This window comes from Mesoplodon densirostris, chromosome 20 (assembly GCF_025265405.1).
Source record: "Mesoplodon densirostris isolate mMesDen1 chromosome 20, mMesDen1 primary haplotype, whole genome shotgun sequence".
Taxonomy (NCBI): domain Eukaryota; kingdom Metazoa; phylum Chordata; class Mammalia; order Artiodactyla; family Ziphiidae; genus Mesoplodon; species Mesoplodon densirostris.
In genome coordinates, this window is record NC_082680.1 from 13,285,997 (window position 1) to 13,862,712 (window position 576,716).

Consider the following 576,716-nt stretch of genomic DNA (forward strand, 5'->3'; position numbering starts at 1 on the left):
CCTTTGGCTTGTTAGTGGGTTCACTCTGCCCTTCCTGATATCCAATGTATATATATATATATATATATATATATATATGTGAATCATCTTTGGCTTGAAGTCATGATCAGAAATGCAACATATGAAGAATCAGTACCAACACAGTGGTTGAATAGCACAAGCCCTGGAGTTTGACAATGACTAGGCTCTGGATCTCTGTCCTGACTCTGCAGTTTGTAACTTCTAATTCTCTCTCTCTGAGTCTCAGTCTCTTCACTTATGAAACGGAAGAAATAACACTCACCTCACAGGGTTGTTAAGAAGTAAACGGTATATTGTATAAAGAGCCTAGGACAGAGTGTGGCAATCAACAGGCCCTCAGCGAATGGCCTTCATGAACACTATGTTGGAACTAGACTAGAGCTGACCAGAGCTCGAAGCCGAATGTAACACAGGGGCAAAAGCTGAGAGAAAATTACAAAGTAAGGCTAGGATTCATCCGTTCAACCAGCATTCACTGAGGGTCCACCATATGCCAGGTACCACGCTGGGCGCTGGGGTCAGGAAAGAGAAGGGAGGAGTGAGAGCAGAGGGCAGAAGGCTCCCTACCCCGGGCCCTCCCTGTTATCACCTATCTGGATGGGTATGTCCACACTCAAGTCACCTGCTCGGATTCCTCGTGCCAATGACAGGGACCTGGACAGCCAAGGAACTGACAAGGAAGACAAAATTAGGAGCCAAGACCTCACTAGTGAATGCAGCGTGGATGAGAAAACACAGACTTTAGAATCAGACAGACATAATTGTTTGTTTTTTAATAGTTTATCTGCTTACAGAAAAAATGTTAAATTTTTGGTAAAAATTCATTTTAATAAAACAAATTTTAATAAAAGATTAAAATAAGAAAAGTAATAAATGTAATTTCATTGCCCAGAGATAATTGATGGCAACATTTTGGTGTTTAGCATTCCTGTTCTTTTTCTGTGCATATTTTTTAATGGTTGAGATTATTATGTATATTATCATAATTAATTACTAATAACTATCATCAATTCATTATTATAATTAATATAATAGGTAAAAATATATCCTAACATCTTGTTCTTTTCACCTAACCTTATTACATGAACATTTCCTCACAGTTTTACAAACTTTGGGGGAAGGATTATTTTACCAGCTGTGTAATATTCCATCCCATGGAAGCTCCACAGTTTACTGTTTCCTTAGCCATTTCCCCAGTATTGGTTACTAGGTTCATTTCACGTTCTACCTGTTATGAATAACTCTCTAATGAAGAGTTTTATTCAATAAGCTGTTCTGTATATTTCAAACTATTTTCTTAGGATAACTTTACATTAGTAGAATAACTGAGTCAGAGAGACTGAATATTTAAGCCTCTTGATAACATTTCCTTCCAAAAGTCTATAAATTGGTACTTTCTCCAACAATGTCTAGGAGTGCCGGGATATGAGTTTGAATCTAAGTCTACTTCTTATGGACTGAATGATTTGAGGCAAGTTATTTACCTTCTCTGAGCCTCAGTTTTGTCATCTGTAAAATGGAGATGCCTGCCTAACAGATTTATAAAATTTAAAAGGTGTGACATGTGTAACTTGGCACAAGTTCTGGTACACAGTCTAAGTTCTCAACTGAAATATTAGTTCCCTTCGCACTTTCCCCTATTGCTTTTTCCACTGTTGAGTAAAAAGGAAATACTAAGCTTCACGTTTGTTCTATCTCCTATTAGTCAGTCATTTAGAACACAGTTGAAACTTCTTAACCACAAGGCATCTGAAGTAGTTAACTGTACAAATATAGGCACATTGTTTGTATCTGGTTTATAGAACCCACTAGATGCTGTGTCACTGAACTAGTAATAAATATTTGGTGTATCTGTTACTGTTACTGCATTTCTGAACAAGATTAGTGTTTTATATGTTTTTCTTTTTTTATTCTTATGCAAATTATTTACCATCGCTGTTCCCAGTTTCCCCATCAGAAAAATAAAGATAATACCTGTCCTATCTTATTTGTGTAATGAAAGCACTTCTTACTAACCACTGAGGTTTTCACTCACAGATGGACTATACGCACACTGAGTAAGATATGGGTGGGATTTGCCACACATGTCAGAGAGACATGGAAGGAAGAGGAAGGAGCTGACCTTTTTTTTTTTTTTTTTGCCGTATGCGGGCCTCTCACCGTTGTGGCCTCTCCCGTTGTGGAGCACAGGCTCCGGACGCGCAGGCTCAGCGGCCATGGCTCACGGGCCCAGCTGCTCCGCGGCTTGTGGGATCTTCCTGGACCGGGGCACGAACCCGTGTCCCCTGCATCGGCAGGCGGACTCTCAACCACTGCGCCACCAGGGAAGCCCAGGAGCTGGCCTTTAACCAGAGCCTGCATTTCACACACATTCATCACACACACACACACCAATCATGACAGGTGCTTCAGTTCCTCAAATGTTACAGGTAAAGAAACTGAAATGCAGCAAATTTAAGTAATTTCTTCAAGGTCCCAAGCTACCATGAGGTGCAGACACAATTCAAATACTAAACTGTATCCTGAGAAGCAGAAGGGCATTCTTATGCTTTAGCAGCTAAGTCATTATTAACACCGTTGTGGGACTGAATGAGAAAATCGTTTTTTTTAACTTCCACTTCTTTGCTCAGAGAGAAAAACACAAGGTAAATTCACCTGCAAAATTTATTTTGTTAGTTCTGAATATAAAATATGTAAAGAAACTCCATCTGGAAGACAGTTCTATTACTGTAGCAAGTACTGAGTATGACCTCTGTGGGGGCATTATGTGCCTGTGACCATGTGTAACCAACATGAGCTTCCTGCTAAGATGACAGTCACGTGCAGCTCTTGGAAAGGAAAGGCACCGAAGGAAAAGGATTCTTATAGTACCCAGGGCTCCCTTCACAAAAGTATTCTTAGACCAGTCAGAGTGATTTCCCCACACCCCAAAAGGAAGAAAGATGCAGGCCAAAACTGGCCAAGACTGTAAAATAAAATAACTAATATCACAGTAAGTTAAGCCATATGAAATTACGGTTTTGTAGGCCAAAATCAGTCAAATGCCATCATTTTCATATGGTCCAACATATACATATGACATTGTTCCAGAAATCGAGAAAGGATTGTTTCTGGAACTGATTTCAAAAGTGACACTTGGTAGTTAGGTTTTGACGAGCTATTCCCTCTAAATTATATCCATCACTTTTATAATGGAACTATGAAATATTTTGATGGATATTTCAAACTACACAAAAGGAAAATAACTTCATTACAACAAAATCTCTTGTTTTCTAAGTCCTAAACTTCTTTAACTTCTGCACCTGGAAAAATTGCATGTATAATAGGTGGAATAGTATTTGTGTACATTGTGATGGCTGAAATGTGTGATACTTTATAGGAATGTCTATATTACTGCAGATATGGGGGGTATTAAATAAGGAACCAACTGCCTTATAGGTGTGTGACCTTGGGCAAAGCTGCTGACCCTCTCTGGGCTTCAGTTTACATCCATGTAAAACAAAGATAATCACCTGCTTCATGGAGCAACTTGTGATTATGACAGGAACTGTAATAAAGTAAGGGAGAGAGGACTTCCCTGGCATTCCAGCGGTGAAGACTCCGAGCTTCCACTGCAGGGGGGCGCCCACTGGATCCCTGGTTGGGGAACTAAGATCCCACATACTGAGCTGTGGCCAAAAAAAAAAAAAAAAAAAAGTAAGGGAGAGATCTTTACAATGATAAAGTGTTATTAAAAGTTGGTTATTATATGTCAATAAAGTGTAATGCTGTAGATGACTGATGCATTACATCTCTGGTTTGAAAGGAGCTTAAATAGATTGTTTCCAGTCCCCTCTTGCAGGGCAAGGAGAGAGCCACCTACAAAGACAGGCTTCTGCTAGATCCCAGTTGCTGAATTGAACGAAATTCACCCTGAGGATGAATGGCGGGGCTTTTAACAGCCGCACTCTTGTGGAGGCTGAGACCAGGCCACGGCTGGAGGTGCTTCACATTTCTGCCCTGGTCTGGAGAGGTCATACAGGGCAAGGGCCTCTTCCCAGACTCGAGCAACTTAGTCTCAAAACAGAGGTAGCACCACCCACCTGGGTTTTCTGAAAGAATTAAACGCGATGATGGATTAAGAGCCTAGTACGGTGCGCAGCACGAAGTCATGGTTAAATTAAGTTTGTGGGAGACCGGTGTCCTGCAGGGCGGTAGACTCGAAAACCAAATAAAAGAACCTCTGGGGACGGGTGAGGGGCCGGTAGGGAGCTGGATTTAGAGAGTTCGTGATGCCGTTCGTGATGTGTCGGTGTCTCACGGATGCAGGACGACCCCTCCCGGAGGGACCGCGGAAGCTCGGCGGCGTTGACCCCGGGATGTCGCACGCCCGCACCTGTGGGCCGGGGCCGCTGGGGGTCAGCCCGCGGAGAGCTGGGGCCACTGCGGGGCTCTCCGGGCAGCGTGTCTCCGGGTCGGTGGCTGCGCAGGGTCCGGGCCGGGCGCCGCGGCGGGACTATGGGGGCGGGAGGGGGCGCGCGCATCCCGGACCCGCGTTCCAGGTTGACCCGGGCTCCCCCAGCGGCCGAGAGGCGCCGCCGAGAGTCCAGGCGCGCTGGGCTGCTTGGGCTGAAAACCAGGCACCGAGAACGCAGGGGGCGCTGATCCCACCCGGCTTCCTTCCAGCCTCTCTTCGGCCCCCGTCGTGCCCCTAGTCCACACCGTGGCCGCGTCCCCGCAGCCGCACGGCTCGGCTGCTTGTTTCCCGGAGTCCGCTCTCCTGTTCCGGAGGAGCCGAGAGGCGCTGGGGTTGGCGCCCTGGGCTCTGCTAGTCGCCGGGTGCGGGTTGCCACGGCAACGGGCCCAGCCCCCAGCCCCCAGCAGAAGCCCGGGGCAGAGCCCTGGGGCTGAGAGGAGGGATGAACGCAGGAGGCCGACCCACCGCACCCAGGGCTGTGTGTCCGCCGCCCCCAGGCCCGACTTCCCCCCCGGAGGCACGGGGGAGCGGACAGCAGAGCGGGCGCCAGCCTGGCCCTCCGCGACCTCCTGGTCGCGCCCCTGCGCCTCGGGGTTGGTGGCCCGGGTTGGGGGACCGCGCTTGAGGCACCTCCAAACGCAGGGATAGCGGGGTTGCCCGAACTCCAGAAAAAGGCCTAGCAAGAGAGGGTAACTGCAAGAAAGGGGTTAATCTAAAGGTAGCTCCGTTCTTTCTACATTAAGCAAATAACCCCGCTGCTCTCTGGGTAAATCAGCCAACGTGGACCGAGTACTGTACCAGGTGCTGCTCGGAAACGCTTTCTACCGCCATCCTAGCCGTCTCTGCTTTCTCAAAACAAATTCTGGGGACTTACTGTGTCCCCCCTCTCTACCCAGCTTTTCGGACGAAGAAGGTTAGAATAGTTAAACAGATCTTCTCTTTACCAGGCCATTCTATTAGCATTTCCCTGCGACGTTTTTTGTATTTTCTTTTGTTTCTCAGCGGAATGGTGGTCGGTGGAGTTAGCGCATGCGTAGCGTTAGCGGGTACGATCAAATATTTTTCCAAAGTGGCTCTGTCGTTTTACATTTTCCACAAGCAGTGTATGAGGATTCCAGTTGTTCTGCATTCCTGCCAACGTTTGGCAGTCTGTCTTTTTAAATTTTAGCCTTCTGAGATGTGTGGTGGCATCTCACTGTGGAGTTTTCTTTAGGTTGAATCATATGAAATTGCTGAAAATTGACTTACAGAAATGGCAGTGTTATACGATTGAACCAAATTTGCATTTCCCTGGTGAGTAATGATGTCAAACGCCTTTTCATGTGCTTATTAAACTATGAATATAACCCCTTTAGCGAAGTCTATGTTTCTGTTCAAGTCTTCATCCATTTTTAAATTGGGCAAAGTCTTTTTTCCTCTCTGATTTGTGGTTTGTCTTTTCACTCTTATTGGTGTCTTATGGACTGAACTGTATTCTTCCAAAATTCATATGTTGAAGCCCTAACTCCCAGTACCTCAGATTGTGATCCTATTTGGAGACAGAGCCTTCAAAGAGGAAATTAAGTTAGAATAGGGCCATTGTGGTAGGCCCTAATCCAATATGACTGGTGTCCTTACATGAAGAGGAGATTGGAACACAGATACACATAAGAACAACCCCATCACAGAGGAGTGATGTGACCAGGACACGGTGAGAAGGCAGCCATCTGCAAGCCAAAGAGAGAGGCCTCGGAAGAAACCAAACCTGCTGACATACTGATTTCGGACTTCTAACCTATAGACTTGTGAGAAAATTAATTTATTGTTTAAACCACCCAGTCTGTGGTATTGATACTCTGTTATGGCATCTTTCACAAACTGATACATGGTATAATAGCTACATGTGATCCCCCCCTAGTGGCCACATTGAATAATGTTATGAAATTCAAGCAATTCTTCCAGAGAGCGTCTTAGGCACAGCAAGCTGCACATATTTGACCACTGTGTCAGTTCCTATTTAATTTGACGTTAGTGTTTTCTGCAGCAGCAAATAAACTGGCATCACAGTCCAGAGAGATACTCAGTGCCTAAATAGACTAAGAGGGGAAACTTGGCATTCTCAGAACCTGGCAAAACAGTAGCCACCTAAAATAATTAATAACCATTATAGTTTTATTAGCACCTTAATATGTAATTCAGAAACATATATAATGGTTGACATAGGATATTCATGGTAGATAAATAATGTAAATGGTAACTTTCAAGGACATGAACAAAGAGGACAAATAGAAATTATAAAATAAAATGGCACAAGTAAAAATTTAAAATATGTGTAGTGATTCCCTTGCAACTTCCTGTGAATCTATAATTATTTTAAAATAAAAATTTTAAAACACCAATGGTCACAACAAATGGAAATGGGTCCAAACTCTCCAGCTAAAAGAATAAGAGTATCAACTTAGACTTTTTTAAAAAAGGGGAAAAGAAAATATAAAAGTTTATGGAAAACATACCTCAAATATACAGAATGGTTGAAAGTAAAGGAGTAGAAAAAGATAAACTAGTCAAATACAAACCAAAGAAAAGCAGGTATTGCTCTGTTCATTTAGGGGGTTAAGAATTTAGGGCACAAATATCACTACAGATAAAGAGGACTAAAACTTAATGATAAAAGTTAAATTCACCAAGAAGGTATAACAATTCAAATTTTCTTTGCCTTTAAGAACAAAGCCTTAAAACGTATAAAGGAAAATTTGTCACAACTACAGGAGAAATTGACAAATCCACCACTGAAGTGGTTATGATTTTACATGGCGGACACACATTAGAGACAATCATATTTCTGCTAGTATATTTACTCCTACTTTATATGATGAAATTCTATGTACCCACATTTCAGAGTGCTACACAAAAGTTAACGTGGGTTCCAGGTGCTCCATTATTGAAAAATGTAAGAACTAGTAAACCAGACAGAAAGCGAAAGGCAAATACCATATGGTATCAGTTATATGTGGAATCTAAAATAAGACACAAATGAACTCGTCTACAAAACAGAAACAGACTCACAGATATAGAGAACACACTTGTGGTTGCCAAGAGGGAGAGGAGATGGGGGAGGGATGGTTTGAGAGTTTTGGGTTAGGGTATGCAAACTATTATATATAGAATGGATAAACAACAAGATACTACTGTGTAGGACAGGGAACTATATTCAATATCCTGAGATAAACCATAATGGAAAAGAATATAAAAAAGAATATATATATATATCTGAATCACTTTGCTGTACAGCAGAAATTAACACAACATTGTAAATCAACTATACTTCAATAAAAATAAATAAATAAAACATCATATAGGTTCACTGTAAAAAAAACAAACTAGTGCACTAGAAATTGAAGCTTGATATTTCCCTACTCATTTAAAAAAACATTTATTGAACAACTATTGTGTTTAATACATCATGGAGCTTGTATGTTAAACGAGTCAGTTACTGTGCCTATTTAGTTTAGCCATTTAATAGAAATGCAAAAGTTGGAGTCTCACCGAGATTTATAGAGTAAACTGCCCGAAGGTCCTCCCTCTCAACACTCCCTCCCTCTGTCTGTCCCCCTCAATTAAGTCTGCATCTCCTTCTTAAAGAAATGTACTTAACAGAATGAGCAACAGTGGTTTCCGAAACTGTGATATGCCTTAAGTATATATATTTTTTTAATTAAGAAAATACTATAGCAAGTACAAATACTGCCCCACGAACTCAGCTGTGCAAAGCAATTTAATTTCTATGAAGAGGCTCCCTTTTGCCAAGTGGTAGAAACAGTTTGGGTCCCCTTTTTCTCTCCACCGCTTTCCGGTGGATTCCATCTACATTCCAGGGATGTCTGTAGAACTAAGGCTGGGGAGGAACGGCACGTGGTCTGGATCACCCCGCGCTGGCATCAGCTGCCAGGTCCTCCCTTATTCCCTTCTGGTCTTCAGTCATTGCCCCGCCAAGGTCACGCCTGACACTTGCCTCATTTCCAGCCATAGGGCTCTTCAGGTCGGTCTTGCCCTGGGCTGACTTTGGTGTCCTTGGTTACAGAATGGTATTCCGGTGCTCCCACACCACACAGGGGCAGGAGGAATGTAATGGGTTTTTCTAGGGTCCTTCACCCGAGCAGTCTAAACTGCAGGTGCCTGGGATTTGTTCTGCTCCATTTCATGCTGGATGAACTCTGCAAGGCTGTCCCTGACTGCGTCCTAAACCACCACCCAGCCATGTCTCCCTGGCTTCTCACAGCCTCCCCGGGCTGGGCAGAGTACAGGGCCCCCTCTCCTCAAGACCCAGACGAACATATCACTCCTTGCTTTCTCTCTAACTCTCTTCCTTTCACCTCAGGTTTGGGAAAACTTGAGGTAATCTTTGGAAGGACGGGCTGGGCAGGAAGTTCTGCTTTCCCTCAGGTATTCTACCAAATCTCCCGTGTAGACGTGAATTCTTTCTCTTCCTTTGGAAATTCGAATGCCAAGAATAGACTGTTTATTTTCTTTACTTTCTGAATGTTTTCCTTTTCTGAGGCCACGACACAGAATGTCTAGCTGACTGAAAAAGGAAGGGTCATGGGGTAAAAGCAAGCATACGGGGGAAAAGACGTCCTATATTAAAATAGCAACATATAGTTATTCAACAGTACAGATGACAAAAATGGACTCCTGGGTAACATTTATTAAACACTGATTTAAATAATAACAGGAATAAAGCAAGTATTTTAAAAACAGCAATTCTAGGATAAGGAAACACTAAATACTGGGGAAGCCAGTCCGAAATGTACAACACTTAGAACACCAGTCAAGACAACTCCAGGTGAGTATTGGGTTTTTTTTTGTTTGTTTGTTTGTTTGTTTTTTTTAAGATGTTGGGGGTAGGAGTTTATTAATTAATTAATTTATTTTTTCTGTGTTGGGTTTTCGTTTCTGTGTGAGGGCTTCCCCTAGTTGTGGCAAGCGGGGACCACTCTTCATCACGGTGCGCGGGCCTCTCACTATCGCGGCCTCTCTTGTTGCGGAGCACAAGCTCCAGACGCACAGGCTCAGTAGTTGTGGCTCACGGGCCTAGTTGCTCCGCGGCATGTGGGATCTTCCCAGACCAGGGCTCGAACCCGTGTCCCCTGCATTGGCAGGCAGTTTCTCAACCACTGCGCCACCAGGGAAGCCCCGAGTATTGGTTTTATTCATAGAGGCTGTAGTTCAGTGAAATCAGAAGCCCGTAAGTCATGAAGGGTGGATGGTTATGATCAGAAGACATTATTACACATCCATAAAAATAAGCTTGACTGTATCACAGAAGACTGAAAATGCTTACTGGGGTTGCGGATAAAGTAAAGAGGGGGTACTGAGATTGGGTGGGAGAGAAGAGGTTATGGGTCTCTTTAGGAAGGGGGTGTCCAACTCTGTGAGTGGGGGACAGGCTGCAGGGGCTGAAAGCTTGCAGGCTCCTCCCGCCAGCACTGCTGAGCCAACTTCTCCAGGGAGGAGGGACTTCTGGGAGAAGAAATCCCTCTGACCATCTTTTTGATGATTCAGGGGCTTCTCTGCCCCAGAAATCACCTCCTTTAAGTAATAATGCCTAAGATCCTTCTAACAAAACTTTTGTGTCCTAAGCATTCCTAAAATAAAAATACAAGTTCTGACTCAGGTAGCACATTGAAAGTCACTCACCTGGAAGTACAACCACAGCCCTACTTGGACCCTTGTCTCACCACCTTGGAACACCCTTATAGGCAGCACAAGTATGTCTGTGCCTGCCATGTGAGCTTCTCTAGGGCAGCACCCTTACCTTTCTGATTTTTGTATCACCAGTGCCCAACAGTGTTTGGTGTCTAGAGTAGGCATGCAATAATGCTTGTTGAAAGACGAAAAGGAAATGAATGAATGAATGAATGAATGGTGAGTGAATGGTTCAGATCATTTCTATTTTGATGGATAAAGGAAGGAGGAGAGTGGATACCCAAGGGAGTTGATCACTAAAGGGTAAGCAGTTTCTACAATGAACAAATAGGTTAAAAAGGAGACACATTTTGCAGTTGCATAATTTTCTTGGCATGAGCTAAGTAGGAGCTGGTAGTTGGAGTGTTTTGCATGAATACACGTGATTTCTGAAGGCATGTGATGTGTGTGTGCACTTTAATAAGGACTTTACTCTTAAGACACTTTCTTATAAAGAATTTGTTAATTAAGGTATCATTCTAATTAATTAAGCTACCCCAAGCGAGAACTGTGGAGAAATATAGCATTTGTTTTGTTTGGTCTTTTGGAAACGATGCATCAGTGCATGAAAATGAATGAGTCTACTTCAATCTTTGATTGAAATTCAGCAATTCATGTATGGTCTTATATGATCAAAAAATAAATTTTCAGAATTCATTCCTCTTTGTTTAAGGCCAGAGTTTACCACATGAACAAATAGTAATAGTGTGTTCTACTTCCTTGCAGTTTTAGAGGTACACCTACACGCAGGCAGTGCATTAGCCCCACCATCACCAAGTCCTTAAGTGTTTTGTTTTGTTTTTTTAAATTTCTTGTGCCTTTTTCTCTTTAGCAGCTCCCGTTCTCTAGTCCCAATTTGGTAAAAAAAAGAGACTTATTCTTTAAAAGCTGCCACTAAAATCCAAAAACCCGCTCAATACACTACTCTTATTTCTACATAGCCCTCCCCCCATCCCACCCCAGTCTCCAGGACACCATGCCACATTTGAAAGCAGAGTTTTCTCTCTTATCTCAGATGCCTTGTCCATCCTCAGGCTGGCAGAAAGCCACCAAGTACTGGGATTAGCAGGCAGATGCATGTTCTACTGAGCGCCATTTTCACCCCTGCCTGTGTAAGTGATACCCAGATCTTGTGATCACAGACAGCCCATGCTCCTGGGGGCATCTGAGGCCTCTCCTTTCTGAGAAAGCCCATGGAGGGAGAGGACAGTGTGCAGATGTCCATGGAAAACCTCTTGTCAAGGATTCCAGCTACAGCTCCTCTGACGTGACAGGATAATTGGACAGAAGCCAAGGAGAGATATGATATCTCTCACTTAGGAAATACTAAAAATTCTGATCGGTAAAATTAAGTGTAACAAAGATGATAAAACTTCCTGAATTAATATAAGTTAATATTTAACTTAAATGTCTGTTTTAAAAAATCTTCTTGTGATGTTTAAATTGAACCGCTCGACAGTAAAAATAAATCCAGGCATATAGGCAGACAAAATTTTTTTGTTTGTTTGGCCACATCTCACAACTTGTGGGATCTTAGTTCCCCAACCAGGGATTGAACCTGGGCCCCGGCAGTGAAAGCACGGAGTCCTAACCACTGGACCACCAGGGAATTCCCAACTTTTTGAGTTTTAAGTGGTTGTGGACTTTTCTGTTTATGCTGAATCCTTGACCTTCTGCCTGCTCTGACCTTGGTAAATTTGCACTTTGCTAGCTTTCATACCGCTCACCTGGATTTCTGGACTCTAGTCTTCTCCAACCTCAGATAAATGTGTACCCTTTGTGGTCCTGGCACCCAACTAAGTGACCTCAGCTCTACTGAAGCCTCCAAACCCAGAGTGACACAAAGCTGTGGCTCACTCAATGCCTAACATGATATCTGTCTGCACTCAACAGCAAGCTTGTGAAAAAGGTGAATAAACTTTGTCCAGTGTACAAAGGAACATTAACAAACACGGCAAGAGAATTGGATAGTGTAAAGAGTTTAGAGAATTGGATAGTGTAAAGAGTTTAGAGCAATCATTCTGGGGGAAGGAACAGCTGTATTTGAAAACCTGTATGATTATATGAACTGTCTAGAAAAAATGTTAAGGAAAATCAAAGCTCATAGTAATATATTTGCTTTAAAAGAAACTCCACAAATTAATTGCAATCAATTCCTAGGACTAGATAGCATATATCTCCCCCACCCCAGGTGTCTATTAAAAAGAGGCAAATACAGTCAAGGATTCGACCTTCTCTTACTTAACATCCCGGTCACCCAGCTGCTCCAATGGGAAGGGTAACAGCACTGACCCTCCGAAAGCCGCCAGCTGCCTGAGAACATTCCGCCCAGAATGTGTGCTGAGATTCCATTGAGCGCAGAGTGAAACATTAAGCCCTTAAGTGATTAAAAAAAAAAAAAAAGGTATCCTGTACCCTATAAGGTCCTTGGGGCTATGTATCATGGGGTCACAGGCTGACCCAATAGAAAAACAGCACGCACACACACAACTTGCTAAAATAAGTATTCACCTAGTGGCCCCCTGCACTCGGCCTGTCCTGGTGGCGCAGAGTGCCCGGCACAGAAACATTTGATAGCAGAATGAAGGATTGAACGATTGAATGGTGAGAAGAGGGGATTCAGCAGGTTGCCAAATTAGATGAAGCAACCATAGCATCAAGTGACGTTAGTGTATTTATTTTGGCGGATCTTATTTGTGAACGCACACAACTCTTTAGAGGCCCACATCCAGGCAGGGAGCTCTGGTGAGGGACACAGTTACAAGGAAGAAGAAGAAAAAGTAGCATTTCAGGCCTTGGCCAGGGGCGGGTCGCGTGCAGGCCCGAGGCTAAAGAGAGCTGGAGTGGAGGCTGCAGGCAGGTCCTGTGTCTGCGTCCAGGTAAGGCCCGGGACTAAGCCTCCTTGTGCTATAAATACAGCGACCCACATGCTGCGCAGACACGGTGTTCCCTCTGCTCGCGGGACAGATAACATGAATTCGCCCTTTAAACGTCCCAAGTAAAGGCACAGTACCCGGCCCACCCCTGCCTCCCGGAAGCGCCTTGCCCCCTTTGCCCTCTGCAGAGGAGGGGGCCGGCAGGGGTGGGGGGGTCCGGCGCACCTGCCCAGCCAATGCGCGGGGCGCGCACGGCCCCGGGGTCCCTACTCCTCTCGCGAGAGGCTGGGCGGGGCATATAAGGCCGGCTGCGGGGAGGGGTGGGGGGAACGACCGGCCCCTTCGCGTCGCGCAGGGACAGAGCCGGGGACTCTGTGCCTGGCCAGGCGAAGAGAGCGAGAGCGCGGCTCCCGGAGGCGGTGTGCGCCCAGCTGTCACCATGAGCGACCAGGCTTTGAGCTTCCTGAAGGACTTCCTGGCTGGCGGCGTCGCCGCTGCCATCTCCAAGACCGCGGTTGCCCCCATCGAGAGGGTCAAACTGCTGCTGCAGGTGAAGACCGAGCGGGCGCGGGCGCGGCGAACTGGGCGCGGGGCGGTGCGCGCGGAGCCCGGGCGAGGGGAAGCGGGGCGCCGCCGAAAATCCGCTCTAGGCCTGGGCCCGGCGCGCGGCCTGCGAGAAGGGGAAGGTGCCCTCTGCTCAGAGAAAGGTCCAGCGTCAGTCAGTAGAGGGTTCCCGGTGTCGGGTGGCGCCCCGCGTGCGGGTGTCTATATATGGAAACCCACCCGGAGTAGGTTGCAGCTAGCCAGATCCTGCTCGGGGACAGCACAGGCACTCAGGCTTCTTGGGTCGGCCTCACCTCTTGATTTTCAAAGTCCCTTGCATCCTCTTACCAGCATCTACCTTTTACAATAAAAACATCAAAATAATTTGTATTACTTGAGATTGTTACGATGTCCCGTGCGCTGTGCTATAGGCTGACATATCTATTATTCATTCATCTTTGTATGACCACTGTAAGGTAGGTATTATTTTTCCCCATTTTGCACATAAACAGGTTTTGAGAGACTAAGAAACAATTTTCAGAATAAACTTTGATCGCTTTACTCATCCTTTCCCCAAATCTTTTCCACCCCAGCCTGGTCTCTGAATGGCTTGTCCTCATCATCCCATGTATCCTTTTTTTTTTCACTTGCCCAAAAGGCAAGGGCCCCTCCAGTGAGGAATTGGGCGTTCTCAATTTGCGAGTCAAAATGATCAGTAACAAGAAAAACCCCAACAAATTGCCCACAGCAACAAACCCCTCAATAATGAATTACTTGGATAATCCTCTTGAAAAATTTCAGGCTTGAATGCCTAGTGGATTCCTTCTCCTGCTGTTAGAACATCTACTACTCAGAGATCCTGGTCTCCAGGGAGACTAGAGAGAGACTGAGGAATTCTCATCTCCTGCCGATTATGTCTGTCAAATCAGAGCAGGTGTCCTTTGGGGCAAGGATCTTTAATCATTTCTGTCTCCCAGTAAGCCCCTAGTATAGTTCTGGCACCTAGGAAAAAATGCAACAAATAAATGACTCCCTTTATGTAATCAAATCATCCTTTCTGTTTATTTGGAGCAGAAACCTTTCTCTCGAATGCCCTGATAATTGAGGCAAAATTGGGTTTGGGGGGCGTATTATCCAAGTAGCTAACACATTTACTCAGTATTCACTTGATTTCCCCATACATTTTATTTTATTTATTTATTTATTTATTTATTTTTTCTTTTTGCGGTATGCGGGCCTCTCACTGTTGTGGCCTCTCCCGTTGCGGAGCACAGGCTCCGGATGCGCAGGCCCAGAGGCCATGGCTCACGGGCCCAGCCGCTCCGCGGCATATGGGATCTTCCCAGACCGGGGCACGAACCTGTATCCCCTGCATCGGCAGGCGGACTCTCAACCACTGCGCCACCAGGGAGGCCCCTCCCCATACATTTTAAACAAGGAAATCCAGGAAGTGCAAACCTCGTTCTCCTGTCGTCTTTCCTTCTCTCTGCCCTGCCTGTCCTCAACCACCCTCCTCCTCCCCTCCACAGGTCCAGCATGCCAGCCAACAGATCAGTGCTGAGAAGCAATACAAAGGGATCATTGATTGTGTGGTGAGAATCCCCAAGGAGCAGGGCGTTCTCTCCTTCTGGAGGGGTAACCTGGCCAACGTGATCCGTTACTTCCCCACCCAAGCTCTCAACTTCGCCTTCAAGGACAAGTACAAGCAGATCTTCCTGGGGGGCGTGGACCGGCATAAGCAGTTCTGGCGCTACTTTGCCGGTAACCTGGCTTCCGGTGGGGCAGCTGGGGCCACCTCTCTCTGCTTTGTCTACCCGCTGGACTTTGCTAGGACCAGATTGGCCGCCGACGTGGGCAAGGATATTGCCCAGCGTGAGTTCACTGGTCTGGGTAACTGTCTCACCAAGATCTTCAAGTCTGATGGCCTGAGGGGTCTCTACCAGGGTTTCAACGTCTCTGTCCAGGGCATCATTATCTACAGAGCCGCCTACTTTGGAGTCTACGACACGGCCAAGGGTGAGAGAAAGGCATCAGGGGGTGCAGAGCGGGGAGGAGGAGGGTGTGTGCAGAGAGGATCCTGAGGGATCTCTAACTGATAAAGGACTTTGTATTTGTTCATCTTGTGTGTCCCTTGCCCTGGCCTAAACTGAGGCTTCTCAGTGAGGAGGTGTTGAGGCGTGGATCAATAGCTGGGGGATTCTCCTTGTCCTCTACTGAAATAAACTGGCCTTGAGTTATTGGCGAGGACGGGTGAAGGGGGAGCCCAGCTCCCTCTATCAGTTATCAAGTTTAACTTGGAGCCGCTTCAACATGCCCTATGCACTGGGCACAGCTCTGGCTTTGCGGATCCAGGGAGGGTGCCACCAGCTTTTGTTAGCTGCCTGGTTACTCATGAGGCACCCCACGAAGGGCGGACTCTTCTGGAAGGGTAGGGCATGGAGTTGGAGGTGTGGTGGCCTGTTCTCCATCCCCACCTGCCTTTTGCTCAGCTGTTCCGAGGAATCATGTCATGGTCATTTCGTTTCTTGGCTCTGCCCACAGGTATGTTGCCTGACCCCAAGAATGTGCACATTATCGTGAGCTGGATGATTGCCCAGACTGTGACGGCGGTCGCAGGGCTGGTGTCCTACCCCTTTGACACCGTCCGCCGTCGGATGATGATGCAGTCTGGTCGGAAAGGGGGTAAGCCTGAGACCTATCAGAATCTTATTTTTCTGCTCAAGGAGAATATTAGTCAGTGCTCTTTAGGGCCTTCACTATTCTAAGTCGTTAAAATTGTGCTAAGAATTTAGGAAAGAAAGATGGTAATGAATCCTCCCCAACATTCTCAACTATTCCTTTAAAAAAAGATTTTTTATTTTTATCAAAGAAATGATAAGAACACCAAAAATGGGATATTTAGAAGTGAACTTAACTAGGTATCTAGCATCATAGAGGCCTTAGGCCCTTTTCCCTTAGAGCCTGGGTGCAGAAGCAAGGGGGAAGAATTGAAGTAGTCAGCTAGTTTATTTAAAAATACTTCTTCTCTTATCTAGTTATTACAAGTTTTACTGGGGAGGGTGATCTAGCTGGGCGAGAGATGGCCTGAAGCAGTCTGTCGCGATAGGAAACGTTTTGGCTTCCATAGGTTGAAACATATGAAATTGCCATGTTTACGGTAAAAAGACATCGAATGTTGGCAGTTTCTTAGGGTTCAACCTGATAATTGCATCTCTTATTTTAACCTTAGGCAGTATAATCTGAGATTAGGCCTCAGTTTTCTCATCCATAACAAAGGGGACCACCCAGCTTAATACTTCCGCTCCAGCCAGCTCCCTTCCTGTTTCTCTGTTTGACTTCTGTGAATTAGCTCGTTCATCGTCCCCAGTTCTTCAGTTGATCTTGAGTTGAGCTGAAGTAGGAATCACCAGAGACCCCCCCTCAGCAGTTATGCAAGGGGAGGGGACGTCCTGTTGAATGTGCATAGAGCTGGGCGGAAGGCTCAAAGTGACTGTGTGGGCAGATGTCTTTTGGAGGAAAAGTCTCTTTCCCCCAGACTTATGGAGCCCTTACCAACATTTGTTTCCACAGTGGATATTATGTACTCTGGGACAGTGGACTGCTGGAGGAAGATTGCAAAAGACGAAGGACCCAAGGCTTTCTTCAAAGGCGCCTGGTCCAACGTGTTGAGAGGCATGGGCGGTGCTTTTGTATTGGTATTGTATGATGAGATCAAAAAATATGTCTGATGTAATTAAAACTCAAGTTCATTGGTTCCAGATCCATTGTGTGGTTTAATAGTCTCTTCCTAGGGGAAGTAATAAGAAAGATCTGGGATGAAACCAGATTGAAAGGAATACCTCAGGAAAAAAAAAAAAAAAGGCTTCATTGAGTATTCATTAAACCACAAATGTATTTTGTATTTATTTTACATTTAAATTCCCACAGCAAATAGAAAATAACTTATCATACTTATATAATTAACTGAAGATACAATAATGAATAACTGAATGTAAAATGTCAGTAAAGACCACTTAATGCATGCTATTTTACTGAATTCTTATCAACTGCCAAATGGATTAAAATCGTAAGACCATCAATCTTATTTTCTAGCATGACTCATTTATAACTCCGTGGCCAAGCTTCTAAATGTCAGATATTATACTGTGTATCATGTGAGCACCTACAGGGCTTAAAGTTCTGGTTTTCAAACTGAAATAGGTTATGCCGTCTCTCTTCACCTTACCTCCTACGATGCTGCTGTAGACTCTTAGTGGTAACACGGATCGTAGCTTCTATAATCTTACCTTATTTTATGCACTTTCATACTGTCTTCAGGAATTCTGAGGTTCCACTAAAAGCTTTAAATCACAGCTTCAAGAGCTTTGCATGATTAGGAAATGCTCTGTATTAGTGCCTTTAGAGAATTGTGATACTTGGAATTTTATGACAGGTGGACAGTATTCATTGAAAATCAGTTAGCAAGCTGGTATTTAATGCCTATTAGGTCCTGTGGAAGATACAAAAAGGCAGGAGGCTATTCTGAAAAAAGCTTAAGTGGGGTTAGGAGAGAGGAGTGACATGGCATTGTTAGATTATGTAACGTTTAATGCAGTGAATCCTGGCTGAGTAGGACTAGAAGCCGGGAGATGAACTGGGGGCGGGGGTGGGCCTTGAAAGAAAATAACTAGATTTAAATACGTGGGTATAGAAAGTATCCGCCAGCACTTCTTCTCTGCAACAATTTATCAAGACCTAGAGGAAAGTCAGTTTTGGGTTTGACTCTCATAAACCTGTTTGCGAGAGGAAAGTAAGCATTATTGGTCCAGAAGAACACGCAGTTCATGTGGTCCTTGCTTGCTGGGAGTGACCTGGAGGAAACAACCTGCTGGTGAAGCCTGGAGGGCAGGCACATGTCTTTTATGGTTCTCCTGACAGGTGTTTGAGGGGCGTCTCGGTACCCTCTGTGTCTTTGTTTTTGTTTTTGTCTGCAGGGCCTTAGTTCCCCGACAAGGGATTGAACCCAGGCCATGGCAGTGAAAGCGCAGCGTCCTGACCACTGGACCGCCAGGGAAGTCCCGGTACCCTGTTCTTTACCCTTCTTCCCAATCTCTTCTCCTTACTCCCGCCTCCCCGGTAAAAAATCTGCTGCCTCGTTTCACTCTAGTAACTAAGGTCTGCGTTTGGCCACCTCCAAGGTTACATCCTTCCTAATCTAGCAGTTGTCTCTGCCGCTGGAAAAGGCCAGAGAGCTAAAAAGAAAGTCTCTTAAGGCCATCTCGAGGCCAGGCCACAAACACTGGTTGTTAGGCGCCTTCTGGATACCTTGTCCTCATTGGCTTTCCAGTGCTAAGGATGACAGAAACGGCACAAGTTCTGTTGCTGATGGAGAGAAAAGAAAAGCAGGGCAGGCTAGGAGGACAGATATTTTTGTGAAGTGTATCTCAAAGTAAGGCCAGCCCTTTGAGTAATTTCAAGCCTAAGAGTTAGCCGGGGGTGCGGGATGTGGGGTATGAGAAGCGGGTGGGCAGTGTGAGCAGTGAGTGAACAGCGGGCTCTCCCTGGCAGGAGCGGGAAGTGGACTGAACATTGATCAGTGTCACTGTCCCCCTTCTGCACGTGACCCAGATGTTGGCCTCCCCCATCCCCGTGTTATCCCTGAGGCATCCGGAGCGGAGATTTGGGTAAGGAGCCTGTGGAATCCGTCCTCAGCCCGGCTCCTGAGCGCACCCAGAAACCCCCAGCCCCCTCAGCCTCTGCCAGGCAGTACCTCCGCTTACCGCCCTAGCTCTGCAGTCTTCTCACTGTGCAGAGCTGTCAGGCTTGAAGGTCTGGAGGGCTGAGAAGTGTTTAAAGTAACAACTGGGAATGGAGTGTCCCGCCCCCAGGGATTCCTCACTAGCTCTCTCTCCTGCAAAGCTCTCTCCCTAAATGCACCCCTTCTCTTACCAGCACCCCCAATAGGCCCTTTTCATTTTTTATGGATATTCTCCCTAAAAGCCTCACCTATGGGTATCTTCTGTCTTTTTAGCCACCTTATTTTGTATTTTGAGTGTATGGGAAAAAGTATGGAGGCTGACAGAGAAGAAGGCAGCTCATAAGGGTAACTTTGAAAGAAAGCTCGCCTCCACGGTTTGTGTTGAAACCTCAATTAACGGAATAATGGCTTCCATTCTGTTTTACTTTGTGTAGAATATGGACCATAAACTGTGCTGAGGCAAAATTTAAAAACACCTACAGCATGCAACGCAAACTCAGGACAGTGATCATCTTTTTCACTGCCTTGTGCCTGGGACATGGGTGGTGTTTAATATGTATTTGTTGAATGCAAGAATGAATGAGGAAAAGGTGCATCTGAAAAAAACAGAGAACCTGGGGAGTATTTGGGGAAAGTCGAGTCCTCCAGTTGGGTGGGACCTTTTTTTTTTTTTTTTTTTTTTTTGCGGTACGCGGGCCTCTCACCGTTGTGGCCTCTACCACTGCTGAGCACAGACTCCAAACGCGCAGACTCAGCGGCCATGGCTCACGGGCCCAGCCGCTCCGCAGCATGTGGGAACTTCCTGGACTGGGGCACGAACCCGTGTCCCCTGCATCGGCAGGCGGACTCTCAACCACTGCACCACCAGGGAAGCCCCCAGTTGGGTGGGATCTTGAACACGCAGAAGGTAGTAAGGGGACAACCACGTTGGGGTCACGTATTGACCCCAATATAATGTTATGGATGAAAATTTATGGCTGCCTTAAATTCAAATTTCAAGTCCTTAAATACAATTTTACAAAATCTATCATGCCATAAATTCCTTTCATTTTTCTGCTTCTCTTGAATATCAGTTTTTATCAGTGCATGAAAAAGTACACTTGTTCCTCATTTGCAGATTCCATATTTTCAAATTAGACTCCTCTCTAAAATTTATTTCTAACCCCTGTGTGTTCATTCTTGGACATGAACAGAGCAATGAAAAACTTGCCTGACACGTGTCTTCCCAGCTGAGGTCAAACTAGTCCATGACCTGCCTTCATGTTTCCGTTCTGCTCCCACTCTGAAAACGGGGCCTTTCGTGACCTATTCAGTGCCATGTTTTTCACCTTTTTGTGCTTTCTGTTGGTGATTTCATTGTTTTAAGTGGCCCCAAAGCGTAGTGATGAAGTGATGTCCGGGGTTTCTAAGTGCTGGAAGGCTGTGCTGTGCCTTATGGAGGAGATATGTGAGTTAGATGAGCTTCCTTCAGGCCTGAGTGCTGTTGGCCATGAGTTTAATGTTAATGGATCAACCATATATATTAAGTATGTGGCTTTAAACACAAACACACATAAAACAAGGTTATGTATTGGTTGGTTGACAAAAATGTGACCAGAAGCTCAAAGGAACCTAACCTGTATTTCTTAGGAGCAGTGAACCAGTATTTGCTAATTCAGTGTTCCTGCTAACACTATAGGACATGACTACCACAAATAATGAGAATCTACTGTTTTATAATTGTTAATGTACAGTGTATGTATTAAGGTTACCTACGTCTCATAAGACATTTTGTAGAACAGAATTTTTCTGTATTCTATTCATTTTTAATTCTTGTAGCCCTTTACTAGAGCATCTTTAAACATTTTATTGTAGTTCAGTTTCCCTATTTCTTGCAGTTTCTTGCAAATATCGATGAGCTAAATATTACTAAGTGACACCCTATGGTCTCACATGTGCCTGGATGCTGTGGCAGATCCAAAAGCATGATGGGGTCTCTGCTCTCAAGGATTTTCTTTTGCTTTATTTGGGATGTAAACCACAGACTAAAGTCAATACCTGAGACCATGTGACTTAAGTACCAAACCACATGATATATAATCTAAAGTCAGTGCTTCCTAAGCTTTCTGTAGCTAAAAGCCTATTTTAGTAATCCAAATACGATGTGATAAAGGTGTGGATTAGAGGGGGCTTCCCTGGTGGCGCAGTGGTTGAGAGTCCGCCTGCCAATGCAGGGGACATGGGTTCGTGCCCTGGTCCGGGAAGATCCCACATGCCGCGGAGCAGCTAGGCCTGTGAGCCATGGCCGCTGAGCCTGCGCGTCCGGAGCCTGTGCTCTGCGACGGGAGAGGCCACAACACTCAGAGGCCCGCGTACCGCAAAAAAAAAAAAAAAAAAAAAAAAAAAAAAAAAAAGGTGTGGATTAGAGTGATGGCAGTGAAAATGAGGAATGTGTTATATCTTGAAGAATGACAGGACATAATTCAGACACTGAAGAAAAATGTTAATCAGCAAGAATGCTGAGCTTTAATGTTTGAGAAAAAGTGACACTACCCTGAGGGCAACAGAACTGAGGAGGCAGCACCTGGGAAAGTCGGTGACTTCAGTCTTGGATATAAGGATTCTGAAGTCACTGAAAACATCTAAAAGGGATCCTAAAAGTAAAGGACTATGTAAAAGTAAAGGAAAGAAGACTAGATAGAAATTTGGAAACTATCTTAAATGTAGCATTTTTGGTAAACAGTCCTTAAGAATCAATAAAATGAGTAAGTATAAAAACAACAGAGAAGGGACTTCCCTGGTGGCGCAGTGGTTAAGAATCCGCCTGCCAATGCAGGGGACACGGGTTCGATCCCTGGTCCGGGAAGATCCCACATGCCTCAGAGCAACTAAGCCTGTGTGCCACAAATACTGAGCCTGCGCTCTAGAGCCCGTGAGCCACGACTACTGAGCCCGCGTGCTGCAACTACTGAAGGCTGTGCGCCTAGAGCTCATGCTCTGCAACAAGAGAAACCACAGCAATAAGAAGACCACGCACTGCAACGAAGAGTGGCCCCCGCTCGCCGCAACTAGAGAAAGCCTGCACGCAGCAACAAAGACCCAAGACAGCCAAAAATCAATCAATCGATCAAATTAAAAACAAAAAACAACAACAGAGAAGATGACCGAGATGGCCTTAAAGAAGAGTCACCACCATTAGGGGTTGGAGAGACAGGTGCTAGTCCCAGTCATCAGGCAAAACCCAGGGAAAGAATTGAGGAAACCCATGTGGCATCAAAGTAAAGTAGAGGATTATTTCAAAGAGGGTCAATAATAGCAAATGCCCCAGAGAGGTTAGGAAAGAAGGAGGTAGAGAGAAAGGTCTTGGGATTTGGTAAGGAGGGAGCCATCAGTGACCTGAACAGATTCAGTAATGGTGCTGATGAGGTAAGGCAGCAATTTTTTTTTTTTTTTCCTCGGTACGCGGGCCTCTCACTGCTGTGGCCTCTCCCATTGCGGAGCACAGGCTCCGGACGCGCAGGCCCAGCGGCCACAGCTCACAGGCCCAGCCTCTCCACAGCATGTGGGATCTTCCCGGACCGGGGCACGAACCCGTGTCCCCTGCATCGGCAGGCAGACTCCCAACCACTGCGCCACCAGGGAAGCCCTAAGGCAGCATTTTTAAGAGGTTATGGAGGGAGTGGGGAGTGGGGCAGAAGAGGGACGACACACATTCACCCCCCACACAGCTGAGCACACGCCAAAGCAGCAAGTCAGGCCCTGGAGCCAGAGTGAATGCCAGACTGACCCAGTCCCTGTCACTGAGGAGGAGTCTTAACAGAGGAAAGAACGTAAATAAATAACGGCAGTAACTTAGAGACTACAAGTCCCAGAGCAGAGGGCTGGTAAGAGAGAAAAACCAAGTGATGGGTTATTGGGTGAATGTGGCAGGCCTGCAGCGAGATGTCAGAGGATTCAGAGTACACACCCTTGGGCTTCTGGAATCCAGTGGACCAGGGGAGACAGGTGGCAGCCAAGGTGGAAGGACCCGTGTACAAAGAAAAAATTCTCACACAGCATTCTCAATTTAGTACAAAGAAATAAAAACAGGGTAGTAGCCAGAGGGTCGGTTAGACAAAGGGAATTTTTGCCCCCAAATTTGGAAGATGGGCTCATTTGAAGCCCGGTGACTAAGAGGACAGAGAACGGTAAGAATAAAGGGAATGGTAAGCATGGACACAACTGTTTGAGCTTATCCACCAGTCCTTTCATACCAGCGTGTGAATACCTACACTGTGCTAGACCCAGAGAACATACAGTTCCAGTAAAACATGACGTCTGCCCTTAGGGAATTTACAGTCTGGGGGGAGGCTGAGCCTTAAGGAAGGCTGAGAGGGGTGTGTGGGCGTGATGAGAAGTGAGGCTAAATAATGAAGCGCTTAGTGGGCTCTTCTGAAGAACTTCCATTTTTCTACAACAGTCTCTCGAGAGCCGTTGAACTTTCACAGCAAGGAAGTGACGTGACCAAGTTTCCACGTCAGCACTTTGGCAGCAGCGTGGAGAAGGGATTGGGGGCGAGGAGATAGCAGTGGAGGTGATAAACGATGACCTGGAATCAAAGCGATAACTGCAGGATGACGTGAAGACCTGTGAGCACGGGGGAAGAGGCTGGGGTTATTCCCGGGACTCAGTCACTGGTGGGAACCAGGCGAACAGGGATCGTGGCCACCACCACCCTCAACTCGGGGGGGCTAAAGGGGGGATAGAAAACGGGGCTGCTTCATCTGACAGCTGCTCAGACCCCTCCAGGCTCAAGATGAACACGAGTCATTTGGCAGTTTCACTGTAACATCGAAGAATCCTCTCAAAGCAGAGTGTATTTATGATTCATAAAGGATTTCCATACTGGCAGACCAGGTAATGCCAACCAGTGGTCTCTCTGCAAACGACTAGAAAGAGGGTTCAAACGATTTAAAATAAAAATTTGCTTGAAGGCACCGGGGAGCTAACGGGGCATGGGAAATTGGGGCCAAGATTTGGGGGAAGACATCCTGAGAAAAGAGTCTGGTGTTCGGGGTCCATTTCCCCAGAAGGTGGGAGGTGTCTGAAAGTCGTGGAAATGTGGCTGGAAGGCTGAGAACTAGAAAGCGATTCTGAGAGCCTCTCAGGGAGGGAAGCGGGGCCCGCCCAGGGAGGGAAGCCCTGGGAGCCCTCCTGAAGCAGGAAGAGGGAACCGGAGACCGGCTGGAGACCGGCTGGCCCTGCAGTCACTGACGCCCGCCTTCAGACCATCTCGTCCCTTCAGCTGGATTAGGGCGATTTGAGATTGTGAGCACCCCTGCTGCCTGCCAGAAGCAAAAGTAAATCTCGTCTGCAAGAAAATATCATCCAGAGCAAGAGTCAACAAACGTTTTCTCTGAAGGACAAGGTAGTAAATATTTCAGGCTGTGGCGGTCAGATGGTCTTTGACACAGCACAGTTCTGCCCTATTGCAAAAGCAGCCCTGGTTAAGACAAATGAACCCAGCGTGGCTGGTCCATAGAACTTCATGTACAGACACTGAAATGTGAATTCCATATAATATTCACACGTCACAAAATATGCTTTTAAAAAAACATTTAAAAAGGTAAAAGCCACAAAAATGGGCTCTGGGCTGCTGAATTCGGCTAATGTGCTGTAAGTCGCTGAACCCTGATCTAGAGCTTCTAGTTTTTCCTACAATGTTTCATATAAACTAAACCAAAACCACAAATATAACTTTAAAACATCCTATAAAAATATATTCTAAAGGGCCACGGTGTAAAAAGTGGAAATCAGAAGGGCAACTCGAAAATATTTTGAACTTGAAAATAAAAATACCATGTTATCAAAACTTGTGGGAAACAGCTAAAGCTATGCTAAGAAGAAATTTATAGCCTTTGATGCATCTATTGGAAAAGAAGGGCTGAAAATCAGTGAACTATACATCCATTCCCAGAAGTTTAAAAAATAGCAGCAAATTAAACCCAAAGAATAAAGCTGGAAGTAAATAACTAAAGTAATAGAATTAATGAAAAAAGAGATAACAGTGCCAGGTGAACTGCATATTTAAGTGTGAAAGGCAAAACTTTTAGAAGATAACTGAGCAGCATTTTTTCATGTCCTCGGGTAAATGAAAATGTATAAAGCCCAACATTTTTAAAAGTACTAGTCATGCAAGAAAAGACTGACAAACTGGACTAAACTAAAATTAAGAATTTCTGTTCAGAGACACCATTTATAGTGAAAAGGCAAGCCAGACTGAGAGAAAATTTTTCTAACATGACCCCACTGGGATTGATCATATCCAGAACACATAACTGCTCCTGTAACAAGAAAAAGACATCCAACCAACAGAAAAACAGGCCAAAAGCTTGAAAAGGTACCTTACAAAAGATATCCTAGGCTTCCCTGGTGGCGTGGTGGTTGAGAGTTTGCCTGCCGATGCAGGAGACACGGGTTCGTGCCCCGGTCCGGGAAGATCCCACATGCCACGGAGCGGCTGGGCCCGTGAGCCATGGCCACTGAGCCTGCGCGTCCGGAGCCTGTGCTCCGCAACGGGAGAGGCCACAACGGTGAGAGGCCCGCGTACCGCAAAAAAAAAAAAAAAAAAAAAAAAAAAATCTTTCATAGAATCTTATTAAAAAGGATGTAACATCAGTTTAACATTTGACAGATATGAAAATAACTCTCAATAAGAACCTTGCCTAGTAATTGTAGACCTTGGATTAGTATAATTTCTAGTTGCACGTGTAAATCTTCAAAACGTATCTCTTAGGTACAAGTGAACCAAATGTAAAGTAGTGCTAGATGACCCTTCACTTTTTTTATGTTCTTGAAAATGAGAATAGTATACTTATGAGTCCTTCAAAAAAATACCCCTTAAACCATGACATCTTAGAAGTACCTTGACTTATATCAGAGAATATCACATGTTTCAACTCCTGTCCCTCTATGAATACTTACCATATAAACGAATCATGACAACAGAATTGTAAATTCCACTTTGAGAAGATGAATATTGTTGCTCTTCCTGACTTTTACTTCAAGTTGAACCCCTGTTATCAGAAATACTTAGATGGGGCCTCCCTGGTGGCGCAGTGGTTAAGAGTCCGCCTGCCGATGCAGGGGATACGGGTTCGTGCCCCGGTCTGGGAGGATCCCATATGCCGCGGAGCGGCTGGGCCCGTGAGCCATGGCCGCTGGGCCTGCGCATCCGGAGCCTGTGCTCCGCAACGGGAGAGGCCACAACAGTGAGAGGCCCGCATACCGCAAAAAAAAAAAAAAAAAAGAAATACTTAGATGAACCTCCCCTGTTAACGTAGTAAAAACTAAAGGCATTATATTAGTATCTAAAATCAAAATACAAAGAAAAAAATTTTTAATGATCAAAAATAATAGTACAGCTTTATCTATAAAATTATAATTGTATCCTGACATGGTAGCAAAAACCATACAAAATGTATTCAGAGACTAATGCTGTTACATAAAAGGTTTCATACTTTTTTTTTCTCTAACAACTTAAAAATCAATTTTTAAAAATTGGCTAACTCGGGCTTCCCTGGTGGCGCAGTGGTTGGGGGTCCGCCTGCCGATGCAGGGGATACGGGTTCGTGCCCCTGTCCGGGAGGATCCCGCATGCCGCGGAGCGGCTGGGCCCGTGAGCCATGGGCGCTGGGCCTGCGCATCCGGAGCCTGTGCTCTGCAGCGGGAGAGGCCACAGCGGTGAGAGGCCCGCCTACCGCAAAAAAAAAAAAAAAAAAAAAAAAAAAAATGGCTAACTCACTATTGAGCAGATATTCAAATGCTGAATTTTAAATTCAACATTATCATATCACTCCTTAAAGACAGGTTGTTATACAAACATTAAAAGTGCAATAAGTTAAAAAACAAAACAGAAACCTTGGTTTAGTATAGCCAAAATTTATATATAAAGCGGAGCACTAAGTGATGGAAAAATCTGTTCACCAGAACAGAATATCAGATAACAGCGAACGAACATTATAAGCTCAAAGAAAGCAGCAGAAAAACCTCACAGTCAGGTTGTGTTCACACAAATTTTTTAACCCCTTCTTTAATCCCTTCTTCCCACGTTTCACGGGCCCTATCCTAAACAAAATCTATCAATACAAACTAAGACCAAGAAATTCTGAATTGATGTTCAGTAAAATGCAGTTTGGCTTACTGCCAAAGGTATGAAGAAAAGTAAGTCCGGCGTGCACACTACAGAGCTTGAGTTAACCCAGAAAAACAAAAAACAAATCTTACTGTGGTTACAGATCAAATATTCACACTAAGAAAAGGAAAGATTTGGCATTTAATATAGAAACTTTCCGATACATTTTAAGGTATACAGAAAAGGCCAGTAATGAAAACAGTGATAATTAGGACAGCAGGAGCAACATGACCTAGATATACTTTGCTATATAATATAAGAGCCTATATAGATTGACAGAAAAATATTCTAATTTTAAAAGTCAACTATATTACACTCTACTCGCCATTACTAATTCCATTTAAGATTATTAGGACTTTAAAAGTGGGACTGATAAAAATGATACTTCCAGGATTCAACACAAATGCCCAAACCATAACAAAGCAAGAAAGTTAGCTGATATTTAAAGTAGCCTCAACAAATGTGATTTTTTTCCCCTTTATCATTCATATTTTTAGTTTTCTTTTTCAGCCCTTAAGAACACTAGCTGGAATTTCTAAAGCTGCGAGACAATGCATTTCTTTCTTTTCTCCTCACTTAAAACAATAAACTCTAAGTATAACACAACTCATTAACAGCATCACTTAAAACACTGTCCTGACACAACTCAGGATCTGCTTCTTGGCTCTTCAAACTGGTGGTGCTATTTTGCTGATTCAATAGATACTTGCTTTTGCTTATGATGATCTGGTCCTTGGACAAACTATTCACAATGCAGTAGCTCTAAAGAAACCTAATTTCTCAGAATCATTAACTACTTTCCCTGAATATATAAAAACATGAAAGAGGAGCTTCTAAGTTGAGCTTTCTAATGCTCACAGTTTGAAATGGTTCAGAATGGCTGATAACGTGTTTGAGATCTAACTCAGTTCTCTTCTACAGAAGTAGTAGGCACCTCTGGTGAATCACAAGGATTGCCCCAGTTCAAGCTTCACTCAATCTGCTCATCAAATCTAAATCAGCTCCACCAATAAAAACAAATTTCAAGATTTGTTTCATAATAACTATCTTACAATTAAGTTTAAGTCACACTGCCCAAGTTCTGAAGCAAAGAGAAAACAAAGTCAGTCAGGAGCTATGCTCATGGTATAAAGCTTACAAGAAATGAAAAAAACAACAAACACAAACTATATAGCTAACATCTTGGGTCCAATGTTCAACGATGCTATCACAACTGTTCTGTCAGTCTGACAGCTGAACCAATTTCTATGTTGAGAAAATACACCGGCAAACTACCATTTCTCTGTACAATACATACAAGTCTCATATAAACTCCTCCTCACAGGAAACACTGATTTTATATTAAATTGTCTTTTTCAAAACAATTTTGCATCAAATTACAATAAATTACAAGTCACTGTTGTACACCTTAAATTGCTTAAAGCAGTATTTAGATGTTTATACAGAGAATGATAGTAATGTACAAAAGCACTTCAATAAGAATTTGATGATCAATGTTTAAAGTAAAAAGAGTTTTTATAACCAAGCTGTACGGACATTAGGGGGCTTAGGTCTTAGCAACAGGCCACTGGATGTGTCAAAAGCTGATTGCTCACTCTTACAACTGAGATCACTGGTAGCACTGGATGTCCTGGAAGCCCCTCCTGAAAATATATAAAGAATAAGAAATGATTTGAATTATTTAAACTAAATATATAAATCATCATCTAATAAACTTCCTCTCCTATCCTGAAGCCCAGAACAAAATTTTCTTCCCTGTCTCACAGGTGTTTTTAATAGTCTAATTTGATTCTCAACCAGGAATGTATTTCTGAATTCCCCGTGGAACTTAAAAATATAATAACAAACATGCCCAAACTCTGTATTAGGGCATTTTGATTCAATAGATTTGGGGTGGGAATAAATGTTTTTAAAAGCTTCTCAAAGGATTCAAGTGGGAAAAAAAATCTCTATGTATAACCATTTACACATTTATTCAACAAATAATTTACTGCTTTCAAGGTATAATACTAAGTGTGAGTAACTGGAATAAGACCCTTTCTTAGTCATGAACTCTGCCAAGGAAATGATGCTTGAAGGATGAGTGAATGGAATTACTAGTCATTTGAGTGTTTAAGATTACAAGCGGTTCCAACTTTCTCTTAGGATTAGCTTCTACAGACTTTACAGTTTTTTTTTTTTTGTTTTGTTTTTTTTGCGGTACACGGGCCTCTCACTGTTGTGGCCTCTCCCGTTGTGGAGCACAGGCTCCGGACGCGCAGGCTCAGCGGCCATGGCTCACGGGCCCAGCCGCTCCACGGCATGTGGGATCTTCTCGGACCAGGGCACGAACCCGTGCCCCCTGCATCGGCAGGCAGACTCTCAACCACTGCGCCACCAGGGAAGCCCCAGACTTTATAGTTTTGAACATATACACGAATTAACAGCACAGACTTCTGTAAGGAAAAAGGTCTGGCCTTTCCATGCGTCACACACTCTAGCACTCAGTGGTCACCCCCACCTGCGTTCTCCGGGACACACTACCAGCCAGGCATGTAACGGATCATATATTAAGCATTAAGAGGGATTAATCTGATGACTACAGATTGCTGATTCTTCTTTTAGTTGCCAATGAGGAAGAAAAAGCACATATTAGGGCTGGAATATACTACTAAAAATTCTTAACTGGCTAAAGAGAATGTTTCAGCAACTTTTAAATAGCATATCTGTTCATTTCTTCCTTAAATAAACATATTGAAAGTAAAAGTCTCTCCTCCATTATCTAAGAGATAACTGATATTTTCAATTGTTTTTTCTCCTGGTTTCCTTCCTATGCTGCCATTATACACTGTAAATGAAACCTGAAATTAATGAAGTAACACAAATAAAACAAAGCATGCCAGTGAAAAACAGATTGCATTCCAGAAGTCAGCATTTTAAAACTCTATCATAAGAACCGAAGTTATATGTTTTTAAAAGGACAAAAGACACGAACAAGTACAAAATAATTTTGAGTATGCTTACTTAACGGGCTGTACTGGCCAAGAGTGGACCTCACTCGTCTGGAGGTCGGGGATGAGCTGAGATAACCCATGTTGCGGTGATAGTCCATCAGCTGTTCTGAGCGTTTCATACCAACTGTTGGTTTCACAGCTTCAAGCCGTTTCAGTAAAGCCTTCATTTAAAGACAACCAATTTAAAAGCCAACGTCAGATAAATAGCAATAGTTTTTAAAAAAGGCGAATACTTTCTAGAACTTGAAATTCACAAAATAAAGTAGAAAAGACTTTAAGTCACTGTGAAAAAATATTTCAAATAATGTACTTTCAGGAAAATCTAAGGGTTTTCACCTATCTTATGGCTAACCAAAACCACTATGATTTTAACAACCAACTGTAGGCATATCTCTCTTCTTTGTCGGGTTACAATCTTAGAAAAGGTGCTGTAAGCTGAAATACATTAAACCTGATTTTCTCATAGAAATGACATAATGTGAGCAATAATGCTAAGAGCCCAGTGTTCAACCCTAGAAATGACTGTGAACGTATCTAAGCTACTATTATAAGTTCTATCTATACATACGCACAGAGCAGTGACTGTCAACCTGTTTACTTTCCAGTGGTGCCTCAGGGCTCCTAGGACGTTGAGGAAAGGCCAATGGGCCGGCCTCTCAGGTCTCCCACTCCTAATTTCTACCGACCCAACTATGCTTTCTGTATTGTCTGTTTTATATATTGAAGATTCTGCATAAAATTGTTTGGGAAAAAAAAGTGTTTGCTCTTAAGAAGTTTGAAATCAACTACTATAGAACATAAAGCTTTTTAAAGATTGTATAAACCAACTAGCCAAGGCAAGACAGTATCCAGTAGCATGGTATGTGCATTAATACGATTCTGTAACAGAGGCTAATGTGTAATGTCCCTAATTTTATTCATAATCCTTCCTTCACAAATCAGAAGGTGAAAGAGTTTCTTTTGTTTGATTTTCACAGGCTTCGGTGAGAAAGGAATATTTAAGTAGACCAAATGGATTAGAGAATTGATCCATGGTTGTGTTTTATTATTTTCTTTATTGACTTAAACTTTCTCTGTAGCAAGTTGATCTTTATTTGAAAAGAGAATGCTGTCCTGCACTAAAATTCACATTATTAAGTTAGCCTCATGAGTTTAGTCATAGGACAAGTCTTCTCTGGACCATCTTTTTTCCTTCTCCCTCAGCTTAGTTTTTTCTTTGCATTGTGGTATAATCCACATAAGATTTACCATTTTAACCATTTTTAAGCCTACAGTTCACCACCACCAACTGTCTCCAGAACTTGTTCTCAACTGTTATCAGCCCCCTCCCGCCCTGCTATTCTGAGGCTCCATTATCAGTGTTCCTGCGCGAATCTAGAGAAGCCAGAATATTCAGGGAAGAGCTATCGAGGAAAGGAGAGCAAGGGTTGTAGAGTGAAAGGAGCTTGCAGACGAAGAACGGCAGAGGCGCAGGACACAGGAAGCAGCAGCCGGACCCACCCAGAGGACTCAGCCTGCCAGCTCATCTTCCTGCATGAAATGCCCTTCTTCAGTTCTGAGCCTTCAAAAGCTAGAAAAGAGCCAACTCCTCAGTGAAGTCTTACACAATTAGAGTAACGGTTCTCTTTGCTGAGTTCAGAGTCAGGATTTATCTGTGGTTCCACCTGACTATGAAGTCTACGGTCTTTCCATCATAACATGCTGTCTTTCTCTCTTTGTAGACAGAGAACCTGTACAATTTAGGTGCCAAGACCTACCAACTAATATATCTCCTCCACCTGCAGTTTATAACTGAGTAAGGAACTTGCTGGGTATCACATCATCAATGTATTTTATTGGGTAGAGAACATTCGCTGTTTTATCTGATTACCCTATTAACTACCTATTGAGCTGTGCACGGTAGAATGGCAGCACAGAAAACTTGGTATTTTCAGTTACCTACTAATTTTGTTTTTTTGCTGGTAGAAGTCTCAATGTTTTTTAGATAAACTGCTAATTCCCTAAATTTATTCATTTGGTTGATATTTTTCTTTTACAAACTTTAAGAAAATTGCAATGCTTATTTATCAGATATAAAACATATAAAGTAGTGTGATCAAAATCAATTTTGAAATAAGTTAACAATAAGGCAAAAAGTAAACCCATTCTGTAATGCTGATATGTCACTTATCAAGTTTACATGCAGAAACCTGGGGAAATAAGAGAGCAATGTTTGGTTCAGCTATCCAAATCACATGGAACCGTGCCATGTATCTGTGTGCGATATGAACACAACAAGCTCACAAAAGCTAAAGGAATGATTTCAGATACAAACAGCTCTTACTTGTAGAAACAATATATTGATAAAAATGTGAAGGATTACAGTAGAAACCCTAAAATCAAAAGTATATACATTTCAATCTAGTCATCAATTTATAACTCCTGAGTAAGACTTAAAAATGATAGGTCAAATACTGTAACACTTGTAACTGAGTGATAAAAAAATATAAGTTTTCTAGTCAGAAAGACCTGGATTTAAACCTTTTGCTCTGCCATTGATTGTGTGACCTTGGTCAAAAGACTTAATAGTGATATTAACAATGAAATAAAACTCAAAGAGTCAGTTTAGGGTACTAAGTGAGATAATGCATATAAAATGCTCAGAACAGTGCCTGGCATATAGTATGGACTTACTAAATATTAATTGCTATCCTTAATAGTGCTCTGATTATTTTCTAGTTGTTTGACACACTCTAGTATTACCTTCATAGCTAAGTTATATATTAAATGACAGGGCAGTATTTTATATTTTTTCTTATATCCATTCCAGTTTCTTACATAGCTCATAGCAGACATTAAACAAATATCTGTTTAATGGATTGAAAAATGTAAGAATGGTTACTTATACTCCCATTTATGGTTTACAAAATCTTAGAACTGCTACTCAAATCAGATTCTAATAATGAATCCAAACAGTTTGTTCAAATATCTCTGTTCTATCTAGGAGGTATCATTCTTTTTCGAAAGAAAATTAACCCAGCCTGAAGCCTGTCTTCTGAGGTAGAAAGGTTAAAACAAATGAATGGACAAACAGTGAGTTAATGATTTCTGCAGCTGTTGGCAGAGGAGAGTTGCTTTATTGTTTCTAAAGTGAAAAAGCAAAGACCCTGAAGGACATTAAAGAGTGACAAGTGTCCTACAGTCTGGGATAATCAGGACTGTTCTACATATTTGTCTATAGCTGGAGTCGTATTCAGTTATCATTAGCTTGCTTTCTTCTATGGAAGGAGATAATAGACATTAAGCAGAGGAGGAAAACCAAAGTGAGTGAACTGTAAATTATTTCAAGACCTTGGAACAAAGGTACTGACTAATCCACAGGTAATACTCATACTTGGTATGAGATTTGCTATAAACCTTCATCTTTGTGACAACATATCACTCTCTCTCTAATAGTTTTCACATCTATCTAAAATTACCTCCCTAAACCAGCAGACAAAGAACAGAAGAGGGAGGAAGGATTTTATTGCTCATTTAATGTTTTTAAGACTGGTGTGAACTTTATAAATTTACATTGGGTTGGCCAAAACGTTCGTTCGGGTTTTTCTTTCTTTTTTTAATTATTTATTTATGTATTTATTTTATTAGTTTCTGCTTTATAACAAAGTGAATCAGTTATACATATACATCTGTTCCCATATCCCCTCCCTCTTGCGTCTCCCTCCCTCCCACCCTCCCTATCCCACCCCTCCAGGCAGTCACAAAGCACCGAGCTGATCTCCCTGTGCTATGCGGCTGCTTCCCACTATCTATCTACCTTACGTTTGGTAGTGTATATATGTCCATGCCTCTCTTTCGCTTTGTCACAGCTTACCCTTCCCCCTCCCCATATCCTCAAGTCCATTCTCAAGTAGGTCTGTGTCTTTATTCCTGTTTTACCCCTAGGTTCTTCATGACATTTTTTTTTCTTAAATTCCATATATATGTGTTAGCATATGGTATTTGTCTTTCTCTTTCTGACTTACTTCGTTCGGGTTTTTCCATAAGATGTTACAAAAGCCTGAACAAACTTTTTGGCCAACCCTATACATGCGTTACTTTTACTTTAAAAATAATATTTTAACACAGTAACTCCTGAGTGGAAAGATTATGGTTTACTTTATTCAATTACTCCTCTCCCCACTCCCTTTTCACAGCTCAGGAAACTGACATACATACATTTAAGAGCATGAAATAGCCTCATTACTTTTAGAGTAAGGTGAAACTATAAACTAAGTATCCTCACTGACCCCTTCTCCTTCTGCTAAGGTTATTCTTGCACTCTTTCATAAAAACAGAATTCATATTATGTCTAAATGAATATAAAGAGACATGGTTTAACAAGAATATTTCAAAATTCATGAATTAAAAAATTTGTTCCCTTTTGAAATAATGAAGTTCTAATTGAGTCTATATGTAGCAAGCACGCCCTCTACTGGATAGAGGGCTCTCCTTTTCTACCTCTTCTGCACAGCACTGCTTTGTCTCAAGTCTAACAGCCTCTGGATTACTAAGGAACTAATTTGAGAGTACTGGAACAGAACTGCTTTAGTCATCATGCCTGTTAGCCATCTGAACTGGCCTCTATCACTGGAGATGGAGCAAATGAAGGATTATAAATCATGAAAATTATAAAGTAATGGACCCTGCTAGTGCAGTACACCTGACACAAAAGTGCTGTGTGAGCACTTCTGTACCCATGCATGTGTGTTTTGACGATGAACAGTTTAGTAAACAGGTTAACAAGTATATCATCTCACACTGAGGAACTATTAGAGCCAATGTGGCTCTAAATAAGGATTTGGTAGGTGGCTGCTTATATAACAAATACACAAAAAGTGATGGTTTACAAAAGTAACCAATTAGAAAATGTAATGAAAAATTTCATGGCAATAGCATAAAAATATATAGTTTTAAAGAAAACTATAAAACCTTACTAAGGTAGAGTATAAGAAGGCTTGAGTAAATGGAAAGACATACCATATTTCTAGATAGAAAGGTAATATTTTAAGAGTGCCAAACACTCTGCAATTAAAATGTAAAGTCAACACAATTCCAACAAAAATTTAATAAAAATACTTTTTATAAAGAAAAAAATCAGTTAGTATGAAGAATAACTGCAAAGGAATAGCCAAGAAAAAATTTAAAAAGGTATAGAATTAGTTTTATTTTGGTATAGACGATGAAGAGTTAAGCATAAATCTGGAAGATTACTTTTCCTTAAAATAATGTAATAATATTTTATAATAAATTATGTTTATTTTTCTGTTTAGCTTTAAGCTACTTTTTCCACTTCTTATGAATTAAGCTTTTGTTTCAGAGCTGCACTGCCCAAAGCCACAAGCCATATGTAGCTACAGAGCATTTAAAACGCGGCTAGTCCAAATTGAGATGTGCTCTAAGTATAAAATATACAACAGATTTCAAAGACTTAGTACCAAAAAAGGTAAAATATCAATTTTTTATATTGATTACATGTTAAAATGTAATATTTTTGATTTAGTCAGTTAAAATATTATAGCAGAATAATCTCACCTGTTTCTTTGACCTTTCTAACGTGGTTACTAGAAAAATTTAAATTATACATGTGGTTCACATTATATTCTACTGTCCTAGAGTATAACAAATAAGACCTTACTATGAAATGTAGAAAAATATGCTCACATATACATATTACTAAGCATACAAAGTAAAAAGAATAAAATAGCAGTAATTTTCCACAGCTTAGATGTACAACTGATATGGGAGATGATAAAAGCTGTAAACAGAAGCTGCTTAACGGTTTTCATGCTGTTCATACTAGTAAAGCCACTAGACAGTATGGCTTCAGCTTCTCAAAAGTAAACCCAAGTTCCTCAAAAAGATAAACACAGAATTACCAGCCAGCAATTCCACTCTTAGGTATGCACCCAAAGGAACGGAAAGCAGGGACCTGAACAGATACTTGTAGTCAGTGTTCCGTGCAGCATTACTCACAATAGCCAAAATGTGGAAACAACCCAAGTGTCCACCATCAGGTGAATGGGGAATCAAAATGTGGCACATACATACATGGAATATTATTCAGCCACAAAAAGGAATGAAGTTCTGATACAGGCTACAACATGGATGAACCTCGAAAACATGCTAAGTGAAGTAAGCCAGACACAAAATGACAAATATTCTATTATTCCACTTAGAAGAAATATCTAGAATAGGCAGATTTAGAGAGAGAAGGTAGATTAGAGGTTACCAAGGGCTGAGGAGAAGGGAGAGCGGAGTGTTATTGTTTGGTGCAGAGTTTCTGTATGGAGTGATCAGAAGAGTTTTGGAAATAAGTAGTAGTGATGGTTGCCCAACACTGTGAATGTAACTCATGCCACTGAATCAATCACTTAAAAACAAAATGGCAAATTTTATGTTACATATATTTTACTACAACTTATGAATTGTACACTTTAAATGAGTATGGTATGTGAATTATATCTCTAAAAAGCTGTTAAAAAAAAGTTACCCCAAAGCTAGGTGACCGGGACATGATTCTGCCACCTGCTCGCTGTGTAACCTTGAGGAAGTCCCTGCGCCCTCCTCAGTGTCTCATTTTCTCCTCCACAACAACAGTAACTGTGTCGTCAGGTTGATGTGAGGATTAAATTACCTAAAATCGTAAAACAGTGTGCACTGTGCAACTGCTTGTGAAATAAACAAAACAGACTCCAGAGCCATGTGGGAGAGCGAAATAACATAAAACCAGATGTTCGTGACACACACTAATTCCAAAGTTTCTTAAATCATGAATGAATCTTGAAACTGCCAGTGACATGCAGGAAGTTATCATGTAGCTCACTACCCACCAACTTCACTTCAACTTGTTTTGCTGTTACCTACTTCCTGCCACATTCTGCGTGACTCTCCTGAAGGGCCCAAGAGTTTACTATTTTTGTAAATATACCAACCCAGCTGGCCAACTCCTGGTGGTAGTCATGGTAACAAAGAAATTCACAAGAGTTGTTACTCTTGCAAGTTCAGGTTAAGTACATAGTTAAATAGAACTGTACTGATGATGAAACATAATCAGGGTGAATTTTGCGAATTATTCTCATAATTTTAATAATAGCTTTACCAATTATTTTAGCTCCAAATGTATGTGCTCATTAAGGGTCTAATTTTAGTTTAAGATGCTACCTGGGTTTAAAATCTTGGCTTAGCCACTTCCTTACCAGCTCCTTGTCCATGGGTTAATTATTTAACCCTTTTAGGTCTCAATTATTCCATTTGTAAGGTGTGGATAAAAATAAAGTACCTATCTGAAAGAATTATTGTCAGGATTCAATAAGCTAATATTTAGAAGACACTTAGAACAATGCCCAGCATTAAAGAGCTCAATAAATATCAGCAATTACTATGAATTGCATTTTATAAAGAAAATGATATGCTATGAATAAATAGTTTTTAATGTGAAGATTTTCAACAGTTTCCATATATATTCCTTAGGACATCAAAGGGTACTTATGTGGTTTGTAACAATCAATGTCTTTCATACATTCAAGCAGCAGGGCAACAAATTTGACCTCTCTGAGAATGTATTTATTATTTAAAATAAATGATATATAAATTATTTTAGCTTTCGAGGATAAAATGAAGTGAAATAGATTTAGCTCTCCAGAAGAGATATGTATCTCACCCTTGGACACCATTTCCTGTACTACTATAGTGATTTCACAGATATAGTCAAATAAATAATGGAGCTTTCAGTATTTTCATTTAATATTCCCTTAAAATATAGTTTCCTGGATAAAAAAGCACACATTGTACCTTCCAGTCTCATAGCTCATCATGTTTTTCAGGCCATACATATCTATTCCTACTTTTATATAAGCAAGTTAGAAACTTTAGCTGTATTGGGTTTCCTGAAAGTTGGACTAACAAATCAGTACAAATGCATTTTCTTTGATGACTAAAAAAACCTCAGTTACTTACCAAATTTTCTCTTTCAATCCTCTGTTGTTCCCTCTGTCTGTTGAGAGCACTGTGATATAACTTAGGGGGAGGACCAGTCGATCTTCTTGGAATCGTACTTTTGCTTCCTGGTTTTTCAGCCTGTCTCGACAGTTCTTTCAAAAGCCTCTGATTTTCCCGATCAATCTGTCTCACCTCCTCTCTTGTGAAAGAGTAGTTTTTCCTAGGTGCTACTGAAGGCTGATCAAAGTGATGTTTTTCTGGTCCCTTTTTATCTAATTGCAGAAAAGCTACAGAAGTGAGCAAAAAAAGGGAAAATGGCTAAACAAAGTAGCACAGAAATATGATGGTATATGCTTTAGCTCCTATAAATGGAAACTACATTAATTCATGAAAAGGGATGTATGAAATAATGCCAGTGACATCCAGACTACAATTGGGTAGAAAAAAAATTCAGAGGCAGCTTAGAGTTTTATGCTCGTTGGGTTCTTTGGGAATAAAATGCTAACATAAAACCATGAAAATATTTTAATGAGAAATGTTCATGGCACTGGTTGTACACTGCCAGTATAATTTATGGAAAATGCCTTTGTCACATTCGTTTTATGTTCTCCTAAGGCAGTTTAAAAGTTAGAAACCTCTGGTGGAGTGCACTGACACAATCCTTAGTTGAGATGGTTTTTGTTGGTTGGAGGGTATACTTCAAAAAATAAAATGTCCTCAGCAATGCAGACAATGGCCAGAAAATGGCAAAAGCAAACCCAGAATATTCTGAAACCTTCAACTTAACCTGAAAATATTTTACTACACAAGATTTATGACCTTAATATTGGCATTAAAACAAATACTTGTATTGTAAAAGTCAAGCTTTTATTCCTGACTAAACAAAAGCCAAATAAATACATTATATAAAAGGAGTTTTTAACAAAGAAAAATATTTTCCATACTACGATTATCAAATGAAGCTTTTATCAACATGCTAAATTCTTAAATTTTCATTATCATAACAATTTTCAGTAAGTCACAATTATTACTAAACATTTGTCAGAAGTTTCTAAAAATATTAAGCTGGCTCAGTGTTTTGGCTTAAGTCTGTGCTAAAAATGAATACATTATATCAGATTAACAGAATGGTACATTTGTTTTGTTTTAACAGTATTTTTTTAGAGTAACCATTACTTGTTTTTATTAGAGTGTAGCTTTATGTAAACTCTTTTACTTCCTTAGTATTTTATACTGTTAAAAGCACAGTGCTGTAAGGCAAAGAGGCATTTTAAACTCCATTTAAAAATGTGACTGGTGCAAAAAGGTTAAATCCTTTGAGCAAAGTCACAAAACCTGTAAATCTACCTCCCAAAGCTTAAACTGAACACTATCAAAGATTACAGAAACTTAAAAAAAATGATTAACAGTGGCTTCCTGACAGGAAAAATTAGGAAATTAGTGGTTGGTAATTTGTTGAAAACCATACCACACTAAAGACAAAACCTGAATAGGAACCCATTTAGAAAGATATATATGGGGTTCAAGATGGCAGAGTAGAAGGACGTGCGCTCACTCCCTCTTGCGATGAGAGCACCGGAATCACAACTGACTGCTGAACAATCATCGACAGAAAGACACTGGAACTCACCAAAAAAGATACCCCACATCCAAGGACAAAGGAGAAGTTGCAGTGAGACGGTAGGAGGGGCGCAATCACAATCAAATCAAATCCCATAACCGCTGGGTGGGTGACTCACAAACTGGAGAACACTTATACCACAGAAGTCCACCCACTGGCGTGAAGATTCTGAGCCCCACGTCAGGCTTCCCAACCTGGGGGGTCCGGCAACGGGAGGAGGAATTCCCAGAGAATCAGACTTTGAAGCCTAGCGGGATTTGATTGCAGGACTTCAACAGGTCTGGGGGAAACAGAGACTCCACTCTTGGAGGGCACACACAAGGTAGTGTGTGCTCCAGGGGAAGGAGCAGTGACCCCACTAGAGACTGAGCCAGACCTACCTGCTAGTGTTGGAGGGTCTCCTGCAGAGGCGGGGGTGGCTGTGGCTCACCTTGGGGACAAGGACGCTGGCAGCAGAAGTACTGGGAAGTACTCCTTGGCATGAGCCCTCCCAGAGTCTGCCATTAGCCCCACCAAAGAGCCCACAGGCTCCAGTGCTGGGTCGCCTCAGGCCAAACAACCAACAGGGAGGGAACCCAGCCCCACCCATCAGCAGACAAGCAGATTAAAGTTTTACTGAGCTCTGCCCACCAGAGCAACACCCAGCTCTACCCACCACCAGTCCCTCCCATCAGGAAACTTGAACAAGCCTCTTAGATAGACTCATCCACCAGAGGGCAGACAGCAGAAGCAAGAAGAACTACAATCTTGCAGCCTATGGAATGAAAACCACATTCATAGAAAGACAGACAAAGTGAAAAGGCAGAGGACTATGTACCAGATGAAGGAACAAGATAAAACCCCAGAAAATCAACTAAATGAAGTGATAGGCAACTTTCCAGAAAAAGGATTCAGAATAATGATAGTGAAGATGATCCAGGACCTCAGAAAAAGAATGGAGGCAAAGATCAAGAAGATGCAAGAAATGTTTAACAAAGACCCAGAAGAATGAAAGAACAAACACCTAGAAGAATTAAAGAACAAACAAACACAGATGAACAATACAATAACTGAAATGAAAAATACACTAGAAGGAATCAATAGCAGAATAACAAATGCTGGAGAGGGTGTGGAGAAAAGGGAACCCTCTTGCACTGTTGGTGGGAATGTAAATTGATACAGCCACTATGGAGAACAGTATGGAGGTTCCTTAAAAAACTAAAAATAGAACTACCATATGACCCAGCAATCCCACTACTGGGCATATACCCAGAGAAAACCATACTTGAAAAAGACACATGCACCCCAATGTCCATTGCAGCACTATTTACAATAGCCAGGTCATGGAAGCAACCTAAATGCCCTTTGACAGAGGAATGGATAAAGAAGATATGGTATGTATATACAATGGAATATTACTCAGCCATAAAAAGGAAAGAAATTGGGTCATTTGTAGAGACGTGGATGGACCTAGAGACTGTCATACAGAGTGAAGTAAGTCAGAAAGAGAAAAACAAGTATCATATATTAATGCATATATGTGGAATCTAGAAAAATGGTACAGATGAACCAGTCTTCAAGGCAGAAATAGACACAGATGTAGAGAACAAATGTATGGACACCAAGTGGGGAAAGTGGGGGGCGTGGGGGGGGTATGAATTGGGAGATTGGGATTGACATGTATACACTGATGTGTATAAAGTGGATGACTAATAAGAACCTGCTGTATAAAAAATAAATAAAATAAAAAGATATATTTGTACTACATATAATTGAAGTATCTTCTTCCAAGAAATATCCATTTTGTAGAATTTAAAAAGGTTTCTTGATTAATTTAGCCATTTATGAGAGCCTTTAAAATTAAATTCTAGAGGGAATTAAAAGTAAGCTATTTTCCTAATATCATTTTAAAAAAGGTTTTAAAAATAAAAGAAGGCAATAGCTAAAAAATCAAAGAAAGGAAGAATTTCAGTCTAATTCATTTAAAAAGATAGCATTCTAACTCTCCTTGATGGAGAAGTATATGTTGGATGTTATTTACTGACACCAGGTATCACTAGCACATTTTTCTAAAGTGGCTGCTGTGTGCTTTAGTACATGGCAACCTCCAATATATAATCCATTGTCTTTCCAATTAAGATCTAAAAAAAGTTAACCTGAATAAACTTTCAGGGCTACAAACGTATTTATATAAATATGTACATATTTAAAGTCACACATTTAAGAAATATTGCTTTTTCCTAATTTTCTTTCATGAAACAATTTTGCTCAAACTCTTTACAGTATTTCAATATGTCCATCATAGCTAGAGCCACTTCTTGACTCATCTAACACCATTTACTGGAAGTACCAGCTTAACTTGCACCTAAGCTAATTGAGATACGACAGCATTTAAAAATTTTATGTGTAATGTTATTAATGGAAAATTTATCCCAAGTCATATAAGGTCCTTATTCACATAATATTTGTTCTTAAAAAAAATCCATCCTGTAGGCATATTCATGACCCCTATTTTAAAAAATCAATATTTGCTTTTTAAAATGATTTTTAAAGGTTTAAAAAAAATCCAGCTCTTATAATTGAGAGGTGACAATTCAAGGAATAATAACTAAGTTTACTGAACTTCTTTGTCTTCTTTATGAACATCCTGTCAGATGAGAACTTCTGTGACATTCTTCTGGTCTCCTTCCTTTGCATCTCGGCAGGCCTGTGATGGCGTGGACCAACACAATATAGCCCAAGGCTTGGCAAAAACGGAGACAGACAGAGGCCACCCCCCAACCCCCGCCTTGCTGGCTGGCCCAGGGGCCCAAGCACAAGGATTCCAGCATCCTGGAAGTATCAATGGTTTATTTTACCACAATAATAAGACAGGATAGAAAGAGATGAACTGAAAAAAGGAACCGGGGGACTTCCCTAATGGCGCAGTGGTTAAGAATCCTCCTGCCAATGGAGGGGACACGGGTTCGAGCCCTGGTCCGGGAAGATCCCACATGCCATGGAGCAACTAAGCCCGTGAGCCACAACTAACGAGCCCGCGCGCCACAACTACTGAAGCCCACGAGCCACAACTACTGAAGCCCGCGAGCCACAACTACTGAAGCCTGCATGCCTAGAGCCTGTGTTCCGCAACAAGAGAAGCCACTGCAATGAGAAGCCCACGCACCGCAACAAGGAGTAGCCCCCACTCGCCGCAACTAGAGAAAGCCCGCGTGCAGCAACAAAGACCCAACGCAGCCAAAAATAAATAAATAAATACATTAATTAATTAATTTTAAAAAATGGAATTGGTCATTTTTCAAGCAAAATTTAGAGAGAATATGAGCCAGGACTTTTGGGGTTCAAAAGTATAACTACTACTTCAGCTTCCTAGTCTCTCCCAGAAGATTTTCAAAGTACTCGAGCTATAACTGAGGAACCACGCCCGAGGAGCCACAGCTGCACCTAGACTCGATTTAAACCCTGGATCTCCAGGTTGGAGGGATATTTGGAAAGGGGGCACATACTTTTGCACTGGGGAGGAATGTAAATCAGTGTATGGCCAGAGGCTGGACTGAAGAGGTTTTGAAACATGTCCATGTTATTTGACACTCCTCCCATTAAGAAGGAGGGTCTATGCCCTGGGAAGGTTTATAACCATTTAAACCAATAGAACATGGAAGAAATGATGCTATGTGACTTCCGAGGCTAGGTCATAAAAGGTGATGAGGTTTGTGCCTTGTTTCCTGGAACACTGTCCTTGGAGCCCTGAGCCAGCTAGGCTGAGGCTGCGGTATGTGAAGAAGCCAGGCCACGGGGAGAGGCCACACGTGGGTCCTCCGCTCAGCAGTCCTGGTCTTCAAGTCACCCCAAGCCCAGATATCTGATGTGTGAGTAAACCAGCACTCAGATGATTCCAGACCCCCAGCTGTCAAGTCACTCCTGCCTTTGAGTCTCTCCATACCCTAAATGTTGGGGTAATTTGTTATGTAGCAACAGAAACTGATATTTCATCACTTAAAAAATTTTTTTGTGTGATAGACAAACAAAATACCCATGGTCAAGAGCAGTCTACATGCAGGTAGTTTATGCTTTTTTTTTTTTTTTTTTTGGTCTGATTTGGTCTAACCAATTTCTTCCACAGTGATTATGGCTTTGTCAATTTGATCATCTAGTTCTGCTTTGCTTTTATTATACATTTTAAATCAATGGCTATTAAATCTTTTTAGTATATTTGGTCAGTTTATTAATGTAAAACACTCTTCTTTGTCCCTTTCAGTTATTTTTACATCCTGAATTCTATTTTGTGTACTACTAAGATTGATATTTCTATTTTCTCCTTGTTACCTGTTTGGCATATCAAAGCCTTTATTTTCATTTTTCCTATACTATTTTAAATATCTTTGCAGGTTGGATTTGATTAAAAAATTTTAACCCCCTCTGATATTATCTTCTGATAAAACCATTTATTATATTGTTTGATCTCTTTTCTCACAATTTTATTTCTTTAAAAAATGCTTTTTGATTATTCTTTTTTCCCCATTTTTCCCCCTTTTGGAAGACTATGATCAATTTTTTTTTCTCTAATAGACTACAAATGCTATATTCTAATTCCATTCTTCTAGAATAGAAGTTCTTAAACTTCTTGGTCTCAGAACCCTTTCATTATATCTAAAGATTATTGGGGACCCCAAAGAATGTTTATGTGGGTTACATCTATCAATATTTATCATGTTAGAAATTAAAAGGAAAAAAATTTTAAGATATTTATTAATTCATCTGAAAATAGCAATAACTCAGTGATATTTTTATCACTGGTTTACATTTTTATAAAATGTGAACATCACTTTTTTTTTTTTTTTTTTTTTTTTTGCGGTATGCGGGCCTCTCACTGTTGTGGCCTCTCCCGTTGCGGAGCACAGGCTCCGGACGCGCAGGCTCAGCGGCCATGGCTCACGGGCCCAGCCGCTCTGCGGCACGTGGGATCTTCCCGGACCGGGGCACGAACCCCTGTCCCCTACATCGGCAGGTGGACTCTCAACCACTGCGCCACCAGGGAAGCCCTGAACATCACATTTTTATAAAAAAGTTTAGTGAGAAGAGTAGCAGAGTTGAACATTTCTGCAAATATTTTAATGCCTGCCTTAACAGAAGACAGCTGGATTCTCATATCTGCTTCTGCACTCACTCTGTTGTGCTGTCATCATCATGTAGCCCCTGGAAAACTCCACACGTGACAGGAGAGAGTGAAAAGCAAATCATGCCTTCGCTTTACGAGTGAAAATAGTTCTGTCCTGGCAGATCCTCTCTAAAATCGCTGAGCTTGCTCCTTTAACACTGTTTCAGGCATTAGGTTCTTCACGTGAGTCTGGTGCCTCTGTTGATTTGAGCTTTTCTCAAACCTTCAGTAGTATCTGGTGGTGGGCCGAGGGTATCTGAGATTTCCTGCCTGCCTATCTGAACCCCGTCTGCTGCAGCCTGCCAGCAAAGACAAACAACGTGCTGCCAAGGGATGTGCCGGCAGCCACTAGTCCCAGCGTGGGCATCCTCTTTCTTACCGAGGGTAACAGGGTCTGTATCTTCCCCTTGAATACCGTACTGTTTCATTTCCTCCTATGCTGCTATCAGTTTAGCAATAGGTCTGACAGGTTTCTCTGCTCATCAATGCTTCCTTATCCCGTTTCTTTCTCTTATATTAGTTTTTCTTCCCAGGATACACCCTCTAATAATGTATCTAATTATTTCCTACAGAATCTAGGTGGTAAAATCTGAAGTGGTGCATTTCTAAACCACCTCTGTTTCGCCCTCCAGATTCTTCCTAAACTGACCTCATTTTACCGTTACAAAGGATGAAAGGTACTTTAAAATCTAGTCATGTCAACTTCACTGCTCTCCAAACACGAGCCATTCATGCCAAAGCCAATGCCTAACTTTGGTTTCCTCCACTACTCCACTTTTTAATGCCCTCTCTGCCTATTCAGGGATAAACAGCCTAAGGCCAAAGAACTAATTCCAGTCATACCCTTTCGACATTTATACAGCAAAGGAAGGCTGGGGAGTGGGAAGTCCCCCCAAAGTAAGATGTCTAGTAATTCTAGTCGCCACTGACTTTCCCTTCTCACATTCTCACAGAACCCCAGAACCCTGAATTTAGAATGGACCTTAGCTACCTATATCAACTACCCCCATCTTACAAATGAAGAAATTGGGGCACAGAAAAGTTACTGCTTGTCTATGTTCACGTGGATGACACCCAGAAGCCTAAAAGTTTCTTTTTTTTTTTTAAGTATTGAATTTGTTACAATATTGCTTCTGTTTTATTTATTTTTTAAATTAATTTACTTTTGGCTGCGTTGGGTCTTTGTTGCTGTGTGCGGGCTTTCTCTAGTTGCAGTGAGCGGAAGCTACTCTTCGTTGCGGCGCGTGGGCCTCTCATTGCGGTGGCTTCTCTTGTGTGGAGCACGGGCTCTAAGCACATGGGCTCAGTAGTTGTGGCTTGTGGGCTCTAGAGCGTAGGTTCACTAGTTGTGGCGCACGGGCTTAGTTGCTCCACAGCATGTGGGATCTTCCGGGACTAGGGCTGGAACCCGTGCCCCCGGAATTGGCAGGTGAATTCTTAAACACTGCACCACCAGGGAAGTCCCTATGTTTTGGTGTTTTTGGCCCCGAGGCATGTGGGATCTTAGCCCCCTGACCAGGGATCAAACCCACACCCCCTGCATTGGAAGGAGAAGTCTTAACCACTGGACCACCAGGGAAGCCCCAGCCTAAAAGGTTCTGATTCCGCTTTCAGAATTTTCTTCACCCCTCTATGTGAGTATTCAAGTTCAACACTGTTTCATTATTCCATGGCCTATAATTGGGACACTTGATTTTATGTTCTTTTATTATTAACTTTTCTTTCACAGGTTTAATACTTTTTGGTTTGAACTCACAAACTTATTAACAAAACTTTTTTTTTTTTTTTTTTTTTTTTTTTGCGGTACGCGGGCCTCTCACTGTTGTGGCCTCTCCCGTTGCGGAGCACAGGCTCCGGACGCTCAGGCTCAGCAGCCATGGCTCACGGGCCCAGCTGCTCTGCGGCATGTGGGATCTTCCCGGACCAGGGCATGAACCCGCGTCCCCTGCATTGGCAGGTGGACTCGCAACCACTGCGCCATCAGGGAAGCCCAACAAAACATTTTTAAACCAATAAATAATGTTAACACTGTTAGCTAATAGAGGCATCCCTATCTAAAGTCTCGCCCAATATTTGCTGTAATAGCTTGCAAAATATTTACCTCAGAATTCACTATCTGAACAAATGAAGCGTTTTCCTGTAACTGTACTTGAGCTAGTGAGAATGTTTAAACTGAGAGGATGCACAGCAGGCTGTGTTCCTACTCGGATGGGATCACAGGTCCTGCTCATACTTCTTAAAATGTGTTATGCATTATCACTATCCTCTTCCTCTCATTAAGTGAATTTAACTTCCCAGGAAGTGGAAAAGGCTGTGAAGAAATTAGGTGAGCCAAGGAGGCCTAAAAGGCCCACAGAGTGGGGTAAATGTTGGAAGTAATAAGGCTTATTGAGATATGAGTGCAGAGGGGCATAGCTTGGCCATGCACACATCGCATCTCACATGTCTGTGGAAACTGGACATGTGAAAACTTAATGAAAGAAATGAAGAAAACCTAATGAAAATATTCTTGGATCTGAAAAGCTTCACTGGGTAAACCGAGAATGAAAAATAATTTGAAAAAATCTGAAGAAATACCTTATGCAATAGACTGATCTCCATAATTAGTATTTAAAATACTTTACTACTATAAAGAATCTTTGGTGGGTTATTACTGACTCCAATAACAGATGTATCAAGGGGCAAAACGCTGCTTTGTTCCTGTGCCTATAGAAGCCCTGAATACCGCCTACTGGCAGGTCACTGTGATCAGGGCTCCCTACGGTGCAGCAGTATGAATAAAGCTTTCCTTTTACATTTTAGCTCAGTTTCCGGGTTAAAACAGTGTTTCAGTGTTTCAATTATATTTGGGAAACGGATAAGGGATTTGGGGTGGATTATCATTTTTCCAACTTAAAACTTAAAAATATATAGGCCTTCTGTATCTAAAAAGTTTCAGAAATGGATTAGATAAGAGTTGTGAGGGATACCCCTTAATTATTTTCAATGGAACCAGGTAGTTTTTTTAATGTCTTGATACTCAGACTAGGGTCCTTGAATCAGCAGCATTGGTATCACCATCGGGCTGGCTAGAAATGTAGCTCCTTGGATTCTACTCCAGATTAACTGAACCTGAATCTGCATTTTAACAGGATTCCCAAGTGATTTGTATGTATATTGAAGTTTGAGAAGTTCTGGCCTAGTGGATAAAGCTGGCTGCCCAATTAGCATATATTCCTACTGTTGGGGTTCTGGGCAGGTCACCCCCAAATATGCCGAAGTGCCATATTGATGATTTTGAATTAAAGTTACTTAAGAAAAAGCTGGTGCAAGAAGGACACTTTGACCCTCCCGTCTCCCTGAAAACAAGAACTGAATCTCTCAATGTGAAAGGTGCCCTCCCTGTACCAGGAGGGAGAGGGCCAACCTTATCACCAGTGATAGGGAACTGGGGACCAAGAAGGCTGTATAAACAAGCCTTGTTCTTCTTTGCTGATTTACTACTCCAAGCCCAATCCCTGGTAAGATTCTTCACTAATTAAAAACCCAAACCTAAGTTTCTTTGTCCTGTCAATTCCTCACAAAATTTGTTTCTTTGTCTAAAAAGTATGAAAGCTGCCTGCCTTGGTTACTTCTTAGCTCCTATTTCTCTGAGACCTCAGTAAGTACGATTTAAATTTGTTTTTTTCTCCTGTTAATGTTTTGTCTCAGTTTAATTTTTAGGCCAGTCAAAAGAACGCAAGAAGGAGAGGGGGGGAATTTTCTCCTCCCTGACACTATTTTCCTCCTTCTTACTTATTAACACATCCTGATTTTTTTTTTTTTTTTTTTGAAGACATCTAGCTCCTCCCCATGAAGCTATGTCCTTAAGAGGAAGCTGACCTCCCTCGCCGGACTCCCAATCCTGACTCCAGAGTGAGTTTACTGGCCTGGAATAATCCCATTCCCCTTGCCAATCACTGTTTCAGGAATAGGAGTGTAACTCAGTTCTGAGCAATGAGACATAAGTGGAAGTCAGTTCAAGGTTCCTCCACTCTAAGAGAGCCAGACGTAGAGGCAGCTTCCGTTTCTCTGGACACTGTCATGTCTGCATGTGGATACTAAAAGTTGCTGCAGACATCTCCTGGTAGCCTAAGGATGAAGCCAACACCAGGGCTGGGGGAATACAGTGACAGAACCTGGGTCCCTGAGGACATTTTTAAGCCACTGAGTCAGTCAACCCTCAAGCTGGTCTATCTCTGGACTTCCTGTTATGTGAGAAACACTGTTTCATTAGGAATTTCTGTTTCTTACATCCAAAATCACCCTAAATAATACAAAGAGATAATCATTGATGGTACTGAACAAAAAGCTCAGATATCACAGACTATTTTCCATTAGATGTTTTTTTTTAAAACCTGACAATTCCAAAAGGGTCAAATGTTTTCTTCCTAAAGCAAGATTTTTATTGGCTGTGTCCTCTCTCATTCTTAGAATTAAGTGATGCTTATAATTTGTGGAATCAAATAGTACTTATAAAAATAAAAAAATGGAACAGTGGGCCCTTAAAATGAACCTACAAGTCATATTATACATTTTCATTTATCTTCTGTAACATTTATTTTCAATATACTTACTTTTCTAATCTAAGAAAATTTTGTAAGATACTTTATAATGCCAAACGTTTGGCTGCTACTTTTAAACACATATAAATCACAGTAGAAATTATTAAGAACAATGTAGCAGGGCTTCCATGGTGGTGCAGTGGTTGAGAATCTGCCTGCTAATGCAGGGGACACGGGTTCGAGCCCTGGTCTGGAAGGATCCCACATGCCGCGGAGCAACTAGGCCCGTGAGCCACGACTACTGAGCCTGCGCGTCTGGAGCCTGTGCTCCGCAACAAGAGGCCGCGATAGTGAGAGGCCCGCGCACCGCGATGAAGAGTGGCCCCCGCTTGCCACAACTAGAGAAAGCCCTCACACAGAAATGAAGACGCAACACAGCAAAAATAAATAAATAAATTAATAAAAACTCCTACCACCAACATCTTAAAAAAAAAAGAACAATGTAGCAAAGGACATTTGACACAGAAGAAAAAGCAAATATATTAAGATGCATATTATTAATATAAAATATTAGGAGCGGTCTGCATTATCACATCAGATAGATTTTTATGGTTTAATTTCAACTACCTTCCAATTTTTTGCATTACCAATATGATTTTAAGAAACCTGTCACTTCAAGAAAAACAACTGACAGTATCTGTTGGCAATCATAAAATCTGAGCATTTTAGCAAAAATTAGAATTTTTGATAAACCTGAGTTTGATAGCTTCCCAAGAGCTTTCTAGTGAGATTGGTAGTGATATCAACAACTGTGATATCTGTATGGTGTACTATGCAATATGTCAACATTTATATGCTCAGTGAACCAACATTTTCCAAATAACCTATATATCATGTTACAAAACCATGCAAGGGCAAACAATACGTTCAAAATGTAAGACCGAGCAATAAATTCTAATGTAATGGACTACAAAATAATATCAGTTTCAAACTGTACATTGCAACTAACATTTTAAGAAACTACTACTTGTGGAATCAAAAAAATATCTAAAATTAACAGAAAAGGATATTAAAACACTCCATTTCCAGTTATATATCCTTGTAAAGCCAGATTTTCTTCATATACTTCAACCAAAACAATATATCACAATAGCTGTATGCAGAGGCTGACATGAGAATCCAGCTATTGCCAGGCATTAGAAACTAGCAAAAATCACGAACTTTTTTGGAACTATAGTTATGTTGTATAGAACACGTTACTTATATTAATACATAATGGGTTTACTATTACTATTCTTAAATGAAGTAATAAATATTTTTTAAACTTCTGATTTAATTTCTAATATGGTAAATATTTATATAGATATAACCCACTAAACAAAAGCTTCCTGGGGCCCTCAATAATTTCTAAAAGAGTGCTTTTAGTCTCAAGGTCAAAAAGTTTGAAAACTGTTATTCTAGAGCACTGGGACTGACGCTGGAGATCCAGAAGAGATGAAGACAGAGGCAGCCCTCAACCTGACGAATTATCAACCCGACTCGTTATACACCTGATCTTACAGACTGCAAAGTGGCCATTACAATTTTTTTTTTAAGTGAAAATTGTTACACTGAATGGCTTGATAAAAAATTAGAGATATTGGGGCTTCCCTGGTGGCGCAGTGGTTGAGAGTCCGCCTGCCGATGCAGGGGACACGGGTTTATGCCCCGTTCTGGGAAGATCCCACATGCCGCGGAGCGGCTGGGCCCGTGAGCCATGGCCGCTGAGACTGCACGTCCGGAGCCTGTGCTCCGCAACGGGAGAGGCCACAGCAGTGAGAGGCCCGCGTACCGCAAAAAAAAAAAAAAAAAAAAGAAAAAAATTAGAGATATTCCCTAGAGAAGAATACTAATCAAATATATTAAAGATTGTAACGCAGAGGCACAGACTTACTCTGTGTATTTCAGATGGCAAACCTAAGGCTAATGGGTAACTGTTACAAAATCAAATTTCAGTGAAACATGACAAACACTTCCTGACCATCAGAGCTGTGAACAACAGAAGAGCTCTCACAGTCCTTCAGTTAATAAATACTGTCTATTATGTGCCAATACTTGGTAGATTTGGGGATTCCATCAAGGGATAAGATGCTGCCCTCATGTTGCTTACACTAATTCCAGAGTCTCATGGAAGGAAATATGTTTTTGTGACAGAGAGGCAGGGGTGGGGTACGCAGCTTCTACACAGAATGTTCAGAGAGAGTATCCCTGAGAAGGTGACATAGAAGCTGAGACCCTAGAAACAGACTGAAGGAGCCTCTACAAAGAGAAAGGCCAACGGCAAGTGCAAAATGCCTCATGAATGCAAAGTATTCTGAGAACAGTAAGGAAGGAGTGTGACTGGACCAAGAGGTAATGAGAGAGAGGAAAGGAGATGTAGGCAAGTATCCATGTGACGGACAGCAGTGAATCATTCATCACTCTTAACTGCATATTAGACCAAGTGCATCAGAATCTCATGGCAGAGCCTAGGCATCAGTATTTAACAGTTTGTTTTGATAATTTAACAGTTCTCCAGGTGATGCTAATATACTGCCTCGGGTGAAAATCACTGATATAAAGTCTGTTAGCCTATGATAAGGAATTTGGATTTAACCTAAGAGTAAGCCCACTGAAGAGTTAAGAAGGAATCTAGTAGGATTGATTTATTTTTTAAAAGATCACTCTTGGCTGTTAGGGGAAGAAGGAGAGGGGCAAGAATAGAAAACTCAATCCTGAAAGTTTTAAGAGACTGAATGAGCATTTATCAGGAAAGATATATTGAGTAGAGCCTTAACCACTAGATGGTAATAGCCAATGCCGAGAATCTGATTTTTCAGACACACTAAACAATCAATAGGTACGATCAGAGCAAAGAAAACCTATAAAAGAGGGAACATTCACAAGTGTAAACTGCTCCAAAATACACTTCATCAGTCTATGAGACTCATTTGACTAAATAGGGGATTTATTTATGCCCTTACATTGCCACCATATGTAAATTATGTAGCTGAAGATTTATTCTTTCAAATAACATTTCAAACAAACGAAGACAGTGAGTCCTATTTACAACTTAAAAATTTTATCTCCAACTGCCCTAACACCTAACCAGCAAGCTCAATATTTTTAGTTTTATATTAACTAGTCAAAGAGAAAGTTCAAAGTTGCTTTTACTTCACCTGGAATAGATTGTTCCTTTCAAACTAAATAATGGGTAATACTACATTGAGACAAATACAGCAACCAGGATTATCCTAATTCTAAAATACTTCTATCTTAAAGCAACTAAAACTTGAATTATGCTATTTTATCAACTTGGTAATTATTTTCAAGTAATGCTCTTTAGCCTTTAATTTAAAATCTGAATAGTCTCCCACAGTTTACTTTAAGTTCTCTCATTTGTCAGCATTCTTGCCACTTTCCCTGAAACAGGTCAGGTTATTTTAACCCTAGTGCTGCTGCCTTTCTCAAAGAAGAAAGTGAAATATATCTTAAGCCTGTGTCTCTACCAAACGTGGGAAAACATCTGGCTCCCCTTCTCTTGTTTACTTTATCCATCTGGTCTCCCCAGGCATTTTGAGTTTCTCAGGCACTAAGCAGAATCAGTATGAAGTAGTTTCTAGTCCTAGCTGAGTAGTTTTGCAGTAATAGAAACAATGATATTCCAGATATTTTTAAATGGAATATTGGGTAAAGTTATGATAATATCAATGATCCCAAACAATAAAACGGACCTACTAGAAAAATCAAGGCAAATTCATATCATTTAATATTTAAGCTCAGGGCTTCCCTGGTGGCGCAGTGGTTGAGAGTCCGCCTGCCGATGCAGGGGACACGGGTTCGTGCCCCGGTCCGGGAAGATCCCACATGCCGCGGAGCGGCTGGGCCCGTGAGCCATGGCCGCTGAGCCTGCGCGTCCGGAGCCTGTGCTCCGCAACGGGGAGAGGCCACAACAGTGAGAGGCCCGCGTACCGCAAAAAAAATATATATATATATATTTAAGCTCAATATAATATTAAGTTTAATATTTAAATTCAATACACAGTTTTTAAAATTACCTTTTAAAAGATGATTCAGGTCCATTGTGTCATGTAAGACTTCTTGCTTGTATCTGTGGTCTAAATTGGAATCCAACACTGCCGACGTTGAGGCAAGACTGGCCTCTTGTTTTTCTTTCCCTTTTTTGGCTGATTTCAAAGACTTTGAATTATTTTTAAAATCCTCAGCATTTTCATATACTTCTTGACCCACGTTCTCTTGCCTTTTAACTTTCATTTTTTGATCGTTTGATGCACCCAGTTCAAAAGACTGAACAGGGCTGATGTCCGGAGTCGATAAAGGAGTGACATCTGTCACAGTATCTTCCGATTCCTCAGTGTAGTCACCGACTTTTGGTTTAGTACTTGAAGTTTGTGCTCCTGTTGATTTTTCTCCCAGTTTATATTTCTGTTTTGGTGGCAAGTGGGTTACATCAGAGAGACGCTTCTTTAATGATGGAGATGAATCAGATAAACAGACATCGGACCCGGTATTTGAACAGTCTGTATCAGAACTTGAAGACGAGGAGGACAGAGAGGAAGAGGAGGAAGAGGAATTACTTCTGGAATACTTTTTACTTATGCTTTTCTTCAAGTTATTAGATGGTTTAGCTGACTTTGACCTGACATGATGCTTTTTCTCATCATCACTGCTTTCCTCTCCATCTGTAGAGTTATCACGTTCGCCTTCTTTTACAATTTTGGGAATGCTACTTGGGATGGGCAAGTGTATTTTATGTTCTGTAGCATCACACGATTTTGATCGTGAAGAAGTGGTCAAGGACAAAGAACTCCCAGCTTGTATATTATCATTTTCTGTGGGGTGTTCTTCTGGAGGAATTTTCTCATTTCTTTCAGTTCCCTTCTCAGTAAGATCATTTTTCCTTCTTTGTATTCCAAATTTCAAGCTTACATTTTCCGTATCTTTATCTATTCTCTCTTCAGCGTCATCATTTTGCTTCTCAAAAACTGAGTTACTTTCACATTTCTCTGCTTCTTCAAAGTCACTGTCAAAGAAAGAATGGTCCACTTCACCTTCTGATATATCTCCAAACCGATCCATGACGGCAAACATATATCTGAAAAGAGGGAAAGTGTAACCATCAGATGAAAGAGTAATTTCCAAATACTTTTCATTTTTATACAGTAATTGCAAATTTTCCAAAACTGAGAAGTTTGGGTAATAGATAAAGAGAAACATGAAAAAAACAAACAAAAAAAACCACCACCAAAAAAACAATAACTCAGACTTCCCTGGTGGCACAGTGGTTAAGAATCCACCTGCCAATGCAGGGGACACGGGTTCGATCCCTGGTCTGGGAAGATCCCACATGCCGCGGAGCAACTAAGCCCGTGTGCCACAACTACTGAGCCTGCGCTCTAGAGACCATGAGCCACAACTACTGAAGCCTGCTTGCCACAAGTACTGAGCCTGCATTCTAGAGGCCGTGCGCCACAACTACTGAAGCCAGCGTGCCTAGAGCCCGTGCTCCACAACAAGAGAAGTCACAGCATTGAGAAGCCTGCACATCACAATGAAGAGTAGCCCCCACTCGCTGCAACTAGAGAAAGCCCATGTGCAGCAATGAAGACCCAATGCAGCCAAAAATAAATAAATTTATTAAAAAAACCCCAATAACTCAGTGAAATGATAATGGGGCTACAGGGATAATATCAAGTAGCACCAATGATCTGAACAGTAAGTCAGGCTAATAGTTTGGTTCACAAGAAAATAATAAGAGATCGTCGGGCATATCACAAACATGGATACCTAGACTGAACTCCAAGGAAAACCTGAATTCTATAAATTAAGTACAGTTAGAATTTAGAATAAGAGAGGATGGTGTTAAAACCTCTTCAGATCAGCCTAGCCAGCCCAAACACACATCATTCTGGTAGAAATAGTTCAATGGGGATTAACAAACTTCCCTGTTTCAGTACTTGTCTTTGTCCTATTCTGTTCCTTCACTGCCCTCACTGGGGGAGCAGCAGGAGATAACTCCTATTAAAAGTAAAAGCTCCCTTTGTCCCTTCTTAAAGAGGAACAAAACCTCTAAGACACACGTATACACAGTACAGGGAGCTCGGAGGAAAAACTTCCGAATATTTAATCACTTATTGTTACATAACCACATTAAAAAGGGGAAAGTATGCATGTCTCACTGTGCTAAAGGGAGTCCAGCGTAAGAGAGATTTAGTATCTACTGAGATAGTAGGCTTCTAAAATGGAAAAATTAAGGCATATTATTTAGACACATGGAGTTAAATATTAGAAATGGATTAAAAAGTTCAAAGCAATTGCTGCTAACGTGGTGCCGGGACCACTATTTTGGTTATAAATCTTAAACTGTTAGTTGACCTGTAAATTTATACATGTACTACTAAGGTAAAAAATCAAAACTGATTTTAAAGTATTTTAATACTTCATGCAACTGGGATTAAACTGGAAATGTCAGTATAAAGTCATATTTTTCTTTCTCTCTTATTACAGGTGTCTACACAGCAGTGTCACAGTATCTGTCACTAATAATCTAGAATTCAGAGTTTGACCTCTCTAATACTATTCTCCACTAAAAGCACCCCCCAAAACCAAGATCCTTTGGAAGGCAGCTGATTCCATTTCTGGAGGTAAAGACAAACAATAAGCCCAGAGTAGTGGTAATAAAACAAAGGATTCAGTTTAAAGGGGCTTCCACTGTCCAAGCTGGAATCCTGCACTGAAGAACAAAAAAACACAAAATACACTTAAAAATAAAAAAGGAATTCTGTGGAAAGCCATTAGTTGATAACGATATTCAAAAGAGGCAAATAACATGAGCTATGTCAAGGGAAAGGTATATACAAAATTCCAATAATAGTAATATATAGCCAACAATCCAATTATGGGTTCACTATATTCAAATCATGATTAATTCCGTTACACTACATCAAGCAATAAAAAACTATGTAATCTGTATCCTAAATCAGCCATGATACTCTGCAGCCTTTGTTTAAGTGACCCTGCAATCTATAAAAACAAGTAGGTAGAGACATGATTTAAAAAGCAACCAAACTTATACTATTAACACGAATGTGACAGATTAATATGATAGGTTAAGGTTTCTGCCGTTAAAGTTTTGAAAAACTTAAGAGATTCTGATATATTAAACTTGCAAAAATTTAACTGTAATCAACTTTTAAACACTTAAGGGAATCTGATTAAATCAGTAAGTTTAGACAGGTTTATAAAAAACATCTAAGTACTTAGGTTTCCTTTGTGAGATCTATAAGTGTGTCTTGTTAGCTGTTTGAGGAACTTAAGAAAATCAAATATACTAAAATTGTAATCATGCCATTAATTAAGCAGGTTTGCAAATGGTATACAGTATTCAGGAAAATTTAAGCTAAATGAAGATAAATTGAGAGAGGATTAAGTACAAGTGAGTTTTAAAATTCGAACACATTATTATATTTAAACTGAAATAAGATATAAGCAGACTTCAAAGATTTCAGAGAAATTAGACTAAAACTTATTCCTAATAAATATTAAATACAAGAAATATTATTTCCCGTAGCACGGATTAATGCCCTCTTTGTTTTAAAATTCAAATCAACAGAAGGAAGCCTCCTCCCCAAAGGTTTTACATATGTTAAAAAAAAGAAAAATTCAAACAAGTAAATTTTAAAGAACTAATTGGCTTATTGAATAATTCATGAATCAGGCAGCATCCCACCCAGAAAGTAGAGGGGAGCTCCAAAGGGCTACAGAAAGGGAAAGGTTTTTAAAGGCAAGACAAGGAACTCATATATAAAAAAGACTATTTCTGGCTTAGGTAACCTACCCATGGGGGACGAAAGGGGTCTGTGTGGCAGTTTACCTCATCTCCCTTTGGAGGATGGACAGGGCCCTGTGACAGATTACCTCACTGGTGCTGACCAGAACATTTCTGACTGACCGGTTAAGACTACATTTCTGGGGGAGGTTGAAGCTTCAAGTAGGTTAGGTATGAAGCCCCGGTTCGGTGGGGTGGCCCAGCAGATGTGACTCCATCTGGAGCCTGTAGTTTTCTTTTTAACAACTCCCCCATTTTGATCAGACTCAGCTTAAATGAGAGATTTAAGTGGTTCAAATCTAAGGCATTAGCACCACGCTCAGCTACTGCTCTGAAGTTCTCAAAGTTTGTTGTTCCTTTGTGTGGCATCCAGAGGTTATGATGCTTTTGCTTAACCCCTGTGACATTCACAGGTCACAGCTTCAGGCTCAATCTTTAAGTCAGTCATTTTCTTCTTTACTTTTCTGACGTTCAGTCTTAGGGAGATCATTTCCTTGATGGTTAGTGGCTGTGACTGTGCGTTACAGCATTTCTTTTAATACAGAAAAAAACTTGAATATAGGAATATTATGAATCCGTTAAAATAATTATTTAAATCAGGGGTCAGCAAACTACTATGCCTGGGCTAAATGCAGCCTACCATTTGTTTCATAAATAATGTTTTATTGGGACACAGCCCCACTCACAGGTTTAGGAACTGTCTCTGACAGCTTTCCCACTACACCTGCAGAGTTAAGTAGCTGTGACCGATATCATAGGGCCCACAAAGCCTAAAATATTTACCAACTGACCCCTTTAATGAAAAATTTTGGGGACTCCTGATTTAGGTGCTATTATCAGCATGGAAAATGCATAATACAAAATTGTTATCCATCTTAGGTTAATAATACAATTTAAGGTTTCCCTGGTGGCGCAGCGGTTGAGAATCTGCCTGCTAATGCAGGGGACACGGGTTCGAGCCCTGGTCTGGGAAGATCCCACATGCCGCGGAGCAAATAGTCCCGTGAGCCACAACTACTGAGCCTGAGCATTTGGAGCCTGTGCTCCGCAACAAGAGGCCACGACAGTGAGAGGCCCGCGCACCGCGATGAAGAATGGCCCCCACTTGCCACAACTAGAGAAAGCCCTCGCACAGAAACGAAGACCTAACACAGCCAAAAATAAAAAATAAATTAATTAAAGAAGGCTCAACATTAAAAAAAAAAGTGCTCATCAGTAGTAACCAAGGAAAGAAAATTAAAACCACAGAGATATCATTAAAAAAAAAAATACAATTTAGACATTTAAACAAAAACTAGGGGAAAAAAGAATAAAAATGAAGAGTTGAAAAATCAACAATCCCGCTGCGTTTTAAATATTTCCATTACTGTTATTGTAATAGTGTTCATGCAGTAAACTAAGCAAGTAAGTGATGACAGGGAGTCTGCACAGTGGAAAAAAACAAACTGAGCCAGACACTCAGGCTCAAAACTTGGTTCTGATGCTTCCCAGTTGTGTGTTCCTGGGCACAAGTACAAGGATGTCCATCACAGCCCTGTCTGTAATAGCACTGACTTAGAAAAAACTCAATGTCTAATAAGAGGAAAATGGATAAGCAAAATGTTGTATATGATACATTATATATCAGTCAAAATGGATAAGCTGAGATCTACAAAAATTATGTTTACCAAGAGAAAAGAATTAAATGAATGACAATACAATTATGAAAAACAACACACACACACACACACACACACAAAACAAAACTAAATTCTCAAGGGCACAAACATATCAATAAAATTCTACAGCACGGGCCGGGAGGACGTACATTAAACATCTAAGAGTCTGAGCCTATAAGCGGGGGAAGAAATGAGGCTGGGAAAGTGGACAAAGGAGAAAAGTTAAGAACCTGGGCAGAGGCCTGTGACTACAGGTCATCACAGACCTAAAGAGTACGACTGACCGTTATCAATCCAATTCTGCCCACCTGAGTTCAAACAGAAAAACAACAAATCAAATCAGCTACTGAATGATGGACAGCTCTTATTAACAGTCATTAAATTCTCCCCAAAGTCAGCCTTTTTTGTAAGATAATTCACCCTTTAATCCAAAATGTCAAGGGCTGGAGTAAAAGAGCTGTGGTTACTGTTTTTCTGTCAGTAAGGTTAAGGCTGCCTTTAGGACTCAAGAAATTTTTTTACAAGTTTCTTAAAAATTTCAAAGCGAATGGTTTCATAGCACAGCCCAGAGCACAAATCTTCCTAGCCAGTTTAAAAAGCAAATCTTTTAAAAAGCTAATCATCCAAATCATGCCAACTTCCATCCCTCTGCAAAACTTGTTTACATTTCTATGGAAATAAAATGACTAACAGAACTAAGTCTCACTTGTACTAGTGCTGTTATTCTACTACTACTAAGAGCCAGAAGTATTGAGTACTTACATGTTAGCATTGTTCTAAGTGCATTACAAGTATTAACTCATTGAATCTCTACAATAACTTTAAGAGGTTTCATCCCTCCCATCTGACAGAGAGGAAGCTGAAGCAGACAAAGAACTTGCCCGAAGCCATACAGCTAAGAAGCGGCACAGCCAAGATTCTAAAGCAGGCTGTCTTGAGGATCATGCTACTAACCACTGTTCTACTCTGCTTCAAAGTATGGTCCTTCCAAAAGGCTAGGGACTGAGACTTCCTTTTTTGAACTTTAAATCACATTGTTGTGATATCTATTATTTATTTGATGGTAAACAGTGGGCAAGATAAGAAGACCCTCCCCTCCCAGGGATTTTTAAGGGAAATGGGACTTGTTTAGCAATAGAGCTTTAGAAACAGTTCTTTGCAAAAAAGGGTGGTCTGCACAGTTAAAATTAGATACATATGCCAGTGTTTGCCACACATTTTACTAGATATATTTGCTGTGTAGCAGTTTTCCTCTAACAAAGTAATCTGGAACAAATTTCATTGCCATTGCAAATTAAATAAACCAGTCACCTTAGGTAAATTGTTAACCTAGGTAATAAGAATTCAGAACTTTGAATTAACTTGTGACTCTATCCCAAGCTGAGCTTGGGACCCAACCCCCTTTCCAAAGAGAGTACTGAATTCCAAAGGTATTTCTGGCAAGGAGAGTGACATTTCTGGAAGTCATTAAACCTGGGGTAGCAACATACAGTGTAGGACAACTTGCATTACATTCTGCTTGGTCAAACCATTGGGTTGCCCAAAAAAGCTCATTCAGGTTTTTCCGCAACATCTTTTTGAATGAAGCACTTAGCCCTGGGTGCTATGGTGAAGAGTCTAGAACTGAAGTTATGATTAATTGGTTTACAGACCAAGGGCTCACAGGAATAAAAGAAATGACTAAGTGAAAGGGTGTGTTCAGATACTTGAAGGACTGGGATATGAAACAGACTTGAGAGCTACTATTTGTAGTTCCAGAGGTAGAACTTGCATCAACAGATGGAGTGCATAGGAAAGCTGTTCTGAGTTTAACATTAGAATTGCTGAAAAATGGAATGGGCTGCCTTCTAAAATTAGGAGCTGTAAGTCACTAGATAATGTTGGAGCAAAGACTGGATGGCCATGTGCTGGGATGCTGCAGAGGGAATTTATAAATTTGGAGGCTATGACCTTTCCCCACCCTAACATGAACTAGGTCTAAATCCCAAAGTCTAACCGTAAGCCAAATGATTACAGATCCTTCTTTGAAATCCCTGTTTTTCAAAGCTGTTTCCTGCCTTTCCGGTCTTACCAGACTGGGAACTCCTGGTATCTTGCTCATCTTTATATCCTAGTGCCCAAAGGAGGACCTGACAAATACTAGACATTCAAAGAATGTTTATCTGATGAAGGAGTTTGGAGTTAGGAGATTTAAGGCCGGGCCCTGGTTCTGCTCTTTGCTAGCCGGTTATGTAAGCACAAAAATCACCTCTTTCACCTGAGCTAGTTTCCTACAGCTGTCCCTCATCACACCCCTCTCACACACACCGGAATCAACTATCCCCTTATCTGCATTTACAAGGTCCCTGTAGTCCCCAGTAGGTGTAAGCATCTGTCTCCCTAAGTGGTCACAGTTCATGAGAGGGGTGCATAGCCCATTGCCTGGGAGGTTTTTCAGGTTTAAGTTCAGGTTTAAGTTTAGGTTCATAGCATCCAACAGACCGGTTATTGTAAGGACTTAAACATTCAGGTGATTTAATTAACGGAAAAATTATCCAACTGTCCCACTAAGCAATCCTTTTGATAACATTCACTTCAGAGTTAGTGAGATTCAAATCAACTGACAGTTCATCAGGCTGCAATAACCGTTCTCGTGCTCAGTGAGGACAAGTACTTGCCAAAGGTGCCCGGGAATCACTTGGACACACAATTTATACAGCCCCTGCAGAACCAGCAATAGAAATACTGATGCTTTCACGTTACATCAGGAAAACACACAAATAGGAATCTGGCATTTTTAACTGCTATTTTGATACTGTGACATTACATTTCTGTAGTTTGACATTTGATTTGGTCCAAAGAAGGTAACCGATTGGGTACACGAAAATCTCGGGCCAACGTAAACACCTGTATTCCAGGAACTCAGGTTCCTTACATGACCCCCTCCTGATCCCGCTAAGTAGCGGATAATAACTGACATCCCCCTCCCGCCTCAGGGGTCAGGGTCAAGTTCCCGGAGGTGGGCGGCGGTGACCCGAGCCGGGACTCCGGTCGCGACCACGTCTTAAATTCCCGGCCGACCCCGACCCACAAGCCACCCGCGAACGCGCCCCAGGGCAGGCCGGGCCGTCCCACCGCGGCCGGCTAGGGCTGCGGGCTGCGGGCCCCATGGTCCCGCCGGCTCGGACGCCTCCGCGGTTACATCCGCCGTCCGAGGGTCTGCCCTGGCCGCAGAGGAGGCGGGGAGCAGGGCTGGGGGCCCGGCCGGCCCGCCTTCCTAACCTCCCGCGCCGGCTTCCGCATACCGACCCTGCGTGCTCGCCGAGGCCTGGGCTCCGGAGACGAAAACGGATCCCGGACGGGGGGAGGGGGCTCTGCGAGGGGAGGAAGGGTCGCCCGCCCGCCGCTCACCTGGGCACCGCGACCACCTCAGCAGCCCAGCGCCGCCCGCGGCGTTCCGGCCTCGCGCACGCGCACGCGCTCCCGCAGCCCCTCCACGCGGCCCCGGCGGCGGCTCGAGCTTCCGGAGGCGGAGAGAGCGGAACGGGAAAAGAGGTCGCAGGGGGACGCGGCGAGTCCCGTGGGAACGGGGCGGTGCCAGAGGCCCCGCGCGGCGCCGCTCGTCGCGGCGGGCGTTACAGAGCGCGGCGGGCCGGCCCCGCTCCGGCCGGCGGGGGGCGCGAGACCTGCCCGACGACCCCTCCTCTCGAATGGCAAGTGACGCGGGAAGAGAGTGATCTCCGCGCCCTCGGCTGCCCGGTGCCCCGCCAGGGTGTTACTGCTGTTGCCTCTCGGCTGTTAACCGCAGTGCGGGGAGACCTAGTTGTTGCAGTGGCTGATGTCATGGGGAAAGCTGCTTTAATTATCTTGTACCTGAACAGCAGCAATGATAACAAATACGGAGGCGGCTGTGTCTGTGATTACTTCTATCAGCAAAGTTCAGTTCAAAGAATTAGTTAGCTTTATGGGCCAGGGGCTGCTAACACATTAGAAAGTCCTCTGACTACTGGTAAATGAGATGGGTAGTTAAAACAATGTAGGAGGGGCTGAGCTTCCCTGGTGGCGCAGTGGTTGAGAATCTTTCTGCCAACGCAGGGGACACGGTGTTCGAGCCCTGCTCTGGGAAGATCCCACATGCCGCGGAGCAGCTAGGCCCGTGAGCCACAACTGCTGAGCCTGCGCGTTTGGAGCCTGTGCTCTGCAACAAGTGGAGGCCCGCGCACCGTGATGAAGAGTGGCCCCTGCTTGCCTGGCACGGAAACGAAAACCCAACACAGCCAAAAATAAATAATCAATTTTTTAAAAGTTGAAGAAAAACGATTTCTGTCCAATGTATTGAATGCAGCAATTTTTCGCTTTTGAACTCGCAGGCACATAGTAGGTGCAGTAGAACAATGGTGCCCCGTAGATGCCCACCTCCTATTCCCAAACCTGTGAATATGATGCTTTACATGGCAAAAGGGACTTTGTGATTAAGGATCTTCAGATGGGAGAATCAACCTAGGTTATCAATGTAATCATAAGGGTCCTTATAAGAGGGGAGGCAAGAAATTCGGGGTCAGTAATAAAAGACATGGCACTAGAAGTAAGAGGTTGTAATACACAGAATGGTGACTATAGTTAATAACCTCTTGTATATTTGATAGTAGCTGAAAGAATAGATCTTAAAAGTTTTCATACTAAGGAAAAGAAATGTGTATATATGTGTAATCAATGTTAACAAGACTTATAGTGATCATTTCGTAATATGTACATAAATCATTTTGTTGTACACCTTAATGTTATATGTCAATTATACCTCAATAAAACTGGGTTAAAAAAATTTTGTTTAGAAAAAAGCAGCAAGAGGTCGGAGTAAGGGGCCGTGAGCCAAGAATTGAAGGCACATCTGGAAGCTGACAAAAGGAAGAAAGGGGGGCCTCCCTGGTGGCGCAGTGGTTAAGAGTCCGCCTGCCGATGCAGGGGATACGGGTTCGTGCCCCGGTCTGGGAGGATCCCATATGCCGCTGGGCCTGCGCATCCGGAGCCTGTGCTCCGCAACGGGAGAGGCCACAACAGTGAGAGGCCCGCATACCGCAAAAAGAAAAAAAAAAAAAAAAAAAGGAAGAAAGGGGATTCTCCCCTTGAAGCCTCCAGAAGAAATGCAGCCCAGCCCATACCTTGATTTTAGATTTTGACCTCCAGAAAGGTAAGAGAATAAATTTGTGTTGTTTTAAACCACTAAGTTTGTAGTAATTTGTTACGGCAGCAACAGGAAATTAATACAATAGGTACCCAATATTTTTTACATGAAAGTATAGGGAAAGGAACTCCTGGTTAGCCATATCCTAGGGAGTCTCATTAAGGAATTGGTTCTATTTTTGTTCTTCATTATGCATTTCGTACTTATTGGTCGTAACTACCAACAAGCACAGAGAATCATTTCTCTGTCGTTTTAGGAGGCTAAAAGGAAGGATTTCACTTAATTTTGCTTGAAAAAACTATGCTGACACCATTTTCCAGGGATGGTTGTCTACCCTGTGGTCAGAAGTTTATTATACAAAGGAGTTGAATAGCCATTTCTCCAAAGAAGACGGCCAATAAGCACATGGAAAGGTATTCAATATCATTAATCATTAGGGAAATGCAAATTAAAACCATGAGAGGGCTTCCCTTTACTTCTATCAGCAAAGTTCAGTTCAAAGAATTAGTTAGCTTTATGGGCCAGGGGCTGCTAACACATTAGAAAGTCCTCTGACTACTGGTAAATGAGATGGGTAGTTAAAACAATGTAGGAGGGGCTGAGCTTCCCTGGTGGCGCAGTGGTTGAGAATCTGCCTGCCAATGCAGGGGACAGGGGTTCGAGCCCTGGTCTGGGAAGGTCCCACATGCCGCGGAGCAACTAGGCCCGTGAGCCACACTACTGAGCCTGCGCGTCTGGAGCCTGTGCTCCGCAACAAGAGAGGCCGCGATAGTGAGAGGCCCGCGCACCGCGATGAAGAGTGGCCCCTGCTTGCCGCAACTAGAGAAAGCCCTCGCACAGAAACGAAGACCCAACACAGCCAAAAATAAAATAAATAAATAAAATTAAAAGTGTTTCTTATATCCCTTAACAAACCTACACATATACTGGTTAACAGCTGGAAAGAGATTGAAATAAATATATTTATATTAAAAAAAACCCATGAGGGGCCTCCCTGGTGGCGCAGTGGTTGGGAGTCCGCCTGCCGATGCAGGGGATACGGGTTCGTGCCCCGGTCTGGGAGGATCCCATATGCCGCGGAGCGGCTGGGCCCGTGAGCCATGGCCGCTGGGCCTGCGCATCCGGAGCCTGTGCTCCGCAACGGGAGAGGCCACAACAGTGAGAGGCCCACATACCGCAAAAAAAGAAAAAAAAAAAAAAAAAAAAAAAAAAAAAACCCCATGAGATATCACCTCGCACACATTGGGATGGCTATTAAAACAAAACAAAATAAACAGAAAATAACAAGGGTTGGCAAAGATGGGGAGAGATAGGAACCCTTGTGCATTGCTCCTGGGAATGTAAAATGTTGTTGCTGCTGTGGAAAACTATGGCAGTTCCTCAAAAAATTGAACACAGAATTACCATCTGACCTAGCAATTTCACCTCCGGATGTATACCCAGAAGAATTGAAAGCAGAGTCTCAAAGAGATATTTATACACCCATATTCAGAGCAGCATTATTCACAATAATGCTTCCAAAAGATGGAAGCAACCCAAATGTCCATCAACAGATGACTGGATAAACAAAATGTGGTATATACAAGTAATGAAATATTCAGCCATAAAAAGTAACAAAATTCTGGGGCTTCCCTGGTGACGCAGTGGTTGAGAGTCCGCCTGCTGATGCAGAGAACGCGGGTTCGTGCCTCAGTCTGGGAGGATCCCACATGCCGTGGAGCGGCTAGGCTCGTGAGCCAAGACCTCTAAGCCTGCGCGTCCGCAGCCTGTGCTCTGCAATGGCGGAGGCCACAACAGTGAGAGTCCCACATACCGCAAACAAACAAACAAACAAACACTTTTGTAACAAAATTCTGACACATGCTACAACATGGATGAACCTTGAAAACATTACACTAAATTAAAGAAGCTAGACAGGAAAGGACAAATATATGATTCCACTTACATGAGGTATCTAAAGTAGACAAGTCATAGCAACAGAAATTAGGGTAGAAATTCCCAAGGGGAGAAGGGAATGGGGAGTTATTGTTTAATGGGTACAGAGTTTCAGTACGCAATGACAAAAATATTCTGGAGGTGGATAGTGGTGATGTTGTGCAACAATGTGAAAGCATTAATGCCACTGAATTATATTAAAAATGACTAAAATTGTAAATTTTGTGTATACTTTACCATGATAAGACAATAAGATTATTATATCTCAAGCTTTAATTTTGGCTCTTTTCTGTGCTATGAATTTGTAAGTTTTGCCCTTTCCCTGATTTTCTTTTCCTGAAGAAGCATCTATATTGAATGAATGAACCAATGAACTATATTGTAAATAAGCTCCTTCATGACAGAGATTTTATTTGCTTTGTTCCTCTTCATAGTTCATATGAGGTCATCAACTCATAGGTGAAAAAAGGTCTTTCCCCAAATTCACTGAATCTGGACTCTTTTGTCAGAAGAGATATAAATATTATCCCTCCTGTCCTTTTTAAAAATTGTTCCTCACTTATTTGTAAACCTCCCGAAACAATATAGGCTTGACTATTTCTATAGAGAGCTATTAAAAGACTCTTCCATTTTATCTGGCAGTTTTTGCACTATGCTAAACTTCCTTTAGGTTATGAGCAAATGTACACCTATTGAAAGACTTTTGTTTTTTAAATTTAGGAATCAAGTTTTGAAGGGTGAAGTATTTACTGTGTTAAAGTTTATAAACCAACTTAAAAATTGTGTAGTGTAGTCCCATATCTTTTGAGTATCTAAAAGGTTAGTTCAACATACCTAAATGCTATAATAAATAGAAGAAATTCAGAGAGCAAAATGACTTAGATTCCCAGGAAAGGTAACATTTGAAATTTCCTTAACTCCCACAAAGCAGAAATAGCTCTCCTCTTGTCACCCTCGGTAATACCTTTCTTATAATATGTATTACATTGCTTTATGCCTCCCTTCCCCACCCCCTTTTTCCTCCCCCCCACCCCAATTAGACTGAGCTCTTCAAGGACAGAGACCGTATTTTATACTACTTTCTAGCAAAGCCCCTGGCTAATATTTTTGGACTGAGTGAGAGAATGACTAGAAGTCATGTACTGCCTTTCAGAAGTTTACAATCTGTTTAAAATACAATCTATTTTAAGTATGGAATTCCCTGGCAGTCCAATGCAGGGGGTGTGGTTTGGATCCCTGGTCAGGGAACTAAGATCCCACATGCCGTGTGGTGTGGCCAGGAAAAAAGGCAAATGAATGCCATTATTATTGTATTGGTTTTGTAAGGACATTTTCATGTAATGTAGAAAGCAGTTTGTTTTGTCCTTTGACATTACTTTTAACTATTATATTTGAAGGATAGCATAACGAAGGAGAATCCTATCATTTAGGTCCTACCACCAACTAGCTATGTGATTTTGGGCAAATCATGTAACTTCTTTGAACCTCAGTTCCCTCATCTGCAAAATGGGATTTTAATATTTAACTCTATATTCCTTTATAGAGTTGTAGTGAGAAACATGTTTTAAAAAGGATTTCTGAAAGTTAAAGTTCCTGTTCAAATATGAAATATTTTGATTACTGTTATTTTGTCTGTTCAATTATTCTAGATATATTTTCCTAGAAGGATAACATTTATTCATTGAAAAATATTTAAATTAAGGGCCTACTCTGTGCCAACCCCTGTTCTGAACTGTGATTAATTCTCTAATACTAATTTTTACTTCCCCAAAATATGTTCTGTTTCCTATAGCAAATAAATGACTGACTTCTTTTAGATAGTGTATAAAAGCTTTATATAATCTTAAGTGCATAGTGTTAATCTTAAAATATTCAAGATCCTTTCCTAATTTATGCAAGTACGTGTAATAATTGTGCACTGCCTACTTTATATTTTATTCTACTCATGACAAATATGAAACAGCATATAAGTCAGTTCAAAGTTTTTCAGCATGCATATATTTTGGATAAATTAGATAAAAAGTAAACAATTTATTTTCTTTCTCTATAATCTGCTGTCCAATAATACTGGATATCAAAATCTAAATGTGCTTAGAATTTTCTTTTCTGCTTTGTTTTTCATAGCTTGAATATGTCAGGGTAAAAGAAAGCTAACGGCTACATCACCAAACTTCCAGCTGACAAACATAGTTGTACCACTACCTCCTATGTCCCTATCCTTATCCAGGCTCTTTTCTCTATCTCATAGGTAGATGGAAGCAGATTACGAACAAGAACAGGAACAAGAAATGTGAACTTTAACATGTTTGAGGGATAAGTCCTTAGATGCTACTGATTTTGGTGACCAGCCGGATGATCCACCAAAAACTGATTAGTATATTCTGTCAAAGTAAATTGTGGTGGGTTGTTAAAGTAATGGAACCAATGAATTACACCTCCCAATGTTTAAATCCATGCGTAGGCCCCCTCTCCTATTTAACTCCTGGTTGGGCCATATGATTTGCTTTGGCCAATGGGATGTTAGCAAACGTAACACGAGCGAAAGCTTAAAAAGAACTTGAAGTATATATTACATCTCTGACATTGCCATGGGAAGAAGCCCAAGCTACCTCTTGGAGGATAAGAACAAAGGGAGCAGAGACAAGCCATCTCAATGGAGGCCCCATAGCCCAAGCAGCCCCAGCTTACGCCCCAGGAGATCACAGCATTGTTAGTGACCCAGGCAAGAAGAACAGAACTGCCCAATGACCCCAGCCCAATTGCTGACCTACAAAATCATAAGCAAATAAAATGTTTTTTTATTTGGTGGTAGTTTGTTATACAACAGCAGATAATTGACATACTCTGTTTCTCTAAATTTCAGGTAAAACTTTAGTAAATTGAAATTATCCTTTTTTTTGTGATCTACCCTCGTCAATTCTTTATCTTGATACCAGCTAATTTAGTTTACAGTACTTTCCTTTGTAATTCTCTTTCTCTTTGAAGATTAATACAAAGACACTTCTGCCTGAAAGTTTCCCAATATGAATATTTTTACTTACTAATAAGGAGCCCCACTCAGCATAATTTATATATCTATGTTCTAAAATTTTGTTCAGACATTCATCTTCCTCTTCAAAATGCAGCAGTATGTTTCCTTTAAGCTTTAACAGTCTACTATTTTTTTAATAAATTCATTTATTTTAGTTATTTTATTTTATTTTTTTGGCTGCATTGCGTCTTCGTTGCTGCTCGCAGGCTTTCTCTAGCTGCTGTGAGCAGGGGCCACTCCTTGTTGTGGTGCGTGGGCTTCTCATTGCGGTGGCGTCTCGTTGCAGAGCATGGGCTCCAGGCGCGGGCTCAGTGGTTGTGGCTCGCGGGCCCTAGAGCGCAGGCTCAGTAGTTGTGGTGCATGGGCTTAGTTGCTCTGTGGCATGTGGGATCTTTCCGGACCAGGGCTTGAACCCGTGTCCCCTGCATTGGCAGGCAGATTCTTAACCACTGCACCACCAAGGAAGCCCTACTATTTGTTTTTAAAGTATTTTATAATTTTTTCACTTTTACTTTTTGAAGTTTGGCCATACTTATATGTGTATTTTCTGTAAACCACACTCTGCTTGAAAGTTACAGAAAAGAGAGGTTAACGGACCTGTTGGGGGTCTTGCAGTGAATCAGTAGGAGAAACTATAATGATACCTAGGTCTTTTTTTTTTTTTTTTTTTTTTTTTTTTTTTTTTTGCTGTACGCGGGCCTCTCACTGCTGTGGCCTCTCCCGTTGCGGAGCACAGGCTCTGGACACACAGGCTCCGCGGCCATGGCTCGCGGGCCCAGCCGCTCCGCGGCATGTGGGATCTTCCGGGATCGGGGCACGAACCCGCGTCCCCTGCATCGGCAGGCAGACTCTCAACCACTGCGCCACCAGGGAAGCCCTACCTAGGTCTTTTGATTCATGTTAATACCTATTTACAATTTTACCCAAAGTGGTCAAAGGCAAATACTGTGGTTTTCTCTCTAATCCTGTGGTTACCTTCAAGGAGAGCCAGGGGGTTTAAGGAGAAATATACTAAACAGTGAAGAGGAAGATGCATCACATATTTTGACAGAGATTGGGTGTTGTCTACCTATTTACACTATCTAATATTTTAAATGTCAATTTTTCACTTAATTTGTCCTTATAATATCCCAGTGAGTTCAGACAGACACCATTCCCATCTTACATAAGAGAATAATGAAGATAGCCTGTGGAGCATTTAATCATAACCCGTCAGAATATGCTGGCCATAAGGAATATAAATAAGGCATCTCTACTTAATTTGGTCTTTAACTTAGACCTGGTAGGACTCAACACCGACTTCTGGGAGGGAACACCGGATTCTAATTTAATACCTGACTTCTCCTTCAGTACCTCCTGATCCCAGGCACTCCCTTGTATATCATACCACCTCTCAGTGTTCCTCAGACCTTGCACAGGGTAGAAACCCAACTACTAGTTGTTAAGTAAATGTTTGAATTGTCAGTGCTGACTTAGCAATACGACATATACTTTAAGGAAGTTTTCTGACCACGAGTGTACATTTCTCCAGATCTGCATTCCTGGCAACAATATACAGGTGTGTTGGAAAGATCATGGTCTTAAGAGTTACAGACCAGGGCTCTAAATAAAAGATAGTTTCCCCTTTACTGATTGTGGTTTTACTGACTTTAGTGATTATTATAAATCACTTTGCACTTGTCAGGGGGCTGGCTAAGATACGAGCCATACTCACAAAGCAACAAAACTAAACACTTTAAAAGCATGGAATACAGGTACTAAGCTCATGGATTTAAACCCTGTTTTTTCTTCTTTGGAATATGGGATGACGAAACGAGATGGAGTTTTTATGAAGCACCATGGCATAGTGCTTAAATGCACAAGCTCTAGAGCCAGACCACATCAGGGTGGATAACCAAATCCTAGCTCTGATATTTATTAGCTTTGAAACATTGAGCAATTTATTTTACCTTCTGTGCCTGTTTCCTCATGGGTAGATGGAGATAACATTCTAGGGGTTGTTGTGAAGATTAAATGAAGCATGTCTAGTGTTTAGAACAGTATCTGACACAGTAAGTGCTCAGTTAGTTATTATTGTCAACTATGGTAAACCCGTATTTTGGAAAACTTTAAATATATATAAAGTATGTAAAGCCCACAGCCCACTGTCCCAGGCATGTAAATGATCAAAAAATATGGATATGAGTGTTGGTAATAACAGGCTACCATGCTTTATTTGAAATAATTTGGAATTGTAGGTATACTTTGAGGAGCCCCAGTGGGATGAACATTAACTATTTTAGAGGCAAAAGGGCTCCTTCAAAATCAGTTACACTGCTTTATTTAAAAATAAAAAAGAGGGCCTCCCTGGTGGCGCAAGTGGTTGAGAGTCCGCCTGCCGATGCAGGGGATACGGGTTCGTGCCCCGGTCTGGGAGGATCCCATATGCCGCGGAGCGGCTGGGCCCGTGAGCCATGGCCGCTGAGCCTGCGCGTCCGGAGCCTGCGCGTCCGGAGCCTGTGCTCCGCAACGGGGGAGGCCACAACAGTGAGAGGCCCGCATACAGCAAAAAAAAAAAAAAAAAAAAAAAAAAAAAAAAAAAAAATAAAAAAGAGAAGACAAGGAGGACAGGAAGGTGGTAACTTCTTTTGATGTCTTCACCTGTAATTACCTAGGCATGGCAAAGTCACATCTGGCCTAAGGCACTCATTATCTCCTTGTCTTTGACTTACAAGGAATAAGAATAGAGTGGTCCATGAATACTGATATTAAAAACAATAAACTTTTAAAAAATGACAAATGTGAACATGTATTTTTATATAGGTACATAAAATAATTCATTTCTACAGTTTTGTTAGAGCTTAATATTAGGGCTAATTTTTTTTAGACCTCCTACTTCATCTCCCACTTGAAATCCATGCCATTCCAGGAAAATTTATTACAATGATGTGAATACATGGGTGGGCTGTGTATGTCTATGGACACTGGTATTTCTTCTTTTGATTAATAACCTCTTCAATAATACTTTGTTTTAAAAGAATAAATATCCTCTAAATAGTTTACTTTGTATGAATGTTATATTTTTTTCCTCTGTTGAAACGACAGATATTCGTTATAGAAAAACCCAGTAGAGTCACAGTATTTGAAAATATATTTTAATGCTTACTTTTCCTAACTATGTTTCCTGGGAAGCAGGACATAACTCAATTTATTGGGAAACAATAGCGCTTTCAAACTGTTGAAATTCTTCTTGACTGCTGGATGGAGAGAGTTCTGGGCTTTTGCTTTTTAATGTTTTCCCCGTATCCTTCACGGCTTCTCTCATCTGTTTACCTCCCTTTCCCTTTCTTCCCCTTTCTGTTGTTGATTTGCCCTCTCTATCACCCTCTTTTAAATTATCATTAACGTCTTTAGAATTCCTTTATTCATTAAAGATACATCTGCTGCTTTGCTGGCGTTCCTAATTTCTAGTATTTCACATGTTGGCATCTTCACAGTAAGCATTATCTGTATATTAACGCTGGGACCATGATAGAAGAAAATATGTACTCTCAAAATTATTTGGACTACTTTCACTTGCGTGGGTAGTAGCATTTGTACTGAATCGTTGGCGACAAAAATACAGGGACTTGGAGCCAGTGACTATGGCAGCTGTGCACACCCTCTGGCACCAGGCAGACTTTTTTGGGCCTTTCCGTAAGTAGGAATTCCAGGCTTCATCTACTGCTCCACACTTGCCTGATTCCGTTCCTGAGGCGGCTGCGTGGGAAAGGGAAGGTGGTTAGGAGAACCGTGTTAAAAGTGAGGATCAGGGACGGTTGTCTATTTAAATAGCAGGTGCAAACGGCACAGAAATTTTGCGGGCTGTAAGCACGCGAGGAGGTTACTTGTCAGTGATGAGCGAGGAGAGGATTAAGGGATCACCTGAGCTCGAGAATTACAAATGCTTCTGACACCTGCAGCAAAAATTTCCATCAACAGACGGTATCCTGGGGGAGGGGCGGGGAGGAGCGGAGGAAAGCAGTTTTCGCCAGGATTGGCGGCGCCCCTTCGCGGGGAAGCGGCGGGTCGGACCCCGCCCCCGCACCGCGGGTGGGCGGCCGGGCGGCGCGGCGCGAGGCGGGGCCGGGCACCTCCCAGCTGTCTCTCAGCCGGCCGCTGTGACTCTCCACCCCCTTCTGACACGCACTCCACGGCCGCCCCCGTCCCCGTCCCCGTCCCCGTCCCCGCCCCCACCCGGTCGGCTCGAGTCCCAGCCGGGTCCGGCTACCTGGGCACGCCCGGCCGGGCAGCTGAGGGCCTGGCGCCGCGTGGCGGCGCTGAGGGGTCGCGGAGAGGAGCTCGGCGGCGTCTCCTAGAGCCGTTCCCTCGGTGGGCCGCCGGCGAGGGCATGAGCGCGGACTCCCACTGCCTCCAGAGCGGCGGGAGCGGCGAGGGGAGCAGGCGCCGCTTGGAGGCCACCGTCCAGGGCAGCAGCGGGGGAGAGCAGGGCGGGAGATGTGCCTGTCCTTAGCGGCCCAGGAAGCAGCATGCACCCCGATGCCACCGACAGCAGCGGCGCCGGCCTCACGGGCGCCCCGGGCGAGCGGCGGCCGGATTCCCTGGAGGACACGGCAGCCCTCGGGGGTCCTGGCGGCGGGAGCTGGCGGGCGCCGGTGGCCGTGGCCGCCCTCGCCGCCGTGTCCCTCTGCTTCCTGGGGCCCGGCTGCTGGGAAGCGGGAAGCGCGGGGCCGGGCACCGTCCTGCTCAGGCTCAGCCTGTATCTGGTCTGCGCTGCGGCCGCCTTCCTGCTGGGGACCTTGTTCTCCCTGGTCTGCCGGAGCCCGCGAGCTTCGCCGCGCGACTTCGCCGCCGCCTGGAGACGGCTGGCCGCGGCCGCCCGCCGCCCGCCGGAGGTGAGTACGGGTCTCCCCGCCGCCGCCGCGCGCGCGCCCGCCCGCCCGCGGCCTCGCCGGGCCCGCCCGCTTCCGGCGCCCGCCGCCAGCTCCGGGAGGGCCGGGGGTCGCGGCGGGCCCGTCTTCTCGTCCCGGCTCGGCGGACGCCCGAGGGAAACGGGGCTTGGGGTGGGCCGGTCCGGCGGGGGGACGCTCGCGTCCCCTCGGCCCCCGCGCGGGGCGGGCTCCGGGCTCCGTGGGTTTGCCGAGATGCACGTTAGTAGGCGATGTAGTTGCTCGACACCATTCTCATTTCCAGCCTCGGTAGTTGAACAATCCTTCCAGACCTTCGCTGTGGCTCTGCAGCTGGCGAGTGGGAGCGAGGGGAGCGCGGCGGTCGCTGTACGCAGGCGCTGCGCCCTGGGATGGTCATTACCTTGGGTTCCGATAACCGTTCCCTGTCGGGGTGACTTTATGCCCTTTTACAGACGAGGAAGCTTGGCGCAGAGGGGCTGACTTGGCTTAGGTCACCCACCCGGTACCTCATGCCCAAGCCTGGGTACACTTCTTTACCACGCTGTCCTGTCTTCCACCATGTTAAGTATCGCAGTTTCAGTGATTTAGGAAGGGGATGCCCGAAATCACTGTACTTTGCATCAAAAGGAAGGCTATCATCAGTGAGGTGTGGCGATATAGTAAAGAACGGTGGTTATATAGGGAATATAGGGAAGGACAGTATTTTAAATGAGCTCTTCGCTTCCTTAGTGCCAAACCACTGCTTCCCCTACCTCCCAGCATCCGTCTCACCGCCCTTTAAAAGAAACTTGAGTCTGTCGTAGCTTTACTCTTCGGGCTTGACTGAATGATACTGTCATTAAACTGAAATTGACCAAGCACTCTGGGGTAGGGGAAATGGCAGTGGCTCAACTTCCTAAGAATATTTGTTGGAAGCGTCATTACCCCCTGGGTTTTGTGTTTGCTTATGATATGACCTGCTTACTTTTTTGTGAAAATCATCACACTCTTCACCGAAAGTACCGTTTCCTCGGTGTGTCAGTTCCGAATGCAGAGCTGAGATAATGGCTGAAGGGTTGTAGGTAAAAGAGTGGGGCATCCTCACTGTGTAAGCTGAGCAGCAATTCAGTATAGTAAGGGACAGGAACTTCTGTTTTCATTAGTCTCAAATTACGTAGTTATGTTTATTTCTCTTAAAAACCTTCACTCAGCTGTCCATTTTTTCATATCTAATTTAGCAAGACTTGGTGAGTAGGTGTATTTTTCCTCTTGCTTTTTCTCTACAATGATAAAAAAAAATAAAGATCCCAAGATTTTACTAGTTGGTTTATCGATCTGTGAATGACTTTAGAATTCTTTAGAGTATTGAAAGACGTTGTAATTCATTCAGTACGTATTTATTGAGTATTTTATGCCAGCCAGGTATTATTTTGGAAGCTGGGGTTGAATCAACAAGGCAAAATCCCTGCTTTTGAGACTATATACCTATGGGGGAATCAGGAAATAAATAGATAGAGTTACTTTTGGGTAGTGGTAAATGCTTATGAAACCAAAAGTAACTGAGTCAAGTGATTAAGAGTGCCTGGTACATGAGGGCAGGAAGTTTAGATGGTGGGGTCAGGGTCAAAGCTGTAGGATTGCAGCTCACTCTGAGGACTTGGAAGCCTCATGTTGTGGGTTACCTCCCCTTTTCCTGGAAAATACACCCCCTCAAACCCCCCAGCTCACTTGTACCTCTGGTAAAAACTTGGGTTATCATCCGGGAAGGTGCTTTAGTAGAGGAAGCAGAGAAAATACTACATTAAAGGCGACAGAAAATGAAGCAGCATATGTAATCTCTCATGTATACTACCCGAAGATTTCAGGCAGTAGAAGAGGTGAAGTATGGTTTAAGGAAAGTAGATTATTGGTCATTCTTTTTGAATTCAGATTCCTACAATGTTAAATAAGAAAATAAGTACACTAGGATGTTTACTTTCTACGTTGTGTTACTTAGAATTGAAATGCATGTTATTCACATAAAATTATATATATATATATTTACAGTACCAGTGCAGTTTACTCAAGCCTTTTGTTGTGCTGTATTTCCAATAATTTATGCTTAAGGTTTTATTTATTTTTTTAATTAATTAATTTTTTTGCGGTACACGGGCCTCTCACTGTTGTGGCCTCTCCCGTTGCGGAGCACAGGCTCCGGACGCACAGGCTCAGTGGCCATGGCTCACCGGCCCAGCCGCTCCGCGGCATGTGGGATCTTCCCGGACCGGGGCACGAACCCGTGTCCCCTGCATCGGCAGGCGGACTCTCAACCACTGCGCAACCAGGGAAGCCGTATGCTTAAGGTTTTAAAACAATGTTCTTTATGAATGGAAGCATAAGCATGTGGTGTAGTATAAACTGTCCATTCTGTGGTGGTAGGAGCTGGACCACACCGGTCATCTAACATAGGTGGAGGGGAGGCTATTTTGGAGTGAACCAAATGGTGCCTCTTATGATACAGTGACTACTTCAGTTTTGATTTTCAGTTTTGACTACAGAAGTTTTGATTTAGCATTAAGAAAAGAATCCTCATTTGTTCTTACATATTTTGGGTTCTTCTAGTGTTAGCTAGACGTGTCAGACACGGGGATCTATCCTATCTGTCCATCTTTCCTTCCTACTCTTTCCTTTTTTTTTTTTTCCTTCTTGGCTTCCTTCTATAGAGGAAAAAAAATGCATACACTATTAAAAGCAGGCAACCAGAGAAGCCTAAACTAAAAGGGAAAAGGTGTTTTCATGTCTAGGAGTGTTCAAATGCTCCTGCATGCTTCACAAGGTAGTTATTGGCTGTCAACTCTATGCGGTTAGGACTCATGACTGACATCTTTTGTGAGTGTTTGCTGATGATAATGAAGAAAGTTATGTCAGTTTGCGGTCACTAACTCTGTGCTTTACCCCTTCAGTTAATCTAATATTTATTGGGCGTCTCTTATGTGCAAGGATTTTGATTTTACTTGGCTGGGAATCACTATTGATTAAAGTGGTAAAACTAAATTTTCATCTTGGGTAGAAATAACATCAGTGGTGTATTCAGGTGGCAAAAAAACTTGCGTAAGGTCAGAAAGGTTGATGGTAAAGTCTTGACAGTTGCTACCTGGGCCCCACTTTAGAAACACTTGGGCTTTGTTGTAGGCCAGCCGACTGGAGCCGTGATGCTATGGGGCTGGCTTGCTCCTGGGCAGCAGCTGCTAGCCCGCCTTTGCTGAGTAGGCTGCCAGAGTGTGGTGTTCCTAGTCCAAAGTTGTAGTTTGGTCTTGTGCCAGGCCAGTTAACTCACGCAGACCAAGAGCCTTAGATTCACTAGCCACAGTTACTTGACCCTAGCACGTGATCTGACCAAGGCAGCAGCAAGAAGAATATGGGAATAGTGAATCACTAGTTCAGAAAACTTATTTTCATTCCTGGACCAGCAGGATCTAAGTGCATCTTCATAGAATTGGAAAAAGGGAAATGATTTCTTACATTTTGGCAATAGGAATAAGAGGGAATAACTTCTTTAAATGTCAGTCATGGGCTTCCCTGGTGGCGCAGTGGTTAAGAATCCGCCTGCCAATGCAGGAGACACGGGTTCGAGCCCTGGTCTGGGAAGAGCCCACGTGCCGCGGAGCAACTAAGCCCGTGCGCCACGACTACTGAGCCTGCGCTCTGGAGCCCACGTGCCACAACTACGGAAGCCCGCGTGCCTAGAGCCCGTGCTCCACAACAAGAGAAACTACCTCAACGAGAAGCCTGTGCACCGCAACGAAGAGTAACACCTGCTCACCGCAACTAGAGAAAGCCCGTGCGCAGCAATGAAGACCCAACACAGCCAAAAATAAATAAGTAAGATAAATAAATTTTAAAAAGTCAATCATTCACATAATAATTATGGATTTTTCTCTTTTACATTGTATTTTATTAGATACTTCTTGATTTACATCCCATTCAGTTAAAAAATAAGCAGTTAACTAATGAGGATTGGGGGGCTGATGCAGGAAAGTCCACAAGTCAGGCGATTAGTAGCATATGGGAAACTGAGGTCCATTGCTATGTGAAGAAAACATTAAAGACTTTTCCAAGTTTAGACAGATAGTTCAAGAAGTTCAAGACAGATAGTTCAAGAAGCTCATCAAATCTCTTACGCATTTACTGAAGATCTGCTGCATATCTGCTTTTCTGATCTCGTGAGATCAGTTTTGGCCTAGTTAGTTGCTGAGTGTCAGTGCCAGGCACATAGTAAGTTCTCTATAGATGGAGTTTTGTCCTGAATGAATGGATTATTGTTTGAGATGAGAACTGACTTGAGAATCCAACTGACATTTTTAGATTTGAAGTTTCAACCACAGTTCCCTAGAGAAGAGATCATAGTCTTGCAGTAGGTGTCACTAAGAGCTTCGATAATTGCTTTCTGTTAAGTGCATGGCAGTGTTTTTAGTGTTGGGGAGGAATCAAAGGTGAACAGGATGCCCCCTGTTCCTGTCCTCTTGGGCTGAGTAGATTAGACTGATAGGGAAGACTGGAGGGGAGAGCAGATGTTCATAGAGACAGTAAAAACATTCACACAGCAACCCATGGTGCCACTTGGCTTGGGTAGGGCTTCTAGAATCCCTAAATGAGTTCTTTTACCAATACAGAAGTTCCTTTGAGTAAAACAAACTTGATTTAGTTACTCGAGGGAAAAAGGAAAAGAAACAAGACTTATGGAGACTATACACAGCCTCTTTGTGACTTTCCTTTATTATGCTAATGTGATAAACTAATCCTCAATAATTTGATAGTGGATAGTGGCATAATACACTTACTGTCTTCAGAATATTTGATTGTATTTTGACCGGGGGATTTAAGTCATGGTGGCTCTACCTAACTCTGTAGTGTAAGGTTTGTTTGCTTTAAATTCATTCTAACCATAATTTTAAAATTTAACTTTTTATGCAGGTTTTACAATCACATGGCTTTAATAAAAAAACATGTAACAAGATATGCAGTGGAAAAAAAATCTCCCTTCCTTATAGGCAGCCATTATTAACAGTTGATTATTCTTCCAGATGTATATTATGTATATACAAGCAAATACTAATATGTACTCAAAAACTGGAGCTTTTGATACCTATAATCTCTTGATATATAAACAGTGATTACACATAAAGGAAAATTATTTTCTGTATCTTTATTATGAAGGAACTATTTCTAACGGTTAGTAAACATAAGAAGTTATATATGAATAGTGATAACTTCAAAGTAGGAAGCTACAATACACGATTAAACCTGAACATAAAAAAAAATGCTCATCAAAACCGGCAAATGTATTCTAAGAAATGATGAGTGTGTTTTTGAATTTAGCAAAACTGTCTGAAGGCGGCAATATATATTTTCACAATTTGTACAAAACCGAAACAAACCCAGCAAATCGTTTTAGAGACGGAGTACATGTACTTTTTGGGGTTTGAGTTGCCGGCGAGTGTATGAGATGAATCCCTGGAGGTAGGATTGAGAGGTAGTTTGGGCCAGTGGAAGTCCTCAGCTGAGAGAGTAGGGTTGGATTATAGTCTGTAGTTGGGGCAGCTACTCACACTTTCTGAGCTCTGGAGTGTAGCATCAGAGCTGGGCTTTAGAAATGTTAAATGGAAATGTGATCGGGAGGGACTCAGGAGAAACGCTGATCAGTTGCAGTGATAAAAAGGGAGAGTTAATGAAGCTGTGTGAATTGAGTCTGGAGGCGAAAAGTCAAGATTGAGTGAGACGGTTCTTTCCTGTTAATTATCAGTAGTTATTACAGATTGGTTCAAGAATCTTTTCTAGGGTATCTTAACATTCCCTCTAAATAATAAATTCAAGCCCCAAACCAAAGGGTCTTACTGTTTATTTGCAAATGTGAAGACCACAGTCTCCAAGCTTGAGTGGTCTGCTTGGAAGCTTATTTCTAACTCCCTTGAATCTTAAGCTGCTTTTGATTTGGGGACATGCTACGATGTCACCTTAGTAATTGGATGTTGCCTTCTTAAAAATATCTTAGGTTTCATTTCCTAACCTTATCATTTTGGGGGTAGGAAGGGCCCTAGATTCCTTAGAATGCATGAGCCCTTGTGCAGTCAGAATAGTGCACACAATTGTACTTAAAAAAAAGGTGACTCAGCAACTTTGGTGCTGAGGGCTTAGGCTTTAGAAAAGGAAGTGTCTGTAGAAGGCTGTTAGATTAAAATGATGGCATACAAACTTGCCTTTTTTTTTTCAGCTTTGCTTTTGAAAGACTTGCAAACTTGGAACTTGTATTTTTACCATCTTCACTGTTAGGTCACTTTCTAATTTTTTTTTTTTTTTTTTCAGCTTTGCTTTTGAAAGACTTGCAAACTTGGAACTTGTATTTTTACCATCTTCACTGTTAGGTCACTTTCTAAATGAGGGTTGGTTGTTTGGGTGGAGGTGACAGATGACAGGGGTAGGTAGGCAGCCCTTCTCAGGGGCTCTGCTGGGTACCCTGGGGGGCCAGGGCTTGGGTTCAGTTACTCACTCCTACACCCTCCTTTAGTCCTGGGGTGTGTTATTTAGTTTCTCTAAACACAGTGGAGCTTTCCAGAAAGCCCAGTGGGGTTTGGTTGCATTTTGGTGGGCTTTTCAGCTCAGGTGCTGCTTTGGGAGAATGCAGTTAGGAGAGTGAGCTGTGCCAGTCTGTCCCCAGGGCTGGCCCGTGCTTATCAGTGACTCTAGGCACTGGCCAGTCCTGGTACATTTGTCAGTCAGCCTGGCGTTTCCACGTATGAACACCATGAGCTGGATATCGAGGAAAATGAATATGGTAACTCCAAGTAAAATGCCTCCGAGGCCAAAGGGGAAACCAGAATGAATACTGCATTTTTAGAATAAGATACTGGCACTTGTTCAGGTCACTAAGATCTGTTTAGTAAGCTTTCTATTTTAGTGTAGAATACACTTCTTGGAAAGTTGGATGCATTTTTAACAAATACTCATTTCTAAAGTTACCTGACTTTCTGTAGTTCTCACCCACCTTGTATGTATGAGTGAGTTTACATTAATAGCAGTGACTCCAATTGTATAGGGTTTGCTCCTGTCTGCTCATGCAGGACCGATCCTGCAGCTCTCCCCTCATTTCTGCCAGCCCACAGGCAGTATCTATGTGTTTATGAATCTGTTCACTTATGTTCTTCCGTTCCTGGTGCCTGCAGAGCATTTGAGAGAGCCTTCTTTCTGTCACCCGTGCCAGTCTGTGAAAAAGCACATTTCTTCTTGGGCTGTTGCTGTCTTAGTCCCCTAAAACTGGATCTCCAGGCGTGCTTGGTCCTTCTGTTTTGTTTTTGTTTTTTTCCTGAGTCAAAGCCACTTTATGTGCTTTTTGGAAGTTGAGAATGTAGCCTTGTTTCTCTCAGTCGGGTATACTTAAATTTTTTTCTTTTTTACCTTGCAGTAGAAGCTGAGGAGCTTATGTCTCTGTTTGCATCTCCTGTGAAGACAGCCCCATCCCTTTTGTCTGTCTCCTTTCTGTACCTGGCTCAGAGCAGCCCCTGGGGTCAAGCTCGGGCTTTCTCTCCTACCTCCAGAGCTTTCTCTGTCTCCAACCTTGAGCGGCTACACACAAGGCACCTCCCAAAGGCCTCTTCCTCGTATACAGATATACTCCAACGAATATACACCTGAGGGCCACGTGCAAACCCTGCCAACTTGTTAGGCGTGGAATTAACACCTTAAACATCCCAGAAATTGTGACGTGTTTTTCTTGAGTCACAGTTGTTAATCTCATATTGTTCCTTCTGATTTTTTTTCCCATTTCACTAAACCTTTCTGAGATTGCAACCCCTAGATTAGCTCAGGAGGTTCATTTGTTTTCTAGATTTGAATTTTGATCATTCTTGAGGTCCCATTTTTGGAAGTATCTCACTCTTAGGCGGGCTTCCCCGGGGGCCCCTGCAATAGCCATCTCTACATGGAGGAGTTGAGATTTACTCCTCAGGCTTAGACTCACTTATTCAACTGCTTAACTTGACCTTTCCACTTGGTACCCTCAGTGGTGCCTGAAACTCAACAAGTCCAGGGCCCCATCTGTCTTGTGATCAGTGTTTCCGTCCCTCTCCCCTTGCTCCTTGCGTCAGCAACTAGCGCCTCCGAAAGTCCTGCAGCCAGAAGCCCGGGTCCTTCCTGACCTCTCCTTCTCCTTCCTCCCCACATGCAGTCCGTCCTCCAGACCTGTCTCCTTACCTCTTGAGTATCTTACGTCCATCCACTTGTTTCCATCTCTCCTGCTTGGTCCCAGCTGCCATCCTGTGCCTCCTAGGTGACTGCAGTAGCCCCTCAGTTCATCTCCCTGCCTCCCTGTCGGCTCCTCCAATTCCTTCTCTTAAAAATGCACACCCAGTCCAACCCCTCTTCTGCAGCGTGTTTAATTAAGAGCTGTCAGCCTCCTGTTCTTGCCAGCTCTCCAGCCTGGTCTCCTGTCATTATTACCTTCACTTCTCATGCTCTATCCTCAGCCCTCAGAGTGCCAGCCTCGCTCTTTGGATGGCAGCTTTGAACATTGCTTGCTCTGCCTGGAGCCCCGCTGCGCCCTTACCTGGCTAACTTCTCCTCAGGCCTCAGCCATCACTTTTGCAGAGAAGCTCATATATTCTTGTGGCACTGTAGACCTTTTCTTCATTATACTTAGCACAGTTGTGATTTTATACTTGGACGGTTCCTTGTCCGTCTTTCTCATTAACCCTTGAACTCCATGAAGGCAGAAACTCCCCCCTGTGTCTTTAACATCTAGCATGATTAACTAGGTAAGCAATAAATATGTCCAGAGTGACTGAATCACTGGGGATCAGTAGAGCCTAGGCATTGAGAGAATGGTTCTGGGGTCAGCCAGTTATTTGAATTTGAATCTGGCTCTGCTTTAATAACCCTGTGACAGTGGGCAACTTACTTAAGATTTCTAAGCCCCAGTCTCCTTATTTGAAAAGTGGAGATTGTAAATACCTTAAGAGGTTGTTTGCAACAATGCGATAGTATTTGACTATATAAATACTAGTGTTTGTAAAAGTGCTTTGAATTAGAAGGTGTTAAACGGTAGATGTTACACTTTTACCTTTTAAAAAAAACTTTTCTATAAGAATAAAGATGCAGCTTCAGAAAAATCACACAAAATAAATATATAGTTGGATGAGTGATTATAAAGACAATACCTTTGTAACTTCCAGAAGCCCCAGAAGCCCCACTATATCTCCACCCCAATGGCATTCCCTTCCCTTCCACCTAAGTAACACCACCTTGACTCTATAATAATCATGTCCTTGCGTGTTGTTACAGTTTTATCAGTCAACCATGCATCCGTAGACATTATGGTTTAGTCTTGCCCATTTGAAAAAATTCAGTCTTCCCAGTGTCCTTTTCTTTTCCCTATGGGTTATCTATTGAAGAACCTGGAGCAGTTGTCCTGTAGTGTCCTATAGTCTGGATTTTGCTGGTTGCATATGAATGATACAGCTCAGCTTGTTCCTTCCTCCTTTGTATGTCCTGCAAACTGACACTGGACCCAGAGGCCTGATCAGACTTGTGTTTGACCCCTTTGGCAGGACTGTAGGTGGTGGTGTGACCTTTCATCAGGAGGCGCATAATATCTGATTGTCTTTCTTTTTGTGATGTCAGTAGCTGTTGATCCTCAACACCTGGATCTATTAATTTTGGGGGGGTGACAAATAGGGATGTTTTTAATTCTGTCATTTGTCTTATTTATTGGTTTGAATATTTTTTAAAAGAGACATTTTTCCATCATCTACTATTTGGTTGCACAGTGGTACAGTTCCTATAGAAAAGCAGGATAAATGCAATGTAGATTCCTTCCCATTATCAGTTTTCCAAGATAATGAGTTGGTTCCCCATCATCCTCTGAAGGTGACCAATTAGTTATGTGTTTAAAAAAATATTGTGAACTCATAGATTTGAATGTATTTGATGGGTTTCAATTAGTTGTAATTATTATCTTTTTTGAAGCTTAGGCAGTCCCATCTCTGCCCAGTGGGAACCTTTTCAAGTTGGCTCCTGAGTCCTTTTGATATGACCCTACTAAGTCTGAGAGTTTTCTTGCTATCTGGTATCATAAGATATTTCAGGTTCATTTTGAGTGTTTTCTGCTCACACCTGGAATTAGCCATTTCTCCACAAAGAGCCCTGATTTCTTTTAAGGGAAAACAGTATTTCATGAACTCATTCTGTTTCAGTTCTGAGCAGCACAGCCAGACTCAGAGCCAACTGTTGGGACCTCACCTGCTCATTTGTTTGTAGGGTGACCAGTTGTCCTGGTTTGCTCAGAACTGTCTTGGTTCTAGCACTGAAAGCCCCGTGCCCCTGAGAGAGTGGGGGACTCATTCTAGGTGTTAGGGAGGCTCATTGCTGTTGGTTTGGTCATTGTGTCTTGGCCTTCTCTATGGAGAGATTGGAAGAAATATGTATGAGATCTGTCTTTTGCAAAGAATAATCACTCAGTAGTTAGATTTATATACTCTCTGTCTTCTTCAAGACAGGTAGCACTTAGTTTGAACAGTACTTTTCAGTCATCTTTGCCATTTGCTTATGATAGCCTGTAAATTGACATTGTTTATGGGTTCAGGAAAATGGTTTCTATGGCCTCAGTTTGATTCATTTTACTCTAACCCATGGCTGTGAATACAGTGGACAAATAAATGCACTACAAGAGTCATAATGTGAATGTCATAAAGTGAATGCCTTAGTAATTGCTATAGCTAAACTTAATATTTATTGCATTTACTGTATGCAGGTGCGTACATGCATTACCCAGTTAAATTTTTATATCTTCCACGTGAGGTAGGGACTGTTCATCTCATTTTACAGATGGGAAAACTGAGGTTTAGAGAGGCTAAATCATGTGCCCGGAGCAAGTGGAAGAACTAAAATAGACGAGGTCTTTCTTATTTTGGAGCCTCTGTAGTTAACCACTTTATTACCATTTTAATTATTAAACATTAGTTTGGTCTAATTTAAAACCTGATTCACGTTTTAAAAAACTTGAGAATCTTTGGGCTGGTTCTAGGATCTGTGTAGGAATTAGTGTCACTTTAGAGGTCTCAGAATGATGTCACAGCTGCCCTTTCTATGCTCAGGACAGTCATTGCTAATCAAGTAAGGCAGCTTTTTTTTTTTTTTTCCCCCCCGAGTCTGGATGAAGCCTCAGAATCCTTTTCAACGTAGCATTCCAGGCAGCCACTAAAACTTTACTAGAGTTGAGATACGACGTGAGACCCATCTGCCATTCTGAGTGAGAACCTCGTAGAATGGCAGTGAAGCCTCTGGGGTCCCACATGGCACTTTCCCTGTGCTACTCTGCTGTCATTATACTGTATCATAACAGTCAGTCATGCATTCTTTTCATCTGTTCTAGGAAAAACCAGTTTTCTAAGCTATGATCCGTAAACACTTAATTTCAGAGATGCTTTTAGGTATACTGCAAAAACAGAAGAGGCAGGATGAGAGGCTTGCGGGGGTGGGGGCGTCGCATAAATTTGAGAAACCAAGTTCTTGAAGCTTTACACTGTGTACTGCTATGCGATCGTTGTAAGAAATCCTAGTAAAGGAGCCTGTTTAGCTGTTTTTTAACCCAGTGTTTTCTAAACATGACTTATACCTGTATCCCCACTTTTTTTTTTTTTTTTAAGCAACAAGGAGATTTATTACCTTAAGAAATGATACATAACCCAGAGGTAGGACAGGCTCAGGAGTAGTAGGGCAGGCTCCACGTGGGAATATCCAGCCTCAGCACCAGCTCTCTGTATCTTTCTTAGCTCTGCCCTCCCTGTGGGTGCGCCTGACGCCCTGGCTAGTGGCTAGATGGCTGCAGGCACCATAGCCACACAGGATGAGATCTAGATGGGGAAAGGCCCTTTTGGAACAAGGAAAGTGTTCTTTGAAATGCAGTGGCAGTGTTCCCTTCATGTCTGTTTGGCAGGGTTCGGGTGGGTACCCGCCCGTATGGAATTGGCGGCTGCGGGAGGGGCCGTGATGCTGTGATCGGCCTAGCCGGTCCTTTAAGGAGGAAGGAAGCAGTGGAGTCAAAACAATGAATGTTTCGCTTCATAGCCAAGGTTTCAGGATAGGAGGAAGCTCTCTTTTTAGCCTTTCGCACCTTCACTTACTCCTCACTTTAACCAAGCTTCTCGCTGCTCCTGAATTTACCTTTATGGGGTGTACGTGTTGCACCCATGGGCCCCTGGGAAGACCTCTGCCCCCATTTCTGCACATTCAGTTCTTGCTGTTAAAGACCTAGTTGAAGCTCTTCCATCCGGTCAGCTCTACCACGCTCTTCAGTTCTGCCCAGTAAACGTTTGTGGAGGGAGGAGAGGGAGAAGTCAGGTGAATTGCAGGTTTCTGACTTGGGTGGGTGAATGGACACGGTCCACGTGGGCAGGTTTGGGACGGTGGAAGGGGAGGAGGTGAGTTTTGACCATGCGGATTTGGAGATGCCTGTGGTTATGTTCAGCCTGCAGGTAGGCTTGCAGCTCTGCCATTAGAGGGAGAGATCGGGGGAACAGAGCTGGTGGGGGTCAGTGTGCACGTGCAGTTAGAGCTACAGGTCTAGGAGACCGCCGAGGGTGGCCTGCAGTGGCTGAAAAGCAGCCAGCTGAAGGGCAGGCAGAGGGGTGAGGAGGACGGTGAAGAGGACAGAGAAACCCAGAGAAGCCAAGAGAGCAACAGGGACCCCGTGGCCAGAGGTGTCGGGTGAGGTGGGGGGAGTCCAGAAAGAGGGCAGGGAAGTGTCCCCGGATTTGACCCTGGACACCTGTGCAGGTGGTGTCTGGGGAGGGCAGGGTGGACATCGGGCAGACGTGGTATTGAGCCTCTTAGGTGAGGAGTGAGGGACAGGTGAGGAGGCTGAGACGGGGTGCACGGTGCTCTCTGGAAGCTTGGACGAGAAGGAGAGAAGGCGGCCTTCACAGGTGTGTGTGGTGCGTGTGCTTTGGGAACTTTTGTTGTTGAGGAGAGATTTAATCACATCTTCGGGTTAAAGAGAAATCTTGAAGAGTAGAGAGGGAAATCCCAGAGACAGAGGATGCTTGCTAGAGCAGTGCCCAGGCCGACAGGACCAGAGCACCGGTGAAGGGTTTAGGCTTGAGACTGATGGGAAAGAGGTAAAAGCGGGAGCAGAGAGAGAAGCTCGTAGGCAGCCGGCCGGGAACTGAGATGTTTCAAACTGGGTCGCCTTGACTGTCTTGGTAACTGGGAGGCAAATTAATTGCCCACAGTGAGGAAGGAGGATGACGCGTTGAGAGTAATTTTTAAGACAGCTGGAAAGAGGTTGGGTGAATCTCCTGTGACTGCCCCAATTTATGTAAAATGATCGGTCTACTCTTGCATTAAAATAAATCTGCCAAGGAAGAAAACTTCTCAGCTTTTTTCAGGGATCATAATCTTTTGTCGTCATGACCACTTAGTGGTGTTTCTCAAGATGTGGTCTAAGGATTTATAAATAACTTAGGAATTCTTGCTAAAAAATGCTGTATGTCAAAGACACACCTTGTAAACTTTCTGAATTAAGAATCTTTGTGGGGAGAGGGAGGAATAGGATCTAGAAATCTGCCTTAGAACAGATTCCCCAAGTGATTCTTGAAAATGAGTTAGTGTATTTTCAGGCAGCAGATGGGGGCCTCCGGATGTCAGCAAGGGCCGAGGAGCCTCAGAGCCGCGTGCAGTGTCCGCGTCTGACGGACCCACATGTGAGAGTAAGCATCGCTGCATTCTCTCTGCTCAGAGGTGGAGTGGCTCCCGCACTAAGGCTTGTCTTTAATACCATGTTTCTCATAAGGGAAGGTTTTATTCTTTGAATTTGAGCACATTTATTTTAGATAGAAACGGAAGAAAGAATTTTTATGATCTAGACCTAGGCTGGGGCAGGTAATTTTTACTCTCCAGTTAGGAGGGATGTAAACATCAGCCCGTTTGAATTGTATTTTCGGTTTTTTGCAACTAGCAGTTTTATGGCAGTAATCCATCTCACGCACCTCAATATCTTGTACATGTATGTTATCCGGGCCACTGCCCAGAGCTCAGCTTTTCGCTTCAAGGGAACTATGAAAATAGAAATTCCGCTGGAATTGGAATCAAATTACCAATGTGATATTTTTCCAACCAGGTCCTTAATATCTTATCACCAGTTTTCATTTAAAAGCCAGTCAACAAATTTAATAAGAATGGTATTATGGTATCCAGGACAGTAACAGAGTTAAAAAAAAAAAAAAAGAAAAAGTGATTGTTTTCATTACTAAAGATCTCTGTGAGAAAAAGCAGTTCTGTGTGACTCATTGAGTTGTTGGGTTACATGATAGCTTTGAAGCAGGGGCAACCACTCTTGTACATTTATATTCAGTGGTTTCAGTGCGAACTCTTATGAAACGAGAATGATTTTTGTAGCTTACTTCAGTGCGTATGAACTTCAGAATTGTTATGAAATGATCTCATGGATTGGTTGTATATTTGAGTAGCTGTTCTCCTGTGACCTGGACCGGTGTGTGGAATGTAGAGGAGATACCAGAACGGGAAGAACGTTAGAATTCCTAAGCAGAGCCTGCCCCATTGTTAGAGCTCGTTAGTTACTCCATTATGAGCTTCTGTTCCATCCAGGATAGATTAAGCTCCCTGAGCACAGAGACTGTCATGTATTTACCTGTGTCTCTGGAACCCAACTAAGTGGCAGATGCACAGAGTCCTCGGTATGTGTGAGATGATTGAATGAGTTGATGGAAAAGTGATTCATATTGTGGAAACCTCTGATTTCCCTTAGGAGCTCAAAATTACAATGGAAGCCAGTGATAAAATGGCTACAGAATTTTTATTCCTACAGACCTTTGCAGGAATGCAAAAAGCTAACGCCAGTTTTCAGTGATGTTTCCTAAGCCAACGTGCTTTCTCTTCATTCTTCTCCCCCAGCCTTAGTCTCTGTTCTATGTCTGCCAGTTTAGACAAACTGCTGCTGCCTGTATACTTTCAAGTGCATGTTATAATTTCAGTTTCCAAATCTGGGTCTGGTTTGAAATATACTTAAATTTCTCTTGTAATCAAGTGGAGAGTGTTTTCTAAGGATCTTCAGATTTGAGTCCTTGACATTAGAAACGAAGCACATATTTTCTTCCCACGAGTCTAATTCTTCCAACTGAATGGAAAAACAATCCTTAGTATATTAGCCTATCTCAAGAAATACCTCTATTGATCAGTTAATAGAGATTTTGCATTTGCATTAATAATCATTTTTCTCTTAGCGGATTAATCACCAAGAAACATTATTGAAGGAATCTGCTTGTGATACTAGTCAAATCTGAAAGTAGGATAGGTCATAATACTAATCACATGTACTATAACTATAATCATTCTTTGATTAACATTGTAAAAAATTTGGACGATGACTTGGCACCATAATAACAATCTATATTTGAATACTGTTTTGTCATGTAAAAAAAAACCCTTTTACATGCATTATCCTTCTTGAGGTGCATAATAATCCTTTAGTATAAATAGGGCAGACATTATTTAAACTGAATCTCAGAGAAATGGACATTCATTATAAGTCAACAAGAAAATGGCGAAGAATCAACTATCGCCTACTTTTATCTGAGTCTCAATTAAGTGCTCTTGCCACTATCATGTGATGTCATATGCTTTTGCCATAGTAATAATAATGGGGTTATGCTCCATCCTGCAGCACATTTGAGTTTCAGGTTTGTTCAGAGAAAAGATCTAGCTGATTTCATGCCCAGTCATGGGATCTAGTCTCAGGATCTATGCTGATTATCTTTCATTGTAGAAATGGAAACAGAACCTTGATTCCTACATCTGCATGCAGGCAGGGGTTGGCCTTTAGCCTGAACACAACAATACTTAGATAACTGGAATAATAAGCTACAGAAGCTACTGATAATCTAATCTACCATTGATCTCTTGCCGAGTTCATTTTAGGTAAAATCATGATAGAGATGTATGCTTCCGGAGGCCCAAGTGGTTTACTTTACTGTGTAAGTATCCCTGAGGGTAGAGAAGGCCCTGACCTGCCCGTGTGGCCATTACTCATCTCCCCACCTGGAAATAAATACCCTGCAGCGTTGGGCTTTCAAGGCACGTAGGTTACTGTTGGTTGAAGAGTCTGGAAAGGGACTTTTCCTGTTCACCTTTGCATAGTTTGTGCTTCAGAGTGTCCCCTACCCCCCACGCCATGTTGTCCCTTCAGTTTCTCATTGGCTGATAGAAGACTCTGCTTGAAGCACATCAACATTCTCGAGGTGCACAGTCCTTTGAAGTCAGAGTCCAAATCCACTGTATGGTTCATAGACACTTTTAGTATTTTTTAGAACATTTTTGGTGGTACTACACTTAGATCAATAGCATGGAAATGAATATGTTTTTCATTTAAAATAGGAAAAAATTGTGAGGCCAAAGTAAACACACAGTAGTTATAGTTTAATTACAGTATAAGTCATTCAAAATAATATATTCCAAATCATTTATTACATAAAAGATGCTCATGATATAATATTGAGCGTGAAAAACCAGGTGCAGGACTGTGTGAGTACTGTGATCCTAATTTCTTGAAAAGTGTGTGAAAATAAAGAAGCACCAATAGTAATTTTTATAATTAATAATGTGATGTCAGGCATTGTTTAAGTGCTGCATGTGTGTTAACTCACTTAATGCTCGTATCAACCCTAAGAGGTAGGTACTGCTGTTATCTTTGCTTTACAGATGAGAACATGAGGTACAGAAAAGTACGTTGTCCAAAGTAAGTAATGGTAAGGATTGGAGTCGCTAACTAGGAGGAAGTAGACCAAAATATCAATAGTGATTATCTCTGGATAAGGGTGTTATCAGTTGATTTAATTCTGTATTGCATCTATAATATAGAATGTGTCTCTACACTTGATATAATTAGAAATAGTATTTTTAAAAGAAATTGAAGCATCTTTGGAATCTAGAAAAACCATATGAGAACATTTGTAGGTTTGAATTTCAAAGAATAGCTTCTCCTTCTAATATCTAAAACAGAAATTATTCTTGATTAAGAAGGGTGAAAACACACAAAACCACTACTTTCTATCAATGCAGTCTCCCTAAATGATAACCTCTCAGTATATGTTTGACAAGTTTCTTTTATCGATAAGGAGAACAAGACCTTTTTAACTCATGGTTAAACATTATATGATTTCAATTTTCTTAAATTTACCAAGGCTTGATTTGTGACCCAAGATGTGATCTATCCTGGAGAATGTTCCATGTGCACTTGAGAAGAAAGTGTAATCTGCTGTTTTCGGAAGGAACATCCTATAAATATCAATTAAATCTATCTGGTCTGTTGTGTCATTTAAAGCTTCTGTTTCCTTATTAATTTTGTGTCTAGATGATCCGTCCATTGGTATAATAGTGGGGTGTTAAAGTCCCCCACTGTTTTTGTGTTACTGTCGATTTCCTCTTTTATAGCTGTTAGCATTTGCCTTATGTATTGAGGTGCTCCTGTGTTGCATGCATATATATTTATAATTGTTATATCTTCTTCTTGGATTGATCCCTTGATCATTATGTAGTGTCCTTCCTTGTCTCTTGTAACATTCTTTATTTTAAAGTCTATTTTATCTGATATGAGTATTGCTACTCCAGCTTTCTTTTGATTTCCACTTGTATGGAATATCTTTTTCCGTCCCCTCACTTGCAGTCTGTATGTGTCCCTAGGTCTGAAGTGGGTCTCTTGTAGACAGCATATATACTGGTCTTGTTTTTGTATCCATTCAGTGAGCCTGTGTCTTTTGGTTGGAGCATTTAATCCATTCACATTTAAGGTAATTAATTATCGATATGTATGTTCCTACTACCATTTTCTGAATTGTTTCAGGTTTGTTTTTGTAGGTCCTTTTCTCCTCTTGTGTTTCCCACTTAGAGAAGTTCCTTTGTTGTAGAGCTGGTTTGGTGGTGCTGAATTCTCTTAGCTTTTGCTTCTCTGTAAAGCTTTCGATTTCTCTATCGAATCTGAATGAGATCCTTGCCGGGTAGAGTATTGCTGGTTGTAGGTTCTTCCCTTTCATCTCTTTAAATATGTCATGCCACTCTCTTCCCCTTCTGGCTTGTACAGTTTCTGCTGAGAAATCAGCTGTTAACCTTATGGGAGTTCCCTTGTATGTTATTTGTCATTTTTCCCTTGTTGCTTTTAGTAATTTTTCTTTGTCTTAATTTTTGTCAGTTTGCTTACTATGTGTCTCGGCATGTATCTCCTTGGGTTTATCCTGCCTGGGACTCTCTGTGCTTACCAGACTTGGGTGGCTATTTCCTTTCCCATGTTAGGGAAGTTTTTGACTATAATCTCTTCAAATATTTTCTCAGGTCCTTTCTCTGTCTCTTCTCCCTCTGGGACCCCTCTAGTGAGAATGTTGGTGCGTTTAATGTTGTCCCAGAGGTCTCTTAGGAGGTCTTCATTTCTTTTCATTCTTTTTTCTTTATTCTGTTCCACAGCAGTGATTTCCACCATTCTGTCTTCCAGGTCACTTATCTGTTCTTCTGCCTCAGTTATTCTGCTATTGATTCCTTCTAGTGTATTTTTCATTTCAGTTATTGCATTGTTCATCTCTGTTTGTTCGTTCTTTAATTCTTCTAAGTGTTCTTTAATTCTTCGAGGTCTTTGTTAAACATTTCTTGCATCTTCTCGATCTTTGCCTCCATTCTTTTTCTGAGGTCCTGGATCATCTTCACTATCATTATTCTGAATCTTTTTCTGGAAGGTTGCCTATCACTTCATTTAGTTGATTTTCTGGGATTTACCTTGTTCCTTCATCTGGTGCATAGTCCTCTGCCTTTTCACTTTGTCTGTCTTTCTATGAATGTGGTTTTCGTTCCACAGGCTGCAGGATTGTAGTTCTTCTTGCTTCTGCTGTCTGCCATCTGGTGGGTGAGGCTATCTAAGAGTCTTGTGTAAGTTTCCTGATGGGAGGGACTGGTGGTGGGTAGAGCTGGGTGTTGCTCTGGTGGGCAGAGCTCAGTAAAACTTTAATCTGCTTGTCTGCTGATGGGTGGGGCTGGGTTCCCTCCCTGTTGGTTGTTTGGCCTGAGGCGACCCAGCACTGGAGCCTGTGGGCTCTTTGGTGGGGCTAATGGCAGACTCTGGGAGGGCTCATGCCAAGGAGTACTTCCCAGAACTTCTGCTGCCAGTGTCCTTGTCCTCATGGTAAGCCACAGCTGTCCCCTGCCTCTCCGGGAGACCCTCCAACACTAGCAGGTAGGTCTGGCTCAGTTTCTAGTGGGGTCACTGCTCCTTCCCCGGGTCCCGATGCGCACACTACTTTGTGTGTGCCCTCCAGGAGTGGAGTCTCTTGTTTCCCCCAGTCCTGTTGAAGTCCTGCAATCAAATCCCGCTAGCCTTCCATGTCTGATTCTCTGGGAATTCCTCCTCCTATTGCCAGATCCCCCAGATTGGGAAACCTGACGTGGGGCTTAGAACCTTCACTCCAGTTGGTGGACTTCTGTGGTATAAGTGTTCTCCAGTTTGTGAGTCACCCACCCAGCGATTACGGGATTTGATTTGATTGTGATTGCACCCCTCCTGCCGTCTCTTTAGGTCTTCTCCTTTGTCTTTGGATGTAGGGTATCTTTTTTGGTGAGTTCCAGTGTCTTCCTGTCGATGACTGTCCAGCAGCTAGTTGTGATTCTGGTGCTCTCGCAAGAGGGAGTGAGTGCACATCATACTCTGCCATCTTGAACCAATCCATGGTTAAACATTATAAAGCACAATCCAGGAAACTGATTCTGATCAAACCAGGTTTTGTTTGAATACTTAAAAACTTCACCAGTGATAGAAAGTGTAAAGGCACATACGCAGTAGAACATCTCCAGGGAGTGGACACTTTGCTCTCTGGAAAGTACAGCCTCAAAAGCAAAAATGCTTTGGGAACACTATGTCCTATTATGCAGTGTCTTAACTTTGGTGACTTAACTTTCAGCCCTTCACTCTTGCTTTCGTTTCCACTATACCTTTACCTTCAGAAAACCAAGAAATCAGTTGTTAAACCAACCAGCTGATTAGCCTCAACTTGTTGCAAGTTCATAACATTTTGAGTTTTATTAGTGATAATAGCTGTACTTTGCTATATGTGCCAGGAATACTGCTAACTGTTTTCCGTGAGCCAGCAATTACAGACTAGATGCCCAGCGTTCCAATGTGGCTCAGGATTTGGTCCAAACAGTGTAAGCCCACAGTGTTTGGAGTAAAATGAATTACTTGGAGATATGATATAAAATTCTTGATTTCCATTTTTTGTTGAAAAGAATTGGGACCCCTAGCAATCCCCTTAACTCATTTATTTTCCTTGCCAGGCTCTCGTTGTCTTGTTTCTTTTTTGGACCCCTGATATTATTTTCTTTAACTTTCTGAGGTGTTATAAGCCCACTTCAGCTAGAGAGGGAGTGGCTGGGCCAAGGACCTACCATGAGTAAGAAGTCCTATTGGACTTGGGAGCCCTCATACCTCCTCACGGCGGCGGCCACTCAGCTTCCATTCTGACATGACTTGTCATTCATGTCACAGCCTTTGCCAGGGTCTTAGTCAAGTCAGATGGCCTTTCCAGTTTCTCAGTCCCTTCCTATCTTCCTCAGAAGGGATATGTGTGGGTCCTTTGTTTCTCTGGTTTTGATTAAATTATTTTTTGAGGAGGAGACAGAATATGGTTGGTTTGAAAGGAGCCATGGTTTTGAGAATAACATAGTTTAAGAATGAGAATATGAGTCACGAGGTCCCAGTAGACTGTCAGATGCTGAAAATACTTGGAAAGACTCGGCCACGTGACAACGCCAGTGGATAATGATGATTGGGGGTTTGTGTTTGTTTTCCTAACGTAAGTCACTCTTTCAGTAGCTTTACAGGAAATTATACCCATCGCTCCTTCAATTGCTTTTCTTTTTAAAATAAACCAAAATAATTTTTTTTTTTATTGTAGAAGTGTATATAGCAAAGGAGAGAAACACTTGTTTATCTGAGTAGCTCAGGTAATCAGCATGAAAGGAATTACCAGTCATGGACTGGCTGTTCTAGCCCCATCTCTGCTCCCACAGGAAGGAGCACAGTAAGCAATGTCATCCTTGTAAACAATGGAAAATGAGGTGTACGTCTCAGCTGGATTCCAGATCATTCCTGGTTGTCTAGTTGCTAATGGTGTCAGAGTAACCAGGTCTCTGCACATGGATTCTCTCCGAGTGTTGTTCCCTCAGGAGAGGGTGTCTTTACTCTGACACAAAGACAATTTGAGTGTATTATGGCTGTAGACTAACAGCTGACATTCAGGAGTAAACAGAAAGCTGATATGTACTCAGGAAAGGGTTTGTTGATATGGCATCTATTCCTGTTGCTGAGAATCATACGTCAGAGAAGAGCTTTCAGGTTTTGCCCTGTCTTTGGAAAACGTTTTCTTTTTAATACATTTATTTATTTATGTATGTATTTATTTATGGTTGCATTGGGTCTTTGGTTTCTTTTTATTTATTTATTTATTTATTTATTTTTTGGCTGTGTTGGGTCTTCATTGTTGCACACGGGCTTTCTCTAGTTGTGGCGAGCAGTGGTGCGTGGGCTTCTCTTGCTGTGGAGCATGGGCTCTAGGCACGTGGGATTCAGTAGTTGTGGCTCACAGGCTCAGTAGTTGTGCCTCGCGAGCTCTAGAGCGCAGGCTCAGTAGTTGTGGTGCATGGGCTTAGCTGCTCCGCGCATGTGGAATCTTCCCGGATCAGGGCTCGAACCCATGTCGCCTGCATTGGCAGGCGGATTCTTAACGCCACCAGGGAAGCCTGGAAAACGTTTTCAAAATAAGCAATTATATGTTGAGGCTGCTCACTTTCTCTCCCCAGGGAACTCACTGAGTGATTAAAAGTGATCTTGACAAGTCGGTTCTAAGCTAGGTTTAAATCCTAAAATGAAGATGGGTTTCATTTGTTTTAATTAAGTAAAAAATAAGGTGTATTTTTTACATGGCAGGGGTTCTGGTTCACCAAACTCCCATCTATCTTAATATTGGGATATGGAGGCCAAACATCAGATGAGGGCGGACTGCTCAGACTGCACTCGAAGTCCTCAGTTCTGGATCGAGTAGCGAAGACTTCTGTCAGTTACCCTTTGTGACAGAGGGAGAAGGACGCACACTTTTCCTCTCACCTTTCCTAAAACCGGCATCATTAGGAAAGTGATTGTCAGGAAGAGGCAGGCTTTCCCTGAGGAACGGGAGGGACCTGCGCAGCGCAGAGAGGGAGGTTAGCATTTGCTGTAACATGTCTTTTGGGGAGGTCTCTGCGGGAGGGACCGCAGTGCAGAGAGGGAGGTTAGCATTTGCTGTAACACGTCTTTTGGGGAGGTCTCTGCCGTGTGGAGTTCCTTTTTTCAAACCTATAAATGGAAGGAGAACGAAGGCAGGTCTTGCTCTACTGCCCTCTGGGCCGCAGGAGTGCACACGTGTCTCTGTTTCAGGGCCGGCCTTCTCCCCGTCTTTCCCTTACTCCCCTCCTTTCTCTCTTTCTCCACCTCGGGATAATGATTAATTCGTGAATTCCATCTCTGTGATCTGAGAGAAAAGGAGTATGTAGTGACTCATCTACACTCATGTAGTAGTTTAGTCATGAGGAGATTCTGGCTTCATAAATATTAAAGCCTTAAGAAAGGAATTTCCGTGCATGGTTACCCAGTTACTTTGGGCCCGTGATGCTTTCTTTTATCTTCCTGTTCTTACTTACAGACTCGCCATCAGGCTGTGAGGATGGGACAGGGCTGAAGAACTTTTTTTTTTTTCTTTCTATTAAGGGCCAGTGACCCCCTGGGGGATGGGGTGCAGGGAAGTCCAAAGTCAGGTTGGAAAATGAGATGGAAAAAATAATAGCGCTTTTAGGTAAAGAGCCAGCATAGAAAACGTTATTCTCATATAATCTTTTTAAATTAAAGAGAGTAAAGGCCTAATTCTTCAGGTACAGTGAGTAGTGACAAACATGTTTATTGTAGGTATTACATCTAAGTATGAAGCAGAGAGAGAAAAGAAATATGCAGACAGATGGCAAGAATTAGTAAAGCCATAACTAGGGAGAGAAAGAAAAGATAAAAAGTAAGAAACTGTTTTGAAGGAAGTTGTAACAATAGACACAGGAGCTCACAATATGCTGAGATATGCATGTGCTGTTGTATTCACACCTGCTTCTCTCCCAGCCCTTAAAGACGCTTTCCATTTTAAGAACCCAAATTCAGGAACTTCTCAATTAAGTGTTGTTTGGCTGCGGTTTCATCATCGGGTTAGTACTGTGCATGAAAACTGCCATACCTATATTTGGGAAGCTGTAACAGACTGCTGAAGACTTGAGAAGTTGTGATTAAAGTTATTTATCAGTATAGTGCTCTAAAAGTATTAACTCAATTAAAATTTTGTCCCCAGTTCATAAGTTGTTGAAATATCTGCCTGATGTTCTAAAAAGCACTAGAATTTAAAAATTCTCATCTCTTCAATTTTTTTCTTTCACGAACTAAAATTTTTTAAATTGCAGTAAAATGTACTGACCCCTTAATTTTATAGCAAGCTACTCAGAGACTAGAAAATGGTTTTAAACGCATGAGAGTCTATTTCTTTTAGAAATAAAGTGGCTTTTGTCTATAGGATTATGTATGATTAAGGTTTTTTTTTTAAAATGATTCCTTGGGAAAGTGTTGAACGTTGTATGTTAATTTGTAGCATGAAGGGATTCTTGAGGCTTTTAAAAGTGTTTCAGCTAAGGAATCTCAAGACTATGGCATTTGGGACTTCCCTGGTGGCACAGTGGTTAAGAATCCGCCTGCCAGTGCAGGGGACAGAGGTTGGAGCCCTGGTCCGGGAAGATCCCACATGCTGTGGAGCAACTAAGCCCGTGTGCTACAACTACAACTACTGCGCTCTAGAGCCCGCGAGCCACAACTACTGAGCCCATGTGCCACCACTACTGAAGCCCGTGTGCCTAGAGCCTGTGCTCCGCAACAAGAGAAGCCACCGCAATGAGAAGCCCGTGCACCGCAACGAAGAGTAGCCCCCGCTCGCTGCAACTAGAGAAAGCCCGCGTGCAGCAACGAAGACCCAGTGCAGCCAAAAATAAATAAATAAGTAAATTTACTGAAAAAGACTATGGCTTTTGTTTTTTAATAACAGTGATCACAAAAATGGATGATACTCTTGGCATTTGACCCATGGGTAGTGTGAAACTAAGCCAAGGACTAGAAATTCCCTGCTCGTGGTCGGGTGGTCCAGGGCCATGGGGTTGATTGCAGCTGTGTTGGGGTGGCCTGCCCGAGAACAAAGGGATTTCCTCATGCTCATTTACTGGATGAAGGTGATGCTAACATGAGCCATTTAGCTCTCCTGAGTGACTGCGGTGGTGCTAGTAAAGCACTTGTAATATTTCCCATGCCTAAAGAAGTACTCTACGTTCCACTACTAGTAGCTTTTTTTTATGCTCTGAAACCAGTAAGTGGCCCAATTACATTATACATGCTTTTGATCACTTTGGTATGTGATCAATTAAAAGTTTTCCTCTTTAATGTCGCCTTACTAGCCAGATAGTGGGATTTAAATCTGGTACATTGCCCCTCTCTGTTTTTGTTTTGTGTTTTTGCCTGCTAGTATCTTTTTATAATTAAAAATTTAAAATTTACTGTTACACAGACATATGTGGAGGAAGAAGTTAAAATCCTCTGCCTCTGCCTATTAAAGAAAACCACTTTTAATAGTTTAGCATATGTGCTTCCAAGCATCTTCCATCATGGAAAACTTTCCATGAAGGCATATGTATCCCTAATTCATTCCTTTTAAGGGTTGCATTATATTGTAAAATATGAGCATATCATAATTTAACTCTTTGGCTATTGATATACACTTGGGTTATTTCCAATTTTTTGCCCTTATAATCAATATAGCAGTGAAATTCTTGGTATATATACTTTTTTGCAATGTGGAGGTATTTTATGCTGGCTAGATTCCTAGGAGTGGAATTGCTGAGTGAAGATAGTGCATTTAAAATTTTGACACGTGGCTCAGTTTTCTTAAAAGCTTGTAGAAATGGACATTTCTCCCAACAATGTATGAAAATGACCATTTCCACATATCTTTGCCAACATTAGATATGATGACTCTTTGCCACTGCTTTGGCAGTCTGATGGTATCTCATTGCTCTGATTTGCATTTCTCTAATTGAAAAGGAGTTTGCATATTTTTTTCATGAATTGATTGGTGTTTATATTTTATGATTGCCCTTTCAATTTCTTTGCTTGGTTTTCTTTTGAGTTACTTTTTTTGTCTTAGGATCTCTGTATATAGGAAATAATAGTCCTTTGTTATACATGTTGCAGATATTGTCTGTCAGTTATATTTTATAGTTATCTTTTGTCAAACAGGAATCTTATATTTTATATAATCATATTTGTCAGGGTTTTTTTTCTCCTTATAACTCTTATATTTTGTGTCTTATTTTAGAGAAATCTTCTCCATCCCAGGATTAAACACAGCGTCTCCCTTGTTTCCTTTAAATGCTTTTTTAGTTAAAAAAAATATTTAACATTTTAATCACTTTGGAGTTATTTATATATGAAGTGTGGGATAAGACTCTAATCTTTTTTACCACATGAATATCAGATTGTCCCAACACCACTTATTGAATAGTCTGTTTTCCTCACAGATTTCAAATTCTTTCTCATTATGTTCTTAATTCTCATATATATATATATATGTATCTATATATAGGTGTTTTTGTACTTTCTACCATTCTGTTGATTTGTTTATTCCTACACTGATATCATACTGTTTTGATACCTGGTAGGGAAAATCCTTCCTTAATTCTTCTTTTTCAAAAATTTCTTAACCTTAAGCATTTATTCACTTTTCCAGAAGAACTTTATAATCTGTTAAGCAATATTTTAATGCCTGTTTAAATGGTTTTTCATACCTTTGGTTTTATTTTTATGTATGATTTATTCATTCAGTAATATGCATCTTTTCTTCTTCTTCCATTTCAGAGTCCTGTGTATGGAAACTCACACGAGTCAGTTCAGTCTAGAAGGGTAGTCATTTCTCATAACATGGACAAAGCTCTGAAAGAAGGTAAGGATTAAATTAGGATATATAATTACCATGGGAAACAATTCATTATGTTCTAAAAGGAAAATAATAATTCCTAGCGAATTTATCAATCCTTGTCTACATGTTACATTTGAATTTTTTCTTCATGAATTTTTACTTAAAGACTTAATAAATACATCCATGTTTTAGTTAAATGGATGGGATCTAAGCATCGATTAAGTAGGAATTTGCAGGTCTCATGAAACTAGCCAGCTAAGTGGAGCTAGTTCCAGGATAGGAAGCAAGGATCTGCTCTGTGTTACCTAAAATAGGTATCAGGAAACTTTGTTTCTTTTAGATATAACCTAGAGAAGGTGTGTTGGGGATAAATACACTCAGGCTTGCTCATGGACAAACCAGTTAACCAAATTAAGGGATATCAGTCAACCTTATAAAAGAATGAAGGACATTCACGTGAAACTTGCATTAAGGATGATTGGAAAGGGTATTGTGGCAGCCCAGTATTATATGTCTAGAAGTGGGGACAAGTAAGTGTAATTACAGATATTAAAGTTTAAAAGAGAATAATATATTTTGATCAAATTAAAGTTTAAAAAGATATTTTAGGGGCTTCCCTGGTGGCGCAGTGGTTGAGAGTCCGCCTGCCGATGCAGGGGATGCGGGTTCGTGCCCCGGTCCGGGAAGGTCCCACATGCTGTGGAGTGGCTGGGCCTGTGAGCCATGGCCACTGAGCCTGCGCGTCCAGAGCCTGTGCTCCGCAACGGGAGAGGCCACAGCAGTGAGAGGCCCATGTACCGCAAAAAAAAAAAAAAAAAAAAAAAAGATATTTTAAAAATTAAATTTCTAAAAACTGATAATTTCAATTATATGTACAGAAAAAAATGAGGTTTTTCAAATGAAAATACATGGTGTTAAATATGAAGTTAGGAGAGAACTGGCAGCTATACCAGACACCCTTAAAAGGTTTTCTCCTGAAGTTACATTTCCTAGAAAATTGACGGAAGATAGACTTTTAAAAATCTTTTTGACTTACTATTAAATCTCACTAGATCTATTTGCTGCATTGGGTCTTCGCAGCTGCACGCGGGCTTTCTGTAGTTGCGGCGAGTGGGGGCTACTCTTCGTTACGGTGTGCGGGCTTCTCACTGCTGTGGCTTCTCTTGTTGTGAAGCACGGGCTCTAGGCACACGGGCTCAGTAGTTGTCACACGTGGGCTCAGTAGTTGTGGCTCGCGGGCTGTAGAGCGCAGGCTCAGTAGTTGTGGTGCACGGGCTTAGTTGCTCCGCGCATGTGGGATCTTCCCGGACCAGGGCTCAGACCCGTGTCCCCTGCATTAGCAGGTGGATTCAACCACTGCGCCACCAGGGAAGTCCCTCATTCATGACTCTTTACCTAGTGGTATGAAATATCTATCCGTTTTTGTTGAATGAATGAATAGATCAACCAGTGACATAACCTAATAACCTCAAAATCTTCCCAGAAGATGACTTTGCTTCTGCACACAGAGAGTAATTATTAATTGCATTTTTGAAAACTTTGTACACCGTAAAGGGCCATCTGTATGATCAATGAAATTGTTGTTCTTATCATTATCGTTGGAGCAGTTCCTGGTGGAATGAGGACTGTTTCTTTGTGCCGAGAGACTCAGGTCATGGACATTTACAACCTGCGGGGCTCTACCTCTTGGGCATGGAAAATTGCACCCTGAGTTATCCTGGGGAGAAGGCAGAGATGGAAAATGGCTCTCTTGGAGCTTCTCTCTCATAGTAGTTACTTAGGTTGAGTCATTCCTTGTTCTGAACATTTATAGATAGAGACTTACCTAGCATCACATTTTCTAGACTAAATGGTAGCTTTTTAACTGGTCTCTTCACCTCTAGTAATTCTCTACTTTGTTACCCTAAATCCTCTTTTCAGATTAATGTTACCCTAAATCCTCTTTTCAGATTAATCTAACTAAAGCTGAAGTTCTTTTTTTTTTTTTTTTTCGGTACATGGGCCTCTCACTGTCGTGGCCTGTCTCCCGTTGTAGAGCACAGGCTCTGGACACGCAGGCTGAGCGGCCATGGCTCACGGGCCCAGCCGCTCCACGGCCTGTGGGATCCTCCCAGACCAGGGCATGAACCCATGTCCCCTGCATCGGCAGGCGGACTCTCAACCACTGTGCCACTGGGGAAGCCCAAGCTGAAGTTCTAATCATGTTATTCCATTCTCTCTAATCTTCAGTGATTCCCTCTTACCTGCTTATTTCTTTGAGAGCCGTCCTAGAAATTAGATGTATTTGATTGATAATAGCATCTGAATTTTTGTTGGCTGTTATGCCTTTAGAAGAAAATCTCTTTGCTTGGCAGTGAGAATAAGTGTTCTTTTACTTCTCACTGTGGTTTGTTACATTACTTATGCTTATTTCTTAATGAAGGCCGTAAAATGATTTTATGATCACGAATTTGTCTCCTTGAATTGACCTGAAAGGTATATTTAAAAACATTTTGTTCATATGTGTACTTGTGTAAGTGAGTGTATGTAGTTAGGTAATACATACTTAGAATCATGGCTTTGTTTTACTTTTTATATTTGTTATGTTTTTATGATACTTAGTTTGAAGAGGGGCGCTGATGAGCTATCGATGGAAGATATGCCTGTGGCTAACACATATCTCTATTACTGAGTACAGATTTTTGTCAGTATTTATTTTTATCCATTTTTCACCAAAACCTATTATCAGAGGAGTATTTTAGGTGTGTAATAATTAGAGTATGCAGTGTGGTTAACAAACGTAGTGAGACATTATGTAGGTGAATATGTCCTTCACATAAATCTTTTAGCATGCCGAAAAGATCTTATTTTCAGAGATTAAGTCTCTTATAATTGCTCTTAATTTCCTGCTTTAATTTGAAATTAAATTTTATTGAAAGGAAAAATGCTTCTATTTTTCCAAACGTTTTGGTTTGCAGATTTATTTGCTACTAGCTAAAAATTCTTTGGCATGAAAACTTTGTTTGATACAAGAGTACGAGAGAAAGAATTGCGCATGAACAAATGAGCAGTGTTTTATTGGCAAGGTGTGTGTCATCATGCTCTTGTTGCTTGGCATTGGGGTTCCCAGAAGGAGGGTAAAAGGATATAAAAGCCTGGAGCTCATGTAATCCAGCCCGCCATCTCAGGAAGTAATTTTTCCATGTCATCCTTGTCCATTAGATACTCAGCTTGTTTAAAAATTTCTTATGATGGAACATTCGTCATCTAATATGGCAGCCTCTCAAATAGCTTTAATGTTTTTATTCAGTTCTTCCTTATGTTGAACAGAAAAAAACAACTTTCCTGTGATTTCCACCCATTGGTCCTATTTGTACTGTCTAGAGCAATTTAAAATTAAAAAAAGAAAAATCAGAGAGTTTGGTACCAAGATAGAATATTTAAAGACTGGGCTATCTGAGAAAATGCAGTACCTATGGTCACCACACCCCCAAAATTCTAGTTACATGAGAATCTCTCATTTTGAAAGGCTTCAAGAAAGAGTATGTCTTCCCTTGTTTTGCTTTCTACTCTCTTTAAATTTTAAACAATGAGGGACTTCCCTGGCGGTCCAGCGGTTAAGACTTTGCCTTCCAGTGCAGGGGGTGTGGGTTTGATCCCTGGTCGGAGAGCTAAGATCCCACATGCCTCTTGGCCAAAAAACCAAAACACAAAACAGAAGCAATATTGTAACAAATTCAATAAAGACTTAAAAAAAAATGGTCCACATCAAAAAAAAAAAAAAAAGGTCCACGTATTTTAAACAGTGACTACTAAATAGCAGATGGCCAGCTTCCAGTAGAAAAGCCGTCTCGGTGTCTGCTGCTTTCACCCCAGTTTGACACGTTGCTCTGTATCTTCCTGGTAGTGTTTGACTACAGTTACAGAGACTACATCCTGTCCTGGTACGGAAACCTCAGCAGAGACGAGGGGCAGCTCTACCGCCTGCTTTCCGAGGACTTCTGGGAAGTTGCCAGACAGCTGCGCCACAGGCTGAGCCACGTGGACGTGGTCAGAGTTGTCTGCAATGATGTCGTGAGAGCTTTACTCACTCACTTCTGTGACCTGAAGGCAGCTAACGCCAGGTAACTGTTATAATGGGAACAACCTCCCCTTCACCTTTATTCACAGTAAAATATCTTCCTTATTGAGAAAGTGGTTGAAGTCAAGACAAAACTCTGGCATATTCAGCCTCTTGCTGGCACTTGGCTGGAAATGTAGACCTATTGGGGGGGATAATTATAATGTTCTGATAGAGTAAACTTAAAAATTTTTTTAATAGAAAACCACTTTGTAGACTTGTTTGATTTTGTAAATAACTGAAACAGTGAATGAATTTTATGGCGCCAGCAGCACTGTCATGAATGTATTTAGACAGTATTAAGGGTACCTAGAAACAGAACATTTAAATATAGTGCTTTACACTCTGAAGAGTGTCCGTGAGTTTTCAGTTTTCAGGAAAGTTTAAACGAAGTTTATTTGTGTGTGTGTGAGTCCTGTGTTAAGAGCTCTGTTGCATCACAATATCCTGAAAATTGATTTTTAAAAGGAACTCAGTGTTGGAGCATGTGGGCTGTAATTAGAGAAGCTCTTCCAACGTGAAAATTGCTCATATTTAGGCTTGTTAGCCTTTTGTTCTGTTCCACGGGAAAGGTTTGTGCCTGTGAGGTGACTCTGCCTATGGAAGAAGACTTCAACAAGGCCTTTCTGTGCTCCTAACAAATTCTTGCTCTCTTAGGTTTGCTGATCTTAAGTGTTTGTCTTACTCTTGTGTGAGTGACAGCATGGTGACTCATAGCACCTCTAACTGGGACATAAAAAGCAGTCTTACTGCAGTAAGTAGCCTGCCTGTTTGGATCGGGGCTCCGTTGGAGTAGCAGCGGGCTCCCTGCAGCTCCTGTGGCCTCTTCTCACTGATACTGCTCTGCCACTGCTGTCGGGGACTGGGACGAGAGAAAGTATTTGCAAAATGCGGAAGGGGATGAGTTAGCAGAGGCATCCTCGTGGGGCAAGTGGTAACTCACATTCTTCTAAGAAGCCCTGCCTTGTGGCTCTGTCAGAAAGCACTCCCTGTCCTGCCTGGGAGGTTGCTCTGGGGCCTGGCTGCCAAGGGCGGTCGGTCGTGCAGCAGCAGCCCTCTGTCCTTGGCTGTGCCGCCTCTTCCCACGAGTCGTCCTCTCTCCCCGTGTCCACCCAGCTCAGGTTCATGTGGCCAGAATCCACAGGGCCACCATATGCCTGTTCTTTTCCAGCTTGCTGCCCCCAGTGTTTTTTGCAAACTTTAAAAATAAAACCAGGAATACATTTTATATTGTGATGCAGTTTCATCAAATAATGCTCAGTACCTGTGAAAACTTTGGTATTTTTTGTTCTTTACCATTAAAAAAAAATGGCATTTGAGACTAAATTTTATTTTGTTCCTTGTGGGTCACAACCCATGGTTTGAAAAAATTACTGTAGAGCTACGGTTTTCAGATTTCGTGGTCTCAGAATCCCTCTACACTCTTAAAAGTTATCAAGGACCTGAAAGAGCTTCTGTTTAAGCAGTTAGAGCTGTGGTGTCCCAGGGCCGGCTTTGCTGGGTGTGGGAGCGGACGGTGCACATCTCTCAACTCTGAGGTCAGTGATGACCACCTTGTCGGTTTGTAATTGGCCATGGCATGGGTATTACACCTTGAAATCGGCAAATGCTACAAATCGGAGCTTTTTTTCCCCCTTGGAAAGCCAGTTGTTGAACATTTACCAGCTCACCACTCATCCTGTCTGTCAATATTTACCATATTAGATATTAAACTAAGACTTTTTTTTTTTTTTTTTTTTTTGCGGTACGTGGGCCTCTCACTGTTGTAGCCTCTCCTGCTGCAGAGCACAGGCTCCAGACGCACAGGCTCAGCGGCCATGGCTTACGGGCCCAGCCGCTCCGCGGCATGTGGGATCTTCCCGGACCGGGGCATGAACCCGTGTCCCCTGCGTCGGCAGGCGGACTCTCACCCACTGCGCCACTAGGGAAGCCCTAAACTAAGGTATTTTTTAAGTGTAGGAATGCATAGTACATTTTCCACTTACCATCAGAGTGATGATGTCACCACACATCAGGTAGCCTCTGGAAAACTCCACTACAACTTGTGAGAATGAAAAAGACATATGGAAGTTTTGTGTTACTATGAATATGGTTTTGACCTCACAGATTCCCTGAAAGTGTCTTGGGGACACACAGGAGCCTATAGACCACCCTGGGGAAACCATTGTTTTTAGAGAAAGTAACTTCCAATAAGGGGGTATGTGAACTTATAAGGAAAGCAGAGAAATAGGACTCTTGGGTTACCTCCATGGAGTCTCAAAAGCTTAGCTTCTGCTTCCGAGTGTTCAGAATCTAATTTGCTGTGGTATATGCCTGGTGGATACTGTCAAAGATTTGTTTGAATTCAGTCAGTGGAAGCTCATTTTAAAGTATTTAAATTATGGTTCAGTAGAGGACAGTATTTTATTGTTATTATTAGTTTTTGGCCACGCTGCTCGGCATGTGGGATCTTAGCCCCCCAACCAGGGATGGAACCTGCGCCCCCCTGCACTGGAAGTGTGGAGTCTTAACCACTGGACCACCAGGGAAGTCCCTACAGGACAGTATTTCAGATCATTGTTTTATTCCAGTTAGAAGACTGCTGAATTTAGGTTTGGGAGAGAAGCAAGTGGTTAGAGAAACTTAGTGTTTTTATGATTATCTGATTTCAACATGAGAATATATTTTTCACTGAGACATTTATTTTTCCAGCTTCTGAAATTACTGCTTTTGTGGATAATATAAAGATACTGTGATGAGTAAGCATCAGAATAATAGAAACAGAGAATTGATTCCATTTTAGAAGCTCCTTTCCTGTGGAATTCCAGTTTTCTCGTGCCAAGGGTACACTTAGGCTATGCCTAGAAGCTTCTAGTTGATGATTCTTATTAAAGGAAAAAAAAATCTACCATTGTTCTCTGACATTATGGATATTTGAAAAAGCGCCAATAGGTCACTAGTGTTTTGCATATAGATGATCGTGCCCTGGAGGTGAATGCTGGGGACCTAATATCTGATTGTACATCACCTTCTACAAATCACACAGTGAGACTGGCAGAAACCTAGGCTCGATGGTTATCTCGGTACTTGCCTGCCCCAGGTAAACAGTGCCCTCGCCCTGGAAGTCACCGTTGGTGTACACGTTTCCACGGGCTGCAAAATGACTGTGGCAGCCAGGAAGCACCCAATTGAGTTGGCCACTATCAGGCAAGAGAATAATAAATTGCATTAATAAAAGCAACACATCCTCTGGTTGACTGTCAGGCAACTGTGTGAGGCAGTTTTCCGGTCGGCCTGTATTTATTTCCCAGCTGACGTTCTGTTGGCTGCTTTAAGCCAATCCAGATCACACTTAATTTTTGCCTCTGCTTCCTCGTCCTTTGCCCCATCTGTCTTGTCCCAGCATGTTTCAGGAAAACCTAAAGAAGATTCTTTTTATGCTGTTACATCAATGGCATCTTTAATTTCACAGCCTCCTTTTTACAATCTGTGCATTTTGTTTACTGGTCAAGCACAGGCATGTTGTTTAAGGCACAAAATAGTGCTTGTTTTCACATATATTTCTTCTGTGTCTCTGAAATTTATTTCCTTTTCACTTTAACAATCTCTGACTGTGGTGTAGCGTTAAAGAGTCTGGACTTGAGAGTCAGACAGAACAGGACTTGAGAGTTATTTCTACCAGTTATCACCTCTGTGACTTTGGACTGTTCACGTAATCATTCCTTAATACTCTCATCTATAAAATGGTGATGATGATACCTACTTCTAGATGTGGGTGGGAAGATTAAATAATACTGCACGTATGAAGTGTATTGAAGGCTAATGTCCTCTTGCTCACTCACGGCATGAGAACCCAGAGGTAAGTACTAGTAGTTGGAGTAAACAAGTGGCGGATCCACACTGACAGGGGGACGCTGCCAGGAGCTGGTGACCCTGGTTTAATGCTTTGTTAGATTTTTTTTGTTTTTTGGAGAAATGAAGCTACAGATCACATTTGGGGAGAGAGCTAGGAGACTTAAAAATAATCTAGTTAAAGAGCTACTCACCCCTTTCTAGATTGTTGCTGTGACTTGGGAGTCGTGTATGAGGGCTGATGCTACTTAAGGTTGGAAATACCGAAAGGCCATGCATTTGCATTTTTCCAGGTTAGTCTGTGGTTGAGAAAATTATTGACTGTTGATATAGTCAAAGAGTGGACATAGTTATTAAAACTGTTGCGTTGCCCATTTGAAATTTTTTTTTTTTTTTTTTTGCGGTACGCGGGCCTCTCACTGTTGTGGCCTCTCCCGTTGCGGAGCACAGGCTCCGGACGTGCAGGCTCAGCAGCCATGGCTCACGGGCCCAGCCGCTCCACGGCATGTGGGATCTTCCCGGACCGGGGCAGGAACCCATGTCCCCTGCATTGGCAGGCGGACTCTCAATCACTGTGCCACCAGGGAAGCCCCATTTGAAATATTTTTTTACCTAATGGTACATAACCAAACTGTTTCCAGAAACGTCTTTCCTTCCCTTTCCCTCTCTTCATGTATTTATTTTTTTCAGAAATGAAGAACAGCCGAGACCTTTTGTGTTGCATGCATTCTTGAGGAACTCAGATGATGAAGTAAGATTTCTACAAACGTGTTCTCGGGTTCTGGTGTTTTGTCTCCTCCCCTCAAAGGATGTCCAGTCTCTCAGCTTACGCATAATGCTCGCAGAAATTCTCACAGCAAAAGGTAGACTTTCATAAGTAATTGATATTACTAATGCGGTACTTGTGCAAGCTAACATGCTACATACGAATGTGATAACACTTATATGACACCTATGCCGACCTTGTATACTGTGGGACATATGGGAATTAAAGTATTTTCAAAAGGTCAGGTTTAAATGTCACTCAAAGAAGGCATTGCTTGGCCCTACGTGATAAACAGATGTTTCATATAACATATTACCAAATACATAGTCCACTCTGCTGTTTATAACAGGCAACCAGTCCTTATGCCCACCACAGTGTAGCATCCATTTGGGATAGATTTTGAGTTACCCAGGCCAGTTATGTGCTTTATGAAAGACTTATCTGTACTCAAACTCTAGTATGCATTTGCTTAAAATACCTTTGCTTCAGTATTCATTGACAATGCCTATATGTAACTTAGAGTAAATAAAAGAGGAACTGTACCACAAAATAATGTGGTTATTAGAAAAAAAGTATATCCAAGGAAATGCTTAGCTAGGATAAGAAAAAATGGAAGAAAATATCATCTAAGAGAAACTTTTCCTATCTCAGAATCTCAAACAGATAACGTTGTGTTTGATATGCAGTGATTTAATATCTCATTTATTATCTCAGGATTAGCCAGCTGTACCCATTAGCTGATATAGCCAACCACAGAGAAAAGGGGAACTTTTTAACCTAAAGTTAGTAGGATGAATCTGTCATAGTGTCATTGACTTTTTTTAAACAACTTCCTCCCTGAGGTCTGTTTCACCAGTTGGGAGAATGTTAACTTTCATCTTTTGGCAGACAAAACATATTGAGCCTTATAAAAGAAATCAAAGGAAAAAAATGAATGTACTTAATTTTGATAGCTTTGTTAACAACTTGGGTTCCAAATGGCTTTCTTCCATTATTCTTTTACATGTAACTCATTTGTTAAAACAACCACTTGGTTGTAGCCATAACTAGTAGCAAACCCAGAGGGATGGGTGGCTGTGTGTGTGGGGGTGTGTGTGGGTGTGTGTGTGTGTCTGTGGCCCATGTGGGTAGTTTTTAAATGTTTCCCAGATGTAGTTTCAATTATATAACATGAAAGCAGTTCCTTTAAAGGAGAATACCCTTTTTAAGTGGTGCTCTCTTCTTTGTCCCACAGTCTTAAAGCCAGTAGTGGAGTTACTTAGTAATCCAGATTACATTAACCAGATGTTGCTTGCCCAGTTGGAGCACAGAGAACAGATGAATGAACATCACAAGAGAGCCTACACCTATGCTCCCTCCTATGAGGAGTTCATCAAGCTTATTAACAGCAACTCTGATGTTGAGTTCCTGAAGCAACTAAGGTATTTGGTCTTTAATTATAGCATGACAGTGCCACTGATTATCCTCCTCTACCTAGTTAGGTAAAAAGAAAAAAAAATTGTGGTTGTCAGGGAAGCAGGAATAAAGGAAGTCCATAAAACTTACTAATCAGTAACAGCAAAATTTATACAGCTTCTCCCTTGGCAGTGGAATTCGTTCAAAGTATCATGTTTTTAAATAATTAGGTTATAATAGAAAGCTGTTCAGTTGTTAGAACCTGCGTAGCTGCTCAGATGCTTACCTTGGAAAAGCAGTGGAAGGAAATAGTGTTTTTTGGGGGTTTTTTTAAAGGATAATTTTAAAATTTTTATTTATTTATTTATTTTTGGCCACATTGGGTCTTCGTTGCTGCGCGCAGGCTTTCTGTAGTTGAGGCGAGCCGGGGCTACTCTTTCTTGCAGTGCACGGGCTTCTTATAGTGGTGGCTTCTCTTGTTGCGGAGCACGAGCTCTAGGTGTGCGGGCTTCAGTAGTTGTGGCACACAGGCCTCAGTAGTTGTGGCTCGCTGACTCTAGAGTGCAGGCTCAGTAGTTGTGGCGCACGGGCTTAGTTGCTTCACAGCACGTGGGATCTTCCCGGACCAGGGCTCAAATCCATGTCCCTTGTGTTGGCAGGTGGATTCTTAACCACTGCACCACCAGGGAAGCCCAATGCTGTGTTTTTAAAATTACAATGTAGACCATTCGTGTTGATTTTCATTTTTCTTAGAAAATACAGAGGCCCAGGTTTGGGAATAAAGGGTTCTTGACTAATTGTTTTGAGAAAACACATTTGAAGTATACCCCAGGAATCTAATTTATAGGGGAGTTCAGTCTCCTTTACGGTACTTGAGATATTTTTAGGGGTGAGTGTGTGTGTTTATTTTTAATTTTTAAAATACAGGTTATACATATACAGTATGATTATATAGTATTGTGTAGTTTGTGGATTTTCTAGGCTTCTGTTTCTCTAGTTACCCTTCTGTTTTAGTGTCCCCAAATAAGCATTCATGGGAAGAAAGGAAACTCTGGCCTGTCAGTTTTGCTTTTGATAGGTAATTTTTGTAAGTCTCTGATGGAAAAGTAAAATATTGGCTGAAATTGGGTCTTTGCACTGTTTGAGGGCTTTGGACTTGCCACATTTGCCCCTGAACCAGGGTCAACATTAAAGTGAGTTATGCTGCTACATTTTCTAATCTGAATAATACACCCTCTAAGAAGTACACACTGTGGATGCCTCTGTGTTCTCGTAAACTGTGCTGTACCTTAATCTAGGTCCCACAAATGTATAATGATGGGTTCGATTGTATGACTTTGTTTACAAGTAATTTAATTCTTGTGAGATATAGTCTCTGAAGATTTCAATCATGTTTCTCTTTCCATTCATAATCTTGAATAGGCTCTATGGTACTTATTTATTATAGATTTGTGATTATTTATGTCTGAATCTAGAAATTCCTTTTTCATAATTGTGACGCTTGAGCTGACAGAGAACCCAAGAGCCAGTATTCCAAGTTTGGTACCTGAGGCTTACAGGTCACATCTGCTCAAAGATCATCCTTACTGTGGCTTCCTCTGACTCCTTTTGAAGTGTCATTCCACAGAAAGTGAAAGAGCCCACAATGTCAGACACCCTTGTTGCCTCCTCATCGCCTTAAAATTCTCAACACAACAACACACACACACCAAGATCTGGTTCTAGAGACGCTGTTCAAACTTATACTCTAATATTCCTCTCCCTGGTGCTTTTTTTTTTTTTTTTTTTTTTTTTGCGGTACGCGGGCCTCTCACTGTTGTGGCCTCTCCCATTGCGGAGCACAGGCTCCGGATGCGCAGGCTCAGCGGCCATAGCTCACAGGCCCAGCCACTCCGGGGCATGTGGGATCTTCCCGGACCGGGGCACGAACCCGTGTCCCCTGCACCGGCAGGCGGACTCTCAACCACTGCACCACCAAGGAAGCCCTCCCTGGTGCTTTTATAATATTGTTCCCAGATGTGCTGTGTGTGTTGTGACCAAGGTAATGTGATGACCACGCTCCATGGAGTTACAATTTCCTCCTAAGACGGTTTATGAGCAGGTGATACCTCACGTTGATAAATTGTGGGTGTATTGAATTCCTGAGCATTTTCCTCTGCCATACAGTCTCTTCACAATAAGGTCAGACATGGACCATTTGAAAACTCCACGGAAGTTTAAGATAACAATCTAGAATCAGTAGTGGCAGATACTTAAGTGAATCAGTATTCATTCTTCTTCCAGACTTGTAGCATGAGTGTTCTATTTTCTGAACCAAACAAAAGATTCCAGCACTGCACACATGGTGACATAGTTAATGGTGTAACAAAAAGGCGCCAAAAGACATCTTTTGATCAGAACTAATTATTTTGAATGATCAGCTATTGGTACTCTAGCACCATCTGTCATTTTGTATCTGAGCACAGTTCCTCTATTATGAGTGGATCTTGGTAAGAATTAATGGTTTATCTTCTTTAAAATGTACTAGCGAAAGTCTCCAGACTATTTGAAATACTATGAATGTCTTAATGTTGGCAGTTTGTCATCGAGGAGGTAAAGAAGTAGCTCAGCAAGAACTGCCTTTTAGAAGAACAGAAGCATGGTATCTACTGTCCCATGATGATTGGACAGCCTGCTTTTGTCACAGTCGGAGTGTTATGGATTGCCCTCACTGTGTGGCAGAAGATTAGACTAGAAGTGCTGCATAATCATTTTCCCCTTTCCCTCTCATATGTGATGGAACAAAAACAGTATAAGCACTTAAATCTTTTTTGACATCACTTCCTCTCGATCACACTGAAGGGTAGCCCACTGGGGGTCCCGGGAAGCAGGCCCTCTGTTGAGCGCTGGGAGACTTAAGGGACAGTAGACAAGCTGAACTAAAGAGTGGCTTTTTCAAAAATTGAGATATAAGTCACATACCGTAGAATTCACAATTTTAAAGTGGACAGTTCCGTGGTTTTTAGTGTATTCAAAGGCCGTGCAACCATACCCACTAATTCCAGACTAGTTTCATCACCCTAAAAAGAAACCTTATATCATTTCCCATTCTTCTCCTCCCCCCCAGCCTTTGGGAACCACTCATGTGCTTTCTGCCTCAGTAGATTTGCCTATTCTGGACATTTCATGTAAATGGAATCATACAATATGTGTCCTTTTGTGTCTGGCTTCTTTCACTCAGCATAATGTTTTCGAGGTTCATCCATGTTGCCATATATATCAGTACTCCATTTTTTTGGCTGAATACCATTCCACTGTATGAATATACCACATTTTGTTTATCCATTTATCAGTTAGTGGAACATTTAGGTTGTTGCACTTTGAAGAATGCCTTTTGAATGATCATTGAGCATCTTCAGCAGTACTATCAGTGACTGCTGATAAATGAGACTAAAATAAAGTGTTGCAGGTTCCTAACCTCTTCCTCTCACCACCTCCCCTCACTCTAAATACCTGCCACCAACAGGGAGTTTTGGAGTACAGACACCAGGAAGGGGTGTTCGTTTAGTGCATTATTCCTTTTCCACATATTGTCTTCTCTTTTGTGTCCTCCACCCTACTGTTAGAAACACCTTACTTTAGGTTTCAATGGGGAGAACACTTGCAGGTACTTTGGTGATTAGACAAACTCTTTTTTTTTTTTTTTTTTTTTGCGGTATGCGGGCCTCTCACTGTTGTGGCCTCTCCCGTTGCGGAGCACAGGCTCCGGACGCACAGGCCCAGCGGCCATGGCTCACGGGCCCAGCCGCTCCGCGGCATATGGGATCCTCCCAGACCGGGGCACGAACCCGTATCCCCTGCATCGGCAGGCGGACTCTTAACCACTGCGCCACCAGGGAGGCCCTAGACAAACTCTTAAAGTGCCTTGTCTGTTAGAAGCACAAAGAATCCATTCTCAGATTTAATTAAGTGCATGTGATGACCTATTCTTCTGACCTCCATCCCTTTATAAGCTTTCAGTTCCTCATGTAAATCTTGGGAAGTATGTTGATAACTTCCTTTAGACAGGCTGCAAAATTCTCTTGTAACGAGGGGCATGAACTTCTTCAAAGAGTCAAATGCGCCTGGCAACATCAGCTCTGGGATCGTAATCCTGAAGAATGTATAGTCTTCCTCAACAAGCTTGGCAAAGAACCTTAGGAGAAAATACTGTGAAAGGCATTTTTGTCAAAGGCATTTTTGTCAATGATAGATACACACATCCAGAGTTGCTCTCTGTATACTTGTGTAAATAGTGCATTGTCCTGGGGCATCTTTCCTGGATCTGTGACCACGAGGCAGTTCCTTGGGCATTGCTTTATTGTGACAGTTTAGGTAGTTCTCTTTCATATGGCACTGGTATATCTTTTGTCCTTGGGGTGGTTGTCCCTATTCATTGTATCTGAGGCACAGATCTGAGGACTAATTTTTACTCCGTGCTTCTTGCACTAGAGAGGCTGCCAGGAACAACTCTGTGATGGCAGAGATTGATCTTTTTGCTCAAAGAGTAGGTGCTGCTGCATAAATAATCTTGTTACTTGGCTACTTACTGTTCACCTGATTTAAAAAAATTGCCCTCTATTTAAGGGTCAGTTCTGCTCACTCGTATTGACAGGCAGCATTGCTTTTTATCAGACTTCTGTCTAAAACCCACGTTGATGAGGCCTGTCAGCCACATAGCATGAATGGAGCTGCTTCCTTCAGTCATAGTTTCAACTGTTCTGTCCTTTTTCTGGTACAGTTAGAGTCCTCTGCCCTCCGACTTTATTAGGGTTTTAGGTCATTATCTTCAAATTGCTCTCAGTAAAATTTTGGGGTAGGCTGCATAAGCCAGGGAGTGCATCTTATTTAGACTAAGTGAAACCATTCACTTTTATTTTATACATATTTGGGAGTTAGATGAATGTTTTCTAAAGGAAATAGTCATTCAGCTCTGCCAGGCTGGAGTGCATTAAAAATAAACAAACAACAACAACAACAAACCCTTAAAGGTGCTATTTGTAATTCTGCAGTAGTTGTTTTCTCTGAGCGAGCATGAGATCTTTTCACAGTAGGACTATAAAGCTAGAAATATGTCCTTCAGGTATACTGTTAGTGGGGTTTTTGTTTTAACACCTTTATTGGAGTATAATTGTTTTACATTGCTGTGTTAGTTTGTGCTGTATAACAAAGTGAATCAGCTATACGTATACTTATATCCCCGTATCCCCTCCCTCTTGCGTCTCCCTCCCACCCTCCCTATCCCACCCCTCTAGGTGGTCACAAAGCACCGAGCTGATCTCCCTGTGCTATGCGGCTGCTTCCCACTAGCTATCTATTTTACATTTGGTAGTGTATATAAGTCCATGCCATTCTCTCACTTCGTCCCAGCTGACCCCTCCCCCTCCCCATGTCCTCAAGTCCATTCTCTACATCTGCGTCTTGTTACCTGTCCTGCCCCTAGGTTCTTCAGAACCATTTTTTTTTTTTAGGTTCCATATATATGTGTTAGCGTACGGTATTTGTTTTGCTCTTTCTGACTTACTTCACTCTGTATGACAGATTCTAGGTCCATCCACCTCACTACAAATAACTCAATTTCGTTTCTTTTTATGGCAGGGTAACATTCCATTGTATATATGTGCCACGTCTTCTTTATCCATTTGTCTGTCGATGGGCATTTAGGTTGCTTCCATGACCTGGCTATAGTAAATAGTGCAGCAATGAACATTGGGGTGTATGTGTCTTTTTGAATTATGGTTTTCTGAGGGTATATGTCCAGTAGTGGGATTGCTGTGTCATATGGTAGTTCTATTTTTGTTTTTTTAAGGAACCTCCATACTGTTCTCCATAGTGACTGTATCAATTTACATTCCTACCAACAGTGTAGGAGGGTTCCCTTTTCTGCACACCCTCTCCAGCATTTATTATTTGTAGATTTTTTTAAAAATTAAATTTAATTAATTAATTTATTTATTTATTTCTGGCTGCGTTGGGTCTTCATTGCTGCACGCGGGCTTTTCTCTGGTTGCAGTGAGCAGGGGCCACTCTTCGTTACGGTGCCTGGGCTTCTCATTGCGGTGGCTTCTTTTGTTGTGGAGCACGGGCCCTAGGTGCGCGGGCTTCAGTAGTTGTGGCATGTGGGCTCAGGAGTTGTGGCTCACAGGCTCTAGAGAGCAGGCTCAGTAGTTGTGGCATATGGGCTTTGTTGCTGCCGTGGCACGTGGGATCTTCCCGGACTAGGGCTCGAACCTGTGTCCCCAGTTGGCAGGCGGATTCTTAACCACTGCGCTCCCAGGGAAGCCCTGTTTGTAGATTTTTTGTTGATGGCCATTCTGACCAGCGTGAGCTGATACCTCATTGTAGTTTTGATTTGCATTTCTCTAATGATTGATGATGTTGAGCATCCCTTCATGGGTTTGTTGGCAATCTGTATATCTTCTTTGGAGAAATGTCGATTTAGGTCTTCTCATTTTTGGATTGGGTTGTTTGTTTTTTTGATATTGAGCTGCATGAGCTGCTTGTATATTTTGGAGATTAATTCTTTGTCAGTTGCTTCATTTGCAAATATTTCCTCGCATTCTGAGGATTGTCTTTTCGTCTTGTTTATGGTTTCCTTTGCTGTGCAAAAGATTTTAAGTTTCATTAGGTCCCATTTGTTTATTTTTATTTTTATTTCCATTTCTCTAAGAGGTGGGTCAGAAAGGATCTTGCTGTGATTTATGCCATAGAGTGTTCTGCCTATGTTTTCCTGTAAGGGTTTTATAGTGTCTGGCCTTACATTTAGGTCTTTAATCCATTTTGAGTTTATTTTGGTGTATGGTGTTAGGGAGTGTTCTAATTTCATTCTTTTACATGTAGCTGTCCAGTTTTCCCAGCACCACTTATTGAAGAGGCTGTCTTTTCTCCACTGTATATTCTTGCCTCCTTTATCAAAGATAAGGTGACCATGTGCGTGGGTTTATCTCTGGGCTTTCTGTCCTGTTCCATTGATCTATATTTCTTTGTTTGTGCCAGTACCATACTGTCTTGATTACTGTTGCTTTGTAGTGTAGTCTGAAGTCAGGAAGCCTGATCCCTCAACTCCGTTTTTCTCTCTCAGGATTGGTTTAGCTATTCGGGGTCTTTTGTGTTTCCATACAAATTGTGAAATTTTTTGTTCTAGTTTTGTGAAAAATGCCATTGGTAGTTTGATAGGGATTACACTGAATCTGTAGGTTGCTTTGGGTAGTATAGTTGTTTTCATAATGTTGATTTTTCCAATCCAAGAACATGGTATATCTCTCCATCTGTTTGTATCATCTTTAATTTCTTTCATCAGTTTCTTGTAGTTTTCTGCATACAGGTCTTCTGTCTCCACTGGTAGGTTTATTCCTAGGTATTTTATTCTTTTTCTTGCAGTGGTAAATAGGAGTGTTTCCTTAATTTCTCTTTCAGATTTTTCATCATTAGTGTATAGGAATGCAAGAGATTTCTATGCATTAATTTTGTATCCTGCTAGTTTACCAAATTCATTGATTAGCTCTAATAGTTTTCTGGTAGCATCTTTTGGATTCTCTGTATAGTATCATGTCATCTGCAAACAGTGACAGTTTTTCTTCTTCTTTTCCAATTTGGGTTCCTTTCATTTCTTTTTCTTCTCTGATTGCTGTGGCTAAAACTTGGAAAACTATGTTGAATAATAGTGGTGAGAGTGGGCAGCCTTGTCTTGTTCCTGATCTTAGTGGAAATGGTTTCAGTTTTTCACCATTGAGAACGATGTTGGCTGTGGGTTTGTCATATATATGGCCTTTATTATATTGATGTAAGTTCCCTGTATGCCTACTTTCTGGAGGGTTTTTATAATAAATGGGTGTTGAATTTTGTCAAAAGCTTTTTCTGCATCTGTTGAGATGATCATATGGTTTTTATCCTTCAGTTTGTTAGTATGGTGTATCACATTGATTGATTTGCGTATATTGAAGAATCCTTCCATTCCTGGGATAAACCCCACTTGATCATGGTGTATGATCCTTTTAATGTGCTGTTGGATTCTGTTTGCTAGTATTTTGTTGAGGATTTTTGCATTGATATTCATCAGTGATATTGGCCTGTAGTTTTCTTTTTTTGTGATATCTTTGTCTGGTTTTGGTATCAGGGTGATGGTGGCCTTGTAGAATGAGTTTGGGAGTGTTCCTCCCTCTGCTATATTTTGGAAGAGTTTGAGAAGGATAGGTGTTAGCTCTCCTGTAAATGTTTGATTGAATTCGCCTGTGAAGCCATCTGGTCCTGGACTTTTGTTTGTTGGAAGATTTTTAGTCACAGTTTCAATTTCAGTGCTTGTGATTGGTCTATTTATATTTTCTATTTCTTCCTGGTTCAGTCTCAGAAGGTTCTGCTTTTCTAAGAATTTGTCCATTTCTTCCAGGTTGTCCATTTTATTGGCATATAGTTGCTTGTATTAATCTCTCATGATCCTTTGTATTTCTGCAGTGTCAATTGTTACTTCACCTTTTTCATTTCTAATTCTGTTGACTTGAGTTTTCTCCCTTCTTTTTTCTTTTTTTTTGTGGTACGCGGGACTCTCACTGCTGTGGCCTCTCCCATTGCGGAGCACAGGCTCCGGACGCTCAGGCTCAGCAGCCATGGCTCACGGGCCCAGCCGCTCCACGGCATGTGGGATCCTCCCGGACCAGGGCACAAACCTGTGTCCCCTGCATTGGCAGGCAGACTCTCAACCACTGCTCCAACAGGGAAGCCCGCTCCCTTATTTTCTGGATGAGTCTGGCTAATGGTTTATCAATTTTGTTTATCTTCTCAAAGAACCAACTTTTAGTTTTATTGATCTTTGCTATCGTTTCCTTCATTTCTTTTTCATTTATTTCTGATCTGATGTTTATGATTTCTTTCCTTCTGCTAACTTTGGGGTTTTTTGTTCTTTCTTTAATCGCTTTAGGTGTAAGGTTAGGTTGTTTATTTGAGATGTTTCTTGTTTCTTGAGGTAGGATTGTATTGCTGTAAACTTCCTTCTTAGAACTGCTTTTGCTGCATCCTACAGGTTTTGGGTCGTTGTGTTTTCATTGTCATTTGTTTCTAGGTATTTTTTGATTTCCTCTTTGATTTCTTCAGTGACCTCTTGGTTATTGAGTAGTGTGTTGTTTAGCCTCCATGTATTTGTATTTTTTACAGATTTTTTCCCTGTAATTGATATCTAGTCTCATAGCATTGTGGTCAGAAAAGATACTTGATACAATTTCAATTTTCTTAAATTTACCAAGACTTGATTTGTGACCCAGGATATGATCTATCCTGGAGAATGTTCCATGAGCATTTGAGAAGAAAGTGTATTCTGTTATTTTTGGATGGAATGTCCTATAAATATCAATTAAGTCCATCTTGTTTAATGTGTCATTTAAAGCTTGTGTTTCCTTATTTATTTTCATTTTGGTTGATCTGTCCATTGGTGAAAGTGGGGTGTTAAAGTCCCCTACTATTATTGTGTTACTGTTGATTTCCCCTTTTATGGCTGCTAGCATTTGCCTTATGTATTGAGGTGCTCCTATGTTGGGTGCATAAATATTTACAATTGTTATATCTTCTTCTTGGATTGATCCCTTGATCATTATGTAGTGTCCTTCTTTGTCTCTGGTAATAGTCTTTATTTTAAAGTCTATTTTGTCTGATATGAGAATTGCTACTCGAGCTTTCTTTTGGTTTCCATTTGCATGGAATATCTTTTTCCATCCCCTCACTTTCAGTCTGTATGTGTCTCTAGGTCTGAAGTGGGTCTCTTGTAGATAGCATATATATGGGTCTTGTTTTGTATCCATTCAGTGAGCCTGTGTTTTTTTTTTTTTTTTTACAAATTTAATCAGTTATACATATACATATGTTCCCATATCCCCTCCCTTTTGCGTCTCCCTCCCACCCTCCCTATCCCACCCCTCCAGGCGGTCACAAAGAACCGAGCTGATCTCCCTGTGCTATGCGGCTGCTTCCCACTAGCTATCTACCTTACGTTTGGTAGTGTATATATGTCCATGCCGCTCTTTCACTTTGTCACAGCTTACCCTTCCCCCTCCCCATATCCTCAAGTCCATGCTCTAGTAGGTCTGTGTCTTTATTCCTGTCTTACCCCTATGTTCTTGATGAAATTTTTTTCTTAAATTCCATATATATGTGTCAGCATACAGTATTTGTCTTTCTCTTTCTGACTTACTTCACTCTGTATGACAGACTCTAGGTCCATCCACCTCATTACAAATAGCTCAATTTCATTTCTTTTTATGGCTGAGTAATATTCCATTGTATATATGTGCCACATCTTCTTTATCCATTCATCCGATGATGGACACTTAGGTTGTTTCCATCTCCGGGCTATTGTAAATAGGGCTGCTATGAACATTTTGGTACATGTCTCTTTTTGAATTATGGTTTTCTCAGGGTATATGCCCAGTAGTGGGATTGCTGGGTCATATGGTAGTTCTATTTGTAGTTTTTTAAGGAACCTCCATACCGTTCTCCATAGTGGCTGTACCAATTCACATTCCCACCAGCAGTGCAAGAGTGTTCCCTTTTTTCCACACCCTCTCCAGCATTTATTGTTTCTAGATTTTTTGATGATGGCCATTCTGACTGGTGTGAGATGATATCTCATTGTAGTTTTGATTTGCATTTCTCTAATGAGTAAAGATGTTGAGCATCCTTTCATGTGTTTGTTGGCTGTCTGTATATCTTCTGTGGAGAAATGTCTATTTAGGTCTTCTGCCCATTTTTGGATTGGGTTGTTTGTTTTTTTTGCTATTGAGCTGCATGAGCTGCTTATAAATTTTGGAGATTAATCCTTTGTCAGTTGCTTCATTTGCAAATATTTTCTCCCATTCTGAGGGTTGTCTTTTCGTCTTGTTTATGGTTTCCTTTGCTGTGCAAAAGCTTTTAAGTTTCATTAGGTCCCATGTGTTTATTTTTGTCTTTATTTCCATTTCTCTAGGAGGTGGGTCAAAAAGGATCTTGCTGTGATTTATGTCATAGAGTGTTCTGCCTATGTTTTCCTCTAGGAGTTTGATAGTGTCTGGCCTTACATTTAGGTCTTTAATCCATTTTGAGCTTATTTTTGTGTATGGTGTTAGGGAGTGATCTAATCTCATACTTTTACATGTCCCTGTCCAGTTTTCCCAGCACCACTTATTGAAGAGACTGTCCTTTCTCCACTGTACATTCCTGCCTCCTTTATCAAAGATAAGGTGACCATATGTCCGTGGGTTTATCTCTGGGCTTTCTATCCTGTTCCATTGATCTATCTTTCTGTTTTTGTGCCAGTACCATACTGTCTTGATTACTGTAGCTTTGTAGTATAGTCTGAAGTCAGGGAGCCTGATTCCTCCAGCTCCGTTTTTGGTTCTCAAGATTGCTTTGGCTATTCGGGGTCTTTTGTGTTTCCATACAAATTGTGAAATTTTTTGTTCTAGTTCTGTGAAAAATGCCATTGGTAGTTTGATAGGTATTGCATTGAATCTGTAGATTGCTTTGGGTAGTAGAGTCATTTTCACAATGTTGATTCTTCCAATCCAAGAACATGGTACATCTCTCCATCTATTTGTATCATCTTTAATTTCTTTCATCAGTGTCTTATAATTTTCTGCATACAGGTCTTTTGTCTCCTTAGGTAGGTTTATTCCTAGATATTTTATTCTTTTTGTTGCAATGGTAAATGGGAGTGTTTCCTTGATTTCACTTTCAGATTTTTCATCATTAGTATATAGGAATGCCAGAGATTTCTGTGCATTAATTTTGTATCCTGCAACTTTACCAAATTCATTGATTAGCTCTAGTAGTTTTCTGGTAGCATCTTTAGGATTCTCTATGTATAGTATCATGTCATCTGCAAACAGTGACAGCTTTACTTCTTCTTTTCCGATTTGGATTCCTTTTATTTCCTTTTCTTCTCTGATTGCTGTGGCTAAAACTTCCAAAACTAGGTTGAATAAGAGTGGTGAGAGTGGGCAACCTTGTCTTGTTCCTGATCTTAGTGGAAATGGTTTCAGTTTTTCACCATTGAGGACGATGCTGGCTGTGGGTTTGTCATATATGGCCTTTATTATGTTGAGGAAAGTTCCCTCTATGCCTACTTTCTGCAGGGTTTTTATCATAAATGGGTGTTGAATTTTGTCAAAAGCTTTCTCTGCATCTATTTAGATGATCATATGGTTTTTCTCCTTCAGTTTGTTAGTATGGTGTATCACAGTGATTGATTTGCATATATTGAAGAATCCTTGCATTCCTGGAATAAACCCCACTTGATCATGGTGTATGATCCTTTTAATGTGCTGTTGGATTCTGTTTGCTAGTATTTTGTTGAGGATTTTTCCATCTATGTTCATCAGTGATATTGGCCTGTAGTTTTCTTTCTTTGTGACATCCTTGTCTGGTTTTGGTATCAAGGTGATGGTGGCCTCGTAGAATGAGTTTGGGAGTGTTCCTCCCTCTGCTATATTTTGGAAGAGTTTGAGAAGGATAGGTGTTAGCTCTTCTCTAAATGCTTGATAGAATTCGCCTGTGAAGCCATCTGGTCCTGGGCTTTTGTTTGTTGGAAGATTTTTTATCACAGTTTCAATTTCAGTGCTTGTGATTGGTCTGTTCATATTTTCTATTTCTTCCTGATTCAGTCTTGGCAGGTTGTGCATTTCTAAGAATTTGTCCATTTCTTCCAGGTTGTCCATTTTATTGGCATAGAGTTGCTTATAGTAATCTCTCATGATCTTTTGTATTTCTGCAGTGTCAGTTGTTACTTCTCCTTTTTCATTTCTAATTCTATTGATTTGAGTCTTCTCCCTTTTTTTCTTGATGAGTCTGGCTAATGGTTTATCAATTTTGTTTATCTTCTCAAAGAACCAGCTTTTAGTTTTATTGATCTTTACTATCGTTTCCTTCATTTCTTTTTCATTTATTTCTGATCTGATTTTTATGATTTCTTTCCTTCTGCTAACTTTGGGATGTTTTTGTTCTTCTTTCTCTAATTGCTTTAGGTGCAAGGTTAGGTTGTTTATTCGAGATATTTCCTGTTTCTTAAGGTGGGATTGTATTGCCATAAACTTCCCTCTTAGAACTGCTTTTGCTGCATCCCATAGGTTTTGGGTCGTTGTGTCTCCATTGTCATTTGTTTCTAGGTATTTTTTAATTTCCTCTTTGATTTCTTCAGTGATCACTTCGTTATTAAGTAGTGTATTGTTTAGCCTCCATGTGTTTGTATGTTTTACAGCTCTTTTCCTGTAATTGATATCTAGTCTCATAGCATTGTGGTCGGAAAAGATACTTGATACAATTTCAATTTTCTTAAATTTACCAAGGCTTGATTTGTGACCCAAGATATGATCTATCCTGGAGAATGTTCCATGAGCACTTGAGAAAAATGTGTATTCTGTTGTTTTTGGATGGAATGTCCTATAAATATCAATTAAGTCCATCTTGTTTAATGTATCATTTAAAGCTTGTGTTTCCTTATTTATTTTCATTTTGGATGACCTGTCCATTGGTGAAAGTGGGGTGTTAAAGTCCCCTACTATGATTGTGTTACTGTCGATTTCTCCTTTTATGGCTGTTAATATTTCCCTTATGTATTGAGGTGCTCCTATGTTTGGTGCATAAATATTTACAATTGTTATATCTTCTTCTTGGATCGATCCCTTGATCATTATGTAGTGTCCTTCTTTGTCTCTTCTAGTAGTCTTTATTTTAAAGTCTATTTTGTCTGATATGAGAATTGCTACTCCAGCTTTCTTTTGGTTTCCATTTGCATGGAATATCTTTTTCCATCCCCTTACTTTCAGTCTGTATGTGTGTCTAGGTCTGAAGTGGGTCTCTTGTAGACAGCATATATATGGGTCTTGTTTTTGTATCCATTCAGCCAGTCTGTGTCTTTTGGTGGGAGCATTTAGTCCATTTACATTTAAGGTAATTATTGATATGTATGTTCCTATTCCCATTTTCTTAATTGTTTTGGGTTCGTTATTGTAGTTCTTTTCCTTCTGTTGTGTTTCTTGCCTAGAGAAGTTCCTTTAGCATTTGTTGTAAAGCTGGTTTGGTGGTGCTGAACTCTCTCAGCTTTTGCTTGTCTGTAAAGGTTTTAATTTCTCCATCAAATCTGAATGAGATCCTTGCTGGGTAGAGTAATCTTGGTTGCAGGTTTTTCTCCTTCATCACTTCAATTATGTCCTGCCACTCCCTTCTGGCTTGTAGAGTTTCTGCTGAGAGATCAGCTGTTATCCTGATGGGGATTCCCTTGTGTGTTATTTGTTGTTTTTGCCTTGCTGCTTTTAATATGATGTCTTTGTGTTTAATTTTTGACAGTTTGATTAATATGTGTCTTGGTGTATTTCTCCTTGGATTTATTCTGTATGGGACTCTCTGTGCCTCCTGGACTTGATTAACTATTTCCTTTCCCATATTAGGGAAGTTTTCAACTATAATCTCTTCAAATATTTTCTCAGTCCCTTTCTTTTTCTCTTCTTCTTCTGGAACCCCTATAATTCGAATGTTGGTGCGTTTAATGTTGTCCCAGAGGTCTCTGAGACTGTCCTCTGTTCTTTTCATTCTTTTTTCTTTATTTTGCTGTGCAGCATTTATTTCCACTATTTTATCTTCCACCTCACTTATCCGTTCTTCTGCCTCAGTTATTCTGCTACTGATCCCATCTAGAGTATTTTTTATTTCATTTATTGTGTTTTTAATCGATGCTTGATTCGTCTTTAGTTCTTCTAGGTCCTTGTTAACTGTTTCTTGCATTTTGTCTATTCTATTTCCAAGATTTTGGATCATCTTTACCATCATTATTCTGAATTCTTTTTCAGATAGACTGCCTATTACCTCTTCATTTGTTAGGTCTGGTGGGTTTTTATCTTGCTCCTTCTCCTGCTGTGTGTTTTTCTGTCTTCTCATTTTGCTTATGTTACTGTGTTTGGGGTCTCCTTTTTGCAGGCTGCAGGTTCGTAGTTCCCGTTGTTTTTGGTGTGTGTCCCCAGTGGCTAAGGTTGGTTTAGTGGGTTGTGTAGGCTTCTTGGTGGAGGGGACTACTGCCTGTGTTCTGGTGGATGAGGCTGGATCTTGTCTTTCTGGTGGGCAGGTCCACGTCTGGTGGTGTGTTTTGGGGTGTTTGCGGACTTTTTATGAATTGAGGCAGCCTCTCTGCTAATGGGTGGCGTTGTGTTCCTGTCTTGCTAGTTGTTTGGCATAGGGTGTCCAGCACTGTAGCTTGCTGGTCGTTGAGTGAAGCTGGGTGCTGGTGTTGAGATGGAGATCTCTGGAAGATTTTCGCCGTTTGATATTATGTGGAGCTGGGAGGTCTCTTGTGGACCAGTGTCCTGAAGTTCGCTCTCCCACCTCAGAGGTACAGCACTGACTCCTGGCTCCTCAATTTGGGATGATTTGTTGTCTATTCATGTATTCCACAGATGCAGGGTACATCAAGTTGATTGTGGAGCTTTAATCCGCTGCTTCTGAGGCTGCTGGGAGAGGTTTCCCTTTCTCTTCTTTGTTCTCACAGGTCCTGGGTCTCAGCTTTGGATTTGGCCCCGCCTCTGCGTGTAGGTCGCCGGAGGGCGTCTGTTCTTCGCTCAGACAGGACAGGGTTAAAGGAGCAGCCTCTTCGGGGACTCTGGCTCACTCAGGCCGGGCGGGAGGGAGGGGCACGGAGTGCGGGGCGAGCCTTTTGGGAGGTCTGGGGTCTTCTGCCAGCGTTCAGTAGGTGTTCTGTAGGAGTTGTTCCACGTGTAGCTGTATTTCTGGTGTATCTGTGGGGAGGAAGGTGATCTCCGCGTCTTACTCTTCCACCATCTTACCCGGAAGTCCTCGAGCCTGTGTTTTTTGGTTGGAGCATTTAATCCATTTACATTTAAGGTAATTATCAATATGTATGTTCCTGTTACCATTTTAAAATTGTTTTGGGTTTGTTTTTGTAGGTCCTTTTCTTCTCATGTTTCCCACTTAGAGAACTTCCTTGAAGCATTTGTCGTAGAGCTGGTTTGGTGGTGCTGAATTCTCTTAGCTTTTGCTTGTCTGTAAAGGTTTTAATTTCTCCATCGATTCTGAATGAGAGCCTTGCTGGGTAGAGTAATCTTGGTTGTAGGTTTTTCCCTTTCATCACCTTAAATATGTCCTGCCACTCCCTTCTGGCTTAAAGAGTTTCTGCTGAAAGATCAGCTGTTAACCTTATGGGGATTCCCTTGTATGTTATTTGTTGCTTTTCCCTTGCTGCTTTCAGTATTTTTTCTTTGTATTTAATATTTGATAGCTTGATTAATATGTGTCTTGGCATGTTTCTCCTTGGAAGTATCCTTTATGGGACTCTCTGTGCTTCCTGGAGTTGACTATTTCCTTTCCCATATTAGGGAAGTTTTCAATTATAATCTCTCCAAATATTTTCTCAGTCCCTTTCTGTTTCTCTTCTTCTTCTGGGACCCTTGTAATTTGAATGTTGGGGCATTTAATGTTGTTCCAGAGGTCTCTGAGACTGTCCTCAATTCTTTTCATTCTTTTTTCTTTATTCTGCTCTGCAGTAGTCATTTCCACTGTTTTATCTTCCAGGTCACTTATCCGTTCTTCTGCCTCAGTTATTCTGCCATTGATTCCTTTTAGAGAATTTTTAATTTCATTTATTGTGTTGTTCATCATTGTTTGTTTGCTCTTTAGTTCTTCTAGGTCCTTGTTAAACATTTCTTGTATTTTCTCCATTTTATTTCCAAGATATTGGATCATCTTTACTATCATTACTCTGAATTTTTTTTCAGGTAGACTGCCTATTTCCTGTTCATTTCTTTGGTCTGGTAGGTTTTTACCTTGCTCCTTCATCTGGTGTGTATTTCTCTGTCTTCTCATTTTGCTTAACTTACTGTGTTTGGGGTCTCCGTTTGCAGGTTGCAGGTTTGTAGTTCCCGTTGGTTTTGGTGTCTGCCCCCAGTGGGTAAGGTTGGTTCAGTGGGTTGTGTAGGCTTCCTGGTGTAGGGGACTGGTGCCTGTGTTCTGGTGGTGAGGCTGGATCTTGTCTTTCTGGTGGGCCGGACCACGTCTGGTGGTGTGTTTTGGGGTGTCTGTGAACTTATGATTTTAGGCAGCCTCTCTGCTCATGGGTGGGGTTGGGTTCCTGTCTTTCTAGTTGTTTGGCGTGGGGTGTCCAGTACTGGAACTTGCTGATCGTTGAGTGGAGCTGGGTCTTAGCGTTAAGACGGAGATCTCTGGGAGAGCTCTCACCGATTTATATTACATTTGACTGGGAGGTCTCTGCTGGTCCAAAGTCCTGAACTTGGCTCTCCCACCTCAGAGGCTCAGGCCTGATATCCGGCCGGAGCACCAAGACCCTGTCAGCCACATGGCTTTTGGGAAGTCTGAGGTCTTCTGCCAGCATTCAGTAGGTGTCCTGTCGGAGTTGTTCCACATGTAGATGTATTTCTGATGTATTTGTGGGGAGGAAGGTGATCTCCACGTCTTACTCCTCCACCATCTTGAAGGTCCTCTCTCTTCACACCTCCTGTTTCTAGAGGATCCACATTTCCTCTGGAAAGGACATAAACCTGGCAGTCTCACTTCAGGCCTAGCCCTTCCACCTTTTTTCATAGCAGGCCCCGTGCAGAGGCCTTGCCCCCGGCCCTTCAGACCAGAGTTCCTCGGGAAACAGCTGAGCCGACACCTCAGCTCGGGACGTGCACTGAAGCTCCTCACAGGACACTCAACTCCAGATGGCCTAAGTTAGTGGTTTTTAACCCTGTCTGTATGTTAGAATCAACCAGGCTTAAAACATTACAGTTTGATATCCTGCTGTCCCTTTGAGGTACTTCCTTTTCTAGCATCCAAGATGTCAAAATGAGGATATGGGAGCTAGACTGGTTTAATATTTTGAATTTTCTGGGTCTTCTAGTAGGAGCAGTGATCAACTCTGCTAACAAAAGAGGAGCCAGAAATCTGAGTGTCATGTTGATGCATGATGTTAAAGGGCAGATGAATAGATTCCCACCTGGTGTGGCTGGTGGGGGGTGGGTGATGGCCACCGTCAAGGAAGGCAGAGCAGTGTTCAGAGTCTAGGTGCATCCATTTGTGAAACTCCACGTCACAGCCATACTAGAGAAAGGACTGTGTGTTCCTTTATTTTGAAGATAAAGCAGGAGTCAAAGTGAATGTTAAGCAAAGGAGCAGTGAAAGGTTTTGCCCCAAGGAACCTCTTGTAAAGAAGTAGGCAGACCATGGTCCAGGAATCTGGCACATCCAGGGCTGCCTGCATTCTGTAATTCTTCAGCGCATTTGTGAAAAGTACCCTTATGAAGATTACTTGGTCCTCCATGGAAGATACAGATGCCTAGGCTTCACCCACAGGAACTTTTATGTAACTGGTCTAGAGTGGATCTTGGGCATCAGTTCCCTAGGTGATTATAAAATGCAATTCATACACCGAGAATCTCTTTTAAACGTAATGTGCTTTCACATGCTGCCAGTCTGAAGTCTCAGCTAGATGTCGTGTCATGTGATTCATTATATTCTGATTCTTTGAAAACTGTTGATTACTGTTTGAGATATATGGTAACTCTGTTGAGGAGAATACTGACTAATCAGGACGGCTCATTCTTCTGCCATGATTATTGTAATGAACAGAGGGCATTTTATCGCTGACCTTCCTGAGAGATGTGTTGAACCCGAGGTTTCTCAGCCTTGGCAAAACTGACATGTGGGGCTTGATAGCCCTCTGTTGTGGGAGTTGTTCTGTTAACTGCAGAATGTAAGCAGCATCTCTAGCGCCTCTACCCACTGAATGCCAGTAGCACCCGCACTGCTGTGTCAACCAGAAATGTCTCTGGACGTTGCCAGATGTCCTCTGGGGGACAAAATTGTCCTTTCTTAAGAGCCACAGATTTAACCCCGTGAACAGTTTGGAGGTACTGTACTTATATTAGTTAGGATTAGATTCAGCTGAAAATTATAGAAAACCCACAAAATACTGATGCCTTGTCAAAAGTACAGAGGGTTTTTCTTCCTCCTTGCTTAAGGGAAGTCTGCAGTACCCAGTCCAGGGCTGGTACGGGGCCCCGCCTTCCTCAAGGACCCAGGCTCCCCCTAGCTCACTGCTCCGCCATCCTGTGCTCCGGAGTCTTCCTGGTTCAGGATGTTCTCTAGGATGCCCTCCGTCATAGCCGAATCCCAGGAAGTGGGATGGAGGCAGGGGAACATGGTGGCAAAGGTCCTGTACTGCTTGTCTTTTAAGGATATTTCTGGAAGCTGCTACATGACATTTTTGTTTATATTTCATTGGTCGAAACAATTGAGAAAAAGCAAGTAGTCTCATTCTGGGCACCCTTAGGCTTCATTAAAAATGGAGGATTCTATTACTGAGGAAGGAAAAAGAATGGGTACGGAAGAGGCAAATAGCTGTTTTTGCTACAGTACATCATGTTTTGTAGTTATAGTGAGGCAGGATAGCGCTGCTTCCCACACAGGCATTGGAGAAATGGCTGCTTCCCTGGACTGGGCATTTGCCAGGGTTAAAGAGATGCCAAGCAAATGCTCAAGAAAGGAAAACTTTCTTTGTTTTTAAGCTCCCATTTGTTGAGTATCTAATATGTGTCAAGCACAGTGCTAGGTTCTTCATAATCATCATCTGATTGTTATAACCACCATGTGAAGTAGGTACTGTGATTCTCATTATTTGGTTGAGGAGAGGAAAGCGACTTGCCCCGGATTACAAAGCTACCAAGTAACAGAGCTGGGATTTGAATTCAGGTCTGTCTGACTTCACACCCCATATGTAAAGCTGGGTAACTTGCTAGCCAGGTGGGCAGAGAACAGCAGTGACACAGGGCCCCAGTCTTGTGGGATTTTCTGCAAGTGTGGAGATAACTCTCTGCTGTTCGTGAGCCTTTGCAGGTACTAATCCTTGTGTGGGGAACAATACCATCAGAAGTACCATCATCTTTTATTAAGGCGGTGACAGACTGCCAGAGAAACAAGTAGTAAGAAAGAAAATCAGAGCAGCCTGTCACTGCCATAATCTCATTTACCACCAGCCCAAGTCTTTATTAGATTTTTCAGTTCTGTATTTGTTTACTTCTGACCCTCATTTAAAGAGCAATGTGGGGCTTCCCTGGTGGCGCAGTGGTTCAGAATCCGCCTGCCAATGCAGGGGACATGGGTTCGTGCCCCAGTCCGGGAAGATCCCACATGCTGCGGAGCGGCTAGGCCCGTGTGCCACAATTACTGAGCCTGCATGTCTGGAGCCTGTGCTCCGCAACGGGAGAGGCCGTGGCAGGGAGAGGCCCATGCACCGCGATGAAGAGTGGCCCCCGCTCACCGCAACTGGAGAAAGCCCTCGCACAGAAACGAAGACCCAACACAGCCAAAAATGAATATAAAATAAATAAATTAATTTTTAAAAAAAGAGCAATGTGGAAAATCTAAAAATAGATAGGAAATTCTAATAAGGAACGAAAGGTTTAAAATTAAAGGGATTAAGGATTATTTAGTTTGGAGAAGAGAAGGGGAACCTTTTATCTGGCACATCCTGAGATTGGTGTGGTGCTTTTCAGTTTTACCATTCTAAAGTGGGCATAATGAATGGATTAACTTAAGAGATCATGACTAGCAATGGATTGCTGGGGAGTTGCTTAGTATTTTTTCTTTAGATGTCATAAGGGGGTGGATTTTCAAATCTGAATCAGTTTAGGTGCATTTGCACATGAGGATAATATTAAAAGTATTAAAATTCTTAAAATTGCATGCTTCTGTGTAGGAAGAATTTAAATTAGTTGAATGTGCAGTGTTTTGAACAGTGATTCTGAAAATGTGAATCTTGAAGTAAAGTAGGATTACATTGTAGAGGAACAAGAAAAAAGAAATCAAGTGTACCTAAGACAGCCTACGGCAGCGTGTAAGAAATCACTGAGTGCGTGTGAACTGCCGAGGAAGGCTTGTGTGGGTGGACAGGGAGATGGAACTTTGTAAGTGTAAAACAGAAGCCTGGCAAATTTTTATGAAAAGAATAAATGAACATAAATCTAGTTTTTAAAAAACACACTAAAATGTGAGGCTGCCTATGAAAAGTGTTCTAAAAGATCTTTCAGTTTTATGAAAAATAAAAGTACGTTGACTTTAGAATATAACTGCTGCTAGTGTCTGAGGAATAGCAGAGGGCACAGAGGTGGGAGTTAAACGTATCTGAGACACAAATTATTTTCATTTAGGAGGAAAGACAGTTAAGTGTTGGCAGCAATGTAAAATTTGGTATGAGAAGGGGAATTTTGGTATGAAGAAGTTTATGATGTCTCTGAAATGAAAGAATTCATTATGTGCTTGTGTTTGGAGCAGCACTGGTGCCGTGTTAGGTGTGGGTCGAGGGTTACCTGCTTTCTGAACAACATTTAGGACCACAAGTCAGTTTATGTAAAGCACTTGGCCCAGGATCTGCATATTCCCAATTGTTAGCTGACACGACACTATTATTGTTGTTGTTTATGATCATGAGACTGAGGATCACAAATCGATTTAATTTCTTTGTGAAGACGGGGTGGTTCCTCATGGCCCACTGGGATGCAGTGTCTCATCTTGGGGTTTGAGGAGGCCTCATGAGTAGCAGTGGTCCTCTCTCCATCCTGAAGTCTGACCCATCTTAGGGCCGAGAAATAAGGCAAATGAAGACCACAGCGTCACTCTTATCACTGGAGGTCCCGGACAGTGTGGCTTATATACGCAGGCAGTGCGCTCTCTAAAACTGAGTTGCACAACTAGACATTCTTTCCCACCTGTCACTGCTGGGTCGGAATCCCTCTCCTTGTCCCCGCTGCTCCCTCCTTCCGTCTCCCTGGTAGGTGCAGTCGACTTGCTGGCTGCCCTTTGGAGGCAGAGAACACATGCCCTTAAGAGGAAGGGGAACAGAAGGGCTGTGCTTCACCGGCCCAGTTCCTCCTCCTCTGTGATCAGATTAGAAGCTTATTCCTCTCCAGGGAGGAGAGGAGAGGCATGAGTGAGAGGTGGAGGGAGGCCAGAGATGGTGCTTCTTGGACTTAAAACATGAAGAGTTGAGGGAGGGGTGAGGTCAGTAGGTACTGCTTGTTTTTTTAAAAAACAAAGACAAAAGTTGTGCTGAGTGCCTCCTCAACAGAAAAGAACTTTATGGTTCGCAAGTAGAGAAGGCTGGAGACTTCCCTGTGGTCCAGTGGGTAAGTTTCCACACTCCCAATGCAGGGGGCCCGGGTTAGAGCCCTGGTCGGGGAACTAGATCCCACATGCATGCCGCAACTAAAAGTTTGCATGCTGCAACTAAGACTTTGCATGCCTCAACTAAGGAGCCCGCATGCCTCAACTGTGAGCCTGCATGCCTCAACAAAGATCCTGTGTGCTGCACCTAAGACCTGGTGCAGCCAAAAAAAAAAAAAAAAAAAAAAAGGTAGTGAAGGCTGGTAGAATGGGTGTAAATAACCTCGAACATAGGTAATAGTAAAATGAATGAAATTATTAGGAAACGATGAGTTTTGAGTACTTTTACTTTTAAAAAATGGTAGGTTTGTGTAATTTAATTTTAATAACGATGGGTTTAATTGCTGAAATGCAACAGCCAGCTCTCCTGAGCGGGCCTAGGCCTCGCAAGCTGACTTCAGCCCAGCACTGAGTAGCAGCAACGCGCGCTCTGTCTTGTGATTCCCCGGCGCTTGACAGAAATGCAGTTCTAGAGGCCGAGGCCGAGGAGCATTAGCAGCACAGAAGTCAACCTGTAGTGACCAGTCCAGCACCAAGGCAGACCCTGGCCACGAACACAGGCTCAAGGGTCCGGCAGGCCTGGATTTCACAGACCTGGTTTGCACTGTGGCTTCACTGCTTGCAAAGTGCATGGTCTGAGGCAAGTCATTTACACTCTGAGCCTCAGTTTTAACTGTGAAATGGAGAAAATAGCTCCTACTTCATAGGGTTGCTGTGATAATTAAATGAGATGATGCATGTCGTGCGGGACATCTAGGCTCCCAGTAAGAGCTGGAAAAAGTTACAGCTGTCGGGAGCAGGCTAGAACACGCTCAGGCCCCGACTTGAGTGGGGTTAATGGGTGAGCCGAGGCGGCAGCAGCTTCCTTCAGAAAACTGTGTTCAAAACATATAAGAAGGGCTTCCCTGGTGGCGCAGTGGTTGAGAGTCTGCCTGCCGATGCAGGGGACGCGGGTTCGTGCCCCGGTCCGGGAAGATCCCACATGCCGCGGAGCGGCTAGGCCTGTGAGTCATGGCCGCTGAGCCCGCGCGTCCAGAGCCTGTGCCGCAACGGGAGAGGCCACAGCGGTGAGAGGCCCAAGTACCGCAAAAAAAAAAAAAAAAAAAAAAAAAAAATGTATAAGAAGTCATTAGGACACTTTAGATATGGAACATAAAACTAGGCAACTGAGGATGATATTGAGTAGCCGTTCTAAATGAAAATGCTTTAGGTAAGGACTGGGAATGGAACATACTGCAGTGGTGCTAAACATATATCCATAAATACTTTATAACTATATTAATAGCTGATGTAGAAATATGAGGAACACAAGTAGAAACTAGATACAGGCAACAGAGAGGAAACTTTGGCTTTCTTGAGGTTAACTAAAGGGCACCAGCTGGCCTGTGGTGACAAAGCTTTGGCCACTTCTGTAACATGTAATTTCTGTAGGCTCTGGGAACTAGAAAATGAATATATGGTAGTTATTTTAGGAAGATTAAAAGATATGAACAAGATTAAGAAAATGGAAGTCACTTATTGCAGACAGATAAAAACTGTGAATACTTGGTGTATATATATTTCCAGATTATTTTCTGTATATATAATATGAATCCTGTATGTGTGTGTGTGTGTGTGTGTGTTTGCATACACTCAGGATTCCTCAGGCTGCTCTGGTGCAGAACTTTCTAGCTGGTGTAACTTAAATACAATGCATGGGTGTTCAGAGATGACCGGTCTCTTAAGCCCACGAGGTAGCTGGGTGGGGCCTGGGATGGCTGGTTACCCCAGCGTCCTGATCAGATATTGTCACTTGCTATGTGTGCCACGAATGGAAAAAGGCTGGGAAACGTGCCTTAGACTCTCTGAAATCAGCTGCCCTCTGCACACTAGAAAAGTGGAAAACAGGTTTAAAAGCCCCTTTAGTGGAAAGTGCCTCTTACTCCTCTGAGCCCTAACTGAAAATGTTTCCCCTGCTTGTGTTACAGCTCCGGCCACTTCCTGTTTAATACCATTAAATATGCCTCCTGAAAAGATAGCTCAGGACCTTGTTGTTATCCTCAGTAGTACTCAGACATAAAAGCTAAAATGATATACTTTTCTTTGTTCATAATATTGGTGAAGATTAAAAATTTAACACCTAGTATTATCAAGAGTGTAGGAAGATAGACAACTTCATGTCCTGCTGGTAGGAGTAGAAATTATGGCCTTTCTGTTGCAGTTTTTATAATCTGAACAAAGGTCACAAAGTGTGCATTTTGTGATACACTTTTGTGATACAAAGTGTGCACTTTTTTTTTTCTTTTTTTTTGTGGTACGCGGGCCTCTCACTGTTGTGCCCTCTCCCGTTGTGGAGCACAGGCTCCTGACGCGCAGGCTCAGCGGCCATGGCTCATGGGCCCAGCCGCTCCGTGGCGTGTGGGACCTTCCTGGACCGGGGCACGAACCCGTGTCCCCTGCATCGGCAGGCAGACTCTCAACCACTGTGCCACCAGGGAAGCCCAATACAAAGTGTGCACTTTTTGATACATTCATTATTCATAAGAATTTATCTTAAGAAAATAACCATGATTACATGGAAAGATTTTTCCAAGAATGTTTCTTATAATTTTATTTAAAATAGAGAAAAGCTCGAAATAATTAAAATGTCTAACAATAAGGGTTTGGTTTAAAAGGCTTTGGCTCATCTATACAATGGATTGCCATGTAGCAATGATGTTGCATCAGAATATTTAATAATGTTGGAAGATAGTAACTATACATTTATAAATTAAAAAGGCTCTAAGCCAGTATTTATTAACATAAATCCCATCTTATAAAACAAAAAAAAATTGTGTTTGCATAGAAAAAAGGTTATAAAGATATACCAAATGTTAATAGTAGTTAACTTTGAATGTTGTGCTTTGTGTATTTTCCCATTTTCTTGGAAGAGCATATGTTACTTTAGAGAAAGTAAAAATTGGCTCGGACTGAGAAAGTAAAATCTTCCTGTCTGTTCATCAGGCTGGGATAACAGACACTAAAACCAGCTACCAAGTTAACAGGAAACAATATTTCTTCCAAACATATTCAGTGGCTGTAAAACGTCATAATGATTCTCCTCGCTTTGTGACTACTGCTTTCTTATTCACTGAGAAGCATTGCTCTCTAAATTCTATCAGAAACTTCGCTGTGTGAAATTATATCAGTAGCAATGACACATCCTCTCCTTGCCTGGAGGATTTCAGTCACTTTGACACAGAGAAGCAGTCTCATTTTAATCCGGATGCAGAGCTGCAGGTAAGGGGTTTCTGGACTCAGCATCCCACATTTATCTTAACTTTGTAGTTTCCAAGGCAATGGGACCCTATATCCATCTGAAATTGACCCCTTTACAAGCCCCGCTTTGAGCCAGTCACAAGGCTGCTTCATTTAAATTTCATCCACACCCCACCCTTCCCCAGAATCCAGTAGTACTTTATCTTTTTCTTTGTCTGGGGAGATGTCCCATGGTTCCTCTTGCTGATGGCAGTGGGTCAGTAAACGTGAGGCTGTTGGACTACCGTGACCCTGGTGGTCTTCGACTGATCAGGCTGAGACACTATTATAGTCCGGAAAAAAAGTAAGGTTACTTAAAATGGCTTTTATATATATTTTACAAACACACACACATACCATTTCCCTAAACAGCACATATCTGCAGAGCCAGCAGCAGTGTTAAGGAACAGGAATTGTTCACAGTCATTAAACTCTCACTGAGGGGGCTTCCCTGGGGGCGCAGTGGTTGGGAGTCCGCCTGCCGATGCAGGGGACACGGGTTCGTGCCCCGGTCCGGGAAGATCCCACGTGCCGCGGAGCGGCTGGGCCCTGGGCCATGGCCGCTGGGCCTGCGCGTCCGGAGCCGGTGCATCCAGAGCCTGCGCGTCCGGAGCCTGCGCGTCCGGAGCCTGCGCATCCGGAGCCTGTGCTCTGCAACGGGAGAGGCCGCAGCAGTGAGAGGCCTGCGTACCGCAAAAAGAACCAAAACAAAACAACTCTCACTGAGGGCAGGTGCTGTTCCAGATATTTTAAAGGTGTTCTCTCATGTAATCTTCATAGCAACCCTATGAAAAATGCTGTTATTCTGCTTTTTGCAGGTGAGGACGCTTTAGTTCTAAAAAGCTTGAATAATTTTGCCAGGGTGACACAGTAAGTGTCGAAAGCAGCATTTGAACACAGGCCATCTGGTTCCAGAGCTCACATTCTTAGCTACTCTGACCCACTCCCTAAATAACCCAGCAGACCTTGTCAATAGTGCTGTGGATGTGGGAAGCAGCTCCAGCTTAGCTAGCGGAAGTCACCATGGTTTCATTTCTTAAACACTTTAATTGAAGTCTCTTTAATGAAAACATTATTCCTAGCCTAGTACAAAGTAGCCTGTGGCAACTCTGAAGCATTATTTTTTTTTTTTTTTTTTTTTTTTTTTTTTTTTTTTTTTTTTTTTGCTGTACGCGGGCCTCTCACTGCTGTGGCCTCTCCCGTTGCGGAGCACAGGCTCCGGACACACAGGCCCCGCGGCCATGGCTCGCGGGCCCAGCCGCTCCACGGCACGTGGGATCCTCCGGGATCGGGGCACGAACCCGCGTCCCCTGCATCGGCAGGCGGACTCCCAACCACTGCGCCACCAGGGAGGCCCTGAAGCATTATTTTTAAATTCCTGATTTTTTCTTAAACATTTGTATGTATATGGTATTCTATTCCATAATAGATCCTTGCTAATTTTGATATAAAACGGTATTTTAAACCATTTTACCATACGGTACACTTAGACTAGGGTTTGTCCAGCCTTTGACTCCCCTAAGACATTCCAGCATGTGCACACCCAAGACAGCTCTAAAGTAACACTTAAAAGGTGTGCCTGATGAGATGACGAGACGAATTTTTTTGGTTTGGCTTCTAAATAACTTTGAAATCAGTTCTGATAGCATCCCAAAGCTGTTCTGAACATTTGACAGTAGAAGATGTTGATTTCTAAGGTGATTACTTTGAAGGACTGTGTAGCATTCAGGCGAGATTAACATTGGTGGGAAGAGTTCATCAAAACAGTCTTGTTCCAAATCTGTTACTTTAGCGAAGTGTATAAAACTAAAGAGAGGTGAGGTGGCAACTCAGAGGGACATTTGGCAGCTAGCTTTGTGTGACATTTTCATTATCCAGAGACAAGGGGTGCTCTGGGGAGGATCTTGCCAGAATTGGAAAAGAGCTGAATTCTTGGTTCGCGGCTTCCTCCTAAAACTTGAGTTTACAACATCATTTTGTAAAAACGTACTAACAGTCTCTGGTTTTCTGCTCAAGAGCATGTTGACAAAGATTAGTCCTCCTGATTGTAGAGCCTCACTTGGCACCAGCTAGGCCACGTCCGCCTCTGGAGGAGGAAGGCCAGGTGAGTGCTGGCTGCCCCCGAATACCCCCCAGATGACTAAGAATCCTGTGCCGTCAAGGATGGCCAGCATTTGGACGTATGTGTTGCGTGGTTTTGTTGAGAATGAGGAAGTCTCTCATTTCCTACTTTGCCTTTTGGTATCGAGTGAAAGTGAATTCTACAGATTCAGTGATCATCTTCAGACGCCTCCTGTGCGCAGAGCATTGTGTGAGGCGGACCTGGTATCTGTAAAGATGAATTGCTTGCGGATCTTTGGATTCTTTCCCCGCCATCAAGGTGTTCCTTGTTCAGTGTAGGAGACCCCTGTGGGTGTAAATAGCTAAGTATGAAGCAAGGTAGGCCAGAAGCAGAGTGTGAACAGCTGAAGAAGTGGGTAGGAGCAAATCTTTCATCCTGTAGCCGAGAGGAATCTACGAGGCCTGGGTGTTTGGGAGTGAACAGGATTTCAGCGGGTGACGGGGGAGGCTGTGTATGAGAGAGAGAAGAAGGGGAGCAAAGGCTGGGAGGCAGGAAAGAGCTGCGTTGCGTTTGGGGTGTTGCACGTGGTCTGGTTTGGCCAGAAAATGGTATGTATCCAAGAGGGATGTGGAAGGCAGTGCGGTTGGAAAGATGGTCTGGCCTTGGCCACGCTGATGTGCTTTGAAGGGCCTTAGACAAGATAAAACACTAACCTATATTGAATTTTAGGGCAGCCAGAAAATGGTTAAGAACGTGAGCTTCAGAATCAAGCCCTAGGTTGTAATTTTGGCTCTCGTACTTAAAAGCAGTGAGGCCTTGTATGGATTTCTTCATACACCTGAACTCTAATCTCTTCCTCTGTAACGTGGGGTTAATTACAGCACCTTGTGAGGATTAAATGAGATACTATAAATTATCTAATCAGGTACCTGGTACCTGATGAAAGGACTCTGTTAGGTGGTATTACTTTATAATTTTATGGATTTGTTTGGACATTTTACCTCTTTCTCAGATGGCGTGTATTTTCTTCAGTACCATTGATGACTTATTTGTCCCGGAGTGTGAATCACTAAGAATATCGAAAGAACAGATTGTTCAGAATGTTATGTGTGCCTGTTAAGTGTTACAGATGTTAACACTTATTAATGTAGCTCATTAATAAGTCAGTTTGGACTGCTATCACAAATATACCATAGAATGGGAGGCTCAAACAACAAACAGTTATTTCTCCTAGTTCTGGAGGCTGGGGAGTCCAAGATCAAGGTGCTGGTAGGCAACTTGGGTTTCTGGTGAGGGCCCGCTTCCTGGTTTATAGACAGCAGTCTTCTTGCTCTGGCCTCACGCGGTGGAGAGAGCTCTCTGGCGGGGGGTCTCTTTTGTAAGGGCACGAACCACCCTCGAGACCTAATGACCTTTCAGAGGTCCCGCCTCCAGATACCATCACACTGGGCATTAGGCTTCACATATGAATTTTGCAGGGGACACAAGCATTCTGTCCCTAGCACTCATTAATATTTACTGCCAAGCTAGGTTCGGTTGGAGAATCCAAGACTCAATCCCTATCTCCAAGAGGCTCATGATCTAGTTGGAGAGAAAGAAAAGGTAGCATATCTTTTTTTATACACAAAGCCACAATTTTGTCTTAGGCTCAGACGTGTGACCATTTTAAAAAGCAGGGTGAGGCCCTGAACACACTGGACACACCGTTCTCTTCGTTGACAACATTCTTTGTGGAAATGTGACTCTTTAAAATAACAGTATAAAACAGTAGGTAAATGGGTACTATTTTTTTTTTTTTTTTTTTTTTTTTTTGCGGTACGCGGGCCTCTCACTGTTGTGGCCTCTCCTATTGTGGAGCACAGGCTCCGGATGCGCAGGCTCAGCGACCATGGCTCACGGGCCCAGCCGCTCCGCGGCATGTGGGATCTTCCCGGACCGGGGCACGCACCTGCGTTCCCCGCATCGGCAGGCGGACTCTCAACCACTGCGCCACCAGGGAAGCCCCAAGTGGGTACTATTATAGAGCAGAAGTAATTTAGGGTTTCAGCGAGGAGAAATATTAATGTGAATCAGGGGGATTGGGAATGACTTGAGGGAAGAAATAGCGTATGTAAGATCTAATTAGGTGGACAAGAAGAGAGATGGTTTTCAGAAGGAAACAGCATGAGCGAAAGCCTGGAAAGTGACTACAGGCTGGGGAGAGCAGTGTGGAAACACAGTGGTGGCTTCAGTCCAGGCTTATATGGGGGTCGGGTGAGGGGGCCAGTGCCAAGGTGCAGAGCGAGCGGGAGGCAGGAGTGGAGGCTTCCTCCTCTGGGGGGGGTCCTGGAGGGTTGAGCGGGGGTCGAGGAGCTGAGAGTGGTCTTGGAGGAAGGTGTTTTGACAAGGGTGCTCAAAATGGGCTGGGTGGGAGATAGAAAGCTTGACATCAAGGAGACAGACCGTTTAGCTAATGCAGCTGACCCACGGGTGAGAACGCCTAAAATAGGGCGGTGACAAGAGGAAGAGGAGGAGGGGAACTTATTGAAAGATTCAAAGGACTTTGAGATTCCTATTTATGGGAGGGCAGATATCTAAGATGATGAGATTGCAGGCCTAAAGGAGAGAAGGATGGTGAGGCTGGTGCAGAAATGGAGAGGTAAGGAAAGCTTCCTGTGCAGGGGAGAAGGTAAGTCTGTTTGAACTGGCTAAGATAGATAAGCAGTTTGAGAACAGTTTTAAGATGACTTATAATTCTACCATTTTAATACGGTGCCCTTCATTTTTATCTCTGTTTTGCGTTGTAGCCCTGGTTCACATACCCACATCTTTACATATCTGCAATCATAAGTATACACGCCATTTTGCATTTTATTTTATTTTATTTTTTTATTTTTATTTTTTTTGCTGTACGCGGGCCTCTCACTGCTGTGGCCTCTCCCGTTGCGGAGCACAGGCTCCGGACACACAGGCTCCGCGGCCATGGCTCGCGGGCCCAGCCGCTCCTCGGCATGTGGGATCCTCCGGGATCGGGGCACGAACCCGCGTCCCCTGCATCGGCAGGCGGACTCTCAACCACTGCGCCACCAGGGAAGCCCCATTTTGCATTTTAGAATCAGTGTGTCATTAAAATCTGTTTTTATGTAGTCTTTCAAATATCATAGGCTGAGCGTTTTCCCCTTAGTCTGATATATCCCCAGAGCTTTCTGAAAGCAGATACCGTATTGGTGTTGTTCATTTCAGTGTGTCTAGAAACTGATTTAAAAAGTGTTTGTTTAGTGAAAGCATGCTGACCATACAGATTATTCTCATGCTTTTCTTTGTAGAAGTTTCTGCAACAAGCATATGTTTGGAGTTAGGTGACATGTGTTGGAGCTGAGTGAAAAGTCGGTGCTTTCTGCTTATAGAACCTAAGTCCAAGGTTAAATTAAAGACTTGGTTAAGGAGTGTTTGACTTTGATGATTCCAGGTTTGTGTATGCTTCTTATAAGCTGTTTCCTCATCTGTTCATAACTGGCAGGAAAAGTCACGTGAAAAGCTACTTTTGTGTTTTACCATTAATGGAGGAATGAAGGCAGTCCCATCAGACAACTTTATTGATCATTAATGTCTTAGCAAGGCCTCCTTTTGGAGAGCATCGCCTGAGTGTGTATTCAGCCCGCAGGTAACTCCTCTATGGATGGAGACTTCAGAGAGCTGTCTCTCAGGCAGACAGCATTTGGCCCTGAGACGTGTCGACGCACAATTACTTAAACAAGTTAGGGATTTATTCTCCTCCACAACAAGATGTCCTGAGATGGACAGGCTGGGGCTGTTATCATGGCTCAGTGATGTCCCTGGACACCTGAACTCCTCCTGTCTTCTCCCGTCGCCACGTGGCTTTCATCCTCATGGGTGCTGTGCCTTCATCCAGCTGCATCCTTGTTCCATGGAGGAAACTTGAGGAAGGGCAAGGACAGAAGACTGAAAGGGCTTTTCCGTGGAGTCTCTGCCCCTTTAAAGAACCTTCCTGGAATCCCCTCCCGGCAAGTCCTGCTCATATCTCACAGGCTAGAACCATATCAGATGGCTGTCCCTAACTGCTAGGGAGAAGGTTCGCGTTTTGAGCTGGGTGCATTGCTTTCCCCCATAAATGTGGTCCAGTTACCAGGGAAAAAAGAGAGGGAAGGGCTTCACTCGTGGCGCAGTGGTTGAGAGTCCGCCTGCTGATGCAGGGGACACGGGTTCGTGTCCCGGTCCGGGAAGATCCCACATGCCGTGGAGCGGCTGGGCCCGTGAGCCATGGCCGCTGAGCCTGCGCGTCCGGAGCCTGTGCTCCGCAACGGGAGAGGCCACAACAGTGAGAGGCCCGCGTACCGCAAAAAAAAAAAAAAAAAAAAAAGAGAGAGGGAAGGGTGTTGGCAACCAGCAGTCTGCCAGAGTCTCCAGGTGACCGCCGGCAGTGCGCCTGACAGCCTGGTCTCTGAGGTGGTGAGAGAGGGCATCGATATTCTTACCGCACAAGTGAAGAAATAAAAAGATGTAAAGTAGTGAGGTGTCCATGAATAGCTGTGACAGATGAATTCACGTCTGTCATCTGGGTTTTAGTTGAAAAGCAAAAGGACATATCTTGTGTTCTGAAAGCCAACCAAATGTAGCATTAAGTCTTAGAATGCTGCAAAGTTTGTGTTCAGATAAAGAGTTAATGTTAAATAGCTTTATTATAGGCAGATTCTTAATCAGTCAACATAACTAAGGGCTGAGAAACACTCAGGATAGATAAGTTTGGTTAGGGCAATACTTAATAATAATTAAATAGCACTTAAGAACTTGGGGCCATAACTCACCTGACTTGAATATGCTCAAAAGAGCCACAGTTCTAGGGTTGTACTTGGCACTAAAAAGACAAGCTTTTCTTTCTCCTCACACACAGGCGACCTCAGTCACACGTACGTGTACCTGGTGTTCTGCCCCAGTGGCTGTCAGCTCTCTCTGTGCACGGGAGTGACCCGGGGAGCTTAGACACTGTGGACACCAGAGTCCCACTGCAGATGCTTTGAATCTGTTGGTCTGGGATGCTCTTCTAAGTGAGGAGTAATGCAGGAAATCACGAAGATGGTGACAGTGGGACTGGAGGGGAGAGGACAGCTTTGAGAAGTGTGTAGGACAGTACCATCCAGTGGAACTTTCTGCAGTGATGGAAGTGTTCTCTTTGCACCGTCCCCTGTGGCCCATGAGGTGGCTGAGCGCTTGAAATGCGGCTGGTGCAACTGAGGAACTACAACTGTGGTTTAACTTAAGTAGCCCACGTGGCTCGTGGCCACTTCATTGGACAGTGCAGGCCTGGGAGGTGGAGTCAGTAGGCTCTGGTTACTGGTAGCGGGGAGGAGAGCAGAGGTGGGGGTCGGGGAGAGGGAGCAGCTGCTCATAACCTCAAGGTTTCCCTCTTCAGCGGGGGGCCAGGTGGGAGTGTGTCTGTACAGGGAATGGAGTGGGGGAAGTACGTTCACAGCTCTTACATTCCGGTCTCAGAAATGAGTAGCGCATGGCCCAGCACCCGGACCAACGACTTCATCCATGTTGGGTGGTTTTAGTGATACTTGGGCAGGATTCACAGTATTATAGTTGATTAGCACAGTAACGCATCTCTGAAAATAGTACTTTTTTCCTATTCAATCTTTTCTTGTTTTCTCTTTTTAAAACTCAGGTATCAAATTGTAGTGGAAATAATCCAAGCAACTACAATTAGCAGCTTCCCCCAGCTGAAGAGGCACAAGGGTAAGAACCAGTTTGTTTTCTTCACGTACACATACTAAAGGTCCTAGGTCTGTCTCCAGCCTTCTCTCTCCTGTCAGAGCTTTGACAAGTATGAGCATATATTTAGATATTTCAGATTTGTTTAAATAATGGTGTAACAACATAAGAGAAAGTAAGTGTAATTTCATTCTAATAAAAATCTTTGTTTGTAGTTCTGTGTTCCCTTATAAACTTTATTCATCTGTAGTCATAATTTTTAGAATATTAAAGTCAGTGGGTACATATTGCTTCTGTTCTGTTTTTAAACTAAACATGGTTTCATAATTTTTTCTCATATTAAAATTTAATCTTAATATTCATTGATATTTCTATATTGGAACCTAATCTTGATAGTGATTTGAATGACTTTCGTGAGTTGATGTTTCATAATTTACTTAACCTTTTCCTTTATATTTTTATTTATTATTTTTTTAAAAAATATTTATTTATTTGGCTGTGTTGGGTCTTAGTTGCAGCATGTGGGGTCTTTCGTTGCGGCACGCGGGCTTCTCTCTACTTGTGGTGTGTGGGCTCCAGAGCACGTGGGCTTAGTTGTCCCTCGGCACGTGGGATCTTAGTTCCCCGACCAGGGACTGAACCCGCGTCCCTTGCATTGGAAGGCAGGTTCTTAACCACTGGAACTCCAGGGAAGTCCCTCCTCTAGTTAAACATTTGTATCGTGAACATCTTTCCTCCTCTACTCTTGTAGATTTAGAAATACACATAAACATGTTCTATAATTTTTTCCTGTTTGTTTCTCTTCAAATAAAGAGTTGGTTATCCAGGCTTTGATACTGAGGAATAATCAAGGTCTGAAGTTGACTCCCACCTCCCTACAGTTTGCCCGGTGCTTCATTTATGAAGTTGCAGGACGTGTTACTCTGTGGAGGGCAGAGAAGGTCAGGATTCCCAGCTGACAGGCACCAACACTACTACCTTGTAGGCTAGACTTCCCACAGAAAGCTCCAGGCCCCCTCGAGTTCCTGTCTGGGAGTGGAGGGTCCCGAAAGGACAAGAAGACTTGGGCCAGAGACTCTAACCTGTGCCCAGGTTTCTAATCAGCACAGAGGCAGAGGGGTGCTTGGAGACTTTTACTTGTCTTTCTGAGTCTCTGACAGAAGGTAGGAGCCATGTTTTTTAAAACAAAAAAAACAAAAGAGGGTATAGACTCTGAAGAGGCACTTACTCTTAATCTCAGCCCAGTGAGGAAGATTGCGCGAATGCATTCATTAAAAAATGTTTATTGAACGCTGACTAGGTGATTAGGATTCAGCAGTGGACACTGCGAAATCTCTGCATTCACTGAGTCCCTGAACTAGGCTGGGAGGCAGTCGGACAGTCAACAAATAAAATGCACAGCATTTCAGACGGTGAGACGTGCCTTGGGGAAAAACAAGTTCTCCCTTCTAGTTGAACTGTGGCGAGGTGTGTGTGTGTGTGGGGGGTAGATAAGGAATGCTGGCTCAGCCGGAAGGGGAGGATTTTGCACTTGGATAGGGTGACCTGGGGAGACCTCGCCCAGGTGGGGACCTGTGAGCAAAGCCCTAGTGGCCCGAGGGGGTCTGGGGAAGGACAGGTGCAAAAGTCTGAGGCAGAAGCTCGCAGACTTGCTTGAGGGGTGGGTGGGGGGAGAGAAAGCCAGAGATCAGAGGTGGCAGGAGACCCTGTCCTGAAGGGCCTTACTTACGCTATAGGGGCTTCAGCTTTTACTCTCAATGAGGAAGTCTTTGGAGGCTTTTGAGCAAAGGAGATGTGATCTGATTAATTCCTCCAGGAGTACAGGCTCTCCTCCTCTCCTTTTCCTCATTGTTCCTGCAGAGAAGATAGTTTATTTTCAGACAGTTTGACAGACATTTTAAGGAGAATACTGGAGAGGGATTTCTTGTTGCCACCGTTGTCTGGCTTTTCTCAGTGCTTCTCCCTGTTATGTGAGTTTAGTCAGAGACATCTGTGTCTTCGTTATTGTGTTAGTTTACTAAGGCTGTGTAACAGAGTGCCACAGAGTGAGTGGTTTAAATAACAGAAACATTTTCTCATAGTTCTGGAGTCTCAAAGTCTGAGATCCAGGTGTTGGCAGGGTTGGTTTCTTTTCAGGGCAGTGATGGAAGAATATGTTTCGGGTCTCGCTTCTTGGCTCTTAGATGAGAGTCAAGCAGTACATCTTTGGCAGGACATCTGCAAAGACCTGTTTCCAGGTAAGGTCACATTCACAGGTACCAGGGTTTAGGACTTAACCGTATCTTTTGGGGGGACACAATTCAACCTGAAACATTATAACTGGTAAGTTCAAGATAGCATTGTAGGGACTTGCCTGGTGGGGCAGTGGTTAAGAATCCGCCTGCTGATGCAGGGGACACGGGTTTGAGCCCTGGTCCAGGAAGATCCCACGTGCTGTGGAGCAACTAAGCTCGTGCACCACAACTACCAAGCCCGCGTGCCACAGCCACTGAAGCCCATGCACCTAGAGCCCGTGCTCTGCAACAAGAGAAGCCACTGCAGTGAGAAGCCTGCACACAGCAATGTAGAGTAGTCCCTGCTCGCTGCAACTAGAGAAAGTCCGTGTGCAGCAATGAAGACCCAACGCAGCCAAAAATAAATAAATAAATTTATTAAAAAAAAAAAAGATAGCATTGTAGTTCCTCTTTCGTGAAAATGCTAGAAGCATTTATTTTCAGTAAGCTCTATAACCACATTAAGATTTGCTACATTACTCTTCTTTTGGGTTAATTCTGTTACCAGTAGTTGGCTTTTCCTAAATTAGTCTCTTTTAATCTAACGGGGTTTAGATTAAGAAGTAAAATCTCAGAAAAAAGTTGGGCAGCCAAAACCATATAGGCAATTTCAGCTACCGTGTGTCTTCATGTCCAGAACAAAGACAGGTTCCATGGAATCAGTATTCTAGCAAACTGTGTGGGTCTGTATAAGAATGAGGGGAAGTATAAGTGACCAAAAAAAGGTAAATTGGATTTCATCTAAAGTTAAAAACTTGTGTCTTCTGCAAGAAAGTAAAAAAGACAACCCTCAGAATAGGAGAAGGTATTTGCAAATCATGTATATGACATAGCGCTTGTATCCAGAATATATAAAGAGCTCATACAACTCAGTAATCAAAAGACAACCCAATTGGATAATGGGCAAAGGATTTGCATAGACACTTCTCCAGAGAAGATACACAAATGGCTAATGAGCACTTGGAAACATGGCCTCCATCATTAGACATTAGGAAAACGCAAATCAAACCTAATACGAGATACCACTTCACACCCACTAGAGTGGCTAAAATAAAAGACAGAGGGTGACACAGTGTCCAGGAGTGACGTATAGCAATCAGGGTGTAGATAATGGTGTTGAAAAGGAAGGGGTTGATAAGGAAGGTTATAAAGGAAAGACAGCCTAGTTGGCAGCTAATTGGATGTGGTGGGGGGATCGGATGGTGGGATGTGATGGCGCCGGTACCACCTGCTGCCTCCACAGGCGAGGACGTGGCTGTCCAGAGCTCACGTCTGAGGTCCCAACTCCTAGTCCGCTGCTGTTCCTGTGAGGTTCCGCTGCTTCAGGTTGGTGAGATGAGGTTTGGGTGCAGAAGAAAAAGTGTGGGAGCTGGAGTTTAGGAGGCCTTGGTTCTCTTGCTGGCTTCCCAGTGAAACCTGGGTACGTCCTTCACTTCTCTAGGCCTCAGTTTCCTCAGTCTTTAGGTTGCCCGCTCTTGGTGATCATAAAGGGTTTCTCAGTGAAGACACTCAGAGAGTCAGGGGGTGTGTAGGGGTCTGGGTCGGGGGTGAGAGAGCTCACCGGTCCTGGCATTGTGGACCTGGCACGACAGCAGGGTGGAGAAGTGCCCATCCGGCGTTTCTAAGCTGGGATTCACGCTGTGGGGAGAGAGAACCCTGAGGAGAAGCGCTTGGAAGTGACAACATAGAGGTGATAGTTCATCGTCTCCTATTTCTGTGTATCTTTGCACAGCCCGTTGTTAGGGGAGAATAATGTGTTAAGAGTCTGAAGTGACTTCCCTCATAAATGATACCATCTGCTGTCTTGCTCTTGAAGTTCATGTGTAGGTGGTTTCAATTTTAAAGAATTAGGTTGTTATAATTTAAGTGCAGGGTTTGTTGTTTTTTGTTTTTTTTTTTGGCGGTACGCGGGCCTCTCACTGCTGTGGCCTCTCCCGTTGCGGAGCACAGGCTCCGGACGCGCAGGCCCAGCGGCCATGGCTCACGGGCCCAGCCGCTCCGCGGCATATGGGATCCTCCCAGACCGGGGCACGAACCCGTATCCCCTGCATCGGCAGGCGGACCCTCAACCACTGCGACACCAGGGAAACCCAGGTATTTTTTTTTAATAAAAAGGAAGGTCAAATTGAACATTCCCCATTGTCCTTTTTCTTTTAATAAAATGTCCGGTAACATATTATTATTGGAAACAGTTCTTATTTCTCTGTGACCTTTGGAGTTTTGATGTACAGCTGTCACATAAAAAGTTACTTTATCTCATTCTTTCTCAAATTAATCTGTAATTTATTTCCAGACAAATGTTTTTCGTCTGTGTGTTTTTTCCTCCCTGTAAAAGGCACTACGGAAACTTTGATTTTTTTTTTTTACCATTAAAAGGCTTCCCTCAAATAGAATCGTTTTGTTGTTTTTTGAGGATAGTGCGATCTAGTGAAAATATCATCGGGCGGAGAATCCGGGAGAAGCCTCCGTCTGTGTGTTGACTTCTCGTCACCAGCTGCACCTGTCTGCACTGTTGCCTTAAACCTGGAAAATCGGGCTGTGCTCAGAGTGACTGTGTAATGGTGCTGCCAGGTCGTGTGTGAGGTTTTAAGCAGTTTCGTTTCCAGTGTTGTTTCTCCTTATTTCCATGTCCTCCTTGTGAGTGGGAAACTGAAGAAGTTTAAAAAAAAGAATGACCAGATGGAAGATACTAAGAATACTTAGGGTTCAAACTAGAGATGGGAACTTTATTTATGCAAATAGTATATATATGCTAAAGTATAATTTTGTTGCTACATATAAATATGTTTCAGGCAGGTCTTTTTCAACTATAATTGTTGATGATTAAGAAATGGTATGCAATTGTGAAAATATTTTGAGGATTCAGAGGAAAAAAGGTCGTATAACCAGTGGGGAGAAATTACCTGATTGTGTTTTCGTCTGAAACCTTAAGGAATTAACCAGCTGACTCTGCATTGACTTTTCTCAGGACGATAGACTAGGGTCGGGGGGACCACTTCACTTTGTATACACAGGAAGGTTCAAATAAGGCTTCTGAGCGTCAACAGACTCCAGAAAATTCACACAAAACTCTGTACATGTTTCAGGTTCATAGTAGATTAGTTTATCTTAAATGAAGAGCAAGTTCCTCTCTTTAACAATGTAGAAATTTCAATTTGATTCTTTTCTTGATGGCTTTTTTCTTATGGTATTTTGATCTTTTTAAGAAAAGGTATCGAATGATTTTAAAAGTCTTTACAGTGCCTCAGCTAGTTCAACTGCTGATACAATTCTAGGGAAAGTAAATAATCGTAAAAATAAAAAAGTTTTGAGACCATCTAACTCAGATCCTTATCCTATGGGCAAGAAAATTAGGTATGATTAGAGAAGGAGGTTGTTAGAGCAAATTCATAGATATTAAACAATTTGAAGCACTTGGTCTCAGAAGTTTTAAGTCTGCTCACAAAATTTTCTTGCCTCTGACCTTATTTTATCATTCATTCTGGCCAAACATATTGATGGAGGCCTGAATTTTACCCGCTAATCACATCAACTTCTTGTTGGTGATGGAATTTGGGAAGTTTAGTAAGTCCAACTAGCTAGTTTCAGTGAACATTTTTCCATTTTCATCTTTGACTATTCGGCAGCATGGGACATTGGTGACTACTGTCTTCCTGAGCTTTCACCTGCCCTGGCTAGCAATCTGTCATTCTAGTTGTTTGTTTGTTTTTCTGCTTGCTTATTTGTCTCTATTCAGCTTTTAGATGTTGGAGTTCCTCAGGATTTGTTTCTTTTTTTTTTTTTTTTTTTTTTTTTTTTTGCGGTATGCGGGCCTCTCACTGTCGTGGCCTCTCCCGTTGCAGAGCACAGGCTCCGGATGCGCAGGCTCCGGATGCGCAGGCCCAGCGGCCATGGCTCACGGGCCCAGCCGCTCCGCGGCATATGGGATCCTCCCAGATCGGGGCACGAACCCGTATCCCCTGCATCGGCAGGCGGACTCCCAACCACCGCGCCACCAGGGAGGCCCAGGATTTGTTTCTAACTCTCGTTATTTTATACCTGTGCTGTCCAGTATAGTAACCATTAGCATATGTGGCTATTTAAATTAACTGAAAGTAAATAAAAATGTAAAATTTTGTTTCTCAGTCACACCAGTTATGTTTCAAGTGTATGTGTGGGTACCGTATTGGAGAGTGTGGAACATCTCCTTCATCACCACAGTTTCCTTGGGTAGCACTGCTCTGTGTTCTTTGTCTGGTTAGTCTTTCCATTATCTATATGCTGATGACTTTCCAAATTTCTATCTACAGAACCTCTATTCTCTGCTTTTCTACTGACCTACTGTTTACTGCACATTTTTATTTGGATATCAAAAGACACCTCCAAATGAAAAGGTCCAAATCAGGGCCCACGTAACTGGTCATCTTCTGTAGTTTCTTGTCTCTGTGAATGGCATTGCCATCCATCCGAGTAAGTCAGAAACCTAGGAGTCCTCCTCGTTCATTCCTTCTCCATCACGCGCTGTATCTAGTCCATTATCGTCCCACAGACTGACCTCCTAAATATATCTCAACTCGGTTCTTTCTCTGCACCACCCATCTCTCTCAGACTAAGGCAGTAGCTTCCTAAATGGTTTCCTTGTACCCACTCCTGCCCTTATTCAATTTATTTTCCATACTGAAGCCAGAGTGATTTTTTAAAAATACAGATCTTAATCATGCCACCCCCATGCTTATCTTTCATTGTCTTCCCATTGTTCTTAGGATAACAACGCTTTGATGTGAAACCTGCAGGGTCCTGCTTGCTCTGGCCCCGTCTCTATCTTCAGCCTCATCTCCCGCCAGACCACCCCCTCCCTCTGAACTCCAGCCACGCTCACTTCTCTGTTTCCTCAACTCACCCCAGATCCTCCCGCCTCATATTCTTTGCACATTCTGTTTCTTCTTCTTGGAATGCTGCCCTACACTCAGAGTCGCTCTGCCTAGATAACTCCTACTTATCCTTTATATTTTATCTCGAATTTCTCTGCTTTGTTCACAACACGTCCCCCCCCGCCCCGCTCTGATCCTGGGTAGATGAAAGACCACCTGAGTTCACAGAACCCTTCACGTCAGTAGAGAAAGGACTCTGAAGGATATCTTAATCACCAGAAGTAGGTCTTCCGTCACTCAGCAAACGTCTTGCGAGTGCCATTATGTATGAGGCACAGCTGTGCAATGCATGAAACTGTCCCCGACCTTCAGGAGATCAGAGTCCAGTGAGGAGACAGGTGGACACACAAACAAAATCACGATACAACTTGATAAATTCAGTGAGTGTTGCAGGTTCAGGATTGAGTAGTGGCACAGAGGTGTGGAGTGTCAGCTCTCCCTGGGCCAGAGCTCAAGAAAGGCGCTCTCTTTAAGGGTAGCAGAGTTGAGTCCAAAAGATCGAGTGGCTCTCATCCCCTTTGGGCTTGTTGGGTGGCTGCGGCTGGGTGCTGCCACGTGTGTGTTTGTATGTGGGTTCTGTCAGCTGAGGCACTGTGCAGGTGCTTGGGATGTAATGGAGAGATGAGCCTTGATGGGAAGATAAGGGCCGATCCTAAAGGGCCTTGTGAGCTGTCCTGAGAAGTTTGGGCTTCATCCTGGAGACCAGTCGTTCTCAAACTATAGTGTGTGTCAGAATCACCTGGCGGGCTTGTTAAGATGCAGGTTTCTGGGCCCCAAAGTCTGTGATTCTGTGGCTCTGAGTGGGCCCTGAAAGTTTGCATTCCTCACAGGTCCCCCAGAGATGCTGGTGTTGCTTATCCACTAAGGACACCGTGAGAACCGCTACTGTAGAGCCAGTGATCTGTTCGCGTTTGCATTTTAGTGCCCAACTCTAGCTTTTTATTTACAGTTAGAACAGCCCAGGTCGTTGAGAAGTGGTCTAGTGAAATTAGCTGGCTGCTAGGGTCTCAGTAATCGTGTTCCCCCAGAATCCTTGCACTGAAATCCTAACATCCGAACTTGATGGTATTAGGAGGTGAGGCCTTTGGGAGGTGCTTAAGTCGTGACAGTGGAGCCCTCACGAATGGACCTGGTGACATATAAAAGAGGCTGCAGAGAGATCCCCAGCCTCTCCCATCATGTGAGGACACAGCGAGAAGGTGGCAGTCTGCCACCGACCAGAGGACCTTCACCAGGACTCAACTGTGGTGGCACCCTAATCTTGGATTCCCAGTCTCCAGACTGTGAGAAATACATTTCTGTTGTGTATAGCCAGCCGGTCTGTGGCATTTGGTTATAGTTGCCCAAACTAAGATACTGGCCAAGTGTAGGAATTCTAGTAGTAATTGAACATATGCTACATTTTCCCTACAGGTGGATGTGAATGAACCCAGTATATCAGCTCCCTTTAAAGCTTTCCCCCACCCCACTGCTGTTCTGGATCCTGAAATGTTATCAAGAATAGTTAAAGTGGGGCTTCCCTGGTGGCGCAGTGGTTGAGAGTCCACCTGCCGATGCAGGGGACATGGGTTCGTGCCCCGGTCTGGGAAGATCCCACATGCCGCGGAGCGGCTGGGCCCGTGAGCCATGGCCGCTGAGCCTGCGCATCCGGAGCCTGTGCTTCGCAGCGGGATAGGCCACAACAGTGAGAGGCCCGCGTACTGCAAAACAAACAACAAACAAACAAAAAAAGATAGTTAAAGTGATAACTAATTAAGAACCTGCTGTACTGCACAGGGAACTCTACTCAATACTCTGTAATGGCCTATATGGGAAAAGAATCTAAAAAAAAAAAAAAAGTGTGGATATATGTATACGTATGACTGATTCACTTTGCTGTATACCTGAAACTAACACACAACGTTGTAAATCAACTATACTCCAATAAAAATTAAAAAACAAAACAAAACACATAAGCTGTTTCCCCGGTAGGAAATAAAGGATCCTCTGTGGACAAATAGTCCCTGCAAATTAACAAGACTTCTGACTAATGATACAGAAACATTAAATGAATTGTTAAAGAAAAAAAAAGAATGAAGTGATTCAAGAGTACTATTTATTCAGCTGACTGCAGAGAGGGACATAATGTTGATTTGAGTCTGATAGAAACTGCCGTATATAAATACTGCACTCTTGGGGGTGACGTGCTCATAGTGTAGATTGGGAGGTGTTGGCAACATTGTGTGTATCTTGTTTAGAGTGTAAGTAAAGAGTTTTGGAACTGAATGTGTCAAGCAGAAGTGTAGAAGAACTTCAGACTGTATTGAGTATGTACATACACACAGTTACTTGTTGATAAGAGCCATAATGATTTCCATTAGGAATTATTTTTTTAAATAATATTTCTCATCTGATTTGGGATGTAAAGGTGTCCCTGCCTGAAAGAAGGAGCTACTCTGTAGACTCTAGCGGACTTCTCAGAGTCCTTTCTAATGCTCTGTGATCTAACTTCCTAGCATTGCAGTAATTTGACACAGTTTCTAATTTATGAATGACCTAAACTTACAAAACACCCCAGGCCATTGCTGCAGGGCGCTTGCCAGGGTTTCCCTTTGCCCAGCCCTGATGCTCTGAGTGTGGCAGCGTCCAGAGCCTGCGGTTCCTTCCCTAACATCCAACACAGCCCCATCCCTTACCTGCCTTGAGGGACCGAGGGCTCAGGGCACTTCCATTACACTCTCCACAGCGAGTGTAATTTTATATAGTTACATATATATAATTTTATATCCAACTCTCCTCCCACCTCTCTTCTCCCAGAAAACTTTAGTCATCTTCCATTCTAAGACCTGCATTTATACGAATAAAGTTCAGGTCCAGAGATGTTAAACAGGTACCTGGTTAGTCTCACGCTGATCTGAACTTGAACCCACGTCTCCTGGACTTTAGTCCTGGACTCTTCCCACCGCACTGCTCACTCACACAGGCAGATGCCATGCGAGTCATGCTCAAAACTTAGAAATCGTATGCGTCAGAACTGCGTTCTAAGTGTCTGTCTTCTATCTGTTCAAGTCACAGTTCTAATGTAGGAGAAGGGTTCTCCTGGCAATTTGATGTGTGGATTTAACTGATAGGACGCTATTATTTAAAAAATCGATTGCAAGCATGCTGAGGGCCTTAAACCAAAGGAAGTACTGGAAGTTTCAGCCCTTGAGATGTTTAAAGGAAAGAGGTAAAAGGTGCACTGTAGGCACCCTGACTCGGCCTTGCCTGGCCCGTGAGGCCCCTGTATTCTTCTCCACTATAACGTGAGAGGCTCCACCATCAGCTCCTGCCATAGGATCTCTGCTTATTCCTCAAATATACTTTCTACTAAAGCGGAGTGACACACTCCAGGCTTTGAAATTTCAGGTGTTTGGTGTGGTAAGAGAATCCCACTTGTAAAAAAGAGAACATTCCGGTCTCAAGTTGAAAAGAAAGGTAAATATTGTTTTAGTTCCTGGGCAGCTTTTGAGGTGATTTTCAGATAACTTTGAAGAAGTTTGAGAGGATCAGTAACTACTGAGAATTGCCATCAGCTTCACAGTAAGAAGGAAGCACCATTTCTCCTTTGGAAACTGGACTAGTCCCTGAGTAAATCCATACCTGTTTCTTGAACCCTCTTCTCAAGGGGGTTTATTGAAACTTGCATTTCAATGTACAAGAAAGATTCAAAGACTTGTTAGCCTGTTGGTGACGTTTTCTAGCGAGGAACCCCCTAATCCCTTCCCTTGATTGCGTGGGGTGTGTGAGGAGACCTGTGCATCGTGGGGGACAGAACCCAATGCTGGGGAGTCAGGGGGTAGTGTAGCCTTGCCTTCTGCACTCTCACAGGAGCTGTGCCTCTGTATTAATACTTCTCAGTGGGGTGGGAGGACAGGGGCATTTGACAAGGTCTGGAGGCATTTTTGACTGTCACACAGGGGGAAAGGGATGCTACTGGCATCTAGTGGTAGAGGCCAGGGATGCTGCTAAACATCCCGTGATACAGAGGACAGCCCCACAGCAAAGATTTATCCACCCAGAATGTCACTGGTGCGCAGGCTGAGAGATCCTGCTGTGTGTCGTCCGTGGAATTCCTCAATCAACCTGCCAAGGCTGTTGCAGTTAGGCTATGCCTTGGAATTTGATAGCGCACTATGAGAAAAGAAATACTCTTTGTTGATACGTTTGAGTACTTGAAAAATACAGCGGTGCCATTTGAATCCACTTATACTTGTGCTACTTCTGGAGCCCTTGGTTTGCACTGTAGGTTACTTTACCCTCCTTTGCCACATTGGAAATAGTATCTAACAGTTGTCCCCTGGTGTTTTTGTTTTACTGCACGTCGCTTTACTCACTCAAGGAAGAACTATTTCATGGGCAGAAGGCTTACAGCAAAAAGCAGTTCTGTGATGTTGTTCATAGGTCCACTGAAATATCCTCATAGGGTTCGCCTAAGGTCTAATCCAAATGTCTTTTCCCGCAAATGACCCCCTTTCCTTTTGCTCTGACCTCAGTAGAATCTAGACTCTCTAGGAAGGAAAACAGCAGACATTTATAATTAATTGTTTTAGAAGATTATATCACTCGTGTGTTCTTCTCGGCACCCACGTGAAGAGCCACTGCCACCCAGTGTGTCACCTGCCACTGTTTGTGGTCTCGGCCTTCTTTTTTTTTTTTTTTTTTTTTTTTTTTGCGGTATGCGGGCCTCTCACTGTTGTGGCCTCTCCCGTTGCGGAGCACAGGCTCCGGATGCGCAGGCCCAGCGGCCATGGCTCACGGGCCCAGCCGCTCCGCGGCATATGGGATCCTCCCAGACCGGGGCACGAACCCGTATCCCCTGCATCGGCAGGCGGACTCTCAACCACTGCGCCACCAGGGAGGCCCTTGGCCTTCTTTTTTAATCTGGATTAAACATTGTGTGGTTAACCGGTTTTTAACAGTGTGCAGCATTACCTAGGTCTCTGCAGAGGGACAGCTGCAGGAGTCTCGCTTGAGCTGGGCAGTGCATCTTCCACCCTCTTGATTGCACTTCTCTTGGCGTGAAGATTTCTTGGATGGACGGGTTCTCAGGTCACAAAGAAGTGTATTCATCTGCATCGCTGGATTTACTGGGATTTTTGCATGGCAGTCGCGTGCGCTGCAGGAGCGCCCTGTTAGTCATTTAGCCCTGAACATGGCATTGGGTTTCTGAGGCAAAAATAAACAGAATTGTCTAAGCAACAAGTTGCCGTAGCGTTTGTTAGCAACAAGCTTTGTCATCAGACAATGGCTTTGTCTTGCCCTTAACAAACAGAATGCATTCACATGAGCAGGGGACATTCAGGCAGGACTCCAGAATGTTTTCTCAGCTCTGCAGCTGGGTTTTAGGAGAAGGTTTATTCTCTTTCTTCCTTCCCTTTGGAATTTACCTCAGTTTTTGTCCTTTTAGAAAGACTTTTAAGCCTCCTCAGGAGAAGAATTTGGTTGTTGTTAAATGTGTGTCAGTTTCTTTCTCTATATCTTCCTTTTTATTAGTCTGTTTTAACTCCAAATTAAAATTGCAGTCTAGGTTTATTCTATAAAAGGCAACTTTTTTTTTTTTTTTTTGCGGTACGCGGGCCTCTCACTGCTGTGGCCTCTCCCGTTGCGGAGCACAGGCTCCGGACGCACAGGCTCAGTGGCCATGGCTCACAGGCCCAGAAAAGGCAACTTTTTGTCCCCCAGTTTTAAAGTAGCTTAAATGTTATGTACAAAATTTAGAATTTAAGGATATATGTTTAGAATGTTTAAAGTAAATGTAACCAATGCAAAATAGTTTAAGGATATATGCTTTAAATCTATTTAAAATAACTGTAATCAGTGCAGAATAGCGGAATATAACTGTAGGAGTTTAAGCTCCTTAGAATCTAAGTATAATGGAAATAACATGAGCTTTGGAGGTAGAAAAATAAATGAAAACTTTTCTGAAAAATTCACTATTCCCAGCATGTATTTCTTTAGGTATACACATGAATAGTTTTAGTTTGCAATAGGCTAATTTGGGGACACACTACATTTACTTTTGTCTTCCCACTAAGGGGGCTCTGAAATATGCTTTTTTCCTCTCGAGATGAGTGCTGAGTTAAGTTCTTTGGTCAGGGCCTCTCTGTCAGCCAAGAATAGGATATGCTGAGAAACCATCATTGAAGTCAAATGAAAATGTCTCCTCAGCACATGTATGAAAAACACCCTGTAATACCTGACAGACCCTCTTGAGCGAGGCTGACTGCTGACTTGAAGTCTGCTTATGACCGTTGGTGATAAATATCAGAAAAAGCTGCTCTGAAAGACAGTGTTCTGTGGTCCTTGCCTGAGTTTTTCCAGTTGATTGTTCAGCCTGCCCAGGTGCTATTATAAGCATCTGCACGATTGACTGTGACATGAGGGCGGTGACGACCACCCTAGGGAATTGGAGGTCTCCCTAGGTGTGTAAAACTTCACTTAGACTCCGTGTCCAGGGGCACCAAGAAACACAACACCAGTTGTTGTCTAAGTTTGTTGTCGCCAGTTCCAGTCTAAGTCAGGTGTGTTCTGACCTGCCCAGGAAGGTTTATACACATCCAGAGGTCGCCTCGGCCCTGGACACCACCTGAAACAACCCCGCCGTGTTCCTGAAGTGAGCTTGCTCTTCCGCTTTCCACAGTGGCTTTCACACTTTGCCCACTTTCCTCAGGCCTCTATCCCCTCCCCCTTTTTACACACCTCCCTCTGAGCAGATAACCTCCCTCCCCACTTCCAGAAACCAGAACCTAGAAAGGGAACTGCTCCAGCTCCCCATTTGCTTGTGTCTGCATCCATCGCTGTGCCTTGCGTGTTACCACAGTGGAGGAGGTGGCCTTTCCCAAAGCCAGCCTCCTCAGGTGTCTACTGGGTACCACTCTCCATCTGTCACCGTTTTTTCTTTTAACTGGTTCCTGCTCATCAGCATTAAAACCAGCTCATTTCTTGCCCATTAAAAAAAAAAAAAAAGCCTTCCCTCAACCCAGCCCTTCCCTGCCTTCAAGTGTGTATACAAAGCCAGTCTGTTGTCCACAAGGAAATACTCAGCACTTACCGTTTTTAAAAATTAATTTCGTGAGTCTTTTGCTTTATATAAGTTATATAATGTCAGCTTAAGGAAACAAACCATTGTATATGTTTTTGAGGTGATTTTCTTCTTTTTAAAATAAATTTATTTGTTTTTGGCTGTGTTGGGTCTTTGCTGCTGTGCGCAGGCTTTCTCTAGTTGTGGCGAGCGGGGGCTACTCTTCGTTGCGGTGTGCGGGCTTCTCACTGCAGTGGCTTCTCTTGCTGTGGAGCACGGGCCCTAGGCACGTGGGCTTCAGTAGTTGTGGCACACAAGCTTCAGTAGTTGTGGCTCGCGGGCTCTAGGGCGCAGGCTCAGTAGTTGTGGCGCACGGGCTTAGTTGCTCTGCGGCATGTGGGATCTTCTCGGACCAGGGCTCGAACCCGTGTCCCCTGCTTTGGCAGGTGGATTCTTAACCACAGTGCTACCAGGGAAGCCCATTGTAAATGTTTTTAAATTAATTTTTTTTTTTTTTGTGGTACGCGGGCCTCTCACTGTTGTGGCCTCTCCCGTTGCGGAGCACAGGCTCCGGACGCGCAGGCTCAGCGGCCATGGCTCACAGGCCCAGCCGCTGCGCGGCACGTGGGATCCTCCCGGACCGGGACACGAACCTGCGTCCCCTGCATCGGCAGGTGGACTCTCAACCACTGCGCCACCAGGGAAGCCCCTTTAAATTAAATTTTTAAAAAGTCTCACTAAGACCACGTAGCTCGTGGTGGTAGAGCCCGAATTGTAGTCTGATTCCAGACTCTACTGACAACTGTCTACTGCATTTGATGTGGAGGTCCACTAGTGATCTTGGCCACAGCAGATTTGATGGAGGGGAGGGCTAGACACCATAACAGAGTAAGTTGAAGAATGGGAGGTGGGGAGACTCACCCTGGTTCTCTCCTTCACAGCCAGAGTTCTAGAAAGAGCACAATACCTGATCAACAGCAAGCACTCAGCAAAATGTTAGCTGTGTTGTGTTGACCTCTCGGTAACATTTGACACAGATCGTACATCCACTCAACACATTTTTTGAGTCCCTCATGTGTTGACAGGCACTCTCGTAGGTGCTGATGGTACGTACAGCAGCGTGTGAACAGACAAAACGCTACCTGTATGAGGACATACAGGATAACTAAATCGAATATGCAGTTTGGCAGTTGTGCTGTAGAGCAGGGGTCCCCCAACCCCCTGTCAGGAGCCGGGCTACCCAGCAAGAGGTGAGCGGCGAGCCAGCGGGGAAGCTTCATCAGCTGCCCCCCATTGCTCGCATCACCGCCTGAACCATCACCCGCTTACTCCCTGTGTGCGGAAGAGCTGTCTTCCACGAAACCCGCCCCTGGAGCCAAAAAGGTTGGGGACTGCTGCGCTAGAGAAGGAAAGACGGGAGAAGACTGGTGTTTAGGGTGGAGGTTGCAGGTAGAAGGAGAGTGGCTGGGGAGGTCTTCCCTGAACCCTGAACTAGGGACCTGAAGGGGGCGGGGAACTGAGCCAGGCAGATTCCTGGGGGATGAAGGGGCCAGGCTGAGAGGATGGATAGTAAAGCCCCGAGCAGGGAGCTACCCAGTGTGTCCAAGAAGCTGGTCACCGTAGACCACGTAGTGTGTGACTCCATTCATACGAAGTGTCCAGGATGGGCAGTCCAGGGACAGCCCTATAACGTAGTGATTCACTATTTTTATAGATTATACCCCATATAAAGTTGTTATAAAATATTGGCTATATTTCTTGTGCTGTATGTTATATCCTTATAACTTACTTATTTTATACCTGGTAGTTTGTACCTCTTAATCCCCTTCACCTATTTTGGCCCTCCCCATACTCCTCTTCCCTCTGGTAGCCACTGGTTTATTATCTGTATCTGTGAGTCTGTTTCTGTTTTGTTACATTCATTCGTTTGTTTTAGTTTTTTTAGATTCCACATATAAGTGAAAACATATAGTATCTGTCTTTTTCTGTCTGACTTATTTCACTAAATATAATAGCCCCCAGGTCCATCCACGTTGCAAATGGCAAAATTTCATTCTTTTTATGGCTGAGTAATATTCCATTATATATATTGGGTGGGTCAAAAAGTGCCTTTGGTTTTTTAAGTAAAAATAAAAGACACATTTTTCATTTTCACCAAGAACTTTACTGAACAATGTATTCACCCTTTTGTTCCACTACCTTCTGCCATTTTTCAGGCAACTTCATAATTCCACCTTCCCAAAACTTATCTTTTTGAGCAAAGAACTGTTCCAGGTGCCTTTTACAGTCTTCCAGGGAATTGAAATTGTTTACATTAAGAGAAGTTTGTAAAGACTGAAATAAATGGAAATCTGAAGGTGCAATGTCTGCTGAATACGGCGGATGAATCACAACTTCCCAGCCGAACTGTAACAGTTTTTGCCTGGTCATCAAAGAAACATGCAGTCTTGCGTTATCCTGATGGAAGATTATGTGTTTTCTCTTGACTAATTCTGGACGCTTTTTGTCGAGTGCTACTTTCAGTTGGTCTAGTCAGGGGTAGTGCTTGTTGGAATTAATTGTTTGGTTTTCCGGAAGGAGCTCATGATAGAGGAACTCCCCTCCAATCCCAGCATATACACAGCATCATCTTCTCTGGATGAAGACCAGCCTTTAGTGTGGTTGGTGATGGTTCATTTCGCTTGCCCCACGATCTCTTCCGTTCCACATTATTGTACAGTATCCACTTTTCATTGCCCGTGACAATTTGTTTTAAAAACGGAACATTTTCATTACGTTTCAGTAGAGAATTGCATGCGGAAATATGATCAAGAAGGTTTTTTTTTGCTTAACTTACATGGAACCCAAGCATCAACGCAATTAACATAAAACCAAGCTGGTGCGAATGATTTTCAATGCTTGGTTTGGATATTTTGAGTATGTTGGCTGTCTCCCACGTGGTATAACATTGATTGTTCTCAATTATTGTTTCAATTTGATTGTATCAACTTCAGCTGGTCTACCCGCCCATGGAGCATCGTCCAGTGAGAAATCTCTAGCACAAAACTTCGCAAACCACTTTTGACACGTTCGATCAGTCACAGCATCTTCTCCATATACTGCACAAATCTTTTTTTGCATTTCAGTTGTGTTTTTACCTTTCTTGAAATGATGAAGAATAATATGCCAAAAATGTTGCTTTTTTCTTCCATTTTCAATATTAAAATGGCTACACAAAAATTCACCAATCTTGATAAGTCTTTTTTTTAATGCACGCTGATGTGACAGATGCCACATACAATCTAACAAAATTGTTTCAAATGAAGTTAAAGACAACTGAGTGCTACTGGAGCCATCTTACGGAAACAAACAAACAAACCTTTTGGCCCACGCAATAGATATGTGTGTCACATCTTCTTTATCTGTTCATCTGTTGATGGTCACTTAGGTTGCTTCTGTATCTTGGCTATTGTAAGTAGTGCTGCTATGAATATTGGGGTGCATATATCTTTTTGAATTAGTGTTTTCATTTTCTTTGGATACATACTCAGGAGTGGAATTGCTGGATCATATGGTTGTTCTATTTTTAATTTTTTGTTTTGTTTTGTTTTCTTTTGTTTTTTTTGCGGTACCCGGGCCTCTCACTGTTGTGGCCTCTCCCATTGCGGAACACAGGCTCCGGACGCGCAGGCTCAGCGGCTGTGGCTCACGGGCCCAGCCGCTCCGCGGCACGTGGGATCTTCCCGGACCGGGGCACGAACCCGTGTCCCCTGCATCAGCAGGCGGACTCTCTACCACTGCGCCACCAGGGAAGCCCTATTTTTAATTTTTTGAGGAACCTTCATATTGTTTCCATAGTGGCTGTCCCTTAGTACCCACTGCTGCTCAGAATGTACCACAGCAGACATTAATTTGGCCCACAGTTGCTGTGCTCCCTCTTTTGTACCTTGTCCTCTGAATGTATACTGTCCATCTATCTCATTCAAGGGAAAGAAACTGCTGCCATGAAGGCTGATCTCCTGAGGGCCAGGAACATGAAAAGGTACATTAACCAACTGACTGTGGCAAAGAAGCAGTGTGAGAAGAGGATCAGAATCCTGGGAGGCCCTGCCTACAACCAGCAAGAGGATGGGCCCTTAGATGAGGGGGAAGGGCCTCAAAGCCAGAAGGTAGAACTTTGTAGTTTTGCCGTTTCGTATTTGTTATGAACACGGGTTTAATCACATAGACAATCTTTTCACTTCTTGGTATTTAACCTAAGACATATATTCCAGAACATAGACTCACATGTTTACTTTTATGAGTCCAGTAGCTGTATTTTTTGGTGTGGGGTGCGTGTGTGCACACATGCCTGTGTGTGTTTTACTGTCCCCCTTTTGCCCTCCCACAATCCCAGAGGAGCATATTTATATTTTCAAGGGCTTAGTCAGGTTACTCACTACGAGTTGGATAGAAATTACCACCAGTGAAGTAGAAGGTCTTATTATAGGTTATTTTACTTAGCTCTCTACACAGTGCTGTGAATATGTACTCCATATCCCCATTTTACAGGGGAAGAAACAGTTGGTTTAAGTAAATTACCTAATAAGGCCACGTGGATAGGAAGAGGCAGAACTAGATAAAAACCCGGATCTGGTTGATTCTCAAATCTGAGTGTAGCCCAGGACGCTGCACTTGAATGTGATAAGGTTCCCTGACTTTGTTTCTCCCAGAGTTCTTGTAGGGCTCTCAGTCCGTCTTTCCTTCTTGACTTCCATACTGTTTTTAGTTTGCTAAATTTTTTGGCCTGAATACAAATCAGGTAATTTCTTAAAGAGAGTAAGTATTTTATTATAGTTAAGAAGGTGTGCTACAGAATCAGAAAGCCTGGCTTTTAATCCCAGGTCTGCTGGGGATTGACTCTGGGCAAGTTAGTTAGCCTCTCTGTACTCTATTTGTAAAGTAGGGTTAACTGTACATACCCTGCAGGGCATGATAATCATTAAATTAAATAATGCACATAAAATAGTAAGTATGGTACTTGGTGTATAATGAGCACTTAATAAACACTTGTTATTACTGGCAGTAATTATTCGGGGGTATGTTTAGTGATGTTATAAATGTAAGAGGAATCCAATTGTGATCTCTCCTTTTAGGATAAAACATCAGTCCCAAGATCCTAATTCTCCACGTTCTCATTGTACGCTGTAGATGGTCTCCTGAGTGTATCGTAGATATTCGGCAGCTAGAGAATCTTGGGCCTGGGTCCCTCTTGGGAACATGTTGGGTGTTTTAAGAGCACACTTACTTACTCTTCTAGGCCTTGTGGTCCTTTTGAGTGCTCAGGGGATATATTTCCTAGAGAAAAATTAACCTGCTGGTCACAAAACATAACACAAAGTTAATAGAGTACGCATCATGAAACCAGATCCAATGGGTTTGGGAGATAGTGAAAAAGCAGTAAATAAAAATCCCTGAGGGGAATAAAGAACAATCTGCCTTCATAGGCCGCCTTCCAGCCTGAAATACTTCATGGTCTTCGGCATATGAGACATCCACCAGGACAATTTTTTGTCTTCTGCCCAGAGATTATTGATTGTGGCATCAGCCCTCCCAGAATTACCAGAAGTCTTAGGACAGAAGGAAACGTGCTGATCCAACAGGAGGAAATTAATGCAAGAGCACAGTGTTTGCTATATGGAAGCCCTTAGTAAATGTTCATTGGTATTACATTGTATATATATATATATATATATATATATATTTTTTTTTTTAATCATATATTTAGCAGTCGTGTCAACTTGGACCTACCCAGTCTTTTTTTGCCACTTCCACGCAACAGTCTCAGGATTACTGGGATTAGTTCATCTCAAATTAACACAATGAGATTGAGTTCGTCTCACGTTAACACATTTGACCCAAAAGTGTGCAGTCTCCTTATCCTGGTCACCCAGACCCACACCGTTAGTGTAGGTGTGAATCAGTGAAAGGCTTATGCAGGCTTCAAGAGAAAACAGAAAACAAATGGAGTAGAGAACTTGGTTAATTCACCAGCTAAGATATGAGATACATCAGATGTTTAGTTAGACTTGAGATATATTTGCTGTCATTTATTTGTATATATATTTGCACTTTTAGAACTAAACATAAGAGTGTTCATAAGACACAATAAAAGAATCTAAAAGTGGCTAATATTTTAGAAGATGTTTTGGACTTGATTTTGCAAATATGTGGATTTGTATCTAACTTGAAATTCATTTCAATCCATGAAATTATACTGGGAAGACTTGCTTAGAGTTGTTGAGAGTCTTTCCTGCTCAGGTCCTCCCCATGTTAAAAATGGATTGCTGTCTGAGTGATCGGTCATTCCTAGCCAGAGTCGACATGGGAGCCTTCAGACTTCTTTGGAGCCTGTACAGTTAGGATTTGTACCTAAAAATGCTTCACTGGTAGGTTTACATAAAGTGAGGATACATGCTACGGTCTCCCAAAGTTAGTAAACTAAATCCTAAATATTAATGGTCTGTAGCAAGGGATCACTTGTGATTACTTAGTTATCAAAAGTTGTTAGAGGGCCTCCCTGGTGGCGCAGTGGTTGAGAGTCCGCCTGCCGATGCAGGGGACACGAGTTCGTGCCCCGATCCCGGAGGATCCCACATGCCGCGGAGCGGCTGGGCCCGCGAGCCATGGCCGCGGGGCCTGTGTGTCCGGAGCCTGTGCTCCGCAACGGGAGAGGCCACAGCAGTGAGAGGCCCGCGTACAGCAAAAAAAAAAAAAAAGTTGTTAGAAAAATGCCTGCCCCTTTCTGCCCACAAAACAGATTGAGGACTTGCTGTCAGTGGCAGAAAGAGTTGAACATGCATTGATCATATGCACTTGATTTTAGAAAGATCTTAACTGGTAACATTTCTGAAATTTTTCCAATCGCCACAATATTAATTTTAAAAATCTTAAATGTAAGTTTTCTTTTCATTGCAGTATACATAGACATCATTTTTATTACTAATTAATAACTAAGGATATAGGAGTTAAATTCCTTCTAAATTAATTTGAGGCATTTCTCCTAGCTGAGTCATGAATTATGATCTCATCTGCTTTCTCATATTATAGCAGTCCATACTCAAGATTGATCTCACTGTGTCTTCAGATAGTGGTTTTTCTTTTCTGTAAGCATTCAAAATAGTAAACAAAGGAGTAATTTTGATACATCTCTACAGTAGTTTTATGGGCCAATTAAAATGATGCATACAAAAGATTTTTTTAATGAATGTGATATTATAAACAAAAAGACAAGGTATGAAATCATTTGTAGATTTCCTCAGCTATATGAAAATAGGATGGAAAGCAAAAATGCCAAATTATTAGGCTCCAGCTTCCTGGTCTTTTATATATTTCTCTTCACTTTTTCTATTATTGGCATGATTGCTTTTAGCAATACATCCCATAAGGCAGGGATTTTTGTCTGTTTCATTTCCTAGAAATGTGCCTGATACAGAGTAGATGCCAAATCTTTTGCTGAATGAGTGAATGATTAATAGAAAATTGGTATTTATTGAATATGTACGTTTTGAATATTCAGTAAACTTTTTTTTTTTTTTTTTTGCGGTATGCGGGCCTCTCACTGTTGTGGCCTCCCCCGTTGCGGAGCACAGGCTCCGGACGCGCAGGCTCCGGACGTGCAGGCTCAGCGGCCATGGCTCACGGGCCCAGCCGCCCCGCGGCATATGGGATCCTCCCAGACCGGGGCACGAACCCGTATCCCCTGCATCGGCAGGCGGACTCTCAACCACTTGCGCCACCAGGGAGGCCCCTCAGTAAACTTTTTAAATTTAAAATTTAGGAAAGTGATAGAGGTACTGTATTACATTGACTATGAACTTAGAAAATGAGACATTTTTTCCTGAATGTAGAAATTAATCCATTGGAAGTTAAAGCAAACTGATATTTAAAATTTGATTTTTAAAAACTTTCTCTTAAACTCCCTTCATAGATTCTTCAATTCGAAGATATCTTAGCCAGTACTTCCTACCGAGAGCACTTTCGAACGTACATGGAAAGGACGGACAAGAGAGCTCTGATTAGCTTTTGGGAGTCTGTGGAATATTTAAAGAATGCTAACAAGGTAGGATATATAAGCCCAAAGGAATATTAATCACTAGCTGATGAAAACTTGTATGTTAGGCAGTATGTCTGTGTTTCTCAATCAAGCTGTAAGATAAGATACGTTAAAAGATTACTTTAAACCAAATATATTATCGGCATTATGTTCTAGCCCATAATGGTAAATAGAGTTAGATTTCATTTTTACAAAAAGTGCTTTTGAATGTGTAGTCAAGGAAAAAAGATTTACAAATATCCCCAATTACTGAATTTAGTTTCAGGTAGTTATTTTTTAACCCATTATAAAAAAGGTGTATACTTACTACCCACATGGCTGTTACAATAAATTTGGTCTTATCACATACACTTCAATCTCATAACCTTATTATTTTTAATATCATAATGTGCACATTTTACACAACTGTCCTCCTTTTATTTAATTTAAAATATGATTGTGTTAAGGAAGACAAAAAATAATTTTTGGTTACAGATGCCTATTACAGCACAAAGCCCAACAATAAGCATTGTGTTTTGCACTTGGCAAGTTCTCAATATATATTTAAGAATTAAATTGAAGAATGTGAAATATATATGTGTGTATATATATATGTCTAAAAACATATATAACAATATGTACAACATATATAATACGTGCATTTTGAGAGGCTTATTTATTTTTAACATTTTTATTGGAGTGTAATTGCTTTACAACGGTGTGTTAGTTTCTGCTTTAAAACAAAGTGAATTAGGTATATATGTACATATATCCCCATATCTCCTCCCTCTTGCGTCTCCCTCCCACCTTCCCTATCCCACCCCTCTAGGTGGACACAAAGCACTGAGCTGAGCTCCCTGTGCTATGTGGCTGCTTCCCACTAGCTAGCTATTTTACATTTGGTAGTGTATATATGTCCATTGCCACTCTTGAGAGGCTTATTAAAGTAAGCATAAACAGCACTATGTACATTAAATTACTCATTTGCACTTCATATGAATGTTGCTAGGGCTGAATACCAACTTAAAATACATTATAAATTACAAACTACTTTGGTTAAGGAATAAATCCAGTCTCATAGTATTTTTAAATCTTCTTAGGAATGTCTTTCATTGTTAATTTATAAGCCACAAATTACCTCATTTTACTCAATATTATATTTGCCAACTTTATTACATATTTTATTTACCAGACTTGACTACAGACTTGACTTTTGGCTGCTCTCAGAGGAATATTGAAAAGAGCAATCTAAAAAATTTTCCTAAACTACAGAAAACAAGTTGAAAAATGTCAATGCAATAAGAGGATATACCTTCCTCAAATAGCTATATTTTGACCTAGCAACACTGATTTGGATGTAAAACTTCCGGATTGCTTGTTATATTCATAATATTCGTTAAGTCGTTTGTCTTCATTTTTTGCTACCGTCGAAGACTTCATAACGTTTCTAGAGTTAATAAGTTGTCTGTAGCGGAAATGTAAAAGTTATGTTAGTGAGATGTTTGCACTTCTGAATTAGGATTAGTACACTTAGGCAGAGACCTTGTTTAAGACCAAGCTGTGTAATACAAGCTTGATTACAATGTAGTAAGTCATCATTCTGAAGAATATTTCTCTTGCTGTCTTTAATTATACAATTATTATTATTATTATTATTTTTTGTGGTACATGGGCCTCTCACTGTTGTGGCCTCTCCCGTTGCGGAGCACAGGCTCCGGACGCGCAGGCTCAGTGGCCATGGCTCACAGGCCCAGCCGCTCTGCGGCATGTGGGATCTTCCCGGACCGGGGCACGAACCCGTGTCCCCTGCATCAGCAGGCAGACTCTCAACCACTGCGCCACCAGGGAAGCCCTAATTATACAATTATTATATTTGCTTTCTTCTGGAGTGAGAAGTTGGCATTTCTCATTATTTTTACTAGATGAAAAAGTCATACTGAATTTAGCTGATCAATTGTATTCCTGTGGAACTGAGATTTATGAGAAGGAATCCACTGCAAGAAGAGAACTGTTCGCATTCTTATTTTTTTCCTTCCAGCATTAAAAAGAAATTACATTTGTTAACTGTTCAACGTCAAGTGTTCCTTTTAAGGAACCAGTTGTTTTTTCAGGGTCTGACACTCACCCCTTGGGCCTGAATGTGCCCACAAAAGCCTTTGCACACTCATCCTACATTCTACATGTCTCCCTTCCACCTTTAAAATGCAGATAATTCAGAAGAAAATAGTTTTTCTCAGAGATGGTATTATTTACTTTGTTCATCTTCTTGTCTTTTCAGAACCAAATTCCACAATTAGTTGGTGAAATTTACCAGAATTTCTTCGTGGAGAGCAAAGAAATATCTGTGGAAAAATCACTTTACAAAGAAATCCAGCAGTGTCTTGTAGGAAATAAAGGAATCGAAGTGTTCTGCAAAATCCAGGGAGACGTTTATGAGATGCTGAAGGATAGGTATTACCCTTCATTTATTGTCAGTGACCTGTATGAGAAATTGATGATAAAAGAGGAAGAAAAACATGTCTCCCAGTTGATTTCCAACAAGGATGAAATGGTGAGTCACGTTTAACTTCCTGCTCCCTTTTGAGTGGATAAGCTTTGAATATGATTATGTGGGTGCAGATTGTGTGAGCCAGATTTGGTGTGCACCTTTATCTTTTGGCATACAGCACTTTTTTTTTAACATCTTTATTGGAGTATAATTGCTTTACAATGTTGTGTTAGTTTCTGCTGTATAACAAAGTGAATCAGCTATACATATACATATATCCCCATATCTCCTCCCTCTTGCATCTCCCTCCCACCCCTCTAGGTGGTCACAAAGCACCGAGCTGATCTCCCTGTGCTATGCGGCTGCTTCCCACTAGCTATCCGTTTTACATTTGGTAGTGTATACATGCCCTTGCCATTCTCTTACTTTGTCCCAGCTTACCCTTTCCCCTCCCCGTGTCCTCAAGTCCATTCTCTATGTCTTAGCATACAGCACTTTAAGTGGAACTTTAAGTTGAATTTCCTTGTTGCTTCTCATCCTCACTTCGGTCTTTGTCCTTCTGACCAGCTGGGTACCACCACCTGGTGCTGAGTCAGAGACTGCCCCCTGCTCTGTCTGCCTGAGACACAGCTGGGTTTGACTCCTGAAAAGTGAGGGCAGAAAATCTGTGGGGTGGGACATCTGTGACCAAGTAAGAGAATCATTAGCACAACAGTCCAGCTGGAGAACAGACAAAAAGGATGGGGAAGAAATGAGGAGAGGTAGAGAATGCAGGAAGAGTCTGCAGGAAATATTTTGGAGTTTAAAAAAAATCAGATGAAATTGAGATGTTTTGAAAGAAACCTTGTCCAGCCATACCTGAAGTCTAATTTTCTTATAGTGTCCTGGATCATTTTGGATAGCCCCAGTTGACATCTCCCTTTCACTACTAATGACCTATATGAGTTTGAAGGTTTTGCAGGTACAAAGGAAAAGTGTTTTAGAATCACCTTATATAGAAAGATTGTAATTTATCTTGGATTATTTCTTTCTGTCCAGTTCACTGTATCTCAAGCCCTGAGGAATCAGGTACTTGTTCATGATGGTATTAGAAGCAGATGTCTCCAGGGCCTCCCTGGTGGCGCAAGTGGTTAAGAGTCCGCCTACCGATGCAGGGGATACGGGTTCGTGCCCCGGTCTGGGAGGATCCCATATGCCGCGGAGCGGCTGGGCCCGTGAGCCATGGCCGCTGGGCCTGCGCATCCGGAGCCTGTGCTCCGCAACGGGAGAGGCCACAACAGTGAGAGGCCCACATACCGCAAAAAGAAAAAAAAAAAAAAAAAAGAAGCAGATGTCTCTGAACTGTTGGTAAATTCATTCATTCAGACTTTTGAAAAAATGTTTTGTTACTTGGTTCTTTACATTTTCAGTGTATAAAACCACTGAACTAATTGGTCCAAAACTCGTTACTCATTGCATTTTATTTTTAGGATAGCACAGCTAAAACAAACCGATCTCTCTACTTCAGAAATTAAAATGGTTAATATTCAAATGTTGTGAAAAGTTTGTCCAAATTATAATACCCAACAGATAAATTGAATAAGGAGTTGAACTGACAGTTAATATGAAAGGTAATAAATAGTAAACAAACATGAAGAAATGTGCAGCTTCACCCAACATTCAAAGCAGGTGGTAAATGTATCACTGATCTTTTGAAAGCTCCTACTCTTTGTTCCAGTAGTCCCGCTTCTAGAAATTTATCCTATGAAAAGAACTAAAATGTAGGGGAAAAAAAAGTTTATGCACAGTGGAGTTTATTTTTAGTTTTTGGGAAGGCAAAAAAGCAGAATCAACCCATTGCAATAGGGGGATATGCCTCAGTATATTATCAATTCACAGAATACTATTCAGCCATAGCAGTTATAACTTTGAAGACTACAATACCCTCAAATATACGGCCTTGTATATTATACGAAAAAGGCAGAATACCCTCTTGAATGTATACAAGGAGTAGGATGATGTCATAATATATATACTCGTGGACAAGGATTAGAAAGAATATACAAAAATGCTTGGTGTTCTGTGATTATTAATACTTTATTTTTCTTTGAAAATTTTCTTTTACTGTTTGTTACAATTAATAAAAATAATAAGAAAAATATCTGGAAGAAAGTTAAGGAGTAAATGAACCAGAAGACAGTTCTCAGCAGTTCTTTTCATGCTGTTGCTGCTCATGAATCTAATTACTAATATGCTATTTGGTGGTAATCTGTTCAGGTTTTTCCAAATTCTGTAGTCCTTTATGAATCTTAAGTCACTTTCAATACTAACCATTTTACTTGTAAAATAAGCTACCTGTTGATTAGTAAAAATAAGGACTGAGCAAAGTGTATACTGAAAATACTTTGACTAGTGGGAATTTGGGAATTCTATTTTAATGTATTCATAGGTTCTGAAGATTAAGACATGCACATCTTTTTTAAAAATTTATTTACTTTAATTTATTTATTATTTTTGGCTGTGTTGGGTCTTCGTTGCTGTGTACAGGCTTTCTCCAGTTGCGGCGAGCAGGGGCTACTCTTCATTGCGGTGCGGTGGCTTCTCTTGTTGTGGAGCACAGGCCCTAGAGCATGGGGGCATCAGTAGATGCAGCGCACGGGCTCAGTAGTTGTGGCTCGCGGGCTCTAGAGCACAGGCTCAGTAGCGCACGGGCTTAGTTGCTCCGTGGCATGTGGGATCTTCCCGGACCAGGGCTCGAATCTGTGTCCCTTGCATTGGCAGGCGGATTCTCAACCACTGCGCCACCAGGGAAGCCTGGAAATTTTATTTTAAAGGGACACGCATGAATTTTTCATAATAGTCTTAAGAACCCAAAAGGAAGCCAGGCCTCAGTGTTTTTTGTCAAAGTTTAGGCACAGAACATTTGGGTTGAGTTGGGAAGATAACTCAGTTGCCTTCCTTGTTCTGTGCAGGTTCCCTTGGGTATACCATTTGGGAAATAGTGGTGTGGCCTTTCGCTGGGCTATTAAATGTTTCTTTTTTTTCACTGCAATTCCAAATACCAGTTACTTTGATTCTAAATATTGATCCTTTGCTTTTTCACTTAGCTGAGAAAAAACAGTCTACTTCTAGACTTTCTACCATGGATTCTTAGTGGAATCCAGTGCTTTGGAGCAGTGTAATATACCTATACTATAGTTAATACTTAGGGAATATTCCACCACTATAAGATATGGTGGTTCATGTGATGTTTTCCCCCAGGACCCGGGAGGTGAGGCTGGTGAGGAATCTGTGGATGAAGGCACCAGTCGGATTAATGAACAAACCAGTTTTGCTGTAAACAAACTACGAGAACTAAATGAGAAGCTTGACTATAAGAGACAAGCTCTAAATTCTATTCAGAATGCACCAAAACCTGACAAGAAGGTAACTCTTCTGCTTTCAAGGTTGTCTTTAAAAGTTTCCATTTTTCTAACTTGATAAATAGTAGTTTTCAGTTTATGTTGAGAAGTGTTTCTTTAAAAAGAATTTCAACTCTAAGTTCCATTGGCTTTGTCTGTTTTTTTGTTTTTTGTTTTTGTTTTTGCTTCTAGTATAGAATTAGCAAAGCATTTGTCTTTTATCTGTTACGATTTGGGGTTCTTTCCCATCCTCAGCTGTAACTCTGTGTCTTTTGTCCGACTTGCCTGCAGTGCCTTTGGGGAAGGGGCTGCGCTTCCCCTTGTGCCACAGTTGTTTCTGGAAGTGAGTTAACTCTGCAATGACAATCTTAAAAATTTTTTTTCTTTTGAACACTGCAAGTACAACTTAGAGCACCTCACAGAATTACGCAAGAAATAGATTGTTTCGCTAGAAACCAACAGAATTTGAAAGTTTAAAAAATGTAAACAGCATCTCACTCTCTGGCACTCCTCACACCCAAGGGGTGGTGTGGCTTTTTGCTTTGTGTTCATGCCTCTTTGGTCGAAAAAGGAGGTTTCCCTAATGTAGGAATGGCTGGTACTCTTTGCTTTCCCAAAGTGATCTCCTCTGGTACTTTGTGAATGTGCATTCAGAAGCCTGAGTGATGAGTAAGTGCAGGAGGCTATGCTGGTCACCATGAAGAATCAGTGAAACAGAGTCTAACACCTGCCCTTGGAGAGCAAATATGCTGACTGTGGAACCGAACATTATAGCCCTTACTGATGATAAAATGCAGGATGTGCTTCCTGCAGGCTTTCTGAGGAGGGTCCTTGTGGGCTGCATGTTTAGGAGAGTTGAACATGCAGCCATGAGGCAAAGTTGAGGCAAAGCTGCTGTCCTCAAACTACAGAGTTGCATAACCTTATAGGTTTTCTCATTAAAAGAGATCCAAGGAGACGGTGAGCATAGAATTTTTAAAAATTATTTATTTTTTTAAATTGTAGCCAAGTATACATAATATAAAATTTGCCATGTGTACAATTCACTGGCATTAAGTATATTCACATTGTTACATAACCAGCACCACCATCCATTTCCAGAATTCCTTTTCATCTTGCAAAACTGAAACTCTATACCCAGTAAACAGTAATTCCCCATCCCCTTACCCCCAGTCCCTGGCAACCACCATTCTCCCTTTGCCTCTTATGAATTTAACTACTCTAAGTACCTCCTGTGAGTAGAATCATTCAGTGTTTGTCCTTTTGTGACTGGTTTGTTTCCCTTAGCATAATGTACTCAAGATTCATCCATATGGTAGCATGTGTCAGAATTTCATTCCTTTTTAAGGCTAATATATTCAATTGCATGTATATACAACATTTTGTTTATTCATTTATCCATTGACGGACACTGGTTTGCTTCCACATTTTGGCTATGGTAATAAATGCTGCCTTGAACATGGATGTACAAATATCTCAGGACCCTGCTTTCACTTCTTTGGGGTATTGCTGGGTCATATGGTGGTTCTGTTTTAATTTTTTAGGAATCTCTGTATTGTTTTCCATAGTGACTGCACCATTTTACCTTCTCACCAGCAGTACCTAAGGGTTCCAGCGTCTCGGTATCCTTACCGGCACGTGTTGCTTTCTGTTTTTTGATAGCATTTGTTCTCATGGGTGTGAGGTGGTATCTCATTGTGGTTTTGATTTGCATTTCCCTAATGATTAGTCATGTTGAGCATCTTTTTATGTGCTTTTTGGCTCCTTATCTGTTTTCTCTGGGGAAATGTCTATTCAAGCACGTTGCCCGTTTCTGAATCAGGTTGTTTTTTGTTGTTGAGTTTTAGGAGTTCTCTATGTATTCTGGATATTAGCCCCCTATCAAATAAGTGATTTGCAAATATTTTCTCCCCTTCTGTGAGTTGCCTTTTTCCTGTGTTGATGGTGTTCTTTGCACAAAAGTTTTAAAACCCTACGAAGTCCAGTTGGCCTGTATTTTCTCTTGTTGCCTGTGCCTTTGGTGCTATAGCCAAGAAATCATCGCCAATCCCATGTCATGAAACTCCTCCATGTTCTCTTCTAAGAATTTTAGAGTTTTAGCCTTACGAGTATGTCTTTGATCTATTTTGAGTTAACCTTTGTATATGGTATTATGTAAGGGCCCAACTCCATTGTTTTGCATGTGGTGATGAGCCAGTTTTCTCAACGCCATTTGTGGAAAAGACTGTCCTTTCCCACTTATGGTCTTGGCACCCTTGTCGAAAATCATTGGCTCATATATGCAGAGGTTTATTTCTTGGCTGTCTATTCTGTTCCATTGGTACATGTCTGTCTTTATGCCAGGAGCATACCGTTTTGAGTAGTGTAGCTTTGCAGTAAATTTTGAAATCAGGAAGTGTAAGTCCTTCAACTTCATGGTTCTTCTTCAAGATTGTTTTGGCTATTCAGTTTCCCTTGAGATTCCACATGAATTTTAGGATGGATTTTTCTCTTTGTGCAAAAACATCATGGGGAATTTTGATAGAGATTGTGTTGAAACTGTGGATTGCTTTGGGTAGCATTGAGTCTTAGCAATATTTAGTCTTCCAGTCCATGAACATGGGCTGTCTTTCCATTTATTTATGTCTCCTTTAATTTCTTTCATCAGTGTTTTGTAGTTTTCATCATAGAAGTCTTTCACCTCCTTGCTTAAGTTCATTTCTAAGTATTTTATTATTTTTTATGCTATTGTAAATGGAATTGTTTTCTTAATTTCCTTTTTGAATTATTCATTGCTGGTGTGTAGAAACACAGCTGATTTTTGTGTGTTGATTTTGTATCCTGCTACTTTGCTGAATTGCATAGCATTTTAGATGGTTTCATAACTCCCAGGATGTTTCTCCTGTGGCAGATTGTTTCTAAGTTGAAGGAGGAAATAATTCTAATAGATAAAGAACGCACAGAACTTCAGCTGCACATGGCAAGAACAGATTGGTGGTGTGAGAACCTTGGTATGTGGAAAGCCTCCATCACCAGTGGAGAGGTAGGTTTGTCTGCTTTTCTTCCCAGTTTATTAGGTATTTATTTCCAAAGTTTTAAGTTTGACTTTATCAGACAAGATTTTGTTCCAAATAATTAAGGCTGGGAATAGAAAACTTATATTCATTCTTCTAGACTGCATTGGTCTTGCCTTCCTCACCCTGTATTTTCACTCTGGTTCATGACTGGGAGCTGTTACTGGGTTGCCTGGTGTAGATCTGATCTCCCTCCACTTCAGACAGAAAGTCGTCCTTGTTCATTGGAAGTATAAGCAACTTTCAGATAGGAACAATTAATGTCCTTGAATTACCAATTTACTTTTCCACTGAGGGTTGAAATAAAATGGAAAGCACTGCTTGAAATTTGAAGATGAAACATTTTAAATGTGTTTCTGATGGATCCGTCCTGCTGACTTCAGTGGCTCAAATGTCAATAGCTCTCAGATCTTTAATAATGAATATTTTTCCCTTGAAGTAGAAAATATTTTGCTATTCTCTGAGGGATATGAGATAATAGTTTTCAGAATACATTGTATCCCTTTTCTTTTGTCTGTAAAAATAATTTCATTTAAAGGAAAGATATTTCTATGCATTTACATTGTTAGTGTTGACAACTCCTTCCTTCCCACCTGCCCGACTGTTGAAACCTGGAGATGAAGGTCAGGTCCAGCATACCTAGAGATGATGTTACTACGTGAAGTAAGTCAGACAGAGAAAGACAGATATCATATGATGTCACTCATATGTAGAATCTGATTTTTTAAAATGATATAAATTAACTTATTTACAAGAGAAACAGACTCACAGATTTCTAAAAGAAACTTATGGTTACCAAAGGGGAAACATGGCAGTGGGGCAGGGATAAAATAGGAGTTTGGGATGAACACACACACACACACACACTACTATATGTAAGGTACATAACCAACAAGGACCTACTGTATAGCACAGGGAACTCTACTCAATATTCTGTAATAATCTATATGGTGAAATAATCTGAAAAAGAATGAATATATGCATATATATAACTGACTCACTTTGCTGTACATCTGAAACTAACACAACATTGTAAATCAACTGTACTCCAATAAAATTAATTAAAAAAAAAAAAGAAAGTCCGGTCCACCGTATAGCACACAAATGACAAGATCCTGAGTAAGTCATTGTGACTGTTTGGCCCCATCATTGCCTCAAATGGCTGGTCAAATACTCAGCTCCTGAGATTTGCAAGGGCCCATCTGCCCAACTTATGTGTCCATCCCTGCTTTTCCCGTCAACTCAGTGGCCTGACACTCTTACCAGGGGAAGGGCTTAGAATTCACAATCTTAAATTCCCTTCTAGTTTAGGCAGCAAAACCGCGCATGTTCTCCAGGAGCCAGCCTGAAAGCACACGCGTTACGTGAGAGCTTACCAGGCGCCCTTAGGGTGTCTTTGGTGCTTGTTGAGCCTCCCTTTAAGGTGAGCTCAGGGCCAGATACCTTTCTTGAGGGGAGGTGAGGGCAGTGGAGAGGGAAGGTTGCACAGAGCCTGGAATACCGTGTGGAAACGCTTGGTCACCGCAGATGGAGTTGCCTCTGGGATGGACATCTAGGAAGGGGGGCTCGGGGGATGTGATGTCAAAAGGTAACAGAGGAGGCCCTTGGAGGGCAGAGAACACATATTCTGTCACCTTCTCACCTTTGCCTAGAGCTGCCTCTGACATTTCACAGTTTATTGTAACTATCTTCCAAAGGCAAATACTGAGGGAGGGAGGAGAGGAGGAAGAACCCTCCCGAGGCCCTTTGCCCTGGTGATCAGTTGTCGCTCAGGGGCTTGCCGCGACCTTGGTCCCCGAAAAGATAACGGAAATGGACCCAGAGGGGTCACCTGACTGCCGGGAGTTCACGAAGCAGCCCCATGTGGGAACCTGTGGAGGATGTGTTCACCTCACGCCAGCCTCCCTGGAGCCGTGAGACGGGCTGAGCCGCCGCGCGCTGTGTGCGCGCCTCCACCTCCCGTCCTCACAGAGGGACGGTGATCCTGCCTGGCGGGGCTCAGCCAGCGCTCAGCAAGTTCGCGTCTCCTTCCCTTGCCTTTCTGTTGATTCTTCGTCTCTAATTTCGGTTCATGACACTAACTCAAGCTTAGATTCAATGTATTTTCTTTTTGTTTCTTTTCTTACCCATTTACATTAAGAGCAATGGTGGCTATTCTGAATTATGATAGGGTGTGTGTGTAAGTGTTTAAGAATTAAGTTGGGAGGTAGGGGAAATTAGGTCTCCCAATGTGAAATTTCTTGAAAATGGAAATCACAGTTTGTGGAATCCTGTATTAAACTGGGGAAACCCTCATCCTTCTCTGAGAGAGGTTTCGGTGTCTCACACCTGTTCGTTTCCTGTTAATTTGCTTTTTCAAGGAAACCCAGTTAGGATGTTAAGTCTGCTATGTTAGTTTTCTTTTGCTGCACAGCAAATTACCACACATTTCATGGCTCAAAACATCACCCATTTATTAGCTCACAGTTGTGTAGGTTGAAAGTCCAGCGCTGTCTGACTGTGTTCTCTGCATCGTAAGGCTGAAATCAGGTTGTTGGCCAGACTGAGTTCTTGTCTGGAGAATCTGGGGAAAATCCACTTCCAGGTCCATTCAGGTCATCGGCAGGATTCAGTTCCTGGTAGTTGTGGGACTGAGGACTCTGTTCTTTTGCCGTCAGCACGATGCCACTCTCAGTTCCTGGCAGCCCTCCCAGACCCTTTCCGCATGGCCCTCTCCATCTTTACAGTGGCACAACCTGTCAGACCTTTCTCGTGCTTCCTCTGATTCCTCTTCTGCTACTCGCCAGAGAAATCCCTCTGCTTTGAAAGGGCCCATATAGTTAGGATTAGGCCCTAGTTTAAGGTTGGTTGTCCATGTAACATACCCTAACTGCCAGAATAGAACCCATCATTTTCAAGTCCTGGGGACTATGTGGGGCATACATATCAGGGAGAGGGAGATCCTGGGGGACACTTAAATGTCTTGCCTACCATATCGCTCACCATGCTTTTCGTTGCTGTTGTGTTTGTCTGTTTTTCCAAGGTCACAGAAGAGAATGGTGAACAAATGCCCTGTTACTTTGTCATGGTAAGCTTACAAGAAGTTGGAGGAGTTGAAACTAAGAACTGGACAGTCCCCAGAAGGCTCAGTGAGTTTCAGAATTTACACCGGAAACTTAGTGAGGTATGCATTATTGTGAACACAGATTTAGAATAACTGAAGAAGAGAATTAAGAGCTCATTTCAATTTTTACACACAAAGAAACTGATTCATCTTTCTCCTTTGCTGTTGATACTGGCAAAGTGACATTTTCAGCTTGACGTTTAGGAATTAATTGAAGATCAGCCATCTAGTCTAGTCTAAATCCTTCAGAATAGGTCACTGTCTGACCTCCGTTGAACCCCCAGAACCCCCGAGCTGGAGGAGAGCTGGGGAGCATCGATGGCCAGTGGATTCAGAGCTGCCAGTTGTGACCCACTGGGGGTAGTGAGATCAGTTCTGGGTCGCAGCAGTAGAAAGAGGATAGAATATATTGCATTTCATCACATAAAGGAGTTGAATCAGTGGAGCGCGGTGGTTGAGAGCACAGACTGCAGCCAGGCTGCTCGAGTTTGGATCCAGTTTGGATCCTCGCTTCACTATTTACCAGCGCTGTGACCTGGACCTGTCACTCTGTCTCTTTATACCTCTCTTTATTAATATCTGTATTCTACTGATATTAATAGTGCCTTCCTTACCTATCTCACAGAGCTGTTGTAAGAATGAAGGGAATAAGTGTGTACAGAGCATTTAGAAGAATGTGCGGCACAGAGTAAACATGATTTGTTTTTATTAGTAGTAGTTACAGCAGCCGTAGTAATGAGCGTTGTTTCATGGTACTTTTGCTTCGGTTTTATGGGTGTGTATATTGCATATATGGATGTGTATATTGCACATATGGATATGTGTATTGCATGTATGGATGTGTATATGTTTGGGTGTGTGTATTGTTATGTCTAGGTGTGTGTATTATAAATATATGGATGCATGTATCTGCATGTGCATTGTGGGTTGCAATGTGGTGTGTATTTCCTACTGTGGATTTTAGTTTAAAATGTTTGAAAGCTACTAATCTAGGTCAATTCTTTTATTTGATAGATGAGGGAACGTGATCCCAGAGAGTTTAACTGACTCGTAGTAGGATGTGTATATAACGGCCAAACCAGGACTAGAATCCAGGTTGTCTTAGTTTCCATTCATGATTTTCCCATTTTTCTCAGGAGTTGCATCCTCTCTAACTCTCCATCTACTGGAGCTAATTGCCCTTTACCCCAGCAATTAAAGGGTTCTTCGGTTGTTTCTACCTTCATTTAAGTCCATTTTTCTCTTGCTCAGAATGAACTGATGCTGGTAAAACCCTAAGGTCACCTCTCAGACCCTTCTTTTGCAAAGGAAATATGTCTGTTTCCTTTCACCTTTTCTTCTAGGGTGATTTTTTAAAAACACTTTTAATCAGTAATATCTATCAAAAACAATTGCTCTGAAGCATTAGAGGAAACAAGCCTTATAAAATTTCACATCTGTCCTTTTGTCTCATTATCTTTCTTCCTCTGTGGCCTGATTCCTGGGTTCTTCTCTCACCTTTGGTATTTCCTATTGTGTGAGTTTTTTCTTTTCTTACTTACTTTCTTTTTTTTGGAGTTTTCATTCTTTGAAAGAACTCTTCCTGTTGACAGCTGTGATAGGTCCCTGTCGGGGCTGCTGTGACCCTGAAAACAGCAGGAGGGAAGGCCGCTGCACGCAGACTCTGTGCTCACTTACTTTTCAGCACCAGTGATCTAGTCAGCATATTCCAGTGGCCCCAGTGCCTTAGTGAAGAGGCAGCGTCTGGAGCATTTGGAAGCCACTGTCCTCCTGGCGTCTGAGGGGCAGATGCAGAGTCCTGCGGGCATTGCATGAGATCAGACTTTATGGTCAGATGGATGTGGGTTTCAGTCCTGATCCTCAATCGTCCCATATGTAAAATAGGGGTGACTCAGAGCTGTTACACACACCAAGCCTCTAGCACAGTGTCTGGCAGAATGCAGGATTTAATTCACAAAGGGAAGTTTATTATCTGTTAACATATTTTATTATTATTAATGTATTTACATTCTGCAGTTTGCCCTTGAAAGGCAGTAATAAAGCTACAGCCTGTTATTCTTTCTTTCCATCGCCTTCTTTTGTCAACCTTGATGACTTTTTACAGAGATGTTGTAAACAAAACACATTCTAAGAGAAAAGTTCTTGCTGGGAGACACGTGTCTGTACCCCACACACACACTGTGCTCCGTGCCTGTGGTGCAGACCCACCTTCCCAGCCCAGCTCCACAATTTCCAGCTTCCAGGCGTTTGTAAGTCCAGGGACGGGCGTTAGCTTTTTTCGTCACATGTCCTGTTCCTCTGGATTCCTTGAGCCTGGTTAGAACAGGTAGGTTTTCAAGGCCTTCAGTCTCAGAGGAACCTAGTATAGGAAGAGGATACTCGGTTTGTTCTTAGTAAAAATCTAAAATTTTTTAAAAGATTTAAATGTAATTTCAATATACTAACATTTAATTTTTTTTCCCCTCACAGTGTTTCCCTTCTTTAAAAAAAGTCCAGTTGCCTTCTCTTAGCAAGCTGCCTTTCAAATCTGTAGATCAAAAGTTTATGGAAAAGTCAAAGAATCAATTAAATAAGTTTTTACAGGTAAGCAAACTTTCTGGATATGGGAGGAAAATTAGTCATTTGGGGGTTTTGGGGGGTTGAACTGTCATCATTCTCAGAGTTTGCCTGTTTGCTTCCTGTTCTCACAGGTCAGGACAGATCCTCAAAATATCTTTGGTTTTGGGTTCTGGGGGGTATTTTTTTTTTGGTGATATATATATATATGTATATGTGTGTATATATATGTATACTCTACAGACAGAAAATGCAGATACCATGTGTACGGCTTTCTCCAGTTTCACAAACTGGACACACCCTGATTATTAGCACCTAGTCCCAGAGACAGAGTGTCACCAGTCCCGCCAGCGTCACCACAGGTAACCGTGGTCCCGACTCACGACCACGTGCTTACAGCTGGTTTTGAACTTCACGTGAGTGGAGTCACAGGGCGTGGACCCCCTTCACTCAGGATCGTGGGCCTGAGGTCCTCCCATAGGGCTGTTTCAGTTGCAGACCGTTCTTTGATTTCATTTTGGTTCTCGTTTTCATTGTTGAATGGGCTTCTCCTGGCGTGAACCTCCTGCAGTCTGTTCGTGCTCTTGTTGATGCGCATTGGGAGAGTTGCCAGGTGGAGGCTGTTAATAAGCTGCCAGTGCTTGTCTTTTGGTGAATAGCTGCCGGGGAATCCCCGGGCATTTGGGGTTTTCAGTTTTTCTGAGTGGTCGTGGCGGTTTGTACACTCTCACCAGCGGCATGCGGGCTTCTGTTCACTCCACACTGGACGGTTTCTTTTGTGAAGTTAAAGTTGTGTCTGCTCTTCTGTCGTGTTGCCTGTCTTTTCCGTATCACTTTGCAGGAGTTTCGTGTGTGTTTTGGATGTGCATCTCTTGTCAGAGCATATGTGCTGTGGCTATCTTCTTTCTGTGGGTTGCCTTTTCGGTTTCTTAATGAGCATAAGTTCTCAATTTTAATTTAGTCCAGTTTATCCATTTTTTTTCCCTTTTGTGGTGAATGCCTTTTGTGCTCGTGGAGAAATCCTTGCCTGCTGCAAGGTTCTAAAGACAGTCTCCTTACTTCCTCTAAACGCAGAACTGGTTTCTTTCACTCTATCCGTAGAGCGTAAGACCGGACCAAGGTATACTGTCTCCAGTAGCAAACCACTATTTATTTTTTCCTTAGCTGGGGCCTCTGTATTCAGGGTATAGTTAAGTTGCTCACACCATGGCCCCCAAAGCCCGTATAGTTCTCTGGGGGGCATGGACCTTTGCCTTGTGAAACACTTTTTGCCAATGCAATAGTAGCTAGAAATCCTGAGACTTAATAATGGATGTTGCCAAATTCTTAGTAAAGGTTATGTTATATTCAGTTGGATCAGGGTGTGAATCATAGTTAAAGTAGGTACATTTTAGCTAGAGTTCCCTTGCAAGTGTTTCTAACTATTTTTCTCTCATATATTCATCTCTCTCTAAGTATATATGTATTGTTTATAAATATATAAGTGTGTGTGTGTATGTATATATATGTATATGTATATATTTCCCTCAGGAAATAAAATAATTGCACCTGTGAAAAACGTTCCGAGTTTAATTATGGCAGAACTGGGATAGAGAATCATTAACGTTTAAATGCTGTTACAGGAGGGAATTTAAAACTGAAATATTACCATCGTTGCTGATTCAGAACATCTAGGAAATATTAAACCCACTCAGGCATTGTACCTGATTAAATTGTTCAGATGAACTAAAGGTCTTGTTTGTGAAACGAATATGTATTATTCAAAATCCAAGCTTGTGAAGCCCCACGTGTGTAGCTCTGGGATCTTCCAGCTGATGCTTCCGTTTCCTTCCAGCCTCTGCTGCTGGGGGAGGGAGGGTCTCAGGTTGTCCGGCGCTTCCAGCCCTTCAGCTGCCTTTCCAGTTGTGCTGCAGAGACCGGGGTTCCCCCTGCACTTTTGGGGATGCGGGGAGGGGTCACTTGTGCCCCTGTTGGGTTGCTGGTGATGGAAATGGGTTAGTGATTCCTGCCCTGGTGCCAAGAGAAGCATGTGCTCTGCGCTGCCAGTAGGTGGCGTGGGCGAGGCTGGGGGTGGGGCCCATCTGCCTGAAGAGGTGGAAGGGGCATCTCCAGGGGCCATTTGTCTTTTGATCAAGAGGACCGTAAGTCAGAAAGTAATGGTTTAAATTGCTTTTCATGTCCTCAAAGACTTTATGTGAAAGTGCTCACTATTGAATAACTTTAGGTAGATTACACAGCAGACTGAAGTTTCTAAATATCATCCCACCAGCTGCAGACAGGAAAAGCAAGATGCAAAAGGTTTAGTCTGAAAGGCAGATATTAGGTCCACAGGACCTTCCAGAAAAGAGGATTCCATTGAGTGTATGTTTGTGTGAGTGTTTATATGTGACACACGGTTCCCTTCGAGGTGTACTGATAACAGATGAGAATCCAGCCAGTCGTCCCTCAGACACAGGCAGCTTCTGGGTGTGCACGTGCTGTTCGCTCTTCCTGGAATGTCTTACTCTCCTCACCTAACACTGACTAGTCCTCTTAGAGGCTCCACCTGTGTAGAGCAACGTGCTCTGAGCCTTCGGGGGGAAGGAGTGGGGATTAGGATTATATTCTCAGCTTAAAGATGTGATAAAATCCCAGTTATACCTTGGCCCGTAGACATAATCTTTGAGAACATTTCTAACTTCTCCTACACGTTCACTTTGGTGATTTTCCTTCATGATAGAGTCTAACTTAGTCCACAGACTTGTCATCCTTCATGACTTCCTTAGTTATGTTGATTGCATTATTTGAGACTTTCCGTTGGTTATCATTTGCTACTATTTGACAAGAGTGCTGGAGTGGAGATGAGCTAAAGGAAGTCCAGGTGGAGGGAGACCGTCTCACTCCTAATCCACCCTCACGTGCAGCTGAGCATTTAATGTTCTACAAAAGGAATAAAGGCTCAGGGCCCTGCCCCGGAAGGCAGTAGTGACCCCAGCTGCCTGTCCCCTAAATCTCCTTGCTCACGTCTGAGGCAGAACCTCCATCTTCAGGCCAGTCTTCCGCAGGACACAGGAAGCTGACAACCACTGGAATGCGGGGGGTGGGGGTGCCCCGGGACCCCCGTCCCCAGTGTGGCACTATTGGGCACTCTCGGAGGTGCTTTTCTAGGGAGGGTCACAGGGTTTGTCAGATTTCAAGCTTCGTCTGAACAAATATAACGTGAACATCATGGACCAGCTCCTCTGGGACCAGAATGTAACCTGCTCTCCCAGCAGAGAGGGTTCTGCCATCAGAACCCCAGTGTTCCAGCCCCCCAGGGGGGTTACATCATCCATGGGGCAGGATTTCTCATTGGTTCATTTATTCCTAAACCCTGTATCTGTGGGTACCAGACACTTACACATGCTTGTGGTCACACTGTTCATGTGCCTGTCTCACCGGTAGCACCTGCTTTGTACGTAAACTTGATGCATGTTCTCCTGTCCTTTCTCCTAAGGCCAGAGAAGTACAGAGAACTTGAGCAAATTTCCAGTTTATGGGCCAATAAAAACAGTTATAAAATTATGTAAACATACGCTGCCTGTGGAAGGTGGAGCACAGGGACAGAAAACTACTGCCTGGCAGGCAGTTACCACCATGTGACAACCCAGAGCTCTTTTTTCAGCTGATGTACAAAGTCCACACGTAGCCATGAAGGGGTTGGGTGGGACCCTTGTGTGGTGTGTGAAAAACACCCATGACTTTCCAAGGCGGCAGCTCCTGGGCCTGCGGGCGGTTTGCACGGTGAGACTTCACGTCGCCCTGAGCACGATCAGGGCGCTCTAGTTAACCCACAGAGTGCTGTTTGCCATCAAGCTCGGTGAGAACTCGTCTAATGTATTTCATTTCAGGAGGAGAGGGAAGTGGTTTTAGGTTCAGAATTGCGATGAAAGTCAATTTCCCGGGACAGCCGACTCCTTGCCTTCACTCCTGGTGGCTCCCAGCTCACAGACGAACCACGCAGGAGGAATTAATCCTCTTTCTCCCACAGAATCTGCTTTCAGATGAAAGACTGTGTCAGAGTGAAGCACTTTATGCCTTTTTGAGCCCTTCTCCTGACTACCTCAAGGTCATTGACGTGCAGGGGAAAAAATCCACTTTTTCATTATCCTCATTTCTGGAAAGACTCCCTCGCGACTTCTTCTCCCATCAGGAGGTGAGCCGTCTGAAGGTTGTATGTTTTTGAAGCATATTTAAGCAAACGTCTTCTGGAAGGCTGTTTGATGTGGCAGGTATTTGTGGAAGGCCTGCTACACGTGGGGAGAAAGCAAATACCTTGAGTCACCGTTGCTGTCGTATTTGGGGACAGGGTTGATTACAAGGTAGGTGAGGGGCATGTGGATGGCGGTTCTGTGGGAGGCCCTGTACGGAAGGCGGCCTGGCCGGTGCCCGGGACGGGGGCGGGCACTGCGGAGGGGTTGGAGCTAACGTTGAGGTTCGGGAGAGGAGGGTGTGTGTGGGGAACAGTCAGCAGGCCTCTGGGCCGGGGGAGGGCTTCGGGAGCGCGCGCTGGAGGAAGTGAGGCCAAGGGTAGGAGGAGGGTCAAGGCCTCGACGCCGCGCTGAGGAGTTTAGGTTTTATCTCAGGGAATGGAAAGCCGTGTCAGGTCCTGGAGCAAGATGCACCTCGCAGTGATGCGGTGGGTGAAGGAGTGAATAGAGACAGGCTGCAGACATCTGCCATCTCATACCTGGCCCTCGGGCTTCCCTCCGGGGGCTCCTTACTTGGCTGAGGCCTGCGGCTCTCCAACGCGTTGCCCGAGACCATCTCCGAAGTGTGGCGTCTCCTTAGTTCAATGCCAGACGCCACCGCCTCTTCACCAGAATTGGTTTAATGAGCTTGGACAGAAGGAAGTAACCATGGAAAGGCGCGTCTGCGTTACCGCGTCCTGAGCTGGAGCGGAGCCCGCGACCCACAGGGGGTCCTCCTGCCTTCCCGCCTCCCTCCTGGGCGTCTCCCCGCCTCTTCCCCGCACGCCACACGTGTCTCGTCTGGCCGCACTTGGCCTCTCCCCTCCGTCACCTCCCGTGTATCCCTGCACCTCTTGGAATTCACCCTGTGGCCCAGTCACTCCAGGAAACTGCTCTCGGAAGGAGGAAGGCCAGTGGCCGAGCAGCAGCCTCCTCCGGCCTCTGCGGCCTCTGATGCTGCTGGACTGGCAGTGAAGCCGTGAAGTTGGGGTACCCCTCCGGCCTCTGTGACTTCTCAGCCCCCTGCTCTGCTCGTCACGCCCCCACAGCCCTGTCGTCAGGCCGCTGCTCGTTCCCGCAGCTTCAGCTGCCCCCCCCGCACACATCTGAATGAACTTCCTCAGCTGTCCTTCCACTGCCTCGTGCCTGCACCCCTGTTACAGCCCTTCACCCTGCTTGGAGAAACAGCCACGTGTATACTGGCCGCCTCCCCGCAGAGCTAAGGGCCTCTCAAAGTCGGGATCCACGTCACACTCGTTGGCACTAGCCTGGTGCCTGGCATAAATGAGTTTTCAACCGAAATTTGCTGATATGCAGATCAAGAAGTGAGACTAGCTGAAGTACAGAATAAAAGCTTGAATCAGAGCTCTAAAAATAACTAAATTACTTTATATTATACATGTCTTTAAAAAAACAGTGAATTTAAAATATTTCAAGTTAAAAAGCCTTCCTTTAAAAACTCAAAATGGTTAGAAAGCTGTTTTGTTATCTCCAAATTCACTCCTCATTAATACAGTGACAGAGGCTTTTCAGAATTATTTTAGACCCTGAATAAGGCTTTAGGATCAAGCTATGCCCTGAGTTTAGATACACTTTGGCCTCTTTGTGAAAATGCATAGGTTTCTGCATGTAGGGAAGTTGAAGGATTGTGTGAGGTTGAACTATAAGTGCATCGTTCAGAATTGACACAGGGAGAAGGAGAATGTACCACCTTCCTTGGATGAGTGACCTGCTTCCCGTGACTTTACTGTTCCCCCAGGAGGAGACAGAGGAGGACAGTGACCTGTCAGATTATGGTGATGACGTGGATGGAAGGAAAGACTCCTTGGCTGAACCGTGTTTCATGCTGATTGGGGAGATTTTTGAACTTCGAGGAAGTAAGCTGCTTTATTACTATTCAGTGGTGTTTGCTGGTTAAATGGTTACACACACACACACACACACACACTCTCTCTCTCTCTCTCTCTCTCTCTCTCTCTCTCTCTCTCTCTCTCCCTTTGTTCCTGAATCAGACATGTATTTATATTCATTCAGCAAATACAGGCCAACCAGATACCAAGGCAGGATCTGAGGACACAACCTTAGGACAGATATCCCTGTACTCATGGAACTTAGGGTCCTGCTTTACCCTGTACCATGTTCCTCGGTATACAGAAAGCTGGACTGCTTTGAATTTCTTTTTATGTGACTTCGCATAGTCTCATTGCTTCATCACCAAAAGGTAGACAAAAATTAATTTTGCATAGCAGAGGAAGAGCCCTGTTGTTAGAGGTGGGTGTGTGGCCAGGGACACAGGGCTGCCCAAGCCTGCTCTCAGCCTCCCTTCCTCCCTAGAGGACTGGTCATCCGTGGAGGCGTGGGGGAATTTCGTCCCCAGGGGACACTGGCATGTCTGGAAACATTTTTGGTTGTCACAGCTCGTGGGAGGGTGCCACTGGCATCTTGTGGGTGGAGGCCAGGGGTGCTGCTCAGCATCCTCCAGTGCACAGGACAGCCCCACAGCAAAGAGTTACCCTGTCCCAAATGACAGCAGTGCCAAGTTGAGAAATCCTACCCCAGTAGTTCCCGAGGGAGATGTACTTAGAAGAAACAAGAGCAAAAAGAGGGTCAAAATACTCTTTTGTTGAGACCTGCACAAGTGCCTCTCCCGAAGCAGTACCGGGGTGAAGGGTCAAACGGTACTTCTTGGCTTTAGTCTTGAGTCCTGAATAGGACTCTCTGCCCACCCTCACCTTCCACAGTCCCCAACCTGTAAATCACGACGCCAGCACACTCGGTCACACCTGGAGCCTCGAGTCCTAGCTAGAGATGTGCCGGGTGCCTAACGGCACAGCTGAGCGCCTAGCAGAGCAAGCGCACGAGAGGAGCAGGGTTTCGCGAGGCACAGCGATGGTCCAGCTGGTAGCACGTTGCTCGGAGAACGTCCTGGGCTCTGCCCACTTGGATGAGCATCTTCTCCCTTGGGGCAAAGAAGGTGGGCTGGGAGTTGGTCCTGTACAGGAAGCCAGCTGTGCATTGCTTCTTATTTATATATCCCTGAACATGTCGCTTAAAGAATTCTTTGCAGATGAAGAAACTTCAAGTGCTGTTATAGGCTTGAGCGTGTCTTTTATGTCTTTTAATCCTCGGAATCTTTACAACGATTGATCCATAGTAGGTGATCAATGAAAATGCTTGGATGGATGGATGGATGGATGGATGGATGAATGAATAGGCAAGAAAAGTTTCAGTGCTGGGATTGTTTTGGTCATTGAACTTTTTCTTCCTCTAAGCCAAATCTTAAAATAATCAGCAAATACTTTGGGAGCTTATGTTTCAGATATAGCTCCATAGGGGAAACAAAAATATCTCAGAGGTAGATTCTTCCTTCAGTGAATTTACAACATAATGGTTTCAGAAATGTAATTCACATTAAGCAATAGACACAAATTCTAAACTCCAGGCAGAGATTTATATATAAGCATGTTCATTTGAGCATAATTACAGTAAGGAACATTGGAACTAAGCTAAATTCAGAAATGGGTGATAAATTAAGAAATATCCACATGATGGAATATTGTCCAAGTATTAAGGATCCTTTCAGATGAAAAAGCTATAGCTGGTCCGTATTTTCGACACTTTACGATGTGTGCTGACGTTTAACTTGGTTCAGTACAGGCAGGACAAAGCAGCTCTCCCCCGACCCCGGAGGCTGGCTTCTCCTCAGTGAAGTCTCCCATTAAATCATGACCCCTCCCCGTCTCCCACAGAGTCGATAAGAATGAGGAAGCCCCGTCTTGGCCTTCGGTCAGCGTGTTCTCTGCGACACAAAGAGACCGAGAAGCCTGGTGGACGTGTCAGAGGCAGGCAGGGCAGGAGCAGGGCTCCAAGTTCTCTCTGTGGTGTGCATTTCCTACCTCACGTGCCTGCTCAGAATATTTGGTTTTGCTAGTGACTTTCCAGAGGGGAATAAACAGAACATCACTGACAATGGGATGTGATCTATTTGCCATCAGCAAAGTCCCAGGGTTGCTGCAGCTGCCTACATGGCTTTGAACGAATGAGTCCTTGGAAAGAATAATGGGGCTATTCTGTGTTGGAGCGGGGACTAGGGAAGGGTAGGAAAATGTCGTAGAGTTAGGGGCATCAGTGATGGGAGAGAATCTGTAGCAGAGCCGTTTTGGGTTCCTGCTCTAGTTCAGTTTATGAAAATGGAGCTACCTGTCTGCTGCCTGAGAAAGGTGGAGCGAAGTTCTCATCCCTGCCAGACACACCCCTCCCAGCCGGAGCGCCAGCCTCAGATGGGCACGCCTGCAGTGCGCTCTGAATTCCATCAAACACTTAGGGCACTTTTGAGGCGTGGTCCTGACTCCAGGACTTGACGCTCACTTGAAGGATTACCACCACTGCACCTGGACACTTAGATCCATTTTTAAAGTTAGAAGTGACTTGAGAATGGGTTAAAGTCTAGTACCAAGTCTGTATTAACTGTTGATTTCTGCTTGTGTGCCTTCCCTTGTACAGAGGTGTTTGTGAATTTACTCCTTTTTTTTTTTTTTTTTTTTTTTTTGGTGCAGGAGCTCTGAATTCTTGGCCCCATCATAGCCAAGTCATGTATCACTAGCTAAACATTGCAGTGGATGGAAGTGAATATATAAACGGAATATTTGGTTTTGATTCCAATTTGCAGACCAAACATATCCTCACAGCATTTCTTTGCCTTCTTTTGGTTTATATTCATATTCTACACTTATAACAACGTGTCTCCTAATCTAATGCCAACAGTAAAAGTTTAGATATGTAGGACCCTTCACAAAACTCTTTCACACAAAGTATTGCCATGACTCTCCAGCAAAATGAAAGTACATGCTAACACTGTCCTTTTCCAGATGAGGACACTGAGGCTCAGAGAAGGTGATGGTGGCCGCCTGCTCCAGGCGGTGGCGCAGGAGCAGTGAGTCCATGGCTCACTCGGAATCCTGGGGCTTCCTAGTTCCCCTTTCTTCCCCCACGGGCATAAAATATATAAAAATGCATGATCTACAAACTACTGTTCAAAAGGGAGCAGTTAGACCCATCAATTTGTTAATATTTCAAAATATTTGTGAACATCTGACTACAGATGCTTCTCGTTCAGAGCCGTGTATTAGAACATTGGGTTCAGCAAGCCAGGCACAGATCTAAAAGGAATTGCACTGTCTGCTAGTGGAAAACAGACGTCAGTAGCCCGGGGACACGTGAAGTGAAGTTTTAGTTCCACTTGGTAGCTCAGCTGTTGTTAGGCATATAAGCTGTTAAGTCTTAAGTCTTCTTACATGAAAAGCTGTAAGAAGTCTTAAGTTTCCTGTCATCAGTTGCTAAGTAGAAAATGAAAGCTTATTCATTAGTGTATACCTGGGCAGGTTTGCTAACCTAGACCCAAATTCTGTGGATATCAAAGCCCCTGACTTAGTGTCCAGACTTGGATTGAGTGACGTGGTTAAGATTTATGCTTTGTGCTGCTATGAAAATGTCACGATTGTGGTAGCCTGTGGTAATGCTTTTCCTCTGATTTATATTTTAGTGTTTAAATGGGTGAGAAGAACATTAATTGCTCTCGTTCAGGTCACTTTCGGAAGAACCATCAACAAGTGAGTTGCACGAAACTAATGTTTGAATTCATGACCTAGCCTTTGCCTTAATAGTCCAATTACATCCCCAACTCAAGGTTTTTTCCTTTCTCTTACTTTTTATTTCTGATATGATTCTAAGATTGGATAGGGAAGCAGATTTCTACAAGACTCTCTCCCCGAGAATGTGTGGTGCACCAGATAACAGAAGCTTGGGCTGGCTCTGGCAGGCTGGTTGACGAGGGTCAGAAGATTGTTCTGGAAAGTTCTCTGTTGACCATGATGACTGGTTTTAATACCTTGGGTACAGCATTTTTATGTCACATGATGGGGATCAGTTTAAGGCTTAGACTCTGAGCCAAAATGAAAGTAGGATGAGCATCGCACGGCAGGTATTTATTTGAAGGGAAATGCAAACCATATATTTTTTTAGAGTTGGGGTGATACTAAAATAGTAATTCCTCTTGTTAGTTGATAGCTAAGTATCCATGAGGGGTGTGTGTACCCTATAACACTATTACAAGCCATATGTGTATTCTGAATTGTATCACGTTACCCATATCCCTAAGGGTTATACTCTATGCCCAGTACCCAATGCTTACGAGGCTGTAGCATTATGACTTCCCCACACAAAAACTGGGAGTCAACTGGTAGAACTAAGGGGGAAAAAATCAGTTATTTTTGTACAGCAAAATACGTTTTAAGATGAAATTGTCAGATTTTTCCAAGTGAAAGATTAATTTAGTTGTCAGATGTATGTATGAAGTTAACATTATAGTTTTATCACATAAATCTTATAAATTTTTGGGGGAAGCATAATGAAGATCATATTATATTTTTATTCAGTTGCAAATCGAATATATTTTCCTTGTGGTCATAAACCAAGATTTACTTCTGTTTATTTCTAAGATTTTTTTAAAAAATGGTGTTAGTGGCTTGTTTAGTTGACTTTTAGTATCGTGGGCTTTTAAGCAGAAAAATGCCCTGTTTAACTTACAGTTTCAGTCTGAGGCAAACCTCTTAACCTTAGTACTGACAGGCCTTGGATAAAGAAGTTTTCAAAATGGCCCTATTTTTCTCAGAACTCCAGACTTGCTCATTTATTTTCTTTTTCAGTTTCAGAAAATTATGCATACATTCCCTGCTCCTATGTATGATATTGGCTCTTAATTTTAAGATGAGCAGCTGTGGTTTGAGAGTGGTGAATACATTAGGTGGTTCTTTACATGGGGCTGGGGGAGGGGAACCATGTAGGGAATTTTCAGTCTGTGGGTTTCAGTGGGCTTTTTATCAGGTAGAGAAATTACGGAGCACCCGGCCCTGTGCTGTTTTGCCTCAGGCAGATGAGGACACATCATAAAATTAAGTAGCGGCACAATACGTGCCTCTCGCCTTGTACCAACTGTAATTTCACATCCCAGAATTGCTGCAAAAGCTTCCTCCAGTTTTGGCTAATACGAAGTCAGACCTAAATTGATAGAAAATGCTTAGGTGATGGCCTTTGGTAAGTCACTCACCTAATTTTAAGTTGCAAACTGAAATTTTCCTTCTTCATTTCTTCACACAGTGCTGGTGAGTAACCCAAAGACTACAGGCAAAACAAGCTGTGTTTTTATGTAGATTTTACTTAGGCAGGCAGGTCAGCAGGTTCTCAAAGCCAAAGTCCCATTGAATTAATAAAATTTTATTTGATCTAGATATGAATTGCACAGTTCTAAGCAGTATTGGGAAGTATCTTAGGAGACATGCAGTTACAAACAGGATTACCATGGTTCTGACTCACAGTGGAATTTAGACTTCATTGGTGACTAGTTACTGTGTGCAAAGTGCTGGGCTTGAAACATCTATTTCAGATACTATTTCTGAAAACCTCACATTGTCCCTTTAAAAATCTGGTTGGGAAGTCAGATTCTTAAAGGGCTTTTTGATTTATTATTCGTGAATTAAGTTTGAAACTTCAGGTCTTTCTTGCACTAATAGTCCAAGGTGATTCTGCTCCCATGTTCTGCAGAGAGACTTCCCCTCCCAACCTCAGCACTGCTCCTGGCTCTGTGAGCTGTACTGCTCTCTGCAGCAGTCCTGTGGTTGGCTGGAATTTGATGAAGTAGGGTTTATGGAAGACCTGGGTAACCAGATAAAAGCCACTTATTTATAACCGTGCAGGTCAAGATCTGCCCGATTTTCACTCCTGTGGGAAGGTGACGTGGCTGGATAGCAGTGTATCTTTTCAAAGTCCCCCCCTTTGTGGTGAAAGGGGGGTATCTTTTCCCCCTTTGCCTCATGAGCATGTGAGACGTTTCCCGGGTCGGACAACTCTGCCCAGCGTCCTCTGCCGTGGCCGCCCCAAGGGACAACTAGTGAAGAAGCTTGGTTCTCCCCAGGACTACCAGAGCTCAGGGAGCTCTTCACAGCCTTTAAAACGGATGGATGCTTTCAGTTTATACCACTTCATGGAGGAATTAGTATGTTAAGTACCGTGCACAGTTAAGAGTAGTTGCAAGCTTCAAACAAATCAATCTCCTCTCAGTTCTTGCTTTTCCAGGTTGAAAGACACCACGCGGCAAACATTTAAAGAATTCAGTACCAGTGAAAATGTGAGCTCCAGGAATGAATGGCTATCAGTGTTATCAAAATTTAAAAAAACTTTCCGAGTCAGAGTTTAAAAATCCAATTCCTAGTTTATTCATCAAACGCTTATCTTAACCTACCCATTGATAAATGCCTTGTGAGAATAGAGAATAAGATTTTTTAAAACCTCACCCGAGAAATATTTTGCTCTTGAAAGACAACTCCGGGACGCGGTGGACTGGGCACTCAGCGAGCAGATGGTGGTCTACTACATCGGCGCTCTCCGGGATGCTTTGTGGCCCGGTGGGAATTTGGCACCTCCGAACACAATCCCAAGTGAAGAACAAAGCCAGGAAACAAAGCGGAGAGCACAGCAGAAGCTGCTTGAAAACATTCCAGGTGAGGCCTGGGCTCTGACCCTGAAAGTCAGATGAAAAGGGAGTGTTGATGGCCCTTCTCCTTTTTCACTTAGGAAACATTATTTACAGTGAAAAAAGTGATCATACTTTTTCCTTTTAAATCATGTCTTGTCCCTTGCTAAAAAATTAGGCTGAGAATCCCAATAAGAACAGTACTGGTTATAATTTAACTAGAAAAATGTTTTAGAACAGATAATAAAATTTTATGCTTTAAAAACCTTGTTAAAGTACCCTATTTTGAGAGCTCAGTTTTTAATTGGGGATCCACATATTAAAATTATAGTTTGTATAAATGCCTTATATTGAAAAATTCTGAGTTTTCTCCTTAAATTGGAAAGAGCTGATCACTCCTGTTCCTCGCGTCTCTGTGCCTTTATGTGCTGTGTGTGCATATGTCGTGGCCCCTCACTGAAGGTCCGAGCAGGGTGCACTGTATCAATAGCAGTGTGGAATATAAACTTAATTTTTCAGATATGCTTCAGAGCCTTGTTGGACAGCAAAATGCCCGTCATGGTATAATAAAAATATTCAACGCACTGCAAGAAAAGAGAGCCAATAAGCATCTGTTATATGTGAGTAACTTAAAGCCTCCCAGAGGATTCAGTTTCTTCAGTTCTACACTTCTGTTCATATACGGGGGTAGATTTTAACTCTCTATACGCTTAATCATTCTTATTGCTTGTAACTCTGAACCCATTCTCTCTGCTTCATTTTTGTTCAATTTGGTTAAAAGAAAATACTCCCCTGTGGGTGCGGCATCCCCCTCCTCGCCTGCTGGTTGTTTCTCTCAACTTGTGCTGTAACATTTCTGCCTGAGTGCTTGGCTTTCTTATTTCAGCAAAGCAAACTGTTTCCCAGTAGTCTGATAATACTGTTGATGGTTAACGGACCGTGAAATACGTCAATCCGATGCTAAATGGAGTTTATAGAATACTAATTCCTTTTGAGAGTAACTTGTTCACTGAGCATCATCTCAGACTTAAAGTTAGACTTTTGTCTTAGATGTAGCTAGTTGAGTAAACCCTTAGAGAAAAAGACATTTTTTTCTTTCTTTCTTGGTTCAGGTGCTGATGGAACTGCTGCTAATTGAATTGTGTCCTGAGCTGAGAACTCATTTAGATGAACTTAAAGCTTGTCAGGTTTGAGACTACACAAATAAACCACCAGAGAAATGTCTGTAATAATAGACATGAAACATTTTCCTCTTTTCCACAGAGGGCTTGACTGAGAACCATACCGATCTTTTAGTTACCTCCCTCTAGTTTTATGTGAATTAAGCAGAACTGGGGGGAAAACTTGATACTGTATATTAGGCAACAGAAAAAAACACTTGTTAATTATTTTTATTTTAATATAAATCCTTTAAAGGTCAACATACTACTGATTGAAATATAAGTGTTAATACGTGATAAGAACCTAGGAAATATTTTAAATATTTATGAAATTTTGTTTTAAAAAAGTTTGTTTTAAGTGAAGAATTATGAACGTTGTACAGTTAATTTCCTCACTGAGGATTCTGAACATTCCTATATTCATGTGTATTGAATATTGTTGTGCAATGCTTTGTGTGAAGTTATTGTGAAAATTTTATTGTCTTTATTTTTACCAAAGACTTCCCATAGTTTGAAGCATCTGAAGCAATAAAATATAAAAATGAATCATAGCGCTCTGATGTTTAAGATGCTTACATCTCAAAAAATGTTGAAACACTTAAGGTAGTTCAGATACTTATCAAGTGCCTTTTCTGTAGAAAACATTGCACATGTAAGTACTTCCGTAAGGAAGTATAAAGTTTGTTGCCTTTCTCCAGACACAGAATGAATGTGAAAAATATGATTTTTAGCGTGAATGAGAAGAGCCAGAATTGGTGCTTGAAGTGCTGTATTAGGGAGGTGGGCTGGATGGGCCGGAATGAGATGGGAAAACAGAGAGGAGGGAAGTTACTTCAGGCTGTTCAGGACTTGATTGTGTCATCAACTCTTGGGGACTAGTAGGGGCATCAGGCGAAATCCAGGGTACAGATGTTGCTTTGTTTTTAGTAGTGGGACCATGGACAAGTCACTTAATTTTCCTGGGTTTTACCATTTATTATGCAGTGATAATGAAACACTTTCCCCTTTCTAACCCCCAGGAATACTGAAAGCAAACCAATTAAGCAGAAATTCAGTTTGAAATCCATGAAAGAAACATACTATGTATATATATGTTAAAGTGGTATTAATTATATCATTGTTAGATCATACCTGCTGAGTTCCTGATATGCCAAGTTCTTGATATGACACATAAGTGCTGAAAGACAAATGATTAAAAATTAGTAAAGCAAATTTTATCTTTGATATTCTTTTAGGTACAGCTCTTTGATCCTTATTTCAAACCAAGATATTTGATACTTTTGAAAAAACTCAAAGTTGGCTATTTATATGAATAAGAATTATCCTACATAGGGATGTAGAAAAGACATTCAGAGAAGAGAAGCAGTGTGAAGTCACCAAGCCCCAGGAACTCATAGCAGTTACTAAAAGTGACCATCTTCTGCATAATTAAACCATGGCTGTTAGGACTCCTCAATCCTTAAGAAGTCGTCTTACTTTTTCATAAATTATCAACTATAAGGACTCTTACAGAAGTTTTGATTTTTTTTTTTGAAAAAAATTAATGACCTTGAAGCTTCACCTCACTTAAAGGGTGACTCCAATCACAGGTCAAGGTGTGCACCATGGTTGGGAGTAGTGGTATTTTGCAGGGGCTCACCTGTGCCAAGTATGCCAGCTTTATGGTAACTAGAGTAAACTTAAATTTTAAATTCTGTGTTGGGTTCACTTAGGACATTTAAGCACAGCATATTACCAAATATGACATGTCAAATTCCTACCTTTAGGATTTCTCAAACCGTGTTTTAATGGCAGTTAAAGTGGCCTTCACTTTGGGGATGTAGAGCGAGCTATGAAAAGTGCTATTACAGTCCCCATACACTGCCTTATTACATTTCTATTTTAAGATTCTTAAAGGCTTAAGGAACTGGATTGAGTGTGGAGAAGAGAATACCGTTGGGAATTTGGATCTTCAAACCACTGAAGGAATGTTCTGTGGATGGTATTAACAAGAGCAAAAGCAAGTGGGCTTGTATTGTAGAACTATTTATGTTAGGTTTTATGAAATCTTTTAATGGGCTAGAGACATGGAAATGTTGTTACTGGGGAAGAAGAAGAGTCTTCAGCAGAGATTTTAAAAGCAAAGGACTGGGTTTCAGGGATGATTTAAGTTTCTACTCTAAGATTTAAAGAAGTATATGGCCTATGTTTGTCTTTAGATACAGGGAAGAAATTTCAACAAAGTGAAGTTCAAATAATATAGACAAACCAGAACATAAAACAAGAGCAAGTAGTTTTGTGCCATATAATACTTCTTTAATGACAGGCACCTACATATTAATTGCATTTTCCCAGTGCTAAGACTAGATCTGGTAAATCACTTTGGAAAGGATGGTTGTGATTTTTAAAATAAAGCCATAACATTTACAAAGAAGGTGTTGTTCAGGTATCTTAAACATTATTTTTAATATTTGTTTTCACAGATGTATATTTCTTTAGAATCTTTTGCATATGGATTCTATTTTTACTGTCAGATTTTGCCTCTGTAGATGTAATTGATAAGGAAAGCCACTTGCTAATTTAACAGTTTAGTTATAGTTATATTGGTAGATGATTTGAAATTTTATCTTGTTTTGAAATACACTGAGGGTTTTTAAAACGTAGAAAAAGACCTGAAGCACAGAGAAACATCTTGTTTCAATTGATTACCAGGAACATAGCAGTTTTACTCATTAAGATGTTTAGGGGAAGATATGGAAAGGCAAGATTGTAAGCAATTTCTTAAACCCACTTATTTTGAAATTTAGATTTTTAATTTTCAATTTGGAATTTTCTATTTTAGAAGTCTTCGATGACTGAAATAAAATTAAAAGTTATTCAAAATTCACAACACTAAGGATTAAAGAAATTTAAAGAATTAAACTTCAGATTTTTTTTAAATAAGTTTGTAGCATTTATACTTCTGAAGTTATTAAAGCTAAGATTATACTAAGTCTCTCAGGACACTATTTAAGAAAGGAAAAAAATACTGGCTTTATGGAATGGTTTTCAATATTTGACATGGTCTTGGTCAGTTTCTAGCCTAAGAGCTGGATCTTTGAAGACTCTTCCTGCAGTTCAATCCTGTAGCTACGTTTCAAGTTGCAACATTTTACAAATTCAAGAGGGGTGGGATAGTGGGGTGGGATAGGGAGGGTGGGAGGGAGACGCAAGAGGGAGGAGATATGGGGATATATGTATATGTATAGGTGACTGACTTTGTTATACAGCAGAAACTAATACACCATTGTAAAGCAATTATATTCCAATAAAGATGTTAAAAAAAAATAAAAAGAATGAAGGTAACCTGTCATCAGTAAAATACCCAGGATAATGTAATGTGGGAGACAGAAAACAAACATAGCTATTATAAAAATTATAAAAATACATACATTCTAAGTTGTTAGAATCGATGATCTTGAAATACATTGTAGTCTAAATTCTTTGACGAATAAGTAAAGTGTGAAATTCATCTGCCAATAAAGGATTCAGACGACAAGCCTTAAAAATCAAAGAAAAAGTTATTTAGACATATTTTGAATTGTTGGATCTTTTGTTTTTAAGAAATAGAGTGGGGCTTCCCTGGAGGCGCAGTGGTTGAGAGTCCGCCTGCCGATGCAGGGGATGCGGGTTCGTGCCCCAGTCCGGGAAGATCCCACATGCCACGGAGCGGCTGGGCCCGCGCGTCCGGAGCCTGTGCTCTGCAACGGGAGAGGCCACAACAGACAGTCAAGGCCCTCATACCGCAAAAAAAAAATAAAAAAATAAATAGAGTGCAATGATTTAAGGGAATTTCGTAGTTAGTGATACATTTCTATTATGATTTCTTAATTAGGGAGATTCAAGTTAACCTATGCAAAGTATTAATAGATCATAACTAAAAATAACCATGCTATTATCCTTTGGGAGAGAAAATTCTCAGTGCCAAAAATAATGGATTTACACATTGATAGTATTCTAAGTTATGAATTATCAAAATAAGTAAAATAGAAAGCATTAACATTTGGCCTCAAACCTGTTATGTGAATAGCAGCATGTATAATTGTTTAAACATACGATTTTGTTATGCCTAAATTAGCAATAAGGTGCATAATTTCATAGTATGTCAGGAATTTGAAAGACAGAAGTTACCTCTTCCAGACCTTACTCCATGCAGAAATTGTCCCTTTTAGTACCCATGACAGTTGGTTACCAGATATTTGCTTCGTTGCTTCTAGTGGCAAGAAGTCAGCACCTTGGCTTCTGTACATGGCCCCCCAAGCTGAGGTGTTGGCACAGCCATTTCACACTAGGTTCAAGGCCTCTACATGTGGCACCCTCTGAGCTAGTCAAACTAGACTAAGCACAAAAGGAAAAAGAATGGGACTTACACCATTGGTTCTCCTGGTTCTCAGGCCTTCAGACTCAGACTGGAACTAAACCACCAGCTTTTCTGAGTCTCCCGGCTTGCAGATGACAGACGGTCTTAGCAGTCTCCATAATCATGTACAAATTAGTATATATAGGGGATGAGGATAAGATGGCAGCCTAGAAGGACCTGAGCTCACCTCCTCTCACAAAAACACCAAACTCACAATTAACTGCTGAACAAGCATTGACAAAAGACTAGAAGCCACCAAAAAAGATACTCTTCTTCGAAAAACAAGCCACAACAAAATGGTAGGAGGGTTGCATTCATGATACAATCAAATCCCATATCCACTGGGTAGGTGACCCACAAACTGGAAAATAATTATATTGTGAGGTTCTCCCATAGGAGTGAGAGTTCTGAGCCCCCATGTCAGGCTCCAGTGGTCTGGCATCGGGAGGAGGAACCACCAGAGCATTTGGCTTTGAAGGCCAGTGGGACTTGATTGCAGGAGCTCCAGAGGACTGGGGGAAACAGACACCACTCTTGGAGGGTGCACACAAGGTCTCATGTGCACCAGGACCCAGGGGAAAAAGGAGTGACTTAATAGAAGCCTAGGCCAGACTTACCTGCTCGTCTTGGAGGGTCTCCTGGGGGAGGTGGAGGGCAGCTGTGGCTCACTGTGGGGACAAGGACACTGGTGGCAGAGGTACTGGGGAGTACTCATCAGCGTGAGGTGTCCTGGAGGCTGCCATTGCAATGCCAAGACCTGGCCCCACCCAAGAGCCCAAGGCTCCAGTGCTGGGAAGCCTCAGGCCAAACTACCAACAGGGCAGGAGCACAGCCCCACCCATCAGCAGGCAGGTTGCTTAAAGTCTTCCTGAGCCCACAGCTGCCTCAATACACCCCTGCCCATCAAAGGAACAAGACCCAGCTCCACCCACCACTGAGGAGGCATCAGTCCCTCCCACCAGGAAGCCTGCACAAGCCTGTTAGATCAGTGTCACTCACCAGGGGGGCAGACACTACAAGCATGAGGAGCTACAATCCTGTAGCCTGCGGGACGGCAAACACAGAAAGTTAGATAAAATGAGACGGCACAGGAATATGTTCCAGAGGAAGGAACAAGATAAAACCCCAGAAGAACTAAGTAAAGTGGAGATAGGCAATCTACCTGAAAAAGAATTCAGAGTAATGAAGTAAAGATGATCCAAGGTCTCAGAAAAAGAATGGAGGCACAGACCAAGTAGCTAAAAGAAATGTTTAACAAAGAGCTAGAAGATTTAAAGAACAAACAGTTGGACAATATAATAACTGAAATGAAAAATACACTAGAAGGAATAGCAGAATAACTGAGGCAGAAGAACAGGTAAGTGAGCTGGAAGACAGAGTGGTGGAAATCACTGCCCCAGAACAGAATGAAGAAAAAAGAATGAAAAGAAAGCAGGACAGTCTAAGAGACCTCTGGGACAACATTAAGTACACCAACATTTGCATTATAGGGGCCGCAGAAGGATAAGAGAGAGAGAAAGGGCCTGAGAAAATATTTGAAGAGATAATAGCTGAAAACTTCCCTAACATGGGAAAGGAAACAGTCACCCAAGTCCAGGAAGTGCAGAGAGTCCCATACAGGATAAACCCAAGGAGGAAAATGCTGAGGCACATTAATCAAATTGACAAAAGGTAAAGACAAAATATTAAAAGCAACAAGGGAAAAGCAACAAATAACATACAAGGGAATCCCTATACAGTTATCAGCTGATTTTTTAGCAGAAACTGCAGGCCAGGAGGGAGTGGCACAATATATTTAAAGCGATGAAAGGGAAAAACCTACAACCAAGAATACCCAGCAATGCTCTTGTTCAGATTTGGAGAAATCAAAAGCTTTACAGACAAGCAAAAGCTAAGAGAATTTAGCACCACCAAACCAGCTTTACAGCAAATGCTCCAGGAACTTCTCAAGGTGGAAAAGAAAAGCCCACGACTAGAAGCAAGAAAATTACAAATGGGAAAGCTCACCAGTTAAGGCAAACATACAGTAAACATAGGAAATCATCCACACACAAATATATCGAAACCAGCAATCATGAGGAGAGTACAAATGCAGGATATTGGAAATGCATTTGAAATTAAGAGACCAGCAACTTAAAACAATCTTGTATATATATAGCCTGCTATATCAAAACCTCATGGTAACTGCAAACCAAAAATGTACAATAGATAAACATGCAAAAAAGAAAAAAATCCAAATACAACACTAAAGTAGTCATCAAATCACAAGAGAAGGGAACAAAAGAGGAAGGGAAGAAAAAAGACCTACAGAAACAAATCCAAAACAATTAACAAAATGGCAATAAGAACATACATATCGGTCATTACCTTAAATGTAAATGGATTAAATGCTCCAACCAAAAGACACAGACTGGCTGAATGGATACAAAAACAAGACCCATATATATGCTCTCTACAAGAGACCCACTTCAGCCTAGGGACACATACAGACTGAAAGTGAGGGGATGGAAAAAGATATTCCATGCAAATGGAAATCAAAAGAAAGCTGTAGTAGCAATTCTCATCTCAGACAAAATCGATTTTAAATAAAGACTGTTACAAGAGACAAAGAAGGACACTACATAATGATCAAGGGATCAATCCAAGAAGACATAAAAATTATATACGCACCCAACATAGGAGCACTTCAATATGTAAGGCAACTGCTAACAGCCATAAAAGGAGAAATTGACAGTAACAGTAATACTGGGAGACTTTAACATGCCACTTACCTCAATGGGCAGATCATCCAGACAGAAAATCAGTAAGGAAACACAGTCTTTAAATGATGCATTAGACCAGATGAACTTAGTTGATATTTACAGAACAATCCATCTGAAAGCAGCAGAAGCCATGTTCTTTTCAAGTGCACATGGAAAATTATCCAGGATAGATCACATGCTGAGCCATAAAGCGAGCCTCAGTAAATTTAAGAAAATTGAAATCATATCAAGCATCTTTTCTGACCACAATGCTATGAGATTAGAAATCAACTACAAGAATTAAACTGTAAAAAGCACAAACACGTGGAGGCTAAACAATATGCTACTAAACAACCAATGAATCACTGAAGAAATCAAAAAGGAAATCAAAAAGTACCTAGAGACAAAAGAAAATGAAAACAATGATTCAACCCTATGGGACTCAGCAATAACAGGTCTAAGAGGGAAGTTTATAGCAATACAGTCTTAACTCAGGAACAAGAAAAATCCCCAATAAACAACCTAACCTTACACCTAAAGCAACCAGAGAAAAAGAACAAACAAAACCCAAAGTTAGCAGAAGGAAAGAAATCATAAAGATCAGATCAAAACTAAATGAAGTAGAAATGAACAAGAGAAAAGATCAATGAAACTGAAAGCTGGTTCTTTGAACAGATAAACAACACTGATAAGCCTTTAGCCAGACTCATCAAGAAAAAAAGGGAAAGGGCTCAAATTAAAAAGGAGAAGTTACAACTGGCACCACAGAAATACACAGGATCATAAGAAACTACTTACTACAAGCAACTTTATGCCAATAAAATGGCAACCTAGAAGAAATGAACAAATTCTTAGGAAGATACAATCTCTCAAAACTAAACCAGGAAGAAATAAAAAATACGAACAGACCAATTACAAGTACTGAAATTGAAACTGATTAAAAAACTCCCAACAAACAAAAATCCAGGACCAGATGTTTTCACAGGCAAATTCTATCAAACATTTAGAGAGGAGTTAACACCTATCCTTCTGAAACTGTTTCAAAAATTTCCAGAGGAAGGAATACTCCTAAACTCATTCTATGAGGCCACCATGACCCTGATAACCAGAACCAGACAAAGATACCACAAGAAAAGAAAATTACAGGCCAATATCACCAATGAACATAGATGCAAAAATCCTCAACAAAATACTAGCAAAGCAAATCCAACAATACATTAAAAGGATCATACATCATCATCAAGTGGGATTTATTCCATGGATGCAAGGATTTTTCAATATCCGCAAATCAGTGTGATACACCATGTTAATAAATTGAATAAAAACCATATGATCATTTTAATAGATGCAGGAAAAAGCTTTTGACAAAATTCAACACCCATTTATGATAAAACCTGTTCAGAAAGTGGGCATAGAGGGAACCTACCTCAACATAATGAAGGCCATATATGACAAACCCACAGCTAACATCTTAGTAGTGAAAAGCTGAAAGCATTCCCTCTAAGATCAAGAACAAGACAAGGATGTCCACTCTTGCCACTTGTATTCAACATAGTTTTGGAAGTCCTAGCCACAGCAATCAGAGAAGAAAAAGAAATAAAAGGAATCCAAATTGGAAAAGAAGTAAAACTGTCACTGTTTGCAGATGACATGATACTATACGTAGAAAATCCTAAAGATGCTACCAGAAAACTACTAGAGCTCATAAATGAATTTGGTAAAGTTTCAGGATACAAAATTAATAGAGAAATCTCTTGCATTCCTACACACTAACAATGAAAGATCAGAAAGAGAAATTAAGGAAACACTCCCATTTACCATTGCATCAAAAAGAATAAAATACCCAGAAATAACCTAGCTAAGGAGGCAAAAGACCTATACTCCGAAAACTGTAAGACACTGAAGAAAGAAATCGGATGACACAAACAGATGGAAAGATATACCATGTTTTTGGATTGAAAGAATCAATATTGTCAAAATGATTATACTGCCCAAGCCAATCTACAGATTCAATACAATCCCTATCAAATTACCAATGGCATTTTTCACAGAACTAGAACAAAAAAATTTTAAATTTGTATGGAAACCCAAAAGACTCCAAAAAGCCAAAGCAATCTTGAGAAGGAAAAACGGAGCTGGAGGAATCAGGCTCCCTGACTTCAGACTATAGTATAAGGCTGCAGTATGGTGCTGGCACAAAGACAGACTTGCAGATCAGTGGAACAGGATAGAAAGCCCAGAAGTAAACCCACGCACCTATGGTCAATTAATTTACAACAAAGAAGGTAAGAATATACACTAGAGAAAAGACAGTCTCTTCAATAAGTGGTGCTGGGGAAACTGGACAGCTACGTGTAAAAGAATGAAATTAGAACATTCTCTAACATCATACACAAAAATAAACTCAAAATGGATTAAAGACCTAAATGTAAGACTAGATACTATAAAAGTCATAGAGGAAAACATAGGCAGAACACTCTTTGACATAAATCACAATATCTTTTTGGTTCCACCTCCTAGAGTAATGAAAATACAAACAAAAATAAACAAGTGGAACCCTAATTAAACTTAAAAGCTTTCGCACAGCAAAGGAAACCATAAACAAAATGAAAAGACAACCCACAGAAAGAATATTTAATCCCTTGTTGGTTGCATCATTTGTAATCTCCAAAATATATTGGGTTGGCCAAAAAGTTCATTTTGGTTTTTCCATAAGATGTTATGGGAAAACCCAAATGAACTTTTTGGCCAACCCAGTACAAAATAATTGCGCTCATGCAGCTCAATATGTTAAAAAAAAAAAAATCAAAAAATGGGCAGAAGATCTCAGACAGATGGCCAAAAAGCACATGAAAAGATGCTCAATGTCGCTGATTAGAGAAATGCAAGTCAAAATTACAGTGAGGTATCACCTAACATCCATTAGAACAGCCATCATTAAAAAGTCTACAAAAAAAAAAAAACGTCTACAAGAGGTTGGGGGAAGATGGCAGAAGAGTAAGACGCGGAGATCACCTTCCTCCCCACAAATACATCAGAAATACATCTGCACGTGTAACAGCTACTACAAAACACCTACTGAACGCTGGCAGAAGACCTCAGACCTCCCAAAAGTCAAGAAGCTCCCCATGTACCTGGGTAGGGCAAAAAAGAATAAAGAGAGACAAAAGAATAGGGACGGTACCTGCACCAGTGGGAGGGAGCCGTGAAGGAGGAAAGGTTTCCACACACTAGGAAGCCCTTTCATGGGCAGAGACTGCGGGTGGCGGAGGGGGGAGCTTCGGAGCCATGGAGGAGAGCACAGCAACGGGGGTGCGGAGGGCAAAGCGGAGAGATTCCCGCACAGAGGATCGGTGCTGACCGGCACTCACCAGCCTGAGAGGCTTGTCTGCTCACCCGCCGGGGTGGGCGGGGCTGGGAGCTGAGGCTCGGGCTTTGGTCGGAGCGCAGGGAGAGGACGGGGGTTGGCGGCGTGAACACAGCCTGAAGGGGTTAGTGCACCAAGGCTAGCCGGGAGGGAGTCCGGGAAAAAGTCTGGACCTGCCAAAGAGGCAGGAGACTTTCTTCCCTCTGTTTCCTGGTGCGTGAGGAGAGGGGATTAAGAGTGCTACTTAAAGGAGCTCCAGAGACAGGCACGAGCTGCGGCTCTCAGCATGGACCCCAAAGACGGGCGTGGGACGCTAAGCCTGCTGCTGCCGCCACCAAGAAGCCTGTGTGCGAGCACAGGTCACTGTCCACACCTCCCCTCCTGGGAGCCTGTGCAGCCCGCCACTGGCAGGGTCCCGGGATCCAGGGACAACTTCCCTGGGAGAACGCACGGTGCGCCTCAGGCTGATGCAACATTATGCTGTCCTCTGCCGCCGCAGGCTTGCCCCGCATCCGTACCCCTCCCTCCCCCCGGCCTGAGTGAGCCAGAGCCCCCGAATCAGCTGCTCCTTTAACCCTGTCCTGTCTGAGCGAAGAACAGACACCCTCAGGCGACCTACAAGCAAAGACGGGGCCAAATCCAAAGCTGAACCCCGGGAGCTGTGCAAACAAAGAAGAGAAAGGGAAATTTCCCCCAGCAGCCTCAGGAGCAGCGGATTGAATCTCCACAATCAACTTGATGTACCCTGCATCTGTGGAATACCTGAATAGACAACGAATCGTCCCAAATTGAGGAGGTGGACTTTGAGAGCAAGACATTATTTTTTCCCCTTTTCCCCTTTTTGTGAGTGTGTATGTGTATGCTTCTGTGTGAGATTCTGTCTGTATAGCTTTGCTTTCACCATTTGTCCTAGGGTTCTGTCCGCCCTTTTTTTTTTTTTTCTACTTAAAAAATTTTTTTTCTTAATAACTACTTTTTGTCTTTTATTTTAATAACTTTATTTTATCTTACTTTATTTTATTTTATCCTTTCTTTCTTTCTACTTTTTCTCCCTTTTATTCTGAGCCCGTGTGGATGAAAGGCTCTTGGTGCTGCAGCCAGGAGTCACTGCTGTCCCTCTGAGGTGAGAGAGCCAACTTCAGAACACTGGTCCACGAGAGACCTCTCAGCTCAACGTAATATCAAATGGCGAGAATCTCCCAGAGATCTCCATCTCAACACCAAGACCCAGCTTCACTCAACGACCAGCAAGTTACAGTGCTGGACACCCTATGACAAACAACTAGCAAGACAGGAACACAGCCCCATCCATTAGGAGAGAGGCTGACTAAAATCATAATAAGGCCACAGACACACCAAAACACACCACCAGACGTGGACCTGTCCACCAGAAAGACAAGATCCAGCCTCATCCACCAGAACACAGGCACTAGTCTCCTCCACCAGGAAGCCTACACAACCCACTGAACCAACTTTAACCACTGGGGACAGACACCAAAAACAACAGGAACTACAAACCTGCAGCCTGCAAAAAGGAGACCCCAAACACAGTAAGTTAAGCAAAACGAGAAGACAGAAAAACACACAGCAGATGAAGGAGCAAGATAAAAACCCACCAGACCTAACAAATGAAGAGGAAATAGGCAGTCTACCTGAAAAAGAATTCAGAATAATGATAGTAAAGATGATCCAAAATCTTGGAAATAGAATAGAGAAAATGCAAGAAACATTTAACAAGGACCTAGAAGAACTAAAGAGGAAACAAGCAATGATGAACAACACAATAAATGAAATTAAAAATACTCTAGAAGGGATCAATAGGAGAATAACTAAGGCAGAAGAACGGCTAAGTGACCTGGAAGATAAAATAGTGGAAATAACTACTGCAGAGCAGAATAAAGAAAAAAGAATGAAAAGAACTGAGGGCAGTCTCAGAGACCTCTGGGACAACATTAAACGCACCAACATTCGAATTATAGGGGTCCCAGAAGAAGAAGAGAAAAAGAAAGGGACTGAGAAAATATTTGAAGAGATTATAGTTGAAAACTTCCCTAATATGGGAAAGGAAATAGTTAATCAAGTCCAGGAAGCACAGAGAGTCCCATACAGGAAAAATTCAAGGAGAAACACATCAAGACACATACTAATCAAACTGTCAAAAATTAAATACAAAGAAAACATATTACAAGCAGCAAGGGAAAGGCAACAAATAACACACAAGGGAATCCCCATAAGGTTAACAGCTGATCTTTCAGCAGAAACTCTGCAAGCCAGAAGGGACTGGCAGGACATATTTAAAGTGATGAAGGAGAAAAACCTACAACCAAGATTACTCTACCCAGCAAGGATCTTGTTCAGATTTGATGGAGAAATTAAAACCTTTACAGACAAGCAAAAGCTGAGAGAGTTCAGCACCACCAAACCAGCTTTACAACACATGCTAAAGGAAGGTCTCTAGGCAAGAAACACAAGACAAGGAAAAGACCTACAATAACAAACCCAAAACAATTAAGAAAATGGGAATAGGAACATACATATCGATAATTACCTTAAATGTAAATGGATTAAATGCTCCCACCAAAAGACACAGACTGGCTGAACAGATACAAAAACAAGACCCATATATATGCTGTCAACAAGAAACCCACTTCAGACCTACAGACACATACAGACTGAAAGTGAGGGGATGGAAAAAGATATTCCATGCAAATGGAAACCAAAAGAAAGCTGGAGTAGCAATTCTCATATCAGACAAAATAGACTTTAAAATAAAGACTATTACAAGAGACAAAGAAGGACACTACATAATGATCAAGGGATCGATCCAAGAAGAAGATATATGCACCTAACATAGGAGGACCTCAATACATAAGGCAAATACTAACAGCCATAAAAGGGGAAATCGACAGTAACACATTCATAGTAGGGGACTTTAACACCCCACTTTCACCAATGGACAGATCATCCAAAATGAAAATAAATAAGGAAACACAAGCTTTAAATTATACATTAAACAAGATGGACTTGATATTTATAGGACATTCCATCCAAAAACAACAGAATACACATTTTTCTCAAGTGCTCATGGAACATTCTCCAGGATAGATCATATCTTGGGTCACAAATCAAGCCTTGGTAAATTTAAGAAAATTGAAATTGTATCAAGTATCTGTTCTGACCACAACGCTATGAGACTAGATATCAATTACAGGAAAAGATCTGTAAAAAAATACAAACACACAGAGGCTAAACAATACACTACTTAATAACGAAGTGAGCACTGAAGAAATCAAAGAGTAAATCAAAAAATACCTAGAAAGAAATGACAATGGAGACACAACGACCCAAAACCTATGGGATGCAGCAAAAGCAGTTCTAAGAAGGAAGTTTATAGCAATACAATCCTACCTTAAGAAACAGGAAACATCTCGAATAAACAACCTAACCTTGCACCTAAAGCAATTAGAGAAAGAAGAACAAAAACCCCCCAAAGTTAGCAGAAGGAAAGAAATCATAAAGATCAGATCAGAAATAAATGAAAAAGAAATGAAGGAAACGATAGCAAAGATCAATAAAACTAAAAGCTGGTTCTTTGAGAAGATAAACAAAATTGATAAACCATTAGCCAGACTCATCAAGAAAAAAAGGGAGAAGACTCAAAGCAATAGAATTAGAAATGAAAAAGGAGAAGTGACAACTGACACTGCAGAAATACAAAAGACTATGAGAGATTACTACAAGCAACTCTATGCCAATAAAATGGACAACCTGGAAGAAATGGACAAATTCTTAGAAATGCACAACCTCCCAAGACTGAATCAGGAAGAAATAGAAAATATGAACAGACCAATCACAAGCACTGAAATTAAAACTGTGATTAAAAATCTTCCAACAAACAAAAGCCCAGGACCAGATGGCTTCACAGGCGAATTCTATCAAACATTTAGAGAAGAGCTAAAACTTATCCTTCTCAAACTCTTCCAAAATAGAGCAGAGGGAGGAACACTCCCAAACTCATTCTACAAGGCCACAATCACCCTGATACCAAAACCAGACAAGGATGTCACAAAGAAAGAAAACTACAGGCCAGTATCACTGATGAACATAAATGCCTAAATCCTCAACAAAATACTAGCAAACAGAATCCAACAGCACATTAAAAGGATCACCATGATCAAGTGGGGTTTATTCCAGGAATGCAAGGATTCCTCAATATACGCAAATCAATCAACGTGATACACCATATTAACAAATTGAAGGAGAAAAACCATATGATCATCTCAATAGATGCAGAGAAAGCTTTTGACAAAATTCAACACCCATTTATGATAAAAACCCTCCAGAAAGTAGGCATAGAGGGAATTTCCTCAACATAATAAAGGCCATATATGACAAACCCACAACCAACATCATCCTCAATGGTGAAAAACTGAAACCATTTCCACTAAGATCAGGAACAAGACAAGGTTGCCCACTCTCACCACTCTTATTCAACATAGTTTTCACAGTTTTAGTCACAGCAATCAGAGAAGAAAAGGAAATAAAAGGAATCCAAAGCAGAAAAGAAGAAGTAAAGCTGTCACTGTTTGCAGATGACATGATACTATACATAGAGAATCCTAAAGATGCTACCAGAAAACTACTAGAGCTAATCAATGAATTTGGTAAAGTTGCAGGATACAAAATTAACGCACAGCAATCTCTAGCATTCCTATACACTAATGAGAAAAATCTGAAAGTGAAATTATTAACTTACCATTGCAACACAAAGAATAAAATATCTAGGAATAAACCTACCTAAGGAGACAAAAGACCTGTATGCAGAAAATTATAAGACACTGATGAAAGAAATTAAAGATGATACAAATAGATGGAGAGATATACCATGCTCCTGGATTGGAAGAATCAACATTGTGAAAATGACTCTACTACCCAAAGCAATCTACAGATTCAATGCAATCCCTATCAAACTACCACTGGCATTTTTCACAGAACTAGAACAAAAAATTTCACAATTTGTATGGAAACACAAAAGACCCCAAATAGCTAAAGCAATCTTGAGAATGAAAAACGGAGCTGGAGGAATCAGGCTCCCTGACTTCAGACTATACTACAGAGCTACAGTAATCAAGACAGTATGGTACTGGCACAAAAACAGAAAGATAGATCAATGGAACATGATAGAAAGCCCAGAGATAAACCCACGCACATATGGTCACCTTATCTTTGATAAAGGAGGCAGGAATGTACAGTGGAGAAAGGACAGCCTCTTCAATAAGTGGTGCTAGGAATACTGGACAGGTACATGTAAAAGTATGAGATTAGATCACTCCCTAACACCATACACAAAAATAAGCTCAAAATGGATTAAAGACCTAAATGTAAGGCCAGACACTATCAAACTCTTAGAGGAAAACACAGGCAGAACACTCTATGACATAAATCACAGCAAGATCCTTTTTACCCACGTCCTAGGGAAATGGAAATAAAAACAAAAATAAACAAATGGAACCTACTGGAACTTAAAAGCTTTTGCACAGCAAAGGAAACCATAAACAAGACCAAAAGACAACCATCAGAATGGGAGAAAATATTTGCAAATGAGGCAACTGACAAAGGATTAATCTCCAAAATTTACAAGCAGCTCATGCAGCTCAATAACAAAAAAACAAACAACCCAATCCAAAAATGCGCAAAAGACCTAAACAGACATTTCTCCAAAGAAGATATACAGATTGCCAACAAACACATGAAAGAATGCTCAACATCATTAATGATTAGAGAAATGCAAATCAAAACTACAATGAGGTATCGCCTCACACCAGTCAGAATGGCCATCATCAAAATACCTACAAATAATAAATGCTGGAGAGGGTGTTGAGAAGAGGGAACCCTCTTGCACTGTTGGTGGGAATGTAAATTGATACAGCCACTATGGAGAACAGTATGGAGGTTCCTTAAAAAACTACAAATAGAACTACCATATGACACAGCAAATCCCACTACTAGGCATATACCCTAAGAAAACCATAATTCAAGAAGAGTCATGTACCAAAATGTTCATTGCAGCTCTATTTACAATAGCCAGGAGATGGAAGCAACCTAACTGTCCATCATTGGATGAATGGATAAAGAAGATGTGGCACATATATACAATGGAATATTACTTGGCCATAAAAAGAAGCGAAATTGAGTTATTTGTAGTGAGGTGAATGGACCTAGAGTCTGTCATACAGAGTGAAGTAAGTCAGAAAGAGAAAGACAAATATCATGTGCTAACACATATATATGGAATCTAAGAAAAAAAAAAGTCATGAAGAAACTAGGGGTAAGATGGGAATAAAGAGAGAGACCTACTAGAGAATGGACTTGAGGATATGGGGAGGTGGAAGGGTAAGTTGTCACAAAGTGAGAGAGTGGCATGGGTATATATATACTACCAAATGTAAAATAGATAGCTAGTGGGAAGCAGCCCCATAGCACAGGGAGATCAGCTCAGTGCTTTGTGACCACCTAGAGGGGTGGGATAAGGAAGGTGGGAGAGAGGGAGGGAGAGAGACGCAAGAGAGAAGAGATATGGGAACATATGTATATGTACAGCTGATTCACTTTGTTATAAAGCAGAAAGTAACACACCACTGTAAAGCAATTATACTCCAATAAAAATGTAAAAAAAACAGTCTACAAGTAACAAATGCTGGAGAGCGTGTGGAGAAAAGGGAACCCTCCTACAAAGTTGGGGGGAATGTAAATTGGTGCAGCCACTATGGAAAACAGTATGGAGTTTCCTCAAAAAGCTAAAAATAGAGCTGCCCGGTGCTCTGTGACCACCTAGAAGGGTGGGATAGGGAGGGTGGGACGGAGGGAGATGCTAGAGGGAAGAGATATGGGAACATATGTATATGTATAACTGATTCACTTTGTTATAAAGCAGAAATTAACACACCATTGTAAAGCAATTATACTCCAATAAAGATATTAAAAAAAAAATAGAGCTGCCATGTGATCCTGCAATCCCACTCCTGGGCATATATCTGGAGAAAACCGTAATTCAAAAAGAACATGCCCCTCAGTGTTCATAGCAGCACTATTCACAATAGCCAAGACATAGAAACAGCCTAAATGTCCATTGACAGATGAATGGGTAAAGAAGACGTGGTACTTTAGTTGCAGCATGCCAGGTGTTAAGATGCTGCAACTAAAGATCCCATACACCGCAACGAAGATCCCACGTGCTGCAACTGAGACCTGGAATAATGGAATAATTCCATCTGCAGCAACATGGATGGACCTAGAGATTATCATACTAAGTGAAGTAAGCCAGAGAAAGACAAGTATCATATGATATCACTTATATGTGGAATCTAAAAATGTGGTACAAATTAATTTACTTACAAAACAGACTCAGACTTCAGAAACATACATGGTTACCAAAAGGGAAAAGTGGGGCAGGAGGGATAAATTTGCAGGTTGGGATTAACATATACACACAACTATATATAAAATAGATAATCAATAAGGATCTACTGTGTAATACAGGGAACTCTACTCAATACTCTGTAATAACCTATATGGGAAAGGTATCTGAAAAAGAATAGATATATGGGGCTTCCCTGGTAGCACAGTGGTTGAGAGTCTGCCTGCCAATGCAGGGGACACGGGTTCAAGCCCTGGTCCGGGAGGATCCTGCATGCCGCAGAGCAACTAAGCCTGTGCGCCACAGCTCCTGAGCCTGTGCTCTAGAGCCTGCGAGCCACAACTGCTGAGCCCACGTGCCGTGACTGCTGAGGCCCACGCACCTGGAGCCCGTGCTCTGCAACAAGAGAAGCCACCACAATGAGAGGCCCGCACACTGCAACAAAGAGTAGCCCCCACTCACTGCAACTAGAGAAAGCCCACACGCAGCAACGAAGACCCAACACAGCCAAAAGTAAATAAATAAATAATTAAAAATAAACGAAAGATATATGTATAACTAAATCACTTTGCTGTCCATCTGAAACCAACAACATTGTAAATCAACTATACTCCAATATAAAAAAAATTTTTTTAAGTCAGCACCTTGGGCTTTCCTGGTGGTACAGTGGTTAAGAATCTGCCTGCCAATGCAGGGGACACGGGTTCGAGCCCTGGTCTGGGAAGATCCCACACGCCATGGAGCAACAAAGCCCGTGCACCACAACTACTGAGCCCACGTGCCACAACTACTGAAGACTGTGCGCCTAGAGCCCGTGCTCAAGAGAAGCCACCGCAATGAGAAGCCTGCGAACTACAATGAAGAGTAGCCCCCGCTCGCCACAACTAGAGAAAGCCCACATGCAGGAACAAAGACCCAACCCAGCCAAAAATAAATAAATATTTAAAAAGTCACCACCTTTAGGAAATAAAAACTAAGGTTTTACCTATAAACAGTTATTTTAGAAGATTCTTTGTATTAAGCTTAAATCCCCCACCCCCGACCCTTTAGAATCGTTGACTGTTCCTAGGAGGACATACATTGCTGGTTTCCTGGAAACTGAGAGGCAGAGGAGTAGGTAGTCACCCAGCCTGAGGGTGGCAAAGCTGAGACCAGGCCTGGGGCTCCTGACTTTCAGCCCAGGGTCTCTTCATCTGCGGCCTTATCTTTCCTGTAACATACTGCCGTGGGCTGTCATTCTCCCTTCCCTACAGTGCCTCTTTTGTAGGACAGCCTTTCAGTCTGATGAAGACCACTATCAGAAGCCCCTTAAGTCTTTTCTCTGAGTAAAATACTCAGAGTTTGTTATTGTGCCTCATCTGACATGATTCCAGATCCTTCACTGGCTTACTTTTAAAATGGAGAAAACTTAGAGGAAGTATCTCCCATAAAATCCAGTGGCCAAAATTGAGTAATGGGGCTGTATTATCTCCCACCATAAGGAAAATAGTTTTAAAATTGTAATCTGTTTATTATGCTCTTTTATTTAGGATGAACATATACCACATTTCAGGATATTTTTCACCCAGAGCTCTCTGCTTATGTTTACTTGGAAAGGGTACCAAAGATAGCATAGAATCTGAAATTGACTTGGTTTGGAAATTGGTATAATATACAGAACATTTAGATTAAACAAAGACAGCTGTTATTCATACTAATGGTATAATGGTAAATATCTCAAAGGTTAGTTGTATTTTTTTTTTTTTTTTTGGCTGTGCTGGGTCTGCGTTGCTGCGCATGGGCTTTGTCTAGTTGCATCGAGCTGGGGGCTGCTCTTCTTTCAGGTATGTGGGCTTCTCATTGCGGTGGCTTCTCTTGTTGCGGAGCTTGGGCTCTAGGCCCGCGGGCTTCAGTAGTTGTGGCTCACGGGCTCTATAGTGCAGGCTCTAGAGTGCAGGCTCAGTTGCTTCACGGCATGTGGGATCTTCCCAGACCAGGGCTCGAACCCGTGTCCCCTGCATTGGCAGGTGGATTCTTAACCACTGTGCCACCAGGGAAGCCCCAGGTCAGTTGTATTTTTGTACTGTGTTCCTATATTTGTGTTGTATGGGTTTAATACTCTGGAAATTTTAAATTTCCAACAAAATAATTTAGGTTCCAAACTTGCCTACACATTGGAACCTCCTGGGGAGCTTAAACAAATCTGCTTGTGTCCCATTCTGGGAGATGGTGATTTAATTTTTCTGAAATAAGGCCTGAGCTTTAGGAATTCTTAAGAGATTCCCCATGTGATTTTAATATGCAAATAATTTTGAGAACCACTGCTGTAACGTGATCAGATTTAGGCAAGGGACTTAGAAAATTGTTCCTTGCCTTGTTCCCTGCTCCAGCTTGAACATTTTGGCATTGCATGAAATTTTATGATCTAATTCTCATTTGGACTTACGGATGTCATGGACCTAAGGTGTGCAGTTTTTGTTTTCTTTTTTTAAAAAAACTTGCAGTTACTATTCATGATTCCCTTTCACACTCCCTCTGCACTTTTTAACAGTTGACTTTAGATGTGAAATCCATTCGCTATCTAAATAAACTGATCACATGGATTAAAACATGAAAAGGCTTATTTTAACTGGTTAACTCAAATTCATCAATATCCACCTAAGTGTGGGAGATGTCATGCAAGAGGAAACCTTAATGAAATGTACTCTAATGTACCAGAATGAAATAGAGATTCACACTTTTTCTGGGTGAAAGAAGGCATGCACGTTCTGGGTTTAAGGTCTTGGTGCTGGGCCTTAGGTGGCAGACAGTGAAATAGAATAATTTGCATCAAAAATAGAAATTTTACCATCTGTGCTTAATTATTTTAAAAAATGACAGAATTGTTTTCAAACAAGCTGCATGTCTGACAACCTCTTGGTAGACAGAGGTTATCTGCACAATAAGTAGGGAAAAAAACACTGATTTAAAAAGATGTCCAAGTCTCAACTAAAAACCCAGAAATTTCTATTGAGTCAATTTATATTTGTTGTCAGGCTTACTTTAGAATAATAGTGTTTAGCTGTTGCTTCATCCTTTGTGATACCCAAGCCAAGCTGCAGACACTGTGCGTGGTAGAAAGAGGCCATGGCTATGCCTCTGCTGATGAATTCTGGGAGACAGTCCGTGACCTGGGCTATCATGGGGATGTCATGAATCTCATCGTAGTCAGCAATCCTGTTACAACATCCAGTTGTGAAATTAAAAACGGTATCAGTTACAGTTTACATTTTTATAAACATGCCCAGAAACTGTCCATGTGCCCCAAGTGGTTTCTCTATTATTTCTACCAGTTTGAGAACAAAATTGTTTGCTCTGTGGTGAAGGGTAAATAGAACAGTCAACTGACACCAGAAGAAGAGGAACTAACTACAGTGGTTACTATATGGCTTCCTAGGATTATACTGGTCAGGCTTAATAACCACTAAAAAACATAAAGTTTAAATTATTACAAGAACTCTTATCACTTTGCAGATTTAAACAATGGGGAAAAAAGCATTTTTCTATCTCTTTGGGTATTTAAACATCAACCTTGAATTTGGACTTTAGTCACACAGGACCAGAAAACACATTAACAAACTTGCACATCTATGATAATGGGCAATAAAAAGTCCTTCTCTATAACCCAGATACAGCAATGGAGAACTACATGAAAACAAGTCAACTCCACGTCAGCCGTAATACTGTGGGAAATAGGAACATGGACAATGATGGAAAGTTCCAAAAGTTTTTAAAGAACTGTTTGAAGTCTTAGTTTTAGCCATATGGGCACTAGAGGATTTGAGACATCAGAGACCACACCTTTAAGTGGTCTGCTGCCTGGAGGCCATGATGTTGGGGAGGAGAGGGTAAAAGCAATTCCTTCATCCTGCCGTGTGGATGTCTGCCTCACACTGGGCTCGGGGCGAGGGGAACCTGTGGGCTCCGTGGGAAGGGCATTATTGAGAGGGGAATGGCAGCATGGCCTTATAGCCGTTTTAGAGGACACCCGGGTCTGTTGCATTTGTACATTGTGGGTAAATGCAGGAAAGTGCATGGCCTCAGAGAAGAGAAATTTCCATATACTTTATGTTAGTGTTGGAGTCTTTTAACCATTCTCATTGTCCAGTCCTCATCAAGCTATACTGCAATTGTGCAGTTATAGAACCTATGGCTAAGGGTGTAGGAAAAAAAGTTTAACATTTCTCACGTGCCAAGCTGTGTTAAACACTTTATATTCACTATTTTTTTTAATCAAGAAGAAAATACTTCTGCAGGATTACAAAAGAACAATTGATGCCCCCAAAGTTAAACTTGTGTAAGATTACTTAGCTGGTATACAGAGCAAATGGCACTGAAGTTCTGCGGACTGACAGATGTTCTATCCAATATGGCAGCCATGAGCTACGTGTGGCTATTAAAACTAACATCCAGTGAAAATTACAAGTTCAGTCCTCAGTTGCACTGGCCACACTGCCAGTACCAATAGCCATCGTTTCCAATACTGCAGCGAGTTCTATTAAACAGACCTGGCATAGAACATCTAGTAAGAGTTTTTGTAAATACTTTTATCCAGCTTACTCACCTTTTGGAAAATGCAACACACTTTGTAAAAAATTTCATCTTACAGTAACACTCCACGAGATTCCCTTGAGCGTAGACATTTCCACGCTCTGCTGCTTCCCTCAAGCAATGCAGGGCAGCCTCGCTATCCTGGTGGACGCCTTGCCCATAAAAGTACATGAGCCCAAGTGCACCCTGGGATTCCAGGTTTCCATTGCCACAAGCTTCTGAATGCCAATAAAATGCCTAGGAGAAAGCACAATTCCCTAGTACTCACAAGGTGGATTATAAAGGGAATATCTCTATAAGACAGTACTATTAATTCATCGCTAGGACATCGTTCTAACCCCCTGAACGTATGTCAGGCTAGCACCAACTTCGCATGCCTGAGAAAGGGTGCTGAGGGGAGCCCGCCTGTTGTCTGCCCACAGTACAGGTGAGGTCACTGGCTTGAGCTCAGCTGTTCAGGTTTCAGGATTTTCAGATTTTCCAGAGGAAGGACCAAGAAGGTGGGAAATAGGAACCAAGCGTCTGAAAGGCTTTGTAATGAGGCACAGCAAGGAGAGGAGAGCAGCTGATGTTGTGAGATTGCGGCCATCTCTCAGATCCTCTTGGAGCTCCAACGGGATCAAAGAAAACCAAGGATAAAAACCAGCATGTGGTCCAAGCACGTTTGCTCAGTACTCAGCTACAGTGAATCTGAGTTAGTTCAAACCGATTTCCAAGTGGCTCCTCAGTTATCTGACAAGGATCTTGGGGGTTACGTGCCTCCTATAAGTTTGCCCTTAACGCCTCATTTCCTTTTCCATATAAGATTTCTTGGAAAGGGTTTCCATCATTGGTGATTAAAGAGGTTGTACTGACTCTCCCTCCTCTTTTACCTTTTATGGTAGAATATTTTGTATGTGTGCTTTTTTTTTTTTTTTTTTTTTTTGCGGTATGCGGGCCTCTCACTGTTGTGGCCTCCCCCGTTGCGGAGCACAGGCTCCGGACGCGCAGGCTCCGGACGCGCAGGCTCAGCGGCCATGGCTCACGGGCCCAGCCGCTCCGCGGCATATGGGATCCTCCCAGACCGGGGCACGAACCCGTATCCCCTGCATCGGCAGGCGGACTCTCAACCACTTGCGCCACCAGGGAGGCCCTGTATGTGTGCTTTTTATAGCATACAAAGTGCTCACATCCGTGATCTCCTTTGGTAGAGGCAGGGAAGGCAGCATTCATAGTTGAGGAAGGGTGAAATGAGCTTGGAGATCCTAAAATGTAAGCTTTCTTTACATTGAAAGAAATATAAGAGATATTCAAGACTACATACTTACTCCTCACCAAATATTAATCTACACAGGATGCCAGGATTTAAACAAATAAATCACTGTTATCGTCTCTAACTCTCTGGGTTCCTTTGTTGAGTAATACAATCCTAGGATACTTTGAGCCTTCACACTAGCTTTTGGATTTCCACTGTCTGCAGCAAAAAGCCACAGTCTAGAAGAGAAGGGCAAGGCAAGTTATTCTTTGTTTAAAGCATTTGATTAAATCAAAAATCTTGTTCTCAGGTCAGATTACCTTTCAGCTTCCTCGTCTGATTGTTTTAACACCTTTTCCTTCATAATAAGCTCTTCCAAGGTTATAAGCTGCTGCAAATTTTAAGTGTCTTGCTTTGGGACACGGAGAATCAATAATTTTCTTCATATATTCCACTCCTTTTTCCTTCCACAAAGGAAAAGAACAAAACAGAAAGTCCTAGTTTAGTTTTCTCCCAATAATGCTGTAAAGCGTTCACCCTCCGACATGAGGTAGAATGTCATAAGTTTATACCTAATAGTTATGGTTGTCCTGGACTCTGCAGGGCTAGAAATAAGTAAAAGTCCATCTCCTGGGTCAGCGTTCCCAGGAGCTCTGGGATATAAAGCATTCCCTTCATTTTATAGCTTCCACATTTGCATTACATCTCAATATGGTTTCCTTCTTCTCTCCTCATAGCCCTTATTCTGAATCGGCACAGTTCTTAGAACTTAAAGTGTAAGAATAGCCAGTAACTTCCACATTTTTAATCCTTACAGGACACGTGTGAGCCCCAAACTCTGTCTTCTCTCTTCAAGCACACTTTCCCTAGCTGTGCTCAGTGATAAATTTACGTCTACTACACTCATCTTCATATGACATCTGCATAGTCACAAAACACAGAAGACGTTCTAACCACCAACAAAAGCTTTCCTCCCTCCAAAAACCCAGACACAAACTGTTTACTAGACTATGTTCCTCTTGTCCAACGCACAGCAAGCCAAAATGCTGAGCCCACGAGGTTTGCAGCAAAGAGGGTTTACAAGGCAGCCAAGTAGGAGATGGGAGAACAAATCTCAAATCCGCCTCCCCAAAGGCAAGGAGCTTGGGGTATTCATAGGATAAAGAAGAAAGCAGCTGGGCAGTTGGAGGTGTGAGGAGCGTGGAGAAAGGCGATTGGAAAAAGGTGCAGGAATCTCTGCTCTGCACAGGTGTAACTAAGCTATAGGCCTCTGCACGTTCAAAAAGTCACTAAGCAACAGACACGCACGCCCAGTTGAAGGGTCGGTGGTTCTCTCCAGTCTTAACCAGCTCAGCTCAAACTAGACACAGCTGATTCCAAGTTCCTAGAAAACAACCCGGGCAAACATCTTGTTTAGGCTACATGCTGCTTGGAGCACATGAGTCTTAAAAAACCACCTTGATTAGTGAAGGCAGGTGAAGTGGATTTGACCCACGGTTTCAGTCCCCCTCTGCTTTTTGATCATTCCTCAACTCTTGAGGAAAAAGGGTGAGGACAGCTCTGGCTAATTCCTGCTGAAAAGGGGCATAGGCCTAACAGGGGCTTGAGGAATCAAACTATTTAGCACCCATTTGAGAATATTCTCTTGTTCCTGGTTTCAAGTTAACATTTTGATCCCAAACAAATACCACTTATGCGCCAGCTGTCAAGGCATTCATAGGCCCAAGATTGGTAATAAAAACTGTAGACAAATAGGTACGGGGTGGGGCAAATATGTACACTGTGAGGGCATACAGAATGCCAGACATGCGAACATTTCGACTCTCATTTTTAGGGATTTTACCTAGGACACTGGCGAGCTAGGGATCGGGGTCTTACTTTTTTACAAATTGGAGTGTGTTGATGATTATCACCTTTGACTGAAACACTTAGATAGTATCGAAGGAACATAGGCTGGGAGAATTAAGTGTGGTTTCTACAATATCCTCACCAAATAGAACCGTGACAAGGGTAGGTGCCAGGGACTTTTGTTTTTGGTTTTTTATTCTGAGGACATGAGGAGACCAAATTTTGGCTTATTCAAGAAAAAAACGCGACAGGACATTTTGTTGATTAGCTTAATTTGATATGTTCACACCTGAAGTCACAGTGAAGTTAGGGATGGTCAAAAATTAACGACAGGCACAACCAAGGGGTCAGCATGATCAAATACAGAAGGTTTTAGATGACATATCCAAAAGCTAGAGAAATTACCTACTTTTGCCAAAGATTGAAAAATCCGAATCACTGAATTGTCCAAGCCTGGGAGGTTAGAAACAAAGAGAAGGCAGAACAAAAGAAAACAATCAATCTGGTTACTAGCAAATTATTTAAATTGCTTTCTAAATTTTACTTTTCAAAGCCACCACCGCAGCAATCCCACTCACCTTAATTTCTTTCCCGTGGCTTTTTTCTGGGGGTTTGCTCGCCCACTCGGGAAAGTCAGCGTCAGGGTTGGAACCACCGCGGTATTCCTCCTGCAATGTGCTTTCCCTTTCTCAGTGCATTCCTCATAAGGTCCCAACTGGCGAAGATGGAGCTGGTCTTCAGGATGTTTATCCTCCATGATTTCAGTATAGATGTTCATTGTCTCCTTTAAGAGCTTCCTAAATGGGTTTTGCTATGAGTCCAAAGTTGGGGACCCAAATACAGCAGAACCCAGCCATTCCCAGAAATTCCTGCAATTATCTCTTCGTGGGAGCTGCAGCCCTAGCTAGAGCTTCCCTTCCATTAGAGGGCAAGTCTCTCTGTCCTTGTGAGTTCAGAACCCAAATATTTAACAGAGGGATTGAGAACTCTGCTTTTTCTTGGATACCTGATAGACCTGTTCAACCAAAAACGTTGAAATCAAAACCATATTCTGGGGCCTCCCTGGTGGCGCAAGTGGTTGGGAGTCCGCCTGCCGATGCAGGGGATACGGGTTCGTGCCCCGGTCTGGGAGGGTCCCATATGCCGCGGAGCGGCTGGGCCCGTGAGCCATGGCCGCTGGGCCTGCGCATCCGGAGCCTGTGCTCCGCAACGGGAGAGGCCACAACAGTGAGAGGCCCACATACCGCAAAAAAAAGAAAAAAAAAAAAAAAAAACCATATTCTGGAAAAAAAAAAAACAGAAAAACCCATATTCTGGTCTCAGGTGTCCCTTGTTTTACTGGTAATAAGTATCAACCACGTCCTGGAGCAGCGCTCCCTCATTTAGTTGAGGGTCCCTCAAATCTCTTGCCAGGATGTCTCCAAACATCGCGGGTAAAGTTTTAAATCCCTGAGGAAGTAACTGTCCAGCAGTACTGTTGTTTAATTCTTAGTACCTAGATCTTCCCATTTGAAAGCAGACAATTCTTGGGATTTAAAACAAGGATATGCAAGAAAAGGCATCTTTCAACTCTAATACAGTAAACCAACAATGTCTGGACAGATTAGTGAGCAGAGTATATGGGTTAGGGACTACTGGATTAGTCTCTTTTACAATCTAATTGTTCTTAAATCGTGTACAAGCTGACCTCAGGTGGTGCCCTAAACTGTATAGGCCTAGCTCTTTGCTATTCCCAGCCTCCCATCTGCCCAGGTCCTTTGGACTCCTCTTTGCAAATCTTCTGGAACAGTAGCAGGCTGTTCTTTTTGGGATTGGAGTAACAGAGCCTGCAATGCACAAGCCTGCTCTGGTGGTACTTTAATGTCTGTCCACTCAGGGGCAAAGGTAACACTGATACTTAGTTAGTAAATCTCGTCTCAGAAGCGGAATGGGGCATTCAGGCATGTATACAAAGCTATGCTTCAGAGGCGTTTTCCCCATCTGACAGTTTAGCAGCTGGAAAAAAAAGGCATTTTCAAGGTTTCTTTGGACACCCCAGTTACTAACAGTTTTAGAAGGAAGCTTAGAAAGCCAGGTATTTAAAACTGAGTAAATGGCCCAATATCTATCAAAATCCACAAGTTAATTTCCCACGGTCATAGTCATCCAGGGCTCTGCTTGGGAGATGATGGACTTCACAAATTTAAAGGAACCCCTAGGGCCTGTCATTCTTGGTCACTGTCTTTCTCAGCTAGGGCATCTGATGTGCCAGCTGTTTACCTTCAAGAGTCTTACTTAGGATGGGACCCTCTTTTCCAGTGTCCCTCCTGTTTGCAATATGCACACTGGTGGGGTCCCGCTATCGGGTGCCCGTTGGAGTGGAAGCTTTTGCCGAGTCCCTTGTGGGAGTCCTTGATTCCAGCCAGCTCTTCCCGGTGTTAAGGTAGCCGCCCGCAGAGCAGCCTCTTTCATTCTCCATTGTTCCCTTTTCTCCTGAACCTGGTCTCTGCTATTAGAAACTTTGAAGGCAGTTTCAACAAGTCAAGACATAGGCATTCCTAAAGGCCCTTCCATCTTTTGCAGTTTCTTCTGTATACTGGGTGCGCTCTGACCAAAAAATGGTCACTCTGACTTTTATAAGTTCTCTATGTATGTTGCCTACAGGCTTTAAAGACCCTTTCTGGAAATTCTGAAGGATCCTCACTTGGTTTCTGTTTTACCTCCTGTACTTTATTAAGGCTTGTTTTGGCATCCCTCTTCGCAATCCTGCAAGAATGAAATCTCAATAATTCGGGCCTGTCTCCAGCATTCACATCCCCATCAGGATCTGCTTTTGGTGTAGCCCCACATGCAGCAGCCCTCACCGGGTTGCCAGGGGTTTCTGCACGAAGCAGATCTGCCTCCTCTCGAGCTTTATCCAGCACCATCCTATGCTCTTCTGAAGTGAGGAGGGTATTTAATAAATTTTGAACATCTGCCCAGGTTAGGTTGTGGGTTAAAAAAAAAAGACAATCAATGAAGGTTTTCCATTCTCGAGTCATCTCTATAAGTTGGCATATTGTTCTTCCAATTAAATAAATCCCAAGCGGACAGGGAAGTGGACCCAGATCCATCCCATCAGCTGCCCAGTCTCAGCATTTACAGCCCCAGTGGGGACTTGCCTTAAGGGATATTGCCCTACCCGCATTTGGGTAGCGCCCTGGCCAAGCTGCACACCCTGGCAGGTAATAAAAGGGGAGGCCATTCCTGTTTCTCAACCCTCAGAGACTGGGGTGGGGGGAGGGCACAGGGGCCCAAGAGCCTGAGGCTCAAATGCTGACAGTGAAGGAGCGGCAGCGCCACCCTGTAAGGGTGGAGGAGGAGCATCCGAGCGTCCACTCAGTCCACAGCAAGTCACCCTCCTTTTCATTAGAATCCAGCAAAACAGGTGTCTTTGCTTTTCCTTCCTGTTGGACCATTACCTTACATCTACTCTACGCAGGTTTATTCTGATACAACAACATAAGAGACTGTACATAAGGTATTTCATCCCATTTTTATTCCTGTTTACAAAATAAACCTACTTGCAAAGTTTTACTTTGCAAAGTAATTTAAGGATCCATTTTCAGGCCATTGTGCTCCAGTGTCTAGAGGATATTATGGTCATTTAGTGTTACAAAAAATAACCATCTTTTATTTTTCCATGGATTCATAACTGAAAGTCTCCCAATTTTGGAGAATGTAGCCTAGAGGGCTGCAAGAGGGAACTGAATTAACATTGCCCATTTTGAAGGGGCTTTGTTCCCAGGTGGGTGCAGCAACAAAATCTAAGGGTCCTTGCTACAGTCACCAAGAAGCTCAACCCCTGGTAGCCAATTCCTAACAATTAAGACAATCAGACATAGATAGACATGGACAAACAAGACCAAAACAAAACTAAAAACCAGAGCACTGGGCCTTTAACTCAGGTACAGAGTACCTCAGCAGCTATAACCTTTTATATTGTCTGCCAAAATCCCATCAGGTGGGCCTCTGACCCATGATCCTTCAGGGTTCCCAAGACAATCTAGGCACAGGTGCATTTCTTTAACAAGGTTTACCCTAAAAACATCTTCCAAATCCAAAAGCCCAAAACCCCCAAAAATGTTACTGAAAGTCGGGTCCACCTGCTCGCCACTCAAACACCAATATTCGAGAGGCAAGGCTAGTGGAGAGTTTGCTTTATTTCTGAGGCCAGCAGCGGCGAGAATGGTGGACTTACGTTCAGAGACTGACTCCTCACTGACAAATCAGTGGGAAAGCACTTTAAAAGGGGAGTTTCAGGGGTGTTTAGGTGGAGGGAGGGGCTACATGCAGAAACCGCCCAGTCAGCTCCAGACAGTCACCTGGAAATTGGTCACGTGGTGGTCTGGTCGGCGTCAACTTCATTGTTTTAAGTATAGTTAGTCTTCAGTGCCAGGGTCGGTTTGTTCCCATTTCTTTGAGGCCAGTTCTCAGAACTGTGGCAGCTTATGTCATGGCTACAGCCTGGTCATCATGTAGTTAATTTCCTTCACTTAGTGGGGGTTTCAGTATCTATAAAACAGCTCACAGGATACAGCCCAGAGTATGATCTACAGCCCTTGAGGAGGGACTCATGGTCCCTGACTTCACTCAGTGACTCAACTATTATTTCTTGGTCTTGTTTTCCTTGGCTTCTGCACCTGCTCACGTCTCTGGATTTATTCTTTGACTAAAGGCAGGCAGAGGACATGGAGGGGAAGCACCACAGGGTCCTGCTCCACTGCCTCTCTTTGCTACAAGATGAAACTAAGCATGGAAGGTCAGCAGTGCCTCCCTGAAAACCCAGGGTCAGTCTGGGAACGGACACGCCAGGGAGCTGCTCGGGCTGGTCCACAGGTCCTCAGTGCCTGCAAGGGGCCGACGAACCATGGGCCAAAGGTTCACCCGGACTCACCTCTTGGCTGGCTCACCACATGTGTTACCCAACCAGATCTGTCTTGCCAGACGCACACCAAGCCAAACACGGAGACACTGAGGTTTGCAGCAACAAGAGGCAGCCAAACCAGAAGACGGGAGAACAAATCTCACACCAGCCTCCCAGCAGGCAGGCAGCTCGGGGTACTTATGGGATAAGGAATAAAACAGCAGGGCGGTCCGAGGCATGGGGAGCGTGCGGGGCGTGGGGAAAGGTGATTGTGAAAAGATGTGGGAATTGGCAGGTAATCTTCTCTCTGCGCAGGTGTAACTAAGATGCAGGCCTCTGCACGTTCAAAACGTCATGAAGCAATGGACGCCTGTGGATGCCCAGCTGGAGAGTCGATGGTCCTATCTAGTCTTAACCAGCTCAGCTCAAACTAGATGCCACTGGCTCCAAGTTCCCAGAAAACAACTCAGGCAAACATCTTATTGTTTATGCAAGTGCAGCTTGGAGGACACATGAGTCTTAAAACGACTTTGATTAGTGAAGGCAGGTGAAGTAGATTTAACCCACAGTTTCAAAACCTTCAAAAATCACTCCAAAGAAGAAAATAATATTTGACAGTCAAGTACATTTGTATACACTGCATTCTAACTTTTACTCCTCACTAGTCTCTCAAAGTGCTATTGCTGGCTAAACAACACAGTAATAGATGAGAAAATAAAGGTGTTTTACTGAGTCCCAGATCATGTGGATTTACTTCTGTGAGTGTGTGAGGTAGGTGTCTACCATTTCTTTCCCCAACTGGTTAGTAAGAGAGAACTTCCAGTATAATGGTAGTAGAGTGAAGTGTTCGTGTAAATCCTCCCACAGATAGCAGTGATTAAATCAGGACCAAACATAAAGAACAACTTTCTAAAGGCACTGGGAGGGGCTTCCCTGGTGGCACAGTTGTTAAGAATCCGCCTACCAAGGCAGGGGACACAGGTTTGAGCCCTGGTCCGGGAAGATTCCACATGCCGCGGAGCAACTAAGCCCATGCGCCACAACTACTGAGCCGGTACCCAAGAGCCTGTGAGCCACAACTACTGAAGCCCGCGCGCCTAGAGCCCGTGCTCCGCAACAAGAGAAGCCACCACAATGAGAAGCCCGCGCACTGCACCAAAGAGTAGCCCCCACTCTCCCCAACTAGAGAAAGCCTACACGCAGCAACAAAGACCCAACGTAGCCAAAAACAAATAAATTAATTAATTAATTAAAAAAAAAAGTTCTTAAAGGCACTGGGAAGTTTATCAAAGCAAACACAACTGGAAGAGGAATGACTCTTGAAAACTGCAACTGAAAGGGATCATTGAAGTTCAATGAACCCCAGACAGGATAAACAAAAACCCTCTCCTAGGCATGCATCAGAGTCAAACTGCTGAAATCCATAGAAATCCTGCAAGCAGCCAGAGAAAAAGGACACATTATATACAGGGAACATAATACAATCAGAGACTGACTTCTTGTGAGAAGCTAGAAGATTTTACAATGGCATTTTTAAAGTGAGGAAAGAAAAAAACAGCAAAACAATTCATCAAAAATGAAGGCAGACTGAAGACATTTTCAGGTAATTAAAATTGGAGATAACTCATCACCTGCACACTTACAAGAAATGCTCTTTAAAGAAAGTTCTTCAGGTTGAACGGAAAAGGAATATGGTGCCAGATGGCAACGCAGATTGATAGGGAGGAATGAAAAGCCCCAGAAATGGTAAATATGTACAAATATAAAAGGATACCCAGGCACATATATACATACCTGTGTATTTATTTTTTCCTTTCAATTTCTTTCAAAAGATATATGACTAAAGCAAACATAATGCGGTTTTGTATCAATATCTTGGGGTTTATAACATGTAAATTTCAAGACATTTCAAACCTACCACACAAAGCATATTTGGTTCAACCAGACTCTGGACCAAATTACTGTCAAGAACTCGGTAAATTAATAAAATGATAAACATTAAAAGAATTTGCTCTTTGCCCCTTTACCTTGGGTTAACTGAACAGACCTACAGAGAACATCTTCTTTTTTGCTCCTCTGGCCTCCATATGTAATTACATTCAAGCCATTGTATTTTGGAGTTGCCATATGCCAACCCGTCGAATCTACCAATTTTCCTGGTCTTTCTACACCTTCGTGTTCTTCCCACATCAGCTTATTCTGTATCTGTCACCGTACTCATTCCTTTGTCCCTCTTTCCCTCCATGACACTCACTCATGTGGCACATATCTTATTTCTCCAGCTACTCTGCTGTACTTAAACCACTGAACATGGCTGGAGAAAAACATAACCATGCTGACAGGTCCTTCCTACAATTTGTGACTTCAAATTTCAGAGCGGGCTCTCCCCTCACAAGCAATACTATCAGTTTGTCTCATCAACCATCTCTCCCACTTCTCTGGAAGAGAAGATACTACTTCAAACCTTTTCCTTTCTCTTCAGACTTCTGCTGTCCCCTCGCTCCCTCTCCTCAGTCTCAGCTCATGGTTTCAACTTTTTAAATATTTTTATAAAAAATATAGAACAGTTCATGAATTTGTGTGTCATCTTTGCACAGGGGCTATGCTTATTTTCTCTGAATTGTTAGAATTTTAGGATACATGCTGCCACAGCAAACACATGGCTTCACTTTTATATCACTGAGAAAACAGAAAGAATTGAAAGAAACACCAAATCTATCAGTTTACCTGATTCATCATCAATTTTTTCCTCTCTACCAGATCTTGTGTGTCAATTTACAAATAATACTGAAATATCTTTGATCTGGGAGAAAACCCTCCCTTGATCCCATGATCCCTCCCAGTTATTGCACATATATTTGTTCTACTTTATAACAAAGCTCAGTGCTTATCTCCACTTCCTTACATCCATATGTCTCCTCCACCCACTCCAATCTTGGTCCCTTGTGACCTTGCTCCCACTGAAATGCTTTGTCAAGATCTCCAGTGAAATTCGTCTTAGTGTGTCTGATAGTAAGTGCTCAGTTTTCATTCTACTCACCTCTCAGCAGAATTTGAGACAGATGATCACTCCCTCCTTCTTGAAACAATTTCATCGTTTGACTTTCAGATCACCACACAGTCCTCATTTTCCGCTGTCCTCCCTGTCTTCTCCTTCTCCTTTGCTGGCTAGCTGTTCTTTCCGTTCTGACCATGAAATACTGGAGGGCTTCCAGTCCCTGGCCTTGACCTTTGGCTCTTGTCTATGATACTCACTCATTCTGCAATCTTATCCAAGCTGGTGCTGTAACTCCCACTGCTCCACAGAGAGACCCCCACTGATTTCTCTAGTCCTGATGGCACTGTTGAGCTCCAGACTCTCTACCTGACATCTCTACTTAGGTGTCTTAACAGGTACTTCAAATGAAACATTCAAACATAAATGTTTGGCTTTTCCTCCTGTACGCCAAATGTGCTTCTCCCTCAGTCACCCCATAGTTATTAAATGGCAACATCATCCACTCAAGACAAAAAGTAGGAATCACCCTTGACTCCTCCCCTTATCTCTGCCCCTCTCCCAATCCATCAGAAAGTCCTGTATCCTCTTAAGGGCATATCCTAGATCTGTCCCCTTTTCTCTATTCCCACCACTATAATTCCAGTTAAAGCTGCTATTTTACCTGAACTATTGCAGTGGCTTCCTCACTGGACTTCCTGCTTCTACTCCTGCCTCCATTCAATCCATTCTCCACGCAACAGACAAAATGATCTTTGAAAATGTTCATCATATTAATTGCACTCCCTTTTGGTGTCTTTACACTGCATTGAGAATACAATCCATTTGGCCGTAGTTTGCCAAGTTCCACGTGGTTTGGTCCCTGTTTCACTGTTTTGACTGTATTCCAGCTGTACAATCCTTCCTCAGGCCTGAACACTAGCTATTTCCTCTGCCTGGAATGTGATTCACCTAGACCTATACGTTGCTCCTTCTTGCTGCTCAGTTCTTCATTCAAGTATCAGATAAAATGGTGGAATGACACAGGGAGGAAAATGTAATCCCAGAGCCAAAGTCTTCAGGTTAACATTAGAAAATCACCAACAACCAGGAAATTGATAGAACTAGGAAAGCAATGAGTTGGAATGAACTTCAAAGTAGGTATACTTTGTGCCTGAGGTGGAGGAGAAATAATAGCTAGAAAGTGAATTGGGAAATGAAAATAATACCAGCTCTACCTTTGAGCACTATGGTACTTTGGGAGGTTGTAAGGAGAGCCCTCCTCTAAAGAGGGCTGCTTGTGGGACAACCAAGTTTCTGATAAGGCAAGGAAGTGAAGGAAGTAGTCTGAGAAAAAGGCTGAGAATACAGAAGATCTTAGAATGGCATACAGAAAAGTAGAAAGAATATTACATAAAAATTTGCATAGGGCTTCCCTGGTGGTGCAGTGGTTGAGAGTCCGCCTGCTGATGCAGGGGACACGGGTTCGTGCCCTGGTCCGGGAAGATCCCATATGCCGTGGAGCGGCTGGGCCTGTGAGCCATGGCTGCTGAGCCTGTGCGTCCAGAGCCTGTGCTCTGCAGTGGGAGAGGCCACAGCAGTGAGAGGCCCACGTACCGAAAAAAAATAAATAAATAAAATAAAAATTTAAAAACTTGCATAACTACCACATAGATTGTCAGTAATAACATTTTGCTATATTTGCTTCATCTGTCTTTTTTGGTGACTTGTTTCAAGTTATATGCCGATACGAAAGTATCAGGACACTTCACCCCTAAATATTTCAGTATGCACTACAAAAGAAGACATTTTTCTGCATAAGTACCATATAAGTGTCACTTCTAATAAAGTCAATATTATGAAAAAAAGGCAGGAGAGAGAATTAATCTAGATTAAAGAAACTTGCAGATATTACAACTCAATGCATTGGGTGGTCTCTGACTGAATGCTGGCTTGAAAGACCACTTTGGGACAATTTGAGAATTTTGAATATAAACTGGGTATTAAATGGTATTAGGGAATATGTGTTAGTTTTGGTAGATGTATTCAGTATAAATTCTATTTTTGGAAAGTAAAATTTTTAAAGATTTGTTTTCACAAGTTTAAGTTGTTTCACTGCAATTTGTTCCCCAGTCTTCTCATGTTTGATTGACAAAATGTGTTTTCTTAACTTTTTGAGACTAGAGTTCAATTGTCATCTAATTTCTATTGTATTTCTTCTGGTTAGGCCCTGTCAGAAATTAAGCATTTTATTGCTTTCCTCTTTATTTTTGTGCAGCAAATATTTTTCACTGGTATTACTATATCTTTGGTAAACTCAAATTGTTGATTCTTTTTGTTTATGTAAATTCTTTCTGGTTAGATTGTTTAAAAGTTTTAAAAAAGATATAGTGATGAATATTATCCTACTGTTATTACCATTTTCCAAGGACCTATTTCTAAATTCCATGTTAAATAATCCTATAACTTGGGTGATGGTGCAGTCATGATACCATTTAAATAGAAATAGGGGACCACTGAGTTAGAAAGCACGAATAAGTATAAAACCAATTTTTCAAAAAAATTCGCATTCTAGAGAGAGACTTAAGAAGTTTCATGGCAAGTGTGACTGTCTAATGAACACATTCTGGTTTCAGCTTATCTTTTTTTTTGCATAGGGCAATACATGGAAGAATATACTCTAAAATAATAACAAAGTTCATATTTGTAGTAAAATTTGGAGTGATCTTATTTTTGCTTATTTTCTAACTTTTCTCCATGTTCCTGTAGCTTTGAAGTAACTTTTAAAAACAAAGGAAAACATTTTAAAGTAAAAATGTTATTGACGGCTAACAGTAGCAAGGAGAGGGGCAAAAAGAAATTTGTTTTTCATGTAAATGTAAAAATGACTACTGCTATCCTTTAAATGCTGAAAGGATAGATAATTATTTAAATATAAGTATAGAAATATATTATTAAAATATAAGTTTAAATATATCAAATAATCCATAAACAATGAAATCTTAAACACTGTGAACAAAACAACAACTTACAGCGTCTGCGGTCATCCCCAGGCCATCATAATACATCACTCCTAGCTGGTAAGCTGCCTGATGATCCTTTTCCTTGATTTCTTCAAACTGTTCTAATGCTTCTTCATACCATCCCTGTAAGCTCCCAGGAAATATTGAATTATTTTCATTATTACCTTAAAGTAATCCCAAATACTTAGTTCCCACCTAAATCTAGCTAGCAGCACCAAACACAAGACAGCAACAAATTTATGGAATTTGCAAGTAAGCTATTGACAACAATCAACACACTATAAAATCAATAAAATAGACCTAAGTAGGGCAACTGAGGGAACTGACCGGGAGGAACCTGGGTCAGACTCTCTTTGGCTTTCACTCTTACTCTTGGCTATTGCCAAACCGCTCTCTAAATGATAGCCTAGCCCTCTGCTCATTCCAGCCTGCCATATCACCCACTACTCCTGGAGTCTGAGAAAGTTCAGAGCTGGGGCCAAAGACTATGAGAAAAGATAAACATCAGGATATCCGCTACTACTAAATATCCACTATGATATGGCTCTTCCAGTTTTGCCATTTTCTAGCTAGGGAGAAGACACAGAGAAACAAACGTGATTCTCCAAAATTATCTTTCTCCCATACTTCCTATAAAAACCTACATGTTATATGTCATTCATTTAAGGCTCCTCAGCGTTATAGGATATAATAACAAATACGCTAAAGTGTAAGGAACAAAAATGGGGCTTGGACTTCCCTGGTGGCGCAGTGGTTGAGAGTCTGCCTGATGATGCAGGGGACACGGGTTCGTGCCCTGGTCTGGGAAGATCCCACATGCTGCGGAGTGGCTAGGCCCGTGAGCCATGGCCACTGAGCCTGCACGTCCGGAGCCTGTGCTCCACAACGGGAGAGGCCACAGCAGTGAGAGGCCCGCCTACCGCAAAAAAAAAAAAAAAGAAAAAAAAAAGAAAAAATTGGGGGCTTATGTCTTAATCCACCATGGAAAATGCCTTACGCTAAAGAATAAATCATTTGTAACAGTGGAAAGAGAGTCTCTGAGTTGGAAGGTCATTACTAGGAAGAGCAGGCCAGAGAAAAGCAACTTTTGGAAAACACAGAAACAACTGAATTTCCCTTTTCATAAACTGTAATTAATCAACAAACTGATAAAATTAATAAAAACGGTACCAAAATGCTAACAAATATTTATCTTAAAGAACACATAACAGGGCTTCCCTGGTGGCGCAGTGGTTGAGGGTCCGCCTGCCGATGCAGGGGACATGGGTTCGAGCCCTGGTCTGGGAGGATCCCACATGCTGCGGAGCAACTGAGCCCATGCACCACAGCTACTGAGCCTGTGCGTCTGGAGCCTGTGCTCCGCAACAAGAGAAGGCTGTGACAGTGAGAGGCCCGCGCACCGTGATGAAGAGTGGCCCCCGCTCACCACAACTAGAGAAAACCCTCGCACAGAAACGAAGACCCAACACAGCCAAAAATAAATAAATAAATAAATAAATTCATTAAAAAAAAAAAAAAAAAAGAACACCTAACAATGAGTAAATGACTGATTTGTAAAGATTCATTCTCCTTTCTGGCTAGTGTTTGGCCAACATATAAGAGGGCTGGAAAACTTAGAATACTCTATACAGAGGAAGAGAAAGGAAGTCCTTTCAGTTGTTCATGATTTTAAATACCATATACATGCTGGAAAATCTCAGATATATACTTTCAACTCAGACTTCTCCTTTGAGATCTAGAGTCTTACATGTAGTTTCTACTTTGAAACGTATACTTGGATGACTGAGGGAAATCTCAAACATAAAATGTCCAAAAACTGACCTCCTGATGGTTCCCTCAAAACTCACTCCTCCCCACTTCTCTATTTTTCAGTCCATGATGCCATTACTTGTATCTCCAAAATAAACCCAGGACCCAGCTCCACTGCTGGGTCAAGACCACCATCCTCTCTTGACCCAACTAGTATAATTTTCCCCTAAACTGGTCTTGGTTCTATGCTTCCCTTCCAATCCATTCATCACAGTCTCAAAACACTTCAATGGCTTCTCACTACATTTTAAACAAGGCTTATCTAGAGTCACTCTCTGCCTTGCTGACTATGACATTGGTCTGTTAATTCCTAGAGCTCACCAAACTCTTCCTCATCTCAGAAACATTGCATTTGTTCTCCCTTCTACCTGGAATGCACTTCTCTGTGGCTGTTTGCATTAACTGTTTCCTTCTCTTCAAGTTTTAGTTTCAACAACAGGTATCTCCGCCCTATCCCTAAGTTATTCTCTCTCAGAGTACTCAGTTAATTGCTTTCATAGTACTTTAACTTATTTTTAATTACATATTAATTTAATTTCTTTCGCTAGACTGTAAGCTCTATGAAATGGGGACCATTCTAACTCCCTCATCACTGTATAGCTAGTACCTAGCATAATAGTAGCAAATACTTATAAAGCACTTACTAGGTGCCAGGCCCTGTTAGTATTTTTACAATTAATATACCCTCATAATAGCTCTATAAAATGCATATTATTACCCCCTTTTACAGATGAGGAAACTGAGGCACCAAGAGGTTAAGCATTTGTGCCCAAGAATACACTTAACAAGCAACAGAACCGTTTTGGAACCTATGCCCAAAGCTGAAAGATCATTCTCTGAACCATTATGCTACATGATCCTCACAGTGACAGGTGCATTATGAGTCCTCAACAAATATTTGTTGCCAGAATGAATGAGGGAGCCATCAAAAGATAAGTAAGTGGGATATAGGTGAACAGCTGCCCAAACATTCAATGGATAGTGAGGGGTTGGGGACAGCTGGTCCCTTTTCACATCTTCCCTTGGGGTTCAATGAACAACTGAAGCTATATTGCTGAAGTTGGAGTGACAGTTTGCATAGGTCCTCCTAGACCTACTTTGCAAACCTCAGCATAATGTGGATAAAGAGGGAAATTCCCTCCTTACTCCATATAGGAACATATAAAGCTGCCTTTAAGTACTAGATAAGAATCAGGATTTTTAATTGTTAATAAAATGAAAATATTTTATAAATGATGTTGAATATATCAGGCAAAATATAAAAATTAGATTTTTAATTTATCATGTGAAAATGGATTTCATACCAAAATGACTCCTATAAATGACATTAATTAGAATGACTTTTATGGAGAAAGGATGAATATCTCCATAAGCTGGGACCAATTTATCATACTTAAATCCACAACCGTAATCTATGGAATTTGACAGAATTTCCCTGGTTTAACAATGTAAGGAACTCTATAGGAAATTTTGCTATGAAGATCTAATAGCAGCTTTATATGAAAACAAATCAACAAAAAATGATACCTCTTCAAAATACAGTTGACCTCATAGGAAATACACCAGAGTATCCCCTCTTCTTATTCTTTCCTTCAAGAGGTGCAATGCCTTATCCACCAAACTAGCATGGCTGTAATGATCTGATTTTTTAAGAAGTAAAGAATTCCATCTTTATCTATACAATATGAATTTTCTCTCTTAAAGTAATAAATTAAATAGAATTCATCTGACACTGTTTATACTAGTTTCCTTCCTAGTTCTCATTCCTAAAACTGACCTCCTTAGTTCAAGGAAAAAGCACTACCTTAGAAAAAGCAAGCACTATCACAATACCTGACACTGTGGCCTTATATAATTAAGAAATATATTGGCTGTTTGTCAAACTAACCCTCTTTCCTACTAGGCAGGAGCTCTAGCAATGCAGTCTATGTGGAATTCTTTAGACAAAGCTGGCCTGTGGGTGAGTGAAATTCTTAATTTGAGCCTTAATTAGAACTACTCTAACTGGATGAGCTAACCATCCCCAATTTAATTTTTTTAAGTCTATAGAAAAAAATGGTAGCTTTAAATGCTAATTTCAAGTAAAGTATGGTACTGTTCTCTTTAACAGAACTGACATCTGGCTTCTCTTTTCCAGAAGGGTGTCCTAAAGTCCTAAGAGTAAATCAGGATCAGGATCTCATTATGAAATCTCTTCACTGATGATTTGCTACCAGGTAGGTTCAAGCAATTTCACAGATTCCTACAGAAAAGCTAGAAAGGACTGTAAACTTAACCACTTTCTTGCCAGCAGTAAGACTCATATTTGTCTCTTTTGCTCTGGTGTGCCTAATTAACTTTTAGTGAAAATATTATCAGGATTTATACCAGTCTTTTCCTTCCTCCATTGGAAGAGTTTTTGGTTCTTAGCAGCATAGTGGGATAGAGAAGTATAAAAGGGGTTCTTGGGCAACTTTTCACTGGTCAACTTCATCCTGTCTCCACAGTGGGTATTCTGTAAATTAAAAAATTATATTAAAAAATAATATGGTAGAATCTTCCCCCAGAAAACGCAAAAGGAGACTCCACTCCAAGTTGGCAGTCATTATAAAAAGCATCTTCCTCTCATCACCTAGGCATAGGGCACCAAACTACCAGCTCTGGGATGTGAACATTCCTTCTTAGGAAACCAGGACCCTCTATAGCTATGAGAAGCACAGCACTCCTCCATGTCTGTTTCCACAGCATGGGATTAATGATCAGAGCTGTTTGCAAATCCTTTCTGGCTATGAGATCACACACTCCAGTGAGTCATGTCACCCACCACAGCTGCTGCCACTAGCAGGAATTGGTGACACTGCCCATAGATGCAGTTCCTGTGCACTGGTACCTTCCTGTTGCCTTGTAACTGAAGCTCATCAAACTAATCCATTTTAAATGAAAGCATTTGTCTATTTTACCTGGGAATACACTTTATTTTAGCTGTGTTGTTCAGTTTTATCTTCCTGTCTGTATTGGATTGCCATGTCATAAGGTGGATCACAGTTGAAGGGAAAATCAGAACCTTCATATAAAATGTAGAGGCCACCTCATCTGGGATGAAGGAGTCCAGGTTGGCCTAGGCTCAGGGTAGTGTGACAGCAAACTCAGTTTTTGCTCTGCTTTTTTGGAATCCTTGGAATTCCACTGTTACAGCAGGCTTTCACCAATCAGGAACAAGCTTCCAGTAAAGGTTCCTGATTGGTGGTGAAGAGAACTCAACAGACCTTTAGTATTATTGGAAAGCAGCATTTATACAATTTTATGATACTATTTTCGACAATAGATTGCTTCATTAATGAGAATGAAGTGCAGAAAAGGTAGATAATTCAGTATATCAGAGAGAAAAAATCACTGAAGTATCTGTGATTTTGGAAGAGTCATATCATCTTCTTAAGAGTCAAGTTCCTCACCTGTAGTTTAGACTATAAGTAGTTTGAACTAGAGGATTTCAAAACGTCTGTCCCTAGATATGTAAAATTCTTTGATTATAGGACTCCAAAAATCTATGGTTGCACTAGTAAATATAAAAGCTTCCAATGAACTTTAGGGTGAAGCAATATTAGGTGAAGTATTTAGAAGAAAGACAATCCAAACAGGATGATGTCCATAGCACCATCAGTTTACTCAGAAACTGGTTATAGAAGTCTTTATTTCACTGAAGACTTAAGCCCATGTGCTATTGTATCCAAAAAGGCTAAGAAAAATGTTGACACATTCAGGAAGGTCATCAGAAAAGAAACAAATCAGAAAGCAAAATCCATTTAAACTCACGTTGCCTTCTGTGGTTACAATACTCCACAGGGTTTCTGTTGCTGAAGCTTAAAAGAATATTTGGGGAGGACCTAGAAAATATAAGCAAAGATTTATTGAGCTCTTACTACAGGCCAGGATTTGTTCTTTGTTCTAAGTGCTTTACAGGTACAAACTCCTACAAAACTTTATGAAATACAGGCTGTTATGAGGCCCACTTAATGTGGGAGGAGACTGAGGCACCAGTGAAGAAGTTAAGCAACTTGCCTCAGATCACAGGGCTGGGAGGTGGGACAGCTGGGATGCCAGAGCGCCTGTGTACTTCATCATTATTCCACACTGTTCTCCAAAAAGCAGAGCTAACATGATTGTTTAAAACGGCAGGACTCCCATAAGAGGGTAAGCTAAAATTCAGTACTTTTTAATTTCAGAAAATGAGAACTAAGAGAAGATTTTAAACAGCAAGAGTATATGTTTATTTCTGCCAAATCTTGGGATAAGATATAAAATTATAATTTGAAACCTGACAAGTGTTTGCATAGCATGCAGTGAATTTAGAAAATGCTATAATAGAAATTATAGACCTTAATCGATGATGTAAAATCTGAAAGAAAGATATGATTTTAAAAGGAAGGGCAGGTGTAGTAGACACTGACGGTGACCTTCCCAGACCCTCTTTACTAGTTAGTGCCCTGTCTCCAGTGCTGTGAATGTTAACTGCTTAAGGTTGTGCAACCACCACCAATATCTAATTCTGGAACATTTTCATCACTCCAAAAGAAACCCTGTAGAAATTAGCAGTCACTCCCCAATCTTTTCCTCCTTTCAGCCCCTAGCAATCACTAATCTACCTTCTGTCTACAGATTTGTCTATTCTGCATATTCCATATAAATGGAATCATACATTATGTGGCCTTTTGTGTCTGGCTTCTTTTACATAATGTTTACAAGGTTCGTGCATGTTGTAGCATGTATCAGTACTTCGTTCCTATTTTTGGCTGAATAATATTTCATTATACGGATATAACACATTTAAAAAAATCTGTTCATCATCTGATGAGCATTTGAGTTGTTTCTAGCTTTTGGCTATCCTGAATAATGCTGGTAGTTTTCATGTACTTGTTTTTGTGTAGACATAGGTTTTCAATTCTTTTGGGTATAAACCTAGGAGGGGGATTGCTGGGTTACATGGTAATTCTATGTTTAAGATTTTGAGAAATTGCCAAACTGTTTTCCAAGTGGCTTTTTGCTTTTCCACCAGCAATGTGTGACGGTTCCACATCCTCACCGACACTGGTTATTGTTCATCTTTCTGATTATAGCCATCCTAGTGGATGTGAAGTGTTATCTTGTGGTTCTGATTTGCATTTCCATAATGAAAAATGATGTTGAGACTCTTTTCATGGGCTTATTGGCCACCTGTTTATCTTCTTTGGAGTGATGTTAATCCTTTGCCAATTTTGTAGTTGGGCTGTCCTTTTATGGCTGAGTTATAAACATTCTTTATATATTCTAGATACTGGACTCTTATCAGGTATATAATTTGCAAATATTTTCTCCCATTCTATGGGGTCTTTTCACTTTCTTGTTTCTTTTGATCCCTTAATTTTTTTTTAATTTGATGAAGTCCATTTAAAAAAATATTCCCACATCTTTTCTTGTAATTTTTTAAAAATCATTTTGAGGTGTGACTGACATATAAAAAGCTGTATATATTTAATGTGTACAACTTGATGGGGTTGGACATAAATAGATACCCATGAAACCATCACCACAATCAATGCTAAGTATATTCATCATCTCCAAAAGTTTCTTCCCACCTAATTTATTTGAACACTAAGCATAAGATCTACCCTCTCAGCAAAATTTTAAGTATACAACACAATACTGTTAACTGTAGGCACTGATCTCTAGTGCTTGCATAACTGACACTTTATACCCTCTGCCCACCACCTCCTCATTCCACCCCCGCAAACCCCTAGGAACCACCATTCTCCTCTCTGCTTCTATGAGTCTATTTTAGATCCCTCGTACAAGTAGGATCATGTTATGTTTGTTCTTCTGTGTCTGGCTTATTTCAGTTTGCATAATGTCCTCCAGGTTCTAAGTCTGAATAATATTCCATTTACGTAGCTACCACATTATCTTCTCATTCAGTGACAGGCATTTAGGTTGCTTCCATGTCTTGGCTACTGTGAATAATGCCACAGTGAATGTGGAGGGAAAAATCTCTCTTTGAGATTCTAATTTCAAATCCTCTGGCTACATGCCCAGAAGTGGGGCTGCTGAATCATATGGTAGTTCTATTTTGAATACTTTGAGGAAGAGCGATAGATACTGCTTTCCATAGTGGATGTACCGATTTACAGACCTAATTCTCAAAGTATTTTGGTTACTTAGTTCTTAAAAAACATTAAGCATGTAAGAAATTTATCAATGGCACCTGCATAAAATAATTGGATAATAAAAATGATTTATTAGATAATTTGGGAAAATGTGTCAAAAGTTTGAAACTCAGTTGTTTTACTTAAAAATTACACATTATTTAAAGTAGCTGGAAAATGTAGAATATTAGATATAGGCTTTGAGTAGAACTTATCTTGACATCACATATTACTATTATTTAGTTGTTTTAATTATTACTTGATTAGTAAAACCAACATTTTATCTATATATTTTCTCCTCTTAGGGACAAAGATTAATTTGAGTAGGATGTTAACAAATTTTGACAAATCTGAGTTACTCTAAGAAAATGAGTTTCAACTTTCTACACTAGATGAATTATATATCAAATATATCAATTAGCTATGGCCTACACAAAAAATATAATGCATGCTTTTTCTGAAGGTATTCTGTATACTCAGCTACTCTGTTTCCTAAATGAAAGAAATAGGTTGCACAATCAATGCAGTAAGAGCCCTCTTATCTGGTATTATTGGGACTTGTAGTTTATCAATTAAACAAGAATCAAGTGGAAATTAATGTGAGTATACAAACATATTATATACATTTTAACTTAAAATATGTAAATATATAGTTATTTTCCTACCTTTTCACTTAGGGTCAGAAGCTATTTCTTTAAATAGAGGATGAATGTGAGAGTTCGGAACTGTTTTTCTTGCATAAACCATATGCATACAAATTCCAGATTACGTTTCTTTAAAATGGAATATGAATTGACAAATGCCTGTGGAACAATTTGAGGGTAGAACTCTTTCTCCCCATCCTTTACAGTTGATTTATCCTCACCTGCTTTGAAAGCATTTTTCTTAGCTACTTGAGGAATCTGAAAGCATTCAATTTAGTCTTCTTAAAAATTATAGCTCTCACTTCTTACCCATATCTCGCCAGTTATATAATATTTAATTATATTATATATTATAATAATCCTTATAGTGTGAAAAAAATTCAAACTGATGTGATCCCAAGTAACTGAGTATTCTACAGAACAACCTGATAAGATCTCCCAGTGACCAATGCAACTGCCAGTGTGTTTTACAGAGGAACTAAAGTGTATTGGTTAATCAGAATAAAAAATTAAATAGTGATCAGAATAAAAAGTAATAAAGTTGTGAGAAATTGTGAGATTTTTCGTTCCTTGTTTTATTAAAACTAGCTTCATACTGGTTTAGGTATCTTCTGTCATTACTAAATCTAGAAAATTAACTAAGTGTAACTTTTGCAGTTTGAGGTACGACAGCAAAACTAGCATAAATTTCTTTTTCCTTCTTCACAATTTCACAAATAGAAAATTTGTTCTTACTGTAGATCTCAACAACCTCAGTGTTTGATTTCTTATCTTTCCTTATTACATCAAGAATTTTCACCTTTTTACTTAAAGGAAGGACTTTATAACTTCTTTGGCACATCTGAATTGCCAGCATCACTACTCTTGTGCTTTGGGGCCATTATTAAGTAAATAAGGGTTACTTGAACACGGTAACCCAGTAAATCTGGTAACCCAGACGGCTACTAGGTGACTAACCTTGACAAAGGGATGATTCCCCTCCCAGGAGGGATGGAGATGGAGTGAGATTTCATCATGCTACTCAGGGCGGCATGCAATTTAAAATTTATGAATTGTTTGTTTCTGTAATTTTCCATTTAATATTTTCAGACCATGGTTGGTCTGAAACCACAGAAATTGAAAATGCGGATAACGGGGGACTACTGTAATTTTCTCTTTCTGTTCCAGGATCCTATCCTGGTTATCACACTACATTTAGTCATCATGTCTCCTTAGCCTCCTCTGGTCTATGACAGATTCTCAGGTTTTCCTTGTTTTTTTTTATAACTTTGACAGTTTTGTACTGGCCAGATATCCTGTAGAATGTCTCCCAACCTGGGTTTACCTGATATTTTACTCATGGTTAGACTTGGGTTATGGACTTTTGGGAAGATGCAGAGATGAAGTATCCTTCTCAACACATCATATCAGGGGTGCATGCTATCATCATGACTTATCACTGATAATAGTAACAAATACCTGGCCAGGGTAGTGTTTCACAGGTTTCTCCACTGTAAAGTTACCTTCCCCTCTTCTTATACTCTTACTCTTCAGAAGCAAGGCATTATGCATAGCCCACACTCAAGAGGACAGGGTGGGGAGAGGATTAATCTCTATTTCCTGGAGTGGGGAGTGTCTACATGAAGTATTTGGAATTCTTCTGTAAAGAAGAGTTGCCTTTTCACTCCTTCTAGCCTTCCTTCCCTTCCCTCCCTCCCTCCCTTCCATCTATCTATCTGTCTATCTAAATATCTATCTATCTATCCTTTGTGCCACAATATCCTGGAGCAGCAGTTGTTTATAATAACTATATAATTTATCACCTTCTCCAAGAAGTTTGAGTAAGCAAGGCTGGAAGGGTTTATATAATAAGGCACAAGAAGAATTTATTTGTGGGAAATCTTTTGCTTTTACAATCATCCAAGGATCATACATGGATTTCCTGACTGCGCATGCCAGTGAAGGCAGAATTACATTTGATTAGTTCAAACACATCTACCAGCAAATTAAACATAAGTAGAATCAGCAATGCTTGCAAGAGTGACTGCTGAATATGCATCTTAGACCATCTTCCACTTTAGAAAATTGATCCCACTTGTACATGTTCAGTAAAATCTCCAGTTACTTGCCAGTAAGATATTGTCCCCCAAATGTATTTATTCTGTATATTTTTGTACTCTACCAGCTTTGTTCAGTTTTTAGACGGCTTTTAGGCCCATTTTTAAGACTAAACCAAATACTTACCTGAGATATAAAGAATTTTTTGGAAACACTATGAGCAATGGACAAGTATGCAGTGATTAAAGGGACAAAAGCTTTAACAACTACTCACAACATTCCCTTTCCTTGTGAAATTTAAATATGTCACAGGAAGTTAACAATAGTTACCAAATTTAATGCATGCTGAACAGAATCCTGTTTTCAAGAGAAAGGATGTAATGTGGAAGTGCATGCATCACACAAATACCCCACTGCATAATATGTTAAGTGCAAAACCTATGTTTAGAACCCTAGGAACTTCTTTGATAATACCTTGTATTAGTTAGGAAATCCTGAAAATGAACATCTGTGCAAATTTGAAGCTTTATTATATGCTTTGAAAAACAGTACCTACCTAATTGAAAAACATGAGAAAAGGAAAATTGGCAATATGGACATGTGTTCTCATCTATCTCTGACATTCTTTAAATAGCGTAAAAAAGGTACTGTGAATAGTTTAAATATTAAAAAAAAAGAACACAAGTACGATTCTATATATGTGTTTGAACATAAATACATATACATGTTTATGTTCGAGTATGCATATAAACAAAGACGTTTAAAACTACCTCTTTGCAAATAAAAGAGCAAAGAGCATTTTGCTCACCATCCAAGTCTTCAAAGATTAACCCGCTGCAGCCGCTGAACAATAGGGCACTGGATGCTTCAGATGAAGAGATTAAGGTGATAACAGGATGGGCACTCTGTGCTTCAGAGGAAATTTAAAGATGAAAACGGGAGGCTCTGTGCTTTGGACAAACAGGCCCTTAGACAGATGCATTTCACGAAGGTTTTTTTTTTTTTTTTTTCGTTACGCGGGCCTCTCACTGCTGTGGCCTCTCCCGTTGCGGAGCACAGGCTCCGGACGCGCAGGCTCAGCGGCCATGGCTCACGGGCCCAGCCACTCCGCGGCATGTGGGAACTTCCCGGACTGGGGCACGAACCCGTGTCCCGAGCATCGGCAGGCGGACTCTCAACCACTGCGCCACCAGGGAAGCCCTCACGAAGAGTTTTAATGAACCCCGCTTCCCATACATAGAAAAGCCCTATAATCATTAACTTGGGATATCTGTGACCTTTTACCAAGATACATTTGACTGCACGTGTTCCCTAACAACAACAGAATCACATATAAAGTAGCCTCCCCCCACCTCTCTGGAGCAGTTCCTCAGAGCTATCCGAAGGCTGTCTCTGGGGCTACAGTCCTCAGTAAGACCCTGAAAAAACCTTAACTCACACCTCTCATGTTGTGCATTTTTCTCTCAGTTGACACTTTGGATCACTGCATAAGTCTAGTAATATGAATTACTGCAAAATTATTTTATGGCTCTTATTACAAAATAAACAATAAACCGTAACCAAAATTAGAACTAAAAGGCCACCTATCTTCACAGGACAATGAGCTCGCCCTCTACAAGCATAACAAACTATCTTTCAGTCCTGCTCTCAAAGGTATCAGCAGAGAGAAGGGAATCGCTGAAGATGTTAGGGAAAATACATATATGGCTGGAGCTTTAGCTTTCAGCTAGATTAACCCGAAAAAAAAAGTGCTTAGGAAAAGAGTCCAGAGATTATATGATAGGCGGTCATTGGCTACGGTTTGAAGTCAGGATGCCTGTCTGTTCCTAAAGCTTTACAAAAACGAATGACTCAAGCTAAAGGAATGGCTCAGCATGAAGAGCTCCGGGGAGCCTTCCTCCCGCCACGCCCCAGCGGTTCAGAGCAAGGCAGACCTGCCCACGGGGAAGAGCCCCACGGGGAAGAGCCCCACGGGTCCTCAGCGTCCACGGCCCGGGCCCTTCGTTTATCCCCTAACTCTCCACATGATGAGTGGGGGGCTCCCGCCTCAGCAAACTCAGGGCTAAAAGCTGGGGACCCTCAACACCTCCCTAGGTGGCAAGGCCAGCACTGCGCCTAACCCACTTCCAAGAGGGGACCCATTACAGTGGTTGGCTCGTTTTACATCGTTGCCAGAACGGACGTGGTATAATGTTAAACCCGAAAGGGTGGGGTTTGATAAACCATTTAAACCAGATGTTCAGTCCCGGGAGGGCGTGAGCCCTGACAAAGGCGAGAGGGGTGCTGGAACTGGGGGTGGGGGTGGGGCAGTCCCTGCGGGAAAACCCATCCCCTTAGCTCACCTTAGCCGCCCCTCCGCCTACCCCCACATCGCCCCCCCAGCTTCCGCTTTCCTCCCTAAACGTCCAAGGCCTTGAGGGACAGAGCCAAGCCTGGGGCGACTTTGAACGTGAGACAAGAAGGAATTTTCATTCCTCAGGAGCCGGAGGTTAGGACCCCGGCGCCAGCACCAAGCGTAGCAGCTTCCAAAGGTCGTGTTGCAAGCCGAGCTCCTTGTAGCTCCCTGGTTTCCTGGTTACGTGCGTGCCAGCAAAAACCAAAACCTCCACCCGTGACTTCCGCTTCCCCAAAGGGCGTAAAGAGGTGAGCACGACAGCCTGAGACGTGTCGAACTCAGCGCGCCTCATGGCGGCCGCTGAAACCCAGCTGCCCGGAATCCCGTCCCTCACGACGCACGCGCACAAGGGCTCCGGGGGAGCGGCCCGGGGCCCCGCCCCAAGGTGGGCGGGCCTGACACCTCAAGCTGGGCCAATCAGCTGGCAGACCCGCGCTGCCTCCTCCTCCTTTCTCCCCGCCGGCCTTTCTGGGTTCCCGGTTGCACGTGTCAGTGTTTGTGTACGTGCGGCTGCAGCTGGGCGGAGAAACACCGGCAGCCCAGGGTTGGGCTGCTGGGGCGCAGCCAGAGCTGTGGCGCGGCGGGGAGGGGCCGGCCCGCTGGCCCTGGGGATCTTTAAATTCTCCTGCTCTTGGGCGGCCTGTGCTCTTACCTGTTTGTCTGCAGCGAGCGCCTCACCGCTCTGCTCTCCCAAGCACTCCAGTCCTCTACTTTAGGTGGGAGATGCTGTTGCTCGATTGCAACCCCGAGGTGAGACTCAGGCTGCTTTTGCCCTGCAGGCTTAAGTCTTCTAGTGAGGGCTAGCTAGGGTGATGGCTTACTGACCACTTGGCGTTGCCAAGTCAAGCCTCTTCAGAGTTGGAAGGTTTTTGGAGTGGAGGAAGATGTTCAATCCCGGGAGGGCGTGAGCCTTGACAAAGGCGAGGGCGGTGCTGGAGCTGTTCTTTTCTCGCAGGTGGATAGTCTGAGGCATCTGCTGGAGACCGGGGCCTCCGTCAACGCACCCCCGGATCCCTGTGAGCAGTCGCCTGTCCACTTGGCCGCAGGTGGAGGCCTTGCTTGCTTTCTTCTCTGGCAGCTGCAGAGCGGCGCTGACCTCAACCAACAGGTAACTAGGTAACTGATGGTTACCATGTGCAACCCTCCTCCTCCACCCCAAATCCACACAAACACTTCTTAGACGCCGAGATATTCAGTCGTTTCGGTTATTAGAAACATGACTGTCGCAGCGATGTCCAATAGAAATATAATGTGAGACACGTATGTTAAGATTTTCTAGTAGCCACAGTAATGAAGTAAAACGAAACATGAAAATTTTAGTAACCTAACCCAATTAATCCAAAATATTATCATTTCATATGTAATCAATATAAAACATTACTGATAGATATTTTACATTTTCTTTTCATGTGTCTTCTCCATCTGCTGTGTATTTTACATTTACAGCACATTTCAATTCAGACTAGCCACATTTCAGGTGCTCATTAGCTGGATATATGGTTGCTGGCTACTACATCGGACAGCATTTACAAGGTCCACAGTTCATTTCCAAAGGAACAGTTGCTCCATTACCAAATTAAAAGTCTCAGGATCGCAATACTTGTGAGGCATGCTCACAACCAGTACAATTCTGTACAGAACTTTCTTAGGGTAGTTTGCATCTTCATTGAATATTAAAGTATGGTGAATTTTAAATTGTAATTTTTTTACTTCTGTAGGATTCTATTTTGCTTTTATTCACTTAAAATTTAATGTATGTTTGTAGCTGTGGCTGCACATATTTTTATTAATGACAACTTTGTATTTATTAGGGCACTAAGTGAATTTTATTTTTAAAAAAGAATTAACAAATTCGGTCCAGTACACTGTATTTCTAACCCCGCTTCCTCAAACAATAGACTTGACCCACCAACTTCCACTAGAGTGTTTCGGGGAGAGACTAAAATGTGCTGTTTTGTCTGTAAGGATGTTTTTGGAGAAGCTCCACTACACAAGGCAGCAAAAGTTGGAAGCATGGAATGCCTCAGCCTGCTTGTAGCCAGTGACGCCCAAATTGAGTAAGTATGAAATCAGTGGCTTCAAATTTTATATTTTCTTGGATTAAACTAATCAGACTCCTACAGCTTAATTACATGATGCTTGCCATTGATAATTTAATGTTAACATTTAAATGTTAACTTAGTCTGTTAATGACATCTAATACTATGTATTCGTCAATTTTAATAAATAAAAAATGGATCCTAAGCAATCAGAGATACAGTTCTACTCATCTGTCATGGCAGTGTTATATCTTAGTTTTGGTTTAGAAAAGCCATTCTATAGAAGTTCTCGCTGACTTCCTTTGCGTACTTAACTCATTGTAGTGAACAAAGAATACTCTTTCATTCGTGCAAAAATAAAATGCCCACTCTGTGCTGTACTCTGTGCTAGCCATTGAGGATAAATAGTGAGCAAAAATGGAATTCCTCTATGCTTCCTTTACCTCTTCTATTCTGCAACCAACATTTGTATGAGCCCAAAGTGCCTTTGTTAGGAAGATATAAAAAAAGGCTAAACAATTGTCAACTTTTACTTAACTAAATTTTTTGTCTCAAATTCAGTTTATGTAATAAGAATGGGCAAACAGCTGAAGATCTTGCTTGGTCATGTGGATTTCCAGAATGTGGCAAGTTTCTTACAACAATTAAATGTATGCAGACAATAAAACCAAGTGAACAATCCAATAAAGATCATTGTGTTCCAGTGCTCAGACAGAAACGAAGTTTTGGAAGTAAAGAAGATACAAATGGGAAAAGGAAGTGTTGGTACGGAATTCATAGTTTCTTCCTCCCTCAAGGATCTCTTATTTAGTACAGAATTTATTGTTTCGTTTAAATATTGGCAGTCTTATTTCTAATACAACTTTTCATTCTCATTAACACATTTTAATACTGGTTGTAGTAACTACTACTAGATTCTAGAGACCTAAAATTGTCCTGCATGGTGGAAGATTGGGAAGGAAACCTTTTTTAAAAAAGTTTTTAATGTTAATATGTTTTTTAACAACAGATATATTGGTTATGAAGAGGTGTGGAGAAGGTCTTCACTTCATGCAGATTTACTGCTCAGCTACAAGCTATGGCTTTTGGCTCATCAAGTGTGTCTAAACACCTTCTAAGAAGGAGGAAAACTTTCTTCTAAGGGAAGATAACATTCAAGAATACATGTATTTACATGCCTGTAACATTCTGGTTGTGCATGCTTTGTCTTTTAATTTATTAAAGGAATGTCTAAAGAATAAATTCTTTTCTTTGTGTAATATTTACAACCTTTACCAAAAAATCATAGAAACCATCAAACTACACCCAGGATTTAATTTGAAATTAAATTTATTCTTTATCAACAAATTTATAAAGTACAACTTTACTACAGTCTTTGAGTCCAAGATATTTTAAATAGTATTTGGTCGCTGAGGAAGACATAAGTTATAGTAAGCATCGTTGTTCCAGAAGTCTGGACTCTTCCATCCACACCAGCCCTAGATTTGGGAGAATGTAAAGGAAAACCTTTTACAAAGCTATAGGACTACATGATTGAAACTGTAACATTTTACAATCCTGCTCTGTCAGCAGGGTCTTGGAATAAGGCTCTAAATACCTATATAATTCAAATATTTGAGTTCCTGTAAAACATAGAAAAGTAGCTTATTTGGTTCCATTTCAGACAATTTAAAATTTTTTAATTCTATGATATTTAATCATAGGAATCATTAAAAATGAAAAGCTTCATTATGGTACTGTTACTCAATACCACATTTTATTGATTTTCAGATGCATAGTTTTATAATTCTGTCAGTCGATGGCGTGTGATAGTTTAACTGGCATCTGTCCATAACAAGACTGTATAGACAGTGAAAAAGACTGAACTAGAAATTGGGCCTTCCCAGCCACCAAATCGGCCACTGCCTTGATCCCGATTTCCCAGCAGTGGCATCTGAGCAGTGATATGTGGCAGTGAGAAATCTGAGATTGCCCTTGGAGTTGCATTCTATGCCCTTCATTTTCCTCAGGCTGTAATCATGACACTTTACAATTTTATGTCAGTATTAATCCTTTTCCCCAGCAGAGAAAACTGCTTTCAAACAAAATCTCATTGTGAATATAGAAGTTTATCAAATTTCTTCTAAGGCCATTGATTTATCAATATTTTCTTAAAGACCCAGCTCACAACTTGTTTGTGTTACATCATTCTGAAATGAAATGCTTTGTTTGCAAATACTTGTGAGGAGACTAGTGAGGATTCAAAATGCCACCATGTGAGTGACAGGTAGTAGTTTTACCCCTTACCCTACCTAACTAGGAAGCTGCTGGGCATTCTGGCAGCGACCTGAGGTCAAAGGTCATAGTTCCTACAAGAGAAGCCACCGCAATGAGAAGCCCGCCCACCGCAATGAAGAGTAGCCCCCACTTGTTGCAACTACAGAAAGCCTGCGTGCAACAACGAAGACCCAATGCAGCCCAAAATAAAATAATTTAAAAAAAGATTATTGCTAATCACAAAAAACAGACATCTCAAGTTAATGCTTAAAAAAAAAAAAGAAAAAACTAGCAAAGCAGAGTGCAGTTCTCAGAGAAAGCAAGTAGGGACAATGCCTTACTCTATCTGATCGCATCAGAAAACTCTACCTAGATAATTCCATTTAGTCCAAAGTCTGTCAAGCCAGCCAAAAAGAAGTAATTTTCTTATCTGTATTATTCCTCTAATTAAAATCCTAAGGCGTCTCACTGCCTTTAAGATAAAATCTGAATGCCTGGCTCCTCTGCCTGGCTCCCTGCGCCCATCCCCCATTTACCTCCTGCCTGTCCCTCCAGCTATCAGCCACACCGCTTCACCAGCTCTAATCATGTTAAAACTGCCACAGCTCCTGGAACATGCCCTGCTTTCCTTTCACTGTCTCTAAGTGATGCCTCTGCAGGAGCAGCCTTGTGAGCTCCAAGACCCAATGCACCCAAAAAAAAAAAAAAAAAAAAGGCAGAGAAACCTTTTTATGGGTACTAATGATATTGACTTAAGTGACAACATGACAAAAATGAAGGGTAGTGGATAGGATATATTCATTGGCTTATAGCTGGAAAGGCTGTATGCATTCTTTGTAATTTTAATATATTTGGCAAAGAATATAAAACTTATTTAAAACAAGTGTTATGTCTTATAACACTTGCCTCCTAAAGATTTAGTACTGAGTTTCATGAAAATTTAGTACTAATTTCTCATGAAAACTCAGTACTAAGTCTGAATTAGTTGCCTATAAATTAACTTAAATTTATACCTCCTTTAGCTGGTAGTTTAAGCATCAACAAATACTCTTAAATCTGTTTCAAATATAACTCCTTCATAGAATGAGATGAAGTTATATGTAAATAAATTAAAGGCAGTCAAGCCTCCATAATGTCTGGCACACTGCTTAGCTAATTTCTGGTTAATTCTAAAATTATAAAGGTTATATACTCCACTCTATTTCAAGGCATTGATATATCTCACTATATTTATATTTATGCAAAGCTGTAAGTCTCCAGACGAATATATTTATGACTTTTGCATTCTATTAAGTTTAGTAACTGAGAAAGTCTTGATAAATCTAAGCTAAATTTTGTCTTTCACAATTTACTTTAGTGCCCCCTTGTCCTCTGTATCTAGAGAGACAGTTACTCATCTCATCACAGCCTTAGAATCCCTCCTTACAGGGAGGACCCCTGCCCTCACTTCATAATCCATCTTTCTGTTAGCTGCCAGTTTTCTATCCTTTGGTTCTGGGTTCTTTGCCTTGTATCGAAATTTGTGTTAAACAGACACTTACCTTTTCTAAAATAACTTGCAGATCTTCAGCACCTGTATAATGCGGATCTAAAATCAGAAATTTTATCTGTCCTGTTATCTCATTCCATGCAACTCCTAGTATTGTGTGGGCCAAAACTCCTCCCCCTATTGAAGAGGAAATATGAAATGAGAGGGCATATATTAATCTCAACTTCCCATTCAATTTCAATAGATTATTTTGCCTATTAATTGACCTAACAGCATTAAAATCAACTGGCGTACACTGTAAATGACACAATGTCAAATATACTCTGAAAAGATAAAACTACATCTTTAAGACAGAAAAGAAACAATCGTATCTATAATCATATTAGGTTTATATTTCACTGCAATATCCATGGAATTACCTAGACTGAATTTCAAAAGGGCCACAGAGGGTCTAAACTCCACCCAACGGAGTAACAGTCACTGCTGTTGGTACCTCTCTCAGCAGCTGGGCAATGCTGCCTCTGCACTGAGTACCTCCAATGGTGCTGCCCATCTACTCTTTCAATACTTTCTGTATTTTGCTGAAATCTGCCTACCCGCATTTCTTACACACCAGTCTTACCTTGCCTTCTGTCATCACAGGACAAGTCTTATTTCTCACAGAATCGTGAATCTTTAGATCAGCTAATCCAATCCTCTTATTTTACAAATAAAGCCCAAGAGGTTAAGCAATTTGCATAATGTCACACAGCCAGCCAAGTTAGTGCTAGCCATGACTTAAAATGCTCAGCTCAGGGGCCACTGCCTCTTTTCCATTCTGCTCTCAACTCTTCAAGTATGTGAACACAGTTTTCATTTCTCTTCTGAGCCTTTACTACTTCTGGTTATTATCCTTTTTGTAACTTTCCTCCTGCCTTGGAAATTTTAAAATAATATCCAGAGGACAGTATGCATGACGTAAAAGCTAATTTTAGTATGTTTAAAAATGACTGATTTTATATGCCATTACATATTTTTATTAACTGTAAGTTTCACATACTCTCCACTCTACCAAAAGAACCTGAGATATCCAAACACCTTACCGATCATTACTGGCGTTCCTTCACTCTGGAAATGATTAACCAGTTCCCGTCCCTGAGAGGCCATTTCAGAACCTTGGCTAGAAAGAAACCATTTTCTATCAGATGAACTATTTCTAAGATAGTTGGGAATGTATGAATAATGTTTTGCTGTGCCAAAACTCATTTTTTAATCACCATGTGCTTCACTACTTAATCTATCACTTATTTGTTAGCACTGATTTCCACAGCCAATCCAAACTGCAATTGTGAAATCAGAGGTATTAAAGTACTTGGACAATAAAAATAGTAACACTATAGTTAGCAAGGTTGTTGTAATAGAAAATGTATTGAAAACATAAGCTCATAAAAAAAGGAGTAAGCTAGTGATGGTCATAGATATCAATATTATATTAATATTTGCTCATATTTTAATACTAGAATTGTGATTAAAATATATTGGAAAAGATAAAATGAATGTATTATTTGGACACATTATTAATTTATTAAAATCTTAGGAAGAAAAAGAGTAGGAGATAAACAAAAAGGTCAGTCATAGATCAACATTTGATTTTTTCCTTTCAAGACATCTCTGCCTTAAACATTAAAAAATTAGACTTTCTGGGGACTTCCCTGGTGGTGCAGTGGTTAAGAATCCGCCTGTCAATGCACGGGACATGGGTTTGATCCCTAGTCTGGGAAGATCCCACATGCCGCAGAGCAACTAGGCCTGTGCACCACAACTACTGAGCCTGTGCTCCCTAGAGCCCGCGCACCACAACTACTGAGCCCACGTGCTGCAATTACTGAAGCCCGTGCGCCTAGAGCCCATGCTCCACAACAAGAGAAGCCACCTCAATGAGAAGCCTGCGCACTGCAATGAAGAGTAGCCCCCGCTCACCACAACTAGAGAAAGCCCATGCACAGCAATGAAGACCCAACACAGCCAAAAAATAAAATAAATAAAAAACTAAATAAAAAGAAAAACAAAACAAAAAAACTAGACTTTCTGTAACTCTACTCAAAACTGACATATTTGCAAGTTTTCCTCTTCCAGACTAAGATTAGGCCTAGAGCATATAAGCAGATACCACAAAGTTTACTCATAAACTCAAACATCTTCTAAAAAATAACCAAAAAATTTAGGGCTAAAAAAATGAGATTTATAAAGCAAGGAGGCAATGTGGAGGAAGAGAAAAGAGTGACAACAAATATGGGGGGAAATGCGCTTTTTCTTTTAATAAAAATGACAAATTCTCTTTGAAATGATTTCTCAGATTTCTTAAAGTGTCCTTACCTGACAAACAGTATTTTTGAAGTTATACCAATCAAATGGTTCAGTACCAGCTGCACCTCGATAGATCCAATCCACTGCCGTGATCCGACAAATGTTGCTGGTTTGTCCCCAGCATCAACTAGAGCCTTTGTGTATTTAAAAATACAAAAAGATCCATACACAAGACAGCTATTAAAAATTACGTTTAGGGCATTTTCCCTGATTACCAGTATTTATATTTTTTTCCTTCAAAACAGAAATAAGTCTGCACCATGAGGTAGGAATAATTATTAATGGTATATTAAGGGTTAATGAAACATCCAACTGATTACAATTCAAAATGGCATGTTCTGTACCTGCTGAATTTCTCTGTGTGTTGGAATGGATCTCTCTGTGTATCCCTGGTGTTTGAACCAAGAGCAGATAGTCTGCAGAGACCGATAAGCACAGCCCCAGCCATTGTCATCTATCCGATCCTGCATATAATGATGGTAACCATATATGCCCTGGACCACAGAAATCTATATAAAAAGAAGAAACATAGTAAAATGTTAACTTAAGATAGATGTATATATTATATTACACATACACATACCGAGTCATTTTACTGTTCTCGGAGCTAGACTTACTTTAGTTCCTTATAAAAATTTTTTTAAAGAAGAGGAAACACTCCCCAACTCTTTCAATGAGCCAGTATACTACTGATACAAAAGCAAAGTAAGAACAGTATGAGAAAAGAAAATTACAAGACAATATCATTCATGAACACAGATGCAACAATCTTAACAAAATATTAGCAAACTAAATCCAGCAGAGAATAAAAAATAATAATTAATCATAACCAAACTATCATGAATGCAAATCTAATATTGTTTGGAAATTTCCATTGGAAGTATTTAGGAGTAAATAGCATGATGCCTGTAATTTTCTTTGAAATGGCTCAAGGAGAAAAAAGGAGAAATGAAGCAAATATAGCAAATTGTTGACATTGTTGCATATATGTAACAAGAGACATATACAGTAACGTTCATAGCAGGGTTGTCTAAATAGCAAAACAACCTGGGGAAAAAAATCATACCAAGGTATATTATCCAGCAATAAAGATAACTGAACTACAGTTATACACAATACCATGGATAAATCTTAGCTACATGATATTGAGTGAAAAAGCAAGTTGCAGAAGACTACACACAGAACGACACCATTTTGGTAAAACTCAAAATCAAGCAAGACTAAAAGCAACATTGTTGAGAGACATATATGGTGAAACTATTAAAAGAAAGCAAAGTGAATGATGAACCCCAAACTCAGTATAATAGTTCCTCCTGGTTGTCGGGGAGGCAGAGGAGTGGATAGGAAGGAGAACACAGTTAGACTGGCCACGTCCTAGTTCTTAAATGGGGCAGGGAGCTCTCCAATATTGATTTCTTTACTGTGCTTTATAACTTACATGTATGTTACATGCACACATTAAGTATCATATAATAAATATTAAGAAATATATAAATGCTTCTTGCATTTTTGCAATACAGATAACCAACCCATTTCATTGTCAAAAAACAATCAGTATTTATTCAGTACCTTCTGAGTGTCCCGGCGCTTAGTAAAGAAGAGTTATGTTCCTTGTTAGAGACTCTAAGTTTTGTATTTCCTATTCTATGATTCTATGACTGTGACAGAACAAGATTTTCAATCAGGAACAGGTCTCTCAAGATTTCCTCCCATATAAGCAGAATAAGTGAAATCATTGAATGTCACTGAAACGTTGACTAAAGTCTCATTTGTATGCATGTAACGGTGAGTGCCCAGCCAGGGCTGTTCTATGCGAAGCTGGTCTGCCCATAGCTCTCGCAGGTGAAGCTGCTGTCCCAAGTGCTTGCTGATGGCCAGAACCGGAAGCAGGCCCCTAACTGCCCTAGGGTCAACGTTGTATCACGTACTCATCTTTAATTCTTAAGATTTCCTTACAAAGCACCTGGAGACTCAGCAGGTATTGAATAAATGCCATGACAAGATGGGCCAATCAAGTTTTCTCTTATGGGAATTTGAATTGAGAGGTGCAGAGTGAATCAGGCAGTAAGTGCAAGGAATGAAGCTGAAACAATGCATGCAATGAGCAGCTCTGAGGGAGAGTAGGAAAAGTTATGTCAGGCTGAAAAAATGAGGAAACAGAAGACGGGGCTGAGAAAAGGTAGAGTAAAGGGAAGGAACAGGCCAGTTAGGATCAAAAGCACCTCCAAAGAAAGCTGAGAAATGCCATCCAGGAGTGAGAGTAGGCCTTGAGACCGAGGCCAGTCACAGCGCTGCTTTGTTCTAAGAGGCCCAGCTGTACGATTCCTATTCTTGGTTGCCCATGAGATCCTCTCTTACTAGCCTGCATGCATCCTTAAAGGAACCCTTGCCCCACACTCCTTTTCTGAGCTACCTTTAGTGAAAAGATCTACCCCTTACAACTAGGTATGTGCTGTACAGGAAACATGTAGTGCTTTATTAGCCTTTTCCTACAGTGTGAGTTGTGTAGAAATATGCCCTTAATTAGCATGATTTCTCAGGTTCAGAATGGAAATAAAGCGGGACAAGCCTTTAAAGAAATTAAGGAATGGAATTTTAGTAAGAGAAATGTGCTACACACTATCTATTCCTTACCTTTTTAGACCACTGTGAATTACTGCTATCTTAAGCAATGATCATTAAAAGAAAAAGGTGGCGAAGTATGTTTTAGGGACGATGATACCCATTATGAATTGATCCTTACAACTTCCACTGGGTACAGACAAAAAACAACTCATGACACTTATGATCAATTGACTCACATAAAGAATTATTAAACTCACCATACCAGTCTCTATGTTAGGTGGATTGAGATAAGTATGTGGATTTCTAATGTAACCATCTTTGTATGGTTCATCTGGAAAGTGATAAGCATTAGACCTTTTGAAATAAGGTCTGTCATGAGGCAGATTGAAGAGATCGTGTAACTCCTAAATGAAATCAGAATCAAGAGGAAATAAGAGAAAAAAAGTTAAATGATTAGATTCCTAGTCAATAAATAAACTCAAACTAGATACAAAACAGAATATTTACTATATATTGGTTATAAACATTATCAAATGCACTTATGATTTAATTCACTAAGGTCAAAGAAAGTGAGATTTAAACTAAAACCAAAAAAGATTTATTTTTGTTTATCTATGTATATGGATAGAAACTGGAAGGGAATGTAGAAAAATGATAATAATTCGTTAGAGTCAGAGAATTGAGATTATTTAAAATTACTCACTATAACACACTCTGTTAAAATACATCCAGGCTAAAGACTGGTTTTGAAACAGCCTCATAAATGAGTAAATTATAATTAACAATGATATAATTATATCAAAATATTTTAAAAAATCATGCTTAGAGTACTTAACAAATAAAAGGGTTAGTGATTAAATTATAGAGATTGGTGGCATGAAACCAACCAATATGGCATCAGAATAAAAATACACATACATGTTTAAAAGGCAATATATTCCTGAATGTGTAAAAACATGTAATAGTTACTTTGAAAAGTCTGACATCTTCTTTTGCTATTTCCTATGTATTCTAGCAGTTTGAATGGGATCATTAGCTTATGTAACTGTTGTCTCTGCAAATCAATTCATCTGGCACTTACAGAGAGGTACAGAGGGTTACATTGTTATATCTCTTTTCAGGGACAGAGACTGGGAAGATAGTCCCATGGTATAATTTGATGGATGCCAGGCAAGGCCACACATCAAAAATATGTACTCCCAAACCAGTTATTTTGCCAAGAAATCTCAGTTCTTTGAATGCTGATCATGTTTTCTTCAAAATGCCTCTAATAAAACCCAAATAACCCTGGGATGTGGGGGATGGAGTAATACTATAAATCCTAATTAGAAATAGCATAAATCCTAATTTCCCTTCTCTGACTCTAATCTTGTCTCTTTCACAAATCTGGAAGTAACGGAAGAGAAAAGGAATATATTAAATAACACTCATCAGCTGCTCTAGGCATGTAAGCATCTTTTCAGTTCCAAATTTCATTACAGAAAAATAACATATGAACTACACTGAACATATGAAATTAAAATGTTACATATGGTTTAGCAAAGTATTTTTTCATTAATAATACTTAAAAAAAGTTATAGAACAGAAATTAAATAAGGTGTAAAGCTAATAGTCTGCGTCCACACTTTAAAATTAAATCACAAAACAATGTCCATTTATTAGAAACACATAATTAAACACAAAATGAATCATAGCTGTATTTTTTTTTAAGAAAAAACGAATTGGTTTCACCTTTCTATAGGCCTGCAGCTGATCATCTGGAATTCCTGATGGATATGAAATTGTTACAAGATTTTTTTCCCCTGGTAATAAAAAGTGCAGTGGTTCAGGGACCACGATAGATGTTCCTTTCATGTATTTCAAAATGCATTTTTCCATATCATTTAGTTGATTATGAATTGCATCAACTAGACATTTACGAACTCTGAGGGGGGGAAAAATATATAAGTGCATTAACAAAGTTATAGTAGTTTATGATACATGAAAGTGTCGAGTGACTATATTCCTAATATATCCTCGATTGGACCAGGTTTATTAAAGGAAGTCTAAAAAATGCAAAGTTAAATGTTAAATAAACTAAATTTCCTCTGTGTAGATAAAGGGAAAACCCTACAGGTTTTGCATATTACTCTACTTCCTCCAATAAACGTCTAATTACTAGATGACTCTTAGTTTAATAATAAACAAGGAGTAAATCATAGTAAAAACAACAACAACCTGAATATGCCTATATGATAATTTAAAATGAGCTCTGATTACTTTGGGAGAGGGTCCTCATTTAAACATGGCAGTAGTATTAGAAAATACCTACTTTCCCCACGTTTCTTCTGGAGCAACAGATACAACTGCATCAACTGGTAAAGTCATATTAACATAGTGGTGTCCTCCACTTTCTCTTTCAATGATGGGTGTTACAGCTGCCAGAGGGGTTGACATTTCCAGCATAAGATCTATATTTACTATTTGATGCTATAAAGATAAACAGTAAAAGTTAACTTATAGTACATTGAACAATAATATAAAAGGTAAGTAAAAGGACTTTTTAAGGACCATATAAGCTATATTACAGTAAATTACTGAAAAGCACAAACCTTAGCTTAAAGAAAAAATCTTCCCTGCTTCAAAACAATCTGAGGAGAAGGGGAAAGTGAGTGGGAAGTGAAGGTGAAATCAGATTGATCACGTACTGATAAACATTAAAGTTAGGTTCACCAGGCTTCATTTAACTATTTTTCCTACTTTTGTATACATTTAAAAATTTCAAAACAAAACAAAAAAAATCAAATGAACAAGATACAGTAACCACACACTGAAGCAACTTTTAAACATATATTATGACTATATACCTGTGGTCTAAAGACATAAAAAACTATAAACAAATACTGAACTCTATTAGTAGGTTTGATTTTGATAGTGGTATGGGAAAACAATTCTGAAAATGATTTCTGTATACTAAACAAATGTAGCAAAATATTAAGAGTACTGGAAGCCAGGTTTCTCACTGGAAAGAGGTCAGGAATTGTGTGAGGCTGAAGTAGAACTGGAGGTATAATATGATTTACACAGATAAATATGGATGTATGTGTTATTTATGTATAGTATGTATACATACATGTGTGTGTTCTTTGGGGAAATGGCTGATTCCTGAGCTAGAACAGGGCAAGTACAAGATGTGTCTGGAATATCCTGTGGAAGAAAGTAGCAAGTACTCAAAAATATGGTGTCAAGAGGACACCGGAGCCAGCATGAAATTTCTATTGGCCAAACCTTAGAAAATGTGAGCATCAAAATAACTAAGGACAGTAATGGTCACAGATAACTCTTGGCATAAAATAGGAATCCACGCTTCCATGCAGTTAATAAACAAACAGGGAAATGGAAAATCTCCCCCTCACAGTGTAATGTCATCTAATAAATGTAAAAGGAAACGACAGACTTAGAAAAATCACTATTTTGCAGCCATCAGATTAATGCTAAGATTCTGGCAAAAATTATCAATTGATGTTAGAAGTGATGGGTAAAAACGTGATTAGGAACAGGATATATATATATAAACTCAAGGTATCTTCCCACAAAATACTTACTAATTATAAGGGCAAAAAATAGTACCCTCACCGTGGAGAACACTGGCAGATACCACATTAAATGATCAAAGTTAACAGCACTAATACAAGAACCAACTGAGCATATGCTTCTTTCATACGACGTGCTGAGAAGGACACACATTACTTCTGTGGTATTCCTACCGACAATGACCACATGAATCTATCATGAGGAAGCCTAAAACAAACCCAGACCCAAACTGAGGAACATCCTGCAAAAGAACTGACCTGTATCCCTCCAAATGTCAAGCTCCAACGACTGGTAATTCTCAAATCCTTACCCATAGCCCACAGTTTTTTTGTACACTCCACATTTATAAATCTAACAGCTCATGTAGACCCCCTCACTGCTGTCTAAAACATAATGTGACCGAAACTGACCTCATGTCTTCCCCATCTTCCATCTTTACCCAAGCAAGAAGCTGGTCATCCCACATCCAATTAGTTTCCAAGTATAATCTATTTGATCTCCTAAATAGTTCTTGTATCCATTCCCTCCTCTTTATTACCGTAGCTACTGTTTTGGTTTGGCTTCTCCTGAGTGGTCCCTGCCCACATCTCCAACCTCACGTCCCCTCTATTTTCCTTACTAGTCTGGAAAAACACTAAAGGTATACTAACTTTGTACAACTTCCTGCCTTGAAGAAGCAGCTCCATTTTCCATCTCCAATATCTGGCAAAGTTTGTGGCATGTGGCAGGTACTCAATAGTACTGGTTCAAAAATCAACAGAACCAAAACAGTGTGAAGAAAAGTAAATCATTTATTATTTACTACCTCATATGGCATAATGTGTCACTGTCATGTTTCAGAATGATCCCTTTTTATTTGTTTTTAAATAATTTGTAAACAGAATCAAGCTGTTTTATTTCTGTGGGAGCAAACAAAGCATCCAAAAAACCCATTTAAGATATATATTATAATGGGACAAGTTTAGATATGTACACCAGAGATATAACCTCTGGCAAGTCACTTAATTTTTCTGGACCTGAATAATCTGATCTGTAAAAAAAATAAGAAAGTTGGGTTAAGTAATTTCTAAGATCTCACTCAACTCCAAATTCAAGGATTGAAAATTTTTATTACTAAGAAGACAGGTGATTTGCTTACCATGTCTGACAACTTTTTGTCTTTCTTCCTCATGAATTTTCGTTTTGTATCTTCTTCCTGTTCAAATCTAAATTTTTAATACACAAAGATGTTTACCATACGAAATGATGTTGTGAAAACACTTCTAGCCATCTCCAAGCATACTCACTGAATAAAGCGCATTATGTTCTTACAGGTGGAACTATCAGTCAGTTCTCCTGGAATGGTGTTCATGTCACTGTTAGGCCATATGTACACTGAACTGTGGCAGATTCTGAACACAAGTGCATTTGAAGAAAGCTTGGTTGACAGGTCACTCAACATATGTTTTAGTGCTTTCTTGATAAAAATTTCTAAATTAAAAGAATATAAATAGAATAAGAAAAATTGTAAAGTTTTCAACATGAATGCTTCCAAGCACACAAAAGTACAGCACAGTAAAACTGACCCCAAATATCCATTCCCTATATTCAATACTATAAAAACATTTTTTTTGCCTTTTTTAAAAAAAATTGACATAAAATTCATAGACCATAAAATTCACTGTTTCATGTGTACAATTCAGTTGCTTTTAGTACACGACAAGGTGTAAAATCATCACTATTTAATTCCAGAACATTTCATCACCCCCAAAGAAACCCTGGCCTTACCAGAGGTCATTCCCTATTCTCCCATGGCAATCACTAACCTACTTTTGGTCTCTATAAATCTGCCTATTCTGGACACTTCATATAAATGGAATCACACATTACGTGGCCTTTTGTGTCTGGCTTCTTTCACTCGGCCTAATACTTTCAAGATTCATCCATATTGTGAATTCATCCATAGCATGAATTAGCACTTCACTCTTTTTTATGGCTGGATAACACTCCATTGTATGAGCAAAACATGTTTTGTTTATCCATTCATAAGCTGATACACATTTGGGTTGTTTCTACTTTTTGGTTATCATGAATAATGCTGTTATGAGCATTTGTGCACAAGCTATTGTGTGGACATACGTTTTTAATTCTCTTAGGTGATCACCTAGGAAGAACTGCTGGGTCATACGGTAACTGTCTTTTTGAGGAACTGCCAAACTGTTTTCCAAAGAAACTGCACCATTTTATATTCCTATCAGCAATGTATAAGGATTCCAATTACTCTCAAAATACTTTATTACTTATAGCAATAAAACTGTTGAATGAAATTTAAATTTCTTTATAGTTCTATTCTTCCTTGGACTATATCCTACTAAGACTGTACAAAGTACTGTGCTCTGAAGTCACAGTTTTTTTCTCTGTGTGGTATGTCATCAACCTGATATTTGTCTGACTTCATTTTCAGGGATTTCCTTTTTACTTTATAGAATTTTTTAAATATGAGAAACATTTTCATGGTTCCAAAGTCAAAACTATAAAGAAGATATATCTGAAGAAGACAATATTTAAATACTTGTCCTAGCTTTATACTCCTAAATCCTAAACCTACTTAACCTTGTGATTAAAATATTTATTTAACTATCACACTGATATCTTGATAAATAAATACCTTGAGATTGTGGTAGAGAAAAGATTACTTATAACAAGTCAGATTAAAAGATATCTTGATATGTTTCAGAAAGCCAGATTTAAAGATTTTTAGCTGCACTACAAAAGACAAACATAATTCCTGGATTACCTTCTGTTTATCCCTGAAGGACCATGAGGTAAAGTACCTAAATAATTGTGATGTCTTTAAGTTAAGCACCTTCTTCCCCTCAATTTCCTCATTAATGATTCCCTTCATTGAGTGTTTCAAAGAGTTTGATACAGGAGGAGGAATACTATCAAGTCAGAAGACAAGCTCAAATACATTAATTACTAGGTAAAAAGTATCTGTAGTCTTTACATTTGAAATTACATCATTATATTTGGTGACTAATGTATTAGTTATACTTTGCGATAAGTTCATAGCAAAATATACCTTCAATTTTATTAAGTTGTAAAATGTAAGGCTTTATCCATACAAGTAACATATTAAGGAACAACAATACTTTATTGATAAGATAGGCCTAAAAGTGAGTTTTAGTCCTTGCAAAATGATTCTCATCTTGATGGCACATTAGAGAATCACCTAAAAAGCTTACTGATGCCCGAGTCTCTGTCCTTAGAGACTTTAATTGGTCTGGAAGTGGGAATTAGAATGTGGACCAAGATTGAGAACAATTGTCTAATATGAAGGGATGGGTCAGAAAGAACATTCAGCATTCACTCCCTCTTTCCAAAGGGCCAGTAAATAATCGCCAGCTGGTGATCTCCTTCAAGGAGCTCTGACACTGCTTATTCCTTATCTTTCTCAACTTCTTTGTGGCTCCTGACACCATTGATCATGCTTTTCTTGAGTGATTTCATTTAGTATCAAGGTATTAACTATCATCCTTGAGAGACGTTAAGTTCTCTTATCTCCAGTTCTGACCACTCTCCCCTAAGTTTCAGACTCAAATTACCAAATGCCTGTTGGGAGTTGGCACTTGGCTTACTGTGGCATCTCAGATGAAACACATCTCAGACACAGCTCCTCATCTTCTTCCTCTGTTATTCTTTGCCTCAGTTTGCGGCAGTAGTCAGAAACAGGAAGACATCCTAGAATTTGGTTTATACAAACACTGCTGATTTTTCTCCCATAGAGCTTGCCTACCATTCCTAAACAACATGACATTCAAGAGAGTGGGCTCTGGAGACTCAGGGTTATGTACAGTTGTAAGTCTACAATGTACAAGTCTGGGTGCCTCTTTATATTGTGCTCATGGTGGATATTTATATTTATCATGACAATTTTCTTTGAGAGGGCAGTAAAATTTCTTAAGTAAGGGGATACTTCTTCCTAATGTGCACAGAGAGCCCCATGGGCTAGAGGTGGTGGGGAACAGTGTCTAAGTTTAAATCCTATTTATATCACTTACTAACTATATGACCTTAGACAGTTTATTCATCCTATCTCTCAGTTTCATGTGCAAAATGGTAAGAATCTCACTATATTTCATAATCAACTTTATAATAAAACAGCAGAGTATTTTAGCAGACCTACCATTAGGAGTAGCTAGCTGAAAAGCTAGATCAAGGCCACCTCTCATTCTGAAGAGTATATCCATAGTCTCTGAAATAACCTAAGACAAATAAAACCAAAATTTCATTGTAAAACAAAAACTCATCCTCATATAAATTACAATTGAACTGAATTTAGGTTTAGGCATTAATTAACCTTGATTTTTCAAGTTATTTCACGAGTTAATTCCTTGTTTTATGGAGAAAAACAAAACACTCTAAATTCTAAATTAGAGGTTCTCAAACTTTGTTCCACATTGAAATCACCTGAGAAGTTTAAAATACTGATTCCTGGGCTACACCCCCCGAGATTCTGATTAATTGGTCTGGGGAGGGTTTGGCACAAGGATATTTAAAATGTCCTCCATGTGAATGAGTCTAATGGGAAAAGGTTGAGGACCACAGCTCTAAGAAAGTATTTCTAAATTACAGTTTTAATAATTATAGGGTTTAACAATGACATGAAAAGATCAATGGAAAATAACTAGTTTAAGAATGGGACAAAAACACTGACCCTATTATGATAAGAACTGATGGTCAAGACAATGAGAGGAAACTAATATATCACTGACAGTGGGAGTATAAACTCTTAGAATTCTTCATAGGCTGATATGGCAATAAGAATCAAAAGCCTTATATTCACGAGCAGAAGCAAGAAGAACTACAATCCTGCAGCCTGTGGAACAAAAACCACATTCACAGAAAGATAGAGAAGATGAAAAGGCAGACGGCTATGTACCAGATGAAGGAACAAGATAAAACCCCAGAAAATGAAGTGGAGATAGGGAACCTTCCAGAAAAAGAATTCAGAATAATGATAGTGAAGATGATCCAGGACCTTGGAAAAAGAATGGAGGCAAAGATCGAGAAGATGCAAGAAATGTTTAACAAAGACCTAGAAGAATTAAAGAACAAACAAAGAGAGATGAGCAATACAATAACTGAAATGAAAACTACACTAGAAGAAATCAATAGCGGAATAACTGAGGCAGAAGAACAGATAAGTGACCTGGAAGACAGAATGGTGGAATTCACTGCTGCGGAACAGAATAAAGAAAAAAGAAGGAAAAGAAATGAAGACAGCCTAAGAGACCTCTGGGACAACATTAAACACAACAACATTCACATTATAGGGGTCCCAGAGGAGAAGAGAGAGAAAGAGGACCAGAGAAAATATTTGAAGAGATTATAGTCGAAAACTTCCCTAACATGGGAAAGGAAATAGCCACCCAAGTCCAGGAAGCGCAGAGAGTCCCATACAGGATAAACCCAAGGAGAACCACACTGAGACACACAGGAATCAAATTGGCAAAAATTAAAGACAAAGAAAAATTACTGAAAGCATCGAGGGAAAAACGACAAATAACATACAAGGGAACTCCCATAAGGTTAACAGCTGATTTCTCAGCAGAAACTCTACAAGCCGGAAGGGAGTGGCATGATATACTTAAAGTGATGAAAGGGAAGAACCTACAACCAAGATTACTCTAGCCGGCAAGGATCTCATTCAGATTCGATGGAGAAATCAAAACCTTTACAGACAAGCAAAAGCTAAGAGAATTCAGCATCACCAAACCAGTTCTACAGCAAATGCTGAAGGAACTTCTCTAAGTGGGAAACACAAGAGGCAAAAACAAACCCAAAACAATTAAGAAAATGGTCATAGGAACATACATATTGATAATTACCTTAAACGTGAATGGATTAATGCTCCAACCAAAAGACACAAGCTCGCTGAATGGATACAAAAACAAGACCAGTATATATGTTGTCTACAAGAGACCCACTTCAGATCTAGGGACACATACAGACTGAAAGTGAGGGGATGGAAAAAGATATTCCATGCAAATGGAAATCAAAAGAAAGCTGGAGCAGCAATACTCATATCAGATAAAATAGACTTTAAAATAAAGAATGTTACAAGAGACAAGGAAGGACACTACATAATGATCAAGGGATCAATCCAAGAAGAAGATATAACAATTATAAATATATATATGCACCCAACATAGGAGCACCTCAATACATAAGGCAATTGCTAACAGCTATAAAAGAGGAAATCAACAGTAACACAATAATAGTGGGGGACTTTAAACCTCCCTTACACCAATAGACAGATCATCCAAAATGAAAATAAATAAGGAAACAGAAGCTTTAAATGACACAATAGACCAGATAGATTTAATTGATATTTATAGGACATTCCATCCCAAAACAGCAGGTTACACTTTCTTCTCAAGTGCGCACAGAACATTCTCCAGGATAGATCACATCTTGGGTCACAAATCAAGCCTCGGTAAATTTAAGAAAATTGAAATCACAACAAGCATCTTTTCTGACCACAACGATGTGAGATTAGAAATGAATTACAGGGAAAAAAAACATAAAAAACACAAACACATGGAGGCTAAACAATACGTTACTAAATAACCAAGAGATCACTGAAGAAATCAACGAGGAAATAAAAAAATACCTAGAGACAAATGACAATGAAAACACGACCATCCAAAACCTATGGGATGCAGCAAAAGCAGTTAAAAGAGAGAAGTTTATAGCTATTCAAGCCTACCTCAAGAAACAAGAAAAACCTCAAACAATCTAACTTTACACCTAAAGGAACTAGAGAAAGAAGAACAAACAAAACCCGACGTTAGGGCCTCCCTGGTGGCGCAGTGGTTAAGAGTCCGCCTGCCGATGCAGGGGATACGGGTTCGTGCCCTGGTCTGGGAGAATCCCATATGCCGCGGAGCGGCTGGGCCCGTGAGCCATGGCCGCTGGGCCTGCGCATCCGGAGCCTGTGCTCCGCAACGGGAGAGGCCACAACAGTGAGAGGCCCACATACCGCAAAAAGAAAAAAAAAAAAAAAAAAAAAAACCCGACGTTAGCAGAAGGAAAGAAATCATAAAGATCAGAGCAGAGATAAATGAAATAGAAACAAAGAAAACAATAGCAAAGATCAATAAAACTAAAAGCTGGTTCTTTAAGAAGATAAACAAAATTGATAAACCATTAGCCAGACTCATCAGGAAAAAGAAGGAGAGGACTCAAATCAATAAAATTAGAAATGAAAAAGGAGAAGTTATAACAGACACCACAGAAATACAAAGCATCCTAAGAGGCTACTACAAGCAACTCTATGCCAATAAAATGGACAATCTGGAAGAAATGGACAAATTCTTAGAGAGGTATAACCTTCCAAGACTAAATCAGGAAGAAATAGAAAATATGAGCAAACCAATTACAAGTAATGAAATTGAAACTGTGATTAAAAATCTTCCAACAAACAAAAGTCCGGGGCCAGATGGCTTCACAGGTGAATTCTATCAAACATTTAGAGAAGAGCTAACACCCATCCTTCTCAAACTCTTCCAAATAATGTGGAGGAAGGAACACTCCCAAACTCATTCTATGAGGCCACCATCACCCTGATACCAAAACCAGACAAAGATATCACAAAAAAAGAAAATTACAGACCAATATCACTGATGAACATAGATGCAAAAATCCTCAACAAAATACTAGCAAACAGAATCCAACAACACATTGAAAGGAACATACACCATGATCAAGTGGGATTTATCCCAGGGATGCAAGGATTCTTCAATATATGCAAATCAATCAATGTGATATACCATATTAACAAATTGAAGAATAAAAACTATATGATCATCTCAACAGATGCAGAAAAAGCTTTTGACAAAATTCAACACCCATTTATGATAAAAACTCTCCAGAAAGTGGGCATAGAGGGAGCCTACCTCAACATAATAAAGGCAATATACAACAAACCCACAGCAACCATCATTCTCAATGGTGAAAAACTGAAAGCATTTCTTCTAAGATCAGGAACAAGACAAGGATGTCTACTCTCACCACTGTTATTCAACATAGTTTTGGAAGTCGCAGCCATGGCAATCAGAGAAGAAAAAGAAATAAAAGGAATACAAATTGGAAAAGAAGAAGTAAAACTGTCACTGTTTGCAGATGACATGATACTACACATAGAGAATCCTAAAGATGCCACCACAAAACTACCAGAGCTAATCAATGAATTTGGTAAAGTTGCAGGATACAAAATTAATGCACAGAAATCTCTTGCATTCCTATACACTAATGATGAAATATCTGAAAGAGAAATTAAGGAAACACTCCCATTTACCACTGCAACAAAAAGAATAAAATACCTAGGAATAAACTTACCTAGGGAGACAAAAGACCTGTATGCAGAAAACTATAAGACACTGATGAAAGAAATTAAAGATGATACAAACAGATGGAGAGACAGACCATGTTCCTGGATTGGAAGAATCAATATTGTGAAAATGACTATACTACCCAAAGCAATCTACAGATTGAATGCAATCCCTATCAAATTACCAATGGCATTTTTTAAAGAACTAGAACAAAAAATCTTAAAATTTGTATGGAGACACAAAAGATCCAGAATAGCCAAAGCAGTCTTGTAGGAAAAAAACGGAGCTGGAGGAACCAGACTCCCTGACTTCAGACTATACTACAAAGCTACAGTAATCAAGACAATATGGTACTGGCACAAAAACAGAAACATAGATCAATGGAACAAGATAGAAAGCCCAGAGATAAACCCATGCACATATGGTCAACTAATCTATGACAAAAGAGGCATGGATAGACAATGGAGAAAAGACAGTCTCTTCAATAAGTGGTGCTGGGAAAACTGGACAGCTACATGTAAAAGAATGAAATTAGAACACTCCTTAACACCATACACAAAAATAAACTCAAAATGGATTAGAGACCTAAATGTAAGACTGGACACTATAAAACTCTTAGAGGAAAACATAGGAAGAACACTCTTTGACATAAATCACAGCAAAATCTTTTTTGATCCACCTCCTAGAGTAATGGAAATAAAAACAAAAATAAACAAATGGGACCTAATGAAACTTCAAAGCTTTTGCACAGCAAAGGAAACCATAAACAAGACAAAAAGACAACCCTCAGAATGGGAGAAAATATTTGCAAACGAATCAACGGACAAAGGATTAATCTCCAAAATATATAAGCAGCTCATGCAACTCAATATTAAAAAAACAAACAACCCAATCCAAAAATGGGCCGAAGAGCTAAACAGACATTTCTCCAAGGAAGACATACAGATGGCCAAGAAGCACATGAAAAGCTGCTCAACATCACTAATTATTAGAGAAATGCAAATCAAAACTACAATGAGGGGGCTTCCCTGGTGGCGCAGTGGTTGAGAGTCCGCCTGCCGATGCAGGGGACACGGGTTCGTGCCCCGATCCCGGAGGATCCCACGTGCCGCGGAGCGGCTGGGCCCGCGAGCCATGGCCGCGGAGCCTGTGTGTCCGGAGCCTGTGCTCCGCAACGGGAGAGGCCACAGCAGTGAGAGGCCCGCGTACAGCAAAAAAAAAAAAAAAAAAACTACAATGAGGTATCACCTCACACCAGTTAGAATGGGCGTCATCAGAAAATCTACAAACAACAAATGCTGGAGAGGGTGTGGAGAAAAGGGAACCCCTTTGCACTGTTGGTGGGAATGTAAATTGATACTGCCATTATGGAGAACAGTATGGAGGTTCCTTAAAAAACTAAAAATAAAATTACCATGGGCTTCCCTGGTGGCACAGTGGTTGAGAGTCCGCCTGCCGATGCAGGGGACACGGGTTCATGCCCTGGTCTGGGAAGATCCCACATGGCATGGAGCGGCTGGGCCCATGAGCCATGGCCCCTAAGCCTGCGCGTCCGGAGCCTGTGCTCCGCAACGGGAGGGGCCACAACAGTGAGAGGCCCACGTACAGGAAAAAAAAAAAAAAAAAAATTACCATATGATCCAGCAATCCCACTACTGGGCATATACCCAGAGAAAACCATAATTCAAAAAGACACATGCACCCCAATGTTCATTGCAGCACTATTTACAATAGCCAGGTGATGGAAGCAACCTAAATGCCTATCGACAGACGAATGGATAAAGAACATGTGGTACATATATACAATGGAATATTACTCAGTCATAAAAAGGAAAGAAACCGGGTCATTTGTTGAGACGTGGATGGATCTAGAGACTGTCATACAGGGTGAAGTAAGTCAGAAAGAGAAAAACAAATATCGTATATTAACGCATGTACGTGGAACCTAGAAAAATGGTACAGATGAACCGGTTTGCAGGGCAGAAATAGAGACACAGATGTAGAGAACAAACGAATGGACACCAACAGGGGAAAGGGGCGGGGAGGTGGGGATGGTGTTGGGATGAATTGGGCGATTGGGATTGACATGTATACACTGATGTGTATAAAACTGATGACTAAGAAGAACCTGCTGTATAAAAAAATAAATAAAACAAAATTCAAAAAAAAAGCCGTATATTCACATTCTTGGCCTAGTAATTCTGCATTTAGAAATTTATTTTCTAAGGAAATTTGCAAAACACACAAAGATTAGGGTTTACAGATGTTAACCTGTCAACAAGAGGAGACTGATTAAATGATTATGAATATTATACAGTAATGAAAAATAATGCTTTATAAGAATATTTAATGTCATAGGAAAATGCTTGCAACTTATAAATGGGGAAAAAAGCACTTGTAAAGTGGAATCTATTAGCAGTTCTTAATTTGGGTCCATACATTGCAGGTAGTTGACGTATGACAAAGACATATATCATTTTGCTGGGGGAGAGGAGTGGGAAGGAGGAAGGGGTTTCAAAGATTTCATCAGATACTCAAAATATGTCCCAAACAGGCTGAAGAACCATACTACACAGTAAGAACCCTATTTTGAAATAAATGAGTAAGTACTAACATTTACTGAGCCCTTAAAAAGAAAAAGGCACTATGCTAAACGCTTGGACATATATTAACTTTGATCCTCAGAACATTACAAAGTAGGTACCATTACTATTTTTCTCATTTACAAGTCCTTGACACATTGTTGTTTTTTTTTAGCCGCGCCACGTGGCATGCGGGTTCTTCCCCAACCAGGGATCGAACCCGTGCCCCCTGCATTGGGCGAGGAGTCTTAACCACTGGACCGCCAGGGAAGTCCCCTTGTCACATTTCTTTAAGGGTGACTGATTTTATTTTCCATAAATTGTAACCTGTTGAAAGGCCATGCCCTTTTCCCCAATTATACTTCGTGGAGTTTATCCTAAAGAAATAATCAAGAAAGTTCAGACAAATTTAGCTTGAATGTTACCCACTTATCATAGTGTTATTCATCATAGCAAAAAGCAAGCAAACAAAAAACCCCACCTAAACACTATCAATAACAAGTCTGTTAAGTAAATAAGTCAGTTAAATACTATGCACCTATTTGAATAAAAATATTTACTGGCACTGAAAAATACTAAAGATAAGAGTTATAAAGACAGGCAACAGCAACATTTAACTGTTACTTTCTGTATGACCTTGTAACTAATCACTCAAGTCTGTCTTCTCTTCTGTAAAATTGGAAAAATATACAACTTCACAGGGTTGTTGCGAAAGTTCCATAAGAGATCTTATGAGAATGCACTAGAAGCTCCTTACACTTCTGAATTGAGATCCTTTCTGAAGAAATAATATTTAAACTGAGATCTGAGGGGTAAGTACGTAAGAGGATGAGCAATTCCAAAGGAAAGATGGAGGTGCAGGTGGACAAGCCCATTCCAGGCAGGGGCTCAGATTGGTGAAGGCCTGCTTAAAAGACCACTTAAGAGACCACAGCAGATGGTTAGATCTCCCGGTGCCAAGGACAAGGATAGTTAGAGACAGTGACGACTGACAGCCATTTAGAAGTAGATTCCATAGCATTTGATGAGTGAACAGATGGTCAGGAGTTGAGAAAAGGGCGATGTCAAGGATGATTTCCAGGGTTTTGGCATAACAACGGTGGGGTGGATGGTAGCGCAATGAACTGAGATGGGGATCACTGGAGGAAGAGCAGGGGTGGGACGAGGGGAGGTGGGAATGGTGAGTCAGTTTTGAACTTGCTGAGTCTGAAATACATATGAGCCATCCAAGTGGAGGTACAGTTTAGTAGATATGAGGATCTGGAGCTCAGAATACATCTCTAAGCTGGAGATACAAATTTTGGACAAAGCATAGGGTGTAAAGAAAAGTACTTAACGCCACGTCTAGGATACGGATTGGAGGACGTGCTTGAGCAATTAAGAGGGAAACCTGGGGAGTGTGACATCACAGCAGCTAAGAGAATACAGTATTTGCAAAGTCACTCGTATCTTTCCCAGGTCCAATCCTTCCTCGAAACCTTCAAAAACGCCTCATAATTCTCTCGTTCTCAAAATGCATGCACAAGTAGAAGGTAAAGGGAGCGCGTATCCAAAGGCGGCTGCGCTGGGGCCGGGGGTTCAAGGTTGTGAGGGGCAGTTTCCCTCCGGTCCTACCGGGAGAGGCCGAGGACAGGACGGCCCAGACCACGGAGTTCGCAACTACCACCGTGGGCCCCGGCAGAACCAGTTATTTCAAGGGCCATAAAGGCTCGTAGCAGCTAGTGAAGTCTGAGGGGAAACGCTGGGGTGGGGGACGAGCACGGGTACTCACCATGGCGGGTACGTGGAACTGAGAGGGGCACCAACAGCCGGCCAAGCACAGAACGCTGGCCCGGAACTGGCGTCATCGGGGGCGGGGCTTGGGAAGACCGACTACAATTCCCAACATGCCGTGCAAACATACGTCACGGGGCGTACCACCACGCCACATCTCGCGGATAGATAAAGGGCGGGAAGCAGAAGTCTCCAGTTCGGTAAATTCTGTTGAGTGCGTCATTCGTTTCCTGCAGACACTCTTACGTCTTTCTTGATGCGGATTCGAACCCTCCACGTATCCTCCCGTAGGGTTCGTTCTTGGAATGGATTCTTCCATAGCCGGGGTAACGCGCCGCAATAAACCCTGCGGCGAGCGGAGCGTGCGGAGCAGCCTCGTAGCGAGGTCCAGAGCGGGAAGCGCTCTTGAGGCTATGGCTCGTGTTCTCGGTTACTCCTGCGGCCGACTTAGCCCGGGCTGGAGCTGCGACGCTTTGATCTCGCTAGTCGGATTGGGTGCCCTTCTCAGAGGTGACTTGGTCCTCGCAGACGTCAGGTGTTGTCCTTTAGATACCTACATACTCTGAACCTCCGTTTCCCTAATGGGACATCATTTTCCTCATCACCTCAGCCAGTTTTCTGTCCCTCCTTCACACGCCGCCCCCCTCCCCCACCCCGGCTCTTTATCCGTACCTTTCGAAGGGAACTTGAACTGTTCCACTGTGTTATATTTAATTATGTTTTGTTTACTAAAGTGTAAGCTCGCTACGGGCAGGACCTATGCCTTTTAAAATCTCAGTTTTCCTAACTTCTACCAGCGAGTCCTACTCAGAGGAGGGGTTTGCAAAACGTTAAATAAATGAATGAGTGGTTTTGTAAATGTTGCTCAAGAAGAGTTAAGTAGTGGACAAATTCAAGGCAATAACTCCTTTCCTTGTCTCCCCCTCCTTTTCTTTCTTTCTTTTTTTTTTTTTTTGCGGTACGCGGGCCTCTCACTGTTGTGGCCTCTCCCGTTGCGGAGCACAGGCTCCGGACGCGCAGGCTCAGCGGCCATGGCTCACGGGCCCAGCCGCTCCACGGCATGTGGGATCTTCCCGGACCGGGGCACGAATCCGTGTCCCCTGCATCGGCAGGTGGACTCTCGACCACTGCGCCACCAGGGAAGCCCCATTGTGGATTTTTGTTTTGCTGATCTTTGTTTTTATCTTGCCTAGACAGTTGTCCTCTCTTCCCATCCCCTTTGTGAACAAATTTCACCAGGTGGCACATTTCTTACATACATTTAAACTTGAAAGAATTCAAGAACTATAGGGTAATACCTATGTGTGTGGTGCATTCTGAAAAAGTAAGTTATAAATTTTAATACAAGGGACAATGCAGTATGTTTACATAAAATGATTTAAACTGAAAATGACTGCCTTACGTAATTAAGATCTTTGAACTTCTCAGAAGAAGGATGTTGTTTACACAGTATTTATACCACACTGTACAGTAATAATTTTATTATCTAAGACAGATGAGTGGCAGTGCAACAGATACGCATTTCCTTGTAATTTGTGGATACTTCACCTGGACAGTCAAGGGGAGGGTTTGTGGTGATAATTTTGAATCCCCATTATTCCCCCTCAGCCCCACAAAGTAGATTCTTTCCCCACATGATTTGAGACTGTTGTTTTATGATGTAACAATATGCATGTTAACTCTCAGACTGCAAGTAATTTGGACTGAAATTTAGTAATCACCTTTTCCCTAAACTTTTCCCCTCTATTTTTCAGTGTAGAGTAGGATTTTGCTATAGAAGTAGCCCTCAGGGACCCATTGAAGTTACCTATATAGAGCACAGCACCACAAGAAGCAACCATGCCTGTGGAAGGAGGGAAAACAGATATGGAGAGGATTGGGCTCTTCAGTGAGATGGAATATGTTACCGTTGGTGATAAATATGTGTCACAATTTAATCGTAAGTATATTTGGTTTCCTTTACAGCCTAAGAGTGATGTTTTCTGTATAAAATTTTGGCTTTAACGTTTGTTAAATGATATTTTTTAATGGTCTGTATTTTATGGTCTTAATTTTATAAGAGCAGGAAGCTCATTTTATTGGGCTACCCTACCTTCATATATTCTCCTCATAGGTAATTTTATTTCTTTCCAAGGTGCATGGCAGTTTTCTCCCAGAATATTTTGTTTTTAGCTTTTTTTGTTCCCTTAGATGGGACACTCTGCTATGCAGACAGCATTAACATTTGCATCTGAAAAGGCCATCCATGATCACTTTCTCGAAAAATGAAATGCTAAATGAAAAGCTGAGGGATTTTTAGAAGAGTCATAAATAAAACAATAAGAAAGAATACACTGATATGAAACATCTCCAAGATACACTATTCTGCACCTTGCCTTTTTATTTAATAATGTATGTGGTATGCTAAACATTGAAAATGGAAAAGGATAAATACGAAAATATTCACTGGAACGTGCCTAAACATTCTCTGGAAAGCAAAATTACTATCATGGGTGCCTGTGGGAAAGGAACTGGGTGACGGAATGTGGAAGGAAAATTTATTGTAAAAATATTTATACTATTGAATTTGGAACCATGTGAATATATTATTTCAAAAACCTAAGTTAAATAAAAATCAGTGATACAAATTCACATTTAGATAACCAATTGAATTAAGGGTTATTTGCACTTCAAAAAATTCTTTCACGTTATGGAAGGACTTTACAAATTGAGTTCTCCTAGATGCAAATTACAAAAGAAGTTCTAAATATTCATAAAACCAGCCTTTTAAAAATTATTGGGCGACTAGTACTTCACTGTATACCACAATTTATTTATCTGTTCCCCTGTTGATGGACATTTGTGGTTTTTGATTGTTATGAATAAAGCTGCTGTGAACATTCTTGTTTACGTCTTTTAGTGGATATAGGCACTCGTGTGTCTAGAGTATATACCCAGGAGGGGAATTGTTTCAGTTTGAGTATGAAATACCCTTCCCCTCCAACCTAAAAATACACACTCACTCACACACACACACACACACACACACGCTTATTGACATCTGACACAAATAGTTTCCTAGCATATTCTTTTTTTTTTTTTTTTCTCTTTTTTTTTTTTTTTTTGGTTTGCGGGCCTCTCACTGTTGTGGCCTCTCCCGTTGCGGAGCACAGGCTCCAGATGCGCAGGCTCAGCGGCCATGGCTCTTGGGCCCAGCCGCTCCGTGGCATGTGGGATCTTCCTGGACCGGGGCACGAACCCGTGTCCCCTGCATCGGCAGGCGGACTCTCAACCACTGCGCCACCAGGGAAGCCCCCTAGCATATTCTTACACAGTGTTCCGTAGTGTATAGATGGAGAAGCACTGGATTCAGTGACCTGTAAGGTCTCTTCCAGCTCTCAGATTCAGAGTTTAACAGGACCTCAATCTAATTATTAAAATGTTTTAATGGAAGCCTCTTAGGTTTTGTTTTGTTTTTTTTTGGTACGCGGGCCTCTCACTGCCGTGGCCTCTCCCCTTGCGGAGCACAGGCTCCGGACGCGCAGGCTCAGCGGCCATGGCTCACGGGCCCAGCCGCTCTGCGCCATGTGGGATCTTCCCGGACCGGGGCACGAACCCGAGTCCCCTGCATAGGCAGGCGGACTCCCAACCACTGCGCCACCAGGGAAGCCCTCTTAGTTCTTATTGTCAGTGTAGCCTTTGACACAGACCTTTCAGTAAATGTTTTGAAATAGTGTTTAAGAGCTCAAAACTCACTGGTCCAAATCACATTTTGAAACTTTTCAAAGTCGTTTTTCAAGTCCTTTAATTACTAGTGAGCTCAAAATTGTGATATTCCTAATTTATTTTTAAAGGGCCGTTTAATGAAGCTGCAAGCAAAAACAGACAGATGCTACCTGGGGGATCCAAAGAAATGTCAAATCTCCAGGCAGGTTATTTTGATCCCCATTTTGTAAGGATTTTTGAAGGTGAAGGCTACGTAAACCTGAATCAAGTGAGGAGACGGCATATGATGGAAGAAGCCAAAAAAAATCTAGGCAAAGCGTTCCTTCCTAGTAATGGAGATAAGAAGCCGTAAGTATTTGGGAAAAAGTCTTAAATATTGATATATCTCCTGCATATCTCTCTCTCCTCCATCCTAAATTAAGTTTTGGTTTTTTCGTAGGACTTATTTATGTATGATTCATTTTCAAAAATATGATTCTTAGGTTAAGTTTGTCTTAGATGAAGACAATTATATTGGATGATTTAGGTTGACAGGTAATTTTGATTAAGTAGATTCTCATCACATTAAATTTTTGGTTATCTCTGTCACTATTCTCTATCAGTTTATACTAATGAAGTCAACTAAATAATGAAAATAAGTTCAGTTGAAAACCTTGCAATAGTCAGATTAGGAAGAAAATTGCCTTGGGCCATCATATCTGTGCCCTTGACTATTTTATCTGCTTTTTAAAACTTTAAGAAAAGTGTAAATACAAAATGTGAAATTAGGAGAAATCTTTTTTGGATAAAGAGGATAATTTATCAAAGATACGTTATTTAAAAATCATGCATGAAGATACATGTATGGGGTTTAACAATATTTAAGTTGTGAAAATTGTCAATGTGAGGTTCTTTTTTTCTTTAACCTTTAAATACTTAAGATCGTGTAGTCTATGTGATATCATATAATATAGCTGAGCTTTATAATATGATGGTAATTCACACTCAATAATGTTGACTCTCAGTCTAGAGTTTATGACAGACGAGGATTGGTTGAAAAATAATTTGGGGCTTATTTATGGTTTTGAGATGAGTAAAGCTGCGGTCTTCAAAGTTAAATTATTAAGTTTTTAGTAAGAGTAGAGAATGTCTTCTGTTATTATAGTTTATCTTTTTCCACCTTTTCACACTTTTGAGAGGTTTGAATTATTTATTTTTAAATTTATTTTATTTATTTATTTTTGGCTGTGTTGGGTCTTTGTTGCTGCACACAGGCTTTCTCTAGTTGTGGCGAGCGGGGGCTCCTCTTCGCCGTGGTGCGCGGGCTTCTCATTGCAGTGGCTTTTTGTTGTGGAGTGCGTGCTCGAGGCGCGCGGGCTTTAGTAGTTGTGGCACGTGGGCTCAGTAGTTGTGGCACATGAGCTTCAGTAGTTGTGGCACGTAGGCTTAAGTAGTTGTGGCTCATGGGCTCTAGAGCGCAGGCTCAGTAGTTGTGGTGCACGGGCTTAGTTGCTCCGCGTCATGTGGGATCTTCCCGGACCAGGGCTTGAACCTGTGTCCCCTGCATTGGCAGGAGGATTCTTAACCACTGTGCCTGGAGGGAAGCCCTTACTTATTTTTATTATTACTACTTTTTCTTGGGTTTCTTTGTTTTCTTCTTAGATATAAATTCAGACGTGCATTTATTGGGTCACTACTTCATTTCTTTTTCATGTAATAGATGTATTTTATCCTTTAAATAACTGTTTTGTATTTTTCAGCCTCCCCCACCCTCTGGAACTAATATAATATTGTAAATCAACTATACTTAAATAAAAAATAAATAATTTTAAGAAAACAAAGATTCTATTTGTTGTTATAGTTAACTGAATTAATGTAAACTCTTCTAACTTCCTAGAGATTATTAAGTTTTGTTTATGTAGAACATTTAAAATAGGCATAAAAATTAAAAATATTATCTCAAAATCTGTGACTTTGAAAAATAGGGTAAATTAGATTACAAAATAAGAAGAAAAATTTTTTTCTTACCAAAGTTAGGCAAGTCAGTTCCATTGCATATATTTTGCTCCCCTTTTAATAATATTTTATAAATTATGGTAAAATATGTATAACACAAAATTTGCTATTTTAACTTGCTCCTTTTTGTTTTTGTGGTTAAACTGTATTTAAGATGTGGATTAGGAAGTTACTATGGAACAATAGGTAGACCAGTCCCATTTTTCAGCGCACAATCAAAACCCAAAGAAAAATATGAGCCACCTGGAAAGAATTTGTACACAAACCCAGGAAAGAAAGGAACTGGATATGGGTAAGATATTTTTAATACTTTTGTATCATTTGTTTTGAATTAAAAAAAAATTTAATTTCTGAACCCTGAAGTCATCATCATTATTGTTTTCCTTCTTTAGCTATGCAGATGTTACCATAGGTAAACAGTTTTCACACTCTGCTGATTTCTATGATGCAGCAAAACTAAATGACAAGGTAAAAGAATCTATTTTAACTTTTTCCAACCTTTCTCTTATTTAGTTGACTTAGAGAATTCACTTGTGATCTAATTAGGGTTTGTTTTGTTCTATCTATTTGTATTACTTGGGCAATGGCAGATTGATGTTTATGAATTGTGATAATTTTACCTTTCTGATATTAGATTCCCAGAATGAACTTTAACCCCTGCTATAGTTTACCACGTCTATCCTTTCTCTCTCCAAACCAGCTGTGAGACTTCTGTTAACTTGGCCTGATCAACTATGCTCTATTTTGATTAGAAGAGTCCTAAAAGTATCCTGGTCCTTAGCCGTGTTCCCACCACACCCTAATATATTGTGCCTAAAAAAGTAGTGGTAGTGGGCTTCCCTGGTGGCGCAGTGGTTGAGAATCCGCCTGCTAATGCAGGGGACACGGGTTCGAGCCCTGGTCTGGGAGGATCCCACATGCCGCGGAGCAACTAGGCCCGTGAGCCACAGCTACTGAGCCTGCGCATCTGGAGCCTGTGCTCCGCAACAAGAGAGGCCGCGACGGTGAGAGGCCTGCTCACTGCGATGAAGAGTGGCCCTCGCTTGCCACAACTAGAGAAAGCCCTCGCACAGAAACGAAGACCCAGCACAGCCAAAAAATAAATAAATAATTAATTTAAAAAAATATCCTTACAATCGAGATATTATAAAAAAAAAGAAAGTAGTGGTAGTGCTTTTGGGCTGATCGGGCCATTATGGTGAATGAATGGGATGGAGGAGTGATGGGGAGAAGGGAGGGAGTGGAGAGTAGAGAATGAAAACCTACAGGAGAGAAAGTGAAAGGACGGGAGAAAACGACTCACTTTATTACATGGCAGAAATAAAAACTGAGATGTACTGGCATAAGCCTCTTACACTCACTTTATACAATATTTGACTTACAGTGAAGCATATTCACATTTCTGGAGAGTGCCTACATGTGAAGGAATAGAGGAACCTGTAGAAATTTTGGAACCATATCAACATAATTTAACAATATTGATATAACTTAAAGAATGCTGGTAGTAATGAAAAGTCAAGTTCATTTGGATGTTAAGAAACAGAAATTAAATGGCAACTATTTTATAAGTTTTTAGATTTTTGTTTTTTTAGGCATGCAGTCTTCAATAATTTTGGCTGTGGTGATTTTAAGTGGCAGTGAAATAGAAGGGTAGTAGCCAGTTTTGCAAATGGGCATGTTCAAACCCAGGAAAAGTTTTCTATTAAATTGGGCAGAAACCTTGGTCATTTGAAAATAGGCATCTTTTGTTTCTATGCATGGATTATTCACTTTATATAAAATTCTATGTCAACTACTTTTTATATAGAATAGGAATAATAATGCATAATATTCTGTAGGAAAAATAATACATAATTTATAAATACATACAAGGCAATTTTATCAATGGCTCAGTAATTAGTCTTTCATCCAAAGTGTATGGGTATAAGATACTTTTCTCTCTTTAGAATTCTTACTTTTAGAACTTATAATAAATCAGAAATTTTATGTCCCTGGATTTCCTAAAATACTATTGTAATATAAAAATGTTGTAATGTAAAAAGTAAGTATTCCTTATTCTTAGAAGTAAAAGCTGACATTCTTTTGAAGCCCTATCATATGCCAGGTACTTTGAACACATAATCTCATTTAATCTTTACAACAGCATTAAGGGTGGGGGGAATATTATCATCATTATTTACACTTAAAGAAAATGTGATGGTAAAAAAGTAAGTAATTTTCCCAGTGTCCCTGAGAAATGCTAAAAAGCAGGAAGGAGTTAGGGTTTGAACCAGAGACTGACTTTTTTTTACTGCCTTATATCACCCAGATAGTTGATACAGATTTGTTCAAGTGATAAATAAATCTCTATACATCAAATAAATTTATATCTAAAATGAACAGTCATAGCTGTGCTTATTCATAAGTAAGCATATCTTCTGTATCATAAAAATAGAACATAACAAAGGAATGTTTCAAAAAAGTGAACCCAGCAGTATATATTAAAAAATCTACATGCTTATATGAAAATTTAAAGGTATATTAACTCTACATTACTTCCAGTTTGAGTAATTTTTGCTATATAATTTCAAACTCTTTAATTTACAGAAAGAGAATGAAGAACACCATCGTTTACTTAAAGGGACACCTTTCAAATTAAATCTTTACCCAAGGGAATATTTTGATACCAATCCTTATTTGTTTGAGAAACCTTTACCACCAATTAAAAAAGCAGAGAAGAAAGAAGCACTTGCAAACCCATTTAAGCCCTCTTCTCCTGGTAAAAAGGTAAGTTAAAAATTTTAGAATGAAAAAATATTAAGCATTATAAAGAAACGTTGCTTCTTGCTGTCATATTATTTTATTACCCATGTAAATAATAAACTTTTGTTTATATTCATGCCATGAATCATGAAACTCGTTTTTATGAAATTATGAAAAGTCATAAAACTGGATAGCATAGGGAATAATGAAGCTCTTATAATGAAATAATTATTAACCATTTCGTAACCATTTCAAAAGTATTTTACTTTACAATGAAGTTTCTAAGTGCCTCTCTAGATTTAGGCATAGTTTTTCTCAAAACCATAAAAAGTCAGATCATCTTTAGTTTTTGAAGTGGGGATTAAAATGAACTGTCTCCCTTCTGCTGAGGTTTACAACAAGTGTGAATAAAAATGAAAATGCTTCTAACAGTAAACCTTAGTTTATGCTTTTGTTTTTCTGTGAATTGCCTGTTAATTTTCCTTGCGAATGTTCTATTAGGATATTTGTTTTTTTGATACTGATTTGTAAGATCTTTTCATATATTAAGGATATTGTTTTTTTTTTGTTGTTGTTGTTGTTTTGCGGTACACGGGCCTCTGACTGTTGTGGCCTGTCCTGTTGTGGAGCACAGGCTTCGGATGCACAGGATCAGCGGCCATGGCCCACGGGCCCAGCCGCTCCGTGGCATGTGGGATCTTCCCGTACCGGGGCACGAACCCGTGTCCCCTGCATCGGCAGGCGGACTCTCAACCACTGCGCCACCAGGGAAGCCCAAGGATATTGTTTTATCATTTGTTTTTAAAATAATTTTTCTAGTCTGGTAAATCTTTGACTTTGGTTATAGTGTTTTGTGCTATTCAGAAATTTAATAATTTGATGTAGTCAAATTTATCAGTCCTTTGTGCTGAGTTTATGTCATTCTCAGAATGACTTTTCTTCCCAGCAGTATTAGAAAAATATGCATTCCTGATTTCTTTTACTGAAATGTATTTTGGTGTAAAGAGCAAGGTAAGGATCCAGCTTTTATCTTTTTCAAAATTCAGTTTTAAGGGCAGAAGGAAGCTTTGTGGGAGGACACGTTCTGTGCCTTGACTCTCGTTGTGGTTTCAAGCGTGTATACATCTGTCAAAGCTCATAGAATTGTAAACTTAAAATGGGTGCAGTATATTATACTTAAATTAGATTTACGTAAAACTGATTTTGAAAAAATTCAGTTGTTCCTGATCTCACCGATAGGATAATTAGCACCCCTGCTTTGAAATGCCACCCTTATCAAATCAAAATTCCCACTTTTTAGGTTTTTTTTTTCCTGAATTTTCATGTAATTTGATTGATGTTTATTTCTGCCAGTTCCAAACTACTTTTAATTATTTTTGCATTTTAATATTGGGTGGGTCTAGTCTCTTCTTACTCTTTAAAAAAGTTATATGGCTGTTTTCCAATATTTATTATTTAGAACTTTGGAATTATTTTGTAAAGTGCTGGGGAAAAAAAGACCTTTGGTATTTTGCTCTAAAATTAGATCTTTAGATTTTTGCTTGTATTAGCATATTTATATTTTGAATCTTCTGATCTAGAATTCAGCTACTTACAAAAACCTTTATTTGTCTTGTAGATTTTAATATTTTACTTCATGTAGATTTATCTACTTATATTTATTCCTACTTATTTTAAGGTCCTGGTCAATGCTTTTTTCTCCCATCAATCCACTTACATTATTTGTTCTTATTAAAACATCTGATTTTTTAAAATAACTGGCCACTTCATTAAAGTTTCTTATGTCCTAATGGGTATTCTGTTGATTCTCTTTGGATCTTTAGATATATGATTATATATCTGCAAATAATTTTGGTCCTTCCTTTCTAATATTTATATCTCTTATGTCATGCTCATTCCAATATTTGGATATGTAATGGGGTTCATGGGAATTCCTCCAGTGTTCATTTTTATAGATACCAAAAATAAGAATAAATCAAGAATGTATGTAGAATTATACTGAATGTTTTGGTGTAATCTGTTTAGACCATCTTTTTTTTCTCCATTGACTTGTTATGAGTAACAGTAATAGATTTCTTGGAATGATTCCCACTTGACTGTGTTGTATTAATCTTTAAGTGTAACATTGTGTTTTATTTGTTAATATTAAGTATTTTCACATCAGTAATTTTAAGGGTTGTGACTGGTCTGTAATTTTATTTTTATATGCCTTGTTCTATTTTGGTATAAGTGGATGCTAGCATCTTAAAATAATCAGGAGATTTCCTTCTTTTTCTATGTTCTGTAAGAGTTTAATAGCACCAGAAATATCTGTTCCTTGAAAGCTTGAAAGAATTCTCATAGGAGATGTTCTGGGCTTAACGTCTTGCATGATGCCCATCTGTTTTCCGTAGGTGGTCTCTCTCTTTTTGAGTCACTTTTGACAATATTTTCTTCAAAAATCATTCATTTCATCCAGATTTTCAAATTTATTAACATAGAGATGTACAAAAATACTATCTTACAGTTTTTGATATTCCATATATGTACAGGTTTCTTCCACCCATTTCTCAATCTTAATTATAATATAGACTTACCTATTTATTTTTTAAGTATCATCTGGTGGGTTGGTTTATTTACCATATATATTTTTACATTTTCAATTCATCTGTTTTGCTTTTACATTAATTAATTAATTTATTTAATTTTCTTAAGATTCCTTATTATTTGTTGCTCTTAAAAATAATCCATGTGTCTCTATCTGGAAAACTTGAAAAATTACAACCATATCTTTCAAACGAATCAAGTTTTCATGTATATCTGACTTAGACACTGTAAGAGAAAGGATGCCTAATTAAATGGGTTATTGTGATTGTATAGAGTTTTCTTGGTGACCATATATAATATAATAAAAATCCTGTTAGTAAGTAAGTTTAAAAGGTCAAAGCAAATGTTTTGTGTATAGCTTAAAAAATATTTTGATTGACTTCTCAATAGATTACAAGAAAAGTACAGTATATGGTACAGTATCCATGGGGGATTGGTTTCAGGACTCCCCCTGCCCCCCCCCTCTCAGGATACCAAAATTTGAGGAAGCTCAGGTCCCTTATATAAAATGGCGTAGTATTTACATGTAACCTTTGCACATCCTCCTGTATACTTTAAATCATCTTTAGATTACTTATATCTAATACAATGTAATGCTATGTAAAGCACATGTCAAGTTCAAGTTTTTCTCTTTGGAACTTTCTGGAGTTCTTTTTAAATATTTTCGATCTGAGGTTGGTTGAATCTGAGGATGCAGAACTTGTGGATACGGAGGACTGACTGTGGATTACGTTTTCCTCTCTCTTTTTCTATGTGCTCTTCCTTTATTTTTATCAAAAAAAAAGTTTTTATTTTTAGTATCTTCCCCATCATTTACTGACATTTAGTGAACTCATGTCGTGCCAGGCTCCCTGTTGGACAGACCTTACCCTTGGCCTCTTCTCTCATCTTCTGGTTCTGAGGCCTAACTCCTTTCTCTGTCAGAATACATGTGACCTAGGTCTCATTCCCTCAGTAATGGGCTCACCTCCTATGTAGATGATAGCCTGATCTGATAAATTCTCACTAAAATATTAACTGTTGGCAACAGTTTAGAATATTACCTTCTTATAAATATTTGCATTTTAATAGAGAACTTTTGGAATTACAGTGTCTTAACCCCATAGAATTGGTGGTAGGGAGACGCTTTGGTGATATTTGAATTAAACAGTATAGACAATTTTCTTTAAATGTAAAACCAACTCCATGTACAATACACAAATATGTACGAACTTCTTCAAATCTAATTTTGTTAGAAGCATTTTTACAAAACCACATTAAAATGTCTCATTTTTATTTGTAGGCTGGTGGAATGAAGGCAGGAACATTTGATTCTTACCCTTCACATTCTGCTGACCCTTATGGGGTTAAATTGACAAGCCATATTTCCAGCAAAGGTGCTAAGGTTTTCCATCCACCAGGTGGACCAAAAAGCAGACCAACTGAAAGTATAATGACTTTGAATGTCAAAAGGTAGTAATGTTACATTTAGCCCATAAACCAAGACAAATTATTTTCAGCTTTTAGATTTCTTCAAAATAATGTCTTTTATTTATACATACTTTAAAACATGACAAATTTGGGTGACTTTAGAAATCTCAGCTTCTTTCGTATACCTGCAGAAGTTCTTTCCCATCTTCTGAAATTCCCAATTCAAAAAGCTTAATTTATCTGTACCAAACTATTCTGTTCATAATTTTTAAAGCAAATCTATATAGCACCTTATTTTGAGTCATTTGAGACTTTAGATATATACAGTTCAGTTAGCAGTACATGTTAACATTGTCTGTTTCTCAGTCTTTTGACCCTTGTTAAATTATTATCTCTATATGGGCCCCAGGCTCTCAGTAATTGTGTGGAATCCTAATGACACTTATTCTGTTCTTAACTTTCAAATAACCTATGAAAGCAGGAAATATTGTGATTAATTAAAAATGCTTCGAGGAAAAGTATATGTATATTATTAATGTATCATGGAACTTCAATTTTACCTAGATTTTGAGCACTCTCAAAACTGAAAAGAAGTTCTTAGAAGTTCAGAGTGTAATTTAGAATAGGACAATCCATCATTCTTTTGGTGTGTGTGCAAGATCATAAATAACTGAAGAATTCATTTGATTACCTTTCCACCTATTCATTGGAAAACTTTTAATGCCAATTTAAAACTAACTTACATATTTCTAACTTCAGTGTAATCATAGAATGGATTAGGTAAAGGACATCAAATTCATATTCTTTACTTTTGTAAAAGCAGTAGTACATCTTCATCACTTGTGGACAGTGATTATAATACCAACATCATTATTATGTCACAAAAGTAAGACCTGCCCTTCATTATTTATGTAATTTGACTGTTGTCTATAGGAATAATATTCTTTGTGGGCTAGTTGGTAGATGATTGGTCTGGGAAACAAAGATATGGAGCCTTTTTTCCATGTGTTTGGACCTTTATCCTTTGGCAAGTTACCTATCAGTACTCTGGCCAACTTTAGTTATACAATAGAACTGACAGTAAAATTGGAATTTTCCTCACAACACTCACCCTCAAATAGATGGAATTCTTTTGGTGCAGGGTGGTTTCAGGTTTTCTGGCTATCCAGAGGACATATCCAAGAAAGCTTTATGATGCCCTAGCATATATGTTTAGAGCAGAGTAAAGAAAAAAGTAACTGATTGTTCTTTGGGAAAATCAGAAGTTTATCTTTTGTTGAGTAATTTTGAGTTTATTCAATCCCTCTTTTTTTACATGATCACAAATATTATCCTAAATCAAGTTTTAGCTTCTTTTATCCTAATTTTAAAACTAATAAACCTTTGGGCAATAGCATTTAAAATTGGTATCATAAACCAGTTATTCCCTCTTAAGTTACATTTTTTTTTTCTTTTTTTTTTTGCGGTATGCGGGCCTCTCACTGCTGTGGCCTCTCCCGTTGCGGAGCACAGGCTCCGGATGCGCAGGCCCAGAGGCCATGGCTCACGGGCCCAGCCGCTCCGCAGCACATGGGATCCTCCCAGATCGGGGCACGAACCCGTGTCCCCTGCATCGGCAGGCGGACTCTCAACCACTGCGCCACCAGGGAGGCCCTTAAGTTACATTTTAAAAGTATATCTGACATACAAAGTGAAGCTTTTTATTTGGTGAGAAAATTTGGTTTCAGATTGGTAATTTTTTGTTGCAAAATGTTTTTACAATAATAAACAGATGTATTACCTGCACCTATAAAATTAAATGTGCGTTTGTTTTCCAATTTTAGGGCACTAAATATGAAGAACTACAAGACTGCTTCAGTACAGTCCTATTAGCATCTGGAAGACAAATAGCCTTATAGGTCCTGACAACCAAAAATTCATTATCAAGTGCTCATTATTTGAAAAAATATAAGATATTGTGGAACAAATAGCTCCAGCATTAAAAGAAATTTAGGGCTGTGACTCTAATACTCTTCCATCTTTTAGTACTATTACATAATAAATAAATAGTATTTGTTAATAATTTAACATATGCTTGCTGATCTGTGTTTAGATCTGTGTTTCTGAGGAGATGTTTAGGAATGTTTAGAAATGTTATAAAATCTTGAAGTGTAGTCTGTCATTTGAAATATTTTGCTCCTAACGTTAAAAAATTGCAGGGTTGGAGGGTAGGGGTGGAAATGGGGGCTGGAGGGGTAGAACATGCACAGTGAATTCTTAATTTGCTGTTCCTTCTTGGAGGTATTTGAAGGTTGCGTTGATAGTTATCCTAGTGTCATAGCCCGTTCAAGCATTCTTAACATCAAAGAGAAGTATTGATCCAGTCATATTGCATAGATTCATGTATACACACATTATATAGTGAGGCAGATAGCTCAATTTATGTGGTATCGTGCCTTCTATTTGTGGCCTATGTAGAGCATCAGATCAGCCACTGGCAGCCTCAGGATGAGCAGGGGGAAGGGAGAGTGGGGATGTACTTGAAGTTCAGTATCTTACAAAAAATGGCCAGGTTCCAAGATAGGTGCAGTTGGTCTTTGGTGTCCTCTCACGTTCCTCGGTAGCTGCTCAGAGCTGCCTCTCTCGTACCTGCCTCTCTAGGTCTTACCCTCTCCTTCCCAAGTTCTCTCTTCACTCGTCCTACCACTTAAAAATATCTGTTCTTAAAAGATAGGATTTAAATACATTACTGTAATTCATAGTGAGGTCTCTCTCAATAGTCCTCATTCAGTTGGGGCAGGGTGGCGGTGGTATTTAAAAAGAGAAATTTACAATATCTGTTAATATAATGTATTGCGGGAATTATTTTTGATCCGTGGTTTTTTCTTAGTACTTGTCTCTCTGCCATTCTAGACCTGTCACAGCTGAAAACCAGAATATATAGGGGTGGCAGTAGTCTCCTTCTGGACCCACTTTTTTTTCAGTGGGGGGAAACCATGTCAATCCAGATCCACACCTGGCTTTTAAAGGGATTGCAGATGGTACAGAGAGTTTTTAATGTTGTCAAAAATCTGTTTTTATTTCCATGCCTCATAACCGTTTACTTTTTTCTAAAAGAAAATATTTTTTAAAAGATTTTTTTAAAAGACTTAAACTTTTCTAAAATATTTAAAAATTTTGTTTCCTATCCAAAGGACAGTGTGGAATGAAGACCTTGAAGACATTGTCAGGGGTATAATGAGACTCAAAGGGGAATACATTTGTCTTCAGAATAGCAAAGGTTTTGCCAGGTGGACAAAACTGAATAAAAACTCATTTAGTTGCATATTGATAAATGTTACCAAACAAGCTTTATAAGTATATGCATTATTTTGAGGAAGAGGTTTATATATTCAGATTTTATTAAAATCTAAATAATTGCTCATTTTCACCTCTGCCTTTTGTTAGCTATTTATTTCATTAATGTGCCTCTCATAACAATGCACACTTCATATAATTAATTCATAGATGCAAATACTAATCGAATGCCTGCTGAAGGGTGTAAGAAGCAGTGTGACAGTTGACAGAGCTTATCTAGAGTTTACATAAATATATTGTGTCAAATAGAGAAACCAGTAATAGGAATAGTGAAGCCTATAGAAAAGTTAAGATCTTTGAAATGATCAGAAATAGAGGAACGTTAATTAAAAAAAAAAAATTAGGGGCTTCCCTGGTGGCGCAGTGGTTGAGAGTACACCTGCCGCTGCAGGGGACACGGGTTCGTGCCCCGGTCCAGGAGAATCCCACATGCCACGGAGCGGCTAGGCCCGTGAGCCATGGCTTCTGAGCCTGTGCGTCCGGAGCCTGTGCTCCGCAATGGGAGAGGCCCGTGTACCGCATAAAAAAAAAAAAAAAAAATAGAGGAACACATACAAATTTGATTTGAGGGGCACAAACTATTTACGATGCCCATTGTTTTCTTACAATTAGTGTCTCTCCTTTTAGTTTTGAAAATATAACAATACAATACAACATTAGGTGGTTTCCTGTAAAACAACTTTTTTCCCCAGAGTCAGATGTGAAGAGTTAACATTAATGGACACTGGTGTCCTGTCTCTTGACAACTCAGGCGTCTAGTTATCTACTGCCCATTAGGATGCCTGTATGACTTGAGTGGTTTTCTGCATCCACCATCAGAGAATAAGGGAAGAAATAATATGCTTGCTTAGTAGTTGTTAATCTCTGTTATGAACCATCCAACCACACCTATTTAAGGCTCAAAGTTGAAACAAAGATTAAGGATGTTAACCTGATCATGGAGGAAATGCTTAACTTTGAGAGAGACTTAGATCAATAAGAAGCTCCAACAGGAACTGGAGGGAATGTTAAGCAGTAGCATAGTGTATTTTTGGAAACCTTACCTTGCTTCTTCAGAGATTGCTTGCTCCTTTTGTATGTTAATATTGTGGACTGTGTATTAATAATAAGCCAGGCTCAACCTCTGACTAGCTGGGTAAATTGGAGCAATTTAATTAAGCTTTAAACCGTATCTCCAGCTTACAACATTATCCTGAATCAGAGTTCTATTTATAACTGCCTACAAGACGTCTTTTCTCTTTTTAAAATGATCTCCTAGAGAGCTCAAATATAATGCTTCCAAAATGAAATCTATCATTTTTACCTCTTAAATTAGCTCCTCATTAATTATTCCCTCTCTCGGTAAATTGTGCTTCCAGATATCATGTAACTTAAAACAAATCTTGAAATTATTCAGAAATCATCTCCCTTTACCATCCAATCCACTACTTCACTAAGTTAAAAACCCTTTAGTGGATTCCCATTATCCTTAAGCTAAAGGCAAAATCTATATGAGTTAAAAGGCTCTTCAAGACTTGACTCATTTCTTTTCCTTTATTTCTTGTTACACTTCTTTGCTCTTTTCATTCTACCTAGGGTAGATTTATTTCACTTTTTATAATGACAGACGTGCTGTCCCTTGCCTGGGAGGGATTTGTCCACTTTCTATAGCTTGGAACCTTTCCCACCATCCATCATCTTCTTACCTTACTAACTCCAATTTGTAGACTTTCAGATCTCTTCTAAAACTGTTTCTTCCTTAAGTAAGGCCTTCCTGATCTTTGAGAGGAGGTTAGATCCCCTTGTTAAGTATTCAAATAACACCTTCTAACTTCACATTTATAATATTTATTAGCCTGTATCTTCTGTGATATTATAAGTACTATAAAACCATATCTATTTTGTTTATGGTTATTAGCACCTAGCATAGCACTTGACACGTTTTGTAGGCACTCAGTAAATATTTGTTGATTGAATGAATGAATATACTATAGTGGCCATATTTAATCATCTTTCCCCTTCACCTTGAATTATTTGTAATTCCTTGAAAGTGACATGTTGTTCTGAGCTATTATGATGGCTCACATGCTTTTCCTTTCCTGGAATACCCTATGCCTTTCATTGTCTTGCTAGCTTCCCAATTATTACTCAAAACTGAGATCAATACATAATAAAAAACCAAAGCTGCATAAACAAGATGAGAAGACAACCCTCGGAATGGGAGAAAATATTTGCAAATGAAACAACTGACAAAGGATTCATCTCCAAAATTTACAAGCAGCTCATGCAGCTCAATATCAAAGAAACAAACAACCCAATCCAAAAATGGGCAGAAGACCTAAATAGACATTTCTCCAAAGAAGATATACAGATTGCCAACAAACACATGAAAGGATGCTCAACACCATTAATCATTAGAGAAATGCAAATCAAAACTACAATGAGATATCATCTCACACTGGTCAGAATGGCCATCACCAAAACATCTACAAACAAATGCTGGAGAGGGTGTGGAGAAAAGGGAACCCTCTTGCACTGTTGGTGGGAATGTAAACTGATACAGCCACTATGGAGAACAGTATGGAAGTTCCTTAAAAAACTAAAAATAGAACTACCATACGACCCAGCAATCCCACTACTGGTCATATACCCTGAGAAAACCATAATTCAAAAAGTGTCATGTACCAAAATGTTCATTGCAGCTCAATTTACAATAGCCAGGACATGGAAGCAACCTAAGTGTCCATCAACAGATGAATGGATAAAGGAGATGTGGCACATATATACAATGGAATATTACTCAGCCATAAAAAGAAACTGAGTTATTTGCAGTGAGGTGGATGGACCTAGAGTCTGTCATACAGAGTGAAGTAAGTCAGAAAGAGAAAACCAAATACCGTATGCTAACACATATATATGGAATCTAAAAAAAAAAAAAAAAAAAGTCATGAAGAACCTAAGGGCAAGACGGGACTAAAGACACAGACCTACTAGAGAATGGACTTGAGGATACGGGGAGCGGGAAGGATAAGCTGGGACAAAGTGAGAGAGTGGCATGGACATATATACACTACCAAATGTAAAATAGACAGCTAGTGGGAAGCAGCCGCATAGCACAGGGAGATCAGCTCGGTGCTTTGTGACCACCTAGAGGGGTGGGATAGGGAGGGAGGGAGGGAGGGAGACGCAAGAGAGAAAAGATATGGGGATATATGTATATGTATAACTGATTCACTTTGTTATAAAGCAGAAAACTAACACACCATTGTAAAGCAATTCTACTCCAATAAAGATGTTTAAAAAAAAAAAACACCAAAGCTAAAGAATTACTCAGACGGAAAATTTACAGGCTTACACGCTGATGTTAATATTTGAAAAAGATTGAAAATCAAATCGAATAATTCAAAGAGAGAGAAAAACAACCAATTGAAAAGTAGATCTGAAAAACTTAAAATTGGTTTTTTGAAAAGCCCACCTAGAAAAAAAAGAGAGGTGAGAGAGAATACAAACTATACTCTGAGTAAGGAATAGATTTAACCACAGATGTAGCAACAGTTAAAACATGTACAATTCCATGTCAAATACATTTGAAAATGCAGTGTTACCAGAAGTAATTCAACAAGAACTGAAAACATGAATGGACCAATAAAGGTAGAAAAAATGGAAATAATAGTTAAACTTAGTAGCCAAAAGGTACTGTGTCTAGATTATTAAGGAGCTAAATCCTATCAAATCTTCAAAACAGAGAAATCTTTTGTTATTTAAATTGTTTTGATCATAGAAAAATATGAAAGAGTTTTGATTTATTTTATGAGGATAGCATCAGCGGACAAGGATAACATAAATAGGAAAATAATATTCTAACTCATTAAAAAAAATCCTAAATCAAAAACAAGCCAATGGAATCCACATTTTAAATGAACATAAAATGATTTATTATTCTATGACTCCTAAAATAGCTTGACATGAGTGAATCTATTATTATAAAGTTCTTTAATATATTAAAATGAAAAAAATACATGTTCCCCTAATAGATGCTAAAAAGCCATTTGAAAAATTAAATACTCTTTCCACTTAAAACCTCTTAGGATGTGACAATTAGGAAGAACTTTCCTTACTTTCTAAAGGATATCTATCACAATCATAACAGACATTAAGCTTGAGCCATAAACAAGACAAACACTGCCCTGGAAAATATATTAATATAAATATATTAATGCAGGAAGAGAAGAAAAAAATCCCAAGAGGAAATAAATATTAGAAATAATAAATATTAGAAAATAAATATTAGAAAAAGACAATATTATTGCTTGCAGGTGATATATAGTTATTTACCTACAATGTAAAAAGAATCTATTGAAAGATATTTGTAATAAAATTGTACAATAAACAGATGTATATAATGATCTGCAAAAAAAGATAGTCTTTTCCATATGTCCATTAGGAAATGTGAAAACTATTCTATTTACAATAGGAAAAAGACTATGGAAACTTAGGATTAAAATGAAGATATAAAAGGAGGCTGGAGCAATAGACCATGTTCCAGGGAGACTAAATATTGTAAACTTGCTGTTTATCTTTAATATATCAATAAATTTAATGCAATTTACTAAAAATCCCTACAGAATAAAAACAATAAAACTTCACTAGCTAATTTTAAATTTTATTTTGAAGACAAAACATGAAAATATGTCATGAAAATTTGAAAGAGGATGTTTGTTCTAAGCCAAAATATACTAAAAAGCTATTTATACTATAATCAAAAACACTAATGTATTAGGGGCTTCCAATTAAAACTGGCAGGCAGAACACACTTATTTGCTGGCTCTCCTCTGACCCTAATAACACAATAGTAAAATAATGAGTCCAGAAAAATGACTCATAAGGGGAATCATCAGAGAATAAGGAGTTTCAAAAAAATTCTGTAGACAAAAAAAGTAAGAATAGAGCCAAAAACGTTTAATTAAAAGTGTGTTTAGGAAAGACTTTTTCAGTCAGTTTCTTTTTTTCCTCCTACCTCCTTCCCATCCTCAGTGCTTTCCCAGTTCAGGCAACCCAGAATTTTACCCCCCAGATGAAAAACTAAGCATCTTGCCTCTGAACATTCTGAAGAGCTACCTAAGGAGAATTGGGACTACAAGAGTAAGGTTCTTGTTCTGGCATTATTACTCCAATAAGAATAATTCTGGTTCTCTTCTGGTCAATAGCCCTGTACACACATACTCCATAGTTACAGGCATCTTCTTTATAGTTGGGTGAGATCTGGTGGAAAAACATACCTACATATACCAGCTACCTAGAAAAGTTAACACTGTGTTCTGTCTGTTCATAGGACTTGATTTTCCAAACTTCCCAAACTTGACTACCCAGAAATGGCTTCTAGCCAAGATAGAGTATCAGGAACCAGATTTATGCTTCTTCTTTAGGCAATTAAAAACTGTACAAAACATACATAACAACTCTTTTTAGATACTGGACACAGTGAAGGATTGTGATCCGTGAGGAAAAGGAAACAATTGAGGTGAGCTCTGCAATTGCTTTTTGTCTGGAGGCACTTTTGGACCAGAGAGGATGGAGGACTTGGAATCTCAAAGTATAGTAGCCTTGCTGAGTTGAGACAGAAGTTGGAACCCAAGGAATCTAAAGTGGCTCAAATTTGTGGGGTTGAGTTCTAGAGAGGAAAGATCTACACAGGAAGAGTTCAGAAATCTGCATAGGTATCCCCTTAACCATGCTGACATCTAAGACAGGCATGTATAAGGTTAAATTCCATGAGGCAGAACAAAGAACAACATAAGGCAGGACAAAGAACAACATGGACCTGTCATGGTTCCCACAGCTCACAGAAGGCCAGGAACCATTCAAGGCTGGGACATTCTCACCTCTGCATTCAGTGGTGGTTCCAGAGGATCTAGAGTAGACTAGAGGCTACTCTACACCCACCCTAATAAAAGTTTAAAAAACAAACCTCGAAAGCATCAAATTGAAGCAGAAGTAATGTAATGCCCAACACAACCAATTCCAACAATCTGTAAAGGAATCAACAACATTCGGACAATCAACAATGTAAAATTCACAAAAACCCATCTTCCAGATGGATTTTTGGCATACTAGATATGCCAGGAAGCCAGAAAATATGACCCATAACAGGGAGAAAAATCAGTCCATAGAAATAAACCCCCAAACAGTAGAGAAGATGGAATCAGCAAATAAAGACATTAAAATAGCTACTTGAACCATGTTAATGTATTTAAAGGAAAATATGAACATATTGGAAAGAAAAATGAAAGTTATAAACAAGAACCAATGGAAAAGAGATGAAAAATAACTGAAATGAAAAACTTCAGTAAGTGGGAATAGTAAAAAATGAGGCATGGCAAAAGAAAACACTAGTGAACTTGAAGATATAGAAAGTATCCAAAGTGAAACACGGAGAAAAGACTGAAAAGCAAATGAAAATAATACCAGTGAGCTCTAGGACAATATCAAACAGTCTAACGTGTGTTATTGCATCTCAGAAAGGAGCAGAGAGAAAAAGATTTAAAGAAATAATGGCTGAAATTTTCCAAGTGTGATGAAAATTATAAATCCACATCCAGGATGCCCAAAGAATCACAAGAACCCCAAATTATCAATGTCAGAAGTGAAAGATGGGACATCACAGGTCCTCTAGACATTAAAAAGATAATAAGGACTATTATAAACAACTTTATGCCAATACACTTGAGAACTTATGTAAAATGTACAAATTCTTCAGTACAACAAATGATCAAACCTGATTCAAAAAGAAATAGAAAATCTGAATAGTTCTATATCTATTAATGGGGTTGATTTTGCAGTGTAAAACCTTTCCATTTAGAAAACTCCAGGCTCTCTGGTGAATTATATTATGTATTTAGAAAGGAATAATATCAATAATACCAATTCTACACCAATCCTTTCAGAAAATAGAGGAGGAGGGAACACTTTCCTATTGGAAAACCTGACCTTATATTTTATGAGGCCAGGATTTTCCTGACACCAAAATCAGATAAAGACATAAAAAGAAAATAATACAGATACCAATATCCTGAACATAGAAGCAGAAATCTTTAACAAAATATTGTCAAATTGAATCCAGAAGTATGTTAAAAGGATGATATCTGATGAAGTTTATCTCAGCAACTCAAGGTTGGTGTAATGTTTCAAAATTAATCAATGTAGTCACCATATTTACAGATTAAAGGGGGAAAACACAGGATCACCTCAATAAAATGCTGAAAAAGCATTTGACAAAATTCAATAAGTTTATTTGTATAACAAGCAGTCTTGGAAGCTAGAGATAGTGTCTCTGCTGGAGCAAGGGCAGATATTCTAACTGTCCTGTATAATAAAAGTAATGTTTCCATCTAGAGCAAAGGGCAGGCATGCTTACTGCACTCAGAAAAGTAATGGTTCCCTAAGCTCAGAGTTTTCTCTTGTAATGCAACCACTGTATGACTCTGTTCATGTTGCCTATAGGAACTGGGGCTTGGAGAACCCATGCAAAAGTGCTGTTACTCTGGCTCCTGCTATTGCTGTGAGCAACAAACTGTCCTTTATCTCTGACCCAGGAGTCTCATGTCTTCCACTAGAACCCATGAAACTGTCAGGCTAACATATTAGCTTACAAGCTGGATAAAGTCTCAGAATGTTTACAGTTCTTGACAACATAAAAATATATACCTAATTCCAATATCGAATTTAAAAAAACTAGTCTAATCAATTATAAGGTAATTGTAATCACATGTAAAAGTGAATTTAAAATTTTTTGTTGAAAAAAGTACTTGGACAAAGGATTTTGAAACATTGATTTTAGAAATTTATTTACATGGTTTGGATGGAAGCAATTGATATGGTTTACTTGGAATTCCTGGAAAAAAAGAAGAATTTTTTAAAAGGTTGGACTTCTAAGTGTATTACAGAAAAATAATAATTAAAAAAAATCCCTGTTTGCTGCCAAAGTTGCTTTGGTCATATACAATGTATAGAAGTAGTATAATAAAATAATATGAATTTTATCAAAAGAGCAAAATCTAAATAATCACTATATAATAAATTGGGTACAAATCTCACAAAACTGAATTGTACTCACCTTCTTATTACTGTCCTCTGGCTAATGCCCAATAGGCTAAAAGAATCTTAAACATATTTCTGCTAACCCACCACAATATACATACCTTTCAAATCAGGGGCTAAAGGCCTACTCCTAGGACTAGAGGTGTCTTATTGAATACCATGGATGTCAATACGGAGTTCCTCTCTTCTTGAAAGGTGACACATTTTTGATAGGTCAATATGATGATTATAGATTTTTTCACTTAGATTTAAATATTTTCTTTGAAGATTCCGCATCTCAAATTCCAAGGTATCCCTTTCATTCTCGGTACTTACATAGTTTTCTAAACGTATTTTGTCTTCCTCAGGTCTACTGATGCTGTTTTCAAATTTTATACTTTCTTGACTATGTTCTTTTAGTTCTTCTTTTAGAATCTGATTATCAGTTTTAATTTCCATTAACATTTTTGATAACATTTCACACTTTTTGCCCATTTCTGACAAACTATTCTTATAAATACTTGCTTCTGATTTTGCATTTTTTATTTCTTGCAGAAAATACTCTTCGGCTGTAGATTGGTATGTTTGAATATCCTCAATTTCTCTTTGCATCATTTCTCTCGCAGCAGTAGATTCTTGTAAGGTTGTTTCAAGATTAAGCTTTTCGTTTTTAACTGTTTCTATTATTTGAAGACGTGTCTGTTGTTCAGATTTGGCCAATCTTTCTTTCTCTTTTAGCTGCATTATCTCTAGCTGGTTTTCTTTTCGTTCATTTTCAAGTGAGACTTTTTCCTTTAGAAGCTGGTATGTTTTTTCCTCTAACATTTCTTTTTCCTCTTGTATCAATAGAATATTTGTTTTCATTGATTCCATTTCTGTGATCAATAGTTTATTTTCATTACTGACAATGGCCATGTCATTTTGAGCTTTGTGTTCCTTACTTTTTAGTTGTTCTAATGTTTCTATCATTTGTTGCTTCTCCAAAGAAAGTTGACTATTTTTTTCCTCTAGGGTTTTATTTTGTCCTTGGAGAACATTATAGTTACTAGTTATTTCTTTCAATTCTTTAAGACATACTTTGCCATCTTCTTCTGTTTTAATTAACTTGGACTGAATGGTGTTCTGTTCTTCAACCAATGTCTTAAATTGTTTTTCGTACATTTCAATTTTCTGTATCAGAGATTGTGTGGTAAAGACAAGAGGTTTAATTTTCATTTTAAGGGTTAGGTTTTCATTCTGTAGTTTCAGTACTTTTTTCTGTATCTGCATAGATTCTTTCAGGTAATTCTGTAAGTACTGAATTTTTGCTACACGCTGTTCAGTAACAGAATTGACTTTGGATGTCTTCTCGTTTTCAAATATTATTGATCCTTCTTTCACTGCTAATGGTTGTCTTTCTTTGTCTTTCATTGCATATTTTGTTGGGTCAAAGAATGCCAGTGTATGTCTTGGAACTCTGGAATGGAGTTTTAAATCTGCAATATTCTTGTCAGTGATAGGAATTTCTTTATTATTTTTCTCATTCTTTTCCCCGCTGTGTATTTCACTCTTAGATAGTTTTGTACATTTCCTACAAAAATTCACATGGAATTTTGACACTGTTTCCCTAAGTGGGGGTAATTTGTTTACTAGTGCCTCTAATTCCAAAATTCTCTTTGATTTTATATCTTCATTTAAGTTACTTTCAATATTTTCTTCCTTAATAAAGTTAATTTTTTCCTTGTGAGTGGGGGGCAGGTCATAGTTACCATTCCTTGGAACAGCTTTTAAAGTTTGCAGTTCATTTGTAAGTGCCAGTTCCCTGTCACGTGACTTTTGAAGCTCTTCCTTCATTTGTTTGATAGAATGGCAAATATCATCTAAATTTTCACAAAATCCATGCTTGAGAAAAGGCACAGTAATTCTGGACTTATCCAGAATTACCATATCAGCTTGAGACATCCCGTTTTGAGGTACATTAGGTAGGAAATTATAAAGGTTATTATAATTCTTCAAGTCAGAATTTTCTGAAGCTGGATTATCTGTCGAAGTTAATATGTCCTTGAAATGTATCTGGCATGGGATATTTATACCTTGAGAGAGACTGTTAACACTGTCACTACTGAATATTTCTTCTACTGAATGAAGAGTCCTAGGATCCTCAAAATGCTGAATTTTCTCCATAGAAAGGGTTTCTTCTTGATTCTCTGTAGGCTAGTAACAATAAAAATCACACTATAAATGTACTATCATTTGCTACATGACCAACAAATTAAGATAATATTTTGTGGAGGAATTGTTTTTACTACAACCAGCATGAACATTCTATCCATTTCTGCAGCAAAGAGGCTGACAAGTATGATTCATTTTCTCCAGAAAATCTACCCTTATTTTGAGATCTGTAACTCTGGTCTTCACAATTTGCTTAGAAATTGCACTTATTTCCTTAGGGGGTGAGATAGAAGGGCCAACCCCTCAATTCCAGAAATACAAATTCAGCATTTCTCAAGAGACCATCATAGATAGGTGGGGAAGAGAGAAGCAATAGTTCAAAGGGAAGTTTAAGGAAAATGAAAATTTCTACTTCTGGGCTATTTGTCAACCTTAGCTTGTCTTCCTCATTTCAAATGGATCTAGGGTTGTGACTCTTCAGAGAAAGTGTGAAGTTCTAGTAAGTATAGACACAGTGACTCTAGTTTGGACATGTTTTAGAGAACTCAGTCTAGGTGTAAGTCAGTCCTAAAAGTAGAAAAACTCAAAGTGGACAGAAAAACTGCTGTATATTTCAGTTTACTTGGGAATCTTTAGGTGTATGGACTAAGTCAAATGCCCCTCACACGCTCTCCTAAGAGAAACAAGAAAATTGCAGAAGTACAGAGGTAAACGCACATCTTTTAGAGTTTTCAGGACAGGAGTTTCCTTATTTTCATCTTTGACAATCCAGTCGCCCTGTGAAGAAGGGGAGAATGTAAAGGTGAAGGTAAACTGGTTGCAGTAACATTTCTGAAGTACCTAAATGTAGGAATGATTTTGTACGGAAACACATACCAAAGCTTTTTCATTGCGTGTGCCAAATACTAGATTTTTTTCTGAGCTAAGTTGTGGGTTTTCTGCTTCAACAATACTTTTGTTCAATATTTCACTGATTTTAGACTGCATCTTTAAAAGAGAAATTAAGAATGTCAGACTTTGATTTCACATTTATAAAGTTATGAATGCACAAGGATAATAGATATTATACTTGAAAGATACCGTTAAATTTCCTATGCATATTCTTTTCCATCATATAAAATAAAAATTAAATTTAATTTATTGTAATCTCTATCACTGAAGGAATCTTTAAGAAAAGTATGTCTTTACTATATGATTATAAAATCAGAAAGACTTAATTTAGGAAAACAATAAAATCTTATGAATTAAAATAATTTTAGATGTTTGATTTTTACACTGTTGAATAAATCAGAGGTCTTTGATCTCTGTCGTCAGAATGCAATCTATTCTGTCAGCCTCAGGAGGATTTTATCTTCTCTTCCCATTTCCCTGCAGTTGCTTCAAGAATATCAGGATGAAGTTTATATTGGGTCTTTAGTGACTATGCGTTGTGTTATGTACCCCTAGAATCCATGCCCTATCCTTCTGTTAACACTACCCCTTACTTCTGGATAAAGTCCATTTGCCTTTGGTGATACAGATCCCTCCTCCAGCTCCAAGGGGTGGGCATGTGACCCAGAGCTAACCAGTCAGAGCGCTGCCTCCCTCTCAACAGTGATTGCTTCAAGCACTGCATGTGGGGCTGTCAGAATCAGGCCAAGAACTCAGTACACACTGTTAAGAGAGAAAAGCATGGTCTCATCTCTGTCTAACTGGAATCTGGAAGGATAAGGTGTACCAGCAGTACACCTCCAGGTACTGCTGGTGGAGTTTTTGCTGGTGTTCCGGCAGGTTTTTTTTGTTCATGTCCTTTTGTAGTGGGGGAGGAACTTCTAGCAACCCTTTTGCTACCACATGGAGTCTGAGAATACGTTACTGTCAAAAGCAGAACCAAGATGAGGAGTGAGGCTGGTTCCCTGATGACGTGAGTCCTGATCATGTGGATGAAGCCATCCCCAAGTGAACTGTACCTAGGGTTTGCATTACTAGAGCTAATAAAGTACACTTTTCCCTTGGTCAGTTTGACTTAGATTTTATATCACTTATAATGAGAGTCCCTATTTGTAGACTATATATAGGTAGCACTTTAAACATATGTTTTTAAAAAAATCAGTAAGTGTTATTTCTTTTGGCTCATATCCAAATGCAAGTATAACAGAATATAGTTTCCTGCCAATTTTGTGTCTAGAATAGGTTGTGGCTTTATTACATTCAATACCAACTAATCAGTTGGCTAGTGATCATCAGCTTAGAAGTGTGTGATGGTATTCTAAGTTTGGATATTTTCTATGTAAATTAGAAGAAACATACCATGCTAACATTCTGCAAAGTCTGTATTCGGAGAGCCTGAAATGATTCCAGCTGATGCTGAAGGGCCTACAACAAAATTACACAAGGTATGAAATTGAACATTTTTAGGTGAACATACATTTTGTTACAATTAAAAAAAAAAATCCCCTGAAGTTGCCTATTACAAGGATCATGTGAGGGTCAGGTGACTCACATTCTTCATCATTCTTGCTCACTCTCCAGTGCATTTTGACGAAGACTTTTGTGGAAAACCCGTATATATTTAGGAAGTATTCTGAGAAAGATCAGACTTTACACAGATTTTCTGAGAAAATAAAATGAAATATACTCACTTTCAGTGCTGATTGTGGTTGGATTTGATTTTCTGATTCTGTTATGCAGTCGTATTCTAAAAAGTAAAATTGAAAACGATGTGATTTAATTCTGAAGTGTTATTTTTAAACAATGTTGATGGAAAGCAGTCTCCTATAGCTTTCCTGGATGGTGAGGCAAAGAGATAATGAGACGGTTGATGTTCACATTAAGAAAAACCCGATGCTAGCTGCATAGTGAGTTTAAGAGATAATTCTCATCTGACTTACAATACTGCACCTACTTAAGGTTGTAATAGTGGTTTTACTTTTATAATAAACCCTTAACTTGTAACACCAAACTGAGAACTCTCAGGAGCTCAGATATCTTTGTTTGTTTCTGGGATATAAACTATATTTTTTGGTAAAAAAATTAACAATTCTTATGTTAAGGGAGACCCTTGGCAAAGTCCTGTATAGGCCTCAGTACCTACGCAATGGCCATGTGATGTTTTTCTTCCTTAACATGGAAAACAATTTGGATTAATAGAACATAATTTTTGTTATGCTCTTAAGCAAAGTGCTATAAGGATCTGTGTGTTCCTTCCTAGAAAATAGATTTTAGATCTGCAATAGGGGAGAGACTATATAATGTTTGCAAATTTCCTGACATACATTCCTCTTTTTTCCCAAATGTTAGGCTACTTGCTTTGTAAATTTTTATTTAAAAAAATTAAAAAACATGTCCTGAGTGAAATGAGAGTTATGTTAGAATTTGCCCCAGGCTGACAATTTCTGCTGTAAGAGAAGGTTTTTAAAGAAGTCAGTGCATCTCTTTTGGAATGGCAGTCTGCCAGATGTTATAGAATCTGGTTGCAAAGTATACTTCCTTCCACCCAGTCCCAATGTGGCCCTCATCACTGAAAGAGCTGCTGTGGTTCAGAGCCTGGAGCCATTTGGCCAGTTGAAGAATCCCGCCTTCATCACAGGGCAGGGATGGACTGTGTGTGGGGGCTGGGCAGGGGGTGCATTAATGAGTATCTTCAGGATTCTGGCTTTCTTTATCGCCTCTGAAAGTCAGAGGGAGCTATGAGCCATGCTATAGATAGCCTTGCCAGCATCATCTGTTTTTATCTTTGGCCTCCACTCTCCAATTTTATGTCCTGAGGGGGTGCCCCCTTCCTTCTCCAGGTACTGCTGGTGACGTTTTTGCTGGTGTTCTGGCAGGTTTTTTTTGTTCCTGTCCTTTTGTAGTGGGGGAGGAAGGTCTGGGATCTTCTTTGGCTCTAAAATCTCTACCTGAAAGTCTAGAATAATTTTGATAAGTTCATGATTTGGCCTTAAATATTGTTTCATGTTCAAGTGGTTCATTCCTTCAATAATATCACACATTCAGATTTTGAGTGTCTACTATGTGGTGTGCCCCACTGTAGTTACTATAGACACAGCAATGAATAAATCAGCCGGAGCTCCTGTTCTCACTATGCCTACCTTCTAAAAAGAGTAAACAGAAAAAAAGCAAACAAAGATATAAACAAGATACTTCCAAATAGTGATAAATAACACAAAGAAAATAGGCTACTGTGACAGTGAGGGGGGATGAGGACAGCACTGGGGAGGGCGGTTAGAAAAGGCCTATCTGGTATTTTGTGGCTTCAGCCGAGACTCCTACGTGATAAGCAGGGGCCAGCTGTGTGGACATCTGTAGGAAGAGATTCAGAGCAGAGGAAACTGCAAGGTCCTGAAGCGGAGCACGTGTTACCTGTGTTTGGAACAGAAAGAAAGCCCATGTGGATGCAGCTTCCTGAGCAGATGGGAGCACGGTGTGCTGAGCGTTCAGGGGGAGACGAGGGTGAGGTTAGAGAGAATCTGGCAAGCCATCCTGAGGGGTTTGGCTTTTATTTTAAGAGAAATGAGAAGCTTTGGGGGGTTTCAATCACGAGAATGATTTGATTTGACTAAAAACTTTATAGGACACTCTCCAGCATGGTAATGGATGAGAAGGTAGCAGTTGCAGGACTACTGGAATAATCCAAGGGAGAGACAAAGGTACCTTGGACTAGAATGGCAGTGGGGGAAAGGGAGAAAAATAGGTGGATTCAAAATACGTTTTTGAGATGAAGCATCGCTGGAGGATTAGATGTGGCCAGTGTCGAGGGAGGAAAGGTGACTCCTAGGTTTTTAGTGAGAGCAGGTGGACGAATGAGGATGCCATTTACTGAAATGGAAAAGAGTGGGGGAAGAACCTATTTTAGGGAAAACTCGTTTAGGTCTGTTAAAGTTAAATTTTCTGTTGGACATCAAAGTGGAGATGTCAACAGGCTGTTGGATAGTCCAGGCTCTGGGTCAGGGGAGTGCTTATGAGCACTGTATTGGGAAATATGGACCCTGCTGCTGGCCTAGACAGGGGCACTTTCTGTGCAGTGAGCAGCTCAGAACCCCAGATGAAGTGGCTCGAGGGGAGATGGAACGTGAAGGTTCGTGGGCAACGCTTTGTGGTTTTACTGTGGCAGGGGATAAGGTGCCTGGTGGGGATAGGGGTTTTTAGAAGAGACGTGAAGGTTAAGAAGAACTTTTTTTTAACCATGAGAGAGTCTAATGTGCCTGCTTACTGCGGGAACCATATAGTGGAAACGGAGGAGAAGAAGAATTCTGGAGAATGAGGAAGGCTGATGGCCAAAGCTGAGTACTTGAGAATTCCAGGAGAGGTACGATCTGGAGGAAATGACCTGTGATTGAGCAGGGACAGGCCTTCCACTGAAGCAGGGGACAGCAGAGAATATGGAACACAGGCGGTAGGTTAGCAAAGTTTAAGGTTGAAGGTCAGGGAGTTTGGGTCTGATTGCTTCTAGTTTTTTCATGTAGTTTGAGGTCATGTTACACATTGGGAGGCAGCGGTGAGAGGTGTTGGAGATTTGAGGAAACCAGAAGAGTGGACTAGTTACCTTGGACAGGGCTTGCAGAAGCATTTACTGGGGAAATAAAGTAACTTTTCCAAATAGCATTGAGATCCGTGGTATGACTCAGAAGTGAGTGTTTTTCTCCAGCAAAGTTCATATGATTCAGTGAAGATACAGAGTAGGCAAGAGAGTTGGATTCATCTATTTTTAAAAGCTACGAAAATAACTTTTTGTTTTTCTTATGAGTTTCAGAGACATTGGCTACTGCTTATTCCCAAAGGGAAGATAATTTTAAAATTCATCAGTACTTAAAGAAACACATAGGATTATGTGATTCTAGAACTGGAAGGGAAATTATCAGTGAAGCACAGGAGAGGGAACACAGTCACAGGTCACCATTTATTAAGTCCTTGCTAAATGTACAATATTGGGAAGTATTTAGACTAAGTAGTGGATATGGTGCCAGCCCTGAAGAAGCTTATACTCTATTCAGATTGCAAGAAATATTATTCAGATTATATTCAACTTAAGTTCTCTAGCTGTTTCATATTTAAGTGTCAAAATTTAAAAACAAGATAGTTATCAGCCGGGTGACTTTTGAGGTAATTAAGGTAAAGATATAGGGAATTTATTCTGAAGTCTGCAGAAGATCATGTCATATTCAATGTATAGAGAAAGTTTTAAGGGCATACCTGTAGCTAACAGAGCAGGGAGAACAAATGAGTTTTAAAAATGCAGCGTCATAACGATTCTATATAGGATGTTAGACACTCTGTAGTCAACGCCTTTTAATTCTCAGGTTCAAATACTGAGTTTTGCTGTGACAATTCACACTCACTCCTAGAAGTAACTGTTTTATTGAAGCCTTGTGAGCTGTTCTACCCAAGCCTTCATTCATTCATCTAACAACTATTTTTAAGCACCTGCTATGTATCAAGTACTGTCCAAGGTGCTGGGGATCCTACAGTGAACAAAATTTGCAAAATCCCTGCCCATGTGAGGGGAACAAAGGATATTGTGTGTAAGATGGGAGTGAATCCTATGGAGAAGAGTAAAGCACAGAGCAGGGGAGTGTGCATATCTGCACGAGGCTTTGTTATGGGAGCTATGGAGCCAGGCTGCCTGAGCTTGAATCCTGGCTTTGCCACATGCGCTCACTGTGAGGGATCAGTGTCTCGTTTGTAGGTAAAGCCTTCCACAGTGCATGGCACACAGTAAATGCTCAAGAAAAATTTACTCTCTTACTGTAGCAGCAAGGGTATTATCAACATGATGATGATTTGGTAAATGTAAAATTTCTAATAGAGATGGAAGGGAGGGATGACTGCTCAGATTCTCCAGTGCTTCCCATTTTGCTCAGAATAAAACCGCACGTCCTTACATGGAATTACAAAGCCCAGTGTCCTCTCTGAACCCTTCTGTCCTCCTCCTTGCTCGTTCTGCTCCCGTCACCAGCTGATCCTCCAACATGCCAGGCATCCTCCCACCTAGAGACCTTTGCAGCTGCTGTTCTCTCCGCCTGGAATGTTCTTTCCCCGGAAATCTGCACTGAGACTACTCCTTTACCTCCTTCAGGTCTTTGCTCAGATGTCATCTGCTAAGTGAGGTCTCCTACCATCCTATTTGAAATAAAATTGCACACTCCCCACCCACCTCTGACACTCCATATATATACTTCACGCCAACTCCTTGTTCTTTTAAAATCAGAGACCTGAGAAATATATACGACCTTGCAATTCGGCACTATTTATGCAAATCATGTCAGTGTTCTGTTGGTCAGTACCCAGTGAATGGATCACTTGGTGACCATGACGTGTAGCTAAGAGAACAGAAAGTGGGGAGGGCACAAGGTCACACCGCCTAGTTTTGCCTTGAGCTGTAAGCAGGAAGTCCCTGCCATCCTTGGTGGCGCCTAACTTAGAATATCTCTCACCGATTGAGTCCCTGCCCTTATACCCGCCATGCTCTAGCAAGAAAGACTGTAACTCTCACACAAGCATATGTGCTATTTGGTATGTAACTTCATTTTCTGTGAACGCTGGCATTTTCCTCCAGAGCCTTCCATCTCACTCACATTAGAGAACACACGGTCTTGCCACATGAAGCTCTCTCAGTTTCTTCTGACCTTAAACACTCTCTCTTGGTATGGAGCTGTCTCCGTGTCTAGACTCTCTGTGAGGGCTTTCCGCCCCACTCAGGGCTTCTCGTCGCCCCTCCTGTTGCACAGGGATGCCTGCCTGGCCTCATGCAGGCGGGCGGGGCACAGAAGAGCAGAGAGGGGGCAGGTCAGTGAGGTGTGGCTTAGCCTGGTGGTCACTGGGCATCCAGTTGTCTTGTGTTTTTTGTCTGCCGGGTGTGGCTGCTCCAGCCCTTTTTTTTAGAGCCCTTGACAAGGCCGTTGTGAAGGTCCCCGGTTCATGGAGGTGGACAGACCCCAACCTGACCTCAGGTCTTGGGCTCACCACTTGTTGCAGCACCTCTGCGTCTGGATTGCCCACGTGTCCCGCGTGGCTTACGGGCAACTGTAGGATCCCAACGCGGCCCCTCAGTTTAGATACTGCCTTCCACCCACAGCGCTCTGCTTCTTCCCTGGTGTCTCACTTGAACACCAGGCCCCTCTGAGAGCTGTGTAGCCTCCTTCAGCTTCTCTCAAGGAAGCGAGACTCCAGCTTCAGTGTTCTCAGATCCTCCACACATCTTATTCATGGTTTATACGGAACTTGAAAACTGCAGCTTTTTAATGATTTCAAACATCCTCCCTATACAGTATCCTGTAGTCCACAAATATTTACTATGAAAGTATTTCTTTTGGAAAAAAATAGGTATCTTTTTAGTGACTGTCCAAAAAAATCAGCAATTCTTATTTGGTATTCAGAGAAGCAGTACAGTGTAGCATGGAGGTTAAGGCCTGGACCCTGGAGCTATCCTGCTGAATACTGGCTCTGTCAGTTGCTGCCTGTGTGACCTTGGGGAGTTAGTTAACCTCTCTGTGCCTCAGTTTCCTCACTTGTAATATGAGGAGAATGGTAGTACCTACTTCATAGGGTTGTTGTGAGGATTAAATAAGTTGACACATTTAAGTGCTCAGAACAACATCTAGCACAAAGTAAATGTCCCGTGTTAGTTATTATTAGTATCTTACGAGTAGTCACCGGAAGCACACCAGTTGGGCCAGTGGATTTAGGTAATGTACCGGTTGCCTCTAGTAAAAGGCAGAAACATCACTGCCATTGGAGCTTTGGCCTGGGAGGTTTTACCTGTTTCACTGCCACCATTTTCCTTTACCCCCTCAGAGGAATTTAGGATCTTGGGTGCTGAAAGGAGAACGCAGTCAACCTCCTCCTCTTCGTCAGGATGCTTTTCTGTAACTGAACAGTACGCGGCTTTTGGTTTTGCTGGGAGAAAGGAGGCGAGGCGTGGGGATTCGGGACGCGGGCGCGCAGAGCGGCCACGGGAGGGCGCGCTGGGGCCACGCCGCGGCGGAGGGCCGCGCTGCTCCAGCTGGAAGCAGGGCAGGCGCAGGGACGCAGGCGGTGCTTTCCTCCCGGGGCGGGCGGAGGTGTGCGGCTTGTCTAGGAGATCAGCACTCCAGACGGGGCCCGCCCCGCGGGGGAAGGAGCCGGGGCGGGGGAAGGCGGCGCTCCCCACCACGCGTCCACTTCCCAGGGCGCCCCCTCCCAGGGCAGCCCTCGGCCCGGCTCTTACCCGGGCTCATTTCTGCTGCTCAAGCTCCCTTTCCAGCCTTCCCCTCTCCTAGGCAGTCGTCTCGGTTGCTTCCAGCCTGGGCAGCTCGTTGCTTGGTAACGGGGTGGCCGGGACACAGCGAGCGGCAGTGGGGCGCGCGCGAGGGTGGGGGTGGGGAGGAGGAAGGTGCGCGCCGGGGGCCGGGGTGCAGTACGCCCGCCCCGCCGGAGCGGTGCCCGCGACAGCTGCGTGCTACCTTTGCTGTGCCTCCCAGGCCCAGCGACAGTCTCACTAGGGTGTGTCAACCCCCCACGCCCCACCCCCGCCGCTCCCCTGCTGACCCAGAACTTGATCTCGATCTGACTCTGATTTAACACAGCACCTGTTGGACCCAAGCTGTGTGGAGAAAGGGGAATGTTTGGAGACACGCAGACACCTAGGAACTTCCCCCTCCCCCTTTCTGATCGCCATTTCATTGTTTTATTCTGTTCTATTCCTCTTGTTTCAACCCATCGGTCGAATTAGTTTCAGCGTTTGGGGATTTGAACGGTCCTAGACCATTATTGTGAAAGGACGTCTGTTTGCTGTGGTTAAAAGAAGACCCGTTTCCGATAATGAACTTTCAATAACCGTGTATGGAAATGTACACATTAGAGCTGTCGCAGAGGCACCGGTCTTCATCTGTAGAGCATGCTCATTTCCTGTGCACCTGGGCAAACCGCTTGCAAAAGATGAATGTTGCGTTGGAAGCTGGGGCTTGTTCAACTGAGGACTGGTTGGCGTGGCCGCAGTCAATCCCTGTGCCCATCAGGAAATGGAGCTCTTTAAGTAAAAATTTTAAATGAGTGTATATTATTATTTTGTGATAACAACCGTGACAGATAGAATATAAAATAATTGAAAATTCAAATTTTAAGTCACAATAAGGAATTTAAAGTCATGATGACATAACATTATATAATAATTATGTGGCTTGCTTTCATGGAAATGAAATTATCAGAGGTTCAATGTTGCTGTAATTTCTTGTTTCTTAGCTTATAGAAATGGTCTCTAGAAGATTCGACAGTCTTGTGTTGTAGACAATTTCAACAAATTGTAATTTTGAGAACTTAGGTTCTCCATTGATGATTGATATTGACAAAGTTAATTTTTTTCCAAAGAACTATGAAAGTTTTCATCAATGTGTCTGTTAAATTACTATTCTGAATAAATTACAGTATTTTGAAGGGAGAATGTAGATAAAAAAGCATTACATTTTAGTAAGCTAACTTCCATACTAATGAAATTTCCATAACAAATAAGAACTTACTATAAAATATTCTCTTTTATGTAACATTATATTTTAATATGTAATAACCTGATAATTAACATAATGTAATATTCTATAATAACTAATTTGGCCATGTAATATTTGTGGATTATTATGGCAAATGTATACAGAGAAGTTACTTGTGGATTTAAATTAGAGGATTCAGCCACACCATTTAGCACAGAATATAAAAAGCAGGTGATAAGAGCTATAATATCAAAAACTCAAACTTAGCTAGTGTGCTAATTTCAGTAGAGAACCTACTCTAATTTTAAGATACTTCCCAATCAGTTCATCAGTTAGAGAAGCAGTTCTTTACTTAGAAGGTCAGTTGATTTTAGATGTTAGGTCAACAAGATCATTTGATTATCAAACTCATTTCTCTTTAGTAAACTAAATCACATATGTGTATTCTCAGGATAGGAATAATTTATTTGTCAGAAAATTATTGTAATTAATATATAAAAAGCCCATCTTTGGAGCCAACAAAGATAATAAATTTAAAAAATGTCTTTAGTAATTACAGTGTCTATGATATGAGTGGCATCCCCTCAGAAAAGGCCCCATGTTAGGGCCTCACATCAACAGTTGCACATGGAGACCCTGTTCTTTGGTGAGAGAGAACCTGGAAGGGTAAGAAGAGAACATGAACCCCCAGAATAGGGGTGGATGGTGGACACATCATTCTGGGGGTGTTCATTGCATTTGTGAATGTATGTCGAGGGAAGTCTTTTCTGATTACTCATGGCCACTTAAAACTGTTGTCACCAATCACACCCTGCTTGAAACTCCCTCCATTCTGAACTTTGCAGGTAATGGTGACTCGGTGACTTGCCGTCTCTGAGCATGAGTTTACTTACCTCCACAACAGACCAGGATTGTTGTAAAGGGTCCTACTGCAGTAGGTTCAGTAGTTACATAGGAGGCTGCCAATGATGGCAGCTCTAGACCCCAGAGTCTCAGGTGAGGTTCCATTAAGAGTGCTGACATTTTTTCCTGTGATTCATTCTTATTTTTAAAAAATTGACACTTCAATTGGAAAAGATTCAACTACTTTAGCTCAAATACCGGAACACGTATATATTTTAAAGAGATAGTTTGTGTTGTCTAATTTGTATTATGCACCCACTTTGTGATGAACTTGCCAAAATTCAAAAAATAAAAAAATGTATAAGTTTCTCAGTCAATGCACATTTATATGGCCTATAAAATGTAAAGTCCTCATTACGTTTTATTTATTAAATTATTTTTTGAGAAATTTAAAAGTGATGGAATATGCAGAGAAGGCTATAATTAACCCTTTGCTTCCATCTCCCAGAATTAACAGTTATAATTATATCGGCATATTTGATTTTTATTTAGAAAAAATAAAGAATCACATAGGATGGAACTCCCCACCACTTCCTTTTCTGTTCCTTCTTCCCTACACTCCTCCCATAAGAAACCATTGTCATGAATTTAGGGTATAATTTTACAGTCCATTCTTATATTTTTATACTAATTATAATGAGTAATAGAGATGATTGCCCTTGTTTGTTTTAAAGTTTTTCATAAATGGTATCATAGTTTACGTTTTATTCTGCAGCTTGCTCTTTTTCTTCAACAAATATGTTTTTTAGGTCTATGCATTTTTAAAGAATAGATCTTTAATTCAATTGTAAAAATGGACTTGAGATACCTTTCAGTTCTTCCAGTGTTTTTGCCCTTTTGGTCTCCATTATGTTTTAAATTTTGAAATGAGATCACCAACTTATAATAAAGTTGGAAGTATAGTCTGATACATATTTCATTTTCTCCTGAGCCATTAAGAGTGAGTTGTTGACATGTTGTCCCGTCACTTCCGAATACTTTGATGTGTATCTTGTAAGGACACTCCAACATGAGTACAATACAGCCATTAAAGTCTGGAAATTAGCATTGATACATGACTGCCATCTAATCCTCAGACCCCACTAAAGTTTGACCAGTTCTTCCAATAATGCCCTTTACAGCAAAGGGATCCAGTCCAACATCTTGCTTTCCATGTAGTTGTCATGACAGGTCTCTTTACTCAGAGTCTCATGGACCCAGAGTTGCCTGTTTTATTCAGTGGGTTAGAATGGATTATCTCCTGTTGCTGACATGATTTATATTGTTGCTTAAATTTCCCTAATTGGGTCAGTGGGAGTGTCTCCAGCTGGCCTCTGCGTACTTTTGACACATCTCCTTCATTACTAGTGCACTTTTTAATTTGCTTGACACAGTCAGATGTTTCAGGCTTATCCTATTTTCCCTGCCCTAGCCCTGAAATCAGCCAATTCTCCGAGGAGTCTTGGTTTCTTTTAGAGGAGAATGGTATTTAGAAGCCAGGATGTGAGTGCTAAGTTGCTATCTAGGTGTAGCTGCTCCCAGGCCATCTTAGTAGATAGAGCAAGGGAATGTCTGCCTGGGTATGTATATACATATACATAAGCACACATGCACATTCACATCCACGTTTATTTATCTATATTGAGAACCATGAGTTCACAATGCCTCCAGTTCCAATGCAACATCACAGTGCTCTTTCTAGTTTTCTCCCTTTCCAGATGAGAAAGTTGACTTCCATTATCCCTTATATATTTACTTATATGCTCTCTCATGCCAGTCTTTCACCATCACCCCCACGTGGATGCCCTCGTTATCCTACTTAGGTTCCAGTACTCTGTATCGCCCCTTCCCAACTCTGCTGAGACCCTGAACCCTATGCTGGGCCTCCCCTCCACCTAGACACACTCCTCATCCCTTTGGGCTCTGTCACTGTAGGCTGGACCTCCTCTCTGTGGAGAAGGCCTTCACATCCTCCCTGCCTCTGACACCATGCACCGCCCAGTCCCATGCAGGGCCACCCTCTCCACCTGCTTGAGCTCTGACCACTGATGCCAGTGTTCCCACCCATGGGGATGCTTTCTTTTCCCACCTTGGGATGGGACACCCAAAGCCTGCTTTTGCAAGGTCATGAGATGATTCTTCCATGCTTTTTTTTTTTTCCTAAAAGCTTTATTGTTTTACCTTTCATTTTTAGACTCACTATTCATCTGGAATTGATTTTTATATAGAGTGTGAGGTAGGTGTCAGGATCCATTTTTTATATGCCTATCCAATTGACCCATCATTTATTATAAAGAATGTGATTTTCCATACCAGCTATATATTTTAATATATTTTACAATGTGTTTTTCTTTTGTGTGCTTATATTCTACTAATCTTGAACCTAAAGTTCCTCATTGCCAAGTTGCTAAAGTCAGGTAAAGTGATTATTTGCTTACCCAGCATATAGATTAGAGTTAGATAAAAGGAATAGTATAGTGAAATTTCCTTTAGACTGCAGAAATGGGGAAAACCCCATTCTCCTGAGTGAGACCAGGAGAACCCTGGGTATCTGAGATTCTCTGTTGAGCACCCAGTGTTTTCTATAGCACTCAGGTTTTCAGTACATAGAAATGAAGGCTCAGTGATATTCAGAAGAATCTGGCAAAAATTTGCATTACACTTGCCCGGCCCTACCTATCATTGTTCCTGCTCCTGTGACACGGAATGGGTTCATTATCCCATTTGAAATTGGTAAACAAAGTTGAGAATTAAAACACTTACTCTGGTGGATGTTCAATTTTCTCCCTCCCTAATGTAATTATCCCCCCCCACCAACCCCCAAATTAAGTTTTTGGTGAAATATTCTTGCTTTTACTTAATGGTGTTGAGAATTGTGGAATTCTATGGAAAAAAGTTATTTTCAAGATTTCTGTGGGGAAAACTGAAACATGGGGAGGTTTAGGAACTTTTCAAAAACTCTCTTAACTGGTCGGTGCTAGACTTCCTGATTCTGAAACCCTGGTTTTGCCCAAATCAGTTTATTTGATGTTTTGTCCCCCATAACAAGTTATAATTTTATGAGATAGGACAATATTTCATCTAAATTTTCCAAAAGTATAAAGGAGTATAAATATTAATGCTAGAAACTAAGAGTTCCTATTTCCTGATACGGTGTCACACATCACCTGTACTACTTTCTCAGTGTAGTGAGATTGTTTCTATTTCATTCGACCTCATATCAGATAGACAGTGGAGCATTTTCTGTCATGGGGTATGCTTTCTCTGGCCACACATGTCAGTCAGTCCAGCAACTGCCCTGAAAAAATCTGACTTATTTTTTTATTGTGAAGTTCATTGCGAAAGGTTGGAATTAAAATCTGTACTGCCAATCTTTTTTTAAAAAACTGTGAGTCACAATATTTCAGAGTCTTCAAAGAGTAGCTCTTCTTAGAGAATCCATTTTCACCTGTTGACTAACAGCTGCAGATTCAAGAATCTGGAACAAATTCAAGAGCTTGGACAAAAACAAGGTAGTCAAATCTATTCTTAGCAATTGATGATCAGACTAAAATACTTCTGGGTTTTTCAGCTTCAGGGGATCTTTTTTAAAACCTGAGATCACAAGCCTATCATTAATCATAGCTGAGATCTATAGTAGTGTGAAAAAGTGACCAAACCACTCCTAAAACATAACAAATTTGGGCAATTGTCATAAGGTTGGTGCTTTGGTCAGAGACTCTTGGATGAGTAGTGGGGCCTTCAGCAGCTTAAAGGCTTGGTGCCACAGCCAGCTTTAAGCTTCTTTTAGAGTTAATTTTAACCTGATTTCATCTATATAAGAGAATGAACCCCACAACTCACTAAGAATAACCACAAGCTTTGGCTCTTAGGAAGTTGGCTGCAGTCTTAGGGGACTTATTAATATGATATACTGTAGTGGGGATACTAAGAAAGTGGAGTCCATCTACCTGTATGAAGTTTGGTGTGCTCAGGGGTAGGCAGAGGAACATCAAGGGAGCTTGAGAAGGAATAGATGTTCGGGAAAGAGAGATTTCTGGGCTGGTGTAGAGTACTTGAGCACGCTTGCAGGCTGAGAAGAGTCAGTGACAGAAAGACTGAGTGGGAAAAATAAATTGGAAAGAGAACTTGAGGAATAGAGTGATGGAGATGAGTTGGACCAAGAAGAAAGAGGGAAGAACAGTCTCTTTGAACATGGGAGGGTTTGGCCGTTCTATAGAGATGATAATATAGAGCTTTCCTCCCTCTGACCAAGGCAGAAGCGATGGGGAATGCACTTTCTCTGGACTGAGGCATGTAGGTCAGATAAGTGCTGTTTGTGAAGCTTATCGAGGCTATGTGGGTGTTTATTGGTTTGAATAAATATAGCGGTCGGAGTCTCTGTAGCTTCTTGTAGACTTTAATTCAGCTCGCAGTATGTGACCTTCTTCTTCCTAATGCTAAGCTGCTTTATGCTTTTTAGATACCGAAGGAGCTGCACTAACTCAGGTCACTTGATCACACATTAATAATAGGAGTTCGTTTCCCTTGCTATATAAAGATACCTAGAATATATGCTTCCAATGGAGCTAATGAATTTGCAATGATAAATTCATATTCCTTGCTTGATTTCAACTGTGAGCTATGACATGAGTCAGAGGTGGTATCCGTGACCATGGAACAGAATGAAACTTCTAAATTGAACCAAGAGCCTGGTCACATTGACAGCATGCCTTCACTAAATTGAATGTCTAGCCAGTTAACACCAATAAAGACAATGTCAAGAACAGATCAGTGACTTTTTGAGCTGGTAGAAGTCTCAGGGGTCATCCAGTCTGTTTCCCTCATTCTGAAGAAAAGAAGTTGTAGCCCAGTGAGTCCAGTCTTTATCCAGAGCTATTTTCATGACAGTCTTCTTACTTACGCCTTACTTAATCATATCATTACTTAATATTTTTATTATTCCACACTACCTTTTTCTAGCACTCATGGAAGAAATGATTTTTATTATAAAGAGAACAAACATAGACTATAAGTAAATATCGATGTAAATAAAATAATACAATAGAGAATTATAACAATGTCTAGGATTCATAGGTTTAAAGATTTCCAAGCCGTATGACTTATTACTGGGGAATATTAGTGAGGTTAAATGCTATTTTTTCCCCTACTTGTTTGGTCCTCTACCAAAGTTAAACTCTGAAACTTCTCCTCATCAATAAAATATTTAGTTGGCAAAGTTTTAAGGAAAAAATTACATTTGAATGCGACCAATATTATGTCAAGAATTTTGTAAGCATTCAAATAAAAATATATATACTAAATAAAATAGATGTAGGCAATTGAGGGACCTTAGTTTTCTTTCTAGCTATAAGATTATAATGTAGAATATTGCCAGTGAGTCTTTGGTGGGGACAGGTTGCTTGTGAGCTCAGGCTTTTAAAATTGTCCTCCTCAAATGAAGAAAAGTTCCAGTGGACTTCCTGAACCTAATCTGTCTTCGTGTGAAATGTCAGTTCTCCTGGGTCACCAAGGATAGGAATCTAGTTCTGGGACTCTTCCAATTTGACACAGTTGTGCTCATTGTAATTGGACCCGGATTTCCAACACCAAAGAACAATTAGAAGGAATAAAGCCACCATTTTGAATCTAGGATTAAACAGTGAAAAGTATACATAATAGTTAGGTGCTTACTTACGTATTACTTGCTAGGAAATTTGTTAGATCTTTTGATATGAATTATCTTGATTTAATCCTTATAACAAACCTGTAAAGTAGGGATTATTGTCCTCATTTTATGGTTGATGAAACTGAGGTCTGGAGAGATTTCATGATTTCCCTATACCTTACAGCTAGGAGATTGTAGAGCTTGGTTTCAACTCAGCTCTGACTGTGTCCAAAGCTCATTTTTGTAACCACCAAGCTCTAATACCTGGAGTATGTTATACTGAAATGGAATCTAGGTGATAATTTTTACAAAGCTTACTGAGGGCTTTGTTGTCCCATGAAAGCCTTATAATCATCTTAAACTAAAAGCTACTAAATCTCTTGTGCAGAGGTAATGTGAGGTGGTCTAGAGCATGGATTTGGAAGCCAGGCCACCTGCGGTCAAATCCTGGCTCCGTCATTTACTACAGGAGAAACCTTGGATAACCTCTTTGTGTTTCAGTTTCCTCAACTGTAAAATGGAAAGAAAAAGAGGACCCACCTCACAGGGCTGCTGTTAAGATTGGATGAATTAATATCGTTAAAGCACTTAGGACCCTGCTTGGTACATAGTAAGAGCAATGTAAGTGCTGGCTATTGCTGTTGTATCAGCAGTGATCAAGCATTTTCCAGAAGATGAAAATGAAGCATCTAAATAAGAACGAACATTCCTATCCATGTTGTTTCTTTTGCTCCTGTGCATTTCTAGTCTTAGGACTCTATCTAACGGATTAGTGACAAATACATATTTATATTAATAGTGTTCTTTTAAAAAATAACAGCATTGTTGAGATATAATTCACATACCACATAATTCACTCATTTGAAATGTGATTCTATGATATGTAGCATATTCACAGAATCGTGCAAACTGAGTTGAAGACTCTTCAGTCTAGAAGAGGCTACAAGACCCCCCAGTGCTAAATTTACTCAAACCAGTAAACACCTATGCACCCTCAGTGAGATTCACAAACGCAGCACTTACCTAACCTAAGTGCCTTGTTTCAGAGAAACTGCATTCCCCATTGCTTTGGCCTTGGTCAGAGGGAGGAAAGCTCTAGATCACCTGTACAGATCGGCCAAACCTTCCCAAGGTCCAAGAGACTGTTAGTCCCTCTGTCTTCTTCTTGGTCCAGATCATGCCCATCACTCTATTCCTCAAGTTCTCTTTCTAACTTTTTTTTCTATATCTAGAATTCCTACCCTTGAAGGCATTCCTTTAGATTAAAGGACTGTCTCCAGAGCAAAACACAAGTATTAGACATAAAAGGGGCGGTAGAAAATTATTAGTACTTGTTAGCAGGAATTAGCCTTTTCCATTGGCTGGCAGAGCAAGCATTAATCTGAGGATTGGGATCAAGGACGGTGTTCATGAGGAGGACTGAGAACGTTTGCAGCGTGAAGCAGTGTTCTGGAAGGATTGGGATCAAGGACGGTGTTCATGAGGAGGACTGAGAACGTTTGCAGCGTGAAGCAGTGTTCTGGAAGGGTCATGGTTGGGAGCTTTGGGAACTTGGACAGCAGCATCTGGAGCCCAGATGTGTGAAGGGGCAGGCAGGGCAGCGTGTGCAGCTGTGTGTGGCATAATGGTCCACAATGCAGGCTCTTGCATGGGACGTTGGTAGCATAACCCTGGTGTTGTAGTGAACCACAGATATACGTGCACTTTGGCATTTATACACGTGATGAGTAATTCACACACGTGTTTTTCACCCCCCCCCCCCCGTCTACTTCAGAAAAGGAGATGGAATGGGAATTTGGTCTCATGAGAGGTAGTTCCGAAACTCACAACATAATTTTGATCTTGGTACAGAAATAATGACTTGTGTGTACTCCTTCGCCAGATGAATAGTTGAATAAATAAATGAATGGAGTAATTTTTAACCCAAACAAATATTTGGCATTTTATATCTTAATTTTAAATCTATATGCTTAATATTTCTGATAGGGATAGCAATTAGGTTTTAAGAGCAGCTCTTGTATTATTCTTTGGATAATGGAATTGTGCTTTGGGTTTTTCATAAGTTGAGGTGTGCTGACATGCCTTATTCTTAGAGGAAGGAAAACATGTTGTTAGACATTCTCTGCATACTTGGACAAACTTTTGAGGTAATTCAGAAGATAATGTTAATATCTCATTTTATGTTCTTCTGATGTGAGCAGTGATGAATCATAGCACTACAGAATTTGAAAGAAAGAAATTATGATAAAGCAACCACTTCTTCTAGGTGCTTTGTTTTAAACTTAGTTGCATGAAGCATTCTAATTAGCTTGAAAATGTCAATTTGTAAACATAGCCAACGCATTCAAAAATCCATTTTCTTGTTGTGCCTAGTATTGAACATCTCTTACTTGGTAGGTGCTCAACTAAATATTTATGAGTACTCTACAACATGAATAGACGCTTAAGACAATTATCTTGAAATAGTCATGTAGATCAGGTAAATGGTTTATTTACTTCAATTATCTGAATACCCTCAATCTGTCTCCAATTTTCCTTTTTTTATGCTTAAGATTCAGATGGCACAGCATTTAAAAAAAAACATTGGCCATGATAACAGGATAATACAGAATAATGGTTGTAAGTAGTAGTTTCCCAGGACTGAAATAAATCTGTTCAAAGGACAACTTGACAAACTTTTGCAACTCAAGTTGTTAGTACAAGAACCCCAAAGCTCCATTCTGCCTATCTTGGGATATTCCTGTGATGGACAAACTTTAGATTAGCTTATGTAGAGATAATCTAAACTGTTTGCATGTCACATTAGCCATTAGCTTTACCTTTGCTTACACAGGTGCAAGTGTATGTGATAACTAGAACTGTTTTTCACTCAAACAGTCGTCCTATTGGTAGAGAGTGTAGCAACTCTATTCTGCATTTACTCTGAAAAAACAGCAATTTAGTTAATCATGAGTCCAAAGTTTACAGATGCCCAGTTCTGTCACGGATCATTTCATTGCTCATTGCTAGCTTTAATAAGCTTATAAATATAAAAACAGTGACTACTCTGCTTTCTAAGAAGACATGGTATTCTGAGAGCTAAATAAAAACTAGTTGGCATCCTTTGTTCATGGCATGAATTCCTATATAAGACCTGGTGTGAATTCATTATTGAAGGACAAAGTGCTAGTATGGGGGAAATACTGTTATTTGTTTGCTTTTTAAACAAAGTTTTAATTCCTTTCCATTTTAACATTGCTATTTTCACCCTGTATGTTACATATTTTAAAACGATTTTTATATTGCATTCATTTCTATTGATTAATTCTGTCATAAACTCCTCTATATGTTTAAATTTCTAGATTTAATCGTCAAAAGAATAAAAATAATGAACACGAAATTTTAGAGTATGCTTCACAAGTCTTAGTCACAGAGACTGAATTATCAGCTTTAAGCCCTATCTTTCCTGAATTTCAGATTAGAACTATACTACTACTTTTTTTCAAACTGTACTACTTTTTTTTCTCATTATTGAACATCTGAACTTAAGAAGTTCATTATGTACTCTACTACATATAAAATGTGTAAAATATAATTTTAAGGAAAATATTGTCTGATATCCAGCATCAAATGTACATTAATGTACAGTATAATGTCTAATCTACACTTTCCTTCTCATGCGTCTTTCATTCTTATCTAACTTCTTTTTAGTGTGGTACACATACCTTCAACGGCACTTCCTGATTCCAGAGATGCTGTTTGACCTTCTCCAGATAACACCAGGCAGACTTACACTGACAAGTGCCTTGGGTGTGTGAGGGGGAGGGGCAGAGAGGAGACACAGTGGGGATTAAGCGCTTTTCAAACAGCTTGTATGTGATCCTCCTTATCATAACTCTACCTTTATCCCCTAGTCCAGAAATGCCTGGTGCTGTCAATTCCCATGCTGTTTCAAATGCTGGAGAGTAAATTGGGTTGGTTTTCAGTTTTCTCCCGTTGCTGCTTTGGATTTTAATTTTCTCAGGTTTCCTAAGTCAGTTACCATGCATTTGCCCTCTAGCTTCCAAACTTTTAAGATTATATCCTTACCAGAAAAAATATTTTAAAATAATATCTGAACAAAAAATGTAATGTATTTGAATACATTGATTTCTTTGATTGCAGAATTTTCTATTTTATTGGAATAGCTTTGTGAGTGAATTTGTGTTTTGGTTCAGGGGTTCCAGTTTTTTTTTTTTTTTTTTTTTTTGGCTCACGGGCCCAGCCGCTCCGCGGCATGTGGGATCTTCCCGGACCGGGGCACGAACCCATGTCCCCTGCATCGGCAGGCGGACTCTCAACCACTGCGCCACCAGGGAAGCCCAGGGGTTCCAGTTTTGATCTCAGATGCCCATAGGGGCCAGGCAGGTGTTCTGGCTCCTCTCACTGGTTCAAAACCTCAGACAGGTCAGGGTCAGAAATAATTAGTTAAGTTTGGGAGAACCCCAGAGCAATACAACCCGGGCCCTATTTTCCATTTGGGACAATAGGAGAATCCTTGCCCCAGGCCCAGAGGCAGCAGCTGCAGTAGGGTAGAGGTGACTTTGTGACACAGTGGTGAGACTGAGGGCTTGAGACAGTCCCCACCTCCCCAGCCTGCTGGTTCCCATGTTTGTACTTGGAGAGGACAGTTTCATCAGCTCCCCTGGGTCCCCAGTGAGGATCATGGGAAGTAGGTAAGACATGCAAGTAAGGGGGCATTGCCGTGGAGCCACCATAGTGAGAGGCAAGGTGACAAAGCAGAGCCAGGGGCCAGATAGGGTTCATGTCTGAGATGCAAAGGATCCAAGAATCCAGGGAAGGCTGAGCTGAGACTTTTGGACGTGGTGGTAGAGGTGGGCTTGTTGCCTGGTCCCAACTATGTTGAGAAAACAGAGCACAGGTGGAATCATGGATTTCAGCAGAGAATACAAGCAGGACCCCAGGAGACCAGCAGACCCCTCCCTTCCTCAGGGGGTCCCCTAAATGTCTCCTCTTGGAGGTGCCATCTTGGGAAGGAGAAGGTGGTGGTGGTCAGCCTTGAGAATAAAGAACTAGCCTTGATAGAGTCTGAACCTTGACTTTGTATATTTATCTGAAAGAGACATTTAAAATGAAAGAGACTATTTCAAAGCAGCAGAAACTGTTTTAATCTGAAAGAGATTGCATCACCTTTAACTAGCAAATTTAAAATTTCCCCTCCTATCAGCAGAAATTGTGGGTTCAGAAGAGTGAATGAGTTATGAAAACTAAAGAAGCCACATTTTTCTTAAAATACCTGAGTTGTTAGTGTACACGATGAGATATGACTGGGCCCTCTCATTGGAATGTTGATTTTATCTGAATTCACTGAGTGCCACTTCGTTAGGTATTTTAAAAATGTTTTATGTATTTATTATGTATGCTGCATCCAGTAGTATAACTGTTTGAATATGAAACTAGAGAAATCTAGGGAATTTCTCCCTGACATGCACTATTATAGTTAAAACAGATAACAGACACCTGCAGGCTGTCTTAGAATACAAGATTGTCATTTGTCGTAAGTACTGTAATTGCAAAATCAACTGGTTAAGGAAGGGCAATTAGACTCCCCCTAAAATCTTGATGTTTACATGTTTGATGGTCATATTATAAATGTAAAATATAGAGTGTGACATAAAAATTATTGCTCTAAATTTCATTAAGTTATTGCTAGCCCCAAAGAGAAACACAGTTGAATGTATGTTTCTGTTAGCGCAGGCATCTGCCTCCCATTCCTTCTCCTGAGTATACAATGAGATAAGTGTCTAAAAGCTTGGTTCTAGATTTGGAGTCAGCCCTTTGCGTACTTCTGCCCCGAGCCGTTAACGTCTGCCTGTGAGGGTGCGCCTGGGTGAGTGCGTGTTCCGTCTGCCGGAGACTTAAGCTTTGGGATAAAGAGTGACTGTGTCGTAGCCCTCTGGGGGTCTCATGCGGGCCCGCGCGTGGGTTTCGCAGTACAGCTCCCCCTCCACGAAGAAGTAGCCCTTTTGTTTGAGGTTGAGGTTACAGTCAGCACACACGAAGCACTCTGGATGCCGATGCTTGTCCCTCGCCTTCACAACCGCACCACTGTTGGGGGAAAAGGAGGCCTCATGAAAAAAACCCCCACAAAGCCAGAAACATGATACAAAGGCAGACAGCACTACAGATAAGGCAGGTGTTATCTGTTTCACGTTCAGGAAACAATAGCTGCAAAGCTGGGCACAGCTGTGGAACTGATGTAGTTGTCAGGGAGAGCCAAGACAACCATAGTAAACCTTCACATGTGTCTCTCTGTCGTTGACATGTGAATATTTTTCAGATCTTTTTCAAACGGGTTTCTTTTTTTTTTTTTTAGAAAAATGATAGGATCCTTACTTCATGATCATTCCCCGTTGTTTCTTTGAAAGAGGGAGAGATGATACAGATAAAACAGACACCTCTGCAAAGGATTCTGACTTTGGCCAAGGTCGTTGTCTACACAACTAAAAAGTCCCTCTGCTTACTGTCTAGCTTGGTGGTCCAGCCTCTATTCTATGGAACACAGAGAGAACAGATCAAAGGGCAGAGATGGAATTTCCCCTGGTGGGTGGACTTGGCCTCTACCGTCAAACCAGTTTAATTCCAACTTGGGGGCAATAATTGCTTCGGGTAACATCACAACCTGTCGTATGTTTTGAGGTCCTGTCTGCTCCCATCTCCCTGTCCTGCTTGTTTCTCTGTCTCACAGCCCCTTCTGTGCTGTAACCAGGCTTATCTCCCACTGCCCTCCTGGGATGAGTCCTGGGTAAGTGGACAGATGGTGCCTCAGTGTGTGAGCTAATGACAGAGGAACAGAAAAAAGGGATGGAAGAGGCGACCACATGGGGCATGAGGTGGAGAGACTGAAATGCTCTGGTTCACTTGAAGGTTTGAACTGGCAAGTGTGGCTATTCACACATGAAGTGCCTTGAAATGGAAGCTGACTATGTCTAAAAATCATATTTCAATATTTCTGCAACTTAAGAAACCACGTAAAGATAATGTGTTTTAATTAATAACTGGGTGACCCCCATATTTGTTTTCCTGTGTTTATACAGAAAAGGAAGTGTTCAAAGACTATATACATTAACAAAGGGAGGGCTTTTTGAAGTGAAGTTATTCTTGGAAATGGCTTTGTAGATATACTTCTGGGGCAGTTTCTTTTCACCAGAATATGTCTGAAATTATAAGTCAAGATATCCGACTCACATTCTATGCTAATTTGGGGGTACATCGAAGGAATTCTGGTCAAAATGTGCGGACATTATATTTCAAGTCAATGAATAGAAATTTGTTTTTCATAAAACTTAAAACCTTTTCTATATACGGAGTCTTAAAGTACAAGAAATAGAGAACTGACAGCAAGATTTATGATGAATTTTGGGGTTGAAAATGAAACTTACACAATGCCACTCCCACATTTGTCACAGAGTGGCATCTTCTGTGTGCTGCCAGCACCGCATGGGACTTTTGTAACTGGAGCTCTCACACTCCGAGTTCCAGCAGGACGGTCATCTGAAAAACAGAGTGTTTCCATTTATGGCAAGGGAACAGCTGGCAACAGTTTATACTTTGCTTCTATTTTAAGGTGTGCACTTTAACCTGAGGAATTCTTAGTTGCGCCCACAATATCATTTAGGAAGAAGCAGGACTGGTTCAAGCATAATTTGTTCTGAAACGGGACCTTACAAAACAAAATTAGTTAAAAATTGTCATAGTTCTTGTCACAGGGAGCTGTTACAAAATGCCCAGAGGGGCAGAGAGCATTTTGCATTCTTCTTTTTTTACCTGTGGTTAAAATATACATAAAATCGACCATCTTATCTATTCTTAAGTGTGTAATTCAGTAGCATTAAGTATATTCCCAATGTTGTGCAACCATCACCAATATCTATTTCGAGAACTTTTTCATCATCCAAAACAGAGACTCTGTATCCAGGAAACATTAATTCCACATTCCCCCCTCCTTCCAGACCCTGGTGACCTCTATTCTGCTTTCTGTGTCTATGACTTGCCTATTCTAGGGCCCTCATATAAATGGAGTCGTACAATATTTATCCTTATGTCTCTGGCTTATTTCACTTAGCAGAATGTTTTCAAGGTTCATCCACGTTGCAGCATGTATCAGAATTTTCATTACTTTTTAAGGCTGAATAATACTCTACTTTATGGATATAGCACATTGGGTGTATCCATTCACGTGTGGATAGACGTTTAGGTTCTTTCCACCTTCTGGCTGTTGTGCATAATGCTTCTATGAACGCTGGTGTACGAGTATTGGTTTGAGTCCCTGCTTGCAGTTCTCCTGAGTATACATGTAGCAGTGGGATTGTGGATCCTATGGTAATTCGACGTTTAACTTTCTGAGGAACCACCTTACTGTTTCTCACAGTGGCTGCACCATGTTACATTCCCCATCAGCAATGCACAAGGGTCCCCATTTCTTCATACCCTCACCAACACTCATTTTCCTTTTTTTTTTTGATAGTGGCTATATTAATGGGGCATTTTGCATTTTTGTGCAACTTCTGAAGGACAGTATATCTTTTGGAAGTGGAAAAACATTGGTAAGAGTATGAACTCTGAAGACAGCAGGAGTGGGCTGGAGACCCAACTCTGTTTCTTACTTGCTGTGTGACTTTGTACAAATCCACCCTCTCTATGCCTCATTTTCTCTTTTGTTAAATAGAGAAAATAATAGCTCCTACCTCACTGAGTTATTGTGAGGATTAAATGACCATGTGTGCAAATCACTCAGCACAGGATTTGGAACACAGTAAGGGTTCATTCCAGTGTTATTTAAAAATTTTGATGATCATGATACCCTGGAATATGGGGGAGGCTGAGAAATTTTGCAACATTTTATGATCTATAAGCTGAGCTAGCCCTTGACTACTGTGGATGGGATTTATCTTCAGCACCCTTTAATCACCAAGTTGGTGGCTACCTGGATATGTCTGGAAGCTACTTTCCTTAACCAAGCACCACCCGAGTCCTTTTCAGCAAAGAAATCATTTGATGACTGATTAAAATCGGGTTTTAGACTCTCATTCCCATTATGCTTGCTGTCCTCCCCCACCCTGCTCCTTCCAATAGCCTCTATCAATAACGTTTCAGCAGATGTTCACGACTGCTCACCATCGTTCACTAGTTCCTGGAGCACCCTGAAGGAGCCTGACTGGCGAGGCTGAGTCGGTTCATTCCGATTGTCGTGGAGCATCCGGTACACATCCGACTGTGGGGGCACTGGGGAGGCCGTGGGTTCACTGGAACACAACACAATGGTGGGTGAAGCAGCATCAGGAGTGTGTGTATGTGCAAGAAGCCACAAGATATCAACAAGCAGTGATCACTATATTTACAGCAACTCCTGGACAGAGGTTCAGTATTTTCAAGTTAATCTCTGTTATATCAATAGCTAAAAATATAATGTGAATTCACACGGGTTGCCTTAAAAATATCAGTAATTAACCTGGGGGTCACATCAGCATTTCTCCATGTGGCAGAATCCTTTGGAGGGCAACTAAAATGTGATTGTTAGGAAATAGTAATTTAAAAAATAATGCTTATATCTGATGGATATATAATTATAATGTGAACAAAATTAACATTTCTCAGAAAAAAAAGGACAACATACACGTGATAGAAAGTGCACGAGTGAGCCCAGTTTGATTATTCTCAGTCATAAAGATGTCAGTAAAATTCAGATTCATTTCTGATATTAAACCAACAGTGTATGGTTTAGTTTTGTTAACTCCTGTAGACAACAAAGGTATCATTTTGCTTGTAAATTGAAGAAATTCAACTTGTCAGTCTTTGAAAGTGCATAATGTAGCAACTTTCACATAGAAGTCAGCTTTGTTGGCTACTAAATAGCCACATTATAATTCATTTACAAAAATGATAGAAGCTTTATTTTAATAAACTTTCTACAGATACATTCATGATGAACAATAAAAAATGCCACAATAAAAATAGATGTCAGGCACTGAGTTGCTTTATTATTTTATGTCATTTAATTGCATTATCTAGATAAGGTAGTTGCTATTTGCACATATTTTTATTACCATTGTCATATTTGGAAATAATCATCTTATATATCTGAAACTCCTTGCAAATGGCTTTGAAATACATTATGGTATTATTATCACATTGTATTTATCCCAAGAGTTATCTTTGGGATATTGTTACATAGCATTCATAAGCATTATCATACTTTATAATGGCCCTATAATATTGAAAGAAGTAATAAGATTTTATCTTATAATAAATATTTTTAATTGAAAGTGCTTGATGGCAAAAGTACTTTGAACAAATATGCATACTAAAGGAGAAATCAGCCAAAATAGCGATCAATGGAAATTAAATATCTATAGCAGTAGCTTGAGATATTCACTTATAAACCCTTATTCATGGCAAAAATTTTAAATGAAAAATAATTAACTCTCCACAAGATGCCATTAGAAGAAAAAAGAGGTATCATCTCTTTTAAAACTTCTCTGAACCTCCCATCCCTTTCCCAGTTTTTGACCCCCAAAGGAGAAACATAGATTATCCCAGATTATAAATCACTTTTAAGAAGTATTGTACCAGACATTCGTAAACTACACTGTAGTTTTTCAAAAGACATATACATTTGGTCCTTCCATGATTTCAGTTTATTGCGATCTGTCACATAAAACTCTACTTGGTTAATTTTTCAAATCGCCCTTATCATTAGGCCTAGATATCTGCAATAAATCCTTAGTATTTTTTCTGAAAACTTTTCACAAAGCTTTCTTTCAATGATAAGACAGTGTTACAAGACACCAGTAAAGTTGACATTGCCCATGTGTTTAGTTAATATGCCAATGGTTCAAAAAGACTCATATTACCTCATTGAGGGTGTTTCCCCTAGAGCTGTTGAAACCTGACCCTGAAGTGTTTCCATAATATTGTCATCTGAGTACAACTGCATAGGTGTATTAAACTGAGCATGTATAATCTTCACACCAGGAAGTTCCATTTCCAAAGGAATGTTAGGGGCCATCTTAGCAGCAACTTTCAAGTCACCTGGGTAAATAGTACTAAGAGTACTGACAGAAGAAGGGGTGCTACGTCCACTGCCACCGTCAATACCGGACGGAGTACTGCATCCACTGTGTTAATGACCACGTTACACAGAGATGACACAGGAACCAGAAAATCCAGACAGGAGAACACAGAGAACAAGTACAGAGAAGTTAAAAGTAAGAGGTGAATTAAATCAAATGAAAAAAATATTTATTTCTGGCTAGAAATTATTTTCAAAAGGGAAGACATTTAAAAATTCATGATTGAAAAACGTTTTAACAAAATTAAAAGGTACAGGTGATATTGCATTGTTTGGCTCTGTTCTACTAGACAATATGTTCTACAAGACGAAGGCTTCATGTAAAAAGAGCTGTGCATAAAGGAAGTGGCTCAGGGAAATTACATTAGTGGGACATCCTTTTACATTTCTGAGCTGCAGTTTTTAAAACTAAAATATTAATGAATGATCCTTCACAAATAGTAATATGAATATGCAGCATGAAGATCCAATCAAATATTTAGGCTAAACATTTCAAAATAAGTATTTTCAGAAATGCAGTTGGGCCTTAATTGAATAGTAATTGGCAACTTGTAGGTTATGTGATAGAGATTATTTTTTAAGACTATTTTGTAAATATTTTATTGTTACTATTTTAACTTTTTCTACTTTCATTCTTTCATTTTGTGAAGACTACACTTTAAAAAATTGTTCGGTGATTTGATACAGGCTCTAGAAACAGCCAATAAATGCCTGTCACCTTGAAATGAATGATTAGAGGGGAAATAAGGTGATCTCAAACTCTGTGAATGCTACTTAGAGCTAAGATATATTTCTTTTATACATAGCTATTTCTTGTAAAATTTTGGAAGCACGCATATATTTCCATGCATAGTTCTCATTTCCTTTTAAAGACAATTTAAGGCAACTCATTATTAAAACATCAGAAAGGCCAGTCATGCAATTTTAAGGACAACTACAGAAATTTCTTATTCTCTATGAATAGAATTTGCTGTGGATAGGAGGTTAGTCATAACTGAAGCCAATGACTAAAAAATCATTTCTCTACATGTATTTTAAATGCAGCATGAGAAATGCATTTTTTGAGAAAAGGAATATATTGGTTTTTTTTTAAGCACAGTCATTTAAGACAAAGCTAAAAGAAATAGTAATATTAATGTGAACTTCAGTCATGCCTGCAGGTTAGTGCCGCTGTAAACTGAAGGCAGAGAACAATTTATATAGTGTGTTTACCTGAAAGTCAGTGTCCTCTGAGGGCTCAAGTATGGCCGCATACCTGCATTTACTCTCTAGGGCTACTAATGCCAGCCTCAGCCCCTTTCAGAGAGCAAAACCCAAAAGCATATATTGGGCATTGATTTTACTGGCTTCATCAATGCTGCAGCCTGGATAGTCTGGGCAACCCATGTCACTAGATGAATTAAAACTTTTTGTTGTGTTGTGTTACCCAGTTCAACCACCTGCAGAGACTGAATGGGGCAGGTATATATGAACTTGCTCCTTCACTTCCCGACTACTGAGAACTTGTTTGAAACTTAATCAGTAAATTGGTTGATCACATACAAAAATGTCAAATGGTTTATTCACCATTTTCATAGGCTCAACACTCTGCTGAAATTGACTTCAGTTGGTAAAAGAATAGAAATAACATTTCAGTTATAGTGCAGTTTAGTCAGGATCGTATTGATTTGACCTCAGTATAATGAAGCTTGTTAAATTGTAATTTAGGGATTTGAAACACTGAGTTTCAATATTGGGAGACTTGGACTTAAAATAGTGGACCTTTTGAACAAGGATTTATAACTACACGACCTTACTGTGTGCCAGGCATGGTGCTAGATAGTGGAGAAGTAAACTATGGTCAACTCAGAACTTACAGATATACCTTATTTTACAGTTGTAATTAGTATTACATTTTTTTCTGTTATTAGTGTTCTTATACACATGCATGCTTGTGTATATAACTTTATTTAAGCAGAGACTGTGTCTTCTATTTCCTAGTTTCTTTATCATTCTATTTAGGGGCCCGTGTCTATTGAATAGATAGGAAATAAACCCTAAGCAAAAAACAATTATTTTTTAATAAATTTCTGGGACAATTTTAAAAGAGCTCTTGAACTGACGCTCTAAATAAAATAGTTTTCATGGACTCTAGTCACTGTGAAGATCATCATGGGTCACCATGACCTATTCCTGTGACCTGGAAAGGTAGATACCATTGAGATTTCTTGACATTGACTTACTGGCTTGGCAACGTGTAAGGTTGATGATATACTCAATTACTATCATACACCTGGATAGATCATTAGACAGAGAACTGACTTCCCTGGTGTGTATATAGACTTTTGGGGACATGCTTCCAGAAGCGACTTGTCCAAAAATCACTCACCAGATTGTATTTTATCATTTGGATCTAGCCTTATATGTATTTTTAATGATAGCTGTGGCTTTAAACATTTACATATTTTCATATGAAAATACTGGTCTTTTAATATGCTTCAATTAGGATGAAACCATTGAAAGAACCCTAACTAATAGTAAGACCCAGGGAAATGAATATATTAGCATCTCCAACTTACGTCTGATTCAAAAGTTGTTTATTAATGGTGTAGTTATTGCTTGGTAAGTAGCCACTCAAAATTCCACCTTGATGAAGAATCATTTGGTAAGAACAAGAAATTCAGAAACTAGAGCAAATAGTGAGGGGGCACAGGAAGAAAGGAAGGATAATAGAAGCATTTTAATAATTTTTTTAAAATTTGTGTACTGGTACCTGTTTTTTAAGCAGATCCTCTCATCTCTGTTTTTTCACTCCCCTCTTCCAAATTTAGCTAGATTGAAAGGCACCAGCTTACAATGACAGAATTATGAGTGGCTTATTATTATCACCATGTTTGAATTAAAATGAAAATGTAAAAGAAGGGCATTACATACCCGAATCTCCTTGACTTTCCCTGAATTTTTATAAAATTAAATGTTATTGGTCTTCAGCAAAAGCAAGATCTGTGTTACTCTAATGTATCATTTTATTTGAGCCTCGTGGAGTCCTATAGCTCAAGTTAGTGAGCTTACCATTACGCTAAGCTCAAAAGAATGCAAGTACATCCATTTTACTCTGCTTCTCTGGGAAGATGTATATATTATGTATATATTTATTCAATAGTAAAAGAGCATTTTAACTTTTAATCCAGTTTTTTTAATGTTATTTAGAGTGGGGTTGGGAAGCTGTTGAATGTGAAGAAATAGAGAAAAGATACAGAGGAAAATGGAATATGAAGGAGGCAAAAACTAAGAGAAGCAAAAAAAGGATTGTTCAGAGTTGCCAGTATGAGGGAAGGGTAACAGCTCCTGATTCTTCCTGCTACTCAGGAAGTCTGATTAGGTCCTCTTGGGCTTTTGTTCCTTTACCTAATGAACATTTGTTGAGCATGTACTCCGTCCCAGCCCCTTTTCTAGGTGCTGGGGATATAATATGTAGTGGGGGCAGATGTATTTGGTAGTCATTGCCTTTTTAGCATCTTTCTCCTGCTCTTTTACTCCACTCCTTCTTTCTGAGTCTGATATCACAAAATCGTCTGACTTATTTTGAGGTAATCCTCTGGCCCTGACTGTAGCTTATATAAAGGTCTGCACACGGAAATCATATATCAAATGATGACTGACCATCCACAGCAGGCATCATAAACTCAGATGTCTCCGGGGGCCAGGAGGGTCACACATATATGAAAATGGGCCAGGTATCATACGCTTAGGCATGATGGGCATTTTGGCAAGATAGAGAGTAGATGTTCCATCTTAAACTTAAATTCAGTATTTTTAAAAACGGGAGGGTTAAATAAAACATTGTCAATTGACTCCACCTATGGACCCCTATTAGTGACACCTGATGTAGATCATTATTCAATGATCCTAACCTGTTAGGATTGATCCAGCCTAACCCCCAACTTCCTTCCTCTGGGCTGATGGATGTAGCTGAGGTCAGAGGAATGTGTTTGGGTTTGAGGTTTCCCGAAGTCACTATTTCCTGATGTGGCAAGACAGGGCATTGATTTCTTTCCTCGTAGGTTGGAATTCAGTTTCTAGAGAAGATTTGAAAAGGATCATCTGAGATGATCTGTTTCTCTAACTGACAGACAAGAAGAGATCTTGCTCATTTTTATTCCAATGTGTGCACAGTTATCCATGAGGGTAACCCAGTAAATCCTCTGGCTCCAACTCTTTCTTTCTTTATACTTACTTTCCCCAAGTGGAAAAGTTCCTTTTCGAGTGGCTTCTCTTCCTTTGCAAGTATCCATAAGAACGCAAATTTATTTTTATGTAAGAGCTAGAATGAGTGGGGTTACCCACTGGGCTCTGATGGTGCAATGTGAATTAGGTGCTGAGATGAGATGATCAGAGACTGTTAAACATGGAAAGCTACACCAGCCTTTCCACGTTTGCCTCACCTGCTTCCTTACTCCTGACCGGGGGCTGGTTTTCATTTTTGTTCCTGCTGACTGGGGCTTCCTGCCCTGGGATAGGGTATGTCTGCCTGCCTCAAAAGGTCACTGTGTTCTGGATGGGATCCTCAGAACAGCAGTTATAAATACACACAGGGATTGCATAATATTTCACAGCTCTATAATCTGGTCAATATTTATTCTCTTCTCTGCTAAGTGAATTTGTTTCTTTTGCTTTTGAAATAAGCTTCAAAATGAGAAAAGTCACTCCAAACACCTAAGAGTTATGTGTCTTGGTGATTAGTAGGATTTATTAAAGATGCATGCACTCCAAACTTCACAATCTTAAAGCTTTATGACCTGCTTCGGCCTGGGATTGTGAAAGGTTTGGGCCGAATATTGTGCTTGTGTTCAAAGTAGTTCACATCCTGTAAAAACAAAGGGTTAAAAAAGTCCCTCAGTGGAAGACTAATATATATATATATATATTTAGATAAAATTAAATGAACAATAATCGTATAGAAAGGATTATTTACCACCAAATATTGACATGACTAAGAAGGGTGATGATGGAACCAGAGCGATTTCTTCCTTTTAACCATCTATTCACTAAATGTTCTGGAACTGGCAGATTGGACTCCAGAACATTAGAACCATGTTCTAGATGCTTGTCTTTAAGATAAAAATCTGATCGTGCCTTCAGGAAAGTAAAAATAAAACAGCAAGAGCTGGACTTTTGAAAGGAAGAGAAGCCATACTATCACCATTAAGAACATGGTGGCCAGAAACCAAGTGGAGTACTTACCTTTGAGGTGAGCTAGGAATGAGCCCCCGCAGCTGCCCGTGAAGCGCATCTTGTATATTGCTGGTTGAATAGAGCCCAATGGGTGAGTTATAGGAAGCGCTCACTACCTGTCTTTTGTCATCAATGTTTGCTGCTGCAACAAAAGGCTGGGCCCTTCTGTTGTACCCGGCACCAATGGGTTTGAACTCCTGTACAATGGCAGACAAAATACACAGAGCCACAGAATGCACAACAAAGCCGTTAATGCGCAAATCAACAGCATCGCTCTTGTTAATCAAGGTTTCTTTACCACTACGAGATTAATGGCCAGGTTAAAGGAGGACTGCATTCGCCGTGAACTTTACATGTGCTGTAATCACCCACCAAATGTTCAGGTGCAAAGGAACTGACCTTATTTGAAATATTATAAAATAATTCGAATATTAAACCTCTTGTCTGCTCCCTACTGACTTCTACATCTAGAGCTTTTAAGAAATTCTCATAAGACTCATTTTGAATCCAGAAATTATGTGTTGGAAGTGAGATTTTTGGCTTAGAAAAATTATTCTACTTAACATTGTCTTAAGTAGAACTTACATATGCTTTCTCTTCTAGTAATAGCTTAAAATTTCCCCCATTTTAGAAAATGGGAGAATAAAACAATCAGAAAGGGAGTGAGCATTTATAAATAACTGTACTGAATCATTATAACTAATCCAAGTCTTTTTCTTAATTCCTACAACAAACAAAATTCTTAATTTGCATTAAGATATAACCTTAAATTTAGAAAAAAATAATAGGAATTAAAAGACTTTCCTTATGAAAGCAGGAATAACATTTATAGAAAACCCTCCCTTTCTATTGTGATGATTTCATGTTGTACGTTCATGTTTACTCTAATCCCAGAAAGACTTAAGTCAGCAATTTAGAGAGAGCTAATTTATATGATTCACAAAAGGATTTTCACTTCATTGCTTTGGGAGAAGGACCAAACTTCACTCCTAAACTCTGGGTGTGAAACATGCCTGAATGATCTGAAACTCTGTATTACTGTCTTCTAATGTAGGAATCACTTTTTCCAGTTTTTATACAGATTTATAATTTCGTAAAGTTCATTAAACTTTTTTTTCTTCTAAGCAACAGAAGAAAACCAAAAGGGAATGCTGAAATACACACAAGCTGGTTCTCTTTCCAAATCTTTTCATTTGGCAGAATTAGTAAGATCAGTCTTTAAAATATTTTTGCTCACACATTCACATCAACTTCCTTTACTTTTGACTGTGCCACCAGTGTTTCACATGGATCTCAAACAGCACAAACATTTATGATTATTTGAAATGGTTAATGGAGACTGTTTTGATTCAAAGAATAAAAAGGTCTTGTAATATTCGTATCTTTTTTTTTCTTGTCATTGTAGGTGAGCAAGGTGTGGGATGGTGCTTTTAAGAAAAGAGATTGTATTCCTTTCTTAGGGGTGGAACCACAGTTTTGCGTGGTGATTCCAGAGAACACCAATGACTTCCTTTAGAGACCCAAGCAGCACACCGCTTCCTTTTGGTTCTCCTGAGCAGGCAGTTGTCACACACCCACTCCCTATTCCCCCATCTAGGCCTGTTGGCAAAGCCCACTTAAAAAATCGTTATGACAAGGCAAATGGGGTGCAGCTTCAAATACTAGCCCTGCAGAGTCTTTGACTCCAGGTGCCCCAAATCTCATGGTACCTAAAAATCTGTGATGTGGTAAAGAGGAGCTTTTCTCTCATCAACATTGGGCAGCAAAATTTAACAGCCTCCTGAACTTGAAAAGGTCTGAGTTGAATACAAAGCCTGTGATTCTATAGTATGATTGAATTGACTAATATCTTATTGATTCAGTTGTTTTATCTCCAGAATAATGACTCACTGCCTAGAAGTTGGTTGGGTGACAATGTAGTTGCTGATATTAGATAGCAGAATGACTGAAACAACCGAATACGGCTTTAGAAAAATGCTGAATCCCAGAACATGTGAAAATGTGTGCAAACATTTATATACTGGTACAATCTGATTGCTTTGGCTGATTTAATAATGAATTTGGGGTGGCTGTGTTTTATGATTAACCATTATGATTAGCTGTTATTATGGCATGAAAAAAGTGAATGGCAAATAATCGTAAGTAATGACAATGGCCATGATTCAAGCCTTTGCTCCTCTTTTGGATATGAAAGAAGACGGAAGGCTAATTGCCTAATTTAGTTTTGGTGGACTATAAATCTCCCAGGTTAATTAAAAGAGTGAATCAGGAAGTACTGAAGGAATCAAGCTTTGTGGAATTTAGCTTTTGTTTTTTTTTTTTAACTGAGAGTGATATGCCTTAAAGATCTTGGTATATAGAATTGAATTTACAAAAATTAGGAAAAATAATGGGATGGCTTTATGGGGGAAAAAATCTCTGCCCTTATTTCTTCTGTCTTAAAATTATAAATAAACATGGTTGGCAACTGTCCTATAAATGAGGCATCTTCTCTGAAAATATTTGTGCAATAATAGTCTCTAGTAGTACTTCCAAAAAGCAGCACTTAGGTTAATTAGCTCCAAGCTTTTTCTTTGCCATTTTCGGTTTTAGTTACATATTGCAAAAGTCACAAAAGTGTAATTTGTTAAAATAAAACAGTAAAACTCTATTTTCCACTCAGATCATAATAGGAAGTGTTTCTAATACAGGCTTCAAACATTTGTATTTAGCTTTTGCAAAGCATTAGTTTATGGGCTGCTGTAGTCATTCCAAAAAAAGCACAATGAAGTGTATACACTAAAGGTAAACAAAACATTTAAATATGGCGCAGAAAGGCAACATTCTATCCAAGTCTTACATCATTGTTGATGGTCAAACAGAATCAAAAGACAAAACCAACGGGAAGTTTGCTATTCCACTTTAATTCCTTTTTATATTTTCCTGGAAAATCATTAGTAATGGAAAATACTAGTAAAAAAAATTATGTAGCAGTTAATAGAGTCCAGCTCTTGTGTTTATTCTACTCAGACAAAAGCATCTAAATGATTCTTACGTCTTAAAAATTCAACAAATAATCATTGCAGTTAACTAGATTTTTAAATATTATTTTTAAATGTTAGGAGCTCATATTAAGGAGTAATATTCTGAATTAATGGAATGCTAGAGCTGCCAGAATCAAAGCTAAGTAACTTGACAGAGATCCGCTGCCATTGGGAGAATATGCACCTCTTGACAGCAATCTCCCACGTCCTTGAAATGACCTCAGCAATGATGTCATTCAAAGACAGTTCACCTTTCAGTTTCTTACTTGGATAAACATTCAGTCTGAGAACTGAGACAATAACCAGCTCCAACAGATACAACACGTTTGATACATGTGTGATAATATACAGATCTATTTATTTATAAGAAAAAAATGCCTGTGAAATGAGGGAAACTATGTCAAGTGATCATATATTTGATCAAGCCACACTGAGTAAATGATGATATTTTATCATGTTTGGAATTTATGAACAATCCCTACCCCCCTCCTCATGCTAACCCCTTAAATGAAAAATAAAGCCACCCTTATAATTATTTTTTCTTCAGTGATCTGTTTCAAGTGTTCCCCATATCTCACTGGGGAAGAGTTTGGGGAAATGGGGATTTTATGAAAATTTGTTTTGTATAGGCTGCCGTCCAGTTATGAAAACATTGTAGAATAAAGTTATTTCATGAAAATATGACAATTTAAACCCATACCCCACTTGATTGTGCATATAGTATGTCTTTATTATCAAATCTTTTATGGAAAGGATGCAATCCTTTCTCATTTAGAAAACAGCATTTTTATTTCTGAAAAGCATCTTTCCTGCCTTGTGGTAACTGCATTATAATTTTGAATTGTTCAGCGAATATTAAACAGAGATGAGGGTAATGTTTTATTGGAGAATATAAGCTTTGAAGAAGGACAGAGAACTCTAGCACATACCTTTTCTCTAGAGCAATGCGTTGTATAGAAAAATGCACCTGCTCATAGGCCATGTTCAGGACTGTCTGGAAGGAGTTTATCCAGTGGCCGGGGGTTGATCTAAACAACCTCTAAAGTTTCTTTTAAGCCTAAGATTCGAGTCTAAATTCATAAAACCAAAATTTAGCTATTTAATAATAGCATGGAAACATGGAAAAATCTAGATATTAAAATTTTGTATCATTATTACTATAACTGTGTCAGAAAAAGTCCCTAAAGCCTAAACCTATTCCTAGGGGGGAAAAAGCTGGAAAAAATACACTAACATTTTATTATTTGTGGCTGTACTCGGATGGTAGGATGTAATGGGTGTTTTTTCCCAAAGACTATATATTGCTTTTAAAATGAAAAATAGTATTTAAGTCCAATAGCAAAGGTCGGATAACTTACAATAGAAGTTTGACTTGGGTTGAGAAACACGCTCAAATATTGTATCGCTCAATGGCATTTTACTATTCATATAAGATGGCATTTTATTTTATTTTACTTTATTTTATTTATTTATGTTTTGGCCGCACCGCGTGGCTGGTGGGGTCCTAGTTTCCTGACCAGGGATTGAACCCGGGCCCTTGGCTGTGAGAGCGTGGAGTTCTAACCACTGGAGTGCCAGGGAATCCCCTCATATATGATGGCATTTTAAACATTTAATGGTATTTGTTTTTCAGACTGACACACCTTTGTTGTCCAGAAGGGGTTGCTTTATTTGTAGAAAGAAAAGACATCTCTTTGCATAACTTTGTATTAATTAAAAAAAAAAAAAGAATACAAATATAACCACAGTTTAGCCTTTCTCCAATCTCAGTCTACAAGTTAAATTCACTGTTTGATATTTATCAGTGCAGTTTGTTCTAGTTTGTACTATAGGATTTTCAGATAGGAGAGGTTATGCTGAAATTTAGCTATATTTCGTGGGGAATGTCCTGAAGTGCCAAGTTATGTGAACTGGTCATGCATAAATCTGGCCTGAGGTTCGTAAGGGGTAGGAATATTTTGGTCCTTTAGGGGAAGAACTGAAATGGTCCTTATCTCTGAGCCCTTCAAACATCCACCTCTTGGAGAGGGTGCAAGTAAGAAATTAGTCATGACTCAAACTAATGGAATGTTCAAAAGCTCCATCTGACTGACTTCTGTAGCCCTTAACCCAATCTTCACCTTTTTTTTTAAAACCTATCTCATTCTTTATCTTTTCCCCCTTTGCAGTATCATAAATATCCATACTGTCTGACCCCAAAATTCAGGACACATGGGCTAATAAATGATTGACAAGAGGCCAGAATATTTAAAATCTGGATTATCTTTTAAAATTAGTTCTTAGAATAACCATAGTCATAAATTAATACTCCTAGATCTGCAAAAGGGGCCTCTTCTAGAGTAAAGCTCAGACAATTGCCTTGAAAACTCCAATTCTGGAGAGATGTTAGCAAAACACAGGCTCCAATCATGCGTGCTCTAAGCTCACCCCGTGCTTAATAAAATACATACTTGCTGAGTCACCCACATGCCAGAGTGGGCGCTGCAACATGATCAGGGATCACTGGAGATTTGGTACTTTGGTCAAATATGTGTAGTTGGTCCCATATCTTAGCATCTTGTATTGATGAAACCGGGTTTCAAAAATTAGGAGAAATTGTGAATGGAAATGTGCAAAAGGGTGCAGTACAATTTTGGATGTGTACTCTATATCAGGGGTCCCCAGTCCCCAGGCCACCGACCAGTACCTGTTAGGAACCGGGCCGCACAGCAGGAGGTGAGCGGCAGACGTGCGCGAAGCTTCATCTGACGCTCCCCATCGCTCGCATTACCGCCTGAAGCATCCCCCCCCCGCCCCCGCCGTCCATGGAAAAATTGTCTTCCACGAAACTGGTCCCTGGTGCCAAAAAGGTTGGGGACCGCTATATGGAAAAAGGAAACTCAGAATTCTGTGCGGTTTGTCCTAGTGATGATGAGAGGTTGGGGAGGTCAATATATGTGTGCACGTGAGCCTTAAATTTCCCTTTTCTGTCTTTTAAAGCACCACGTGATCTCTTTCTCGTGTGTTGCCTCTTAAATGATGAGTTGATGAGGGTTGCAGGAGGCAGGTAGGCTTGGGCATTCCTGCCAAGGGCTGTCTACAGGTGACAGCTCTGCCTGGAGAACTTTGTTCTTATTCCTTCTTGCAGTCTTTCTTCTATCAGGAAGATGTCGATTAGAGACATTATTCGCCTACCCACCTTGGATGTTGGGGTAAGCCACCATCAGCATGCAGAGCACTTCTCACCACATTGATTACCTGTCTCGTCCATTTTACCTTTTACTCACCTACCCTGAAGAGCGGCACTCTTACCTGACCTAAATATCCCCCTCAGCTTTCGTGATTTCTTTGCCTCTCGTGCAGCCCCTGGGGGTGGCAGTCTGAGAGTTGGTTCCCAGGACTGGGGTGTTCGAATGAAGTTTATCTTTAGGGCCTCCAGTTCCTTTCATTCACTTGTCAGCTATTTAGTGAGCACCTGCTGTGTGCCATGCCTGGGGGACTCAGAGTAAGGAGAATAGACACACCGGTTCCGCCTTCTTGAATATTCCATATCCTGCTCACTCCCTTTGGGGCCTGTTTTCTCCTCCTTTTGCTTTTAGTGATTTTTAGGCTCAGGCTCTACCTTCCCTCCAATCAAAGTCTAGGACAAGGATCTAACAAACTCATTCCCTCTAAAAGTTAGACTACTTAGTATGTTTTTTTCTCCTGGGGTTGGGGTGGGGGTTTTATTTTAACTGAAAATAAGGTTTTAATCCAAAGTAATTTGTAATGACCCTTGGATAGTGATGAGGAAGACATTGCTGGTCTCCAGGGAGCTCTGCGCCACCTTCTATCTCACTGTCAAGAAAGGCCAGGAGGCCTTCTGGTCACAGGCTGGTGGGAGGGGTGCCATGCCCAGTGATAATGAGAGCACCCACTTAACTGAACATCTCTGAGAGCAGTTCACTGTGCCAAGTTCTTTTTCTATATTATTTTATTTAAATCTTTAGAGGCTCTATGAGACACATGTACATATGGACTCTCCACGTTTTTACCAAGAGTAAAATGAATGGGGGCTTATGGGGGTAAATGGAAAACTTGAAGGACAAATTCAGGAATTGATGGTCCTGAAAGGGGAAATCTTGCTGAAGCATAGATTATAAATATACTTTCAGTTCGTTTTCATTAGATATATAGAAAAACTACACTTTGGGAATATCTAATCAGTTTAGTAGGGATACTTGTTTAAAAAGGGATATTCGATTTATATATCTCTGTCTCATTAAACTTGGGGAGCTGCTGACCAAGCAGAGGTTCTAAAATCCTTTTCTTGATTACATTTCCCATATAGCACAATTGAGGGTTGGTTTAATTGGGGTTTTTTGGAGGTTTTGAAAGTAGACATGGATAAGCATCAGATTATTAGATTAATTTAGCTCATTATATAGAGTTGCCTGAAGGGAAAATCCTTTATCTTTTGTAATTCAGCAGCCCAGGCAGCATATCATCATGATTACATAACGCAAAACTCTTCTCCTAGAGTAAACTTAATTATAGAATGCCAGAACTGATAATTAAAGAGGGATGTAACATAAGAGCTGGGTGAAGACCTTGAGGAATTGAAGTTCACAATAACTATAAGATTAGAGACACCTGTTTCAAATGGTTGACCCTATTTTTGTTTTGCTTTGTGCTAACATCTTAAATTTCTTGGATTACCTCATGGTCATTTGGCAGATGTCCATCATAAAAAATGAAAAAGTAAGTGGACTATACACAGATATAGCTGACTTTTTCCTCATGAGAACATATTTGTCTTTTAACAAGGTGTTTGCCTAGGCACACTTCTCTTTCTTTCTTAATGTAAGAAGACACGGATAATATAAATTAATCTCGGAGAGTAAAGACAACCACTTCATCAGGTGGCTTATTCCAGTTTTTAAAATATTTGCCACTTTTCCCTCTTGGAAGGTATCCACATCATTTAAAAGGAAACATAATGTGAACATTATTTACTCCAAAATTCATACCTGTGGTTCTGATTCTAAGTTGATTTTGAAAGGATGAGCCTTTCCATCTTCAGTTACCTGTGGAGACCATAAGCGAGTTTCCGCCCTGTAAATAAAAACAACGTTTGTAAACCCCAAATTCTAATGGTACTTCTAGTTTTAGTATACTTTAATTTCCTATGTTTCTGAAAATACTAACAACCCTTGATACTTTGAGCAAAAGCAATATTCCTTGCTCATTATCCTGTATTGTCTTATTGAATTAGTCTTACGTTTTTAGTGTACTTCTGGGAAGACTTGAATGGATCAAAATTGCTTGGAGGACTGCTATGGACTGAATGTTTGTGTCCTCGCCCCACACCCCAGGTTCAAATGTTGAAATCCTAATCCCCAGTGTGATGGCCTTTGGAGGTGGGGTCTTTGGGAGGTAATTAGGGTTAGATTAAATCATTAGAGTAGGGCTCTCATGGTGGGATTAATGACCTTATGAAAAGAAGAGGCATGAGATCTCTTCCCTCTCTGTGTGAATGCACCAAAGAAGGCCACGTGAGGACATGACCAGGAAGCGGGCTCTCACCGAGAACCCGACCATGCTGGCTCCCTGACCTTGGACTTCCAGCCTCCATAACTATGAGAAGTAAATGTTTGTTGCTTAAGCCACCCAGCCTATGGGATTTGATTGTAGCAACCTGAACTAAGGTGAGGACATTGTACAGTGTCTGGAGAAAGTGGGTCTCCAGTGCATGTGGGAAGCAGTACAGGACAGGGAGATTCTGGAGGCACACCCTGCAGATGACCACAGGACAAACTAGATCCCTAGATCTCCTCAACTTCCTTCCTGTCCTACCTGGGGCACCACAGGAGGCAGTGAATGATTTGCCAGGTGGATTTGCTGTTGGCATCAAGGAAATGTGCTTTGTCCAACGCTTCTCATGTATCTACTTGGGATCATGTGGCTCCTACGGGACTGTGTGCTTGGCAGGAACACAGGTTATGCATAGATAGGGAAAGAGTCAATTTCACCTCCTGAAATGGCAGATTGGCTGACTGATTGTGCCTTTGGACCACAGCAGGGAAAATTGTGAATACAACAGCAAGAGGATAAACACACATGCTAACAACCACTATAACAAATCATTATTTTCACAATTCAGTTTCAGATCACGAGTCTGATGGCAATAGATCAATTTCCTAATGTGGTTTTTGGTCAGAAATGCCTCATTGTCTAAAACCTTCATGTACCTTGTGGGATTCTTCTGGGCTGAATTCAGTACAAAACAGCCAATAGCATACAGGATATTAGCAACCAGATTTTAACATGATCACATCTTGGCAAGCACGAGATTCTTTTAGGAGCATCTCTAAATTCCACTCCATGTTCTCTACCGTGTTTAGAATAGCAGTATAACTGGACATGCTGTTCGGTGTTTATGTGGCCAATACCTTAAATGGTTCAATTTTCATGGTCAACTAACTGCGTTAGTACAGGAAAAAAGTTATTTTAGCCTCTTTCATTATTCTGACATTCCAGAGGATTCTTTTTAGAAACTCTTTGTTAACAGCTACTAGATTGACTGACTTCAGTGAAGAACAGAGCAAAGTGGCTGATACATTAAAAAAAAAGCCAGTCAAAATTCTGGATCCTTGATACTCCTTCTCACTGGGAAGATGAAATCATTTATACTTCTGGTTCAGGTTCTTCTGCAAAACAGATCAAATTTTAACACCATTAATTAAAGAGCACCTGTCAATTTTGAGACACAGCTGGTGTGCTGCTGCTTTAATCCTGTCCTGTGCATCAGCATGAGTCATGGACTCGGTACCGAAGCCATCAATAGCCAGGATGACATCTCCGGGACACAGGTTGGCAGCTGCCGCCTTGCTTCCTGGAGTAATCTGGAAGAAATCATCGCACATTTAAAATCAACACCCTGCAGCATCTTGAGTTTTGTGCCCAACATTTATATTTCACCTTGGTAACATTTTAGATGCTTCACTGGGCAGGACATATTAAATCTCACTTAAAATAACTCTTAATTGATCAGTTGTGCTATTTCTATTTTCCCATTATGTGAAATAATTTTGTTTCTTACTAACCACATTTCCTCCATGATGACATCTCTGATTCTCTTTTAAAACATCTTCCATAACTCCCTGTTTGGATCATATTTTCTTTGCTTTAAAGAAAATAATTTGTTTCTTAGGATTTTTTGTCACCCAGAACTCTCTATTTGGGAATAGAACTTTACTACATCTGGGGAGCCTTAATATTTGAACTGAAACTACTTTAGCATCCCTATAATGCACCTGGGATACAGAAAGCTGGAAAGAGAATCACTCTTGTAGTAACAAGAAGAAGCCAAATAATATGCAAAATTATGACTTTTCGTGGACTCTTCAGAGAGCTGAAGTTGCAGGGCAACCAACTAGCTTGGAATCTAAGGAAAGATGGGAGTCTCCAAGGAAAGACAAGCATGGGCTCACCTGTACCAGAGCATGGAGGAAGATGGGGCCAAATGCACTATTTGTTAAGAAGAGTTTAGCTAAAATTATGAACAAATTGCTAAAGGCCAAGTATGAGTTAAGCATTGAGAGTCTAGAACCCGTGGGAACCACAGATACAAGAGAAGTTTGTATCTACTCACAGTCTCTTCTCCATGAATGAAGAACAGATGGAACAAATAGAAAACAACTAACAAGATGGTAGCTTTTAATTAAACCATACCAGTAATTACATTATATGTAAATGGCCTAAAAACACATCACGTTCTGTTTTTTAGCAGAGTTTGTCAAACTAGGTAAAGCAAAAAAAACAACAACAAAAAAAGCAAGATCTAACCTTATGCTGTCTACGAGAAATCCACGTGGGTTTCTTTTTTGGAGGGGAGGTGGGGAATGATATGAGAAATGATAAGGGGGAAATGATATGAGAAATGATATGAGAAAAATATGGTTGTTAAATGTTTAGAAAGTGGCATATCTGAAATTATTTCAGATATTTCAAATTATTTCAACAAAAACATGTTGAGTATACAGTTAAAGGCGATGATTGTTTTGATGGGTATCTCCCAGTTTTTCTGGGTAAATCCCAACTATTTACAACTGCCTAATAGTCCTCACCCGGTCTCACCCTGCCTACTTCTCTAACATCATCTCACACCATTCTCGCTCCTCCGCCCCTCCCAATCCACTGCTCTACAGCTAGTCCGATTTCCTTTTAATTCCTCAAATAGGCCAAGCTTGCACCCTCTTCTGGGCTTTGTGCACACTGTTAACTTGCTCCTGAAATGCTTCCCCCGACTCTTCACCCGGTTGCTTCTTCTCCTCCTTTTGGTTTAGGCTTAAATGTCATGTTCTCAGAGAGACCTCCCCAGACATCTGACGTAGTTTCTCCAGCCCCCTCCCCATCATTCTCCACTGTTACACCCTGTTGTTTTCCTTTATGAAGACAGTTTGTACTTTCATGTTTGTTTATTTACTTGTGTAGTGTCTGTTTTCCCAACTGGAAGTTCTTGAGGATATCTATAATATTATGTATATTCCTAATGCTTCACAGTGTATACTCAGTGTTTGGAATTGATGGATAATTACTTGAAAAATGAATGAAATGGACATTTAAATCAGAACTTGTGAAACAAAATAACTAGTCCTTATATACCCAAAGATTATGGCTATTAATGTCAACCTGCCATTGTTCCTTTTGCAAGTTCCCACTGTTTAGATCAGAATAATATGTAGAACTTGACTTAAACCTCAAACTGCTCCAGGAATAAACTAGATCATTCCTAACGTTTAACTTGAAGATCAGTCATTAATTCATTTTTCGTCTCTGCTTAATCTAGTCATCAATTCGATTTAACTCTGTGGCTCTAAGAGAGATCCAAGATTCATATAAATGAATAAAATTGCTAAAATGACAAATTCTCATGGCTCCTAGATCTTCAGTCTCATCACTAAAATGTTTATTGTACTCATGTCATGTCTGTGATTACCTCACTGTAGCAATCGTGATAATTTCCAGAAGGGACAGATGATGGGGGCTGGGTGAAGACAACTGGAGATTATTACATCTCAGCTTTTAGGAGGCATTTCATAGATGTTTTTCCATTTAGAAATTCTCCCACACTCAGAACTGTTAGAAGAAAAAAAGTTTCCATCCCCAGTGTGACTTGCAGTGCTAAAAATAACCTCAAACTTTTAATTTTCTCTAGCTATAGTTCATCAAAATCAGTACCATCTATTTTTTTTTTCTTTTTTTTTTTTTTTTGCGGTATGCGGGCCTCTCACTGTTGTGGCCCCTCCCGTTGCGGAGCACAGGCCCCGGATGCGCAGGCCCAGCGGCCACAGCTCACGGGCCCAGCCGCTCCGCGGCATATGGGATCCTCCCAGACCGGGGCACGAACCCGTATCCCCTGCATCGGCAGGCGGACTCTCAACCACTGCGCCACCAGGGAGGCCCAGTACCATCTATTTTTAAACTTCTAAGACCAAAATGTTTTTCTTTGAGTTAAAACATGAGAAAGCATGGCTCAATGTGTTTGCTTTTAAAGCCTCACCTAGCTTTTCTAATATACTTTAATTTGGTTTATATATAATACTCGATCTAGGTTTAGAAGAGCCTAACATTATTTCTTAGCTCTGGTTCAGATGAGTGGAAGGTAGGGTTGTATGTATCTGTCTATATAAATTTTAAACGGAGATATCTGGGATGCTGAACTTAGATACTGAATATTACTAAATGTTATTAACAACGTTAATATGGACGTTAATAACTATTTTATATTAATGCAAAATATTACATTTGCAAAGCTCTTTCTAATAACTCTCACCATTACAACTCTAAGATAGTCTGGACAAAGAAGGCTGCTTCTCTTTTTCAGAGAACCTGTGGCTTCTCACTAAGGTGGTTGCAGTTGTACAGCTATGTCACCAGCGGTTTCATTAGTTAAATAGGAAAAGTGGTCGATAGTGATGCCAGAACCAACTTCTGACTTTGCGTTCAACCTGGCGATTGATGTCCTGGGACCTCCACATTAGGAGTTGATAAGAAAGAAAAGAATCTGTAGAGAAATGGATGAGAGACAAGGAGAAAACATGATCCTTCACTTCTTAGTTCTCAAGTTTAGGGAGGCTAGTGATCAGCAAATGACCACTAAACTGGCCTGGTTTTAGTAAGGTAGACTATCTGTTTAATCATAAGAATGTATTATTTTCCAGCATGACTTTATATTATTTCTTTGCAGTTTATTTATATTACTTTATATTATTGCTCACAGTTTATTTTTAACGTTTTCCCAAATGATGAGAAGAGAGAGCTAAAATGAGGCCAAGAGTTTTTCAGTGGATTCTTCATTTTTCAGTTTCATTAGGGTCTCAAATGTCAAAAGCATTCGAGAGATCATTGGAAATAGTACTGCTGTCAATCACTTAGCACGTGTTTTCTAACTTGTCTCATTAGAAGGATCACCGAGCGTCTTTGCTTAACATAAAGATTCCAGTCCAATCCAGATGCCTGGAATCACGAAACAGAAGCTGCAGCAGAGGAACTAGGGAATTTGTGTTTTTAACAAGTCCCTTAAGATGATTTCTGTTTTTCACATCAAACTATTACTTGGGTTTATTTGGAAAATACTAACTTAAATCACAGGTAAAGCATCTATCAATGTCCTATTAACTGTGGGAAACATGAGGGAAGTACAGAATATCGCCCTGGCAGGATTTCTGTATTAAGAATAAAAATGGTTGAAATAGTTATGGAGCAAGACAAGTATATACGGAAGGGCTGTCCTGTGGGGTGTGGATCTAAATAATGAGAACTCCCATTGTTCAGTTGTTCTCCATTGCCTGCAAATAAACTTCAGTACCTCACCTGGCATCAAAAGCCCTTCAGCACGTAGCTGCAGTCTACATTTCTAGTTCAATCAGAATCGCTGCAAGTAGCACCTGGGCATGGGTATTTTCAACTTATCTGAGTTAGGCTAATGTGCAGCCACAGGTGAGAACTATTATGGTGTTGTTATACTGTTGGTATTGGTATCTTTTAAGATGAGAAAACTGTTGCTCAGAAAGTATAAGAAACTTGCTTAGGGTCACACATCCAGTGAAAAATTGAAATTCCTCATGGGTCTGTCTAACTCTATAGCTCAAGCTCCTCCGCTATCCCAAAATGCCACCCCTGCAGGCACTCTCTCTCCCCTGACTCCGCCCATCTCTTTGGCCATACTTTTTTCATGGAATCCTGGACAAGTTATATCATGGTCATTTGTGTTCATGTCTCTTCTGCTGATACATGAACTTCTCAGGGGAGTAGAAACCCATTAAGTGATGACTGTATCCCGCACAGTGCCTTCCACATACAATACCTTCTGCGCTTAGTAGGTACTTGTGGGATGTATGAATGTTGGGAACAGATGAACCATTGCTTCCATGCAGACATGTCTTTGTCAAAACACAATTAAGTACAGTCACCCCTCTGAATCCGTGGGTTCCGCATCCAGGATTCAACCAACCGAGGATTGAAAATATTTGAAAAAAAATTCCAGGGAGTTCCAAAAAGCAAAACTTGAATTTGCCACATGCTGGCAACTATTTACATAGCATTTACATTGCGTTAGGTATTAGAAATAATCTAGAGATGATTTAAAGTATAGGGGAGGATGTACCTAGTTTATATGCAAATACCATTTTATTTTTTTTTTATTTTTATTTTTTTTGCGGTATGCGGGCCTCTCACTGTTGTGGCCTCTCCCGTTGCGGAGCACAGGCTCCGGACGCGCAGGCTCAGCGGCCATGGCTCACGGGCCCAGCCGCTCCGCGGCATATGGGATCCTCCCAGACCGGGGCACGAACCCGTATCCCCTGCATCGGCAGGCGGACTCTCAACCACTGCGCCACCAGGGAGGCCCGCAAATACCATTTTATATGAGAGACTTGAGCATCCTGGGGTTTTGGTATCACTGGGGGGGGGGGGGGGGTTGGGGGCATAGAGGAGTGGGCATCCTGGAACCAATCCCTAAAGGATACAGAGGGCTACCTGGAAAAAGACTGTATTCAACTGTAAACATTTCTTTCTAAAAGTTCAAATTTCAAATATAGTTTATATTAAAATACTATTCAGTGTTAAAGCCTACAAAACTTAAGAATACACTAACATTTTCTATGTTGGTACCCAAGTCCATATTTAGCATTCTCGGTTACAGTGATCTTGATCCTGGGTGTGGTCTGTATAGAAAGGAGGGAAGAGGAACTGAGTGGGAAGGGACATAGTGGCATGAGATGTGTACAGTAGTTTTACATCGTGTACACAAAAGAGGCTTGTGCTTTATTCCAAATTGGACCATTTATGAAAACAAACCATCTGTAACTCGGCTGTGATAGTAGATCCACCTTCTGGGTGGTCCAAACATTTAAGAAAGAAAGAGACTCCTTAGAATGTTCTTGCCAGAAAAAAAACAGCTGCTCGCTTAGAGATGTGAACCTTAAACTTTATCCTGTGAAATGCCTAGGCCAGTTGTATATGGTGTTTGCAGTAGCAACACCCTGCTGCATGCTGAACATCCGAAACTTAAATTCATATTGCACGAAGTAGAGCACACCCTTGCCTAGAAACTGCTTTCCTACAAATCGTATCACAACCAATGGCTCAAAAAATTTTTTTGAGATTGTCTGGTGTTTGATTTACCTTACTTCTAATGTTTTGTATGATACACAATTTCACCCAGCTGATTAATTGGATGGTAAACAATTGTAGGGTGGGGACCCTTTGTCCTAATTTTGTGAATTGTAATTTCAGCTGATGGAGAGAATTACTTTGTAAATCCTGCCCCCAGCAGAGGGTGGAGCAAAGGACCACGGTCTAAGGAGCATTTCTGTAATCTGCTTTTGTAGAGTGTGAGGAAGGGAGGGGAGGGCATTGCTTATAGGACAAAAATTGATTTAATTGACTTGAGGACTGTATCTCATTCATGGGACTTTTTGTGGTGTTAAGTGAAGGCATTAGCATTTTCATTCTTTGTATGCTTAAGAACTTATGTAAAACAGACAAATCAATGAACAATAAAACAGTTCTCCTTTTTCTTTATTGTGGAATACTTCTGAGGACACAGTTTGCACCTATTCTGAAAATAAATTGATGTCAAAAGTGAACAATTTATTTACTCATATTGTGTCTATTTGTATTCTGTGACCTGTATGAGGTACTAGACACTGTGCTTGGCACTGAACAGCCCCCACATTTGCCAGTTGTTGCCCTGAGGGGGGAGCATTCCATCTGTGGGATACAGATGTACTCAACCTTCTGTGGTACAAGGCATGTTATAAGGAGAGGTTGTAGGTCAAGAGCTACAGTAATTAAATGGATGACTCCTGGAAGAAGGCTGGAGAAGTGGTATTTGAATGGGTTTCCACAGGCACAGAGGACAGTGGAGTGGGTGGGGAAGAGAATTCTGGAGAAAAATGATAGCAGGAGCAAAGCCATGTTACAGAAATCATAAGTGGTCCAGAGTATGGGCACCACTACCTATTTGTGGAGTGAGAGGAGGAAAGGAGAGAGGAGGAAGAGAGGGAGGAAATGGACTTGAAAACTTGAGCGGGCAGAGAGGGTGAAAGCCATGAATTTCGTGCTACACACCACACATTTTATTCTCTATAAACTGTGGATGCCACTGAAGGATTTTTAAGAATGGGGAAGATAGGAGCAACCAGCAACCATCTCAAAGATGGCTGGTGAGAATATGCAGGGTGAATTGGAGAGGGGAGACAACAGCTAGGTGTGAAATTAGGAAACCTTGCCTGGGGACAGTGGTAGAAAAAAAAGAAAGTGGTAGATCTTAAAGATGGAGCGTCAGTAGGACCAGGTGATGAGTTGCATGGCACAAAACGCCTGTTTGGAGATATCTGTACAATAAGCAGAATCTTTCACGTGTGTGGGCTTCAGGATGCAGGCTTTGGAGGCAGGTCAACCTGCATCAAATTCTGCCCTGCCACTTGTGGTCATGGACAGGTTAATGAATCTCTTGAAGCCTCACTCTCCTCATCGGCAGAAAGGGATATTACTACTACTGCTCTGATAGGATTATTGTGAGATCTAAGTGAGTGTATACATAGGGCTTAGAAGAGTACATAGCAGGCAAAAGAGTATACTAACACACACACAGCCTCATTCACTACCTTTTAACACAGCATAAAAATATTAATAGAATTATTCTGCTACCTAATTACAACACTGATAATTATGTTTGTGTAATATTTTTAGTCTTTTTTCCAAATGATTTTTAGTATTCTTATAATTTCAGAGGAAATACTCTCACTTAGGTGTTCACTAAGGCAAAAACGTTCACATGAATATGTTTTCATTTATTCAACAAGAATCTATTTATGTGAATGGCTTTGGGTACACTTGGAATACAAAACAGTTTAGTTCACCCGCTCTCCTTGAGTTAAATTAAAGAGAAAAGCCATAGTCAAATGAAATAATCAGATGTGTTCGTGCACTGTTATTGAACCAAGCGTCAATATGAGTGATACAAATTAGTTGAGTTAAAAATTCAAACGGAATTGGCTTCCCAAACAATAACTGTCATCAGATCAAATATATTTACCGATGGCTCCTGCAGTCAACTGCAAAATGTTAAGTTCTGCTTTGAAATAAACACTGTTTATAATGTCAACAACTCAACATTTCAAACATAAGATTAATCATATTGACATGTTCCACAGTAATAGTGAGATATTTCTTTTATAAATCACTGACAGGATTTCCGTAACAAAATTATTCCTTTAAGGTTTAATATAAATATGGTTTATCCTTTGTAAGGATTCAAAAGCTTATTTCATTTAATATAAACAAACGAACACTATACTTCAGAAACTTTAAAAATATTTATTCGTAGAGATAATGGAAACTGTTTCCTTTGGTAAATCCATAAAAGGCATTGCTTGGCCCAGGTCTCTGAACCATTTTCTGCCTAATTTACTTAGGAACATTTTTGGGGTATGTTAAGTTTTCATGTCTCATATGAAAACACATGTCAGATATGTTTATATGTTTTCAAAAAATGTAAAACAAAGCTTGAAATGTTCCATGGTATGCATCTGTTCCATGGATACATGTTTTGAGATATTATAAAAAGCCATTCATTCTTAAAACTCGTAAGTAGAACAGAATTTAAAAAGTATTACCTTGTTCAAAGCCTATGTGAGGGTATCAGATTATAAAGTATACATTTATAAAATATAGTATAAGCAGTAAGGAACAAAATAAAGCATAGTAAAGGTATAAATTCTGGAAGTTTATGTTTTAAAATTAGGTTTAATAGGCTTTATATGTGATAATTGAAATAATAATAATTTTCTGTTAAGACAAACACATGTTGGAAAAAAGATCAACTAGACCATCTAGAAATTTACTGACGACAGATCCTGATGTATCTATCCATTTTCTTTTTTCTTAATTAGACAATACTTTAGAGAATATTAAGTAAGGAAAGCTTGACTTTGATGGTCAAGTATTCAGAGCTATTAGGCTGAGGATGGTTCTCCATCAGGTAAACGAAACTATCTGACACATTTTCTTTGTAGTTTGAGTTGTAGATGATGATTTCTAAGCCAAGTTCCAGCTTTGGAAAATATTTATTCAAAATGCCTGGAAACCTAGGAATACAGATAAGTGAAATTGTCCCTGTCTAGGCTGATATGAGCGCCTCCAACTTGGCCAGCCGAGGTCTTGCCCTGCGAACAGCGACCTGCTGAAGTTTTCCTCCAGACAAGGAAAGCGCTCAGTTGCCTGTCTCTCTCCAACAAATAGCCACCACTGTCTCTCCTTCTCTGGACCCCATCTCATTTGTTACTGAAAGGAGACCCGGAGTGGAGGGTGAGAAGGCAGCCCACCTCGCAGCCTCGCCTTCTCTGAGCGCAGGGAAACCGCGCCGTCCGTCCGTCTCTCCTCGGAAAGTTGCTGGAGGCCAACAGGTTGCAGACAGAGACCATTGGAACTGACTGGATTAATTCTCTAAGCTGCTCTGCATCCTCCAGACCTAGTTTGCCAAGGTGCTATCCTCCCTCGAATCGTGAACCCGAAGCCGAGGCCCCACCCAGCGCACCCCAGTGCCTCTCCAGGGTGGCCCGCGGCACGCCAGAGTCCCCGACTTTCAGTAGAAGAACGGAAAACACCTACCCTGGTGATGATCAAAGGCTGGTTGAAGTCTATGCCCCCCGAGAGTCTGAAGCCCCAGGGCGCAGGGCCCGGCAGGACCACGTTTTGGGGCATGGTGCCTCCTGGCACGGCCTTCCTGGAGCGGGGGCGCAACGAGTGTCCCCGAGCGGAACAGCCCACTCTGCTCCTGGGGCAGTGTCCTCGCTGGACCGCGGCCGGGGAGCTTTATCCCCGCTCCCCAGTGACGTCACTGACCTCCCCTCCTCCCCGCCTCCTCCCACCAAGGAGAGCTCCAACTTTGGAAGAAAGAGACGCGCCAGACCCGCGGGAGTTTACAGACGCGCACCGGGCCGGCGCAGCCTCTCAGACCTCTTGGGCGGACGCTGAAGGAGGCTTCGGGTTACAAGTCCCATCACTCTCCCTCTTTTTAACATCTTTATTGGAGTATAATTTCTTTACAATGGTGTGTTAATTTCTGCTTTATAACAAAGTGAATCAGCTATACATATACATATGTTCCCATATCTCCTCCCTCTTGCGTCTCCCTCCCTTCCACCTTCCCTATCCCACCCCTCTAGGTGGTCACAAAGCACCGAGCTGATCTCCCTGTGCTATGCGGCTGCCTCCCACTAGCTATCTATTTTACATTTGGTAGTGTATATATGTCCATGCCACTCTCTCACTTCGTCCCAGCTGACCCTTCCCCCTCCCCGTATCCTCAAGTCCATACCCTACGTCTGCATCTCTTTTCCTGTCCTGCCCCTAGGTTCTTCAGAACCATTTTTTAAAAAATAGATTCCATACATATGTGTTAGCATATGGTATTTGTTTTTCTCTTTCTGACTTACTTCACTCCGTATGACAGTCTCTAGGTCCATCCACCTCACTACAAATAACTCAGTTTCGTTTCGTTTTATGGCTGAGTGATGTTCCATTGTATATATGTACCACATCTTCTTTATCCATTCATCTGTCGATGGATACTTCGGTTGCTTCCATGTCCTGGGGATTGTAAATAGAGCTGCAATGGACATTGTGGTACATGACTCTTTTTGAATTATGGTTTTCTTAGAGTATATGCCCAGTAGTGGGATTGCTGGGTCGTATGGTAGTTCTATTTTTAGTTTTTTTAAGGAAGCTCCATACTGTTCTCCATAGTGGCTGTATCAATTTACATTCCCACCAACAGTGCAAGAGGGTTGCCTTTTCTCCACACCCTCTCCAGCATTTATTGTTTGTAGATTTTTTGCTGATGGCCATTCTGACTGGTGTGAGGTGATACCTCATTGTAGTTTGGACTTGCATTTCTCTAATGATTAGTGATGTTGAGCATCCTTTCATGTGTTTGTTGGCAATCTGTATATCTTCTTTGGAGAAATGTCTATTTAGGTCTTCTGCCCATTTTTGGATTGGGTTGTTTGTTTTTTTGATATTGAGCTGCATGAGCTGCTTGTACATTTTGGAGGTGAATCCTTTGTCAATTGCTTCATTTGCAAATATTTTCTCCCATTCTGAGGGTTGTCTTTTGGTCTTGTTTATGGTTTCCTTTGCTGTGCAAAAGCTTTTAAGTTTCATTAGGTCCCATTTGTTTATTTTTGTTTTTATTTCCATTTCTCTAGGAGGTGGGTCAAAAAAATCCTTTTTGACCCATCACTCTCTTAAAGTATTGCCTGTCCTCCTGTTCATCTTCTGCTTGGAGCTCAGCAGTGAGCTTCATTCGAAGTTAGCACAAGGACCTCTACCTAATGCACTGTGGTAACCTAAATGGGAGGGAAGTCCAAAAGGGAGGGGATATCTGTATGTGCATGACTGATTCATTTTGTTGTGCATTGGAGGCTAACACAACATTGTAAGGCAACCATACTCCAATAAAAATTTTTTTTAAAAAGTCTATCTCCACCAAAAAAAAAAAAAGCAGTTAAACCATGGCCTTCTGACTCCCAAGGAGAGGGAGATGGATGAGGGATGAGAAGTGTGAAGTGCTTTAAAAGCCCAAGAAAGAGAGTCTTGGACTTCATGCCCAATATGATAGGGCTGTATCAGTCCAGGAGAGCAACACACTTGATTAACAGCATAGTCTGTTTGGATGTGGTTTTAAGACTGATAGAGAAGGGAGATTCAGGAAGCTGTAAGCAAAGTGGACTAGCCTGGTGATAGTGTAAATCACAAAACCTGGATTGGAACTACTTTGTCCACTGTGGTAGATTATATAAAAGTCCCAGGGGGATAGGTGTTTTCTAGTCCCAAACATTTTCCAGTGCCCCACCTATGTTGGGTTATCAAGGAAGTAATCATATATTCTTGTTGATTTTTGCCTATTTGGGCTGGCTATATTGTCACAAAGCACATTTCCTTTGTCAGTCACTGGCTGTGTCTGCATGATAGACACACACACACACAGGTCAATTCAGGAAAGAAAATCAGCTAAGTTATTTAGTATTGTGTAATTGTAACAATCAGTTGTCTATACCTTATCTCATGAGTGGCTTATGTAACACGTTGATCGTATGTTTTTATTTTTTGTCATTTTTGTTTTATTTTTCTGTCTTTTTACCGGTCATTTTGGCATCATGTAGATATAAGCAACATCTTACAATATTAATATAATACCTGATGAGTTTGTAAGGCTTTGCAGAGAGCATGGAAATCAGGGACCTGAGATAAACAGTTTTCCTATATCCTACAGTTCACTGACATCACCAGAAAGGTGTTCAGAGGTGACTGTCAAGGTGGAGGTGAGAATAGCCATGAGGCAGTGTTCTAAGGAAGAAAAAACAGTGACCCAGTCCTAACTAGTCCTAGAGGTTCCTGCTTTTGGTTTGGGTACTGTCCTAAGAAGGAGTTCTTTCTGGATGAGGCTTTCATTTATTTTCTTTTTTATATTTGCCTTTTGAAAGGATTATGATAAACTATGGTTCCATTAAATATTACTTTTGTGATTATTATTTGAAACTATGTTTAGAAAGCCCTTTAAGGTTTTCCTTTTAGAAAAAGTTTAATAAAATTGTTCATTCTACTCTAGTATAATTGGAAAACTTTTCTGTTAGTTATAATAATCATCTCATCTATTTTAATCCTCAAACCTATAATCTTAACCTTGAACTTTCATTTATTTTCTGATCCTGTTTTTCTAACCACCTCCTGGTACAAATACAGTTCAACCTGTGAAAAACCAAATCCATCCTTTAATCACCTCAAACTGAATTCCTGGCCTCCATGCCTTTTAATTTTCTCGTTTCTGTTCATTTTTCTACTACTGTTCCAGGTTTCTAGGATAGATGTTGTAAATTTTCCCTCTTCTTTATTTTGTATATGTCAAATATCACTATGTATTGTAACTTCTTTTATTCATTCATTCAACAAACATTTATTGAACATCTGTGACATACCAGGCACTGGGAATGCAAAGATAAGATGAACTTCTGTCCTCTAGGAGCCAGTAATAAAATAAGGGAGATGGAGATGTAAAACGTGATCACATTATGTGTTGAGTGCTGGGACAGGATTTTGTACAGTGATGGAACAAGAGTAAGTAATCAGCTCTCCTTGAGGAAGGTATCCATGAAGGGATGCTGGATCTTGATGGGTAAGAGTTTTCCTGGTGATTGGGGATTGGAAAGGGAACAGGAAGGAAGATGTTCAAGGCAGAAGGACCTGTAGAGGATGTGCGGTGGCAGGGAGGCAAGAAACAGGTGGCAAATTAGGAAATAGCAAGTGATTTGTATGGACAGAGTTTAGCCCACTAGGTAGGAACTGGAGGCCAGGGTCATAGCAGTCAGAAGCCAGATAGAGGGAATTTTGTGTGTTACACTAGCATTTTGACTTTATTCTATTGGGAGCTTTGGAAGAGTTTTAAGCAACATGTATGATCATCAAATTTGCATTTTATTATCATCATTCTGGGAGGCGGGAGGATGAATCACACTTGCAGGAGATAGGAAGCAAGGAATCCAGTTAAAACTTAACGGCAATAATCCAGGGGAAGACGTCCATTTGGGTAGTGGGGATAAAGAAGTGTGGCAGCTGTGAGGACCTTAAGTAGGTTCATTGACACAGTCTGGGGACAGTTCTCACATGGGAGATTAGGGAGAGGCTAGGCAATGGCTCCCAGACTTCATTGCATGTTACATGCATGGTGGAATTATTAACAAGGAAAAAATATATAAGAAGGACAGAAAGACATTTTTGTTTTAATGAGGGAGTGGTGGATTGAAGCACAGTTTTTGTCATGCTGGGTTTGAAATACCTGTAGAATATGTGTGCTGTTTAGTGTACTGGTTATAAGACTACAATTTGGAGCCAGACTGCCTGAGTGGTATCTTAGTTCCATTGTAGTAGTTAGGTGAGCTTAGGCAAGATTAACATTTTTGTTAAAATGATGATAATAATAGTACTTGCCTCCTAGAGTTACTGTGAGGTTTATATGAGTTAATAAGTACAAAATTCTCAGAACACATGCTATGTGTGTATATTATACACACATGCTATATGTATATAATCCTTTGCCATTATTAGTGGTAGTAGTGTAGTAAGCAACTGGATATATAAATTTAGAGCAATTAGATATATTAATCTAGAGATCTCAACTTGAATAGTTTGGAACTATAGTAGAATCTGTATCTATGAGTGCTAGAGGTTTTTAAAAAAAATTGGTTGCAGTTTCTTTGACATTCCTCATTTTGAGAGATGGAGTTGATGTTCCCTCCTCTTGAACTTGGGTAATTGTATGTGACTCATGTTACCAGTAAAATGTGCTTGAAGTGACATTGTGTGACTTCTGAGGCTAGGTCAGAAAGGGTGATCTAACTGCTGCCTTGTTGATTGTAATACTTGTGCCTGAAGCCCTCAGCTCCCATGTAAGAGGTCTGAGGTTCCATGCTGTAAGGAAGCCCAAGTGCATGGAGAGGTCACATGTCAGTACTACTATTTGTAGCCCCAAACCAGACCCCAGACATGTGAGTAAAGATTCCTCCTTCCAGTCCCCAGCCCTTAAGTCACTCAAGCTTCCAAGTCCCCTCAGCTCAGGCTTCAGACATCGTCAGCTGAGGAGAGTCCTCCCCACTGTACCCTTTCCAAGCTGTTGGCCTGCACAATCTGTGAATAATAAAATGGTTGCTTTAAGCTTCTAAATTTTAAAATAATTTGTGACATAGCAATAGTAACAGGATGAAATCACCCAAGGAGATTAGATGATCAAGGCAACAAAAGAAGATGATTAATGATTACGCTCTGAGGAACAGCAGAAACGGGCATTTAATGGGCAGGAGAATAGGAGGATCATAAGAGAAGAAGAGGCTCTTCCTCTTACAAAGTGTTTAAAGGAAACTGTGAAAGTGGTGGCATGGAAGACAAATGAGGAGAAAAATTCAAGGAGAGAAGGCAAATATTATTGGGAGGTGAAATGAAAGTTGTCAGAGCGCCTATTAGATTTGGTAATTGAGGCGTTCTAGGTCTGAGAACAGTGAATCACTTTGCCCTACACCTGAAGCTATAACACAACACTGTTAATCAACTATACTCTAATATAAAATAAAAACTAAAAAAAACATTTAAAAATGGTGAGGACAGAAGCAGACTGCTGTGGTTTGAAGAACAATGGGAGGACAGGTGAAGATGGACTATCTTTTTAAGGAATTTGGTAATGAAAGGAAAGGGGAGACCGAGGATGGTCAGCTGGGGGGTGGTGCAGTTCAAGAGAAAGAACTTTTTTTTTTAAAAGATGGGAAGCTTAGCAATATTTGCTGAAGTCAGAGAAAAGTAGATGCTGAAGAACCATGTGGAATGTGGAGGAAGCGGCTTTGACACGAGAGGTGGAAGTAGATAGAGGTCATGAAGAGGACAGACCCTTTTCTTCTGAGGGTGGATGGACTTCCCCTAAATTGAGGTGTGTTAGCAATAAAATAGACTACCTAGTTCTCTTCATCTAAAATTCTCCCTGCCTGTTTCAGGCACTCAGTGGCTTCACCTTTTGACAGTGGCAAGTGTCCTGAGACTGCCTCCTTGCCAAAAGAATCTCTCCTTCTCTTTCTACCTCATGGTCTACTGCCAGATTGAAATCCTGTCTTTCTCTTGGATAGGAACCTACAATAGCACTTCCCTGCCCCTAGGACGGAGCCAAACTCTGTTAACGAAGGGCTTTTATCATCTGACGCATGCCATGGATGCTGTTCAGACTTGGTCTCCTGATCACACACAGTCACTGTGGCGCCTGCATGGTGGGCTCTGACTCCCCTTCCCAAGCTGTTTTCTATAGTTAAAAATGTTTTTCTCCCTCCCTCCCTTCCAACCTTCGTCTCTTCTTCCTTCCCTACTTCCCTTCCTTTCTGTCTTTACAGGAGGAGTATGTGTTTGTCTAAGTCTGAGATCCCTTAGCTGGTGGTTCTGAATTTTGATGTGCATTAGGAGAGCCTAGGCGCTTATTAGAGATGCAGATTGCTGGGCTCCACTCTCCAGAGATCTGAATTCAGTTGCTGGGGCCAAAATCCGTTGTGGGTGGTCTGTGGACCACACATTAAGAAAAAGTAATTCAAATCAACACATAGGATTATAATTTCTTATACTGTGTTTTTATATGTGTGGTTCATCCTTTCTGGAATGTTCTCTTTTGTCTATTGCATCCCACTCTCTTTCCACATTTTCTGGGAAGACTCAATTGGCCACCAGTATCTACATCACATTTTTTCTCTACTTAACTCTTATTTCTTGTCAATATATCTCAAGTTTGAATTTCGCTGTTCTCCAGTATAATCAAGCACCTGGCAATGGGATGGGTGCTGGGGCTAAACAGTGACAAGGCATGGATCTGGATTTTGAGAGGCACATAATCTTACAAGGATGACCTTTTCATGAGAGCTGTTTTTGCATTTCCAACCAGACAATAGGCTCCTCCAGGTAAGGGGTCTTATTTCTTTGAAATTTACCATAACTACCATCCAGTGCTGGGCCCTGAGGAGGTGGTCAGTAATTACTGATAGGTTGAAACAAGTTTTGGTCTTGATTGGAGTTGGTCGGGTTGGGGAAGCTCATTCCTCCTTCTCAATTCTTCCTTCTACAATTGTCCTGCCAAGAAGCACCTTCATGGACAGTCCCTGTTATGCCCGTTGTTTACGGTTGCAGCTTCCCCAACTCTACCTTGCTGTTGCTGTATTTGCATGTCCTTGCTGGTTTGGCTGCACAAACCAACTTTTCCAGGGGCCGGGCGGCCAGCCAGAGCTCCCAAGCCTTTCCATGCATTGTCCCCGACTTCCTCTTTGGTAAGAGCCTGTGTGATTTTCATGCTTTGGAGGATTTGGGCCCTTGTGAAATGCCTTCTGGGGAATTAGCCACACTGAATTCCATGCTTTGTGTCTGCCCTCAGTGCTGTCAGGAGCCTATATTGTTTCAGTCCCACGTCGTCACACTCCTTGGGACAATGCGATGGTTCAGCTCAAGTTCATTTGGTATTCCCCTCTGAAATGTCACTTTTTCCCACCGTTTTTACTGAATTAACTAATAACAATCAAGGGACTCATCAGTATGCTGGAGACATAAACTGAGGCCTTGTAGAATGAGCAGCAAATAGGGGTGTCTCCTCTGTTACTGCTGATGGCTGCCATTAGTGCTAAGTGCCTTTGCAAATTGCAGGGTCAGAGAGAGAGAGAGAGAGAGAGAGTCGGTCAGAGTAGGGGAGATTTTAACATGTTTTCCCATTGAAGAAGCTTATCTGGGGCATTTGTATCCTTACTAAATTGTCTTCTGGGTGGATTTCAAGCTGAGTGAAGGCAGGTTGCTTCCTGCCACTGGCAGGTTGAGAAAGATGCTTCTATCTTTGTGGACTATTTACCTGTTTCTGATTCTGCTAAAGTGATCTTGATCAGGAGAACTACTATGGGGTGTCAGGCATTGTGCTAAGCATTTAACATGCTAGTTATTTCTAATTCTTAAGACAATCCTGTGGAATAGATATTACTATCCTAGGATACAGGGCCTGTGAGAAGATGAGGAATCTGCCCAAGATCTTATACCTGGTAAGTGGCAGAGCTGGCTTCAAACCTAGATCTGCCCCTTTCTGCCACTTCCTGATTCTTCTGCTATTTCATGTTGCCTCAGTGCACATTTGCTAAGGTTTATTGACCCCAGAGCACTTCTAACAACCTCTACAGGCTGTTTGGTGCCATAGTTTGAGGTCTTCGAAGAGCCAGCAGGTCATTTTCCCTGGGGACCAAGGTGGCATCACAAATCCCAGTGGAAAAGGACTCCTCAGAAAGTTGGAGTTGCCCTCACTCACTGCAGCCTGTTATTGCTGTTATCAGGATCCTAGAAATTCCTGCCTAAACGTGTCTTGGAAAATCAAAGACCTAATCTTCAGTCGAATGGTATTTTACTTGGTAGGGTTAATTTCCCTCAGATTCTATCTAGATGTACCTTCACATTTTTCACAACATTTGCAAGCGATCAGAAGAGCCAGGATGCATAGTTATAATAGAAACACATTGGAACCCATTCTTTGGTAACAGAGACCATGTGTTTCAGGGCTTTTCTATTTGGAGTCGGTTTATCATCACTATAAAAACATTTCAGATGAGAACGGAGTGTGTGGAAACCCTGGGGAAATGTACAGGGAGCTCTAGATCTGGATGGCTGGATGCCTGGCCTGGGTTTAGTCACTCAGAAGGTTTAAAGCGAAGCACTAATGCTAAAATTTAATCTATCACAGACGCCTTAGCCATGTCCCTGAGCGTTTCCACCTGCTTCACTGCTGGGCTCTATGGCTGGTATCCTAATAAATAAAATGTGTGTGTTCTGTACTTAGTATATCAGTTTAGTCAAGAGAGCACTGGGTCCCATATATAGTCATCTTAGTGGGCCCTCGTTTTCTTTTTTTAAGTCTTTTAAAACTTAAGATGAAAAATGGGGATAATAACTAATGAGTAATTACTTTATATAGTCAGTGTTTATATTATCTGGAAAATGTTATTCCTATTCTAGAATACTGGGCTCAGCCTCCTCTTGTGTGGGAGACATTCAGGAGTGGAGGAAAATTAGTTCTTCTGCCCTGTTTTTCCCAGTTTTCTGGTGACACTGGGAAGGAAATGAGCATTTTAGGTTCCAAGTCCTGGCAAGTGGTAGTGGTTGGAGGAAAGCCTTCTCTCTACTGGAAAGGCATCTGCAAAGAACATACATTTGCTGCTCCCCTAGAATAATGAACTCACTAAGTTTTAGACATAGAATTGGATGCTCGAGGTACAAATTAAAACCAAACTCAGCAAAGGCTCTGGGCCGAGGCGTCCGGACCCTGTCATACCAGAATCTTCTGGATTTTCTCTGACATACATCACTGGAAGCCCCTTAGTTCCTTCAAAGGCCTCTTCGATAATTGCCTCTTAAATATCAATGATTCCCAGGCTTATCCCGTGTTCTGGAATTTCACTGGGTGGTTTCATGAAAACCCATGGCTTTTTTACTTAAAAATTAAAGCCTGTCTCCCCCAGTCCTTTTTTTTTTTTTTTTTTTTTACTGGATGCAAGATCCATATATTGAAATACTGAAATGTCTGTTAACTTTTTCCCTCAGAGAAACTCAGGCTCGACTTTACCAAAATTCGAATCTTCTGCTTCTTTCCCTTCCTCTCCCCTCTGTTCTGGTGAAGAGCTCCCCCGGGATTGTTATTCAAGGCTCAGACCTGAGTGTTACCTTCCCCTCCTCCCCTCAGCCACTCCGAATAATGAGCGCTCCCCACATGTTGTTTGATTCCATGGATATGAATATTCAGAATAGGCAAGTCCATAGAGACAGAAAGCAGATTAGTTATTGCTGGGGCTGGAGAGTGTGGGAAATGGGGAGCGACTATTTAATGGGTGCAGGATTTCCTTTTGGGGGTGATGAAAAGATTCTGGAAGTAGACAGTGGTGATGGTTGTACAACATTGAGAATACACTTAATGCCACTGAATTGCATACTGTAAAATGGTTAAAGTGTTAAGGTTTATGCTGTGTGTGTTAGCTTGGGCTGCCATATCAGAATACCACAGACTGGGAGCTTTAAACAACAGAAATTAATTTTCTCATGATTCTGGAGGCTGGGAAATTTAAAATCAAGGTTCCAACAGGGTTGATGTCTGGGGCTCTCCCCTTGAGTTGCAGATGGCTGCCTTGCTACTGTGAGCTCGCATGGCCTTTATGCCCTGCGCTTGGAGAGAGGGTGAGCAGGCTGCTCTCTGGTGTTTCCTCTTATAAGGACGCTAATCCTATCAGATCAGGTTCCCACCCTTATGACCTCATTTAAACTTAATTACCCCCTCACTCCACATACAGTCACACTAGGGGTTAGAGTTTCAATGTATAAATTCTGGGGGGACACAATTCATTATGTGACACATAGCATTATGTATATTTTACCACAATAAAAAATAATATTTGAGCTACTGTGTGGAGCATAGATTATAGTGAAAGGAGCGAGACTAGTTAAGAAACTAATACAGTAATCTAAGTGAGAGATGATGGCGGTGGTAGAGAGGAGCATTTAGTTTCTACCCTTCTTATTTTCACTTGGAGGGATTCGCTACTTGGCTTCTCACCCCACCCCTTCCTCTTCCTGTTTCCTAACTGGTATTTGAAAGCCGTTGGTCCACATTTCTTAATTGGGTGGCGTTACTCTAAGGATGGGGGATTCTGTGCCTTTTCTTCCCTCTGCTCTTCAGTGTGAGGTAGTGGTCCTGTTCTGCAGACCCCAAATTCCCCCTGGAGCACTGGCAGTGCCCAGAATGGGGTGCAATGGGGTGGGGGGCAGAGAGTATCAGCGGGCTCACTTGACTACAAACCAAATCTCTGACTCTAATCAGCTTCATCATAACGCAGGTGGTATTTTGGTTTCCATCTTCATGGCTCGTTTAGCCTGCTCCACAGAGCCTTCAGATCGCAGCTCCAGTGTTACTTTCTCTGAGCAGTATTCCCTGGCCACCCTCCACCCCCAGTCTCCAGTATGGTTTCTGTGCATAGGCCCATGTACATTCCCCTAGCTTAGCACATAACAAACCATACTGCAATCACTATTAGTATCCTCCCTGGGAGAGATAAAGCCACTGCATTCCACATACACATCATACTTCATACTATTTCAATGCAGGGGTCTAAAGACATTAAGCTTCTTAAGGGTGAGGTCAGTCTTACTTTCCATTTCCTGTACCTGATATAACGTCTGACACAACATAAGCGCTCAATAAATGTTTGTTGAATACACAGCTCCAATAGCACAGTTAGTGTTCCTACTTCACCTTTTTTAAATAACAGAACATAAGAAAGCCTCTAAATCTTTATAACTTACTATCAAAAGTTGACTGTTATCAAAAAACCAAAAGATAACAAGCATTGGAGAGAATGTGGAGAAATTGGAACCCTTGAACACTGTTGGTGGGAATGGAAAATGCTGCAGCCACTATGGAAAATAGTATGGTGGTTCCTCAAAAATTTTAAAATAGAATTACCATGTGATCCAGCAATCCGACTTCTGGGTATATACCCCAAATAATTGAAATCAGGGTCTTACAGAGATATTTGAACTTCCATGATTACTGCAGCATTATTCACAATAGCCGAGATATGGCAACAACCTAAATGTTCATTGACAGGTGAATGGATAAAGAAAATGTGGTATATACATACAGTAGAATATTATTCAGCCTTGAAAAATAAGGAAATACTGCCATATGTGACAACCTGGAGGAACTTGGAGGACATTATGTTAAGTGAAATGAGCCAGTCACAAAAGGACAGATACTGCATAATGTCACTTAGATGAGGTATTTAAAATAGTCAAACTCATAGAAACTCAGAAACAGAAACAGGGGCCTGGGGGGAGAAGGAAATGAGGAACTGCTGTTCAGTGGGTATAAAATTTCAGTTATGCAAGGTGAATAAGTTCTAGGTCTGCTGTACAACACTGTGCCTGTAGCTAACAATACTGTACTGTACACTTAAAAATTTGCTAAGGGGGTAGATCTCATATTAAGTGTTCTTACCACACGAAAAAGTTAACTTGAATCTTCGAAGAGACTGGATCCATAATTCACATGTAAATTAGTCAGCTAACAAAAGATGGTCAGCGAGGCAACTGGAGTTCTTTCATGCTTTTGATAAACTCTCCACTGTGATACTCAGCTGGAGTTTGTAGTCTTCTTTGAAGGTTTTCTGAATTCCTACATTTAAGGAGTGCTATTATCTTCTTGGAGCTGATTGCCTGAAAGTTAATCAGCACATGAAACTGGTTTATGTTTTCTGTTCTCAGGACAGTGAAAGGTAGCAATATTCTTGGGGCCATCTATAGTCTCAGAAAATTGAAAGGTGTAGATACAAACTATGCATTTCTTTAGGTGTAAAAATGAATTCCGTTCAAGAAGTCATGGGCTTTGGGGAGTTTTCTACCAACAGTTATGAGTTTTTGTTGTTCTGTATGTATGTTCTCATCTAATTTCCCTATAAGTAGTGTCCTGCATACTTTAGGTGGTTGGCTGGGCTCATGGCTGTGGTCTGAGGGCATGACATGGGTTGAAGCCAGCTTGCCAATATGACAGCTGAATCCTTTGATTTGTATTTCCTTAAGTTCCATTCTCCAACTAGCAAATTGACCTACCGCAGATTACAAACGTCCTGAAAATGAAACCATGAAATGATTTAAAAGCTATTTTGAGATGTGTCAAAAATTGAAAAATGTTAGTTGATTATGTATTTCTTAAGATAGTGTGCTGCCTAAAAATATCAGTGAAATACTTTGAACATTATGCTAGTCTGCAAGTGAAACATAAATAATGAGTTGTACATTTACCTGGCATCATGGCATTTAAAAGAAGCCAAAATGAAAATGAAAAAGTTGCATCTGTGGTATCACAGAGAAACTACTGAAAGACTGCCTGCCATTCATATGCTACATGTTCATCTATTTAGTGGAGACATGCTCCTTTGTCCTAGGAAAATGCCCTGTTTTCTCTCTCACTCTTTCATGGGTTAAATGTAGCACACCCCCAGCCCCAGTTTTACAATGTACTTTTAAATAACACAGGGCCTCATTGGCAGCAATATATCCTTTTAGCTAAATATTTTTTGAAGGTGGATGGGATGGTGATTGACTTGAGAGGTTGGTAGGAGGCTTAGCAGGCATTCCTAGAATTGCAGGCATGTCTGATTACATTTTACAAAGCAGTTTAAAATAGATGACACAGAATTAGTGTGTCTGGGAGCTTTCATATTTCCTGGTCATCCCGCTGTGATGGGGAGGCCAGAGCAGTAGCAACCAGGGCATTCAGAACCCTCAGAAGTATGTTTTCTTCTGGGTCTTTCACTGGGGTCCTCAAGTTAGAAAAGCTCTCTTTATCACAGAGTTGTAAAGGGAGTCTTAAGATCCTTACATTGTGATATCCAGTTATGAAACGCAAATTCAGTTGATTACTGCAGTTTTAAATGAATTGTCAGGAACTCGAAACTTCATTTCTTGATATTAAGTATTTTACCATCTCCTGTTAACGTTTGGAGGGGTTCTCTTAGAATTAGGACACAGATTTTCACTTATTTAAAGAAGGTCATGAGGTTACTTCTAGAGACACAACAAAAGAAAACAAAGAAAAACCAAACTACCAAGTACTCAAAATTGAGCTGATAGCAAGTTAAGTTTTGAACTTCTAGGTTTGTCCACCACTTGGTATAAACAAAGGCAAGACCATTTCTTATTGTCTTTGACGTAAATACTCTCAATAAAAGAAAATACATATCTGCAGCAGGCAGGTCCTGGAATTCAAGATTATCTGGGCATATGTTAGGACTTGTGAGCTGAGCGGGTACTAAGTGGATTTTTAAATGAAGAGTAGTTGCACGAGTAACCCCTTCTGAAGAATCTGATCCCAGGGGAAGAGAGAATAAGAGGTTGATAAATACGCAGAGGTTGGTGCAAGTCCATAGACTGGTTTAAAAGGGCAGGGGTGTTGTACCCAGTAGTTTTCATTCCAGATCAGCCACATCACTGTGTTTCAAAGCCCTAGGGCAAGAAGTTATAAGAACGAGAAAGAGTGGTTTCATGAAAATATCGATGTGATTTAAGCACACATACTGCCAGTTACACTAGTGCCCCCAAACTGGTGGCTTCAGAGGTCAACTTCCTTAGCCAGAGGCACCCTCAGCACTGGGCATGGCCAGCTGCTGGGGATTGGTGGCCCAGGAACAGAAGTAGACGTTAGCAGCAATGTCATTGCCTCTGGGAGGTAGCACATTGCAGACTTGGTGCAGCCTCATTGTCCACTTGGAACTGTTATGGGGATCAGTGACTTCAGTGGGCATAGGCAGGAGGGACGGCAGCTTCTCTGGGCACTGGCGATTTTGACTTCATCATGTTACGGGAGCAGAAGCTGTCATTTTTGGTGTAAATAGTTCTAGGAACTAGACTATGAAAGATGGCATCGTGGAGTATATGTGAGCTACTACTCCTGGGAAGAACAGGGAAATTGGCATTACTACACAACTGTGGGGACAGACCCAGGTTGTAGTCCTCTGCCATTGATTGTGACCTTCTTTTTATCCCGGGTTAAAGCAACCTGAGAGCGAGATTTGACCAGTTTGGGCCAGATAATCAGTTTACATTTTGATGTTTTGAAGTTTTAGACATTTAGAGGGAACCAGTGAATAATTGAGAAAGGAGAATTGTAAAGCATTCCTTTCCTTTCTGTTTTCTTTCCATCTTCCTTCTATTTATGTTAAAACTGTTTAAAATTTCCTTAATTCCAAGATTTCCAACTTAATTTTGTTAAAAGAAGCTTTTGTAAATATTGTTTATATTCTTTCCACAAATATAAAAAGAATATAAATGAAGATAAGCTTTATTGAAGCCCTACAGGCCAGAGTCAACTAGATAGATCCTTTAAAAATATATGATGGCAGTTACTCTGGAAATTAAGCATCATTATTTTCCATTCTGTCATTTTCTTCTCAGTGGCTCGGCTCCATATTGATCCTTAGAATCAAGCGTCATCTCTGAGTTTGGCAAACAGCTGCCCTTACTTGGTTTAGGGCTAAAGCCTATCTTGGCAAAGAAGATGGGGCTGCTCATTCCAGATGAGATTTGGATGGAAACGGTGTGGCTCTCTGCCAGAGCTTTGGGGATCAGAGTGAGGGTTGAAGTACACGTATGTTGTGAGCTGGACCCAGGAGTGCGGATCAAATCTACAGGCTCTGGAGCCTGTTTGCTAAAGGAGCAGACGACGAGTCCTCCAACCAGCAAGATCCAACCATGGAACAATTGCGTAGTCTTGAATCTAGGTATGTTGCATCATATCCCCTGAAAATACTTACACGTGGCAAACGTCAGTTATATTTCAGTTCTCGTAGCGGAGGAGAATTAGCCTGGTTCCTCATAAAATTCCTTGTCCATATATCATACTTAATGATAATAGAAATAGTGATTTATTATTCCTACTAGAAATATTTTTGGATAGTATTGTGTTAGATTAGCCATTAAGTAGCCATTCTGAATCTACCAGCTTCTCACTTATTCATTTATTTAAAAAACTTCTATATGTCTAGCATTGGGTGATGACAGAAAAAAATGTGACAAGAAATGACACTCCCTGGCTTTGAGAAGACAAATACACTTGTATAAAATAACTTCAGGGTAATAAACAGGTCGAATGAGTGTTAGAGGTTTCAAAAGTTAAAGAAAATTCTGAAAAACAATCTCAGGGATGGGAAATAGGGAAGGATACCTGAATGTTTTGCACATCGTGAGGAAAATGTTTGATCTTATTTGGCAGAGAAGAGAGGATTTGGCTTTGCAGGCTGGTAAAGATTAGCAAAACTATGTAGGTGGAAAAAAGCATCTTGTATGATTGAAGGTAAAGGAAGAGACAGTGGGAAGCTTGGATAATGGTTAGAGTGGTAGGGGAAAGAATGAGTAACAAGAAGACCAGCCTAAAATTTGTCTTGTTAAGGTTATTGGAAGGGAATGTTGGATAGGATGAGTGGATCCATCAGATGGAGGTTCTTAAGTGTCTGGCAAGGGCCTTTGTGTTATCATTCATTTATGCGTTTGCTCATTTATTTATCAAATGTTTATGGGTTAGGCACTGGACTAGACATTGGAGATGAACAGACCTGTTGCTTGCTCTAAGGAATTCACATGAGGGAAAAGAGGCACATAGACAGTCATTACAACATAATAATGGTTCTAAGAGAGGTCTGTAGGAAATAGCCTAGTAATAATGCAGAAGATTCATTTTGCCTGGAATGGAGTCAGGGCTGAAAAATCTTGGGAAAATATATGTTCTCACACAGATGGAACTGATGAAGCAGCTCTAGAAGCTGTTGCAGAACGATCGAGACACAATGAGAGGAGTAAATGCTGTAACATAAATTGGGGTGGGGGCCAGCAGCCAAGGAGGACAGCAGAAATACCTTCAAGATGCATGCAGCTTAGGTGTGAGTAGGCCTATGTTTGGGCTGCTGGGAAGAGGCAGTGACGCAAAGCAGTTTAGCACTTACAGTTAGAAACTGCTGATGTTGTAAGCAGAGATGAATTCCTGGCATCACTGCAAGTAGCAACACGCCGTGTGGGATGACTGTTGGACTGTCACCCAAGTTCCCATTCACAGAGACAGCATTCTTGGTCATTTTCTTTGCTGGTCCTCCAGCACTTCAGACATTTTTTTGTGCCTCTCAATCTGTGGATATTTTACTCCTTTCCCCTTCCACCCCCCAAATGCCCTTCTTCTTCTGGAGAAATCTTATTCATCTTTCAAACGTCATTTCTCTGACACCCCAAGGAATTCCTCATTCCTCTTGGTAAATATCTCTATTTTGTATATATATATTCTTCAAGGATAGGGATTATGTCTTATCTATAGCAAAAGCAGGATTGAACCTAGTCTTGGCTTCGAATCCCTGTTTTACCACTTACAAACTCTGTGACCTTAAGAAACATGGTTAATCTCTCCTTACCTGTGTTCCTCACTTAAAAAATAGGGCAAATAATATCTACCTAATAAGGTTACTAATTAAAAACTAATTAGGATAATGTATGTGAAACACCTATCAGAGTGATTTATTCATGAAAACTCAATAAACATTAATTTTTTTCTTCTTCCTTTATTGTCATTTGTATTCACAGTGCTCGGCACAGTGCCTGGTACATAGTAGAAACTCAATAAATTTTGGTTGAATTTATAAACATTAAAGTTTACTGATAGTTTACCACATCCAGGCACTGTTCTAAACCTTACAGATATATACTAACTCATTTAATACTCTCCGTAACACCATGAAGAAAACATTTAATATCCTCCTTTTATTTATGAGGAATCCAAGACACAGAGAAGTTAACTACTTACTGAAGCAAGCCCAGAGAATAAGTGGCAGAGGCAAGATTTGAATCCAGATAGATGCCACCCTGAAGCCCATGCTCTTATCTTAACCTTAATTCTACAGGTTGATTCTACATAGTTTACATATGATGTGGAACCTTCTGAAATTTTCTGATGGTGATGATCTGGCCCACTCAGAGAGTTCCAAAAGTAGGATTGCCCTATGTCTTGAACAAATCTATTCCTAGTATACTTCTATAGGGACTTCTGACTGCTCTTAAATTCTTGAGAAATTCTTTCCCAAATAAAAAAGAGCCAATTCTTTCTTTCATGGGAACTCCAGCTAGTATGGACATCCACAGAACTTACTCACGTGAGCCATACTTAGAGGCTGCTTAATTGTTGTTAAGCCATAGAGGAGTTAGACGTGGCAGTTGCCCTTGATGAATAACTACCACCAACAGCAAACAACTAACATTTCCTGAGCTTCTACATGGAAACACTACAGAGTAAGTCTTGCTATAGCTTCATTTTGCAGCTGAGAAAGCTGAAGCTCACAGAGGTAATTAATTCGCCCATGGTCGTAGAGCCAACAAATGTTTATACCTAGGTCTTCCTGACTCAGGCACTATTGGGGAAGCAAGAGCAGCAAAATTAGAGAAGCTGAATGATGGCTCCATAGTGGCTTGTCCTTGGTTTGTCTCAAGAGGAAAGAATGCAATATATGTTATCAGTACTCTCCTGGGTAGAGTTTTCACTATCTGTGTGGCCTTCATGAGACTCTCCTGTTATTTTAAGTTAGTAGCAGCGCAGAAGAGGAGCAAAAGACATAATGCAGGACGTCTTGGGTTTGAGGCTGGTTCCCCACTTAAGTCACCTAACGCCTCAATTTCTTACAAAACTGAGAATAATAATGGTACTTGGACTTCCCTAGCCGTCCAGTGGTTAAGACTCTTTGCTTTCACTGCTGAGGGACCGGGTTCAATCCCTGGTTGGGGAACTAAGATTCTGAAAGACACTCAGCCCGGCCAAAAATTAAAAGAAAAATTGGTACTCATCTCAAAGGGTTGTTGTGAGAATTAGTTGACATTACAAAGGTGCTTCAGTAAGGTAAGGCGTTTTGAGGACATCTATTGTTTTGTCTGCCCAGCTTCTACAAGACAGAGAGAGACATTCACTTATGAGTGGGAGCATAAATAGAGAAGACACACAGGCAGAGAAGCAAGGATGTGGGCTGTTTATCACACACAGATTGGTAGCATTGTCACATGTATATCCCTGAGGGGCAAGAAGGTAACCCAGTGCATTAATTTTCTATTGCTGAATAACAGGTGACCACAAACTCAGAAGCTTAAGACATATAAATTTATTTTACCACAATTTCTGTGTATCAGGAGTTCAGGCACAACTTAGCTGGGTCCTGTGCTCAGGCTCTCACAGGCTGAAATCAAGGTGTCAGTCAGGGCTGTGGTCAGATGAGGCTCAGGGTCTTCTTCCAAGCTCATTGCTTGTTGGCAGAATTCAGTTCCTGTGGTTGTAGGACTGAGGCTTTCAGCTCCCAGAGGCTGCCTGTCATTCCCTGCTGCATGGCCCTCTCCACACATGGTAGTTTGCTTCTTCAAGGCCAACATGGGGATCTCACTCCAGTCTTTTACTTAGGTGTCTTATGTGGCAATGTAATCAAGGAGTGACTATCTTACCATAGTCACAGTTCTCTCCACATTCAAGAGGAGGGGGTTTTACAGGGTGTGTACCCCAGGGAGTGGGAATCTTTGTGTCCATCATAGAATCCTGCCTACCACACCTAGTCTTGTCCCAGGGTGTCCCTAGAATCTTTCAGTTCTTGATCTGTATTCCAGCGTCCTGGCTTCCCACACAATTCCTGTGTCTCTCATTGCTAAATATTATAATTCCTTGAGTGAATCAAAAGACCCTATTTAACACATGTAAGAAGGAAGCATAAGAAAAACTTTCTCTCTTGCGATCTGAGAAATGAGCATTTCTAGTGAAAAAGGAAAAAGTACACATCAGACATTTTAATTACTCCTGATTAAAATATTAGTTTAATATGAATTTTGATTTCAGAAAAATAGTGATTACATGACCTAAAACTATAGTTCCTCTAAAGTCAGACTTTTTCGTCAAGAAAAATAGAATGCTTCAAAATCAATTCATTTTCTGACTATTTAGATGGAAGGATATTTTTCTATGATAAATTTCACTTTAAAATTAGCCAATGGGACTACAATAGTTTTCTCTTTTTTCCTAACTCACTATGTAATTTTTCAATTTATGGGGAAGCCAGAAGATGAATTTCTTTGTAGGAAGTGAAACATAACATAAATATTTTCTCAGAAGAGGCCTGCACAGACAATATTAATTATAAGTGATGAAATGGTATAACCTTATGACATCTAATTTTGGCTGTGTTTTAGTGTATTGATTGATGGAATTCAATTTCCTTTTTAGTTTATTTAAACCCATTTTATGGTTCCTGAGCAAAAGCCTGAAAGTGAGAAACATGATAAGGCTAACGTGCACAAAGTACACATTCCTTTCCAAACTGGAAAGTACATACATTCCTTTTTTTTTTTTTCCCCTTTGGTTACTTGGCCAGATAAGCACAGACTGTACTTGTGAATAAGTCAAGGATAAAGTCACAAACTTCAGGAGTGCAATGTTGAAAATTAATTGATGTATATGAATTTCCACGTAGATGAGATTCCATGGGAAGTCAGTACTGATGCCCAGCACAGAGATGACTGTGCCTCTCATCCCTGGTTTGGGTCTCCTTGGGGCCCTTCCTTTCCTCCTGGCATTAGTGGGCTGCAGGAATCAGTGGATGGTGAGGCCACCTCTGTCGCTGGGAGAACGTGGGGCAGACATGCTCCAAGTTTTCTAACGTTATTGTTTTTGCAGTGGATCTGGGTCTCTTTTCCTCAGATACTAACCCTCAACACAATAGGATCAATCTGCCCAATTTGCTCTTTCTTGTTCTCTTTCTTTCAATATGAAGGCAGCCCAGATACAGGTGGTGAGCAAACACTTGCTTCTGTTTTGCTACGAGTCGTACTGGAACTTAAGTGATGGTATCTATGTCACGGGTAGACCCATGGGGTTCCTGGGAAGATGGAGCCTCTGAGCTGGATGCTAGCACTTCTGGCCCTGTAAGGCTGGCCCCCGCACCCTCAGGTCTCCCTGGTCACCAGCATCTCTGTTTCCCAGGGGACTGAATGGACTTTTTACTTCTGGTGGTACCTCAAGCTTATGTTCAACCAAGAATATCCCATAGCAAAACTCCTTGAGTCCCAAGCCTTACAGCTCTTGGTGATGCATCTCTTTCCATTACCATGGGTAGCCATTTGCCTTTTAGCACATACACTGTGACAGCATGGCTGGAACATCAGCTGCACACTTGGCCCAGGATCCACAATTTTTCTACCTAGGCCCTGCTGTTGTGTCTGGATCCGTCCTCCGGGCACCCTTCTCCCGTCGTTATGATAAATGTCTCTATGGTCCTTTGCTGTTCTTGGGATTCACATAAGGTTATGCCAGTTCATCAGGCATATTTTGAAATCTTTGGCTTTTCAACAGAAAAGATCAGGACACTCATCAGTTTTCTTCTAGGTCCTCTGCCCCTTAGTAAGCTCATGGTTGTAAAATGATACACAGGGAAAGGCAGCACCCAGTCACTTTTACAGCTGAAATGCAGATAGATATGTTGATGGGAGCTGACATCTATCTCCTCAGCCAGTGATGTCCAGGACTCAAGATCTTGCCATGCTCTACATGATGTAAGGATAAGGAAGGGATTTGAGTTGGATCCATACAGTGATGACTGAGTGCTCACGACATTCTGGGTTTAGTGCCACTTACTTGCAGGTAACAGTGTTTCTGCTCTCAGTGGTCCTCTCTGACTAGATTCCATTTATTTCTCTTTATGTGTTGAAAAGTTCTGCAGTTGCCTAGAGGGCTTGTGTGACTTGTTTATCAAGTGGTGTGATGACAGAGGGATTTTTCTCCAAAGCACTGCCATTATAGGCAGGGTTCTGTCACTCTCTTGATTCCAGAGCAATACCTTCATGTTGAAGTGACATTTCTTCCTGGAACATTTACTAATTGTCTCCTTAGGAGTGGACCTGTTCCTCTGAGTGATAAAATTCAGGTTTGGGGCCCTTAACAACATTTTCTTCAATGTTTCTTTCCTGTATTCCTGAAGCAAACCCCTTCTGGTTCTGAGGGAACCACACATCTCTCTGCATGCCAGAGGGTGTTTGCCAGTGCCTGCTCCTTGGAACCAGAGATGAGCTTCTGGGAAAATAGAACCATCCTGGGGCCAGAGAGGAGCTAAGTCAGAAGTTGCCAGATAGCTTGAGGAAGGAAAAGTACATTTATCAGGATAAAATAGCGTTAGCCTGTCAGTATACCTCTCTCCCTCTTTTTTTTTTCTGTCTCTATAGATTTACTTTTTCTGGACATTTTACACAAATGCAATCATACAATATGTGGTCTCTTTCCAAGTTTTAGAGGAAAAAGCATTCAGTCTCTCACCAATAAGTATGATGCTAGCTGCAGGTTTTTCATAGAATCCCTTTATGAAGTTTAGGAAATTCTTTCCATCTCTGGTTTTTGAAACTTTTTATCATGAATGAGTGTTTGATATTGTCAAATGCTTTTTTTTGTCATGTATTGACATGATCATGTGTTTTTCATCCTTTATTCATATTATTATATTAAAATGATTTTACATTGATTTTTAGATATTAGTCAACTTGTATTCCTAGGGGAAATTCTACTTGGTCATGGTGTATCATCCTTTTTATATGTTGTTGGATTCGTTTTGCTAACGTTTTGTTGAGAATTTTTGCATCTAGACTCCTGAAGAATATTGGTCTGTAGTTTTATTTTCTTGTGATGTCTTTGTCTGGTTTTAGTATTAGAGGAATACCAGCCTCATGAGATTAGTTGGGAAGTATTCTCTCTTACTTTTGTGGGCTTTCATGCTATGTAAGATGTTTAGCAGCATCCTTCCCTGGCCTTGGGCAACCACTCATCTGCTGTTTTGTCACTATGGACTTAGTTCACATTTTCTAGAATTTTATATAAATGGTATCATGCAGTACGGACTCTTTAGTGTCTGGCTTCTTTCATTCAGCGTAATGATTTTAAGATTCACCTATGTTGTTGTATTAGTTGTCCAACCCGCCTCCTCTCCTGGCTTTTTTTTTTTTCCTAAGTAGTATTCTGTAGGATGGATATTCCACAGTTTATCTTTACCTGTTGATGAAGAATTGAGCTGTTTCCAATTTTGGGTTATTATGAATAATGCTGCTTTGAACATTTATATATAACTCTTTGTGTGGACTTATGGTCTCATTCCTTTTGGGTGAATTCCTAGGAGTGGACTGACTGGATCCTATGGAAGGTGTATATTTAACTTTTTAAGAGACTGACAAATAGTTTTTCTATGTGGTTGTACCATTTTTCCTACCAGCAGTGTATGGGAATTCCAGTTACTCCACATCCTTGACAACATTTGGTATTGTCAGTATATATCACATTTTCTTAAAGTATAAATTCATGTAAATAAATGGTTGCAAATGTAAACAGTTATGTATATTACAGGTAATCCTGAAGAATTATTGTGTTTTAGTAACTGTAGTAGTTTTTAGATCTCCCCCTCCTTTTCTTCTCTTGTGTTGTATTAAATTGGACACTTAGGAAAGGAAATTCATATGCTAGTCACTAGTGGACAATTTAACCCATTATAGCTGAAGTTAACAAAAGGCACAACTGTTAGTATCCTGGCAGGAAAAAATGTATTTCTCAAATCTCTAAATTACAATTGGGGAAGAATGGAGAAGAAAAAAAAGTGATGAAAAAATTGTATGTGGAGGAGAGGGACTAGGTTGGAATATGGTGATTTCCACAATAGTTCTAATCATATATGGTCACATTGTTGTCCTCAGACCAGAGCTCCACCTTTAGATTTCAAAGCCTGGGCAGCCAAGTTGTGCCAGACCGTATCTATTAACCTCGAGTATGCTTTCCCCTGTTTTCCATTTTCCACCATCACTCTCTGGCCATGTTAAGAGGGCCTCCTAGGAGATCGGAGGTCATGAGAAGTTGGCAGTAGCTGTAACTGATACTCCAGTTTTCTCTGTAGGCCTTGATGCTGCCCATTGCTGCCTTTACTATTAAGTCATCAGCAAACAAAGCAGCTGGAGTCGGGCTGGGTGAGTCGGAGGATGTGGGTAGGGTGATCACTACCGGCCATAGCGAGTAACCTGGGAAGTCGTGAGTTCACACAAGCTCCCCTGTATATGGTGAGGGTGTCGCAGAGCGCGTGGGGCGCCAATGTAAGATGAGTGTGTAAAAGTGGAGAGAAAAAGGAGAAAAGAGGAAGAGACAGAGGAAGAGAAAATAAAAGGAAACATTTTGTGACCAAAGAAAAGAGCTTTTAAAAATACAAACAATATACAACAAAGTTTCCCATTTTTACAGTAAAAATACTCACTGTGATGTCTTCCTGCTCGTGCAACGGCATTTTTTTGGTGGTGGTGGGGGACCAGCACCGTAGGAGGCACCTGTTATACCCACATGTGTCAATGCAGCCTTACCTAACTCACAGAACGTGCAGGATGGAGGCTGGATGAAGAGGAGAAGCGGTCCTGACTTAGATCGGAAGCCTGGCTCTGCTGCTTACCGACCTCAATTCCTCTGGGCCTCAGTTTCCTCATCTGTAATGCAGTGGAGATAATATCCTTATCAAAGGGCTATTGTGAAGATCAAAATGAGACAGCGTGAAAGTTGGCACTCGATATAAAGGCTTTCTGTTTACCGTATTTTTGCATTTTCCAGTTTTGAAACATTATTCATGAGGGTTCAGTTTTGAATAATCTCTTAATTGTCATATGTCTTCGAGGACCTAGTGAGAAGATAGGATTAAAATAATTTCTTCTGGGTGTCTTTTACTTTAATTGCTTTGATTATTAGTAACCCTGATACTTGCAGACAGGCAGCACTTAAAAGATCATGGCTCACAAAGGTTTAATTCTTTCCACTCAATTACTGAAGCTTAGCATATTTTAGTTACCCTCATTTTAGATTTCATACTATCTAGACTTGCAGAATTGCACCAAACTGTCCTTCCCTCTTGAGGATTCTCTACAGTTTTTCTCCAATAAGCCCTGTAATGAGTTTTGTTACCAAGATGCCTGCTGTTTCCATGCCTATAAGTCCTGTTTTCCAAACTGGCTGTTCTCAGGCTAGCAAGAGTGAACCGATTTAACTCCAGAAACATTGTAAACTTCCTGAAAACTTTAGTAGCCAGGGGTGCTCCCACAGATCCTCTACAGTATTCTTTTTTTTTTTTTAACATCTTTATTGGAGTACAATTGCTTCACAGTGTGTGTTAGTTTCTGCTTTATAACAAAGTGAATCAGCTATACATATACATATATCTCCATATCTCCTCCCTCTTGCGTCTCCCTCCCACCCTCCCTATCCCATCCCTCTAGGTGGTCACAAAGCACTGAGCTGATCTCCCTGTGCTATGCGGCTGCTTCCCACTAGCTATCTATTTTACATTTGGTAGTGTATATATGTCTATGCCACTCTCTCACTTTGTCCCAGCTTACCCTTCCCCCTCCCCATGTCCTCAAGTCCATTCTCTACGCCCTTGTCTTTATTCCTGTCCTGCCCCTAGGTTCTTCAGAAACTTTTTTTTTTATAGATTCCATATTATGTGTTAGCATACGGTATTTGTTTTTCTCTTTTTGACTTAGTTCACTCTGTATGACAGACTCTAGGTCCATCTACCTCACTACAAATAACTCAATTTCGTTTCTTTTTATGGCTGAGTAATATTCCATTGTATATATGTGTCACATCTTCTTTATCCATTCATCTGTCGATGGATACTTTGGTTTCTTCCATGTCCTGGGGATTGTAAATAGTGCTGCAGTGGACATTGTGGTACCTGTCTCTTTTTGAATTATGGTTTTCTCAGGGTGTGTGCCCAGTAGTGGGATTGCTGGGTCGTATGGTAGTTCTATTTTTATTTTTTTAAGGAAGCTCCATACTGTTCTCCATAGTGGCTGTATCAGTTTACATTCCCACCAACAGTGCAAGAGGGTTGCCTTTTCTCCACACCCTCTCCAGCATTTATTGTTTGTAGATTTTTTGCTGATGGCCATTCTGACTGGTGTGAGGTGATACCTCATTGTAGTTTTGATTTGCATTTCTCTAATGATTAGTGATGTTGAGCATCCTTTCATGTGTTTGTTGCACTCTGTATATCTTCTTTGGAGAAATGTCTGTTTAGGTCTTCTGCCCATTTTTGGATTGGGTTGTTTGTTTTTTTGATATTGAGCTGCATGAGCTGCTTGTAAATTTTGGAGATGAATCCTTTGTCAATTGCTTCATTTGCAAATATGTTCTCCCATTCTGAGGGTTGTCTTTTCATCTTGTTTATGTTTTCCTTTGCTGTGCAAAAGTTTTTAAGTTTCACTAGGTCCGAATTCTTTTCTTTTTCAAAGTCAAAGTTTCTGCTGTCTTTACAGATATGACGTTTTTCTGTCTATAATGTAGCATCCATCCAGGCTGTTCTGCAGTTGTCAACAAAAAACCCTGTCTTCCCACTCCTCCTCCTTTCCAGAATCTCTTGAATGCTTTGATCTCCAGCTGCTTTTTCAGTGATTTTGGTTTCCAGAACTTTTACCTGTTCTGGATGAACATGTAATCCTTGAACTGCCTTGGCGATGACTTCCCATGGCGTCTGACACTGAAGACTAAAAATAGCAAGATGAAGCCCAAAGCATTCTCCAAGGAAATAAGGTCGAATAACGTAACTGGATTATTCTTGGTTATCTTGCAGATATCCGCGTGACCAGACGTCTGCAAATGGCGGTGAGATCATTTCTAGTCGCCTTTTAATCTGTTGGCAGCTGGCTTCTGAAAGCTTCTTGAGAGATTTTTTCCTTTACTTCCCCAAGCCAAAGGCAGCCAGCAGTTTTGAAATTTTCCATACTGGATTGTCATTTTGACTTTCACATGTAACTTTGTAAGGTTCCTTTTCCTTTCTTTCCTCATTTCAGGCTTGTTTTGGGGGGGGAGGGGAAGGTAGCATTCTACTTTTTCACAGTGGTTGCTAAGAAAGCATCTTCTCTTTTTATAGGTCCCTAACAAATAGTGACAGCTGAGAGACAAATATGGTGTGGTGTTTGCAGGAGGAGGATGGAAGGCGGCCAGCAATTAGCAGCCTCTGAGCACCAAAGCTCACAATGAGGCTTTTGAGAGCAGGGGCTGGCATCATGCTTCCACAGATTGCTTGCAGTAATTTAAAAAGGTGCTTACCTCATGCCTTCAATGACAAATGTATTTCCAGAAATCAGCCAGGGTTGTATAACTTGATAGGATTGTAAAATGACATCGTCTTTTCTTTTTCAAAGAAGCCTTTGCTTATGAACAGGAACCGAATCTCCATAAGGTCTATATCTATTTTTAGAACAGGGTTCTCGGACCTTCGGGTCAGAGGCTGGAGTGTCAGCAACCAATAAAGGGAAGCCAGGAGTAGTTTCATTCATGTTCACCCTTTGTTTGGGGGTCTTTAGTCCATTCTGGTGGTGTTGCCCTAGAGCAGGATGGTGCCAATTGGGCTGGAGTTTGGAAAAGCATTATGCAAAGAAAAGAGAAAGTGAAGTTGTCTTTCTGTCTAATATCTCTGTGGGTATTTGGATTCTTCATTTCCTAATTGCAGTATAAAAGAAATGGTTACCTGGGATAAAACAGAAGGCCCTGAAACGAGGCTTATTGTAAAGGAGGCCTCGTGGAAGGGGGGTGAGCATCTAGTCTTCTTTCAAGGAGAACAGAGAGCGATGGGTGATGGCGGGGATGACGACAGTGAGGGCCTCGTCTGGTGCCCTTCACACATGTATCCGCTCATCCAGTGCCCGCCACAGCCCTAACGGGTAGGCCCTGTAATGACTGCAGTTTACAGGGAAACAGAGGGCATATGTAACTTGTCCAAGATATGCCGTAAATGGTGGAGCTGTGGTCTGAATCCAGGCAGCTTGGTTCAGAACCAGTGCTCAGAACCATGGCACTCTGTTGCTTCTACTGGGAGGCCTCGGTTCTCAAAACCTCAACTCGTGTTCTCCATCTTTTAGTTTGACCGACAGCACTTCTGGTTCGGGGGAGACTGCCCCGAAAAAACCTTTCCACCGATTTAGTGGGGAGAATGCCTTGCTTGCCTCTCTTTTTTTTCCCTAAACCTCCTCTAAGGGGACACTGTGTGTGTAAAATCCTGAAATGACTGTGGGGGGAAAGCATGAAACTTGGATATGCTAAGAATGGTAAAAGATTTAATGTTAATTTTTTCCCCACCTCTGTACACAGTACACGATGTGAGCTTCTCAGTTCAGTACCACTACCTCCGGATTTTCTTGAACCCAGGAGTGCCTGGATTTATTTTTTCTGGGGTCTAAATTATGTCAGAAACCATCCATAGGCACGTGGTATCAGGTCATCAGTGGAGAAAAATTCGAGTTCCTATTGGAGGGACTTCAATCCCACTGGAGAGCTGAGATACATATATGTCAATAGAAAACTGATTAAGCAGGGTTTGTCCTTGGCTTCAGGAGGAAATTCAAATTTCTAGTCATCAAGGTCCCTCCTTGCCTTTTCATACTCTTGTCGATGATTCTGCAAATGTGATTCTCTCCGCCTTTAATCCCTTCTTGTCCTTCTTCGCTTCGGAACCTCTAGTGTGAATTTTCTCCTTTACTAGCTCAGATGATTATACAATAATTTAATACTTATTTAAAAATAAACCTGAAGAGCAAAATACTGAGAACAACATAAATTCCCATAGACAGGAGCCTACTTGAAACTGTTTGGGGCTGAACGGAGACTTCTTTTTTATTTTATACTCGTGATTATTTTGTAAAATTTGCATGTTATTTTTTAAAAGAAATCTAGCTAATTAAAAATGACAAGGCTTCAATTACTTTTAATGTTTATTGAGCATACCTTTTATGGGGCAAGGATATGAGGGAGGCCTTGGGAAGCTTCTCCCCTGGGCAGTGAGGGACAGGTGGGATTTATAACATATGAGAGATGATACACATACAGTGGCTTATAATACAGCCTGAAGATGCTCCATTGGCAGCAAGATTCACTTGTCATGGGAGCACAGAAGAAGCAGTGGAGGGTGAGGAGGGGTGGGAGCATTAAAGAAAGGTTTACAGAGGAGATAATATTTTAGCTGAATTTTGAAGGATTTATTCACCCATTCAAAAAATATTGTTGAGTGCCTACTATATGCTAGACTCTATGACAGGCTCAGGGTGGACAGTGGAAAAAAAAGGCCCAGGCCCACTGTCACTGTGGACACAGAGGATCGTGAACTGGCAGAGGCCAGGAGCTGGCAAGAGGAGGCTGCCATGGGCAGTGGTCTGGGTGGCTGAAGGCAGTGTCGGGCTCAGATGTCAGCGGCAAGGGAAGCCATCATCTGCCAAGAGTTCAGTTGGGACCAGCTGTGCCGAGGGGCACAGATCCAGAGCCCAGCGTTGTCAGGCCACTACTGTGCAGAGGCCAGCAGAGGAGGACAACTCCCCCCCACCAGGGCTAGGAGGACTCCTCAGGTTTCTGCTATACCCAGATCGACGTGGGAAGGAAGAAGGAAGGGGAGAAGCAATCCGTTAGTGAGTGTGCTTTAAGCTTAAAGAGTCTTTACCAAAGTTAAGTTCTCTTAAACTGGAAACGTCTGAGATATTAATTGCTAAATTTGAGCGAAAGTAAATTTTTACTGCCACCCAATGGGGTAAGAGTTCATACGGGCAGTTTGGTTGGTTACACAGTGTATGATCCAACTGGTATGAAATAGCTAAAATGGGCAAATGCATAGAGACAGAAAGTAGATTAGAGGTTACCAGGGGCTCGGGGGAGGGGAGAGTGGGGAATGACTGCTAATGGGTGAAGGTTTCTTTTTTTTATTTTATTTTTATTTTTTAACATCTTTATTGGAGTATAATTGCTTTACAATGATGTGTTAGTTTCTGCTTTATAACAAAGTGAATCAGCTATACATAAACATATATCCCCATATCCTCTCCCTCTTGCGTCTCCCTCCCACCCCTCTAGGTGGTCACAAAGCACTGAGCTGATCTCCCTGTGCTATGTGGCTGCTTCCCACCAGCTATCTATTTTACATTTGGTAGTGTATATATGTCCATGCCACTCTCTCACTTGGTCACAGCCTACCCTTTCCTCTCCCCATATCCTCAAGTCCATTCTCTAGAGAAAACCGTAATTCAAAAAGAGTCATGTACCAAAATGTTCATTGTAGCTCTATTTACAATAGCCAGGACATGGAAGCAGCCTAAGTGTCCATCAACAGATGAATGGATAAAGAAGATGTGGCACATATATACAATGGAATATTACTCAGCCATAAAAAGAAATGAAATTGAGTTATTTGTAGTGAGGTGGATGAACCTAGAGTCTGTCATACAGAGTGAAGTAAGTCAGAAAGAGAAAAACAAATACCGTATGCTAACACATATATATGGAATCTAAGAAAAAAAAATGTCATGAAGAACCTAGGGGCAAGACGGGAATAAAGGTTTCGTTTTGGAGTGACAAAAATGTTCTGGAATCAGACAGTGGTGATGGCTGCCCAACTTTGTGAATATATTAAAAACCACTCAATTGGACACTTAAAAGGGACACGGTATGTGAATTACATCTCAATAAAAAAATACATGCAAAAGATTAGATCAGTTAAAGAACATAAGGAAGCTACGACTTTCTTTATACATCTGAGTAGTTATATGAGTAAAGTCCCCTCCAGATGATAATTGTTAATCAAACACTGATTTTCCAAACATCCTAGTCTGATACCATGTTGGATAACAGTCTACATATAGCTTTACATTATTTCTACCAAAAGAATAAACTTCAAGAAAACCCGAAAAACTCAACTAGTAATCAGAATTCAACTCAACTACCACTTGGAGCAAAAAGTACTTAGATAACTATGCAAAAATAAAGCAATCCACAAGGTGTATAAACTCAATGTGAAATGACACTTGTAAATTCAAAAAATTTTGGTTAAGTCAGTGTTTTATCTTTCTGATTTCTTTTATCCCTTGAAGATAAGAAATGACAAACATGTTCTAAATTAGAGTGCTTCTTACTGCTATTAAATGTACTGATTCAGAACAAATTTTTGAATTTAAAAAATTTTCCTTCTTTACTTTTACGTCTATTGATATTGTTATCACAGAAAACTTTTATGTGGAAAATAAATTACCATCATTCTGTTTTAAGAGCAAGACTGGAAGTGGGCCATTTCTCATCTTTTTTTTTTTATCATTCCTGCAGTTGGCTTGGCTTGGAGCCTAATAGTTGTCACGGACCCCACCATTTCCTTCCATCCTTAATCCAATCATTGGCCAAGTCTTGCTTATTTTATTTTTGTAACTCCTCTCACGTGTATTCCACTGCTGCTGCCTTAATTTAGACTATCCTGGGGACTTCCCTCGTGGCACAGTGGTTAAGAATCCTCCTGCCGATGCAGGGGACACGGGATCAATCCCTGGTCTGGGAAGATCCCACATGCCGCGGAGCAACTAAGCCCATGCACCACAACTACCGAGCCTGTGCTCTACAGCCTGGAGCCACAACTACTGAAGCCCGCACGCACAGAGCCTGTGCTCCGCAATGAAGAGTAGCCCCCACTCGCTACAAGTAGAGAAAGCCTGCATGCAGCAACGAAGACCCAACACAGCAAAAAAAAAAAAAAAAAAAAAAAAATTTAGACTATCTTTTCCCCGACCTGGACCAGCATGGCTGCTGGCTTCTTGGCTTCCATCTTGCTCCCTCTAAAGCCTCCAGGGTCGTCTTCTTAAAGCTTTGTGCCACCCAGCTCACTTCCTACACACTTTTTTTTTGAATTGTTTTATTTTATTTTATTTTTTATTGAGGTAGGGTTGATTTACAATGTGTGCCAACCTCTGCTGTACAGGAAAGTGACTCAGTTTTACACACACATATATTCTTTTTTTAATATTCTTTTCCATTATGGTTTATCCCAGGTGATTGGATATAGTTCCCTGTGCTGTACAGTAGGACCTTGTTGTTTATCCATTCTAAATGTAATAGTTTGCATGTACCATCCCCAAATTTCCAGTCTATCCCTCTCCCTCCCCCATCCCTTGGCAACCACAAGTCTGATCTCTATGTCTGTCCCATACACTCTTAGACCACGCTTTTCTTGATTAAATCATCACTTTCTTCCATACCTCAGTTTATCTTCTTTACAAAGCTATATCATTTTCAACATTTCTTTCTTAATTCTTTTTCTGTGTGAACTAGAGAGTTTACACCTTTAAATGCTTCTAAAATGAAGAAACAGTCTTTTCTTTTTTGAAGTTCCTTAATCATATACCATTCATTTTTCGTGTAGGGTGAGAGTTATCCCTGTCAGCTGCTTGGAACCCTTTCTGGAACAAGTCAGTAGAGAAATAAACTACAGACACTGGTGTCTTGATTATTTATCTTGGTCTCCAGAAAGTTTTATGCCTGTAGCAGGAAGATTGTGTGTGTGTGTGTGTGTAGCATAATTATTTCTCTCTGAAGAAACTTGAGTACATAGAGAAATATCATATTACAAGCACATAGGACATTTTAGTTCTTATCTCTCAAATTTTCTCTATATTTTGTACTGGTTTCTAATTACCTTCATTAACTTTTAGTGTCCTCCAAGTCTCAGTTCACCTTTTCTTGGTGTCTGTTTTATCTAGGTACATACTTAGGCTGACTCTTTTTCTTAAATAACTTTATAATGGAGATACAGTTTTAAAATATTTAATTTTTTCCTTTCTTGAGTCAAAAACCTTTGCCACTTCTGCCCTCAGTATTCATTTACATAGTTTTTAAAGGAGAAATGCCAAGAGAAAGACCAAGGTAATATTCATTATTAATATTATATGATTGAAAAACAGAAGGATATAAACTATTGTTTTTGCAAGCTATCTCTTGAGAAAGGCTTCCTACTTCCCATTATCAGATTAATAACTGAGCATAGATGCCTCTGTTCAGAGAGTTTTTTAATAGTGCAGAGAGAGAGCCCGGCATATTTAGCTGGAGTAGGTGGGGGGAGGGGCTGGGTATAATGGAAGTAAAAGCAAAGCTGGGCCATATTCTGTCCTGGGAAATGGAGGAAAGATGGAGAAGGAGAGGAAGAATGGAGAGAGTCGGGTGTCTCTTGATTTCCCCCCCAGAGGCCTATGATTTCAGGTGAATTAACTTCAAGAGAGTCTGGACCTCAGGCACATCAAAGTAGGCTGGGCAAAGCAGTGTGATCAGGCAGACAGGGGGCCCTGGGGTTTAGTTTTGCCAAGCTACCGTCATTCTTTGTCCGATGGGGATGCAGAATTGAGAAGTGAGGAGACTACAGTGGTGCACATGATGGTAAGGTGAGGTGACCCCACAGCAGAGGCTGGAGGAAGGGCACGACAGATGTTCAGGAGTCTGCAGCCTGCAGAAGGTAACATGAGGCTGACTTAGCCAGGAAGTGACCATCCTGAGCAAACCAAGGGTGATCAGGTCGCCAGTTACACCATCCTCAGATTTCAGCCCTGAAGGCCAGGAGACCCCCAGGGGACAAGGGACACAGCCCTGGAGACCAGAAGAGGTAAAGGACATCCTGCCCAAGACCCCAGGTCTTTCCCACTAACATGAGGACATTAAACCCTCCTTCTTCGCATTCATCTGGGAACTATCTTGGGAAGGAAGCATAGGAGGGGAGGCTGTTCAGAAGGGCTAAGCATTTTCATCCTGATGAGTGATTCTTTCCTAATATGAGTGCCTAAATCTTTGGAACAGATTGCATTCAAACAGTGTTAGACATTTGATTAATTTTACATATGTATTTACATAATACATAAATATATATTATGTTATAAATATATATACACAGATTATGTGTATGTATATATATATATTTCTATTAACCAGAAGGTGGCGATTTGAAAGCCACAGTAGTTAAGAAATTACATATTTTAGGCTTTTTTAACTTGTGTGTAAATTAAATCCTTGACTTCATTACAACTTTTTCCTTACATCAAAAGAAATACATCTTAATTATAAAAAGTTTAAAAAATAAAAGTATCTGTAATCACTGAAGATATGGCCATAGTCAACATTTTTGTGAATATTTTTATAGTCTTATATCAGTGTCTATACAGTCATGTGTCAGGTTGAACCCTATGAAATGACTGGTGTTTGACTGTTTTTGTCTTATAAAATTGTTATTTCATAGGGCAAACCTAATACATTTGTTTTAGGTACACACACACCCCTCTATTTTCTAGGCATATGTAAAAATATACATTCTTAAAAAAATGGGATCACATTGTTTTGTAGCATTTTTTCACTTAACAATGAATTGTGAACATGTTTATACATCATTAAATATTGTTCCATGAGGCTTTTTAAAATGATTACATGGTATTCTATAGTAAAAAGTGCCACAATTGAACAATTCCCCTATTGTTAGATATTTAGGTTTTTTATAATTATTTGATGTCAGAAATAACATGACAATCATATTTGTAGCTAAAAATTTGAACTCATTCATAATTATTTGTGGTGACTAAATATATATAGAATAAATCTATAGAAATAATAAAGATATATTAGAAATATATGTATTTATATTTATTATTATTTATTATTAAATATATATATGTAGAATAAATACAGTGAAATGGCGTTATTAGCAATGATTATATAGTACTTACAAGTGTTTGTTATGAATTGTCAAATTGTCATTGAAAAATTTTATCTAAATTGATAAAATGTAAATTTATTCCCACAAACATGATAAGGAAATGAACTTTTGCATGGTTGCCAATTTGCTAGATAAAAAATAATAACATTTTATTTTTGATTCCTGGGGTTGAATAATTATTTATACACTTAATAGTTTCATGTTTATTTTGTCTTTATCTTTTAAAGAAAACTGTCTCCTCCTGCCCTTTGTTTTGTGCTGTATGAATCTGCCCACAAAGGAGACTGAGCTCATTGTCTGGCCTCAAGTCACTAATTCCTGTTCCCTCCCCAAGGGCAGAATTTCTTGCCTCAGAACCAATTTTTTTTTTTTTTTTTTTTTTTTTTGCGGTTCTTGGGCCTCTCACTGTTGTGGCCTCTCCCGTTGCAGAGCACAGGCTCCGGACGCACAGGCTCAGTGGCCATGGCTCACAGGCCTAGCCTCTCCACGGCATGTGGGATCTTCCCGGACCAGGGCACAAACCTGTGTCCCCTGCATTGGCAGGTGGACTCTCAACCACTGCGCCACCAGGGAAGCCCAGAACCAATGTTTTTGAATTTCCATTTCTTTGAGATCCATATCCAGTTGCCACTCAGTCTGCTGGTATTTCAGGAAAACATTTCCCCTAAAGATTTCATGGACGGTTTAGAAATGGAAGGAACTTGATGATTCAATAGATTTTCTTCATTTTACCAATGAGGATATTGACCTTTTGGCCATTTCAGTAGCTTTCAATGTCACAGATCACATGAGGAGAATTCAGGGCCCTGTAATGGTGCTCTAGGCTTCTAGTCTGGTTGTATAATAATATATCCATCACCCCCAGTCGCACTGTGGTTTCGGCAGATAGACTAGATCTCTGTGTTGGAACCGTCAAAATAGCTCATGGCTGGTAGCACTTTATCCACATTTCCTGCTCTGTTCTTTTTCTATTTCTAGCTTCTAACTGTTTTTATGTCACTTCCTTCTTAAGAACAATTAGCTTATATGAAAAATTACAATACCACCTGTTTTATATGATACAATGTATGCTTTAAAGATCTTATTAATTAAAAACATTTTTTTACGCTCTATTCTGACTGCCCCCTTCAAACATCTAGACTCTAAAACTTGGTAGTGCAGCCAAGAGGAGCATTTACAAGTAAATCCAAATGTTTGATGCTAATTAAATCAGTGAAAATGGTAACTTCAAAAGGAAAAGAAGGGCAGGGAACTAGCCTTTATTTAGTGCCAACTATGTGTTCAATTCTGCTTTTATATTTTTATCTCCTTTACTCCTCAAACATTATGTGGTTTTTTAAATTGTATCCATTTGCAAGCTAACTGAAGTTGTCACAGTTCAGGGCCACTTCCTTAGAAACCTGAGTCTGAATTTGAACAATATGCTTTTCATACTGTTTTACTGATTTGTGTTGGCAAAGCAAGGCATTCGTTCTATTATACTTTTTCTTTTGGTAAATCCTGAATTCCAGAGCGATCCTCAAATAATATGTCATTATCAGCACCCACACACAGTCAAAAAGGAGGCTTAGCTATATTTGGATTTGAAGTTTACACTGTGGTCTTTGTTGTTTCTTTAAATCTTTTCTTGCCGGGAAAAATAGCTCCTGAAGTAGGGATATTATTCACGACCCCGTTTAGAAAATAGGTCATTTCATCTGTGCATCATCAGTGTTGAGAAGTATGCTGTGGTTTTCAATACAGCTGTCTAGCAATTTATCTTTAATAGTGAAAGAAATACTAAGCCCATTAATCCCAGGGCAGATGTCTGCTAAGCATGTTGTCATATCATCTGACAGCTGACCAAAGGCATAGCTGTGTGTGTTGAGGGATGTTGGGTGGGTGGGAAGACTAGATAGCACTAGCTCAGAGTTCATAAGCATTTTGAGATTCTTTCATTAGAAGAGAGAAGGAGAGAAAGAGAATGAGGGAGAAGGAGAGAAGATTATATGTTAGAGGCCTCATTATAAATACTTTGAACAAGTAGTACAGTGTTTTTCCTAGGGAGTAGGTCAAAGATCAGCTTGCTAATTCTAACTCATTTCTGTCTGCCAATAACTATCTTTCTTAGCTGAAGAGTTGGGGAGAAAATGCCAGTAATTCTAGGCAGAAGCCTACACTATCAGCAACTCTGATAAGCTGTCTAACAACTGCTTTGTTTGTACAGGAGCAGCCTTTGAAGGGGGTATTCTTACTAAAAAAGTAAGCCTACAGATGGCCAACAGACACATGCAAAGATGCTCACCATCTTTGAATTAAACATCTTCTATCGATATTGAGTCACCAAAATGAGCTCAGTGGAATGATCAAAAAGAGTTGTGTCTTGCTGTGTCAGAGCTCTGTGTCTCAGGCCCCAGGGGTGCTTAGTTGAGAAGTTGGCAGCATTCAGTCAGGAATTTTCAAGCCAGAATGCCTTGAATGTGTGGTCTTGATATCCTATTCCTTGTATCAAAACTCATCTGCAGAAAAGCCTAGGGGTACTGGCTCAAATACAGGCTAGCGTTTTTTGAGCAACAAAAGTAATAAAGTGCTACGGGTTGGCATTGCATTAGAGACCCAATAAAATCAATGTTTATGCCAATCTAATTCTGAGACCAATTTTAGTTGATATAGTTAAAGAATATTGAGTGAGTTTTTAGAAAAGGTATGCTGATTCCTTGCCATTTTTTGTCCAAGGGAATTTTTCCAGGATAAGTATTATCTATAAATTCTTGAGCCTATACCTCATCATGACCTTATCAATACTCACACCCTTAGGAAAAACATTGATATTTCATGAGTATCCAGTCAACAACTTCTGATATCATTAGCTTTCATTTTCTACCTTTTTGTATTTTAACTGTCCATATGTATCATAGTGCATATCTCTCTCTTTCTCTCTCTCTCTCTATATATATATCTAAATATCTATAGATAGATAGATAGATATTTATAGATAGATAAATAGATATTTACTCACTGGCAAACAGAGTTGATTGAGTGTTTCAATACTATCTTCTGTCCCTTGTGGCAAGAAAACTAGCAGGCTGCTGACACTTCCTTTGAAGGGTCTTTTGAGTGTGTATTTGAGATTACTTCTTGAAGAAGATCATTGAGAACATACGGTGAAACAAAGTAGATCAAATAGTCTGGTCTTGTGGAATTAGGGGCCAACTAGAGATCTCAAAGGAGCCTGAGAGCCCGAGGCATCATCTGAAGAGACATCGGTATCTGTGTCCTTTCTCTTTTTTGTCTCCTCACCTCACCCTTTCCACGCTGTACAATTATAATTTAGAAATGTTCTGTGTTTCTCATTGAGGGTGTAGCCATCATGGAAGCAGCATTTGCAAAACTTGGGAACCCAGGGTTTTGAAAGGTTAACAAGAGAATAATCCAGAAATCCCTGGAGCCTATGGAGACCTAAAAGTCTTTGACTGTCTTCTCAATAGACCCCATACAGAGAGCTTCAGCCACTAAGATGAGGTCAGCCAATTTGTCAGAAGGAGATGGTGCATCAATACCTAGTCTTATCTTCTAAAGATTCAGCAAAATGTTGTTTAATGACTCCATAAAGTATTTTATTACTGAACTCACTGGAGGTACTGACTGGGCTCTGATTAATGTGCAGTCATGTAAAAGACAATGGAGAAAGTTAAGATCAGAGATAGGGGCTCATCTCCCTATGAAGGATATCCTGTAGACTCAGAGCCTCTGCTGTGGGATGGCCTGATGGTGAGTTTCCTAGTCTGTGCAAGTTTGTATGTAATTAACAACGAGTAAGAAGATCTTGGTAAAATTTTACCTGTAGGGGAACTAGAATTTTTTCTGCATTACTGAATATACCACTGGTTATTTTTTATTGGGGTGTCTCTTTATGTGCATGAGTGTGTGTGTGTGTGTGTGTGTGTGTGGTATGTGTAGGGGAGAGGATTCTCTTCTCTGTGAAGGCATAAGCTGAACTATTTAACAGTTATCCTCTGTTATATCTTGTTTTTATATGCAAATTTCAAATTGAGGATGGGGGTGGGAGGATGGGGAATTTCCATGTTGTCACCCTCTGGGAAAAGATATTTTTTCTGTATTTATCACCCATCAACAACTGGGGAGCAGAGAAGGAGTGGGGATGAGCAGCCCCAAGAGAAGGACTGTACTGTTTTCCTAGGGCTGCCATAACAACATAACACAGAATGAGTGACTTAAAGAAATTTGTCTTCTCACAGTGTCTGGAGGCCAGAAGTCCTAGATCAAGGTGTTAGCAGGGTTGGTTTCTTCTGAAGGCCTCTCTCCTTGGCTTGTAGATGGCCATCTTCTCCCTGAGTCTTTACATGGTCTTCTCTCTGTGCTTATCTGTGTCCTAATCTCCTCTTCATGTGAGGACACCAGTCATATTGGATTAGAGCCCATCCAATGATCTTATTTTAACTTAATTACCTCTTTAAAGCCCAACCTCCAAACACAGTCACATTCTAAGGTACTGAGGGTTAGGACTTCCACACGAATTTGGGGAGATACAATTCAGCCCATAACAAGGACTAAGCTCCTCGTTTTGTATTTAAACACAGTCACTATTACTAAAAATGTTGACTAGAGATGAGAATATTCCCACCCTTTTATTCACCAGGAACACAGGTGTGACTCTCATATTGTAGATGGTGTGAATAATTAGAGGGGCACGGTTGGATGCCTCAAGGGAAGCCTAAGGAGGTGGCACTGTCAACTTCTCACTCAGAGCTCAGGCTAGTCTTGTCATAAGTTCCCTACCATCTGTGTGTCTTTGGGAAGGAGGTGAAGTCTCTCCTTACCATCCATGGGACCTCTGATCAGGTGACTGATTTCCAAACTTAATCTACCTTCCCATGCCCAGCCCTGGACTCCACCGTAGGAGAGATCAGCCTCTCTGCCCTGGATGGGCTTCAGTATCAGGCTCAGATGCTTTCACAGAGGCCCCATTTTGCTCAAGGAGATTTTCCACAGTTTAGTGTTTATCTGTAAGCACTTGTTGGTACCTTGCGCAACCTCACTGACAATCTCACTCCTGGCATCCCTGGCCTTTATGTACCAGATGCCAAGAGCACCTACATTTGTGACAACCAAAAATGTCTCCCTGCATTGCCTTATGTCCCCTAAGAGAGGGACAAAGTCACCCTGGGTGAGAAGCACTGTGTTATACATTATGAAAATATTTTGGATATAACTTTTCTGGAATGTATCTACTTTCAAAATAAATTATTATCTGTTCTCTCAGTTTTGATTCAACACTTGTACACTTAGCTAACTCCCAGGATGGTTTGGATGCTGTATCCAACTGCTCTGCAGTTTATATATTTCTCATTTTAATATCTCTCTTCCTTTAGCTACCCCTTAGCTATAAAAATGCCTAATGCATGTGGTGGCTTATGGCAAGGAGATGATAAATACTATTTTCTTCTCTCTCTTTATCTTTTCTTTCCTTCCTCTACCAATTCCTCAGATTGCAACAGATTTTCTAGCCTAGTGGTAATTCTGTAGTTCTTGCCTCTTGGCTTTGTATTAATTGTATTTTCATGAATCCTGGGGATTAACTTTGGCTTTTTCTCACTATTTTTATAAACCTTGGTAATGTTGAAATGACTTGAAACATGATTTATTCACTTTATTTCAGAGTCCTGTTCAATGTTAAATGTAGGTTGTAAAATAATATGTTCAGTATGATTCTACTTTTGTTCACATTACTACACACACACACACACACACACACACACACACACACACCACGCTGATACACATGTGTAGAACACACTCTGGAGGTATATATTCCAAATGGTAATCTTTACCCTAAATGAGACTCTTAGTGATTACATGTTTTTTTCTTTTTACTCATTTATATTTTCTAATTTTTCCTACAATATACGTCTGTTGCTGGTGTAATTTAAAAAGACAAAAATGCTTTACAAAGTCATTCTCAAGCTTTCTGTATGATCAGGGCAAGATTTGACACTCATCCACGTGTGCTGTTAATGGTAACAAGAGTTTTGTTTGAAATGGCACTTATTTTTGGAAGACACCAGGACAACTGAGTCACCCGTTGTATTTTAGGGAAAAGGATGAAACAAGAAACCCCAAAGGAACAGGTGAAGATTCACTAGGCAGATTTCTGTCTTGTACTGAAAGTTTTTTGGGTCAAGATATATGTATGTGCATGAGCTCAGATGGAACTTTCCTGAGCTACGGAGGGGCTGAATTTAGCAATGAGCTAAAGTTCTCAGTCACTCAGCACATCATCCAGCAGAGAATGGCTAGTGTGTCCTGGGGCTTTGTTTACTGGAAAGAGGCCCAGTAAGCACACCATGTTCTTAGAGCATGCTGGCCTTGCCTGTCGCCAAATGGCTCCACAATAGCAAGCATTTCCCAAAGCACCACCAGCTGCCAATGTGACTCATAGGCAACAACCTCTAGGATCTCCATGAATCACAGCTCATGGGCAGGCTCCTGCTCAGCTGAGACATGTCAATAATTGAAATTATATCCTCACTGGTTACTGTGTACTTTTAGAAACCCAAATTAGCTTTCCTCAGGGAAACACTGTTGTGCTGGGCAAGGCATACACCTGTTTCTCATCATCTTGTGCACAGCTCGATGCTGTTGCGAGTGCCTGGCCATTCATGATGGCAGAATTTGTGAGAGGGAAGTGGTGGAGAGGGAGGGAGGTGGATGGATGTAGTTGTCTGACTCGGAGTGCACAACTGACCAAAAGTGTTTAGCACCGGCCTTGGCTGGCTTAGAAGAAAGAGTACAAGCTTGTAAATAGATACCAGGTTTTGAATCCAATTTCCATCACATATTTTGTATTAACATCTTAGAGCCTCAGCTTCCTCATCTATAAAATGGACACAGAGCAGATTTCCTCTTAGATTTGTTGTGAGGATAAAGACATGGAATACTTGTAAATAACACATATGGCAGACAGATATAGCAGACATTCAGTGTTTCTTTCCCTCTAGTCACTTTCTAGGTTTGTTGCTGACAGTTGGAATAGACCAGGGGTTCACAGGTTGTTTTTTCTATAAAGGGACATATAGCAAGTGTTTTAGGTTCTGTGGGCCAGGAGGCAAGATTGAGGATATTATGTGCATACTTAGGTTACAGAGAGAAAACTAATTTCCATCAATTTTTAATTGATGAAATTCAAAATATAATAATAATAGGTTAAAGTTTTTCTAATATAGACCGACCAGTGAAAAGAAAGGGATTCTTTTTCTGGGGACACAACATTTCACTTAATTGGGGCTCAAAGTTATCATCAAATTTATTGCCCATGTTCATCTGTACAAACCATTCTTAACTTGCAGACCAAATAAAAGCGGGTAGCAGGCTGAATTTGATCCACAGGCTATAGTTTGCCAATTCCTGGTGTAGTCCATTTACCGCTAATGCCAGTCTCTGCTTGTGCTCTAAACCAATCATCCATGATGAGTAAATAATTTGAAATCATAACTGCTACATAAACAACTATTGGAGGGCTACAATCTGGAAAGGAAGATGAAATGATTCAACCTTTAAATAAACAGGCTTTTAGAAGCTGACCGAGTGCTTATTCTATTTGATCAGTTTGTGGCTGCAATCTGGAAAACAGTGGGAAGAAATTATCAGGCCACACAAAGTGACCACCTACGCACAGAGATCAAGCAGTGGACCATCATGGAAATAGTTACTCAAACGGGTTCTTTCTGCTTCCTGTCAAATAAGAAATGGACATGCCCGTTTGTAGTAATCCCTCTAAAGGGGGGATAAAAATTTGGCACATAAAATAATGAGGGTCCCTTCCTGATGCCCTTCCACTGACCTGGCTGGCCAGTTAGTGGACAGATGTGAGTCCACAGCAGATTGAGGCTGGTGAGTAGAGACGGTGCTTTACAGGGCTCATTGTATTGGATTCCCAATGATGGATCTGACTCCACCTACCAAGGTGGCCATGAGTGGCATAAATGAGACACACTAAGGAATTTTTGGTGTGTATTGATGATCATGCACTGACATAAAATCAAGTAAAACAGGTCACTAAGCATCCATTTTTGCAGCAAAAATAAATCCGTTCTACCCAGAATCCTGGCATTCACAGTGAGGAAGCACGGCAGGAGGGTCGAACTGTGGCTGTAGCTGTTCTGGACCCTACAGCAGTGCCTGGCTGGCTGTGACAGAAGTCTAGGCAAAATGAAAAGCTGTCTAGGGGTTCTTCAGCTCGGGGCTTTGACAAAGTTTCTGCTGCATCTCAGCAGACTCTACAGAGAAGCAGATGATAAATTCTCAGGTGGGACAAGGGAATCCAGATTTTGATGCATGTGGTTTTAAAATAGCAGATTTATATTTTTAGCGTGCCGAACACTTGGCAACAGATTCTCTTGAAGAGGGTAATGACAAGCAACCTCTGAGTACACCAACAACATCCTTCGTCTGATCAGATTCAGATTCACCTAGTTAAATTACCCATAAATGTTCTCATGAAAACAGGGACGAAAGAATAATATGGGTCATATTCTTCCTACAAAGGGAACATGTTTTTGTGGAAAGCTAATACATAGTGGAAACTATCCAGTGGAACAGAGGGGATCAGGATGGGTATTAGGATGAAGCAACATGATAAGACATTGTTGATAACTGAATTGCCAACAGAGGAACGTACGTGTTTCTAAATACATGAGTGATAGATATGGAAGAGGGCTGAAGCACATAGAGCAGAAAGGACTACGCTTTATTAGAAAGGATCCAACTAGAAGAGCTAGTTACTTACTATCTATGTGACATAAAGGATGACCCCCAACGGCAGTACATAGTTTGAGAGTCATGGAGAGCTTGTGAGTATTAACAGAGTCTGCCATGCCAATGGTGATAAAGCTTTTTAGGGCAACCGAAGAAAGGTGAATTTGGAAAGTGCTTACAACTTCTTGTAATTAACTTCTTCTTAGAAAAATAGCTGTTTTTGAGGCAGAAATATTTTTAAATGTGTTGTTTTAGCTGAAGAGCAATGTTTAGCCAAGGAGTATTTAGCAAATGAGCTTTGGTGATGGGTTTAGAAAATATTTCTTCTCTGAGCTTATGCAAAGGCATCTTTTCTCCATTTGTGTGTCCAGAGAACACAGAGCAAATGCATTTCCTCTGAGGTTTATCTAACAGATTGGCATAAAATACACAATTCATGTAAGATTAAATGTCAAGAAGAAAAACTGAAGTATATTTCCAAGCCAAATTTATTAGATGTCTATTCAAGAAAAACACAATGACCTTTGCTTGTAAGAATTCAAAGTCAATTACCTAAAAGCTAGGTATGAATATTTTTCCTTTTAAAATCAGATACAGAGAATAGAAACATTAATTTTTCTTCAATATGACAGGCAACAGATATTGAATTTTTTCTCATAAATGGCATCAAAGGTAATTATTCATTTATCAGCAAAGCTGCATGCAGTTGACCTAATTTCAAACCCAAAGCCTTTAAAATATAAAGCTGGCTGTGAACTTGACAGTAATCAAGGCTACTCAAAGATGTTTCTTTACCTTCTTTCTAATGAAATTCCTCTCTAATGGGTATTTATATACATTTCAGTTTGGCTGCTAAGATGTTTTATATTCATAAACTTTTGCAGAAGTGCTATCTTACAGAATTGCACTGTCAAGGCATAATGATGATTTGTGGGAGATGTAAAGGGTAATCTGTTGAAAGTGTTTTAGCTTAGTTTAAAGGCAGGATAAAGACCAAATTAGGAAATTCCCCTGTTTTCTCAACAACTAAATAGTCCATACAAAAAATGAGCAAACATACGTACAAAATTCTAGAGTCTACATGCATTGTGAAAAGATCAAGCACTGTTCACAGAAGAAATGTCATAAAAAGTTTTGTCTATAAGGTGCTCAAGATCCAAATATGAATAGTTCTTATGCAAAGTCATAAGAAATACAAAGCTAGTTCTCGGGGTACGTGTAATTCAGGCACTGTTAACCACATTAAATCTTTCAGGTCCCAATATCATCTTCAAGGTTTCTACTTCAGGGCAGAAAATTTAACCTGAATGATTTAACATTGCCTCTAAAAAGTGCCTAATGTATTCTGAGGAAATATTTTACACACACGAGGAAAATCAGGCTCAACATATTCCTGTCCTCAAATGTAGCCAGGATTCTGAGTTCCAGAGAAGAAAAATAATTATCATAGTAAAAATAATTGTACTGATCATAATCCTTACTAAAACCAGCCTTAATACTTGTGATGCTTCTGAAGTACTCTATTTCTATAAAATAATATGTGAGATTCTTTTACATTTCCATAAAATGTACAACATATCTTATGGATTGTCCTCATACAATCTCAAAGGTGTATGTGTACACACAGTGAAATCTTACCTATGAATATTGCTTACAGATGCTTTCAAGTGTCTATGTTAGAATGATTCTTTGCACCTCTCACTAACACTGCTTTTATTTAACTTTTATCAGATAAATAAAACACTAAGAGCTCATTGTTCATGATGCTGATTATTACATTTTAATATAAAATAGCAATGCAACTTTACAACACAATAGTTTTCTGTAATCTAGCTAAACCTCTTATATTCTCCTGATTATTACCAAAGGCTCTTATTCACTTATTGTTTGCACTTCTAAAAAGTACAAAAAAAAAATCCTGCAGAAGACCCCTATTTGAAACTCACATTCAATTCAACAAAATCACACTCATTCGAATTAACTTTCCTACTCTCGCTTTAGATTTTGTAATCACTGTGCATATTACAACATATAAGTGCAGGCAAACAATAGCTGAAGTACAGTTGTCATATCGTGTAAACCAGGACACTAGGCAAACTCGTGAAAGGAAAATATACTGCCAAGCTAAGAAGGTGAGAATGCAAACCCCAGGAAGTAGTAATAAACAATCTTCTGGTTGCCTGAGGGGAGAACATCTTCCAAAGGGGACAAGAGAGCCTCCTTGAGACACTTACTTTTTTGCCTCAACTACTCAACCGTTATTAAGTATAATGATTTTCTTTCTGCTGCCGCATATTGACTTTCCAAAGTTTAGAGCAGACGGCAGGAATATGCACTTTCACACGGAAGCAAATCCTCCAATCTCCCCACTGCAGCGGCAGTTCCATTGCTGGTGGTTTGGTGGCAGATGGAGATGGTGATGGTGGGTGACTTCTATTGGAAACCAGAAGGCATAACAGCAGGAGGCCTGTGGAGATCTTTCAGGCAAGGTTATGCAGATGTGGTGCTGAAATGCAGCATAAATAATGGGGAGAGTGATTCACAGCCTCTTGACATAGTTCCCGGGAAAAGTACCAAAGAATTTGGTTCTTCTTGAGGTTCCTGAAAATAGAAGTGATAAATGAAAGAGGGGTAACAGCCATGAAATGTCACTTCATATATGTGGGCTTGAAAACTCACTAAGAGAGCAAGCCCTCAGGGTTTGGAAAAGAGAGAAAACTCAACTTGAAGAGATAGGAAGACAAAGTAAACAGTTTTATCTGTATTGCCTGATGCCTCTGTTGCCTCTTGAGCTTAAATGCTGTGCTTCCATCACACCGGGCTGAACAGAAAAGCTCAGCCTCTCAGTCTGAGGGGAGGGGCAGTCTTGCTGAGGAGGTGGGCTTTTAAGTACAATGATACTCAAGTCTGATGAGGCTCCATCACCGAGGCTGCTAAACAAGAGTGAGGAGTGGAATAGGAAACGCATCTGGGAAGTGACATTTTCAAATACAATCTTCTCAATTAGGATAAGGCTGGCCATGTGATAAGGTAGGCTGGAAAAGCACCACAGCAAGGCTTGGTTCTGGGAGCAGGACGTCTGTCACAGCTCCTCGGCACAGTGTGATGTGAAGGCTTTATTGGGGATGCCATCACTATCCAGTTTTATTATCTCATACAAGATCATGCTGAACGCCACAGCCTCCATTTACAAATAGCGCTGCCAGGGTCCTTAATAAAATATAGAAAATTTGAACTATTTACCAAGTCGCTAAAGAAAAAAAAGATAGACCACTACTAGCGGGTGGGGGTTCTATCACTGAGCATGTTTCTAATATGAGGAGTAAAACCAAATGCATAAACGGCCATCATTATGGTCGCCTTTGGATTCGAATAACATGATTTCTTTGAAACTGTTTGGAAGAGCTAGTACACTAAATTCTTCCTTATGATTTCCAGCTCACATAGAGCGAACAGGGTCTCTACACTTCCCTTTTGCATTTACCCTCTGGAGCGTACTGTCCTGGTTTGATGACTGATTTTCTTTATCCCTGTGTAGGTAAGCCATTTTACCTTCTTCTAAATGGGAGATTAATATATACAGAGGCAGAGGCTGTGGCTGCTAATGTGGCCTTTGTTCTTATATTTCCCCACCGTTGGCCTGTCTACAGAAAGCCCTTATTCCCTCATCTTTTGTCTCCTCCATCCTCCTATGCCTGTTTCCTCTTTACCTCTTTCCTCTGTAACTTAATATATGATACTCTCATCTACACAATTTTTCTCAGAAAACCTCTAGTTTTCTTTTAAGACAGTAAGAATGGGATTGTTTTTTAAGTGGTAGGAATGGAACTTCTACTTGGACCACACATTAAAGCTAAGTGAATCACTGGTGTTTTAGGGCACCTACAGCAGACCTAGTCATGGGTGAGTTGTTCATTTCATCTTGTTTTCTCAAATTAGATCCTCACTGCTGACCACTAACATTTACCACTCAACAGAGTATTGGTATTTTGCATCTAGGGAGCAGTTTCGTTGTTTTTGTTCTTAGATCTCAGTCTTTCCTGGTTGGTGCTATTTAAAGAAATTTTCTTCTCTCAGTTGAACTGGAAATAAAACCAGCATAAAGTCACGTATACCTGAAGCAGTAAATACTAAACTATATTAAAAATGCAATTGCCTTGGGATTACATAGTGCATATGGATGTGTGAAAGATCAAAGGCATTATGAAATCAAAGAAAGCTTGACTATCACATCCAACTGTGCAAGGGAGCAAACATAAGCAAATTACAGAATGGCCAAATGTGTCTGAAAGGAAATGTACACATACCCACAAACCATCCATCATCACATTTTTCCATCACATCAATGACATCACTTTCTCTGAGCTCCAGCTCATCTTCATTCCTAGGAGTATAGTTATACAGAGCCTGAAACCTTAAACAGGACAAATGGATGTGTTAAACAAAATCTTTATGCCTCTGTGAAACTACAGAAGAGAGTATAATATTTATTTTACTTTTAACATTTCTATTCTTATTAACATATTAATTAGGTAGTATAAGTCTTTGGTAAGCATGTAAGGTAAGTAGAAGTAGTTAGGCTTTCATGGGAATTAGACCACTCTAATAGCATTTCAAAACTCATAATGAGGAAAATTTATGGAAGATTCTAATATCCATAGTTGGATTAAAACATTTATAAATTGGGCCTGCATTTCAATTGTCCAGTCATGGATAACTATCATTCGGACATTAAATGATAGTACAGAATATAAAAGAAGTGATATGTGCATTATTCAGCTATATGAAAACAAGAAGGAATTACAGTTTTAATTAGCCATAATCAGAAGCAAGTAATTGCGGCTTGCAAGTGGAATTTTCAAAAGATTCTAAATTGAGATGCACAAAATGTCTCAGATACAACTTCTAAATCACTGTATGGGAATTACTATAACAGAGAAGTGGGGGTTTTTTGGGGTTTTTTTTTGTTTTTACCAGGAGGAATTCTTTAAAGCAGTTTAGTTTCATAGTTTGAATCAGTGTAAGTGGTGATCTCAAACAGTAGGTTAGGGACATACGTTCCTTTTTAAATGGGTCTCAGAGAAATTGTGTTCAATGTAAAAACTCTGAAAATAATCATATAAAAAAGAATTACTGATAGAATGCTGCCACTTTCTCTGTCTGAATTCTTTGAGAACACATATTTTGTTGACATTGATCAGTAGCAAACTCAGACATTGAACTTTTGGTAATAAAATAGCATGCATATTCATATGGACTGGCATTTTGGAAAGACACAAGTTCTAGCAGCTCGGGGTCAGGAAGCATTTGATATGCAGTGAACATGAAAACTTCATATTACCACTAAAATATTACCAGTATGTGAGGGGGATTTTTTTTTAACAGTTAGTGAATTTGTTTCTGCCGTTCTTCATAACAGTTAATGTAATTCTGCCAGTGTAAGAAAATAAGAACCACATTTCAGGGCACTGTGAATTTTTTCAAGCCAACTTTAAAAGGTTGATAATATTGGTTACTGCTCAGGAACAAGAATGATTTATTTTAATTACTTCATTCAGTCAGAAAATCATACTTTGGTAGAACAAAACTATTCTGTCATGTCACCTGAACTCAAACATCATGTGATAAACTGGGGCCTCGGCTGCATTGGCTTCTTGCCCTGTCCTTGAACTTTTTCACATTGGATAAAGTTGGATTGGGGGAGGGTGTATTGGGGGAAGAGCTGATAAGATGTGGTGCCTAACAGCCTCTCCTAGAAAACATTATCTTCCCTGGCCTGAGAGCAAAGCCTGAAATTCCAACATTAGAGATATCTTCCCCTGTTAATATTTTGTCCTCCTAGTAAACCGTTTTAACCACTTGAGCTTTTGAGGTCTTCTATGGAAAAAGGATTCTGCTTATGGGGAAGGACAAAGAAAGGTAGCCTGAATCCCAGAGCCGTGGCGAAACAGACAGGAAGGTCTTGAATACCGACGTTCCTTAATTTGGATGTTTGCATGGGCCAACCCTGGTTGGAGCAAATTATTCTGCTGTTTGATTTGAGGATGCTCACGTGAAGGAATGGTATCTCTTGTCTATCCCTGGAGAAAGTTAATTTCACCATAGTTCCTTTTACGATCTCACATTTGAGGGAGATAGGCATTCCTGGGCTGTTAATTGCATGGATATACATTGCATCTCTCACTTTGGGAAACACTGATTCTCTGAGCTCTTCAGGCTTCAGCCTTCACCCAGGCACATCTCCAGCCACTTACAGAGACAGGCCTATTTAAGGCCACAAACCCCAGCTGCTTGAAGAATCTCAAGGTCCCAAGAGATTAAAAAAAAAAAAAAAATTGGCACGAACTCCTTCAATTTGATATGATGAAAGCCACTGTGCTTATCAGAGTTTACTTACCATTCTGGTTTAATTAGACCACCAAAAAAAAAAAAAAAAAATTGGAAGTTTCATGGAAACATAAACAAACCTTCCGGAAATCCTCCTGCCTCTGCTGGCTTTCAAAATCAGTATTGCACGACAGGAAATGCAGTCGAATTACAATAAAAAAATGCTGTTTTGAAAGATGTGTTGGTGAGATGAATGATGGTGGTGGGGTCAGGATGCCTCAAAAAGAAATCTGTCTTTTAAATAGGAAATGCTCAGCCAAACTTGAAGCTCTCTCTGTAACTTGCAACTTCTTCTATAACATATTTTATCGTACTTCTGAATTGCAGTGACATTATAACATTATGTTCCTATTTTCACTCAAAACCTGTTTCTTAAATGAAAGAGATTAAGTGATACCCATATAATTGGCATTGTGATCAAATAGAAATTTAATAAAGAATGTTTTATAATGTCCAAAGCAGGACACTGAAAATGTGCCTTTTTCCACCTGTGAGCTCATAAACACGAGGAAGCATTAACTTCATGACATGAAACAGTGTGACATCACCTACATCTTGATTCATAAATTCATTAAAAGCTGCTGATATAATGTGTTGATAATGCAGTAAACCTAAGCAGCCTTGGGATTTATTTTTTGTGACGTGATCCCTTCATCATTTGTGTAAATAAGGAAACAAAACAAACCTTTAGAGTTACAAGTTATATTTAACATTTTTCCAATTAAATGAAATTTTAAATTATTTGTACCTCCAAGCTATTTTTTTCATAGTCTTTTCCTTAACAAATAAAACCTTTCTGGCTGTACTTCGTGAGGGCCAGTCTCAGGTTAGAGGTGGTTTCTGAGGAGCGTGCTTTTAGCCGAGCACCAGGTCTGTGAGGAGTGAGGTCACCAGGCCACACCCCAGGCCCCCCTGGTTTGCTCTGCTGCAGGGGAGCGGAGCTTGGACAGTGGGCAGGAGGCACACTGTGTGTGTGCTCAAGCCAGCCTGACATGGTTTAGTCCTGTAAGTGTTCCTTCCCAGGGTCTGGCTCTGCACTCAGAATAGGCAACGGCCAACAGGAAGTGGATAATCTCTGAATATCTCTCATGGACAAAATGGAGCAGAAAGAGAACCTAAAAGACAATGTGTGACACCTTCAGATTGATTTGACTTAGAAAGGAGAGGGGATTTGAAAGAAAGTGTGAAAAGGCATTTTCCTGGTCCTCTGGGTGGTGAACATCGTGTAACTGAATGACAGTGCATGTTTTAATACTGCCATTTCCAAAAGAATGGAACTTCGGAATTATGCTACTAACTTATCACTGTAGGTCTACTTTGACATTCTCCTGCTCTTCAAATATGTGTAAAAACAACGTGAGAACATTTTCAGTGTATCTTTAAGGCTGTAGTTACTAGAATCTACGTGGTGAGTAGAACAGAGCGGGAGACAGATTCATGAGTCTTAGGAATCACTGCAGCATTGGAAGGTTTTTTTCTTAGTGCATAAATCAAAGTGTTCTCCACAAAATCACGGATTTTTTTTTTCTTAAATTAGCTTCTGTTCTCTGTTGTGAAAGATGGAGACTATGGCAATTTCTCTTAATCTGGGAGATGTCATCTCATGTTAGTTACTCTGATCTCTTTCACTTGCAAAGTTGTACCATCCTCGCTTATGGTACATCAGTGGTCCATTTTGTGGGTCAAGGTTAGTCTCGAATTTAGAAGATAAGAAGAATACTTACGGTTCCCCCCCACCTTGAATGTTTTCATGAGTAAACACAGGACGCTGTGGCTGAAATGAAATGATTTTCAATGTAATCAATGTTTAAACTGGTACTAATTAAAAGATAATTTGGATAATGGCATGGCACTTTTCTTGACATTTAATATTTCCTGTTGTAAAAAACCAAGAGGAAGGAAAAAAAACCAAATAAAGGGTTTCTGCTGGATTAATAATTAAAATATTTTGAAAGGTGCTTTAAATTAAATCAAAATAACCAAGGTTCAATTGTTTTGAACATATCTGCAATCTTGTCTGCTCAAGCTTTAAGGAAGAGTCAGGGTTTAGTCCCATTGATTTTTCAAAGGCCAGGAACATGGCAAGAACATAGACACCAAATCACTAGACTGGGAAGTCTGGACACCTTCATACAACCTTATTCTTCAGCGTTTTCTCAAACAAGCAAAGAATAAACCACATTTAGTCTAACAGCAAAGTATCCACATTCATTCTATTATACTTTTCCTTCACAGACAACATTTTCACATACAGTACAGATAAACATGTCAAGAGGCAGACATGTCATGCTACATTTGAAGTTACACTCTCTGTTCTCAATGTGGAGGAAACACATGCATTTTTAAAAAGAGAAAACAGAGAGTATGAAATAGCATGTAACAAACAATATCCAGGTAACATGTAACATTTTACCTTAGAAGAGACATATTGGTAGAAATTCCCAGTGCACTGAACTCTCAAAAGAGTTTCCTTTCTTTTTAAACTAAGCATCAAGACCAGTATCTGTAATAGATACTTATAATATTGGAAATGACAAGCCTTTGCATCCCATATATCCACATAAATATTGCAATGAATGAAAGTTAACACGTTTCTTGAATATGTAAACTCAATGTAGTTTATACCGACTACCTAAACGTTACCTTTTAAGGGGGAAAAAAAGAATTTCAGTTCATTCATAACACACTTCAAAAGCATTCTCTTCTAAATGATGGCTGCGTGGTAAAATGAGATAAACCAGAGTTTGCATGGTAATTATAAGTGATTCTTTACTGATGACTGCTTTAGTTTTTAGATCCATGTCTTTAGACCTCAGGGCTAATTCCTGGATCCCAGAGTTAGGAATGGATTACTGAGAGCCTGGGAATTCCCCCTGCAGACTGTCCATAGAAACCCCATTGGTCCAAGAACGCAGGGGGACTCTGGGGCTCCTCTGAGTCTTCGAGCCTATAATCTACTCCCTTCCTGCGTTCTTTATCCACTCCCTTCCCATTCAAGCTGTCTGTCTAGCATAGTAGACTAGGTGCTTACTACTAAAACTTTAAGCTTTCAGTTATAGTAATTGGAAATGTTTACGAACAGTATTCTTAGAAATTTCACTCAACAGTCTGTGCATGGAATATATAAGCATAAGATTAAAGAGTGGATAAAAATTATCAGACACATGTATGACTTAAGAGTATAATACTTAGCCTATAAATCAACATAAAATAACTAACAATGTATCTATTATTAGAATTATAACATATACTATTTTAAGAATGATTAAGACTAAACCATTTTCCAGCCATTTTTAAGGTCATTTAATTCAACATATTATTGAAATCAGTTTAAATGTATGAAGAGGTAAAATAAGTCATTCATAAGCCTATATCCTACTACCTTTCTACAAGTTCTCATCCAGTCATATATATATGATATATGTCATATATATCTTATATATATATATATATATATGTTTTATGCAGAAATAAGATGTGTATATATCAATTGCTATTAATTTTTGTAATTATTTCCAGTCTTCTTTTCTCAGTTTTCCTTTTCATTTTAAATCACTGCAGAATATTATTCCCTCACATATATGTCTATATCTTTTTTGGTTGTCTTAACCATTTCTCTCTCTCTTTTGTTTTTGAAGTTCAGATTGATCTCGCCTTTTTCACTATCATAAATAACAATACTATACACATTTTTATACAAAGAGCTATTTTCTTGTTTTGAACTATCTCTTAGGACACATTTCCAGGAGTAAAATTTTGGGCCAAAGATTATGCATTGAAGCCGCACGATATTGAAAATGCTGGTGTTAATTACTCAAACACACTATATTTAAAAATGCAATTTAAAAAAATCTAAAATGCCATGTTTTGAATCACATACCAAGATAGCAACGGTTCTCTCACAAAAACAATCATAGCGCAGTTTACAGTGCACAACAAAGTTATAAATAAGGAAATATTATTTGTTCTTGTCTTAAGAGAGAATGTTTTGTAAAATATATTTTATTGTGCTCTAAAAATGGCATGCCTATTTCCACATATTTAAGCCATTCTAATATTTTTGAGTTGAGTAGAAGTTTCACTTTGATATCACGGCATCCAGTGCTTGGTAAAACTGGCTGGTCTAATTTCATTGCTCCCTTACGTTAAAATGTGACTGCATGGTTGAGAGTCCGCCTGCCGATGCAGGGGGCGCGGGTTCGTGCCCCGGTCTGGGGGGATCCCGCGTGCCGCGGAGCGGCTGGGCCCGTGAGCCATGGCCGCTGCGCCTGCGCGTCCGGAGCCTGTGCTCCACAACGGGAGAGGCCACAACAGTGAGAGGCCCGCATACCACAAAAAAAAAAAAAAAAAAAAAATGTGACTGCAACTTTAAGGATTAGACTGTTCATTAACATAAAACAGCCTACTTATAAAACCCGTATAGCACCTTTCCGTTATTGTGATTGCAATTCCACTGGTTTAATTCCTTTAATTCAACTCATCTCATAAATCATTTAAATGAACCATCTCTGTGGCAATTATGAAAACTGGGCTATTGCCAAAAGTATGTGGCTTCAGGCCTCCCTGGTGGCGCAGTGGTTGAGAGTCCGCCTGCCGATGCAGGGGATACGGGTTCGTGCCCCGATCTGGGAGGATCCCATATGCCGCGGAGCGGCTGGGCCCGTGAGCCATGGCCGCTGGGCCTGCGCGTCCGGAGCCTGTGCTCCGCAACGGGAGAGGCCACAACAGTGAGAGGCCCGCATACCGCAAAAAAAGAAAAAAAAAAAAAAAAAAAGTATGTGGCTTCCTTAATTCTACAGGCCTCTATGTCTTAAGAACTTGTGTTCCAGGGTGTGTCAGCCAGTAACATCCTTGTTTTTACTCATCTTTCTCAACACTTCCTTCATACACTTTAAAAGGATCCACCCCCACTGTTTTTCTTTTTCTGAATCACTGGTTTTCTATACTGTTCACATACTGAGGCCAGGATTTATCACAGCTTTTATTAGCAGAGAAGTTGTATATCTATTATAATGGTGACTTTTAGAACTTTTCTGAGGTTACTTTTGATAGGAATCATCTCCATGTGAATATGGATAACTAGGAGCCAGTTTTGAGGAAAGATGACCAGTTATAGCAACTGAAATAATTTATTTTAAAAGTCTTTTGGGACTTCCCTGGTGGCACAGTGGTTAAGAGTCCACCTGCCAATGCAGGGGACACGGGTTCGAGCCCTGGTCCGGGAAGATCCCACATGCTGTGGAGCAACTAAGCCTGTGCGCCACAACTACTGAGCCCACATGCCACAACTACTGAAGCCCGCGCGCCTAGAGCCCGTGCTCCATAACAAGAGAAGCCACTGCAATGAGAAGCCCGCGCACCGCAACGAAGAGTAGCCCCCGCTCGCTGCAACTAGAGAAAGCCCACGCGCAGCAACGAAGACCCAATGCAGCCAAAAATAAATAAATAAAATAAATAAATTTATATTAAAAAATAGTCTTTGGTCAATAGAGGAATAAGTAGCACAGATACTTATGAGGGCATGTTTGTGTCTTTCCAGTGTTGGCGATGATTAACTATATGACCTTGGATATGCACCTCAGCTTCCTTATCTTTAAAATCAAGGAGGTGGACAAGTTGATGGTTTAGATCTTGTCCCCCTCAGGGAATCCATAAAGGAGTCCACGTTTCTACAGATATATTTCCTCTGATACTCATTCAGTTGTCAGAGAGCTATGACAACTGGCATTGGTTAATTCCCAAGTGTCTCAGTCATGTAAAAACAATTAATTTTAAAACAGTAATTAAACTTCATTTTTCAGATCAGTAAACCAAAACCCAAAGATAATTTCTTAATATCGCAAATAGGCAAGAAGAAGGAACAGAATTACAATTCTGACTCTCACTCTTTATTGCATAAAAGCTTCCTATGATGGAATAGGTAGTGCGGGCTTTTTAAAATCAACACCTTAATTTTTTTCCTTTAGGCAAGTGTTTATGTTCTGTATGGATACCCAAACAAATTGTCGTAGAAGGTTGTCTTTTGCCTTTCCCCCTCCTTATAACTGGGCACCAACCCTGGGGCAAAGACCTGTGAGGTATCTGCACTCTTTTGCCACCTAATGGTGAGTAATGGCAGCAACATGTTAAAAGTTGTTTTGCCTTTGGACAGCTCTCACCAAGTTGCTTCTTCAGCCTGGATTCATTTTGAAAGGATATTTTAAAGACCACAGAGCGATGTGGAATACATATTTATCTGTTTTTCTGACCATGTTCTTCCTATCCCACGTTTTAAGTTCTTGAGAAAGGATCAGTCTTTAGCCACCAGTATTTTTGGTCTGTGTTCATTTGTATTTTCACTATCTGCTCAGGCATTTCTATTACTCATAACTTCTTAGCGGTTTTGTGATAAATATAGAAGATACATTAGTGACATTCAAGAAGCTCATATGAGCTGTGAGTTTAAAAAGATGATTTTGAAGTTAGCAGATTACAGTCACTGTGCTGGAAATTTTAAGCGAGAATTATGTCATATTTATATTTCCTTAATGAGTCTTAAGAGCACAATAAAAATTAGAAAACCCAATGAAACATGCTGTTTTTATAGAATCCTAAATATTTAGCTTTTTCCCTGGCAATGCAACAATCTTTTTTTTCTTTTAGTGTAGCTATTTTTTAGTGTTGTCAAAAACAGATACAAATGAGACAGGTTTTAAACACATGCTAATTTTCAAAGCCAGAACCAATCACAAGCCACTGCTCATAAGAAAGTTGATTTGAAATATCCTAGAAGCTTAGGTATCAGTAAAATATATACTCTTCTAGCTGAGATAGTAAGGCACAGTCTATCCTAAACCTACCTTCTTATCTGTGCTTCTGCAGAGGCATCTGGAGGATTAACTATATCTAGTATTAGGTAATTCTTAGCTAAGGATTGACCATTTCTTTAAATACTAATGTGGGAAAATCTTTGGAAGAGCTATTAGCAGTTCCAGAGTTCTTTTTTTTTTCCCCAGAAAATGTTAGGTGTGGTACTTGCCAACCAGAATTAGATGAAATTCTCTTAATAACAAACAGTACCATGTTCATGTTTCTAGGTGTATTTTTCTTTCTTACATTATACAATTATTTTAAATATTTAAATTATTTTTTAAATTGTGAAAACACAACTTTGCCTAAATCTAAAGAATATAGAATATTTGTGTTCCACACAAACACATATAATAGAACATGTAAGTACATAATGTAAAAATCTGACAAAGAAAAAAACTTACGGTGACCCAAAGCATACCATCTCATTGACACATGGGAATTTATGGATGGGCCATATTAATTTTGGAAAAAGTTTTCTTTGGTTTTTTTTTTTTTTTTGGCTCTGGAAAGCCCTTCTGTGAGAAACTCTCCCAATCAACATTCCTCATTCTCTATGGCAACACAAATCTCTGCCTCAGAAACAAAATCAGGTCTTATTAGGCAAGGCAAAAAGCACAAAAATGGCCTAAATACAAAGAAGTATCTACATTTCTTAAAAACGGAAAAGGAAATCTGTCATCAAGCCCTTACAAGCTTGCAGAGCCATAATCATGTAATGAAGCATGTAAGATTAAACCAGTGTCCATCAAAATAGAAATGGGAAAGGACCGATTCAGGCAGAGATGAAAATTCTCAAACTCCTCGGCTGCCGTCCTCAGAATTGATGGTACCAATTAGAATCCATTCATTTTCAAGGGCTGTCGATGCCATAGAACTAAGTAGTCAAAGGGAAAGTAATCTGACCTTTAAGTTCAATCAGAGCTGTCAAGAGACTGGGAGCCCCTGGAGTCCAGAGAAACAGAGTTGGCTTGAAAGGGTCATGGAGTGAATGCGGCACATGTCAGCAGAGCAACAAGATATTTTACAACAAGGGCCATGGGTTAAAAGAAATCCAGATAAACTGAACGACACAGAAGCAAGCATCCCTGGAAGGGTGTGAGTTCAGTATATGATTGGCAGCAGCTTTATTCTTTGCACTAGAAATAGTGATGGGAAAGCAGTGATTTACACGAGATGGATGTGGAAGACAACATATACCACACCCTTATTTGTACAGAGGAGAATTGGGGCATGTCTTTGTCGCTTTTGGAAAGCTTACGCACACACATAAAGGGGAAGCTCTTCATCATCAGAAAGGTCATTTCCTTTCAACGGTACCTCCAGCCCTACTTCATTGGCAAAGCACAACAATGACAACTAAGGAAGAGCCAGCCCACTGATGGTGGAGGGGTGGCCAGGGTGCCTGGCTCAAGGTGGGGCGTCTGATCCTACCCTGTGGGAACCGCTGAGCCCTCTGACTGGTGAACTGCAGGATCTCCAGGACATCACTGGGCTACGCGGAGGCTTACCCAAGACAAGTAGATCGCTTTTTAAATCAGCCTGGAAAAGCCGTAAGAAGTTAATTAGTTCTCATCTTCATTACCCAGCCTTCGGAGAAGCTTTCCTGTTTTGTTTTTTTTCCATGCACACACAGCATGCCAAACTCCCGATGAAGAGCAGAGCAGGAAGGGTTAACAGTCTGCAGACAGCTCTTCTGGCGGCGCCGAGTTTTCACAGCACAGGCATCAGTCGCTGCTTTACTAGGGAACTCACAGGCAGAGCAGAGAGAGACTTATAGAGGGAAGTTGGCATAGGGAAGACGTTTGAATGCAGTGTGGATGGCTAAGAACACTTACAAGAAATTTTATGTCTTTAATAGAATGCTTAACAATTGGTTTCAAGATACTCTCACATTTCTCCACAGAAGATATACAGACAGCCAACAAACACATGAAAGGATGCTCAACATCTTTACTCATTAGAGAAATGCAAATCAAAACTACAATGAGATATCATCTCACACCAGTCAGAATGGCCATCATCAAAAAATCTAGAAACAATAAATGCTGGAGAGGGTGTGGAAAAAAGGGAACACTCTTGCACTGCTGGTGGGAATGTGAATTGGTACAGCCACTATGGAGAACAGTATGGAGGTTCCTTAAAAAACTACAAATAGAACTACCATATGACCCAGCAATCCCACTACTGGGCATATACCCTGAGAAAACCATAATTCAAAAAGAGACATGTACCAAAATGTTCATAGCAGCCCTATTTACAATAGCCCGGAGATGGAAACAACCTAAGTGTCCATCATCGGATGAATGGATAAAGAAGATGTGGCACATATATACAATGGAATATTACTCAGCCATAAAAAGAAATGAAATTGAGCTATTTGTAATGAGGTGGATGGACCTAGAGTCTGTCATACAGAGTGAAGTAAGTCAGAAAGAGAAAGACAAATACTGTATGCTGACACATATATATGGAATTTAAGAAAAAAATGTCATCAAGAACATAGGGGTAAGACAGGAATAAAGACACAGACCTACTAGAGCATGGACTTGAGGATATGGGGAGGGGGAAGGGTAAGCTGTGACAAAGTGAAAGAGCGGCATGGACATATATACACTACCAAACGTAAGGTAGAGAGCTAGTGGGAAGCAGCCGCATAGCACAGGGAGATCAGCTCGGTTCTTTGTGACCGCCTGGAGGGGTGGGATAGGGAGGGTGGGAGGGAGACGCAAAAGGGAGGGGATATGTGAACATATGTATATGTATAACTGATTAAATTTGTAAAATAAAAAAAAATAATAAAATAAAAAAAAAAAAAAAAAAAAAGATACTCTCAGATCTGACCTGTTTTCTTTGTGTTTATTTGAATAGATGCAAGGTAAGAGCCAGGGAAATTTTGCTTCATATCCATCAAATTTCATAGACAGTGTCAATCATTTGTCACAGGTAAATTTTCTAATAAAACACATACAAAGAAAATATGGGGAATTCCCTGGCGGTCCAGTGGTTAGGACTCTGCACTTTCACTGCCGAGGGCCCAGGTTCAGACCCTGGTTGGGGAACCAAGATCCCACAAGCCTTGCAGCATGGCCAAAAAAAAGGCTTTTCTGGGGGAAATTGTGAAATATATATAATTAAATACAGAATATTGTTCTAACTCCAAACACCTTGTGACTATTTTGGTGTTCTTTCAAAGTAAGATTTTTAATAGGACAGTGAGTAAACTAACCTTTCTTGTGTGTATGTTTTATTTTCTGTCCATTCATGGACAAGACCTAGCAATGTACTGTCTGGTATATGATTTGGCTTATGGGAACTTTAGCAGGACTAAAGGACTTTTAACTAAAAGCATGTGCTTTTCTCAACTCTCATTTAGGAAAAAGTTCATAATAATTAGTAATGATTGACCTCATATCTTCAGTCTCTGGGGATGGAATGCATCAGGCATTTTTTTTTAAGGCTTGTGGCAGAGAATGCTTCATGTTCTCCAATATCCATTCTCTTCTTTGTCATCCCAGTAACAGAATCCCAAATGTTAGGTAGGCATACGGCCATTCTGAATAAGGTCTATTTTCCCAACTTCCTTGTATCTAGATGTACTTATGTGGTAAGTTCTGACAGATGGTATATGTGCAGTTTCTGGAAAATGCCCTTCAAGGAAGAAGACATAAGCTTCCCTCCCCTTTTTTCCTTCCTGCTGGCTGGAATGAGAAAGGGACTGCTGGAGCTGCTGCAGCCACTTTGGACCATGCAGTGGAAGCTTTTCATTGAGCATGGTGATGTGCCAAAATAAAATGGAATCTCCTGGGATCCCTGATGACTGTATAGCCACATACCAACCCTGGATGCCCTACATTTTTGCATAAGAAATATATATTTCTACTTTGTTTAAGCTCTGATTATTTTGAGTCTTCTGGCACTGCAGCTGCCCCAATCTTGACTAATACAAGGGTTCTATAAACATCAAGACTCATAGAGAAAAAAAAGTAGCTGTTGGAATGATGTGGATAAACAACTGGAAAGATCATTTGAACATATTAGGAAGAATCAGGGCTTAATTTCCTGTTGGAAACTGTGCTCAAGGGGATTACCTTCCAGTGGGATGGCTTTAGGGTGAGGAGACTTCCTTTTGGGACCATAATAACTGAGTTTCTTGGAAGAAACCCAAGAAAGAGTCTTTCTCTCTGTTCACAAAGCGCTTCCACTGCAGCTTGAGTCCACATTGCTGCAAGACTCTTTTATAGAATATTCTTAGATGGAATTGGAAGCTCAGCTTACAGCAAAGCTGAGGATTATAATAATTTGTATTATGAAAAACCAATATTTAAAAGATGCTCAAAGACTAGAGAAAATATTGGATTCTGATTTATATATCAAACTCATAATTTATATGTACATTTCAGTCTTCCATCATCTATAAAGTTGTGGTAACTTTTACTTCCATGGAAGATTTTGGATTGCATATGACAGACTTACATTATCTCAGAAAATACTTTAAAAGAACAAAATTGCATTAAATTAACATGAGTTAAGTAAAACAATGGCTGATAGGGGTTGATAACATTGTAATGATTTCATGCATACTATACTATGCCTATTAAAACATTATTAAAATTTTATTTTCTCTTTGCTTTTAGTGCTAGGTTACTTTCCTTCTTTGTAATGAGCAAAATTTCTAACATTCTTGAAATGAGAGAAATAGGAAGCCTTCTTAAAGGATTCACATCAGTTTGTTACTGTGTCAGATGTGGATTAAACTATAATAATGCCTAAAATTTGTAGTTGATTCAATTTGTATGTATACTTACAAGCATAACTTCAGTCAACTTATATTCTTTCTGTGGGTAAAAAATAGGTTTATAAGGTTTTCAGAAAAAGTGGGGGATTAAAATTAACATTTGCTCTCAAATATGAGATAAAAAAGAGAAAAAAACCTCATTTTTCTGGAGTTAGTTTTTTGATGTAGTTATTAAAGTATTCTTTTAAAACATGGTTACTGTGAATATCTCCATTCTCTCATACCATTCTGTGAACAACTGAAACATACAGAATGTATGAGATGAGCTTGGTTCTTGCAGGAGAATAAACCTGTTTAAATTCTGGTTTTGTCCTTGACACTACAGTGATGTGTTCCATCTCTCTACATTAGAGAAGGCCGATTCTCAAGTTACTTGCCCACTTATTGACTGAGCATAAAGGCTGAAGAACAAGTTAGGGAAAGGCAAGGAATAAATATTTTGGCCTTAAAAAGAGAACCACAGAGAGAGAAAAAAAAGGCAAATTCTTAGTCTCAGACATTATCTAAAGAATTATTATTATTTAAAATTTTCCTAATTATTTCCTGCCAGCTAAGATAAAAACCTCAAAGGGCAAAATGCCTTTAAAATATACTACATTTTTTTCAAAGATTCCTTTTCTACGTAAGATAAAATTCACGTAGATGGACTATTTTGGTGGATAGATTTGGTGATGGGGGTTTGGAAGATTGCATAAATGGCATTTCTCAGGTGTTGGTGCTTCCTAGTTCAAAAACATGACTGTACCAGAGCCTTCGTTTTGTTTTGTTTTTTTACTTATCTGCAGAGGCTCTCATTTCAAGTTGAGAAGATTGAGTGTGAGGTTGAGTCGTTATTTGAAGTCCTTTTGTCTAAAGGAAAAGGTTTCAGGATCATTCTGGACATAGAAGTAAAACTTTTCTGAGATGGATTGATTTCATGCTGTGGCGGTCATTGAATCTCTTTCCAAGGCCAGTCATTAACTTTGTTAAAAATCTTTTATTGGGCTTGCCTGGTGGCGCAGTGGTTGAGAGTCCGCCTGCCGATGCAGGGGACACGGGTTTGTGCCCCGGTCCGGGAGGATCCCACATGCCGCGGAGCGGCTGGGCCTGTGAGCCATGGCCGCTGAGCCTGCGCGTCCGGAGCCTGTGCTCCGCAACGGGAGAGGCCACAGCAGTGAGAGGGCCGCGTACCGCAAAAAAAGAAAAAAAAAAAGAAAAAAAAAATCTTTTATCATGGTATCCTAAGAGGGAGTTAAACACCAGCAGAGCTACCAGCCAGCCAACGAGTCTCAGAGATGGATGCTTTGTTAACTGCTACAAAAGAAGCCTCCTTTCCACATCCTCATTAATTTACTTCAATTTTGTGGAAGAACAAGGCTCAAGACAGTGCCAGAGATCATCCACCCCTTAGGCTCTGCTGAACCTGCTGATTAGTTGGGGAACTTGGGAGGCAATGAGCCCACTGAGAAGTGACAGAGGGTGACAGGCACAAAGCTGACACCTTTGAATGGGATGGTTCTCCTGCTGACCGTCAACTTAAAAAAAAAATCCAATAATCACTTTTTATTCTTGTATGAAGTTGAGTTTGTTTTTCTCCTCAATCTAAGTGTAGCTGCTATGCAAATATATCTTTCAAATTTTTGGACAGAGGCCATGCTAATGATGTTAAAAGTTAGCAACCAATATCGAATGACTTTTTAGATCTTGTAAGATGGCACGAATCTAAAGACGTACATCTAATTAATTAAGTTCATTGAAAGACATGCAATAAACCACACTCAAGATGCAGTTACCTTTAATTTGGGTGAGCTTATCTCCTGTTGATAAGAGTATTTAGGGAGGAGTGGAGGTGAGTAGGGCTGGGTAGGCTGAGGAAGTGTGTGGACCAGGTCAGAGACAGTGGCCAAGGAGGAATGAAAGGGAAGGGAGGAAAGCAGACAGCTGGGAAAGGATGCAGATGTTCGATCTCCCGAAGAAAATGAAGATGGCTTAAATATTGAGGAAAGACAAGATGCAATTATGCTTGTGTCCAGCATGAGGTTACATGCTTTTCAGAGAGTACCCGCCGCACCTAAATAATTTTAAAGTTACTAAATACCCTGGAGCGTGTGACGTTTATGACAAATTCTTGCTTTGAAAGCACTGACTTTTTCGTCTGCATTTGATTCAAAATTCCCAATGGGTATGATCAGTTTCACTTTTTTCTGATATGAGCGGTTGGAGATAAGAACCCCCATAATCTACAATTGAATAATGTAATTTGTGGGATGGGTCCTTCTAAACATTGAGGAAGAAAGTGTAAAACCCTGCAATGACTCTTTGTAACTTGCTTGTGAAGTAGATCACAATTTATAGTCAGTTTGCTGCAAAGCTAGGGAAGTTACGACCCCTGTCTGTGCGTGTGCATGCATGGTGGGAACTGGCTGTGAAACTCACCCCCTGAGCACCACGCTGTGGGTGCTGCCTGCAGCCGGCAGTAGCAGTTCCTGGGAACCAAGCCACATGTCTAATCACATCTTAAACTTGATTAAATTGAAGGGGAAATTAGTTATTTAAGTAATTGACTTAGAAATCTGTTTGACTTACTGCAATGAATGAATGATCTCTATTACTAAGCAGTGTGTTTATTTTATACAAATGCAGACATGGCTATGTTCTTTGTCCAGATGACATTTTCTCACCTGGTTAGGGGACAGCCAAGACTCAGGGTTTTGTGGGTGTCCGGTGGCCTAATGGGCACTCACCATTATTTAATCCCAAGAATATCCCATATAGACCAAATGCCTCTACGTTTGTTATTGGTAAGATCTTAATTGGAAATTATGGGGTTTTTAAATTGATTTTCATTAAAAAAAATTTCTAAATAGAGGAGCCATGGGGGAAAGGGACTTGCTTAGTGGCATAATATGAATCATTAATTTTGTTCCATAATTTCAATATTTGCCAGTAATCATATTTGCTTTTTAATTCACAGATTAAATATTTGAGAACCTTGGTTCTTTGTTTGTAAGGTGAATATGTAGGACTCAACTCTTAGGTCGTCACCAACTTAAAGCAATTACCTCTTCAGAAAGAGTTGAAAGGGAACTGCAGTATATTTTTCTTTTTTGTTTTGTTTTCTTTCTCTTTCTCTTTCTTTCTTCCCTTCTTTTTCAAACTGCTACTGCTACAAAGATATGGTGTATAGTTTTCTCACCCTGGAGGTGAACTAATCTCTCTGTGTAGGAACTTCCTCATCCTGAAAGTGGGAATAATAATATAACCCACCCTACTGAGCTTTGAAAAGTAAAGATGTAGCATTCTTAGAAAGCTGTCTGACACTCAGTAAGAGCTCAACTATTAGCTATTATTATGAATATTAAAATTAGAAAGACTTTAAATTACAAAAATGTTTAAATATGGATTTATAGTAATAAATAAATAATGGAATAATATCACATCTTTACATCATCTTGTTAAAATTTGGTGTATTTCTATCCATCCCTCCACCCCTACCTCATATAGTGCTGTGCTTCTTGCATGGAAACCTTCTAAGACAGTGTCAAAATTGATGTTTATTAATATGGTTAACTGTACTAGCTAACCGTAGTAAGACTGGTTAGTTCTTCAGGAATTAGGCAAAATTAGAGTACCTCTTCACTGGTTTTTGCTGCATCGCTGTCTTCCTTGGGGCTCCTAGGGTCTGTGGGGATTGCTATTGGAAATTTTAAGCGGTCAGCTTCCCTCTCCTCTTCCTCCTCCTCTATGTGCAGGAGTGGTGTCACCTCTGTGCCATCATGGCCACACCACAAGGCATCTGGTTCTTGAGATTCTGGCCCTCTTCGGATACCTGCCATGACCCCCTCATAGATTTCCTCATCTTCTTCTCCAATGACGGGGAGGGTTTGGGGCAAGGGACCCACACTAGCGTGTGCAGAGGTCACGAACTTATCACCTAGGACCTCAGGTACTTTTTCAGGGCCTGCAGAGCCCTTTCTCATTGTTGTCAGATCTGCAAACTGGTTTTGAGGTGTCTTTCTGGAATCCTGAAGCGGCGCTGCCTCAGGGGGCTGGGCTGCAGCTGAGGTCACACCCAAGCCGGGGAGAGGTAGCAGCGAGGAGGGTGGCTTGGCAGGTGCAGATGCTGTCGGCAATGGGAGGACAACAGAGGGGTCCTCCTTAATTTCAAGGGTGATCTCCTCTGGGGTATTTGGTTTGGCTTGGTCAGCAGGTAAAACTAAAGCACCAAGCTTCTCTAATTCATCCAAGAAGTTGTCCAGAAAAGGAGGTAGTGTTGGGGCCAAAGGCTTTGCCAGTGGACACTTGGCTGTCAGGGACAGCCACCCCGGGGTGATTCCCTGGAGAGCTCCTTTATCTGGGCCACATGAAGCTTTGTGCAAGGGAGGGGGGACTGGTTCGCTGGAAGCCAACTTAGAAACGAGCAGGATATATGAAGTTAAAAAAAAACATGAAAATAATAATAATGCATTAAAACACAGAGACAGAGAGATGCAGAAAGGTATGATGGTGAATATAAAAAATATTTTATGCTATGGTCTAGATTTGCTTATAGTTTTTGAATTTAAATACATAAAATAATTAGTATGTTAATTAAAGATTTATCTGAATACTTTATACTAGTATTTGGAAAAGGTCTATTAAATGTCAAACGACAAGATAAAGCTGTCATAGAGATTATAAGAATAGACAGCAAAATCTTTAGAGATTTAATTTAATAGACTACTTCTTTCAAAGCAGGTTTCCAGATATTGATTTAATATAAATGACTCTGAAATAATGTTAATGTAGAATGAAAACCAATAATGAAACCTTTTTTATTCCCAGAATCTGTTTAGTGTTCTTTTTTCCTGTGCCAAATCTTTTGAACCTTCATCATTTTCTCACTTGGGTTTGTGAGGTGATTATAACACATGGCATAAAATATTTTTACATCATTGTATGTTAACACATTTCTAAATGAATAAGTTCTGAGAGATATTCTTTAAGAACAGAAACCCATGATCAAAACGAGACTGAACTTACATAACTACTATTTCAAAGTTTTAAAAAATCCAAAGTAAATGTTGACAAAGAAAGGGAGCATATGATGTGAACAGGAATAAACTTCTGCTAGGGCTTCCATTCTCATTTTCAAAAGCTGGATATTTTATATAATCTAGTGGAGGTCTAATTTATGAAGCTTAATCTCCTGAAGTAAAAAAATACTTCTGTATATCTTAATATTATCGCTATATTTTGGATACATTGAACAAAACAGAATTTTTAATGTAAATTCATTAAAAGTTATTCTAGAAGTGTTGCCTAGAAACATTCTAATACATTTATATATTGTTTTTGGACTAGGAAGAATGCTATATGCTACACATATGAAGGCCTTGAGAGAGGCTGGTGGAAGACATTTTACTTTGGTTCTTTCCAGGTCGATGATTTGGGTTTGGAAAGAAAAAATCTTCAAGAAAGATTGCACTTGCTGGTTGACTGTTTAGGCTGATACGTCACTGGTGCGCTCAGCACTCTTGGTCCTTGGGCCTTAGTATGGATCAGTGCACAGTGCACTCTCCACTTAACTTTTGACTTCTGTCCTATGATAGGAATGGGGCTTTAATAGAATTTATTTAGAGTTTTTAAAAACAGAGATGTGATGCCGTGTCACCATGGGGTGGGATAAATGAGATTAAATGTCACAAAACACTTGTGAGCATCCTTACAGAAGATTCAAGACTAAAGGCTACATAGCACCTTTAGTGCTAGGAACATTATGTGGCTGAGGAGGAAAGGTCTTTAAATTCCATTATCGTCATGGCTACTGCTATCCCATTACTACCTGCTGCTACTGCTACTCCAGCTCCATGACCGCCACAGTCACGAATATACATGTTAATGGGTTCAAAGTGCTTAGCCTTACCGTGGACTTGCTTCTACTGAAAGTTAATTTAAGTATCCTGAGATACCTATGTCACAAAAATATACCTATAATACAAACATCATATAATTATCTTGTCTTCCAAAAGCATTAGAATTGGATTCTGCTATATTAAAGGCAGAAATATCAGAAATAATATCAACTTACATTTGAGTCCCTCCTAAAATAAAGATAGTATGTCAAGAAATGTGATTTGAGTATGTCCAAGAGTGATTCATAAATCACAATGAATTCCCTCCTCTATTTATAAATATCAGTCAGAAAATAGGATATTTAACGTTTAGTATATTTTGGGTATCATGGTTTTAAAGTACATTACAGTTATTTTTCTGAAAATGATTCAGTTCAAAAACTACTGAGAAGTTCCCTTCATTTAGCCAATGACATCATAGTATACATTACCAGTTGATAAAACCATTAAATATTTTTCAAAATTTATGAACGTAAGCTTTTCAACGTATTTTTCCCCAGCAGTGAGAATAAAACACGAATTAGTTATTAGTGAAATTTGTACATTTCTCGATTTATAAAATGTAAAATCTGGTATTCTAAGAGAAAACTTAGGAAACTGAAAATACGTTTAAATCGTATTCTCAGCAAAGATTAAAACATTGTGATCTAAAATATTACATTGCCAATATTATGACATCATGTAAGAATTTCTTAAATTTTAAATAAGCCTTTGTAGATACATACTTATTCTTCCTTATAAACTTTTATTTGAAAGTACAGTCGCTTTGAAATTTATCTGGTAGTTCTTTTAAGATGACTGAATGGTGGATAAGACAAAGATATGGATGAAGATTCTTTCCTTTCTAGCAGTAGGAACTACTGAAGGAATGATGTTGCTCTCTAAATGCTGAGCTCTGCTAGTGAAGTAAATGTACCTAAGAAGATTCTGGAAAATTTTATAACCAATCAAACAAAATTGGAAAGTACCAAACTGTTCCATTATCCAGTGATAAAGGATTGAGAGTAATTGCTCAGCAACCCAGTCTTCAAAGAAAAGTAGAATAAATAAAATGCCTATCCTTAGCCCTTTAAAAGAAAATGCTTCTCTTAAGATAGTAGATTCTTTATGTAGTTTCCCTTTATGTAGCTTAAACCTTTATGCCAGCACCCAAAGGAAAAATTAAATTATATTGGTTTGACCTGGCACTTAGAAACATAACATGTAAATCTTTTGCTTTGCCATAGATATGATGTTGCAATCTAATGTCCTAAAATCATGTACCGATTATGTTACTCTGAGCTCCCAAAAATTATACTTAATATGCTAGAATGTCTTCTTACCTTATTTGAACTTAAGCTGTGGATTCTATCACTAGAATAGCTGTGGGGTATTGGAGGGTCAGGGTAATCCTCAGCACCTTTGGTTGTATTCTTCTTGATGACTTCTACGTAGGAAACAGGGAAGATGCCTTGTCTGTTGGTTCCTGGAATTTTACCTTCATACCAGTTTTGATCAACTCTTTTAAGAAGAATAATTCTATCTCCCTGTAATGAATATTAGGAAAATGCATTAGAAATAGAGATGTGATAACATAAAAATTATAATTGTCAATGTTTTCTAATAAACAATAGTTTTCCATCCGGGAAAGCCTTATACTTCCAGTGTTTTGTTTTCATTATGAGAATGCAACTAAAGCCTCAGAGCTTACTCCCAAATTATGGCTTATCAACATATATGCGGTTTAATCATCCATTCACAGCATTAGAATCTTTCCTAAGGATATTTGGCCTTATACATGTTCATGTTGGTACTGTGGGAAATGACATGTGTAAGTTATTTCAAAAAGCACAGTAGTTTAACCTGCAATGTGTCGATGACAGTACCATCATCTGATCACTGACAGATTCAAGGGAATGACCTTATGTAGGAGGAGCTTCAGAAAGTGCACTATAGGGGCTTCCCTGGTGGCGCAGTGGTTGAGAGTCCGCCTGCCAATGCAGGGGACGCGGGTTCGTGCCCTGGTTCGGGAGGATCCCACATGCCACGGAGCGGCTGGGCCCGTGAGCAATGGCCGCTGAGCCTGCGCATCTGGAGCCTGTGCTCCGCAGCGGGAGAGGCCACAACAGTGAGAGGCCCGCGTATCGCAAAAAAAAAAAAAAAGAAAGTGCGCTATAGCTTGCTGTGATGATGTATCTGAAATGGGTTATAGAAGTCAACCCCTGCAAGGGATGAAGTTGGATAGCACAATATTTTTCTTCTTTATCTACATGTTCTGAGTTGTAACAAAGAGTGAGGCTAACAGGACGGGGCAAAGCTAGCATCCTAGATTATGCATAGCTGTGACCAGGGCTGACATCCACCCGGTCTGCATCAAGATTGGCCAGCACCAGCATCCATTCTGATTGTTGGGTGGCCATGCCATAGCGGTCAATAATATTTTTTATAAAACCCCTGGCTTTTGCAATGATAGAACTTTCTACAGTCACTATTCCTGCTGGCTGCAGGATCAAGCCAATGCCACAAAACCCAGTTTAAAATTTGAATTTGGTATAATTTTTGAATAATAAGGCAGCAGAAGAACACTATTTTGAACTGTATTAAAGTGCTATTTTCTTTTGATGTTTCCACATGTACAGCTCCTGATATTTAGCCCGAGGCACCCCTTGGAGACAATTTGGAGCCTCCCAGGCTAAACCACAGAGAGCGAAAGTCTCTCTGAGAAGCTTTGCATCCCACAGGGACCTCATCTGGAAGGACACAGGAGTGGCAGGTAACAGTGACTCAGGGCAGCCTGATGGAGTCCTTTGCGGAAAATGAGGGAGACACAAAAATGTCTAAGGAAAAAGATGACCTATCTTAGTTGTGAAAATATACAGCCTTTCAAATGCACCAGTGAAGAAAGCAGGTTACCTTTCTCAGCGATAGCTCTACATTTGTGTCAGCGCTGAAATTGTATTTGGCTACAGCTTCTCCGATTTCTCCAGGCTGGGCAGGGGGAGGTGGTCTGGCAGGCTGTGCTTTTTCAGGAGGTGTGAGTTTCTGTGAAGGAGAACAGTTACTTATGCTTGACCTGTGGTAACCCTGGAAACAGCCACCATGTAAGGAGAAAGGGGAAGGGACTTACCTCTACGTATGAGATTGGGAAAATGCCCACTCTCCCGTGGTGCTCTCCCTCATACCAGTTTTGATCAATTCTCCTGAGGATGTAGACAGTATCTCCTTTCTTAAAAGACAGCTCCCTAGAAGAGATACATTTGAATGTTTTTTTTTTTTCCGGATGTATGGCGATTATTCTTAAGATCAAGATTCTCGCTAGATCTGTATGTGGCTGGGAAATATACTTCCAATATTGAAAAAAATCTGTTGAGTCCAGTTAGATGAGGATTTTCCTTGAAAATTTTTAGAATTCCTTTGAAACATTGTAACTTTAGAAATGATTTCAAAAAGAACAAATGTAAACATCACATCTGATTTAAATCACAGGCAGATTAATATGAAATTTAAAGGCGGGGACAGACTTGCTGTCTAGTCATTGGTTTATAGTAGAGGAGTCCGCAAGCTTGCCATAAGGCTGGATTCATTCTGCACCGAGTTTTACTTGTCCTGAAGCTAGTTGGTTACTTACTTACTTCTCTCTCTCTTTCTGTCTCCTTTTGATATGTTAAAGCTTACAATAAGGAAACCAGTATCATTTAGCCTTAGCACAGAAGTGCCAACATGAGAAAAAATTTTATTTGTGGATCCTTGAAGCTGGTTGATAGGCATTTAAGTAGAATATCTTGATAATGAATTTATTTTGTGAAACAGAAAAGATTTTATACTTTGATTTTTCAGTGAGGCACAAAGATAAACATTTTTAAAAAGTGGAGTATAATTGACCTGTAACATTGTATTAGTTTCAGGTGTACAACATAATGATTCAGTATTTGTATATATTTCAAAATGACCACCACCATAAGTTGAGTTAACGCTGGTCACCACATATGTCACAATGTTTTTTTTCTTGTGATGACAACCTTTCAGATTTACTCTCATAGATACAGTACAGTATTATTAACTATAGTCACAAAGATAAACGTGTTTCAAGTGCAAAGACATGCACAGATTGCTTGTAACCGCCTTTATATCTTTCGTTTTTTAAATAGAAAAATATTTTCAAGAAACTAACTATGCTTTTCCATTTGGGCTGTTTCTAAGGAGATAGTATGTAAATTGGAGTATTTCGTTTTAAGTTATAAAGACATTAGTCATCATAAATAACTCACGCCTAAATTCTCACCCTCACTGCTTCAGGTTTTCATGGCTTCATCCCCCAGGTAGTTGTGTCTCTGTGTTATTTTGCCTCCACAATTATGTCTTATTGGAGGGTACTTATTTCACATCTTTTGCCAAGAGCCCCATTTTCACACACATCTGCCTTCCCACTCCCAAATCTTCTGCGTTGCTTTGTTCAGAATCTTGAGTTGGATCATTTATGTGTGCAGAATACATAATGGAGAGAGGTTTATATCAGATGTAGAATACTTCGTGTTGATCAAAAGAATTAATTGAAAAAAAGTTGCATAGTAAAAAGAATTATTACACATTTAGAAGTGCTAAAACTTTCACATTGAATCTGTGTTAAATTTTCAGTAACTCTAAAAGCAAACAATATTCCCAGGGCCTTACATCCAAATACAGTACTTCCCTCTTTTATGCAAGTGCCTAATGTAGAAGATAAAACCCAAAATGTGTAATGTTTACAATCCAACTGTTTTATTTATACCAGGTATGTTTTATTTCTGGAAATGAGAGTAGGAAGCTTTAAAAGAAAAATAATTAGTTGTCTCTTATTTACTTTTTTTTTTAAGTGTGAAAAGATATCTTTTCTACGTGTAAAGACTTGTATTTAAATTTTTGAAGTCGTCTAGAAAAAAGGACAGTGGTCTCACCCTCCAGTTTTCAAAATTATGTTCGTCTCATCTCAGAACTAGAATTTCTAAGAGTCCCATTTTGACCAGTTTGCTCCAACCAGCGCCTACCACCTTTGAACAGTGGCCACTGACAACCTTTGGGAATAGCATTTTATCTCGTTTTCCTCCTTAACAGGTGAGACATTATGTTTGGTGAGTTACATAAAGACATAAAGGTGTCTTTTTGAAAATTAAACTTTCTTGTGTTAGGTAAAGAAAAACAGCTTTTAAAACAGATAATTATTTGAAACAGAGATATCTGTCTCTTGTTTGTAAGATGTTAGGCACAAAAAGCACTCACATCTCTTGCAGGACATTTGGTCCACATGAAAAGGTCCTTGATATTTGGTCCTGTCCAAAACAACTCGGCATGAGCCAAATATGCTCATGGACATTTTGGATAGGACCAAATGTCTGCTAACCCTCACATCTAGCTAATGATTGAAATGACTTAAAAATGTGGCTAGTCCTCCCTCTCTGGGTGTGTGAATCTTTTTGTTGTTGTTGTTGTTGTTGCGGTACGCGGGCCTCTCACTGTTGTGGCCTCTCCCGTTGCGGAGCACAGGCTCCAGATACGCAGGCTCAGCGGCCACGGCTCACGGGCCCAGCCGCTCCGCGGCATGTGGGATCTTCCCGAACCGGGGCACGAACCCGTGTCCCCTGCATCGGCAGGCGGACTCTCAACCACTGCGCACCAGGGAAACCCTGTGAACCTTTTTTAAAAGCTGCATGAGTCATCCATAACCTTGATTTTTGTGTCAGGTACATAACTGCATTGGGGGTGACAGACAACCGCTCATTACATCTCCTGAGAACAGAACAAGAGGAATGTGATTAAGCTGAAATCAGATAAATTTACTGATGGTATGGGGGAAACAATTTTTTTTCTTACTAAAATTATGGGATGGTTTCCATGGGTGATTGTTCAGTCCACTTCTCTGGAGGCTTATAATACAATTAGATTTCGTTGGTTGAGGAAGACCTTTGTGAAAGTGGGATGGTGCAAACGGCCCTTCAGAACAGCTGTGTCATTTACACTCCCACGGGCAGCGTGTGGGAGAGTGGGTTTCCCTGAACCTTTGCCAACATCAGACGTTCACAATGAGGATGTGGTCTTGGAGGAGGGTGAGGGGCTGGGCACTTGGAGCAAATGCAATCCAGTGACAGAGTCAACAGCACAAATACCCTTCCTCTGCACTGTACCTCATCTTTCTTTCAATGCCTGTTTCTAATTAAGGTTTCTCAAAAAGCTTGTGAGCCCTGGGCATATTTTATATGCCCTGTTATTCCTCAGGGCTTCATACATCTAAGGACACTTTTGATTGATTGTCACAAAGAAGAAATGAAATTTACATGTTTTATGTCATTATTTTATAAAAGTGACATGCCTTGTACAAATTATCACACCATATCCAAAGAACACTAGCTAGGACCATAGTGTAGTAGAAACAGAGCAGATGTTACTTATCTCATCAAAAAAAGTTGTAAGCTTTCCTTCAGGACTTTTTTAAACCCCAGATTTAAACCATGTTTGACATCTTCACTTCTAAAGAGAATTTTCTTATTTAGTTAATCTAATTCTCAAATTCTGAGTGATTTTATTTTTATGTCTTCTGCCAGAGATAGATTCTTTAACTACTAATTCATATAATATGCATTTTTATGAATAAATGCTTTGGTTATTGTATATATATTCAGCTAAACAGCATGGTATAATTTAATGCCAATATCTTGAATTCTAATGGAGACCAAAGTTTCTTAAGTAACGTCTGTGACATGGGCCATAACAGAGCTGGAAAACTCACTCCTATTTAAGCCTCCTCATGTGCTTAGTACTAGCCTTCCCCAACCCCATGCTCACCTGATGAACAAATTCCTAAAAAAAAGGTAAAAAATTTACGACACAGGAGTATGAAAACACCAACATCAAAGGACCACAGGATAGAACTGTGCTCAGAGTCTCGAAGCTCTGAGTATTGAGAAATGGAGATTTTACTGCAGGAGTCTTCACACACAATTCTAGTCTTTAACCACAAACTATCCTTAATATAGTTGGATAAATAAATGATATAAAATTCTCCAGTTAAGTGTTACTCCCCCAACAATTTATTTTTACTTCATTCTCCACATGAAAATTGTAGAAACAAAGATCCTTAATTTCGTTTTGTTTTTCCTATCCTTTTGAACGCATTGTGCTCTAACATGTTTGGTGTAATTTAAAACTCAGTGTTTCTCAACTAAACTCAAAATGAAAATAAAATTACCCACATCCCAAACAATTCAGAAGGAACCATTTAATTAGAGTAGATTGCTGAATTGGGAATTAGGTCTTATTTGTAACACATCCCAGTGCAATATTTGTCTTTTAAAGTATCATTAATGTATTTAAAGTCAACTTAAATCATATGACGAACACTTATCTTACTTACTTGGATGTCTGAGCCTTAAAATCGTAAACAGCTTTTGCAGGCAATTTCTGAAAATGAAGGAAATGGTTAGCGCTAACTTAAAATTATGGATTTCCTATAAAAAAGAAGTTTCGCGTGAATTAAAGAGAAATGAAACCTCAAGGAATGATTAAACATATACAATTTAAATCACTTATGCAATTTATAAATAAATCAATTAGTTCTTTATTTAGATATTTAAACTATCACAGGAATGTAACAGATGACTTATTCACCCTAACTATTGAATATGATATTTCATCTTAGGAACTAAGGTAAATGAATGCCATAAAAGGGGACTAAAATACCTGCAGAGGATTCAGTCCTAGGTATAATTTTGGCTTTTCCTGGGGTAATTGTGGGAGGTCAATTGCTCTATGTCCTAAGTATTGACACAACTTCTGAATCATAATAAAAGGACTGGAAAAAGTCATGAAGGAAGTCATTACCCCTTTTACTAAACACTAATTGACATAGTAGTGGAGAAATATTAGCCCACTTATCACTGAGAGGCTCGTTAGTGGCCAAAAGTATAGGCTGGTCATTTTATATTCCCTGGAGAGTTCAGGAATGCCTCAGCACACAGTAAACCAGCTGCTCATCTTTGAGTCGTGATACGATGTGACTCTTGCCCACACTCAAGCTTCGGGGTCCACAGATCTGCCTGGGCCACCTGTAGCTGCTTCCTCTCTGATTCCAATAATCCCCTCACCTCACTCTCTTTCCCCGTGACGCTGGTGAACTTTGGGCAACCTGGATCATTTCTGACTTCTTTGGGGGTCCACAGGCCCTGGACTATGTCAGACACCTGTAGAGAACTTTCTGGAGTGCCTGCCAGTCCAAGACCAGCCTTCAGTTTCTATCAAAACTTCATGGCTCCAGGATAGTACAAGCCATACCTCCAGCCCTGGCTCAGGACCATGGACAAGAGCCAGTAGGTAGGTGGTTCTCAGGGGCAGTGTTTTTTTATTTTTCAGGGATCCTCTCTAACAAAAGCAGGCCAGCAAAAATTGTTTCTATGGAATTTGTATTGATTGGCAGCACGGCTGACCTAGAGCTGTCCCCTACATCACTGGGCCAGAAATTTGTACAGGGGAAACCTTCTTCCTCCAAGGGGCGGCCCAGCTCAAGACTCTTTAATTTATGGGTGTCAGGTCAAGACTCAGAGAGTCACTGTCAAAACTGGATTACAACTGGGGGAGGCCTGCCGCTAGGGTCAGAATGCAGCTGGCTTCAAGTCCTTTGCTTGGGCTCCAGGGAAAACTGTTTCTAGTTTCTCTGCCACCACTTTTGTGTTTTTAATCTGGGTTCTTTACTGGTTTTGGAGGTAACTTCGGCTGGCAAGTGCTGTATCAAGTATATTGGTGAAAAAGACTCAAATGATACTAAACAGACTACCTCTTTTTCTGGAGTTCCTCTTCTTTCCCTTGGTACACTTCTCCCCAAATCAGTCAGTGTGGATGAGTAACTTCTAGGGGACTCACGGTCTATTGGAAAGGACAGGGCCAGAGTGAGAATCCACTTAATCAAAAGCAGACTTGTTTAGCCATTTTCCCTGGTGGCAACTATTTACCCTTCACATTTGGAGAGACACCACAATGGAAAACATGGGTCTAAAACTTATGGGTAATTATAAAGTTGTGATATAAGACAAAAACAGAGCATTTTAAGAGGAAAAATGGATATTTTTCCATTTTTTCCTTTTTCTGTAATACAAGATTGCAGAAGTATTATAATCATAAATATAAATATAACTGTAACATTGCTGATATAATTATACCGTAGCACCTGGTATAGACAATTTGCAGTTACAGGGATTGTTCACTTCAAAGATTTAACACTTTCTATTTCTATTCTTTTTGCCACCAGTTAATGATTACTATGATAGGGCCTGGAGAAGATGGAGAAGGTAGCAACGACTTATAAAAACTGAAACATGCTGTGGAACAATTTAAGAACATAGTAATGAAAAAGAGAGAAAACTAAAGTATGATGATGACAGAACTATGTCATGGCCATTCTCTTCCCTCTTTCTCTCTGTTTTTAATTACTTTTTGAGTCTGAAGATGGCATCTTAAAGCTTAAGGCTTAAAAGGCTATTACCTATTGCCTTCCTTTGTGCTCAACTATCTTATTAGAAAGTGAATATCTATTCCAATAAACAAAGGGATAAAAATTTTCTAAACAGAATGTGTTGCATTGGTTGCCATAGTACTTATGAACTATTGCATTGTTTTTGTTCACCTTAGAACAAAATATACATGACTAATTACATTATAAAATAATGATTGCAAGTATCTATTAATGGTATCTTATATCGCATGCATTATACGGAGAAATGTAACTGATATTGAATAACTGGAAAAGTAACTAATTTACTAAAACATTAGGTTATGACATGTCTCAATCAGTGAAAATTTCAAATTGTTGGCATTGATCTAGAAAATTTGAATTTACTGTTTTTGAAGCATGTCGTATAGTATAAATGAAAGCAAAGATAAATACTAATAAGATAAACAAATTTGTGCAATGGAAACTAACAATTGGGCTATATATAGTACATTAATATGAAATCTGAATTATGTCTCTTTTTTGCCTATAGAGATTATATTCTATGCTACAAATCTGAATTACATGAGTTTGAATCTTGTTTCTGCTACCTACTGTCTGTGTGACTTTGGTCAGATTTCTTGTCCTCTTTGGGTATTGATTTCCTCCACTGTAAAACAGTATTTACAATAATATCTATCACCTAGGTTTATGCCGTGTTAAGTAGATAATGTATGTAAAGCACTTTGCACTGTCTGGTGCATAGAAATCTCTCTTGACAATCCAAGTTTCAGCCTGGAATATTCATTCCAGCTTCCTAAAATTTACACAGTAAACAGATGTACTTTAAGCATTAATGAAAAGAATTGGATAAAAATAATCAAAACATCCTGTGTTTTTCAGTAACGTAAACCTGAAAAAATATCCTCTGTATTTGAATTGCTATTTGTCCTTGTGTTCCACTTTCAGGAATAATCCATCTATGAAAATGAAGTTGAGAGTCACTTTTATCCTAAATAGTCTAATTCAAATGTCAGTATAGGGTTGTTTTAGCAGAAACAGAAAATAAATTAATTAAATAATGGAAGGGAAGAGAAAATGAATACAATGAATGATGGAAATGAGACATATATAGAGAGAGCTTAAAGATACATTCACAAAAATTTTATCCCAATTGTATCTTTTAAATGGAGAAAGTTATTAAACAAGTCCTATTCTCTTTTAATCGCCAATCAATTACTATATTACATATTTTGGTTTGCTTCCTGAGTTTTATGATTTAGTATCTTCTATATGGAATGTCAGCAAATTATTTATTGAATGAATGACTATAAAGTTAATAGAAGAATCAAGGAAAAGACTGTTAAACTATTGGTTTTGATTCATTTTACAACAAAAAAAGAGCTAACGCAAAGTTGTCAGTTTCTTAAGGGTACTGATATTCAATTATGATTTTTGCCTTGAAATTCTTTTAAATTGGTAAAATAAGTTTAATTGGTTGTTTCTATGTAACAGTTGTTTCAAACCTAACATCAAGCTACAAAATGGTTTTTTCCCTTTCGATTTTGAATGAGTAAATTTTTGTGAATTGATGATCACTTTAAGCCACACATCAAGTCCAAATATCCCATGAGTAAATGAGAACTATTCAGTAAGGCATGTTTGCACAACAAGCATTTGCTTCACAATACATAATGAATCCAAGTGGTCTCACAGCTCAAGAATGATGAATGTAGGAATGGAAAATGAAAGAGCTGGAGGGTGGGCATCTGAACCACAAGGGAAAAGATAGAAAAGTGGATCCACCTTGGAGGCTCAGTGCACTGTCGTGGTCTTGGAGGTGGTAGTTGTTGTTGGTGTCGTCTTGGAAGGAGGCACTGTGAGGCATTCTCCCGCAATCGTTCTGGTACAATGGACAATGAATAGCACCTTCTTGAGATGGTGGGTGGAAAGGCTGGTGCACGGGGCTCCTTTTTAGAGCTTTGAGTGATGAATTCCTTTCAGGAATATCTGGCAGCAGTTCACTGATAAGACGGTGCAGTATACTGTTGTCTGGCAAACTTCCCCTTCTCTTTTCAGCCTTAATTTGGTCACAGATGTCTTTAAGGGCAGAGTCCAGAGCCTCAAATACAGACGTTTTACATTTTGCCTTTTCCATCTGTTTTTTGGGAGTTGAATTTTTTTTCCTCCGGAAAGGCACAGGACTGACTAGAAATGCCAGTTTAGAAAGGCCAGGGTCCGTTTCTTGTCTTCTGGGCTCTTCAGTATTTTCGTGTTTAGCTCTTTCATGTTTTAACATTGTTGTAAAGCGAGTATAGGAGGCAGGGCATCTGCCTTTGCAGGAGCTGATGAGGTGCCGGTGATGGTGGTGGTGATGGTGGTGGTGATGGTGGCTGGATCCATAAAAACTTTCAGAGGATGTGAAAGAAAAGTGATCAAAATCACTCTCACTGCAAAAGGACGATCCTTCTACATGAATGTAATCACTGTGGTCAGACACAACTCCATCCTGGTCACTGTCAGAAAACTCCATATGAGTTCTCGGCTGCTCATCACTGGTGACTTCAATGTGGATCGGCACCAGGGTTTTAGACTTGTAGCTTCGTTGTACCTGAGAAGGGTGTCTACTTTGATTTTCTTCCTCCAGCAAAGACTCAATGGAAAATCGCCTTTGGGGACATAAACCATTTTGTTGTGGTTCTAGGGTGACAGGAGATAACATTTCATCTCCTAAATTTGGCATGGATTTTGACTTCTGAATCAACTTTTCAAATTCAGAAATGCGGGTGGGTACCATGTCCCTGGGCACCTCCTCAGTGGAGGACTGGCTGCATCCATGGAGCAGACCCTTGTGTTGCTGCTCCTTTTCATACTGCATTATTCTTGACTTTACAGAGCAAATCACCTCTGAATTCATTAAATCCTTGCGGTTGATGCGGTGCATTTTCTTGTACAATTTTAGGAACCCTGGGGCATCGTGGGCTGACCTGTGTCGGAGCCTTGATCTGCTATTACTGCGGCCCTCCTGGATGTAGGGGGAAGCCCATGTTACAGGGCAGCTCTCCTTGGAGTCCTCTTCACATAACAGAGAACCCATACTTTCTGACTTGGCTTTCGGATCAGGAAAACTATCGCAGTCATCGTTCAAAAGGTCATCGCAACTACGGGATTTGATTTTGGGGGAAACCGTTTCTTCAGTGCTGCTCCAGATCTCTGCGTTTTGCCGGGCCATTTGCCAGCCATTTTTGAAAGTAATGGCCCTCTGTGAGTCATGTGGGATGTCCAAATGCTGTCTGTAAGTGTTACAGTAATCTAACTCATGGGAGGGGTTGCCGTTGAGCCCTGAGTAACTGCAAAGGGATGGACATATTTTGCTATCGTCCCCACCTTTTATTCCAGGGCAGCGTGGTGGAAGAGAGACGTTGGAGAAGTTAAAAGGCTCATAAAGAGGAGAGCATGTCAGTTAGCATCAGATAGCACAGCAAAGAGAAAGCAGTTAGTGGAGTTTAATCTAGACACTGATTGTTATACGTGTAGCTTCAACTTTAGAGAAAAAAGCCTAATTCTAAAGCAAGGCAATACTTAGGCAATAAATGTAGCTTTGCAGATGATAGTTAACAAAACCATGTATAAAAAGTAACTGGTGTCGCTAATACGCCTATTTCTCTTGCATATTTCATCCATCTTTCTGCAAATATGGTATTCAAAAATCCAGTAGTCCCTTGTAAGCTAATAGCATGACCTGGTAGTGACTTAAAGGTTTTGTAATTAATACCAAAAATGCTATAGATTTAAACATCTGAATAGGGTCAGGATTTGAATCTTATTTGATTTATAATAATAAAGAGGTAAAGAGTAACTTATAAATTTACATTTAATTAATACTCCCATAACCGTATCAAATAATTTTTCATGGGCATTAGATAGAAAAAGCTGTAAGACAAAATACTTTCCCAAATTGCAAAATCAAGTTCAGTTGCTGTGAACTATTGCTGCTAATATTTTTCTAAGAAAAAACCCAGCTAGCACCTCTTTAAACAAATGAATTTACCTCTTTAATTTCTCTAACTTCAACCTCTTATTAGGCAGTTTCCCATAAGGATAACTGGATATAATGTAAAACTTTCATCAGAGGTAAATGCACTTGCTTTTTTCCAGGAAGGGTCTTTTTAAAAAATCATTTGCAATATAATAATGTAGAGCTAACCCTGACATCAATTTCGAATATCTGTGGAAATTGTTTTTTCTTTTGTGTTGCTGAGTTAATTAATACATGAGAGGCCAAATTACATCTGATGGGACATTTTCTTCTTAGAAAATAAGTCTAGTGGAGGAAAATAGCTCTATTGACAGCTCCTGCCTTCTCCAAATTCTTCAAAAGTAGATAAGCACATTAAGTAGCTATGTAGTATTTGAGAAAGGAAGTTGACTTAACACCCCCTAGGATAAAAACAAATATCTAAATTAACCAGAACCCTTTTAACTTTTGGGTGGTATCTAAGCATAATGAGTCAATGGCATTTCATGACCTGTTGGTTTCCTTGGGATATTTGTTTATGTAAATGAGTAGAATCTGATACGGGTACTTCTGTTAATTTGAGGAATGGTATAGTGAAAGGGGATCCCTCCCTGTGAATCTCCCAGTAAGCAGTCACAGCTTTACTAGCCCACGGACAAGAGCTAGCACCTCCTGCCTATCCAGAGCCCAATCATCAAAACCAAAAATCTTTTGCACACAGACCAGCTAACTCTAAGCTTTAATTTCATGTGGCAACACTTTCAGTGCCTACATTCAATATGTGTAGCTGAATCTCTGCTACTTTATGGAAACTTCAGTTACAGCTCACTTTCTTCACACACTTCAAATTTCTTCTCTCTTATATTTCAACCCCAGAGGATTGGAGGAGCCCCCGAGTCCCCAAATCCTAGGTACCTATGGATACTGGTTCATTCCTAGGTCTCTATCTTGGGAATATTCCTGTTACAGCTGCAGTAATGTGTAACTAAACAGAGACTTGAAGGAGTGACATCTTCCTTTCAACACAATTCACTAAATTTCCAGAGAGGAGACAGGCCATACAGAAAATTGGCTTGGTGATATCTAAACTTTACAATTATGGCCTGAAACCAGTTAGCTCTTACTAGTGGACTGTTTTGAATTGAACACTATGTTACATGCAGAACATGGATATTCTACTGTATGTATGAATATTGACCAAAATATAAAGCAAGTGATTAAAGAAGCAACTTTCATAGGTTAGACAAACTTTTGTCTAGAATTAAATAATTTTAAAAATCCAAAACCAATTTGTGTTTTACGCAACAACATTCTCTGTTGCTACTTCTAGTTTCTATTCTATATATCTGATTAATTTTTCTAGTTGTAGTAACATTAGAAAATGTTGAGAATATGCAAATGTTTGGAACTGTAGTCTTTTAATAGCCTGACAATACAATATTTGATACTTTAAATTTGTTCCAGAAAACACACACAATATATTTGGAGAAAAGAAAGCATTAACAGATGATAAGAGTCCTTTAAGCCACTCAAATGGTTCACCATCCTGATTTAATCTGTGTATAAAGAAAGCTATTGTTCTGAAACTATATTTTATTTAAGACACTATTTACCTGCTAGCTATTTCTGGGTAGTTATCATTGGACCAGCTTTCCCCAAGTTAAAACTTAAACTAGTAAATTGTTTATATGTCATTTGTTGCTGCTCACCTTTTGCTCTTGATGGGGAAGAAGGAGAAGAGCTAATGAAGGACTTTGTCAGGGTGGGGCTTGATCCTGGGAGGTCTGCTCGACCTGGGCTAGTTCTGCTCGCAGTCGGATCCCCCAAGCCCCTCGGCTGCCCCACCGCAGGCTCGCTCTTCCTCCTTTTCCTGAAGTCACTGGCCATGCTTGCAGAACTGAAAGAAGGAATCAGCTTCAGTTTGGTTGGTGTTGCAGGGGTTTCAACTCTGAATCAGAAAGACTAGTGGAAGGTGCTGGTGGCCATGGTATGCCTCTTATCCCCCATCCCCCAAACTGCATTCTTAGGAATTCATTCCTTGATATTAAAAACTATTTCTTTATAATCAACTCTTTGAAAATTAATAGACTCATCTGCAAACAGCGACAGTTTCACATCTTCCTTTTCAATTTGTATTTCTTTTATTTCTTTTTCTTGTTTGATTGCTGTGGCTAGGACTTCCTAGACTTAATTTTTTTAGAGCAGTTTGTTTTTTATCTTAAATTCTTTTAGAGCAGTTTTATGTTTACAGAAAAATTGATTGGAAAGTACAGAGAGTTCCCATCTGCTCCCTTTCCCTTGCACACATTTTCCCCTGTTATTGACATCTTCTATTAGTGTGGTACATTTCTTACAGTTGATGAATCATATTGATATATTATCATTAAATGTAATTAAAGTCCATTGTTCATATTAGGGTTCATGTTTTCTGTTGAACATCCTATGGGTTTGAAAAATGTATGATGACATGTGTCCCTCATTACTGTATCCTATAGAGTAGTGTCATTGCCATAAAAGTCCCCTGCACTCTACCTCCTCATCCCTCCCTCCCTGTGAACACCTGGTGACCACTGATCTTTTTACTGTCTCTAGTTTTACCTTTCCCAGAATGTCATATATTTGGAACCAACAGTATGTACCCTTTTTAGATTGGCTTCTTTCATTAGCAACGTGCTCTTAAGGTTCCTCCATGTCCTTTTGTCACTGGATAGCACATTTCTTTTTATTGTTGAATAATATTCCATTATATGGATGTACCACAGTTTGTTTATCCATTCACCTATTGAAGGACACCTTGGTTTGCTTCCAAGTTTTGGCAGTTATGAATAAAGCTACTATAAACATTCATGTACAGGTTTTGTGTATGAACATAATCACCTTTTAAAGTAAAAATTCTCCTATTAGTGTAATATTTTGTTACTGACAATTCAGTGTTAAGATTTGTACCATACATCTTTTCTCTTTACAGAACAGTTGCAACAACATGAACATATCCGGAGGAGGGATGCCAAAATGGAGGAAAGGATTGGAAAAAAGAAGGAACTCTGGTAAGACCAATTTTTCTTACCTCGAGCTTTCCCTATGGCTTTTCCTAATAATCTTAGCTTTAAAAAACTTACACTGCAATTCCAACATTTTTCTGTTTAAATAATGAATGACCAATAATCTGGTCATCAAATAAACTGTTAGAGTCCTTTTACCCAGTTGTATTAAAAGGTGTCGACAGTCTGTAAGGGCAGGGACTTTATATCATGGTTCTGGATCTGAGTGTAATATCATTTAAGACAAACATTAGTGAACGAATATCTACCTCACATAGCATGCTGTCTGTCAAATCATTAGATAAAATTCCACCAACACCAGCAGCAACAGCAGACCAGCTCCAGTGAACCAGCAGTATGCTATTTGCTTCACTGTCATTATTGTCTTACACAGCATGCACAGCAACCGCTGAGCTATGTGCTGTTGTCACTGTTTTACAAATGAATAAATGTAACCTGCAAGCTTTGCAAGTATAGAGGTGAAGCCAGACCTCAGAATTTGTCTGCATTCTTCTAAAGAGGACGCCCATGTTCGCCTAGACCTGTTTTTGCTGTCATTATCCTGTCACATGAGTGTCTGTGTGTCTCTACGTAAATCCTTAGATCAGATTAGAACTAACTAAAATTCAAACATTTTAGGTGCATACATAATTGTAAAAGATATAAAAGAAGGGGTTCAGGGTGCTCCTTTCTCAGCGACATTAATGCTGTTGAATGGCACACATGAAACCAATGTACAAAGGACCCAGTTTACTTTTCCATTTATGATGATAGAAATCTGTAGAAGGGCAAATTATTGTTATATAAATATTTGTTGTTGATGATATGATATGGCTGGGAGTTTGCATTATTCGTTATTGTCAGTCTACTGTGTCTGAACTTCTGTAATATTTTAAAGTAAGAGTGATATTTAAAGCCTACGAACAGAACTTGCCTTGGTAGACTCTTAATGCAGTTAGGACCTACAGGTTATTTTGGTTCGATTCTACTTTGTCCTTTGCCAACTGTGTAAACTTCGTATGTTATGGAGCCCAAGTTTCAGTTTACTAGAGATAAAATCTTAGGGATTGAGTATGTTTCTGTACTTAGAATGCCTGGTATATAGTAAGTTCTCATTTATCAGTTGTAACAGCATTCCTGATTTGTGTGGTCAGAGTATAATGAACAAACATATGTAGAACATAATTTATAAAATTTTTTCTAACTTATTACAGTTTTTTCAACTATATCATCACATCATCTAACAATATTGAAAATTAGATGTTTATTATACTTATCTAAGGAGAAGAAAACTGGGTATGGAGGAGACAGGGAAGGCAAGAATTTCTCAGCCTGTAATGGAATCTAGAATTATTTTACTTAATTTTTATACATTCTTGAATATGGTCATATAAAATGATGCAGAAACAAGTTAAAACAACTTCATGAATTATGGTGCTTAAAATAAAGATGAGGGATACATAATTTTTCATTTCTATTTCACTGAAAAAGAAACCACTGGTATAGGATATCCTGGTTACATAATAATGAGACTCTTACCTAGTGGGTCTTTCCAGGCTCCTGTCTATAGAGGATTGATACAAGGAGGCCTGTTAAGATAGAAAGATAGTTCCATGAAAATTTTTACCATAGCAAAATTTTGTTTGTCCCTGGACATTATATTAGGTATCCTAAAAAGAATACTGTCAAAATTGAGGTTAAAAATACCATTTATTTTGGGCATAAAAGTGTTTTCCCAAAGAGAAATTATGCAACCTAATTTCTACTTTCTTCTTATCTACTTCCTCTTCTGATATACAGTCATCTCTTGTGGTATCTTATGGGAATTGGTTCCAGGACCTCCCCAAGGATACCAAAATCTGAGGATGCTCAAGTCCCTCATATACAATGGCATACTATTTGCATATAACCTACCTACATCCTTGCATAAATTATCTCTAGATTACTTATAATACCTAATACAATGTAAATGCTATGGAAGTAGTTGCTAACATGGAAAATTCAAGTTTTGCTTTTTGGAAATTTCTGGAATTTTTTTGGGGGGAATATTTTTGTCCCTAAGTTGGTTGAATCTGTGAATGTGGAAACCACAGATATGGAGGGTCGACTGTACAGCACCGCTCTTCTCTGTGTCACTCAAAATATTCATAAATCAAACATTGCCTGAGGGGGAAAAAGAAAAATTAATAAACACTCCTTCATGTAGAAATAGACTATAAATAGAAATTTCTTACATAAAGGAATGGTTTGATGTTTAAAGAAATATTTGTAGTCTTTAATCCTTATAAAACATAACCTTCTTTATAAATTTCTGTCATGTTGCCAGGTGTTATTTTTATGTAGACATAAAATGTAAGCAGAACTTCTTTCATCTGTCAACATAGACATGACTTTTTAATAAAAACCACAGAATTTGGTTTGAAATTAAACTAGACTACCTGGTCCTTAAGTCAGGTACAGATTTATATCTTTGAAATTAGTTATGTTCAGGGTTAGTTTAAAATAAATGATTTAATGAATCAAAATATAACCTTTTTTTAGAAAAGTGTACTTTTAACATTTTAGTCAGAAGATCAGCTCTCAGTTATCCATGGTTTTAGGGACAAAGAAAAATAGATGATACAAATTGATAAATAATTCCAAATGCTTATCGTACACACCATTTTCATACTTCTTCATTCTGAACAATACAATGAAACAGATATTAAACAAAAATGTTAGATATGAATTTGAGATGAAAGTAGTTGTGGTATGATGTATGATGTCTAGGATGTATAGGGAAATGCCTACCAAGTACACACACACACACACACACACACACACACACACACACACACAATCCCCCTTATGCATAACTTTAAAATTGCTTCTATTAACTAATATTTTCATTTTTACTGAATGAGAATGGAATTGCCCAAAAACCAACAAATCTTCTCTCTGCAAGAGAATATTACCCTCTCTTTTCTCTAGGCAGAGAAAAGCATATTATAATACTTTTAGTTCCTGTAAAACACTTAGATTCTGAATTTCTCAATAAATATAAAGATAGAAAAAAATTGGTCTGCTAATCGGATAAGTTTACATGACTATTTTAACTTGCTACTCTGAATTGGACACTGGAAAGGTGGAAAGATAAATACTAAATAAGAAGGATGGCAAACAAGTAAATAAATAAAACCAGACAATTATATTCTGATTTTGAAATATTAATTCTACATGTTTGCAGAAGAGCAACACCAAAGAGCCTCAGAGCACTGCCACCTGTGTGGCTCACAGCTTTCATGGGACATCCAACCACAAACCACAGTTGGCCATCAAAAAGTATCCATTGTGGAACACTCTTAGAATACCCCTAGAGTGATCAGAAATTTTGAATCACCAGCTAAATGATTTTGAATCATGAGCCTAAACAATACTGTAATATGAAATAAAACATAGTGTAAGAAGTGAAGGCTCTATACTGATAAATTAATTGTGTTTTAGACTTAGGCTAAGAAACTACAATTACTCCTCCTTGGGCTGGTTTCCACAGCCTAAAATAAACTGAAACCAGTATTGTGATGGGTGTTCAAAGGAAAGGTTCAGTATTAAATTTTAAGGAAACAATAAAAAGTTTAGATAGATGACTAAGAGAAAACCTTGTATGAAAAGTATATGAATAGTACTCATTCTGAAATGGAAATTGTCTCCAGAAAGGAGGTAGCTATTTTGCCTATTATGATCTACTGAGTATTTACATATTACCATTATTTTAATACGCCTAAATGAAGGTCATTTTAATAAAATACAGACACTGAATTGCTCTTTCTGCTATGTGATCATGTGATTAAACTTTGCTTAAAAGTCCTTAATTGTTCCTTATTAATGCCAGCTTCTCACTTATATTTATGGATTAAAAAGTATGTTATTCATAGCATATAGTAGGCAATTGATAAATGGCAGCTAAGATAATGTCTAATCAATTACAAATTTTACCGGAAATGTTTTACATAAGGTTATTAGAGACAGAATCCAGTACCTTATCAGAGGATTTTTTAACACTGAAAAACCATGATGTGAAGTTAATAATATAGTTAATATGCTATCAGAATATACAGCACCCCCTTCTCAATCCCTAAGAGATAATGCAAAATCAGTTTACCATCAGCAAAGTGCTTCTTTATGTGATTTTTTTTTGCCACTACCGTTAACATTACAGAATGCATAGAATTAAGTTTCTACTATTTTTATCCCGAGGATTATTGTGTAATGTTAATTATAGAAAAGTATTTCACAGAAATTAATGGTTAATAAGAAATAGTATTAAGTAAATAATTTGTTTCTAAAATATTTGAGCTCTAAATATATCTTTTGGAATTGCTAAGAAGTATGGTATAAAGGAAATAGCACTGAAGTGAAGGTTAAGAGATGTGTTTTTTAATTTGCCACCATATTATCATCGGATTTTGGACATATTTCTTAAAATAGTTGGACTCTACTTTTCTTGACTGAAAAATGAGTGAGTTAGATATGGTGATCTCTAACTCCATTTCAGTACTCACTGAACTAACTGTCTTAAAAATATCTTGGAAATATCTGACCAAGATATCTGAGAGAAATATCTGACCAAATTGAATTCCAAAGTAAATTCTTTGGCTGTTCGTATGTTTAAATGATACCCTTTCTTCAGATCTAGAGGTAACATGACACACAGAATAGAACTGCTTGTTGTATTTGATTTTCTTCAGATTATACACCTATCTACAGCAAATAAGCCTTTAGAAATGATTGAATTCAATAACTCAGAATGTTTCTGGTTACTCTATTTTACTTTTTATTTAATATATAAATATTTCAACACTTCTCTGTTTTAACATACACTGTGATGCATACCTCAGGGGAAATAATTTGGAATTGCAACTTGGTCTAGAAAGTTGGGTATTTCCTGCTGAGACTGTGCCTGCACTTCCAGTTGTCACCATTGTGTGTCAGTAGTATATCCTGCAGCATAGGTATTCTACTAGTTTTGTTTTCTAGTTGCACATATTTAACTGAGTTAAGACTTTTCAATGAAAATATTTATTTTTCATACTCTCTTTGACTAATTCAAATAACACTTTACATTGCCAGGCATAATTTTTTTTTTTTTTTTTTTTACCTATCAGATTGTCATGAGCATTCCTATACAGAGATGGAAAATGCATTTCATCTCATGTGCCAGTGATAATCTATTGGAGTGGCTGCCTGGCTTATAGCATTGAGAAGGATTAGTAATGTCTGCCAAGGGTGTCTGACTGGGAAGTTGTGACATGTGTGCCAGTTATTTGTCAGCCCTATTCTTGATTTTATCTGATGCTAAAGTCCACAAATTGTATTTAGGAAAATGAAAGAATTAAAATAAATTTTAGGAATATGTGAGGCATAAAAATCTGATTATCTAAGAATATAAACTGTTATTCTACACCTCCAAGCATGATGATAAAACGGCTCTGAAGATATTTCTAGCAGTATTTTACTCAGTCTAATCAAATATATGCACTAACACTACTACTTTTGCTTTTTGATTATCACACTCCTGGATACCAGGATGCATTGAATAGTTCACCTGAAAGTAATGATCGGAATGATTCTTCACCTATGTTTCAGAAAGAGCCAACAATTTTGGTATAATTAATGTCTAAGCAATGATACTGGATACAATCTAGTGATGCAAAGACAGATTTTCAAAAACAGCTCAGACACTTTAGCGAACTGTAAAACACGGATGTTCAGAATCACAGTAACAGGTCCTAAGAGAGAAATCTGAAAAAGAGAATAATTTGTTTTTACCTCATTGGAAACACCAGAAGAATGATCTTGAACATAGTCCAGAGCCTTTTTAGGAGGCTGGGTGTAGATGCACCACATAAGCAGAAGTGTAGAGATGGAATGGAGGAGAATCAATGGCAGCAAGGAATGAACATGTGGAAAAGGTGACAACAGTTAGAAATTGAGCGCTGACAGTATCAGATACACATATAGAGTGACATGAATGGAGCAAAATGGGTGTAGCCCAGGAGGAAGAGTGCGATGTTCGTAAATATTCTCAAGCACTGGGCAAAATTACTAGTGATTTGATTAGTATATTTATAAACTCATTTCATCAAATCAAAATTAGCATTCCTAGTCTCTAGCCACGGAGGAATGCAAGGTACATTAAAAAAACACCAAAGGAGCAGGTGGATAGCATGCTGGTGAGTTTCCATGTGTGGCCTGAAAATGATTGTAGAAAAATGCTGATAATTTAGGCTCAAAACAGAAATTGGTCCTATCCCTATAAACTGTCTAATCAACAATAACAACACATATAAATTAAAGCTAGGGAATTTTTTTTCTCTAAAGTAAAATGCATTTATGTGAATACTTGGATTCAAATTAGGAAAAATATTCTTCCTATTAGTTATAGAAATGCTAAAAATATTATTTGGTTTATACTCATTTACAGTCACTTTTGATCCAGTTCAATAAGATACAATGAATCTAACCAAGTCTCCTTTGCATTTTAGGGGACAAAAGGGACTAACTACTATAACCACCTAGTATATAATATATGGTCAGTATATGACTGTATAAATCAGTCTATGACATGATAAAAGAAAGATTGTACTCTCTGATCTTTAATAAAACTTCTGTGCGGTGTATTCGGTATGTTCTTTAAGGGTTTAAAATTCAGAAACACCAGTGAGAGTATAAAAACTATGTAACTGACAGGCATCAAATGCACTGCTGTCGGCAGCTGCAATTCCCCAGTAAAACTCGAGTTAATAAAGGAAATTGCTATTTGAAGCTTGGTTTGATGCTTTATCCCAAACAGATTAAGCAGTTCTCGTAAGGTCCACCTTTGGTGGAGGTCTGGGGACTAGAGGAGTTGTGGTAGTTTTCAGTAGCAGGAGGAGAAATCAAGGTCCACAGGGTTTCCTCATTTTTCCTTTTCCTTATATCCCTAAGAGCAAATGAGACATTTTATAGTGGGGATATTCTGGCAGTATATTATAGTGGGGATTTGCCAGAAGTTTTTGTTTTTTTGATAGGTCTGAGTTTAACTTCTGACTCTGCCACTTAACTCTCTTGGGCAAATTACTTAACCCCTCTGGCCTCCGGCTTCTTACTAGACAGACATTGTGAGGACTCAGATCATTAGTATGGAACCCAGCCCTCTCCAGGTGCTTGGTGATTCCTCAGCAAATAGGAGCTGTCATAATAGTAAGTTTTATTATTGTAAATTTCACAGTGCTTTTCTGATTGAGCTAGATCCAAATGGACTGTAAACAAATACAAATCTTCTATAAATCTGTAATAATTGTCTGACTATTCTAGGACAGATACTATCTCAACATTTTGAATCTGTAATCAATCAGATATAAAATAATCTAATGCATGATTTGGTGGGAAAGAAAAACTATATAGGAAGTGTCTGACATGTTTAAATGTTTGGTAGAGAAGTGAATGTGGGATAAGCTGTACCAAACTTGTGTGTGTAGAATATACTTTTTTCAGAGTATTTTTGGTGTACATAGTATTCAGCTTTTGTTCTCTAAATGACACCTATCTCTTCTGATAACGATATGTTTTATAAATCAAACAACATTCTCCTAATTGTTTTATATTAACAGTCTAGCCTCACTTACCGGGCGTCCAAACTCCAGTTCTGAAAAGAATTTATACCAGGGCTCATTTTCTAAATCTATGTCATCTGGATTTATGCGATCAGTCTGGAGCAGATGTGAAGGAAAAGGGAAGGAAAAGTCACACTGAGCTAAGTGAGGGCAACGCTGTGAGGCATGAAAAACACACACATTCGCACACAAACATGCATCAACTCTCACCCAACAAATCTCAGCCAGAGAGAACAAAGGAAGTAAAGTAAAATGGGCAAAATTAGGATATGAAGATAAGCTTTGATGGCATCACTTAGGCCCCTAGTTATTTTCTCTGCCATCATTTCTAGTTTTCTCCTTAGCTTGATGCATAAACTATGACAAACTCTCTGTGACAGTGAGATTGAGCATTGATAGCACAGCAGGATATTAAAACAGGCTCAACTCAGTCACCAAGTAGCTCTTCTGGGCGAGTCACTCCATCGCCCCTGCCCTCATTGGTCCCAGCGTGTAAGCCTGGAGTCAGCAGACAGTTCGCTCAGGTGCAGGCACTTGGAGAGCCTGGGGGAGGCAAGGGGTAACGTGGGAAGAGATACAAGGTGGGGGAGGAGTGAGAAGTGCTGGGAGACTGTTAGCGGGTTGTTTGGCATGAAGAACCCGGGGTCTCGGTGAGAAAGAAAAGGGCAGCAAGGTGGGGGTGATGGTGAGTAGCCAGCCTCTGATGATCTCCTTAGCCTCTGGGAGCAAGGGCTGCACCTGAACTTCCCGACGGCATGAGATAAGTTAAAGAAGGAAGGAGCTCACCCAGATGGGAGAGAGAGCCGGGGTGCACGCGCTTGGTGTGGGAATGCTGGTCCTGGGCGGAGGGGAGGGGCTACCAGTTACTTCTCCATATGGTGACAGAGAAATAGGCTTCCGGCCAGGGTCCCTTGGAACAGGTGTCGGAGTGGTTGGGAGAGGGGGCTGTAAGAAAAAGGGGTGAAGGAAAAACTGCTTCATTAGATGGAGGTTCTTGATGGAACCAAGAGGACACCAGCTAGCAGCACTTTGTGTCCTGCCTTACGTAAGGCAGGAGGAAACGTTCGGGAAAAGTAAAATGTCCCCAGGGTGTCAAATAATTTAGGAATGGTCCGGATCACTGAAAAGGTGTAAAGATAAGGAACCTTCACAAAGTGAAGAAAGGCCACGTTTTATGAGATACCCCGAGTATCATCTTCTACCGGTCCACCTTGAGCTAGAGAAATGGACCTGGGTGGAGTTAGGTTTTTCATATTACTGTGGTCGGTCAAGGTTGGGGAAGAGAGAGGGAGAAAATCCCACCCTGGTTTGGTTAACACTTTAGAGAAAAAGTTAAAAAAAATTTTTTTTTTTTGGTAATTGACTTATACCCCTCCACTGGTTTCTGAATGTCATATTTAAGATACAAAACCTAGGACTGTTAATACAATGAGAAAATATATACATATTATATATATGCTTTAATAATAGAAAAAAAGACAGAGCATTTATTTTACCCCGTGATATCCTTAATGCTTTTAAATAATACATGCCTGACCAGATTCATTCAGGCCATTGATTTTACATTAAAAAGGGATGCTTAAAGTACTACATATGGGTTATGACTTCTTTGAGAATTTATTACATGACACTAATTAAGCGTGGAATGACTGGACAGTAATATTTTAAGTCAGGGGAAAAATTTAAAAACTCCAGTTCTCTAAAAGCCATTCACCTGGGCCAGGAGAGGACATATTCCAGGAGATATATGATGTGCTCATGGCCTCAAAGCAGATCTGTATCATTCCCTTCCAGTTCCTAAAGAACTCAAGGACCTCCATGGAGTAACTAACTACATCTCAGCTCCAGAAGAAATGCTCTACAACCTTGTGATACTGGGTGCTTTGAGATATGCTGTATTCAAACAAAAGCCATTATTGGACATTAGCTTGTCCGAGTGTTTTGTTGGCCTGTTGCATTCCCAAAAGTTTTGTTAATAACACACAGTCTGTATTTAAAAATCAATTCTATCCAAAGCCTTTTTAGAGATGTGCTTTTTATTTCAGTATTTTATGAGATTATAATAGTAGTTACAGGCGGTGATAGAAAAGTTTGAGACATCATAACACAAGAGCGAAAGGGCCTATGGTATCCAGAATATGTGGTGACCATAATGATAAAGGCCATGTAATAACCCTGTGACATGTTTACCGCGGAGCACTAGGGGATTAAAAACAGACTATGATAATAGTTGTGGTGGTGTCACAGAGCCTGCGTCTGGACAAGCACATTGAGATTGTTCTGTTCTTTCTTTTAAAATATTATTCTCCTTTACTGTTATAATGTTATGGAGAACATCATATAATTACTATGAGAAATGTTACAGAAATTTTAAGATATATTCTCTTACTTAGTCAACATTATATTTGGTTTACATTTCAGAAGTAACAGTGAAATTGATTGAAAATATTCTGGTAATTAATTTACCATTTTCTGTTTAATTAAAAAATTTGTTTCAATTTATCTCTGGTTCAATAGTGCAAAAGTAGTAATTGAGATTCTGATAGTACTGAAATACTGTTTTTCTCCAATCATCATTTAGATTATAGCTGCAGTATGTAGGTATTTTGTGGAATAGTTTGGCTGGAGCTGATATTTAAGGTAGTTGACACTGGAGAGAATTTTCCAGTAATTTTGTTCTGTCTGTAGAGACCCAAGACTGCTTCCACAGGAAAACTAATCTTTGGCTTTTTCAAATCTCGCTGTTTCTAATGTTATATCCTTAATAATATTATTAATTCTTGATTTTATAATCTCTGTTTTCATGTACAGTATTTTATTTTGCTAAGGGGAGATAGAAACTTCTCTTAGAGGAAACATTTGTTTAAAAAACATTTTGAACAGTAGAGGGCAGCAAATTTACTAGACAAATAAGTATATTTGGTTACAACTTCACTTTGATTTCCACCTTAAAAAATAGATACAACAAATAAATATACTGAATCCTGATTTATAGAAATCTATTTCTATGATAGACTATGGAAAAGGGAGCAGAATACCTACCACCCTGCACCCTACCTTGGAATGGCAACTTCCCATGAATTACGATTTTGTAGATTAAAACTTGAATTTATCGTCTCAATGGGCAACTGTCTAGAATTCATGCCAATAGATATTAGAAGAGAAAACCCCCGCAAGGATAATTGGTAATTATCCATAACTTTGGAACTTAATGAAAGGCACATGCTTGAGCAGAGCCTCCATGGTAAAGAAATGGTAAGTGGCAGAACCAGAATTTTCTCTATGCCTTAGTTGACCTTTCGAATCCCTTTAGTCAGGCAACAATTAAATGTATTATGTAGCAATCTTGAGTCACTCTAAGGTACGCAGAGGCCTCACAAAAGTCAGTGATACACATTCAGATGGTCGGCCAACAGACAGACAGACATACTAATGATCTCACTAAATCAGCACTTTCCATGAGGGACTTGAAAGTTTTTTAGTCGTTCAACATGAATGTTAACATTCAGAAACTCATTTAGGAAGCATGATCATGCTCATAACAGACAACAAAAGAGCAGAGATACTGCTGCGCCTCTTTCTGCCCTCTTTTGATCTCTTTTCATTTTGAAAAACTCAGCACACCTGGGCGGGCTTACAACCAACACCGGGTCCTGAGCTCAAGAGGAAGTTAAGAAAACATAAAATTATAAATCACACACAATTCTTATTTAAAGGTAACCTATTTTTGAAGTTTTGTTTTCTACAGTTTAAAAGCATTTTGTTGCTTTTCAGGTTATAAAAATTCTACTGTTCTCAGAATCCTTATTGTGGGCATGGGATTTCTATGTGCTGTTCCGAACAGAAAAATTGCCAACATCATTTGGTCCTTTATAACTTATGCTCATTAGATTTTTAAGCTTTAATGACATTGGCTACTGTGTTTTATATTTATTGAGATACCACAGTAAATGCTCTACACATTGTTAGTTGGAATAATTTTTTATGGTTCAAACCAACAGATGAAAGTCTCAGACTTTTTATAGCTTAAGCTTTAAGTGATAGTCTTCACTGCTAAAGAAGCTTAAGTTTACTGAGGGTTTAAATTGCATTTCAACTCTGCCCTGTGTTTTCAATGCTTTTTCTTTCACTTTTACCATTATGTGCAGGTTTAGTTATTGTAGAGGAAGATAACATCTCCCCATTATTTTCTATTTTCAAGCATAAAGGTGTCCTAAATAAGTGCTTAATTGAATTTATATTATTTTATTTTAATGTGGTTCACCTATAAACATATCCAACCCAGATGGGATGTAGAATTTTTATTAATATAATCCAAGCAGAGAGTTTGCATGATTGTCTCATGGAATACATTGTGGTTCAAATCAGTTTAAGATAAATTCCTGGTGATGGCAAAGTATTTTTCTAGATCAAACATTTGGCCCATTTAGTCATCATTTCTAAATTTATAGTCAAATGAGCATCTAGGCACTTCAAAAATTGTATTCATTTTTACTTTCCTGTCAAAGAATATAAATGCCTATTCCATTGATTTCTAAGGAAGAGGAGGATCCTTTAGGCCGGGGTCGGGGGAGGACTTCTCTTCCTCTACCCCCTTTGTATGCTGGGAATCGTGGAATTCGGGAACCACAGTTACTAATAGCAGTGTGTGGAGTTCCCCGTGTGTGCTTTGATGGAGACCCATGGTGCCTTTTGTCACTAGAAATGTACAGACGTCATAGATAAGCAAGAGAAAAGGATTAGGTCCCACCAACTTTACCCACTAACTACAAGGGTAAAACCTATACTCATTCCCTTACTATTAATTCAGTGTGTATTCACTGAACACCTACCATGTGCCAGGCATTGTGCTAGGTGCTGGGGATTCGACTGGTGCACCAGACGGGGTCCCTGCCTTCAAGGAGCTTAAAGTCTAGTGAGGGACACAGACAAGTATACAGGCCATTACAATTCAGGGTGGTGAGGGGTAATGCAGTGTGCTGTAGCGGGGCTCACAGCAGGGGAAGCTTGGCCCCAGTGGTGTCCAGTAGTCGGGATGGTGCCCTGGGGGAAGTGAGACAGGCCAAGGAGGAGATGGGATTTTCCACAGGAAGAAAGAGATGGTGGAGAGAGCATTCCTGGCAGAGACACAGCCTGTGCAACGGTCCGGGGGGGAAGATTGAGAGCTCTCTGTGGAGCTGGAACATGGTGAGTGAAGCAGGAAAGGCAGGAAGATACTTGAGGCTGGAGAGGTCAAAATGGGGGCCAAACCACAAGGTTTTTTGTATATTCCATGAAGGAACTTGGATTTTGCTCTAAGGACACTTGAGAGCTGGGAGAAAGTTTTGAGCAGGAGGTTTTCTGAGATTGCCTTAGCCGTGGTGTGGAGACTAGATTGGAGAATTAGGGGAAAGAGTTAGTGGCTGTCATTCTAATATAGGCAATGAACAATTGTGGACCAGAAGAGAGGAGTGGCTGTGGCATTTCTCCTGGAAGGCAGGACTTCGAGATGACTGGGGAGAGGGGAATCCGAGATGACACTGGGAAAACTGGGCAGACGATGGCATCATCTTGGAATTCAAAAGAGCAACAGAGAATAACCGAGTGGCGGTGTATAATTTACAGGCCTTAAAGATGAAAAGAGCAAAGGAATGCTCACAGACCGTCTTGGAGGAAAAAGACATGAGAGTGCCTAAGTCTTGCGGTCCTTACGTGTTGTCCACATGCTGTTCCATCACCCTTATTTAGCAAACCTGCTTTCTATCCTCTCTCTCGTGTGTGTCCAAGACACTCTCGAATCTTACGTAAACTCTATCAAGATACAGCCACTCTCTGCGACAGCACCATGCCCTGAGCCCTTTGTTTCTGTTTTTCTGATTTAGAGAGGCAGCTGGAATGGATTCAGGGTTGATGAAAAGAAAAAGATAATAGTCGAGTCCTGTAATAAAAGCCTGGCCAAAATGATAAAGATGATTAGCTCAAATCATTTTGCATAAGGCTGGCCCTCAGCAAAATGGTTTAGGAGGGATAAACATTTTGGTTCTTTCTATTTCTTCATAAGATCTCCATTTTCATTTCCTTCCAAGCTTCTAGGTTCCTTCCACTGCTCCTTTCCTGTGGCAGCAGAGACCCATCCATACCCAAATCTTCAGCCATACCCACATTCCAGATCTTTCCATTCTTCTTAGAGCTAGTTAAGTATACTGGTCTTGTGTCCTAACTACTCAGGGCCCAGGTTGCTGGTAAAATAAATCCAGTACACTAATTTATTATAAATGAACAAATAAACTAACTTATACTGCAAAATAATTAAATAATCAAATACTCTAATTAAGGTGATAATGGCTACCAGCTAAATGTGTTTTCGATTTAGCTAATCCTGGGTGTGCAGCAGTAGGGTGGTAATTAAGTGCACCAGGCATGAGTCTGCCTGGGCTCAACTTCCAGGTCCAGCGCTCACCAGCCATGGGAACCTGAGCAACGTTACTTAAAATGTACTCAGCCTCTCTATCTGTAAAACGGGAATTACATACATGTACTTCACTGGGTTGTTGGGATCATTATATGATATAAGGCATAAATTACTAATTATAAGGCTTGACACATAAGTAAGTGCTCAGTAAGGAGCTACAACTACTGCTATTGCTGCTGTTATTATTATTGCTTTTTTTTTTTTTTCCCGGTACGCGTGCCTCTCACTGCTGTGGCCCCTCCCACCGCGGAGCACAGGCTCCGGACGCGCAGGCTCAGCGGCCATGGCTCATGGGCCCAGCCTTCAAAGCTTTAACCCAAAGACATGAGTAAAGTGGAAATTTCAGTCACAATGACAGGGCCTGTGAATAAGCTCTTGATGGGGCGAATTCATTTGGTGTGTCTCCATTTTAACCATACAGGACATGGTCTACTTCTCACAAATGTGGCGCTACTCTGCATGTTAATTAAATGATAGACTCCAAGTTCCTTGAGGTAGAGACTATGTTTTGCTCACTGCCGTGTCCCTCACACGTAGTACGATGCCTGGCACATAGGTGGGGCTTCACGGGTTTTGCTGCATGAGTAAATACCAGAAATATCCCGACGGGATTGCTTCCAAAATCAATCCTGTTTCCTGACATCACAGCTACAAAAGCATTCCAGGACAGTGACAACCCCCAGCATCCTAAGAGTCTCAGACATTGTTAGAATGATCATTAATGTTTCGTTATTTACATTTAAATTTGAGACTCATTATTTTGCATGATTATTTTGTGATTTTAAATTTTATGCAATGGTGATATCATGGTTCACCCAGTTCTCATCTTAGAAATTTCAGAGATCATGATATTCAGTCATATAACTTAGTGAATGGGTTATATGTTTGCAATGGAACCTGCAGTTCGGTGGTGTTCCTTTTTTTCTTTCAGTTTTTCTGGTAAAGTCCTGTTACTCTAAAAGATATGAGTTATTTGAAGAAAGGCAAAGAAGGCTTAGAAAAATATCCTGTATGAATTATGTGATTATAAGGTTTTTGAACATGTTTCTCAAGAACATAATCATAAGTACAGGGTTTCAAAAACTAAATCAAGGACACTTATTTTGGGTGTGGTGAGCAACGGTTTCTAATCAAATTTCAGGGCTGGCCTTATGTTATATATAATAATGTGGTTTCTTGGATACTCTTAAAGGCACTAACAAAGAAAACTCTCTTTTTCCTGTTCACTGACACCTAAAATTCTTTTAAGACAAAGACAAGAGCAAATCGCAGCCAGGTTTTGATAGAGGGGATGCAGAGGAATTATAGAATTTCAAAGAGATCCTGAAGGCATTGGTCTAGGGGAGAAAGTGAGGACTGGGGGAATCAAAACAAAAGAGGGCCAAGGAAGAGCCTATTTGTTCAATTGTACTTTGAGGAGGCAAGTGGTTATTTACAACTTTCTATGTCTTTTCCTTTGCATGTAATTAAAATATATAATTGGGAAAAACACTGCAAAGTTAAATGTAATCTTGATCCATTAGATTGACAATCAGTCAGGAAACTTGAGGCTTGGTAACCTGAGGGAGATTTAATAAGAATCAATTAAAACAACTTGTTATAACAAAGGACATTTGGAAAATTTCCCTTTAAGCCAAAGAAATATTAAGAAACCAAAATGGAAACCAAGGGATGGAACTGCCTGGTCCATTTGTATCAGAGAGAATGAATGATTGTTCTCATTAGCAATGTAGACTGGCAATTCAGTGCTGCATTTGAGAGTTGTTCTTTTTCTTTTTTTAAAAAATTAAACTCAGGATCACGATTAGGCACATTTATAGTTACATGAGAATGAGTCCTATATTTGATGAGTAGGGACAATATATTAGAGACTGTATCTTTAATTCTGAGATAAGGTACACAAATCATGATACAAAATAAACATGATTTCTGAATAATGCCAAATAAATAAATTACCTTTGTGATTAAAAAATTGCTAAATGGGGGGCTTCCCTGGTGGCGCAGTGGTTGAGAGTCCGCCTGCCGATGCAGGGGACACGGGTTCGTGCCCCGGTCTGGGAAGATCCCACATGCCGCGGAGCGGCTAGGCCCGTGAGCCATGGCTGCTGGGCCTGCATGTCCAGAGCCTGTGCTCTGCAACGGGAGAGGCCACAGCAGTGAGAAGCCCACGTAATGCAAAAAAAAAAAAAAAAAAAAAATTGCTAAACGGTATGAAATTCAGGTTTATTTGGGAACCCAGGAAACCTAGAGAACTGGCGTTCTGTTTAATGACAAGTGCTTACTGGTCTTTCATGCTGCAGAATGGATGACTTCCCAGGTTCATATTCAAAAATACTCCTTGGCTCAGAACGAAATTTCCTTGTGTCCACTTTTCTGTCTGGAGGGTCCCAGTCATGCCTAGAAATCAACAACAAATTACATATTAAAATAATTCTCTGTGCTTAAAACTGTTGTATAAAACCACTGATTATCTGTTTTCAAAGCTAATTTTAGTATAGACTTTTTTTTTAAACCGTCTCAGGATAAAATGTTAATATGCAAAAAAATACCGCATTTGTGTTCTCTTTTTCGTAAATGATTTAAAGAAAGCCATTTCTTTGATTTCCTATTATATTTTCCTCTACTTCTTTTCATACAAGGACTATTCTCCTGCTGGCTCAATAACTCACACGAGGGGTTTGTATTGATAGAAATGCAGCCAGTTAGCTGCTGGTGAACTCTGGGGTCACAAATGGCAGCTGTGTATTTTTGTGTTTAGAGGAAGTGGCGGTTATGCTCCATTAAGTTATGTGAGTTTATCCCATCACTCTGTGACCTGGCATCCTTGATCCGAAGTGACAAGGAGTAATGTACACGTCATGTTTGATCTTGTTTATCTTGCAAGTGGCATCATAGTTTGTGAAAAGTGCAAAAGTATCACTTGGGCTGCCATCCATAAGAGCAAGTTGTATGGCAGCGGAGACCCTCCATGGTTTTACCCTTGAAAAACCAGAGGCTGGCATCTATTCCATCGCATAGGAGACCCTGGAATCAGCTCTTTTTCCTGAACTAATATCCTTCAAGAGGCAGGCAAAGAGGGACTTCAAAAGTAAAGCTTTTCTAGGTAGCTGAGGCTGAAGAAGGCTTCCTTTGGGAGGATCACATTTGAGGAAGAAGGATTTTCTGACTGTAGATGGAGGCAATTCTTTTGGTTTTTTCCTTTTTTTAAAAAAAATGTATTTTAATTTATTTGGCTGCGTCGGGTCTTAGTTGTGGCATGCGGGATCTTTAGTTGTGGCATGTGAACTTCTTAGCTGTGCATGTCGGATCTAGTTCCCCGACCAGGGATTGAACCCGGGCCCCCTGCATTGGGAGCTCGGAGTCTTAGCCACTGGACCACCAGGAAAGTCCCATGGTGGGGGCAGTTCTGACCCATAGAGTGGGATGAAATTCTGACTCCATGCATGTTGGAAATAGAAGTTTCTACAAGACAGGAGAATTAGGGGCAGGCAGGTCCTGGCTTTCTAGTAAATTGATGAGCAATATTCAGCAGACGTACTTTGAGCATCACATAAGACAATGTATATGAAAACATTGTAGAAAATTTTAAGGGATTATCATGTTTCTCAATGAAAGATTTATTTTTACTAGACATATAGAACAAAATGCATTTAAATCTGAGTTCATTTTGGTTCTTTTTTTATGGCAGAGATAGCATTTTGTGTCTAGACAATTATTTCTCAAATTTAAGACATAACACCTATAAACACATAATCATCATGAGGAGACAGGCATTAAAATAAGAACTCTTCACACATAATGTATGTCTATCTTTGTGGTATCTTATACCCTATATGATCATCAGTTACTTTTAATGGTACAACAAGGTGTGGAATATAATATTTCTGGGATGGGTATGATAGATGGATGCTTAATAACCCTATTAATACTGAATAATCCTTATATTCTTATTTATTATTGCTGGTATAGCATGAACTATGGCTTTAGTTAGAGCTGAGTGTGAATCCTGGCTTGGACATACTAGCTGCATGAGCTGAGCAACTTACTTTAATTTTCAAAACCACAGCTTTTTTTTTTTCTCTCTCTCTCTAAAATGGGTTTAAAATAGAACATATCTCATTGGGTTGTTCTCAGAATTAAGTAATATAATACAGGAAAAGTGCTTAGATTAGTGGCTCATAGTGAGGTCTCAATGAAGGTTACCTATAAGTGGTACTATTAGTCATTATCCTAATAAAAACGGCCCAATAGAAGTGTGTTTATAAATTTTTATTTTTGTTTGAATAGTTTCTATAAAAATATTTCAGTGGGGAAATTAAAATTAGTGTGTGGAAATGAGTCACAGGTAGGCACATTAACTAATGCCTTACTTATGATTTATGAATAACCTTTTCTGTTTTCAAAAAGATACTTTTGTGATCAGAGGGGAAATTTTAAATCATTAATAGTCCTAACATTTCAAATCTGAGGAAACTGGAAATTAACTGCATAATCTCTGACCTGCTATGCCAAAGGGAGTGTCAATTATTTCTATTTATTTGTCTCATATGCATTTATTGATCAAAGAGTGGAGATGACGCTCAGTTACTTCAAGTCTAACTCAGGTGACCCTGATATTATGAACCAATATTGTGAAAGTGTTTGCTACACTCTTGATAGGGGAGGTGAACATGGCACCTTTATAAGACTGTACATATACTATCTCAGAAAGGTAAGCAGTGATTCTTCTGCTGCATGCCCTGTGGGCTTATTTTTATCCTAAGCTAAATACAGGACACTTCAGGGGAAAATGCCTTACTTTTCTGTTGAAGACCGATCTCTTGGTCGAAGTGGTGGGACTGGAGGAGGAACGTGCGGGGGAGGGACAGGAGAGGAAGCATCCTTAAAGGCATCAGTGCCATTGTCGGAGTGGCTTTTGGAGAGGGGTCTGTAGGTCTGGGTCTTGGCAGCAGGATGTGACTGAGCTCTGTAGGGTGAGTTGTACAGGCCTATCAGGAAACACAACACAGCAAAACAAAAACAGAACAGAAACAAATAACATTTTGAAAGTGCATTACATTATTTATACCCCACAAAAGTATCCCATGATTTTACCAAGATTATTATCAGTAAACATATTCACAATGCATGCATTGGATGGTATGCTCTTGATTTATTAATATTATTAATTTACTAATCATTATTAATTCATTAATGGATTGAATACACGAGCAGTTGGTTACAGTGAATCCTCATCAATTATTATGGAATTAGTAATAATTCCAACTGGTACTAGAAACAAACTTACAGATACTTAGCAAATTTTCTCGTGGATAATGTAAACTAATAACACAGTTAAGATTTTAGAAGAAGATTAAAAATACTTAATAGAACTGTTTCCAAATATCTTCTATTACTTTAAAAGCTCTGATTTGCATATGCTAATTGACATGTTAATTGCAACCAAACAAAATATTGAGCAAGTTAACTACATGCGGTGCAAGGCATAAGGAAACATCAACTCAGTGAGCTTATAGCTCATCTGGGGAAAAGAGACATGATCAGAATTATGATGGAAAATAATTGGTAGCTTATGATACAAGCCACATGAGGAAAACATACTTTAGGCATTAAAGAGTTTAGAAGATGGTGATTGGTCGGAGAAGATATCACAGAACTGATGACACTAGAGTGAGCCCTGAAGGATTGGTTTGGGTGGGTCGGGGAAGAGGAGATGGCAGAGGGGAAAAAGGCATCAGAAAGTGCAAGGCATAGAACAGCGCGATGTAAGGTTAGTAGGAGGGGAAGAGACTAATCAGAGTTTCTTTGTCTACCGATTAAACGGTAAAACTCTAAAGGGCCCTGCAAGTTTATAAGTAACTACCGTTCAATTGACTAATTCTCACGGATGCAAACTTCAATATGAAAAATAATTATAGAAATTCTGAATTTCCTGCCACCTCTCTCTTTTGAGCTAAGTCTATTTTCATTCATCTGCTTCTCCCGAAGTTCCGTGCAAATTGGCTATGACAGATGAGATAGTGTCTGCACTTCTGTTTGCCTCAGTGCTACAGTCAGACTTCAACTTGAGCGCTTGTTCAGAACGAAACAGCAGACCCAAAATGGAGTTGCTCATGCTAAGCCCCACAGCACCAAACCGAGACTTAACTTAGTTACAGTTTTGACTCTGCCAGAAATGGAATCTTCAAGCAGTCCATCAGGAATGGCCTGGCCAGCACGAGTTAGATACTCTGCCTGACAGCCCCCTGCCCTCCCCTCGGGGGAAAGGGACCTTGCAGTAACCCACCCGCTGTTTTTCTTAGTCTAACTTCCCTGTTCCTGCTCCCTTCTGCCTATTGAAAGCCTTTTGTTTTGTTCAGCTCCTCAGAGCTCCTTTCTATCTGCTAGATTGGATGCTGCCTGACTCATGAATCGTTTAATAAAGCCAAGAAGATCTTTAAAATTTTCTCAGTTGAATTTTGCATTTTAACAAGCTAAACACAGCAGAGGAGTTAGGAGAACCTGAGACCAGGAATAAAAGTTGAGGGAATCCTAGCAGGCCACCTGCTATCATCTGGAAGAGCGAGGACTGAAAACCAGATTCTTGCAGCTTGCTGAGCTTGTTCTGCTTGTTTTTTTCCCTTACTTGTCGTTGGACACTAGTAGCAGAATCCTCAACAGTGAAAAGGCCTGAGTGCTGGCCTTCAGGCCTCATGGAGGGGACAACCTCATCCAGTTTGGGGGTGTGGCTGGCAAGGGGACCTTGATGGGAGGCTGCAGCTGCTGAATGGGACGTGGGCCTTGGAGACTGCTCTACAGAAGGGAATAACAGGCACTGTGCAATCGTCCTGAGCCTGGGGCCGGGAAGTAACAGGTGGCCCCGTGTGGGGTCCGCTGAAGTGACATTTAGGAGAAAGCGATGATGGAAACATTTTTCAGGGGTCCCTCACTCCAGCCTGCAACCATTTCACAAGATACCAACTCACTCAAGTTCAAGTGGAAATGCCCGGAATTGAAGTCGATCCATTATGACCGCTGGCAACTCTGAGTCAGAAAAGTGGTCCAGCCAACTGGGATGTTTAAAAATCCTTCAATGAATGATTGCATTTGGAGCAAAAGCATGGACAGGGTCACAAAATACTTTGCTTGACTTGTTTTTGGGGAAGTGTATTTGAAAGATCTTACGCAATTGTAATCATTCTCTCTACTGATAAAAGGAGATCTTTATCTTATTTTCTACCCCCTGTTACAGTATGTTCTTTCCTGCTGTCCTTCACACTTTGGTTAAACATTCCTGAAGCCGAGAATAAACTAACAGTGGGGATGAAGGAGGTAAAATAGTATTAGTTCTCATTTCCATGAGAAAAGATCAAATCTTTCGTTATACATGCTGAGAAAAGAAAAAAAAGCATCTTCCTAATTGTAGAGACTGAAATCGTGCACTCAGAGTGGTAAAAAAAAAAAAAAAAAAAGTGACTGGGAAGTTCTTCCAAGCATGGGAGGGCACAGTGTAGTCATGGCAAGCAAGGAAACCCATCCTACCTGCATTATATGTGTAAGGAGTATTATACATGTCTGTGTCATCATCTAGAAAATGAAACATAAATATTATGGTAATACAGATTGGTCACCACATCCTAACAAGATAGCAGAACTTCAGAGAAACAACAGATTTGTTAGAAAACCAGCACATTTTGCCTAGTTCATAAAACCATTTTTAAATTTTCAAATATTATGGGTTTTTTTGGGTTTTTTTTGTTTTTTTGCTGGGCCTTTGCAAATTGACTTCTCTGGGCTGTTAACAGGTTTGCTCTGCTGCCCACTTCACAGCATACAGATATCAGTCCCTCTTCCTCCTTTCGGCCCGTCCTGGATCATGAATTTCCTTTAGTAAGTGCTTTAAAGATCCCTTGTCAACTCCGTGAGACCCAGCTACAGTCACTGTCTTGATATGGGGCAGATACACGTGGACAGAAGAATAATGCGTCTGTTTAAGCAGATAATACACCAGGCCAGTTTATACTGTGGATAGGGAAGGATGGAGGCATAAGGCCAGAGCCCCTGGCACTACTCCAAGGGCTACCTTCTAAGAGGCTTCCTGGCAGCTCAAGGGTGAAGCAGGAGTGCGGGTGTCTGGGAGTTGAGGGGTGATCTAAGAATAAGAAGTGTTGAAAAGAAGGGAGGGCCATGAAGTTTGCTGGGGTCTTGACAGTTTGTGTGAACCAGAACTACACAAAAGAGTGTACATCCTTCAGCCCACAAGGACCTGATCAGAGAACAGAACTACATACCCGGCTTGTGCACCATGTGGATTTGCTTAAACATGGTCTTGTACCAGTCCTTTGGCCTGTCAACTGTCTGTAAAAGAAAATGTCCAACAGTTACAAAACTGGTTCCAAATAAACATTGTTCCTCTTTGTATATTATATCTTTTTAAATAGCAGATGTCTGTTCTGACTCTTTACTATGTCATGATGACATATCAGTCGTTTATCCAGGGATACATGCAATTTGTAAATATATTACCCTTTGTTTGAGTGGAGGCTGAGTTGGAATGTTATACGCTATGGTTTTATTTCTTCCAGGTCACAGCTGTGCCCAGCCCTACATAGTTGATATTTGTGCAAGCTTATGTATATAAAATTAACTGAATAGAAGTTATACTGTTGTAATTGTTTGCTTCGCTCCTTTTGGTGATAATTATCATTATCCATAATAACTTGTTAGTGAGTATAGTGTTCAAGACATTATTTTAAAAATTAACTAGGGAATGTTTTGGACTCGAATTGTATTCTGATCATCGGCTTAGAATTAAAGAAATAAAAATTTGGTATTTACTAGTCTAAGTTACTAAAATATTGACTATAGTAAACAATCTAGTGTCCTAGAGCAAGTCACAAAATATAGATATTGTTTCAAAATTTCTTTAACGTGATAATAAAATGTTGGCAACATTTGCTGTGCTAAACTGTAAATTCCTTAAAAGCAGAAGCTCCTTATCCACCCCGCTTTTGACATAATATAAACAGTAGGCTGCAGTGGAAAGCTGAGATTAATGTCAGATCAACCTAGATTCAAATCTTGGTTCCTTTCATTACTGTTTAATACTTCCAAGCAATAAGAATTTGGGCAAGTGAGGTAACCTTTTAGGGCCTCAGTTTTCTCTTCTCTAAGATGAAATAATTATATCCACATCGTAGAATTGTTACAGAAATGAAAGAGACAGTGTATACAAAAAGACCTAGAACAATGCCTAGAATATAAGAAATGCTCAATAAATCATAACAGTAGGAAACCTCAGATATTTACAGAATAAAACAATGAATGAATCCAGGTTATTGGATGGAAGTCTACCTAATTGTATACCTGTGAAAGTGGACATAGGCCTTTTTAATCATAATTCAAGATTTTGCTTGGAGTGTCTTCATTTTAACTCTTCCAGGGTTATTCTGATAAGAAACTTGACCATTCTATATATAGTGACTAAATATACAGATTTTTCGAGGCAGTTCTCATCATAGAAAATATTCTGTTAGGAAGGCCACAAAAATATTCTTGTATTTGTTAGACTGAGCTTTGGTGTAGATTTTATATCCTGAGTTTTCTTTCCAATGTGGTCATCGTGTTTTCCATCTGGAAACTGAGGGTTTTGTGCTATATCTAGACTTATTTTGATCTCTAAGAATATACGATTCTGGTAATCACCACAAATACAGAGTAACATCAAAGGCTAATTGACTTTGTTGGGAATCACTTCTTCACTCATTCTAAGCTCTTTCTACAATGGAAATATTGAGTGGATCACTGGTGGACTTTATACTCAAATGGTGGGAGCTGGTGGGAGAGGCAGTGATAAAACAAGAGTCTAGCTGTTATTTGCTGGGTTAAACAAAGTAGATGAACATGTATCTTTAAGGGACATTTACTTTCATAAAAGATGGATTTCTTTTTCATTAAGCTTTAATTCCTTTGCAGTCTTTAGCAATAAAAAATAAGACATAATTTTGTGTAAAAATGTTGCCCAGCCATACCTGGACACAACCAATGGCAATGAGGAAGCTGTATAAGTGAGTTATATCGCTGTATATGGCAATGCATCCTGACAGACAGGAGTTTTTCCTTCACTTGCTGGAGGGCACATATCCGGCAGGACCTCTGTTGTGCCATCTGCTAGCTTTATATGGTGAGCACAGAGATGCCAGGAAATGCCCAGGTTGCTTGGCAAAGAGGAACATGAAACTGATAAATGGGAATACTAAAACTCTATGTCCCTTTCTAAAAGAAGTCCTCTAAGCATTTAAAGTCCCTTTTATAAATGCCACCATGTAGGTTGTTATGGCAAACATTGAGATTAGGTAAACGGAAGTCTACTCAAATTTCAGGAAGTTTACTTGTGTATTTGTTCTTCAAAATGATTTTGCATGGACAGTAACTACTAGTAAATCACTATTTGGTTGTTTTCTATAACTTGGCTGAATAAACCTGAAGTTTTATACTCCTGTAGTTTACAAAACATCAGAACTCTACATTGATTTATCGTGCAGAGATTTCCAAAAAGGGAAAAGACACATATTTTCTACAGTTTTGGTGATAATTATCATTATCCATAATAACTTGTTAGTGAGTATATTGTTCAAGACATTATTTTAAAAATTAACTAGGGAATATTTTGGACTCGAATTGTATTCTGATCATCAGCTTAGAATTAGAGAAATAAAAATTTGATATTGGGCTTCCCTGGTGGCGCAGTGGTTGAGAGTCCACCTGCCGATGCAGGGGACACGGATTCGTGCCCTGGTCCGGGAAGATCCCACATGCCGCACAGCGGCTGGGCCCGTGAACCATGGATGCTGAGCCTGCGTGTCCGGAGCCTGTGCTCCACAACGGGAGAGGCCACAGCAGTGAGAGGCCCGCGTACCACAAAAAAAAAAAAAAAAAAAAAATTGGTATTTACTAGTCTAAGTTACTAAAATACTGACTATAGTAAACAATCTAGTGTCCTAGAGCAAGTCACAAAATATAGATATTGTTTCAAAATTTCTTTAATGTGATAATAAAATGTTGGCAACATTTGCTGTGCTAAACTGTAAGTTCCTTAAAAGCAGAAGCTCCTTATCCACCCCGCTTTTGACATAATATAAACAGTAGGCTGCAGTGGAAAGCTGAGATTAATGTCAGATCAACCTAGATTCAAATCTTGGTTCCTTTCATTACTGCTTAATACTTCCAAGCAATAAGAATGTACACCAGTATACATTATTCTATTCTATTTTTGCCCTTTTCCAGCTTGGAAAAGACTCAAACGGTGTTATATTTGAACTAGAAGGAAAGAATCTTACATTTCACTTAACTACTCGCCTTAATTACACAGTCTTGTGGTATCTGAACCCTAGCGGGTTTTTTTGTTGTTATTTTTAAGGATGGCAGTAAAAGGCTAACATAGATGTCCCAGGTCGCGTGAGAGAGGGCAGTCTGGGGAGCTGCTTCCTTTTCTGCAGATAGCTCAAAGGTACATTTGGTTAATTCTTGGCTTTCTAGAGTTTCCATGTTACTTTTTGAAATTGTTTCCTTGGTCTCTGCTGGTTGTCTAAAATGAGACTCTGAGATGATACACTGGGTCAGTACTGCCTTTGGTGTGTACACTGAGCAGAAAGCCCCTGTGAAGCACTGTAAGTCTGATAATCATTACTTTCTATGTGGATGAGAAAGAAAAACAGCCTTGGAGATTCTTGGCCTGCCGTGGCTCAGACATGGCGAGACTCCACATTTATAAACACAGCTATACTTGGGGATGTGCTCTGTGGGGCTGACAGATAAGAAATGTGAATGAGTCTTCAGACCTGTGCCTTCTCTGTAAACTTTGAACAGTCTACATAAGAGCACAGCTGTACATAAAAATGCTGGTTCCTTATAAGGAACTTCTGAGTTGCTTATATTTTTATTTTCTATTTTATAGAGGGGGAACTTGCATTGAATGTCTAGTATCTGCGTTTGTTTATGCATATCTCAACATGCTTTTGATTTGGCAGTAGATTAAAAATATATAAATTTTTAATATTTCTTGATTTTTCACTAACCATCTATAACATCTCAGTTTTTTCCTTTTAAAACGTAAAAAGCAAGGTCTTGCTATTTAAGAAAATCATATCTTACAGATAAAGACAGTTCTAGCTTTGCATGTCCATTTGTGTCTATCATATATTGACTTAAAAACATACCTAGAGGTCTCAGATAAAATCAGACAATCTATAACTACACAGAATCAGGGATCTCCTAATTTGTCAAGGGTCAATTAAACAAAACCAGTGACACTGTACCTGACACTGTATCCCTATGTTATTAGGAAAAAAAAAAAATCAAATTAAAGCATTTTGAGTCAGAAATCTTAAAAGAGAAACAAACAACAGAGTGCCACCACCAGAAACATGCAGCCACCCTAAGATTAAGAATGTTAGTCACAATCCCTGAACTTTTCCTGTCACTTACATGTGACAATCATTGGTTCCAACAGAGATTTTTAGGACTTTATAATTAGTCACATTCAACATCCCCAGAATCTAATGAGTCTAAAGCCCCAGCAACTGCTCTACAGATTTACTTTCTGGCTTCCAATTCTAATACAGATGCTTGGAATAATCAATTTTCAACTCTCCTCTCCGAGCACAGGATCCCCATATGATGAATGCAAATCCAAGGAGACAAGAGACCCCCAGTCTTTGTCTTTCGTTCTTTCTGAGCGATTCCAATCGTCCCTGATCTCTTTTTCTGATCTCTTGCCGGTTCTTTTCCTCTCTCCACCCTTGTCTTTGGCCCCCCAGGTTTGCCTTCCAGGCCAGTAGCTCTCGGCACCAGCCCAGCCGCATACGTGGGTGTTGCAGACCGAGTGTATGCAGTCGGCGCTCCCTTCTCTCACCACCCCCCAGTTTCACCTGCAGAGGTGCTGCCGCTCTCATCCTGGCGCCCCCAGTATTCCTTCTCGCAGGCCAGCACAGACCTCCTCTGCAAGTGGACTGGATCAGCAAGCAGCTGCCTGCCCAAGCTCAGCCTCTGCTGCTGCTGAACTTTGCCAGAAGGGGCTGCCCTGAAACACCGAGCAATGTTCTGGCAGAGTTTAAAGACTTCAAAAAAAAAAACCCATCACTTTCACTTATCGCCCCGGCGAGCTCTCAGCAGGCACAGCTGACGAGGGACACTGAAACGTGATGTGTATTTTCCTCAGACAGTTTTTCCTTTCCACGACATGAACTCCCTTCCCTCCAATCATCTTGCTGCCCAGCACCCAATTCACAGCTCCCAGTCTCCTGGTGGTAACACACACCATCCATCTCAAGAAACAAATCACCGGTTTATTCGCAATGCACATGGGAATTCAGTGCAGCCAAAGAATTCACATTTTCTACTTCATTCTCTTTTCTCTCTCTATTGCCCCAACACTCCGTGGACGAGGTAAAACCAGACAAAGCTTACTTTTATCATTTAACAGAATCACAATTTTCATGATTTTTTTTCGTGATTTTTAATTGAAATGGAAAAACAGATTGGGTCATTATCTTCAATCGACAGTTCTCTTTCTCTGCCACACACAGCATAATATTCATGAGAACTCAGATGGCACGGAGGGCAATCCTCATTATATAAGAGCATAGGAATGCACAAAGCCATTGACAATCCATCCTTTGTGGAGCCTGTGCACAGCCCGGGAGCAAGGCGCGCTGGCATTTCCTACCGTTCTAATTGCCGTGGGGATTCCGGATTCATCCACCGGCCCGATCCCCGGGTAGTGCGGCGCTTTGATGACTGTCACTCTCTTCTCCTCCTCTGAGGATCTGTACAGTGGTATCGAGCTGCCCATGCTGCCGTCCAGAGACTGTGCATGCTGGGGGTATGTCTCTGAGGAATCTGCGGAGAAAATTTGGTGACATATACTTGATGCACGAGGAATCAAATTAATGGAGCCTCATGCCTACCGTAATATAATATATTTAATTACATGTAATTACGTATAATTACATAGTTATATGTAAATATATAATACTATATTATATTTATAAATAAATATAAAGTGTATTTCTATCACTCTATCTTTTAACTCATTGACCTTAAATTTGAGCCACTCATTGGTAACATGTAGGTATATACTGAATAGACCTCTAACAACAAGATCCTCATCTTTCAGTGATGAGGGGAAGGGCAAGAATAATATTTGTTGAAAGACCATGCAGCCACGTGGCAGCCACTGTGTTAAGAAAGCATTGTACCTGCATTACTTCATTTTATCCTTCTAGTCATCTTGGGTGAGGGTCCATTTTATACATGAGGGGGCAGAAGCTGAGACAAGTTTAGTCATTTCCTTCAGGGCATCATTTACATTACTATTATTTTGGTGAAACTGATGACTACCATTTTCTTAAAGTACTAAAGTGTACTTTTAGGATGAAAAATATGACTATTGAGTCTATGACAGTAATTTTATAAAAATAAAGTGAGGGCTTCCCTGGTGGTGCAGTGGTTGAGAGTCCGCCTGCCGATGCAGGGGACGCGGGTTCGTGCCCCGGTCTGGGAAGATCCCACATGCCGCGGAGCGGCTGGGTCCGTGCGCCATGGCCGCTGAGCCTGCGCATTCGGAGCCCGTGCTCCGCAACGGGAGAGGCCACAGCAGTGAGAAGCCCACGTACCGCAAAAAATAAATAAATAAATAAAAATAAAATGAAAGCAAAAATCACATAAGGAAATCTTCACATCCAAACATACTTGGATGTGAAGGCTTATGGGTAGAGAAATGATCGTAAGCTATTAATATTAACCTTTATTTAAGACTCCATGATGGCCACTAAACTAAAGTAGCTTCGCTTTTACTTTAAAGTAGCAAAAACCATGACTCCTCACCCCTTGGATGTGAAAATTGCCCTAAGCCTACATTGTGACTGAGATTTATCATGCTCTTCATGCCATCTTCGTTAATTTTTGGTATACTTTCATAAGAAACAGAGAGGACATAGGTGTACTCTATATTCCACTTAGAGTTTACAGGTATTTATGAAAATCTACATTATCGTGTATTTAGTACAGTTGATAATATGACCTCCTGTTTTTCTACAATAAATTTCAAAATTTTGCTGACCAAGAATGACTCTTGGCCATGGTTTGTCAGATCTGTTAGTCAGGTCTCTTTTTATGTGCATATGGAAAAGTCCTTATGTCAGGGCAGCAGTCATTGATTACGTATAGGTATAGATATAAATATAGATATAGATATCTAAAAAGATATGACTGTGTTTTTGTAGCAAATTTATACACAATTTCATAAGATTTTTTAAAAATTTAACTCATCATTATAAGGATAAGTAGAGATAAGACCTTTGTAAACTCATATCCATTATAATATTTGTAACTGCTGTTACTATGACTGTGTTTTAGTTTGCAACAGAAAAGCATTTTCAATCCGTTTCTGATGAAGAATGAATAAGGCTAGGAATAAAACTGCTTTACGTGCCACTGTATGTAAAAGTAGTATCTTTTCCAAGCAACTCTGAATTAAGACGCAAAGTGATATTTGACTCTGATTTTCCATTTAATTACAGAAAGGATTTGAGTGGGCAACCATGATGCTAGTATTTCTATCAAACACTTTTTGAGCACTGAGTATTTGCAAAGGCCTAGCTTAAACAGTGTTAACTCTCTTCATATGTGGGTCATAAGATTCTATGAACTTATAGCTTACAAGTTAACCCTTTATTTTATTATGCTCTTATATGGTCCACTAACTCTCATTTTTTGCAGCTTTGTCCTCAACTTTATAAAGTTCCTCTAAGGCAGAATAGATTTGTGTATATTCCTCAGGACCTATCTCAGCACTGGCCAATTGGAATTTGTTCAGTATTTATCTACAGAATTTCTTTCTCTGTAGTATAGTTTATATGTAAAATCCACCCATTGATATGTTCTAATATAAAAGCCTGTCCATACTTAAGTATTTATATATTTTGTTTGTTGGGGTGGGAGGGACAAGACTGTGTTCATTAAGACAGGCAAAGGGGACAGAGTCCAACTTTGATAATAATTATTTGGAAAAATATTATGACTGGGATAATTTGTAGAGTTTTACTATAGATGTGTAATCATGCATAGCTCCATAAAGAATCTAGATATAATGGACTCCTATTACAATACTACACCAGGGACTGATTATATAAGGGCAGTATTTTGGCACAAAGCCGTTCTACTCTCTTATACTGTAAAAGGACATCATTATAAGATTCACAGATGATCCCAGGAGCAGCCTTAGAGAAGGTGCAAGTATATTTAGACTTTTCTTTGAGTCTCATGGCTACATGGAAGTCTTATAGTTAGAGAGGCTTTGTTGGCTATAGAAGTTGAGTTCCACAATCCATAGGCTGGTTGTTCCTGGGTAAACTAATAGCCTCATCTTCTTTCCATACACAGTGTCGGGGAAGAGAAGGCACTGTCTGCTGTCAACGAGGACATGGGAGTTAAAGCCCTGTGTTCTAGTTTCTTTCTCTCTGCTGGTTGGTGGTGGCCAGAGGATCGGTCTGCTTTTCTGAGAGGTATGTTGTGGTCACGTGGTCCTGCGCCGTCTTCCCTGTTTCTTGCTGCCCTGCAATCCTTCTAGTTGCTCAACATAGAACCTTTCTCAGCTTGAATTCAGATGATGGTTCGATTTGGGTTGTTTTTCAATGTTTGTTTGTTTGGGTTTTTTTACATTTTTAAAAACTAAGAAATATTTATTACATTATTTTCTAAATTGTCCTAATATATTTTGCTGCATAAAAATATTTCTAACATTATATAGCACAGCTTCTTTTCTAGGAAGCTTTAAAGAGTTCATGAGCCCCATGAAATCATATGTTTAAAAATTTATATGAATGCTCTAATGTTCATTTTTCTTGGGGGGGGGAAAAGAGCTCTATCTTTCATTTAGTTCTTAATTCCCAAAGGATTAAGAACTATCTTTCTATAAAATTCTGCATCATTATTTAAAGGAACTCACATCCCTGACTGGTGGTCTTCTGGTCTCAGTTTGAATAGTAGTTTACTACTTTGGGAGGCAGCCTATCCCCTTGTTAAACTGTTTTAACTGTTAAATAGTTCTTCTTTATATATATCAAAATAATTTTCTACAATGAAAGCTTTTCCACAAAAAGAAAGGGCTGTCTCGAACATGGATGGTATTTGCCACCCATGGAAATTCACTACATGAATGTTCTCCTGGTATATATGCACACTCCTCTCCCCAACTGGCCATCTTCTTCTTTCTGTCCCATCATCCCAAATATCTAATAGCCTTCTCCAGACTCAGATATAGATGCAATCATCGTCTTGGAATAGCCGGGTCCCTATTTTCTCCAGTGTTAAATCCTCTGCCTTTGATTCCTCCCCTAGGAGAGGCTCATTAAATAGTGGAGTACTGAATGTTTCTGCTTCCTTTTCCAAAAATTACTTGGATGCTTTATATTTTTCTCATTTGGTTTGTACCTGTTATATTGAAATTGTCATGAAAATCGTGACTGTCAGATGACTTACCAAGTGACCGGCCATGCTGCATGATAATGCTTGAATTGAGTGAGCCTGGTAGCGAGTAGGCGGAAGGGGAAAACGGCCTTTGATAGTAACTCAGTGGACTCACGGTGCCTCCAGAGTTTCCATTCACTGTTATCTGGCTCTGAGAAAAGTGCAGAGACATCCTGTTAAAGCGCACGGTCCCCTGTAAACATCACTCCTTTAGATGACAATAATGGCTTCCATTCACATGACAGTAATCAGCTGTCAACTATTTATTTACTAACTGATGTCGAGAAGGGCATGGGACGTCTTTTTTCAGTGTCTTCTCTATCTTCCTTTACTCTGAAAATCACTCTCTTGGTATGTCAGAGGGCACAGGAGGTGATTAGGAGAATGGAAGCAGCTGACCAGTGGGCATATTGCTCTGCCAACAGTGATGTCCAAAGATACCAGAGGAGCCAGTATAAAATAAACGTGGAGGGTGAATCTGCTCTAATGTCGTGACTTACATCACACTGCTCTGGGTGTAGGATTTTACAAGAACATTCTTTGAAAAGAGGAAAGTGATCGGTTCTCAGGCTTAATCAGGGATATATATCCTGTAGCAAATCAAGGTTTCCAGGGCAAGGTGACTGACTTAAGGTGGACAATTGTTTGGATTTATATATGTCATGAAGCAATCTATCCTGGAAGAATCAAATACCTGGCAAAGCATCAGAAAGTGGTGTTAACCCCCTGGCTTATTCCTACTCATGTTTCATTTAGCACGTTATGGGCCTCTTTTTGGTTCCTTAATAATTTATTGTTTTGATTGCTTTATATTTGAGTATTTTGATAGCCCCAGTGGTATTTCAAGATTCTTGTTGAAGATGGTCGTATATATGCTTTTTAAACATATTTTTCTGTATAACATGCAACCTGGTGCTAATAAGATAGTAGATATTCAATAGATACATATTCTAATTGAATTGAATCAGCTCAGTTAGAGAAGTTGAGCTCACTATTAAGCATGCCTGTCTGTCCACAACATAGCACTGAGCATTGTGGAGATTGTATAATGCATGCAAATAAGATAAAACATTAGTAAGAGCATTTAGTTGAAATACCTTACAGCTGAATACACACAAAACACACATATGCACATAGATAAAGAACCATAATATGTGACCTTTATCTGCTTATTTGAAAACAAATTAAACTTCTGTCGTATAGGCCTGAAACATAGGTAGTCAATTAGTTGAACATTTCCATGATTTTTCACTTTAAAGCAGATGTTTTCAAATAATGTAGAATTAATCTAGTTTCATTACTTTATAGCCATACCACATCTGTCCTAAAGTCAGTAAGCGTATCATTACAATGATTGTGCTTAATGATGAACTACTGCTCTTGAGGGTCATCTACCTTAGAGCACTGGCCATTCAGATAAGTGTGATGCACTGATCTACCCAAATGCTTCAGAGTGCTTACATATCTTTGATGAATTATTCGAGACTATTTTTGCCTCCTGGCCCAAATCCAGTTTTGTTGATCTTTGTAAATATAATTTAAATATTATTGTTATAATTAATGTTAAAGGCCGGAGAATTCTTCTTATTAAAAACTATCATGGGGCCTCCCTGGTGGCGCAAGTGGTTGGGAGTCCGCCTGCCGATGCAGGGGATGCGGGTTCGTGCCCCGGTCTGGGAGGATCCCATATGCTGCGGGGCGGCTGGGCCCGTGGGCCATGGCCGCTGAGCCTGCGCGTCCGGAGCCTGCGCGTCCAGAGCCTGTGCTCCGCAACGGGGGAGGCCACAGCAGTGAGAGGCCCGCATACCGCAAAAAAAAAAAAAAAAAAACTATCATGTTACTATGGAACTAAACTTAGGAAAGTTGCCCTGCCTCCTATTTTGATGGTTCCAATAACATTGGTTATGGGTTAAACAAAATAAAAGCTGCAAATAGATTTAGTCTTTCATCATGCTAAATCAATTAGGATTTTACTGATGAAATAATACTACTAGAATTTTAGAAAATACTTGATTGTTATAGTGAAATAATTATTAGGAAAACCATCTCATGGAGAAGGTACATGCAATTTAAACTGTTACTTGAAACTAAGTTCAGTTACAGTTGGCTCCACAAAGCTATATGTATGCTTCTCAGGCTCCTGAAGAGTCTTAGAAACAGTAAATTAAATAGGCTAGTACATAAATAAATACACTATCACTGCTTTGTATTTTGGGGTAAAGGCATTCCTTAGAGTTTTAAAAGTAAAGAACTATTGAAAGCATAGTAGAACATGGAGAGGCTCATGCCTGTTGCGCTCCAGGTACTAGTGGCAGGGGAGGTATTAGCCGTGGAAAAGGAGGTTCCTTCCGTAGCTAGTCTCTGAATGTAACATTTCAGGGGGAAGTTTTATACCCAGCTGTTGAATGAATACTGAAACCCATCTAAAGTATTATTAGGTATTTAGTAAAGATACTAAAAAGTATCTTTTGTCTTCTGTAATTGCAATGTCTTGAAAAACATATAGTTTATAATATTTCTTCAGGCAAGAGATGCAAAAGGGAGGGGATATGGAAACATATGTATATGTATAACTGACTAAATTTGTTATAAAGCAAAAAAATAAAAAAAAAAAGAAATTCACAGATTTATGACCTTGATGCAACATAAAAATTATGTAGCACAGCTAAAATTTTCTCTATGACAATGCATATTTAGAACTTCATTATGAAATCAGTTTTAGAAAAAAATACCCTTTATTTTGCCTAAAGTTATGTGCCTTTCAAATTGAAGCTATTATCTATACTTTATATGCAATAGAAAATCTGCGCCATAAAATTTTGAAACACTTTAGGCATTTATAAATCATTTATTAGGGACTGCTTGTCAAGTAGATATATTTAGATGAAATAAATATGTATGGGAAATATTTATTTATCGCTCTAAATGGAAGACAAATTATTGATATATAAAACAATAAATATTCATAAATTTCTATACTGGGGTGTCTTGGGAAAATAATTCCAACAAAATCCTAGGGCTAAGTTTCTGCAATGTAGATTAAGGTTATTTACATCTTTCACTCCTGCTGGATAGGTGGGTTCAAAAGATGTAGCTGTTAATGAAAGGGGAGCAAGAAGAATTAACATCATACAGTGAGTAATCATGTATGTGACAAATAAGGAGATGTGAACAGTTCACACAGGGCACATTCATATAAATCTCTGAAGTAAACTGTTATCTACCAGGATTTAATACTGTATTAAAATTTTAGACTTTCTCTATTAATCATCATCATATTATATGTATACCTATCTAAATTTCTGAGAAAACTTCTTATTAAGGCAAATCACTGTACAACTCATTAGCTAGAGCAACACAGTGTAAACATAAGTGACTCTAAAATGAATGAAGAGAATATAATTGACCTTTTTAGCCCAAAATAGGTTTATGAGGATGAACGTAATGTATTTCCATAACAGACTGTACAGAATCGGTTTAGATGGAATCAACATGTATGCAAATAAAAATGCTCGGCTGCAAAATCAGATGGCAGACAAGAAATTGGTCCTTTCGGTCTTTGGAGATCTGTTTAAAAATGATGGAGCATAGGAAAGAAGAATAATTACATGCATGATAGCAGGGGTGGTTAAAGTGATGCCATCTGTCATGGCAGACTGCTGACCCAAGGTTGGGGAAGGTGTTTCAGAACAGTCAGTTTGTCAGAGTCAGCTATCTGCAGCTCATCTGGGGTGGCTGAGGAGTACTCCCTGGAGGAGCAGGAGGGGTGCTCGCCCTGGGAGGTCTGTAGTGAGAGAGCCTGTGGCGTTGCTGTGGATAAGGCAGGCAGGAGCAAGAAGAAGGGGTTTATAAAAACAATGCAAAAACATCGGGGGTCTTTGCAGGTGTGAAGGCCCCAAATCAGCAGGTTGTAGCAGGGTAAGTGATGCTGGGCTGGAGCCACTATCTGGTGAAAAAGTTGTTGGGTTAAAAGGTACCACAGAAGGAAGGCATGAAGAAGAGGCTTTTGGTAGGGTTTGTCTGTGTGTTTGTGAAGCATTTACCTCCAGCACATTGGCAGTTAAGTTCTGGTTTCCAAGCTGGGTTTGAGAAAAAAATAATGAGAAGAGATATAAATGATCCAATTAATAAAAACATCTCTTTTTGCAATGTGGCAGAGAAGGCAAAGCATCGGTTTTATTTGCAAGCACTCTAAGAAAATATATTCAGAAGAATTAGGTGCCAACCACACAGTAGAGGAAAAGCATGAAAACATGCAGAAAAGGAATCCAGTAAATGTTTTTTGGAAATAAGACCAGTTTTCACACAGCTTTAGTTTTGGGTGAGGGCTTAAGAGTGTTGGTATAATGGAATTTTTTTTTCTCCAAAGTTTTGGTTTTTGTACTTGTGACAACAGATTAATATCAAGTCATTCATTGGTTGGCAGAATTAGTTTTCCCTTCACCAGAGAAATCTGATAGCAGATTTCTCCCCACTGCCTCCTTGTTGGAAAATGTCCCCCAAATATAAATCAGTTTGCCTCATGTTTTTCTGATTTTCAGATCTAGAGACTGATCAAATTAAAAACAACTAAATGGAAAGGGAATTTTGTTTCCTTTCCACTCATTGAATCTCTATGTTAATTTCACTATAAAATACTAAAGGAATTGAACTTTAAAATATCCTAGCAGTGCAAATAGTGGTACCTTTATGTGAAAATGAAATGAAAAACAACAAAAACAAAAACAGCCACTGATGATGTTAGAGTATGCCCTAGCTGGTTAGAACTACTGTTGGCTTAAAATCTTAGGTAAAGGAGAAAGAAACTGAAGGAGAAAGAAAAGGTTTAATACCTCCAAGGCTAAACATGGCGGAGGGGTGGTCTGTAAAAGGAAGAGAGTGGATGGCCCATTAAAGATGTCATAGCTATCCATTTTCACCTTCATGATAGCTGACCACACAGGGCAAATATGATGATAAGTGAATTCACTCAACATGAGTGAATGAAACTCTGAAGCAAATTTTTTTCTTACTCCTCACCCCCACCTCCAAAATAAAGGTTTTTTTGAGTGTTCAGTATGGGGCCAGTTGTAGCATAGATAGCCAAAGTATAATAGGATATTAATACAAGGATGGGGAATGTATTAAAGAAAAGTGTATAAACTTAAAAATCTTGCCTAGTAAAGATTTAAGTGATTCTTGGCCAGCCATCATCCTCCTAACAGTTGATGTCATGCAGGCTGTTGATCTCATAAAAAGTTATAATTAATTTTTGTCCTCAGAATTTTAATTAGAGAGTTTTAAAAAATCCAATATATAAAAAGGTCTCTTGGCCACAGATACCTTAAAAATCTGAGAGCTATTGATCCTTCTCTTAGGAAAAATGCACAAATTCATGTATGCATAAAATTTGCATCAACTTTAGGGGTTCATGGATACTTGAAAGCACATTTTTAATCTAACAGGTTAAGAAACTCCAACCCTGGATAAAAAGACAGATTTTTCTATTCTATTCTTATCTAGTGAGCTTTTGTTGTTGTTGTTTAAAGACACACATTTTAAATGTGATACTTTTATACTCATATGTGGGCATTGCAAACTCAGGTGCTGACCCTGGGCCAGGAATGTATCCAGAATGTGCAAATCAGGCTAGGGGTTAGATAAGAGGGAATGATGGTCCAATCTCTACATCTGCATCTTTATTGCTGTCCCGATACAGGGAGGGGGAAGGGTAAGCTGTGACAAAGTGAGAGAGTGGCATGGACATATATACACTACCAAATGTAAAATAGATAGCTAGTGGGAAGCAGCCGCATAGCACAGGGAGATCAGCTCGGTGCTTTGTGACCACCTAGAGGGGTGGGATAGGGAGGGTGGGAGGGAGACCCAAGAGGGAGGGGATATGGGGATATATGTATATGTATAGCTGATTCACTTTGTTATAAAGCAGAAACTAACCCACCATTGTAAAGCAATTATACTCCAATAAAGATGTTAAAAAAAAAAAAGAGGGAATGATGGAAACTGGTAGAAGGCAAAGGCCATGTTTCCCCAAGGCAACCAAATTAAAAATTAACTCAGTGGCAACCAAACAAAGAATATCTATAGTTATAAACCCTTAGGCCGTATGTTTTTTGGCTCAGTAAATGTAGAATCTGGAGGTGGAAGGGGAATAGTTGGATATGGGCTTGGAGTGGACCTTGGGGTACAGAGAAAGGGAGCTGAGTCTGGCAGGGCCAGGCTGAGGGTGAGGTGAGCAAGGCACTTATCTTGGGTGCAAAATTTAACGGAATGACAAAAACTAAGTCATGGAGATAAACACTATTTTAATGCAATCTTATGAAAAAAGAATCAAAGTCAATACAAAAAAAATCCAAACTGAGCAAAATATCAAAAATTTAAATAATGAACAGTGCCATGCCAGGTCATATTGAAGACTGAGGAAAAAGGAAAAATTTGTACCCTGGATTTTAATGGAAGCAATAATATTATAATAAAATAATAATATTTTCAAAATCTGTTTTTTCCTGATCTCATTTTCAGTTGAGATAATAGCCATGCCTGACAAATTTCCCTTGGCCAACGATGATCTTAAACAATTTTTAACTAATTTAAGATGAAGTTAAAATTGTAATAAATTCTGTTTTGGTCAAAATAAAATATTTAAACTTAAAATAATGTTCATTTTTGATACGCTTACTTTTCAACTTTTCAATATTTTTTAAACCGCTGAAATGTCCTAGAAAAAAATGACATACATACATAAAAACATACGTATATGGAGGAAATATTTTTCTTTCTGTCTCAGACTCTAATTGGTTTGACATGGCACTGTAGTCTGGGATCTTAACACTTCCCTCTTGAACGTCTTTAGTGGTTGAACTTCTAGGCCTCATTTCTCAAGAAACGTATGAAATATGTCTTAAATATCAAGTGAAAGGATGTGACAGGTTTTGTTCTCTACTTTTCAATAGAGCTGATAGTAATTTACTTGAAAAAAATATCTAGGGGAGAGTTATACAAAAATCAATCTTTATATTAAGAAACTATTTGTATCTTATTAGGTGTCATAATGGTATTTTCATTATTTTTTTCTCTTCACCCATTAGATAAAGGTCCTAAAATTTCTACAGACCTAAGGATATCATACCTTATATTGGCTTTAAACTACTACCAGGATAATTGAAGTTGACAGTTGAAAACAAATGACAAAATAATGAAAATTGCTGAAGGCTTGTGATGGGCTAATTAAAATGGGTTTTATTCTATAATTATCCATATCACTGTTAAGATTTACAATTTCCATGGTAACTTTAAAAGAACCAATTTAAGACTTTCTCTGAAAAAAAAAGTTCGCTTTTACATACCACCCCATCTCCTTCTGTGATAATCACCCCCCTCTCTCACAGCCCTCCTGAGGGGATGAGGAGGAAGTCCCTGGCTGCTGTGTTTGTACCAGGCAAGCCCATTTTATTGTTTAGGAGGGGGAATAACTGAACTAAACTGGGTCAACGAGGCACTACCTCTTTCCAGGGAATTTGAATTAAATGATACTGAATGCCCCAGTCAGGTAATCGTGTACCCCACAGTCCCAGATGCAAGTTCACACATAATCAGAGCCAGGGAATGTCATGGAAATCCACAGGCAACTTGGAGAGATGAGAGGGCAGAAGCTAAGAGAATGTGGCCAACTTGCAGGGAGGTGAGACAGAAACTGGGTGGCCTCTAAGATGGACAAAGAGAGTAGCTAACTGGTCATTCCCCAGGCCCCCTAGGACCTGGCTTTACTGCCTGCATTTGATGATACAAAACTGCCCTGTAGCCTCAGAATAAAAACCCTTTTTACCAGAGGTCTTAGCGTTATAGTCCCTACCCACAACCTGAGTGACAAGTGATCTAAGATGGTCACACAGATTTGGGCACATTGATGGAGTGTGTTGTCTGGATCAGGGGAGTGAATATTTCCACTGTGCTACTCAGATCAAGAATATGATTTTGACTCCGAGAAGGTGTCACATCTTAAGAACATTGCCAGAACATGGGGTTCAAGTGTCAGATTATATCAGAAACTAAAGGCACTTGAACCTCCTGGTTGAGCTGTGGGTCTGGAGTCAGACAGACATGGCAAGCTGTCTACCTTCCCTTGGCCTCAGTTTCCTCATGTGTAAAAATGCAGACATTAATAAAACCCAACTCCTAAAGCCTGTGAAAATTAAGTGAAAAAATGTATGTAAAGTGCTAGTCCAGCATTTTGTGTGCTGTAATAGCTCTTAATAAATGAGAGCCATTTTTTAAAAAGTAAAATGCTTGGAAGGCATAGGAATGCTTTGCCCAAAGCAAAGAGCAGGGTAGAGAGAAGAGTAATATGAAAAGGGAGAAACTTCATCTCTTTTGCTTCCTGTTGATGAAGTACAGAAGTTAAGGAAGGCGGAGTGCCTCAATATGAGAAATACTTTCTAATACTTAGATCTGAGAATTGCCCAAGCCCTGACTAGCTGTTCCTACACTAACTGAGCTCTCCATACCTACGTGTATTCAAGAAGAGGCAGGCTGCGCTTCTATTTGGGGGTGCTATAGAGGGGCTTCTAGGTGATTTCTAAATTCATGCTGGAATCCCAAATATTCTCTACTGTTCAGTCATTCAAACACACACACACACACACACACACACACACACACACGTCAGGTGGAGGATTTGCCATAGACCTGATCAATTGATCTCATAACAAACCCATAAAAAAGAAGTCATGAGATATTGGCTGGCCATCCTAATAGAACACATGAGTGATTAGAGCTGGTGTTGATGGGATTGGTCCAGAAAGCATACTCTGTATTCTACACCTTTTCTATCATCCTACACTGCTGACATTTATTCATGATTCAGCCTTCCTTAAAACTTCTACATATTGATCCCATGGAGCAAAAGAGATGAGTTTTCTCCTTTGTCTGCATGACACTGAGACAAAATCCCCTCTGAGTCCCCAGCATATGTGCCGGAGGAGTGTGAAAGTGAGGCTTTGGCAAATTCTGGATGACATTATTTCATAATAGAAGGGCCAAGTTTATCCTCCTGAAGCAAAGGGCACAACACTAACAAATGCCAGAGAAAATGTCTGGGGTGTAGATTTTGCTGTCTTTCAAAGCTTCTGGTTTAGACATTCACTTATCTGACACTGAGAACAATGTGACATTTTTAGCAACAGGATGTCTGTTCACACAGTGACAGAGGGCAACATACCTCATTTTGTGTTCTCTCTCTCTATAAATTTGTAGGAGGTAAATTAAAACATACGCAGCTTATAAAACAATATGTTGTATTATCAGATACAGAGAGAATTAAAATTCCTAATGGTAGGCTGCAGTTTTCATCTTACACTAATGGTCAGACTTTAATGAAAACAGCAAAAGTATGTAAATGAAACTTCCAGAACACTAAAGTTTCCTTTTCACCTCTCAGTGTAGAGCATTTTTGTTTCTTGGGACTGCTAATTTCTTGGGAGGATAATTCTTTATAATAGGGCATATATTTGGCTAATTCATGATGTGTAGCTGACAGCTCTTGGCATTTACTGAGACTTCTTGCAAGAATGTGGAATGTAAGTATTTATTTATTTATTTTTATTTTTTTGTGGTACGTGGGCCTCTCACTGCTGCGGCCTCTCCCGTTGCGGAGCACAGGCTCCGGACGCGCAGGCTCAGTGGCCATGGCTCACGGGCCCAGCCGCTCTGCGGCATGTGGGATCTTCCCGGACCGGGGCACAAACCCGTGTCCCCTGCATCAGCAGGCGGACTCTCAACCACTGCGCCACCAGGGAAACCCGAATGTAAGTATTTAAAACGGAAAGATCAACACCGTGAAAGGCCATTAGGTGGAAAATGAGACAAAAGTAAAGTGTATCACAATAGGCAAGATGTGCTAACATGTCTAGACACCGATCAGTGGCTGAATGGATAAAGAATATGTGGTATATACAGACAATGGAAGATTATTCAGCCTTAGAAAAAGAAGGAGGTCCTGTTATATGAGACAACGTGGATGAACTTTGAAGGCATTATCCTAAGTGAAATAAGCCAGTCACAGAAGAAGAAATACTGCATGATTCCACATATATGAGGGCTCTAAAATAGTCAAGCTCATAGAAGCAGAGAGTGGAAAGGTGGTTGTCATGGGTGCGGGAGATGGGAGTTGCTGTTCACAGGTGGAGTTTCAGTTACGCAAGAAGATGACGTGATTACATTCTAGAGATCTGTTGTACAACATCACGCCCATAGTTGACGGGACTCTATTGTACACTTTAAAATGTGCTAAGTGGGTAGATCTCATGTTAAATATTCTGACACAATTATAAAAACTCAGAACTACAACAGTTTTATGCCACCTTTTGAGAAAGTGTTATAAAAGACTATACACTGTAATCTCGGAACCTACTGTTGGTTGGATGAAACAAACTTTTATCCACCCATTCAAAAAATGTACTATTGAAAATAATATATTTCCTTTTCCCAATCAGATGCATAGTTTGGAAAAAGGATAATTTTAAAATAACAACAGTTACTCCATAGTGAGGGATAATTATGTAGCAGGCAGTGTCTTATTCAAACCCCACAGCAATAGTGTGAGATGAATGCTATTATTATCCCCATTTTATAGATGAAGGAAGTGAGGCTCAGGGAAGGGGAATAACTAGATGAAAGATCTTACATTAATAACCCCTTAAGGAGCTGATTGTCCAATTGTTCTCCTCCCAGTCTCTCTTAAACTCACAAGAAAGTTCCCCTCCCCACTTCTAGGTCAGTGGTAGGTTAGCAGACCTCATCTTACACATGTACTGTCAGCAGCATTTATGCAGTTAACCACCTCTCCTCGATATACTTTCCTCACTTTCCTGGATTTCCTCCTCCCTTGAATCTCCTTAGCTGATTCCTCCTCTTACTGTTGGGATGCCCTTGGGCTCAGTCCTTGGGCCTCCTCTTTTCTCTGTAGTCATGCTCTGGTCATCTCATTCAGTCTCATGGCTGCAAAACCATCTAGAAGCCGATGGCTTAGATCTCTAACCTGGACCTTTCACCTGAACTCCAGACTCATGTATCCAAATACATAGTGGACCTCTCCATGTGGATGTCTCATAGACACCTCAAACTCACCATGTCCCAAATGGGACCTCTGATCTTTCCACAGACCTGCTCTACTCACGGTTATCCAGCCTCAGTGGACAAAGGGTGGCAAATTCCATTTTTCCCCGTTGCAAAGATGCAAAACTTTGAAGTCAGTCTTGACTCCTCTCTCTCCCTTACCTCCAACATGCAATCTATCAGGAAGCCCTATTTACTCTACTTTCAAAATACATTCAGAATTCGATTTCTCACCACCTCCACTGTTTCCACCCTGCTCGGAGCCACCGCCATTTTTCACTTAAGTTGTTGCCATAGCCGCCTACCTACCTGGCCTGCTGACTCTTTCTTGCCCTACTATAGTTTGTTCTCCACTGAGGTGCCAGAATGATTCTGTTAGAATATAAGTCAAATGATGACAGCCATAGCCTTAAAATCCCCCAATGACTCCCATTTATATTGGGAGTAAAAGTTGAAATCCTTGCAATGGCTTCTAGGAGCATCTGGCCTCTGGCCTCTGTAACCTCTGACTTGACTTCCTCTTACCTACGCCTCACACCTATGACTCCCTTGCTGGTCCTTGAGCAGCCCCAGAGTGCTTCAGCCTTAAAGCCTTTACACTAGATATTCCCTCTGCCTGGAATGTTCTTCCCCCTTCAAAGCTGTTCTATCTACTGCGTGAAGACCCTCTGACGATCCTATTTAACATGGACTCTGCTCCCCACATCCCTGCGCAGTGCTGCTTAGTTTATTTACATAATCTCCTTCTAATGTATGTAGTCATCTGCTTATCTAAGTTTTTATTAATATTTGTCCCCTCTACCCCCGACAAGACTTTAATCGTCAATGGTTTCAAATGCAGCTCTGTGACTAGAACAGACGACGCATGCCCAGTAAATATTTGTTGAATGAATAAAAGTGACAGCATCTCAAATCTTAACTTGTGGCTCATGCTGATTCCCTGAGGATTGTATAATGAAACCATCTGTCTCCGGTCAGCCTGGACGGTGACAAAGCCATAGGGAAGAAAGTTATCAACTTAAGTTTCCAAACATAATAAAATGATTAGGATTAATTAATATTCTCATTTCTTTGTTCAGACTCACAGAGTAGTTAGGATGGTTGCCTCATCACATAGCCAGTGATAGAGCTTGGATTGAAATCTATAGTTTATCATTAAAGCTTATGCTGTTAACATTACATCATTTTGTGGAAAAGCCAAGAAGACAAACACATTTCTTTTCTAACTAGATTAATAAATATCAGCAGAATGACACTATGGGAGAATTTTACGTATAAGCAAATAAAGATTTACTTCTTAATAGTCTGAGTACTAAAGATTGATTAATATACTTTCTGAAACTGTAAACTTAAAAAGGTAGAAATTGATCAAGTTTCAATGAAAATGTATATTGAACTACAAGAAAATAAACTCTGGTGGAATTAAGATGAATGTTTCTTGCCAAAGTGAATTATAATGGACAATTATTTTAAGAGATTTTACACATGTAAATAAAGTACGATCTAGGTACTCAAAGGTCTGGCATGAAAAATATTTCTTTAAAACTTAAAAGTACTTTGCAGTCTTAAGTGATAACCAATCATCAATGATTTCTAATAAATACCTAGAAGGAAGAAACTGTTAAAACATTATTTCTGGATAAAAGATCTGTAGATATATATTTTTTTATGTAGATATTTTTTAATTAAAAAATACCTAGAAACTTGTCGATGAATTTAGTAGGGTTTTAAATAGGAAGATGGTTTCTTTCTCCTTTCCTGATTGCAAACTAACAAAGCATTGGATTATATAAGAAGCCCAAACCAAAGGAGTTAGGGTCTCTACAGAAGGCTCTAAGAAGAGATTGGAAAGTGTAAGGTACCACTTGGCAGTCTGAGGACTGAGAGGCCGCAGCAACTGCAGGTTTTTGTCTCTCTGGCTGAAGAGGTATCTTTGCAGTCTCTGGAGAAAGCTCAGGTGGCTGTTTGTGGCTTTCAGGATCGTGTCCTGAAAGGGGAGCTATCTGAATGGAAAGAGATGCTGTGTGTATCTCAGGCACTGGGTTAGGGGGTGGTGAGCAAGGCCTTTTGTGAAATGATGGTACTTCAACAGATTTGGAAAACTGTGGAGGATTAAAGGGGATGCTACTTCCTGGATCCTGGTTATGGATTAGTTTCAATGTAGAGATTCTCCGAGTCTGAGAATCTTGCGTGTAGTCCTCTTGTAGAAATGGGGTACTCATGTCAGCTTTTGGTGGGGGACCTGTGCTGGAAGGTGGTGGTAGTGGATTAGTGATTTTTTGTGTATATGACACAGTTGTGTTAGATTCTTCAGAATATACAATTGTCTGGCTGGACTCATCATTAGAATACATAGTTCCCTGAGGAGGTGTTTTGTTAGTAAAGAACTCTGTACAGGAGGGAATTTGTGTGTTAGTTACTAATTGGTCTAAAATGTCACCCTTTGTGTGACTGGTTATCAAGGAGCTACAAAAGCTCTCTTTTCTGGGTGGTGGAAGGGGTGCCTGGATTACCAAAACATCCAGAGAAAGAAATAATGTTGAAGGGAAAACAGAGAGAAAGTCAAAGTTAATCATTAAACCAGTGTTAACTCTACCCTTAAAGAAAGTAAAGCAACGTGATACCTTCTTATTATGCTATACATTTGGATGGCCAGATTGAATGATCATTTTTCTTTTGTTTAGAATGTGTTTTAATTTATTATCAATAGTTGCCCTCTGGAGGAAAATAGTTTTATAGAGAATACATTATAAAGTTTGTCTCCATCTACATTCTGGGAAATTAGGTTAAAAGTGAACATATGTTCTCTTGGCATATTTTTAGACCTTGAGGTATATATCTATATATCTATATCTATATATATAGGTATATATAGATATAGATATAGTATTTACTCACATTGTTTTGCTAACACTTTTCATGCCTGTAACACAATTTTACTAATATCTCCAACACAGAGTTTCTTTAGTTAATATAATGAGCAGTTGTATAACTCATATTTATTGAGTAAATAATATATTGCTGACCTCATAACTTTGAAATCCAAATCATCAGCTGACATTTTTTTAAGAATTAGAAAATATCCTAAAAATTATGTCAGAAACTGACCTGCTTTTATCAGCTGAATTAGAAAAAATATTCAGAAACCTGTTTTGAACTTAAGACTTGTCTTCCATGTTGTAAATACAAGTCAATATGAATACAAAAGCAAAACCATATCAAAAATGAAACATATCAAGATATGCATGTTACTAGAAAAGAGGCTCTAGAGCAGTGGCCTAATAGCTGTGCTTTAAAATAACACAGTAGACAACAGTGTGCAAGATTACCTGAGCTGGTGATTTTTTTTCTTGTAGATTTGGTCGAACGCTTCTAAAACCTTTTGCTGCAAGAGAGGAATATGTAGCATCTCCATTCAGTGTCTCTTGATTTCGATCATTGTAACATCTCCAAGCTTTTATTAAGGGAAAGCAAATCGGATACAAAAATATCTACATTCACTTTTAACATTTTTTAAATAGAATTTATTTTTTATTTCCAAAATGGAAGTTTTCTTCTTTCTTTGTTAAAAGTTTAATATGCATAAATGTATATGCAGTTTAAGTTTACGGTAGGATTAATAATGTGGCTATAAATATGTTTTTAAAAAAACTCACAACAAATGTGTGGTTATTCAGAACAGTTTTTTTTGTACCTGAGTCTGGTGACTGAGAATCACGCCCTAAAAGAAAAGGAAATGTTGAAATTAATACTCCGGTAAAAGAAACGAACAGTCGCGTAAAGATCATTTGGCCAAGAGCTACACGTATTTTTTGGCAAACATTATCTCAGTTCTAAAACTCTGGGTACATCAAATAAACTAATGGAAATTTGTGCATTTATTTTTACTCCAATTAGAATGTAATTCATTAAATATCTATAATATATAATTAACACATATATCAAACACTGATTTTTCCCTCAGTAATATTGCAGCCATTAATTTTATCTTATTATTGTTTAAGCTGGATGAATTTCTAAATATCAAGTTAAAGGATCAAATGGTTTGTAAACAATGAATGCTTCTCCCAGCAGTGAATCAAACCACCAGATCCTTAGCTTTCAATGCCATCGATTTTTTGTAGTTTGCGGGGTTTTTTACCTTAAGAAAGTGTAAATACCCTACCATATTATGTGATATTTTCAAATTATTCTCTAGACTTTGAATTTTCTTCTTATTGCCATTTGAGTCATTTTATATTCAATTCTGAAAGAGCTGTTACAAGATATTCCATTGTCTTGCAGTAAGCATTTCAGTACTAATAAATTGCTTTTGATAATGCAGTTGGGAAGTGGCTCAATGACATATTTACTCTCAGTTTTATTGGAATTATGCATTCAATAATCTCCTATAACTTATGAACAATTTTAGGTAATTAATTTATGTTGCTTGGCTCTATTATAACACATGGCCAACTTCACCTAGAATCATAAAGCCTTAATTTTGGAAAGGATCTTAGGGGTCATTCAGCCTAACCTTCTGTCCAGGTCCTAGATTCCTTCTGCATGTTCCCTGAAACCGTTATTAATTGCTGTTATTTCAATGCCTAATAGAACATGAAAGTTGCGTGTAAAAAGGACTCTCCGTTTTCTTTCTAATGCTTAAGGAATAGTTACTTTGAAATCTAAATACATAAATTTGGAATGATAAACATTAGTTGAGAAATACAAGACTTTGATTTTTAGATAAAATATTTATAATAGATTCTTTCCAAATCAAAAGAAGAAAAATAAGTGTGAATTGGTACAGAGTACATTAGAATGACTCCAGCTTAGGTGAGTTAGAGGAGACTAATAAATCTTCATTCTTTATGATAGTTGCTAATTTAGTATGGACTTATCTCCAATGAACTCAAAATCAGAGTAATAAAATGGGTACCATGAAGTAAAAATAACTTTGAAAAGTTATACATGAAATATTTATTAGACTTTACTTCTAGGATTTGATGGAAGCAGAAATGATTGAAATTCTCAAGCACATAAATGATGATGAGGATGCTCTATAAAGAAAGCAAACACAGTGTAGCAATACAGAGTGATCAGAGGTCTGCTTTGGGGCACCCAAGGAGAGCGATTTAATAACCACCTGGGTGCCACATACTGTTTGTGGACAAGGAACAAGTTTTGGGATTCGGGGAAGTGGCAATGAAAAGAGAAGCAGCATTAATAATAATTATTATTACTTATAGTGTAATTATTTGCTTGAGAATAGGGAGTTAATTTTACTCTTGGTTTGATAAAACTGAGCTTATAAACAAGGGTACGTGCTGGGGATAGATGTGATAGAAGCCAGATGCTTGGAGGTGTGAGAGGTATAGACTTGGTGAGGAAGAGGAGGGTATATTGAGCAGACTTGAAGGACACTTGAAATAAATTTCCTGTAATTGACAGTTTGTAGAGGGCCAGTTTTGTTTCTTCTTACTGGTCACCATATTGGAGGTTATGGAACCTTCATTGGGATAAACATTAGGTGCAAGAATCAGAGGATAGTCACTCTAGGCTCAACTAGGGTCTATCCCTTTCCCCTCTTACCAGGCCCAAGTATCTCCAAATGAAACTGTACCTATGCTACAGGAAATATGAGATATTAATAATGGTGAGCTCTATGGAAAAGCCCTGCTTTACACTGTAGACACAAGTGTGTAGAATTTTGAGAAAGGAGAAAGGATAAAAATGGCCATGGATCAAAACTTCAGGACAAAACCATATTTTAATGAAGCTTACATTAATGATTAAAATCCTAGATCCATGTCAAGTAAAGAGAATAAAGTTTTTTTTTAAGGGTTGGGCCAATAAATGACTTGGCAAATGCATGGAGAAAATGGTTTTGATCAATATCATGAACATTATTCATGACCATTCACTTGTGAAAAAAACAGAACTAGAATTCTAGGGATCAGAGCCCTTAATTTCTAGTATTCTTTAGTGGGTAGTCATTGCTTCTTTGAAAATTTAAGAATGAGGAAATGGGACAGATTTATTGTTCCCTGGCTGTTCTGCATGTGAAAATCAATAGGGTCTTTGAGAACTAAGAACTATAACTGCTTTTCACTCTTACAATGAGCACTCCCTGTGTCCTGGCAGAAGGTAGGGAACACCTGTCAGAGAAGTTGTCAAGGCATTTCTGGCTTGGTGTCGGGCATTGGACTTGACGTCCTTAGAGGTCCTTTCCAACTTTATGATTCCAATACATGAATTGTCCATTGGGACTCTACTTCTTGTAACAGCAAAAGAGAAAGATAGACTGATTTAGTGGACAAATAGTTGATGACTAGCAGCTCATATTGACTTTCTGATCTGGGAGGAGAGATTGGGAAGGTTAGAATCTTTTGTGGAGGTAGTCTAACAGCCTCTACCTAAAGGCTGTTCTATGTTAACAATATTTAAAGCAATAAATATTTATTAATCTTCCTTTGATTCACAAAAAGACTGTCAAATAAGTTCTTATTATGAAGGCTACCATATAATGTGAGTGGGCATACAAAGAGGCTGATTTCTTTCTTCAAAATGTAATTAAAACTTCTTTGAGAAGGGGCTCATACCTTACATGTCTAATTAATACAAAAGAGATCTATTTTTAATGTAACAATTAAATCCAAAATTGAGGGGACCTCATTCTCTAGAATTCTTACTCCTATTTGATATAATAGGAGTGATACGAAATTTAAAATGGTTCAGAGCGACTACTAACTTTTATTACTGAAGATTATTTTATATTCCCAAAGTATTTAACATTTTCTAATATTTTGATTCTGAAGCATTAAATATATTATGTTAAGTTGAATTATATGAAATTACTAATCTTCTAGCTTTGACTCTCCAAAATGGCAATCTCTAGTTCAACCTAATAGTATTCTTTCTGTGGTTACTTTTATAAATAACAACAGTATGGCATTTTTGAAGCATTGCCATGTTCCCTAGCATGTGCCTTAATGGTCCACATCTGAGTAGCTTGGGCTAGAATTTTACTTGGTTGAAATGTCAGTGATATTCATGGTATACACATTCCAACTACCTGATGTCCCTGGACTTTATTTTATTTACTTTCTTATTTCTCTTCATTCTCATTTCCCTCAGGTGTCCAATGTAAACATATTTGTAGTTTTCCTAACATTTTTCATGCTCACATACACATGAACAAACATGTACAAATACATATATAAAGAGAATTTTTTTCAAACCCAAATGAGATCATACTGCATACATTGCAATGCAATTTACATTGTTTTAAAAAATGTAATATATTATGGAGCCACCTGGCTTCGGATTTAAACTTAGACATTGAAATCTATTTATGGGTTGGAGGTGGTGGGCAGGAGTGGGATTCTCCACATGGAAGCTTGTTTTTTCCTCGACGAAGCTGGGTAGTTTAGGATCAAGTGGCTTTAAAGCTAAGGACATCCTGACTATTTAATTAACGACTAAATGTGTGTGTGTAAAAGACACTAATATGCACTGTGAGAATTAGAACTATTTAAATACTCTTCATCCCTTTCCCACTTCTGCTCCAAATGCCATGAATATTATAAAAAAAAAAAACCCAAGGAACCCTCAACTAACCAACCAACAATCAAACCAACCAACCAACTAACCAGTCACCAAAACATATGGGTGTATTTCAGGGTCTAGAGAGGCCGGGGTAGAAGTCATGAGAGATTATTTATTATAAAGAGACTCACTTTAGTGGATGCTGAAATATCACACCCCCAGTTACTTTCTAGAGTATATTTATACTTGTGGGTGCATGTTAGTCTTAATTGGACCAAGGTGTTTAAAAATATTTATTAGAAGGTTCTCTGCTTATTGGATTAAAGGAAGGTTTAAAGTCTCTTTCAAAACTAATATTCTGTCATTATATTTGCAACCTTTGGTATAGAAGCAAATTAATAAAGATTCAGTTTCCGGCAAATCCCACTTCCTGACCCTCTGTGTCCCCACCCCCCAACAATTTTTAGGTAAAAAACAACAAAAGCACCTGTGAGTTATCTTAATTAAATATTATGTTCCTTTAGTTCATGCGATACAAAAACTTCAAGGGTTATTAACACTTGCATTTACTTAACACATTTTTGGCAAGTGACTGTTGTTTTTAATTAGATTTTTTTTTTTTTTTTTTTTTTGCGTTACGCGGGCCTCTCACTGCTGTGGCCTCTCCCGTTGCGGAGCACAGGCTCCGGACGCGCAGGCTCAACGGCCATGGCTCACGGGCCCAGCCGCTCCGCGGCACGTGGGATCCTCCCAGACCGGGGCACGAACCCGCGTCCCCTGCATTGGCAGGCGGACTCTCAACCGCTGCACCACCAGGGAAGCCCCTTAATTAGATTTTTAAAATGTTTTCTACAAGATATCAGTTTCCTTTGGTTTTTTTATTTTTAGAGCAAAACAGTCATAAGGGATAGGAGCTATTCTTGAGACAAGAAAAATAAGAACTTGTGGGGCATTAGAAAGGTATTTACAGCCACTTTCATCATCCAAACAGGGTAATTCTGGAAAGAAAGAAAGGTCAGAGAAAGGCATTCAAGTATGACATTCTGTGAGTTAGTGATATTATACCTGCAGCCAATAGGTTTGGAGAACTTTGAACTCTCTTCACAGATGTTAATGTAACAGACATGGCAGCACGTTTGCGAGCACACCCACCGCTATCTGGAAGCAAAAAAATGATATAGCAGAGGCCACAGCAAAGGATAAAGCACATGCAATATCATGCATTTTCAGTGAAATGTGGCAGACATCCATGAGAAAGATGGTCAGAACTAGTAACCATGGAATACATCTGCAGAATTTACACCCACCCCAAACTAAAACAAAACAAAACAGAAGAAAAAGCCAGGGGTCTGTCTTAGAAATAGATACCAATGATTTAATAAAAAATCAGATTTTATACTTAACATTTTATGGGTTTTCTTTAAATAACACACAGCTATAGAATTCAACTTTGTTTATACCAACTTTGTTTTAAATTCAACTATTAAATTTACAAGCAGTGTAACTAGCTTTTAGAGTTATGAATAACCTGTATTTCAGGATTAAGAACTATGGTATAACATACTTTTGTATCCATCATATAGGTTTTACTGTATTCTAGCTATTATGATTCCTGCAAACAGCTTGAAGAACCTCTTGAAGTAAAAGTTGTTAGCTGTTATAGGTATAATATATTTGATACATAAGATTCATAAAGAAAAACAAATGGTGTTATGGCAATACTGTGTCTTCCCATGATTATTATTAGTTATGGGAATAATTTGCCTAATTGAAATAAAAAACAATGTTGATATATACAGTACTGAAATGACCATGTTTTTAAAAATTAGTTTTTGTACTTTTGAAAAATATGTATATGATCTATATATTTTCACTTATGCAAATCACAACATGAAGCAAAATAAGTGAAAATTCATCAGGTATTTTAATATGATTTGAGAAGTTTAACATAACAAGACTTCTAAAATTGGAAGGTTAGTGTTCTATTTACGGACAGATTCCAATTCCATTCCCACATTCCTTTTTATTTGGAATGTGCAATAAATAGTTTTGCTCATTCCCCTGCAACCAAAAGAACTTAAACTTAATTCTTTTTGAAAGTTGTAACAAGAAGATAAATTCTTTAACCACCAATATTAAACATAATTATTATATATTGCTGCATGCTAGTCTTATATATTATTTTTCTTTATTTCTTAAGGAGTGTATCCACTTTGTTTATTGGATGTGAGAGAATTTAAGAGTGCTTGAAAGTATGATTGGGGCTAATTGTTGGTAAAATCACAAGTAGTAAGGTCAGCAGACCTTAAAATTGATAGAATGATTCTCATGTCAAAATATAATTTCTTAAATATTGATATATGCTTAAAATAACAATTTCATAATGCAGATACTAATTAAAACAGAAAAATGACTTGAAACAACATACGAAAGTAAATCAAACAAATCAAAGACCAAATACAGAAAGACATAAATGGTAGAAACATACAACAAAATGTATCTTCAGGAGAGGCACCAATAGGATTTTAGCAATCTCTGCAAACTGAAAATAGCTACGAGGGATGAGTGTTTCTGATAAAATGGAGGTAATATAATTGAATATGCAGTATATAGCAGCTATCAATGTCTAAAAGGGTTAAGTAGTCCAGGGTGTTGAAAGTGTAAATGGAAAGCTCTCTAAGAGATTTAATTTTCTAGTTCTTTTAATTTTGAACATCTGAAAACAAGCAGAGATGCAAAGGGAAAATTTCAGAATGAGGAGACCCAAGGTCACTGATTAAACCTTTGCTTTCCAAAACTCTGTGTTGAGCACCCACCTCAGTGGATTCACAAGGGTTTGGGGACACCGTTCACATTTTTGAGGAAAACACAGCGATATCTATCAGACAGACTGCATACACCACTGTCCTGAAGTAGTTCCCAGTTTCAGCATGAGAGGTCGTGTTATCTTCCTGTAAATGATGTCATATCTTTGTAAAGCTGGGTTTTTGGTGATTGCTGTGATGGAAAGCAAGTGCCCTGTGAAAGTAACCTGGACCAGTAAATGGGAGTGGTGACGTACAATCTAATTCCAAGTCTGAGAAGTTTTGTAGCATCCAATACGCACAGACATCCCAATAACAAGTAACTGTGGTTATAAAGAATGAGATAAAGTGATTACTTTTCAGTTGAAGTATATTATTTTTTCAGATTGCTTCCAAGTTGATAGAACATGAGTACTTACTAAGTTGTTTGCACCTAACTACTTAATAAATACAACTGTTAGGTACTTCTTTTGGCTTGAGAGTGTGGTGGAAAATTACTGAACTATCGTGGCACCGTAAACCAAGAAAGTGTGGGAGCCTCTGGGTTAAATAATTTTTGTATTCTAGGTAACTCTAAGAACTAGATAAAATGACTGGAGAATGAGTCTTTATTAACAGGTTAATAAAGAGCTTAATTTGAAAAGTTGAGGCATTTGTGAAATCGCTGGAACAGAGAAATCTATTCTATTCTGTTTCTACTTATTGTGTCGATACTTTCTGCTATTTATTGAAGATATCTTTAAGATCACAAAATGAGGGTGCTGTCTTACATACTTAGGTCATCCCAAAGAATCCTAATGCCACCGTTACCTTCACACTCATTAATGACCTGCACATTCTTCCAGGCAGCGGCAAGATTCTCAGTAGCTGTTTCTACTGCTGGAAAACACTCACAGGAGTAAACCACATACAGTGAATCATTTGATGTCTTACTCTCTTTCCTCCATAGCTAAGATTTTCCTTAGAAAATAGTGGATCGAAAATTCCAAGAGTACAATATACAAAACATGCTGTTTTGTATATTTTATACATTATTTAGATACTTTAGTATGAAAAATGTATCACAATTCCCTTGGCTTGTTTATTATGTATTTGACTAAAAACAAAGAGCTGCTTTAAAAGAATCTTTTTTTTAAAACATTAGTGATGGAACATTGAACACTTAAATAGTAATATATCCCTTTAATGATTGATAGGTATTTAAATAATGAAGACCCATTCTATTTATTGGATATTTAGGAACTAATTTCTACTTCATCTTGAGATACAGTGACAATGCTTTTTTCAACTTCCTACAGTATTATTTATATATATTTTCAAAAGTGGTATGTTTTTAGAGCAACATTATAGTATTTTAACATTTTAAACAAAGGGTTCCAGTCACTTCTAATTAATTATGTATGCGTATGTTTGAATACCATATTTTACATGCATATATAGATGTATAAATTCACTCATATAATCAAAATATCTATGCAAATTAGCATTCCATATAAAGCCCAGCTTATTCCTTTTAATGAGAGGAAGTTTAGAGGGTTATATTCATGCTGCTGTAACAGTAACTTGGCTCAAGTACCCTAGAGAACTAAACAAATTTACAAATTTCTATTTGCCTACTTTGTTCTTATGGACTGAGTTCTGTGAATGGAAAGGTTAATTACTAAATGCATTGTAATGAATATGGCATATTTAGTATAATCACATATTATACCTCTGTCATAATAGGGTTATAATAAATAGGAAAATCAGACTCCACAAAATGAAGGATATTGGGAAGTTATGCTCAACTTAGGTCTGCAGGAAAATGCCGTAGAACAATAGGTAAATATAATTTCCTCCTGTGCACGTCCTGCTGGAGTGATTTTGCAGTTTCACAGCATGACTTACCATAGCTCAGCTGTGGGCTCCCTATTCTATTTGCTTTCTTCAATCACTTTTGCCTAATAATATTTTCCTTTCATTTCCCATGTATACTTCTGTCATCTCCAGTTGTCCAAATGACTTTTCTTGGTTCATTTCCAGGGTTATAACTTCTCTTGATTTCTAAGCCTTCCTTGTATATTTCAACTGTTTCCAATATCCTCATCTTGCCTGGGCTCTACACACCGACGGGCTGACTGCATCTTCAGGGGCCAGCCCACCTCGAATTCTCTGAGGTCGCTTACGGCAGGTTTCTGCTAAGGGGCAGCCGCAGCATCATGTTCAATAGCGCATGGCTCTACACTTGATCTAGGGATTAGATATTGGTTTTCACCAGTGGTTGTTAATCCTCCCTTGAGGCATTTTGATAACAAGAGACAGCAGAAAGGCAACCAGCTTGACGTGAGGAAAATGCCTTCCACTATCCTTTCTCCTTTGCTGTGGAGCGACAGCACTAAAACAACTTCCCAGTGATCACTTGTGGGTAAGCAGTGCTATTTTTAAAATACAGGTTACAAAATTTCAGTGAGACAGTCGTTTTCCAGAATTATTCAACACTGAATATAAAAATTTCAGGGGGAGAGGAAGGTGAAAATATAAGCTACAATGCTTATATTATGGAAAAAAATCATATGTATCAAGCAAGTATCAAACATTTTTACAGTTAATCTGTATACGGCACAAGAGTTCAGAGCATCCCTTTTATTAAGCTATTTGGAGATACTGTTCCCACATCAAAAAATAGAATGCTTAAGACTTTAGGTGTATTGTGTCTGTGGATTAATGAAGCTGATTTCCTGTGAAGCTTTGGCACTCTATCTATGGTCGCTGTCAACATAAAATGTTGACAGAACGGGGGGTTTTAACTATTTTCTACTAGAGCAACTTGCCTATGAATTTAACCTATTTTAAGTGAGAGATTTCAAATGTATGCATTGAATGGCATGCTACCTCTTCCTAGGGTTTACAGGAGTTAATGTCATGATGTGATTACAGAGAAAGGGAGTAAGAATAGACAGAAAAACGGAAAAGTCTACTTTTGATAGCTATAAGATTAAAACACAAAAACAAGGAAATCAGGTAATGAATTTAGACTATCTAAGAAACTCAGTATCACATTTAGGATCAGCAGAGTGCTAAACTAATGATTTAGGGCCAAGATGATATTTAGAGAGCAAGGCTGAAGAGTTAAAACTAACAGAGACAGCATACCTGTGTTCATTTTGACCTTGGAGGGTTTGTTATTAAAGTCTTCAGTTTTCCTGTAGAAAAAAAATGATGTATTAATTTGTTCACTAGCATGGGGAACAAAATATCATGAAAGAGTGTTTTTGTTTTTGTTCTGTTTTGGTGTACCTGTGAGTTAATATCACATGATCATTAGTCTTATTTAAATTACAGTTTAATAAGGTGGCCAGAATTTATAATTCTATTCAAGTTAAACTTCAATTATTATTGGTCTTATTATCCTAAACATAAACTTATGTTTTTGTTTAATGGTGACCATTGACGGATGAAAATGGAGTGGGGTTTTCATTGTTAAAAATTAAATTGCTAGGGGCTTCCCTGGTGGCGCAGTGGTTGAGAGTCCACCTGCCGATGCAGGGGACACGGGTTCGTGCACCGGTCCGGGAAGATCCCACATGCCGCGGAGCGGCTGGGCCCGTGAGCCATGGCCGCTGAGCCTGCGCGTCTGGAGCCTGTGCTCCGCAACGGGAGAGGCCACAACAGTGAGAGGCCCACGTAGTGCAAAAAAATAAAAAATTAAATTGCTTTCATAAACATTTATAATAACAGTTTTTGTTCTCTAAGCCAGAAAGGATCACTGGTTGTTAAGCGTCCTCTTCCAGAATTTTAATAAGCACTCTGGTACTTTGAAATCATTACCTTACATTATTCAATTTATTATACTCAATTTGTTATAGAGTTAATTTACTACCAGGGAGTGTTTAATGTATTTAATATGTATGTTGAGCAAATAGTCAAAGAAGATAAGATTCATATATTTTTACAAAGATGCAAGAAATAAATGATTACTACAAAACCCACTTCTGTTTCAGTATCAGATATAGTGGGTTTTCCCATTGAAGTGTTTGCTGTTTAGCAATTGAGATTAATTCATTAGAAATGGTTGGGAAAATGGTGCTTGTTGTAGAAAAACATTTTTTAATATTTGTATTATTTATTGACGTGTGAGATGACTTAGTTCTTTCCCTGCATATTCTCTTAGCCCATTTTTAGAGTTTCTTACTTATCTATACCCTACAACCAAAGAGAAAGGATAGGCTCTTCAGGAAGCAGTTCTTTTAAGAGGAAGAGCTCTCTGAAAGATGTTTAACCCTGGCCACTTTGCCTTGGCTCCTGAGTAGGGCCTGTTGTTAATGAACGTGAACTTCCCCTGTACCACACATTCAGTTTCCATGTGCGTTAGCACTCTAACATCTGATAGTTAAAAATTTTTTTATCTATACCTCATGGATGAGTAGGGATAGGGTTGAAATGAAATCATCTGTCATGACCTGTCAAGAAAGACCTTCAGTAAATAAGTTTTTCTTCATTCTCTAAAAAGAGCACCAAATGAGCTTCCTGGCTTTCTGGTGTTTGCCCGTCAGGGTTCTGGCCCTGTCCTCTTTTCTGACCATGTCTCCGGTCCTCATATGTTCTGCTCTAGTCACCATTCATCATTTTCTTTCAACATGGCCATCGAAGTTCACCTCTTATAGAAAGCCTGGTTCTATTTATTACTAATGTGAAATTCTAATCATAAAATTAAAGTATCCAATTGGGAAGACTGGACAGCTACATCAAAAGAATCAAACTGGACTACTTGCTCACACCATGCACAACAATAAATTCAAAATGGATTAAAGACTTAAATGTAAGACCTGAAACCATAAAACTTCTAGAAGGAAATAGAGGCAGTATGCTCTTTGACACTGGCCTTCATAATATTTTTTTTGGATATGTCTCCTCAGGCAAGGGAAACAAAAGCAAAAATAAACAAATGGGACTACATCAAACTAAAAAGCTTTTGCATAGCAAAGGAAACTATCAACAAAACATAAAGACCGCCTACCAAATGGGAGAAGATATTTGCAAACAATTTATCTGATAAGGGGTTAATATCCAAAATATACAAAGAATTCATACAACTTAACATCAAAAAAATCAAACAACCCAATTAAGAACGGGCAGAGGATTTGAATAGGCATTTTTCCAAAGAAGACATACAGATGGCCAACAGGCACGTGAAAAGATGCACAACATCACTAATCATCAGGCAAATGCAAATCAAAACCACAATGAGATATCACCTCACACCTGTCAGAATAATTATTATCAAAAAGACAACAAATAACAAGTGTTGGCAAGGATGTGGAGAAAAGAGTATACCCTCCTGCACTATTGGTGAGAATGTAAATTGTTGCAGCCACTATGGAAAAGAGTATGGAGATTCCTCAGAAAATTAAAAATAGAACTACCATAAGATCCAGCAATTCCACTCCTGGGTATTTATCCAAAGAAAACAAAAGCACTAATTAGTAAAGATATACACACTCCTATGTTCGTTGCAGCATTATTTACAATAGCTAAGATATGGAAGCCAACCAAGCACCCATCCATACATTAATGGATAAAGAAGATGTGGTATAGGGCTTCCCTGGTGGCGCAGTGGTTGAGAGTCCACCTGCCAATGCAGGGGACACGGGTTCGTGCCCCGGTGCAGGAGGATCCCACATGCCACGGAGCAGCTGGGCCCGTGAGCCATGGCCGCTGTCCGCAGCCTGTGCTCCGCAACAGGAGAGGCCACAACAGTGACAGGCCCGCGTACCACAAAAAAAAAAAAAAAAAAAAAAAGAAGATGTGGTATATATGTACAATGGAATATTACTCAGCCATAAAAAAGAATGAAATCTTGCCATTTGTGACAACGTGGGTGGAACTAGAGGGTATAAGTGAAGTAAGTCAGGCAGAGAGACACAAATACTGTATGACTTCACTTATATGTGGAATCTAAAAAACAAAATGGAATTCCCTGGCGGTCCGTGGTTAGGACTCTGCACTTTCACTGCCAAGGGCGTGGGTTCAGTCTCTAGTCGGGGAACTAAGATCCCACAAGCCGCACAACATGGCCAAAAAAAAATTTTTTTTAATAATTAAAAAAACCAAAACAAATGAACAAACATAACAAAACAGAAACAATCACAGATACAGAGAACAAACAGGTGGTTGCCAAAGGGGTGGCGGGGTGGGGAGAAGAGAGAAATAGGTGAGGAAGATTCAGAGGTACAGACTTCCAAGCTGCAAAGTAAAGATGTCACAGGTATGAAATGTACAGTGTGGGGAATACAGTTAATAATTATGTAATATCTTTGTATGGTGACAGATAGTAACTAGACTTAATGTCATGATCATTTTGAAATGTATAGAAATATCGAATCACTATGTTGTGTAACAGAAACTGACATAGTGTTGTAGGTCAACTATACCTCAAAAACAAACAAATGAACAAACAGACTCGTAGAAAAAGAGATCAGATTTGTGGTTGCCAGAGGCAGGGAGTAGGGGGAGGGGGAATTGGATGAAGGAAGTCAAAAAGTACAAACTTCCAGTTATAAGATAAATAAGTACTAGCGATGTAATGTACAACATGATAAATATAATTAACACTGCTTTATGTTATATATGAAAGCTGTTGAGAGAAAATCCTAAGATTTCTCATCACATTGAAAAATATATTATTTTCTGTTTCTTTAATTTTGTATCTATATGAGATGATGGACGTTCACTAACTTATTGTGGTCATCCTCTCACGATGTATGTAAGTCAAATCATCATGCTGTTTACCTTAAACTTATACAAGTGCTGTATGTCAATTATATCTCAATAAACTGGAAAAAAGTTATTTAAACCTACAAAAATTTTTAAATGTGAACACCAGCTAATTATAATGATACCTTCTACCCCAGGGTAGGGGGAGAAATGGGGTAATAAAACAGCATGAAAAAAATACACATAAATGATATGAGATGTATATACGAACCAAGAAGAGAAGGATTTTATCTTTTTTACACCTAGATTGAATTACTAATACCCGGTACTCAATAAATACTAAAGCGATGAGCATATAGAATGGATAAAATCACAGTACTGATGTTCATCCCAGTTTATATTTTAGAGCTATAAACTGAAAACAACACAGATGACATCCTCATTATGTAGTGTTTTGGTATCACCTGATTGTGTATAGTGTCACATTCTGGCCCACCCACCCTGGAAGGACACTGCAGCAGTGTAGGAGAAGCAGGGCAGGAGTAATGTGTACGGTTGCCACATCTAGGACTGAGAGAATTACCACAATGTTACACTGAATTTTACAGTAAAATTTCACAGGCCAATTGACGTTAAATAGTGAATGAAGGAATCTTTATTATGATGAGTTTTATCTCTTATTTTTCAGCTGGTATAAAGAAAAAGGCACATTTCTATTTTCTTTTTCAGAATACAAAAATAAATGTGGTACATAGCTAAGTATGTAGCCTTAATACCTAATGTAGCCTACTTGGTAGCCTTAATACCGCCTGGATTGAAGGGAATGCCAATGAAGTCAGGGAAGAAGGCAGTGGTCAGTGCAGGAGCCTTGAGAAAACTCCATCAGATGTATTTATTTTAATGTCTCAGTAGCAAAACTCCTAATACGTTAACCTTAAATGGACAAAATAAATGGAAAAGTAAAGCCTCAGGGGATGTCTGTGACCACGGCTGACCACGGCTAAAACAAGAAGGAATAAACAAGTCTCCAGAAAAATGAGGACTGTAAAGACATTTCCCAAATTCTATTTATCACTCCTTTTCAAAACACTTGATGTTTAAAGCTGTTTTAAGTTTTAAAACTGAATGACAAAGACAGTGTTTGAGCTGGAACAATACTGATTGATAAAGAAAACATCAAACAGAAGGAAAGTTAACTCTCAGAACACAAAACCTGCTACTCTAATAATGTTTTTTACCAAGTTAGGGAGCTAATAATCAGCATTTGTTGTTTGAATTCAAATGCCGATATTTACAAGTATCTGACACTGAAAAAAGTAAAATAGGATTAACGGGAACAAAGAAAGGCGCCACAAATCCTTGAGCTTTTCATCTTTAAAGTGATGTATCCTGTTACTTATAAATGTAACACGTGAGGTTTTTTAACTTCGCATTGTTTTAGATGTCAAAATGTGAAATGACTAACTTCCTAATCAGGCAAGACATTTTCCAAGTTTTAAAAGAAGAGCCACAGTGATTGAGCTCTGCAGAAGAACCCGAAACCGAAGGCTTCTTGGGTGACTAATAAAAATGCATGATTCTATTTCCATTATTTGTACTAAAGCCATTAACAAGTCCACAACTGAGAACTCTCTTTAGACAGTTTGAACTAAAGCGAATCTAATCTCTTTTGTTCTGTTCTGAAAAAGTGTCTTTGATTGTACTTACATAACAAGCACAGATTATTCTGGAAAGCATCAAATTCCTGGAGTGTTTGCATGCTACTAGGAGAGACAGTATTTCAAGTATTCTCTTAAATTGGAATTGAACCAGGTCCAAGACTATGAAAACTGACCATAAAATGCAAACTACCTTGAACCTCAGCAGATAATCCACAGAGCAAAAACTATCTGTACATTAGAGTATCTAAATGATATTCAACAGGTGGACCAGAGATGTATTTACTTAAGTTCAGTTCTTGCTGAAGTTTTTATATAAAAGGCAACATTATATGTATCCAATTTGTGTATAGCAATGGATTTGTTTTTCTCATAGGTCAGAGTAGGGTTCTTTCCCAATATGCATTGGCGGTAGATTGTGCTGGTTGTTCGTGCATGGATAAGACATGATTTGGTGGCTATGGTCTTTTAATTCTGCTTGAATTTCAGTGATCAGATCTCTCTCTCTCTCTCTCTTTTTTTTATGGATCAGAGTCGGCTTTATTTCCAACATGCGTATGACAACGGTTGGGTAATTTAAGTTTTGAATGAGGATCCTAAGATGTTTGATTGTTCATTCATGGGCACCAACATGACTTTGTGCCCATAATCTTGTAATTCTGCTTGAAATCTTTTGCTTATGAGGCATCCCATTCTGAAGAGGAGCAGAGGCAAATTCCCTCCTCAATTTTGGCCAAGAATTCTGTGTTAGTCATTTTGTTTTTATAGACTTGATTTTAAGCACCAAGACCAGCTGTACAGCTATAGGACTACATTTTAGCTCGGCTAATGTGAGGAGTTTAAGATTGGAGCCCAAAAGATTTTCCATGGAATAATTTTAATCCAGTAAATTGCTAGGTTATTTTAAATGTGAATTTATTCTATTCACAATTCATATATAATTCAGAAAAAAAGGACTCACAGATAGTCAAAGTGGTGGGAAAACATTGAGGGATGTTAGATCTCTTAGAGATATTTTAAACACAAGAATAAAAATACGGTGCATATTAATTTTATGCACCAGATTTTAGCCTGAATTTACTTTGAAATGGTATATGTACCACTCTTTCTGCATAAACTACCCTGAGTGGTCAAATCCTTTCTCTCTCTGTGGTAGGATTAGCCCTATTCATAAATGCCAAATGATTTCACTTTTCAATTATAGCCAAATGACTTAATTTAGGTTGTTGACAATTATCTTTAGTTATCTCTTCTAATATATTAATGTGCTGCTTTGAAATGTTCATAGGAAATACCCTAAGTAGTTTATTATGTCCTTTACAGTCCCTGAGCTTAGAAAAATGAGAATCCACGTCTCCCCCTTTTCTGAATGGTTTCTCTGCGTTAACAGCCGGTATATGATGTCAACTCAGGGACTCCTTTGCCTCTTGAGTGGGTTGTACAAATCATCTCAGTCAATAATGAGGGCAGGGCTTCCCTGGTGGCAGAGTGGTTGAGAGTCCGCCTGCCGATGCAGGGGACACGGGTTCGTGCCCGGGTCCGGGAGGATCCCACATGCCGCGGAGAGGCTGGGCCCGTGAGCCACGGCCGCTGAGCCTGCGCGTCCAGAGCCTGTGCTCCACAACGGGAGAGGCCACAGGGGTGAGAGGCCCGCGTACCGCAAATAATAATAATAATAATAATGATGATGAGGGCAGCCTCCACATAAGAACTTAAATCCCTCCCAACATTCCTGAGCTAATGGTGCCTGAAGATGGGTCCTTCGTATTCAGAAGCCAAATCATCCACAGCATTTATATGTGAATGGTGGGATCAGAACACATATAACATCATTTCTAGGAATAAGGCAAAATCATTACTGTGAATAGTGATGAATGAAAGGACACGAGGCCATTGACTATTTTCATAAAAAATACACAGTGTTCTTTCTCATTATACCAAATTTCATGATACCTGGAAAAACTTCCTGAAGAGCACCATATGTTTTTCAAGGAAACTAGCAATTTTCTTTCTGAGACTTTACAATGCAAGCTAGTCAAAATGCGTGTAGATTTTCTGTAAAATGTATACTAGTTAGAAGTCAATCCTGGTAGATAATTTTCTTTCTGATGCTATTCAAAGCCTCAAAGTCTGTGATTTACTCTCTTTTTTAATTATAAAAGAATACTGGTTTCTTTTTGCACTAAATTGTCATGTGATTTAATATTGCTCTAGTATCCTGCTTTCATGGTATCTTTTACTTTTATACTACAATACCTAAGGATGATTATAGGATACATCTAAGTACTTACAAATGCATTTTTTCTAAGACAAAATTATTGATCAACTTGATAGTACAGTACTAGAAAATTTCCATTGGTTTCTATTCTATAAATCAAAAGCCAAGTGTATTCCTAATGAAAATAAGCCAGAACCTTAATGTGGATCTGGTGAGTCAGGCACATCATCAAAGAAACATAGAAAGAATTAGACTATAGAAATACATGTTATAGGTGAACTGAATAGTGTTGGAAGGATAGGTCTTGAAGTCAAGTGGGCCTGGATTCAAATCCAGTTTTGCCCATTTCCAGCCATCTAAATGATTTATAGCAACATTGTTATCATCTTCGGCAGTAGCAAGTAGCAAGTAGGCAGTAGCAAGATCAACCCCCCTCCCCCCAGTGCAGCAAACCATCCCCGAATTGGATAACTGGCATCATGCCCAGTCACCAATATTTTGAATATTTTGAGACAGACTTTTACCTTTGATTGAGTCATGAGAGTATAATCTAGACTTTCCTGAAAACACACAGACTATATTTTATTGCTTTAAATTAAACTAAGCCACCACAGTTCGTAAGGTTTATTTGTATGTATTTTCCCATTACTCAATTATTCCATGCCCAACTTAGCAACATATTGGAATTGAAAAGGAATTCTGCTTTCCAGGCAGCTTTTCTTTCCTCCTTAAACAGAGCCTTCTTTTAGCAAAGTTCTCCCCCTGCCCCCCTCCACTGCAGTGAATAAGAGGAGACAGACCTAAAGAAATGATTCAATCAAACACTTGCCTCCTATGCCAGCTAAGTCATTGCTATTGAACCTAAGGGAAAGTGACACTTAAAGGTTGTGATAATTAGCCTTTAAAAAAAGACTTTCCATTACCTTTGACAGCTTATAACCCAAGGTGATGGTTGGAGGAAAGAGATGTCTGTAAAATGTCACATAAAGAATTGTGTGGCAGATTGCAGAGTGATAGCATCCTGATGACAGCCATTCCTGTTTAGTTCACTAAGTGAAAGTATCTCCCCTGCTTTCCACCATTGCAGAGAGTACCATAAATTTCTACTTTGAGGAGCAAATCTTTGATCTTTGGGAAAAAAAACGTTTACTTCTTTCTTTCTGATTTGGAAGAAGTAAAACTGTCTCTATTTGCAGATGACATGATATTACATATAGAAAACCCTAAACATTCTACCAAAAAACTTTTAGAACTAATAAACAAATTTGGTAAAGTTTCAGGATACAAAATCAATGTGCAAAAATCAGTTGAATTTCTATACACTAATAGCAAAATATCAGAAAGAGAAATTAAGAAAGTAATCCCATTTAAAAATGCATCAAAAAGAACAAAATACATAGGAATAAATGAAACCAAGGAGGTGAAAAATCCGTACACTAAAAACTGTAAGACATTGATGGAAGAAAAGGAAGAAGAAATGGAAGAAGAGATAAATAAATGGAAAGCTATTTCAGGCTCATGGATTGGAAGAATAGTGTTAAAATGTCCATACTACCCAAAACAATCTACAGATTCAGTGCAATCCCTACCAAAATTCAAGTGGCATTTTTCACAGAAATAGAAAAAACGGTTCTAAAATTTGTATGAAATCACAAAAAACCAAATGAATAGCCAAAGCAATCTTGAGAAAGAAGAATAAAACTAGAGGCATCACACTTCCTGATTTCAAACTATATTACAAAGCTATAGAAATAAAAAAAAATGGCATTGGCATAAAAACAGATACATAGACAAATGGAACAGAATAGAGAGCCCAGAAATAAACCCATGCAAATATGGTCAATTAATTTATGGCAAAGGAGCCAAGAATATACGATGGGGAAAGAGGATAGTCTCTTCAGTGGTGCTGGGAAAACTGGCCAGCCACATGCAAAAGAATGAAACTGGACCGCTATCTTATACCATATACAAAACTCAACTCAAAGTGGACTAAAGACATGAATGTAAGACCTAAAACCATAAAACTCCCATAAGAAAACATAAGGCATAAGCTTGACTTTGGTCTTGGCAATGATTTTTTGTATTTGACAACAAAAGCAAGGCAACAAAAGCAAAAATAAGCCAGTAAGAGTACATCAAACGGGCTTCCCTGGTGGCGCAGTGGTTGAGAGTCTGCCTGCCGATGCAGGGGACGCAGATTCGTGCCCCGGTCTGGGAAGATCCCACATGCCGCGGAGCGGCTGGGTCTGTGAGCCATGGCCGCTGAGCCTGCGTGTCCGGAGCCTGTGCTCCACAACGGGAGAGGCCACAACAGTGAGAGGCCCGAGTACCACAAAAAAAAAAAAAAAAAAAAAAAAGTACATCAAACTAAAAACTTCTGCACAGCAAAGGATATCATCACAAAAGGAAAAGACAACCTGCAGAATGGGAGACAATATCTGTAAGTCATATATCCGATAAAAGGTTAATATCCAAAATATTTAAAGAACTCATACAACTCAACTGCAAAAAGCCAAAAACCAGATTAAAATAAAATAAAACTCAAAAAACCAAATTGATTTAAAAACGGGCGGAGGCACTGAACAGACTTTTTTCCAAAGAAGGACATACAGTGGCCAACAGGTACATGAAAAAGTGCGAAACATTACTAATCATCAGGGGAATGCAAATCAAAACCACAGTGAGATTTCACTTCACACCTGTCAGAATAGCTATTATCAAAAAGACAAGAGATAACAATTGCTGGTGAAAATGTGGGGAAAAGGAAACCCTTGTGCACTGTTGGTGGGAATAAATTGGTACAGGTACTATGGGAAAAAATATGGAGGTTCCTCAGAAAATTAAAAATAGAACTATCATGTAATCTAGCAATCCCACTTCAGGGTATAAATCCAAAGGAAATGAAAACAGAATATTGAAGAGATACCTGCACTCCCATGTTCACTGCAGCATTATTCACAATAGTCAAGATATGGAAACAACTTACGTGTCCACCAACTGACGAATGGATGAAGATGCGGTATATTTACACAATGGAATATTTATTCAACCGTGAGAAAGAAGTAAATCATGTCGTTTGTGACAGCATGGATGAACCTTGAGGGTATTATGCTAAGCAAAATAAGTAAGACAGAGAAAGACAAATACTGTGTGGTATCACTTATGTGTGGAATCTAAAAAAGAAAAAAAGTCAAATTCATAGATACAGAGAGTAGGAAAGTGGTTGCCAGGGGCTGGGGGGTGGGGGAAATGGGGAGAGTTTGGTAAAAATGCACAAACTTTCAGCTATAAGATAAATAAGGTCTGAGGATCTAATGTAAAACATGATGACTATGATTGATAACACTGTATTGTATAATTGAAATTTGCTAAGAGAGTAGAACTTAAATGTTCTCACCAAAAAAAAAAAAAAGATTAATATGTGAAGTGATGGATGTGTTAACTAGATGGGGAGAATCCTTCCACAGTGTATACGTATATCATCGCTATGTACACTTTAAATATGTTACAATTGTATACGTCAATTATAACTTCCATAAAGTTGAAATTTAAAAATGTTAATAACAGTTATGTTCAATGTAAAAACATTGAAAATAAAAGAACCATTTTTTAAAAATTTGAGCTTTGCTAAATTTCCTTTTTTTAAAAATTAAAAAACTTTTTGTATTGAAGTATAGTTGATTTACAATGCTGTGTTAATTTCTGCTGTGCAGCAAAGTGACTGAGTTATATACATTTATAGATTCTTTTTTTTTTTTTTTTTTTTGTGGTACGCGGGCCTCTCACTGTTGTGGCCTCTCCCGTTGCGGAGCACAGGCTCCGGACACACAGGCTCAGCGGCCGTGGCTCACAGGCCCAGCCACTCCGCGTCATGTGGGATCCTCCCGGACGGGGGTACGAACGCGTGTCCCCTGCATAGGCAGGCAGACTCTCAACCACTGCGCCACCAGGGAAGCCCTATAGATTCTTTTTTATATTCTTTTCCATATGGTTTATCCCAAGATATTGAATATAGTTCCGTGAGCTATACAGTAGGATCTTGTTGTTTATTTATAAATTTCCTCCTATTTTTAATTTTAAAACCTTTCATTTTGGGCTTCCCTGGTGGCGCAGTGGTTAAGAATCCACCTGCCAATGCAGGGGACACGGGTTCGAGCCCTGGCCCGGGAAGATCCCACATGCCACAGAGCAACTAAGCCCGTGTGCCACAACTACTGAGCCTGCGCTCTAGAGCCCGCGAGCCACAACTACTGAGCCCGTGTGCCACAACTACTGAAACCCACGCGCCTAGAGCCTGTGCTCCGCAACAAGAGAAGCCCCCGCAATGAGAAGCCCGCACACTGCAACGAAGAGTAGCCCCCGCTCGCCCCAACTAGAGAAAGCCTGCGCCCGGTAACAAAGACCCAACGCAGCCAAAAATAAATAAATTAATTAAATTTTTAAAAAACCTTTCATTTTAATTTTTATATATTGATATCACAAATCATCGGATATAAAAAGAAATTATGTCATCTCGTTTAGTTTTATATATATCATATTTAGACTTTAAGTGGAAACAAACATTAAATGCTGTGGCAGTAATAAAGATGTATCATTTTATGTGTGTTTTATTTCTTAAACCACAACTTCTGAAAAGGACCTTGGATCAATCATCTTGATTTTTAGATTAGGCTTTTGAGGATAAGAGAAATGACTGCTCCAAGATCAAACAGTAAAAAGCTGACCCTCAAAAATGACTTAGCTTTCTTGACTGTTAGTGAAAAAAAGACGTCTCCTTTTAAGGCATCTTGAAATGTCAACTGAAATCAAGATAATTCCCCTCAACACATTACAGTTAATTATAATACATTACATTAGGCATAGTTGCCTAATTGAGTGCTGATATGTTGGGGGTTCCAGGAGAGAAGGAGGTGTGGTACGAGGCAGGCCTGGCTGATGAATAAGTAAGGGCTGTTAGCAGAGGACCATAGGATTTATTCTTCTAGAACTAATATGGAAATAATGGTTGCTTATGACAAGGATTTCTTTTGCCCGACGACTGCACAAGCCCAAATAGAAGGCTTTATTTAGACTTAAGCCTAGACCAATAGCTATTGCTATTTTTTTTTCAGAAAACGTCAGGATTTTAAGTTGAGAATGTTTATTTTAATGTATTTCCATGGCAATGTTATTTTATGAACTAACCGTTAAATAATCCTGCTTATTGTTAATTGACTATTAAAGAAACAGTCATATTTTTTCTTTTGATTGAACGAACACACCTGCTTCCTGAACACCTGAAATAACGTTTACATAACTTAGCAAGGGCAAAAGCCTGCTGTATACCGCCAGTAGTGGTACAAACCTGTGTTTGTGTGTGCCTCAGATATGAAATGGTGGAACTCTGCTTGCTACGTGGAATTTGAATTTTGGGGGGGGGGTGGTGATACGAAATTTGCTCTAATTTGGTCATATAACATTTAAAGAGTATTTCTCTTGCAAAGTTTATTTAGAATGAAAATGTATCTCAAGTCACTTCACATATACCTTAAGGTCATTGGACTAATTTGTGAAAATCCAAGGAAGAAAATAAGGGACCATTGGGGGAAAATACTGCCTCTGAAGAAATTTTGAATCTATTAAAATTTGAACCTTTTGATATTTTTGTTGGCAAAAATATCAAAAAGTGGGCAGCTTATGACACTGTTCATTTGGAGCCAATGAAAATAGATAATAAAGATAAATATCTTCCCTTTTCATTGTTAAAATTATTTATTTCTGTAATATTTGGAGTGCAAAAGTAGTTCACTAGATCTTTAATGAGAAGTCTGGCAGAATTCTTCATGACATCTCTAGGTACTAACTGTAAAAGTGTTAGGTGGAATTAGAGGTTAATGAAAAATCATTTTCAGTAGTGCCTTCCCCTGCCCAGGTATCTTCAACATTTTTATTTTGGGGAAGAATGCCTGGCATGCTTATCAGTTCTACAGAAGGCATACATGAGAGAGAGGATAGGTAATAAGTAGAAAGACAGATTATCTTGACAGGCTGAATTAAACTTCAACAGGGATAAATAAGTCTTGCAATTTAGCTAAACCAAATTATTTCATGATTAGGTTGAAAAGATTGATTTCTCAAAACTTTATCTGAAATACATCTAGGAGCTTCAGTGGGCTGTGAGCTCAGTGTGACATAGTGTTTTAAAATATAATTATATAAAAATGAACAGTGGTTGCAGAAATCAAGGAAGATTATGATCCCACTTTTATGGCTATGTTGGCACCTCCTCACCGCAATTTTAAAATGTCGTCTTTTTGCTGTTGTCCACGAACCAACTCGGTATGGATGTGAGTGTCTCACCAGGTTTTAGGGCCTGGCACTGAATGCTGAAGGGAGGTGGTGAGGCCACTGTGTGATTTGGTGGAAAGAGCTGCCACGAGAGTGTTAGCAGCAGCAGGAAAATTACTGACCGTACCCTGATTTGTTATTGTTGTTATTGTCTTATCTCAGGGAAATCATCCCAGTGGCTTTTAGGATTCATGCTCTTAAATCATCCACACTTATGCTTTGCACTGACAGGGAGACAGATAACAGTCGTAACTAGAAGTTTCAATATTCCCTTCAGATGTCCCTGCATTTAAGAAAGATGATATACAAATGAGACTGTTTTCTCCGTGCTGGGTTTTTAACAATCTGGTTTACAACTCTCATCAGAAAGGATGTAAATGACTCCATCCTAGAACTAAGTGCTTTAATAATTCGGAATTATACAACAAAACTGGGGTTGCTATCTATTGCTCTTTTGCTTAGCAAAATGCCAATCCAAATGACCTCACTTCTAGGTCTTACCCAATTCACATGTACCCAGCATTCTTCATTTTTTATACCTAATATAGTTCTTTGTACCCTGGCACTATTTAAAGCTAAAACTTTCACTCAGTCCGCCAAAAATAGGCAAAGAAAACAACCTACAAATTCATACTTAAATTATACTTCGGAGAACAGTGAAAATTATTTGAACAAAGATTTTGTCGTTTCGTAACACCTTTACCTGACACATTTGCTGCATCTAGAAATGGTTGGAATAGTCTTTTAGATGATTGTTGGGCATATTTTAACATAGGTAGTTAAATCTTACTTGATCTGTTCTTTATTAGTCTTTTTTCCCCCTTTTACCTATGGGAACAAGCCTTCCACTTCCTTCCTTTTATTTTGGACTGCCGCTGCTCTTTGAAAAGCAGAAAGACTTCATCTTGACATCACAACTGCATGAGGAGAGGAACTCTTTCAGGGCAGGCTGGGTTCCCCTGCAGGGTAAGCTGTGGCATGAGGTCATGACCTTAAGGACCCACCCTGGGCTTTTTGTTCACGCTGACTTTACTGTGTTCTACTTCAGGTTCACAGGTAGAGACTCTTTGCCATGAACATTCCCATGACAAAAGTCTGACACTCACTGACTTCAATATCATTTCTTCTCTGTTAATACAGAGCAGAGCATTCCCTCATTTCTCTCGCAACATTTGGAAACCTAGAAACGGTGTTGTGCCCATATGCTATCACACCGATTCTAGCAAATATATTTGAGGAGAGCGATCACTTTTCTATTTTCTAATGTGAACTCATCCTTGTGGGAATGGTGCCTGTCTGCCCTTCCTGTGTCAGGGTAAGAAAACGGAGCTCATCATATTACAATTCATAAATGTATCAAATCGACAATTTGTACACCTTAAGCTTACAAAATGTTGTATGTCAGTTACATCTCAATTAAAAAAAAAAGAAAATATAGCTCATATTGGGAAGGAGCAAAAGATAATAGGTGGGCCAGAACGTTAGCAACTTTCTTTTTTGTGGGAGGGGCGACTTCTGAAATATACATATACCCTCATCAGCAGCTAGTAAGTGGCAGAGTCAGGATTTAACAACCCATGTTTTAGGGAACTTTCAGGTACATGCTCTTAACATTCCATTATATTCTTCACTGTATTAAAGTGGGTATCAGTGTTTAGTCTTATGTGTGTATATGTGCTTGGGCAAATCTCTGTACTTCTTTCTGCCTGAGTGTTTTAATTTATAAAATGAAAAGCTTGTTTTAAAATTCAAAAGCATATAAGGTCCTTTTATGGTGTGAAATTTTCTTAAATCCAAGAAGGGTATATTTAGCTGACTTATATTTATTGCGAACCTTTACAGTGCAAGCCAATATGCTTACTAATATGATTGTATATAATATAAAGCAGAATCTTACTGGAAGTCAATATTTTAATGACTCATTTACACATTAAAATTCCGAAGAAAGAGATTTTAAAAGATCTGTATTTCTAATAGCATCAGTATGAGACAGATGTGTATTAGTACAAGTCCAAGCCATCATCCAAGGATGTTTTCCTCTTAGCTGCTTAGTTTACTTAAATCCAGAAATGAGATCTATAGACCTCTTTCTATATAACGTCTTCCCATATTATCTCACGTGTCCTTCAATGGAGATGATCAATTTTAGGATTTCATCTCACCTAAAACAATATCCATTTTATAAATGTACATCCAAAACTATTTGTCTAAAATTAAACTTCAGTCAATAAATTATTACCACCTTTTTAAAGCTTTCTTCATTATGGGTGGTGTGATGGTGTCAGGGATATTGGGAGTGACAAGAATCATTGATTTTTTTGGTTTTCTATTAGAATTTTCAGTGGAAAAAACAGGTCAAGAATGTGGTTTCAAATTCCAAATGTTACATTATTTTGCATATCTCGTATTTCAGAGAGTAAAGTCTGTTGACCTTTGAGGAAACAAAAGCCTAAAAGATCTCAGCACATTGTGTTCCAAACTAGTATTTTCATTACATTTTCTTACTGGCTGAATTAGTCATGTCATCACTTGCTAAACTATAATAGCATGGGAAGTACAGTGGTATTTCACGTTATTTTTCACGTGGATGATTGCTGTTACATGCTTTGGTTAATGTTGAAGTTTGGCATCAGGCTCACAAGCAAGTTGCCAAAGTCTTATGACCCACAGAAATTTCAATCAGCCTGTTCCCCTTTTCAGAATCTTTGGAATTTGAATGTTTACTTAGCATAAATTATGATTTAATATATTAGGTTATTTGTATGGTAACTATGTGATAAATGTGTCATTAAGTTAAAGTCATTGAGAAAGACAATCAAATTAAGGAGAAGTATGAATTAGCGAATGTTTGTGCAGAAACAATTTATTTTCCTTTAAAAACGTGGATTAACTCTAGGTCCAGGAAATAATGCCAAAACTGGGTTCTTTGGAGTCCTAGTTTAATAAACACATAAGAATGATTAGTACATATGGCATCAAATTACATGCAGTAAATGTTTCATAAAAGGTTTTTTTATGTAGTTTAGGTATTTATGCTAGCATTTTCTTTAAGAACCTAGCTTTTAATATCATCAAAAGTAAATGGCAGGGCCTCCCTGGTGGCGCAAGTGGTTGAGAGTCTGCCTGCCGATGCAGGGGATACGGGTTCGTGCCCCGGTCTGGGAGGATCCCATATGCCGCGGAGCTGCTGGGCCCGTGAGCCATGGCCGCTGAGCCTGCGCGTCCGGAGCCTGCGCGTCCGGAGCCTGTGCTCCGCAACGGGGGAGGCCACAACAGTGAGAGGCCCGCATACCGCAAAAAAAAAAAAAAAAAAAAAAAAAAGTAAATGGCAGCCTAGACCCTGATTATCTGATTATCCTCATTTGTAAATTGATACATTTAAGTTAAAATTCAAATATACTTCATATTTATTTCCCATTTCATGCTGGGTTCATGGTATTCCCCTCTCCCCAAACCTCACCCCATTTTCTAGCATGACCTACCTCAGAGAACGGCAGCATTCATTCATTATTTAATGCATTAATTCATAACTCAAAAAATTTGAAAGGCAGGCACTGTATAAGCAGAACTTGGGGTTCACCCTTGACAACTCCCTCTCCGTCTCCCTCAACTCTGTATTAAACAAGAGACATTTAGCCCTGGAAAGGATACTATGCCTCTATCTCAGCCGCACAGCTCATTTGGCCAAGAGATTTGGGTGTGAGAGGATATGCATTTTTAGCTCTCTGGACTTTACAAGGGCCAGATACAGGTTAAGCATAATTTAAAATCCAGAGTCAGGAGATGGGAGTGCATGAGGGTTAACAGTGATACAGGGACTAATATTATTGCTTCGTGTTCCTAGGACAGCAATGAACACTAAATGGATATCTTCCAGTGGTATATAGGTAGGGGACAGCAAGGCAGATAATATCAGCTCTTCATATCTAGCTTACCACTCCTTATCCCAACACAATGATTGCTGTTACTTTGTGGGGGGGTGAGTGGGTCTCAAGTATACACAACTGGATAAATTGTAATCCTTGGCTTGTGACAAGGTCTAATCATAATCCATGTACATCTCCTTCCCACCCTCCCTCTCTTACTTATCACTAAATACCTACATACCCACCATCTAAAACAAAAGACAGCCTTTGAAAGGAAGCTACATCTAACCAGATGGTCTTGGCCATTATTCTGTCCTTTGCCTCCGGACACCTGAAATAACCATCATTCTGAATTCCATGTGGGTCATTCTCTTGCTTTCCTTATTATCTACTTTCATTGAAGATATATGTTTATACATCTTCTACAAGTCCACTCATTTTTGTTGTTTTTATCTTTGTAATGATGTCATTGTTCTGGATATAACCATATTCCTAAGATTTATCCCTATTGCTGCCTGTTTCTGTAGTGTGTTCCTTTTGCCTTCCCTATAATAGTCTATTGTGTGAATATACCACAGTTTATATATTTGCTTTCTTCTAAGTGAGCATGTGGGTTGCTTCTAGATTTTTGCTATTCTTGTATAGAGCTGCCATGAATATTTATATACATGTTTCTTATTGCTTTGCTTATCAACGAACTCCTTGCCAGAGAACTTAAATGATAATAATAGCTCCTATTTAAGTGCTTTCTATGTGTTGGGAACTATTCTAACAATATTGCATACACAGTAATTCACTTGAGCCTCACGGTAACCAAACCAGGTAAATACTATTGTTATTTTACTGACTAAAGAAACAAAAACTCAGAGAAGTTAAGAAACTTGCCCAAAGTCACACAGCTATTAAGTAACAGAGTCAAGCTTGGGAACCTAGGCAGTTTGGCTTCAGAGTTTGTGTTCTTAAACACTGCACTGTAATGTCTTTCTTAGATCTAAGAAGCTTTAGAATTACAACAGTTTATAATATATAGTTTGGCTATTGACCAAAATTTGAGTGTGGGACTGTCATAATTTGGATTGATCAATGTACAGTATACCTCATAATGAACAATACTGAAAATGCACCGGCCTAGCATAACTACTCTAAAACACATGTTCATGTAAACTTCCTTGTATATCTTTTATCATTGGCACACGGCTCTTGGCAAATTTGTTTCAGTGGGATGAGCCCTGTTTTTGATGCTGAAGGTATCATTGCTTGCCCCGCCAACCCAGTGGTGGCAGTTCTTTGATGCATTTGTCACATCTCTCTACATCTTTTCATCCCCCTACATCACAATCAGAGGGTGCTCATCTTTACAGTCACCCTGCGCATCTTCATCACTTTAAGGTGCCCAGGCTTCCTCTATGCCTTTGTGCTAAGGGCACAGTCTGGACCCTGGGTGGCTCTCAGGGAATCAGATAATGAGCTTAAAGCAGAGACGACTTGGACTCTTACTTCCTAGAGGAGAAGACACTCCTACATGAGGAGTAAAAACGCTCACACCCCAGTAAAGCAGCATCTTCAAAAACGTATGGACATCCTGGCAAACAAAAGGTTACATGTCTCTCCTTAAGTTTACATATGTTACTACACAATAACCCATAATAAATAAATTTGGTCAAGAAACTCTATTGCCATAAATACACAAAAAATATCAAAGACAGGAAGCACAAACGGCATTTGAGTCCTTTGCCAGCACAAAAGCCATCATCAGAGCCACCATGTATGGCTCCATTAAGCCCTTGTTCATCCTGATTCTGAAGGTTTAGTCTCAAGAGGAAGAATGAACCATCAGATGGATGAGTCATATTTTAGTTAGAATCACAGGAACATTCAAAAATGAAATCACTTTATTCCACTGAACAAACCTTATAAAAAGTAAATTACTGCATATACGTTTGGCAAAAGACTAATTAGCTATTTTGGTTCTCCCTGGAATTATCTCACCTATTCTTTCCACCCTCTGTGATGCCTGCTTCCATCTCTCTCCTTTCCCAGTGCTTTCCTGGTCACGCCAATAAAACAGGAAAAAAGCAGGAAATGTGGTTTTGACAACCTTCACATCGTTGAGGCGAGAGGGAAAAGGTCCCACAATCAGTAATCTTCTAAAAGCAAGCATCTTTCAAAGAAACAAATACTTTCAAGACAGTTTAATATTATCTTTATCATTGCTTTTATATATCTGAACCTTTAAAATCTTCATCTTTTAAAATCTGAATTAGAACACTATTTCTGGATTTCCAAACTTCAGCTACGTCCGTACCTATCTCTACATGTGTAAGAGTGTACAGCTCCCCGGCTCTCCTCCCCCTTTCTTCTCTTTCTCTCCATGCAGGTTTTTCAATATTTATCAATACTTTATATAAAAGGCTGAGCCGATTATGCTTAAACTTGAATTCCTCTTCTTTTGTTCATCAAAAATTTCAATTCATTCCTTCTGTGAACCAAAGAGCTCTTCAGGTCCTTTTTTTTTTTTTTTTTTTTTTTTTAGTAAAAGGAAACTAAATTTACAATAAAACAGCTTACATTTTGCTGAAACTAAATGGCAGGTTTCAAAGACAGACTAATCTTTTGTATTAGGGTAGGGGTAATTATTGGTGACTTTCTTCTGCAATTTTCCAAGAGTTTGTGATGCATTTTTGTTACTTTTAAAATGAAATAAACATAAGCATAAAAGTAAATTATAGCACACCCACACACCTACATTTAAAAGAATATATCCCTGTGACCCGGTAGAAAAATTCCCTAACATAAACCTTCATGCGCCCTTTAATATCTTTGATGACCTCAAAATCCCGTCTTCCTTTATTGAAAGCATGCTCACTTGCTTTTCAAAGTTTGGTTCAAGCTCTTCATATCTCCCACTCTGGCGCAATCACCCACATCTTTGCATACTTCTACAGGCTCACCACATGTGCCATTCTTCTGACACTGAATCATAAACTCTCTTGCAACATTCTGATATGACTGCCATTGTATTTAACTTTTTAACTTTTTACATGCATTGCCTTTCCAGCAAGTTGTAAGTTCCTTGAGAGGAGAGATGAAGTCACTTACAGTTTTTGGCCTCAGTTTCCTCATATGTAAAATGGGGGGGGGATTTGACCTCTGATTTTCCTTACCTCTAGCATGCTGTGCCTCTTCTTCCCAGGACTGAAAGTCATCATTATTATTTTAGCTTTGCTTTCACAAAACTTCCCCTAGCCCAGAGAGCTTAAAGTCTAAACTAGAAGATACAAAATACTGCCTCAGTCTTGAGGCCTGCTGGCTGTGAATGCCTTTCTTGTTCCTCATCTTGGGACACAAAATAACATCATGTTAGCGGACAAAAAGTATGAAGTGTTTAAATTTATTATTACATCATTTTTTTATTAAACAGGCAAAAGGGAATTTTTCTACTGCTGATTAAGTGTGTCTGAGTTGTTTTGTTTTTGATTAGATCTACATTTACCCCCAAACTGTCAAGATGGATTAAATATGTTTTGCCCAATATTTACCACTTAAGTTCCTTCCCGCATGATGGCATGATACCTGTCTTTGTATTATGGTCGTTAGTTTCCAGCACTTGAGTTGTTTTTGTTTCTGTCTTTGTTTTCTGTGTGAGATATACAGCTGCTTTTGTGCTGTGGGAGCCCCTGTATTATGAGTTATGGACCTTGTGTCGTACATCAGCGGGGGATGCTAATGGCAAAGTGAGCACTCACCAGTCTGCTGCCCACACTGCGTGGGAACAAGCGGGTCCACTGGCAGTGGAGACGCAGAGAGACCATGTGCCTGATGGGGCTGGGAGGAAATAAGCTCTTTGGGTAAACGCTCATGGGCCATCAGAGATGCAAAACTGAGTCATAGCTCTATTCGTAAATTGCAAATAACTATATCCCAAACATAGCAAGGATCCTACTAATTAGATATTTGGCATTATTTTAAAACCAATGTAATGCCTTCTACAAAGAGATAGATTTATGTAACAGATCTTGACAACTTTTTATTACAGATATTTCATTTCTCGAGTTCAGCTAGAGCAATCTGCAGGAATTTACAGGTGTAACCAGTGTTTCAGTTCACACGGTCTCTTGCTGTACCGCCTCATCGAAGTGAGCTCTAAGGGTCAAAGCACCTGCAAAAATGGCAGAGCCGGTGAAGCACATCTCTGGTGTCCTTCCACCCTTGGTCTGTGTTTTTACCTCCATCATCTTTTTGTATTATTTTTTTGTTTCATCACAATTGGGCCTACACTGAACCCAAGCAAAATTCCCCAACTTATGTTGGGGTTTAGGCAATCATACTTGAAACTGTGGCAGAGTAAGATATGAATGTGTTTGAAAAAGAGACTATGTAACCTAAAATTACAACCATTTGAAGATTCCTAAATTTACTTCTCAAGCCCCTACCTGTCTTCAGCATGCCAGGCTTGGAACATCACCTGCCTATTGACCGTGTCCACTTGGATGTCCACCAAGCACATCAACCTGACCTTTCATTTCACCTCACCACCCAGCCTCTCCCCCTGCAGCCTTTCCCTTCTCCGTAAACAACGTCACCATTTCAGTTACTCTGACCAACAGCAGTGACATGACAGTTGACTCATATTTTCCCTTCCATCCCTGACCCTCATATATGAGCAGATCCTACTATCTCTGCCTTCAAAATATATCCAGAATCCAAATACTTCTCACCACCTTCTACACTACCACCTTTCACCTTAGTCTAAATCCGAACTATTTCAGGAGGCTTATGATTGGTCTCCTTTTACCTGCTTATATCATCTGCATTCTCCTGTTCCCTAAGTGCTCAGAATGACGTCTCCAGAGCCTGAGAGCGATCACTCAGTCCCCCGGTGGAAACCCTTCATGGCCTCTCCCCTCCCATGCTTACCACCGCCTGCAGGGTCCTCCACGTCCTGGGCCCTCACTAGACCTCAGGCGCCATCCTGCCACTCCCTCCTTGCTTACTCTGCTCCAGGCTTGCCACCCTCCTCCCTGCTCCTTGAACATGCCAAGCTCAGATGGTCCCAGGGTCTCTGCCTCTGCCTGGAACACTAGCTCCTTATCCCCGGCTCTCTCCTTTAGCCCTTCAGGTCTAAGTTCACATGGCACCTTATCAGAGAGATCTTTCCTAACCACCCCATATAAAATTCCTCCTCCATATTTCCTTTACCCTTTACAAGTATTTTTCTTCAGAACCCTTCTTATCTCTCATCTTCCATGTTTGTTTATTACCTCTTTCCCACCTTAAGAATGTAAGCTCAGAAGACCAGGGACTTTTATCAGGGGAAAGTGATTCAGAGGCAGGAAATTCAGTCATGGGGTGGAGCTTCCAGAGAGGTTCCGCCTACACACTGGCATCCTGTGGCTCCTCACAGCATAGTTAGGGGAAAAGGGAGGAGATTACAAATTCTTGAAATCAATCTTTTTTCCCCCCTTTAGTAAATGCAAAGAGGTAGTCAACGTTTCCACTTAGGCAGCAGTGACAAATATTGCTGTTGTGGACCGGAGTGCAAGAGAAAGTCAAAGAGTGGACAAAGTCAGTGTTTTATAATTGGATCAATAGAAACTATAATCATTATTATTTGCTAATTGCTCTGCTGTCATTATACTGCAGCATTGCACAGATTAATACTGTTCATACTGACCAGTATGAACATTATTTGCCTTTGTTGTCTTCTCATGTGAAACCAGACAAACAATCACCATCCAACTTTGGACTCTGATCACGGGCATTGATTCCACACAACACTGACGCCGCAATTCAGTGAAATTTAGAATCACTACCACTACTTGTGATCTTAACTTTCAATTCTATAAATGGGATAGATAGCTATCACCTATCCTAAGTATAATGGTAAAATTACTTTCTTGGTGGTAAGAACCTTCATTATTTAATTGGCTGTATGGCGGATGTCCTATCTTACATTATCAAAACATCGAGTTTTGTTAAGATTCTGAGTGGTGAAGTTTTGCCTTATAAAAATAACCCATTTAAATTTTATCGGGTTGGCTTCAGTTTCTTTCCAAAGGAGTATCTCGAATAATGGGAGCAGCCAACAGGCTGGAGTGTAGTATATTTTTGAGCAATGTCTTACAGTGAGCCTCGAAGCACCGCTGGTCCCCATAGCTAGCCCTCTGATTCTATACTCCGTCTATACATGGTCCATACCAGGTCTATACTGGAGTTTCATGGATACACTGAGTTGGCATCACGTAGAATGATGGCAGATTACACAGACTTAATGTTTATTTAAATCTTTACTTAAATTTGCTTTAGGTCCTTTTCTACCTCATTACCACAGAGAACTTGTATCCTAAAATTTGCACAGAGATGTGTTTTACAATAGCAATAAGTAATACCATCTTGCTACCTGTGTATCTCGAATGATTTTAGACTTTCACTTAAGTCAACTTCAGAACACATGATTCTATGACAAGATAAGAAATTGTGTTTTGGGACCACAAGTTAAAGGCTTGTAAATCATTGTCAAAAAAACAAAACAAAACAAACCTACTTTACAGTGGCATTTTTCAAGAAAGGTTTCAGGAAATATCAAGATTTTCTAGTAAATATACATGAATTGATTTGCAAATAAAAACAAACTTACTAATCATTAGCTTTATACTGCTTTTGGAAAGCATGTCTATATAATTTGCCTAAACAGAGAGAGCAGTGTTAAGAGTGAAAGGGGGTGTCATTCATACTTATGTTGACATAACAGGCGTAAAATGAAATTATCCCAGACAATAAGGCAAAAAGGGTCTTAACAAAATTCATTCTATTTTAATATTCCTTTAGTCTCCAACACTTTATAGCTTTTCTCTCCAGGAAATATTCCTGCATGCTAAGAACGAGATAACAAAGTTAAGAAAAGGCATAGAGCAAGACCAGAGGGACAGATGTAAAACAAAATAAAATAACTTTTCAGATTAAAGAAGAAACATTTTAATTCAGCCCAGAGTAATCAAGGCTGAATAAAAATGGGACTGAAATTTTAAAATCAGAAAAAGCACTGGTAAAATTAATTCTACTTTTCCCCTAAGCCCTCACTTAGCAGGATTAAGACACTCCTCGCATTTCAAAAGGTTTTTTTTTGTTTTGATAAATGTAGATGAAACACTGTTTTATGTAGTGAGCAGAAAATTCCTGGGGCTCAATAATTTGAAATATAAAGACTGAAAATGTAGACGGAATTAGAATCCTCACAAGTATGCATGAGTGACAGCCCCATTCATGTTTCTCTCTTGAGTATAAATGGCTTAAAGACAGAGATCATAAATAATAAATGAAAAATACTAAATGCTCAAAAGATAAATAATACTACTAACTGCTCAGTAAGTGTTTTTGGAATATCTAACAGAATATTTTTAAAAGAAGGCTATTCATGCTCACTGCACAGTGTCCTATTATGCAACTCTACTGGGGGGGGGGGGCACCGAGAAAACCTAAAGTTGATTACATCTTTTAGTCTGCTCAGAACAAGAATACTGTTCCATATACAAACCACAGCAAGAGACCTAAAAGAAAGCAGTCCTCTTCCTTTTCTTGAGAGAAAGAGACGTAATTTCTGCATCAGAGGATTTCATAGAAAAGGTATTTCAGAACTAATGTTTACGATCTGAATTATGAGCACTTTCAAGAACTGTAGCATCATTGCCTTCTGCCCTCAGTTTCCAGACAGAGAGCTGGGGTCGGTGCAGGATAATGCCTGCTGCTGGGGTGGGGGGGTTGCTAGTGCGGTGATCAGGACTTTGGGGCCAAGCCAACTGGGTTAAAAGCCCATTCTACCATATCCCCGCGGATACCTTCTGGCAACCTACTTATCCTCTCTCTGAACCTGAGTTTTCCACTCTGTAAGTAGGAATAACAGTGGTGCCAGCCTCCTAACGGTGTTAAAGATCCAATGATTAATATACATAAAGCATTTGAAAGTGGATCAGTCTGGCACATCATGCCAACAATGTTACTCGTATCACTGTTAAAAGTGAATGTTTCTTTGGTGTTGATTCTTAGGACTAGTGGCTGACTCATTTCAGATGTGGGTCCCTTTCTTGCCATGGTCATTCATTCAAATGAATTCTCTAGTAGGGTTTTCTCTTTTTATAAACTAAAAATTTTGAAGGAGTGTATTAACTCCTGGATTGATGCGATGACGTGAATTCTCCTAGCGTCACATTTGCTTCCTTAGTGCACAGATGGCCGAATAAACTCTGCTTTGATTGCCCCTTCATTTGGCACACGAAGCATCTGGGAGCAGTGGCTTCGTCAGATTGACAAGGAGCCGATTTTGACTGACTGGTCTCATCAGCACACCAGACTGTGCCGGCAGAGAATGAAGCCCACCGGGAGGACACATCAGGGAGGGCAAGGATGCCGTGACGCTGTCCAACCCTAGGCGACAGATGTCCCTTTATATGAGAGAGGCAGGGAACAGGCTTCGGCAAAGGGGAACCGCAGAGCAGCAAGATGATCTTGATGACTAGTGACACTGCACTGCAATTAGATTTTTAAAGACAACGAAAAAGATTATAAAACTCTTCAGTTCCTTTCACATAGAACTGCCCCTGCTTGGGACATTTTGGTGCCCGTTCTTCCCGCAACGTCATCAAAAACGGGTTCATTGTATCTGCAGGGTACTGAAAAGAGTTAATGGCCAGAGCAGGAGCTCTGCTGGCTTCAAAGTTCAAAGTTACGTGCGCTCAGACTCAGCCACACAAATTGTTCCCTGGGAGTAATCTTCAGTGAGTTGCTAGGAGATGACCGGTTTATGTTTTCCTTTGATTATAGGGCATAACCGCCCCACTGTCAGAATGCCAGAAGTTTAAAAAAAAAAAAAAAAGGCAGTGATTGCTTAAGAATCAGTTTTTCCTGTTACTTGCAGTGAAGTATTGAATCCTGGGCCGTTTTGCATGAAGGGAGGAGATTAAGGGAGCCACGAAGATAAATGTAGTCGAATTTTAAGAATTGTTATCTGAGCAGGGCCATTATTTCTCCACATGCCAATGTGGTTGGCCTGTTACCAGTGTTTAATACATATTCTTTGTTTAATCAAATGGAATCATAATTTTTAGTAATTTCTTCAAAAATAGTATACTAGTATCATGCATAGATACAGTGGGTGGCTTATGGCTTAAAAGAAGTGCTTACACGTACATGTAGGAGCCTAGCATGGGTCAAAAGAGATATGGTTCCATGCACTGAGGAGGATAATTAGCTCAATCCTCTGGATTGAAGTAAAAGAAAAGACTGTAACCCTTCTGGCCCCAAGACTAAGGCTCATTTCGTTATGTCATACCATCTTCTGTACATACTGTATATGTACAGCTATATATGCTGTGAGCTATAGAATTCTTTTTCTATGAGAGCTAACATGTTGTAGTGACTGAAACTGACAACTTGGGTGTAAACAATAACTCTTACGATGTATTAGCTGCGGGACTTGGGGTGAATTACTTACATGCTCTGTGCCTCAGTTTCCACAACTATAAAATGGGGGAAATAACAGTACATACTTCACAGGATTAGTGTGAGGACGGAATGAAATAATATATGTAATATACTTAGAAAATAATATGCTTAGGAAAGTCCCTGGCACTAAAAATGATTAAGGGACTATAAGCTATCATTTTCACTATGATTATGAGCATTATTTTATTGTGCCCAGAATATATAGCTCATAACCACCCAAGAGTTAGAGGATCAGGTATATGAAACTTCAAAAGGTTGGAAAGCCACACATTTAGATAAAAAGAGCAGACTCGCCAAAGTAGGAAAAGCTCAAGGAAGCAAAGAGAAAGCTGAGGTTTTCTTAAATCTCCTGTCTTGGTAGCTGTTGCCTATCACCTCATTCTCAGTGACGGTTACGAATTTGGTATATACGTGCTCCAGGCTACCTAAGGTTAGCTACATATTAATCAGATTCTGTGCACAAGGACATCTATGTTTATTCCACTTAAAAGTCATGTGGTCCCGAGTGTTAAGCAACAGACAGTGCACTTTTCTGGGATTGGGGAGAACCTGGGATCCAGGTTCTGTTTGCTAACTGGGTGGGATCTTTCTACCTCTGTGGACTTCCATGTGTCCTCATGTGCAGATCAGAGAGTTGGACTTCTAGACGATGTTTCCTTGATCTCCACAATTCGTAATTTTCTGATTCCTCTTTGGAAGAGCAGTCCTGTGCTACAATTTCCTTTGCAGGTTAGTTCTAAGCAAACCTGCCCATGTGGAAACGCAGACTTTGAAATCAGGAACCGTTAGATGATTTATTTTTGCTCTACAGATGAGTCATACTCTCTACAAATGTATTATCAAATTCCATTAAATAGCGAGTTTGCCCAATGACTCTAAAAGAGAACTGGTTTTCCAAAAATCAGCTTGTCTGTTGTCTATTACATAAATAAAGGTGTGTCATAGAGTTCTTAAACGGTGCATTTTAAAAACTACTCTGGCAAATTGTTTTCTTAGAGGTGACAAAGAAAGGGAGGGAGGGAGAAAAGAAGGAAGAAAGGAAGGAAGGAAGGAAAGAAGAGAGGGAGGAGGGAAGGAAGAAAAGGAAAATTCAGTCTTTTCTGATTTGGAGAAGCAGCAGGTGCAAGTCACAGCTCTGGTACTAAATGGAGAAAGCTCCTTAGAGAATGACATATACAGACTTGCCTGTAGTATTTTTATAAAGGCTCTCAAACCAGCATGAACCACACACCGTAATTAATTATTAAATGTGATCCAGGCTGGGCAGTCTATGCTAACACAATTCAGGTACGTTTTTCCCTCCAGCATTTGGTTATCAGTTATGTGATGTATAGAGTAACAGTTATAAGGGATCAGTTTCTGCAACTCCATCCCTCAACCTACTTTTATTGTAAATAAACCAGACAAGGGGGGAAAAAAGGCAAAGGGAGAAAGTGCCATGTTTCAAGAACATTTGTCTTGATATTTTAGTGACAAGCTTAATCTAATTAATTGTATTTGGCTCTGACTAGCTTAGCATAAGGTGTTGGCTTTCAGCTGCAAGAGGGTAGCACTTGACGAAGTGAGAAATCCTCCTTTGGTTGCTGAAATCATCCAGGATGCATTTCTCATCTGTTTTTGAAAATGAAAGCTCTAGTAATATGTGGCCAAAAAAGAAAAAGATCACTTTTCTCATCCATAGTAATGGAGTTCAGTAGGAGACTGTAGCACAGTTACTCGCCATGGCAGACACCTAGCTGCCCTCTCACTCCCAATCTCTCCAAGACTACATTTCTCAGTGTTCCTTCCTTTGTGATTGAAGTTTGGCTGGTGAGTGTGAAAAGAATTATGTGTGCACCCGCCAAGCAGCCAGGTTCTTACAGGGAAGGGGGTGCCTTCTGCTTTCCCTTTGTTTCCTCTCTGCTGGCTGGAATGCAGACCTGGAGCAGCCATCTTGACCATAAAAGGGAAGCCGTATGTTGAGTGTGGAGGAAAGAGACTGGGCCCCTGGTAATTACAGCAATACCAATCTGCGCTTTCATACGAGTGGGCAATGAACATCTCCCTTAGTTAAGCCTCTGTTATTTTGGATCTTTAACAGCACTGAGCTTTTATCCCAATGAGTGGACTACCAGGGTTGGAATCCAGCAAATCATAACTTCTCATTCAATTTATATTCATGCATAGTTATAAGGAGAACGTCTCCAATTTTAGAGTAAATTTTATTTTCCTTCTAATTGTCACAGATTGAGTGAAATGTTGGCTAGCAAATATATCCCTGGTGGCACTATAACCCCTGCATCTGTTTCAAAGATCTTATTTCCTTCCTTCCTTCTTACCTTCCTTCCGTTTTTCCTCCCACTCTTCCTTGAATGTCTTATCATCTCCATTGGACTATAGATTCCTTCCGGTCAAGACCTACATTCCATGTTCCAATGTTTACTATCCCATGTCTAAACACAATGTTTTGTACATAAAAAGTTTGGAGTGAGCCTTTGTTTGAAGAAATACTCCAAAGACATGCACGGAGCTGTATTAATTTTTAACATTACTATGCATTAATTGAATTCCTGAAATGAACAATTTGAAAACAAGTGCCTAAATTAAATATAAAATTTAATTTCTAAGTTTCCGGACAGATATTATTAATCACTAGTGATAACACATTTAAAGAAGAATTTCAGTGGAGTTTGAAGTGATTCAATACCTCAAGAAACAGCCCTAGGCACAACAAAGAGGTAGCATGATATATTAAATAAGATGGAATTCTTAAGTCCATAAAGCCTTTAAGTATAAAGCACTTCAAGCCCATTATTTATTCCCTTATTGATCATTTCCAGTAAAAATTATTTAAAGATTAAGAGGGCCAAAAACCATAAAAGGCAAAATATCCATGGAATGTCTTAAGGAAAACAAAATGATTTATTCTGAGGTTTAGAAAATAAGTTCTAAAAATGCCTTAAATTCCTTATTTTTTCCTGAATTCTTCCTTTTTCCTGAGTTGATATTATAACAGTAGATTCTGATTATTCACATATAATGTAAACATTCTTTACAAGTGAGAAGATTGCTACAACCAAACAATTAATCAAGTTGTATTTTACCTTGTGTGTACTGCATTGTGTATAGAGTGTATTCTGTCTTTGCAATGAAGGAACAGGGACAAAGTGAAGGTTTCTAGACATTTGGAAAATTTTTTCAGAAACATTTCTCAGCCAAGAAAGGCATTGCCTTTGCAGTGGGGATGATTCTAGAGTTCCTGGTCTGTCTCCCTCATGCATGGGGTTGGTCAGAGGCTAAAGTGAGACAATCTAGGACAATGTACACTGTGAACAAAAAATCAGCTACAATGAAAACTAACTTCCTAATTCCTTCTCCTCCCTCCAGCCCCACCCTGCACTCTTTCAAGTATGATAGAAATGTTTGATCTATAATCCATTTGTAGACAAAAATCTCCACGGTAATTGAATTGGTGCCCTAACCTTCTCAAAGAATAACAACAGGTAGCAGCTCTTTGAAGCTTATGTAAGCAAACTTTCTGGAGCAACCAGTGAAAGTCTTGCCCTCGTCCCTGTTTTGTCACCTTTAATTGGAATTTTGATCCAGATGTGAAATGCAAACAGAGTTGAGAACCAAACAATTATGGAGAAAGAATTTTGGGGGTATAACCAGAAGATGAACCCGAGACCACAGTTTCAAATAAACCAAGCACTTTACCGTAAAGTAGAAGAAAAAATACCTAGATCTTTCTGGAGAGAAAAATGGTTTCTGTATTGACATGCACTGAAAAAAATGAGGAAAACAAGAACTTTTTTAGGAGACTAAACCAATCACCTGAGGAAAAGCCCTGTTCCAGAGAACTGAGGTCTTCCTCTTAGAAATTATAGACTTTTATTCCTATGTTGCTCAACTTCCAAATAATTTAAAGAAAACTATCATGCGAGATTATAATTTTTCTCCAAAACAGCTTTCTTAATGGTAGTAGAATGTAGTAAGGGAGAAAAACGAGAAGTTGTTTGGATTTTAGCCAAAACAATAATTAAAGTCCCACGTAATTATATAAATGGGCACTGTTGATACCTGTCAAAAGGTCATGAGTTCTGTAACAGCTGTTAGAACAAATCATACTTCAGAATAATCTGCAAAAGATAAATAGAAAGGAGATCATGTTTTGTCACTGGCTCTAGACAGGGTGATGAAACAGCTATGACCGTGTTGTCAGGGAAGAATGTGTTACTTTTTGAGGTTTTTTTTTTTTTTTTTTTTTTGCTGTACGCGGGCCTCTCCCTGTTGTGGCCTCTCCCGTTGTGGAGCACAGGCTCCAGACGCGCAGGCTCAGCGGCCATGGCTCACGGGCCCAGCCGCTCCGCAGCATGTGGGATCTTCCCGGACCGGGGCACGAACCCGTGTTCCTTGCCTCGGCAGGCGGACTCTCAACCACTGCGCCACCAGGGAAGCCCCCGAGTTTTTTTTTTTTTAATGAAAAACATCCATGAAAGTCTAATGAGATAGGAGAGTTCCTAATTCTTTGGATCTCAAAATGCTTCTTCAATCCTCATTAGCTATGAACAATTAGATTTATTTTAAATTATTATTGTTCACATGGTTATTTAATTAGAAAGTGGGGGGCCTCCCTGGTGGCGCAGTGGTTAAGAGTCCGCCTGCCGATGCAGGGGATACGGGTTCGTGCCCCGGTCTGGGAGGATCCCATATGCCGCGGAGCGGCTGGGCCCGTGAGCCATGGCCGCTGGGCCTGCGCGTCCGGAGCCTGTGCTCCGCAGCGGGAGAGGCCACAACAGTGAGAGGCCCGCATACCGCAAAAAGAAAAAAAAAAAAAAAAAAAAAAAGAAAGTGGTATTATTTGGAAAAGTGTTTCTGGAACTTATTCTAATTGAGTTTAGCATGAGGCAGCTAGGTTGCCTTTCTGGATATCTTTAGAGGTGTGGAAATCCTGAATATCACTTCAGCCTTGGCAGAATTGTGCTCTACGATTAGTCTGTTTGTGGCATGTGATTGGTGATAAAAAATAATCAGGCATGGATCATAAGTTATTCTGGGACAGAATTTTGGGAAATCTGTTGAAAGAGTAGGACTTGGAAGAGAGCAGAGAGGTCCTATCCCTTCATCCCTGTGTTGGGCCTAAGAGCTTCATCTCCTGTTTCCTTTAACTAATGGCTGAAGCATTGAGAATCCTTGATAATAAGTGTCTGCTCACCAGAAGCACCTGAGCTTTTCTTAACCCTCCTTTACTGTTACCCAAAACTCTACCCAAAATGGGCACCCAAAGTGCCAGAAAAATAGCCAGTTTTGTAAGACTCAGTATAATTTTATTTTGTGTAATAGCTGAAGTGGGTCAGAGCTGAATTTCACATCATCATGGAGGGAAGAAGGAAAATATCTGAGAAATTAATCAATCCCAGAGCCACTTAAAGGTATATTGTATTTTGGGCACAACTTTGGCCATAAAGGTAAGCACCTGAAATAATACAGATGCCTTCTTGCTGGAGCGTAGCAGCAACTTCACTGAAAACACGAAGAAAAGGATTCTTTTGCTCTATCTCCCTTAAGAACTTTGAAAACAATCTTATGTTTTTGGAGAATAAGACCAATTTAATTTGAATTACAGATCACATAGAACAGGGTATGTTCTAATAATCTTAAACCTAGGTAATATATGTTAACAGAGCAATCTGTTTTTATGAGGATGGTGAGAAAATAATTATGAAGCTTTACGGGAAGCCAGGAGGAAAAAAAAGATCCAATGCACCAGTATAAGTGTTCAAATACTGAGAAGCAGCAGAGATGCTGATTTGCCTTAAGAACTACCAAGTCTTATTCCATTAATTTCCTTAGAATAATTTCCAATGTTTGTTAAGGCATACAGAATCTGGAGGCTCGAGGTGGGAACTGTGTCTTATTCACACTGGAAATTTTACAGCTTTGGGGAGTTCTGTAGTGCTTCCTCTTTAAGCATGCATCTTTCTAGTTCAGTGGTCTCTGTAGAACTGAGGATGAAACAGTAGAGTTCATAGTCACAGAGCAGGACGTTAACCTTGCTTCTGTGATGTAAAGGTCCTGGGTTTATAAGGAGCGAGGAGAAAGTGGCAGTATTTTAATCCATAGACTAGAGGTTCACTGCAGCCTCATATTTTTAATCACTTTACTTACTTTAAACTTTTCTTGGTGTGCCATGTACACAAAGGGCAGATACCCAGGAAATAACAATTTTCAGTGTTTTTAGCATTTCTGTGTTAGCAAATTACTTGAATACTCCAGGTAATTTCACTCCTCTATTCTGAAGGCCAGTTTCTTTACAATTGGACAGCAGGAAGCTGTTTTGAGGGTATAAGTTACCTTTCATTGTTTCAACTTCCAGGTAAAGTTAACAATCCAAGAAACTTAGTATTAAAAAAATCTTGGGAGAAAAAAGAAAGATCTTGGGCTTCTTGACTTACATATAACATCTTTGGCTTTTTTGGAGGATGCTTGGGTGTCTTAAGAAAAAAAAAAGACACCATAAATTTAGATCTTAAGCTGTGCTGGGACCACTTCGGTGTGTTTTTATGGATTACTTGGGAGTATTTTTATGCACAGAGAGTGAAAGAAGACAAAGGAATGAGCAGCTAGTTAATGGTCTTCGTAGCTACCAGAGGAGGTAGTTATCCTTCAACAGCAAATATTTTCTGGAGTGCTGTGGTACTTGCAGAATTGACCTAACAGTTTCCTAATGCAACATCCGATGATCAGATCCATACTTTGTCTCTGAGATCTCAGGTAGAGGTACCCAACCTAACTCTCCTACTTCCCCTCGCCATCATTTACCCTGTTGCCAGAGGGCTCTTCCTAAAACGTAGCCCAGTTATGTCACTCCTTCCAAAACTTCTCAGGGCTCTCTGTTGTCCAAGGTCAACTTCTAACAATTTAGTGTGACTGTAAGGCCATCCCCTGATCTGACGCCATCCTTCTTTTCCAGTCTCATCTTCCACCATGCCCCTCATTTCAGCCATGTCTACCTGCTCTTCCTCACACCCACCATGGATGGTCATGCTGTTTTCCCAATCTGGGTATAGAATTTCCTTAACCTTTTGGTTTCCCTAAATCCCATCCATTCTTAAAGGCTTCCCTTTCCCTAATTAATTACTCTTTCTTTCTGTGCTTTTTAAAATGTTTTTAATCTGTGTAAATCCTGTAACATACAATTTATTTTCCCCCAGGCAAAAACAGTCTCTGAAATCATGCATGTATTCGTCATAACCTCAAACACAGAAAGAGACTCTAAAACTGGCTTGTTCATATGCCTGATGCATTGACTGTCATTATTCTTTCTATGTTCTCAAAACACTCTCCTTTGGCAATACTAGAATACTTATCTATTTCATGTCTGTCTGTTTCTCTCACTGTGATACATGTGAGATTAAGGCTAATTTCTTTTTCACCGTTTATCTCGCATTCCTTCTAGTTCAGCAACTTGCACACCTTACATGCTTAGTACATTTTTTAAAAAAGTGAACCACGTATAACGTTGTGTTGCCAGTTTATATTTTAATGGGGAGCTTTATTTTTAAAAGCAATTACAGTAAATCTTTGACTATTTCCATAAAAAGATTTAGACATCTATTTTCGAGCATTTCTCCTGTTAATATTTACAATGAACTTCAGCCTTCTGTGGGTCAACAGCTATCAACCATTACAGCCTGCTCTCATCCAGTAGTTACAAAGGGGTGGGAGTTATCCTGCAAAAAGCACCGTGCTGCAGAGATTCTAGTTTGGAATTATTACCACTGGTGCTGACTACTCTAGCTAATTATTTGTATTCAAAAGAGAAGCTTCATTTGATAAAGCTTCTAAATGTGGGTTTCTGACACCTACCACATAGAATTCTATTCCAGAGGATGAAACAAAATGTGACATCCTAGGGCCTCCCTGGTGGCGCAAGTGGTTGAGAGTCCGCCTGCCGATGCAGGGGATACGGGTTCGTGCCCCGGTCTGGGAGGATCCCATATGCCGCGGAGCGGCTGGGCCCGTGAGCCATGGCCGCTGAGCCTGCGCGTCCGGAGCCTGCGCGTCCGGAGCCTGTGCTCCGCAACAGGGGAGGCCACAACAGTGAGAGGCCCGCATACCGCAAAAAAAAAAAAAAAAAAAAAAAAATGTGACATCCTAATACAGTTTCTAGAAGAGCTCCTTTGAGGGAGTTACTTAATCTCTCCAAGTCTCAATGTCCTCACCTATAAACTTGTGAATTACAACTTTACAGTAAGAGTCCCAAAAGGTAAATTAATAGAAATTCTGACTCTGTGCCTGGGTATAGCATTGATCATTAAATATTAGCTACTGTTGTATTTATCACTTTTTTGCTATTGTTCATAGAGTTCTTGTAACTACTACTATTAATTTCAGGGTCATCATCTCTGTCATTTTAATTCCATTTTATTAAACAAATTATCATCTTAATCTTTTGATTGGTTTTCCTGTCTCTAGTCTTCCCTCTCATCTCTCTCAATCCCTCTTTCTGTCTCTCTCTCTTTCTCGATTTGATGGTGCAACTGTTGCAAGGTTAATCTTTTGAAAAGGACCAGTGACTTCACATTATCTATTTATACATTCCAAATCAAGCCCAGCACAGTATGTTCCCATCATAATTTTCAAGATGTTATATTCCATTTCCCTTCTCATATTCTGTTCTTTAGCCAAACTGGACTTTTTGCTGCTCATTTTTATGCACATTTTAAGTTTCAGCCTTTGAGTTAAATCGGCACATTTTAACTGGGCGCCTACCATGTGTCTGACATAGTTCTGGGTCTCAGGGGTGCCCAGATCATCAAAACCAGTCCCTGTCTCCCAGGAACTCATGACTGGTGTGATGAGGCAGATATGATTTTGAGTCACATCTTTTATATGTTTCCTCCGTTGGGATTACTCCTAATCGCTCTTAAAATCACACCCATTCTTGGAGGTCCACGTCAAAGTTGCCTGCTGTATATATAACATAAATTGCCTGCTTTCATTTAAGTGACTATAATTCCTTGTCTTCACCACTTTGTCTTGTCTTACTTTCTGTTATTTGTGTTTATGTTTTCTTGAGGGCAAGGACCATGCTCTATTCACTTTCGTGTTCTCCATTGTGCCTTGTACATAGTAGACTTTCAGTTAATCCTGGGTGAATATCAAAGGAACGTATTAGTAGAATTTTATTTTAAATAGAAAAAACCCCAAAGTTTTCATGGATCATTTTTAAAAGATCTATCCCCAAAGATACTTAATCTAACAAAGCTTACTTGATAGGAACTCTGTGCTACTTAAGCTAAACAGATGATAGTTTTGGAAACCACGTAGAGACATAAGTATGGAGAGATGTATATACACATATAACTTGACTTAGGTTGAGTGAATTAGAGGAGATTGATTGCCTATTTTCTTGATGTTCTTTTCTTGTCTGTTTGTCCTACAAGTGTATATGTATTAGTATATTAGAAAATCATGGAAACAGATGCAAGGTAAGTATTATAGAAAGACACAAACATAAAGATAAATATAGTATGGGAGCCTGGAGATTGACCAGGGATTTCAGAAATAGAGGTAGTAAAAATGTGTCTGGGAGGAGGTCTGTTTTTAGCACATTTGCACACACATCTTTAAATATGAGACACATTTCTGGAAAGAACGTAGGGTCCTGTGAGTGAAGTATTGGGTTGCCTTGTTTTATATTTACTTGAGGCTATTCTAGAGAAACAACAAAAGTGTGAAGGGAAAGCAAAACCAAATGAGTTTGGGTTTTTGAGACATTAAATATGCTTCTAATCAGATTTGGATCCCTGAACAGATGCTGCCACAAAAGCAGCAGCATCTGGAAGCCTGCACACTTGTTCCCCGCTTCATACTCCTCGGCGTTATTTCCATGGTTACTAAATGAGTCACTCACTTCAGTCAACACTGATGTGATAGATATAAACAGCCTCATCAAAGCAAATTCTCTTCCCCTCTGAAAAGTTGACAGATTATTAAGGAATGTCCTCAGTTTGCATCAATGGTGCTATTACTTCGGCGCTCTCGATTACACAATTATGGCTAGCTAAATAGGTGTGTCGGAGTCAACATATTGTGTTAATGACTTACTATCAAAGTAACAGTACTCACATACAAGAGGAAGTTAAGAGGATTTTTAAAAATTCATTAATTGGCTTTTATTATACTCTTGGCATTTAAATGAGTCAATTTTATTTGTTTATTTCAATACTTTTGATTTTTTCAAAGTTAGTGAAAAATTAATGATTTTTGTTACCAGATTACCAAATTAAGCCTTTTATGAGATCGTACCTACATTAAGAAAGAAATGCCTGAAGAGATTCATTTCACTTCAATAAGCTTCTTTAACCACATGTGTTCATTAGGACACAAGCCTTATTTATCAAGGTTATTAAACCATTATGCAACGATAAAACTTGATTTCCAATTGATGTCCCATGATTAGGCATATTTTATTTTGATAAAACCAAGTTTGCTATACATTTTAAGATAAAGTAAGAGGAATAACTTGTTCAGGAAAAATAATTAAACCCAAATAAAATCACCTCAATCACTGTTTTGAATTACTGATTAATGTTTGCCCCTGAATCTGCTCCAGACAGGTTTTATGCTTTCTTTGATGACTAACTCTCACGGAAATATGATTTACTTTTTTTTTTTTTTTTTTTTTCTTTTTGCGGTATGCGGGCCTCTCACTGTTGTGGCCTCTCCCGTTGCGGAGCACAGGCTCCGGATGCGCAGGCCCAGCGGCCATGGCTCACGGGCCCAGCCGCTCCGCGGCATATGGGATCCTCCCAGACCGGGGCACGAACCCGTATCCCCTGCATCGGCAGGCGGACTCTCAACCACTGCGCCACCAGGGAGGCCCTGATTTACTTTTAAGATTAAACACACCCTGGTGGTACAATCCTTGACAAGGGGTCTGATGTTAAAAAAAACACTTGAAATATACATGGTCAGTGCCTTAAAATTAATCTGAGTTTTAGTAAACCTATGGAGAATAACTTTTGTGGACATTTTTAGAAAGTTCAAAAAAAGATTTTTATTCCAAAAATACAGTGCTTGTATTTTGGGTCTGTGGGTTTATCCAACCAGCCCAAGAATAGGACTCAGATAAGGTTCTGTCTTGCATTATGGGGACCAGAAGATCTACCATGGTGTCAGTGCCTGCGTTCCCTAAAAAAGCCCATTGCATGGTATATGGAAAAATGTGGCCACGAATTGATGATTGCCTGGCTCTACCATCTGTCACCTAGGCAAACGTTTTCACCTGCTGTGGGCCCTTGACTTGCCAAATAAAACTGTATTTGTGGATGGGGATCACTTGAAAATATTTTGCTAAGGTTCTGTCTTTTCCATTCTGTCTAATTCTGGTCATCGGGATGAATCTTGTGTTCTAGGTAAATACTGGTGATATTTCTTTTAGTGTAAGCATTCTTGTCTCTTCCGTGGTGGTTGATAAGACTTTTCGGTGAGGCAGCAAAACTATAGGGCTTTATTTCTAAATCTGGTTAACCAAGTGAATCCTGCCTTCGTCTCGTCATCACAGAATGATGCACAATAGCACTAGTTATTTTCATTCCAAGTTCTCAGGTTAATCATGGTGATTCTCAAATCAGGAAGAAAACAAATTAAGATACAGTGCTACTTACTGGTCTCCTGTGAGACTGCACAAGTCTCTCTATTAAACAGCACTATTAGTGTTGGGTTCAGTGCCTTGGAGATGGGCAGACAGATGCAAATCCCTGGCCGCTCAGGAAGGAGGCAGAGGGGATGGCTGTGTTCCCGGCCACATTCCCCCGCATTCACACCATGGTGGCCACACATTAGGAGCTAAATGCATGTTTTCTGAGGGACCAAGTGGGACAGTAGATGAAGTCAGCCCTCCAGTCTTTCCTTCCTCAGCTGCGGAATAGAATGATGATATCTATTTACCACTGACTGTGTGAGAATTAGATAATATACGTAAAGTGTTGAGCGCAGGGTATAGCATATGATAAGAATTCTGTGACTGGGAGTTGCTTATCTTGTACATCAAGGCCTTATCTCCGATTCATAGAAATTGCTTCTTTATTTCCTATTCTCCTTTATTTTCTTATGTGGTAAAGTATAAGTTCTACCAGTATTAAACAAGTATACTCAGGATAAAGCTGCTAACACTTTAAAGTCTGTATACTTGAAAAACAAAAGGACTCTAGATGTTTCATTGACTTTCTACCCAGCTCTCTCCGAGCCAGCCAAGCAAATCTCTACTCTTTCAGAGGACTGTCCTCTAAGGGGCTAGAGACAGGATTTCCTTCTGCATTTTCTCTGTCCTTCCAGTTTCTGAATAAGTAAAGAGCAGAGCTAATTGCTTAGTGCTTTCTCTGTGTGCCTTGTCCTTATGTTAAACTGATTCGGGGAGAACACCCCTCACCCTCAGGTCAAATGATGGCCGCAGTTCTGTAGGCAAGTGGATCACAAATACACAGGGTCAGCTAATTCTAGAGAATCATCCAATCTAACATTTGCCCAGATCACTAGTTTCCAGCCTGTGAAATACAAGGGATAATGCAGATCTTCAGTTTCCTAGGAAGACACTTTATTGCTCTTTCTCTTTTTCTTCTTACTTAGTCTAATGACTCATATTCCAGGTGGTTCTGCCCAATTTTAGAATTATCATGATCTACTTGGTAGGAAAAAAAAAACCCCGTAACATTTCATGTACGGTATAACTTAACGCAGTTTTTTTGAGGGAATGAGCAAAATCCAACACTCAATGCAGAATTTCTGGCTCCTTTAGCATTAAGAGATAGAAATTTTTAGTATTTATCATTGGGTTGTATTGTAATTTACTTATTTAGTGTAAACTCCCTGTGCAGCTAATTAATTTACATTTTCAAAGAATACTTAATGAATGGGAACAATATTCTCAAAACAGTGAAGTAAAGTTGAAGATGCAAATCAATGCAGTGTTAATTCCAGTTTTGTTTTTTAAAAAGGTTACTATGAAATTTTTTTAAGAGCAGGAGAAAAATATCTCCAAATGTTCATTTCATCATCCCTCGGGTGGTTGAATTTTTGTAAAAGTCATCTTTTTCTTTTTTGTGAAGCATGCCTTCTTCCACTCAGGGGGACTGTCAGGACAGCCAAGAAACTTTAAGAAGTCATGTTTTAGCTCTTATGAATTTCCACAAATAAAGGCAATGTATGCATGTGATGAATTGTAATAGAATACTGATGACTCAGCGTTTCTGACAAGCAGTCCTTGAGCAAGTCCCTTTTAAGTTCCTCCAAGAAAGGACAGTCAGAGATTCCTCATGTGAACTGCTGCAGCCCAGCTTGCAGTAGACGGTTTGCAGCTAGAACCCAGGAATAATAGCTCAGCTCACGACCCTGCCCCAGAAGTCACAGGCTTGAGGAGGTCCAGGCTTTAAATGCTGTCCCACCTTTGGAGCAGGGCTTCCAGGCACCTGCCCTCCTGCTGGAACAGGTGAGCAAATATCAACCATCTTGAAACCTGGAAGGGGCTTTATCCTGACTTAGCTGCACATCAGTGTTCTACCCAAATTCCATTGTTACTGACACATTTTTTTTTAATTGATGTTATCTGCTTACTGGATATTTTTCCTATGAAAACCACTAAACAGTTCATTCCCTTCTCTTAGGGAACAAATGACTCATGCCACTCACTATTTTATATCTTTTTCTGATGGTCAAGTATCCATATTCTTTAACTGGCTGTTTTAAAAAACCAAGTCCCATTGGTTAATTTAAATCCTTCCCTCACCTAGGATATGTAAAACTTACTTTGATACACAGTGGCATCTGGACAGATTCGAATACAGAAGCTCCAATGCTGCCCACCTAATATGGGAGGAGCTGGAACTCAGAATAGAACTTTCCTCCAAATGGAAAACATCTCAGATGGTTAATGCAAATGAGGAATTTCAGTTGTCTTTGAACATAGCATAATGCAAAATTACCGTCTCACAAATCACTTTCGCTTGTACCTATGTATGAAAAATTTATAAAATGTCTTGCATTGTCATACCTAACTAAGCCTCTTGGTATTTACTTTTTCAGTAGGATTCTTTGTCTTTTTTTATTTCCTTTATTAATTAATTTAGTTTTGGCTGTGTTGGGTCTTCGTTGCTGTGCGCGGGCTTTCTCTAGTTGCGGCGAGCGGGGGCTACTCCTCGTTGCGGTGCGCGGGCTTCTCATTGTGGTGGCTTCTCTTGTTGTGGAGCACGGGCTCTAGGTGCACGGGCTTCAGTACTTGTGGCACGCGGGCTCAATAGTCGTGGCTCACGGGCTCTAGAGCGCAGGCTAAATAGTTGTGGTGCACAGGCTCTGTTGCTCCGCAGCATGTGGGATCTTCCTGGACAAGGGATCAAACCCATGTCCCCTGCATTGGCAGGCGGATTCTTAACCACTGCGCCACCAGGGAAGTCCCATTCTCTTTGTCTTTACACAAAGTCTGATGCAGTGACTAAGCACTGACTTTTAGAAAGTGGAATTTCTCTCTCTGTCATTCTGCCTCTGTCTCTGTCTCTTTCTGATGTACTGTCAAATCATTGTGCAGACGGAGGACTAAAATTGTCACCCAGATTGTTACTGTAGATCATGGGTAATCAATTCCACAGTGTGATATCTGTGCCCTGATATCTGACCTGCTTTCTTGATAAATATGCACATTTAAAACCCAATTTACAGTTGAGGAAGTCAAAATTTTCCTTTTCAAAGTAATATAGGAGTAGAAAATGGAAAGTTCAGTGGAGATTGGTGATCTTATAAGTTGTCTGCATAGGGATAAGTAACTCTAGGGCATTCTGCAGCTCTCCAAATTCAGAACAATTAAGGGGACCCATGAAGTTTTAGGAAAACTCATTCCCTTGGAAGAAAATCTCAATATTGTGTGTGGATTGGAAGGGCATCTAAGTGTGACAGAAAGAATGTGAAAAAAGAATGATCTATTCCAAGGATGTCATAGTACTTAGGAAAAAGTAAGTTTCGGGCTTAAAGTTCAAAGTAGACCAAAGTGCATGAGTGATAGTGAGGGGTGATTAGTCCTCCGGGCTCTGACCTCACTCAGAAATAGCCTGGACCAGGTGGGCCCGTCCTGCCAGTGAGACATTAGGCCACAGCCCTGCGTGGACCCCACAGAGCAGGTCAGTTGCAAGGATGTGGGAGGGGGTGAGTGCTGAGTCTGGGGACTGAAGGGTGTGTTTTGAGCTTGCAATACACACTTAGAAGCTGCTTCTTGCTCGGAGACCCGGTGCCCAGGAGTAGCGATTGTACGGTGAACTGTGTCTCCTGAACAGTATGTTGAAGTCCTACTCCTGGTACCGTTGAAAGAGACCTCGTCTGGAAATAGGGTCTTTGCAGATGTAATCAAGTTAGGATGTGGTCGAGAGGATTAGAGTGGGCCCTAAATCCAATGACTGGTGTCCTTTTAAGGAGAGAGAGATTTGGAGAGAGACAGACACACAAGAAAAAGGGACGCCACCGTATGACAATAAAAGCAGAGGTTGGAATGCTGCTGCCATCAACCAAGGGATGCCGAGGGTTTCTGGCAACCACCAGCAGCAAGGAAAAGGTCAAGAAGGGTTCTTTCCTAGAGCCTTTAGGGGCAGCACAACCCCACTGACACCTTGATTTTGGACTTCTAGCCTTCAAAACTGCGAGACAAGGTATTTCTTTAGTGTCAAGCCACTCAGTTTGTTGCACTTCTTTATGGCAGCCCTAGGAAACAGATACAGCACCTAGGCTATATCCTTTAGACATCTCTTCTTTTGCAATTCAAGGCTGCAACCATTTGTCCGAAAGGGGTAGAGGAACTACTTAAGTTCGCCCTTTTCAGGGGGTAGATTTGGGTTGATTCCTCCAGGATGAGTTAGATGAACACCATCTGGTGGAACAAAATCCAGACAGCATTTGGCCAGGGTGCTGTCAGAAACATAGAGAGAGCCAGCGTGCCTGGGCATCAGCAGGTGGAGCAACCTAACTAGCCTGAAGCAGCAGGCAGGGACATCGGAAGTGGGGCCCTGCTGTCCTATCCACCATTGGAGCCCAGCTGCACCAGGGAAAATTCAACATAAGTAGGTGGCTTGGAGGGCCTTAGAAGTCCTGCGATCAGGGGTGCTTGTGGCGATCAGAGCATTCCCTGGCCTCCGCGAAGTGTCAGTGAGCAAGAGACATCCACTCACTAGAACAAGTAGGGACCATATGGGCGTGGCTGTAACTGAGAAGAGCAAGATGGGAGGATCTTTAGGACAAGGATGGGGCCCGGTTATAGATTCCTCACAGTATTCCTAAGGCCCCCAGCACAATATTCCACTGTGAAATAAGGCAGAGTCAAGAATTCCAAAACCATCGCTCTGGCCTCCCCGTCTCACTTCCTCTCATTTCCCCACTGGCCTCCTGTAAATCCGTCAGCTTAAATCAAAGGTATCTCTGCAGAATCTCAACAGAATTCTGCTGGGACATGATAGGAATGAATGGTAAGGAGAGGTCAGAGTAGCCTCATATTCTTTGGTGCCCATCATTTTACTTCCTTAACTTCCCTGGTAAATCTTTTTGTTAAAATACATGCACAGATTTCCTCCTGGCCTTGTCAGCCCCAAGCCCAGGCAGCCGCGGTTCCCCGTGAGTACAGCATACCTTCTGAAGAAATGCACCCAGATCAGAATGGTATATGAGTCTGTCCTATTCTGGCTCTAGAAAAGAAACGTTACAGTAAATAGGTGGGTGGGATCGGCTCCACGATCACGAAACAACCAAAATAGCAATGAAATCAAACTCAGGAAAACTTCACTTTATCATTGTATATACACTTTCTCCTTGACCAAGTTTGATACCTTCTTCTCAAGAAACAGCTGCAAAAAAGAAACTGTGCAAATACTTGTCGTTATTTTTAGTTTGTTACATACCACAGTTCGCCACCAGAATTACATAGAATAGGGTAGATTGGGGCTTTTTTACCCAGGGTGGGTCTCAGGTGGGACTGAAGCAGGCAGTGTGACTTTGGAAGCCCTGATTTGTTTTGCTGATTTATTTTCACTTTCCTTGCCCCTTTTGTTTAAAACAAACTTTCTCTTACAAAGCTTCATTACCACGCATGAGTGTTTTAATAGAATGGAAGTAGGCAGAAGAGCAAAGACTATAGTGTTAGTAGATTTTATACCCACCATTCCCATCTCCTCTTTGCTTTCTTTTCTAGTCCCTCCCAAACCTATGTGGAGATAGGGGAGGCGGGAGATATAAAGGGTAAGAGTGAGGCAACCCCATTTCCTGCAGGATCCAGTCAGCTCTCTGGAGTGTTCTCCCCCTGCGCACACTGCGTGCCCTGCTATCTTCCCTCTACCCACAGCCAACTCATCCTGCAAGGAGACCCCATTCGGTACCCCTCCTCAAAGGATCTTTCCTCGATGTTTCACCAGCTATTGATCCTTTCTTTCTCTACAATTCAAATTTCCATTGCCCAGATGCTTTTCACAAATTGAAAATCACCTCTCGGGGACTGCTCTCTGTACCTTGAAGGGGTGCAGTAGTTTATCTGACCATTTAAGGCTCTAAGAGATGCTAACAGAAGTTGAACACACTCTCCTCTCTCAGGTAAATTCTATTTTAAGCAAGCTATCTGTATCTTTGAAACACAGGATTGACCCTGTGGGCAGGAATTTCAGACCAGCCAGGAAGCAAGGGTCATGGGATGTGGGGAGCTACTTGGGGGCTAGTGAGGACTTGTCAGGGGGCCTCAGATCTTGTCAAGAGGCATTGCCTAGTCAACCTGTTTCAAGGGAAGGCCTTGATTTTAGGGTGAGAAGCAATACCTGTTTCTGCAGATAAATCAATCTTCTCACAGCAATAAGTACTCCCTTTTGACATTCTAGGAGATTTGCTTCAAATGAATCATAGTAAGCTATTTTTTCCCTTCTGGGCAGAATACTATTTGCAGACATCTGCAAATTTGGGAAGAAAGCTTGTTTCCTAAATGGAACCATTCTGACAAGGGAAAAGGGCAAACTGCACGCGCGCACGCACACACACACACACACACACGCACGCAACCCTCCCCCCAAATCTCTCCAAGTCTTCATTCTGTTTAAACTACCTGTTTATAAATAATATCTGATGAAACCTCATTTTAAAAATGCATCTGCTTCTATGTTAAACTTTAAAATCACCATTCCTGGATTATATCTTTAAAGTATTTGAGTGTGTGTGTGTGTGTGTGTGTGTGTGTGTGTGTGTAATTTTGTCCCCTTCATCTATCATGGATCAAAATAAATGGTTTACCTGCAGAAAACTAAAGTTCTGTGCACGTGCCTCGAAGTTCAGATTATTTAACAGTTGCAATGAACAAATATCTCAGAATATCTTAGAATTTGATTTTTAATACAATACTAATGTTGCTGAGTTCCCAGCAACACAAGTATAGTATCTATCGCAGCCAACACGTGTGTCAAGCTCTTTTCCAAACGTTTATAGTAACTTAGCTAATCCCCCCCCCGCCAATGGTAGGGCCATTGACAGGTGCCCAGTTACCCAGGTCCAGGCCGGGGAGGGGTGGGGCTGTGTCTCCCACACAGGCAGGGCTCAGATGTACTCTGCTGCAGCTGCATTAAAACTGCCCCATCATAACGGTCCCAAAGGGTTTGCTCCTCATGGCTTCTTGAGAGCTTGGATACTGAGTCAATCAAGAGCCATCTCAATAAACTTTGTAGTTGCGTCAGCCTCACCAGTCACTAACCTTCATGCTGCTACTGTAGTGCAAGTCTGGGTTTGTATGAAACTAAAAGGAAAAGTATGCTTTGCATCTAAGGCAAACAAGTAGCATATTGGTGTTGTCATTCAAAAGTGAACACTAGCAGAATATCCTATCCCAAGATATGCTGCTTTGGTATATTCATGATTTTGAGCTGTAGGCACTTGAAAAACAGCAAATGCAGGGAGAGGCTTTCTCTGAACTCACTTGTCTGTCTAAAGACAGATCCTCTGAAAGGAACTCAATGGTCACAGATCCCCTCTGAGAGTTTCATCAACCAGGAAAGAGGGACTCTTCTCACCGGAGAGGAGACTAGAAGTCAACACCACACCCAGACACATGTTGTCACAAACTATCACACCTCCTGTCTATTCTAAGGGTCCGTTCATTGTCCTAAATATCATTTACCATCCCTCAGAGGCCCACATCCTCCCGCCCCTTTCCCTGTGAAGATGGCATTTAAGCCTGAATTCTAAGCCACCTTGGAGAGTTTCTCATCTTTCCCTGTGTATCTCCCACATGTATGAGGTATACATGTTAATAAACTTCTGTTTGTTTTTCCCTCGTTTATCTGTCTTTTATTACAGGAGTCTTAGCTAAGAACTCAGAGGATAGAGGGCAAATTATTGTTTCTCCCCTACAAAAGTCTACCCTTGTCTGAGAGTGCCCTGGGACTATTAAGGTCAAACTATATGGAAGTCTGTACATGAAGGAACTGGGTATTCTGGAGGTCACGGAGCAGACCTGGGACTCAGGAGAAATAGGAAGGGAGGGTGAGCTTTAAGGGGAGGTTGAAGCTAATGACATTCCATGACCACAGCACTTGGGGTTCTGTTTGCGTACTTTAACACAAACTCTGAAAATGAGGCTTCAGACAAAACGCCTTTTGCAAAGGAGCCAAGGCTGACTGGTCACAGCACAGGGTTTGTACTGTGGGTGACTCCCAGCCCCCATGTTTTCCAGTTGTTTCTGATAATAACAGGGCCACTCTGACACAACCCGCTCAACCCAAGGGTCCTCCAGGACTGGGCTCAAGAACTGTTCATTCAGAGGTGGCTCATCCACACAGTGACCCTCTCTCAGCAGTGACTTGGACTCGGGAACTGAGAGCCCATATTGAGGTAAAGTGGAGGGTTCCCCAACAAGAAATCCTGATCCATTTTACCTAACAGTACATGCTTACCTAGCAATACTGTAATTTCTCCCTTTGCTCCCATCGCTAACATTTTTACTTCAAGTCACAAGTCGAGTAAAGCATAGTAAAAGCGTCTGAGTCCTGGGTCGCTCTTCGCAACCTTCGTGAGTCTGAGCTTCTCACCCCATTTACTAAAGAATAGTAACCAGGCTAAGAACTGGCAGCATTCGTTGCTATTGAGATTGCCCACGGTTTCTCCCTTTTCGGCAGTTACTTAAGGGCTTTCAAAGCACTGCTTCTTTCACTGTCTTTCAGGGCAAAATAGAAGGAGATGTTGATTTTCCAATGATTGTTTTGACTTGGCATTTATACCTAGAATTTCCACTGCTTTCAGGTCTCAGGTTTGGGCCTTAAAGAGGTTTGGGAGGAAGGGTAGTAGCGGCGGACACCCCCCCAGGACCGGAGGAGAGAGGAGGGGGAGGACCCGGGGGATCCGCCAGCAGCCGGGTCTCCCTTCCCGCAGTCAGCGCAGTCAGCGTCCAGACTTGGTCTGCTGCTTTAGAACCTGCGCCTCCCCTAGAATGGCTGTACTGTTTAGGGAGATCTGTGCTGACAATAAGGTGCGATTCCAAAGAAATGAGGTTGTGTTTTTCTTGTTGTTTTGTTTTCTGTTTTAAAGTTAAGGGAGGGAGAATGGAGGTGAATTCTATCGTTGAAGAATAAAAAATAAGAAAACACTTAAAACTTTGTCTCCTCAAAGACTCTGTAAGACCCTTGACAGTTTGAAGGTTCTGATTCTGAAGCTTGGGTGGGAAGGTGAGGTACATATGGTATCTTCCCAGCATCGGAGAAAGTAAGGCATCTTTATGAGGATTTACGTTTTACACCGTGGGAGGAATTAAAGGACTTTCCCACAGATAAAGCCAAATCTCCACAAAATCAGGTTCTGTCTGCTGCCTAAAGACCCAGACCTCTTGTTGAACTCAGAGGTAAAATGGAAAAAAAAAAAATAATAATACTGTGAAGTTTCCTTTCAATAAACAAACCTTTCCACTCTCCACTCAGCAGATAGAAACACTCTTTGTTGACTTTAAATACGAGACCAAAAGAGCACAAGGGCTTACTGGTTTAGAAGAGCTACTTTTCTAGTTGCTTAATCATCTCAATGAAACTGCTTTAGGGAATACAACACACTAGGGGACAAAAAGCATGGAGAGAGAAAAGCTATGGCGTTAAGAAGGAACGGTAATAGCACATTTTTTGTGATTTCCATGCCTTCTTCTCCAGCCTCTGCCTACGCTTCTAATCCAATCAGGGCAGCTTGTTTGTGCAAAGCTTTTAGCAGACACAGATTCTCCGCGGTCCCTGGAAGGACACATGATCCACATTTGAAGCAATTTTTGTATAAATGATTGTGCTGTTAACCTCTGAGGGTCATTCAGATATTTTCTGAGAAATTGGCTGCTTTAACTTCTTTCTCAGAATGCCATGTGTTTCATTTGGGGTCAGGACAGATGACAGCTTAGGCATTCCAACAGGAGCGGAGTTAATGGAACTAATCCCTGTCAGAGGTTGGGAAGTGATGAGACTCATAAGCCCATTCCAGACGAGGATTTTCCTTCTTCCCAAACAGAAAGGCAAAACACGCTGTGTGGTTTTGCAACTGGTCAAGCTGGGAAATATTTTTAAGCTTTCTGCTTGGCCAAGTGTTTCAGAAAAAAAACAAAAAAAACAAAAAAAAACAACTATTTTCTTTCTCTTTCCTGCCAAAAAATGTTCCCCCTTAAATATTTTTTCCCATATCTGGCTACATGTCCAGGATTTCTTCTTTTCTAAGAATAAATCGTTTTTCCGGGGTTTAAAAATGCCACTTGCTCTATCAGATTAAATGTCTCTTTGTATAGAAAAAGCACTTGAAACATTCCATCAGTGGGTCTAAGGAAAGATCCTTACTTAACTTGATTTTGTTAAATTAATTTTGATTAAATTTTTGGTCTTTTAATTCTTTTTGTGACCCTCAGTGGAATGTTCAGGCTTGTTTTATAACACTTCCAATTCTCCTTTTTCTCTCACTGCCCTCATACTATTCCCTTTTACCAGAAAGCAGTAAACATGAATTAATTTCTGTCTTTGACCAAAATAATACCTTGGAAACGATACCAATGCAACGGCACCCTCTGGGTTCCATTCTCTATTTTCATACTTAGCTGGAGTTAGAAGGGTTCAGCTGTCAGGGTTTCAAGAACTCTAGCATTAAAAAAGTGTGAACTTGCAAATTAGCTGTCAAGTTTAATAGAAAGTGAATAATGCAGCCCAGAGCTGACTTGTTTCCATTCCTGGTGTCCTATTGATCTTGCTGTTAGGTAAAGCACAGACACACAGGAACACTGAAAAATAGCAATTCATATGGCTTGGTTTGGTATTTTCTTTTTTATCAGCTGAGAATGGCAGTTACATTCACAAAGTCAAAAAGTTGAATAGTGTTAGAGTTGAGAATATAGGACAAAGTAAAAACAAGCTTGAAAAAGCAATAATAGCTATACACCTGAAATGTGATAAATATTCATAGAGAAATAAAGAGCATTAGCTTTCATAAAACCACAAACGACCTGATGAAATACACTACAGATTTAAAGCTTAACATTGGGCAACAAATATGGTCATTTGTTATTGACATTTAGCGAATTATTCTGCATAAATCTACTGTAAGCAAAAAGCATTCTAGGTTGATATATAATGTTATTGCTAGTTAGCTAGTTAATTTTTAAAATCTCTTTGTGTTCGTTAGTGTGTGAGCGTGTGTGAGAGTGTTTGGTATGGGGGAAGGGCCTTATGGTCCTTTATAAATGGTTCTCTCTAAATTTCCTGGTTTGCAAATCTTTATCACTCTTTTTAAAGTCTAAAAATGCAAGCTTATTCTATTTGGAGACCATATAAAGATGAGGATATGCAAACATTTCAGAGAGAGCACATGACAATATGATTCTGAAAATCACAAAGCTGCTTCAGAATAAACTAAGATTCTCTCAGAGGTTAATGATATACTGAGAAACTGGAGGATGCAGCAAATTATTTCGCTCGTCTTCAAATCCACTGTCGTCCTGCCACCAATTGTACCAAATAAAATTTCCATCCCTATTCCATCTTATCACATGGCCATTTCCCCTCATGCATGGGGAAGTCGTTATTTACATTTTTAAAAAATCAGCCATCTCAAAACACTTACGTTTTGTTGAACTGGGTCTCCCATGGTAAAGGATAAAACCCAACTCAGCGAGCCTGCTTCTTAGGAACGGCAAATCAGCATGGTGATGCACCCAAGCCAGAAAGAATACCCTTCATTTGCTGCAGTTGGTTTAGTATCAGTGCTATAAAAAATAGATGATGGAAAACCGGAGCCCTTGACAGAAATACAAGTCTGCTGTGTGTGGCTTCTGCCGGACAAGCAGAGCACAGTGTCGGTCTTGCCTACACATCGAACTTGGACTTCGCCTGTGCTGGTCAGCAGACGCACGTGCACAGGGTACTCATCAAGGCATCAGCGTTGTAGGCACAGCAGCGCTTGCTTCATTTACATAAATGACAGAGAGCTATAAGCATATATGCACCCCTGAAAGGAGTCAACGGGCACAGAAACTTCAACCTATGGAATATCACTGTGGGGTGGGCAGGCCAAGTTATTTATGGTGCTTGGGTTTTCCTCTTTGCTTTTGCAAAAAGGTACTTTCAAACACAAGAATGATCTGTGGCTTTGGCATAAGGAAAGCTGGAAGTCAGTGAAATAAAGGCTTGAAGGTCAACTCGTCTGCGCTGCAGCATGGAGTGATGCTGAGAGGCCAGAAATGCAAAAGAAGCACCTCAGACCAGTTCTCACTGCCAGTACTGGTCGTGTACTGGTCCCGTGGCACAGAAATGGAACCCAAAAATGTGTAGAGAAAGTCTAACTAAAAATTGCCAAATTAGGACCTGTGGTCTGTGCCTTGCCTGAATACGACAAGGTCCATGAGTATAAGACATGAAAGAGAAACGTGGTCTGTAAACTTTAACATTATTTAAGAGAGAACAAGAGCAGTCAAGAAGGAAAAAGGCAGAGTGAGAAATAGAGAGCAAAGCATGAAAAATACCTTTCATTTCTCCAGTCCTATCACTGCTTTAGAACCAGGCTCGCACCTGAGACCCACCCCGCTTCTGACCTTCATTATGCACCCTTGCTTTTGTGGCCCTGATTGGACACTGCACTAGATTCTACACAAAGCAAACTAAAAATACCTTTTTGTTTTTGTTATCTGCTTTATTGCTGGTCCTTTACGTTGGACTAAGCCAGCCACAAATCATACAGTGGCCAGCAGACAAGAGCAAACCTGAATGCTTGATTTTCGAGGTGATTATTAAGATGCTCACCACCTCCCACCCCACCCGGTCCTCGTCCTGATTGTGGTCTGTACTGGCTCGTCTTATCTCCTGCCTTGAAGAACCGCTCCAGTCTGATGCAGTCTCTAGTCCCTCCAACGTTGGCGGCCTTCCAGATGCCCCCCCACCCCCGCCTTTTTCGGAAATTGGTATCTCAGCCCCCTTGCATTCTTTCTGATTTAACTTGCCCCACTGGCTTCTTTATTCTGCTCATTCTCGGGGAAGAAAACAATTTCTAGTTCTTGGGGGCCAGCCCTGGCTCCAAGAATTTGGGTGTGGGATTCAAACAACCCTTGAGAATCTTATCTTTCAAGCCCGCCAGCTGGCATTTTAGGGCAACTCAATTCCTAAAGCAAGCAGTGAATAAAAATAAAACAAAACCCACTTGATGTAAAGGTGGTACCAGTACACATCAGGAAGACTGTCTGTGGAGACAGACTGCCTGGCTTTGTATCTTGTTCCCCCCATCGATTGGCCACTTAACTTTGCATGTCGCAAAATGGGAATAATAATAGTACCTGCTTTATAGGCGGCTCTTTCACTCACTCATCCATTTGTTCATTCCTTCAGTGAAGATTTGTCGAGTACCTACTACCCCCCAGGCAAAAGGAATCCAGAAGACTCCAGAACAGCGTCCGTGCCCTCATGGAGTTTATATCCCAGTGCAATTTACTTTCCAGGGTTGTAAAAGATAATCCACCAAAACAGCTCACAATAGTGTCTTTGACATAGAAAATACTCAAGAGTTGTTAGCTATTATTATAATAACAGTAAACTTTTTAGCAAAGGTTTAAAATCGGAAATAGAGATATATCTGCTATAGTAAAAAGGAGAGAAAATATAGGGAAGTCAGGAAAGAGGAATATTCACTAAAGGCATTCATGAATCTGGCATTAAGTAGATTCTGAGTGTTTCCTAATCCGTGAGCCGTGCTATGGGATAGGGTGTTACACACCTGGGAACTTGTATTTATAAAGCCCCTACCTGTGCGCACACCATCTGACCCCGCTCTCAGCCGCATAGCCCGCAGCATGTGTCGGCGCCCCCTTAACTCTAAAGGGCCTTGGGCAGCATGGCAACAAGTAGCCAGCCATGAGCCCTCTGGGCATAGTTGGTGCCAGCTGCATTTTTCTGAGGATGGATCTCTTTTACACCCATCTACAAAATTGCACCCTAGATCTGAACCTCAGATCTCAAGATCATACGGTGGGTAAGACTGAGGTTCTGTACTGTTACTCTTTATCAGATACACTTTCTTTTTAAAGTGTATCTTAACGGTATTTTTACAATCATGTTCATTTATTATTGCTTTTTTGTAGCATCCTAATGAGCAGGCTTGTTTTACAATCTGCTGCTTAGCGGAAATTTTCGATAAGTCATTTGACCTCCCTTAATTTCGGCAGAGTGAAAACCTAGAGTGTTGAACTCACTCTGTCTCGTGTACCCACTAGATTCCTGATACCACTGCTGATTTTGCAAAGACTGCTCACCTTGCTCCCTGCCTGCTACCTAGGATGCTGAAGACCAGGACCAATTACAGGCTGTGAGTCTTGTAATTGTTTCTTCCACATCGTCCTTCAGGCCTGAGGATGAAGTGAAGACAGAGATCTAAAAAGTGTGATATGCAGTGATGTATTGCCTCCTTTCAGTATGTACCCCCAGTAGCTGAGAACTCTGTTTCTTTATTTCATAATCTACTCAGTTTCCTTGCCTTCCCCTCTCCCACTCCCACAAGTTCCATGTTAGAGAGGGTTCAGGTATCAAATGGGTGGTCAGACAAGGCAAACTTAAGATTCTTTGTATTATTTGTGTTATTTCTCTTCCACCTCCTAATTCTTCTTCCTCTTCCTCTCTTCCTCCTCTCCTTCTTTTTATTTTTTTGTTTTTCTGTCTCCCACTTTTGCTTCCTATAGGCTCACATGGCTGGATACTATTGTAACTATACAGTTACACTATGATCGTGTCAGTGCAGGTGGTTTCCAAACAGTATACTCCATCATGTAAGTTACTGTATTCCTGTAGGATTTGGAAACCTAGTAGTTCCAGGCAGCCTTTTTTCCAGGGTCCCCAAGAACACTTGGTGGGTATGGAATCCAGTTTCTTGTATCAGTCAATCAGTGTCTTACCCTATCTAGAGTGTACTCTGTTATATTTAGTAGAAAACCAGCTTAATACTTGAGGAGAATTTAAATATTATTTTCACAGGTAAAAAACAAATTTGCATCAGACAGATGGCGTTTCTCTTTTCGGTTCTCTTTAGATCTATGTTTTATTTTTAGGCATAGACTGTCCCCAGCACCCACACACGGTTTGAAGACACCAACTCAGGTGCCTCAAGAGTGTCTATGATGAAAACCTGTTTCATCCATCTCTTTGGTTTCTATCCCTCTGACTGCTGCTTTGGCCTTCCTGAAAAGTGGGGCAGCCCCAGCTGTCACAAATAAGTCTTCCAGATCATATTTTTAGTTCTCTCCACTCATCAGCAAAACCTCACGTCTATCTTCCTACATTATAAACTAGGGGAAAGGCAGCAGAGGGAGAAATCACAGAAGGAATAACAAAATGACAGACACTCGGGGAAGAACAGCAAGTGACTTTTCATCAGGGTCACCTTTAGGTAAGATTTACAGAAGAGAATGTTTTCTCTACCCTTAAGTGGCTTGAAAAGTTATAGAAAGATGATTCTCTGGTGACATAATTCAAACACATTTAGTTGTTTCTGAAAAGTCCTCCACTGACATCACCATCAGGCATGTTTTTAGGGATGTTTTTCAGAACTCTGATGGATTTCTATGGATCCACACGGCCTCTTTTACCTGATTTGAGTTGCTTAAGTGGGAATGGAAGCTGTGGTTATAGGCTGGAACAAACTGTGACAAGCTATGACAAGCTGAGTCCATCCTGGATTGATGTACGGCTAGGAATGCCTGGTAAAATATTCCTGTGTGGGGAGATTTTCTTTCCTCATCAACCAGACTGTCTCTCCTAAACTAGTGGCAGCCTGTAGGCTTTAAGCTAAAAGGAAGGGATGCACCTTTTTGTGTTGCAGCAATGTGCATTTATCACGTGTTTGGATGTGAGCTCAAACAGGCTTTCGATGATCTATCTGATAGGAGAGGCCTGGAGGGTGGTAGTTAGTGGGCAGTGTGTTCATAAGAGCCCCATAGAAGAGAGGGCGTTCTGTCCTCTCTCAGGGACAGCCAGAGGTACCAGACTGTGCCATTGCTGGTCCCTGCTGGTCCCTACCTGGGCCCCCAGACGGTGAGTTAGACTCACAGGTGATCAGGGCAATGGCTTTCCCCTGTCCTCTCCCAGCATGCACTGCTCCATGCCTGGAGGGGGAAAGATGTGGTCTCTGCCCCTTCCTGGACAAGGGATCCTTGCCTTTCTCCCCAGTTGTAAGAGCTGGTAACAAAGCTTTCTTCTCTTCGAGGCACATTTTGTGAGTTCTGGGGCGGTCCACTCTGAGGTAGAGAGGGCTTGTCTTGGTGACACTGTGGAACTGGGAAATTAGTGTCAACCCTACAACAGCCAAGCATGTGGCCTTGGCCTCTTCAGTGATGACTGGGCTCCAGCGAAGTGAACTGTGGCCCAGGGCCTCAGGGTGTGAAGCAGGGATACTGGGAATGACTGGCTAGGTTTTCAGGACCTCCTACGAATCCTTCACGAATCCCACCCTAGACCGCTTAGTCATTCAGGGAAGCTCTTTTTAATCATGCTGGCTTTGATTTTTAATCATGCTGGCAATTTGTTCTTGAACATATTTTCAGAGTTTAGTGTTCATCAATATTACCCTTCTGTATTGACGTTTGCTTCTGGGGTTTGAAGTAAAGTGAGATGGGGAGCAGAACGCTGAAACCTCTTAAGGACTGGTACAGTCTCCCTGCACATTAAAGCAGGAGCACCCTCCACAGCCAGTCCAGGCTGTCAAGGCAGGGCCCCAGGGGCAGTTTTAAGGAGCTAATAATGGGTGGGAGAGATTTATCATGGATTTTGTATCCACAGTTTTGATATTAGTGACATTTGAAGCATAAAGTTGATTTGTTCACCACCTCAAAGTAATTTTCTGATCCTATTAGATTTTGTTAGTGTATTGATTCATCAGTTTTTTGTAATCCAAGTAACATTCTGAAAAATGATAGGCAAACCTGGCTTATTATTAGAGCTGGTTCACCTTTTACCTTTGGCAACTATAGGATTTCCCTGGGCTGTTTCTGGAGCCTAATTTATTGATGAGCTCCTGTGCCCTATTGCAAGAAGCAGCATCTTTCCACCTGAAAAAATGAGGGGTGGAGCCCTCATTTCTTGGAAGAGAACCTGAGGAAGAATAAGAGAGAATTCCAAGCTAAGATGTGTTCTTTTCTCAGAGGGGAGCAAAGACCAAAAAGTTGTTTAGAAATATGGCTCTGCTTGCTGTGGTTATGACTTTAAAAAAATGCATATTTAGGAAACTTTGAGCAAGACTTTTTAAATAAAACTGATCCTTGATAAAGCCATGGAATTCCACAGTCACCAGTAGGGATCCGCCACCACTGCCATTAATCAACCTCTGGTGGTGGTGCTGAGGGCACTGAAATATCCAGCCTCCCCAGAGGCAGAAGCCGCTCCTGACCATCTGAGGAGAGGAACACTGAAACAGTGCATTATGGGAGTGACCCTAGCGCCACAGCCAGGAGGCAAGACGGCGTGATGTTGCCAAGAGCAAAGGGCTCCCAGGAATTGCCCCTGCTCTGAGCCACCTCTGGGAACAGAGGAGATTTAATTGCTCTGAGCTTCCTGCCTTGTTGATACCCCACTGAGACTCAGCCTTGAGGGAGCCAGAGACAGAGCCCTCACGCTGTATTAAGCAACAGCAAGAAAGCAGAAAAAAGACATTTTTTTTTTCATCTGAAATCTTGATGGGATTGGATATCAGAGCTAATTATATACCAATTAATTAATCACATGGACCTCTGATTCCTGGCCATTCTGGGTCAGAATTACAGAGACAAATGTGTGAAGTTGTGTAACCTTAGGGTAAATGGACTTTTAGGCCAGTGGAATTTCAGGAAGGGAAGAAACTGTAAAGGTACATTAGTTAACGTATGCGTTAAAATATAAGGAAATAATTTTGGAGATGTTGCCGAGGCAAAAGCAGGATGAGCCAGAGTGGACTCGTTTGCCAGGAGTTTACAGATCTAATGGAAGACTTCCTGTTGCCCGTGTAGACAAAACAAATACGGAAATGGAGATCAAAACCTTTGATGCAACCCAAAAAAGAAACTCCATATCTACCCAGCGTATACCCATTAAGCTCCTTAAAGACAAAAAATGAGAAGCTATTCTTTGGGGATTGTTGCTCACCTGCTGCCCCAACTGGGTGCTGTGGCTTCCTTTTCTGTCTGCAAACACTGGTTGGGCTGGGTGCTAAGTGTATTCAATGGGGCACTAGTAAACTGTTCAAATGTAACCACTTATATGGCTACTTGCAAATACCTCCCTTTAATCCTATCACCATACTATTGAGAGATTCCCTGTGGCAGGGGACCAATCTCGATGCTGGAGTGTCACACAGACCCAGGTTAGGGTCCCTGCCCTGCCACTCACTAGCCTTGGGACTTTCATAAAGTTTAACTCTTCTGAAGCTCTCCCTCATGTGTAAATGAAAAGGATGATACAAAGTATCCTTCTACGTGTCAACTGTGTATATCAAATGTGTACAAATTATAAAATCCAGCTTCATTTCATCACCATCAAACTGTGGGTTTAAATTTCCTCATCATCCCAGCACTACTATCTCTTTCCCACTGGAAAATATCAAGAACATAGAGCACATCTGCATTCAGAATCGAATCATATATTTGAAAAGGATCTCGAAAATTCAAAAGCAGCATATCACCTGTCATAACCTAATAGCTCAGATGACCAGCACACACTGTCCCAATCATACGGCACAGCAGAAAGCTGCAGAGTGGACCAGGGGCTGCCGTGGAGGCCCCAACATTTGATCTTTATTGGAGTTTCCTGATAAAGTTGGTGCACTCTTTGCATAGTCATTTTGTACCATGTGGAAAATAAATGAACTAATTCCAAAGTAACAAACAAGCCCCACTTTCACCAGCGTTTCCTGAGTCACTCATTTGAGAATGAAATGCCCCCTCTTTGAGTAGCAAGTAGTGCTAAAGAGTGATAGAGAACTTGAATGAGAAAACGTGGCCCCTAACTTTGTCTTTTGGTTTTTATTTATATTTTGAAACGTGGGGGTAAACTATAAGCTACTTAGGAGTGCTTAACTTTTTTCTTCTCTCTCTTTTTTTTCCTTCTGATAGCATTTCTCTCTCTTCTCCTTGACCTTACATGGGTGTTAAAATTCAAATCACAAGAGCAAATAGCAATCACTTTCTCAGTATATATGAGGCATTGTATCAAACATAAGGCACATCAAGGGATGCAAACAATTTACAACATGGTTTCGGTCCCAAAAGGTTTGTAGCCTTGTTTGGGGAAACAAAACATACCACATGAAAAGATCGTGATGTAGGATGCAAACAAGTGCTCAAACAAATCATGGATGGATTGTTATATCACACGGGCACTTAAATAAATTGCTTAAAGGAATGCCATTAGCTCTCACTACTATATGAATTTGGAAAAGAGAGGAATCTGAGCTTTCCAGTCAAGACTGAGGTAGAGGGCAGGGCAAAAATGAACTATTTGAAAAGAATGTAGGTAGTACAGTCGATCTGGATATAAGAACTAGTGCTGAGAACCAGGAGAGGAGGAAGACCAACAACAAACTGAAACAAGATAGGCCTGGCCTGAGAAAAAGTGAGATGAGCAGAAGGTCGGCCATCATCTTTGACCTTTTGCTAAATTAGGTGGCAAAGGGGCAAGAATAGGCATCCTTAGGCAAAGTCAATCTCTGACCAAGCTTGAGGAGGCTGGATTGAGGGCTGGGAGGGGCAGGAGGGGCAGCTGCCCAGTTGTCCTCAGAAGATAGCTGAGACTTTCTGAATGCAGGAGATACATATTGACCACAACAGAGGCAAAGCGTGTGTGTCCACATGTACACGTGCATGTAATAGGCTGGGACATCTAAAAGCAGCAGGAATACGGAGAGAAAGGAGGCCGAGGAAAGATGCCTGACATTCCCCAGAAGCTTAGGCACTGGAATGATTGGGACAAGTCCAAGTTGCTTTGGAGAAGGGTTTTTTACTAGAGTCTGTGTCTACAAACAAGTAAAATCACCTTTACATGGAGGTGAAATGTAGGGATATTTTATTATCTAATGCAGTGGTTTTATTCTGTAAGGCCATGGTGATTTTGACATAGGCATATTGGACAATCTGGAGACATTTCTGGTTGTCACAACTGGGCGATGGGGGAGGATGCTAACGGGCTTCCAGAGGGCAGGGATGCTGCTAAACACCCAACAGCGTACAGGAGAGTCCATCACAACAAAGAATTATCTGCCCCCAAATATTCACAGTGCCAAGGTCGAGAAACCTAATCTAGAGGATCCCAGTGAAAAACAGAACACAATCTTAAAAATAAACGACACTGGGCCTCCCTGGTGGCGCAGTGGTTGAGAGTCCGCCTGCCGATGCAGGGGATGCGGGTTCATGCCCCGGTCTGGGAGGATCCCATGTGCCGCGGAGCGGCTGGGCCCGTGAGCCATGGCCGCTGGGCCTGCGCGTCCGGAGCCTGTGCTCCGCAACGGGGGAGGCCGCAACAGTGAGAGGCCCACATACCGCAAAAAAAAAAAAATAATAAACGACACTACTTAGTTGCAAATTAGTACTGCACAGTTGAAAATGTTAGCATTATGCATTTGCTAAACATGAATTTAAGCAACAATTATTATCATGGCTAGAATTTAATATATACATTTACTATAAGAATTTTAAAAGCATATATTCAATTTCCTCACCCTTTTAAAAAAATAAACTGAAAATACTCTATCAAAATCATGCCGATGGAAAACAATGGTATGCTGAGCTTAGCCCTTTTCAGAAAGAATTCAGATACAATGAGTGGAAAATAGCCTTAAAGAAAAAGTTGAAAGAAGTGACAACTTAATTAAACTCAGCTACTGGTCCCATTTTATATTTGTCTTTCCAAACTGCTAATGAATTCTGGCCCATTTAGTCATGAAAAAATGTATATCCTGAAGAATCTGTATCCCTTTTGAGGTAATTAATGGATATTTATTAGACAAAAAATGCATGTCTATTATTCATAATATTTGATTTTTAAATTGGCATTAACATGCTACATTTGGACTAGTAGGGGAAACCCCAGCCAAATTATAGAAAGCAGCTACTGAGATGAAAGACATTCCACAAAGGGGGACCCAATCTCAGAACCAGTTAACACAGCCATGAGTACTTTATGGGTTGCTACAACACATTAGCCACAAACAATTTCCAGCCTAGGAAATACACTCAGTGTAGCTACTGGTGCATAATATATATTTGATCCTAATTAGACCTAATGAATGAATTTTAATTCTTTATCTGCTATGTTTTGTAGGACACCGACCCACAAATACAAAAAAAAGGTTCTGGGGAGTGGGTATAGAGCTAGGGCCATTTTAACACCAGCACTAACATCTTCATTTTCCTAAGTCATTTCATGATGATGAAGGATTGTCTGGAATTCTTTTTTAAAAAATAGGTTGTGGTAAAAAACAAAACAGAACACATTATCAAGAGAACTATAAATTGCATGAAGATTCAATAAGATGTACAACTTCATAATAAGAAAGTTTTAGATTTCCTTGCTTATTTTAATACATTGAGGAGTTCAAGGTAACGTATGCTTTCTAAAAATCTAATCTGAAAAATTTTAATTGGGGTACTGATTTGGAACTTGACAGGTTCAAGTCTGTTTTTAAAGATTATTCATAAAAATTCTCCTTTCAGATAAAGTAGAAAGGATAACAGTTTCATTTGGGGGAATTAAAAAAATGAATGCCTTGTGGATTCTTCCTTATGATAGAATAACTCTTATCCTCTTAGAAGGCAGAAATATTTAATGAGCATTGTCCAAAAGACATAAATGTAACTAAAATATTTTCAAATGAAGTTAAAAAGTTAAATTAAAAAAAAAGTTAAATTCAATGATTTTAGAAATTCTTTTAAAATCATGGAACCACTTCATTTGAGTTTCTGAAATTATTCACCTATCTTTTAAAAAAGACTTCCCTTGAGAAATATCTCTTCATATATAATCACAAAATCTATTAGGATATGTTGACATATTATACTATAGGGTTATGTAGCTCTATAGTTTCATCAGCAGTGTAAGGTTGGCTGATGTCTGTAATTGACAGGCCCTAAATTTTAGTGGCTTAACACAAGATTTAATATCCAGTGCAGGTCAGTGGAGGGTGGGAGGTGAGGGTGAGGCGGGAGGCCTCTGTTTCAGGCAGTCAGTTAGGAGCAGACCTAGTCAGTTATCATGCCCAGGCCGCCCTCTTGGTCTTCTAAGCAATCATGCTCCTTTCCTTCTGTGATTGACAGTCTTGCTTCCAATAGCAATCATGTCCAGTTCATGAGAAAGATTTGATTAGTGTCCCCTGCATCTTTGTCTTAACGTGGGGAAGAGGCACTGTCACCTGGAATGAGATTATAGATTCTGCTATTCGTAGACTATATCAAAATTATGCTCCTTGAAAGTATTTGAAGAGTCATGAGAAAATAGTAGGCCCCAGAAATATCACAAATGTGAGGAGTTTAACATGAAAGACAGTTTTCCAGTCAAAAATACACAACTTGAAATTTGGTAAAAATATCAGATCATGAATAATCCAGTCACATTTTGACTGGCAGACATTATCAGAGGAGACATTATGATGAAAATTGTCATAGAGCTTGGAAGTAGCACAAAGTCTTGAAAAACCAGATTGGACTATCAAGAGGGGCTAAAGCATCCATTAACTTGGATCACAAGGGCTAAAGTTCTCATTTGGAACTTCTTCTCATTCAGCAAACATCACTCTGTTCAGAACCCACCATCAATATAATTTTGGACTAAGAGCAATCGTATTCATTCTTTCGAGACCTTTCCTTCTAATTATATTTAAAGAAGGAAATGGCTTCTCATTCCTCATATCTCATGGGTAAAAGTCTTTTATTTGTTCATCACACTGATCCTGATCTCATACCCAGTTACATTTACTAAAAGAACAAGTTTAACTTTGAATGTTAGAAAATAGATCTGAAGTAAATATCAGTGTGTATATATCATATATCTATATCTATATCTATTTAAGCCATCCAAAAACTCAGGGCTTACTCATTGTTGAATGTGGCCTGAACTCTGTGTAACTTTAACGACATGTGGTTAGCCTACAAAGATTTATCTGCTACATATGCTTATAGGTAATACAGGTAACACCCAGGGCTGGGTCCTGAAGAGGGTTTCCATTTCTCTACTTTTGGCATGGTTTCCTCATTGAACTGCATGGAAAAACAGGAGGTGCACTGCTCAGGGGGCTTGATCTTCTACTAGAAGACTTTAAGATATTGTCAAGTTTAGTTCACTTTTCTGGACTTCAGTGACTTCTATTACAACATAAGATATTTAGAGTATGCAGAGCCCCTTCAAGAAACATAATTTGACACAGAGTAATATCTGATTGATTATGCTGTCATTTCATAATTAGCCTCAGAAATGAGACAGGAAATTCATCTAAGTGAAGAACACAGAGCAGGGCAAAATACCCTTACTGCTTTTCAAATTTTGATTTCTGGGGGAAAAAAACACACAACTAAACCTCATATCAAATTTTAGTCTTTAATTTTATATTTAGACTAAATATAAACTTTTAGAGATTTTTGTTAATGTCCCTTTTCATTGTTAACTTGATATTCAACAGAATTCAGAAGCCAATGTCTTTATAAAATAATTTCAAGATATGAAAATAGCATTTATCTTTAATGTCATTTGCTTTGTACCAACATCACAATTCTATTTTAACAATTATTCTGAGTCCTTAGAAATTAAACCACTGTATTAGCTACAGAGACAAGAGTATAAATTAATTCAGCTATTTCAAATCCTTAAACTATCTGCTTTCCTTCCAGTTAGATCTGTACAACCAGATGGTAAAGATCAGGCTTAGGTGTTTAAAAATGATCTTCCTAATGGTGGCTTTCTTATTTTACTCTTATTATAAGAGTTGTTTGCAAGCAAAGGTTATACGAATTGGTTGGTTCACTGATATGATTGAGTGTAATAAATGGAAACTGCTATAGATTGTTAACATAGAGGTTGATAACCAGAATATCATGTAGTTTTTCATACAATTAGTGAGAACTGGTGATGCAGAAACTCTCAGGCCCTAAACAACAATTCACAGATTGCCAGTAAATCAGCATGAATTTGCTTGTGTTATGCTTCATTTTTGGAGTAAATACATTTATCAATACCCATTTTATATAGTTCAATGAAGTAATCTACAAATATAAAAGCATTTTGCTTTTGGGTATCGCCATGGTCCATGTAAATGCTCAACAGTCAGAATCGTCTGCAGGAAGCACTCTAGGTCACATGGTTTGGTTTACAGACCTGAATATACATATTTCATTAAACACTGGCATTTATGTGCTCAAGTGGTACAGTGGCTTTGGAATCTATGGTCAAGTGGAGTAAAAATAATGTGGAAGTTTAAATCAATCGAAAAGGTATCAACCACCAATAAAAGCACTTCAGTTTTTTTAACTTAAATATCATGCAAAAGGCTTTCCAGAATTACACCATTCCACCAACTTGCTCTTGTCAGGGTCACTAATGATCTCCAAATTGTGAAATTCACTAGCCAAGTCTCAGTTGTCGTCTTACTTGATCATTCCTCCTCCTCTGATATAATTTCTTCTCTTGGCTTGCGGCACACTGCATCCTCTTGCTTTTCCTCCTATCGCCCCAGATATGTCTTCTCAGCTTCATTGATTTGTTTCTCCTCTTCCTCCTGACCTCTCAACCTTGGAATATCCCAGGGATCTAGATACCCAGGGAGAACCAGTCACTTCTTGTCAACCTCCTCCATCCCCACCTTGTCCGAAGGCATCATCCTCTCTCACCTGATGATTGCACTAGCTTCCTACTTAGTCCCCCAGCTCCCACCCTCCCCTTCTTACAGACTCCTCTCAAGAGGGCAGCCAGAGTAAGCCTTTTATAGTGTAAGTGCCTCTCTGGTCTCATCTTCCAGTTACTCTCCTTCTCTCTCGGCTGCAGCTGGACCAGCCTCCTTGCTGTACCTCCAATAGGGAAGCCCTGGCTGCCTTGGGGTCTTTGCAGGGGCAGTTCCTTCTGCCTAGAGTATGTCTCCCTCAGAGAGCCATATGGACAACTCCTCACCTTCAAGTTTTTTGCTCAACATTTAAAATTCTAAGCTGCACTGTCCTCAACACATTCTCCAGACCCTCTTTACTCTGCTATATTTTAATTTTATTTATTTATTTATTTATTTATTTATTGCGGTACGCGGGCCTCTCACTGCTGTGGCCTCTCCCGTTGCGGAGCACAGGCTCCGGACACGCAGGCTCAGCGGCCATGGCTCACAGGCCCAGCTGCTCCGCGGCATGTGGGATCTTCCCGGCCCGGGGCACGAACCCGTGTCCCCTGCATTGGCAGGCAGACTCTCAACCACTGTGCCACCAGGGAAGCCCTACTCTACTATATTTTAAAAGCACTCTGTTACTTTCTTATCTGCTATGTAATTACTTATTATGTTTATCTTCTATTGTTGGTTTCTTTTCATGGGACTGTAAGCTCTTTGGGTTAGGAATTTTGATCAGTGTTGTTCATTGATGTGTCCCAAGAACTCAGAACAGTGCTTTGCTCTTAGAAGGTGCTCCAATTGCATCCATGTGAGTGAATGGTGGTGCTATATCTAGAGCGATCAGTAGGTCAGTCCTTCTAAGTCTGGTATGCCAAAAGCCGGAGGAATGAACAGTTCCTTGGTTAAAGATATGGAGTATGAGTTAAAACTATTTTTGCCTAATATAAGGAAAGCACCTTTCAAGTAACAACCTCAAAGCGTTGATTGCTTTTTTCTCAGTAATTCTCACAATACCACACATTATCATGTTCATAAATCAGGGTAAGGTTTTCCATTGATATATCTAGAAATCAAATAAGGTTTGGTGTGTGTGTGTATGTGTGTGTGTGTGTGTGTGTGTGTGTGTGTGTATGTGTCGGAAGGGAAGAGGGGGTGTCTTTTTCTAAGGGATGAGCTACATGACTGTAAGATAGGATAGATTTAATGACAGTGGGTAGAGAGAACATAATTATAACAATTTACAATATCTCAATAGTGAAGGAATCAAGTAGAGAAGACCTAAGAAATATCTGAAAGTTGAATTTCCTATGGGTTGAAAGATTTTCCTTCACAATTTTTAAGGAATGTGAAAAATGGAATAATTTGATAAAATAGAGCTGCGATTTGCATGAGTGCTCTTAGAAGTTATGCTCTAAGTATTCAAAGGTAGGTGATGATATTTCAGATGGTAAGTCAATAGAATAAATCTATATTCTATAGTAATAATTCTGTAATTGCTTTCATGGTCTTATGTTACTATTGTATTAATTATTTCAAAGTTTATCACATTTTGCAAAAATCCTGTATTGTTATCAATATTCTAAGTCAACTTCAGCAATCACTTAAGGTTAGATCTTCAACTTCTATAAAACACTCTATGCCACAGCACTTTCATATTCCTACGGAGCAAATTTCTGTTTTCCACTGCAGGTTGGCTCATTGAAATGGCATATACTCAAGGATAGCTTAGGGGACTCCAGCAAATGTTTTGATTCTACTTTATTCAACATACTTTTATCACCCGGATTTCCCAGCTCTCGGGTTCAACTCTTACATCAGGAATATAATATTCATTGAATTGGAAGTGCTTTGTTTAATACTTTGTATAATACTCATTGAATTGGAATACTCATTGTTTATTATACTCTCTTTCATTCCCTTTTGTTACCATTCATGGTTAAGCCAAACATGAGGAAGGAATAATCTGAAAAATTAAAACGTATCTATACAGATACCCACTTTGTGATTTTGAACAGCATTTTCTAGGGCAATACTGATCCCTGGAAAAGAAATGTCAGAAAAGTGCTCAGCTACCTTTTACAAATCTAAGGTCATGAACATTTCCAGAAAAATAAAAAGATGTAATGCACTAAAAGCCATGTTTCTCTATTTTTAGTTGCATGCAGGTATTTTTGTTTGAAAGCACTGAAATTCTTAAAATAAATTAGCCATGTTGCTGATTTCAAAAATGTGAATGAGGGTATAAGTAGCAGGAGAAAAAACTGTTATCAATCCTACTCTGAATAATACTATTAAAGCAGAAAATATTTTATTTTAAATAATTGCCATTTCAGATACATAATAAAAATAATAGGAATAACCCCAACCACAAGATTTAATTCACACACACATATTTGTGTTGGTCCATGGAGGAAATATATGTTTTATGCTGATATTATATATTTCTTTGAAATGTAGTTCAAAGTAAGAAAGAACACTTTAAACATCTTCTTTCACTTTTAACTCCTTACATGCCTCAAAGCAAACACCTGAACATATGTCAAAATACTCCATAGCTGCAAATCAGTAAGGTCTTTATTCATTGAGAAATTTCATTTCCATATCCCTCTTGTTAGATTTTCCTTGGGTGTTTATCTTGAAAATCCTACTCAGAGCTCAAATAAGTTTTTCTCAAAGTCACATTCATCTTTCATAGATCATTTCAGAAATCATACTCCTTCAGTATTTAAATAGGAGCAAAGACAACACTATCTCCATAACCCATGGAGAATTTATATATACTAGCACAGCTAGCTATCATTCTAAAGATATTTTCCACAGGAGACAAAGTCCATCACATAAACTCACGTGCATTTAGAGGGTGGATATTCACAGTGATGCCTGACATACCTGTTTTTGGAGGAATCATGTCCACATCTCTTTATTCTTTACCCTCAGTAATTGATAAAAGGGGCCATCATTCTGGGCACAGGAAATGCCTCTTTTGATTGCTACCCCAAGTAATTAACCTTCCTAACAATTTCACTAAATTCCAAATCTAGCAGTCTTTTTGTCATTGACCCTTGGTTCTCAGAACTGTAGATTCTGCTCTTCTAGCCTCCTTTGTCTTTCTTTCATGGCTCTTATTACAATTTGAATTACAAGACTATTTGGCCAATTACCTTTCAATAACTACCTCCGACTGCACGGAAGATGGGGGCGGGGATGACTAGTCCACAGGGACTATCACAGAGGCCAGAACAGACTACCGAGTAGACTTTTTTTTTTTTTTTATGAAGTGGATTTATTTAGAGAGAAACACACTCCACAGAGTGTGAGCCATCTCAAAAGGTGAGAAAAAGCCCCGAGTAGACTCTTAACAAATGATTATTGACTAGATGACATAAAGACCAATGGTGCCATAAATGTTAAAAGATCCAGAAGTTTGGTATTTAGAATTTCACCCTTTATATTATGCTTTTCAGATAAGTTACATTTACTGAAATTATGGCAATAATTCAATGAGTGAGACTTTATGCTGTTCCAGAATATAACTCCATACCTTGTTTTTATATTTTTTACTGAATATTAGAGCTTGGTACATTTAACCCTTGGCTGTGCTTATATTTAAGAAGAGCGTTCTCACATATAAATCAGAAAGGAAGGAAATCAGGCATTTACCAGTAAAACCGATTAGTGTTTTAAGTGACCATGGATAATGACTTTCAATACCTTAGGCGATTTCATATTTATTGAGTGAAATATTGTCATAAGAATCTTTTTATATTTTCAGTCATTTCTTTTTTTTCTATTCCGTTTTGAAGATATTCACATTTTTTAGAGTTGAATGGCTATCATCAAAAAATAAGAAATAACAAGTCTTGTTAAAAGAGTGTGGAGAAAAGAAACACTCGTGCACTGTTGGTGGGAATGTAAACTGGTGCAGCCACTATGGAGAACAGTATGGGGGTTCCTCAAAAAATTGATTCTTAAAGACTTCTTTCACTGTCACATATGAATCATATGGAGTTTCTGGTTTAAAACTTTGTGTTCTTACTATGGTCCGATTTTTTTTTAAACAAAACGTTTATCATTTAGCATTTACCTACAACCATCACATCAGTACATAATAAGTGGCAACGAAACAGGTGATTGGCGAATGTTGTCAATACTCTGTTAGAAGGAGAGTCTGAGGAAAAGGGCTCTTTGAGAGAAGTAACAGGACTGACACTGGATCTGCGTTCCATGGCTGGCACAGCGAGCCACACCCTTTCTACTAATGAGTCTAGAAGGGTTGCCAGCTCTGCCTTTTATCTGGGAAAACACAGGGCTATTTATGCCTGAACATCATGTACTGAATTTACTTCCATTGGTAAACATGGTCACCATTCCTGGTCTTCCAAGCCTGAAAAGAAAGCAAAGTGAATGTACTTGCTATATGATAGGGGAGTTTGGTAGTTGGGAAGTCTACATGCAAAACTTGTTTATTTTGACAAAATGACTCTGACTTCAAGGGATTAGACTGGAAGGCAGAGAAAATGGATGTCAGGAGTGATCGGGACAGTACTGAGAAATCCTAGCCAAGAATGTTGCCCCAGCCTTTAAGCTAGGGCAAGGGGGGATATTGAAGTTGCATGTGTAGATAGAATCAACAGTGACTACGTTGGTATGAAGGGAAATTTGAAGGCTTGTTTAAGATGCTAATTCTGAGTAACTGGGTGACATGATTATATTAAAATATAGCCCTGGGGAAGAAGAGCAGGTTGGGAGTCGGAAGATGATGAGTTTTAGAAGTTTTGAGTTTGAAGTACACTGAAGATATTCACATGCGATGTTTACCAGTTACTTGGAAATGCGGGTCTGGAACTGATGAGAAAGATCAGGGATAGAGACATAGATTTTAAGATTTTCATAAAGGAGGAAAAGGTGAACTGAGCGGAGATTAAACAAGAGAGACAGAACCCAAGGGAATACCTTTAAGGTCAGGCAGAGAAAGAGGCACCTGTAAGTGAATTCAGGAGTGATCAGAGAGATTGAAGGAAAATCTTCCAGTGTCACAGAAGGCAAAGGAGAAGAGATTTTAATGGTCAGGGAGCTGACAGTGCCTAGTGCTAGTAATCTGAAAGCCTTTTTCTCACATTTGTTTCCAGACATTACTTTGTGTTAATTATGTAATAATTGGTTTCTCAGCTTTAGTAACAATGACATGAAGAAATTCAAAGTAACTCTTTGTGTTATTAGAACTGCACAATTTCTTCAATGTGTTTATTGTTTACCATTCAAATATTTGACATACTTTACCTAGAAACCTAGAAAATATATTTTCTTTGAATTTTATGATTTAAAATAAGGAACTTTGGGCTTGTACTGAATTTTCAGACTACGTGTAAAATTACTTGTAATGAAAAAAAGGAAAAAAATTATTCAGTATAATCCATCATTTATCAAACCCCCTAAGAAAATAGTGATGTCTGCCAGCTTTCCATTTTAACATTTTGGGATAACTCTATGAATAAAACAAACAAAAAAATCAGAATAAAAATTCTCAAAATTAAGCATTGATTCCTGTCAAATGATAATGAAAAATCACTAGGTTTCTTTCCCTGTGATATCAAAGAAGTGTTAAGTGTGAAAATTAAGGAACAGTTGTGTGTATGTAAATTTTTTGAATAAATTAAATTTTAAGAAATGTGTTATTAAGTTACAGAGTGAAGTCGTTATGTTAAATATAGGTAATCCTCACTGTGCACAGGATAACTTTAACTGGAAACTCAGGCATAGCAAACCACATTATTGCTTTCCATGGTCATGGTGCCTGTGCCATGGCCACTGAGAGGATTGCCTATATGTTATAAAATCACTTTTCATATGTTTATTGCATAGAGCATCTTGAAACAGAAATCCTTTCATCTCAATATATTATCCTAAAACCAATGTTAAAGAGGTAAGCTAAAATATACTTATTCACTGCTACATTCAAACCCCGCTGCAAATTCTCATAAAGGAAAATGACAAATTATTCACTATTTTAAAGAGCAAATATCACATTTAATAGATTCTAAGAATTGTATGTAACAATGCCTTGTGGAACGATACACACTACAAAAGTGATCTTGAATGTAGGTTTACAGTAGACATTTGCATGCAAAAGAACTAAATTCATTGTCTTTTCTAATTCACCATTTATAGAAGTTTTGGGCCCTAGGTAAAAATATCGAAATATAGGCTAAACAAGACACCAGCTATTGTATTGCTTCTTTGTAAATTTTCAGAAAATCTGCTCTGCTTTAAAATTAATATTGTCCTTCAATATTATCAGCTGAGAAATGTATTTTAAATTTTTTTGGTATATACAATGTATCTTAAATTTAAGGCATGGGAGATACGGGTCTTTACTCAGACATTCAAAAGATAAAAAGAATAATATAACAAATATCCATGTACCCACCATTCATCTTAAGATATAAGATATTATGAATTCAATAACTAATAAGAAGCTGCTGTATAAAAAAATAAAATACAGAGTCCTAAAAATATTTTTAAAAAGACATTATGGGGGCTTCCCTGGTGGTGCAGTGGTTGAGAGTCCGCCTGCCGATGCAAGGGACACGGGTTCGTGCCCCGGTCCGGGAAGATCCCACATGCCATGGAGCGGCTAGGCCCGTGAGCCATGGCCGCTGAGCCTGTGAGTCCAGAGCCTGTGCTCCACAACAGGAGAGGCCACAACAGTGAGAGGCCCGCGTACGGCAAAAAAAAAAAAAAAGACAATATGAATTCAATTAAAGCCTATCATGCACGCCTCTGATTGAAATATCTTCCCTAACTCCCCCGAGGTAACCAGTATCTGAGTTTCATATTTTTCAGTGCCCTTTTATTATATTGGTTTTTAATTGATGCTTTTTTTTTTTTTTAAGGTTAAAGCGATTCTTTCCTGTGTCTGGTTGTGAATTTTTATTTTGAAAACTTGTTTTGGGTTTTATCAATGTTTTCTGCATTGAGATTGATCTATAGTCTGTGTCAATTGTAAAGTTTTAAACCTCAAGCCCCATATGATTCACATATGATGGTGAAGGGAGTCTTTAAGAAGTAAATGACTGAAGCAATAGAAAAAGATCCTTACGAAAATATTCACTCAGTAAATATGAAAATGCTTAGAGTATTAAAAGTAGTTATTTGTAGGGGGACTTCCCTGGCGGTCCAGTGGTTAAGACTTCGCCTTCCAATGCAGGGGGTGCGGGTTCGATCCCTGATTGGGGAACTAAGATCCCACATGCCTCGCAGCCAAAAAACCAAAACATGAAACAGAAGCAGTATTGTAACAAATTCAATAAAGACTTTAAAAATGGTCCACATCAAAAAAAAAAAATCTTAAAAAAAAGGAGTTATTTGTAATTACTTAAAACACTATGTGGTTTTACTAATAACCTCCTAATTTCCTTCCTTTTTGATTTATATGTAAGATCATTCTTCTTAAATTAATAAGCACAGTCAAGTGTTAAATGTACAAAGCTATAATGTTCACTGAGAAATACAAACTGGTCTTCTGTCAAGTGTTTTTATATGTATGCTCTTATATAGTAATTCAGAACACTGATTAGGAAAAGGATGTAAGTGAACATATAAAATTATGATTTAGGCACATGTGATTTTTAACCGTTAATGCTTTTTGTTTAATTTCAATATCCAAAATAGATAAAATATGGTAAGGAGGATAAAAATCTCACTGTAATCAAATTTTCTCACCTTAGCATAACTATTATCACTTTATTTTCAGACAAGTTTTTACACAAACTGTGGCTATTAAGTGATGGATCTCACCACATGAGACAAAGCCCAAGTGCCAACTTTAAATTAATTTTGGAATATGAAATTCATCCATTGATTTTTAAAGTAAAGTAGCTCAAACACAAACTAAAATGAACTATATATTGAAGACCAGTAGTCATCTTAAAAAAAAGTTTTTTTTTTTTTTTTTTTTTTTACAAAATCAACTTTCATTATTCTTTCTACAAAAATCATCTAACTCTTACTGAATTTACCATTTCACTCAGTTTTTCAGTCTTTTTTTTGTTTGTTTTTTTTGCGGTACACAGGCCTCTCACTGTTGTGGCCTCTCCCGTTGAGGAGCACAGGCTCCGGATGCGCAGGCTCAGCGGCCATGGCTCACGGGCCCAGCCGCTCCGCGGCATGTGGGATCCTCCCGGACCGGGGCATGAACCCGTGTCCCCTGCATCGGCAGGCGGACTCTCAACCACTGCGCCACCAGAGAAACCCAGTTTTTCAGTCTTTTACTTGGTTTTTAAAAGTCTCCCCTCAGGATTTCCCTGGTAGCACAGTGGTTAAGAATCCGCCTGCCAATGCAGGGGGCATAGGTTTGAGCCCTGGTCCAGGAAGATCCCACATGCCGTGGAGCAACTAAGCCCGTGTGCCACAACTACTGAGCCTGCGAGCCACAGCTCCTGAAGCCCGCATGCCTAGAGCCTGTGCTCCGCAACAAGAGAAGGCACCGCAATGAGAAGCCCACGCACCGCAATGAAGAGTAGCCCCTGCTCGCCACAACTAGAGAAAGCCCGAGCGCAACAATGAAGACTGAACGCAGCCAAATAATAAATAAATGAATAAATTTTAAAAAAAAGAAGTCTCATCATAAGCCACAGTCTTTTGTGATATCAATATAAAGTTTAGAAACTTGTTTACATCTACTTTTGGTTTTATTCTGCCTTGAATGAAAATAATCATATTTGATATAAAAAGAAAATTTCAGTGATTTAATTTTATGTCCAACAATAGTAAATTATTGATTTTTATAGTAAACAATTTGTAAACAATTGTTTACATGTTAAAGAAAGCAATTTATATTTCAAATTTTAACACAATTTATAAATAAATAAAATAAATAGAATAAGATTTTATTTATTTAAAACTTTATTTTATTTAATTAAATAAATTAAAAATATTTTTAAAATTTATATTTCAAATTATAAAATGATTTTTATTGAAAGCAATTTGATTTTTTATTTAAACTCAACCACTAAGAAGTGATACTCTGTCAACTATTTACTTCTCCCCAAAATTATCATTTTACTTCCCTGTACATTCAGGGATAATGACCACTTCTTACTTCAGAATGAGGCCTGGATCTCTTAGTTTGACATTTAACATCCTTCTTGAATTAGCACAAAACTTCTTCCTTTATCTCCAACACTCCCCTGCTGAATCCTTTAGTACAGGCCCACCGTTCTGGACTATTCACAGATGGGCACATGAAGGTCAACCAGATGCCAGATCATGCCTTCCAACACTTGGCTCTGCTGGTACCACGAGGATGCGGTTTCTATTCTAACTGCACATTTACACAGCCATATTTGTTTCTTGGATAGTTTTCCATTCTTTTTTTTCTTTTTCTTTTTTTTTCAGGGATTTCTGTTTTGGCTATGCCCTGCAGCTTGCAGGATCTTAGTTCCCCGGCCAGGGATTGAACCCGGGCCCTCAGCAGTGAAAGTGCAGAGTCCTAACTTACCGGACTGACAGGGAATTCCCAGTTTTCCATTCTTAACCATGATCTTTAATCTCAGTATAATAATAATTTTTTAAAAAGTGAATACTTTCATAGTAAAACAGCTAAATGTGGAATAGAAAATAGTTTTGATCTAGATCACAACTGTATTGTTAACTATATTTGGTTGTTCATTAAATTTGCAGACAATGTACTTATATATAACTTTTTCAATGTTCTTAAGTGTTTTTAGCATTAAGAATTTGTTCTAAAGTTTGAGTGCTGTGTAGTTTTAAAATATTTAAATGGTCAGGTCAAACAAACACAAAACTTCTGAACACTGCTTGGAGCTAAATTTGAAACCAACCAAATTTCTTAGGTTTGCAAAATTGAACGAGAGAAGTACCACCGAGCTGAATGCATGTCAGGAGCAACGGCTCCACTAGAATTAAACCGATTCAAAGTTGTACTTGGACCAGGATTTGCAACGGGTCAAAGTAGCCAAAACACAACATTTAAAAACACATGCTGTACATGTGTTTTTCCATTAAACTAAATTCAGTTTTCTCTTTTCAAGCCCAAATTTATCTTCAGAACAAGAGATTAGTGTTTCTATTCTATCTTTTCTAATACTGAATTGACCTTTCATTAGAGAGCACATTATTTTAAGCTGTGTCTTTACTAACCTGATTCTTTTTGCGGACCTGTATCTTTTGTTTCAATCAACCAAGTCATAACTTTTGGTTCATTATACCACTGGCACATGTGTGTCTTTCTCCGTAATCCTCATCCCTCTTTTGCTTACGTTTTTCTCTCAGTGAAGTATAGAAAGTCAGAAGTTGTTATGACTCGAAATAGCTCTTTCATTGCTTGGACCCGTCATTTTCTTTTCTTTTTTTTTTTTTTTTTTTTTGCGGTACGCGGGCCTCTCACTGTTGTGGCCTCTCCCCGTTGCGGAGCACAGGCTCCGGACGCGCAGGCTCAACGGCCATGGCTCACGGGCCCAGCCGCTCCGCGGCATGTGAGATCTTCCCAGACCGGGGCACGAACCCGTGTCCCCTGCATCGGCAGGCGGACTCTCAACCACTGCGCCACCAGGGAAGCCCTTTTAACTTGTTTTATGTCTTTGTATTTTGCAATGGGGTGGAATGGTACACTCTGAAAGCTCTTGACATGAGAGCCAACCTGCCATTTGCTATTTACTAGGAATGCTATTTACTAAGACATGAGAGCCAACCTGCCATTTGCTGGATGATGCAGCAATTTTGGGGGTCAGTGCCTCACCTGTACATTGGAAACACAATGCCTACATGACCAACCCCATGTTAATAGTAATACCACCCCACCTTAAGATAGATGATCCAGGAAATCAAAGTAGTTACTGAACGTGAAACACCTATGCACTGGGTGAAATAAAAATACAATCTGTTATCTCTGATAATCCCGAGTATTAAATAAAATTCCAGGTGTGGGTACTTTGCAGGTAGAGTTTTCGTTTCTAGGAGAAAGCCTGGTTAAAGAAGGCAGCACTGAGCCATCCTGATGCTTCATCCTCTACTCCAGATGGTCTCTTATTTCCACTGCTCTCATCTTTGTCCCCTTCTTCTCAGTTGTTTTTGGTTTAAATATAACATATTTGCTGAACAAAGCTTACAAATCCCCTCTTCCTTTCCAACCACTCAACACACACACACACACACACACACACACACCTTCACCACCCAGCCCATTAGACTGTCACACAACAGCTCTAGGTAAAGCTTTTCTGAAGAAAATAGACTCTGCTGAGTACCCCTTTATCCTCAGTATACATTACATTACAAGTATCAGTACTGAACTTTTTAATGCTTACAGTGTTCCCTAGGAGTATATCAGTTAAGCGGGCAAAAAAATATATATCTGGAAGTTTATTATTTTTCCACCAATACATTTGACACCACCTTTGGAGAGCGAACAAAAGGCATACTGTCAAGCAGATAGACCTGGACAAAATGTTATTCTTTGTTCCACACAAGCACAGAAGTATATTTAAGCAAAGAAAGACATTCCATGACTCTCCTGGGACTTCCTTCCTCAGCTGAATTATACCAACATGTTCACACCACTTGGTTCAGACTGTGTTGGAATTTAAAATGCAGACTTCTATTTGCCAACGCTTCAATCCCACAGCTATAAAAATTCATATTAGGATTGACCCTGGCTTTAAAACATCATAGAACAAATGGAAGTTTATTGGAAAAATGTGTATACACATGAAATTAGTCGGAGATATGAAGATAAGGGGTGTCCTTGTTTGACAGATGCTATACTTCTACAGGACAGCCTCAAAGTCGCCAGAAGTCACCTGGTTTGGGATTATGTTTCAAATCCAGGCTCACTGACATTCATGAAACTTTTGGCAAAACATGGGCCAAGTTTCAAGCAAGGCTGGGTAGAATACTTCTTTCATGTGGAACCTATGTGAAACTCAGTGGTTTTGGCGAGGTTTCTCCTTGAGTTTCACATTCAAACAAGCCGAAGTTTCAGAGTAAAATTAAGGGGCAGAGGGAAACAAAGAAACAAAAAAACCCAACAAAACACGAAAAAAATGGCTTGCCTAAGAATTTAATGGCCTCTATCATGTTCCAAACCTATTTCATCCTTTGGATTCTGCAACTGAACTTGTATTGCCTTTTAGCAATACATTTCTCCCCAGCAATGCCAAATCAAGCCTTCCTAGTATTAAGGAGGAGAGTATTCTAGAACCCCCCAAGGCAGGGAAGTGTATGCTCAAAATAACTGGAGGATTTCAAGTTTTGACTGTACACACATCACAGAAATGGGACGATTAAAAAGCTCCATATTATGCAGATCTGAAGGGAGAAAGTTAGCAGTTAAATGTCCAGCTTTTGGAAATAAAAATCTAGACTGAATAGCTTCTAGGTTCTGCTACTATCTTAGTCCCAGTTCTAGAGATCATACTGCATCTGCTCCTAATCTGGGGGACGTCTCCCATAGCTGACTCCCTACTCCACCCCTCTGAACAGGAGTCCTGCAGCCACTGGCGTTCTTCCTTGTCAGCAAGGTGCAGAGCACGGAGCACAGTGTATCCGTCCCCACCGTCGGGGACTTACACAGAATCCTGACAGAATCAGGCTCGTTCTACTCTTCACATTCACCAGGACACAGGGACAGCTTGCTCAGTATCTGGCTGAGGACTTTTAAAATATCCTTTGCTTGTGGTGACGAAAAGAGTGACAAACAAATGTAATATACACATGAATTTTCTCCAAAATAAAGAATTTGACTGAATGACTAGAAAGTGCTACACTCTGTCTATCTATTTTAGGAAATACGTTTTTTTCATTCCTTATCCCTCATTCAGCAGAAGTTTCACTACCATAACAGACTTCTGGCTACAGAGGATTTTTCTTTTCCTTTTTTTTTTTTTCTAGTTCTCTTTTTTTTCTCTTTATTTTTTCTTCTTCTTTTTCTTTCTTTTTTTCTTTCCTTTTTTAAAAAAAGTTACCCAGAAGATGTGTGTTTAAAATGCATTTTTCTTTTGACATATGGTGTGACACCAATAAACTTCTTTGGAAACAAAAATCTCTAAATTCCAAGGACTTCAGTGTCCATGTTAAAAAGCAACAGTAAGTCCCCGAGGCACATGGTAATTTTGGAGGCACTCAAGTGAGGGGTTGATGGAATCTGGTCTGTGCACCGTCATTTGCTGCTTGATTTTAGACATCTGCTCAGAGGGCAACAGAGAGCTCTCATAAAGTCTATAATGGTCAGAGAAACTTGCCATAAAATAGTCTTGGCCTCTCACTTGGGGGTCCCTGTACTGCTAAAACCTAACACATATCAGTGGGAGAAAACCAAAGCCCAATAGCTTATTCAAAGGAAATAATACAAAAGCGTTCAACCAAAAAAAAAAAAAAAAAGACTTTTTACTGAACACAGTAAATAACGAAAGTAAATGCTGTGTTTGAAGTTAAAGTCCACAGATCAAAGTACTTTGCAGAATGTCAAGACCAAGCATAAGGTAGGGGAGGGGGAGGCACAGAAAACTCTCCAAAATATTATATTGTCACATTGGAGAAACCTGCTAGCCGAAGACAGTCAGCTAGTTAAGGAATTCTCAAAACCGAGTCACCGAATTGTGCTAGGAGTATACAAAAAAACAAAACAAACCAACAAACAGAAACTGTTCTCATTCTACGCTAGTAATGAACAGCACAGTGATGAAAGAAGGTACTAAGGTAGAGCTATCTCCCTGTCCTTAAAATAATTACTAATATATCTCCTTTCCTCAGGTAGTTGCATCTTTTTCCTTAAAAAAAAAAAAAAGGCCCTTAGAAAGTTAAAAATAAGTAAGCCGTCTAAACAGGAAAATTAGGATGTCTGCAAGGCTCTGGATGACTCTGGCAATGAGGCTTAATTAGCGTTCTGCTGCAGCTCAATCACAGGCGGGTCTGTACTGCGGGTCAACATGACGGAGTGCGTTCAGCACAGTTTAAAATTACAGCCACAGAAATGCACAGATGCTACTGCTGTATCCTGGAGCACCGTATTTACCTGGAAATCGTTCAGCACCCCCGTTTATTCTCCTGGTTAACAAGTTATTTAAAAGACATTAGTCATAAACATCATAAACCAATAACATCACTCCAGAATTAAAGAAAAATCTTACCTACAGGCAGCCGGGTTCAACAGTTGCTCTGAAGAGAGGTAGGAGTCATTGGCCTTTTACACGTGGAGATTGTTTATTTAGCCCTTTTTAAAAGGTCTTGAACTCCAGAGGTTTAAGATTAAGTCCAACCCAAGTGTCTGAAGGGAAAAAAAAGGCAAGAGAGAAGGCAAATGAGAGACGGAAAGAATCCCAGCTGCTGGGTGGTGCTACTGTTCTGAGAGCGTTTGAGCTATTTTCAGCATTAACAGCAGCCGGGGTTGTCTGCAAGGGATGAAAAAACCTTGCCGAATCGCCACAGCCCCCCTCCGGGGAAGGGGGGCGGGACACAAACCAGGAAACCCACAACAACTTGCTTCACTGTGCAAATATTCATTTACATTTTGAGGAAAACTGCCAGCACGATTGAAAACAAAACACAATAAAACATTTCGACTGAAATCTTAAAGAAACATAGTGCTTTGCCATAATCCTCGTGTTTTCAAAATGATCTACCTGGTTTGTTGAAAATAAGATGTTCTATTTATGCCTTATTGAGAGGAAAGACTTTTCTTCTGATAGTTCCTTGCTTGCTTATATGGGTCTTAAAAAATATTTTAGATCTCTCTGGGAGGAATAGCTGTTATCATCCTATCCTTCTTAAGACTGAAGACAAATGGTTTATTTCTAGCCCACACCCAAATTTCCAATTTCATCAACTATGCTATTTTTGACAGCTACTGGGTTAAGCTGTTGACATTTCTTATCTGTTGGCAGAGATTGGGGTCCATTCAGTGACAAGACGCAGACAGGCACCCATCCCCTGCCTCTCCCTCCAAAGGCCAACGAAGAAATATTTCAGATTGGGTCACCAGCAATGACTGGCAAACTCTGAGCTTTCATTTTGTTTGTAGAATGATGAATTAAGATCTACAAATTGAATTCATTCATTCATTCAACAAATATTTTTGTGGCAAGTACTGAGTCTACTATCTGCCAAGAACTGTGAGAATACAATAGTGGACAAAATTAACAATGTCTTTGCCTCAAAAGGCTTACAGCACACAAACGCAGCAAGAATAAGGACAGAATTTGCTACAGACTTTTACAGCTTCTTTTCCACAGTCTATTCAAACCATAGCAACTGGAGATGGAGATCTCTTTCTACTCTGACTGAAGGAAGATATGCGTCATCAGACCGACTCCCGACTTCCATTGCTTCATTATACCTTTTGCAACACCCCTAAGAAGGAAAATTAGTTACTTCCTACCAAGGAAACACTTAAGTATTTTTTATAAAAGCCTTTATTCTACGTAGATGAAATCCCTGAATCCTCTCAATTCCCTTTTCTTCATAACAAAGAGAAGGCTTGCGCAGTCAGAAAGTACTGCGGAGAGGTGAAAGAAGATTCTCTGATCTTAGTCCAGTATACAAACCACCTTGATATATTTTATAGTTAATATTATGAAGGTTGGTTACCAGAGGCTTAGATCAATTCAACTCTTTCCTTGCAACTGATTAGAGAAACTAATAGAGGAAACTAATTAGAGGAAAGAAATAGGTGAGGGAGAATAAGAGTTAGGGACTTCCAGTTGCAAAATAAATGAGTCACAGGTATGAAATGTACAGTGTGGGGAATCTATACAGTCAGTAACTATGTCATATCTTGGTATGGTGACAGATGGCAACTAGACTTATTGTAGTGATCATTTTGAAATGTATAGAAATGTGAAATCCTGTTACACTATGCCGTGTAACAGGAACTAACATCGTGTTGTGGGTCAATTATACTCCAGAAACAAACAAACAAACAAACTCAGAAAAAGAGGTCAGATTTGTGGTTACTAGAGACAGGGGTTGGAGGAAAGATAATTGAGTGAAGGCAGTCAAAAGGTACAAACTTCCAGTTAAAAGTAAGTACTAGGGATGTAATGTACAGCATGATAAATATAATTAACACTGCAGTATTTTATATATGAAAGTTGTTAAGAAAGTAAATCCTGAGTTCTCATCATAAGAAAAACATTTTTTCCCTATTTCTTTAATTTTGTATCTATATGAGATGATTGATGTTCACAAAACTTATTGTGGTCGTCATAATGTACGTAAATCAAACGATTATGCTGTACACCTTGACTTATACAGTATTGTATGTCAATTATATCTCAATAAAACTGGAAGAAAAAAGAAAGAAAATACTGAAGACTATGCGTGATATGTTTTTTTAAAAAGTTACACGACTGCTATTTCAACTACTGCGGTAAAATAGTGAAATCTTTTGGCATGATACACTCATGTTAAAACTATGCAGATATTTAAATTTAAAAAATTATAAATTACATTTGAAATATGTAATCAAAATTTAAAAATAAGATTAACCTTATTTTTAAAATATGAAGCAGGGTTTTTAAAAAGATCTCTGTAGAATAATGCATTTTTCTGTTCATTTATTTTAAACGGTCCCATTTTAATATGTCTTAAATAACTGTCAGTTTAAAATCGGATATTTACTTTACTTGGTCAAAATTATAAATGGTAATTCTGGCAAAAAAATGGAAGACTAGCCTCAGAAAAAAAATTTTAATTGTTTTTACTTTTTCCTCCTTACAGTAGTTTATAATGAAGAGGAAAATACATTTTAAAATTGGCCTTCCTTGAGAACCTATGGAAGTTAAGGGGACAGATAAAGATTAACTCTTTGAGTACTAAGTCAACCATTATTTTTAAATTCCAAACTACCTGCTTTTCACACCAATACTGAGAGAAGCCCGCTGCCTCCTGTTTAACTATTATTAATCATTTTATGTCAATCTGCACTTGAATGAACAGGTTATGACCCTGCTAGCTCCCCATTTAGGATGAGTCCTACACTGCCAGGTGACTCACCCGGGTCTCCTTTGTTCCCCAAAGACCCTGACTGTCCAGACAGCCTGTCCATAAGCACCTTTTGACAGATTTGATGTCACAGAAGAGTGCAGATTGAGGCATATTTTTAAAGGTTAGAAGACTAAATTTTGGACTTTTCTACTTTTGCAACCACCATGTCTTTTATAAGTTATTAATGCCTTAGCAATTGTACCAACTGTACTACCGTTAATGATTTTATTTATATTCAATCTCTCTTTTTTTATTTTTACAAATAAATTGATTTAAAATCATTGGAAAATGCTTATATTAGAGTTGGACTTCTTATATTGGTGTAGCACTAAATAGGGCTTTGGCATAACCCTTCTCTTGTATAAGATGGGGATAATAACAGTACCAATCCACAGAGTTGTGGGAGGGTTTACATGATGATGCACACAAAATGCTTAACTAAGCAATGCTGATGCATAGAAAGCATAAAAGTTAATGCTATTATCACTAAGTCTAGAGCTTGGCTACCCAATATGATGGATACATATGGCTGTTGAGCACTTAACATGTGGTTTGTCAGAACTGAGATGTCATATAAGTGCAAAATGTACACCAGACTTTGAAGAGTTAGTATGAAAAAGAGACTGTTGATCATATGTTGAAATGGTATTTCAGACATATTGGGTTAAATAAGATAAGTTGTTAAAATTAATTTTACCTGTTTCTTTTTACTTTTTAAAATGCCAGAATCTTTTAAATGTACAAATGTGGCTTGCATTCTATTTTTATTGGGCAGTGCCATCTAGGCCAGTGATTCTCAAACTGTAGCGAGCATCAGAGTCTCCTGGAAGGCTTGTCAAAACACAGAATGCTGGCTCCTACCCCTCGTTTCTGACTGAGTATGTCTGGGAAGGGGCCTGAAATTCTAATCTCTAACAAGTCCCCAGTGATTCTTGACCACACTTGGCGAACCACTGGTCTTGATCCATGCTACTTAAAAGAGTGATCCATGGGTCAACAACTAATTCTTGGAGGAATTAGAACACTTGGCAAGTTTGCCGGCAGAGATGCAGGCTCCAAAGACTAAGATAAGGACCTAGTTACAAGAACCCTTGCAAAAGGCATGAGTGGGACCGGCCGCCATGTTCACTGAGGTTCTTAAACTCTCCAAAAGGACAGGATTGGTTTCAGAGGCTCGAGCAAGAATAATCGTTCTGAGATGAAGAGGGGGAAAAACGGATGGAACGGTTGGAAGTCAGTCTAGCTGTACATTTCCTTCTCTCCCTCCATAGCACATAAGAAAAACTGAGATTGTTTTCGGCTAAGTATTTGTCTAATTAAAACAATGTAGGGCCTCCCTGGTGGCGCAAGTGGTTGAGAGTCCGCCTGCCAATACAGGGGATACGGGTTCGTGCCCCGGTCTGGGAGGATCCCATATGCCGCGGAGCGGCTGGGCCCGTGAGCCATGGCCGCTGAGCCTGCGCGTCCGGAGCCTGCGCGTCCGGAGCCTGTGCTCCGCAACGGGGGAGGCCACAACAGTGAGAGGCCCGCATACCGCAAAAAAAAAAAAAAAAAAAACAATGTAGCTAAGGCACAGTTGATGTAGAACAAACCATGCTCAAAGGTATTTATGTCTCAAGAAAGGATCTTATGAAGTCAGATAACACTCCACTTGTTAGAACCATGAGAAAGATTGGTATTTTAGAGTGGAGAGGCTTCTGGACCCTCTGCCCCACCCTTAAATAAGGGAGCACACTATTTTGAATGACCTCACCAGTTTGCCAAGTGACTTCTCACTTTTTCAGGTGGCACCAAAGCCTTGTGGGCTCAAAGGGCTTCCTGAAAATAAAATCCTCATTGTAAGAGAGAATGCGGACCCACACTGGTAATATTTAAAACTCCCAGTTCTGTATGCAGCGACCATTTGTAGCTTTATGTCTCACAGGTTGGTTGGTTGTTTCAGAAAACTTTAAGATATGTGTAATGCTTCACAGCAGAGAGTCTGGAGCCAGTGTGTCTGGGTTAGAATCCCGGTCAGTTACTTCACTTCCCTGTGCCTCTGTTTCCTCCTCTTTAAATAGGACCTATCTCAGTGGGCTGTTGTGAGGATTAGAATAGCTGTCATTTGAAAGGAATGTAGAAAAGTCTGGCACGTTGAAAATGCTATTATTGGTTAAATAATTAAAATATAGTAGAATCTGTGCAGGTTAGTATATATGGCCAAATGTAGTAATTTGTTTTCAGATACCATGATGATTTCTAGGGACTTTTATGTGCATGGGTTCTTGAGTACACGTATTTTGAGGGCTTCTTTGAGAGCTGTTTAAATTTTTTTCCCAAGAGAACTCTGAATTCTCATTTGATTCCTCATCACTTCCTATTAATTGAGAGGATCTCAGTAGGAAGGAAGTGAATGTAGTTTTCCCATGAATATTGTTTTCCAGGTTACACTTTTTTCCCCTCTGAAGTCCTTTGAAAAGTGAGTTGCAGTATAAACGTTTGAAGGTTTTCGTGGCCATGTCGGTTGGGTAGCATTGTCTAATATTCCAGGGGAACAATGCGTCATTCTCTTAGTCAAATATCTTAGTGCTTAGGGAGAGGCAGCCCGGCCGTCTGAAACAGTGGCATGCGTTTCAAAGATGTACTGAAAGGGCAGTCAGATTCTCATACTCTAGAGACGATAGACATCAGATAACACTGATCAAAGGCGGGGATGGACCCCCAAAGTCTGGCATGTTGAATGCGAAATGAAGGCTCGATCAAGTGTACTAACATCCTTTACACTTGTCTGCTTAGACCACATGAAACAGGGTAAAGCATGCTCGACAAAACTGGTGATGCTTGGAAGCATCACGCCCTTAGTAAGTGTCAGCAGGGCCGTCTCCAGGAACCTCAGTGTTACACGTGTGGAACAGTGAGTAAACCCAAGCCCAAGAGGTGAGTGGTTTCAGACCAGTCACACAAGCCCTCGGCACTCGTGCCCTGAAAGGGAGGGAGAAGAATTGAGCTATAAACCCCTTCCTAACTCTAACATCTCAACTTTGGCTTGGACTTAACAGAGATGCCATTTGGCCATTCCCCCTCGCCCCCATAATCTACATCTAAAGTTGTCAAATCATATGTGCACTTATTTCTGCTTCCTGGTTACCAATGTGAAGCGAATGTGTTTTAGGGGGTGATTTGCCATCTCATGTGCCATTATGCAATCTGGGACTGAATTTTACTAAATAAGGTGACAGTCTGAAGGAACGATTAAATAACCAGTATCAAGTGCAAGAGATTCTATAGAAAGAACTTCTTAAAACCTTTGTTACAACTCACTTTTCGAGTTAAAACCTTATTGTTTTTAATCTTACTGTCTGAACTCTATATGTATTTAGCAAGTGCCTCTGCTGTTTTATATAACCATGACTAAGCTTTTCTTGATATTTATATGCCGTTGAAATTGAGCATATGCAACAGTTGCTGCATATGGTAGAAAAATCGTTAAGATAAACCTTCGTAAAGGGGCCTATTTAAGGCTCTGCACGACCTGCTATCTTCTCACATCTCCACCCACATCTCCTACCCTCCTTCTAGCTCCATTTCTTCCAGGTTCTCTGGTCTTCTCTCAGTTCCTGGGATGGGCCGTGGTCAGGGCCTGTGCGTGCATTATTCCCTGTTGCCGGGAATAATGCCCTGCCCTGCTCAGCAGTGGATTCGTGCACCCTTCAGCCCTCAGCTGAAGTGCCTTTTCCTCAGGAAGGGTTTCCCTGCTCCAGCCAAGGTCGAGCTTTTTTGTTGGCTTTTTTTTTTTTTTTTGGAGTATTATTGCTTTACAATGTTGTGTTAGTTTCTGCTGTACAAGAAGTGAATCAGCTATATGTGTACATATATCCCCTCCCTCTTGGACCTCCCTCCCACCTCCCCCTATCCCACCCATCTAGGTCGTCACAGAACACCAAGCTGAGCTTCCTGTGCTTTATAGCATGTTCCCACTAGCTATCTGTTTTACTCACGGTAGTGTATATATGTCAATCCTAATCTCCCAATTCATCCCACCCTCCTCTTCCCCCAGCCCCCATGTCCACATGTCTGTTCTCTACGTCTGCGTCTCTACTCCTGCCCTGAAAATAGGTTCATCTGTACCGTTTTTCTAGATTCCACATATATGCGTTAATAGAGGACCTAAAAAGATGGAGAAATATCCCATGTTCTGGGATTAGAAGAATCAATGTTGTGAAAATGACTGTACTACCCAAAGCAATCTACAGATTCAATGCAATCCCTATCAAATTGCCAATGGCATTCTTCACAGATTTAGAACAACAAAAAAATTTTTTTACAGTTTGTATGGAAACACAAAAGACCCCGAATAGCCAAAGCAATCTTGAGAAAGAAAAACTGAGCTGGAGGAATCAGGCTCCCCGACTTCAAATTATACTGTTTTTAACCCTTGAAGAATCCCATTCCTCACATTCCCTCCAATGTCAAACGTTGCGTTTGTTTGAGTGATTGATTCATGTAGTTCTCCTATTTCCCCTTCTCGTCGTACCCCTGACATGTGTGTTGTATTTGTGCCTTGCACAGGGGAAGGGCTCAGTGTGCATTTGATTAAATAAGTCCTGCTCAAGGCATTAAGCAACACACGATGGCATTTTTGCTGTATAGTAATGAGAATTTGTAAAATAAAAGTATCTTGTAGAAAGCAAAAACTCTGTATTCTAATTAAGCAGCTGCTTCCAACCAAGAAGATGCTCTGAACTGTATTGCTTTGTAGTTACGTATTTAATTTAAAAGCTTTTTGAAGTATCAGATAGCACTTATTTTCCCCCTCGGGATATAATATATTCTATTATCTTAATAATTTGCATTTATCTTCTAAAATAGGCTTGAAATAAATCAAGTTACCTGCATTCTCACATCATCTCTCCAGACCTTTTTCAGAACTATGTAATACACTGTTAGGGTGTATTAATCACTCACTTGGGGTCCCTGATCAAAATTTCTTTTGATTAGGGTTGTTGGAGAGAATGATATGTTTGTCTGTATATTGCTAGACAGTTATAACCACCTGGCTCTCTACAAGCCATACCTGATGTTGTTTATAGGTACCTGATGAGCAGACACACAGGCAGACAGACATGAAGTATCACACCAACAACACTGCCTGGTCAGGCCATTGTCATTCCTGTGACTTGAAACCCTTTCTCGTGTCCATACAGTGCATTAGTTATAAACACACAAGGAATGACAAGCCATTGAGAAACTGGGAGATTTGTGATCTTGTTCTCTGGCAAAGGCGAGGAAAGGAGAGCTTTGTGTGGCCTGGGCTACAGAGCAGAATCAGAGACTGGGTGCTGGTCTTTGCCCTGTTGCCTGGGAAGAGGCTGTGTAACGCTTTCTTCTACCATGGGCACAGGGATGCTGGTTATGGCCTAAGCATGTTGGAAGATGTACTGTTTTGTATATTCTTTTCATACATTTGTAAAACACTTTGAAGTCATCAAAGCACAGCATGAAAAGTATCTTTTCTGAGGCATTTAAAAAACAAACTAATTAACCCAACAATCCATGGCACATTTCCATGGTTACTATGGCCACAAAAGTTAATTTTGCAAGGACAGTCATATATAAGTAATACACAAAATGTTAGAAAAGTTTTCTTGAAACTCACAGAGATGAAATATGAGTGAAGAATAAAAAGGAATAAAAAACTACAAATAGAACTACCATATGACCCAGCAATCCCACTACTGGGCACATACCCTGAGAAAACCATAATTCAAAAAGAGACATGTACCAAAATGTTCATAGCAGCCCTATTTACAATAGCCCGGAGATGGAAACAACCTAAGTGTCCATCATCGGATGAATGGATAAAGAAGATGTGGCACATATATACAATGGAATATTACTCCGCCATAAAAAGAAATGAAATTGAGCTATTTGTAATGAGGTGGATAGACCTAGAGTCTGTCATACAGAGTGAAGTAAGTCAGAAAGAGAAAGACAAATACTGTATGCTAACACATATATATGGAATTTAAGAAAAAAAAATGTCATGAAGAACATAGGGGTAAGACAGGAATAAAGACACAGACCTACTAGAGAATGGACTTGAGGATATGGGGAGGGGGAAGGGTAAGCTGTGACAAAGTGAAAGAGCGGCATGGACATATCTACACTACCAAACGTAAGGTAGATAGCTAGTGGGAAGCAGCCGCAGAGCACAGGGAGATCAGCTCGGTGCTTTGTGACCGCCTGGAGGGGTGGGATAGGGAGGGTGGGAGGGAGACGCAAAAGGGAGGGGATATGGAAACATATGTATATGTATAACTGACTAAATTTGTTTAAAAAAAATCTCTTGCTTTCATATTCTTTACATTCTAAAGAAGCATTTCCTTAAACTAAAATTTCCCATGTGAAAATAGAATAAATGAATTTACAATACAAAAAAAAAAAAGAATAAAAAGGAAGAGTTGACCAGCATTCAAGGGTTAGAAGGAACTACAGATTCGTTATATCAAGTGCATAAGAAAAACCTCTTCCTAAAATGAATGCAGGTTAGAAATGGCAAGCTTCAGATATTGAACATGTTAATATTTTCTGTGTTATCTGTCCTCTAATCCGGACCTTCCTACCTCTTTGTGTGACCTGTTGGTGTGTCCCAAGTGAATTACAGATGTTGCTGCAATATTATCCCTTCAGTTGTCACCTGACCAGGCCATACCTGGGGTGGCTGGAGCTTCTGGACCAGCCGCCTCTGGCTATTAGCAACCTCATCTGTTTACCTCAGTGCCAGATATAGAAAAGTTTGGGTGGGAACGGTCTAACCAGCAAGGTCAACCTCCTAAAAATAGCAACAATAGTCTTATTAACAAAAAGGAAGCACAAGAAATAAGATGGTATGGGAGAGGCATGTTAGAAATGTCAAGAAATGAGTAATGATATCTCAATTTTACAAAAAAGGGAGAAAATCACTGTTCAGACTCCAGGCTGAGCCAGGACTGGCCTGGTCCCCAGAGGAAGGTGCTAGAGGGCCTCTCCTGACTGCAGCAGTGGGTAATTTGTGTTCAGGCAGAGGGGTGGGGAATGGACATCTGAGTCAAAGTAAATGCTCACATTTTTACCTTCTAGCGAGTTTCCTCTTTTTCTCAGCAAGGGTTTCTTTCAGGGTCATTTTCGAATGAAGTTTCCCTCTGATACATTTTATTTTACTATTTCCAGACTCATTATTTCCAGAAATAAATAATGTAACACAGTCCTGGCAGACACAGTTTTCTACCTGTGGAGGATCCATTTTTGCTTTCAACTTTGCTACAGACTCCTGGTACCATGTCTATTTAAAAGCTTACCTTCTCAGATTCCCTTGCAGTTTGTTCAGGCTGATAAGCTACAGGCAAGACATTTCACACGCACGATAATAACACAGAACCTCCTGAGGAGAAGGCTGCTCTGCCCTTTGCCCTTTAACCTGGCATTGCTCCTCTAGGCTGATGGAAACGCAGGTGCCC

General features: G+C 40.2%; 10 protein-coding genes and 1 non-coding gene across 30 annotated transcripts; 4 read left to right on the forward strand and 7 right to left on the reverse strand.

The window, feature by feature from the left end:
• Nucleotides 1-13,389: 13,389 nt before the first annotated feature.
• SLC25A4 (solute carrier family 25 member 4) lies at nt 13,390-17,684 on the forward strand. Its single transcript, XM_060085893.1, has 4 exons — nt 13,390-13,627; nt 15,150-15,636; nt 16,162-16,302; nt 17,191-17,684. Exons 1-4 carry the CDS (start codon nt 13,517-13,519, stop codon nt 17,346-17,348), a joined length of 897 nt encoding a protein of 298 aa, XP_059941876.1. The 5' UTR covers nt 13,390-13,516; the 3' UTR covers nt 17,349-17,684.
• A 9,550-nt stretch (nt 17,685-27,234) lies between these two features.
• Nucleotides 27,235-62,802, reverse strand: CFAP97 (cilia and flagella associated protein 97). Of its 2 annotated transcripts, none has more exons than XM_060086143.1 (5): nt 62,658-62,802; nt 53,819-54,876; nt 38,480-38,748; nt 30,513-30,663; nt 27,235-29,152 (listed from the first exon to the last, which is right to left on the reverse strand). In XM_060086143.1, exons 2-5 carry the CDS (start codon nt 54,870-54,872, stop codon nt 29,025-29,027), a joined length of 1,602 nt encoding a protein of 533 aa, XP_059942126.1. In that variant the 5' UTR covers nt 54,873-54,876; nt 62,658-62,802; the 3' UTR covers nt 27,235-29,024. The 2 variants fall into 2 exon arrangements, with proteins under 2 accessions (XP_059942126.1, XP_059942125.1); XM_060086142.1 differs by having other exon boundaries at nt 62,556-62,802.
• Nucleotides 62,803-73,640: 10,838 nt separating this feature from the next.
• On the forward strand, nt 73,641-195,578 carry SNX25 (sorting nexin 25). 4 transcript variants are annotated; one of them, XM_060085814.1, is made up of 19 exons: nt 73,641-74,268; nt 100,301-100,385; nt 104,248-104,464; nt 108,982-109,154; nt 110,292-110,478; nt 143,656-143,726; nt 161,894-162,075; nt 165,876-166,007; nt 168,259-168,531; nt 171,709-171,873; nt 174,739-174,870; nt 177,924-177,968; nt 180,474-180,587; nt 184,570-184,734; nt 186,528-186,645; nt 190,311-190,377; nt 193,142-193,323; nt 193,815-193,915; nt 194,408-195,574. In XM_060085814.1, exons 1-19 carry the CDS (start codon nt 73,903-73,905, stop codon nt 194,486-194,488), a joined length of 2,856 nt encoding a protein of 951 aa, XP_059941797.1. In that variant the 5' UTR covers nt 73,641-73,902; the 3' UTR covers nt 194,489-195,574. The 4 variants fall into 4 exon arrangements, with proteins under 4 accessions (XP_059941797.1, XP_059941796.1, XP_059941799.1 ...); XM_060085813.1 differs by having other exon boundaries at nt 177,924-178,064; nt 194,408-195,573; XM_060085816.1 differs by lacking the exons at nt 171,709-171,873; nt 174,739-174,870 and having other exon boundaries at nt 194,408-195,578.
• A 2,330-nt stretch (nt 195,579-197,908) lies between these two features.
• On the reverse strand, nt 197,909-244,223 carry LRP2BP (LRP2 binding protein). The gene is given in 10 exon segments (XM_060086144.1): nt 197,909-197,974; nt 215,379-215,553; nt 216,941-217,164; nt 218,289-218,400; nt 218,482-218,507; nt 218,509-218,625; nt 230,901-231,014; nt 234,228-234,340; nt 235,068-235,194; nt 244,191-244,223. Coding segments are annotated over 10 exon segments (1,107 nt in total).
• On the reverse strand, nt 227,447-227,549 carry LOC132481396 (U6 spliceosomal RNA). The gene has a single exon (XR_009530818.1). It is a non-coding gene; the product is annotated as a U6 spliceosomal RNA (small nuclear RNA).
• A 266-nt stretch (nt 244,224-244,489) lies between the features above and the next one.
• On the forward strand, nt 244,490-247,166 carry ANKRD37 (ankyrin repeat domain 37). Its single transcript, XM_060086114.1, has 5 exons — nt 244,490-244,681; nt 244,887-245,039; nt 245,897-245,988; nt 246,532-246,735; nt 246,980-247,166. Coding segments are annotated over exons 1-5 (477 nt in total). The 5' UTR covers nt 244,490-244,654; the 3' UTR covers nt 246,981-247,166.
• Nucleotides 247,167-247,281: 115 nt separating this feature from the next.
• UFSP2 (UFM1 specific peptidase 2) lies at nt 247,282-270,982 on the reverse strand. The gene is made up of 12 exons (XM_060086125.1): nt 270,928-270,982; nt 262,365-262,443; nt 259,486-259,669; nt 259,338-259,404; nt 256,938-257,095; nt 256,358-256,550; nt 254,884-255,030; nt 252,406-252,570; nt 252,071-252,195; nt 250,798-250,874; nt 249,768-249,892; nt 247,282-247,448 (listed from the first exon to the last, which is right to left on the reverse strand). Exons 1-12 carry the CDS (start codon nt 270,928-270,930, stop codon nt 247,362-247,364), a joined length of 1,410 nt encoding a protein of 469 aa, XP_059942108.1. The 5' UTR covers nt 270,931-270,982; the 3' UTR covers nt 247,282-247,361.
• A 160-nt stretch (nt 270,983-271,142) lies between these two features.
• Nucleotides 271,143-320,309, forward strand: CFAP96 (cilia and flagella associated protein 96). Of its 5 annotated transcripts, none has more exons than XM_060085881.1 (8): nt 271,143-271,464; nt 272,684-272,868; nt 274,763-274,982; nt 276,784-276,921; nt 277,022-277,097; nt 279,216-279,395; nt 283,240-283,409; nt 285,191-285,335. In XM_060085881.1, the coding sequence occupies exons 2-8, from the start codon at nt 272,769-272,771 to the stop codon at nt 285,237-285,239; spliced, it is 933 nt and encodes a 310-aa protein (XP_059941864.1). In that variant the 5' UTR covers nt 271,143-271,464; nt 272,684-272,768; the 3' UTR covers nt 285,240-285,335. The 5 variants fall into 5 exon arrangements, with proteins under 5 accessions (XP_059941864.1, XP_059941866.1, XP_059941865.1 ...); XM_060085883.1 differs by having other exon boundaries at nt 276,838-276,921; XM_060085882.1 differs by having other exon boundaries at nt 271,143-271,439.
• Nucleotides 294,858-306,146, reverse strand: CCDC110 (coiled-coil domain containing 110). Its single transcript, XM_060086212.1, is given in 6 exon segments — nt 294,858-296,951; nt 297,786-297,896; nt 299,199-299,264; nt 299,531-299,586; nt 305,646-305,756; nt 306,094-306,146. Coding segments are annotated over 6 exon segments (2,448 nt in total). The 5' UTR covers nt 306,104-306,146.
• Nucleotides 319,775-349,457, reverse strand: PDLIM3 (PDZ and LIM domain 3). Of its 4 annotated transcripts, XM_060085876.1 has the most exons (8): nt 349,365-349,457; nt 339,936-340,087; nt 338,213-338,297; nt 329,766-329,833; nt 324,770-325,033; nt 323,033-323,161; nt 321,299-321,415; nt 319,775-319,964 (listed from the first exon to the last, which is right to left on the reverse strand). In XM_060085876.1, the coding sequence occupies exons 1-8, from the start codon at nt 349,455-349,457 to the stop codon at nt 319,775-319,777; spliced, it is 1,098 nt and encodes a 365-aa protein (XP_059941859.1). The 4 variants fall into 4 exon arrangements, with proteins under 4 accessions (XP_059941859.1, XP_059941861.1, XP_059941860.1 ...); XM_060085878.1 differs by lacking the exon at nt 324,770-325,033; XM_060085877.1 differs by lacking the exons at nt 324,770-325,033; nt 329,766-329,833 and adding an exon at nt 330,211-330,398.
• Nucleotides 349,458-392,842: 43,385 nt separating this feature from the next.
• On the reverse strand, nt 392,843-566,602 carry SORBS2 (sorbin and SH3 domain containing 2). 9 transcript variants are annotated; one of them, XM_060085819.1, is made up of 25 exons: nt 532,543-532,564; nt 488,771-488,820; nt 483,900-483,992; nt 479,002-479,028; nt 478,637-478,761; nt 464,208-464,346; nt 460,393-460,565; nt 454,958-455,024; nt 454,209-454,253; nt 451,486-451,675; nt 448,970-449,084; nt 441,023-441,181; nt 440,249-440,332; nt 438,411-438,467; nt 434,142-434,191; nt 431,271-431,458; nt 427,350-428,930; nt 424,893-424,981; nt 423,477-423,523; nt 419,220-419,334; nt 419,006-419,134; nt 417,436-417,639; nt 400,318-400,367; nt 396,514-396,620; nt 392,843-394,807 (listed from the first exon to the last, which is right to left on the reverse strand). In XM_060085819.1, exons 2-25 carry the CDS (start codon nt 488,778-488,780, stop codon nt 394,746-394,748), a joined length of 3,906 nt encoding a protein of 1,301 aa, XP_059941802.1. In that variant the 5' UTR covers nt 488,781-488,820; nt 532,543-532,564; the 3' UTR covers nt 392,843-394,745. The 9 variants fall into 9 exon arrangements, with proteins under 9 accessions (XP_059941802.1, XP_059941806.1, XP_059941808.1 ...); XM_060085823.1 differs by lacking the exons at nt 427,350-428,930; nt 440,249-440,332; nt 532,543-532,564 and adding exons at nt 413,852-414,628; nt 566,388-566,602; XM_060085825.1 differs by lacking the exons at nt 427,350-428,930; nt 440,249-440,332; nt 532,543-532,564 and adding an exon at nt 566,388-566,602.
• Between the last annotated feature and the right edge of the window lie 10,114 nt (nt 566,603-576,716).

Coding starts and splice junctions, on each gene's coding strand:
- UFSP2 (XM_060086125.1), bottom strand. Junction 249,893..250,797: donor AGGAACGCCAGTAATGATCG/GTAAGGTGTTTG, acceptor CCTCTTCAATAG/GGGGAGGAGTTTTGGCCCAC. Junction 247,449..249,767: donor TGCAAGTTATTTTAGAAAAG/GTAAGTGTCTGT, acceptor TCCCAAATCTAG/GGCTGGTGTGGATGGAAGAG.
- SLC25A4 (XM_060085893.1), top strand. CDS start 13,517: ATGAGCGACCAGGCTTTGAGCTTCCTGAAGGACTTCCTGGCTGGCGGC. Junction 15,637..16,161: donor AGTCTACGACACGGCCAAGG/GTGAGAGAAAGG, acceptor CTCTGCCCACAG/GTATGTTGCCTGACCCCAAG. Junction 16,303..17,190: donor GCAGTCTGGTCGGAAAGGGG/GTAAGCCTGAGA, acceptor TTGTTTCCACAG/TGGATATTATGTACTCTGGG.
- CFAP96 (XM_060085881.1), top strand. CDS start 272,769: ATGCCTGTGGAAGGAGGGAAAACAGATATGGAGAGGATTGGGCTCTTC. Junction 272,869..274,762: donor ATATGTGTCACAATTTAATC/GTAAGTATATTT, acceptor TTATTTTTAAAG/GGCCGTTTAATGAAGCTGCA. Junction 274,983..276,783: donor AGTAATGGAGATAAGAAGCC/GTAAGTATTTGG, acceptor ACTGTATTTAAG/ATGTGGATTAGGAAGTTACT.
- ANKRD37 (XM_060086114.1), top strand. CDS start 244,655: ATGCTGTTGCTCGATTGCAACCCCGAG. Junction 245,040..245,896: donor GCGCTGACCTCAACCAACAG/GTAACTAGGTAA, acceptor TTTGTCTGTAAG/GATGTTTTTGGAGAAGCTCC. Junction 245,989..246,531: donor GCCAGTGACGCCCAAATTGA/GTAAGTATGAAA, acceptor TCTCAAATTCAG/TTTATGTAATAAGAATGGGC.
- SNX25 (XM_060085813.1), top strand. CDS start 73,903: ATGCACCCCGATGCCACCGACAGCAGCGGCGCCGGCCTCACGGGCGCC. Junction 174,871..177,923: donor CCTCCATCACCAGTGGAGAG/GTAGGTTTGTCT, acceptor TGTTTTTCCAAG/GTCACAGAAGAGAATGGTGA. Junction 193,916..194,407: donor CCAATAAGCATCTGTTATAT/GTGAGTAACTTA, acceptor TTCTTGGTTCAG/GTGCTGATGGAACTGCTGCT.
- CFAP97 (XM_060086143.1), bottom strand. CDS start 54,872: ATGTTTGCCGTCATGGATCGGTTTGGAGATATATCAGAAGGTGAAGTG. Junction 30,664..38,479: donor GGATTGAAAGAGAAAATTTG/GTAAGTAACTGA, acceptor CTTTAAATGAAG/GCTTTACTGAAACGGCTTGA. Junction 29,153..30,512: donor TGGCCAGTACAGCCCGTTAA/GTAAGCATACTC, acceptor ATATATTTTCAG/GAGGGGCTTCCAGGACATCC.
- SORBS2 (XM_060085819.1), bottom strand. Junction 464,347..478,636: donor AAAAAAAATCACCAGCTCAG/GTAATCTTGCAC, acceptor CACTTTTCTCAG/AGCCAGATAACAGTGAATGG. Junction 400,368..417,435: donor ACAGCTTAAGTTCAAATAAG/GTAAGAAGACAT, acceptor ATTTCATTTCAG/CCACAGCGTCCTGTGTTTAC.
- PDLIM3 (XM_060085876.1), bottom strand. CDS start 349,457: ATGCCCCAAAACGTGGTCCTGCCGGGCCCTGCGCCCTGGGGCTTCAGA. Junction 338,298..339,935: donor CTGTGTCTCAAAATTGACAG/GTGCTCTTTAAT, acceptor TTTTATTTACAG/GGCGGAAACTCGCTTATGGT. Junction 325,034..329,765: donor ACAATCCCAGGCCGAAGCAG/GTCATAAAGCTT, acceptor TCATTAACACAG/TGGATGCAGTACTCCGTCCG.